This window comes from Stegodyphus dumicola, chromosome 9 (assembly GCF_044657685.1).
Source record: "Stegodyphus dumicola isolate Sdum_Otavi_A_Nest chromosome 9, ASM4465768v1".
NCBI lineage: Eukaryota > Metazoa > Arthropoda > Arachnida > Araneae > Eresidae > Stegodyphus > Stegodyphus dumicola.
The window spans coordinates 123682196-124138659 of record NC_140776.1 but is presented as its reverse complement, the minus strand read 5'-3'; the positions used below and the strand labels follow the sequence as shown (position 1 = coordinate 124138659).

General features: G+C 33.3%; 5 protein-coding genes and 1 long non-coding RNA gene across 9 annotated transcripts; 2 read left to right on the top strand and 4 right to left on the bottom strand.

The window, feature by feature from the left end:
- Window positions 1-13621: 13621 nt before the first annotated feature.
- On the bottom strand, window positions 13622-22161 carry LOC118183630 (uncharacterized). The gene is made up of 2 exons (XM_035353224.2): window positions 22031-22161; window positions 13622-14165 (listed from the first exon to the last, which is right to left on the bottom strand). The coding sequence occupies exons 1-2, from the start codon at window positions 22124-22126 to the stop codon at window positions 13707-13709; spliced, it is 555 nt and encodes a 184-aa protein (XP_035209115.2). The 5' UTR covers window positions 22127-22161; the 3' UTR covers window positions 13622-13706.
- A 4658-nt stretch (window positions 22162-26819) lies between these two features.
- LOC118199518 (uncharacterized) lies at window positions 26820-202160 on the top strand. Its single transcript, XR_015043078.1, has 5 exons — window positions 26820-27083; window positions 82577-82728; window positions 104217-104301; window positions 178384-178481; window positions 199543-202160. It is a non-coding gene; the product is annotated as an uncharacterized LOC118199518 (long non-coding RNA).
- On the bottom strand, window positions 44588-71091 carry LOC118183626 (tubulin alpha-1C chain-like). Its single transcript, XM_085824049.1, has 6 exons — window positions 70933-71091; window positions 51839-52061; window positions 50398-50699; window positions 48821-49083; window positions 46275-46539; window positions 44588-44950 (listed from the first exon to the last, which is right to left on the bottom strand). Exons 1-6 carry the CDS (start codon window positions 70933-70935, stop codon window positions 44654-44656), a joined length of 1353 nt encoding a protein of 450 aa, XP_085680175.1. The 5' UTR covers window positions 70936-71091; the 3' UTR covers window positions 44588-44653.
- On the bottom strand, window positions 155882-185622 carry LOC118199517 (uncharacterized). The gene is made up of 5 exons (XM_035371404.2): window positions 185468-185622; window positions 173847-174083; window positions 160743-160943; window positions 159811-160008; window positions 155882-156429 (listed from the first exon to the last, which is right to left on the bottom strand). Exons 1-5 carry the CDS (start codon window positions 185505-185507, stop codon window positions 156422-156424), a joined length of 684 nt encoding a protein of 227 aa, XP_035227295.1. The 5' UTR covers window positions 185508-185622; the 3' UTR covers window positions 155882-156421.
- dos (daughter of sevenless) lies at window positions 192353-275033 on the bottom strand. Of its 3 annotated transcripts, none has more exons than XM_035371399.2 (8): window positions 274594-275033; window positions 223136-223177; window positions 221480-221608; window positions 218649-218817; window positions 210693-212006; window positions 206888-206972; window positions 206391-206541; window positions 192353-199044 (listed from the first exon to the last, which is right to left on the bottom strand). In XM_035371399.2, the coding sequence occupies exons 1-8, from the start codon at window positions 274657-274659 to the stop codon at window positions 198844-198846; spliced, it is 2157 nt and encodes a 718-aa protein (XP_035227290.1). In that variant the 5' UTR covers window positions 274660-275033; the 3' UTR covers window positions 192353-198843. The 3 variants fall into 3 exon arrangements, with proteins under 3 accessions (XP_035227290.1, XP_035227292.1, XP_035227291.1); XM_035371401.2 differs by having other exon boundaries at window positions 223136-223222; window positions 274594-275032; XM_035371400.2 differs by lacking the exon at window positions 223136-223177 and having other exon boundaries at window positions 274594-275032.
- Window positions 275034-276781: 1748 nt separating this feature from the next.
- On the top strand, window positions 276782-450919 carry LOC118187052 (calpain-15-like). 2 transcript variants are annotated; one of them, XM_085824047.1, is made up of 13 exons: window positions 276782-277258; window positions 341448-343635; window positions 385773-385959; window positions 389120-389322; window positions 395647-395791; window positions 401624-401699; window positions 407317-407442; window positions 425847-425999; window positions 427164-427328; window positions 434575-434771; window positions 435195-435340; window positions 440054-440232; window positions 442963-450919. In XM_085824047.1, the coding sequence occupies exons 1-13, from the start codon at window positions 276966-276968 to the stop codon at window positions 443138-443140; spliced, it is 4236 nt and encodes a 1411-aa protein (XP_085680173.1). In that variant the 5' UTR covers window positions 276782-276965; the 3' UTR covers window positions 443141-450919. The 2 variants fall into 2 exon arrangements, with proteins under 2 accessions (XP_085680173.1, XP_085680174.1); XM_085824048.1 differs by lacking the exon at window positions 442963-450919 and adding an exon at window positions 442090-442625.
- Window positions 450920-456464: the final 5545 nt, after the last annotated feature.

The window sequence follows — 456464 nt, the reverse complement described above, 5'->3', positions numbered from 1 at the left end:
AAACGCAAAAACTTGTAGGGTTTATATTTATTTTAACTAACATTTATTTTAAGTTAAAGCTATCTTTCCTGTCAAGCCTTTACTTTCCCCTAGAATTGCCAAAGCCAGAGTATGTAAATTGTAGTAGAACGCGCAGTATATTCAAATTTTAGCAGAAGTAAATTAACTTTAAATAGAAGGGAAACGAGATTGTATGTGTGCTTCTTGAATCGTGAGCGTGAAGGTTGCTAGGTAGAAATTCAAGAACTGCGCGTTTCGGCCTGTGGGCTTATTTCGGCAGTTCGTTGAATCTTCAACTGCTTAATCAGTAAGCTTGCTGTATCTTAGAACGCGGTTAAGTTAGTTACGATTTTAGAGCCTCGTAGTTAGTGATCTCGTTGTTTATTCATCCTGTCATTTATTTTTAGTTTCACATTTTTGTTTTGTTAAACCGCCGAGTCGGCGTAGTTTGTGAGCGTCAAGTGAACGCAGCTGTTATTTCTAAAGTGGAATAAAAAGGGATTTAAACCCTTCTTACCAGTTTGTGTAATTTACAGTTCATAGCAGTCACTACCACTGTTGCTGACAAGTTGGGGCCTTGCAACACTATAAACTAATAGTTACATCTTTTAAACAAAATTTTAAATTTTATCTAGCTAACAGCAGCTATATTTTAAACATTAAATTTGATCCAAACAACTTTCCTAAGTTTAGATTTTTAGTAATGACTAATTTTTTCACAATCATTTCCAAACCGTACTCTTTAAATTACGGGAAAAAAAAAAATAAACGAGTACAAAAATGTGTTCCTGAAATTTAAGTTTTTTTTATAAAGAGCTATTGCTAAAAGATAAAATAATAATGTATTTCATTATCTTATTCCTGCATGTAAATCTCTTGAAAATTCTTTAAAATATTATACACTGCTCGACATTGAAAATGCGACACCAAGAAGGAGTGGTCAGAAAGTGATGAAATTTGGATAAAAGACAGAGACAGCAAGCAGCAATAAGTGATCTTTATTTCAAAATGATAGTCAAAATACAGAGCGAGAACGGCGTCGGTTCATTAGCATATAGGACCACCGCGGACAGCGATGCACGAAGAAACACGTCTAGGCATAGAGTCAACAAGAGTGCGGATGGTGTCCTGAGGGAGGGCTCTCCATTCCCTTTCAACCATTTGCCACAGTTCGTCTTCTGAACGAGGCAGAGTCTGCAAACGGCGTCCATCCCACACATGTTCGATTGGTGACAGGTCAAGAGAGTACGGTGGCCAGGGAAGCATCTGTATACCTTGCAGAGCATGTTGGCAGATGCGAGCACTGAGTGGTCGGGCGTTATCCTGCTGAAAAATTGCATTAGGCAGCCTCCGAAGGTAGGGGATTGCCACCGGCCGCTGTACATTATCCAAGTATCGTTGGGCCGTAATAGTGCCCTGAATACGAACTAGAGGTGACTTGGAATCGTAGGCAATAGCGCCCCAAACCATTATGCCACGTTGTCGCGCTGTTGGCCGTTCCACAGTTACTGCCGGATTAGTTCTGTCTCCACGTCGTCGCCACACACGTATGCGGCGACTGTCACTGGATAAACAGAAGCGTGACTCATCTGAGAACACGACGTTTCGCCATTCTGTCATCCACATCGCTCCAGTTCGGCACCATTCGAAACGTTGGTGTCTATGCTGTGGGGTCAATGGCAGTCTTTTTAACGGACGCCGTGAGTGCAGGCCACGTTCAGCCAATCGACGGGAAATGGTTCTGGTCGACACGGGAACATGCAGGGTATCTTGCACATGCTGCAGAATCGCGGTACGAGTGACGTGCGGGACCGGCTTGTCGGCGGATGCGTCGATCCACGCGTGCGGATGTCACTCTGGCTGCACTTGCACCCTTTCTTCTTCCCACATTTCCTTGTTCCAGCCCTGTTCGCCATAGCCGATGCACCTTGCTTGCATCCATGTGGGTATCAGCTGCGATTTGACATAAGGACCAACCCGCCCTTCTCACTCCGATCACCATACCCCTCGTAAAATCGTCTATCTGCTGGAAGTGCCTTCGTTGACGGCGGCCTGGCATTCTCTCCTATTACACGTATCATCCGGGACAAAAACCGGCTTTCTTCGATAATTCGTGTGGCAGAAATAACGACACGAATATTACCCATTCTGCACATTCTTTCCCTTATATCTTACTTCACGTGCGTCGCAAAGCTGCGCAGTTAACCTCATTCGCATTAACTCAGTGATGTGCGTCTACTCTAAAATTTGCATAAATTTCTAACCACTCCTTCTTGGTGTTGCATTTTCAATGTCGAACAGTGTATTTCGGTGATATATAAGCTGGTATATTTAACATAAATTTGTCTTAAGTAGATTTTACATGAAAAGAAATTGTCTGTTCTGAGTTTTCACTTACTCAGAGTTCTGAGTTTTTACTTACTTTAATACTCAGATCGTATGGCATACAAAAAGATGCATATCTGTAAAGAAAATATGCAAATTTTGATTATTTTTAAACTTTTGATTAAAAGAAAGAGAATATGTATATATATGTACTAAATAGAATTAGCAAAAATGTATTTTGGGCAATTTGAATTTAAATATTTGTTGACTTCAGTTTTATGATTATTGACTTAGTTCTTAATGTTATTTTTTTGGTACCAAAGTTCATTTTTTTATATTGGTTAAAAGCTTTAAAATGTACAGAAGTGATATTGATGCTTTGTACTCCTTTCTTACCAACTAAAGGTAAGTAAGTAATTCTGTTTCAGCAAAAGTAATTCTGTTTACTTCTAAGCTTCTAAGTACGAATGCCAGAAAAATGATATATAAATGTAGCATATGTGGAAATATAAATAAAAATTAACATGTTTTAAATTTTTGAAGTTTTTCCATCAGTCCTCTTAGCCAGGCGATACATTTGTAGATCACTTAGCCGTATTTCTACGCTGCCAGGATGCAGCGCTAGGACGTGGATCTACATCGCTTTTATATTCTGTGAATGGCTACATGTGTTTATAGATGGCTGTGTGTTGGCTTACAGTATTAATGCAGCGCTGAAGTCTTTTGCAACCTCTTTAATTCCTTGTACGAAGTAAAAAGGAAGTATTGTAATCGTGAAAAGTTTCAGGCAGCATATTTCAACGAAAATATCCATTTTGGCCGCTATCGAATGCAATTTAATGATGTTTTTGCACAACATCTGTACATAAGGACATAATAAGATTCTTTTTCCTCTAAAAAAATTATAAAACTGCTTTAAAATGAATTTTAAAGAGAATTTTTCGTGGCGTCTGTACGTACGTCTCGCATAACTCAAAAACGAGTAGCCGCTGAACGTTGAAATTTTGTATATAGGACTGATAGTAACATGTAGATGTGCACCTCATATTTTGGTTACCAAACGTATATAAATATATTTACAAATATGTAAGATAAAAAATATGTGAATCAAAATTATAATTTAAATTAACGGCAAAACTTTAGTTTTCTCTCTCTGTTTTAAGAATCGAAATAAGTTCTCTGGATTGCGTCATTTCTAGATCATACTATGGCCTGCGCAGCTCTGATGACGTAATAATTGGGAACTGAAACTACCTGTTTGAAATTAATCAATTTCCTGACTTATTAAATAACTTCGGACGAATGGTAATATATTTCGCAGAGAAAACCTTTTTATTTAACAATGAAGTTATTTATTTAGCATTCTAAACATAACAAAAAAAATTAGTAACATTCCGTACGTTATCACGCTCAAAGCAATATATAAAAAAAATCACTGTTGCCACAAAAAAAATCTACACTATAACGAACATATTAAATTATTGTGTATTAACTGATTTCGTGCACGTTTCTGAACATCCTCACACCTTCCGATTTTAGGAAATTGCAACGTATTCTCTACTCAGTTCAGAGATTCAGTCGATGAGGAACTTTTACTTGTCTTCCGACCCTAGTAGTTATGGGTCTGCCTATTGTAGAGGACTCAGTCAGAGGCTCAACTATCTTTGATGTATCAATCTGACCATCCAGAGCTGTTGGTAGTGTGGTGGGGGACTTCTAAGATTCGCATCTTGATCTGGATTTAAGAAGACTTGAGACTGAAAATGCTGAGGTAGCTCTGAGGGACGAGTCACTTCTAAAGGATACAGGTTTTGGACGGGTCTTATTTCTTCTCCATCAGCCGTTTTTACTTTTGCCGCTCATACATGACCATCTGCACCTGGAAATACTTGGACAACAAGTCCCAGTGGCCAGTTGATACACTTTTCCAGAGTTCCAATCAGCACCACATCACCCACTTCTAAAGTGTCTCATTTTCGTTTTCTTCTATGGACTAGCATGGCTAGGTACTCATTTCTGAATCTCGAGCGTAAATCAATCCGAAGGTTTTGTAAATACCGCAGGCGACGATTTAAACTTTTGCTGTCTATAGTATCCAGATCCTTTACATCATGGTGAGGGATTCCTTGTATAAAATATGCAGATGTCAATGGCTTTAACTCCGCAGTCCAGTCTTCTAAGTAAGTTAGGGGTCGTGAATTCATTGTTGCTTCACAGTCGCATAGTATAGTTTCCAACTGAATGTAACTGACCGTTTCAGAGCCCAAAACTCGTCTTAAAAAGTTCTTTTACCATTCCTACCAACCTCTCCCAAAATCCTCCCCACCAGGCAGCGGTTGGAAGATTAAACTTCCATTTAATCTTCTCAATTGTTGAGAACTCTATTATTTTTTCCAACCAAGTTCGTTTAGTGCATTATTCGTTCCTACAAAGTTGGTACCATTGTAAGTATATAAGATGCCTATTCTACCCCTTCTTACAATGAATCTCCGAAGTGCTATTATAAAGGAATCTGCTGATAAAGATTTTGTCAATTCAGAGTGCACAGCACGATAAATCGCTTAAGTCAAAATCACAATCCATGCTTTTTCTCCAGACAATACATACAGTGGGCCAGCCAAATCGATGCCAGTGACCTCAAAAGCTCCAGCATATTTAATGCGGTCCTTTGGTAAGGATGCAAATGGTGGTTGAACAGAACCTTTGAATCTTTTACAAATAACACACTTTAAACAAATTCTCTTCACTAGACGTCTCACACCGACAATCCAATAATCTCGCAAGTTGCAGATCAAGGTCCCTGTACCTGCATGTTGCAGTCGCCGATGTTTCTGTTCTATTAGGCGACGAACTGTTGTATGGTTGGTTCCGTGGTAATAGAATAGGACGCTTAAAGTTTTCGTCTTCGTCACGTAAAATTAGTGGACTAGACCCGAATAGTCTTAGTAAGCCGCACGGGTGTCCAGATTCTGCTCTCAACTCAACTCAACTCACGTAAAATTAGTTTAGTTCTTACTCGAGGAAGTCTAAAGTCATCCTTAAATGTAAGCATGCCTTTCAAATTTTTACCATCAGTATTCCGAAAGTTTTCGGCCTGGACCAAATATAACAACCTTTTCTCTGCAAAACTCACTTCTTCTGAGGTTAATTCCTTATTAAAATTTTCTTATTTTACTATAACGACTGTTGTTAAGAAATCTAAAGATCCAAGCTAATACTCTCACATTTGTATAATATCAAGAAAATCGAGTGAAGTTTCTGTGAAGTTTGGGGTCCTACAGGAAACGCTAGAAACCACATTTTTACTTTTTTCTGAATTAAGTGTACTTTCATCAGTTTCTAGTTCTGACTCTTTAGAGAGAGGCCATTTATCCAGCTCTTGTTTAAGCCAATACGGCCCCTTCCACCTTCTGCTCTGTAGCAACATTTTGGCATCGCACCCTCTAGATGGAAGATCAAACTGGATTACTTGAGCTTGGCATATAATGCCAGTCGTTCGATTTGTGCATCTCCTTATTTCAGCTCCACGACTAGCAACAAAAACAATCCAGTAGGATTCTTTTTTTTTTATCCATGTCAGGACTACAGACGTGTCGCTCCAAAGATACACTTGGCACTTTGTCAATTTAAGAGCGTCAATGACTTGACGATACAGCCAAGTAGCTATAAGTGCTCCAAGCAACTCTAATCTGGGAATAGTTACTTCTTTAGCAGGCGCTACTCTTGATTTACATAATACCAGTTGTACTGAAGTTTTGCCCTCAAAATATGCACGTAAGAAAATGCACTCGTTTCGTTAGCTACTATAGGTGCTTCCTTTTTTGAACTTCTAGAACCTTTTAGTTCTCTGCACATCACAGTTACATGACGTTTGTTGCAAAATAGGCATTTCATAGAACTTTTACACTTTTCGGCAGCATGCCCAATTTTTAATCAGTTAAAACAAGCTTTTTTCTTTCTTATTAAATTTTTCTTATTTTCCAATGAAAGGCTGTGCAGCTTAAAGCGCTCATAAGAATTATGTGTTTCCTTGTCACACCAAACACAAAAATTAAGCTGTTTCTTCTTTGAATCTCCTGCATAAATACAAGCTGCTGTGGCTAGAACCAAGTCAAAGTACGGGCCAACTGAAGACGCTCTTCACTTTCAACTTCAATTCGGAGAAAATGCAATAAATTTTCCAAATTTTCAGTGTGTGCAACACTTTCCCTACGCTAGCGAGATCGCTCTCATGCCCTCAAAATTTCTTCAGGTAGTGAAGACTCTACAAGGGGATACAGCATAGCTGCATAAACCTCACTTTTTACCCCCAACGTCTCCAAAGCTCTGAGTTGCGTCTCTAACTTATAAGTTGGATAGAGTCATATTTCCTTTTTTGCTAGCTGGAGCCAAAGACAACTTTAATAATTCGCGAACATAGATTTCTACCAGTAATCCGTCGCGTGCAAATCGAGATTTTAGCTGCTTGATAGCTTCTTTATAATTCGCGCCTGTGGGAGGATAACTATCTATGAGCTCTCTCGCTGGGGATCCAACGACCGTTGCCTGCATTACCGTTCCGTGATCTATATTTACATCTTCCGTCGATCTTCTTAAACTGTCCCCAAAATCCTAACCAATTTCGGGTCTCCCCATTGAATTTTTGAAACTCCAACTTTAGTAATTTAAAGGGTAATTTAAGTTTCAGGTGTAATTACAGGAGTGGAATTCACTATTCTAATTTCTACTTTTGCTTTTAAACTGATATATTTATCACGATATGGTTCATTCGTGTCAAAATCAGCCAAATATTCACTTTAGTTTTCACTTTCCAACAAAAGTTCGGAAATTTGTAATTGAACTTCATCTAATCTTTTGAATTTTCCTTCCAACTGTGAGCTCAATACTTTGAGTTGATTAAGCTCCACGTCAGGCTTTAGAATTTCAGCATCTAAAGCATTGGCAGTAATCGTAAACGATAGGCATAGAGACTTACGCTTTCGTAATAAAATTTCCATGATTTTAAATTCGATATGTCCAATATAATCAAATAATAAAGGATATAATCAAATAAATCATAAACTCATTTGATAAATTCCAATACGAAATCGATGTTTCGTTTTCTTCAAATAGCCATTCCGTCCTGTCACCGGACGCCAGTTGTTTGAAATTAATCAATTTCTTGATTTATTTAATAACTTAGGACAAATGGTAATATATTTCGTAGAGAAAACCTTTTTAATTAACAACGAACTTATTTATTTAGCATTCTAAACATAACAAAATAAGTAACATTCCATGCGTTATCACACTCAAAGCAATATATGAAAAACATCACTGTTGCCACAAAATATCTACACTATAACGAACATATTAAATTACACTATAACGAACATATTAAATTACACTATAACGAACTATAACGAAAATTGTGTATTAACTGAGTTCGTGCACGTTCCTGAACACTACCATTGTAAACCAAAACTTTTCTCTTCGCATGCTTCCATCTTTCATAACTACGCATTTCAGCTTTTGTCTGCTGCTGCCTTCTTTCAGCTTCTTTATGCAAAAAGATTCTGAGGACGGTAGAGAGGGCCGTAACCTCAGAAAGAAATGAGAAATGTATACATGAGTTATGCGACTAAAGGCTTTCAGCTTCTGTCTGTGCTGTTGGACGCAATTCACCTACGCTGCTTCCTATTGCAATAATATCAGTAATGTAAATGGTCTTGAACAGGCGCGATTAGGGTGCCAAGTGATCTGTGGCTACATAATGTCAATTGGAAATTTAAAAAAATGGAATTAAAATCGCCTTGACTGCCAAGTTTTATTTACGAAGTCAACACATTAGCTTACGACGCAATCAGAATACTTCAATATAGGATAACTACGCATCATCAATGCTCCGTCCTTTTCTTGCTTTTATTATGTCATATATATCCACTCTGTTACCCGGCTCAGTGATCTCAGTTTCTTTACTCTTATATGTTTGTTTTTAAATAACATGGCGGACATATTTGTTTACATTTGAAACAGCTTAATAGTAGATTTGTTGCCAATCTAGAGAGACTAAGCTTCGCAACAACAAAGATAACGCCTTCATTTATTATAGCGAATTAAATCAGGCTTAATCCTTTCTGGAATTTTTTCGAGGAAATAAGTTTTTAAGATTTACTTCGTAATTTTTAGTATAGATATTTTGAGGTCTTATGTATTTTTGCCTTGTCGCGAATTAAGAACTGAATTAATTGAATTAGAAATACTAAATCGTCTGCGAAAAACTTTTTTTTTTTTTTGTTTGCTTAATTTCTCTTATACAACGTTCTAGATTTATTATAGTATTTGAATAGAACATATGGCAACGATTAGGTCATTCTTCAAATGATATACATTTTGTGCATGCTGAGTTATAACATGAGTCCTTAGCCCCGCTCACGCTCAGTACAAAAGATGGCGCAACGTTTACTTCTCTTCTAGAGACTCTGCACTAGGTGCAAAAAGTACGTTCCATCTTACTGGATTGAACTCATCATTAAAGATACCACCTTTACCAATATAATATATTGGTAAAGGCGGCACTAGGCCGATTGCCTCTTAATTGCGTTACGGCATAGACATGACATAACTTTGCGACAATATAATGGCTTCAGTTACTTGGAATTATAACATTTTGCTCTTATCATTTATTTTTTTATAGTGCCTCCGTATTCGCGTGTACTATGTTCCAAGGTTTACCATAGATACATTAACCGCGAATAATGGCAAATAGTATGCATAACACAAGATATTCATGGAAAATATGTGTAAATCACATTTAATTAACAAATTATGGAATAAAATATACTGTAGGTTTCACTGTGTTACATACTGCAAGACTACTTAAAGTAATGCAAAATATACTACATATTGTCTCATACGTATGGAAAGTAACGGATTTTTACGAATTGGTCTAATCCTCCAAAAGCCGATTGAGAAGAAGAAAAAAAAAAAAAGACTTCCTGTACTGCACTCTCTGTAAAATGTAATAATCTATTTAATAATATATAATCGTAGAAAAAAAAGTGTTCTTTTACCAGCACAAAAATTAAATAGGATTAAATTATAACTGATGAGAATATAGGGAATGCTAGAAAAAGTGTGAGGGAAATTTTGAACGGATATGAATGGGTACGAAATGAAGAGTTGCAGGGAATCGCGTTCGTTTTCTTTGATCGCGACTCCCTACTGCCAGTAGTACAGCCATAGTGTCAGGGGCCTGAATGTGACTACTGAGAAAGAGCGTTAAGTGATGTAAAAGTGATATTTTAGATATTTAAGTACATTAGTGAAATACTGTGGAAAGACGATAGTAATAGGACTTGAGTAGTTTATCTTCGCATTTCACTCTATTAATCTTGCTCTCCCATAACTCGCATTTAAGAACGTAAGTTCCCCGTTCTGCGAGGATAGCTAACTGTAACCATCGATAACAAAACAACAATTGTCGTTCTAAAACAAGACATCTGTCTACTTTGTCTGTCTGTCTAATGCTATATTAAATTCGATATGCTGCATTTTCCAAAATACTGCATGGCAAACAAGAACCCAAAAGCACAAATAAATGGTAAGAAATTTCAAGTAAATAATAAAGAAAGAATATCTGTGTTTATATGGGAAGGAAGATATTTCTTTCTCCCCCTGAAATGGGAATCAAACGTTCCTACATTTCTAACAAGATCCTAGCCATCGCTGGGTGTATTATATAAAGAGTTAGTTTGTCCGAAGCGTATTTCCACTTTCACTGTTCAGAGATCTAGCGACATTCCAAATTTCTCAATACTTGTGAAGAGCACTATTTATTGAATAGTATAGAAAGAAACAAGATCAGTAAGACTGATATCACACATCTATTTTATTTCAGAGGAAGAATTGTTTCAAATAAGTTTTCTACCTTTGTTAGTGAAAAGAAAGACTCACGATTTTTTCCTGTCTTTCGAATAAAACTGTAAGCTTTTCGTTTTCACCAACTAGTCAACAATCAACACCGAATTCCCCGTCATCAGCTATCATTTGATATCGAGAACTAATTTTCCCTTTGGATGGTAACCCCAAAAGGAAAAAAGAGCCTCTACCCACGTATCAAAGATTTATTCTTCAGGAAATGCAAAGAATTTACGATTGCCGGTAAGTTGTTCGTTCTCGAAAGCACTAAATATATGACCATTCTGGGCCTGTACGTTCTATGCTAATTACTTCCCGCGGAAAGACAGGCTTTTTGGAACAATAATAACCAAATATGGGAACGAAAATTGTCACTTATACAGAGCTTTACTTTTATTTGCAGCTAATCCTCGGATTCGGGGCGAAATGTTTCCTTGTCACATTATGCTTGACAGCTAGAATTACATCGGCAGAGGATCGTATTCGAAAAGTGATAGACACGTTTTTTCGTTGTTTTCATACCTACACATCTGTCATTAAAAGTTCATTCATGCCCTGTAATTGTTTCTAGTATTTTCATTATTCTCACGAATGACACTTTGACCGTTTTTACTATTTCTCATTGGTGTGCTGAAAAAAAAATTCTTTTTGCTTCTATCATTCCTAGAAATAGTATACTCTATATTCAGGCCTTAAATTCAGCCGTAGCCCGGCTCCGTTGTTTTTTTAGCTGTGGACTGAAATTGTAATTCCAGACAGAGCCTGAAATAAAGCAAGGTCCAGCATTTAGTTTTACTATTTATTTTATTATCATTAATTTGGTAAATGTTTATTTGTCTCGAAATTAGGCAAAACAACAATCTTATTGATTTCAAACAGCAGATTTCTTTCTATTCCTAAAGAAGAGGGATCTGACTGACTCGAAACCGACAGAGTTTTGTTCAAAATCTTCGCTGAAGTAAGTTTGCTATTTGGCCTAATTTTGAATTTTAAATTGTCGTCCTGCTCTTCCAATTTTTATTTATCTCTTTATATTTTATTGAATTTTTAGTCCAAAGGGGCTTTGTTCCTGAAGGACTATTGTTTTCTTTTTGCGATTTTGCGTCGAAACCCTATAAATGGCGTATCACTTTTCAAATCGTTGCCACCAAATACTATCCTCATGTATTATATTTAAAGACATTAAATAATGAAGAATCTGCATAAATGTATGTATGTTTCTCGCACTGTCATAAAACAACGCTACCTAGAGCCATCCGATTATGAATGTTGTAATCCTACTGCGGATATGGGCCTCTGAAAGCCCAAATTTGAAATTTGGAATTTGTTTTTTTTATCGATTTCATATTTGTAAAACTTTAACGAATTTTCGATTAACAAACTCAAGGATTTCAAAGCGAGCAACGGCAACGTTGTAAAAAAAAATATTTGCAGCGCCTAAGACTGTGTATCGGAAATTCTAAAAATATGCTCCATTTAAAATTATTTTGTGATATTGCTCTTGAACTGAATTTTATGGTTAAGTGCGAAGAACATGATATTTAATAAATAAAGGTAACACTCAGAAAGTTTAAAAAATGCCTCTTTGGACGTAATTTAAAATCTGAAACCTTTAAGATTTTCTTCTTTATTTATAATTTTATTACATTTATTTTTATAATTTTAATTATTTTCGTTATTAATTGTTTAATTATTTTGCTTTTACCACCTGTTAATACCCAGATCAAGAACACTAAATTCTCTTCGAAAATCGGTGCTTCGAGGTTGCAACAAAGAGATAAAAATCTTTCATTTTCCTCTTTTGCATACGGGTACTTTTGATTGCAATATATATTCCTAATACATTTTTACAGTTTTGTGAGAAAATTTGTCAGTGGCCAGCCATTGAATATTAATAGTATTTATTCTGACAAAACTTTTCTGAAGAATTTTTTTTATTATTATTATTTGTGTGACATTGTGTACTTTTCCTCTTTTGAATGCGGGTACATTTGAAGCATTTGTTATTTCGTAGTTTATTTCTGCTGAATTTTTGCTGTTCTATGAAGAAATTGGTCAATGGTCAGCCATTGATATTAATAATCTTTTAGGAGACATTTTTCTCAAAAGAAAGTTTTTGATTATTTGTGGGACATTGTGTGCTTTTTAATGTCTTATTTTTTATAATTTATAATTTTGTTTTGTATTAAGCGTTTAAACTTCAATAGTATTAATTTTTAGCATATGTTTTCCCAGCTTTATTCAGGTTCACACGATAATTTAGAAGTGAAAATTAATTATAAATTAATAATTGTTATACAATTACCGATTCATAGTACTCCTTGTATGTGATTTAATATAAAACTTTAAAAAAAATAGAAGGAAAATTTTAATTCTGTTTCACATAAAAGTACTAAAAATTAATTGTACATAAAAAATGTTTTCAAAAATGAGTTATTTCCATTTAGAGTGTTTTACTAAATCAGAATACAATTTGCATTAGATATTAGAATACAAAAGAAAAGGCAGAAAACAAAACAAAAAAATAAAAAGAATTATTTTTAAAAATAAAGAAACGTAAATAAATTACTGCTGTTAAGTAATGAGGAAGGTGTATGTATGTGTTTTTCGCATTGTTGAAAAACGGCGTCACTTAGAGCTGCCGTATTTTGAGCATTCCTAATTCTTTGCTTGAACATATGCACAACGAAACCCGAAATTTTGAATTTCGGTTTTGTTTTCCACTTATTTCACATTTTGTGCAAATTTAATAAATTTTTGATTAACAAACTCTGCGATTTGAAAGTGAGGAGTGGCAACACTGTTAAAAATGAAAAATTTTTAGCTCCTGCGTTCCAGACTACTGCCATTTGGCAAAATGAAAGATATTATTATTCACTTTTAATCAACAAACTCGGCTATGTAACGGCGATGTGTTATCACTGCCTGAAATAAAGCACTTATATGCTAGCGCGTTTCCATTCGTTAAAGTGTATTATATTTAGCTTTCAAATTTAATCTGTTTGCTATTTATTAACAAACCAAGCGATTTAAAAGAAATAAGTGTAGTTCCTAAGAATATTTTTTCTTCTTTCTAACCTGACTGAGTTAAATATAAATGCATTAAAATCACAGATGTCTAATTAGAAATATTAAATATTTTTATGAAATGGCTCTGGCAAAACTCATTAAAATCATCATATGTTTTATCTTTTTATAATTATTATTTTAGGCGGTAGCCGCTCAAGCCGCTAGTAATATATATATATGTAAAAATACTGTCAAACAATTGTTTGCTTAACAGTGTGGTGAAAATTTATGTCTGTCTTCCGGAAATGATGACTCTGGCTATTTGAAATGGCTTCGTCTCTGTTAGTTCACTTAAATGAGTTCTGCGATAGTTTCAAATAAATTAACATTTAAATGTAACAGTTTTTATTTCCATTTAAATACCATTAAGCACTATACATAACTTGTTACCATAGACGTAAGTTTATTAATTTTCAGTTGAATCGTATACCAAGACCAGTAAAGCTGTTTTTTCCACCATAGTTAATGTCATCGCCGTCAAGTCGCCTGTGCTGAACACGGGAATTTCGTCTTCTGTAGTGACCATAATCATAGTCAGAAATACCATGGCTTTTCTTGTAACCCCCAAGACCTCTGGGTCGGAGATAGGGACCATAGTCTCTATATCTCCTTCGGTAACCGCCAGCCGAAGAATAACTTCCATCTGGGTAATAGTGACTGCTGTAGAGTTTGGGTTTATAATAGCTGTCTTGCCTTGGATTATAACGGTCATTATATTCATCGTGATGTGTATCTACTGACAAGTCTCTATCGCGAGGAATATGGCGGCGTTTGTATCTGTAAGGGACGATGTCCCCTTGTCTGTAAGTATCTTCATAAGGGTATCTGCATTCTATGGCAGCAATCCAGACTGCGATGAGTACTGTGACAATCTGGAAAGAATAAAAATGTCAACATTAGGTATAAATAAATATGTGGGAACGTTTTCGTTGTTGGAACTCTGTTTTTGAGCAAGATTGAGAGTGCGCGGATTTGCTTGCACAGCGCGAATTTGTGAAACACGATTCTGCGCATGCGTGTTAGCTTAATTTTTCCACTTAATTTGTCGAACGCTGAAATGTCATTCATACACTGAAGAATCATACAAATTGCTAAAGCAAGTCGTGATGAAGGATTTTCATATATAAAAGAAGAATAAATCAAAGACTTAAGGGAAAATGAGGAATTAAGAAATCAGATGATGTTATAACACTAGCAGACAGTGAAGAAGAAGATAAAGCTCCTTTAAATTACAAGAAATTAAAAGCATTGTTAAAAGAAGCACGGGAACTGTCTGATTTTGCAGTGGAGATTGGGAAGAAAAATCGGGAAGTGGGGAAGGAAGACGCTTTATGATGGGCATTGAAAAACTCTGTTCTTCTTACCAGCTTTTTAAAAAAATATAGTTGCATCATTTATCTACTTGTTAAGTAGTAATAAAAATAATTTCAGTTAACATTTGTTTCATTTTCCCTTTTAATTATAACAATATTTATGTATAGTATGTGATTTGAACTATACCTAAGACATTTTTTTCATAGATAATTAACTTTCATGAATTCGATTTTGATGTGCGTGTAATGTAATATGGACGTAAAGCCCATGTTCGGCAAACGTTTATTGCATTATGCATGAAGAAAGCAACAAAAATACACCTTAAAGTTCTTTGCGAGAACTATTTAAGTCGTAATTATCTTGAGCTTATGCGACAAAAGTCGCATATAATCCCCTGTGACATGATTGTCACTAGTGTTTTTGATTCTCATGATTTCTTGTTTGTTTCGTGCTTTTGTTCACATTAGTTGGTTAACTGATTATTTTAAAGCGTTCAACAATCATCTATTTAGGTTTTTAGAGACCATTTTAAGGCATTGAATCACATTACCCATATGGATAAGTCCAATGCAACCCGCGCATTCAGTAATTCGAAGTAAATCTCTGGGCATATTACCAGTGTTCTGCATCAGCATCTGTTAGAAGTTATTCTACATACGATTTCCCGAAAAAAAAATCCTTCTATGTCCGTACATGATGTTACGAAGCTTCATTGCATACACAGGGAATTTTTAAAATGCCTCGACCATCTTGCAAGCAAGGACAACTCGGAGTCATATGCCGTCGTATTAAGAAATTCGTAACATTTCATGTGGTAATAAATATCGTGATTGTGTAATGTTGTTTAATTTTTTAATATAAAATCATGTTATATGCTTTAATTTAAATAATGTGTACGATTTTTAATATTATTTATTTAATTTTGGCCGATAGATCAAAAACACTTCCGACAAACTTCGTATGCTGTAATTTCTGAAATGATCAGGAAAGTTCTAGAAATATATATATTTTAATTTATCCGGAATCGGCGCGATTCTGTTGCTGCCGTTTAAAAGTGGTTCTACTATACTTGTCTGCTTGATGCTTAAAATAATTTACTTCGTGCTTTTAACTGGCAAACGTTTCTTTAGCGTTGCGTGCATTCAAGACATTTTTATATGCAAATGTATAGAAAGTATGTATCATTAGTGTTGCATAAATTCCTTTAATATGCTTATTTTTTAAAGCTAATTGACGGCTAATTGGATTCTGCAGTAAAAGGTAGCTAATGTTCGGTTAAGTAAAATTCTGCTCTTACTTCAAGTAAATTATTTTTATTATCATTTAAATAAATTCTTGGCTATAAATTTTTATCATTTAAATAAATTCTTTATATATAAATAAAAACTTGGATATAATTAAATAACATTTAAATAAATTTTTCTCTATAATTTTTATTATTTAAAAAATTCTTTACATATCATATATCTAAGTTATCACAGCAGACATATTTGTGAGTTTTCAGTTGAATCCTCTGGCAACACCAGTTACCTAGAATTTATTCTGAACAAAGTTTTCGGGTTCTCGAAGAAATGTCTGTAATGGGTGAAACATTAATTTTTTTAAACATATTGTTTTAATTTGTTGAAAGAAATATTAACTAGTCATGATTTACATCAAAACCAAATAGTTTTATTCCAAAATTAAGTTCTATGGAAAGTTATTTTTAAAAATTAAGTCTCTATGGAAGGAGATATCTTCTTAATATTCGATATATGAGCATATCTTATGAAAACTTGTACATTTTGTTTTATTTCTATGAAATAATTTATTAAACATTTCGATTATTTTGGAGTATGAAAATTATTAAAGGGGGGTGTTGTTTCAATGAAAATGTTATCGTTACGATGATAATTGACGTGCAAAAACACACTCGAATTAAAACTCTTGTGTATGATATCCGAGTTTTAGCTAGTATTAATTACTAACGTTAACTTTTCTGTTCTTTGATGTATAATTGACACTGATACATAATATCTACCAACTTATTATATTTATTATTTTAATGTTGTTATTTTAGATCTTTCAAACAGAAATTACTCATGGATTCATTCTGAAATTAACACCAAAAGTAAGAGTAAAATGTCAAATAAGTAATCTATTTCATGTGTTCTATCATTACCTAAAAAATAAAAGCATGATATTAATGTTTTACCTTTCGTTTGGGCGAACTGCAGTTTCTGGCGCATCATCGGAATGGCAACAAGAAAAGATATTCTGTTGATATTTTATTGAATGTAATTAATTAAGATGGAAATTTCGTAAAGCGGGAATATTTTTATATTTGTTAAGGTTTAAAATGAAACCGCGTTAAGAGTGCCAGAAATGGTAATTTATTTGAAGAACTAGTAGAATATTTTTTAACCACTACAAATAGCACTACAAAAACATCTCGGAATGGAAGAAATTTAACTATTAGTATGCAAAGAAACAAAGTAATGACTTCTTCTTTTATGAATTATTCTATTGTTCATATGAAGTATGATAAAGGTGTTTAATATCAAACAAAAAGCACGTTTTGAAACTTGTCGTGGAAAAATCAACATAAAAGTTCTCATTGATTCTCAGTCAACTGATAATAGAAGGGTTTATTTTTAAAAAGTTCATTTCGGTTCCGCTAATTCTAAGGTAATTGATATATAAAAGAACATAATTTAAAATTTAATAGCATTCATAATATTCAATAATTCATTCTGCTAATATTAAGGTAAACTGACATAAAAGAACATACTTGAAAAGAAAGTGATTTTTATAAACTATTTCAAGAACGGCAATTTCAGAAAAATATTTATAGAAAGAGGAACGTAAGTGGTACTTTTTTTAATGGCATTAGCACTTTTTTGAGTGTCCAAGTTATATACCAAAGTCACCAGATTAAAAAAAAATGAAGATATATCGAAAATAGATGTCGATTGGTGGATGGAGAGATGAAATATAAGATATTATATTAATAATAAAAACCATATTTAAAAGTATTGTTTAGCTTTTTTGACTGATCAAAATTTGCTTTGGGTTCAGTCGTTTGTTTTAATTTCAAATAATATGAGAAAATATCATGCAAATACAAGAACCTTAAACACAGTGGCTAACATTTGTTTTCGGACACTTGTGTTTCAGACAATTTATTTGCAAATATCAGCTGCTAAATGCTAGAGAAATAACTTATTGAAATAATTATTCTTCTTGAGTCGGAAACGTAGTGCTATGTGCGATATGTCGGCGATAACAGTTCGAATACGGATACTATATTTTCAAGTGTACTATTAATCGCTTTTTTTTTTTTTTTTTAAATCTGCTTGTTTTGGAAAAGTCATTTAAAGCGTTTTTGGTTAAAAAAAACAGATAATTTATTCAAAATGTTCTGAAAATAAACTCGCATTATTCCGACAGTTTATAGTTAATAAAAACTTGAAAATAAGAGAGCATTTAATATTTTGTTATGTATCCTTTAGCTAAAACGACATTTTTCTTGCATTTTGGCATGGATTCTACTAATTATTATTATTAATTTTTTTTTAATTTTAAGAATGTTTTATTTTGTGCTATTCCTCCGTAGGACTGCTTTTAGTAGAGCTTTCGACGAAATGTCATGTTTCCCTATTCTTTCTTCATATATGTTCGACATGGACTTAAGTTCCGAGAATATGGAGGAGTTTTCGCAATTTCAGGACAGCTGTATAAACAACCGCAATTGAATGTTTAAGGTTATATATTTAGAAATTTTATCTTGATAGAAGTTGAATGTTATTTTACATTCCATGTTTTCTTGCACATGCTTTTCAGCTTTTCATTCAGAATGTTTATTTTCATCTAAACTATTTTCTGTAAAAAACTGTATTTCCCATTCCAGAGGGAGCGAAACATTCCCAAAACACACTGTGCCTCCACCCACATGCTTAACAGTAAACCGCATTTAATTTTTCATTCGGTTTTCGCTATCTAGCTTCGGAGCTAAATGCATTAAATTGTGACTCGTTTGCAAATATAGCAATATTTTAATATGATAAATCTTTCCTTACTGTTAATTTTGCAAATATCAAGTGTATTTTCCTCGTTTTCTTGTTAACGAAGAATTTCCTTCTTGCTGATCGCCCTATATATCCATATGCTCTAAATGATTCTTTTAACAGTTCCATGGTTAATTTTTATTGAAATATTTTCTTTTCAAAACCGCTAATATTTGGTTTTTATTTGATATTTCGTGGGATAATTTCCAACGCCTTCGTATTGGAATGTGGTCCAGACTTAAAGTGCATTTTCAACACTTCCACGTTATTTCCATTGTTTTATAGCATCAAAGATAGGTGAACACTTTACATCAAGGATTTCTTGGATATTTCGAATACTTTTACCATCTTTAAGACGATGACCAGTTAAGCTCCTTACATAACTTATCGTCCTACCACGTTCACAACAGATATCGAACTATTATTATATTTTGCTAAACAAGTAATAATTTCAAAATACAGGCAGCACTTCTTATGATTTATCTTTATTTAAAAAAAAATTATGGCAAGAAACTTCATCTGCCAAAACATCTCAACAAAAGTTTCGAGTGTCCGAATTATTATGTGAGTTACAGACGTTTCAAGTAATTTATTTTATTACAAAGAATGTTTTGATGAAATTTATTTTGTAATAAGCAAGGCACTATATCAGAAAAAAAAATCTGATGCCGATATAGTATATATATATATTACTTCCTGTTTCAACTTTTTTCTGTAATTTTAATTACAAAATTAAAAAACTACAAATCAACTTGATAATTTTTTTACTCATATCTACAAAACAATTATTGAAAACTATTTGATCACTTCTGGGGCAACTTTTTGAGTTTATTTTTAAGGATTAATTTATTTTTAAATTTAATTAAAGTTTTACACTAAATAATCCCCCCCCCCAGTTTTTGTTTTACAAGAGTCAGAATTTACTTAAATGCCTTTGAATTAATATGGAAACTTGTTCTTTGACTAAAAAATAAAAATAAATTTTCATTGAAATTTTTTAAAGTTTTTCTTTTGGTTTCAAAATTACATATTTCGGACCATATTTTTTATCCTCTTGAGCGATTACTTTCTCGCCTTAGGTGTTTTAGTTTCGACAATGAAGCCAAAATGGCAAACTTGTACTTCCCTACTGTTTCGCATCTCATAGTTTAGACTGGTGTCTAATGAGAGTGCTTGAAGTTCTTAATTACTTCTTGTGTGTTCTTATAAGTTTATTTTCAACTATGTTTTATAAATTCACTCACATCTTAATTCATTGGATAATCTGATAAAAGGTAAAATTTTGATACAAAAAATTTTTTCCCTGAAGTATTTTGTTTTTTCACTTTCGTTTTCAATTCTTTTAATAAATTAGAATTCTCTTTATTTAAGATTATTCTAATTAGAATTTACTTTGCTTTTTCCTTGCTTTGGGAAAGGGTCAGAATTTTCGAGTGAACAAATTATAATTAAAATACATTGAAATGGTTCATCGGCTATTTCTGGTTACAGAAATGCAAGGATTTCTGTAGAAGAGAGATTTCAGTTAATTCCAATGTTCCCTTCCCCTAATGAAGTAGCATTGAAGTTGATTGAATTCCTCTTCTGTTTTCGTTCATTTTTCTTTAAATTTCATTAATTTTGTGAAATGGGGTTTTGCTGTTTGAAAAGGTTTGGCTTTAACATTTTTTAAATTCTTTGTTGCATTTATAAAATTATTTGAAATTTATTAATTATGAATTTCAATTTTTGGTCTTTGTGAAATATTAGTTCTAAATTTGTTACTTTATGTCTTTAAATTAGCTTTATACGAATGAGAGAATATTTGTTATATATACACACATATATATGTATGTATATATTTAAATACTTTTGGTGCCTCCGATTGAAACTAAAAAGGGAAGTCCACAACTACATGTGATAACACTCCCATATACAAAATTTCAACGTTCTGAGGCTACTCGTTTTTGAGTTATGCGAGATACATACGTACATAAATACGTACGTATGTACAGACGTCACGAAAAAATCTCTTCTGAATCCATTTTAAATCGGGAAAAAGAGGCTTTTATTCTGTCCTTATGTAAAGATGTCACGCAAAAACATCGTTAAATTGCATTTGATAGCGGTCAAAATGGATATTTTCGTTGAAATACGATACCCGGAATTTTTCGTGATTACAATGCTTCCTTTACTTCGTACAAGGCAGTAAGAACTGGTGTCTATGTATCAGTATTTAGTACACGATTTATGTTAATAATTTTAAAAGTGCAAGTGTCTGAAAACAAATGTGAGCCACTGTAAATGCAAAGTAAAGCTAAAGATGACATTTGGTTAACTTTATAATACTCAAATTCTTATTAGCATGAAATACAATTTATGAAAGAAATCAGAGCAAAAATGGGTTTGGATTATAATTAATACAAAAATAATTTTTTTCTAAAGCATAATAAGCTGTAAAATAGGATACCTAGCAAGTGTGTTATTTATCTAGTATTATAAAAAAAGGAATTTTATCAATTTTACATTAATTTTTTTAAAGTAGTCACTTGCGCTGCTAAGTGTCTAAAATATTTACAATAAAACAGAAAATGTGTCTGAGATTTTAATGAGTCTAGTTAGTATCATTTCATAATCCTAAGTAGACAGTTCAGCATTTCAATACATGTTTATTTAAATCAAACATTTTAAAAATTAAAAAAGTATTTTTAAGAATTGCGCTTTTAAATCGCTTGATTTCTTAATAAATAACAGCAGATTAAATTTGAACGTAAAATGCCTTACGCTTTACTAAATGACAACACTCTGGTCCGTGGAACATAAAAATGTTTCATTACAGGCATTGGCAACACATTGCTATTAAACAGCCAGGTTTGTTGATTAAAATTGAAAGCTAAATAATATCTTTTCCAAACAGCAATGGTCTACCACTCTGGGGATATTTTTTTTTTTAATTTCGAGCAGTAATACCACTGCTTTCTCTCAAATCGCCGAATTTGTTGATAAAAATTCATTAAATTCACACCACATATAAAATAAAAAAAAGCAAATTGGAAATTCAAAATTTGGGCTTCGAGGTGTCCATGTCCGAACGGAAGATTATGTGTATTCAAAATCTGGTGAATCTAGGTGTCGTCACTTTTACACGAAGCTAGAAATATGCAAAGAACATACAAACAGATTCTTCATTTTTGAATAACAAGGATTTAAAATATAACAATTAACATTTTCAGGAGTTAAAAAATATTTCCTGCTGCGAATTCTTCTTGTAAATAATTGTAAATAAAAGTGAAAATATTAAAATTTTACAGAAAATGTAAAACTGGCTTCAAATGACTGGAAGAGCTAATCAAAATCGCTAAAAATATAAAAATAAATAAGTAAATGAAATATGTTACCAGTGTGAATTCCATTTTGGTGTTCAGGATGTTGTTCCTGACAGAATACAGAAGTCGTAAGTGTCCAGCAGTAAGTCCAGTTCCACTTTTATACATTTTCAATTCTGAATTTTCAAAAGCTACTGTCAAGCTCAATTAATTTAGTCAAGGTAAGCCTTGACTAAATTAACTGAAAAGCCATGTCAGTGCCCTCTGGTGTTAGAAATTCATTATCCACACTCTGCTCTTGACAATGATCATCACGGTCTTTGTGCACAGACAAAGAAATCATGTCCATTTAGAGTTGCTTTTGTGTATTCGCTTTCATTACAAATTCGTAAAGTTGAAAGGAATGATTGCATCAAAAATGTGCAAGGGATCTTGTTTAGTAGTTTTTCGATTCTTTGATATTTCTAATGTCTCTGAACTTTCTGGTGTTTTACTACATTGAAAAATTCTAGAGTTGTTTAATGATTAGACAGATCACTAAGTAAGTTTCTCCTCAGGGTCATGCATTTTTTCATTGTAACAGATCATATCATAGCTTTGTCTTTTAACTATAGTTTTTGACAATCAAAAAGTTAACACTTTTGTTTTTGATTTCGCCTGTCTGCGACGTTTTGAAATTAATGACTAAAACTGGTAAGTACTTTAGAAGCTTTCAAATGCAAATTATTTATTTATCCATAATTGCTGCAGATATGGAAACTGACCTTCCAAGTAAATAATACATTTTGAATACATTTGAGAGATAATAAAAATGTAGCACAGTAATTGCTAAGCCTAACACTGCAGATGTTTTCGCTTTTCTCATTAGTTATTCATTGTGGATGCATAATTTCATAAATTACTTCTTCATAAATTATTTTCAACTAATTTTTTAATATTCATCACTCCAAATTATTTAAAACTTCCCAAATATAGGTGCAGTTTAACAAATTTCATAATTTAATAAACAACGGAATGTTTTAAAATCATCTGTAATAAATATGAGTCTTTTACGACTAATACTCGAATTAATCATGAAATTTCTTTATCAAAAGTGAATATTGTGAATTAATTTGAAACAAGGCATAGCCGCACTTTGAACAGACGTGGAATTTTTATGTCGGTACTTTGAATATAATTTATGAAAGAAATCAAAGCAAAAATGTGTTTGGATTATAATTAATAAAAAAACAATTTTTTCTAAAGCATAATAAGCTGTAAAATAAGATATCCAGCAAGTGTTTAGTATTATAAAATAGGTAATTTTTTCAATTTTACATAAATTTTTTAAAGTAGCCATTTACGCTGCTAATCGTCTAAAATATTTACCATAAAACAGAAAATGCGTCTGAGATTTTAATTAGTTAGTATCATTTCGTAAAAGTATTAATGTCATTTAGTAAAAATATTTCATATTCTCAAATAGACAGTTCATCATTTAAATTCATTTTTATTTAAATCAAGCATTTAAAAAATATTCTTAAGAACTGCGCTTTTAAATCGCTTGATTTCTTAATACATAACAGCAGATTAAATTTGAAAAGTTATTTGAATTTAAGTAATTATATTCCACTGCTTAAATTTTATATAATTTTGTCCATCTATTTTAAAACTTCGAAGAGACAGCTTTCACTAAGACATTATTGTTCATAAAGCAAATATTGGGTTGGCAAGAAAGTAGTTTCGGTTAATAAAACTCAGTTTTTATATAGTAATGAATTTTAATGAATAAAGTCTCTTCCATTCTGTTCGATTACCTTTTGCCAACTTTTGCTTACTTTGTAAGTCTGCACTCACGAAACAATCTGGTCTTTATCAGCAAAAAACTCAACTACGTGCCATTTGAGGTCATCGTTATTACTGAATTTTTTTCCATTTAAGGAGGTTTTTGTAAACTTCAAAATAAATGATTATCCGATGGTGGAATGTCGGAGCTATATGAGGTATACGACATCACTTCCCAACCAAGCTGGGATAGTTGATAAATATGTGTGAGAGGAGTTCGTTGTTCCCACACCCTGGAAAAAAAAAAAAAAAAAAAAAAAAGGGGGGGGGGAAATAATATAGTAGACATAGAAATAATATAAAAATCACAAATATTTCCGTGTGCAGAACTAAGGCATGTGTCAAACTCTAAAAAGAAGATTCCAAATCTTTCACTTAAATTCAAATTTATTAATTTTTACATCTGAAACCAAAATGAAAGCTACAACTCAAAAAACAAATTCATTGAATACAGATAACATTGCCACACACACACACACACACAAAAAAAAAAAAAAAAAAAAAAAAAAAAAAAAAAAAAAAATCATTAAAAGTCTCTAAAATTACTTCTCGTTCAAGAGTGACGTCATATTTCATGTAGCTCGTAATAATTTTTCCTTTTATCCTTCCACCTTGCAGTGAGAATAAGGGAACTGAACATTGTAACATCCGCAATCATAAGTCTAATCGCTGGGTTTCCTTGACAATCCTTCCATGTCTCGTAATACGATGGACTCCGTCATTTGAAACAGGTATGTTTCTCTGTTGAGGTGCTTTCTTAGCAGATTGCCTTTTAGAGGGTATTTTGGATCACTATCTAGAGTAAGTCTCTCTGCAGATGAATAGTTTTAATCGGTAGAGACTCTGTACTGCTCTTATTAATTCACCACTCTGAGTTTTAATTTTTGCACGTCGACTTATGCCATCTACTCCTGGATATAATTCAACGATTTTTCGTAAAGGCCAAATCTTTCTCTTTTTATCATCCTTTCCAACTAGTACAATGTCACCTACTTTACGATCACAATGTTTGAACGATTTTTCTTTTGAAATTTTCAGAGTCCTCTTGGCGTAATCTCGGACATTCTGCATGTGCCGCAATCTACGTCAAAGAAATTCGAATTGATTTATTGCTTTACAAAAGGCTATAAGTCGTTCTGTATTTCTGTCAAGAATGTGGCTGGTGTTAAAGCAGTGAGATCTAACTCAGCTGGTAAACTGTTAACGGGCTATCATTGAGTGTGGCTTCACAGTTACACAAAGCAGTGCATATTTCTTCGTAATCTAAGAAAGCTTTTCTGAGTATTTTTCTTAAAATATTCTTCGTTAATGCAATTAGACGCTCCCACTAACCTCCCCACGTGGAAGCATAAGGAGGTATAAATTTCCAAGTAATGTGCTCTTCAGTTCCTCTTCTAGGGACTTATTTGAAATCTACTGAAGCAAAAGCATTAGATGCAACTACAAAATTGGTACCATTATCCGAATAAATTATAGTAGTTCTACCTCGCCGAGAAAGAAAGCGATGAAGGGCTTGAAGAAAAGTTTCTGTAGACAGAGATGTTACGAGTTTTAAGTGAATACAACGATACACTGCGCATGTAAACAAGCAAACACATGCCTTTCTTTTATCCCTAAGTATCAAAGGTCCTGCAAAATCAATGCCGGTAATCTGGAACACAGAGGCATCTTGAACTCGCTCACTGAGCAATGGTGGGGCTGGAATATCCTTTACAAATAATGCAAGATCTGAAGATGGATGAAACAGTTCTTCGTCCAGATAGTACCCATAATCTTTCTCTTAGAGAATTTAAGACGTGAGAAACTCCGATTGGTCCTTTTATTTGATGTTCTTCCATTACTATGCTTTCGATAAGAGGGGGATCATTGGGTAGAATGGCAGGAGTTCTAAACTCTGACTCATCTCGTTGATATACTGCTGATTTCGTCCTAATGATCCCTTGATCTAGAAATGGATGTTGAAGATAAGTGATACTAAACACTTATCTTCAACTCCACCAAAAATTCTAGTTCCTATCAAACGAATGAGCTTGTTCTCAGCTTCATTAAACTCAGAAACGGTAAGTTCACCTTTCCTTTTCTTCGTACTTTACATCATCAGAATTATGTAAGAGTCCTAAGACAGGGATTAATCTCAAAATGACGCAGTGCAGAGAGTTTACTACTTTTAGAATAGAGAAGGAAATTTAATTTACGCTGCTAATTTAATCTTTTACATATTCTTTATTTACGTAAAATATAACAAAACACGATAACTGCTTTAAAAATAATTGGCGACCTCAAAATTAACGATTCTAGATTTAGGGATCTTCCCCTAAATTTATCTGTTCTCCCGAATTAGAGAATCTTCTGTGTTATGTAACAACGTCAAATTCATCAATCACTACTTATACCACAGACTTGTTATAAATACTCTTGGCACCGTCATTCCTTTAGCTTCGCCACTGCTAATACATACCCATCTCTTCGCTTCATAAATGACTACGTCATTTCCTCTTAAAAAGCCAATGTACATAAAAATTTATCATATTTAATTACGATTGAATAAGTGTGTGCCAAATTAATTGAATACATATGAAAATAAAGACTGGTGATTTGTCGAAATTCAGTTTTGTTTCCTTCATCTGTATACCTTAAACACCAGCCATGACTGCTATCGAAAACTGTTAAGAGTTTCAGGCTTCGACTGCGCATTCAAAATCATGACATATATGTATATATAGGAAATACACATACATATATGTACGGTAAATATATGTTAATTAGCTTTATAATTCAATTTAACAATAGGCTTTTGATTCCTAAATTTTAATTTTAATATTTACTCTCTGTATTCTAAAAATTGCAATAAATTTCCTGGACTGCGTCATTTCTAGATCAATCTATAATGCATGGCTTGCATTAAATTCATAATCTAGCTAATTGGGAAACTGGACTCAAGATTTTGAGAACTAAAACTTTTCTAATCTAAACTAAAACCTTCCTCTTGGTGAGTTTCCGTATTGGATAAATGAGCATTTTTAGCTTGAACCTCTGTGCTGATTGAACGCTATCTCTTTTCGTAACGCAATAGTATTAAAAATGTAAATGTTCTGAAAATAGGCACGATTAGAGTGCCAAGGAAATAGTGGCCGCAAATGTGGATTTAAATAAAAATATAATTTTATCTGCCTCGACTGCCAAGTTTCCTGTTCTTTATGGATTAGCATTTCAGCGTCCTGCACTATCAAAATTCTTGATTTTTATTACGGATTCAGCCTTCTACATTCTACACCGTTATGTCACACCGTTACCCGGCTCGGTGAGCTCCGTTTTTATTATTTTTATATGTTGGTAAATTGTCTATTTTTTGTTTTAAAAGTGATTGAATTATGTTATTTTTTTGTTCCGGTTGAGGGTTTAATGCCTTTAGTTAATGTGCAGAATACAATCATACAATAGTGTAAAATTGTCAATAATATAAAAGTGGCACTATTTAGCCTAACGAGACGCCATTTACATTTAAAACTCTTAGTAGAATAATGAATTAAGTCAGTTGGTGAACCACCTTTGGGTTATCGTTCAGTTTTGAACCACCTTTGAGTTATCTTTCAGTTTTGAACCACCTTTGAGTTATCTTTCAGTTTTGTGCACCGAAAATTTCGTCTTTCTGCACGCTGGCCGAATTGCTTGTTTTCGCGTAGAAACTCTAATTTTAAAAATTGTTTTTTTAACTATTTCAACTGTATTTGGCGTTTTAGATGTTCCTGTATTTTACAATTTTTAATGAAGATTGTGTTTTTTTGTGTTTTGTGCCTTGCCGCGAAGTAAAAGCTGAATTGATTGAATTAGAAATATATCTCTAATGAAATTCGGGGAAGTAAGTTTAAATGAAGAGTATCCCAAAAATGTGTGTAATTTAACAGGCCGTATAAGGAAGTTATGTGATGCCCACATCAGATATTTTAAATATATGTTTTCCTGTTAGATGTAAGTTGCTTTTTCTTTAGTCTTAATTTTTTTTTTTTTTTTCTTAAATCATTTAAGCTATTTAATTTTAACCAAATAAATGTTAATCATACATTGTGTAAGCATTTTGTATATGCGTTATTATTTATACTCAACAGATTTATAAATTATTATTTATAAATCTGTTGAGTATAATTAGAAAGCTAAATGTTTGCCCTATGTGGAGTGTCGCAGATAGATTAGACGATCTTTCAATAAACTGAGAACGTTAGTGAGAAACAGGATTTGGATGCTTATCCATAGTCCTCATTGAATAACCAATGACAGCAGGACTTCTTATTTCTGATTATTAGGGTTCTGTTAACTCGGAACCTACGCCTTTCCTGTTATACTACTTAGCCCCCGATTTTCTAAAGAATCGAATAATGCTTTAAATTAGAAAGACCAACCACATAGCTGTATTCTGTACAACCTTAAACCCTTGTTTTTAGTCCCTAATGATCTATCTCGAATGTTTTTAGCGTGCTAATATTGATGTTAAGTCTCTCCGAGCGCTAAGTGAGAACTAAACTTGTGTAATTGCTCTCAGCGTTGAGGTTAACGTGTCAAGCGTTCGGACAGAAGTAAAATTTTTTTGATTTTTCAATGATGTCTCTCCGACTGTTTTGTTTTTGATTACTCCATTTTCGAAAACGTAAACTTTGATCAGCTGAGGGCATCCCCACCACGCACAAGTTCTTCGTCTTTCTGAATTATATTAACCAAGATGCTGATATCACTGCCAACGCTGGATATAATAACTAAAGTAATAATAAATAATAGCTAAATAGTCAACTCATGCCTTAAAGTTCATTCATCTCGTAATATCATCAAACTAACATCAAAACAATTCGCAGAATGCAAATCATAATAATAAGGCTTATAATATCCTATCAATTGTGTTATTGAAATCGTAAAATTCACAGTTTTAAGTATATAAAAATAACACCTTACTTGTTTTCCAAAATAAAAGTTTAAAATTTTTTAAAAAATCTGTAAGATTAAAAAAAAAAAAATCTGAAAGGTTTCATATTTTAAAATAGTCCAAAGGAACGTTCTTTTAGCGTTTTATGTGTTACCTTTATTTATTAAATATCACGTTCTTCGCACTTAAACTATAAAATTATTTTTAAGAGCAATATCGCAAAATAATTTTAAATCGAACATATCTTTAGAATTTCCGATACGCTGTCTCACGCTCTGGAGATAAAAATGTTTTTTTTTTTTTTTTTTTTGTTTTGTTTTTTTCCTGTACAACGTTGCCATCGCTTGCTTTGAAATCCTTGAGTTTGTTAATAAAAAATTAGTTAAAGTTTTACAAGTTAGAGTCGCTGACTGCCGTGCCGAAGATCCCGGATCCGAATCTCGGAGAAGGCATGGATAGTGTGTAGTGTCCTTGCGGCATGAGGGCACTCTAAACATGCGGCGAGCCGAATGTCCTCTCGAGAGGTTGGTAATGGGGGAAGAGGGGTGGTGGGAGACCATTAGGCCCGTATCTCCCGTTCCTGCATCAAAATTGGGATGGAACTGAGCTAAATAGCACTGTCACCTGTAGGGTGCTTAAGGCTGTTGCCAACGACAGGCGTATCTTGCGCTCCTTGCTACGAGGATTTTCATGAGGGGCTTGGGATGACTGTCGGTCAGACAAGTGAGCATTAGTCAGTAACAACACAATATTTTCCAGTATTTTCAAATACCCAGTTAGTATTTTTGTGAGTTAATAGTTCGTCTAAATTTTGTGAATAAACATGGCAGAAAAGGGGGGAATTAATCAAAATTTGGAAGGCGTTTTTCAAATCCAAGCGGTAACAGTTTTTGATGGTGAAAGTATCTGGAGCAAATCCAGATGCTTTCATCAGTCTGCATCCATAATATAAATATTATAGCGAATATGAAAAAAGTATGGCGACACTTTAACACACTGACATACCACTGACACACTGACGACAATATCCTGAATATTGATCAGCTGACTGAGTCCACGGCTGGCACATATTTTTTCTCTTCGCGTTTTTTAATATAAGATACTTTTCGGTTAGTTTGGACGTCAAAACGCACGCCCGTTATTTTGAAATTTTATTTCGAGACATCCTCTTACAGACTTATCACAGACTTTTCTAAAACGGAAGAGGAAAATTTGTTTGTATTGTAAAACTCTTATATCTCGCGACACAGATAAAAATATCATATAAATACTTTTACTGAAAAGAAGAAAGGATATATTCTTGTGTTCAAGATGCGTTCAGTTTATTTACGTGACTCTGATTATCCGTGATTTAGTTGAAAAGGGCAATAGGACCGTGTTTTGTGCTCTGTAGAACCCAAAGAATACTAACACAAAAAATAAAATTTTGTTTTTTTAAACGCTTTTACACATAAAAAATAACATTATACACAAGAAAAGACATATTAAAACAGACGTGTGTAGAAACCATTAGCCATTTTATTTTAGAGCAGGAAAGTAATACTCTCATCAGGACTCGAACTCCGGACCTTTCGATTGTCAGCCGGACGTGCTTTGCGATGAATCATATATCGAAAGCACGCGGTAAAAAAGGAGAAAATTCTTGCATAAATTTTCAACCTGTTCATTTAGCTTAATAATTGGAAATGTAAATATGCAACAAATGTAGCAAAGTGAATTTATGTAAAAATAACAAAAATAATGTATATATATATATATATATATATATATCCAAACTTACCGATTAAAACAATAGGCTATACAACTCACTAAAACTGAAAATTGCCCATATGAATGTGAACACACCATGTAGCAAAAACCCAAATGCGACATCAGAAATGTGGAACTTCTGAGTTGCAGATATTAATGCAGAGTCAACTAGATCAGTGAAGCATAGACCTAAAATAATACTAACAATATAGAAAATAATGTATATATAGCAATAATGTATCATGTCCCCCCATCAAGTTCAAATATGTTTACATAACGAAATTAATGTATTCTGTGATTGTATGCAATAAAGATATAATTCGAAATCGAATTGAATGTAATTGTATGAAAAGTGACTAATCTGGAAAGTATCAATGTGTTACATAGTACAATGCGCATGGCAAATAATGCAACACTTGACACTGTTCAAATGTGATTGCACATCAAGAGTAATGTGAACAATAGTGATGCACTGTTCAAAAGTCAAAAATTCAAAAATAATATGCTCCCCAACTTCCAAAGTGATAGCACGGCGGGAGTAAAGGAGTATAATCCCCAACCTCTTCCATTACCTCTTCCGTTCAAACTCAGAATTTGAATCAATGTCCCCGAGATGGGGACATTCTAAAGATGGTTAGTGTGCTGGGCCGCTATCTGCAGGACTTTGCGCGATTCATGATGTTTTATGGTGCCCCACTCACTTTTGCCTACCAACCTAGCTTAGTATTATTAACTTAAAGAAGGAGAAATTCACTTGACATCATTCCAGATGACTCTAGTTTATTTTCTGGGTAGTTTAAGTAATTTCGCGTATAGGATGCACCATCACATTATCTTACAATTTATTAAAAAGGTTGACAAGATAATTTTGTTAGAAAGACATCTGCATGTAAATATTTTGATAGTTATTTTAAAAATAGTTAAAGGAACATCAAAGATTTCCCGCAGAAACCTCTCAAAGCAGTTTGCGATTAAAATTCTCAAAAGAAATGGGAAAAATAGCTCTTCCTAGAATGAAAAGAATTTTTTTCCCAATAAAGAGGTTTTGTTCTTTTCTTTAATTTTTAATTTGGTTTTAAATATATGTGAAAAGAACAAAATTCCATTTAATTTTGCAGAAATTATTTAGGTAGAGTATGTTTTTAATCTTCTTCATCGGAAAATTAATTATTCGATACTTTTCAACATCACTGCTGCAACTAGAAAAAACATTTCGCCAAAAGATGATAGATTATTTATAACATTCCTGCCCCGCCAATGACCGAGTGGTTAACACCGCTGAATACTAAGAGTTTGATCAAAAGTAAATGGAATGTTGCGTTGTTAATTTTCGTTGTTTTTACTTGTATTTCATAAATACGAGTCAGTTTTCCTTAGGAAATCTTCCACTATACGTAGGGGTCTTCAACCAGTGGCCCAAGGGCCACGAGTGCTCCGCTGAAGGCAAATGGCCCCACATTTGAATTTGAAGAAAAATTGAAAAATTTTTAAAAATTTTGATTTCAAGAAAAATTGCTTTGTCAGCTTTTTATCGTAAAAAAATTCATTTACTCTTATTCTTGACATTTAAAACATTTTATTGACATGCCTGACATTATTTGAGATAAAATTTTCTAAAAATGAAAAGTTTTTCAAAAATTTCACTTTATCTTATGTAATTTTAAAAATTAAAAATTTGACTACGCATAAAATCTCAATTACATGAAACGGGTAGATTCTTTGTTGTAAAAGTGGTTACACACTTTCAACTGTCGAAATTGCTTGTAAAAGTGGTTACACACTTTCACAAGCAATTTCGACAGTTCTCGAGTGATTTGAAAGCTGAATATGGTGATGTGTATAACGTGGAAGTACGTTATTTGAGCCGAGAAAAGATGCTTCAGCGCCTGTTTTCTTCGTAAAGCAAAATTCATCAATTCATGGAATCTAAAAAGAATTCTATTCATGAGTTCAGTGATGAAAAATGGTAGAGAGACTTTGTATTTCTTGTCCATATTACAGGACATTTCAACTAGTGAAAGCTTTTGAGATGAAATTAATCCTGTGGGAAAGTCAGTTGCTAAATACGAATTCCACTCACTTTCCAAAATTGATCGAAAGTGTGAAGAACTCTACAATGTGGAATTCAAATAATTATGTACAATACATTTCAAAGTTGAAAGGGGAATTCAAAAGCAGATTTTCCGATTTTCATGAAAATGAAATTTTCATGAGAATGTCGCCATTTTCAGTCGACGTCGATGTTTTCCGCCCGAACTTCAATAACAATTTATAGATTTACAGTGTAACTCTGCAGTAATATGCAAGTTTCTTGAAAATCCGACATTTGTTGATTTTTATTTCAAGTACGGTGACCGAAGAAAGGTATCCAAGAATTCGATTCATGTTTTCGAACTTTGGCAGTACCTACATATGTTAAGAACGTTTTAGTAAAATGAAAATCCTAAAATCAAAAACAAGAACGCGACTGACAGACAGACATTTGGAGGAAACTTTACGAATTGCAACAACACAGATTAAACCGGATATTGAAGCTTTAATCAAGCAAAAACATTGTCAAATTTCACATTAAAACTTAAGTAATTACCATCTCCCACCAGTGATATAAATTTTTTTTTATTGTAAAAGCATTTTGTAAAATCGTTCTGTACTCTTTTTTCATAGTTAAATTTTTTCATAGTTATCTTTATACATTTTTTTCATAGTTAAATTTTGTTGCAAAAGATTTTAATTCGATTTCCATTTGACTTTTGGGAACCAATGTATATATATATATATACAAATATGTAACACTATCTCTTCGCTTAGAATCAATTGTAGTCTTGTAAAACAAACCTCCCTTTTTCGTACAAATTTTCTGACTACACTACGTTTTGACAGACATGTGGCCCGCGGATCTTTGTGAATTTATTGATGTGGCTCTCGGGCGAGAAAGGTTGAAGACCCCTACGACTATAGCATCTCTTCCGCTTACGAAAATAGCCCTTACGTGGTTTGCCATATTTAACTAACCTAACATAACATTCATGACTATGCTGAATTTAAGGTGAAATATCAGGAATAAACTAAGTTCTACTTCTACCTTGTTCTCATGATTTCGCATCACTGGAAAAGTCTTGATCTGACTCCGCTTTATTCCCCTGATCTTGAACAAGGAACTTAGGACTAGAACTTCTGTAATCAGTTAAGGTCTAACTCCCCAGTTTTCATGATTTGCTCCCCCCCCCGCGCAGGTGATTTCTAATTTTTATTTAAAATCGGAAGTAAGCTTGTAGGGCTTTTAAGTTTATTAACCAATTATCTTTTATTATTTTGCTTGTACTATCATCAGCTCTCACTAGGATGTAAATTATTTAATGTACACTGGTGTGCAAAAATTAAGGACGAAGTCGAAAAATTAGCATATCAGCTGAACGAAGAGGCAGAGCGGACAGAAAGACCAATCAGGAGATTAAGTAAGGTGATGTACGGTAGCACATGCGCAGATATGCAGATAGACGTAATGGGGCAGTATCTGAGTAGTATAAAGCATGTTGTCGGTGTAAGATCAGTATTTCTGGCAAAGAGATTGCACGCCGTATAGCAGTTAAAATCACACCGAGTTGCTGCCTCAGCGAGAAATGGCGAATAATCAATCTGTTAGACGACATCTGGATGCTTTTACCCGAGGTCGAATCATTGGGAAGTTGGAGGAAGGCCGCAGTGTGACAAGTGTGGCTGCAGAGTTCGGAATTGCTCACAGCATCGTTCCACGACTTTGGAGACAATTTCAAACTACAGGAACAGCTATCCGGGGTTTAGTAGTGGTCCTCCACGAGGAACCACACCCGCAGATGACCGGTATATTGCCTTACAGGTAAGAAGAAACAGACGGCAGACAGCGGGAGAAATCGCTAGACACACAACACAGGCGACTGGACGACCAATGTCGCGTTTTACCGTGGCCAGAAGACTGCACGGTGGTGGTCTGTTTGCACGACGCCCTATGCGGTGTGCACCTCTAACTCCTGGCCATCGGAGAAGGCGTTCTCTGTGGTGCCGGGAACACCGGAATTGGAGAGACAATGAATGGGGACGAGTACTCTTTACAGATGAGAGCAGATTCAGACTGAGTAGCGATTCTCATCGCATACTCATCTGGAGAGAGCGGGGAAGCCGCAATCATCCCTCGAACATCATTGAAAGGGACAGGTATGGAGGTGGCGGTGTTCTCGTTCGGAGAGGCATCATGCTTGGTAGTCGTACAGACCTTCACATCTTCGACGCAGGTTCAGTCAACGGGACCCGTTATTGTAACGAGATTCTTCTTTCATATGTGCATCTTTTTAGAGGCGCTATGGGTCCGCAGTTCCTTTTCATGGACGACAATGCAACATGTCATCCACACTAGCTGCCGAACAGCTCTCAGCCTCAACAACTCATTGACATCCTCATTCTCAGCATGGGCAGACGCTGTAAAACCTGCCTAGCAGTCAGGGGAGATCATATCCCCTATTAAAGACCGGATGTTTCTTTCTGGACACCCATCACAGGGATGTTTCGGCCTTCAGTCGCATTGCGCTCCATGCTACTTCTTCAATAAAGCTTCTTTTTATCCCTCTGATTTCTCTTTTAGTAAGTGTTGCTTACATTACTCATGTCCTTACGTATCGGGGATCTTACGGTATTAAATGTGTTGATTTGGAAAGCTTTTGTACAAAGTTATATTGAAAAAACCGTCTCGTCCTTAATTTTTGCACACCAGTGTATACAAGAACATGGTTTTCAGAGTTAGTAAAGAGCTTTTGTCAGCGACCTCTGACAGTTTCAATACTATTTTTGCCCAATTTCTAAATTGGTTTCAAGCGACTTTAGCTTTTGCTTGTCGTGTCTGCTTGCGTGAGTCGAGGGCCTCAACCACAATTTATAGACGGACGTTGTTTTGTAAATGTCTTTAAATACTAAAGTTTCCCAGTCTGACTTTAGCTTTTTGTGTTATGTTGATTTTATAAGCAGTGGAGTTTTTTTTTTTTTTTTTTTTTTTTTTTTTTTTTTTTTTTTACTGTGCGAGCTTTGAAAGTTCTTGGAGAGCTTCAGTCTAAAGTTCTAAGAAAAAGGTTTGTTTAAACTATCTTCTGACTTGGTGTCACTTTACTGACGAATTAGGATGAGGGATAAATCACCTTGTTGTTTTCCCGGAACTATAGATGTAACAGTCAATGCATTGCTGCCAACTCCCATGTATACTTGCTACGACGCGACGTCGCGTGTTCTGCCTAACATTCAAAATCTCCTGAGAAACTGCATTTTTAACGAGTGAGTGAAAGCTTCACTTTAAATAAAGTCTGCTGCATATCTCGAGTGATTTCTGTCTTGATTTTACGACATTTAGTGACTTTGTGAACCATTACTACTACAGCAGATATTTTTCTGTGAGGCCTCAAACTTTCATTCAAGCAGGATATGAATGTAGCTCAATTTTTTTACTCATATCCTACATAACATTAGTATTCCTTAAATGTTATTCGTAAGGAGACTGTGAATATTTTGTGGAACATTTGGCATAGTGTCAGGGAAAATGTATCTGCTTGATAGCTCCTTCATATAAAGAATCTACCTGCTGGATTGAAGTAAATTAAAAATGCCTCTGAACAACAGGGCTTGAAATTGAGAAATTTGGAAAGAGAACGCGACAACGTAATAGTGGACTAGTATTCGATCTACCAGTCTTATGCACTAAACATCTCAGACTTTTTTAATGAAAAGGAATACAAGATCTCCCCCTCCCCGATAAACTCCATGTGACTGCAGTTCAAACTAAAGAGACTACTCTTTCTGCTGATGTCAGATGCAGTTCTTCAAATGAGGCTTTGATCAAGGAAAAAATCTCTAAGATGTTGTTTTTAAGAAGAGAGGAAAACCAAGGCAGTGACGTATTTGCAGTTGCTTTGTTAGTTGTACTTATTGCTATTTGCAATAAATTGTGAAATCATGTATATATCACCTGTGATATCCGAAAGGGGAGGTACCATCAAGACAATCCAGTAGCACATAGATAACTGACGTATCACAAAAACAGTACATTATCTTGGTAATGGAAGAACCCACACAAGTATATTACAAACACTGCATCCATTATCTGAATGCACTGACTTGACTCATGAATATATGAACTGATGTTTCATGTCTTGAATATGAACTTTGCAACATTTGTCCAATACTAATTTAGCACTTTATTCATAATCAAAGATCTAATTTATTAATTCATTCGTACAGCTATATGTCAACTCTATATACGTGACTCACATATTATGTTCCATTGTAGCAATTTTATAGCATTTTATTGCCTATTTACATTATTGTATCTTGTTTTATGTTTCTATATTCTTTTGTATATCATTATGCGTATAATCTTAGCACAATTCAGGGTAAGTATGTATCCTAAAGCGTTGTAGGTGCCTGTTGGCAGATGATCAATGGAAATGCAATCACAGGTAAGTTCCTTTCGTTCGTCTATTGCGGATCTTTGCTCCGTAGTGGGCGCTTCCCCACTCGATAGCAGCTGATGTGAGGCGAAACCATTTAACATATGGTAATCACACGGTGTCCCCCATGGAGGTAGAAAGTAAGAAGAGACCCTAACCGGTTTTCCCCCATAGACTACTTTGAAGAACTGGCGATCTCTTCGTGGTGACCAAAACATTTAGTTACCTTACCAGTTAATATCAATGGGTTTTGACACGATCGATGTACTACATATTTGATACGATGTACATATTTTGTAATTACGTCGTAAATATACATATAAATGTATATACTTTCTTTTTCTACAATATTTCAGAGTCCGAAGTATCTGAAAAGAATACATTTTGTTTTGTTATCTGAAAAGAATTCATTCTGTTTGTTCAGAACTATTTAATTTGAATGAAGTATTTTCACAAGTTTTCGCTATTTACATTAGAAAAAAATTTTAAGCTAATTCGATTTTTTTTTTCGGTTAAGGATTACATAAATTAAGATTTGCATAAATTATTACTTATAGAGCTTCTTCCTAAAATACTTTCTCAAATATGACATGATTTTTTAGCTTCTGTGGCATCTTTTAAATCGAAAAATCTAAGCGAATTTATAATTAATGCTCTATTCGGTCCATTTCAAATTAGAGTACATTTTATTTTAATAGCGAAATACGTTAAATATTGGCGCTCATTTCCATGTACTTAACTTTCTCTGAATATTTCTAAAAGGGAATAAAAAAAAAAAAGGATTTTTTTAAAAAAATACTATGTGAAACTTGTAACTGAGTTATTATAAAATGTAAGGGAATAATTCTTTTAATTATACTTATCAGATACCCTTAATTTCAACAATACATATTCTAAAACTCTTCTATATTACTTCTTCTGAGTACGCATCTCATAGAATTTGCTTTACTATACCTTTTAATAGATTGCTTTCCAGTACGAACAGTTCTTGCTTAAATAGTTTTATAAACGTATTTGTCAACAGGATTTCAATTTATGTTTACAATGCAATGTTAAGGTTATTGTATATTTAGATAATATTTACAATCATTATAAATTTAGATACATTTAATAATTAGTTTTCTTCACAGTAACTATCACAGTATCTGTCTTTTGTTCCACACATTTGTGTGTATATGCAATAATTTTGACAAGGATTGCAGCATTTGGTGGTAATTTTATTTTATAACTAACCCAAATAAGTAAAATTTGTAAACCCAAAGTGATTATTTCTCAGTTAAATAAAAATAAAATTATAAGTTTAAAATGAGCAACTATAAAGCCTCTTCTCTAAAAATTAAAAAATAAATAAATAAATAAATAAATGTTATAATAATATGTGGATAACAAAAAAATTATTTTATTTAAAACATTTTGGTATAAATAAAAGCAGCGAATACTCTATCAAGGTTATCAAAAGACGTATACAATTTTAAAGGTACGGTAAGGTATTTTTAATTCTTTAAGCATAAAATTTTTGCTAAAAATTTATACTTTTGTATTTCAACTCAGAATTTCATTTTTATTTGTAGTTCAGCTTCGAATTTTATAAAACAAATTCATAATCAAAATCGCTGCTGTTAGTTATCGTAAAATAACCAAGATGTGATTTTTGCGTAAATATCACTAAACTATACAAATTGCTGTTATCCAGCACACAATGAATGAATGTTTCTTTTATGTGGAAGTGTCCCGTTTTTCGATTTTTATGGAACTGTCGTGTGTCGAAATACTATCAAAGCGCTGTCAAGGGAACTCCTGAATGTGTAACGAAAAACACCCCGTCTGGAGACCGAAACCTCAGAGTAATGCTTCACTCGTAGTGCAGGTTTGGTCCCTCCTTCCTTTCTTATCTCCATAGTGTTCTCTTCCTCCGTCAAAAATCAACAGTATCTGAATGCACTGAGACAGACAGTGCTGATGTTTGTTTAAATGTGTTGAATAATTAATCTTTCTAAACAAAAAATATTAGAGAGATAACTGAAATAATCTTTTGGAATTAAATGAACTTTTAGATTTCCCCATGTACTTTATGTGTATATATAAGTTTAGAGTTATGCTGTGACATGAAACATAGTTTTGCATTTGAATAAACAGACAAAAGACCGAAAGTAATAAACCAAAATGCTGTGTGTTCCCAATGTCTGTGATAGTCAAGGCTGAGTTGCTAGGTTCACAGAGAACATTACCTTCTCGTGTATTCTTTGCGCCGGCTTTGTCATTTAAATCTCTTTTAATTTATTTTATAACCTTGACGTGTGTTGTTTGGAACAAGTTAATTGCATATTTTTCCCATATGATATCGTAAACATTGCTCTCTCTTCACATTTCAAAAGGTTTTGTAATTAATATCTTGACAGTTGAGATAGAATTTTTCGCTTTTTAGTGTTATTATCTTGAATTTGGTATCTCTTATCTGTTCCAGGTATATGTGATGCAGTAAACCGAAAACAAGATTTGTGGTAGATAAAAAAATCTGATGTGTACACCATGTGATTTCCTTGTGGAATATTAAACTATACGCTTTTTTTTCCTGCATTTCATTTAAACTTATTGAATTGAATTAAATCTATTTCATCGATAGCGCATAAACCACAATAGAATAAATGCACTCTTTGAAACTCACTATATTTATTTATCACAGCGAGACTCTAGCACTAGGTTCACTTAACAGTGTTACATCTCATTCATTCATTCATTGTATTACTCAGAATGCACAAAAATTATATATCTGAAAAGTAATCGTTGCCACATGTTTTATTCAAATACTATAATAAATCTAAACCGATGCATAAAAGAAATTAAACAAATAAAAAAGAAAGAGTTTGTCACAGACGATTCAACATAGCTTACTTAATGTGCACTACTCGTAAACATTCTTTTCTGTCCGAGACAGACAGGCGACATTATTTGCTGCTAATACGAAACACTTATTTCCTGTAATTTCATTAGAGATGTATTTCTCATTCAATTCATTTTGTTCTCAGTTAGCGGCAAAGAAATAATACATAAAACCTCAATATATCTTTAGTAACAATTGAAAAATATAAGGGGGAACACCAAATACAGTTAAAACAATAAACAAGAAATTACAATTAAAATTAGAGTTTCTACGCAAAAAAAAACAAGCGCTTCGGTCAGCAGGCAACAGGGAAAATGTTTTCGGTGCACAAAAATGAAAGTTGAATTTTGGTACCGTTCGGCAAAAAGACACTGAAGGTGCAGAAATCGAATTCACTATTCTGCTAAGTTTCAAATATTAACAAATATGGCTGCTATGGTAAACAAAAGTTAAGCTTAGCCGCACTTTTAAAATGTTGATAATTCTACAACTTTTAAAATGTTGATAATTCTACAACTATCGGAAGCAGATTAACTAAAGGCATTAAAACCTTAAACCAGAAAATTACGTACATATTCATATATATATTCTAAATAAAAAGAATCAGTAAATTAAAAAGGCCTATGGCCTGCGCTATAGCTGCAAAATAATAAAATAAAAATGTATAATTAGAAAACGTTTAATATAGTACCTTCTCCAAGGAACAGAAATTCAATTAAAACAATGAGTATTAAAAAAATGCAAAAAACATTGGTTTATCCTTTTGATGAGTCGATATCTGCGACCAATGACAATAGGTACTTTTTCAATGCATAAAAAATTTTACTTTTGATTATTTTTTCGATTAAGGATTTTCGTTATAGATTTTTATGTTTTTAAAGCAGTAGAGATTTAGAAAATACTTTAAAAAAAACTAATTAAGATACTGACTAAAAGAATTTTTATCTCAAGTTAAATGTTAAAATGAGTTGCCTATAAACAAACATGGACAGCGGTTCTCAACCTTTTGACTAACGCGTACCATCTAAACAAAAATTGGAAAACTTTTAGTACCACCACTACATTTTAGAATAATTATTTTTCAATTTCTCAATAAAAAATATTATTTTCCCACCTGCGCAACCTGTTGGCTATTTATATTAAATATGCATACATAAAAATATTACATTAAAAACTGGTTAGCATTTTAATTATCTAAATTTAAGTTGTGATACTTTAATTCTATAATTTAGTGTGAAATTTGAGCCTGTTTAAGAGAAATCAATTTATTTATGTCTGGTCTTATTTCAATTTAACCGTAAATTAGGGTCCACTTTTAATTTTGTTATGTATTTATTTTTCAAATATGACATGGAAGAAAATCCTTATACTCACAAATAGGTTGTGCAAAAAGGCAATAAAAATTTAATAGCTTTATTTGAAATGCCTTTTAATACTTTTTTCCCGGTTCAGCCAAAAGTTAACAAGTGTGTTATTTTTGAAATCTTCAGTTGAAGTTCGAGCGCAGGAAATTTCTATCAATTGTTCTTTTCATTCACAAGATAAAATTTTAGGTACATTTGAACAAAATAGATTTCTAATCCAATTTTCTTTTTCATAATCCTCGGAAAAGTACATGTTGAAATTATTTATCAATGAAACACAATGATTTTTAATGTCAGATGCTAATTCTTCTTTTATTTCCAAATTATTTTCGCTTAGAAAACTTTCTAAAAGTGGTAAAATGCTTAAAATATTATTATCCAGTTCTTTGATTATTAGCTCTAGTTTTTTTACCATTTCATTTATTTTATCTCTAATGGTAAACAAATTAACACTATGTCCTCGTAATCCTAAATTTAATTAATTTAACTTTCCAAAAATATTACCTAAATATGCTTAAAGGCGCCAACCATAATTAACTAAATAAACCTTTTTGCAATTCAAATTTTGAATCACAGAGGGAAATTTGAATTTCTGATCAAATTTAAAAAAGACGATTTAAAACATTGCCTCTGGATAACCACCTTATTTCGGAATGTAACAAAAGCGTTTCATGTTCACTGCCCATCTCTTGGCATAAAATCGTAAACAGTCTTAAATTTAGAGCTCGGTTTTTAATAAAATTAACAGTTTTTACAGCATTGATTCAAAACGATTTTCAGGTTTTCGGGAGCTGTTTTGGCTGCTAAAACTTCACGATGCAATGGAGCAGTGAGTAAATTTAGTTTCAGGTGGGATTTTCTTTATTTGAAAAATAACACCGAAACGTTGTCTTGTTAAAACCAGAGCTCCATCACTGCATATGTCAATGCACTTATTCCAAAGAAATCATTCTCAGACATAAACTTGTCAATAACTTTAAACATTTCATTTACAGTTGCTCTATCATGAAGAGATTCATCAAAAATAAATAATCTTCGGCAATTTGTTTATCTTCTTCGAAACGTATGTAAACGAAAAATTGAACAAAGTTCGTTAGATCATTACTTTCTTCCAACTGCAATGCGAAATACTTAGTGTTTTATTATTTGAATAAGTGTCTTCTTTATGGAAGTTACCATTTCATGAATTCGTCGACTTACTATATTATTTGATAATGAAATATTATTAAGTTCATTAGCCGCTTTTTCGCTGAATAATGTTAAAGCGATATCTTCAGCTATTGGTAATATAAGGTTTTCTCCAATAGTATGAGCCTGCCCAGTTTCAGCAATTCTTAGGCTTACTGGGTAACTGGCTCCCAAAGCTTGAAGCAACAAAACCTTTCGTTAGTTGCTTACTATATTTGAACTCCGATAATTTCCTCTTAAAATATTCTTCAGATTTATCCTATAAATCGGCATGCTTAGATTCAAGATGTCTTTTAAGACACGAAGGTTTCACACTTTGATTGGATAATAGTTTACCGCAAATAACACATTGAATTTGAGGCTCCATTTCAAATAACCCTAAATGGTAAATAACTATCATCATATTTTTTATAAACAATTTTCTTTTCTTTTCAATAATCTTATTGCTAGTAGATTGTCCTGGATCCATCACTTTTACGCTTGGTCTGTCCTAGCCATTTTAAAAATCTACGTTTATTTTATTACTTTTTCACAAATATTTAGTGCACAATATATTACAAGTTCTTCAAAAACAGACCACGTTCTCGAATCGCTTAGAAAAGTAAAGAATGCAAAGGAAGACAAAATACCTGCTGTTAGAGATAGCAAATCGCCGTAAAAAATGATTCTAATTGAAAACAGAGCAATATGAGCTTGTAAATGGTGGCGACATAAAGTTTAGACATGTTAAATAAATCGATTAACTCTAAAAGAATTAATGAGATACTATTATCATTTTATAGAAACTTATTTCTTATAAAATACAACATCCATTTCTATTACTCCTTTTAGAAACATTATTTATGACAAATTTTGTTATACCTATGGCTCAAAGAATATTTGTGAAAATAAAAACGGATTATTTTGCTAAAGTCTACGAGCGGCTATTGACCGTGAACAAAGCTCAGATGACATTAAAAGTGTTAGAGAAAAAACTTAAACACAATGTTGAGGTATTTAATTTTTGAATTTAACAGTTAAAAAAAAAACTTTTGTTTCTTTGCGTACCACCTTTTGAGAATCCCTGAAATAGAAGTTTCACAGGAGTCAGAAGAATCTATTTTAATAACTGAATTGAAAATGAACTTGTAATTTTCTGTGAGGTACTACACATAGATCAAGTCTGATGGCATTATTTCTCTTTTTCTGCGATTTTCACTTAGAGGATTCTTTGGGAATATCTGTATTATCCAGAATTAGATATATTTAAGCATAAATACCGCATTTCCTCCCCTTTTTTTACTAATTTTATTGTCTGAAAATCGGAGGGGAAAATTATGTGAATCGTTTAATTTCTGAAGGACGCGGTTACAAAAAGAATATAAGAAATGAGAAGTCATGGATAAACTACAAGTAACTAAAACAACATTAGTTTTTAAAAGAAAAACCTACATTCGGATAAAAATAAATAGTAATGTTAACATTGCAGTACCTAATAAGATATCTTCATTTCTACTTTCCTCTAACTTGAATCTCGCCCGTTTTTTTTTTGTTATCTCTGCTACTCCTTAGGCCTCAAATTATCCACAAATAATTAGAGTAGGTGACTGTGCAGCGAAATCATAACTTGAATGTCGGTTCGTGTTTGCTTTGCTGTGATGGGTGGATTCTTGTATTAGACTGGCATGAAGTTCAAAAGCAAAAGGTTCGGAGTGATATTCACAAGTAGTTCGCGAAGGTTTGTCTTTGTAAAAACGAAAAGAGTCAGTACATGGACGAATCCGTTTTAAAATTTAGAGGAGCGCATCCTCTGTAAGTATTGAGGAAGCGAAAAATGACGCGAGTATTTTTTTAATTTTCCGAACCTGGCACTAAAGCTGGGGGTGGGGGGGAGAAGAGGTATACGAAGAAATACTGTACTATGACCCTAAAATATTTTTAAGTTTAAATCATCTGAGAAATGATCTTGAAAAGTGCATTAATATATAATTACAAGCACAGGATAATGCGTCTCCTTGTTTGTTTGGTATTCTTTCCGAGTGTGGTAGTTTTCATCCCCACACGTATGGATTAATAAGATAAATCTATTTTATGAACTTTGAATTAAATGCATATGGATAATAATACTTAAGAATAGCACGATTCTTTTTGAATATGTCCTTTGGACTTTATATTGTTTCCATATTTTATCATAAATATAATGAAGTGTCCGAAATTGTTAAAAAATGACGTGTCCGAAATTGTTAAGAAATGACAAAGAGACAAGTCTAAATGTCGTGCATTTTATTCAAACCATGAGCCACTGAGTGTGGGGTAGGAGATCGGACGAAGTTCTCAATATTCGTCTCCTTCGTCTTCACCTCCATCATTGGAATCCAGTCCCACTTCTTCGTAGTCTTTCTCCAGAGCTGCCATGTCTTCCCGGGCTTCGGAGAATTCTCCTTCTTCCATACCCTCTCCGACGTACCAATGGACGAAGGCTCTCTTGGCGTACATAAGATCGAACTTGTGGTCAAGACGTGCCCACGCTTCTGCGATGGCGGTGGTGTTGGACAACATGCAAACGGCTCGAGGCACTTTGGCGAGGTCACCACCAGGCACCACAGTTGGAGGCTGGTAGTTGATGCCAACCTGCGGAAAAGAAAATAAATTATTTCAAGCACTTCTTGGTTCTCTTTCAATGAGTATGGTCGCTAAGAAAGCAAATTCTGCTTCTTATAACCTTATTTTAAAAATCCTACATGAAATGCCAGTACATCAAGATAACTTTTCATGCGATTGACAGTGGAAAACATTTGTTTTTGAAATAGTAAAGATAATACCGTCTTCTTTTCAAGCATTACATGAAATTAATGACAAGTGAATAAAAGCTTTGTTCTTTAATTTATTGTTTTTTATTTGACGATGAGTTTTGAAAAATATTGCTGAGCTTAAACGTTAACGCATAAAAATATCTGCGATTTAAACTTCATCTGGCATAATTAATTTAATTAGTGTATCCTCAACAACACTTACAACCGCGTTCCAAATAAGATCTAGTAGATAAGGACTTTTCACAATGCTAGAATGATAGCTGGTTTGAGTCATTCTTCAGGAACTTGCATTTTTGAGTTATCTGGCATCTTGCACTGAAAGAATGTTAACATATTCATTGCAGGGACGGTGACTATTAATTGAAATAAAATGACGTATGAACGCATGGACGTCCCGACATCTTGACGAAAGTTGTATTCTTCGTGGTGTAATTGAATTTCATAAGGGTGCCGGTCACAGACTTGTCAACAGCCTTTATGGCTTGATGATCAATGCCTAACTTGCAAAATGTGCAGGCACTTTTATTTAGCCGTTTAGAAACTAAACGAACGTTTAGGTCTTCAAAGGAACTTTGACGAAGGTTTTTGACCATTCTTCATGGTATAAACAAACTGTTATGGGCGCAGGTACCTTTATTATCAAAGTCGATGACAGTTTACTTAGATCTTCCCATAGATAGGCGTCCCGGATGAAAGTTGCATTCTTCATGGTAAAACCTGAACTTTGTTAAGTGTATCAGGCACATTTTATGCCTTGATAAACAATCTTACAAAAGATGTCAGCACCTTTATTTGAATCGGCGACTGTGCGCTTAAAAACCTTTAAACGAACGTCAAGGAATGTTGGCGAAGGCTGCATTCTTCATCGTATAACCTGGACTATATAAATGTGCCGGGCACCTTTATGTCTTCATTTTGAAGCATCCTAATACCTTCGCAAATGATGCTCAATTTAGTTGCCGAACATTTTATGCTAACTGCCGCGCTGATTCATTACCTAAGGTTTTTCAAACAAAAGTTTCGCAAAACGTCAATCTAATACTTCAAATATATAAAAAATGTAAGTGCGAAAGCTAAAAATAGAAAGTATGTCTAGAATGCTTTTACGATAATTTAATACTTAAAAATTGCTTCTAAATTACCTTAAAACCGGTTGGACACCAATCGACGAACTGTATGGTTCTCTTTGTTTTGATGGCAGCAATGGCAGCGTTCACGTCTTTGGGAACTACATCCCCTCTGTAGAGCATACAGCAGGCCATGTATTTACCGTGCCTGGGATCACATTTGACCATCTGGTTTGCAGGCTCGAAGCAAGCGTTGGTTATTTCAGCCACGCTCAGCTGCTCGTGGTAGGCTTTTTCGGCGGATATCACAGGTGCGTAGGTTACGAGTGGAAAATGAATTCTAGAAATTAAATAAACTCATAAGCATACTTAGAAAGACTTGCTCAAGAGAATTATAGGAAAAAAAATATATTCCTCGTACTCACAATTTTTTTTTTTTTTTTTTTTTTTTTGCAACTAAATAAAAATAATCTAAATCTTATAGAATTCTACTAAATTTTAGATATAGCTTCTCCAAAGTTATATGGACAGATTTTATAGAGATATATGTAGATATTCTATGGAGATTCTATTAAAAAAATTGTACGAAGTTTTTTTTTTAAACTCTCACGTACAAAATGGTGAAGATTTCAGATCCAGTTTTGGATTTTATTATAGAATTCTTTAAAATAAAATTTCTATAAATATTTTCTATAACACAATTCTAAACACATTTCCTTGCTTAAATTTTCTATAATAGTATTATAACAGTTTTTGAGCATTTGAAGGCAAAATAAAATTAGCGAAAGTTTCTTCTCTGATGAAAAAAATAATTAGATATGAATTTTTTCTGACAAAAAAATCTTAATATAGTTTTGACTTGTAATTTATTTAATAGAAATAAATGCATTTTAAGTGATAAATAAATTTAACTAAAACTAAGAAATCATTTCCGTCATCAGGATTAAATATATAATTATTAAATCATTCCTTTCAGGAATTAAAATTTTATAATTAACAGCATAAATTGAATGTTTTAATACATTTTATGATTTAAATCGATTTTACGTTTTCACAAGATTTAATTTTCATATTATCGATACATAAGCAATACCTTACAAATATTGTACAAAATGTTACACAAATTCATAAGCTAAAAAAGCTAGAGAGAAAAAGGTAAAAATTTCCACAAAAAATGATGCAACGTTATATGAATAAAACGTGTTTATTTTTGCTTTTCTACGTACTATATGGTACCCCAGAAATTGAAAATTTGGTTTGATTAAATTTTTAAAACGTTGCATATTTCTATAGAATTTCTGTAAACGCTTTATAAAATGTTTGCATGATTTGAAGAACAGTATTTAATTCATTCTATAAAAGATTCTATAGAATTTTATAGGAGCATTTCTTTAGAGGATTGCTTAGCTAGAAATTTTTAATAATTAGTTTCCTTAAGGGACATCTCGTTTTAATATGATTAACAGATTCACTCAAAAAAATCCTTTTCATTAGATTAACAGATTTCTCAAATAAAGTTTATGACAGTTACGAGTCTAGCCATCGACTCTACTCTGTAATTCCGAGGAGTTTTCTTTGTGTCGCATTCTGGCGATTTTTTCAGTATCATGTGTTTTTGTTATTATTATACTGAAATTAAACTAAAATATGCAGTCTACATTTCAAACGCGAATCTTAATAGCTTCATTTCATTCATATGCAATTCAACATTAAATGTTTGATGGCACTAAGTTTGATCGGAACTTAGCAGCAATTTTAAACGATTTCCATCGATTGAAAATGAAGCCAAAGAAATCGTGCAAATTGCAAAAGCAGTTGGTAACGAAGGAATTTTAGGTATGGAAGAAGGAAAAATCAAGGAATTAATCGAGAATGGACAATTCGATGATCTTAAACACCATCAACCGACAATGAAAGCGGTGATAATGAAGAAGACAAAACGCCGTAAACTTAAAAGAATTCTGAAAAAGTTACAGCAACTGTCTGATTTTTTAAGTGGAGATTGATCAGTGACCAAAATGGGAAAAAACAAAAGTCAATTTATCAGAAGCACTGAAAAACTATGTGCCTTACCGAGACTCTTTTAAAGTTTTGGTCATCGTTCCAAGCAAAAATTACCAGCTTTCTAAAAGTAATTATATCACGTACTTATTGAGCGGAAAGTAAACTTTGTGGAACGAGATTTTACCGAACGGGCAATTGTTAATGACCGAAACTCCGGGGTTCGGCAAGAGTTTACTATACCTATAAAGTCCTTCAAAGGCTATCACGGACGCTGCGCTTTTGAATAGCGTAAAAAACCAATCTCTTTAAAATTTTGAATCTAATATATCCAACAACACTTTGTTCTTATCACAGATGCATTAGTCAAGGCATTCGGAGTGGATAATAGAGCATAATCATGTTATATATGCGTATGCAAATTACTTCTTAAAGGACAAATTAATCGATAAGTTCTACTTTAAGAATATACCAAAGCAAATCAATTACACTGAGATATATTTATGATACTATTAATAAACTTATGCTGCAATATCGCACTAAAGAAATCGCACTAAAGAAAAATGAAATCGGAGTGATAGATCTTTTAAATCTTGCACAAAAGATTTCTTTCACGTTACCTAGGATAGGGCACCAAGTTAGTCTGAAACTCCGTGAGATCGACATTCAAGGCACCGTCGAAGCGAAGAGATGCAGTAATGGATGATACAATTTGACTAATGAGTCTGTTGAGGTTAGTGTATGTGGGCCTCTCGATGTCCAGATTTCTTCGGCAAATATCGTAGATAGCTTCGTTATCGACCATGAAGGCGCAATCGGAATGTTCTAGAGTCGTGTGGGTGGTGAGGATGGAATTGTAAGGCTCAACAACAGCTGTAGATACCTAACAATACAAGTAAATCATTATCAATTAGTCAACATAGGCATCAAATGAAATCCTAAAATTATTGAAAAGAAATCAGAACATCAAGTCACGTGATATAATGAAAATACAGATCTTGATTTTTTTGTCTGTATTTTCTCATACAATTTCCTAAATTTCTTTAAAATTTAAATTTGCAGGAATACGTTAAAAAGGAATATATGCAATACTTCTATCAGTCTTCATTTTTTTAAGGAATGCAATGGTACTTTCGAAGTATGATTTAATTGTTTTATCTGGATGAAGTTTCACTTTTTGAAAGTCATTGGGATAAAGGAATCGAATTTGTTCTGGAAATATCGGACGCAAAACTTTCTCTTGATATTACGAGTTGATTTTAACAGTTTTTCGTACTCTTTTTATTTTTAATTTCTCATTGTCAAAGCATCCTGCAACAATCAAAGATCCTTACTGAAACCTTTTTTTTTTCCATCGATGGAACTATGTTTGTACATTTTTATCTCTTCGTTTTCTATAATAAATATGTAGATCATTTAGATAAACCCGTGCTTCATCGAGCGCCAGAGTGCATTCCCATTTATCTGCTGCTAAATAGATTTCATACAAGGCTCTACTAATTATTCTGCGTTGAGCCACAAACCTTGGCTAAAGCTGGTGAAACTTACGTTTTTAAACTTTTTTAAGTTATAAAACTTGGTTTATGGATTTGTTTATTATTGTTACAGATGTATTTAAAGACTTGCAGTTGACTTCTGTGTGGGTGGACGATTTGTAACTGTACGTACCTTTTCCGCATATTCGTTTGGTTTCCATGTAGATATAATGATTGATGGTTTGTTCCTTTCTGGTTACCGAAAACACTGGGCATGTTACCATCGGGCTGCACTGTACTTACATTTCACAGCGTTTTTGAATTATGGAATAGTAATAATTATCTTCGGAAAGCGCAAAAACGTATCTTAATCCACAGCTTATTTGTGTGTGACATTTTGAAAGAGGAGTGAAAAGTAACAGACAATATTTTTCATTTCAAATACTAAGTTGATGCCAGAAAGTTTTATTCTAAAACATTCTCACCAAAAATGTGTAAAGACCCTCTGTATTAACGGCTAAGACAGTTTTCTGCAGTAATCAATCAAGTAAACATTGTTCTACTCGATACATTTTCGTTTTCCGATTGGTTTGTATTAAAATTAATATAAAATTATTTTCTATTACCTTGCGTCAAAATTACTGCAAAATTTAGAAATGATGGCTTGTTCCAAAGTGAAAATGCATTATTAGTTATAGTACAATTATTATTATTAATTTTACCTGAGGAGCAGGGTATATTGAGAATTCTAGTTTGGATTTCTTTCCGTAATCAACAGACAACCTTTCCATCAACAAAGAAGTGAAGCCGGATCCAGTTCCTCCACCGAAACTGTGAAAGATGAGAAAACCTTGTAGTCCCGTGCATTGGTCAGCAAGTTTTCGGATTCTGTCCAGCACTAAATCCACGATTTCCTTTCCGATTGTGTAGTGTCCTCGAGCATAATTGTTGGCGGCATCTTCTTTGCCGGAGATGAGCTGTTCGGGATGGTACAACTGACGGTACCCACCAGTCCTTACCTCATCTATTATAAAGGAGAAAAATAAATTCCAGTCAGTCCATGTTGATTTCAGATTAATAATTTGTAAAAAAACTATTTAAAAATTGGTGTATTTTTTCATGAGCTGTACGCTTTTGGTAGCTCATGAAACTATACTCCAGTTTATAATGGCTTTTAACGATTTTTGATTGAAGAATTTTTATTTGTAGATGGATGTCTATTACTAAAGTGGCTTCATCAAATGTGAAAATAAATCATTTACTGTTGAGAATATAGTGACATGGATAAAGCGGCTCATACCAAAGGCAATTAATATATATTAAACTGCGTGACATTATAAAAAGATTTAGAATTTTCCCACCAAATCATTTGAGGAAGGAACTATACGCCTCACCGAAATTCGAAATAGCGATATTCCGACTGCCAGTCGGATGCGCTATCAATTACAACATAAAGGCATGCTATAGAGAACACAAATATTCTTTACTTTCTTTTCCACTTTCAAACGACAACTGGGGATGAATGAGATCCAGCCGTCAAATCCAGGTGGTGAAGAATTATCGTCCACCACATTTTATTTGGGCACCAGTTGTAGAAATTTATAATTTCCCGAGCGAGTATTGTGCGAAAGGCTGCTATGCCCTCGCCGGAATTCTAACACTGGACCTTCTGATTACTAGCCAGACGTGCTACGCTTACGCGATTTCTTACAACATATTGTATTAAGTATCATGGGGAGAAAACACTAAAAGGCATAATTCTTAAGTCACGAAGCAGACGTATTTAGTGGATTCTGATGCGGCTTTGCTAACTTTCTGAATAGGAAATTTAAGGCGAAATATTTTGTATGAAGATGTATTATGAATGACTGCAAAAACAAACGGTACATGTACCAAATGTGATTTTACATAGTGACATGTTTTCATCTGAATATGTTGTTCTTTGCTCAAAGAAGATGGCAAATAAATTAAATGCCAAAAATTAGCAACAGGAATTCAATAATATGAAACAAGTGCGAAATCTACTATAAAAAGCCTTTTTAGAATAGTATTATTAATATGATACATATTTGACGACGATGGACGAATAGCTATTGAAGTAATGGTTGACGGTGGAAATCTTTAAAAGATGGAACATAAATGTTGAGTGTTATTTTTCCTTACCTACTACTGTGGGTTCGAGATCAACGAAGACGGCCCTCGGTACGTGCTTGCCAGCTCCGGTTTCGCTGAAGAAAGTGTTGAAGGAATCATCTCCGGTTCCCACTGCCTTGTCACTGGGCATGTTGCCATCGGGCTGGATACCATGTTCCAGACAGTACAATTCCCAGCAGGCATTGCCGATCTGTACTCCAGCCTGGCCGATGTGGACACTGATACACTCTCGCTGAAAGGAAAAATATTAATGAAATTAACAGTCGTCCACTAAGGTAAAATTTTAAAGAATTAAATCTGTACTACTAAATTGTAAATAATTTTTAGCTAATAATTAAAAATTTCATCAATGCTAACCACATTTTTTAATACAGCAAACAAATGGTATTTGCATTGTCCTATATTTAAATTTTAAAATTAAAAGGTTTTTCCCAATACTAGACCATGTATATAATGGCAAGCCCTTCGGGTTTATATTTTTAACTCAAATACTTAAGTGTGTTGCCATTTGGCGAAAGTAAGGTATTTAGCCTGTTACTGATAAACAAATGAAGCGATTTAAAAGCAATATGCCTTTTATTAATGGCCAGTTAGAACTGTGAAACAACACTAGTTGTATTTAAGTGAACGATTAGATTAAAAAACGATTAGACGCAAAAGTGAGGTTCGAAGATAATAGCTTTTCTGGGCCAAAAAGTATACGGCAGCGCTTGATACATTTCAGAAATTCTAAAGATATACAGTTTAAAACAATTTCGTGAATTTGCTGTTGAATTTTCTGCGGATGAAGTGTGAAAGAAAGATATTTAATAATAAAGTTAAAAAGGAAAAATAATTGCGTTAACAAAAGTGAGTCGAAAGCAGATGCATAAACTATGCGATCATCAAGAGCATAAAAAAACCCTTAACAAATACTTTTTTGAGAGATTAAAAATATAAATCCTTTCAGATATTCTTTTCTTTCTTTCTTTTTATGTATTTTATATTTCATGTGATTTTAATGAGTATATGGTAAACAAGTTTATTGATTTAAAAGCAATACGTTGCCACGGCCGGAAATAAAATACTTTTATCTTCCATGCGATAATGCCATTCGGCAAAGCATAAGATATTTTATTTTTCTTTTAAATTTATTCTGTCTGCCATTGATTAACAAACTAAGTAATCATAAAAAACCATAAAACGCAGTCTTTAATGCTATTTCTTTTACTATTTGATCTCGCTGATTTAAATAAAAATGCATTTAAATTACGATATATCTGATTAATAATTTGTATAGTTCCCCTCTTAATTTATCAAATATTCTTCTAATGTCATACGGTACATACAGAATCCATTTTCTTCTTATTAATTTTTAAAAGGCAGTTAATCTGAAAAGCAAGTCTTTCTTCGAGGTGGCTACTTGGAAATGTGTAATAATTCGTAGCAAAATTCTATAGCATTCATTAAATTTAGCCCGCCCAATCTTTCTATACCTTAAAACATTATCATTAAGCCCCTTTCTTGATTTTTTTTCGATGTTTTTTGAGAAAAATTCTACAGGTTTCGTTGCTTAAGTAGAGAGAGAAAAAAGTGATTTTGCTACGGAAATATTATGAATGCTGTTTGCTTCAGAATGCTATTTATGTTCCTTATTATCGAATTGCTGAACAGAAACAAAAGAAAAGAACGATACAATCGATATTTAAGCTAACTTCCAGTATATTCTAAAAAATAGAACAACATAAGAAAAATAATATAAATGCAGTTAAGAAGATCAGTACAAAAAGAAAAAGCTGTTAATTTTTCATTCCCCGTTTTTAATTAACTGTTAAGCGATAAGGTGCTTTTAAGCATTACGAGTAAAAGTTGAAATGATTTAAAACGTTTTCCTTCATTCCAGTCTTTTCAGTGCATAACTAAAATATATAAGTGACTGTACTGTAATATTTGGTATTCAGTACAACTTATTGCATCCATAATCTAAAATCATTAGACTGAAACGATTGATAATATTAGTGTCATCAAAAACGCAATATTTCCCCCTTATTATTGAAATTATTGAACAAAGAATAGTTGGGTTCATTACACTCATTACCTATATTTTTCTTTTCTTATAATACACATTTTATGCACCTGACCGTGCAAGCAGCTAGTTTAACAAAAGGCAAATCGAAATTATATCACATCAGTGTAGGAACCGAGTTAATGCTAAATTTTTATCTCTGTTTTTAAATAATGAAGTATCTGTACGTATGTTATGTATACATGTATATATGTATCTACGGCACGTTCTCGCCTTGTGGGAAAACGACGGCACCTAGAGTCACCAAATATTGCTCACACGTAGTCCTTCACCTCGGTTCTAGGTGGTTCGAAGCCCGAATTTTGAATTCTGAGTTTGATTTTGAATTATTTGACATTCTGTACGAATTTAATGAATTTTTTATCAAAAAACTCAGCGATTTAAAAGTGAGCGGTATCAATACCGTTTGAAATAAATATTTATCTCCAACTCAACAAACTGTTGCCAATCTGTAAAATGTAAGATTATTTATCTGTACGTATGTTATGTATACATGTATATATGTATCTACGGCACGTTCTCGCCTTGTGGGAAAACGACGGCACCTAGAGTCACCAAATATTGCTCACACGTAGTCCTTCACCTCGGTTCTAGGTGGTTCGAAGCCCGAATTTTGAATTCTGAGTTTGATTTTGAATTATTTGACATTCTGTACGAATTTAATGAATTTTTTATCAAAAAACTCAGCGATTTAAAAGTGAGCGGTATCAATACCGTTTGAAATAAATATTTATCTCCAACTCAACAAACTGTTGCCAATCTGTAAAATGTAAGATAGTTATCTTTCAGTTTTAATCAACAAACTCGGTTATTTGAAAGCAAAGTGTTGCCACCACTTGAAATAAACTATATTTATCTTTCACGCAGCAGTGTGATGCTTTTCAGTAAAGCGTAGTATTCAATTTCTCTTTTTTTAAATTTATTCTGTTATTAACGAACTAAGCGATTTAAAATAAATAAAAGCAAATTTATTTTTTATTTATTATTAGCTGTACTCATTAAAATCCTTTTGTATTTTCTGCTTCCTTGTATGAAGTACAGGAGGTATTGTAATCGCAAAATATTTTGATTTAAGATTTCAACGGAAATATCCATTTTCACCTTTCTCCTATCCCGTTTTGAATTTTTTTTTCCCCATAACGTCTGTCATACGGAGAGGAAAAAAGAACTCTTTATTTGAAAGCGGATGGTAATATGGATTAAAATTGGTTTTTTTCGTGATATCTGTACGCACGTATGTACACTGCTCAAAAAAAAAAAAAAAAAAAAAAAAAAAAAAAAAGGGACAGTGCTATATCTCCCGTTCTACTGGGCCGATTGACAAAATTCAAACTGCGTTTTTCATGTCTCGAAAGCGCGACTTAGGATATATATTAGATTTATATATAGCACTATTCTAACATAGGTATTTTGACACAAAATCGGACTTTTTCTGAAATAACATACCAATTTTTTTACATATTTCGATTCTACGACTCAAATTATGCCAGAATAACAAGTTTTGTAAAAATCGTACGAATAGTTTAAAAAATATTAGCTCTCAAAATTTTAGCTCCTCAATGTTAATTGAATTTAGCAAATATTTATTAATATCTCTTTTTTTATTAAACTTTTTTGATTTTTTCTCTCACATTTCGAAATTTTGGTTCATTCCAAATAAAATTTACCCATTTTTTGCGTTTTATTTTTTAAATTTCTATTTTTAAATAATTTCTATAGATTTTTCGAAAAAAATTTTGAATTATAACCTATAAAACTTTTACCATCATCTTAAAGTAGGTGTATTTTTAAGCATATCTGCAAAAAATTAGACTTTTTTATTCAAAATTTTCTAAGATATACACAAATTTACATAATTTCGCGTTTTGAAATTTGGCACTTTTTTTTTGAGCGATAATAACGCCAAATGTGGTCTATGGATTTTTGTTACACTGAATTGCCACAGCTATTTTTTACCTTAAACTTCAAGTAAAATTTTACGGAGAATTAATTATATGACATTTTTTCCCTCAATGATGCGTAATAAATATTTATTAATACTATATGAAAGGCTATTTTTTAAATTATAGATGATATTATTCAAATTTTTAACTATTTTTTTTTTAATTTCTCTCGTATCTTTTCTTTTTTTAAAAAAATTTAAGAGTAAGTTTTTGTAAGAGTAAATTTTTACCTTCGGCGTTTTATCGTCTGCTACTTTACTTCGTTTAAATCGAATTGTCTAAAACTGAGAATTTTCGTTTGATATTTATTTGAATTTTATGACATTAACTGCATAATTTATTTCTAAACAAACTGTTGCTTTTGAAGTGGCTGAAAGAGCGGCTGATACTATTATCCATATTTTTAAAGCACAATATATTTTTCTAGAAACATTATTAGAATAATCATTTTTTATAAAAGTCAAATTATGATATAAACATACAACCCTCTAGAGACTGAATTAATGGAAGTTCAATGATTATGTAGAAATGATCTGCAGCTACTTAATGGCTGGATAAGTCAGCAGATTCTATGGACAAGTAAGAATAATTATATAAACGACACCAACATTCTGGATTCAATAAACAACGAGGATACGATGTTTACTAAATGAATTTAAGAAGTTTTAAAACATAAAAAATCAACTCATTTTTTCCCTAAAATGTATTTTTGTGCGTAGCGTATTTTCATTATATCCTTAAAATTCTAATTTGGAATGTAATTGACAAGAACTGAATCCTAATCATCAGTAATATAATAAGTAATTATTACGGTTATTAATAAATCCTTCTTATAAAGTAATTGCAAATATTTCAAAAAACTTTCTGTCTGAATGCAAACATTTTTCTATGCAAATATTTTTAATTTTATATTAATCAAGATTGCACACCATATTACTTATTTCCACTTCAATTCTTACCGTCAGTTCTAGTAGAATTTACAAATCAATTATATTTAATTAAGGATTGGATTGGATTATTTAATTATGGCAAAGCACACGACGGCTATCTGCCTAAAGGGAGGGATGCCTTCGTGGAGGACTTTCTAAGGGAAACTGGCTCGTATACACGTTACACATGGGGAAAACCACGAAACCGCCCATGCGGCCAGCCCGTTCGCGGGATTCGAACCTCGGACTGAACTTCCAGTGTTCAGCGTCTTTACCGCTCGGCCGTTGGTGGGCTATTTAATTAAGGAATGACCATCTAAGTTAAGAAACAGCGTACCGTAACAACATTTCAATTATTGGCGCCGTATCTTTCATGTTACTCCCGATTGGCTAGCTACATGATTTTTAATGAGTATTCGGATTTTACTAGTAACTTCACTTGGAAATCGCGCTTAAACTAGGTTAGTTGGTTATTTGAACATAGAAAGAACATGGGAGCTATTTGATTAAGATGCTTTCATAGAGAATCTTTGTAAAGAGAACCTAAAAAACTACGAAAACCAACCATGCAGCCTGGGTTAGACTGAGCAGCAAACAATTAGTATTTAACAATCTTTTCTTTTTCAAATGCTAGGCAACTGATGAGGCTCCAATTTAATATTTTATTTGTAAATATTTAAAATATTGTTGTATTCTTTGACACAAAAAGCAGAATTTACGTTTTGTTAACTCGTTAGTAAACTACAAAGCCGTAGTGCAAATGAATATTCAATTTCTTTGGCAATAATTGTATTCACTTAATATTCTTGGAATATGAACTAAAGAAGGAACGTTCTCGGAAGATTAAAGAAGTGTTTAAATCCAGTGATATTAGGTTTGTCTTACAAGCTCAGGATCAAAACGACTCTGCAATTGCCCGAGTAGTTGACTTGTAAATGGATGTGAATTAAGCAGATGACTTTTAATCTTACGTTATTCAGCCAGAAAACGTATTCCAAATGTTTTGTATTGCATGACAATGCATCTTTTCATTATTCAATAACCAGTCGGAGAATCGCTTGTGTTCGGAAAATAAGTATGTATATTCAATCGTCCCGCATGTTCTTCAAATTTGTCTTCTTGTGATTTTTTTTCTTTCTCAAAAACTAAAGTTGCCTCTCAAAGGAAAGTTTTTTGACATTGAAGAGACAAAATTAATATGACATCTACTTTTAGAGGCATGTCAAAAACAGATCTCTACAAACCTTCTCTTCCATTACATGTTGTGCAGTCAGACAAAAAGTTACATCAGCGTAAATTCTATAATCTATTTTTATTACACTCTGATTACTTTATTAACATTCAGTGAATATATACTAAATCTTTTACTTTAGCTTAAGTAATTCGAAATTTTTGACGGAATTGTTGTCGGAACTAGGACTTAGAAGATAAGTCAAATGAAATATTTCGATAACCCAGTAAATTCAAGTTCGAAATTTCAATATTTTATTTTCGGAGGGAGGGGAAATGTTTTCAGTTTTGGTCCATTATACTAAGTATATTTGCTTCGATTTTTTATTTTTCCATAAAAGCGAAAATTTTACGGATGGTATACATATAACGCATAGCTTCAAATTAAAATTTAACAATATACAGAGTGGTTATAATTAAAGTTCCACATTGAAACGGTCATAAAATGAAAACTGCTGGATCAAATGTTATCAAACTTGGAAATCGTGTAAAGGAGGTCATGGGAATTTATTTTCCGCGAAAAAAGGGAAGTTCGAAACCTCACCACCAGGGGGGGAAATGGCGCTGTATGCAATATTGTTAAACGAAATATGGGTCGGAATCTAACTTAACCTTTTGTTAAACGGGTTTAATATGTTGTATACCCTTAAGAAACTTTGAAGTAGGCAAATTACCATTTAAAGACGTTAAATTCGATAAATGTCGAGTGCGCCATCCCTGTAAGTGAGAATTTCGTCCGTGAAAACCACGAATTAGCGATTAGAAAATGTGAGATCGCAAATCACTCTCACAAGTGCGTACAATCTGGAAATAGTTTTCTTACAGATCGCTAATTTGTAATTTTTTAAGCCTGAATTCGGCACTAAAACATGAAGATACTGATTCAAAACGCTTTTAATCGATTTGGGCCAAAGAAATCGCTCATGTTATCTATCTAGTTCCATTGCATTCTCCTACTGCATTCGATTGCATAACAGTCATTTCACACCGTTTACTGTTGAATGACAGCTAGTTTTATAACTGAACCATTTTTTTCTGAAGAGCAGTCGACAGCTGGACCACTGCGATTGCAGCTCACTTAGAGCCAATATTAAAATGTTTCGTGATACATGAACTGCAGTAACGTGGCATTTTAGATACTACGATTTTTATGCAGGGCTGGGCACCACCTCAAGAGTGTCGCATAGTTACTTAGGCAACATTTCACGAATGAACGTCTTATAGGCCAACACTTCCCCTCTTCCCACCAGACCTAAACCTCTGTGACTTTTGTCTATGAGGTTAACTCAAAAGCACTGTTTATGGTGATAATCTAAACAATTTGGCAGAAATGAAAAATGTGATACACTGATAACATTCCTCCTGATATGCTATGTGTAACGTGTATACGAGCCAGTTTCCTTAAAAAGTCCTCCACGAAGGCATCCCTCCCTTAAGGCAGATAGCCCTCGAGTGCTTTGCCGTAATCTAATAAGCCAAACCAAAACCAAACCTGATATGCTAAGAGCTGCTGTTGAGAATGCAGTAACATGATTTAACTTGCTTTCGGAAAATGCTGGACGCTACATTGAACATGCTTTGTAACACGTTGCGGAAAATATTAAACACATTTTAAACAGATGTTTTCGTGTCTTATTTCATTTTACAATATTGTATACAGCGCCATTTTCCCCCTGATGTTGAGTTTTTGAACTCTTTTTTTTTTTTTTCCGCCGAAAATAAATTCCCATAACCTCCTTTACACAATTCCCAAGTTTGATAACATTTGGTCCGGTAGTTTTCCTTTTATGACCATTTCAAAGTGGAACTTTAATAATAACCACCATGTAAAATAAGCTTTAAAAGTCTGACAGTTTGGTTCAAGTCCCAACTTTAAAAAATATGTATATAAATATAAATTTTTATATTAATTCTCTTAGAAAGCATGTTTTAAGAAGCTAATTTTTCTCTCGCGTTATAGATTGTATAAAAAAAACATGATATTTAATATGATTTAGATTGTTTCAGCCGGTATAAGAATCGGGTTACTCTGTGGTACAGAATAAACCCTGCTGGACTGTTTTATTTCTTTGTCATTTAGCAAAAATCTTTTAATTAAAATATTTATCCTTTGGACTTCGCTTTAAACTTTATTTATAGCTAAAATGACTAGAAAATGAAAAGCTGTCTTTAGCTGAAAAGCAATTCATATAATTGATGTTTTAAAAATTTGACAAGAATGCAAAATGTATGGAAGTCTAGCAGTCGAAAAATCTTAATTTTCTTGTCTGAGCACTGAAAACAACTGTAGAAGGAAAGAAGAAAATTAGGGAGAAAAGTAAGCAAAAGTTTGCAGGGAAATTTGGCTGTCAGACGGACCAAGATGTTCAAAAAGTTGGACGCTTTCGAATATACTATCAGGATACTTCAAAGAATTTAGGTGTTCAAAGAGAAAACAGTTGGACGTGTACACCAGCAAATACCATCAATTGAGCTTGTGTTAACAGAAAAGACAAAACGATATCATTGCAGATTAAAGTGAAGAGCGACTAGTTTTAAACTATATGGTTGTGTAAATTACGTTATAGAACATCATATCGTATCATAAATGGTGAATCCCATGATTTCCTCAGTCGAATTATTTGAAGATTCAGCAGTTTATTCAGTGATGTATGTGGATGTCACTTAAAGATGTTTTTTTTTCCCTTCCTGATGAAACAGCGGCCGAGCGGTAAAGTCGCTGAACACTGGTAGTTCGGTCCGAGGTTCGAATCCCGCGAACGGGCTGGCTGCATGGGCGTTTTCGTGGTTTTCCCCATGTGTAACGTGTATGCGAGCCAGTTTGCCTTAGAAAGTCCTCCAGGTAGGCATCCCTCCCCTTAGGCAGATAGACTTAGTGTGCTTTGTCATAATAAAATAAACCAAAACCTTTTGATGAAACCAGTCTTTCCTTTCATCTCATAGCTTCAAAATGTTTAGCCTCTAAAGACTGATAAAGGCTCTGACGAAATACTTCGTGAAGAACTTTCTAAGGGAAACCAGCTGTCATACGCGGTACACATGAGAAAATCCACGAAAACGCCCATGCAACCAGCCCGTTTACCGGGGTTCGAACCCCGGAGTGAACAACCAGTGTTCAGCAACTTTACCGCTCGGCCGTTTGTGGGCCTTTATGAAATGGAAGGCGATAACTTTATTTAAAATGATTGTCAGAAATACCAAAATGTTTCGAAAAGTTGGATACTTTTCAATATACTTTGAGAATGCTTAAAGAAACAGAGAAGAAAAATAAATTTTTTTCGTAAAATTTAGTATTCGTATTTTTTTAAATTTAAAACTTTTCAATCTTATGATATTTGATTCTTGCGATTTCAAAAATAAAATATTTGACTAAAATATGAATGACATTTTACGAAACCAAATGTAGGATAAAATTGTGTAAAGCAATGGGCACAATGATAAAACTGTTTAAAGCAGTGTATGCAAGTCATCCTAAGTTAAAATATCGGTTATACATCTCTCTTATTTATATATATTTTTTCTGAACGGAACATTGAAAGGCGTGTAAAACTGTGCTTTACTGTATTTTCTCTTTTAATATAGTATGCAGTTTTCAAACGCATCGTAGTCTGGGTTACAAAGTATTCTTCCGAAAAAAACGCAGTTCAAATAAATAAAATCAAATTCTGGAAAATTGATATTAATAAATATATTTAAAATGCTCAGTTCGAAGGAATAAATAGAAAATTTTAAAACAATTATCTGAAGAGACAATGCAACACAAACAATTAAAATAAAAGTATAAAAATTTAAAAATGACCTAAAATAATAGCTATGACGAAAAATATATATAAAGAAAACTATTTGAAAAAAAAAAAATAAACGCTGCACCTTTATTTACGCAGTTCGAATAGGTAAATAGAAATTTTTAAAACAGTTATTCGAAAAAAAAAAAAAAAAAGTGCAACTTAAACAATTAAAATGAAATTCGAAAAAGAAAAAATTACTTAAAATAATAAATTATAATTAAAAATATAATATAAAGAATATTATTTGGAAAAAAGGAACGATGGTGACTTTTTTTCCTAAGGAGACTAGGTTGCCATATATTAAGAAGTTTGCCAAGTGAAGTATTCTTGGCGCAAACTGACAAAAAAGTGCCAACATAAATTTGTGAATTTCTCCGTAAATTTTGCTCCAAATTTTAAAAAATTTCATATTTAGGCGTAATTTGAGTCGTAGAATCGAAATATGTAAAAAAATTGGTATGTTATTTCAGAAAAAGTCCGATTTTGTGTCAAAATACCTATGTTAGAATAGTGCTATATATAAATCTAATATATATCCTAAGTCGCGCTTTCGAGACATGAAGAACGCAATTTGAATTTTGTCAATCGGCCCAGTAGATCGGGAGATATAGGACTGTCCCATTTTTTTTTTTTTTTTGAGCAGTGTACATATGTATGTCGCATAATTCAAAACGATTAGCCGTAGAACGATGAAATTTTAGACGTCGAACTGCTATAACATCTAGTTGTGCATCTCCTTTTTTTACTGCAATCAGCAGTACCAAAAGTATTATATAGATATATATCCACCTACTTTACCCGGCTTCATAGTCCTTATCCTGCCTTTATTCTCGCAGTCGTTGGTCGTAGATATACTTCCAATTACGGAAGCGTTTTAAACGACGAAAATAATCACGTTTTGAAAATTGCAAATATTAAAATAAATAAATAAATAGCTTTGGGCAACACAACAAAATTTAACTTTTATGCGGTCTCCTGGTTCCTTTATTTATGTTGGATAAAGTTTTATACTCGTTATGAAAAAAATAAAAACTCAAAAAGCTCTACTCTGGTACGAAAAATATTGACCGAGATATTTAATTTCAAAATTTGCAATTTAGAGTGTCATTTTTATCTTGCCTTTAGGGAATGGTTAATTAAATTAGAATAACTTGAGGGAAAAAACTTGAGAAGCGCCGCAAAAAATGTGTATAATTTAATGGGCATACGCGGAAGTCATGTGGTGTCCAGATCAGATTTTTCTTTTTTATGAAAGCTATTTTAAGCGGTTATTCGCGCAAGCGGATTTCGGTGTAAAACTATTTTTTTAAAACTTTCATCGCTCACTAGGACTGCAATACGATAACTTATTACAGGTATCGAAACAGAAACACCCACTTATAACACCTACAGACATTTCTCCTCCTTTGCCGCCCCCATAAGCACCGCAAGCACCATACGCGAAAACCAGTTCCCCTCAGAGACATTATTATCTATCGTTGACCTCGATTTCCGCAAAGCTACTATTCCATAAAAGGCGATTCTCAATCGCACGCGCATCGCCTCATTTATGAATTGCGAAGCTGCTGACTTTAAGCTGCCCGTTTTTTGGGGTCATGAATTCAGACCGCGGAAGGACAGCGGGATTCGAGTAGACAAATGTCGAGGACTATTAATCGTCCCTCTTTCACGGAAGGACTGTTTTACAGGCTATATGTCAAATTTGCGTCAAATCTCCGATTCCTGTCTATCCTTGTTCGATTAATATTATGTCTATCACGGTAATAGACGTATTAATATTACTCGTACTGTCCCTAAAAACTACAGAATCCGTAGTCAGCAATACATTTATTTGATTTGCGATAATTCTTCACGTGATGTTTGACCTAAAATAACACTAAATCGAACCATTTCAGTAGCAAGATTTTTGAAGCGCTTATTTAATGGTGAACCATCTTTCTCTACTAATAAATAATGAAGAATCTGTATGTATGGTTATATGTTCCTCGCATTGAGGAAAAACAATGCATCATGTTTCAAATCATCATGCTGCAAACTCAGATGCCACCGAGTTTTGAACACACGTAATCTTCATCCTGTCAACGGTCAGTTTTCTTAACAAGATAACTTGACTAATTTTCATTGTCTTTTTAACTTTAATTATTAAACATCAATTTTTTTTTCACTTACGCCACATAAAATTCAACAATAAAAGCACAAATTTTTTTAAAAAAAATCTGGTGTGGTGACACCACATCGGCATATGAAAGTATACACACTTTTTGTTGCACTTCATATAAACTTACTTTATCGAATTATTCAATTATCTCTAAAGACAAGTTTAAAATGACATCAAAAATTGCAAATTTTGAAGCTGAATATCCCGGTCAGTTTTTGTTGTACGGAAATCAAACTTCTTCTAATTTTATTTTTTCATAATGAGTATAAAACTTTCCGAAATATAAGTATAGGAACTGGTAGACCGCATTAAGAGTTACATTTCGTTATTTGTCCAAAATTATTTTTTTTTAAATTTGATATTGTCAAAATATAAATATTTTCGTCATTTAAAACATTTCTGTAATTGGAAGTGTATGACTATTACAAAGATTGCGAAACTAAAGGCCAGGTAAGAACTTTTAAGCCGGATAAAGGGCTGGTGCCGATTTCAATTAAAAAAAAAGGGGGGGGGTTCAGAACTAGATGTTGTAGTAGTTCCATATACAAAAACACTCTACGGCTAATCGCTTTTAAGTTATGCGAAATACATAATACACACACACACACACACAGATATATATATATATATATATAACAAGCAAGGTAGTTAGTACAATACTGTATGACCAATTTGGTCTAGATAACATTTTGCGCAATATGCTGCAAAATAAGGAAATTAGAAATTGTAGTAAGCTCGCCTAAAAGTTACCAGGAGCTGTGGCTCCAAAAAGTTCAACACGTTTTAAAAAACAATGTCATTGAAGGGTGAGAAATATGCTACACGAGAAAGGAAAAAAACACAGTAAAATACTCAGCGTTGGAAACTAGTAATGGCAAAAAATACAGTAAAATACCTATGGATGTGCCATTTGAGAAATTAATACATATGAAAATCAAACCAAGTAACAAGTAAAACATAAAACAAAACAAAAAAAAAAAAAAAATCAGATAAAAATAGAAAGCGGAAAATGGTAAATTAGCTGAACTCGACTTCCAAACTGGCTTTTCAAGGGAAATATCTGATTTGAATGTGGAATCAAGCTAACTTCCATTACGCGTTTCGCCGAAACAGACAATTGAAACTTTTTTGCTACAAAATTTTTTAATTTAGACAAAGTGTCTAAGTTATGGTATATGAAAGTTTTTTTAATTATAAGTTATTATGAATTATATATATACGTATGAGCGAAAGTACAGACGTCACGAAAAAAAAATCCCTTTAGAATTCACTTTAAATCCATTTCACTATCAGTTTTTTTTTGGGGGGGGGGGGGAAACAGATTCTCGAATACAGACTTCATGCAAAAAAGTCATCCAAATAGATCCTGGAATGGTAAAAACGAATATGTCTGTTGAAGTATGATAACCGAGATTTTTCGCGATCACTATACTTCCTTAACTTCGCACAAGGAAGTGAAAGGCATGCTCTTTCGGATCCCCGATAGTGTTGTCATAAATTTTTTATGTCTTTTTATATTATTGTTTTTAGTAACGTTTAGTGACAATATCCTTTTATTAGAAAAGTGATACGGGCACAAAATAGACGTTACTAACTGCATGTCTGATGCAAATAATCTTTTCAAGAAAATCATATAAACGGTTATGAATATCACAAGAGTAGTTAGGCTACAGGTACTTGATGAAGATACCCCAATTTTCTTACTTAGCAACTTTAAATAATTTATAGATTTTTCCTGATAAATAGCTTGATGCATGCAGAAAACTATTTCTAATTTCCCGTCCGTTTCAATTTTATAAGCTTACTATTTCCAGCTTTTGTAAAATCGAATTCTGAAACTCCTTACAAAAGAAATGCAGCTTACCTTCCACGGAAAATAAATGATTTTGGGGTATGAAATATCCACTGGCATTGAGAAAGAACCCTTTGAAATGTTCCGTGACCGTGTAATGATGAATAGTTGCGAAGTTACATGATACGGGACTGCATTTAGGAACTAAACTCTAAAAGGGATCGTCAATGGCCATTGCCCATTCGTCATTTTTGTTCGAAACGCGGGTCGACGAACTTACGCAGACATATTCTTTGTTCTCAGTAGCACTGCCTCCCATTTGCGTAATATTTTATTACTATTACTTTTCAGATTCGCAAGACAGACCTTTAGAAACGAATCTGTTTATATTTCAATTTGTTGATTGGGTTTCAAACACTGAATGGAAGTTTTTTTTTTTATTACGAATCTGTTGTTCAGATAACAGTAAGAAAATAAAAATAATCATTTTAAGGCTACAACTCATATGTAATAAGTATTTTGGCGGAATTTGGTAAAAGATTTTATTCAAACATACATTTGCTAATTGCTTAAGGGTTAATTAAGATAGCTTTACTGGTCACATAGCCAAATATATTCAACAAGTTAAAAGTATTATTCAGTCGAGATGGGAAATTTTACTCATTCGAAAGACATTAAATTAATTATTATCGCAGGTATTTTTATTTTAAATTTGTAATAATAAGTTTTGAAGGCAGAAATAAATTTTTCCGAAATATTGGATTTGAATTGGAATATTTGAATACTGAAAAACTGGATCTGAACATCTGAATTGGTATAATGGAGTACTGAAAAATTGCATTTGGATATTTTGTAGAGATATTAGGTATTTTTGAAGCAGGAGAGATGAAAAATGAGCAATGCCCTCCGCCGAGAGTTGAACCACGGACCTCTGGAATACCCGCCCAGCGTGCTGAGCACTGCACTACGAAGGCATTCTAAGAAGGTGGGAAAAATACCTCTTATCACAATGATTTCCTGTCATGTACTATATTAAGAAATGGACCGAAATACTCTATTTCCCCCTTTCCTTTCCTCATTTTATCGTCCGAAAATCGAGAGGTGAAAATTATGCAAACCATTTAATTTAAGAAGGATTCGGTTATAGGAAAAGCATAACAAATGAAAAGCAGTCGTGAAGAAAAGTATCTGTAAGTATCACGCGATATCATTTCTTTAAAGATAAACTTATATTTCCAATAAGAATAAATAGTAATATTAATTTTATAATATCTAATAATATATCGTCATTTCTACTTCCCTGTAACCTGAATCTCGCCCGTTCTTACTTTTGCCTTTGCTACTCCTTAGGCCTCGACTCATCCAAAAATGATTACAGAGTGTTCAGCTGAGTCAGCGAAATCGTGGACTGAATATCAGTTCGTGTTTGCTTCGCCATGAATTTCTTGTATTACGCTGCCTTCAACACTTGGAGCGGAAAGATTCGGCGTGACATTCGCAGATAGTTTGCCAGAGTTTATTAGTAAGTCGAAAATAATCACTACGTGGATGAACCCATTTTGAAATTCAGAGGAGCTCATTCACTGAAGACATGCCAGGAAATTCAGTAAATGAAGTAGTCATGAACTGATAACATTTCTATGAACTGTTCCTAACTTATTACTCCGACATGTGAGTAATTAAAATACTATTTCTGTGAAGGAACTCTTATGAAAATATCTTATAGAGTTCTATAAAAATTTCTAATGATAGGCTTCATTAGAATCCTTTAGAATTATAGCCCAATTTTCTATAAACTAAGTCAGAAAACTTTAAAAAAATTCTGTAACATTTTTAGGTATTTATAGAAGCTCTATACAAATCTGTGTAAATATTCTGTAGAGATTTGGGTTGATATTGTATAAAATTATACTGTTTCTAAACTTTTTACGTATTGAATTTTAATATGCATAGCATTAGCCAATGGAATTCGAACTGAAAATATGAGATTCCTTTCATATAAAATTGGGCTAAAACTCTAAAGAAAGCAAATTTTCAACTTTAATTTTCTGTAAAAGGCACTATAAAAGTGTTTAAGTATTTAAAAGCCGTATAAAATCAACAAAATTTTCTTTTGAGATTAAAAATAAGAATTAAATTTTCATTTTTTAAAGAATTTTTAAGTCAAATTTTGAAATGGAAAGTTGGAATAAAACCTTTCGGGGTAGATGGAGTTTTTTCTTACAAAATATTTTAATAACGTTTCAATTTCAAAAAATATTTAAATAAAAATTTTAAATTATAGTTAGTTAAAATTAAATAAATAGTTAAATTCAATTAAAATTAAGAAACGATTTCTCTAATCAAGAGTACATGTATATTAAATAAAAATATTTATTTTAGGAACTAAAATTTTGTAATTAACAGCATAAATTTAATCTTTTAATTAATTTACTGATTTAAATTGCTTTTACGCTTTTATAATATTTATATTTTGTTTTATGTAAACAATACTGTACAAAACAAAATGGACAAAATGTTACATAAATTTAGAAGCTAAAAAACGTTAAATAAGATAAAAATGGCGAAAGTTCCATTCAAACACGATGTAACACCTTATGAATAAAAAGTTGTTTATGTCTGCTTTTCTCTGTTCCATCAGAAGTAAAAATTTATTTTTGATTACAGTTTCAAGCGGAATTCTATAGAATGCCATTCTCTAAAGGCTTTATAAATCTCTGCATGATTTCATAACACAACATGTACAGATTTCTGTTCTGTGAAAGGTTAATAAAATCTTTAAGAAACAGCGAAAGGAAGTAAAAATTTATTTTTGATTACAGTTTCAAGCGGAATTCTATAGAATGCCATTCTCTAAAGGCTTTATAAATCTCTGCATGATTTCATAACACAACATGTACAGATTTCTGTTCTGTGAAAGGTTAATAAAATCTTTAAGAAACAGCGAAAGGCCTGATCTAGGCTATTAAAATAATCTACTTTCGTTAGAGGATATTGAAAGTAATTATGCATTTGGTTAAAAAAATATATTGTAAAGATACGTTGATGCATCTATTAACCTTATTCATACATTAATTTAACTGCAAGGATATTAGAGAATGAAAGTAAAAAAAAAAAAAAAAATATGTTGAAACTTCGTAGTCAGTTTTACTCTACCAAGGCCATACGCCATGAATACGAAAGAAATAAAGAAACCTTGTGGCAACATTAATGAAGTATTCCAAGGTCAAAATTAACGTTTCTATTCCGGAAAAAAAAATGAAATTAAACAAAATAAACCTGCCTTATTAGCCGTTCTCTAATCTTATTATTAAACAGCCAATGGAATATCTAGAAGTAACGAATACTTAAAGAATTTAAAGCTATTAATTAATCAGGTAAAATGTAAAGAATATATACTAAGTGGGGAAAAGTAATTAATTTCGAAAACTCCTATTAAATTAAAGTTACGAATGTAAGTAACAATGTGAATTAGATATTTTAAGAGGTTTTTCTTTTCCGAAAAGTGAATTATAAAATAACATTTCTAGCGCAGCTTGTGATAAAATTTACATATATTAAATAAAAATATGAGCTTATCATATATAGAATATTATTACATAACATTATATCAAGCAAGGTAGTAATTACAATACTGAATGACCAATTTGGTCTAGAAAACATCTTGCGCAATATGCTGCAAAATAAGTAAATTAGAAATTGTAGTAAGCTCGCCTAAAAGTTACCAGGAGCTGTTGCTCCAAAAAGTTCAACACGTTTTAAAAAAATTAATACATATGAAAATCAAACCATTTAACATACATAGTATTCTTCCTTTAACTTTCCTGGTATTGCTTATAAGCGTATATGATACTTAGTATTTCTCTAAACATGAAATTAAATAAAAGTATAAGATAACCGTTAATATGAAATATTAGTAGCAATAAAAAGTATTAGATAATTGTAAAATAACAGTTCTAGACAAAAAAAATTTTTTTTCATGCCTAGCTTCAGAATATTTTATGCAGATATTCTGATTCCTTATTAGTTAATCATGCATTTAATAAATTTTATGATAACTTATTTACGAAAATAGTTTTGCAAATTAACATAGCTTTATAAAAACTGAATATATTAAATTTTTGTAATGTTATAATAGTTAAATCTTGAAATTCTATTTTGATTTCGTATGGGTTTATTCATTTCTTGAAGAATAAAACTGTCGACTTGCCGAAAATGTATCGTTAGAGTGTATTTTAATCTACTAATTTACTCACTTTATGTAAATTCCAAGATTTTAAACCCTTATACAAAATATTTTATTCTCATTTGTGATATTAATTTTGAAATTTTATATCATAGATCAGATATTATACATTATACAAATTTATATAACTAGCCTCTTGAGCAGTCAACCACCTAAAATAGTTATAATTAAAATAGTTATAATTTATATAATTATAAAAAAGAAAAATATAAATAATGATTTTTATGAATCCAGCTAATGTAATTTTCATGGCTCGATTTACTAACAAACTGAAATGAATGAGGTTATTCCTTTAACTCGCTTAGTTTTTTTAATTAATACAAGAATAAATTTGAAAGAAAAATTAAATGTTATCTTAATGCTTTACTAGACGACAACATACTGCTTAGCGGAAAATAAAAATACTTTAATTCGGCCAGTGGTAACACTTCGATTCAGTTCGAAAGGCAAGAATATTTGACTTCTTTATGTATCGTGGAATTTTACTAAATTTGAAGTAATTAAACCTTAAGATTTGCTGAGTGGCAAAACAGAGCCTTTATGTCGCTGATCTTTTAATCGAAAACTCTTTAAATCTGTGTCAGATATGAAATACTAAATATAAAAAAAAATATTCGAAATTCAGAATTCCAGCATCGAGGTTGGACGTGTTCGGGAAGACTATGTGTGTTCAACACTGAGTTGTTATAGGTGCCGCCGTTTTTCCACATTCCGAGGAACACATATACCAGGTTCTTCATAATGTAATAGTAGAGACATATTAAATATTTATCTAAATTGTATCATAATATTCAGAATAGTAACATTTATTATATTATTACTTCTGCTTTCATACATTAATTAGCAAAACTTATTTCAATTCATCCAAAAACTTTCTCAAGGTACATTTTTTTTTCAAATTATTTTTTCAGTTTACAAGTATATTAATTAAATAAGATAAAATCGCACTTACCATGTTTGTATGAAGATTTAAAAGTGCTTAAAAATAAAATTCGTTAAAGAGTATGGAATATCTGTGGAAGTTCGCGGACGACGGAGGTGCAAAGGCTCCTGGCACGAACTATAAAATAAACTCGAACGATTTAGAACGGGAATTTTTATAATCACGTTCTCCTCCCCACGCTTTTTTCGCGCCGTAGTCCTACGCTACACCTGATTGGCTCACTCTGGTCACTGCAACTGCAAGGGTGGATTATGATTCAGGACGTATCAAAGATAACTGCTGTATTTGGAGATCTATTTTTCTGTGTTGTACTAAGGGGGCGTCAAATATTTCCTTTCTTTATTAAATTTTCTGTAGTTTATTTTTTTAACGGAAATCTATATCGTATTTGCTCGCATATTTCACCCGCTGGCGTATTTTCCCCCGTAGATTTTTCAGCATATGATTTAAAAACCTCTGGTTTTTGGTAACAATGTAAAACGTGCATAAATAGGAAAGTACATTGTGTAAATAAAAGGAATATTATTGATACTGTTAAGTCCTTTGAAATGCATCAAACACATCAGGTGTCGCATGTGATCAAGTTTATCCACTGCTGTTTTGATAACATTAAAAGATGAGAAAAAAGTGCTATTTGGAATAGAACTAATTTAATATAACGTAACTAAAAACGTAATATAAGTATTTTCGCAGCATTTTAATTAAGAAAATGCGGAAGTTCGTTTTTGAACAGTTCATAATGTTTTTTATGCAAAAATTGATCTATGGAATGTTCATAATGTCTGTAATGAAAAGTTAATTGATGAACTGTTTATAACGCTTCTAGAAATTATTTGATCAATTCTATATCCCTGTCTTAATGCTCAGAGGGCATTCCTCACTGGAAGAAGAAAATATGGCAATGTCAAATTTAAAATTGTAAGAGGTTTATGTTAAATTAGCCAGTTAGTATTATTTTTATCTGTACTGTAATTTCTTTCCATATTCCTCACCAGAATGCAAATTAGCGTTTAGAGTATATAAACCAAGGGTTTCGAGTCTTAGCCAGTGGTCAGCTCCACCTAAAAGTGATTATCCTGGATTTTGCATTCTCTTGCAGCCCATACTTTAAACTTACGCGCCGAAAAAAAATAATTGCGTCAGTTTGTAGCTATGTTATTATTGAATGAGTAGGTTTTGACTAAGTTATCAGTTTTTATATTTATTTGACCGTTATTGCTTGCTTTAATGTGGTGGTGGTTTTTGTGTCTAGCACAAGTTGTGCCAGTTATTTTAAAAGTCCAAATTAAATAAAAAGATTATTTAAACTTTCGCAAGTTTAACGATACTGTTTCAGATGTAGCGATAACTAGTTAACATTGTCTAGTAAAGCCTGCAGGAATTAGCTTAAGCTTAGTCCAAATAAATAGCAATCTTATAAAACTAGACAATAAAAGCAACCATAGTTTAGAGCAGATGTTTTCAGAGAATTTGAATTTTGAGGGTTGGTAGGGTTAAAAGGTTTAATTTTTTTGTTCCTGTCTAATCGCCCTCAGAATCCATAGTTATTCAAAATCTAAGTGAAATTATTAAAGCTGCTTTTTTTGCCTACTTTTAAAGCATTGACTGAAATTTAAGTTTCAGTCAAAATGATTTGGTGACTTAATCCTTTACTTCGCAATTTTTAAATTTTACTTTGGCCTTATCTGACAACTTTTAAAAATTTTTTAATTATGTGCCTTATTAAAAATTTGATTATGATCCCCAGTTTATCCCAGAAGCTGTTACCTATTATTTATTCTCTTTTTTCGCGTCAGCTGATTTTCACTACCGCTGCTTTCACCGTCTACTGGAGTTACAAGATCAACCAGTTCTTCATTTGTCATTTCACGATCGCCTTTCTCGACAAATTCTTTGATTTCTACTTCTTTCATATCTGAAAATCCTTTGCCACCTATTCCTTTACAATTTGTATGAATTTCTTGGCCTTCATCTTCAGTCGAGGGAAATCTTTTAGAACTGTTGGCAGCTTCTGGCCAGCGCTGATCCCAGCAAGCATCCATTGTTACGAATTCACTTGTTCCCGTGCGAGTTTAATCATTGTATGTATTATGTGTCTTATATTGAATGGGTTCCCAAATATCGTTAATATGTCGTGAATTCCTGTGTCTAGCGCATTGTAGAGTTTGCAGTGAGTATCAACAAGGCCCAAGGACAGTTTTTAAAGGTTGTTGGGCTTGACCTGCAAAGTCCATATTTTTCCCACGGCCAGTTATATGTTGGTTGTTCTAGAGTAGGAAAAAAAGATAATCTTTGCATTTCTGTTCTCAATGGGAAAACACATAATATTGTTTATGTATTATTCAGAAGCCCTTCAAGAATAGCAATAAATTAACTCACTGTTACAGTTTATGAAATGCATGCTTAAAATCATCCTATGTCTGAAACGGAGCTCAAAGACTTTGATTTGCAAGTTAAATGGCTGTGATATGACTGCTGACACATTTTCTCAAAAGGTTACCTAAAGTATCATAATATTTAACACATCATCATATATTGGGCGTTATAAAAACGTAACGCTTTTCTGTATATTTTTTTCATAATTCTAATTTGTAAAATTCAAAATTTCAGAAAAATAACTATTTAAACTGTCGAGTAAGAAAATGTTTGAAAACATTTGACTCATTAGAAATGGCACGGAGGTATATTTATTTTATTGTACAATTTTTATATAATTTTTTTATAATTTTTATGTAGTTACAATTTGTATGAATTGGAATAAAGGTGGTGATTAAAAAGGGGGATATAAATCATGTTTTAACAAATGTTTAATGCACATCTCAAGCAATCAATTTGCTGAAAACTCAAGATATATATGTTTTTATGGTTTGCTTTATACATTAGGGTCGTATGCAAGGGGGATGGAATCTCAACAAGGGAAAAAGAAGTTGGAAAAACTTACGGGGCCATCGGTCCCAGGTGCTCCCTTTAGGCATTTTTCCGGTACATTTAAAAGCCAGACGAAGGCTGGCCGCAGTATCCTATAAAATGTTTCGCTATTCCAGTCTGGCCACCTCTATTGATAATTTTTACTGATAAATCATATTAAACTTAACATAAGAGAGCCCTAAATTAAAGCGCCCTCTTGACGTTCATTAAAATATGAACGCTTTAAGATTTTAGCCTGAAGGTGCTATTAGTTTTGAAACGCGATTTCGCTTTTTTTAACTTTAATATGTTGTTCCACTTTTCATTCGAGTCTGCTGCCATTCCAAAAAAAGTAATATATTGTTTTTGATAGTACTTAATCTACTATAAATGAATCCGAACAGTCCTATATTCGGAAGAATAAGGAAAAATATCTTGAAAGTTGTAATCTAAATGAGGTTAATCATTACTTTATCGCGTAGTATGTGTACGTCATAATTACACTGGTGTGCAAAAATTAAGGACGAGACGGTTTTTTCAATATAACGTTGTACAAAAGCTTTCCAAATCAGCAAAAAAAATACGGTAATAAGATCCCCAAGATGTAAGAACATGGCTAATGTAAGCAAAACTTCCCCAAAAGCAATCAGAATGATAGAAAAGGAATTTTATTGAAAATGCAGCATGGATTGGATTATTTGGATTATTGGAGCACAAAGCAACAGGAGGCCGAAACATCCATGCGACAGGTGTCCAACAAGAAATATTCAGCCTTTAGTAGGGGATTTGATCTCCTGTGAATGCTGTACAGGTTTCACATCATTTGTCCATGCTGAATATGAGGTTGTCAATGAGTTGTTGAGGCATTGCTACCCATTCTTCTTGTAGCACCAATCGCAGTTCCGTAATCGTCGCTGGCGATTCCGGAAGCGCCAGCAACCATTACGTGCTGCCACGCTTCTCCCTAGAAAGTTCCGTTACGTGCTCGAGACCTTGCCGGCCAATCTATGTGTTCAATATCTTTACTCGCCAACAGCCCTTCGACAGTAGCTGTGTGATGAGGTGGAGCGTTGTCCATGAAGAGAACCTGAGGCGGTACGGCTACCAAGCATTATGTCTCCCCAAACGACATTTCGTGACCTTCAAAGCAGTCCCTTTTGATGATGGTTTGTCTTATTAAGCATTAAGCAGGAGGGGTAGATATTATTATTTCACATTTCATCATATTTATTAATTGTTAATATATCATAATATATCATCAACATATCTAAAACTATTCGCAAAGTAAGTTCTATTTTCTTGATTAAGTGTCTTTTGGAATTCATATTATTTAATGAAGAGGTAAAGGTTGAAGAAGATGAATTTGAGCCCATTGGGATTCTCGTTACCTGCTTAAAAATGGTATTTTAAAATGAATGAAATCATGAAATAATACGCTTTTGAGGTAAATTTTTTCTCTAACCACTACTGTATCTTCCACAAGTATATTAGGGAGTGTTAAGAGACTATTGAAAATGTTGGTTAACGGGAGCTATATATAAAGATATCTGAAACCGCAACATTCACAGTATTTACTTCAAGATCTTTAAATTGAAAGATAATAGGTAACTGGTTATTAATAATCCAATTGTACCTGTGCTCTTGTTTATTTATTTGAATAATCGGAAGATATTGTTTAAGCTTTGCCGGAAACCTATATAGTCATTTTCTTTAAGGTAGCTTTTAGTGCCATTTGCTATGAACCTGAATTTTAATGGAGATTTGTGAAACGTAGGTAAAGAATATAAATCAGAAAAACAGTTGAAGTTTGCTAGGACTAAAATTTGAAGCACGCGTTGAAATGCTCTAATTTTTTTTTTTTTTTTTTTTTTGAATGGAAATCAAACTGGAATTGGTGTTGGACCAAACTGGATAGAAATCAATCTGGAATAAGTAATAGTGTGTTGAAGTTCTTTTTCAACAAGATTGTAATAAAAGAGTTTTGACATATTGTAGTTCGTGAGACTGCAATCAGTTATTTCTGAAATATTGCTGAAAATTGCTTCTTTTCATTCTGAAAAGGTTGTAGAGAGCAAATTAGTTTTGTAGCTTAAAGAAACGATGAATGTATTCAAGTAATTTTTAAAGGCAATTAATTGCTTACTAACTTTGAAGACTGGTCTCAACTTTGTACGTAATAGCATTAATTGTTTTAAATCCTGGACTTCTATTATTTTTAAATCTTCTGTGGTTATATCCCCATGGTGCTGATCCAGAGAAGGAAGATTCTCTGACAGTTTATACAGACAAGAAGCTTTAGAATCCAAATCATGGTGGTTAACGACTAAGTTTCAAATACGAGTATATCAAGGTCTTGATATATTTGAAGCAGGCTACTTCTTTGTAACTGTTAACTGGAAACAAATGCTGAAAGTATTCAAAGATGTTACTGATGTTAAGCGCAACATGAACTGGATTATTAAAGTTAATAGTGCAGAATAGTATATATCCACCCCATTACTTGGCTTAAAAATCTTTACCCAGCCTTTTCGCAATCGTTGTTCAGTCATATACTTCCAATCACAGAGGTGTTTTAAATGACGAAAATATTCAAGTTCTGGCAACGTCAAATAAAAAATAATAATAATTTTGGACAGATAACAAAATCAAATTTTGAAAGCTGTATCACAGCTCCTATATTTATGTTTAGGAAAGTCTTACTTTCGTTATGAAAAAATAAAATTATAAAAACTTTCACTTCCGTACTACAAAAATTGATTGGGATATTTAATTTCAAAATTTGCAGTTTATGCCGCCATTTTCAACCTGCCTCCAGAGATTAGTTAATTAAGATATAATAATTCGAGGAAATAACGAAGTGCAATAAAAACTATATATAATTTAAACAGGCCGTACAAGGAAGTTATGTGGAGTTCACATCAGCTTTTTTATTATATGTTATTATTTTTAATTTTACATCTACGTTTTCAAAAATAAAATTTATAGATTCTAACTGCACAAAAGTTCGATTTTAATGAATGCGATGGCAACGGCTGATATATTGGTGCAATTTTTTTTTTTAATATTTGGCGTGAAACTGCTTAACTTAATTCTTAAATCGTCTCATTCAAAAATATTCAACCTGTTTCTTGTTTTCTATAACTGAGGAAAGCCTGTTCCTTATCCGCTGTGTAAGAATAGGGAAAAGTTAATAATATTGTTTGGTAACATCTTTTATTTTCAGATATTTCTGTCGGAAGACTTAACTTACCCATGTGTTCTGAATAAAATTTCTGCTTCATTTTAACATCCACCTTCAATGCAATCAACACTTTTCCTGAATCATAATATCAAGATCAACTGTATTGCAGTTCAGCATTTCTATTAGCTGTGTTACACATTCAAATTTTCGGTGTCTTAAAAGCATACATTTAAATCTTTTAAATTTTGCAAGCGCTGCTTTATAACAATAAATCTTTCGAGAAAGTTTTGCAATCTTCGTAATTTTTTGTTTGTGTTTTCTTGTATTTCTGCGTTTCACTATTTTATATTGCAGATTTTGCGTAAAATTTCATATGTTCTTAAAATGCGTAATTTATTGATACAATCTAGCAAATAATTTTTATGTGTCTTCCCCTTATATTTATATGATTTCTTTCGTATTACATCATATAGCTTTATATCAATAAACAATTAATTAACCAGTTTACTATATTATTATTTTTTTTGCGGTCAATGGGATCTTCATTATGCCAATAAACTGTTTGTGCATATGCGGCTATCAACCGTTTGATCATCACATACCCTCTTTAAAATTTTTCGTAAGGGTCTACTAAGAACCTGCTGAGAACTATTTTAGACTGATCTTGCCACGTGTTTCTGCGATGAGCATATATATTCTATTGTTAGCGATGAGCATATGTATTTTATTATTGCGATAAGCATATATATTCTATATATTCTATGATGCTGGTTTTTACAAAAGAAGAGTTAACTCGCCAGCGTTACAGCGGTAAAAATCGCTGATCACTGGTATTTTGTCACAAATCGAATTCCAGCGAACGGACTGGCTGTATGAGAATTTTCATAGTTTCCTCTATGCATAAAGTGAAATACAAATTTTCTTTTAGAAGGTTCCCCCCCCCCCACGAAGGTGTCTTTCTCTTAGGGGAACCAACCATTGGTGCTTTGCCATAATCTAAGGCAGAGGTTTTCCAGTGGGGTCCGTATTAAAGCCCTGGTGTGTCGATGAAATTTTAGAAAGGGTTTATGAGTATCAATAGGTCGATACCCAGATATACACCAGTAATTGATTGGTATAATCAAGATCCCATTGAATAAAAAATCTGATATGGACACCACACGACTTCCTTGTACGGCTTATTATACACATTTTTTGTAACAATTCATTTAAACTTATTTCCTCGAATTTCGTTAGAGATATATTTCTCATTAAATGAATTCAGTTCTCACTTCGGTAAGGCAAAAATACATGATACTCAAAACAATTTCATAAAAAATTTTAAAATACAGAAAAACCTAAAACACCAAATACAGTTAAAAACAGTTAATGGTTTTTTTGTTTCTAGGGAAAAACAAGCAATCAGCGACCAGCGGGCAAGAAGGAAAAATTTTCGGTACACAAAATTGAAAGTTAACATTTGGTATCAGCGAGTAAAAAGATAAGTTCGTGCACCATCTGACATAATTCACTATATTACTAAGAGATTCAAATTAAACAAACAGATGCCAAATTAGTGGCCTAGCGCTACTTACCCTTTTAAATTGATGATAATTCAACAACTACTGCAAGCAGATTAAACTAAGGGCATGAAAACCTAAGCCGGAACTTAAAAGCAATATAACAGCTTTTAAAGCAAAAAATACACAACTTCCTAACATATAAGAATAAAAATACTGAGCTCACCGAGCCGTTAACAGGGTGGGAATATAGTATATAAAATATTATAGGGTGTTTCAGCAATTTAATTACGAATTTTCAAAAAAGGTCGAGTAACCTAGACGATGGAAAATCACATAGCAATGCATAGTCGGAAACGCTTTCCTGCCGCGGTAGTGACGACACAAAACACAAGAAATGAAAGAATATGTGATTTTTTAGGTGCACTCTATCTCTCCTCAAAGTTTGTTACCGAATTACAGAAACACCTTGTATGTATGTTTGGTGCAGCCGATGGCAATAAAAAAAAGGAGGTGCATATTTACATGTCATAGAAGTCCCATATACAAAACTTCGAGGTTCCACGGCTACTCGTTTTTGAGTTATGAGTTCGACTTTTATATATAGTAGGATAAATGGAATTAGTTCCTTGGATTTAACCTAAATTAAGCAAAAAATAGAAAATCTGAGAAGGTTCACGTATGTTGCACCAAATTTGATATTCAGGTATGTCGCGTCTGTTAATGCTTTTTATGCTATCGTTGATGTCGCATCGCAATTTACCTATTGCTCTCGGACTAATTCCTAATGATGCAATTTTTTTTTTTTTTTTTTTGTTTATTTAACTTCATCACGAAACAGCACTTTCTTGGCATTTACGCCACATAAAATTCAACAGAAAATCACAACATTTTTAAAACAGCCAATCTTTAGAATTCTTGTTACAGTATTTAAGTGCTGCCATGCATGCTTTAGCCAAAAGGGATAATGCTCTCCTACCTCACTTTACACCCCATCAGTTTTGTTGACCGTTTCACTTTTCAAATAACTAGTCGTCGGCGTTTCTGCTGCCTAAAATAGCTACTATAAAAAAGATTTAAAAAATATGTAATGCTTTTAATAAATCCAGCTAGTGTCATTTCACGAGTCCAGCTAATAATTTATAACAGAAATTAAAAAACTGCGTTTATTGCTTTTAAATTACTTAGTTTGTTGATTCATAACAAAGAGATTAAATTTTAGAGAAAAATTAAATATTTTACTGTTTGAAAAATGGCAACAAACTGGTACATGCTGTTAAAAGTATTTTTATATCGGATGGCTCTGGAATTCTCAATAAAGTGTTAAACGTTGCCATATATTTTCTGTATTTGCTATATTATTTCTATTTTGCATTAATGAAGCAGAAATCAAACGTACGCCTAGGTATATATTGGCAAGAAAGGATTCACCCTGTGCCTTGTACCTGCCTTGTATATCAGCCAGAGTACCTAACTGCCTTGTATATGTACCAGAGTATCAATCTTCGAGTTCTTTTTTTTTTTTTTTTTCTTACAGCCATGTCGCCTTCTGTCTTACGATATACTCCTGCAATTTTCGCCAAATAAGTAAGTCTGAAGATGTTTGTTACTGATGAAGAGTCTATGCAAGTTTTCTTTCAATTTTAAATGTCTGTGAAGATTGTTAATTTAGTTTTTGTTCTCTCTTACTTGTAAAATAAAGATTTCATAGTTGTTTGACTTTCATTCTTTAATGAAATTGCGCTTCATAGGGAATATAGCGAACTCAGAACGTTTTAGCTCTGTTAATGCACAACACATCAGCTATATTATTACTTTAAAAATAATACATAGAGATAGCATTTGGTGGCAACATCCTTTCATTTCTGTTGCCATATATTTTTGTTATATTCGCTGTATTATTTCTTTATAAATAATACATGTCAATGACACTTAATTGGCAACATACTTTTATTTGTTTTAGCATGCATTTTTTATCTATATCCGCTTTATTATTAAACGTCATACATATAGAGATAATATGTGATGGCGATATCCTTTTATTTGTGTTGCCATACATTTTTGTTTCATTCGCTGTATTATTTCATTCAAAATAATATATGGCTTCCACTATTGGTGTCAATATTTGAAACGTAATACTATCACAAAAGTGAGATTCGAAGCTAATAGCAACTCTGGTGCTAATAATTGAATTAAATTTTTTTTATTCAGTTATTTTTCTTTTGTAAGCATTATAAATATCTTAAGACTGCTTAAATTTCAAAATGAAATACTGCAAGGAGTCAGCCACAAAGTGGAGTTAATAGGTCACATGAGTTGTACAGCAGTGAATAACCACAAATATTATATTTTCGCACATATTTTAGGCACACATTATCGACAGAATTATGTAACAAACGTTGATACTCAAGGTCTCGAAGTTGGAGGCAAAATATGACCCATACGTTTTGCTGTAGTTGTTTGTTTGACCCATACGTTTTGCTGTAGTTATCCTTCTCCAACATTAACGCAATGAAGAGACCGCCCCTAGACTACAAAGACTCGAGGCGTCCATATGGGGAAAATCTCGGGCTCTCAGGCGATCGTGACTCAGCCTGGGCTTCTTCGATGACCGACGTCTAGCAACGATTCGGCCGGCTGTGTTCCAAAACCGTGTTTATGAGCAGAAGATTTGCGATTTTTTTACACTTTTGCTATAAACTAGACTGCATGGAGACTGAATATATCGATCCTTGACTTGAGTGCGAAAAATTCTTTTCTTGAGGTTTAGAAAACACAATATGTTTCTTAATTGAGTGGGTGTTGGCGCTGAGAACATTTCAAAGTGTACAGATATAAATGTTTTGTGAATTAAAACTGTTGTATGTGTAAAATATTTTTAATTTTGTTTAACAAAGGGAGTAATTCTAAACCGAAAATTCTATCATAGTTTTTAACATTTCGACTTATTTAATTGCAATTTTAAAATAGAAGTAAGTTATCAAACAAAGTATAAAACTAAATACAGTGGTATCTAATATTCGTCATTAATCCGTTCCAGATTCTTGAGGTATACCAATCAAACTTTTTCAGTTAGAAATGAAGAGAAAATTCTAAAGTTTGCCTTACTTGGGTATATAAACAGATATCAAACTGCTAACAAATGTTAAGCATGGGAATAAGTCCAGACAATTATCACTATGTCTGGACAGAACTACAAAGTCTTACGAAGATTTCAAAACAAACTTTTTATTAAATCAGAACTTTGAACATAAACGCATGACTCGTGCTTACAAACTCCGCCAACCACTTGTGGCGAGATAACTTAAAATAACAGTGAAATTTGAATTAAATAAGATAGTAGTCCAAGAGTACACAATTCAAATGAATGCGAAGTTGGCTCAAAACTTCTTGCCGATGTAACAATTTAAATATCGACAACTATAATGTAAAGCCGCATAATGCAATCTTTTCTGAGCTAACTAACCTAGTAACTTGGCCGTGAGAGGCAGAACACGCTCCGAATTAAACTCCCGAAACCTTCCTTTAAATACTACCATTCTAGTAGGGAAACGAAAACGAGAAGTGATAGTAAAGGTCCAAATTTTAAAATAACTGGTTAGTAGAAAATAATAGCGATAACCCGGCGAAATAATTAATTCGATTTCATAAAATAATCCTATTGTTATCAATTTTGCATATATGTAAATAAATTTAATGAAATTACAAGTGAAATTGTAGTATATTTTGTATAATGTAACATGAAAAGTCTGAAGAGAATATGCTATGCCAGAAAAATAAGACTACAGGGGCATGTCTATTTAACATGATGTAAATGGCTATCTCGTTAAATTGGCGAGATGGTGATGGTTTTGGCAACTAATTTTTGCCGCCAAATTTGGAGGCATTTTAGGTATAGTTACTTACACAGGGACAATTTTATAATTTTTTATTTATTCTTTATTTTTTGATCCCTATATTCAATTGTAACCGTATCTGGCCCTTATATGTAACTTATGACTTCCAGTATGTATATGCCATCAAATAATGTAACTTATTTTTCTAATGTAATGTATACGCCTTTCAGTAATTTAGAGAAATGGAAAATGCTAGAGAATTTTTGGCGCCCGAGAGAAAATCTGCATTTCAAGTGAGATGATATCGGTATTCCTTTTCCAAGGAGCAGAACGACTCTGCTCTATCACACTGAAATCTACTGCTTAAATAAGTGAAATAAAGGTAAATGAAAAAGTTCTTCCTCTAGTACTATTTACTTTTCATCTGTTACTTTTTAATCTGTTTAATGACGTACTTCGGGCAAATAATTTTGCTTCTTGAACAAAGGAGACTCTTGTCACTCTCGCTCGAAATACGTTTCAAATTTTCCATGAAACTAACATCTAGAACTGTCATGATTAGTAATTAAGAAATAATTTATTTATTACACTAGATTTTATACTGATCTAAGAGCACTGGAGATAGCGAAATATTATTTATGTTTACCTTTATTTACTTCACATTTGTTTAGTCATTCTTTCCTAACATTCTTTCATGAATCTGTTTCAGCCAATTTTATCATACTCTGTACTACTATTGTTCGCTAGTATGTCGCTTACGACCTAAACTGAAAAAAGAATCAAAATGAAAAGGGAATTTTGTAAAAATGCCGAGATTTGCAGCTAAAACTATATTTGCTTTTAAAATTTAAAAAGAAAGAAATGAAATGAAAAAAGGAGGGGGAAAGAAAAAAAACTAGAAGGATTCAGATTTTAATGTCCCACTAGAGATTAAGATTTCCGATACTGATGTTGTTAAGATTTTTTAAGGTTTTTTATGCGCTTCCTGAACTCGCAGTTTATCAATCTGCTCTTGGACTCATTCTCGCTGATACATTTTTTTAAAGTTTATAATTAAATATCACTTTCTTCACACTTTTGCCACATAAAATTCAACATCAAAATCACAAATTCTTTAAAGCAGCATACGTATAGAATTTTCCATGCAGTGTCAAGTGTTGTCATTAATTGTATTTCAGTCTTTCCTCCATTCATTGTGCCAATGTTCAGTCTCCTTAGTAAGATGACATCACAAATTTTTTGTCTCTCTGTTATTGGCGTTTTGTTTTTTAAACCTTATTTATGAAATGTCACTTTCTTGGCACTCACGTAAACTTCAGCAGAAAACTCACAAAATATTTAAAGAAAAACTAAAAACTTCTGAAATTTTTCAGATTTTAACAGTCACCAAAAGGGTTTATTAAGGTTTTTTTTACGCTCTCGCTGAGCTCGCAGTCTACTAGCTTGCTGTTGTATTCACTTTTGTTAAAACATATTTTTTTAAAGCTTTATTATTAAACATCGTTACTCTTCACACTACGCCATATTTAACAGCAAAATCACAAATTTTTCGAAAGCACCGTAGTGTAGCTTATGCTTAGGATTCGCGATGCAGTGTTAAAGTGTTGGCATATATTTTCTATTTCCTTCACTCTTTTCTCAGTTAATCATATCAAAGTTCAGTTTTCTTTGCGAGATGGCTTACAAAACATTTGTGTCTTTTTATTATAACGTTTTGGGTGTTACCTTTATTTACTAAATATCATGTTCTTTGCACTTAAACCACATAAAATTCAGTTCAACAGTAATATTATAAAATATTTAAAAACAGCAAAACAGTGTATCTTTAGAATTTCCGATACACAATCTCGCGCGCTAGAGATAAAAATGTTTCCTTCCTGACAGTGTTGCCATTGTTCGCTTTGAAATCGTTATGTTTGTTAATAAAAAAAATTCGTTAAAGTTTAGAAAATTTGAAAAAGATAATGAAACAAATTCGAAACTAAAACTTTGGGCTTCCAAGTGCCCATGTTGGCTCTAGGTACCATTGCAATGCGAGAAATACTCATGCGTTCATGTAGAGTCTTCATTATCCAGTTTCTTTAAATACTGTAATACATAGCGATAATATTTGGTGGTGACAGTTTGAAATGTGAACTAACGCAGAAAGTGAAAGGAAGCAAATGCCGTTTTGTGACAAATAGACCGTTGGATCTAATGTCCCTTTGGGCTAAAAAGCAATGAAAATGAATTCTTTCAATTTCCACTAAAAGTGATGCTGCCTAATGATTTTTCAAATATTTACAGTTGAATAAAAATGCTGATTAAAGAGCATTCACTGTAACTTATTCCCCGAACAAATGTTGCAAATATGAAAATGAATATGTTTAATATATTGTATTCTATTTGTCTCTTTCCTTCCAGCAAGACTTCGCCGTACAACGGTAGAACACTTGGTGCGTATTGGAGAGGTCCAAGTTTGAGTCCCGGCGAGGGCACTGCACATTTTTCACGTTTCCCGCGTCAAAAAAATCTTAAAATAAGTCAAAAAATCTTAATACAAAAAGTCTTAACTGTACAAGTGACACTCGAACTAAACCATGGAGGACAAAAAATTTTTACCACCAGGATTTGGCAACTGGGTCCCCTAATGTCTTTCAGAAGGTGAAGTATGTAAGGTATTGTCTCCCTCCTAGGCGCACATGCTTTCGAGGTGTAATTGGAAGCATACTCGACGCGTGTTCGAGAGGTGTAGGGCTCGAGTACCGGCAAGGGCACACCAATTTTTCATATTTCCTGCTTCCCCCCCACACACACACACAAAAAAAACCCACCTAATGACTCTACAACTTGTTTGAAAGAAATATTTTATAATTTACAGTACGTATTCTCAACTGATTATAATTGCTGTGAAAAACTGATGAAGAATGCAATGTACAATTTAATTTCAGACATTTTTAATAGTACTAGTCGCTTGTGCGGTCAGTCTACTAACACGGCTATTGTGAAAATAGTATATAATGATTTTAATGTGTTCCGCTAGTAATCAATAATTTTGGAGATAAAGAACTGCGTTTATTGCTTTTAAATTGCTTAGTTTGTTAATCAACGACAGACAGATTAAATTTGAAAGAAAAGTTAACGCCTTAATATCTTATGAGTTGCCAAATGGCAACATAAGGTGCGTAGAAGATAAATATTGTTAGTGTTTTATTTCGAGCAGTGGCAACACATTTCTTTTAAATTGCTGAGTTTGCTTATGAAGATTTCATTTTTATGACTACTTTGACCTAATTTTTATTTTCTTGGCTATTTGAATATGCTACTATTTTCATGACTGACTGACATGAAATTTTTTAGTATTCCATTCGCCTAAAAGCGGCTGTTCGCTTAGAATAGTTACCATAAAAAGAAGGAAAATTATAATGATTTTAATGAGTCTAACTAATATTATTTCAGGAAAAAATATTTAATACTTCTAATTAGACATCTCATAATCTAAGTACATGTTTATTTAAAGTAGAAAAAGTATCTTCATAAGAACTACTTTTATTGCTTTAAAACTGCTTCGTTTGATACTACATGTTTATTAAAGTAGATGTTTATTTAAAGTAGAAAAAGTATCTTCATAAGAACTACGTTTATTGCTTTAAAACTGCTTCGTTTGATACTCAATGACACACACGTTAAATCTGAAAGTTAAATATCTTATACTTAAGCGAGGAAGATAAAAGTATTTCAGCAGTGGCAACGCACTACGTTTAATCAGCCGTGTTTGTTGATTAAAAGTAATATTTTACGTTTTGCTGAGTGACAACAGTCTGGTGCGCTGGAGACAAAAAGATTTTATTTCGAAAAGTGTTGCCAATGCTAGCCTTATTCGCTATGTTTGTTAACCCCCAATTTTTTTTATTTCTTAATCTACATTTTTTTATGAGTCAAATCAAAAAGAATCTTTTATTTCTTAATTTTTTTTGTGAGTTTCTTAATCAAACATTTTAATTAAAAAATTTAATCAAGAATTAAATTTGTACAAAATGTGAAATAAATAAAAAAAATAGGTTCGAAAGTCAAAGTTCGGGCTTCCATGTTCGGGTGCAGGATTGTGTGTTATTCAAAATTTGATGACTCCAGGTGCCGTAGTTTTTCCACAATGCGAGGAACATACAGTTTACATGCATACAGATTTTTCATTATTTAATAGCACAGATAATTCGAAAAATAAAAATGTCAGAAAAATGATTATTTATGAGTGCTTTTCTTTCACCTTTATTTGTTACATAGCATCCATCTTAAGTAATAGTTAAGTTCCCCTAGTTAATTATACGCTAAAGTAATAACATCTGTTACCAACTGTTGCAGGAATATTAAGTGTTCGAAATTCAAGGTTTTCGTAACTGAGCCCGTAACCGTGAAAAAAATAGGGTCGCTCGGTCGTTTGCATTTTGCGTCATTCACGGGCAGGTAGGAGTTGTCTGCGCCTACTTCGCAAGCATCCCTTATATGGGCATTCAAATCCTTAATCATTCTTTCTTTGCATGTGTTAAAAAATGAATGTATATTAGGCTAAATGGAAGATTTGAATGCTGCATATCAGAATATATTATTTATACGCAGTAAAAGTTGCTTAATTTAAAGAATTAGTGCTTGTTATGAAGCACACTACCCTTGTAAATGAAATATTTACAAAATCTTTCTTCTCTCAGCTCTTCAACACTTGAAAAACAGTATTTTCTATGTTTTTACTAAGAAAATTCCATCCAGAAAAAATTATGCTGTTGCCTCTTACAGTGTATTGTCTCTAATATTTCTACTAATATTAGTAAAGACTGTATGCATGTTTTATGCTCCTTACATTGTGGAAAATCCAATGCACCTAGACACACCAAATTTTGCATGCACATAGTCTGCCGTCCAAACATGAGCACATCGAAGCCAGAATTTTCAATTTCAATTTTTTTATTTCACATTTTACACGAATTTAATGAATTTTTGTTTAAAAAACTTAGCAATTTAAAGGCGAATCGTGGCAACACTGTTCGAAATGAAGTATTTGTAGCTGTGACGCGCAAGACTGTTGCCGTTCGGCAAAATGTAAGATATTTATGTTTCAGTATTAATCGACAAATTCGGTTATTTAAAAGCAATGTATTGTCACTGCCTCAAATAGAATACTTATTACTTCCACGGACCAGCATATTGCCGTTCAGTAAAGTGTAAGATATTTATCTTTCATATTTAATCTGCTCTTATTGAGTAACAAAATAAGAGATTTAAATTCTGCAAAGGCAGTTCTTAAGAATATTTTATCTACTTTTTAATTTGATCGATTTAAATAATTATACATTTACATAATGAGAAATCTAATTAGAAATGTTAAATATCTTTATCATATCACATTAGCGGAATCATTAAAATCATTATAAACTTCTTCTTTTTTATAGGTATTTAAGCGGCTGGCCACTGTCTTCAAAATTTATAGCACTGTATTACTTATAAATGTAACAAAATAAGCCATAATAAACTATTAATAATATTTTGCAACAAGTTCTCTTAATGTATATAGATAATTAGCATAATTAGTAGCGTCATGTATTGTGCTGATTCTCAACCTATTTTTTCTCTCAAATTCGCTTGTTAGGTAATAATGACTGAATCACGATTAATTCTTGATGAATACTTAAATATTCCTTTCTAGAGATATTAGGATTTTTTGGATGAAAAATTAACAACGCCTTCGCCGGGAATCGAACCACGGACCTCTGGAATACCGGCCCCAGTGTGCAGAACCACTACACCACGAAGGCATACTGGGAAAGTGGGAGAAATACCTTATACTTTTATCAAGGGGAGAATTAAGGGAGTGTCTAGTTGATTTTTTAATTATGTATCGAAATATTCTTTTATATCTCAGGAATGATGAAGGCACAATAAAGTTTTAATTAATATTGTTGAACAAAGAAGCATTTCTTCTTATAAAGCAGATTTCATTTCAGAAACTTTACTTGACGAGCATTCATGGACTTCTCATAACTGCTTCAAATGTCGTCATTTGACACTATTCCCTATCAAGGTCTTAATATCAATGAGATCCTATTAGAATAGTTCAGAATTTAACATAGCACATATTTTTAATACAGGACCTTTGAAATTTATTCTTTTGAAAAATGGCTAAGAATTCATTGCAATTTTACAATTATTTCGTCTTAAAAATTTTTAATGCCTCTTTTCTGAATTTTGCTTTCTTGTAAATACATTTTCTAAGAGCTTCCATTTTTACCTCCAGATATATTCTCTATCTGAAAACTGAATGTTGTGTATTGGATTTATCTTTTCAGTTGGCATCGCTTATAACTCGTTAATATTTCATAAAATATTTCATGGTTATTCATATTTATGTTTCTGCTGATCTCAAATATTAAATATTGAAGAATCTTTGCAGAAGTTAGGAGCGAGTAGTAACAATTTTCGGTAATGTGTCTGCATGTTTAAATATAATTATGATTTTTTGCTTATAACTGCAATTTTTATAGGATAACTATTCGTTCAGCATATGCATAAAATAAAGAAATATTATAAGGCATTTCTCCCCCTTTCCTAGCGTGCCTTCGTAGTGTGGTGATTCTGCATGCTGGGCCGGTATTCCAGAGGTCCGGGATTCGATTCCAGGCGAAGGCAGTTGCTATTTTTCATCTTTCCTGCTTCCAAAAATACACCTAATGTCTCTACAGTGGCGCCCGAATTAAAAAAAAAAGGGTGTTTGATGTGGCTTCTCCACACCCAGGATTTGGCGATCCGGTCCCCTGAAACCCCAGGCGCCCTTTAAAAAGGAAAGTGTATAAGGTATTTCTCCCACCTTCCTATCGCGCCTTCGTGGTGTAGTGGTTCTGCACGCTGGGTCAGTATATCAGAAGTCCTTGGTTCGATTCCCGGAGATGGCGTCTCCTAATTTTTCATCTTGCCTGCTTCGAAAAAATACCTAATAGCTCTACAATATAAAAAGACAATTTTTTCACATAGCTAAGAGTTTTTTCTTGGCTTATAGCAGTGTGTTATAGGATTTTACTCCAACATTTACACATATAAGATTTTTTTTTTACAATTTATTCTAATATATTATTTTTTATTCTCATTTTTATGCATAATTACTATTATTATTCTTATTTTGTCCATTTTTATGAACTATCAATTGGCTCCGGATGAGAGATAGTCACACTTTTAAATTTTCTCCTTTATACCTACCTTGTTTTACTGCAGTTTTATGCACTTTGAAAAGTCAATTTTGAGTTATAATTTGTCTTTCGTGTTGTGTTTTTCCTCTTTTTTAACTTTAAATATTAGAATATTTTACTTCCATCTACAAAAACTGGAAATGAACATGAGTTTCTTTGTTTCGTAAAAGCTTTGTATGGTAATTTAACACAGATTGTACGAAAAATTTAAATTTTAAAACTTGCCTAACTCTCAGCGAGGACACTAACTGGTTAATTATGTATCCTCACTGGGATGGATTTAGATTATATTTGACCTTTAATGTATTTTAAGTAGTTTCTTTATCTACGTATTTTATCCGATAGATGTATAGACCAGATTTGTGAGTATTTGTATCACATTTCGATATCCATGGTTTTTTGGTACATGTCATTAATTCTGAGCTTTAAGCATTTTAAAATTTACGTAATTTATTGCACGCAATTTGATTGAGAATTTTTTAATTCAACCGGAATAAAACTGAGAAATAATACTGTAGTTTTGAATTCCATTTAAGGCGTAATAAACTAGACAATGATCACATTTTCCACAAATAAATAATCAACTTAATTTTTGGTTCGTTAATTAAATTTTATGATCTGACATTTAAAAAATCTCTTAGGCACTCCAATTTTTTTCTTTCTGAAGATCTTGGAGGTTCTTAGAAGAAAAGATAATTATTTTAATTTCATTGAAGTATTTGTCTGATGAAAATCTAAAATTCTTCGTCAGCTTCTTTCCTCGTAACTTTCTTACTCTGCGTATTGCTTTCATCTTTAGCCTCCCCTTCATCATCTTTCTTCTTTCCGGCTACAAACCAGATTATTTCTTCATCATCTAGAAAAAATATAACCGGAAACAGAATTCCGGACATATACTCAAGTCTGCACCGCCTTTTCACGAATAAAAATCTTTTCCAAGCATATAACGCTGGACGTGTTTTAAAACCGATAAAATCTTCGTCACTCAGCTTTTTAGCTGCAAACATGATCAAACGCCGCAATTCAAGCGAACAACAACAGAAAATAAGTCTCTTTCCATCTTTAGCAAGAGATGAAGTAAATTTGGCGTCTTTGAATGTGAATTGCTTCTGAAAATTATGGACACAGCCTTATATTACGCTGAGCCGCCAAAACGTAGTATGTTTTCCATTTTTAAGTCTTCAGATTATTAACCCCTCAGAAACCTAGATTTTGGATTTAAATTTAGATTTTTGAAAGGGCCTTTTTTTTATATATATTGTCGGTTAACCTGGTGCCTGTTACCAGAGATTTTTTTAACATATACGCTACTGCTCTCATCTATGGCCAATATGTTGAACGAAATGTATAACTTTTGAACATTTAGCGCGCCAGTTAAGTTTAATACTACTAAAAACAATGAGCAACATCGTTACATGTTATTTAAAGGCTCATCATCAGAAAAGTCTAGGGCATATTCTTTTGTTTTCCGAAAAAATAATTACGTAAACAGTAGATTACAAAAAAAATGTCTCGGAAAAAAGTTTTATAATGACTTTTTTTGCTGAATATCAAATGAATGAATCTGTCAAATATATCATGATTATATTTGACAGCTGATTTTTTTTTTACTTTCATTAATTTAAAACCTTATATAAAAATAAATTATTGATATTAACTTTCGCTATATTACAAAGTATGATGAGTATAAGTTAAATTTTAACATAGCTGTTTCGAGAAATGATAGAGACGTGATGGCTATCGGTAGTTGAAATTTGATTGTCATATTAGCAAACCATCAAAAGTTCAGACATGTATGTAATTACCATACCTTGTACCGTGTCCACTCAGGTCCTTTATTTTCGCAACCGTTGGTTCATAAACATGTGCTTCCAATTACAAAAATATTTTAAATGACACAAATATTCATGTTCTGGCATTTTTAAATTAAAAAAAAAATCAATTTTGTAAAAATTACGAAATTTAATAATTACACATTGTTTTGGTCCCCATATTTATGTTTAGGAAAATTTTGTACTTGTTTTAAGAAATAAAATACAAAAAGTTTGATTCCCATACGATAAAAATTGACCGAGGTATTGAATTTTAAAATTGGCTATTTCTGACGTAATTTTCAGTTACGAATTAAGTGGTCAGGAAGTAAATAAAAATAATTCGCGTTTCCCCTTAAATGCCATTCAATGATAGTCTTTTGCGATTTGCTGTCTTCAATGTGTAACTTTTTGTTACGTTTGTTATGCCTAAAGAAATTTCGCATGAGTAATTTATGATCGAAGCTTAAAAACACTTTATGAATATTCTCAAAAGGTTTTATTAATTTTTAATGTCAATTTTGTAATTATGTTGGAATTTCATTAAAATAAAAATGTTTGGTTTTTAATTAATACAAATAATATTACATATTGACTACGTGATAATAGTGAAGCCTGCCAAGAATTCGATAAGATTTTATCAACATGACCACCATTTTGAAAAGAATTATATTGCTCAAAGTTTTCGCAACAATCTGAATAAAAGTGGTCGTTATTGAATCTCTTAACACCAGGAAACCTTTTTTTAACTGATATTTTATTTTTAGTTTCGTACAAATGTAAACATTTGACTCTTCAATATGCGTATGGCCCTTAAATGCTATCATTCACTTAATACCAAGTACCTGAGTCAATTTTTCTCGTACATGAGTCAAACTTTTTATGTTTTAATTTTTTAACAAGTATAATTTTTTTTCTAAATATAAGTATAGGAACTGGAGGAATGTGTAAAATGGTTGCTTTCGTAATTTTTTCAAAATTTATGTCTTTAAATTTTAAAGTACTAAAACATGAATCTTTGCGTTATTTAAAATATTTTTTATAATTATAAGTGCATGTCTACGATTAGCGGTTGGGAAAATACAGACCGGGTAAGAACTTTCGTGGACCCAATGTAATGTGATCAGTTCGTGTGTTTTTTCAATGGACAGAGACTGTATGATGAAGTCCCGCAAGTAGCAATTGTGAGGAAGGCCTCTAAATCATTAAATAATTTTAAAAAATAGTAACTAACCGAATGTTAGCATGAGAGGCCCTTAACATGACTAAATACCTTTTCAATAGTTGGTTGCCTACTCCAGTTTTCAGAAATTCTTTTATGATATGCTTCCTATTCATTTACTCCGTTATACCGTTACCTTGGCTTTTCACCTAATATTATTGACCAAGCGGTTAAAAAATTCTCATTTCGACATATCAAAAGCACTCTATTGTATCAGAAGATTATAAAAATTATGTTGTTATTCCTTTCTTTTAGTCAGCTGTAAAATTACATACATTTTACAGAAGTTCGACTTTCGGGCTGTTTTTTTCTTCTATCAACAAAATTCGCAGTTCCATGATAAGAAACCCCGTTCCGGATATGAAATCATGAGATATATGCAGAATTTCTTGGAAGCATGGTTTAATTCACATTGGCCAAACTAAAAGAGCCTTGAAATTTTGTACTAAGGAGCATAAGGCATGTGTTAGGAAGAAAGAAAACACGTAACTCCTCTGTTCTACAGAAAATCACATATTTCATTTTTCTGCAGCCAGAGTTATTCAAAAAACATCGTTCGTTGGTGCATTAGATTTTCTGAATGCATTTCAGATTCATAACAGTCTTTCGTTTATAGTTAACGATTCCAATTCCAATATGTATTTACCCGTAGGATTTAAAGGAAATCATTTCATAGTTTGCAAATCGCAATTGTGAAGTTTCTTTTTCTCTCAATAGATGGCGCCAGTAGCCTGATTATTTTCTTTGAGCGTTATGGCCTAGTTTCTCTTTTGTCCTTTGCGATTATAAAGCTGAAGAAAACTAGCGGCATATCCAGCGGAACATAGAACTTGTTTTATTCGAAATTAGTCTTGCAAATCTATGAATATTACGCTGATTTATATCGTCTTAGCACGTCCAATAAACGTTCTGCTCTTAATCACGAGAAGCACACAGCAAGAAATTCGATACTCCCTTTTAAATGTTTTAAAGTATAACTCAAATTTCACTGTGTGGAATGTTTACTGTGATGGTGCTATACAAAAAGTTTGATTCTGTGCAATTCTCGCTGGATATTGGTAACACGCTGGCGAAGAAAAAAGTATTTTATTTCGGGCAGGCAACACAGTGCTTTCAAATAGAGAAGACTGTTGCTAAGATTTAAAAAACAAATATATCTTGACTTTTGCCGATGAGACAAAATACTTTATTTTGAAGAGTGTTGCCACTGCTTGTTTTCAAATCTGCGAGTTTATTAATTAAAAATTCATTAAATTCGTACAAATTATGAAATCGTTGAAAAACAAATTCGAAGTCAGAATTCGAAATTCAAAATTCTGGCTTCGAGGTCAGATGTTCGAGTGGAAGACTACGACGTGCATTTAATTTTGTTTTTAGTCCAAAGGAGCTTTGTCCCTGAAGGACTACTGTTTTCGTTTTGCAATTTTGCGTTGAAAACTTTAGTGGTTGTACCACTTTTCAAATCGTTGCCACCAAATACTATCGCCCTGTATTATATTTGAAGAAATTAAATAATGAAGAATCTGCATAAATATATGTATGTTTCTCGCATTGTGATAAAATAACGGTACCTAGAGCCATCCAATTCTGAATGACGTAATCCTTCTGCGAATATGGGCATCTGAAAGTCCAAATTTAAAATTTGGAATTTGTTTTATTATCGATTTCATATTTTGTAAAATTTTAACAATTTTTTTTAACAAACTCAACGACTTAAAAGCGAGCAATGGCAACACTCTACAGCGAAAAAAAAAAACTTTTTTATCTCCAACGCGCGTAACTGTGCATCGGAAATTTTAAAGATAGGCTCATTTTAAAATTATTTTGCGACATTGCTGTTGAATTTAATTTTATGTTTTAAGTGCAAAGAACATGATATTTAATAAATAAAGGTAACACACAAAACGTTAAAAAAACGCCCCTTTGGACGTAATTTAAAACCTGAAACTTTCAGTTTTTTTTTTTTTTTTTTAAATCTAGGTACCGCCATTTTTCCACAATGCAAGAAACATGGAAACGTACATACATACATCCAGGTTCTTCATTTCTTAAAAGTAGAGATTTAAACTCAATAATGTTTTAATTGCTAAAATATTTGCGGTGCATTTCAATAATTACATGTGTATCTTTCGTTATAGTTGCTGAAAGACATTTGTGGGACACAAATACATATTTATGCCTTAGTGTCGAAACGTTTGAGCAGTAAGCAGAAAGAGGGAAGCATATGATTGGTAATAAACAAGATTTACTTCCATGCTACATTATTAGCCTAAAAGAGTTATTAGTCTAGAAACACGATTTAATAATGATACACGTTAAATGTAGAGTCAATTACACTGTCAATGCATTGTTTCACTTTTCATTTGAGTCTGTTGCCATTCAGGAAAATGTAAGATATTGATCATTCGAACTGGTAAGTCTTTAATTGACGAGCAGACTAAGCTGTTTCAAAGCAAGAGATCACATTTCTAAGCATATAAATTTTTATTTTTTATTCGAATAGATTTTTATAAAAGATGCATTTAAGTCATAATATATCTAATTAAAACATTAAATATGCACATAGAACGTCGTTTTATATTTTTCACTTTTCAATTATACAGAAGATATACAGCTTTTCTGTGTCAGTCAAAATATGCATGCGTCTAGTATCCTAAAAAATGTTTCTTTATTATTCCATCTAGACCATCTCTATAGATAATACCAACTGACAAACTATATATTAAATTTTAACACAACCCTTCTGGGCGATTGTTAAAATCTGTAAATTTTATGAGTTTTTTTTAATATTTTTTATATATTAATAATGTCTTTAAGTGCCAGATTTATCAACTTAACTTCGCCGAGATTACATGTGTACACGAATATCCTGTTCTACACAGCGTTTACTGCTATCATATGTAATGGAAAGAATTATCAACGGATACTATACTATGGTACTACTGCACAGAATCAAACTTTTTGTATAGCACCATCACAGTAAACATTCCACACAGTGAAACTTGAGTTATACTTTAAAACATTTAAAAGGGAGTATCGAATTTCTTGCTGTGTGCTTCTCGTGATTAAGAGCAGAACGCCCAGATGGCAACTGGAAGATGACTTAGGAAACCGTTTATTGGACGTGCTAAGACAATATAAATGAGCGTAATATTCATAGATTTGCAAGACTAATTTCAAATAAGACAAGTTCTATGCTCCGCTGGTTATGCTCGCCAGCGTGTTACCAATTCAGTAAAGCGTAAGATATTTAACTCTCAGATTTAATCTGCCTGTTGTATTATAACAAGCTAAAGCATTTAAAAGCAATAAACGCAGCTTCTACTTTTTAATCTGATTGATTTAAATAAAAATGCATTTCAATCAGAAGATGTTAATGTCATAAAAATATTTAATGTTAGTTAGAACATTAAATATTTTTATGAAATGACACGAGCTGCACTCTTTAAAATAATGCAAATAATTCTTTTTTATGATAACTAATTCAGATGGCTGTCCGCGCAAGCGGCTAGTAATGTAAATAAAGGCTCAACAAGTATAGAGAATGCAATTTAATGATACGTTGAAATATTAGCTGTGGATCTAGCAGTACGGTACATTTATAAAACTATTAAACAAAGTAAAACTAAAACTATTAAGTAAAGTAAAACTAAGTAGAAATATAAGTAAAAAGAAACTATTTAGAGACTTATTCATAAACGCATGCTCTTATGCTATGCTTGTAAATTAAATCTTCAGGACATTCAAGCACTGAAGGATGACCATCCACGCATCCAACAAATTTATGTTTATTGGTAGGATGGGGAAAATATCCATTTGGTTCAGGGCACAGTATATTAACCACTGTAGAACTGATAATATCCCAAATTCGAGAAGTGGACATTTTGATTTCATCCAAACCTTCAGTCGTACTTGGAATCTCTGTAACAGTTTGCGAAGGAGTATTTTCTGTTTTAATTATTGTAGAAGAAGATTCCACAAACGGAGAACTGGTCTCTTTGGTTGTATGCTTTACAGTATTATTGATCTTATCATCTGTTGTTGAAAATACAGTAAAATCATCATACGTTGAGGAAAATTGATTATCTGGATCTGAATATTCGTTTGTTTGAGTTGTTGATATGGCATCGGTAGATCTTGAGGTTGCACTTTCTGTTGAAGAGTCTGTTTGAATATAATCAGTAGAAGAATATATGTATACAAATCTAGTGCTTGTTTTTGTATCTTTTTCGATATCATCATCACTTGTTGTTGAGAATAAGTCATGTTCTGTTGTAGTATCCGTAGTAGTGGCAAGTGTTGTTGTTGAAGTCTCGTAATCCTTTACCGTTGACGCAGAACTCTTAGTTGAAGATGGCGTAGAAGGAGTAGGATTCGTTGTTGTATCTTTGCTCAAAATGTCTGCCAAAGAAAAATACATCAGCATGTCAACACATGAAAAACAGAAGAATAACTATTATATAACTACATGAAAAAATAAATAGAGGAATAAACCGCATTTGACCGTTTGAACAGTGTGGGTTGTTTTCATTACACTAGCCACTTGTGAGGCCAGCCACCTAAAATAGTTACCATTAAAAAGAATAAATATATAATTATTTTAACTATTTAATGTAATTTCAAAAACATATTTAATATTTCTGATTGGACGTCTCATGATTTAATTGCATTTTTCTTTAAATACATCCCATTAAAAATTAGAAAAAATACTTTTAAAAAATGCGTTTATTGCCTTTAAATTACTTAATTTATTACTCATTAACAAAGAGATTAAATTTGAAAGTTACGCTTTACTGAAGTTACATTATTTGGAAGTTACGATTCTGAAAGTTACGTTTATCTTACGCTTTACTGACAACACGCTGGGGCGTGGAAGATAATATTTAGTTTTGGGCAGTGCATACGTTTAAATAGCCGAGTTTGTTGGTTAAAACTGAAAATTAAATATCTTACATTTTGCCGAATGACAACAGTCTGGTACGCCAGAGATGATTATGTTTGATTCCGGCAGTGTTGCCACGGCTGCCTTTTAAATCGCTGAGTTTGCAATTACAATTTCTGCCAAAATATGAAATAAATCAAAAGCAACTTCAAAATTCAGGCTTCGAGGGCATGTTCGGGTGGAGGTTACGTGTGTTGAAAATTTGGAGGCTGTAGGTGTCATTGTATTGTTTTTCTACAGTGGGAGAACATACGTACATACAATACACACGTACAGATTCTTCATTATTTAATAGTAGAAATTACTATAAGTTTTTTCACAAACTGCTGTAGGTAACAAAACATTTCAGATTCGCTTCCTTACCTACCACTAGAAACATAGATTAAAATAAACTTAATCCCATTGCTTTATAAACACTCTAATAATCTCCTGCAGCTGCTCTCTGACTTTGGTATCTATTTGTTAACTTTTTGAATATTTTCACGGGGAAGGGCAACTTTAGGGTATGCCTGTAAAACTTTCTTTTCACTTTTTTCGGGAGTTCACAGGAAAAGAAATGTTACAGGTCCCGCGCGTTGGCTGCTTAATCATTGATTTTTGCACATGGAGGTAAGGAAAGGGAGGAGGGGCCATTCCGCGCTAGAAGTAAAGCACTGCTTTGAAGCTTGGGTCACCAGACGGGGTGTTATTTGTTTACATTCAGAAGCTCGCTTGACAAGATTCTGATAGTATTTCGACACACGACAGTTCCATAGAAATCGAAAAAGGGACACTCTCGCATGAAAGAAACATTCATAGTGGGATGGATAATAGCAATTTGTATAGTTTACTGACATTTACGCAAAAATCACATCTTGGTTATTTTTCGATAACTAACAACAGCGATTTTGATTATGAATTTGTTTTATAAAATTCTAAGCTGTTGCACTACAAAAATATAGATTTTAAGAAAATTGCTAAAAGAGATCTGCCAAAATTTATTTTCTAGAAGATTTGAAAAGTTTGAAACTTGATGGCTAAATGTAAATATAAAATTATGTATGTTAAAATATTTGTAATTAGGCACATAGGTCAGATTAAGTTTTTATTAAATAGAGTAACGCAGGCAAGGGCTATCTGCCTAAAGAGAGAGATGCCGTCGTGGAGGAATTTTGAAGAAAAACTGACCTTTGAGTGGGTATTAAAAATAATACTTATAATTTTCATTCAAATTATATTCATATATATTTTTTATGTAAAACTTTCGGGTGTATGCTAAATTAGTGTAAATTACTTTACACGAAAAATATAGTGAATGCACAGAAATTAAAGATTTGCACATGCCGGAAATGATAAATAGGAAATATGTATGGGTATTTATGCATGTGCTTGCAAAAAGCATGTATCTGCCTTTGACAAAATACTTAAATATTCATTAAATTATTTATAAATGTATTTGAAATGAAGAATTTATTCACTTATAAAAAACTGTGAAAGTACTGTGAAGAAATCTAATGATTAAATGTATCTAATTTATAATGATCATAAATATTATCTAAATATATAATAACCTTAATATTGAATTGTAAACATAAATTGAAATCCTGTTGACAAATACGTTATAAAACTATTTAAGCAAGAATTGTTCGTATTATAAAGCAATCTGTTAAAAGGTATTGTAAAGCAAATGCTACGAGATGCGCATTTAAGAACGTAATAAAGAGTTTTGGAATAATATGTATTGTTGAAATGAAGGGTAAAAAAAAAATCTGATAAGTATAATTAAAAGAATTATTCCCTTTACATTTTATAATAACTCAGTTACAAGTTTTAAATAATACTTAAAAAAAAAAAAAAAAAAAAAAAAAAAAAAAACTTATTTTATTCCCTTTCAGAAATGTTCAGAGAAAGTCAAATACTATTTAATACATATTTAATTATTAGGAATTAGCGAAATACTTATTTAAAGTATTTCGCTAATTCCTAATAATTCTCTAATTTAAAATGAACCGAATAGAGCATTAATTATAAATTGACTTACATTTTTCGATTTAAAAGAAGCCAAAAAATCATGTCATATTTAAGAAAGTATTTTAGGAAGAAGCTCTATAAATAGAAAAGAAATAATGCATAATTTTAATATTAATAATACAATAAACTTTGATCTTAATTTTTGTACCTTAAACGAATAAAATCGAATTACCTTCATTTTTTTTTCTAATGTAATTAACGAAAACTTGTGAAAATATTTCATTCAAATTAAACCATTCTGAGAAAACTGTCCTGTGAAAATTATAGCATTTAATTCCGTTCAGAATGAAATGTTGTTTAAAAATATGTTGTTTTCACATACTTAGGACTCTGAAGTGTTGTAGAAAAAGAAAATATATACATTTATATGTATATTTGCGACGTAATTACAAAATATTTACACCCGAACGCGTCAAATCCCATAGAACTCAATGGTAAATGACCCAATGTTTTGGTCACCACGTAGGGATCGCCTGTGCTTCAGAGCAGGGTACGGAGAAACTTGTTTAGGGCGACTCCTTCTTACTTCCTACCTCCATGTTTTTGCAGCTAAGATCAGCGTGTGGCTAAAGTAAATATTTTTATAGAGGTATGCCAATGCCTTGTCATCTTGTATCCAAAATTTAAAACAAATTATTTTGTTTTGAACGTTTAAGGCATATCGTACGTAACGTATAAAGTTCACGCATTCCTTTTATTATCTATAAATTTTGCATAATTAATAAAAAAAATCAATAAATACAGTGGTAACTCGGTGTATGTCCTCTCTGAAATACGTCTAACTTAGTATACGTCCTGTTTGGCTGCGGAAATTTGTGTTTGGTGTATGACATTTGTTTGGAATATGACTCCAGTTCCACGTGTTATGACTGCGCTCACTGTACTTGTTTTCCTCTTTGAGACGAGGCTAGGACTGCCGATGAAATCAGTATGCTTTTTGCTACTCTTCAGTTATTAACCCTCGCTATAGCTATGGATTTTCAAGTGATTTGTTTCGTAAGGAAATTCTTTAACAGTGAGATTCAGAAAAGTTAATGAGAAGAATCAAGCAACAAAGTAAACAGTTAGGATCACCATGGAGGTAAAATTGTTGAAAAGTATGAATATGGCATACGTATCCGGGACTTGGCTATTACGTACCGTATGCCAAGCACCATGGCGTCATATTACGAAAGGGATAAAATTAATTACTAAACAAAGGTTAGAGATGTTGCGAAATTGCTTTCCATCTGGAAAGCAGAAAAATATTTATGTATAGTATTCTTCATTTATGTAGTATGTATTATATAATAAGCTTCATTATTGTATAGCATACTTCATTTATGTACTAGTATGCTTCATTTATGTACAGTATATATTATATAGTATGCTTCATTATTGTATATTGTGTATGCTTCATTTATAGTATGCTTCATTTATGTACAGTATACTTCATTTATGTATAGTATGCTTGATTTATGTGTATATTGCATAGTATTTTTCATTTATGTATAAGTATAGTACAGTATATGTACAGTATATGTACAATATTATGTATAATATTATGTACAGTATTATGTGCAATGCTTCATTTATATACAGTATTTATTCATCAATTGCATCTGTATTTCAGTATTAAACATTGCTATAATAATAACAATAGGATTTTTTATAAGAATGAATTATTTTCCCTTTAACTCTCATTTTTTCGTTTTGTATATATTTCGAAGTATCTTGAACGAATTAAGGATGTATACCGAGGTACAACTGTATAGATTTATTAATGTAAATTTTGCATCGTTTTTCATTTTAAACTAGATTTCGTATTTTATTGCATTTATGTTTTTTACATGAAGCCTTAAGTACAATATTAAATATTTCAGTAATCTATAGCAGCAAAATAGTTTTTTAAGCGCTTCCTATCCATGCACTATATAAACTTTTAACTGCATGTTTTAACATTAACACTGTGCATCTAAATTACCCATAATGGCATTAAATAAAGCATGGAATAGTAAATAAAAAATCCTTACGGTTTTAAATTATCCCTCAAAATTAATTAATAATAAATATCATGCTTACTGTTTCAAGCAGAAAATGCATTTAAAAGATTTCTTCTCACTTTGAAAACTTCCCGCAAGCACGAAAAATTTTAGGTATCATATTTCAAAGAAAATATCCATTTTGACTAATTTATGCGTGACATCTGAACTTATGGATAAAATAAAGGATTCCTTCTTCCAAAACGGATTGTAACTAAAATTTAATATAATTGCATTTAAAACGGATTCAAAATGGATTTTGTTATTTCACTTAATGTCTCTACGTACGGCAAGAATAAAGCAATCGGCTTTATCGTCAAGAATAAAATAGCGTCGTACGTAACAAAGCTACGTACGGCTTTACTGGCAAGAATAAAGCAACGCCGGAAACAGACTGCTATCGTAGAATATCAACTAGTAACGTGGTTTTCAGCAGGCGGAACACAATCTGACTAAACAATCCAAAACCTTTCTTTAAATACTATTTCTTTCTGTCTCATTTGAATACGCACGAATAAAATTAGCATTTTGGTAGGAAAACGGAAAGGAAGAATGACAGTAGAGATATTGAACATAAAATAACTGGTTAGTTAAAATAAATGAATCTTCGAATATGCATCTTCGAAGGTATCTTAATTAAATAGTTATTATGATTTTGTATTTACTGTAGCTTTTCTTTTCCATATTCCTCGACAGAGTGGACATTAGCTTTGAGTATTTAAGCTAAGAATTTCGAATCTTTAATAGAGAGAGCTTCTGGCAGTTGCGTGTGCTGTTAATAATCTGATTGAAAATCATATCCCGGCTTTGGCATTTTCGCTTTCCAATGCTTCACAAAATACATCTAGCCAGCTTTTTTCTTATGCCAATGTTTGACAACGTATCAACGTTGAAATCTAATTATCATTGCTTAATTCAAATAATAACGGGTGGTGATTCTGTCTGTAGCACAAGTTGTACTTTTATATTCAAACTAGATTAAAATAAAAAGGTTATTTTGAACCTTTTTCACTACTTTGTAAGTATTTAAGGCATAGCGATAATTTCAGTCTTGTCTGGTACAAGAATAACCCTACAAACTGAATGGTACAAGTTAAACTTACCATATTTTAAGCATATTCAAAGTAGTTCCCCTTCTAGCATGAATTTATTTTTGTAGATGCACTTTTGGAGAATTACTAAAGATGAAATGCTTTAAGCCATGCATTTTCTAGGAATTGATGAAAAATATGCTTTTACAGCCTCAATCTTATCTTCGGAATGAAAACGAAGGCCACGTAAAGTTTGTTTTAGATTAAGAAACAGCCAAAGGTCACACATAGCAAGATCAGGAGAAGATCAGGATTGTGGATGTCCTGTCACTTTAATGTGTTTTGTTCAGGAAATTCAAACTGACACTTTTGCTGAATGAGAAGAACGCACTATTATGGTGAAGAAGGAGTTCCTTAATTTTCCTTTCTTAAAGAATATTGGAAGACACTTGGTGGTGAATCAGGTTACTCTAATTTTCTTCTGTCCCTCTAACTTAATAACATTGACCAGTCTCGTACTTTTGAAGAAAACTGTGTACATTATGTTTTTTCATTTCTCGTTGTCTTCTTTTTACCACTGTTGATTTAAGGACCCATTCATTACTATCATCACGTGTTGGAAAGTAAAACAAGTGTATGTACGCTTCATTACCAGTTATGATTTTAGAAATAATACGATGTCCACTATCATTAAGTAATTTTAGATTTTCTTTGGGGATTTTGGCATTCTCCGCATTTAGCGGATCTGTTAATTTATGGCGGACCAAATGACAAACAATTTCTTCATATGCAGATCTTCACGCGTAATTTTATGCATACCTGTGGATCCAACTTTAAGTTAACTTTTAATTCACTGTACTAATTACTTATTCCAGCATAACATTGCGCACCTAATATTTCAGTAAGTACATGTTTTGTGTATCTAATGATAATGCTTCAAAGGATCATAGTGTACTCAACATATGAGTACCCAAGTTATGCATATATGCTACCGTATCCATGCTTTTGCATACACCTTGTAACATGGCCAGGGTCTGACATTAATTAGCTTTAACGCCACTGTATTAAATACCAAATTTGTATGTATGTTTATGTATTAGTATATTAGCATAATTACCACGTATGGTTATCTAGATAAAGGTGGACATGGCGCTATACCGATTAACCGTATTGGTAGAGGGGTGGTGCCCACGTCCTCCGTCGCATGTCGCATGTATCATTTGGTGCTGAACGTCTTTCAGACGGAACAGCTGCTCATTCTGTGGTTTCCTCTGTCATTTGGTGTAGAACTTCTAATAGAGTCTTAATAGATTCTTTTTATGATTTCTTGTAAGGGCATTAATTGTACCAATGCAAATCACTCGTGAACAAGGGTTTTCATGTTGTATGGGTTCATGAATATCATAACTATCTATCGGTCTCTTCGATGTTTATAAAATTTCAAATGGATATTGATTGACTTAGGTTATAAAATGCAAGGAAATACTGATTTTTTAATATCTGTTTTCTATTTATTCAATGACGGACGTTGAACTTTCTACTGCTTTTTCACTAACTTGTATTTATGTTTTCATCAACGAACATTTTTTAACATTTACTGAACTTGAGTGAATGTTTTTTAGGACTAGAGTTCTCCCCACCTCGAGTGAACATCCAAGTTGACGCAATTAGCTTTTATTTGGACGATTATGGACCATGGACCAAAACGTAATATTTTCTTTACCTAATGCTTTATTTATTTGTTTGAAGACAGCGGGTGATAATCTTGGTTGTGTAAAATTAACATACACAACTTTTTTTTATATTTACCTGCACTGCACTTGATTTCTGTGCACCATATCTTTTGCACTATTGTAGTGTTTTTCTCTTTTAACTATTAACCCAGTGTTGAGGAACCTAGTGAACTACTAAGAGAATAATCACTTAAGTCCAGAAACAGAAACGTAACAGTCAAGAAGGGTTAATTACTCTTTTTTTCTCAAACTAAAGATGTACAGACGGTCCCCTTCTTAGGACGTACAGCATTTGGACGTATAATTCTTCACTTGGGCTTAAATTCAAAAATATAAAAAATAAGAACTTAACTAATAACTAACTAAAGAGATTTAGACGAAGCTAACACAATTCTAAAATAGTTGGCCTCTAAATAGTTACTCTAGTGTAACTATCAAGAGCACGTAATACTGCCGAACGCAGTAACAGCTTAGAGAGACGTTGCCCAAAGGCAAACGCGCGCTATTCAGAAATTCTGATTCTCTCTCCTGAAGTCAGTGGAACTTCGACTTAAATACTACTTCTTCTCATTTGCGTTAAACGCGATTATGAAAACTCATTCTGGTAAGAAATTTGTAAGCTGAAGCTAAGAGCGATAGGAAAGCTGCATAAAAAATAATTGTTATAAATTTAGAATAAATTTTATTAACTGTACCTACTACTATTAACTGTACCTACTACTTGTGTATGACCAATTTATGTCGACTGAATTGCCAGCCACTACTTTGTTGTGATGGCTGTTAGAGAGTAGATTTTTTTCCCACTGAGCAGACATTATTGCATTTGGTATTTACCTTAGGTCAGAAACCTTGTGCTGTCTTATCTGTCCTTTGGTTGTGGGGAATTTTAGCTACATGGTCAGATATTATAAAGATTGTCCTCGAGGGTTTAGCGCCCGTTGGTCAGCACTGAGGGACAGGCTTTGACTAAGTTCATTGTTCTCTTTGCATGCAGATCGGTTGATGCCCGGTTGCCTTGTCTTGCGTTCCATAAAACTGTGTCCATAATTGCCTTCCTGGGTTGGCCGGGGGTGGCGCCCTCTTGGATCTCCTCTAGGGGGTTGAAGCCTTTCAGTACGATGATAAGTCATTAAGTCTGTTCTACCGAGTGTACTGTTCTATCTAGTGTACTATCATTTGGTAGCTACAGCGATTATGGCTAATTAACATTTTTCATATGGCTTACACATTTTCTGGTATTACAGTTGTCAAAGACTCTCCTGTGTTATTTTTCATCCAGGAGAGAATATCGACCTCAATAAACCGTCTGAACGCAGTGGTACGAGAGGGAGATTCATTTTTATATGATAATTGTAGACACTGAATTTTGATTTAGACCCACTTTAAACCATAAAACATCATGAAGCCCTGGCTTCAGTTGCTTTTTTCTTTATTTTAAAATTTATTACACTATAGATAAATTCCAATTGTTGCCACAAATTATCATATACGGTCATAAAGGTGTCTTAATTTACGCAAATAAAAAATAATTTTCTTTCAGAACGGAGGTTCGCAACTGAGTCAGTGAAATTTCAAAGAGGGTCGTTAGCCGAATATGAATCGGCAATGGATCGGCAAAACCAAGATCTCATTATTACAAAAAAAAAAAAAAAAAAAAAAAAAAAAAAAAATTGAAAATTAATTGTTTAGTAATATAAAGCTCTATAATATAGTAAGAAACGAACTCTCAAAAAATAAATACACTAAAAATCTTTACTATATTTGAAAGTCAAAAATATTTTTACTTCCTTGTACGAAATAAAAAGGAAGTATTATAATCGCGAAAAGCTTCAGGCAGCATATTTCAACGAAAATATCCACTTTGACCGCTTTCGAATGCAATTTAACGATGTTTTTACGTGATATCTATATGTAAGGACAGAATAAAAGACTCTTTCCTCCAAAAAAACTAAAAAACTGCTTTAAAATGAATTCTGAAGAGAATTTTTCGTGGCGTCTGTACGAACGTATGTACGTACGTATCTCGCATAACTCAAAAACGAGTAGCCTCAGAACGTTGAAATTTTGTATATAAGACTGCTATAACATGTAGATGTGCACCTCGTATTTTGGTTTCAATCGGCCTTACCAAACGTATATAAATATATTTGTATATATATCCACTCTGTTACCCGGCTCAGTGATCTCAGTTTCTTTATTTCTTATATGTTTGTAAATTGTACATTTTTTGCTTTAAAAATGATTGAATTATGTTGTTTTTATCTTCCGGTTAAAGTTTTTATGCCTTTCGTAATTCTGGAAGCAATATTTGTACGATTATCAACATTTTAAAAGCTATTTAAGTGCGGTTAAGTTTTAAATAACATGGCGGACATATTTGTTTACATTTGAAACAGCAGAATTGTAGATTTGTTGCCAATCTATAGAAACTAAGCTACGCAACACAAAAATAACGCCTCCTTTTATTATTGCGAATTAAATCATGCTTAATCCTTTCTGGAATTTTTTCGAGGAAATAAGTATTTAAGATTTACTTCGTAATTTTTAATACAGATATTTTTAGTTTTTATGTATCATTGCCTTGTCGCGAAGTGAAAACTGAATTAATTGAATGAGAAATACTCAATCGTCTGTGAAAAACTGTTTCTTTTTCGTTTTGTTTGCTTAATTTTTTTTATACATCGTTCTAGCTTTGTTATAGTATTTGAATAGAACATGTGGCAACGATTAGATAATTCTTTAAATGATATAAATTTTGTGCATTCTGAGTTATAATATGTACGAAATATAATACTGTTAAGTAAACCTAGCGCCAGAGTGTCGCTATGGTAAACAAAGTGAAGTTTAAAGAATGCATTTATTCTATTGTGGTTTATGCGCTGTCGGCGAAGTAGGTTTAATTCAATATAATAAGTTAAATGAAATGCAAGAAAAAAATGCGTATAATTTAATATTCCGTACAAGGAAGTCATGTGGTGCATGTTAGAACCCAGCCTCAGTTGTTATTTTTCTTTTCATAGTTTATCACTGTAAGAGTGGCAACCATCAGATTTTTGTTGTAGTTTCTTGCAGTTCTACGATTTTGAAGAATTATATATGTAAAGTTATTTTATTTTAAGTTTATTAGGAGAAAGGAGAACGGGTAGTTCTTGCAAATCTCGAACAGTGTACACATCAGATTTTTTAAAAATATATAAATATTTTATGTAATAAGTGCAATACAAAAAAGATAAAATGCAGGAACTTAAGAAAGCATAATAAAAAATAAGACGAACGGAAAACTCGAATGGGAAAGGAGAAACAGGCTAAATATTTTTAGATTAAAATTTAAAAAATTTAAAAATTAAATTAAGCAATATTATGTCAAAATTGAAAAAAAAAATGTATCAATGCATTAGCCAAATTATGCAATAATTAAAATAGAACTTTTGTGCTATTAGAATCTATGATTTTGCTTCTAAAAACCTGTTTATATTTTCAGAATTAAATATATAACAAAAAATAAAGTACAAAAATTATTAAATATAAATCTCTGATAAACCAGTTTATTCTAAATATTTGATCCTATTCTTAGTGTAACTGTTGTATTTAAATTATTTTTGTGCAACTACTGGCATTACAAATCTGTTTTACACTGTATATTATAGAGAAAAATGTATAGTATACAGAAAAAAGGGACGTATGTAATGTATATTACATACTGTGTATTATAGAGAAAAAGGGGCCCATATACTGTATATTACAGGGTAAAAGGTGTTCAGTGAAGAAAACCGTTCCTTTAAAAGGGGGTCTATGCAAGAGAAAGGTTGGAAATCCCTGTTTTAGACCCTATTTTTGTCTGCTCTTGTCTAAAAACTTTCCGAGTTACTTGTGTAAAAACAAATTCATTTTATGAGTTAAAAAAAAATGACGTAATCATCAACTTCTGAAGATTTTTCATGTTTTCTAAAATAATAACTTTAATTTTGCTAATAGGAATACAATTCAGAAACATCCTTACTTTCGACACAGGAGTAGAGGTTAGGCCACTCGCAATTTTCAGCGTCAGGGTTAAAACGTTGGTCTCCAGGACATATCTTTTCCGTGGATTGTCCATTGCAACACTGGTAATAAACTTTGCAGCCTGTTCCAGGTTTCAAAAAATTTCCATTGGGTCGAAGACATTCTTTACTTGGTGGCTCTGAAATGGTAACAATAATATCAGAGTTAGATAATGGTTGGGTGGATCAGCGTGTTACGCAAAACGAGGAAAGAATTTCGAAGCTTAAATTCTTAGCGATATAAAATAGGGTTAAAAAAAGAAGAAAAGAAAATTCGAAAGGTTTAATGTCATACCAGAGTGTATGTTAAGGTTTATACTTTCGCTGAGCTTTGCAGGCTACTCACATCTGCTTAACACAATTTTTCTTCTTTCTTTTTATTTTATTACGTTTCTCCTCACTTACGCCACACGGTTCAACAACAAAATCACAAAAGTTTTAAAAGCTGAATATGTTTGAATTGCCGAGGTTGTTAGGGTAATAAATGCAATTTTTTTTTAACATTCCCTACAATATTTCTTTGAAAACTAGCGGCTCGAGCGGCCAACCACCTAAGAGAGTTATAACAAAAAAGAAAAAAATAAAATAATTATTTTAATGAGCAAGTATGTAACGTTGTAGAGATATTAGGATATTTCGAAGACATTCGAATCGAGGGAACTGCTATTTCTTCGACAAGATCGTCGAAGAAAATTTAGCAGTTTCCTCGCCGAGATTCGATCCTTGGACCTCTCAAATACATGCCGAGCGTGCTAACCATTACACCACGAAGGCATGCTAAGAAGGCGGAAGAAATACCTTACATACACTCCCCCTTTTAAAGGGCGACTGGGGATTAGGGGACCCAGTCGCCAAATCTTCCACCGCCTATTTTAGTTAGGATGCCACTATAGAGACATCAGGCAATTTTTGAAATCAGGTGACATGAAAAATTAGTAATGCGCTCTCCTGGATTCGAACCTCGAACCTCTCGAATACGTACCGAGAGTGCTGACCATTACACCACGACGGCATGCTAAGAAGGCAGGAGAGATACCTTATAACGTAATAAAAGTATATAATGATTTTTATGTGTATTATTTCATAAAAATATGTAATACTTCTAATTTGACATCTTATGATTCATGTCTATTTTTATTTAAATCAATCAGGTTAAAAAGTAGAGTTATTATTTTTAAGAATGCGTTTATTGCTTTTCAATCACTTGATTTGCTACTCAGAAGCAAGATGATTTAAACTGAAAATTGAATAGCTTACACTTTACTGAATGGCAGCAAGCTGGGATAATAGTAAGTACTGTATTGGAGAGAGTGCCAACTCAGTGCTTTTAAGTAACCTAATTTGCGGATTAAAATGAGATACAGTAGATGGTCAAAAATATGGAAACACCTTGTGAAATGCATGTTTGAAAAGAAAGATTGATTTTAATGAAATATGTAGGTGGCGCTGGCGTTTTTGACTACTGACGCCACCTATACAACTTCATAAATGTGCTAAACAGTTCAGTTGTTGTCGGAGTACTGTTATGTGAGGTTGTCATTGCATTATGTCAGAGTTAACAGACTTCGAACGTGGGCAAATTGTTGGAACACGTATGGTAGGTGCTTCCGTAAGCAAGCTACCCGAGGTGTTTAGTGTTTCAAGAGGTACTGTATCGAAGATTTATTCCGCATATTTGAAAAGCGGAAAAACATCCTCTGCTAAATCACAGCGCATACGAAAGTGTGTCCTGAGTGATCGTGACAGACGATCATTAAGGGCAATTGTGACGAAAAATAAGACCACAGCTGCAAAAGTTACTGCTGAAATGAATGTTGTGTTACCGAACCCTGTGAGTACCAAAACAATTAGAAGGGAGCTTCATAAACAGGGAATTGCTGGCCGTGCTGCAATTGAGAAGCCACTCGTCAGTGATGCTAATGCCCGTAACAGGAAAAGGTGGTGTTTAAGTCATAAAGCTTCGACTATAGAGCAGTGGAAGCGAGTAATATGGTCTGACGAGTCTTCTTTCACATTGTTTCCCACTTCTGGCCGAGTTTACGTTTGGAGAACGCCATCTCAAGCTTATAATACAGACTGCTTGTTGCCAAGAGTGAAACATGGCGGGGGTTCTGTTATGGTTTGGGCAGCCATATCGTGGTTCTCCGCTAGCCCCATGATAACTGTGTCAGGGCACATGACTGCCAAGACTTATGTGAACGTTTTGGCCGATCAAGTTCATCCCATGGTACAAACTGTGTTCCCCGATGGTGATGGTGTCTTCCAAGACGACAAAGCCCCTGTTCACACAGCTCACATTGTCCAGGACTGGTTTTCTGAGCACGAGGATGAGTTGTCCCATCTCCCCTGGCCACCACAGTCACCAGACTTGAATATTATCGAACCTTGGTGGTCTACATTGGAACGGAAAGTGCGTTCTCGTTATCCACCGCCAACATCGTTACCTGAACTTGCCACCGTTTTGCAGGAAGAATGGTATAATATTCCCTTGGCAAACATACAGGAACTGTATTTATCCATTCCGAGAAGACTGCAAGCTGTTTTGGATGCCAACGGGTTTCCTACACCATATTAAGCAAAGAAACATGTTTTTTTAAAGGTGTTTCCATATTTTTGTCCAACCCCTGTACATTCCGCAAGAGAAGAAGAGGAAGAATGGCCTTGTTTGTTTACATTAGTTATGCATAAGTCACGCAATCTTACATTTTACCAAATGGCAACAATCTGGCGCGCTGGTGATAAAAATTTTCATTTCGAAAAATATTGCCAATTGCCGCTCTCAAATTGTTCAGTTAGCTAAAAAAAATCGTTAAATTTGTACAAAATATGAAATGAATCAAATGCTAATCCGAAATTCAAAATTCGGGCTTGGAGGTGTCATGTTCGGATCGAGGCATACGTGTATCAAAAATTTGGTGGCTCTTAATGCCACCAAATTTTAATACAGATTATTTATGATTTATTTTTTTAATAATGCGAGGTGGCAACAGTTTGAAAAGTGGTTCGGGCAGAAAAATGATACTGATAAAACGTAAGTTTTGAGACTGAAAGCATATCTAGTGCTAAAAATGTTTTTATAAAATATGCTTTTATTTAAAACTCACAAAATAATTGTTAATAACAAAATTTTTGTTAGCTCAGCACATATTCAGTGAACAAAGAAGTGTCGCAGCAATTCAGGGAAGAAGGGAGAGCGTCAAAGAGTTTCAGTTCGAGTTAAAAAAGTTTTAGTTTACAATTAATTAGTGATTGGGCAAGAGGTATTTGCATTAAGCGTTACGTAGGATCTCATGATTCATTTGAATGACGAAGTTTAGACTTATAGCTCTATTTTTAAGATAGAGAGAAGAAGTTCCCAAGTTAAATGAAAAAGAAAAGAGGTTATAGCCCATTAAAATTAGAAGTTTGCTTTCATATTTTTATCTTACATACAGATCCCGTTTTATACTTTTGGCAATGCAGTTTGATTAATAAATTTATTATCGAGAAACCACACTTTTATTATTCGTGATGTAAAATTGTAGATGAATTTAGCAAAGATATTTCTTACTATCTTATTATGCTCTGATTTATTTACTTATCTTATTCTTATGAAACTGCATCATAAATTATTTTTCTTCCTTCATTTCATCAATTAGTTTGTGAGTTTTAAGCAAAAGCTTTTTTTAGAAAAACGCTTTTTTAGATAAAAAAAAAAGTGTAATGATTTTGATGAGTCCAGCTATTATAATTTCATTAAAATATTTAATATCTTTAATTAGATATCATATAATTTAGATACATTTAAGTTAATCTGATTAAAAAGAAGAAAAAGCTTTTTAAGAATTGCACTTGTTATTCTTAAATCGCTTGGTTTACTCGGTAACAAACAGATTAAATTTGAATGTTAAATTTTTTACGCTTTACTGAATGGCAACACTCCGGCCCGTGGAAAATTAAAGTGCCTTATTTTAGTCTGTGGAGACAATTTTTTTAAATAGTTCAGGTTTTTTATTAATTTTTTTTTCAATGGCAGATTGTGCACAGTTACAGTATAACACAGTCCATGAATCTATACAAGGCCAGATATGGTGGTCTCTTTATTATGGAGGCACCTAAAAGGTAGGCCACCATCGTCTCCTATGAAGGGACGCACAGTTACAACCAGTCCTTCTCAGGGATTCGAACCCAGGCCCTCCGGTATCGCAGTCAGGCTTCCCTAACCACTATACCGTCTGGGTGACTGTGGAAAAAATTTGAAAGGTAAATATTTAAAATTTTGCGGAATGGCAACAGTCTCAAAAATACTTTACTACCAAAAGTGTTGCCATTGCTCACTTACAAGGGATAAGTTTATTAAATAAAAACTCACAGAATTCGTACATGAAATAAATAAGAAATAAACTCGAAATTTAAACTTTAGGCTTCCAAGTGCATATGTTTGGATGGAGGAACTATGTGTTTTTAAAATTGGGTGACTTTCATTGCTGCCATGTTTCTACAATATGAGGAACATACAAACAAACACATAGATTCTTCATTGTCTAACAGTATAGAATAAACAAATGGAAGTAAAATTGTAGGTATTCTCGAACAAGTTTGTATTGCAACGGTACATAGTTTACTTATAAACATTTAAATATTAAAATATTTTATTGTTCCACTTCATACATTTTATGTATAGCCTTCATTGAGGTTATACAAAGCTAAATGAATTGCAACGAAATTAAAATAAAATTTAAAGAAAGACTAAGAATAATAAGTCTGAGAATAAAGATTTAATTGTAGAGATATGGAAGTTACTTTCGAAACATGGAAAAAATTCAGCATATTCACACGAGCCGTGGATGGCGTCAAAATGCTGCCCAAAAGGGCATTCTTCTTCAATAGGAATCCAGTTTGTGCATCTGTAATATGATTTGCAGAAGCTACCTGGTTTCGGGAAAAGGCCATGTGGTTTCACACATTTCTTTGTGTCAACTTTTCTGCCTTTTATTTCAGGCACTAATGTTAAAATACCTAAAGAAAAATACAAAGCATTTTAATGAGTATAATATATTTAAGAAACTGCTGTATGTTAATTGTAAACACACATCAATTAAACAAGACAATTAAACTACAAAAATAAAAAAATAAACATTTTAGTTCGACAAATAGAAAGGTGCTGGCACCAAATATGGAACTTGAAACATCATCCAAATCAACGGCATTCAAATTATTTTTCTCCTTTCTCCCTTCTGACTATCTAATATGTATTAGATAACGCGAAGGGAAAATAACTGTGTCTGTCGTGGACGCATGTAAGTTCTAAATGTTGCCGTACATTTTTGCTATACTATATACAGGGTGTTTCATAGATCATGAAACAAACTTGGAGGGATGGTGGAGCGTACTAAAACATGCATTTTTTTATAGGACGGGTTAAGGCAGGAACGCAAAAAAAAGACACGAGAGGAAAATGTGTTTATGTACAAAAACAACGCAAAGTGCTTCTTTGTAGCAATACAGTATTCACAATAAATGTTCAAAATTGCGACAACCAGCAGTAATACAAGCTTGGTAATGTCGCAGAAGAGACTGACGAACATTTGGAAAACGACAGGCATTTCGCGCACGCTTGCAGCCACAATGGATATTCGTGCAACGAGGTCCTCCGGTGAGTCAACGATAGTCTCTTAAATGATGCTCTTCAGATGGACCCATAAAAAAATCCAAGCTGGATAAATCTGACGAACGGAGTGGCCATCAAATGGGTCCACCATGGCCAATCCATCGGCCCGGAAATGTCCCATCCAAGTAACTACGGACCCGCACTATGGGCTGGTGCACCATCATGCTGGGACCACGTACGATCACGAACGACAGCCGTAACATCCTGCAGCAATTCCGGTAGCACCTCTTGCAGAAAAATATGATAACATAAGTCATTTGTACGCGCACGTAAGTTGCCTCGTCCGTGAATAGCACATCCGATGGGAAATCCGCCTGTGCCGCACACTGCTGCAAGAACCAATGACAGAAATGAACTCGAAGAGGGTAACCTGTCTCTTGCAAGGCTTGGACTCTCTGCAAATGGTATGGGTGCAAACCATTTTTATGCAATACTCTCCAAACGGTGGAATGACTCAGCTGCAGACGACGTGCAATAGCTCTTGTACTTCTCTGAGGTGATTCACGCACAATGTTCAAGATGGATTCTTCAATGCGAGGTTGTCGTGCACTTTTTCTTAAACTCCTAGTGTCAGAGGTGGCTTCAAATGACCCGTTTTCACACAGAGACCAATACAACCTCTCGAACATTGGGTGCTTCGGCATACGCCTGTTTGAAAACCGTTCCTGGTACAACCGTAACGCTGCTCTGCCGTTCCCATTAGCAGCACCATACATGAGATGCATGTCAGCTTATTCCCTGTGCATAAACTCACCCATCATGCTCGACATCAGAGTTGCGAATGATCCTCTGATACATCGGATCGTGGTATGTCCGGCTCACTCACTACCGCTGCATTGCCAGCCAATCACAGCTGTAGTTCCTATTACTGTTAGTGTTCTCTTTTTTGAACATTTATTGTGAGTACTGTATTACTGCAATATTCACAATAAAATTGTATTACCTCTGCTGCATATTGCATTGCATTCTTTGTCCTACTTACTGCATCCCGTGTATCTGTGTTCTGTGTCTGGTATCTATTGTGCATACATGAGATGCATGTCAGCTTATTCCCTGTGCATAAACTCACCCATCATGCTCGACATCAGAGTTGCGAATGACTTGATTACTGCATTATATGTCTTTATTATTGCACTTTGTATTATTGTATATTGTACTACCTCTATTGCATATTGTATTACCTCTATAGCCGCATTGATTGTACACTACTATCGCCACTGCACTGCGCCCGTTAACATGCTAATATCTCAGAGTATTACTCATGTGCCCTGTGTAATGCGTACTGTGTACATGTGCACTGCGTTACGTATCTTCTGAGCATATGAGTATTGCATTTTATGCGTTTATTATTGCATATTGTGTCACTGTACATTGTATTACCTCTATTTCATATTTGTATTGTGTATTGTATTAAGTGTTTAAGTGTTTTTATGTACCTTCTCAAGTGTCTTTAAGTGTTTAGGTGTCTTTACGTGTCTGAAGCGTCTTAGGTGTTTTAAATGTTTAAAAATGTTTGAGGTGTTTAAGTGCTATAGGTGTTTTAAGTGTTTATGTATTCTTCTTTTTATGTGTACATTTCATGTGTGTTTATGCTTTGTTTAATGTACAAACAAGACTACCCCGCCCACAAATGTACATCAAATTTCAGTGTAGCACAATGTTGCCCTTGTATGGCCATGTTTAATCTGAATGGAGTATCAATAAGCTCCCGATGCGGCCTTGAGAGGCTCCAGGGAATTGTTGCATCTGGATAGTGGAGGGAGTGGGACATATGCCTGCTTACCCCTGTTAAACACCAGGCGTCCCCGCCCTCGGTCACCTGTCACCTTGATTTTGTACATAAACACATTTTACTTCGTGTTTTTTTTTCCCCCCGTTTTTGCCTTAACCCGTCACTTTAGACCCTACATTCCTATACAAAAAAATGCATGTTTTAGTACGCTTTACCACCCCTCCATATTTGTCCCATGATCTATGAAACACCCTTTATATTTGGGAAGTAACTGGATACGTAATTCGGATTTGCTCCGGTTATTTTTATCCGTAAAAATTGTTGCTTGGAGTTATAAAAAACGTTCAAAAGTTCGGGTTAATATTTCTGCTCTTCTGACACCTTTATTCACAAAATTATACGAACTGTTAACACGCAAAAATACTAACTCAGTATTTGAAAACACTGGAAAATACCAAAATATTTAATTTAATTAATAGTGTTTAAGGTATTTCTCCCACCTTCTTAACATGCCTTCGTGGTGTAATAGTCAGCACGCTCGGCGCGTATTCGAGAGGTCTGTGGTTCGAGTCCCGGCGAGGGCATTGTACACTTTTCATGTCTCCTGCTTCGAAATAACCTAGTGCCTCTACAAGTGGTTTTGAAGCTGAGGATGACAATGATCTGTAAAGCTATTTAAAATGAAATTCTAATTTTAAGACATTTATTTTGGAAAACAGGTACTGTGTTATTTTTATGCGGACAATTTCTTATAAATAAGGAAAAGATTAATAAACTTCAAATAAATTTATCTTCTTCAAAATAATCGCCAGAGGAATCTATTCAATTTTCCCAGCGTTTCTTCAGGTTATCTAAACACTGTTTATAGGCGTTGGAACAAACCCTTCGCAAAATACGCATAACATTTGATTTAATATCTGACGTGCTTTCAAATCTCTATCCTTTCATGGATATCTTAAGCTTTGGGAAAAGTAAAAACTCAGCTGACGAAAACTCGGGAGAATATGGGAGGTGAAATATTGCAGTTGAATGTTTAGCAAAATTCTGTGGTACAGACAATGGTGTATGGAACTTGGCATTATCATGTAAAAGAAACCATTGCACAAAATTTAAAATTTCCCTTCCTAACTCTCATTATCCTGTTTCTTATCGAAAAGTACCCCCTTGTAAAAATACTGGTTAATTTAATTGATTTTGAGGGACAAATTCATTATGAATAAGTTCTTTGTATGAAAACAATGCGGTCAGCATCACTTTAATCTTTGATTACGACACGTGTTTCATCTTCTGTACTTTCGCGCCCACATTAAAAACAGCTGTACCACTTATACACTTGTATTCTGGATAACAATGCATCGCCATAAACTGTTCAAATCATCTCTTAAGTTTCGGTAACAAGTTTACCGAGTTTGTAACGAAATTTAATGTTAAAATGTAGTTCCATCTCGCAGCAATTTTTTTTAATGTTATCTCAGTAAAAATGAATCTAGCATTTTTATATGCAGACGACAAAATAACCAGTTTCAACTAGCTTTAATAAGAGTTAAGATATCATTCTTTCTAAAATACATTTATTATTTCACTTTTTTTTTTTTTTTTTTTTTTAAATTTTATCGTTTGGTCTTTCAATTTGTCAGTTTACTTCATGGGCGCACTTTGCATATTTAATATTGTGAATTTTTCAGGTTTCAGTAGTGCAATCTGGAATTTTAGCCTTAATAATTAATATGATTTAATTTTATGATCTGCATTCTACGAACTGCTTTGATGCTAGTTTTAGGTCATTCTGAATGACCTTTCGGGTAGAGCTGCTTTAATTATTATTTATTGTTTCTTTAGTTATTATCTCCAGCCCTAGCAGTGAGTCCACCAACGGCTGAGCGGTAAAGTCGCTGAACACTGGTAGTTCGGTCCGGGGCTAGAATACCGACGAACGGGCTGGTCGCATGGGCGTTTCCGTGGTTTTCACCATGTGTATTGTATACGCCAGTTTCTCTTAGAAAGTTCCTCCTTTGTGAGAATATTAAAGAACTTAATTCAAGTGGCGCATTTGAACTAAAATTGTGTATTTTTCGTCTTTTTTTCCGCTATTTTTATCGTCAGAAAATCGAGAAAAGAAAATTATGCGAATCATTTAATTTCCGAAGTACGCGATTACATTAAGTACATAATAAATGAAACGTAACCGTGGATAAAATACAGATAACTATCACAAAATTATTTCTTTAAAATAAACCTGCGTTCCAGTAGGAATGCGTGGTAATATTAACATTAGAATTTCTAATAAGATATCTTCATTTCTACTTTCGTAGCTTGAATCTCATGCTTCTTACTATTGTCTCTGCTATGCCTTAGGCCTCAAATCATCCATAAATAGTAAGAAAAGATGAATGTGCAGCCAACTCGGCGAAATCTTAGACTTAATATCAGTTCATATTTCCTTCGCCATAATGAGTCGGTTCTAGCATTAGACTGGTACAAAGTTCAAGAGTTAGAAGAGAACGTTTTGCGTGACCTTTGAGGGTAGTTTGCGACGATTTTATCTTTGTTAGTAAGACGATAACAGTCTCTATGTGAATAATTCTTTTTTAAAATTTAAGGAAGCTCCTTTTCCGAACGCGCTAAGGAAGGGAAAAATTAGCCAAGTGCACTTGGCAAGTAGCGAAGTGTTATTATTATTTGTAGTCATTAGAAAGTGAAATCATAACAACAACATAAATGTGAATAGAGCCAAGTTCGGGAGAAAAGACGTTCGGTGTAGTCGGGTGTCACCGACAAAGAGTTGAGATCTAACGGATGGCAAGTTCCATAGCAGTTCCTTTCATCATAGCTGTAGGAATGTACAAAGTTCTTCAATTCATTTAAAAAACAATTTATTACTTTCTTTGATGTCGTATTTTTTACTTGGAAAGCTAATTACTAAAAGTCAAAGTTTTTTAACCTAATTTATTGACAATTAAAACTTTCCAAGTCCAAAGATCCGATACCAAAGAAAGTAATAAATTGTTTTTTAAATGAATTGAAGAACGTTGTACATTCCTACAGCTATGATGTAAAAAACTGCTATGGAACTTGCCATCTGTTAGATCTCAACTCTTTTGTCGGTGACACCAACTACACCGAACGTCGTTTCTCCCGAACTTGACCCCTTTTTAACATTTATGTTTTTGTTATGATATCATTAATTTTTGAAAAGCTAACAAATACGTGACCTTCAATTTTTTTTCATTAACCAATTAATCAACGAAAGGTTTAAATTGAGACACTCCAGCTCGCGCGTTCTTCTGCCTATATAGGTTCGCGAAAACACAACGCTTGCGCGATTTAACTGGGTACGACGCCATCTATTGGTGACCGACTGTAAACAATAATTATTAAATTGTCGACATTCCCCAAGTATTAATTGGTTTAATGTCGATAATAATATAGTTTTTTGAAGTTTTAGAATTTTTAGGAGCGTAAGTATGTAAACAATAAGTTTAAAGAGCTATTTTTAATTGTTAAAAAATATAAATGTTCAAATTTTATTTTAAAGTACAGATTCACGTTTTCTTTTCTTTTCTTTTTCTTTTTTTTTTTTTTTTTAATGTTTATTTTCTACTGTTTTATTTGCATCTGGAATCTGTTTCGTTACTTAAATTTGAGTTACTGAACGGCAGCGCTTTGGTCGTTTGAAAGTTGCTTACATTCTTTTCGCGATATCGCTGCAATTAGGCTCGAACCCACTACTAAAATGAAAAAAAGAGCTGGCATTGCACTCTACCTCTGTCCTATCATTTCATCTATTATAACAGGTTTTTATTCTTCACTTTTGGCAAAGCTGATTAGCGTCAGAGTGGCGCGGAAACAAACAATCGGTGCAACGCCATCTATTGGTAACGTTGTCAAATGCTCGTTATGAGTATTATTTGGTTTAACCTCGGTAATAATGCAGTTTTTTGAAGTTTTAGATTTTTTCCTTTGTACATGCCTAATGATCTACCTTGATTCCAAATTTCAAGTATTTAAGTCATTTAGAAGTGGTCTAGGTTTTTGATCAGTCAGTGAGTTAGTGATAAAAATGACACTTTTCAGACCTTAATAATTCCATAATCATGAGAGGCAAATTAATGAAATTTGGGATTATAGGTGTTCAAGGGAGCTCTATTAGACATACAAAATTTCAAGTTTGTAGGTCTAACAGTTTTTGAGTAATGGGGGTCGAAACTAGCTCGAAATGATTCGTGTAAGATATACATGGCCGGTGTTTCGCTGTTTTCTTTTCCGTCTGTTCCGAGCTTGGCTGACACGCTGCCGTGTGTCTAAATTATTTGCAGGAATTTTTGTTCGAGTATCAGATTATAATTCTAAAGTAATAAAATTTCATGATGCATTTATTTTACTTATGTGAACATTCTTTTGGCATACCAAATGTAATAAAATTATAAATTAAAGACTCTATCAAGTCACAGAACAATCACCGAAATCATTGAATGGCATTTAATAGAAAAAAAAAAAAAAAACAACCACCTCTAATGATTTTGATTTATTTATTAACCAACCCTTCAATTCAAATGGAAAATAAGGTCAGATATAGCAAATTTTGAAATTAAATAATTCGGTCAATTTTTGTCGTACTGGGGTACAAACTTTTGGATTTTTATTTTTCATAAGAAGTATAATATTTTCCTAAATATAAGGACTGGGGGAATGTATAAAAATTAGATTTCATAATTTTTACGAAATTGATTTCTTTAACTTTACAAAAACCAAAATATGTATACTTGCATCATCTGAGACATTTTTGTGACTGGAAGTATATGCTACCACCAAAAGTTGCAAAAGTAAAGGCCGGGTAAGGACTTGTGTGGACTCGATGTACCACCAAAAGTTCCAAAAGTAAAGGCCGGGTAAGGACTTGTGTGGAATCGATGATAATTGTGAGTAATATGTATACGAATATTACTCACAATTATTTATCCCATTTCTTCAGGATCAGAACCAGTAGCCATCTAAGTATGACTAACATAAGCTGTGGACAAATTGCTATCAGTTTTCCTTTTGTTAAAATAATTACCGATTTTATGTAACTAGGGTTTCATCAATAAATGTTACCTTTCATTATTATGTTCTTAAAATTAAATTGAAAAAGTTATTAAAACTTACCAATGAATATAACAGTATTTCTGAAATAACTCAGCATTTCTGATGGCTGATTTTCATCTAAAAAGAAGTTTACATGTCCGTAATTTTAATAAATGCATGCTACAATGAAGAATGTTCCAAATGTATACTGCCTTAAAAACTAAATTTACCTTTAAAAGTTTTACATGCTACTTATTTAATTATAGAAAACAAATTTTTCTTGATACTGCAATTGTATCAGTATTCAAGTTAATAATTCTTGCTCGTATTTACCATTGACTGTATTTAAACGTTCTTGATTTGTAAAAAAAATTAAGCAAATTTTAGTTTAATGATTCCAACACTTATTTCAAATTCTTAATAATTTTCTTCATTTTGCAGTCGATAATTACATAAAAACATTTACAGCATTCTTTGAAAGTAGGCTATCGTTTGCTGAGCACTTTAAATCAACTACAAGCCAACAAGCATTTCACTGATAAACAATTTGTAAAAATTTCTGCTGAGTTTGATTTTTGAGCCATTTCAGAGTTAAATAGGCATACTAATTTCAAAACTGTAGTTAGTTTTCCTCTACCACGTCAACTTCTTTCTCTACATCTTATGTGACCATCCTCCACGCCATTGAGCGTGGATCATAAAAAGTACACTACCGTATACGCTCACGTAATGTCCGCACTTTTTTTACTAAAATTACGTCACTAAAATGCAGGTGCGGCCATTCCACGGGTCGTTCGAATGTTGCGCTTTTCTCGTGAGTAATTTTGGGTATAAATTTCATTTCAAACAGCCAAGTTAAGCTCTAAGTAGAAGAAAATGGCATAAGTATCAAATTTAAAGTTGTCTAATAGTTACCTAAAATTTACAAACTCACTTTCTCCCATCCAGATATGTAATAAAAGAATATAAATTACCCCGTTTACGTTATCAATACTTGGTGCGTATTAGTTCGCAGAGGAGCACAATATCAACCAACACTTACAATTTTAATATTTACTTTTACACAAATTAAATAAACTTTGGTTCTTATAATATCTTGTACACATTATTTTTTTTTTAAATCTAACTCACTGTATGAAAATTTTGATTCTTATGTTATGAATTTTAAGCAGGTTTTAAAAACTTATCACGAACACTTTTCAATACGTAGTACCAGTAGTTTTGTTCCTTTTTCCACGTATTAATTATCATTGTCATCCCTTTCTTCACTCACCATCTTCCTCATTTTCTTCACTCACGCCATCTTTCTCATTTTCCTCATTTACGTTATCCTTCCAAAGGAGATAATCTTTTGTTCCATCCAAAAAATTTTATATACCAGATACTTTAAAATTTTTCAAAATCACATAGTCGGATATGCTTTTCCCCGCAGCAATAATCTACGCACACACTTCTGAGATGGATGCCCTTCGCAGACCTCCAGCTGCTGTGGTCCCCCTCCCCCGGAAGTCATCCAATTACTGTAGCTCCGTTTGAATGCCATTTTAAATGGCTTCTTTATACAAACATCAAGTGGCTGAAGAATGGAAGTTAGACCTCCTGGAATCACAACAAGATCAATTCTTGAGGTTTCAAGATTTTGTTTCACTGCGTCTGTGAGATGCCCTTTGAAGCTGTCCAACACGAGAATAGAAGGTAGTTACAATAGAGCTCCAGGTCGTTTATACCACACACTCTGTAGCCAGTCCTGCACAAAAGCGTAATCCATCCGCCCCCTTCTCTTGAACTCGTACTACAAAAACCTAGTGGTAATTTTTCTTTCGGCATTGTTTTTCGCTTAAAACCACGTACAGCGGAAGTTTTTTGCCATCGGCAGTAACTGTTAATAGTTTCTCTTTGTTTTTCATATCCGCATGGGCGTATTAGTACAGATCTTGCACCCCGTTCATTTACGGTGTAATTGTCTGGAGCATCAAAATAAACTGGAGTCTGATCGGCATTCGCAATTTGGGAAGCTAAATAATGATTTGCTTTCCGCTTCGTGATAATGAAGCGATGAAAAGACATCAACTTATCTTCATAGTCACTGGACATTTTTTTGACATATTGTAGTACGGCCCACCAGCGGCCGAGCGGTAAAGTCGCTGAACACTGGTAGTTCGGTCCGAGGTTCGAATCCCGCGAACGGGTTGGCTGCATGGGCGTTTTCGTGGTTTTCCCAGTGTGTAACGTGTATACGAGCCAGTTTCCCTTAGAAAGTCCTCCCCGAAGGCATCCCTCCCTTAGGCAGATAGCCCTCGAGGCTTTGCCATAATCACACACAGACATATTGTAGTACGCCGGCGAAACGAAAATTCATTTTGTTTTATTATTCGCCGCAACCAGCCGTCACTCGACTTGAATTGCAATGTAGGAATGTCTTCTTCTCGTGCCGCAGCAAGTGCTGTTATTTGGCACATTTACCGTGTTACTGCGTACCCTTGAGCACGCATATCATGAACATACGCAACTACTTTTCTTTTCTAAGTTCGGAAACTTACATTTCGAACCACGAAATGCACGTCTTGTTTTGTTCGTTGCCTCGTTGCCGCCAGCTGATCACGCTGTTTGCTCCAGTTGCGCATACTTTTCGTCCAAGTTATATACTCTTGCTGATGCTCTTTTTACATTTTACTGCGGAAATTCTACGATTTTTAGTTTAAAAGCTGTTGTATTTTCCCATTTCAAGCGCGCTACTTGCTAACTACCACGAATTCCAAATGATACTATGAATGAAAAGAGATAGCTTGAAATAAGCGAATGCTCCAAGGGGGAAGGAGGGGAAAGTAATTTCACTACAAAACAGCATTTCCTGGAAGCCAGTGTAGTGTAAACCTGTTTGGACTGCCTTTATTTATTCTCGCGTCTGCCAAGGGGATTGCTGGCGCCGATGTGATGACTGAATAACAGCTGCACCAGAATGCAAGGAAAGTCTGTCCTTTCCATACTGGTGCCAGCGAAAGACAAAAAAAATGCATATTCTTTCTTTAAAGATGTTTATTGACTAATATTATTGACTGAGGGGGGAAAAGGCGATGTTAAAAAATATCTTTTAAAGTAAGAAATTCTTTAGTTTTGGGGGTGCAGACATTGTGCGGGTCACTTTTTTCTACATAAATTTTGTTTGTAAAGTTGGAGTGCGGACATTACACGAGCGTATACGGTATTACTCTCCTATTGGACATAAATTTTTCTGACTGGCGCCAGGTGAATGACGCCGTTGGAGACCAACAACGGGTGCATACTTGTCTAAAGTAGTTCAGTTACGCCTAAAGCCGTTATCACATTAGCTGTTTGTTGCCGGGACAAAACGTTTGTAGCAACAGTTCTGAGAAACGGCCTTTGGCGAAATAGGGTTACCATCTTCACTTGGCAAACAGGCTGAAAGCCAAACAAGAATCAGTTATCGCTCAGATTGGCGAAAGTGACGTTTCCTTTCAAGTGACATTCGCTTCTTCGTGTTGTTTTGAATCGCTCACACGCTTTTCGTTTTAAATTTTATTGTTAGTAATGGAAGATAATAGAAAGGTGATTGCTATCAAGTTAATCACTTTGATCTCCACTCTGGCACTTCATGTAACAGATAAACACACTTCTGGTTATAGCAATCAATTACATCAGTAATAGCCAAATTCTGTATACACTCTAAGAATAGTTTAAAAACATGTGCTGGATAAGTCTATTTATCACACATCGCTTATGTGTATTTTCTGTTGTCTGCATTTCAATGAAAATTTGATGGCTCACTGGAAAATTTGTGACCTGGTGAAAGCATTTTCTGACTAACTTTATGGCTCATAATTACTGTTCTGTCCATTCAAATGACAAAAATCTATATGGCTGATATTTACCTCCTCACAGCCAGGAGATACTATTCAGCAAAATGAAGATCAAATAAAGCATATGAATACATGAGCAATCAAACATGTGCGAGTTGTTTACTGTCCCATAGAACACTCGGTAATATACCTAAAACACATTAATTATACCAGCTCTAGAAATTAGGTGTTCACATCATGAGTTTGTTTTATGGTTTGATTTATTGAGATTACAGCAAAGCACACTAGGGCTATCTGCTTAAGGGAAGAGATGCCTTCGGGGAGGACTTTCTAAGGGAAACTGGCTCGTCTACACGTTACACATGGGGAAAACCACGAAAGCGTCCATGCAGCCAGCCCGTTCGCGGGATTCGAACCTCGGACCGAACTACCAGTGTTCAGCGACTTTACCGCTCGGCCGCTGGTGGGCTCAGTTGGTTTTATGTGATTACCGCAAAGCCTCGACGGATAACAACAGGAGGGATCCCTTTGTAGAAGATTTTTTAAAACTGGCTCGTATACCAGTTACACATGGGGCAAACCAAGGAAACGTCATGTAGCCAGCCCGTTCGCGCCATTCTAACCTGAGACAGAACTACCAGTGTTCAGTGACGCTTCAGCCACTAGTAGGTCCGTGCACTTAATTGGAAAGTGCAATTCATTATGTAAACAGACATGAAGGTGATAATCAGTTGAGCGCTGTTTTAAGTAATCAAATGTTATAAATGCACAGCTGTTACATTTCTTATTATTTATTAGTCATGTTTTTATTACGTAGATCATACGTATGATATAATTATGAATTAACCCAATAACAAAATGTGTACACTTTTTAGTACTCAAATACTCATCAATTATTTTTCAACTGATTATTACATACCCATAATAATTTGCAAAGAACTGATAACTATAGTTGCTGCCAATTACATAATCGTTATCTGAATTAAAAGTAACTTCAAATAAACTTCTTGGCAATGTTCATTTTTGTATTCATACATACATATATATATACACATCTAATAAGTCATATATTTACATACAGATAGAGAGATGCGATGTTTTAGAAGTTGTTAATATATATTTATTAGTATTAATGTAATGAATAAGATTTATATTAATGAATGTATATACAAATGTTTTTCATCATGCATAATAATAAATCCATAAATTTTTTAATGTTTCAATATGTAGCATTTCCAATAAAAGTATAGTTTCCAATGTATTTATAATTCAAAAAGTATTTCATTAAAAACATGAAAATAATAGACAAATTTAATGAGTATTCTCATTATTATATAAGCTATGCTTTTCTTTTTTATGCATCTTTTATGCTGTTTAAAATGTGTCACTGATTATGCAGTTAACAATTTAAAAGATAAGTAATTAGGAGAAAAGCCGCGCATATACAAACGGATTTTAAAAAATTATTCAACTTAAATTTAAGAAATAAAATTCTATTATATAACAGTGTTATAATACACGATCAGCACGAAATACGACAAATTTGGCGAACTTTTGGCTACGAACAATTTGTAAACAAATCCAAAATGCAAGAACGTCGTAAAATAATGTCAACTCTGAAATTTCCACGATTATATATTTAATGAATATATACACATTTAAAAAATGACTCAGGCAGTTGTATTACAACAAAACAGCAATAATTAAATCGGCCTCTATTTCCACCGTCCATCACTTCACAGTGAGAGCCATCGCCATATGGAAAGTTACCCGTGATCCTTCAGAAGCTGACCTTTCGTCTGATTGGTTGAACGTTCGAGGAACACGTCTCCAGCCGGAACATTTTGGGAAAAGTTTTAAAATGTTGCTCGTAGCCGGGACACGTTCCTTCTAGCTAGACGAAACATTTCTCGGAAGCCTGCCGCTTAAAGCCGTGCTACTAGAATCTCGTTTCTCGGAATTGTCCCGGGTAAGCGCGCGCGTCTATAGATGTGATAACAGCATAAGATACTGTAGTGAACGTGTGTCGATCTGATTTAATGAAGCGCATTCCGATTTGGAGTTTGAGTTCTTGTTTGTATACAAGGTTAGCAGTGCTTAGTTCTTATTATATGAACTCAAACCTTTCCTTATGTCTGCCTTTGCTGGTTCGCCTCGGTACTGAAGCAGCCTCGATTCGTTTTGTTACATATCTAGCAGTTTTACAATTCCCAGTCAAAGGACAAACATCAGTGTATCTTTCAGACAAACCTATTTTGCCTATTTTAAAGTGAGAATTGATGATCAAGGGAAATCGTGGGCCTCTTACAAAGTGTTCAAGAAGTGTATCGAGAGTTTACGGATGTGGATGAAGGGAGCACGTTCTAAATTTCTGTTGGTATACTTATGATTTGGCGAAACTCCAAGGATCACTCAAGTGATTTTTACTTTAGTATAGTGAAAATGTCAGGATATAACAATTAAAATAAACGTAAAATAAAGTATCTTAGTTTACCATCAGCTGTACTCCCAGTGCCAGGTTTCAAAGAATCACCCTCTTTTGAAATACAAGAATACGATTCTGGTGAATATTGAATTGATCCAAACTACAAAGTTTTTGAAATTGAAGATAATTCCGTTTGTAAGGGATTTGATAGCAGCAGTTCAATGATTCCGCCCGAGGTTTGGAACTATCTAAAAAGGGTTCATAGCTGTTAGCATCAAGACTGTGCGATGAAAACTTGCTTGAAAAAGGAGCTGAGATATCCTACTTTCGATCAAAAGAAAGTGCGTTTCGGCAATGCTCTCGAAGTGATGATGGATTTGTCTATTGCCATAACGTACATAGTTTAATGGAAGAGTTGGGAATTTCAGCCTCTAACGCAACTCGATGATTTTTCATCAATAACATAAAGCGGAGCTTGATGTGTATCCTCCTCTACAATGGAAATTTATTTCGTAATATCCCAATAGGCCATTCTGTTGGTTTGTGAAGAATATGAAGATCTAAAGAGAGTCATTGATTTGCTGCAATATCAGATACACCAATGGAGCATCTGTATTAACCTTAAATTGATCTGAATATTTCTTGTCCAGCAACGCGGATATACTAAGTATCCTTGTTTTCCTGTTTTTTGTGTATGGGGGATAGCAGAGCTTCTGCCTGCTTTCCCACATACTCAAAAAACAGGAACGTTGAAAGCAGTCGAGAAGTTTTGTGTGCAGTCGAATTGGCCGCCGAGATCTGACCGGAAGCCTGGTGATCCAAACATTCTATATCAGTCACTTCTCGACAGAAAATATGTTACATTTCTACCTCTGCATATAAAACTGGGCTCTTGAAGCAATTTGTTAAAGCTTTGACGATTGAAGGAGACAGTTTCAAGTATCTCATTTCGGCATTTCTTATAACCTGTCATTTGAAAAGATAAAGACCAATGTTTTTGATTGTACACAGATTCGATAGCTCCTCGTTTGGAACAATCAGAGAACTTCAAAAGAATGCTTGGTTGGTTCAAAGAATGCTTGGCATTCAAAAACATTCTCAAAAACGTTCTTGGAATACACGAACACAGAATTACAGCGAAATTTTCTAGCAACTTTTGGAGATCTTCAAAATGCTTAGTTTCAAAATGAGCATCAGTGACTCCACAAAGATATGAAAGTCATGCAGGTATAGTACCAAAGCAGATGATATATATATATATATATATATATATATATATACTAGAAAGCGAGGGTCATACGAAATGACCGCTGTTCTAGATATTATAAATTGTAATTAAAATGATTTGTGCAAAGGTGTCTGCTAATTCAAACTGAATTACCCAGAGCAGGCGGCGAGGACGCCCCTTTGCTTACTGCCCCACGGGGTTTTCCTTTCTAATTACTTAATTGCTTAGAGTGCAATGAAGGAAACCACTGGAGGTACATTTTTTAAGAGCCACCGCTAGCTCAATAAATAAAGGTGATTTAAATAATAAAATGTTAATTCACATGTCAAAGATCTCTTTGTACACAACATTTCTTGTGTAGATCTTGCCATTATTTTTAAGCTCGCCTTGCAGAGGACTATCAATTATTTTTAATTTTACGTCGCTTTTTCACGAGCTCTTGAACAGGCAACATAAAGTTGACCGTTTCCAAATGCAGGCTCAGGTAAAAAAATGCCAACACGCTTAAGCATTTGGCCCTGAGACTTATTAATGGTCATAGCAAAGGCAAGTTTTACAGGAAATTGTCTACATCTCAATTGAAACGGCAACCCTGTCCGTGGCAACTTCACCCCATTGGCTTCACCCATATTTCATTTTATTTGTTTTTTCATCGTTGCCGGTTTTTGCCGGTTGCATATTTTCGAATTCTATTATATATAGATGTTAAATTTGTGTATTAAATGTTAAAAGCACGTGCTCTTGTATTTTTAATTTTTCTGGCTTAGCTTTCTCATAATATTCGTCAAGCACTGCACTGCACGAGGAATAAAACAAATTACAGTTACACAAGCAAACAATAAACTATCGGCGACAAACACATAAGCCGCATATATATAAGATGATGGCTGACTATTGTTGGAGCATTAAGAGAAAATGTCTACAGATTAAACACTCCAGAAAAAGGCCATAAGCAAAAGTTTTTATCTTATGTAAATTTGGTAAAAAAAACTTTACTGTTTGTATAAACAAAATTTTATAGCCTTTGTATGAATAAAACTATTCATTGTGAAGAATATTTTTAGTAAGTTTTCCCCTTATTTTCCCTTATATGCATACAAAGAGGGGATAATGTACCTTAAAATGTTGACGTGACAGGCAAAATCTAGGGTTATTTTTGGATTCAAGTGCCCAGAGATAGTCAAAAACAAGTGATAGATCTAAGACAACGGAATTGTTGTTCCCAAACGACACAATATCGCCAGATACTCAGACTCAAAAGATATCAATAGATTAAAATAAAAGCAAAAAACAAATCCAGCTTATCACTTTCATCTATTATTTAGAAAATTACTATTTAAACTTTCCTATTTTATACTAGTGATAGATAAACAATTATTATTATTATAATTAATGTTTAACTATTAAAATTAAACTGGGATATAGTAGCTTATCCGATTCTTACTAACGTCACCTGTCGAATAAATAGCAGAATAAAACTCCACAAAGAAATTACTACTTAAAATGTTTAAAAAAACTTTACAAATGAATTAAATTTTTCATCGTAATCATATAATATGAATATTTTTCAGGCAGCATTTTATGCATAAAACACTATTCATAATTAAGCCAAATTTCAAATTTAATTGCAAAATGTTATTGATTTGCATAAAAATAAACTGAATAAATAAACAATTAAAAAAATTAACACTGTGGCGCCATCTCTTGATCAAAATTGAATGGAAAGGTAAAATGAAAAAAAGGTAATGAAACGGAGCTTTTAAGCACTTTTGGTACAGTGAATTAAAGAATCACGATTCAAAATATCTTAGAAAATTAAACCAGCAATTTGAAAGAATTTCAATGTTCTTCGATACAACATAAAAAATTAAATGTTTGAAAATTCGACTTAAGTTTACAAACAAAGAATTCCATGAAGCTTTTGGAACAAAATGAAAAGGTTAATAGTCACTCTCGCTTTAAATTTCAAATTCTTAACATATTTCAAGAATATTATTTCCGCTGGAGAAATTAGTAATTCAGACAGCTTAGGCAATCGCTATATGGATTACTTTCTCCTAAAATCTTTTAAGGATGATATTATTTTATAAACTAATTTTTTCAGATGTCCTAAATTACTTCAGGATCTCCATTAAATAACAGAAGAAAATAAAGAAATATATTATATATAAATATAATATATATAAATATATTATATATAAATATAATATATATAATATAATATATAATATATATAAATATATTATATATTAAAAATAAAGAAGAGCACTCGAGTTTAAATTCATAGTTTAATTATTAACAAATAACTGAAGATTAATGTAGAATTTTCTTGAATATTGTATTTACAAATTTTCATGTTTTGAGTGGAATTTTAATTTAGAAGCAAACTTTGTCATCTTCCAACAACTGTCACTTTAATTCAGCTCTGAAATTCGTTAACTTTTCTTTCCCAGTGCATTCATAAATAACGTTTAAATACAATTAGTTTACAAATGTTTAACTTACATACGTAATTCAAGAAAATTGATGGCTACTTTTCATTTGTAAATTAAAAGAATTTTAAATATATACGCTAATACAGATTAATTTTAGTTACAGCAAAAATGTTCTTTCCGAAATAAGAAATCCAAACGATTTTGAGTAATTGCAAATATATAAAACGCGTATTAAAACTTTACTGAGCGAGATAAATTTTAGTAAAATATACGAGTTCGACTATTATTTTCGTGAAATTTCCATTCATTCATACAAGAATTTCATTATTTATAATATATCCCATTGCCATTAGTCAGCGATTTAAAAACTGACCAGTCGCATTTCACCAATGGTTTTATATGCCACTTTTAGTGGTACACGAAGAATTATTGTGTATAATATTTGTGCTCCTACAGTAAAGACGTGTAAAGAGTTAAAACAATGTTAACTTTTTTCAGAATGCAACATTTATAGTAATTTAGAACTTTCAAATTTTTCTTTTGAAATGATTTAAGTAAAAACGATCTCAACATGGAAACATAAATTGCACAAGATTTCAGTAAATGTTCAATAGCTGATGAATTCTAAATCTTACCTGAAGTGGATGAAATCTATAGTATCGAAGTGGATGATTAAAAAAATACCGTTCTGCTTCCAATACAAAGAATAACAGTTATCTTTCCAGTTGGAAAACTTAAGACCTTATATCTTGAGATAAATATTCAATCACCTGATTAAGGAGATAAAAATGCACTGTATTTATAAATTTCATACTCTTTGATTTCGCCATCTTGCAGAGAAACGCTCCACTTCTGTAAACAAAGCACATGCCAATGAAAAGAGAACGATTAAATTAATTAAGTAACCCTTCACACAATGAGGTTGTTTAAAGCACTTCTAAAAACTAAGTAAATAAATATTTAAATAAGATTAAATAAAAGTAATATTCTTTAGAAAATGCTGTAAAAGGTCACTTACAATAAATAAAAGAATTAAATTTGCATGAAATCATGAGTTTTCGAGAGAATCTTCTATTAACTGAAGGTAATTCTATTTCAAAGTTTTATTATAGCACTTATAATTGATGCTCGATTAATTGAACTGGCCAGTATGGGTTCGGTAAATCGATTTATATCTAAAATTAAATTCTTCCGTTTATTCTTGAAAACTGCATTTCTTATTTCATATCAATATAAATTTATTATATTGTTACGAAATGTAAAGGTGCGGTAGGATGGCTTCCTCGCAAAGCAGTTTTAGGGTTGCCATAAAATAGCAAGGAGAGCATAGTTGCCACATTTGGCGAGAAATCGCCCATTTGGCGACAAAATTGGCGATATACCATGGACGGTCGGAGAACCTTCTGGAACGAATTCTTACCGGTTTAACCCAGAATGTTCTCGAACACAGGCCGAAAGCTATATAAACCCTGCTGGTCCGCAGTCAGTCAGTGCGTCTCCGAGTGCGTGCCTCGTTGGGAGGGCCTGTCTCCACCGTGATAGCCTGAAGGCTGTGTCACTGATTGTTCCAGCGAGTGTATAGTAGATCTTCGACGACTGTAAACGTGTTTTGGAGCTGTCCTGACAATACTGACCAATAAAGTGTGTTTCGATACTTAATTAAGTAGTGTCGTCGTTATTCACTCCAAATCTACAAACCCCGTACGAACGTGAACGAAAAAAATAACGCAACTGGTGTCAGAACATATATTACTTTGAGCGTTATAACGCATGGAATGTTATTCTTTTTGTTATGTTTAGAATGCTAAATAAATAAGTTCGGTGTTAATTAAAAAGGTTTTCTCTGCTAAATATATTACCATTCGTCCGAAGTTATTAAATAAGTCAAGAAATTGATTAATTTCAAACAACTGGCGTCCGTGACAGGACGGAATGGCTATTTGAAGAAAACGAAACAACGGTTTGAAAACGAAACATCGATTTAGTATTGGAATTTATCAAGTGAGTTCATGATTTAGGTGCTACTTTGGTAGACGGTTGCACGGATTTTGGCGATTTTTTGGCGATATTCTGGCGATATTTTTTTGGCGAGCGATACGACTTATGGTAAACCCATTGCTGGACAAGTTACTTATGGTAAACGATACTTTGTTGTCATTTTATTTAAAAAATAATGCGTTTTATTATGCATAAATTCCGTGTTTTAAATATTATTTATGACTTCAAAATAATAAAAATGAATTTAATTTTGCATTTTTATTTGAAATAAAAATTTTATTGTTTATGATATTTTATGGAATTTTATGTCGTGAATGATGTAATGAATGACGTCACATTATTTTAAAAGTAATTGGTTTTAATATCTATAAATTTAATCTAATGTTTTAAACATTACTTATGGCTGTTAAATATTAAAATACAATTTAATTTTGTAATTTTTTAAATATGATTTTATTATGAATGATTATTTAAATAATTTTAATTCTATGCGTGATGTAATCAGCTCCCTGATTGGTTACTGAATATTTGTGCATTTCCGCGCCATTTTAAAATTTTATTATTCATCTCTTCGAATTCCTCAGATTTCAAAACGAATGGATGTCTCCGTTTCGAAGATAAATGTTGTTATTGGTAATTACCAAGAATTATTGGTATCGGCATAAAAAAATTGCCGTTTGAGACTTTATTTTGGACAACCTGGATTTCCTACTCAAAGATTTATTTATTGTTACAAGGTTCAGAAGAAATTTATTAAAATTTTTTTGAGGAAACCTCGCTAATTGTTTCTTCAATGAAGTGCGAGAGATGGGGATAACAGATGAAAATCTTTTTTTTTTTTTTTTTTTTTTTTTTTTTTTTTTTTCTGGTACTTATCAATATACTTAAGGTAAAATGCTTAAAAAAATGTAAGTACATATTTTTCTTTTACTTTATTATTGTATACTTAAATTTTTATTAAAAAATTAATACACTTTTTTTAAAAATTCCTGAGATATTTATTGCCACATATGTTTTAATGTTAAATAATTATATCCTATAAAACTTATTTTAAAGGATTTGAATTTAAGTAATTGAAAAATTTAATTCTTTTAAACATTGGTTAATGTTTTTAATTCAATATTCAATTAAAGTAATATTTTACTCCAATTAAATGTTGGCGCAATGTTTTTATAGCGGTGTTTTTATTCTATTATATGAAAGTAATAATTTAACCTTACTTTAGCATTTTATACACTTAGTAAATCTGGTGCTACTTTGGTAGACGGTTGCACGGATTTTGGCGACTTTTTGGTGATTTGCCTTTTGGCGAGTAATACAACTTATGGTAAACCCATTGCTGGATGAGTTATTTATGGTAACCGATACTTTGTTGTCATTTTATTAAAAACATAATGCGTTTTATTATGCATAACTTCCGTGTTTTAAATATTATTTATGGCTTCTAAATATTAAAAATCAATTTAATTTTACATTTTTATTTGAAATAAAAATTTTGTTGTTTATAATATTTTACATAATTTTATGTTGTGGATGATGTAATCAATGACGTCACCTTACTTAAAAAATAATTGGTTTTATAAATATCTATATATTTAATCTAATGTTTTAAACATTATTTATGGCTGTTAAATATTTAAATAAAATTTAATTTCGCATTTGTTTTAAAAATTATTTTATTATGAATGATTATTTAAATAATTGTAATTCTATGCGTGATGTAATCAGCTCCCTGATTGGTTACTGAATATTTGTGCATTACCGCGCCATTTTAAAATTTTATTATTCATCTCTTCGAATTCCTCGGATTTCAAATGGAATGGATATCTCCGTTTCGATGACGAATGTTGTTATTGGTAATTACCAAGAATTATTGGTATTGGAATAAAAAAAATTGCCCTTTGAGACTTTATTTTGGCCAACCTGTCTTTCCTAATCAAAGATTTATTTATAAATTGTTAATAGCGTCAGAGGAAATTTTGGAGGAAACCTCGCTAATTGCTTCTTCAATGAAGTGCGAGATATTTGGATAACAGATGAAGATGGTTAAAAGATCCGATTCAATTACGATTTCGATTTTTTTTGTGGTACTTATCAATAAACAAGAGATTAAATTATTCAAAAAAATGTAAGTACATATTTTTTTTTAAATTTTATAATTGTATACTTCAATTTTTGTTAAAAAAATTAATACACTATTTTCAAAAATTGCTGAGATAATTATTGTCACATATGTTTTAATGTTAATTATATTTTATGTAACGTATTTTAAAGTATTTGAATTTAATAATATTCTAATTCTTTTAAATGTTGGTAGGATGGTTTTTAATTCGATATTCAATTTCAGTAATATTTTAATCTAATTAAACGTTGGCACAATGTTTTTATAGCGGTGTTTTTATTCTCTTTTTTGCTATATGAAAGTAATAATAGCCTTACTTTAGTACTTTATACTCATAGTAAATGTATTTATTTACACTTGCCTGCCATCTTAAAAAAAGACATTTTCAACAAAAAATTAATCCATTACTTTTAACGATATTTATTTATTTATTTTTTAATTTTCGAATACTTTACTATGCGTAAAAACAGCGTTTTTCAAGATGGCTGACGATTGTAAAATTCGCGCCAACAATTGTGCCAACGTAAATCGCTAAAAATCCGTGCAACCGTCTACCAAAGTAGCACCGTAAATCTCTTTATTTACATTTGCCAGCCATCTTAAAAAAAACAACGTTTTCAACAAAAAATTAATCCATTATTTTTAACGATATTTATTTTTTTAAAGTTTCGAATACTTTACTATGCGTGAAATACGTAAAAACAGCATTTTTCAAGATGGCTGACAACTGTAAAAAGCGCGCCAACAATTGCGCCAATGTAAATCGCCAAAAATCCGTGCAACCGTCTACCAAAGTAGTACCATGATTTATTTGATTATATCCTTTATTATCTGATTATATTGGACGTATTGAATTTAAAATCATGGAATTTTTATTACGAAAGCGTAAGCCTCTAAGGCAATCGTTTACGATTACTGCCAGTGCTTTAGATGCTGAAATTCTAAAGCCTGACGTGGAGGTTAATCAACTCCAAGTATTGAACTCACAGTTGGAAGGGAAATTCAACAGATTAGATGAAGTTCAATCCCAAATTTCCGAACTTTTGTTGAAAAGTGAAAACGATAGTGAATATTTGGCTGATTTTGAGGCTAATGAAACATATCGTGATAAATATATCAGTATAAAAACAAAAGGGTGAATTCCACTCCTGTAATTACACCTAGAATTGTAGAAAATTCCACGAAAAGGAACTTTAAATTACCAAAGTTGGAACTTCAAAAATTCAATGGAGAGACCCGAAATTGGTTAGGATTTTGGGGACAGTTTAAGAAGATCAACGAGGATGTAAATATAGATGACGATGATAAATTTCAGTACCTATTGCAGGCAACGGTCGTTGGATCCGCAGCGAGAGAGCTCATAGATAGTTATTCTCCCTCAGGCGCGAATTATAAAGAAGCTATCCAGCAGCTAAAATCTCGTTTTGCACGAGACGAATTACTGGTAGAAATCTATGTTCGCGAATTATTGGCTAGCAAAAAAGTTGGTTTTGGCTCAAGCTAGCAAAAAAGGAAATATGACTCTATCCAACTTATAAGTTAGAGACGCAACTCAGAGCTTTGGAGACGTTGGGGGTAAAAAGTGAGATTTATGCAGCTATGCTGTATCCCCTTGTAGAGTCTTCACAACCTAAAGAAATTTTGAGGTCATGGGAGCGATCTCGCCAGCTTAGGGAAAGTGTTGCACACACGAAAATTTGGAAAATTTATTGCATTTTCCCCGAATTGAAGTTGAAAGTGAAGAGCGTCTTCAGTTGGCCCGTACAAGTTTTTCTGCTTCAGACAAATTTGATTCGGTTCCAGCAACAGCAACTTGTATTTATGCAGGAGATTCAAAGAAGAAACAACTTAATTCTTGTGTTTGGTGTGACAAGGAAACACATAATTCTTATGAGTGCTTTAAGCTGCACAGCCTTTCATTGGAAGATAAGAAAAATTTACTAAGAAAGAAAAAATCTTGTTTCAACTGTCTAAAAATTGGGCATGCTGCCGAAAAGTATAAAAGTTCTGTGAAATGCCTAGTTTGCAACAAACGTCATGTAACGGTGACGTGCAGAGAACTAAAAGGTTCTAGAAGTTCAAAAAAGAAAGCACCTAAAGCAGCTAACGAAACGAGTGAGACTTTATTGTCTAACCAAAAACTGCAAACAACTCTTCTCCAAGCTATTATGGTGAAGATTGTCCATAATAAAAAAAAAAAAGAGCTTGTGAGAACGCTTTTTGACAGTGGGTCACAAAGATCTTACTTACGGAAAGACATAATAAAGAGACTAGATTTAGTCCCATTAGATCAAGAGACTTTGAGCCACAATTTGTTTGGTGGAGTTGAAACTGAATCTCAGGTCCATGGTATTTTTGATATCGAAATATAAGGAAAGGAAAATAAACTCAAATACGAATTATCGGTTTTAGATAAAGACAAAATTTGTGGATATATTCCTAGAGTGAAACTCAAACAGATATGTTCCTCCTTTCGAGAACATAAAATCAAAATCAGTGATTCTGGCAGAGATACACCAGATATCGATTGTTAATAGGTGCCGACTTGTTGATGACGAATAATATCATTCCAATTGACAAAAACCTTATTGCCATTGAAACAAAATTGAGTTGAACCCTACAAGGTCCAGTGCAAAGTCATAATATCTTGCTTGATACCATCGGACTTTGTTATTTGGATCTCACAGAACTATGGAATTTAGAGACAATTGGCATAAAAGATCCGGCGAAAGTGAAGACTAAGGAGAATTTAGACACTGAAACAATCAAATTTTTCCTAGAGAACAGAACAAGTAATCGAGGGCAATAGGTATGAAGTCTGCTTGCTTTGGAAGGATAGCCATCGGATTCTTGGAGATAAAGATAAAGCGGAAAAAAGACTTTTCGCCAATACACGAAGACTGCAGAAGATGGGATTTTCGAAGAATATGATGGTATTATTAAAGGCTGGCATGAAGAAGGTATAATTGAAATAGCTCCGAATAATAGTGATACTGGTCACTATTTGTCTCATCAAGCAGTAATCAAGGATTCCAGTCTGATTGCGAAAGTGCGACCTGTATTCGAATCATCACTGAACGATGAAAATGGGAATGCCTTAAATGCTTGCCTCGAAAAGGGACCGAATTTAACAGAAATGCTTTCCAAACGTTTGATACAATTCCGGCAACATGCAATTGGTGTTACTGCCGATATAAGGAAAGCTTTCTTACAAATCAGTTTGTGTGTCAGAGACAGAGACTTTTTGAAATTCCTGTGATGGAAAGATTCAAACAAAACCGAAATTGTTACCTACAAACACTGTCGTGTCGTTTTCGGCATTTCTTCAAGTCCATTCCTGTTGTGAGCAACGATTTCTTACCATTTGGATAATGCTCCACAAGATTTAAGAAGAACGGCACTTAGATTGAAGAAATCCTTTTATGTCGACAATTGTATAGCTAGTTTCGAAACCGAAGAAGAAGTAGTCAAGTTCAAAGAAGAGTCCCAAACTGTAATGTCTTCAGGAGGTTTTGACCTTAGGTGGACTGCTGCACCATTCAAAGATAGAAGCATGACTTCCTATCAGAAGGTCATTCCAATTCTGGGACTCTCATGGGACACCGAGAATGATGAAATCTATTGCAATTTAACCCCTTTGACATTTTTGGAGAGTGCCCACACGAAACGATCTCTTTTGTCAGTCTCACAGAGGATATTCGATTCCATCGGATTTACAAGTCCAACCACGTTAATTCCAAAACTCATTCTGCAAAAAAACATGGAAGATGAAACTTACCTGGGATGAAAAGTTTCCACAAGGTATTATAGAAAGAGAATTTCAGGCTTGGTTCAAAAGACTAAACTTCTTGAATTATTGTAAAATTTCAAGAAGACTTGTGATTGGACACTTCGATGACTGCTCTATCTCTCTACATTGTTTTAGTGATGCTAGTAAGGTATCTTATGCAGAATGCATTTTCTTACATGCATATTTTGAGGGCAAAACTTCAGTATAATTGGTATTATGTAAATCAAGAGTAGCGCCTGCCAAAGAAGTAACTATTCCCAGATTAGAATTGCTTGGAGCACTTATAGCTAGTCGGCTGTACCGTCAAGTCATTGACGCTCTTAAATTGACAAAGTGTCAAGTGTACTTTTGGAGCGACTCGTCTGTAGTTCTGACATGGATAAAAAAAGACTCCCACTGGATTGTTTTTGTGGCCAATCGTGTAGCTGAAATAAGGAGATGCACAAATCCGGACGACTGGCATTATGTACCAAGCTTAAGCAATCCAGCTGATCTCCCCTCTAGAGGGTGCGATGCCAAAATGTTGCTACAGAGCAGATGGTGGGAGGGGCCGTATTGGCTTAAACAAGAGCCGGATAAATGGCCTCTCTCTAACGAGTCAGAACTAGAAACTGATGAAAGTACACTTAATTCAGAAAAAAGTAAAAATGTGGTTTCTAGCGTTTCCTGTAGAACCCCAAACTTTACAGAAACATTCACTCGATTTTCTGGATATTATAAAAATGTGAGAGTATTAGCTTGGATCTTTAGATTTCTTAACAACAGTCGTCATAGAAAAAATGAAAAATTTAATAAGGAATTAACCTCAGAAGAAGTGAGTTTTGCAGAGAAAAGGTTTTTATATTTAATCCAAGCCGAAAACTTTCGGAATACTGATGGAAAGAATTTGAAAGGGATGATTATATTTAAGGATGACTTTGGACTTCTTCGAGTAAGAACCAAACTAATTTTAAGTGACGAAAAAGAAAACTTTAAGTGTCATATTCTATTGCCAGGGAACCATGCACTAGTTCATCGCCTAATAGAACAGAAACATCGGCGACTGCAGCATGCAGGTACAGGGACCTTGATCTGCGACTTGCGAGAAGATTATTGGATTGTCGGTGTAAGACGTCTTGTGAAGAGAATTTGGCACAGCTTTAGTATAGCCCACCCGGAATTTTAACTAAACAAATATCGCCAAGAGCGGCGATAATGATTTGATGTGGTAACCCATACAATTTGCCAAACGCAATGTAAACAAGAGGATGAAATTACGGTTACAGCTAATATAGTAGACAGATTTATTCAATTTCAATACAAATTTCCGAGATATCCATTTACTCAAAGTTAAATGCACGTGCCAATATATTCTTACGTTTCCGGCGTAGATTTCACTTAAAATTTGTCTCGCGCTGCATTGCACGGGGAAATACATTTTAAATCAGAATTATATATATATTAAAACCTTTTATGAAGAAAAATTTTTGGATAAATACTATTTGATGGAAAAGTAAGTGTCCCATCACTTATGTGAGCCATTTTTTGCTCCGTTCTAAACAATTGTATTTTTATTAAATTGATATTTCAATATTTTGGGAAAATGTATGTTATGTAATAATTGTTACTAAATTTAAGTATGAAACACACCCACAAAATATTTTACATGTTTTTTTTTAAATTTATTTCACTAGTTTCCTTTTTTAAGCACAAGTGTCCCATCGCTTTTGTGAGACACTGTATGTGTGTGTGTATGTGAAGCATTGCTTAGTGTTCCTAATTTGTAGTATTTATTTTCTTATAATATTTTCTTTCATTGCGAGAAATTAAATTTTTTATTTATTTATGTGTAGAATTCTAGTATGCCTGCCTACAGAGAATATAATGTGATTTAGGAATTTAAGAACCTGTTTTTCATTAATGTGAAGTTTAAAATTTTTAGAAAATAATGAAAATTGTCTACTTCCTGGTATATAAGGGATTATGTTGTTACGTAGCAAAACGTTAATTTGTAAATATGATAAAATTGATATGTTCCAGAGTATTAATTTAAAAAAAAATTTTTATTTGTATAAATGCTAAAGCTTAACAATCTTTTAAAATACTGAAGCTGTGTGAAATACAAGTATGAGAGACTGCGACGTTCTTTATCGTTGTAATAACTGGTAGAATTTGCTTACTGTATCATGATAATTTTAAATATAAACAATTTATTATACTTATTTTCAGTTGCGCCTAAGCTCAGAAATGTAAATTTAAAGAATTTGATGTTAATTTACAATAATAAACAATTCATTATTTTTTTAAAGAGAAAATAGAAATTACGCGTAGCATGGAGAATACATTGTGACGTCACACCAAATTATTTATTAAAGGTGAAATAGCTAAAGGTTTCCGGTATTGTTTTTAAAATTACATCTTTTTAATCTTAATCATTTTTATTAATCATTTCTTAATATTTCTTTCTCTTAAAATCGTGTATAATAGTCGTAAACTTATTTCTATTATCCACGATTTCTCGTGAAATCAAGATGACTGCCATTTTTTGAAACACGGAGTTTCGTCGAAAATCTGGACGGCAACCATTTTTCAAAACAACGTATTTCATGTGCTTTGGCGCCAAACCAAATTCGCCAAACTTTGAAGGTGGGCTATACTAAAGCTGTTCCGAGAATTTGTTCAAAGTGTGTTATTTGTAAAAGATTCAAAGGCAAATCTCTTCAACCGTACCCTTACCAAATGACCGCATTAAATATGCTGGAGCTTTTGAGGTCACTGGCATCGATTTGGCTGGCCCATTGTATGCATTGTCTGGCGAAAAAGCATGGATTGTGATTTATACTTGTGCGATCTATCGTGCTGTGCACTTTGAATTGACGAAATCTTTATCAGCAGATTCATTTATAATGGCACTCCGAAGATTCATTGCAAGAAGGGGTAGAATAAGCATCTTATATACTAACAATGGTACCAACTTTGTAGGAACGAATAATGCACTAAACGAACTTGATTGGGAAAAAATAATGGAGTTCTCAACAATTGAGAAGATTAAATGGAAGTTTAATCCTCCAACCGCTGCCTGGTGAAGAGTATTTTGGGAGAGGTTGGTACGGATGGTAAAAGATCTTTTAAGACTAGTTTTGGGCTCTAAAACGGTCAGTTACATTGAGCTGGAAACTATACTATGAGACTGTGAAGCAACAATGAATTCACGAGCCTTAAATTACTTAGAAGACGGGACTGCGGATTTAAAGCCATTGACACCTGCATATTTTATACAAGGAATCCCTCATCATGATGTAAAGGATCTGGATACTAAAGACAGCAAAAGTTTTAAATCTCGCTTGCGGTATTTACAAAATCTTCGGATTGATTTAGGCTCGAGATTCAGAAATGAGTACCTAGCCATGCTAGTCCATAGAGGAGAACGAAAAGGAGACACTTTAGAGGTGGGTGATGTTGTGCTGATTGGAACTCCGGAAAAGCGCATTAACTGGCCACTGGGACTTGTTGTCCAAGTATTTCCAGGTACAGATGGTCATGTATGAGTGGCAAAAGTAAAAATGGCTGACGGAGAAAAAATAAGACCCGTCCAAAACCTGTATCCTTTAGAAGTGACTCGTCCCTCAGAGCTACCTCAGCCTCAAGTCTCGTTAAATCCAGATCAAGATGCGGATCTTAGAAGTTCCCCCCAACTACCAACAGCTCTAGATGGTCAGATTGATACCTCAAGGATAGTTGAGCCTCTCACTGAGTCCCCTAAAATAGGCAGACTCATAACCACTGGGGCCGGAAGACAAGTAAAAGTTCCTCATCGACTGAATCTTTGAACTGAGTAGAGAATACGTTGCAATTTCCTAAAATTTGCAAGGTGGGAGGATGTTCAGGAACGTGCACGAACTCTGTTAATACACAATAATTTAATATGTTCATTATAGTGCAGATTTTTGTGGCAACAGTGATGTTGTTTTGTATATTACTTTGAGCGTGATAACGCATGGAATGTTATTCTTTTTGTTATGTTTAGAATGCTAAATAAAAAAGTTCGTTGTGAATTAAAAAGGTTTTCTCTTCTAAATATATTACCATTCATCCGAAGTTATTAAATAAGTCAAGAAACTGATTAATTTCAAACAATGATGTTAAAAAAAGTCACATTGGACGTAATTTAAAATCTGAAATCCTTCAGATTTTCTTTATAGTCTTATTTCACTTTGTTTTGTTTTTCAAAATTCAAATTTTTTATTTGTCTTCATTTGAAAGTATAGTTCCTTCTTATAAGCTTTTAGTTCACTCGAGGTGTTTCACAGTGAGTGCAATTTTGTCATCGATTTTCAATTTACTTCCTGATAAGCTATCGAGTGAGTTCAAATTTTGTACATATGCTGCAGTCTGGTGAAGCGATTTTGTTTTTCAAAATTCGATTTATTTTATTTAATGTTTAAACAATTGTTCGCACATATTTTCGTTTCATGAACAAGTACATCAGAATTTATGTTTGCGCCATCGAATAAAGCAGAGAAAAGTCTTTTAGTGAGACCTTGTAGGAAACTTGATATTTAATTTCTGAATTTTGGGCGAATTTTGAAAAATTGTTCGTTTTTTAAGACGATTTAATGGTTATAATTTTAAAATTTCAACATCTAAAAATGTATCTTATATAAAGTTTTGAAATGTTCACAGATTATAAATAAAAAATTTTCTTTTTTTAAATAAGAACGATAAAAAAAATATTATGGGATATTTTTTTAATGTGTTGTAGTCTGAAGTAGATGGGAAAATAAAGCGTTTCTCGCAGATAAATTGTTTTTGAATTTGCCATTTTGAGGCACTTAATGACGAAATTTGTCATAGTAAAACTGATAAAAGCGCGCTGTCCCCAAATTACGAAATCTATTAATTGAATTGCATCAATATATAAGCCCTTATCTTTCTTAATTTTCTATTAATCTATTTGTATTACCAGACGTATAAGCCATTATCTTTTTTAATTTATCACGTAAGCCTTACGCTTTTATTATTCGCAATATAAAATTGTAGATGAATTCTATAATTAAAATTATTTAATCTATTATTCTTATTATACGATAAATTATTTTTCTTCTTTTAGTGCATTAATTATCATACCTATTTTAAATAAAAGCTTATTGTATGAAAAACCTTTTCCTTAATTGTATTTTATTCATTTAAAAGACATAATAAAAAAATACATGCTCACAAAATAAAAAATTTTTGCCCAGACCGAAAGACTGAAGCAAACTAAATGAAACAAAACACGTCTGGAATAATAAATATCCATGCAAATTAGGTTAGGTCAGTGGTCGGCAAAGTGCAGCTTCAGAGCCGCATGTGGCTCTTTGGCTCCTTAAGTGCGGCTCTGGTACAAATATCCATGGAAGGCGCAATAATATTTTCATTTAAAAAAAACTTGGTAAGAAAAAAACTACATCTTTTTTTGATAAATTAAAATTCCTCTATAAATCGAGAACATGTATAATTTTTTGTTTGAGTAAAAAGATAGATAGGTAATTAAAATTTTATATTGTTAAAACAATACGTAACGAACATCGAGTTTAATTTTATTAGTTTTCGTAAACGTAAACATAAACCATGTACAAGCTACCGGCATGCGCGTGCATGCTTTTTATAAAGTAGTGAAGGCACAAATTGGCATCACAGAGCAGCAGTTGCAGTGTAAACAGTTTTGTTTTATCTACCGTGTCTGCCGTTATCCTGTCTTATTAAAAAGTTGTTATTTTTTAATCTAGCTACACATCTTACAGCTAATTTTTATACGATTTTATTACACCTGCTATGTATGTTTGTGGTTCCAGTACAAAATTTGTAATCAATTTTTCGATAATTTCTATTTGTCCAAATGTTGAAAGTTTTCTTCCATTTTTGGTCATATTAAAAGTTTTGTTATTCTGATGATGGAAAAAATTATTTCTTTCTTTTTAGTGCAGTTACATATATTAATAAAATTATATTTTTTTAATTTTTATATTCATCAATTTAATAATGATAATAATTCTGTACTGGTGGCTTTAAAAAAAAATATATTTGGAATATTTTTATAGGCACCCCAATTAACATGGCTACCAAAAAAAAAAAAAAAAAAAAAAAAAAAGCAAAGAAAACGGAAGATGAAAACCGCGAATTGAAAGTTGAGTGGACCTAGAATTTTGCGTTTATTCAAAACTTGAATGGACTTCCGACATGTCTTATTTGTAAGGAGAAATTCACGCATAACAAGAAGTCAAATTTAGGAGACACTTTAGAAGAAAGCATGCGTCATTTAGTACTAAATATCCTACCGGTGATGCAAGGAAGAGAGCAGTTGAGGAACTTCAGACGAGTCAAGAGTGGTCAACTTTTGTGTTTAATAACTGGATGCAGTCTTCCAGCAATATTAATATGGCAAGTTTTGTTTGTAGCCAAGAGATTGCTAAGAGAGGAAAACCGTACACAGACGGCGAATACATAAAAAAATTGTTTTATAAATGCATCCGAAGAGCTATTTCGGGATTTTAAGAACAAAGCAGATATTCTGAAAAGAATTAAAAGAGTTACCATTGTTTGCCAAAACCATTAAAGATAGAACAATTAAAATGTGTTCGAATATAACCACCCAGCAATATCGAAGATCTGAAATTGGTTTCGGCTTTATCAATAGTAGTTGAAGAGTCTTGTGGTATAAATGATACAGCGCAAGTTTCCCTTTTTTTAAGATTTATGTCTCATTCAGGCCCTAAAGAAAAACTTTTAGGATTATTGCCACTCGAAAGTCAGACGCGTGGAGAAGATTTCGCCGATGCTGTAATTGAGTGTATGGATAAGCATCATATTCCCCTCGATAAAATTGTGTTGATTTCAACAGATGGGACCAAAAGTATGACCGGCGTAAGAAAAGGGGTTGTTGCTATTTCGAAAGAAAAAAATAATCACGAGACCATTACTTGTTTACCATTGTATCGTTCACCAAGAAGCGCTGTGTGCGCAAACATTTCTGGAAGAAATATGTAAAGTTATGGAATTAGTGATTACCATTATCAACTCCATTTTAGCTAAAGCTCTTAATCATCGTCAATTCAAAGAATTTTTATTTGAAATGGAGAGTGAGTACGCTTCTTCATAACAAGGTACATTGGTTATCAAGAGGGAACGTTTTAAAACTTTTCGCGTCCCTTTTTCCGGAAATTAAAGCATTTCTCCTTGAGAAGGGCGTTCACTATCCAGAACTAACAGACTATCAGTGGATCCAAAACTTTTATTTCATGGTAGACGTTACGTCTCATCTAAATCAGCTTAATCGTAAACTACAAGGGAAAGAAACTTAATTTTTTCGATGTTAGAAGAAGTAATAACATTCGGAAAAAAATTATCTATGTTTGCAAGGATTTTGAAAGGCAAACATTGTTTCACTTTTCGAGCCTGTTGAAGCATCCCAAGAAAATAATTCCTCTACCGATAAACACCATTTTAAAACAATAATTTTAAATATGAGGGAAGCATTTCTCAGCAGGTTTCAGGAATTTAAAAACAGCAGAGCAACTTTAGCATTTGTCAAAAATCCTCTTAATGCTACGATAACCGAGTTGAAATTTTCTCCTTTTGAAATTGACATTGGTGTAGCTTTGAAATACAATTGCTGGATTTAAAAAATAAGGAGATATGGCGCTCTAAATTCGAAATTCTTTGTGTTGAATTGGAAATATTGGAGAAGAAAAAATGTGATCTTAGTTCACAACACAAGTGGTCTGCTTTGAATGACCTGAAGAAGGAAGACATGATCATTTTCAACGCTTGGAACAGTATTCCTGACTTACGATCAGCTGAAAAAGCTCGCATTTGCTGTTCTTCCCCTTTTCGGTTCTACATCTATATGCGAACAATTTTTTTCAAGCATGAACATTATCAAGAGTAAACTGAGAAGTCATCTTATTGATGAGAACTTGGAATCATGCTTAAAATTAAAAACAACAATATACGACTTACTCAAACTTTCCAAGGAGATGCAAGCACATTGTTCGCATTAATAAATATTTATTAAGTATTAAATTCAGTTTTATTTAGTATAATAAAAGTTTACTAAACAAGCAGATTTGTCTCCCAATTTTTTTTTTTTTTAAATTCTTGTAATGTTCATATTTGGCTCTTTGGCGAATAAGTTTGTCGACCACTCGGTTAGGTGGAATGCAAAACTATAAACTGGAAGACGTCTTGTAGGGTTTCCCTTATTTTTCATAGCAAATTTATATTAGTTTGATACCTTTACATAACTTCTCAACTTCCCCTCACATATTCTCTCCAGGATAAAAATTTAAAGTGAAGTGCGTTTTTAAATGGTGAATCTCTGAGTTTGTTTAGAGCGTGTTTTCGCTAGCTAGCACACGTTTCGTTGTTGTTTCGCTGTGCCGCTAGAAAGCCTCTTGGCCATTTCGGATTATCATCACGCCTGTTAGGTTTTTGTGAGTCAACCTGTTAACGCTTAACTTACGTGCTATCCAGCACTGCTTATTTTAGGTTTTTTTGACTTGAATTATATTCTACGCTTTTAGTTTCACCGCAAGTTGATGGTGCCATTGTAACGCACGAAGATGGTGCCTTTTCCTTCTTCTAATAACATAATCGTCGAGATTCGAAGGCAACTTAAAAACCTAACAGATAAAAACATTTCAGTTGCTTTTATGTTTGTTCGTGGACATACATCGTGCAAAATAAGTGGCAACAGTTCGACAGAATTCTAAAGATTTTTAAAGTGTATGGAATTAAAGAATTGTAGTTTTATAGAGTTGGATGAAGCAGATGTAATGTCCCATTATGTATCGAAAATTCTCCTCATATGTTAACATGATAGTATTATATGTTTAAAATATAACCCTTTAAAATGTCCCTTGCTTATTGAAATAAATAAATAGCACTGTAGATTATACAGTAATATACCTAGGACGAAAACTCTTTGCAGCAGGTCAAGCATATATCGCCTTGAGTCATGTGAAATCATTAGATGGCATATTATCTGAAGAACTGGACTGCTCGAAACTCACTGGAAAGGTTTCTTGCAATAATGAAGCATTACAAGAGATGGATAGAATAAGAAATTATAGACCACCATAAATTTCATAAATTAGAAACGAAAAAATTTTAATGAAATGTAACTAAAATAAAATTTTTCTTTGTTGAACTAAGTAGGTATTGACTTATTAATTTTTATTTACATTACTTGTTTTTATTAATCACTCAAACAATTCCCCTTGTACCAGAAAGTATCACATGGGGCTTGCAGAAATAAGTAGGAAACTAAATACAGAAAAATGAACAATGTAAAAGAAATGTAAATGAAATGTTTAAAAAAACTTATGAAGGATTACAATAATTTAAAAAAATAGTTAAACGCACTTCTTTCGGAAATAAACTGACGAAAATCAAGAAGCCAATTAATAATTTTAAGTATCAGTTTTAAGATCTTTCTTTCACTGTCAGATGTGGAACACAGATGAGAGACCATGTTCAACATTTTCCTAGCAACCGACGCTTCAATCGTGAAAAATCTCTTTACCCAACTTAAATCTGCTTAAGTATCTTTTAAAGTTTCTGTGGCCAGTAAGGAATTGGGTCATTTTATAACTTGTAAAAAAATGATGAAATGACAATCTCATTTTGATGGAAGAGAAAAACTTCTTAGTTAAGCCGTTTATTTGAACTAATGGTATTCATGATTCCACTACTCCAATATAATACTTTAATTCATAACCTTCTTATAAACGTATTTAAGGATATTGACAAAAATATCAATTTCGCGCTTGGTAGCAGTCTTTGCAAAAAATTCGGCCCGTTCATTTCCAGCAACACCTGTATGTCCACGAACAAATGTAAAAGCAACCGAAATGTTTTTATCTTTTAGGTTTTTAAGTTGCCTTCGAATCTCGACGATTATTTTATTAGAAGAAAGAATACATTTTAGGATCTCCAAAGATGAAAGAGAATCGGTACAAATGAAATAGTCTGAAAGAGCACAATTTTTTCAGTGTTTCATTTGATGGGAAAATTTAAATACAAAAGTTCAGCTATAAAAACCATGGAATCGTCTCGAATTATAAAGTGAAGGTGCTCGAATTCGAGACTACTTCTGAAGACAACAAATGCGAAACCAACTTTGTCATTAATTTTACTGCCATCAGTATAGCTAGTTACAAAGAAATCATCTGCGATTTTATTGCTAACTTGAATAATGCTAACAGCGTTTCTTTCTGAGGAATGAAGAAGAACAGATGGAGTTAAAACACACTCATAACTAGAGACAGTAAAAGCAGAGAAATTTTCCCTAAAGGCAATATTATGAAGAACGGCAATGTCGAATGGAGGGAAATCAGAAACTGCATAAACGAACTCATAGTACTGTATCTACAAAATGATTCGCAGGAGTATCCGTCTTTTAATGCTTCGCAGACTATTTTTTTCTAATGAATATTTTTTCTTCCTTCTAAGCCATACTCCAAACTCTTGAGACGTACATTACGAAGGTTCAATTTCTTACTTACAGGTGAGCGAACGTACGTTGAAATTAATACTCTACGTGTTGCGTGCAATTCGACATAATTCACGCTGTAATTTATAACATTACTCTGATACGTAAGTTAAATGTCGCTTCTAAGAAAATTTACTGTCAAAGAAATCTCAAAATATTTCATTTGCCGATGAAATGCCGTCGATGATGATGCCACAGCCGATGAAATTCCGTCGAGAAATAGCTGAAATGCATTACAACAAATGTTTCGCTTTTTAATAATCACGACTCTGGTTTTATTAGGATTAAAGTCCAGTTTAAAACTTTTTGACCTATCGGAGGGGAGATTCAAAATCTGATAATAATACTTATGCTAACAAAAGTAGCAGGAAGATCTCTACTCCAAGAAACAAACCAAGAAATCATCCGCAAAGGCTATAGTATCGCAAAAGGCAAGATTTTTAAGTTTTGAGAGGACATCATTAATAACAATATTCCAAAAAGTAGGTCCAGAAACTGAGTTTTGAGGACAGCCCCTTTCGAGGCGAGGAATTGCGAAAGCCGAGCTAGTTGCAATTTGGCCGACCTATCATTTAAAAAGTCAACAACAAGTGAAAAAATATTCGCTGGAAGTTCCACTTTTTAAAAGGATAAAAGACCACCACGCATTGTCAAAGGCACCTTTTCTATCAAGAAAACCCAAAATAGTGTTCATTTTTTTTTTCTTTTCTTCTGTGAACAATCTAATTCGTTTTAATGAGTTCGAATAACGAATTCTTCTCATAACAGAGACTTTACTGTAATCATAAGTATTATTATTCTTAGCTGTTAGTTTACTGCAATGAAAATGAATTTAATCAGATCAAAATAAATACATCAACTATACAAATAAAAAGATAAATACTTTAAAAGATTAAAATTTAGGTATCCGCCGAAAACATCGTGGAGAAAACAATGCAAGGGGAAAACATCATCGAATAAAACATCGCGAGAGGGAATGAAGTAAGGAGAAAACATCGCAAGAAAAAAAAAAGGTTAAAAAAAAATTCGCAGTATTTTAAAACATCATTGTAGAAAATATCGTGGTAAAAAATATAGCACTTACAAATCATCTCTTGATAAAAGCGTCGCAGATATTTGTTTTATTTATTAACGACATAACTGGTTCCTTAGATGGGGAGCATCAATAGTTTACTTGGCCTTAACTAGGCAAACGAAAGATGTAATAATATAGTAAGTCTTAACCAAAGAATACTATGTTAGGAATAATGGAACCTTTCCTTCGATTTTGTTACAATTCGGACGAATGTAAAATATAATTCTTTCATACTTAATCTGTCAGTTAGTAATTAACAAAATGTATTTAAAAGCAACAGATGCAGGTCTTAAGAATATTCTTCCTTTTAACTTTTCAATCTGATTGATTTAAATAAAAATGCATTGAAATCATGATGTATCTAACTAAAAACATTAAATATCTTTGTAAAATTACATCATGCATTTTTTTATAGAATTACACTGAATGCTTTTATAGAATTATTTCACTTTACATTCGAGTCTGTTGCCATTCGGGAAAACATGAGATATTATTCTTTCATATTTAATCCGTCAGTTATTAATGAACAAACTAAAGTAGTTAAGAGCAATAGATGCAGATCTTAAGAACAGTATTTTTGTTTACATATTAATCTAATTGATTTTAAATAAAAACGTATTTAATGAATGTTATATCTAATTAAAAGCATCAAGTATCTTTACAGAATTACATTACATATTTTTGTAGAATTAGGGCATTATTTTATGGAAGTTGATTGAACACTGAAAAATCTAAAGAGGAATTTAAGTTAGAATAATTCGAGGAAATAAGTTTAAATGAAGTGCAGCAAAATTTGTATATAATTAATAGACATGCAAAGAAGTAATGTGGTGTCCACACCAGATTTTGTATTATTGTTGTTAGTTTTAATTTGAAACCTATAAACACGTTTTCAAAAACAAAATCTCAGATTCTAATTGCATAAAAGTTCCATTTTAATGAATGCCTGATGTATTGGTGCTGTGGTGTAGTGGCCGAAACCGCTATGCAAAACCTGGGTTGTGACATCAGGTTCAAAACAAAACACAGCATAAAAATTTTATTGAACGCAAAAAAAAAATGGCTACATACAATTCTGCAGAGAAAAACCTATCTCTCACCAAAAATCAAATTCTATACATTTTACGTGCGAAAGCAATTCGTGGCTCTCGAGCTTGCGTTTTTAACATTGCCAACGATTTAATTAATTTAATAAAGACTATTATAACAACTATTGAAAACGTGTTTGTAAGTTAAAAAAAATAATAATTTTCAGCTTATTCTCACGAGACATCCTTGTCCATATAAATCTTCAGTCTCTTCTTCTTTTATGTAACCTTATCACAGCTCCTCCCCTCATAAAGAAATTTTTCTTGACTATGAAAGGAAAAATTCTAAATACATTTCACTGCTTTCAAAACACAAGTGGTAACCATTTAAGTGATAATAGAGAAGCCAGTTACATTACCCTGCACTTAATTTAAGATAACATAACCACACAAATAGAACAAAAATAATTTAAACTACTCCTAAAGTGTGCCTTATAAAAAGCATATTTCTTCAAATTTTACACAAAGTACCTTTTCAGTTTACAAAACATTTGATACTTAAACATTTGATTCTAACCATTTTGAAAATGAAACACACTATGCAAACAAATCTAAATCTATAAAAATATAATTCCAAAACGCTACAAAAATCATTTTTCAAATCACAATTCACAGAATAAAAAGGATTGGCTCCTCCATATACTTCATATGCTAAAGTTCCTGCTGTCCGTAGATTTGATCTCGAATAATCAATCACTGAGACAGAACACTCTTCAACATTTACAACTATATTTGAATGAGGTCCCAATTTCTTTTTCCTGACTTTATGATTTGTCAGTTCATCCAAAGAAAACTCGACAATAGCTGGTAATGTCTCCTTATACATTGCACGCCATATAGCATATGCATTTGATTCAGCATTATAATTGAACATCATTTTTACAGCAAGGTTATTTGGAAGCAATTTCTCAGAAGAAAACGTCTTGATAGAAGTGGGTTTTTCGAATATCGAATTCTGCAGATCTTGTGTTCCTTCAGTATGCGATATAATAAATTTTGTTTGGTGTTGAACATTATCATGAGTTTCTGTTGCTTGTGCTTCCGAGAATTCTGCTGGCGAAACATCCGCAAGGATAGCCCTTTCCTCTAAACTGATGTCTGGAATTTTAATGGCCTCCTCTGTATTACTAGTTAATTTCCTTTCTTCCGAAAGCTCATTATTCACAACCATTTCAATTTCTATCTCTTTCTCTTCTTCCAATCTGGAATCAAAGTCTTCTGCACTCTCTTTCTAAACTCCTGCGCGCATGCGCCTGACTACGAGTCTCCACAACATTCAAGAGAACCGGTGGTTCCTTAATTTCCTCAATCAACTGTGCAGTTTTATTCCCTAACAAATAGTACTCTTTATCTAACTCTACCGGAGTAACCGCTGCCTTTGTGGTGACCACACCAAAATCACCTTCAATGGTGACTTTCGCCAAAGGTAAACATTTACATTCTGTGTCCAAAGGCTGTTTCACCCATACAGTTTCCCCTAATAAGTCATTAGTATCAATCCAAGTACTATTACACAGATCTATACCAGCTCCAGTATCTCTCAGATATTCTCTCTCTATCCCATTAATTACTGCTTTCTTGAAATACGGCTCAAAACATTTTCCTAAACTCTCCGTTCCTAGATTCTTCACCAGATTAGCCTTATTCTTTTCCAGCGAAGGACAGTTAGGTCGGATATGTCCGTCCTTTCCACATTGGTAACACCTTATTTTCCGCTGTTTCTCGAAACCTGCTTCATTGAAAACTTGCCTTTTTTTAGGAGCCTCCATTTTTCTATGCTCCTCTGATTTAATTCTTTGATGACCACTACTTTTCTGATTATAACTACAGTTAGAATTTATATACCGCTCTCTATCTTTCTCAAATGGTTTCTTTAACCCCGCTCTATGTTCTAACTTCCTCGTATCTCTTCGCAAAGCCTCATACTTGTCGCATTTCTCTGCTAAAATGGAAGCTGTTTTAAATTCTTCCCAATTGTCTAAGTAGTGCTCTCTTATTTCTAGAGGGACTCGCCGCTTAAGGAACTTATGCTCAGTGAGCATAAGTTCCTTAAGACTTTCAAAATCTTGAACTTCTACTGAATCCAACCAACTCTCTAAATACACTCTCAATTCATACACTAAATCCACCCATAACATTCCGTTTTTTCTAGAATGTTCTTCAAATTTTGTTTTTAGTGCCCAAGAACTAAGCTTGAATCTCTGCATGAGTAATTTCTTAACATGCTGATAATCATCCCCTTTATCCGCTGGTTCTTTCACTATTAACTGGGCTACATCGTAAGGTAATAAAGGAATTAATTGCGAGACCCAATCAATCTCATTAACGTTCTCTTTTTGAGCTTGTTTCTCAAATAGCATAAAGAATAATGAAATATCTATATTACTCTTCAAAACGCGGTACTAGATCTTTCAAATTAACCTTTTTTTCTCTAGATTGTTCAACTTTCGAAACCGTGGAAGCTAGGCTATTAGTCTGAACCACATTCATCAGTTTTAACTTTTCCAATTCAAAAACTCGCTCCCGTTCCCGCTCCCGTTCTGCTCTCTCTTGTTCACGTTCCCGCTCTGCTCTCTCTTGTTCACGTTCCCGTTCTGCTTTCTCTTGTTCACGTTCCCCTTCCCGTTCTGCTCTCTCTTGCTCGGCTTTTTCTTCTGCTTTTCTCTGCTCAGCCGCAGCCCAAATTCTTGCCGCGTATTCTTTCGCAGCTTCTTCTTCATAGTCCTCGGCATTTAGAATAGCCTGCCTAATTTCTCTTACTCTATTTGCCTGAAACACATTTGTTTCAAAATCCTCCGCTAACTCCAATAGCAGAGCTTTAGTAAATTTCCTCATAAACTCACCCATTATGGAAAATTAAAGAAAAATAACCTACCCCGAAAAACAATAATACAAAAACAAGAACAGGTCTATCTCTCCAAAACTGAATAATTCCCTAACAATTCTGAACACAAATTGCTTTACAACACTTAATGATAATACCTATGCCTACAAACAAAGCGTATATAAAAAAATGCTAATTAAGAGGCAACCTTTTCCTGCTCTATATCCAAAATAAGCCTAGTCTCGAATAACTGGCATAACTTCTCCAAAATCACAAAAATGGTACTCACCAATTTTGAAGACGCCTACGATTGACTCTCCTGGCACTACATGGATATTCTTCCGGGAAATGTCACTATTTTGCGGCACTAGATCACGCTTCCTCCGGCGTTCCCTTCTGACACACTGTCACTTGTCACTGAACAGGCTTCACTCCGCGAACTGTCCTTGCACGCAAAATTAGATCGTTCTTGAAGAGAAGAAAGTCTTTACTGTTCACATAAAACTCAAGTTCACAGGCGAAAAAGTCCGTTCCTAAATTTACTCTCAGGAACAATCCCTAAAAGCTGCCACCAACTTTTAATATTTACTGCTGTGGTGTAGTGGCCGAAACCGCTATGCAAAACCTGGGTTGTGACATCAGGTTCAAAACAAAACACAGCATAAAAATTTTATTGAACGCAAAAAAAAAAAAAAAAAAAAAAAAAATGGCTACATACAATTCTGCAGAGAAAAACCTATCTCTCACCAAAAATCAAATTCTATACATTTTACGTGCGAGAGCAATTCGTGGCTCTCGAGCTTGCGTTTTTAACATTGCCAACGATTTAATTAATTTAATAAAGATTATTATAACAACTATTGAAAACGTGTTTGTAAGTTAAAAAAAATAATAATTTTCAGCTTATTCTCACGAGACATCCTTGTCCATATAAATCTTCAGTCTCTTCTTCTTTTATGTAACCTTATCACAGTGCATTTTTTTAAAAACATTTCGCTTAAAAATTCTTAAATCACCTGTTTCAAAAAATATTCAACCTCTTTTTTGTTGTTCGAAGTAAATTATTGACGTGACTAAAGCTTGCGTCCTACCTGCTAGGTAAGGTTCCTAAATTAAAGAGCCCTTTTGGGAGTTCGTTAAAATATGAATCTTTTCAGATTTTAATCGAAACTGCTCTTAGTCTCGAAACGCGATTTTGCCTTGTAAGAATATTATTTATTTACTTGATTTAATAAAGTTGCATTTAATTCCTGACACATATAATTAAAAACATTCAATACTTTTAAAGAAGTTCATTACATATTTTTTCATTTTTTTTTTAATATACGGAAGATATATTACATTCCCATGTAGTTTAAATGTAGATTCATCTAATATCGTATAAAATGTTTCTCTTTTCCACTTAAGACATTTCTATCGATAATCTGTCCTGATAAATCATATTAAACTTTAAAAGAGCTCTTTTGGGATTTGTTAAAATCTGAACCCTTTCAGATTTTTTTTAATATTAAATTAATATTAAATAATTTAATATTAAATTAATTAATATTAAATTTAAAAAAAAAAAACCCACTATGGGTTTTTTTTTTTTTATTATAGAAAGTTATTCCTTCTTCATACAAAACATTTTCATAATACTGATCATCAATACAAATATATACAAGACTAATTTTAGATCATTCAATCATTATGCTAAATTCTATAAATTATCTAACAAATGTGTCTTCTTACAGTTAACATAAGAACTTAAAGGAATCAAATTTAATTCCGAATTTTATTCATTGTTAACCAAAAAATAAAGTAAAATACTGCATCTAATATTTCTTTATGAAAGTGCGTAAACTTTTACGACGCTTGTGTATGATTTCATTATATTTTTGTGTAAAATTTCATATTTTTTTCATCTGTAAAAATGTTCCGTTCACCAACAAAATAAATTCTCTAGTTTTACTAAGATCCAGTTTCAGTCTCATAGCATTTTATTTTATGATCAAAAATGCTTAACTTATTGCGCTTCTCTGTCCTTTTTTTTTTTTTTTTCTGTGTGTGTGTGTGTGTGTGTGTAAATTACGTACTTATTTTCACTTTGAATGAATATTCAAACTAATGTCACTTGCACTACTGCGTGTGCAATATTAAATGCAGATAAAAATAAAGCATTCGTCTTTCAAGGCATGATGATTGAAGTTAGTTCTACAGTTGGACTTGTAGTAATGGGTGATGAAATGCCAGTAAATGTTGAGTGGAAATCATCTGTTGGACTTGCTGTAGTGGCTGTCGAAAACAACTGTCTGTTTATTTCTCTGTAAAAAGAAAGATAGATCGTTAATATAAATATACACATGTATTTTCGACAAATGCCTGCATACAGTGTAATACATATGCCACAGTCTATAGCAACAGAGAGTGGTACCTCGTTATACGACCTCTTTGAAATACGTCTAATTTGGTATACGTCCTGTTTGAATGCGAAAACTTTTGTTTGCTATGCGACATTTGTTTAGAGTACGACTCGAGTTCGATGAGTCATGGCTGCGCACATTACTCTTGTTGACCTCTTTCGAGACAAGGGTACGACTGCCTATGAGCGTCAGTACGAAGAACTTCTAGCAGTTTCTAGAAATTCTTCGGTCAGCACGCCTGTTGCTACTCTTCAGTTAACAACTAAAGCAGTAACTCTGAATTTTCACATCATTTTTCTGCGTATATTTTTGCAAATAAGAAAGTTAACCAGAAATGTCAAACAGGGTCACAGCTTTCAAAAATGATTCAATGTAAATGAATAAAAAGTGTTTAATTTTTCTTTTCTACGTTCTACGCAGGGCATCAGAAACTAAATATTTTCTTTGATTACAGTTTGAAAAACTTCTGCAGAATGCCATTCTATAAAGGATTTCTCTGTCATATCGCAAAGCAACATGACTGTAGTATCCTGTTCTGTGACAGCTTTTCAAAATTTTCATTCCAGACAAGATTAGGATCTCTATAAGATCTCTATAGGATCTGTATAGGATCTTCATAGGATATATTATCTAAATAGAATCTCTTATCTGAATCGAAACGCCATCAAGGTTCAAGCTGTAGTAAAAACTAAAGAAGTTTATGGTAATTTATATGCAAACATATGTATTTAAACATCGAAGAAAAATTTAATAAATAACAGAAGGAGACTAAACTGTCATGATGTAGTCTCAAGTTTTGTTTCACATAGAAAATTTTATCTGAAAAATTCGAAAGTTTTCCTCACTTGCTTATTACATTTTTGTATGAAGTAAAGGAAGTACTGCAATTGCAAACAAATTCCGTTTTCAGATTTCAACAGAAATATCCGTTTTGACCGTTTCCGAATCCATTTTGACTGCTTTTTTTGCATGACGTCTGTACGTACAACGATTAGCAATAGAAATTGAAATTTTGTAAATGGGACTACTATAACATCATTTTTTTATTGCAATCGTAGGTACCAAAAGTGTATATATATATATATATACACACACACCAACTCCCTTACACAGTTTAAAAGTCCTTACCCGGTCATTATTTTCGCAATTTTTGGTCGTAGTTATATATATCCAATTACAGAAGTGTTTTAAATGACGCAAATATTTGAGTTTCAGCAGTTTTAAATTTAAAAAAAAATTTAATTTGAAACAAGTAACAAAATCTAACTTTTAACGAGGTCTCCCCGGCTCCTATATTTACAGCTATCTGGGAAAGTTCTATCCTCGCTGCGAAAAAATAAAAATATAAGAAAATTGACTCCTATACGACAAAAAGTGACAGAGATATTTAATATCAAAATTTGCAGTTTTTGATCTCATCTTCAACTTGCCTCGAGGGATCGGTTCACTACGTTATAATAATTCGATTAAATAAGTTTAAATTAAGTACAGCAAGAAATGGGTATAATTTAATAGGCTGTACAAGGAAGCCACGAGAGGTTTGTTTTGTTCTAATCTAAAGTAAATTGTTATATGATTAATTAAACATTTTAGAACTATTTTAAATAAATTTCAGTCCGAAAATGTATTAATATTAGTCTGAAATTAAAATGAATGAAGTTATTAGTCTGAAAATTAATATTTAGATGTCAGTATAGCGCAATCAACAAAAATGTCGTACAAATACTAAACTTCATTTATCAGATAAAAAATAAATAAAAAAATTTGCTTCTTATTTTTCCATTGCGATATTATTATTACTCATAATGTATGTTTAAAAAATATTTAGTAGGTTAAATTCAATAATTCAATTTTTTTAAATTTTTGTTTTTATTTTGTTAGTAACAAACGGGCTCATCAACTGCTCTTATATCGTGCATTCCGCCCGAATGAAATTTGAGTTTGAGACCACTACTCTATAGGGTCTCTGCAGAAATTTTTACAGAGCTCTGTTAGTTTGTATAAAAATTTTTCGTAAAGGTCTTCTCTTTCGAACAAAGAAAGAAAGGGAAATAACGAATTCTCCATCTGAGGTGGGCGTCCAAAATCATATGCCTTGTCACGTAAAAATATCATTCGCAGGAGTATTCTATACTTTGCCGGATTGCGTTTTGACAACTGCATAGCATACCTAGGAAATGCGTGAAATATAATTCTAAACATATGCTATGTCTAAATATCGGAAATTCTAAAGATATACTGTTTTTAGATATTTTGTGATGTTACTGTTGAATTAAGTTTTATGTGGTTTAAGAGCGAAGAAGATGATATTTAATAAATACAGCTAGCACACAAAACATTTAAAAAAAACCGCCTCTTCGAGCGTAATATAAAACTTGAAAGCTTTCAGATTTTTTAAACTTTTTTTAATTTATTAGTCCAAAGGGATTTGAATCCCGAAGGACTATTAGTTTCGTTTTGGCATTTTGCGTCGGACGGATAAATGTCGGTTCACTTTTCAAACTGTTGCCATAAAATGTTAGAGTCCTGCATTATATTTGAAGAAATTAAATAATGAAAAATCTGCATAAATGTATGTATATTTCTCACATTGTCATAAAATAACGGTACATAGAGTCATCGAATTTTGAATAACGTAATCCTCCAACGAATATGAGCATGTGGAAGACCAAATTTGAAATTTGTTTTATGATCGATTTCCTATTTTTTTAAAACTTTGACGAATTTGATTAACAAACTCAAGGATTTCAAAGCGAGCAATGGCAACGCTGTGCAGAAAAAACATTTTTATCTCCAGCGCGTGAGTCTCTGTATCGGAAATTCTAAAGATATGCTCGTTTTAAAACTATTTTGCGATATTGCTGTTGCACTGGATCTTATGGTTTAAGTGCGAGGAACATGATATTTAATAAAGAAAGGTAACACACAAAATGTTAAAAAACGCCCCTTTGGACGTAATTTAAAATCTGAAACATTTCAGATTTTATTTATTTATTTATTTATTTATTTGAGGTGCAAAAATCTATGTCCGATTTGCAGTTTTAAAGACTAGCCGCTTGCATGGCCAGTCGTCTGAAATAGCTAATATAAAAATATATGATAATTTTAATGAATACAGCTAAAGTAATTTCACGTGTCTAGTTAGTAGCTAATAATATTGAAATAAAATGCGTTTATTGCTTTTAAATAGCTTAGTTTGATTAATTATAGAAAAAATTTAAAAGAAAAAGTAGTTATTTTATTTAGTTAGTTATTTAGTTTAAAAGAAGCATCATATATTACCGTAAGGCTTGCTTGTGGATCCACACTCAACGACTTCCTTTCTTTCACATATTCCTTTATGTGAATTAAACAGTTTCCCTCTATCACATGCTCTAAGAAGAGGCTTGTCTCGAATACACTGGTAGTATTTAGAGCAGTCTTGAGGATGAATGAATAATCCCCAAGTCAGAGGGCATTTGTAGCTTTCGTCAACAACACCTGTCAAGTAAAATCTCAGAAATTCAAGTTTTACAATTATTAAAATAAAATTTTCAAAATATAAAGTGCAAAGTACATTCTTATATACTTTGTTTACTGACGTATTTCCCCCGTTTTTCACTAATTCTATTGCACAAAACTCGAGAAAGGGAAATTACTCGAACAATTTGGAAGATTTATGTTAACTAATCAAGTACTATGATTTTAAGCATTACCCTTACTTCTTTCCGTAGACCTCACCAGAATGCAAATTAACCGCGTGAGTATTTAAACTGTGGGTTTGAATGTTTTAGAGCTCTTGTCAGCCTCGCTTGCAGTTACGTCATATTGCCAGTTCTACCAAAGTTTATTCTTGCTTTAGTCATTTTGCAAGCCGACGTTAAAGTACGCCGTTAAATATTTGAGACAGTTTAAGCAGACTTTTCTGTGTAGTCTCCGAATCCTTTACCTGAATTTAAACTTCAAATTATGTTATTTGTATTTTCTGCATGTGGCAGAGTTTTGTTTCGTAAGCGCAAAGTGCCTTCTATTAAATCTATAGAGTTAATAAAAAAAAGATGTCAAAATAGAAGTATTTTTTAAAATTCTTTGTTCCGTAAATCAAAAACTTAAAATCTCTATACGAAAAGTTATTTTTTAGTTGATTTTACTATTTATCCTTGCGATTATAAATATATTTTTGAATGTCAAGGCTTATTTTGAATGGTCATTACAAATAAAAGATGAATCTCCACCTGTATTATGAGCACAAACGGCAACTTTGTGGTCGAGACATTTCATTTCAATTCGATCAAACATTTGAGAGCTGGGACACATCTTGTGTTGAGGTTTATAGTTGACACACGAATAATATTTCTCACAGTCATCTGGATTAGGCAATGCTCCCCAAGATATAGGACATCTAAAATACATCTTCCTTTCTATTGGAACATAACCTAAGTGAGAAAGAGAGAGTACATTGAATTAACAAACATATGATTAAAGTATAACATTTGAAATGTTCTAGTGATCGTCAAGAAATCAGTGAACATCATAATATGCAACTAAATAATGAGTCTGATGAATTTCCTGAAGGAAATGCTAAGTGCAGAAAATGTTTACACATTTTAAGAACGATTTTGGAGAGTCTAATTAATATTTCAAATGCAAAGAATATTATTTTAAATGACCGATCTAACAGCCCTTTTCTGGACTATAAGCCTGCGTCGTAATTTTTATGACAGAAGGATATATTGTGAAAACAGGTACCACAGGTACAGATTTCAATTTCTTTTCCTCACAAAAAGCTCTTTTCAAGAGACCAAAAGCACAGTAGCCCGTAGATAAAACGTCAAGGGACTTTGCAGAAAGGTATATTACGCAATATCTGTAGCACTATTCATTTTTTCAAGGAATACAATGGCATTTTTCAAAGTATGACTTGTTAAAGTTTCTTGATGAAGTGAAAAACGTGAACAGGAAGTGTAGATCTATGGATGAATGTAGACAATTCTATTCCCGTCACAATCTCTCAAAATGACTACGAAATAAATGGGCATGCACTGGGAAAGGAGGAAACTGAGAGGACGATGAAAAGATGAAGGTGAACTGGACACGTATAATAAAACAGTTATGTAGAAGAAGACCGATGAAAAGATTGAAGATTTTAATAAGATTTGCCGCGCAATGTTCATCTGTGTCAGGACATAATGTTATAGAAATATTCATATATTCAATTACCAGGTATGATCTCTTATCCGGAATCGGAGAAGTCCTCTTGCTACCGGTTAAGAGAGTTTTAAAGTAATTATAATAATAAAATTTATGCGGAGTTGAAATTTAAAAAAATGAGTTAAAGAATTCTGATATCAAAAGCAATAAAATAAAATAAAAAAATCTGATGTGTGCACCACGACTTCCTTGTACAGAATATTAAATTATACGCATTTTTTCTTGCATTTCATTTAAACTTATTGGATTGAATTAAATTTACTTCCTCGATAGCGCATAAACCACAATAGAATAAATGCACTCTTTAAAATTCACTATATTTGTTTACCATAGCGACACTCTGGCGCTAGGTTCACTTGACAGCGTTACATTTCATTCATTTTTTAACTCAGAATGCACAAAATTTATATCATCTTAAGAATTATTTAATCGTTGCCACATGTTCTATTCAAATACTATAATAAATCTAAACCGATGTATAAAAGAAATTAAGCAAAGAACAACAACAACAACAACAAAAAAAAAAAAAAAAGGGAAATTTTGTTTACAGACGATTCAATATTTCTCATTCAATTAATTCAAATCTCACTTCGCGACAAATCAAAAATACATAAAAACTCAAAATATCTATATTAAAAATTACGAAGTAAATCTTAAACACTTATTTCCTCGAAAAAATTCCAGAAAAGATTCAGCATGATTTAAGTCGCAATAATAAATGAAGGCCTTATCTTTGTTGTAGCGAAGCTTAGTCTCTCTAGCTTGGCAACAAATCTACTATTCTGCTGTTTCAAATGTAAACAAACATGTCCGCCATGTTATTTAAAAATTAGGCTTAACCGCACTTAAACAGCTTTTAAATTGTTGATACTTGTACAAATATTGCTTGCAGATTTACTAAAGGCATAAAAACCTTAACCGGAAGATAAAAACAACATAATTCAATCATTTTTAAAGCAAAAAATGCACAATTTACAAATATATAAGCGTAAAGATACTGTGATCAATGAGCCGGGTAGCAGAGTGGATATATATATATATATATAAATACATTTATATGCGTTTGGTGCGGCCGATTGCAACAAAAATAGGAGGTGCTCATGTACCTGTTATAGCAGTCCTATATACAAAATTTCAAAGTTCTGAGGCTAGTCGTTTTCGAGTTATGCGATATACAGTGGTGGCCAAAATTGTGGACACTTTTGAAAATATTTATGTTTTTGAAATTTGTATGCTTATAGAAAATGTTACGTTTCGCAAAATGCAAACTTGTATATATCATTTTAAAGAGAATTTATTACTGAATTCAATACAAAACACAAAATTCAATTATTTGCAATACAAAAAAGTTATATGTACTTTAATATAAATAAAAAACACAGTTATGAAGAGGTTTGTAATGTCTAGCTTACCTGGCCAATCACTGCTCTTGTCCTGAGACCCAATCAAATTTTAGTAACTGCCAGTAGAAGTTGACATCATGTTTACACTTGAAACAATTCATTATTTTACTTTGTTCTGTAGAAGGAGGGCCTGTTTCTTATACACTGCAATTACAAGTAGGAATTTTTGTAAAAATTTTTAATATATAGTCAAGAAGCAATGACATCCAATAAAAGAGTAGATTGGACACCTAGAAAGAGATGTAATATTACTGTGTTACGATAAAGTGGTCTTTCCTATGCTGAAATTGCAAGACAGGTGGGTGGTTCAGTGACTACATCTGGAGTCCGAAAGTTTTGTTTACGATATCAGGAGACAAATTCAATAAAAAGCAAAGAAGGAAAAGGCCGAAAAAGGTGCACCACATCTATTGATGACAGAAGAATAAAAAGGCTATGTCTCCAAGATAGAAAAATGCCATCAGCGGCCATCAGAAATGATCTGAATGATGCTGGTGTTTCTGTCAGTTCAAGAACAATCAGGAGAAGATTAACAGATGTTGGACTGAGATGTAGAATTCCACGAAAAAAGCCTTATCTTAATTTTCAGCAACGAAAAAAAAAGACTACAGTGGGCAAAGGAACACATTAATTGGACAGATGATCACTGGTCACAAGTTATATGAGTTATATGGAGTGATGAAACTAAGATATCGTTATTCGGTAGTGATGGGCGAAAACATGTAAGGCGTAGAATAGGAGAAGAGCTACATCCTGACTGCATTCAAGCAACTGTGAAGAACCCAGTTAGTGTCATGATTTGGTCATGCATGTCAGCAGATGGTATTGGTCGCCTTTATGTCATCGATGGGACACTGAATGCCAGAAAATACATTGAAACTATTCTAGAACCAAAACTTCTACCTTCCATCAGAGATCTCTTTCCCAACAACGCTTCGTTTATTTTTCAGCAGGATTCTGCTCCTTGCCACACAACCCAAATATCGAAAGAGTGGTTTCGTACAAAGAGCATTAAATTGTTGTCATGGCCAGGAAACAGTCCTGACCTCAATCCTATCGAAAATTTGTGGCACCGTTCGAAAACTCTTGTCCGAATGAGGTGCCCATCAAATAAAAGGGAACTAATTGAGGCTATAATTGTTTCCTGGCATCATGTAATAACGAAAGAAGAGCTTAAAACTCTCGTCAGCTCAATGAATCGTCGATGTGAAGCTGTAAGCAAAAATAAAGGGTACCCTACTAAGCACTGATAACTCACTGCAATCATCACTATCTAATGTATATCGATAACTATTATCGTTTAACTTTTTTATATTGCAAATAATTGAATTTTGTGTTTTGTATTGAATTCAGCAATAAGTTCTCTTTAAAATGATATATACAAGTTTGCATTTTGTGAAACGTAGCGTTTTCTATAAGCATACAAAGTTCAAAAACATAAAAATTTCCATAAGTGTCCACAATTTTGGCCACCACTGTAAATACATACGTACGTACGCACAGACGCCACGAAAAATTCTCTTCAGAATTCATTTTAAATTAGTTTTACAATATTTTACTCTGTTCTTACGTAAACATGTCACGCAAAAACATCGTTAAATTGCATTCGATAGCGGTGACCAAATGGATATTTGCATTGAAATATAATGCCTGAAAATTTTCGCGATTACAATAGTTCCTTTTTACTTCGTGGAAGGAATTAAAAATCTGAAAGGGATAATTGATGTTTTAATAATCATCCAAAAGGTATATTTTGAGCTACGAGATACATACGTACGTACAGACACCACGAAAAATTCTTTTCAGAATTCATTTTAAAGCAGTTTTATAATTTTTTTTTTGGAGGAAAAAAGTCTTTTATTCTGTCCTTACGTACAGATGTCACGCAAAGACATCGTTAAATCGCATTCGATAGCGGTCAAAATGGATATTTTCGTTGAAATATGCTGCCTGAAACTTTTCGCGATTACAATACTTCCTTTTTACTTCGTACAAGGAAGTAAAAAATGGCCGATCGGGCCTAATATCAGACCTGAAAGCTTCCAGAATTTTTTTAATTATTTTTAGTCCAATGGGCGCTGTTCCTGAGGGACTATTGTTTTCATTTTGCAATTTTGCGTCGAATCACTCTGAATGTCCGTTTCACTTTTCAAATTTTTGCCACCAAATATTATCGCCCTGTATTATATTTGAAGAAATTAAATAATGAAGAATCTGCATAAATGTTTGTGTGTCTCGCATTGTTATAAAACAACGGTACCTAGAACAATCAAATTTTGGACGATGGAATCCTACTGCGAATATGGGCATTTTGAATGACGTAATCCTCCCCCCGAACATAGGCGACTGGACCTCCAGATTTGAAATTTGGAAATTTTTTTATTATCGATTTCATATTTTTTAAAACTTTAATAAATTTCTGATTAACAAACTCAAGGATTTCAGGGAACAATTGCAACGTTGTACAGAAAAAACATTTTTATCTCCAGCGCGTGAGACTGTGTATCAGGAATTCTAAAGATATGCTCAATTAAAAATTATTTTGCGATATTACTGTTGAACTGAATTTTATGGTTTAATTGCGAAGAACATGATATTTAATAAATAAAGGTAATACACAAAATGTTAAAAAAAATGCCCCTTTGGACTTAATTTAAAATCCGAAACCTTTCTGATTTTCGGGTTTTTTTTTTCTTTTTATTGTTTTTCCGAAACGAGGGAGGAGTAACTGGTGAGTGATACGATTGGTGATAGTATTTTTTGTCGCCAAATTTGGATTACACCGATTTAGTTGAAATTTAATTCAGCAAGGTGTCACATTGTTAACGCGACTATCGACGTACTAAAAAAAGACTTAATGTAAGGATAATTTCAGAAATGCAACTGTTAGTTTCCCTCCCAGAAGCTGTGATTTAACTATTTTAGATTATATTTTGTGGGGTTAATTCAAATTAATGGTCGACGTTGTAGCGTTGCGCGCCTCTAACTTGCACGCAACCAAGAGGTGACTGTTGAGATTGGATAAAAGACAGAGTCTTGTTAAGGGTTTAAGTCCCTTTTTATTCAACGTAATAAATTACAAGTGCGTGCTCTTGACGCTCACAAACTACGCCAACTTGGAGGTAAAATAAAAATAATAACCTGAAAAGAAACTAAAGACAAGACTCTAACTACGAGGCTCTCTAAAAGTAACTAACCTCACCGCGTTTTACAATACCGCTGCTAATTCAGCAAACTTGAAGATCACGTTGAACGATTAACAATACTTCCAGGCAAGCACACAGGCCGAAACGCGGGGTTCTTCCATTTCTGTCTAACTACCTCCGCGCTCGTGAAGTAAGAACAGCACACCTTGAACTCGTTTCCTTTCTATTTAACTCAGAATACTTCCGCTGATAATTTGAATCCTTGCGCGTTCTACTAAAATTTACATACTCTGGCATTGGCAGTTCCAGGGGAAAGTAAGGCTTGACAGGAAAGGTAGTTTAAATTTAAAATAAATGTTAGTTAAAATAAATATAAACCCTACATTTGCCGCTGCCAGAATTTGGAAAACTTGGAAGCAGGTCCTACAAACGACCTGTTGTAAGTTTCTATAATTCTGAACTAACTCTCGAGAACCTCGTTTACACAAAAAAAATCTTATGTAACAAATTGTATACTAAATTTCTGTGGATACTTATAACTCTCTCTTCTTACAGCAACTTTTCCTGGACTTCATCAATCAATCTTGTTCTTTTCCTTCCAGGATCTGGAAGGAATAAGTATCAGTATCTTTCTAAATACATTATAATTTACACTTTCTTGACACAATAAATTTTTGTTTTTAAACAATTCTTTTTCTTTAGTTATTGCTTAATTCACATTCATTCAATTTTTCAAGCATTAATTTAACTTTACCCTGGCTCTCCACCATGTGTGGTGTCAAACGGGAATATTCGTGTTTTAGTCTTACAACACTTCCCCTAACCACCATGATTTGTTAGAATTCAACGACCAAATAGACACACCTTACTCGACATTCTACAACTCAATGAGCTACTTTAACATTCTTAAAAATTCAAGTGTAGGTGGAGAACCCTACAAAACACATTCATACTAACTTCCCCCTCATTCATCTTTAAACATGCAGGCTTTCGCTCTAAAGCATGACTTTATCTACAGTTTAATACTTAAATTTTGAATTCATTCCTTTTGAGCATTTTACTTTTAGCATATAAAATTTTATGCTTCTAGACTAAATTCTACTTTTACATAACATTCAAGCATTTACGTACATTTACAAAATTTTAATACATATGATTTTTACAATTTACCATAAAATGAATAAGAGAAATAAATTTTTACTTTACTCATTCTTCGCCAAGCTGGCGGCACTGAAACTAAAATTCTTATTAATACAAGAATACGAAGTTATTTTTATCTTCGGCCAATTTTTGGCTTTAACATAACAGAATTAGTCTTTCGACCAACAGAAAATGCTTGTTCTTAGCTTTTATACTTAAAGAAAATAATATTTTCGCCTTAGCTAAATAAAGTAAAACAAAACTAAGTCTCAACCGAGACATATTGACTTTCGTCAAAACATAGAACTTCGTACTTATGCATAACATTTCGGAACAAAAGAGAAAAAATTTTATAGAAGATTTTAACTTATCTTTGAGTTTTCGATGCTTGAAACTCCGTCATTCTTTTGTGGCAATATTGTTCCCAAGTTATAGGTTTCATGGACGTCAATCTTCTCCTTACTGACCTCCGAGTGTCGTCCACATTAGCTTTTCTTTTGCGTCCTCTGCATGCTGGCCTCTTGGCGGAGTAATCGTCGGGCCGTTGTCGTTTCCGTTTTTCCATGGGACGGCTGGTCTTGACGTCCTCCGGCCTGGAGTCCTTCTTGAATTTCTTCTGTTCCTGGTATTTTTGTTCCTCCTGTTGCCGTTTCAGTTTCCGGAACGGCGGCCTTGCTGGCACCTGACTCTCTGGCCCTGGGCGCGTTCTCCTTGATGTATAATTTCCCCTGCGATCCGTTGTAGGTGGTGTTTTGCTCTTTACCACGGTTTCTTTACGCGGTGCATCTGTATTCTTGTTTTTCTTAAATGCTGGAGCTTGAAAGCTTTTCTTTTTTCTTTTTGATACCGTCGTCCGGGTTGTAGAAGGGCTAGGTCTCTCTTCAGTTCTCTGCTTCTTGGGTGGTGGAACAGTTGTTGTTATCTCTGGACCTTCTACTACTTCGTTTAGACTTGAGTCCTGCAAGAAACTTTTAAGGATTTCAAAATCATTTGGATTATAGTATTTTTTCACCTGGTCGGGACTTGCTTTACAGACCTCCCCTCTCTCGTTCTTAAGATATAATACGACACCTTTGATTTCCTGAATTACATAGGGGCCTTCAAATTTTGGAGCTAGCTTTGCCGTAAAATTGTCTGGGGCACTTGATAAAGAAAATTTCCGCTTCAATACTTTATCCCCAACTTTAAAATCTGCTTCACGGCGTTTTCTATCATAATATGTTTTTTGCTTATTTCTTGCCGTATCCGAGCTTTTAAGCGCCTGATCAATCAGTTTTTGCACATCTTTCTGTTTAAACTCCTGCTCTCTTTGTTGCACAAAGAATAATTTATCTAAAGGCGTAATTAACTTTCTGCCTAAAAATAATTCTGCTGGGGTTTTTCCCGTAGTATCGTGATTTGCCGTTCTTCTATAAGCTAATTCATTTATGTAGCCATCCCAGCGCTTGTGATGTGTGCTCACGTAACTGCGAATTATTTTTACTTTGTTTCTATTCACTGTTTCTGCTATGTTTGCCTGTGGTCTATACGGAACCATTTTGATATGGCGTATGCCAAGTCCATTGCATATGTTTTCAAATATTTGACTAATGAATTGTTTTCCGTTATCGCTAATGAATTTTATCGGTGCACCGTATTTTAAAATGTATCTGTGTAAGAATGCATCTGCGACTGTTTTGGCTGACGCGCGTTTAAGTAGAACAATTTCTGTCCATTTTGAAAAATGATCTACTATTACTAAAAGAAAACGATTTTTATTTAACTCGCTCTGGGGGAAGGGACCAAGAAGATCTATGCCTAAAATTTCATTCGGAAATGTAGCGCGAATGCTATTTAAGTACCCGGCCGGGCTGTAATTAATATCATTTATTAACTGACATTGATTGCAGGACCTGACATACGCCGTTACTATTTTGTATAATTGCGAGAAATATACCGCCTCGCGTACCCTTTTTAAAGTCTTTCTGACCCCTAAATGACCCGCTGTTTTCGCGTCCTGTAATTCCTTCAAAATGCTTAATCGAAGCGAGGCTGGGATGACTGGTTTATACTCAAGATTTTCGTTTGTTGTTTTCGTATAAAATAATAAATTATCTATTATTTCATAGTTTTCTGCTCTATTTCTTATCGCATCGATATCAGTGTGCTCAAAGCTTTCGGGGTCTTTCAAATATGCATAGATATTTCCAAATTCAGGATCAGCTTTCAGTTCAGTAATAATCGTATCTCTAGAATCTAAATTTTTGAAGTCAACACAGCGCATTTAAGTTCATTTCCTTCATCGTCCAGTTTTATAAGAGAAAGTGCGTCAGCTACATTGTTTTCCTTACCCGGTTTATATTTTATTCTGATATTATATTCTTGGAGTTTTAAAGCCCATCTTATTAACCTGGGCGTTAGGTTTTTCCCCGAGTAAAGTCTACCAACAGCCGCATGATCCGAAAAGACAGTTACTGGCGCTTTGCCGAAATAAACTCGAAATTTGTGTACAGACATTAATACGGCTAATGTTTCTCTTTCTGTAGCTGTATAATTCCTTTGTGTCTGATTCAATGTTTTACTAAAAAATGCCAGAGGATGGCTATTTTGCATAAGAACCGCACCCACCGCATAGTCTGACGCATCTGCTGCAATTTTCAGGTTTTCGTCCCCCTCCGGGAATTTTAAAACAGGGGCATTGATGAGCGCTTCTTTTAATCTTTCAAAAGCTGTGTTTGCTTCCGCTGTCCACGTAAATTTACCTTTCTTTCTTTTGATTACTAAGAGTGGTTCAACAATATTAGCGAAATCTTTTATGAAAGACCGATAGTAAGAACATAACCCAAGGAAAGAAGAAAGTTTCTTGGCGTTGTTGGGCGGTGGGAAATTCTTGATGGCTTTTATTTTTGAATCTTGCGTTTCTATACCCTTTTGCGAAATTTTATAACCGAGATATTTAAGTTCTTTAGTTGCGAACTTGCATTTTGAGGCGTTAATTGTAAGACCGGCCTCTTTTAATAATTTAAAAACTTGTTCTAGATCATTAATGTGTTGTTCCAACGTACTACTCGTTATAATTATATCATCTAGATAAATTAAAGTTGATTTTCCTAGGACAGGCTTTAGAACAATGTCCATAGCTCTCTGGAATGTTGATGGGGCCCCACACAACCCAAAGGACATGCGTAAAAATGCATAAGTGCCCGATTTTGTTATAAACGCGGTTTTATGTACGTCTTCGGGTCTCATAGCTATTTGATAGTAGCCAGACGTTAAGTCCAAAGTAGACATGTATCTTGTCGATTTGATCTGTCTAATGATTTCCTCTATAACCGGCAAAGGGTAAACTGGAAATTTAGTAATACTATTTATTTTTCTGTAATCGATAGCAAACCTCCAAGCCCTTTTATCCGAAGGAGGAAACTCGTTCTTTTTCCTACATAGTACGACTGGACTCGCGTACTCACTATTTATGGGCGTTATTATTTTATTCTTTAACATCTCCTGAATATGTTCTTCGATGATTACGTCTTTTTGTTTGTCGTACCGATGAGGTTTAGTCCTACAAGGTTTTTCGGCAGTTACTTGTATCTTATGCGTAACTATATGACAATTTCCCGGTTTTTCTGAAAACAAGTTAGCAAAATTACTCACCACTTGCTGGATGGCTAGCCTTTCATGGTCATTCAGATGGCTAAGGTCCACTTGCGGTGTCTCCACAGGTTCCACCACCCTCTGGTCCATCTCCAGTACCACGAAACTGTCTTGAAAATTCAATTTGGCCCTCGCGGCCCTTAAAAACTCCATATCTAAAATAAGAGAATTTTGCAGATTTTTCACTACAAAAATTAATACTTTGAGGCTTTCCTCTTTTACCTGTATGTTTAATGATAATTTCCCGATGCAGTGACATGTTTTTCCTTGCGCCGCTATAATTTCCGTATTTTTGGTTTTAAATAATAGTACCCTATAAAAATTCTTTTTGAAGAAATTTTCACTCATAAAATTCCCTTCTGCTCCTGTATCGATGAGGGCTTCTACTGGTACATCGCCAACCAGGACTTGTATAATTGGTAGATGAGAGTTTTTTACGATGACCGTATTTAAATGTCTTTTTGAGGTTTTTTTTAAAACTTCCGGGGTCTGGACCCTCCCTTTCACAGGCCCCTCTACTCGTTTAAAGCTTTCCTTTCAAGTTGTGCCTTCTGGGTACGCGGATGTTTATTTTCGAATTTTCTTTTTGGGCCTTGACCTTCGAGGTTCGATGAGTTAGCTTGATAGCTCTTTCCCCCATAAGAGCGATTTCCATTTCTGGCTTCCTCATTTGAAGATTTCCTTCGGGTACTTTGAGAATACGTTGCCCCTCTAGCTTTTTCCGCTATTCTGCGATTTTGAAACTTCACCGCCAATTCGAAGAGCTCCTGCAATGTGCTTGGGTTTCTAATTTCGAAGTAGTCTTGAACAGCGGGTAACAATCTTGGTAAGATTATTTCAATAATCTCCGCATCGGGTTTCTTCCCATACAGCATATCCATCAGCTTAATTTTTCGTAGAATATAGTCCGTCAAATCTTCTATATCCCGTTGATAGAAACTATATAGTTCGGCTTCCATCCTTGCTCGATCTTTCACTATGGGGAAGGCCTTTATTAACGATTTTTTGAAATTTTCAAATGTATATGTCTGGCTTCCAAATTCCCCTAATAAAAATTTGCCTATATTTTTCCACCATAGCGCGGCCTGTCCTCTTAGTGCGGATGTGGCGATGGCAACTTTTTGTCTTTCAGGAACAGGGTAGAGCTGAAAGTGGTTTTCTAGACCTTCTAGAAATACCGCCACCGAATTTCTTCCGTCGAAATGGACGTTTGGCTTGATTGACGCTCTCAAAGTCTGGACCAGGTATCCAAATCCTTCCAATTGGCTTGTCATTTCTTGGTGTTGTCCAGCGGCTTCCATCCAATTTTCGGCCATTTCAGTTCGATAAGTGTTCGGGCGCCAATGTAGCGTTGCGCGCCTCTAACTTGCACGCAACCAAGAGGTGACTGTTGAGATTGGATAAAAGACAGAGTCTTGTTAAGGGTTTAAGTCCCTTTTTATTCAACGTAATAAATTACAAGTGCGTGCTCTTGACGCTCACAAACTACGCCAACTTGGCGGTAAAATAAAAATAATAACCTGAAAAGAAACTAAAGACAAGACTCTAACTACGAGGCTCTCTAAAAGTAACTAACCTCACCGCGTTTTACAATACCGCTGCTAATTCAGCAAACTTGAAGATCACGTTGAACGATTAACAATACTTCCAGGCAAGCACACAGGCCGAAACGCGGGGTTCTTCCATTTCTGTCTAACTACCTCCGCGCTCGTGAAGTAAGAACAGCACACCTTGAACTCGTTTCCTTTCTATTTAACTCAGAATACTTCCGCTGATAATTTGAATCCTTGCGCGTTCTACTAAAATTTACATACTCTGGCATTGGCAGTTCCAGGGGAAAGTAAGGCTTGACAGGAAAGGTAGTTTAAACTTAAAATAAATGTTAGTTAAAATAAATATAAACCCTACAACGTAAACAAACCACGAACCGTTGAACCTTTAAGAATAAACATCGAACGCTCATTTGTGATATTAGGCTCGAGTTATTGCATATAGGAATCGAAAATTAGGTTAATCGATTTCACTCATGTACAAGTGGACACTTAAATCAGTGATCTCGAACTCGCGGCTCCCGAAATAATTTTATGCTGTCCTCAAATACATTTTAATTATGTATTCGTTGGAAATGTGGTGGTCAGAGAATTAGTCTTAAAGACATAGAGATATGAACTGATATGTGCGCTCTTGTGTTATAAGTAAATTTGGTTTGCCAGCAGACAGCTGTTGGCGCGTTTGTATTTTGAAATTTCTGGTTTCTAGGTTGAGATTAAAATTACGTTATTTCATAGCATATTCAAATTCAACATACTCAAATTGCCTGAAAGAAAGCCACTCCAAAATATAATATCTAGCTATTAGTACGTTTTAATTACAAAATATAAGCAATAGAAATTCCGTACAGGTACCAAGAAAATAAGTATAAATTAAAATTTGTTCCTTTTAGTTATTATGGTTGTTTATATATGCTTCGATAAATGTTCAGCAAGATAAATTTAAAAATTATTTTTATTATTTTGTTAAAAATGTTTTTAAACATTTTAATACGTCAGCAGCTTTTGGATCGAGCATTCGGCCCGCATCCACTTGGAATTCGAGAACACAGACTTATATGATGAATATAATGCCATAAAATGATTGATTCAGAGTATAATGTCATAAATTGTACTTCAGATATTTAATTGTGTCTAAAATAGTTTTTATTTTATTTCATTTTAAAATCATATCATTCCTATTGGAACACTCGCTACTTCTTAGAAATTTATTTCCATCTCTTCGTTTCGACCAAATTACAATTTTTTATGCTTACCTTTGTCAAACTCGCTCGTCCAGCAACGAACAAGAGTCTTCCTTACACATGATAGAGATATATAATCAAACCTCTGCATCCTAGGGCATTTCTTTACAGAAATTCTGCCATCTGATTCTATTTCATAGAAATGGCGGCATGATTTGTCATGAGGATATCGTTTCAAACCCTCCTTAGGTTCCAACCAGTTGTAGTCCAACATCAGTGACCATGTCTTCTGTACGTTGAAAAGAATAACTGTAAGAGAAACGAAATATTATGTTCTGAGAAACTGGTCGGATATCTTTCTAAGCTTAATATATTTTCCATGAAGCTTCAGATGAGGAGTTCCTAACGGGATCGGTATTGACTTCTTGGGTGGTCGACGAAATTTTAAAGGGGGTCAGTGATGATCACGGTGTCGTCAGCCAAATATGCACCAGCGATTGCTAGGCATAATCAAGATCCCGTTGTTTAAAAATATTAATAAAACTGATAATTAATTTTTTATTAATGTACAACTGTATCTTAGTTAAGAAGAAATCACAGGGAGGGGAAAATATAAAATAGGAAGGGAAAATATAAAATATACATGAATTATGATGGAAGAAGAGTTAATTGCATTGAAACACATGTGTACGCCAAGTTTTGGAATTTTAAAACCATCCATGAGAAACATCCCGAAATAAAAATTCTTACCGAATCAACAAAATTTTCCCTCTTCTTACCTAGTGGAAGCGGGCTTTAATTGTCAATAATTGACTACAAGAAACAAGACACAGATTGGATATTTTTGAAAGAGGTGGTTCAAAAAGCGTACAGCGTATATTATGAGTATGCTGTACGCTATTTATTGAGGAGAAAATTGTTAGGGGATAGATGAAGTAAGCCATTCTTTCAAAGGGAGTCGATGCGAAAAAGGGTTGGGAATCTCTGGTATAAACCTAAATTTATTGGTAGTATAGTGAAACCTCATTTCACGAGTTTATTCATGCCTGAAGATAGCTCGTGATCCGAAATATTCGTATACCGAAACAATTTTTCCCACAGGAATTAATCCGTTCCTGGATCCCAAAGGATTGCTTAGAACAGAGTCCAGCGTCACAAGAGAGGTCGATTTTGATGTAAGAAGCCTACATGAGAGACAGCTACATTGCTTTAAAGGCGAAAAGAAACCGGCAACACCAGGTGGCGAATGTTTCTTGCCACAGCGGATCTCCCAAAAGACTGTAACCAGAGATTTGGGAGAAGGAGAATTATACGCTTTCACCTGTTGTGCGCGTCCCGTTGTCGAGACTGTAGCCAGACTTTTGGGAGGAGAATTATACGCTCTCAGACCTGTTGTACGTATCCCGTTGTCCAGATAGCATCTAGTGAGTAATCCAGACAGCAACCCTGTTTGCAGTGGCGTCGTGAGTATCGCATTTGAAAAGTTATCCAGCATCTCTTCAAAGAAAGTTGACGGCTTAAGTAGAAAACGGTCAAGAAACCAAAGGTTCTAAATGTTACATTTAGACAGGAAAATCCTATTCCGGAAAAACATCAGGTAAACGTTGTCTTTCTTTCTTTTTTTTTTTTTTAACTTTTCTTTTCTCTTTCTCTTAACATCGTTCGTCTCTACTTAAGAATTTCCGAGCCTTTGTCCCATTAAAAGTTTTCCACTGTTGTTGTTTTCTTTCTGTTTTAAAATGTTCCTAAAGCGAAACATAGCATTGGAAACGTTTATGCTTCAGCATATTACTGCTTTACTAGGATGACAGCATTCTATGAACCTTTGCACCTTATCCCATTTTGCACAAATTTCGCTAATCAAATGACTAGGAACATTCTTCCTTCTGTCTTCTTCTCTTCAGCATATTTCTGCCACTGCGTATACTGCATTTTTGAATGTCACTTATTGACGGTTTACTTATTAGTATCTCGAGACATCGTTCGTCATAAAAGACTTTTTTCATTTACAAAATTTGTTCGTGAATCAATTTGTTCTTGATCTAAAACCTTAGTGAACTAAGGTTTCACTGTATCGAATGTTAAAAACTAAGATCACTAAGGTCACATTTTGTGTCGAATGTTAAAAAAACGTATTCGGATCCTTTGGTTCAAGAAAGCTCTAGTAGATGTTAGGAAAAGACACTATCGGGCTCTGCATTTGCCGCGAAACAACAGTTTGCAAGATAGCAGATAAAGGCCTGTTGAATATTGATCAAAAGGTAAAAATGTCATTTTTTTTAAGAAACAAAATTAAACATTGGGTGGCGATACAAAAACAGTTTCGCACACACTTTGGTATAATTTGAAGTTAGGCCAGCATCTCTGTAGCATAACAGGTGATTGAGGTATTGCTGAGCCTAACTAACTGCTAAGCTACTTCCCCAATTTTGAGGGAAATCACCCCGGGGAAGAGCGGTCCGAAGGCCTCCCAACTCTCTTTCCCTTCACCAGTCTCTCGACAGAGCTACTGTACACTTACAAACATCCACACCTTCTCCCGGTCCGTCGGTACAGCAGTCAGCATCGCTAACCCCTTTACCAGTTGTGCTTCTACTTGAACCCGTCGGCAGAGTTAGCTGTCAGCGTCATTAACCATTATAGCCGCTGGGCGTCACACGCTTTATTTCAAGATGGACATCCTGAAAATATATCATTCACAGATTGCGACAGTAGCTGGAAGCCACTGGCTCTGTATTGGAGAAAAATTTATGACGCCCATCAAGTGTATGTACACCTGAAATGTGAACAGAAAATGTACACATGAAAACCGATTTTTCGTGATGCTAGGCGTTTGTTAACGAAGGTTTCACCGTAATCAACTGCTGTCGGTCTTTGTACATTTTGACGATGTTTCTTTGGGTTCTTAAAGGCCCATTTACACTAGCAGAACTTTGAGCCTAAGAAACGCAGGGGAATTTGAAGACTCGTTTGAGAGCTTTTAAACAGCAATTTTTTCGTATTATGAGGGAATATTTAACTCTTAAACTCTTGAATAATGTTATAAGTTAGGCTGTTTATTTCAATGTGTACATATTCAGTTTCAGTTTTAAAAAAAAAGAGTAACATTTTCGCCATTTAGTGAAGCTAGCAATTTCCGCGTGCATTTCTTAGGCTCAAAGTTCCGCTAGTGTAAATGGGCCTTAAGGGAGTGAGATTTTTAGCCCTTTCAATTGCTCAGAGATTTTACTTTCAAATAATTTTCTCTAGCTTTACTTTTGGTATCATTATTTTGACAAACTTCCATGCTTTCATAGAGCTTCTCATAGTAGAATATTGACAAATATATTAATATTCTAACGGATTCTGTTTCACGTCGCTATTATTCCTGGCTTTATTATTATTTTATTTATTATTATTATTATTATTATACTTCCCTGTTATTCCTGGCTTTTATCAAAATAATTCCTCCTATTTAAAATTTTACACAGGTACCGGTTATTATGCGATTAAGTAAAATATTCCCTCTTAGGGTGAAGTTGGCTTTGTATTAAAAGCGACATAATTCTAAATGTAGTCTGTCCACTCAGAGAACAGACTTGTCTACGCTTGCATCCCGTGGTGTCGAATGATCCCAGCATCTTACCTTAGGTAAATTGGGATCAATGGTGCAAGCCCTGTAACAATGGAATTTAGATCTCTCATTTGCAGCCTTGGATGGGCGCGCTGCTTCTCTCCGTGGTGAACTCAACTCCCATTCTTAACTGGGAAGGTTAGATCTCTTCTCGTGGTGGATGAATTATAAGAGTATTTCGAGTTCGTTCTATCTTGCAGCATATCGTCTTTGCTTGTTTAATTGTATACAAAGCATGGAAGGATCTTCTGATTACGGAGAGGAGTTTTTAAGAGAAATTGGTTCTACGAAATATCCATTTTTCTTCTACACCTATAATATACATTTGTTCTTATTATGTTTGTAAGCTCAGTATGTTGTAATAATAATAAAGAGTATAAATAATGTAATAATAAAGAGTATCTAAAATAGGTATTCTATTAGCAAATAAAAGTATGTAACATATTGCGAATTTGAAAAGATTATTGTAAATTTAGAAGTCAAACAACAAAAATCAGTGTTATATTTTCAAATTTTTACAGGTCTAGTTTCGATGGTTTTACCAAATCATCATCCTCAGCTGCTACAAAAGCGGGGGGGGGGACTTTTTTCTTTTTCTTTTCTCTCTCTCTTTTTTTCCCCCGCTTTTGCAGCTGAGGATGATGGTTTGGTTAAACCATCGAAACTAGTCCTGTGAAAATTTGAAAATATAAACGCTGACTTTTGTTGTTTGACTTATAATTAATATTTGTTCGGCGTGTTATTGTATCTTATTTAAGATTATTGTAATTCAACATCTACAGCATTTCGTTTTTAAATTTATTTGTGTAACTGTGGATGTGTGTTATAGCTGCATATTCACAGTTATACATGTCCATAATTGTACATAAAATTGTGTGCATGTTATACCAGACACGGTCGCTGACATTTTCATTAATCTGTGCCGCCTTCCAAGAAAACGGAATTGTCTGTACTTCAGATAAACAGTCATAAGTATTTGTTTTTTTTTTTTTTCAGTCTCAACAGTAGTTTTTCCACCATACACTTGGCCACCTCTAGTCCTCATCATCTGGTCTCACCTTACACTATCAATTCGCGAAGGACGCAATACTAAGGTAAGTTTATTTATTCCATCGACAGGGCTTAACATGGTGATAGGTACCTTGCCTAGCGAGCCTGCTCTTTTGTCGATGGCAAAAAAAAGACGAAAAATAGATAATTCACAGGGCTTTAAATTACCAATTTACAGCTGTCTTATCTACTCAGCGATTGGTGTTTGAATCGAGCAACTTTGTGGTTGGGCTTAAGTAGTCCTATCGTAGGGTATTTCTACACGAGTCCGTAATACAACATAACATACAACATTTCATAAGTACTTAACGATCTTGAATTTCTTAGCAAACGAGGTCCAAATCATGCTAAAATTTAGGTTGGTTCTGTATGAGGGAAAACATGAAGTTGTGTGATCAACTTCAAGACATTTTGATAGGAATGAACAGTCCAATGAATAGATTTGCAATAAGAACGCAATTTAATAAAGGGGAGGAATTAATGTATTTTCAAGATCAGGTAGAAAATTCTGATGAACGCCTAACGAAAATATTGCAGTAGCCAATCGCACATAGTCATGCATACGTATAATTTTTTCCCCCACATTCTGTACATTTGTTAATTTGTTGAAGAAATCCATTCGGTTATTTTTAATACCTTTGCCCTTGCGTTTGCAAATCTAGTATTTCACGCAAGAGGCCTAATTTTCAGTCCGGTTCTCATTGTATTCTTTTAAATATTAGTCATTATCAGCGTTTAATTTAGAAAGTTTGACTTTTTACTTCACTTAAACATTTAGCAGCCATTGTTTGTGTACTAACAAGAGGTGAAGCTAATTTAAAATTTTCTGGAATCCACACCTAAAAACTGTAGAATCATTAGGTTATACCGATGTGATGAAACTGAAGAAATCCGTGGAGCCCTCGCCGAGATTCGAACTCCGGACCTTTCGGATACGCATCGAGAACGAAGGGAAAAAATGAAAAGAAAGAAGGAACAACATATCTTCGTTTCCCTCGAGTCCTTCATGTAAGAATACTTACACGAAGAAAAAAGTTTTAATTAATATTAAAAGTTAAACCAAAATTGAAAATCTGTGTTATTTTTATTTAAAATTCAAATCAAATTTTAAAATATTGTTACGAATTTCACATTTAATTAGACATTTTTAATAGAATTATAATTAAAATTGTTTTATTTTCCAGTGCAATGCAGCTCCTGACAAATTTTGAGACAAAAGTACGGCCGGAAAAGTAAAAATACAACAGCATATATTTAACATTGAATAAAAGTTTAGATCTGTAATTGATATTTAATTTGAATAAATGTAATTGACTACTAATGATAGCTGTAACCTTAAATTCTACTCTTTTTGATTTCCAAAAATTGCTAGAAATGTCTCGCGCGGCCGATTTAAAAAGCTTTAAAAAGGCCTGAGAGAGACATCTCAGCTCCGTTTGTTTTGATAACTGTTGTTGTTGATCGTAGAGAATTCGTGGTGAAATCGGATTAGCTTTCTCTGCGTTTTGGATTGCGTTCTATTTAACGTTTTAGTAGTTTAAAATGTGCTTACTGATTATATTGCGTGATACTGTGATATTGTACGAATATCTTTGAGGAAAAATCCAGCGTTTAGCTATATTTCTTGTGATAAGAATAAATTTTATTAACTTTTTATCGGACTTCTTCGTTCAATCTATGAAGAACCCGTACGCAAGCAACAATATAACTTTTAAAACGGCGACTGTACGCAGTGAGAAAATACAATTGCAAAATTTGTAGCTGAAAAATAATTAAAATTAATCTCGAAGTTCATTCTTGACATAATTTAACAAAAAATATTTAAGTTCTAATTGTTTACATTTTTCCAAAATCATTTTAGATCAAATAGTGTAGATGGGAAGAGGTCTCTTTCAAGAATTAGCACAAACAGACTATAAAACATGGAACGTTAAGTTCCCTGCAGAGTAGCTAGAAAAATCAAAAACATTTTTTTTTTCAATGCCAGATTATGAACAGTTACAGTGTAACACAGTCCATTAATCTATTTACACGGCCAGATGTGGTGATCTCTTTATTACGGATGCACCTAATAAGGTGGGCCACCATCGCCTCCTATGAAGGGACGGACAGTTACAACCATGCCTTCTCCGGAATTCGAACCCAGGCTCTTCGGTGTCGCAGTTAGGCTTTCCTAACCACTATACCGTCTGGGCGACTTCAAAAACATATTTATTTTAAGTATTCATGAAGACACTAAATAATGAAAAAGTATTAAGGTACCACTAAAATTGCAATAATCGTCTTCGTTGTTACCTCCTTGTAAAAAGTAAAAGAAGTACTGTAATTGCGAAAAATTTCAGATTTCAATGGAAATACACATTTAGACATGCCTGAATCACTTTTAACTATTTTTTGCGTGACGTCTGTACACACGAACAGAATAAAAAAGGCTTTATTCCAAAATAGACTGCAAAATGCACTTTTTCCTGACGTCTGTACATATGTGTCTCGCATAATTCAGAAACGATTAGCCATAGAACACTGAAATTTTGCATATGAGATTCCTATAACATGTAGCGGTGCGCCTCTTTGCTTTTAGTCCAAAGCGGCTTTGTCCCTGATGGACTATTGTTTTCGTTTTGCGATTTTGCGTTGAAAACTTTAAAAGGCTGTATCAGTTCTCAAATCGTTGCCACCAAATACTTTCGTCCTGTATTTTATTTGAAGAAATTAAACAATGAAAAATTTGCATAAATGTATGTATGTTTCGCGCATTGTGATAAAACAACGGTACCTAGAGCCATCGAATTTTGAAATACGTAATCTTCCTACGAATATGGGCATGTGGAAGACCAAATTTGAAATTTGGAATTTGATTTACAATCGATTTCATATTTTGTCAAACTGTAAACGAATTTTTGACTAACAAACTCAACGATTTAAAAGCGAGCAATTGGCAACACTCTATGGGGAGGGGGAACCTTTTTATCTCTAGCGCACGGAACTGTGTATCGAAAATTCTAAAGATAGGATCATTTTAAAATTATTTTGCGACTTTGCTGTTGAACTGAATTTTACGGTTTAAGTGCAAAAAAACCTCTTTGGTTGTAATTTAAAATCTGAAATCTTTCAGATTTTTTTTCCCAGTCGGCAGCATTAAATCGTGTATAGTATATACCCTACCCCTTACCCGGCTTTTATTTCCGCAATGGTTGGTCGTAGACATATACTTCCAATTACAGAAGTGTTTTAAATGACGAAAATATTCATATTTTGTTCAGTTTCAAATTTAAAACAAAATTAATTTTAGACAAACAACGAAATCTAATTTTGAATGCAGTCTACTGGTTAATATACTTATATTTGGGAAAATTTCGTACTAGTTTTGGAAAAAAAAAAAAAAAAAAAAAAAAAAGAACAAGAACTGCCATAGGAGCGCGGCATTTAATTTAAAAATTTGTAATTTTTTATGTCCTTTTTAATTTGCTTGGAGGGATCGCTTAATTCAGTTAGAATGATTCGAGTAAATAAATTTAAATGAAGTGCAGCAATAAATGTGCATAATTTTAATAAGCCGTCCAAGGAAGTCATGTGGTGTCCACATCGAATTTTTTATAAAAGCTACTATCGGATATTAGTATGAATAAAACTTATCGGTTCCAAGATTTTGTGTACAGTATTTAACTTTTCTTACGATAGGATTTAAAAAATTTAAATGATGACAAATCTCAAAGATTTCACAATTGATTTTTAGTCCAAAGGGACTTGAGTCCCGAAGGACTATTACTTTCGTTTTGGCATTTTGCGTCGGACGGATAAATGTCGGTTCACTTTTCAAACTGTTGCCATAAAATGTTAGAGTCCTGCATTATATTTGAAGAAATTAAATAATGAAAATCTGCGTAAATGTATGTATATTTCTCACATTGTCATAAAATAACGGTACATAGAGTCATCGAATTTTGAATAACGTAATCCTCCAACGAATATGAGCATGTGGAAGACCAAATTTGAAATTTGAAATTTGAAATTTGTTTTATGATCGATTTCCTATTTTTTAAAACTTTGACGAATTTTTGATTAACAAACTCAAGGATTTCAAAGCGAGCAATGGCAACGTTGTGCGGAAAAAACATTTTTATCTCCAGCGCGTGAGTCTCTATATCGGAAATTCTAAAGATATGCTCGTGTTAAAACTATTTTGCGATATTGCTGTTGCACTGGATCTTATGGTTTAAGTGCGAGGAACATGATACTTAATAAAGAAAGGTAACACACAAAATGTTAAAAAACGCCCCTTTGGACGTAATTTAAAATCTGAAACATTTCAGATTTCCCCCCCCCCCCCCCAAGTCTAAAGGTACTTTGTCCCTGAAGGACTGTTGTTTTTGTTTTGCGATTTTGCGTTGAATCACTATAAACGGCGAATCACTTTTCAAACTGTTGCCACTAAATGTTAGAGTCCTGCATTATATTTGAAGAAATTAAGTAATGAAAAATCTGAATAAATGTATGTAGATTTCTTGCATCGTGATAAAACAACGGTACATAGAGCCATCGAATTTTGAATAACATAATCCTCCTACGAATATGGGCATGTGAAAAGACCAAATTTGAAATTTTTTTTATTAACAATATCATATTTTGTAAAACTTTAACCAATTTTTGAGTAACAAACTCAACGATTTAAGAGCGAGCAATGGCAACACTCTACATCGGGGGGGGGGGGAACCTTTTTATCTCCAGTGCGCGGAACTGTGTGTCGGTAATTCTAAAGATATGCTCATTTTAAAATTATTTTGCGACATTGCTGTTGAACTGAGTTTGATATTTAATAAATAAAGGTAACACACAAGACATTAAAAAATCGCCCCTTTGGACGTAATTTAAAATCTGAAGCCTTTCAGATGTTTGTTTGTTTTTTTAATTCACGTGGTCGAATGATTTATTTCAAGCATTAATATACTCAGTTAGGAAAAAGTTACTCCGAAAAAGTAAAAATATATGAGCACGTGCATTTAAAATTGAATAAATGGATATATCTTCTATTTGTATTGAAACTGAATGAATGTAATTGACTACTGTGTTAGCTGTAACTGTAATACCATCCTCTTGTTGGTTTCCCGAAATCTAAAGAAGCAAAGGAATTACTAGAACTCTCTCGACCGATTAAAAACTTTAAAAAGCTTGAGAGAGTCATCTCAGCTCAGTTATTTAGTTAACATGACATGTTAGTTAACAGCCCACACGACTTCCCGCGAATTAATAGGAATGAGTCTAAAGTAAAGTATCACTTCCAGTAGATCGTTTAGGAACAAAATCTAATTGGTTGTTCTAATAAACAGATAAATAGAAAGTTCTGTAACTCGAAGTTTTAGATTCTATTTGATTAGGCTCAATTGGCTATGTATAAAAAATACTTTTTTTAAATTTATACTAACAGAATCCTGTCATTTTTATTACATTAAAAATTTTATTTTTGATATGCAGTTGGTTAACATATAATTTAATTGGTTTTTAGTTAAAGAAATCTAATTGTGTATAATGTATTTAAAATAAACACCATAATTTAACTTTCTTCTATCTCATTTCCATAATGTCGACAAATCTACATTCATTTTGATCTGCACATATATACCCGCGATATTTAGGTATCAGTAAATAATGCTCATTAGTTAGCTGAATAGTGATTATCGTCGTTACCATCGAAACAACAAGGCCTATCTTCTGCTGTACGTGGTGACACTTAAAAGGGGAAACTAGTCAGTAGAATTTCACCCCTTCGAAACATTCTAAGTATGTATGATCAATTTTTTAAAAAGATACTCTAATTTGTGCGTTTAAAAACATGAACTATTCAGTTTTTCAAATGTTAGACCTTATTATTACATGTTTGATATTGATTAAACTTCTATAATGTTATTTTGAATTCAACAAAATCTGAAAATAATTATGCTGATACATGAATTAAAAAATAACTCAGAAGTTAGTCATTAATTCGAAAGAATTGAATTAAATCTGTAATGATATGTATTTACATATAAATTTAAAATATAACATTTAAGTTAATAATATGTAAGCGAGAACTCCATAAACCTTTCTAGAATGTAAAGATTAAAAAAAAAAAAAAAAAAAAAAAAAAAAAAAAATCGGAAAGGTTTTAGATTTTAAATTACGTCTAAAGGAGCGTTCTTTTAACATTTTGTGTGTTACCCTTATTTATTAACTATCACGTTCTTCGCACTTAAACAATAAAATTCAATTCAACAGCAATATCGCAAAATAATTTTAAATTCAGCATATCTGTAGAATTTCCCATACACAGTCTCACGCGCTGGAGATAAAAATGTTTTTTCTGTACAACGTTGCCATTGCGCGCTTTGAAATCCTTCAAGTTGTTAATCAAAAATTCGTTAAAGTTTTACAAAATATGAAATCGGTCATAAAACAAAATCCAAATTTCAAATTTGGGCTTCCAGATGCCCATATTCGCATTAGAATTCGTCATTCAAAATTGGATGGTACCGTTGTTTAACTACAATGCGAGAAAAATACAAACATTTATCCAGATTCTTCATTATTTAATTTCTTCAAATATAATACACGGCGATAATATTTGGTGGCAACAGTTTGAAAAGTGAAACGGACATTCAGAGTGATTCGAATTAAAATCGCAAAACGAAAACAGTAATTCCTCAAGGACAAAGCCCCTTTGGACTAAAAAATTAACCTGCATATTTCGAGGAAGAACTTAAATTGGTGGCTTTCCTTCAAAAAGCAAAATTAATTAAAATATCTTAATAGTTTAAATATGAAATCATTTAAGATCTCCACAATGAATTTTTATTAAACAGACAGCACTTCGTAACATAAATATCGATAAATGCCAAGAAAATAATTTTAAAAACTAATATGTGTTTCCTTCAGAGGTTAATTGCAAGCAATCACTTGCAATTCACTAGCTCATAAATACACAGTTCGAATCGAGCGCTTTATGCCGTTGCACAGGATGAAACCAATACATATTAACCCAAAATGAAATACTTACCACTTGAAACGAGCAAATACAGTACATCACATGACTGCATTATCAAGGCTGATGTTGATTTAGCAGGAATTACGATTTCAGTATAAAGGAAAAAAGCACTGGACTAATAAATGCGGATTGCTCCCGACTGTCAAAAATAATTTTGTTATAGAATTAAGCTTCGTCTTTATCAGTCAGAGTAAACGATAAAAGAAAACTTGATAGACTTATCTTATTACTGGAGGTTATTATTGCGACATTTATAGCAAGATAATGAAAAAAAAAAAAAAAAAAAATATGCAATAGATTGCGAGGACGACCCCCCCTTTTTTTTATCAAATGTATCGCCCGCAGGAAATCGGTGGCAGATATTTGTAACAGATTTATTTTGATTTCATGTCACAGCTGAACACGTTTTAAAGAAATTCTGCATTCTAACGTTATATTATTTTAAAGGTGTCTTTTAAGGCATCTGTATTTTTTCTTATATCACACTTTTCGTTTGGCTTTTCTTAGTCTTCTTTCAAGCTATATTCGTTAAAGCTCATATCATCAAGTACAGCTGGAATGAAAGATTTTATGTCATCACCAGTGTCCTCCATATACAAGTTGTCATCCATTTCTAAATACCACTGATTTTGACAATTTCAAACAATTCATTTTCATCAGCAGTATCTTTAAGGCACTCCCAACTGCTGTCTTAAAACAGCGCTGAACAAGTCTTTGTGATGCAGATTTAACAGCCTTTGTTATCCACTGAATTGGCATTCAATATATTGACGCATTTTGCTAGCTGATGGCTGTTTCCGCAAGCAGCTGGACAAAGAACAAGCCATAAAAACAGTTTCTGTAATAAACTTTGAAGCACCTAATTATACCTCGATCCGAATTCTGTAATACTGATGTTGCATTAGACGGAAAAAATACGTAATTTCACATATTTCAGTTTTTAATAGGTGGGCTGCAAATGGTCAAGAAATAGAAGAAGCTTCCTATTTTTTTTTACATCTTGGTCTTTCGATTGTAATATCTACTTGTTTATCTTCTGATGTGACAGCTGAAGTACATGTAGGAACCACACAGAGGAAGGGTAAAAAGAACCCTTTATTTAAAACTCTGAAATTCACAATGCGTTGACTTGACGCTAACAAACTACGCCTCGCTCGAGTGGTAACTCAAATAACAAGAGACCACCAGCGGCCGAGCGGTACTGTAAGTAGCTGAACACTGGTAGTTCGGTCCGAGGTTCGAATCCCGCGAACGGGCTGGCTGCATGGGTGTTTTCGTGGTTTTCCCCATGTGTAACGTGTATACAAGCCAGTTTCCCTTAGAAAGTCCTCCACGAAGGCATCCCTTCCGTTAGGCAGATAGCCCTAGTGTGCTTTGCCGTAATTAAATACACCTCACCACCACAAATAACAAGAACTAAACTAAAAATTCAAAGATATTAACAAACAGTACAATTACTCTGCATGGTTCAGATAATCATATTACTTAAAGCGGCGTCGAATTCTAGTGGCTGCAAAGTAATAGCTGGTACTCCATGTTAACCAGCAATAAATGCAGAACCAGAAACTCACGCTACAAAGGTTCAGCGCTTGCCCACACTCTAACTTTCCCTTCTAGAACTCAGTATTTAAACTTTTTCTCTTCCAAGTAGAATTTGCACTACTTCACGTGCGCTAACAAATTTAAATATTCTGGCATTGACAATTAGGGGAATGAAGGCTTAGAGGAATGAACGTAAACTTAAATTTAACTGGTTAAAAAATTAAAATTAAATATAAATCCCTATACGACCTTTCCAGTTACAAGGGGTTGCTCAACCTTTCTCTCCTTTCCGTGTTACAACAAAGTAGCACAGTGAGACGTTCTTTGGAGGTTTTAAACACCACAGCGCTCATCTCCTTTAAAGCATAGGGTTTCATTAGGTAAAATTTGATAAAATAATCCAGTTTCATCTGCACTGTAGATGCTTTTAGCCTCATATCCTTTATAAATTTCATTTAGCTTTCCTATCTAGTCTGTTATAAGTTCCATATCGACTGATCTTTCTTCACCACAATTAGTCTTAATAATAACATTACGTTTTTGCTTAAATTTGTTTAACCAACCATCTAATGCTTTGAAGTTCTGTAATCCCGGACTTGAACTTCCTTAGCCTTTTACAATAATACTCAGCTTATAGAAATATTGTTTGCTCTTAGAGAACAAAACCAATTGAACATGAATCATATAAACATTTTGGTTTAATATTAATCTTTTCTTTTTTGAAGCCTTGCTTGAAATGTACTTGAAAAAATAGCACACAACTACAAAACTACATTTCTTTTGCTACCAAGTCCTAGCAAGAAATAAGAATGATAGAAATTTTCACTCTATTCACATTGTGAGATCTCTATTCCTTGGCAGGTGGTTCAGTCATTTCACCACCTTTTCTTTCCCATTGGTCTCAGTCTTGGATTGCCTTACAAATTGCTAATACTGCATTCTTCTCCCTACTGAGAATTGAAGTAAGAATAATTCGATTTAGAAATCTATGACTGTGATATATCCTTTTGATTGCACCAAAACAACTTGCTTGTTCTAAATATATTGTTCCTCTTTTCCCGGCTGAAAAGTAGTTTTCAAACGACAGGGATTAACTTTTCATTTTATTATTCCGTTGTCACAAACTATCTTTCACTGAGCACAAACTTGCTTTCGAAACTTCAAAGATTACTAGTAAAAAGTATTTATATTTATTTTTCTATCCATCTTATTTTTGAAACTTTTTTCAATGTGCCTTAAATAGAGTGCCCCTAGATAAAAAATAAATACATTAAGGTCCCTATTCAAAGGAACAGGGACCAATATGATTGTCCCGTGAATATTTCTTTTCAGTAGTAGCATTTAAACATACAATTCATTGACTTGAGTGTGACAAGTACATTCAACACAGACACATGAAAAGAACAAAATGCAAAATTTTGGAACATAAATTGGTCAGAAGTAAAAGTAAAACAGTCTGAAGATCTCGAAGCCTCTCTCCTCTCTTGCCTGCCATTATCTTTCATATAGATGTTCAGTCACTTTAGGGCATTCCTTAAGATGGGAAGCACCCATAACAGTACCTCTCCCACATAATATACAGTTAGGACACGAAAAGATACCAAATCTAAATAAATGACCTGCAAGGCAATCATGTCCAGTCTCAACCGGAAGGCTGCAACAGCAATTCGTCTTGGGGCAGTAGGTATTTTTAAAACAGAATACCTCCAACGCTTTTCTTCAACTTGCTCTGCTTGCCTGGATCGAAAGTCATTATTCATGCGTTCTTTTATTGCTCGCTTGCCCACCAGCGACCGAGCGGTAAGTTGCTGAACACCAGTAGTTTGGTCCGAGGTTCGAATCTCGCGAACGGGCTGGCTGCATGGGTGTTTTCGTGGTTTTCCCCATGTGTAACGTGTATATGAGCCAGTTTCCCTTAGAAAGTCCTCCACGAAGGCACCCCTCCCTTACGTAGATAGCCCTAGTGTGCTTTGCCATAATCTCAATAAACCATACTTTTATTGCTTGCACTATAGTAGAAGAGCGTAAATTAATTTCCCTTCTCTATTCTAAAAAGAGTAACCCCTCTCTGCACTGCCTCATTTCGAGACTATTCTATGTCATATGATTCTTACGTAATTATGATGATTTAAATGGAACTAAAGCAGCCAATAACAATTTTACAGCAATATTAACTATCCAATCAAAATGCTTTGAGAACCAAAACTAACTCAGTTTGACTTCAGATTTCATCCTGAACATTATGCACCTTCTACGCTTTGCCTTAGCTGGACTGCAGTCTCTCTGCTTCTTCTTTTTTGCTGCAAATCTATCAAAAATGTAAGCCTTTTGGAACAGGCACATTTAATGTGCCAACTTGTGTGTAGCTGCAACATGTTGCTGAAAATAAAACTGAAGATTTAATCTGCTTTTGCCTTCAATTTCCTAGTCATTATGGATCAGCACTTCTACGCTATCAAAATTCCTGCTCCTGAATATATTACCATATATGCAACCAGTCCTGACCAGGATAATTAGTATGTACAGTCTGCAGAGCAATAGCCCTCAACTCCAATTCGTTTGTCATTTTCTTATGCATAGGTTGTATCAAGTGGACTTCACTCTACAAACAACCAAAACACCAAAGATGATCTAATTGATTTGGAAAATATTTCAGCAGCAGGAAGTATTTCGAGTCTCTCTTTTATGGTCAGGACTGTCTGGATAGGACCTGTCTCTGTTTTTAATCTTCTATTTTTGTTTATGTCATAATTTCTCCAGTAGGTGTTACATGGAAGACGAATTAATCAATCCCGTAAATATAGGTGTCCCTTATATATATATATATATATATACTATACTATACTATACAATTTAATGATTTCACATGTAATTAGTAGATATATAATCAAAATTTGTATAAATAATGTATTTATTTTCAGTACTATTAACATTCATCCTTAAGAATTTTCTGCCATCTATTAGTTTGTATTATTACATTCATAAGTCCTGAATAAAAACAATTAAATGTTTATTCGGCATTAGGAAAATTAACCAAAAAGCAGTGTCTCGCAATGTATTTGTTATTTGAAAAAAAGGTTCTTAGACGTAAAAAGGTTGAAAACTATATTAGTTAAGAAATTTCTCACATACTTAGATACTTCGTATTCATATAACATAGCACACGCAATACAAAACTCAGTATTTACAATACAAATTCATTGATATAACAAACAACAAATAACTGCCTTTCTATTTTTATGCTTTTAAAAAATGCATTTGACTTATTGCTTATCTTTTTACAATCCATTTTCATAGTAAAAAATTGCATTCGCTCAAAGAATTCAATTAGTTCAGTGAAATTAGTACATAGTATTTATTCGAATTATCTGAAAGAAAGTCAGTCTAATATACAACATTTAGCAGTAAATAGGTTTGAATTACAAAGTTATTCAAAGAAATAAAATAGAACAGAAATTTCTTGCAGGTACCAAACAACTTTTAGACATCGTAAAGAAAATAAATATAAATTTGAATTTTTTTTTTTTTTTTTTTGTTTGTGTTATTGTTATTTTCTATGTATGTTTCGACAAACACACACTAAGCGAAATTTTAAATTTATTTTATTGAAAATGATTTTTAATTTTTTTAAAAATATATTCTGGCCTGGACCACAGCTATATACAGTAGCTCACATTTGTTTTCCGACAACTGTGTTTTTCAGTTTTATTTTCAAATATCAGCTACTAAATATTAGTAAAATGACTTTGCTTTTCACATACATATTGTACATTTATTTTAAAATCTGCTTGTTTTGAAAATGGGTATTCAAAATGATTTTGGTAACCAAAAATAATAATAATATGTGAAAGTTTTCAGATTTTACATTACGCCCAACGGGACTTTTTTTTAATGTTTTGTGTGTTACCTTTATTTATTATATATCGTGCTCTTCACACTTAAACCATAAAATTAAATTCAACAGCAATATCACAAGATAATTTTAAATTGAGCATATCTTTAGATATCCCGATACACAGTCTCGCACGCTGGACATAAAACCGTTTCCACCCCCCCCCCGTACAGTGCTGTCATTCCTCGCTTTGAAATCGTTGAGTTTGTTAATCAAAAATTCTTTAATGTCTGACAAAATATGAAATAGATAATAAAACAAATTCCAAATATGGGTTTCCAGATGTCGATATTCGGTGGAAACGTACGTTATTCAAAATTTGGTGGCTCTAGGTACATTGTTTTATCACAATGCAAGAAACATATACACTTATGCAGATTCTTCATTATTTAATTTCTTTAAATATAATACAGGGCTGTAATATTTGGTGGCAACAATTTGAAAAGTGAACCGACATTTCAACGCAAAATGCTAAAGCAAAATTAATAGTCCTTCTGGGCAAATTGCCCCTTTGGAATTAAACAAAAAATTCAAAACATCCTGAAAATGAACTCACACTTGTAGAGTCATTAGGTTATTTTGATGCTTAAGGAGCAATGCCTTTAGAGGGACTCGAACCTGGACTTCTCAACTACACCTCAAGGGGGCTACTGTTACACCATGAAGGCATGCAGAAAGGAGGGATAAAATACTTTATATTATCCCTCTTTTAAAAGGCAACAGGCGATTAGGGGAAAATATCGTGAAATCCTAGCAGTGAAGAATCGTCATTCGATACCTTTTAGTTCGGGGGCAAATTACCTAATGACTGTAGAGTCATTAGGTATTTTGAAGTCGAAAAACGTGAAAAGTGTGCAATGCCCTCGCCGGTACTTGAACTTGGACCTCTCGAATATGTGCAGAATGTGCTACCATTACACCATGAAGGCATGCAGAAAGCAGGACTTCTATTTATCCTTGTGCAGAAAGGAGGGAGAAAATACCTTATAACATAAATATTTGGGCACTTTGAACAAGCAGTTTATATTTACTAAAAACGTCAATCAAATAGTGGCTTGTAAACTCTCCAGTTTTTCATCTTGAGCCTGTTCATCATAATCTATTAATGAAATTTATTTAACCCTAGATAATGTAAAAGGCGAAAATAATATTGTAGCCGATACATACACTGATGGCCATTAAAATTGCAACAGCATGAAGGAGAGCAAATACAAAAAACGATATTTATTGTACTTAAACTGTATGGCATGAAGATAAAATTATAAAATTTGTAAGCAGTTTTGGGATTTACAGAGGTGCAAAATTAGTAGAAAGAGCTGCCACCCTTGGCATCTAAAACAGCCCTTACCTGGTTAGCCATGGAGTTGAACTAGGCTTGGATGACAGAAACGGGCAACTCATTCCATACTGCTTCAAGTCTATGCCATACATATAATATATACATAAATTTCAGAGGCACAGAATCATCTGATCCATATATTTATTTCTCTCATAATTATGAAAAATATCATTCAAAAGCAAATAATACACAATGAAAAATACTAAATAAATTACTTTACATATTTAATAAAATATTAAATGACAGATTCTTATACAAACTATATGCAAGAAACATTTATCTTCAAATATAGCACAGGTTAGAGAAATTACATATGCATACTTTGATTTAGAAACTTCAATGCATCAAGAGCAAGCAACAATCAGTTTTTAACTACATATTTTGAATATATCATAACATGAAGGCATTTAAATTAACAAAAAACATTAAAAAATTTCAAAAGGCACTTTCATTTTTATCACATTTCTAGCTTACCCCCCTCCAAAAAAAATTAAATACTGGAGTCAACTACAGATAAAAAATTTTTGTAACAATAAAATTTTTAGATTCAACATATATCAGTTATAGTATAGGCAATATTTTAAACATATAACAAATTTATTCTCAAAGAGAGCATATTAAACAGCAAATTACATTTTGCTTTGAAAACTTTATTGATATGTGCGGTATTTATTTATTTGAATTAAATATAATAATAATGAACTATTGACAATGAAAAACAATTTACCCAAAACGTTCATACTTTAATCACTAAACATTTAAATTACACCTATAAGATGCATTTGTTCTGCAAATTAAAATCTTCCAAATTTTTTTTTACTAAAAATTACAAAAAAACAAAGTTGAGCACGCAGATATGAGATAAAATCTCATTTCGCAGTTTTAATTATAAACCATAAAAAATATATAAAAACACAATATTCATCATAAATGGAAAAACAAAAATGGGCTTTGTAGCTTTATATATAACAACAATAAAAAATTTACAATTACAAAAGCTCTCTGCAACTAAAGAATAAATTGTTCAAGCATCTTAAAAAAACATTGGAAAATGAAAATTGGAATTACAGTTTTAGCCTATCAAATATAAAATTTAAAATAAGTCAGATGTCAGAAAATATTTTTTTTAATTAGTCATAATAGCAAAATATGGAAACGTTCCAATATTTAAAGGATATGAGTAACTCAGAAAAATAATTTCCATTTCTTCATGGCACTAATAAAGCTTACTACAATATTTATTCATAAAAATGAAATGCATACAAATTTCAGTACAAGATAAATAAATTTTTAACAGCCTCTTTAATGTCACAGAAAAAAAAGATATTACTGAGAACATTTTACAAAAGAAGATAACATTTCTAACAAGGAACTTTGAACTCTCACTATTTTATAATATATATAGGAGTCTGCTTATGTAAAAATACATTGTGATTAGAAAATTAGCTGCTAAAACACTGCAGATAAAGAAACAAAAATATGCAAAATAGAACAATATTTGAAGATGCATATTATTGCACAATTTTCCAGACAGAATTTCAAACTGTTCTATCATGAATTCTCAGATGACTGATTTTTAGAACACAAATAATAAATGAATAGATAAATGCAGAATCTTAATTTACATTCATCTCATTATGTATAAATTCCATTAGCATTATTTACTAGTTAAAAGTTAGCAAAATATTTCTTTATTTGTTATTTACTGTCTGTTCACACTTTTATAACATTTCATTTCTCTCAAAATGTGAAAATAGCAACACTTAAAGGCTGCAGTTCATTAAATTAAAAGTAATGCAATAAACATACGAGTTAAAATAAATAATAATAAAAAAACTTTGAAAATAAAAGTAAACATAAATTATTAAACATATTAACATATTAAAAGGAAACATAAATTGAAGAAATTAAATTTATCAATTTTACAAGTGAGTAGTTTTTTATATTACAAAATATTAAAGATGCTATCTGTATTACTTAAAACTAACAGTAAAAGACTCAACTAATCAACTAACCCCTCTAAAAAAAAGCATTCTTACTTTTCCCTTTAATTACTACTTATTCCTAGCCTTTCTGCTCATTTTGCTACAAATTTCTACTAATTTTAAATTTGGAAATTGTTTTTCCAATGTCTATATGTTCATCCAATGTTTCAAACAAATGCTAACCATCATTTAATTTCATAACAAAACTACTAGTTAAATGAATGATTTAGAATAACTTGTATGTTAGCTTAAAGGAGGAAGGTAACACTAAGCAATTACTTAAAAAACTGGCAAACTTTATTACACTTTAAATACTGTAGAACTTTTATTTAGGTATGCCAAGTTTTAAAATTATGCTTCTTTTCACTCCCTGCCTTCTCATAATTGTCATTCACATTCTGCTCCCACCCAAAAAATAATTATATATAATTTCTTATAGATAGTTTAAAAACTACTATAATTACACTGATAATAATATTCATTAAACACCAGCCAATAAAACTTTTACATTACTGTAAAATACATTTTTCTTAAAAATAAAAATTATATACTATATTTAGCATAAATATGCACTGTAATATATCTGACATATAAAAAGCACTGTAAATGTAATTTTACATACACACACACACAAATATGTAACTATGAAATAATAAAAGCTTTAATTTCAAGCTAAAATTACTGTTAGGAAAATGTTTCTTAAACTTCAGAGGATCATTAAAAATACATGGTTAGCACAAATGATTCATTCGTTTTGAAAAGCCTATATTTTCAAAAGTATTTTACGTACACACATGAAAGATATGAAAAGAACCACAAACTCATTAAGTTTAAACACCCTCTACAAATACCGTATTTGACGGCATATAAGACGCACTTTTTTTTCTAAATTTGGTTTCAAAAAAGTTACCTGCATCTTATACGTGAAAGACACAGGTTAACATTCAATACTGAATGCTATTTTTAGCCCGGATAAAGGTCTAGACACACATAACTTTTTCTACATCCGCCATAATTATTTTGCGCATGCGTGAAATATCTCGCCAAAAAGCGCCAAAGCTCAACGCTGATGTCGAAGTTCGAACAAGTTCGGTCACATTACGTCTTAAAACTATTTGTTTAAAAAAAAGATGAACAATGAAAGATGTGTAAGAACGATGGAACAAGTGGATAGGAGAGCCACATCACGCTCTCACACACTCAGGCAGAATGAAGCGGCCCTCTATTTCACAAGTGTGCGAGTGGGTAAAAAGATCTTGGGAGGATGTAAAGGCTGAAATAATTGTTAAGTCCTTTAAGAAGTGCGGAATCAGTAATGCTCTTGCCGGAACAGAAGACGACGCATTATTCGAAGAAGGTGATACTAGCGATGACGGAAACAGTAGTGATGACGATATTCTCGTTTTTGATGATGATGATAGTGAAAAGGATTTTTATGGTTTTGAAAGTGATTAAAGTCTAATTCCATCATAGACAACATTTTTCTTAAATCTGTGTTTTTTGTTGTTTCTGCCATTTTTTTTTTTTTTTTTAATCATGTTTGATTGCTTGCCGCTCATTCATTTATTCATTATTGAAATTTACATATCATTCTCAAAATAGCTTGCCGTTTGTTAATTTTCCTTAATAAAAATATGTTTGGTAATTGCATTCAATGATTGTTTATTTGTCTTTTAGGAAACGTGAGAACTAAAAGAAACCACATTTTAAGTTATTGTGGTACCGCGCTATCGCACAGACTATTGAAACTTTTTTTCCTTGTGTGTGGCCTTCTAAATAAGGGTGCGTCTTATATGCCGTCAAATACGGTATTCAGTATGTGCCCCTTTGGTGACACGACACTTGTCTAGACAATAATCAAGCTCATTACATACATTTTGCAGCGTTGTTGTTTAGATGTCTGTCCTATCAATTGACCAGATGTTTGGAATATCACAAAAGAACTGTGTGAAAGATTTTGTAGCAATGGTTGTATTTCAAACTGTACCATGCATAGCTCCTACAACAATTAAAGACGGAAGATTACTCCTATCGACTAGATTTTGGTGTCAGCAGTGGAGGATGAAGATTTTACCCCCAAGATAATATTCAGCAATGAAGCAACATTCCACTTATGTGGGAAACTAGTGAAAAGCACCTGGTGGGTTTTTCATGTATTTTTTCATGTGTGTACATAAAATACTTTTGGATATATAGCCTTTTCAAAGTGAATGAATTATTTGCATTCTTTGAATAAACATCATCATGTATATTCATTGCACTGTTAATTTTATATTACTAATTTTTAATCTGTATAATGGAATAATATTTTATTTTAGCTTAACAAATAGCCTCCATTTTTTTCCTTATTTTCAGAAAGTAATTTTTAAAAATTTTAATTTATACGAGCTATATTTCTATTTATAAATAATCCTATGTAAACTTTTACTGAGACATACTGACATTCAACATAAATGTACTTAAAATCCAATTAAACAGTGCTGAAAGTTCTAAATATGCTAATTTATATATATTATAAACAGAAACTTTACTTTTGTAGTTTTAAATGTAAAAACTTATTATGAGTACAAACAGTTTATAAAATATAATAGCAATTGTGCACCTATTATAAGATGAGAATATTTAAAATATATTCCATTCAGATCATTTCTAAGATATATGTAATCACCTATTACGAAAGAGTTTTAGTTTTCAAAAAGCTTAAGTTTTTAAACCTTATTTACATTACAGTTGGAATATAATTAGAACATCAGAAATACAGATTGATTGGAAAAGGATTATAATCTTCCTTTGAAACATATCCACAGTTTTCATACTTATTTATATTACTTGAATCAATTATTAGCCTTTTCTAGCCTAGTCTGAGATTTTAAAAACAGCCATTCAATATAATCTGTAACGCAATTTTAAAATATACACCCTGCCCATAAAAATTCTTATTCAGCCTTTATTTTCTCAGCCTTAGTTGTACATGTATACTTCTAATTATAAAAATGCTTTAAATGATGCAAAGGTTCATGTTTTGGCATTTTTTACTGTAAAAAAAGTCAGTTTTATAAAAATTACAAAATCAGACATTTTACATGTTTCAATGATCCTGATACATAATTTAGTAAAATTTTGCATCTATTATAAAAAATAAATTACAAAAGATTTGACTTTCATATAACAAAACCTGACCAAAATATTTGACATTAAAATTGGGGATCATATATATATATCCCTACACAAATTCAACAGCAAAATGTGCATGCTTATGCGTAATTTAAAATAAAATACTATTTACAAAAAGATTTCTGATGTTATGAGATTGAGTGGTGAGCATTCCTATGCATAACTATGAAAAATGTTGATCAATATAACTGTTTTCAAAATAGAGAACTCCTTCATAGATTCTTAAGGAATTCGTATTCTAGAAAACAGGCAAACTTCAGTATTGGCATGAAGCGAACTTGTAATATAATTTGCATTAACTGAAAATGAAAAATAATTTACTGAATTTTTTATAATTCCCATATTACAATTATTTAAGCAATAAAGCTTCATTAAAATATTATTAACACATTTTAGGTTTTGCAAACTTATAAATTACTTGTATGAAAGTTCTGTAGCCACACCAAATGCAACAAAATTAAAAAATAACCTCCAACTATTCTAATTTATTATTAACCGAACCTTCAATGCAAATTTAAAAAGACATCAGATAAAATGCCAGATATGAAATATCTCTGTCAGTTTTTGCAGCATAGGAATCAAACATTTTGTGTTTTATTTTTTATAATGAGTATAAAAATTTCCTAAATATATGTACATAGACCAGAAGAATATGCAAAAAGTGAGATTTCATTTTGTACATAAAATTAATACTTTTTAATTTAAAGTGCCAAAATACGAATCTTTGCAGCATTTAAAACATTTTTTGTGAAGTGCATGTCTATGACCAATGTTTGCAAAAATAAAGGCTGGGTCAGGAATGTGTGGACATGGTATATAATTTACATATATTTTATTCTTCAGATATCACACAGTTATAGTAGCTTTAATATAATATTTAAAGAATAGTGAGCATTTTCAATTAAGGCTTCTTTAAGGCAAATGCAGTTTAAAAGAACTGAAAGCAGGTAATGGAACAATTTTCCAAACGTATTTTAAACTGAAAGGTAAGGGGGAGGAATGCTAATTTTTCAAACACGATTTCAGTAAGGCATGTTTGCAAAATAATCAAATACAAACAAGAAAGTATGAATGTAATAATAAATATGAGACAAATTTCATTTAGCATAATTATATTCCTCTAAAACACAGAAAATAAAAAATAAAAAATTGAAAAATAAATGCTAGATTTAAAAGAAAAAAAAATCAATTGTTACAAGGCCACTATTTAAAGCACTGTTACAATTCATCAGGTATCAAAGTACCTTCAAAATCAATATATACTTCTATTCACAAGCTCTATATGTACAAAATATAGCAATGATATAAACATTAAGAAACTTTTCAGCAATGAAATGCAGACTAGCAAAATTTAAACGTCTTTGTGTGCGAAGATCTTTAACACCTTCAAATCATGCACTTGAGCATGATATTCCATCAAACTTATAAACAATTATAAATATTTTCTTCAAAAGCTTCATTGAGATTTTCTGTAAGATTCCTCAACATTTTGTCTCATTTCATTAAAAGCTTTTGTTTTTACAAAATCCACTTTCTTATAGACTGTAGATTCAGACACTCTTTCAGGAGATTTGGGACTTGGTGATGGTTCTGAATCCAGATCAAGATCCAAATACTGAATTTCTTTTTTGGAAGGCACTGGAAAGAGATGTCTAGTCTAAAATATAGAGGGGGAAAAAAATGAGTTGAAAATATTCATGTAACTTATACAGGATACTAGCAGTATATTTCTGATTCTAATATCACATTTACCGTAATTTCAGGTAGAAAGGTCATGGCTTAAGCACGTTTAAAAGTTGAAAATTTAGGTCCACAAAGTATCTGAAGGAATTTCATTGTTCCTCTATCTTTAAAATCTCTGGTTTATATCAAAAGTTATGCACAAGTGAAATGGTTAATGCAGCATTTTAATCCCATATGAATGCTCAGAATCCACTAAGGCAGGGCAACATATTTGAACTAGTATGAAATTCACCTAAATGTGGTAGATAGTGCTCAGTGTAAAGGCACTGCAATGCAGGTACTTTCTGCTGAATTCTGTGATTTTATTTTTGATTTTATGATTCTGATTCTGTGATTCTGATTCTATGATTTTATCTGCGATTTTATCTTTCCAATGAACATCATTTTTTTTTTTTTTTTTTTTGTTTAACAGGCCACAGAAACTTTTGCTTCACCAAGTTCCATGCCAAGTTCTTACATGTGTCTCACTGCTTTGTGATTTGCTTATTGCTTACTTGTAGCAGTGTTTATTTTATCGTTTGCACTTGATGAATTTTAAAATTATTATAATTATGGCTCCTATGCGAAGAATGCAATAGAAATTGGAAATTATGTTGTGGCTAGAGAATTTCAAGTTGACAAGAAAATGCATTTCGCAGTGGAAATCTGAATACAAATTAGAGAAAATGCCTATGAATAAAAGATCTGTCAGACTGGCACTGTAGCCTGTTTTGGAAGGGAATTTAGAGAAATGGACTACAAAGCAGAACAAAGGGATTATCAGTGTTTATTTGCCTTTAGGCAAAAGTAATTGCTCAGCAAATGAGCATTAATGACTTTATTGGTGGATTTCATTGGTGTTTAAGATTTATGAAACAAAAGAAATTATCGGTCAGGACCAAAACAACAGTTGGATGGAAGCTTCCCTTGGACTGGCTTAAATATAAAGATAACATTTCAAGATTATACACCTACACAAATTAAATAACAAAATTTGAATAGAGGGTAAATAACTAAAATGAATGAAGCACCCATTACTTTTGACTGCTCTCTGGGCAGAGCTGTTCATTCAACAAGTGAAAAAAATATTTCTGTGTGATCAACCCTAAATGCAAAAGACTTTTTTACTTGTATTTTGGGTTGTGTCGTCAATGGAGTCAAAATACCCCTTTGATAATTTTCAAAAGAAAAACAATTCTGAAAGGAAACTTTACTAAAAGGGTTATGATCTGTGCCCACGATAAAGGATGTATGATGATAGTATAAAATCTGAAGGGGTAAACTTAATGTCTCAGTGATACCAGGTGGACTTACAAAAATGTTACAGCCACTGGATCTCACCATCAATAGAATTTTCAATCACAATCTATGAAAGCAGTAGGAGGAATAGATGCAAAACAGACTTGCATTCCTTCACAAATTCCGGATGGATGAGAAAAGGTTCATATGAGGAGTTTGTCTTGTGGGTCCATAAAACATGGCAATCAGTATTAGCTGATATGATCATATCAGCTTTCATTAAATTGGAAATCATTGAGAAAGAAAATGACCATAGCTACATTGGAAGAAATGATTTAGAAAAGAGTAATGAAAGTGATCTTGATGGTCATTTGTTAAGTTTATTAAATTCTGACATTGATGAGTAGAATTTTAAAGGTTTCTTATAAATAAGTGCAGTTTAATTATAAAATTCTGTTTGATTAATTTAGAAGTCAAACAACTAAATTCTTAATTAATTCTTAATTTTAATTAATCTTAATTCTGTTTGATTATTTATGTATTCATTTTTCATAATATGATAATTTATGATGATAAGCAAAGTTTTACCCATAAAAATAACATCTACTGAAAATCAGCTGAGTTCATTTTTAACAAGTTAAAGGCAAAATGATTGTTTATTTATTATATATTTGTATATTACTTTTTATAGTTATGTTGTAAATGTTACAAAATGTTATAAATGATGATTACATCAATATAGAAAGGAACTACTGTATAAATAAACAGTGCCATGTTTCAGAATGCTTTTTTTATGGTGTATATGGTGGTGTGGTTTATCTGATGACCTTTTAATTTTTTTCACCCATATTTAAGTGTGTGGTATATATGCCAGGGTGGCTTATCTACCCAAAATTACAGTACTTGAATATTCCCCCTTTTTTAATATTATTACATGAAAATCGAATGGGGGAAATGTGAATAATTTAACTAATGAAATACATGATTACAGTAAAACCTAACAAATGAAAACTATTCATGAATATACTACATGTAACTACCACATTATTATTTATCTAAAAGAAAATCTACATCCCTAATGAGAATACATAGTAATATTAACATTACATTGCTCTTCTCATTGTCCAATACTACTCCCTAGACCAATAGTGTCGATAGACACTGACCCACGAAGGCTTTTTAAATGCCCCATGCGTTGATATTTATAAACTTTTTCTTTTATTATAGAATGTGGACAGACAATTGAAAACATAAAAAGGTTAAAGTATAAATATCTAATGTCGAATTTATAAAAGAATATTTCCAAGTAGACATTGGCCAAATGATTTTCTATCATATATCACCTCTGATGATTTATTACAAGTCATATGCTACAATTGTAAATTCACTGGTGCCTGAAAAAATGTCTGATGCCGTTTATCTAATGTTTGCATAAATGAAATGCATAGATTTCAACGATAATGGTGGAAAGTTTTGAGAAGGTACGGTTAATTGTTTCCTGATTTCTTATTTTTGTATACACTGTTTCTAAACTCTTTGAGTAAAGTTTTTCCTCAAATTAAAACTGTAACAGTTTTAGAAAATATTTCTCATCTTTATAAAGAAAACCATGATATTTCTCAACTAAATATAAATCAAACATACTGACATTAAATCAAGGACTGTGTTTTCAGTATTAGCACTGTTAACATTAATTACTCATCTGATAAACTTTTAATGATGACGATTTTCATTTTTACTATATTGGCAGTTTTAAAACTTTGTGATGTGAATTTAATGAAAAGCTTTAAAGGTTGTTTAAAACCTTTACTCAAAGTTAGAATCATGTAACAACATTATACATAGACCAAACTATATTTTTTTGATAAACATTTAATGTATGGATTTTTAACACATCTTTTTAATAAAAAACTATCTTCAATGATTCATATTTTTGATAAAATATCTTTTGAATGGAGTGTGTTCTAATGCCAAGTAAATGGTGTTTGCTCAGAATTGAGAAAATCATTTGTTTTGCATCAACATCACATTTTATGATATTAATATATATTTAACATCTACCTTTCATAGTTTCATCTATTAAATTTTAACAGGATTGTATGAAAAAAATTCTTTTCTTTAAATTTGTATTTTACAATAGTTTTTTAAATCAATTTACAGTACATATTTAGAAATTGATTTTTAACAATATTATAAATCTCATTGTTAATAAGCCTGCATTCTCTTATTAAAATCTGATATCATTACGATAAATATTAAAATGACTTAATAAAGCATAAAAACAGAACTTTTTCTCGTGTTTTTAAAATAAATTTTACAAAGTTAAAACAACTTTGCTAATGTATTAAAAATTTTTTAAAAAGAACTCTTTAAGGATAGATGCTTTATTTTGGCATTTTATTGAAGTAGATGGCTAATATATTCTTTTTAAAGTACAAATTTTGTGCATATTAACTAATAAAAATGTCATCTGAATGTTTCATATTATTCTTTCTCTATACAAAGCAAGCGATGAAATTCAATATTCTAAAGTACTCTCAGTTTTTGTTGAAATGTTTGCTTTTGCATTGAATTAAAAAAAATTCATAATTTAAGGAACAAAATCAATTTCTTTGATTAAAAAAATTGTTTTTGTAGTTTGTTTTAAACATCTAGATAAAAAGTTTATAACTTTTGTTTTTAAATGAAGTTTAGATGGGGGGGGGGGAGTAAAACCCCATAGATATAATATCCCACAGAATAAAACCCTATAGATTTTGTAATTTTGTTTCCAAGATCTGACATTATAGCTGCTAGTTTTCAAGTAGCCCACTGTACTGCTCGCCGTGGAAAACCTCTTTCAGAAGAATAAATAAAGATTGAGTAATAGAATTAGAAAGAAATATTTCTTCACAAATACACTACATAACGATTTAAAGAATGCAAAAATACTATATTCAGCTGCATTAGATGAGAGTAAAATAATAAATGTAAATGGTTATGCACAACTAGCAGTTTTTGCTCGATATAAATCAGGTAACACACTGAAAGAGTTAATAGGAACAATAACATTGAAAGGGAAGTGTATCCATCTTGATATTTTTAAAGAATTTGGTCATGCATTTAAAAAGTTCAATATTGATCTACAAATCATGGTTTCTATAACAGCAGATGATGCATCCAATATGGTGGAAAAAACATTGATTTTATTCAGCAGCTTAAGCAAAATATTGGACATTATTTGATTGAATTTCATTGTAAATACACCAGGAAGTTTCATGCTCAAAGCAAGGTTTAAAAACCAGTTTCCAGTGTAATGTCAGTTGTAATAAAATACTCAAATTTTATAAATGCAAGAGATCTTAATGAAGAAAACTCAGATAGTTATTAGAAGAAACTACATGTCAATATTCTGGGGGTTTCACATGCAACAATGTTCAATGGCTAAGTTGTAGTCAAGTTCTAAATGAATTTTTCAGTTTATTAGAAGAAATAAAGCTATATATATATATGATCAAAAGAATAATAGTCATGACAAATTTTCAAATATGAGTTGCTTAAATGATTTAATGTAGTTATGTGACATCACTTCAATGAACTGAATAAAAAGCTTCAGGGAAATGGACAAATTCTGTCATTATTGATGTTTGAAAATGTTAAAATATTTATGACAAATCTTGACATTTTCACTAAAAATTTGGAAATGAAAATCATGAAATATTTTCGTCAGTTACAAAGACGTTTTCAAAACATAATAATTTTGAAAATAAGCTTAACTTACAAAATGCAATTAAAAAATAGTTAGTCATTATACAGGAAATAAAACAAGGTTTTTCAAGAGAGATTTAATCAAATTAAAAGTTTGGAAAATACATTTCCTTTTATATCCATACAAAATGAAATTTGAAACTGCTGTTAACCAAATTTTTAAACCTATGAGATTCTTTACCAAGCAATTTTATTTTAATGAAGAAACTTGCAAATGCTCTTTTAATGAAGTTTGGGTCTACATATTCATGTGAAAAATTGTTTTCCTTGATGAATTTTCTAAAATCTAAAAACATAAATTTGGAAATGAATTGATTGCAAAATGCGTTAAACTAATGAATATGGAATATGAACGTAATATTAAGAAACTACTTGAAAATAAACAATAACAGATTTCTGATTGAATAAACTTTTATCAACTTTATTACACAAGTATATATCTGCAAATATTATGAATGTTTATTAATGAAGAATATTTCATAATGTATATGTGAATTTTTTTATTCCTTGTTCATTCAAGTATTCAGTTCAGAAGTGGTAGGTAGGAGGAAAAGAAAGTGTACTGCTGCTAAATTTTTCTGTTAACAAACTTTCAGTTTTTCCAAGTTATTGATACTCTTTTTACACCTCCTTCCAAGTGGTGTCACTGACTTAGTGGCCCACAGGTTAATATTTAAAAAGATAATGAACAAAATTTGACCTGCTTCTCATAATGGTTTGCCATCGCTGCTCTAGATGATAAATCATTCAATGCTGCTGGAACTGCTGTGTTGTCTGTTACAGTTTACAAGTTGCTGCCACTGTCTTCACTATTCAGTCTGTTTTGCCATGTGCATTGCTTTTCAGAACCATCAACAACATTAAATATTCAAATTCTTTATTTTTATATATTCAGGTTCTTTATTTTTACTGCTTCATCAATTACATCCCACGTATCCAAATTTCACGATCAAATCAATCAGTAAGGTGAAAATAACCAGTATGTGGATGAATCTATTTTAAAATTATGACCACTCACCTTCTCACCTTTGAGGAATATATGGAATATTAAAAAATTTTCCCTACTTTGTGCTAAAATGCGAGAGGGGGGAGACAAGAGTAAATACAGTATGTACTACTTTCTTCCCAAACTTGTAAAACACAATTCTAAAAATCTCTAAAAACACATTTCTAAAAATGAGATACACATTTTACAAAGTGCTTTCTCTAAAAAATACACTGAATTGAAACTCTGCACATCCACCAAGAAGAGAGATTTTGAAAAAGAATTAATATTTTTTTGCAGAATACTTTTTTCTTTTCCTTTTCTTTTTTTTCCTTTTCCTTTATTTTTATTTTTTTATTTTTTATTTTTATTCTTATGATTTCATTGTGTTTCTATTATTCAAACAAATAATTAAAATCTCTAAACAGTTCTTTTTTTAAAGGTAATTCACAAGCACTCTCTTGAATATATATTTTTCATATGCAGTCCTGTATATATGTTGCTGGTTGACATATTATTGAGATTTGTGCTGAAATCACAGAAAATATAGTATTGTAAATGTATAAAATCATTTTAGCAGAAAGTCCTGATCATTTAAAGTCCTAAATATTTTTTAACATCAACGTCTCCAAAGATTGATGCTTTAAAAAAAAAAAAAAAAAAAAAAAAGGTCCTCAGATTTCAGAATTCTTGATCAAAGCTGGGATGGAAGCTATGCAAAATCACTCTGTCGCCAAAGAATTCAGGTCAATGACAGATACTTCTGATCTCAATCATGATTATTTACGATGTTGCCCACGGGACTATACATACCAAACAGAAGATAATCATAACAAATTTTTGCATAATCTTAGTCCTTCGAATATATTAATTACATTTACTTCTTCAAATGATATGACAGAAGTCAACATTACAAGGAGGAGGTGAACTGCCTTGCTCAGTATAATGGTTATTGTTGCTGGCTACCATAACATTGAGTCCTGGTTTGAATTCCAGAGAAAGTTTGGATTTTTGTAAGTGTGTAGTGTCTTTGTGACATGGGGACACTTAAAATACATGGTGAGCCAAAAGTCCTTTTCTGTAATTAGAGGACAGAGAAAGAGACTGGGAGACCTTTGGACTCCTCCCCTAAAGGATTCTCCTTCAAAACTGGGATGGAACTGGACAAAACTCTATTGTCCCTTATAAAGGTTGCCAAAGACAGGTGTAATCCTGCATTCATCACCAAGATAAAATTTGTGCATTTGATTTAATATTACTCTCAGACAAGTGAGATAAGTGACAATAACAGCAAAAGAAAAAGCACTTACTTGATCATCATTAGATGAATTTCTACGACTTCCACTCGAATTAGACATTTCATCATCAGATGTGGCTGACATTTCAGGATGATGTCGAAATCTGTTTGGTACAGGTGGCATCCCATTTAAACTGCCTCCTGGAGTTGGATTGGGAGCAGCTCTAACATAAAATAACCACAGTTAAAAACTTATAGCAACAGAAGATACAACTACAGCCCTTCTAATATGATAATACAAAACTTATGATCTATTAGATATATTTTAAAGACTTCGAGAACAGAAGCATTTTAATACATAAAACATGAAGAGTTCAAGTAAACTAAAATCAGGAACAGATCCTTAACAACTTCGCACTTTTTTTAATGAAATTACTTTCAGTGGTTTAATACTTAACTGAAACTATCAAAAACTGCTCATGGATAAATATTTACCTTACAAATTATCAGCAACTTATTACAGAATATCTTTCACAAAAACAAAATAACATTAAAAATAAAAATACACACCTGGGTTTTCTAAAGCTTCTTTTATTAGCTTTTGTTCTGGATCGACAAACAGGAGGTGGCTGAAGTGTTAAGAAGCTAAATGAACCTGAAAATAGTGAAATTAATTAAAATACATGAAATTGCATATTTTTTTTTCTTTTGGTACATGTGAAGAAGTTATCTTGCAAATCTACTTTGATATTCCTTAGTTATTCAGTTAATCCTTGCCTAACACAGAGGTTACACCATTAGCACACTATGGGTACAGCAAAACTGCATTTGCCAAAACTAACTTTCTATGCAAAATGTGTTCTGTATAATTCAGATTACGAAAGTAGGTATAGAAATGATAAAACATAATAAAAATCATAAAATTCTTTTTCAGAGTATATGTACATTAGAATACTATACAAAATGGCAACAGTATGAAATTATAATGGTTACAGAATTATACAATATACATTCACGTGAAAAACATAATAAAAATTAAATGATTTCACTACATTTTTCTTTTCTTTCTTTCTTTTCTTTTCTTTTTCTTTTTTTTTTTTTAATGGAAGAAATAATTACATGAAAGCATTTTCAATTTTTTCAATTCAAAGTAAAATTACAAATTTGGTTTATAAAACAAATTACAATTTCTTTTACAGTCTGCTTTCAAATATTCACAAAAGCAGTAACAGTTGTTCATGATGCTGATCAGGTGACCCTACAATTATTAAACAGTTTTCTAAGAAATCAATACTAGGGGACCATCAGATTTATTTATAATTTTGCTACAACTTATAAGAGGGAAAGAACTGAGAAAAATAATGGCATTGCCATTCAAAAAAAAAAAAAAAAAAAAAAAAGTTCAGTACTTAAATTAACATTAATTTGTAATGCATCTAGTTGGTAAAAAACCTTAAATTGGACTTCTGAAATTTTTAGCTCACTAAGGTTTAAATAATGAAGTTCTACTGTATGCTTATTATAGAATTCCTGCCATTATAAGTGTACAAGAAAATCTATTCGAGCTTCACATATTTTAAAATTGATACAAATTATACTTTCAGAAATAATACCCCTCTTATATATATATTATATATATATAGTTATGATTTTCTCTTCACAATAGGACACCAATTACTTAAAAGACAAAAAATTGCACATGATTTTTAAAAGCCAGCATTTCTTGTTACTTCCAGAAATACTTTTCGATTTAATAGTATATATTTGCCTACGTACTTTAATTTAGTAAGATTATGGTAATAAAAATAATAAAGAGTGCCTTACTTTAAAAAAATATGAATTTAACATTTAAAAAATTCTGTATAAATAAGTTGGAATCAATATGACAAAATTCTAAAATGAAATGTATAAATTTTTGGCAACAGTACAATACACTCACAAGAGCTTCACCTTGGTTTCATGTAACCCTGATTAAACCTCACTTAGTCAGCTTAGTTTTAATAAAGAACAGCATCAGTTAACTGCTATTCCTCACACATTTTTTCACATGTTGAAAAAAATGATTAAAATCTGTTACTTGCCTTCTATGTCCTAACCTAACTGAATTTGAATATTTTTACAGCTACAAGATCTTGGAATCAAAAAGGTTAGGTTAGGTTATTTGTACATAGCAAAGCACACGAGGGCTATATGCCTAAGGAAAGGGATGCCTTTGTGGAGAACTCTCTGGCAGAGAAAAACAAGAGAAACTGGCTTGCATTCACATTATACACGGGTGAAAAAAAATCATGCAGCCAAACTGTTTGCCTGAATTCAAAGCCCAGGTGAAATAACAATATTCAGCACTCCTTGGCTACTGGTAGGGCAGACATAAAAAAATATGTTAATAATATAGGATATGGAAAATATATTTGAAAATTTATAGGCAAAGATGATGCAAAGTGAAAAACTATGATAAGTGCTTTAAATTTTTTATATGCTATATCCATAACTAATATCTGCTGGTTATCTAACTATATAAAGGAATTTCAGCCCAAATGATTGCTGCAAGTTTGCAGTATCTCTGCCAATGTTTATGGCTGACAGGAAAAGTACGTAAGTGGATTTCCTATAACATGAGAAAATGAATAGTCTAGAAGTTTCTCAAACTTATTTCAAGAACATTTATTTTTTATTTTTAATGCAAATAATATTAACAGGGTGCCATTCAGTGGCAAATATAAAATGTTGGCATGAAATCTAACAAGATGGTGGCAATCCTAATATCTTAAGCTTCATGTGCACATATGCATACAAAAAAGGAGCTCAGTAATGTATTATATAATATAACCTATACAATGTTTTATATGCATATTATAATATAATATGACAAAGCTGTGTGTGATGTTGAATTAATGCAATTCTCTGATGTGCTTTTAAGCAAAAATATCAGTGAATTGCACAAATTTGGCATCCAGCACATTAAACATTGTACAGCATTTTATAATGCGATATGAAAAGGCAACCACATTTCCAGGTTCAGTGCATACTTGGTGACTGATGTCCCATTAACAGAAAAGTACTGATATAATCTATGAAAAATTGAATTGTACGTTGGTGAAAACTAAGTAACGAACCTTAAAAATATCTTGCAACTGTGATCACTCAGTAAATGTAATATCAACAACAATGGCTGACTGAATATTTTTAATGAATGCTGCCAAATCAGTCCAAATTCAATTCTATGCTAATACACTTAATAAAAGAATTTGAGACAGAAGATTTAAATTTTAAAATCTAACATAAATTCCATTAATTTGGTCGATGCAAATTTGAAATAATTCTATGAAGCACATGCAAATTGTGCTCTTCATGTTACTGAACATCTTGCAAGGGTCAAAACTGCTTTAAAATAATTAGCAATCAGAATCTGATGAAGTAATGTAAGTTCAACAACCAGAAAATAATACTGAGTGAAAAGCATTAACATGGTAGGTCTCAATCTATTTTGCTCCATACACATATTTCACCACTGCTAGAAGATTATTCCCATCCTCTCTCTTTTCCAAAACTTGAAATATATACATACATTTATTTACATTTTGATTATTTTTAAACTATTTTTTATAAATTAAACAACAAAAATATGCAAAATATTGATATATTACAAAACTTATATTTCTAAATTAAATACTGAACAACTAAATAAAACATTGGCTGCATACCCCCTTGAAACTATGAAATTCTTCCTAGGGAGGAATTTCCCATAGTTGAGAAACCCTGCATTAACAATTGAAGATGCAAGGAACAACGAAAAAAATAAATAAACCACTAACTTGAAAGAATTAATAATGTTAATAATCCAAACATGAGAAGGCACCTAACAATAGATATGTATAAATTAACTACAAATAACAAATTAACTGAGATTAACCGGTATAAATTAAAAGAAGAAATGGAGATTCAAACAATGGAAAATTAGTAATCTAGTTTTAAGATTTTTTTCAAAATTAATATATGAAACATAATAGCCAAAAATCGAATTACAATCCATTATCTACAGAACCCTCAGAGACTGTGTGATGATAACAGAAGTCACGAAAGCTTATGATGTCACAAAATCACGATTTCTGACCTAATGTGATACTTTTTCTTTGACTTTTAACTTCAGTAATTATTTAATACATTTTAATTTCATTTGCAACAACAGAAAATGTTTATTTTATATAAAAAAATTAAAAAAAGTCATTTCTTCTTAAAACGAAATAACTATATACACATACACAAACAAAAAGATTTTCTATATTAAATCATAAAAAAGTTCCATTTAAAAAAATAAGAATGTTTAGCAATTAAATAAAAAAAAACCATACAAAATTTACTAGAAACTTTTTACCTCTGTCTTCATTACTTAAAACTTTTTTTGGTTTAAGCTCTCTGTTGACGGCTGGTGGCAAATCATTCTGAAAATTTGTAGCTAATGTTGGACTAGTAGGAACATTGGCATATGCACCAATAGCTGATGGACTGGGTGGTGTGACTGCATCACTGCCAGTATGCATATTTTTCACAGTATCACCACTCAAGTAACCATCTGTCATAAGGCTTGGTCGATATTCATAATTAAATATAAGGTCTTTACTATTAAAAAGGCCCGGGGGTGCATTTGTATAAGCATGACGCCTTGGCCTTTGTGAAGTCCCGGTATTTTGTGGAGGTGGTACAGCAGTATTGATATTGCTTTCTTCATTACGAAACTTAGGAAAATCGTAAGTATCATCCATATATGATTCTTTAGAAGCAGAAGATGATAAAGGTACTTTGGTAGATGGTGATAAGTCATCTCCGCTCTCATTTTTCAACAGATTTAGTGGTTGAGAGTTTTGCTTAATACATGTAACCTCTTTGGAAGCAGGAGGCACATCATAGGCACTTTTATCCTCTTCCCTATGGATTTGGTGAGGAAGCTCAAAATTCTCATATCGATGTCTTTCCCTAAGTTTAGATGGTTTAGGAGGTCTTGGAGGTATGTCACTAATTTCACTAACTTGATTAGAATTACTTTTCTGAGAACTTGCATGAGTATCAGCAACTGAATTCAAAGACATACTCTCAAAATGATTTGCCAAAGTTTGCACTTTTCTTGGTTGCAATTTTATTTCTTTAATTGATCCATGGAAGGAAGGAACTACATCATATTCTGCCAATTCACATTTGACATTGGATTTTCGCCTTGGTATCGTACTACTATTTTGAGAAACATTTTCATCTGGATAAGAATTCCAGTTCACTTTTGGTGGCAAAGTTTTGAATAAGTCACTATTATGATTATTCTCAAAATCAGATTTCAAATTCAGTGGAACTTTGTAGGTATCATCCGAGACAACATTTAATGGCATATGCTGCATATCTATCTTTCCTTGGTTAAGTGGCTTTGGATAATCATAAAATTCATCTGGAATAATAGGATGATCTATAGGATTCCAGTCAATTTTAGTTGGTGGTGGTGGAGGAGGAGGTTCTTTTGGCAAATCTCCGCATGCATCAACATTTGGCAAAGACCCATTCAAAACAGGCTTACCAGTATGGCATTCACTAATAGGAATATATGGATTTGAAGAACTTTTCACTTCAGTCAAGTTTGACGCAACAGATCCAGTTGTTGAGTTGATGACATTGTTATTTGCAGAATCTTGAGGTACAAGGAAATCTACAAATTTTAAAAGCAACAAAGAATTACAAAAACTAATAATTATAAGAATTTTAGTTTATTTATTAATAATATATTCTTCTCTTATTTAAGAGTATAGAAATTTCTGAAAATTTTTTTCTAGAGTTTTTATTCTCCTATAAAATACCTTATTTTATCACTCTAATACAGGGGGGCCAAAGTGTGGCTCACGAGCCTGATACGGCTCTCGTAGGCAATTTGTGCGGCTCATTATGCATATAAAATATATGTATGAAATATGGTAAACTAAAACTATTCAGAGTCCAAAAGGAAGTAATTAATTAGTTTACACTCTTTTTACAAAGTTATCAGGGGTTTCCTTCTATTTGAAACCTCCTTCACTACTTTTATAATGATGTAAATATGAACTTGTGGCTTTTAGAAAATCTAGATGCGGCTCTTGAACATTCCTGAATTCAAACGTGCGGCTCTTACTGAACGAAGTTTGGCCAAACCTCCTCTAATAGGTTTTTCCCTTGCATGCAATTATGTTTAAAAATATAATAATTTTATATGCAATAAATTTTTATTAAATAATTATACTTAAGATATGAGCATGTCTTAGTAGGTATTTTAACAGAAGCAATCCAGATTTAATGTAAAATTAGAAAGTGAAAAACATAAATAAAACTTAAAAAGATATGTTCAATAATTCATGAAATTCACTATTCTGCAGATCACTTGTCTCAATGTATGCAGATTATCATAATTGTACTGCACTTGAAAAACAGAAGAAAAAAAAAAAAAAAAAAAAAAATTTAAGAAATTTACAAGTTATAAAATTGCTCATTAATTATATAAAAAAGTGCTTAAAACACTGAACAATTTGCATTTATATAAAGTGCTGGAGATGCATCATTTCCAGCTTTGAAATATATATAAACCTCAGTCAAAGTTTAGCTTTGACATAATTAGTTTAAAGTATAATTGGCCTTTTATTAAAGTAAAAAATATATTCATAGAAAATTAATGATGGACAAGTAATTAAATACGGATTCTGCATGTACTCGTAATTTTTCTTTCTTTGATATCTGGTATAACCACATAATATTTTAAATTATAAAATAATGAACTAACGGATAAAGATTGCACATTTTTCTTTTGTTTTAACACTTATAATTTCATTTGAAAATAATGTAAACATAGAAAAGGATATATTAATAATGTGTGCATATATGTACACAAAATCTTATTAATTTTATACATAAAAATAAAAAAGCTGTTCTTAAACCAAACAAAATTATAAAAATAGTAACTATTATTTGAAAATAATTCAGTTGTATAAATGGATAAGTGCAAACATACTATATATTTTAGTAAAAATTATTAATAATTTTTTAACTTTATGCAATAAATTTTAAATTTTATTAAAGTTTATTAAATTATTAAAGTTAAAAATTCCATAAATTTTAATTCGTAAGATGCACAAAAGAAAATTTGAAAAATCTCCAATTTAAACTGCATTATTAAGAGTACAAAAAGGCTTACATTTGTTTTGCTTTGCATCACATGTATCTGAATGATAAATCTAAGTAATATTACAGCTCTGTTTTTGCAGATTCATTTAGATTAACAACTTTTTGAAAGTATGCATTGTAAAATATAATATTTTCATATTAATTAAATCAAATAACCAAGCTGAACCATGCTTTTCTTAAAAGACAAGAATAGAAAGAATATGTGTACCTCATACTACCTCAAAACATATTTTCTGAATCCTCATCATTGCTTTGTAAAATCATATTAAAATAATTCCAAATATTCGAGTTGAAGCAAGGTTCTGATTTCATTCTATGTTTGCAGAAATTTGTGGATAGCAAAGAATCTTCATTGATGTTTCTCGTGTTTCTATAAAGTTCACGAATCTCTGGTCTTTTTCTTGAAGCTAATCACTTCATTCCTAATAACAACTTTCATTTCAATTATTATATACAATACAAAGTCTTTAATCCGGATGTCCATAATCCAGAATGATCTATAATCCGGACCTCAAAGCTACAAACTCTGCGCATGCGTAAAAGTCTTTAATCCGGATGTCCATAATCCAGAATGATCTATAATCCGGACCTCAAAGCTACAAACTCTGCGCATGCGTAGCATTTACGCATGCGCATAATACGTTTAGGCATGCACGTTTAATGTATAATGGATGGTATAAGCTAGGCTAAAATTACCTAATTATCTATTTCAGTTAATGTTGCAGATTGTGTTGTTCCTTAATCTTTTAACTGGATCCGGCTTATTATTTTTTGCAGACTGTTAGAGTAATTTTATAAAAAGTAAGCTTGAACTTTCATTATATCAAAAAGAGTTTCCGATTCTGGAGCTGCCAAAGGATCTACAAAGCAAAAGCATGTTTCGATGTTCATCAAACAAAAAGTGGAATTGCTGCAAAAAATGGATAAAAACATGAAGAAAGTGACAGAGAGGTTAGTGAGAATGAAAAAATTTCGATTGTTAAGTTAGTCGGTATTCTCGGCACAGCAATTACAGGACTTGAAAATTTTGATACCCTTTAGATCATAATTGCTCTTTATTTCCCAAATTACGGTTTCATATTTTAAATTTTATAATTTCTGCATGCCATCTTACCAGATTTAAATTGTTGATCTATAATCCGGAAAAAAAACCCTAATTTCGAATCGCCGAAGTTCCGACAAGTCTGGATTAAACACTTTGCACTGTATTGATTATTACTGCTATCATTGAAGGTCATTGTTAATTACATAAATTAATGTGCTAATTATATAAAGGAACTTATAAAGTCTATTACATAAACAAGCGAGTTTCATACAGTTTACTATATGAGCTACTAACAGTATTTAAGCATTGCTATGAAGGTTATAGAATAGTGTACATTCTCAGAAATGAGTAATACAGATTTTTCGTACTTCAGCTTTGCTAACAATAATTGTTTTATAAACTGGAATTATTAATTCATGCAAATTTGCTATGATTTTGCAAGATAAACTATGTAAAAAGAAATATTTAAAACAAGTGAATCACATTAATCATCAAATGAAACAAGTTATACATTTTTAGGTAATACAACTATTTAAATATATTGAAGCTGTGCTGTGCAAGAGAGATATTTTCAATTTATAGCTTAAAAATCTCATAAAATTGTAATTTGTCAATGGAGAAATAATGGTGAAAAAGAATGCACATTTTTGTATAACTAATATAACTAAATATAAATTTTCTGTAATCTAGTTTTCATAACTACGTTTTCCATTTACTGATTTTTGTACCCGCAACTATTCATTCAGTGTTACATATAAGCAACAAATAGCTAATTTGAAAACTAAGATTGTAGTTAACACTTTTAAAACATTTTATAAGAAAATATTCAAACAGATAAATGTTCTATAAATATAATACTAAAACAGTTTTTCTTTCATTCAATTATCAGAATAATTAAGCACAGAAAACAGTATTAGAAGCTAAACAATTAAAAAAATATTTCAAGCCAAATAGTTTTTTAAAAATATTTCTGTTTAGAATGGGGAGGGGAAGTATTAAATTAAAAAATATAGTTATTGTAAATATTGCAAGCCAAAGCTTTTTTTTTAATACTTCTATTTTGAAAGAAGGGGAAAAAGGTTATTAAGAAATATAGTTAAGTTAGTTAAGTTTTTAATAAGCAATAATGAGAACTCAGATTTTTAATATAATTTGGAAATTTTAAAAAATATGAAGCGTTGTTAAATATTACACTCTAAAGAATGAAAGCAAAATTATGCAGCTTCTGGACAGGTAATACTCAAAAATATTTCTAATAGAATATGCTTAGAAAATGACCATATAATCCCTTTTGCATCATACACACTATGTTCTGCATTTTCTGTACACTATGATTCATACAGATATTTAATAAACATAAATGGATGATAATTATATAAGTTTAATAAGGAGAGACAATTACAATGGGAAAATTTCAAATATATTAGTACAATGGGAAACTTAGTACAATGGGAAAATTTCAAATATATTGAATATTTTCAATAATTTACCAAATTTCAAATATTACAGTAATATTTTAATATCCTGAAGTGTATAATTCCTTACTGGATCACTAAGATGTTGTAATTACCTGTTCACTAAAAGAGAAGTGCATCACACTAATAATTTACGAAGAAATCCTGTGTTACATGACATCTATTTGCATCTTAAGTGATGTCACATTCATGGCACTTTATTATGTTATATTCATTTCACTCTATGGCGCTATATTAAAGTTCCAATGTGGCATTACATGAATATCGCAGTGTGATTTCACAATAATATCAGATTAACTTTATAAATATGTTGCAGTGTGTCTATGCATAAACGTCACACTGCCTGTGTATGACTTCACAACAACGTCAAAATGTGGCTTTACATCAATGACCCAATGGGAATTCACATCAATGTCGCAATGTGATGTCACTAAAAGCGAACATTCAGCCATACCTACAAAGTCAATGCGACACTGAGATCATCACAGTGTGACACGTTTGCAATGTCACATTCATGTCGGGTTGCTGTTCGGGAAACAACATGTATTTTTATTTTTTCATAATGAGTATAAAAGTTTCCCAAATATAAGTATAGGAGCAGGAAGACCACATTAAAAGTTAGATTTTGTCATGTGTGATCTATTAAATTATACACATTTTCAGCTGCACTTGATATAAATGTATTTTCTTTAATTGTTCTAACTTAATTTACTGATCCCTCATGGCAAATTGAAATTGATATCAAAGATTGTAAATTTTGAAATTAAATACCCTGAGCAATTTTTGTCATACAGGAGTCAAACTACTTGTATTTTTATTTTTTCATAACGGGTACAAACCTTTCCCAAATATAAGTATAGAAACTGGAAGACCACACTAAAAGTTAGATTTTGTTATCTGTTAATTTGTTTTTAAATTTGACATTATTGGTCCCATCCGACCGACAGGTAGACAGAGAGATAGATACTTTCGTACTTCCGAATGCAGTAAAAAAGTGCAAAACTAGACGTTATAGCAGCCCCATTTGCAAAATTTCAATGTTTTATGGCTAATTATTATTATTTTTTTGGTTGTTATGCGAGATACACATGTACAGATATGCACAGACATCATAAAAAGTCTATTTTGAATCCATCTTAAATTTTTGGAACAAAGAATCCTTTATTCTATCCATATGCACAGACATAACAGAAAAAAGTAGTCAAAATGGATTATGGAATGGTCAAAACTGATATTTCGGTTTAAATGAAATTTTTTGCAATTACAATACTTCCTTTACATCATACAAGAAAGTAAAAATTCCACTTTGAAAGAAGAAATTGCAGAGGTAGACTATTACATGTAATTAAGCAAGAGAACTTAAAAGAAAATTTTAACTGAAAGCAAAGACCCATTTACAAGAAACAAACTTTAATCTTGATAAAAAAGCAGAAAAATGACTGGACATAAACTATGCAATTCTATACATTAACCATATTGCATTATCGAAAATTATTTTTATATGTATGAAATCAGAGATTTCTCAAAAAATGTGAACTACAAAACTTCAAATTTTTATACAGTCAAAAGTCTTTAATCCGAACTTGTCGGGACTTTGATTCCGGATTATAGATCTTCAGTTTAAATCTGGTAAGATGGCATGCAGAAATTATAAAATTAAAAATATGAAACTATAATTTATGAAATAAAGAGCAATTATGATCTAAAGGGTATCAAAATTTACAAAAACAAAAACAAAAACAAAAAAAAAAAAAAAAACTTAATATTTATTTGTTTACTTTATTAAACATTTCTTTCAACGCGTGCATGTGTAAAGCATACATTACACACAGTCGAAATCAGAAAATTGCAACCAGAAAACTATTTGATGTGTATTCGTGATATTTATAAAGACGAGGAAATTGATTTAAATCATATCGGAGTTCATCGAGATGAAATACTACATTTAGTAAGGAATTATAAGCCAAATGAAATAAAAACAACATGAAGATGAGGATAGTGCTGACAGATCAACTTCCAGTTCATTGCGCGCCGCGACTTCTCCCCCCCCCCCCCCGACATTTAATAGCATGATATAAAACTGTAGCTTGGAAGAATAAATATGGCTATATTATAATGCAAAGGAAAACATATAACTCAGAAAACAAAACAAAATTAATATGAAATGGGATCTCTCCCGACCTGCACACACATAAATATATTTTCATGCTGGCAATAATACTTTCAGCCACAGTTTGAAGAATTAGTTCTATACTCCTTTGGCAATGCAGTCTTGAAGACACTTACATCTCTAGCCTCAAGTACTAAACCTCAGCTTATCAATAAAGAGAAAATGGGACAATTCGTTGCCTATGTGTAACTACTTTTCCAAGGTAGTTTCATAAGTTCTCCAAGGAGATTTTGCTAAACCATGTAATTTGCTCAATGTCTTCACTTTCATGGAACTTGTCAATGAAGTTTTCATAAATTACGGTTTCATATTTTTAAATAATCTTTTTTGTACTAGATCAATGTTTTAAGTTCTACATTTAATTTTTTATATGGTAGAACTAAACAGCAAATTCAATATGTTAAATAATATACTTAATTAATTAATAAATTAATTAATGTTACAAACACATACCTTCTTCAATATGAATTTTTAGTCCACATACAGAACAAATACATTCAACCCATTTATTCATTTCTGCTTCTGTTTCTGCTACAAGGTAATATGTCCTTTTACGTGTTCTAATATCAAACATGTACTGATAACTAGTCTTCTTGCTTTCAAAAGTTAAGCCAGCATCAACCTGTCAGAAAAGAGTGATGTTAACTTCAAAAAATAAAAACGAATAAAAGTTTTTCGTATGAAAATATGCTAGAAAAAATAATTAACTGCTCATTTCACTCAGAATGTACCATAATTTTGGATAGATAAACTGCAGGTTTAAAAGCTGAAAATTTAGGTCTGTGGTGTATCTGAAGGAATTTTCTTACCTTTTATCTTTAGAAATTCGCTAGATTAGACTGTAAAATAAGCAAAATGGTTACTCTAGAATTCACTCAGCATTTTAGCCAGACATTGCACTCAAGCTATGCTAAGCTGAACTCGCATGAAACTCGCCTAACTATGATAGGGCAGGCTATGTGCAAATGCATTTTAATGTATACTACTTTCTGCTGAACACTTTGGTTTCATCTGCAATTTCCGATAACCACGTTCTTTTTAATGGCTAGAGAAACTTTTATTTCGCCAAGTTCAGTGTTCATTCTTATTTGTGCTTCACTGTTTTGTGATTTGCTTATTGCCTGCTTTATTGTTTACGCTTGTTGAATTAAAAAAAATTACTACTATTATTATGGCTCCTACTTGAAAAAATTTATACAACTGCTTTTAAGCTTAGTGAAAAAAGGCGATAGAAACTGGAAAATGTTCTGTGGCTGGAGAACTTCAAGTTGAAAAGTGATGTATTTGGCAGTGAAAGTCTGAACAAGAAGAATGAGAATGTCTAAGACCAAAAGATCTTGTTGGACTAGTATCACAGCCTAACCCGTTTTGGAAGACAATTTAGAGAAATGGACAAAAGAGCAGGGAGAAAAGGAATTTGTATCAACAGTTAGATTCACCTTCAAGCTAAAGAAATTACTCAACAAATGGGCATTGAATACTTTGCTGGAGAACATAAGCAGGTGTTCAAGGTCCATGAAACGAAAGAAATTATCCATCAGAACCAAAACAACAGTTGGATGGAAACTTCTCATGGACTGGCTTGGAAATAAAATACACATCTAAAAAAATTAAAATTACAGAATTTGAATAGAGGGCAAATAATTAATATGGATGAACTAAAGGCAGAATTGTTCATTCAACAGGTGAAAAAACCAATACTGCGTTAACAACTGGAAATGAAAAGACTTCTTTTACTTGTGTCTGAATAGCGCCATTACGGAGTTCATTTTCTTTGAAAAGTTTCAAGGAAAAATAATTTTGGGAGGAAACTTTCCTAAAAATGTCATCATTTACACCAATGAAAAAGGATGGAGGTATGAAGATGCAGTGGTGCTGGAAGGGTAGTTTTTTCCCAACATTGTGACTTATTGTCCTGGATTCTTCAATGTAATCCCATTTAGTGGACATCCAAAGCAAAATGTCATAACATTGATGTCTCAGGCTTACAAAACTTTACAGCCCTGGATCTCATCTCACTATCAACAGAATGCATAACCAACAACTACAAAAGCAGCAGGAAAAACATATGCAAAGATGACTCCATTTCTTCACAAATCCTGGAAGGATGAGAGAAGTTTCACTCAGGAGCTAATCTTCTGAATAAATGAATATTAAGTGCTATGTTTAGGAAGACTTTGATCTGGTGTATATAGTGGTGCAACTCATCTGAAACTTTAATTTTTTTAGACAATTATTACCACATGTGCAGCTTATCGACCCAAAATTATGGTACTATTTAAGTTGCAAAATAAGGGTTTCAGATAAAGATAACAGAACTCATTTGAAGGCTTCTTTCAAAATGTTTGTTATATTTCTGAATTTATGTGATTTTTATTGGATTGTACTTAAATATAATCATCACTATAAAAGAGATTAAAAATTTATTATTAATTTTTAAAGCCTATTCTACATCACACATAATAATGTACAAACTCTGTGTGCGAAATTTCAACTATTTTTATGAGAAACTTTCAAGGTTAACATGGTTTCTGTGAATATAAATCATTAAAAAGTAATAATTAATTAAAAGATTAAAGTTACATGATATATATACACAACTATTCAAGTTGCCAAACAAAAATGTGAAAATACATGATAAAAGAGCTATTCCAGATTTTCCAGACATTTTTCAAATGTTTAAAATCATTTAGTTAATCTTTTTATAATTTTATTTTTTCATAACGAGCATAAAACTTTTCAAATTTAAATATAAGAACCAGGACACAATATTAAAAGTTTGACTTCATTATTTGTCCAAAATTATTTTTTTTTAATTTGACATTGCCAAAACATGAATATTTGCATTATTTAATATATGACTACGACCAATGGCTGTGAAAGTAAAGCTTAACATATATATTACAAACTTTTGGCATTTCCCATTGCAATAAAAATGCAACTAGATGTTAGCAATCCCAGTACAAAATTTCAGCATTCTACAGCTAATTGTTTTTGAAATATGCAAGATAAATACGTACATATGTACAAATGCCCTAAAAAACCATTTTAAATCCGATTTACAACCCCTTTTCCATTTTGGAAGAAAAGAGTCCTTTATTCTATCCGTACATACAGATGTCATGCAAAAAAATAGCTAAAATGGATATTTCTGTTGAAATATGATACCTGAATTTTTTTTGCGATTGTAATACATCCTTCACTTCGTACAAGGAAGTAAAAGCATAATGATTTAGCAATTACAAGAACACATATGCGAGAAAAAACTAAAACTTCATGATTACCTGTTCACACTGATCTAGATCAATTCTTCCTTTTAATTTTTTGCACATATTGTCTGTAAAGTATTCTAAAACAAACTGCCCTGGAAGTAAGCCAGAGTGGCGAAGAACAAACCATCTTTGCCTCCACTTCTGAAAATATAATATTACAGATTGAAAACTGAACAAAATATGATGATAATTTTAAAAAAAATTAATAAATTTTACAATTAACCCTTTAATGAAAACTTCACGTTTCTCTATAAAAAAAAAAAAAAAAAACTATAAATAAAAGAGTTACATTATTAATTGATAGTTTCGAGAAATTTTATTGAAATGACTTTATTGATTATTTAAAAACTATAGATCGTGTATTCAAGAATAAAAGAAAAACAGCTATGCTTTTCCAAAATAGCAACATCAGAATGATATTCAAAAGATTGATCTAAATTTAAAGAAACAGAAAAATATGTGTACTTTAATGAAAGTTTTTATAATTACTAGATTATGAAAATAAATGAATAAAACTTTATAAGAATATTAATAATGTATTTTTAGATTTTGTAAATTTATAAATTATTTGTAAAAAATATTCTTTCGGCTGGCTATACAGACTAATAAAATCACAAAAGATATGACTGAATGGCATTTAAGGGGGAAAAATCAGGTTTGAATTACTGAAATTTATTTATTAAATGCCCTCCAGTGCAAATTAAAAATGGTGTCAAATATGGCAAATCCTGAAATTAAATAACTCAGACAACTGTTATTGTACAAAAGTCAAACTTTGCGTTTTATTTATTTATTTTTTGTTGTTGTTTACAAGTGCAAAATTTTCCTAAATATAAGTATGGGGATATCGTAAAGATTTTCTTTACTTTTCTCTTCTTTTACAAAATTGATATTTTTAAATTTATGAATGCCAAAACATAAATCTTTGCATCATTTAAAACATTTTTGTAATTTGAGGTATATGTCTGTGACTAATGATGACAAAAATAAAGGCTGGGTAAGGAATTTTGTTAACACTGTGAATATTGTGTCAAGCAGTATGATAAATTAGTAAAATATTCTTTGATCAGAGATAAAAATTTTTACTCAAGCCAAAAAATATGTGTGTGTATGAATGTAGAAAAAAAAACTGTTTTATTAATATATTAATTTACTGTTATCTTTTCAATCTATATGCACACACACACAAACATATATGTATATAATAACTCTATAATATTAACATATAGATCAAGAAAAAAAAGTTGTTATAAAGTAACAATGGAACTCCCCCCCCAGCAGCATCAACATAATGCATTAGTCTTTAATAAAATATTTACAATAAAAAAGTTTTACACAGAGAATTCTTAGAAAATTACAACCTCCTTAAAATCATTAATATCATTTAGGTTATAATAAATTTTCTAGATATTAAATACATGGATGAATCCAACTATTCAATTTCAATGTAAACCATTTAAAATGTATTAAAAAATCTATTGCAGAAAATTTACAATGGGCCAAAAGAACAATTACACCATACCAGAAAATCTTTAATTTAGCAATCAGTAACGCAGTTAAATACTAGTAATCAATACCACTTACTTTTTTTACAAAACAAACTAAAAAATAATTTCCATAATTCTTTAAAAAAACAGATATAAATTAAAAATAAGTTGACTGACTCACCAGTGAATATACAAAAGAGGAAGTGGAAATAGGTTGTTCCATCTAAGGAAGCTCGGCAGGAAATGAAAAAAGAAAACGCTATAAGCACTAAAAGATAAGCAAAGACGAAAAAAATTTTACACAACTGTGTCTACAAGACTTAACTTATATTTCGTTTCGATGCATACTGAACTAACTGAGAATGATCATTAATATTAAAATAATGTTATTAATTATTATAAAAGAATTAATTTATTACAAGGCCTTAAATGATTCTTTTGCATTTTATTAATTACCTTAATTAATGCACGGCTTCTAAATATAATTTACGCATACTACAGAAGATTAGATCACTCACATTTCCTGACTGGTTTATTTAAATCGAGTTGTTCAACAAGCTGATCGTGTACGAAGATATTTCAGCGCCTGGTCGCATATGTCTTTGAAATCCTTTAATACAGCAAAAACAGGAAAACAGCTTATTTAAATTAATTTTTGAAATATACGGAGCCTCATCAAGCACACCGCCCTTGGGTGGCCACTAAATATACCCAGCTACTTAATGCAGCGCTAATAAAGAATAACTATCTACACAGGGTGTTCGCATATTTTTTAGATGATTTTTACTTTGGTATTATTAACGCTGTGAAAGCTATGGTTTTTCGATACCTAAAGCTACGACAGGTAATACTGTCAAAAAAAAAAAAAAAAAAAAAAAAAAAAAAAAATTCAGATTTTAAATTACGTCTAAAGGGGCGTTTTTTAACATTTTGTGTGTTACCTTTCTTTATTAAATATCATGTTCCTCGCACTTAAACCATAAGATCCAGTGCAACAGCAATATCGCAAAATAGTTTTAAAACGAGCATATCTTTAGAATTTCCGATACAGAGACTCACGCGCTGGAGATAAAAATGTTTTTTCTGCACAACGTTGCCATTGCTCGCTTTGAAATCCTTGAGTTTGTTAATCAAATATTCGTCAAAGTTTTAAAAAATAGGAAATCGATCATAAAACAAATTTCAAATTTGGTCTTCCACATGCTCATATTCGTTGGAGGATTACGTTATTCAAAATTCGATGACTCTCTGTACCGTTGTTTTATCACAATACGAGAAATATACATACATTTATGCAGATTTTTCATTATTTAATTTCTTCAAATATAATGTAGGACTCTAACATTTTGTGGCAACAGTTTGAAAAGTGAACCGACATTTATCCGTCCGACGCAAAATGCCAAAACGAAACTAATAGTCCTTCGGGATTCAAATCCCTTTGGACTAAAAAGAAAAAGAAACGCCAAAGTTTGGCTTCAAGTGAAAAAATTGTTCCAAATACATATATCCAAGGAAAAAATGGAATGTTTCGAATGTTGCAAAGGCAAGACATTCCATGTTAAAAGAAAATCCGCCAAGTCAAAGGAAAGTTGAAAAATCATTAAAATGTTCAGTGTCATCTAACTGTAAACAACGTGATTAATGCTGATTTGATTCTTAAAAAGGCGAAAGAACATAATGTGCATCCTGTTTCTCCACGAAATATTCCCGAACGCAGAACGCACTGCAAAATTTTTTATGAGAAACATTTATACAGACAGAAATTGGAAAATGCTGTAACATTAGATGAATCTTGGGTGTATCTCAATGACATCACTAAAAGAGATCCATTTATTGCCATCAAAGATGAGCGTAAAATTTTAAAACATGGTTCAAGGAATCTAAAAAAGTTTTTTCAAAGGGATTTATGATTGTCATATAGCGGCAAAATAAAGATAGTGGAGAAAAATATTAAGATCAGCTCCACATATATTTTATACCCAATTTTCAAATATAAAATACCTTCCCTTTACCTTCAGGGCCATCAATCAGTTGAACTGCCAAGAAAAAGCAAGCAGCCACACGTGAAAATCCACTGTTAATTTTTTGGAAAAAATAGAACACGAAACAGGCAGCAAAGCCATACCCTTTACCCACATTCCTACTAAATCTCATGACGTGCCACTCATTGATTTTTGCGCTTTGGGACTTTCAAAATGTGGACTGTCCAAACGTCGACCTACAACCTTTCTTAGACGTTGGGAAGTTATTCAAGAGGGAATGGAATACGCTTCCGGTACTAGAAGGCTTTATTGTCTTGGAAATTATGATGTAGAAAGTTAGTGAAGTATAAGGGTTGTCAAATAGAGCATTTAAAACACAAAAATTGTAAGCAAAATATTTCTGTAAATACAATGGAAATCGTCCAAAAAGTGTACGAACAGCCTCTGTACTATTCACAACATTGTCTGTAAGATGCACTCCGAAGGATTCATCAAATTTTCTGCTATTAAACTATCTACCTTTGAACCCAAAGCTCCACAAAGGCAGTTGTTTTAATAAACATTACATAATGTAGATTGCAAAAAAAAAAAAAAAAAAAAAAAAAGTTTTATTTATAGCACATATTCTCACAGGAAAGGAGAGAATCTAGTATCCAGCATTCCAATACATTTTAAAGAATATTTTTTTAATATAATACACTGAAATAAATTAAATATCGTTTGTATTTACATTAACGTGCTTACATTAAAATAAATAAATACTAGCCGACGATAACATTCTTTCAGATCGAATCAAAAGAGAAAGTCGCCAGGGAATCTTTCAACTCTTGTAGGCTTATCCACTACGAAAATAAATAAATAAAATATACATTATCAAAATTTAAAATTACAAAGGAATTTTTCCAAAAAGTAGGAGAAAATTTTATCTGAACTACCTCAATAGATCTGGAAAACGACAAAAATTCCAGCGCGTGATGGGAATTTCATTGATACTTCAAGCTTAAAAAAAGCAATGACGGCATAAAAAAGAAGTTTCCTAACCCTGTCCCTAGGTAGGTTTGATAATGGTAAAACGCGGAAAGGCCTATAGGTAAGGATGCCTTCGAGGAAGATTTTTCTAGGGAAAAGCAGCTAGTACTCGTCGCGATCGCGGTTAATGTTATCATTCGGATACTGTTATCAAATTTCTAAATTCCTGCTCATTTGTATATGAAAAAACACGGAGATTATATAATTGCTGTGATATGGTTATTATGATATTTTTTAAAAATAAAACGATTTCCAAACTATCGATATTTAACGTCAATCGGGGAACATTATCAACAAAGTAAACATATTTTAGCATATAAAAAAAAATTTACTTTACCAAAGTAAAATACAAATTAATAATTTAATTATTAAACTAAATGAAATAAATAAACTTTATTACAATTATTAATTAAATAAATTTAATATAAGATAATTGGTATAAGTTTATTAAATTAAATAAATTTAATTACTAAATAAGGTTTAAGCCATACAATTAAAAAATAAAACATAGCTGTCTCTTCATAGCTTCAAACATAGCTGTCAAAATCTTTTTGCATTTCTTTCCCAAGTACACAGCGATCTGCATTTGTTTAAAAAAAACATAAGAGAATTGCAGACTCGGCATCGCGGAAACCTCGTCAACACCGGCTGTTTACCAAACGCATCTCTTCGTTGTTCCCTTAGAGATTTTGTATTCTTGCAGAAATTTTACCCCGGTTTCTTACATTACTGGGAAATTCCACAAATGCAGACTTTAAAATCAAGGCAAAAAAATATCATGAACCGTTGGTTACAACAAAACCAATGCATACGAAAATGGCGACGTTGCTCGACTGACAGATTGTTATGAGCATGGTTGCCAGAGTTTGGCACATTCTGAAAATTTGGCGACTTCTACAAAGGAGGCTGCGATAACACGTAAGGATCCTTGTCCCCTTGGGGGGGGAATTCCTGAAACACCAACTAACGTTATCCTTTTATTTAATTTGTAATTTTACACTGGCACATTCTCTTCTAAGGTAGGATGCCCTCCAAGTATTAAGAGGTACATCAATTAAATAATTTCCAAATACGTTATGAACAGTTCATAAACAAACTTTTGGTCTTTTCCTAATTAAAATGTCGGGGATAGTACAAATTTATATGTTTCTAGTTATATATTTTTCCTCATCGCTAATTTTATCAAAACAGCCATTTACAAACATGACTGCCTTTAAATATAAAAAATTTCGAATACTATTTTGGTTCATTTCCCTTATAATTTCTCTACTGTTCATTTTGCTAGAAATTCGAACAACAGAGAAAATTTCAGACACAAATAGAAAATTATACTCAAGCCTTACAAATAAAATTTCTGTGGCACTTTAAAGAAAGCTTTAACAAAGAGAAGCCTTTTTCTATTTCAGATCTAACTCTGACTGATAAAATTCGAACAAAGCATCCTTAAATTAATACATAAAAGGTTTAATAGGGAAATTCCCTTCACCGCCGTAAACAAGACGACCTTGACTTTCTCACGTGAGGAACAAGCAGACATCGGCTGCAAGAATGGGGCTATCTCAATGCAAAACAAGAATTGCACACGCGTACACTGCATTAATTCTAAAAGAGGAAGTGGCCTTTAAAAGAGAAGATGAAATTGCATGACATTGGGCAGAAGGAAAATTAAAACGATTTGTTCGACGAGAAGAAAAAGATTAAAGACAACTGCAACCTCACTCCATTTCATGAACTGCTAATAAATTACTTATAACGGTAGAGAGAGAACAGCAAATATCAAAAAACAACAGGAATATAGGCACGGTACATACATATAACCTTCCAGGAAGTTGAAAGAAAATGTTTCCCTACTCATCTCTCAGGTAAAAAATACGTATAATACTGCTATTTTAAAATCTCGATAATACGTCTCTTGCGGGATTTCTAAGAATAAAAACGAAGCATTAAGTTCCCTGACTGGCAAAGCAGTTTAAAAAAAAAAAAAAAAAGTATTTAAATTGATTTTCATTTCGAGATTTTCTGATCTAAAATTTTAACAAACTAGCCACTTGTGCGGTCAGCCGCCTAAAACAATTTACATAAAACGGACAAAACATTTCATGAACGTTTTAGCGAGTCCAGTTAATGCCATTTCATACACATATTTAATCAGACAGCCCATGATTTAAATGAAATTTTATTTACATCAATCAGATTACAATGTAGAAAAAACATTCTTAGGAACTCCATTTGTTGCCTGTAAATGGCTAGGTTTAATAATCAATAACGCACAGATTGAATTTTGAATGTTAAATAACTTAGGCTTTACTGAACGGCAACATGCTGATATGTGGAAGATAAAAGTATTTCGCGCAGTGGCAAACCACTGCTTTTAAATAGCAGAATTAATAAAACTAAAAAACTAATATCTTACAGTTTGTCAAATAGCAATGGTCTCGCGCGTTAAAGATATAAAAAAATAATAATAATAATAATTTGTTTCGAATATTGTTACTACCGCTCGCTTTCAAACCGGAGAATTTATTAATCAAAAATTCGTACAACATATGGAATAAATCAGAAGTAAGTTCAACATTCTAATTTCGAGGTGCCTATATTCGGGTGGAAAACTATATGTGTCAACATTTGGAGGTGCTTTTGCCATTTTTCCGCAAAGTAGTGCAGTGAAATACGTTTACCGAGAAAACGCTTAAGACGAAATATCGGTTAACACGAAATAATACAACGGTTTTGACAAACTACTATATGTTTTCTTGCATTTTATTTCTCTTAACACGAAACAAAAATAGCTTAACACGAAAAGATATCCTCGGTTTCACATGTTTCGTAGAAAAGAGGCCAACTTGGCTTTGAAATATCTTCGGAATAGCCTGCGACACGAGCCAGTTTTGTTTATTTTAAGCTACTTTCACCTTCCACCTCTACAAACGCCACACAAACATCTCATCTCTCATCAGTTAGCTTCGGAATTCGGTGACGAGTACATCGCAGTGTGAGTAAAAAATCTGTGAGTTTGGTTCATATGTTGCACTCTGCATGTCTCTGTCTCTTCATATGTTGCGCTCTGATTGGAATTCAGTGACTTCAGGGACAAATGAAAATTGTTTTCGTTATGCACGATTCTCAAAAGTATCAGATTCTTTGGCGCCAAAAGAAATGAAGAAGGAGAATATTGAAACTGAGTCGACACTTAATGAAATGTTTGACAGAGTTTCTGTAATTGTTGGACTGTTCTATTGTATTATTGGAAGAATTCGTTGCAGTAGTTAATGATAATATGTATACAAGCCCAATTATGCAGACAATGAAATTTTGGAGTTTGTTTAAAGTTAAAAAAATATCATTGATGCAGATTCCGACGACGAAAATGGAATGAATAATGCAGCTCCTGTTCCCATGTCATCCGAAATGAGGAACATCATAAAAAGTATGCGCAGTTACTTAGACGCACATTCCAATGGTGAAATGAATAACAAAATGGACGACATTGAACAATTTAATGCTAAAAAAGACAATGCAAAGAAAAATATCAGATTATTTTCCAAAAACTCAATAAATGTCAAACTTGCTTTTCAAAAAACGTGAAAATTTTGTATTAATTTTCATTAAGTTCTTGTGGATTTTTTGTTTCACTGATTTTTATTAAATACGTGCATATATATATGTAAACAAATGTACTCTAATAAACTTAATTTTGTTGAATATATGTTGTTGTTTTTCCAATATCTTTTAACACGAAAACATATTTCAGTCCCATCAGTTTCGTGTTAAACGATTTTCACTGTATATAAGTAGCATATATTCTTCATTATTTACGGATTCTTCATTATTACTTCATGATTATTTATTTAATATATAAGAACGTATACGTAGTGGTTTGGGCATTTAAAAAAAATCACCATCTTTCTAACAAATAAATTTAAGATAAATTTTTAACTGCCGACTATTTTAGAATCGTAATTTTATTTATTTTTCAGAATTCTGAGAGTTTTCTTGCTCTTATGAACAAACTGACACAACGTCAAACGACAAATGAAATGATTCACTGATTGCTACTTGTGACTAACAAAAATACAACAGAAACGAAATAGCTTAAATAGGGGAAAATGGGGAGGAGAAGTATTTTCATTACACATTAGAGGAAATATCAAGATGACAGATGAATACACATGGCCAATAAAAAGAAAAAATACCTTTCAGAGAACGTGGCTGCTTTCTTGCGATATGATCCGTCTCATTCTGTTTTAAAGCACTTAAAAATTAAAAATTGTTGCACGAAAACCAAACGACCTACTACGAGGAACAACAGAGCAACAACAATCACATGATTATTCACTAGAACTGATAAAAACAAATGACCACAACTCAAGAATGGGCAGCTATCAAAGTTCACACGCTAACGGAGTACGAAAGATAATGCTTGGTTAACTCGAAATACATTTGGAAAGATAAATATTCGGGAATGGGAAAAAATTACAAACCAAAAAAAAAAAAAAATTCTGAGTATAAGAAAACACCACGCTGACTGAATAAAATCTACGTCAGTCAAGGTGTTACTATCTTATACTCAGTAATATTCAAGACACAGAGTGCCTCACATTTGTTTTCGAACACTTGTATGTTTGAAATTTATTTGCATAGATCTTGTACTAAATATTGAAATACAGACTCCATTTTTTCCCCCTAATATATGATTTTCCCCTCTATTTTAGGCCCTGCTTAAGACAAAATAAACATCGCGAAAATATTCTTTAATAAAATAATTTATTCAAAAAGTGCTGATCAGTAACTCACATAATAATTCGGACACACGAAAGCTTTGCTGAAGGGGTATTCTTCTGTTATTCGGGTCGGACTCAGAAATGTATGTATGTGCTCATGTATGCATGTATACAGGGAGAGACTTGAAGAAATTATAATAAAGAAGAACGGTTTGCATGAAAGGGCTCACAAGGAAGTCGGATTTTTTTAGCAGGTAAGCTAGACAGCGCTGGATAGAATCTTTGAGTTCGGCCAATGTTGAAGGGGATGAACGGTACACAAGTGATTTCAAATAACCCCACAACCAGAAGTCGATCAGAGTGTGATCGTGTAGGCCATGCGATCTTGCAACCTCAACTGATCACTCTGTCTTCACCAAAGGTACCCAATATGAATCGTTTTACTGGATTGGCATAGTGTGGCGGTGCGCCATCCTGCATAAAGCTTATAACAGATAACACACCTCTTTGATTTTATTCGGGCACGACTTTCTCACACAGTGACAATGAGATGACTTTGACAAGCAATGACAATGAGATAACGCTCGGCGGTTACTGTACACGTTTTCGAGCCAGATAATGAGACACGGTTTTTCAAAGAAGAATAGTCCGACAATGAAAGATGAGTTGAAGCCACACCCGACTTCAATGTCGCTTTATATACGAGTGTTCTGGATACTGACATTCCCATGTAGTTTGAAAAAACGCCTCATTCGCCTAGAAAACGTTGAACAACCACTGAGGGTCGCTTTCAATTCTTGTCATAGCCCACTCGGCAAATGATTTCCTCATAGCTGTGTCTCCCGGTTGTAACTCATGCAATGACTGCAATTTGTAGGGACAGAAATGTAGCATCCCGTGGAGGATACGTCGAATCGATGAGTGAGCCACATGCTTATTCATAAAGCCTACAGACCGTTTCTGCTGCTGTTTGCTCCGATTGGTAAAAACAGGAAACGTAGGGTTACAGAATCTAGTGCTTGGCGACTTTTGGTTCATCGCCTTTACAATTTGTATCTGAGCGTCGTGTACCAAAAAGTGTGCATAGCTCACCGGAGAAATCGCAGCTCAGCGGTAACGAGCGCGGGAAAATTTTTCAGACTTCTAAGGTCGCCGGTTCTATCCCCGCTCGTAGCTATCATAAACTCTTCTCTGCACTGATTAATTTTTATTTTAACTTTATTGAATGACTTTGTCATTATTTGTCTTTTCGTCTTCGGGTGCGGTGTTAAAAATTAAACGCCTTTATTTTTTCTATCTTTGTTAATGCTAATTTTTCTTATTTTTATTTACTGGTTTGTACTCTTTGTAGTAGGTACCAGTATGAAGATTACTATCCAAGCGTTTCAATAGAAATAGCGCATAATGGAATAAAATATAATTTTAGTTATACTTACTCATAATTTAGGTAAAACAAATAGGTATCCGACGTCCTTAAATGTTTACTGAATGTTTTCATTTGGTTAATTTTTTAATATTCCTTTATTTGTATAATTTAATGTGTTATGGAAATTTACACAACAGACTCTTTGTAAGAGAAATGAAGAAAAAGTGCATATGCTATCTCCATGTAAACACCTTTTCCTTGTGAAACAATTACGTACTTTTAAAAGTTTAAATTCAAATACAAATAAACTACTAATAAGATCAGTAGGTTATTTAAAATATATTCCACACAATTATTCTAAGCTTTCATTCATAAACTAAAAAAAATATCAAATGAAATAAACACTGTTTCCGTTTGTTTGGCGTTAATTACCACGCCTACAGGGTAATAAATCGCCATTCCGAATCTGAACGCCAAGCAGATGTTTCCTCCAATGAGAGCAGCCCGTAGCGAAATGGTCTGTAGGCTTTGTAAATATGCGAGCCACATCCAACATTCTTCCCGAGGACGATTCCGCCGCCATATTATTCATAATGTTTTCCACCGAGGTTTGCCAACGAGGATCTTCCATTTCGTGGCCGATCTCCCAAGAGTCTGTTTCTTCGAACTGTTTGACAAGCTTCAGTATCTCAGAACACGATATAGGGACATTCTTCATCTTCAGCCCTTTCGCGTGCAAAATTTTCGCAACCCGAAAGTTGTTGGCTCTCCGTTCAAATAGAACAACTTCACCAGCAAAGCAACGCTCGCTCGGGTAATGATAAAATTCTGAAAGCGAATGAGAAGTCCTCGTGCATCGCGGTCTTTTATTGCACGATTAGTTTGCATAATTCTGCTATATCTCTCGCATGTCAGCGCCCTCTACGGTGACATTTTTAACTAAAAATTTTGTTGATGTTTAAAAAGAAAAAATCAGACTTCCTTGTGAGCCCTTTCTTGCAAATCGCACTTCTTTATCGTAATTTCTTTCTCTTTTTTTTTATAAATTTCTAAAGTTTTAACGAACTTTCGGCTTACCCTGTGTATATACATACGTATGTATGTAATTATTTTGAATCCGCAGTCGAACGCTGGAATTCTTAACACCTTTCGATATCCGTCATGGCTGATGGTTAAGGCATACCGATGAAGATAATAAAAACTGGATTTCTATTATCATCAGGTTTTATTTTCGCACATAATCAAATCATTCCTTTGTAGATATGATATTTCTAGATCATACACAATTACAATATTTCTTATATGCATGTTATATCATCTTAGAATAAAAACAAAGGAGGGCATAGCAAAATAGAGATGTTTGCAAGATGGGAGCTAGGAAAGGAATGCAGTAGAATAAGGACGTAATTAAGTCGCCAGCAAAGTAGGTGCGATTCTAGAGACAAGCTATGATTGGTTAATATTAGTTTTAGTTGCCCTTTTCCAGTAGCGTTATATAACGTAGAAAGAACTCGAATTTGGGAGAACAGATGAATTTAGGGAGAGAGTGCCAAATCTAGAATGTTAATTTTGAGATCGCCAATTATTTTTAAAGCGGCTACCGTATTTTTTTATATCTTACATATTTTTTAAAGCAGCTATCTTATTTTGTTATTATCTTACATACATACATACACACGTGCATACATGCATACATTTTTGAATCCGGTCCCCGCAACAGAAGAGTACCTTGAAATGTTTTGGCAGCCTAAGTTTCTTATAATTTTTTATTTTAAATGAAACTACATCACAAAAATGATCGTCTCTCTGAAAATTGTAACACGTTCAGAAAAAATATATTAATAGTTCCATACCTACAGCGATCCTGGAAAGGCGCTCAAGTTCTTTTCGAAATTTACCTGTTCAAGATTTTTAAGATGCAAAAGTATTAAAAAAATCCTTGATGCAAAGCATTCAAACATCTGAGATGTATTAAAACGATGGAAAGTGCATGGAACTGATAAAATGCGCTTAAGTCGGGAACACATTCCAAGGTAATAGGAGGAAATCGGAGATTTATTCTACAAAAAATCAAATACAACCCCCAAATTAGTGCTGTAAAACACGCAACGGTTTCAGAACAGTTTGCAATAAAAGCTAACTGGGCAATTATCAGAAAAGTCATTAGAACCTGGTTACAACGAGCGATCAGAAAGGAAATTCTTTGTCAACAAGAAAACATGAAAAACACCCTGCCGTTCGAAAATATCCATGATAAGGAAAGATTTATTATATTGAAACAATATTACATTTGCAGAAGAGTCAAACTTTAATATATTTTGGTCCGGTGGACGAACTGCTGCATGGCGAAAGTCGAATAAAGACCTGATTTTGGAATCCAAAATATATTTAAGTTTTATCAGGATAACTATTTTAAGCATGCAGTTCTAAATGTTTACTCTTGATTATTGGTTTTGAAGTTACTCACATTCCTCCATATTCTTAGAATTTAAGTCCTATCGCGCAAATCTACAGTGAGTTAAAAAAAGAATACGAAAACCCGAAATTTTTCAAAAGTTTTATTCAAGTGCGGGAATACGGCAAGCTTCGATGGAAAGTCAGCGGTGAACAATTTCTTGGAGAAGTTACATGCCCATTTCACGCTATATCCGTGCATGAATTTCAGAAATTAACAGAAAAGGAAGACGTCGTTGCAGTGTTTGGCAATGCTCACATCGAAAATAATTGATTCTCGTGAAACCGTAATAGCCGAACTGGACAAAGATCCTGAATTTAAGAGCATATACAATTATCTGACATATTTCGAAAACATTAGTCACCAAGACATTAAGACAATTAGAAATAGGGCGGCTCACTACGAACTGATAGATGGATTATTATTTTATACTAAGACTACAAATAATAACCACGAGTTTCAGCCGGTTATTCCGGCTAGATTAAATATATTTCAGAAGTTACACAATTCGCCTATTTCTGGCCATTTGGGCATTCGAAAAACTGGCCAACGCGTAAGCGAAGCAGTCTAACATCCTGAACTGCAAAAGCTAACAAGGGCGTACGTTCAGTCCTGCCCAACTTGCCAATTAGTTAATTATGTTAATTTCCGCCCGGCCGGGTTCTTAAATAGCATTAAGTCACAATTCACAAATGATATATTAGGGGTCGATTTATTGGGTCCTTTTCCTAAAAGTCAGTTTAATAAAATTCGGTATCTCCTCGTTATGGTCGATTATTTTAGTAAGTGGATGGAAATTGTTTCGCTGAAACGAGCCTCCGCGAAAATAGTTCCGATTCAATTTTAAATGGTCCCGTGTCGGCCGCAGTGAAATATAGAGGAACGGGTTAATAGAAGCATAGTTAAAATTATTAGTAGTTATGTTAAGAACTTTCACAAAAGCTGGAATAACCATATCAATGAATTAGCCTTCGCCCTTAGGACTGCCAAACATAACACTATTGGCAAGACACCTGCTGAGTTGTTTTGGGGCAGGAAAATTATAACGCTATTAGACAAGTTTTTTATGTTCAGAAAAGGGCACCTGAATTTAAGATGCCGGATATACAGAAATTGATTGATGAAGCAAAAGAAAAACTCTCACGTCTCATAGAGAAAACAAAAGTTATGTTAAAAAAAGACGGGAAGTAAGTTATAATGTGGGGAAAGAAGTTCTACAAATCAACATTCACTTTCCTCAGCAACAGAAAATAAAGGGGATACATTTTGTCCCCGTTTCGAAGGGCCATTTTGCATTGAGAAAATAACCCAGGCAGTGGTGAAAACAAAAGTTATATTATGATAAAAAAAAGGGCGGTATGTAAGTTATAATGCGGGGGAAGAAGTCCTAAAAATCAAACATTCACTTTCCTCGGCAATAGAAGATAAAGTGGATAAATTTTGTCCACGTTTCGAGGGGCAATTTTGCATTGAGAAAATAATCCAGGCAGTGGTGGTTTTAAGAGCCAAGAATGGCGAGAATATTACGGTTTGCAAGATCCGGCATGGCAGACACTCTCTCAAGAAACGAAACCGCAACACGTTTCACCGCTTGTTGCGACCGACAAGCACGAATAAAGGTCGAAAAAGAAAATCCCCGAAGATGAGGCGGAGGTATCAAGAAGGGTAAAGTAGCCGCCAGACAAGGCAAAACACGACCAAATTCAACATGACGAAACTACGAATACTAGCAGTAAGAAGCCAGCAAAGGGAAGTGGCCGGAGCCAAACCACCAGCGATAAGAGAAAAGGTGAACCGTCTGAAAGGATTTTACGAAGCAAACATCCACGACTTCAAAAAGAGGAATGCAGTTCCAGACACAAGGCAGGACTGGAATCCCGACCAGCAAACAGTGGACGAAAGATGTGCCGAGGACTTCGAGGATGCTGCCGGACCTTCACAACAATCATGGAAAAAGAGAAGTCTTCAAAGGTCAAGGGTAGGTCCCAATAGGAAATGGCAAGATGAAGGAGCATGATATTCATTCCCGATCCAGACGTCGCTTTACCAAACGTCAGTCTTAGCAACTTTCAAGAATGGGTGGCAAGACGCACGGCTGAATATCAGAAAGATAAGTAAAACTTCCTGTTACTTTACCGAGTTAATGTTTCGTTCTTTACTGCAAGCTGCAGAAGTTAATGAGAAGTTTTGCCTAAAGCGAGGTGAAGTTTTGAGCCAAATGGGCGAGGAAAGATTTTTTACTTATTTTTACTATGTTTTCAATTACTCGCGAGTAATCTAAAAGTATTGTGTAAAAGTAACGTACAAGTACTCGAAGAATAGTATAAAAGCATTGTAACAGTATGGTAAAAGTATTTCAAGAATATTGTATAAGTTTTACTGAAATGTTCTATAAGAAAAGATATTTTATTCTGAAGGACTTCTATAAAGTGAAATATGGTATTTAAATGTAAAAGAAAAAGGACTTGCTATGAAGATAAGATAAAATTAACAAAAACATTTTGTTGTTACTGTATGTTTTCTAAATGTTTAAAATTAATGAGATGTTAATGTATTGTTATGTGAACTGTTCTCTAAAGATTTAGAAGTGCATTGATGTGTTAAAAGTATTGTTACGAATTTGGTATTTAAAAAGCTAATGTTAGTTCAATTATAAATTAAATGGGTTCATTTCCCGCGCAGTGCAGCGCGTGACGAATATTAAAAGAAGAAAGCTAAGCCGGAAAATTAAAAATACAAGAGCACGTGCATTTAACATTAAATAAATAAATGTCTTTTTGATTTCGAGAAAGTACCAGAAAATTCTCGCACACGATTTTAAAATCTTATAAAAGGAGGAAAACCTCTCAGTTCGTAGTAATTACTTTGTTGTTGTTTAGAAAACTGCTCTTGTTGATTGTAGCGAATTCGCGGATTAGCTTTCTTTAGCTGTTTTGAATTACGTTCTATTGGACATTTGAGTAGTTAAAAGATAACTACTGTGATATATTGTGATACTGCACGATTATTTGAAGATATTTAATCATATTTGTTGTTATAATAATAAATTTTTGTTCATTTTTCATCGGACTTGTGCATTCATTTCGTAACGAACCCGTACGCACGCAACAGTATTATATAAATGCAAAAGTTTAAAATTTCTGACTTAAAAGAATGTGACAGCATGAATGCAACTAGCGCTATGAATGGTAAACTTGTGCTAAATATTGAATGAACGAAAGTAGGTCAGGCTCTCTGACGCTACACTTGAGAGTTAGTTCACCTTTTAGAGTAGTTAGTACCTTAGGGTTTAGAGCTAATCGTCAGGCGTTGTTCTGAGGTCTGGATATGTCGAATTTTAACTCGTTAGTGTTCGAACGTAGGCGGTAGTGTTGAACACATGTACATATACACGCCCGTGTTTGATATTTCTCTTTGTACAACACATATCAGAGAGCACGGGGGTAGAATTTAAATAATGGTATGAATGAAATAAATGAGAATAGCGGACTTCTAAAGGAATATGTTCATGTTATTTGCCATCTACTATGTTCGTATAAAGAACTAAATTAGTTTTCCTTCCAGATCTCTGAAAGGAGCCAGATAAAACAAAAGATTTTATTTTAGATTCAAGTACAGATGAAAAATCTTTGGCTCCAGATGAAAACCAGCTGTAAAAATACACAAATAATTTCTAGGTTAGAAATAATTGTAAAGATGGCCTAGTTATAAAGTTTACAGTTTAGAATTTAAAGTTTTCAACAAGGTCATAAGGTCATTTAGACTTAGTTTTCGAACTATTAAATTCTGGCGAGAAATATATAAGGATTTTAAGTTTTAATAACGTTTATTTTATTTTAAACTCTGCTATCCTCTCTTATTTTCCATTCCGGCCAGAATAAACGCAAATCAGATTTTTATGAGTTTGCAAATTGTAAAAGGTATTTAAGAAGTGGCTTCTAGCAAAGAGCGAGAGCCTTCATGCTGCCCTGCTACGCGTGTGCTTTTCAGTCATTTCGTGTCTGCTTTTAAGACCAGAACTTAGCTCCTGCTGATATACTATACGTATTGTATTTGCATTTAGCTGACTACATACGTCGTGTCAAAAGGCCAATCTTCGCGTTAATAGTTTCGGTGAAGCATTTACGTTTAATTCTTATTTAGTTAAGTTATTAAGTGAATATTTCTTATTTTTTTACGTTTTAGACCAAAAATGTTGGTCTCTGTATCCCGAAGTGCGGGAACGCCTGTACGCTGTGTGAAATAAAGGGTAAAGTTAACCCTTTTTAACTTGTTTGTTTATTCATCAGACATACGAACATAGCTTGAGTAAGCTCCCTGTTCTCACGCAGGATTTCTGTGATGTTTTCCAAAGCAGTTAAAAGGAATAGTAATCCTGACAGGGTATGGCCGAGTGATTAAATAACTACCATATGACAGCGCGTCTTGTGAAGAAATACTGCAATACTGCAATTTCATGGCACGTTTTTAAGAAATTTCTCAGCCCTCACAAATGTATTTTAATACTCGAATTAAAATACATTTGCAGAATTATCGATATTGTCCAATACACAAAGTTATCAATGCAGTTTAATACCAATACACAGAATTATCAATACTGAATTCTTTAGAATCAACAGGAATTGCAATAACAGCCCCTACACACTATTACAATGACAATACGATACAGAATTTCTTGAGGTGGGGGATCTGTAACCATGTGATAATATTTCCTTGAACTCGAAGCAGTTCGATGCGGTACTTCAGGATGCGTATGAACAGTGGTTGCAAAAAAATGAAACAATGGTTTATACAATTAGAAAAAGCATCTTTCGGAAGTTGTTTTCAAGTCCTTTAACGCTTTTAGTCCTGGAATTTTGAGACACACCAAAAAACAAAATCCACAAAATATTGCTTTTAGATGTTAGAAGAACTCTACTGCATCATATTAACAGGTACCTACGTGAGTTGTAGAAACTAGGATGTAGTGACAATCGCCACCATCAGCTCGCAAGGTAAACAATCAAACAAGGAAACACGTGCAGACAAGTGGCTAGATGAGAACTCTGGCAATGATAAGTAAAACAATCTCAGTTACCGATAAAATTGGCTTCTATATTGAAGGTGGCAATGAATGACCACGACGGTGGCGCCTTATAACCTAGTTCATTATTTTTTTTTGGTTGCTACATCAAAGACAAAGTACAGGAGCTTAACACTTTTATTATACTAAACGACCATACCAAGCCTTGGTTAAGGTCGAAACATGACAACTGGCATTGTCGTCCTGAAAGTAACAGGGCTCCAACCCATAAAACTGCGACAACGTAGGAAGCACATTGTCATCCAAAATAGTGCAGTAGGCATCAGAGTTGAGCTTACCGTGAATGGGAACCAAGGGTCCCAGCCCATAATTCCACCTCCGCCGAACTTGACTGTTGGCACAATGCATTCTGGCAGGAGACGTTTTCCAGGTAGACGCCAAACCCAGACCCTGCCATCCGAACGGTAAAGGGTGAACCTTGATTCGTCACTCCAAAGAACCCGTTTTCACTGATCTGCGGTCCAATTTCGATGTGCTTTGCACCATATTAACCGAGCAGCGCGGTTCGACTTTGTGATCAAAGGCTTATGGGCAGCAGCACGAGCATGAAAAACAAGCAGATGTGCTTCCTTACGGATGGTATTCATTGAAACAATACTCCCGGATGCCTGTTGAAACTCCTCGCGGATGAGGGCCATCGGTTGGGTGCGGTTCTTCCGAATTTCTGTGGACAGCACTCGTTGGTCTCTATCTCCCAGTTTCGTTGGTCTGCCGACTCGGGCACATTCCGACAATCATCGCTCACCTTCCACTTCTTAATCACATAGGCCACTGTCGATTTTGGGTACTTCAGATCGCTAGATATGTCCCTTAAGGACCGGCCACATTTGTGATACCCGATAATTATACCTTTCTCGAAATCGGAGAGCTCCGAACTGCAAGGCATCTTGCATGCGACTAAAGCCGATGCTGTTTCCTACACGATATATACCGGCGGAGTCCGTGACGTACCTTAGGACCGCAGATATCGTCATTTGCATAGGTGTCCAAATACTTATTGGTAGTCAGTGTATAACATAGTAGTCTCAAACTCAAACTGCAAGTGGGCCGAACGTACAATCTAGCAACTAGTGGGCCAGAGTTTATTTTAGTGAAATTAAAATTTATTACGAAAATAAATAAATAAATATATATATGTTAACTATATTTTAAGTTTTGCTTACTAATTATTAAAACATGCATATGCCAAGAAATATGGCGAACTCCGATATCCTGCGAATACGTACAAAATGACTCCTCGAACTGTAATAATCTTTATGAACTGATATAACCCCATAGATAACTACTTCTTTAGCATTATTATTAAGGTTCATTATAACATTGTGTTCCCAGTATTTATTATATAGTGATTATTATACGTTATTATGTTTATCTGTTATTTTTATTACACTAAAACAATTTAATTTGTGAATTTCAAATTGTATTGAGACTACACTGTAATCTTTTTATGTCCTATATTATTATTTTTAATAAATACTGGATGCGGGATGTACGGTGGGATTGCATGATGTATCATAATAGGTAAACTCTTCTAGATCATTTGGAAAGCTTCAGTTGCCCATTTCTTCAACCTTTCTTTGTAAATTCTTATAAAAGCTTGCACTTTTTTCTTCCTTTCTTCTTCTTCTTCTTTTTTTTTTTTTTTTTTTTTTTTTTTTTTAGAGTTAGTATGGGATAGCACTACCGGTGGACCAATGGTACATCTCTGGTGCCCCCATTTTTTTACCTGTATCTATTAAAATATGCATACGCAGTAGTAATTCAAGTTTATATTTATTTTCTATCAGAAATTCAAAATTTGGTACTTGCGAGGCATTTTTGTTGAGTACACTCTGTAATTTAAACATACTGACAGCTACATATTAATATTTTATATTGGCATTTATTCCAAATGATTCTAATGCGTTGAAATACTCCTTAAATAACTTAATTTAATTTCAATTAAAATTAATTAAATTATGAAAACTTTTCAAGTGGGACAAAACTTCCGAATAATAATGACAACTTAGTCTTTCTCTGTTATTTATTAAATTTTCCTTCGACACATAAACTACATACCCTTGTATTTACATACAAAATTTGTTTGAATAAATACTTCTAAATTCTGTATGTAAATACAAAATTTGCTTGCATAATGTCCCTGCACTAGAGAAAAATTACAAGAAATTATCTTCCTCGCGTTCAACGACAAATGCTTATCAATCAATCGGGTTCTTTTATTAATTTTGATGTCTTAAAAAAATAATAATAAATAAATAAAAATCTGAAAGGTTTCAGATTTTGAATTACGTCCAAAGGAGCTTTTTTTAAACATTTTGTCTGTTACCTTTATTTATTAAATATCACTTTCTTCGCACTTACAACCATAAAATTCAGTTCAATAGCAATATCGCAAAATAGTTTTAAATTGAGCACATCTTTAGAATTTCCGATACAGAGACACGTGCGCTGGAGATAAAAATGTCTTTTCTGTACAACGTTGCCATTGCTCGCTTTGAAATCCTTGAGTTTGTCAATCAAAATTTTGTTAAAGTTTTACAAAATATGAAATCGATAATAAAACAAATTCCACATGCTCATATTTCGCAGTAGGATTACGTCATTCAAAATTCGATGGCTCTAGGTACCGTTGTTTTATCACAATGCGAGAAATATACATACACTTATGCAGATTTTTCATTATTTAATTTCTTCAAATATAATGCAGGACTCTAACATTTGGTGGCAACAGTTTGAAAAGTAAAACGGACATTTATAATGAACCAACGCAAAATCGAAAACGTAAACAATAGTCCTTCAGGAACAAAGCCCCTTTTGAACTAATAAATAAATACATACATAAATAAAATAAATATGCAACAATAAAAAATCTGAAAGGTTTCATATTTTAAATTACGTCCAAAGGGGCATTTTTTTAAAAATATTTTGTGTGTTACCTTTATTAAATATCATGTTCTACGTACTAAAACTATAAAATTCAATTCAACAGCAACATCGCAAATTAATTTTAAAACGAGCATATCTTTAGAATTTCCGATACAGAGTCACGCGCGCTGGAGATAAAAAAAAAGTTTTTTCGTAAAGTGCTGCCATTGCTCGCTTTGAAACCGTTTAGTTTTTTAATCAAAAATACATTGAAGTGTTACAAAATCTGAAATCGATAATAAAACAAGTTTCAAATTCAATTTAGGGCTTTCACATGCCCATATTCTATGGAAGATTACAATATTCAAATTTTGATGGCTCTAGGTACCGTTGTTTTATCACAATGCGAAAAACATGCATACATTTATGCAGATTCTTCATTATTTAATTCCTTTAAATATAAGACAGGGCGATAACATATGATGGCAACGATTTGCCTTTTAAAGTTTTCAACGCAAAATGCCAAAACGAAATTAATAGTTCTTCAGGGCAAATTGGCCCTTTGACTAAAAACAACTGTTCATGAATACATGTATTTCATGAATAAATGCAATTATTCAGAGAGCTAAGTATGAATAAAAGTTAAAGAAATCTGTATCTGAATAAAAGTTAATGAAATCCGTTTCAGTGGCCGCAGGCAGGCTACAAACTTGAAACCACTGCTACAGCAAACACAGGTATTATAAATAGTATATTCAAGAAGACACATATTTTCATTTTCCACTGGCATTCTATTTTAAAAATCATCAGCTGTTTTAAAAAACTTTATAGCTAGATCTTTCTAACTGAAATGGCAACGGTATAATGATAATGGCTCTCCTGGCCAACTGCACAAAGCGTTTACATGATGGTTCTGTCAATAATCGTAAGACGTAAATGTCATTAAATTCCTTCACACTTGTGGAGCTGAATTAGTCGTAATCAATCAGAGAAGATAAGTTTGCACATAAGTGAATGTGCAAATGACACAGCGAAATCGTTGACTGCATGTCAGTTCATTTTTGCTTCGCTGTGACTGGTTGATTCTTATATCATCTTGACGTAAAGTTGAAATGATTCATTCATGTAGAAGCAAATGAGGGTCCTGCAACACTAATATCATTAGCAATGGTAGGTAGGTTTATGAACTAGAAACATAAAAGCAGTCATCTGTACCTTACATTTTTCGATCATGTGAAGAACCTCCAGCCACTCAGAGATACTGCCAATTGGAATGAGACACATAACTGTCCTATTTTTCCATTTTGCCTCGTGTATATTACAGATGGTCAAAACTGTTCTTTTACGGCATCGCATCAGAACGGTTTGCTCAATGAAATGAATTGGTTGTTTTTTATGACTCACCGCTGATTTACAATCAACTGAAACCGGAACGACAGTTGAAGCAACAGCGGCTACCAAGGATGGCGCGAAGAGCGGAAACAATCGAAGGAGTAGTCGGATCGGGACCACTTAACGAGAATAGAGAGAACAGCGAAAACAATCGACGCCTATTCTAGGATCACTGGATCCGTCTACAACTTGAGCGAACAATATTGACTAAAAACCGATATCGAAAGCCATTCTGTGGTCCTCGGTTGGTGGGCGGGTGGGTCCATTTATTTGACTTTATTGAAAGGGGACAAGGCTTTAAGGAGCTTTAGGCCAATCGCAGTACAGACAGACGAGTGACGAAATTTATAGCGCGCGCTGGCTGAAGTTCTAGGAATATTCTCCTATTATTTCACTAATTCACATGCTGTGTTTGTAATTCGAAAAAAATGGCACAAAACACTATTATGACCAACACGCAGCAGAATATGCTGCTGTGTTATGTGAAGGAAAATCCCGTTTTCTAAGGGGAAAGTTAACGCAGGAATTTAGGGCTAAGAAATAAAGAGAGATGTGGGATACCAACGGTAAACAAGATGAAAACAAGGTAAAGAGTAAATGAATTACGCTTACTTCAAATCTTTTTAGATATAAACAATTTTAATCATTTAAATTTATAATATGATTAATTTGCATTACAATCTAATAGCAAACAAAGTTTTTTAAATTTTATTTTAATGCTTACATTAAAATTGTTTTTTCACGCAATTTATTTTACCGTTAAAATTAGAAAACTATTTCTTTAAAAGTAAGAAATTAGAAAGAAAATATGTCTTTCTTAATGTTTCCTCCCCCCCCTTTTTTTAAACCAAGTTAAATTCTGAGAGGTTTGCTAAAATAATGTCTGCCGTGCACGATGCCATACAGTGGTGCTCTATACATTCGTTATTATTTAATAGCATTGGGAATACAGCTATGTGCTTAAGGAAATGGATGCCTTCATCAAGACTTTCTAAGGAAAAACGACTCGTATTTACATTATACCTGAAGAAAACCATAAAAATGCAGTCAGTTTGCATGCATATATGCATAGGAGGATGTCTTCATTAAGGAGGGAAGGGAGGAGGCCTTCATCAAAGATTCTCTAAATAAAAATGACTCATATTAAGTGGGAAAAATCACAAAAAAGCAAGGTTGCATACATGCATAGAAACAAATACATACACATACATGCACGAAAAAAAAAAGGGTGAAAAGTATATTATAAAGGTATAAAAAATCAATTTGAAACAATGCATATTTTTACTTGGTTGTCAACAGAATACTTAACATTATAAGGTATTTTCTCTCTCCTTCCAGCATGCCTTCGTGGTGTAACAGCAGCACACTCGGCGCGTATTCGAGAGGTCCCAATCCCGGCGAGGGCATTGCTTATTTTTCACGTCTCCTGCTTCAAAATAACCTAATAATTCTACATTGGGGCTCGAACTAAAAAAGGTGTTGGACAATAATTCGTCACCACCAGGGTTTACCGATTAGGTCCTCTAATCCCCAATCACCCTTTAAAACGAGAGGGTACTTAAGGTATTTTCTCCCTCCTTCCAGTATGCCTTCGTGGTGTAACGGTAGCACAATTATTGTCTACGCTTGAATCGGTTTCACCAATAACACCATCATACTGTGTTTCAAGAATACCAGAAAAACTATATTAAAAACTGTGTACACCAAGTGAAAAAAAATGGGAGGGCAGTTCTGCATCTCCCGCTCTACTGACCCGACTGCCGATATTCAGTTTGCGTTTTTCACGTCTTGAAAGCACAACTTCCGACATAGATTTATAAATAGCATTGTTCTAATATTCTGGCATTCTGACACAAAATCGGACTTTTCTGAAATGAAATACCGATTTCTTCTCTACCCCCCAATATTTAAATCCTGTGTCTCAAATTATGTCAAAGGACCATATTTTGTAAAAATACCTGTTTTTTCCTTTTAAGTTTGAAATTTTAGTTCCCAAATGCTAATTGAATTTGCTATATATTTATTAATATATATATATATATTTTTAAATAAGGTTGATTTCTTCTTTCAGAATTCCAAACTTAGGTTCAATACAAATAAAATTCGCTCTTTGTTATGATTTATCTTTAAATAATTTTCATAAAATGTTTGGAAAAAAAAATTGGACATATTCAGAATACGGATAAAATTTTAACAAATAAATGTAGGAAAAAAATGTTGCGTAAAGCAATGGTACAATGACAAAACCATGGAAAATTGTTTGAATGCATATAATGCTAAATTAAAATATAGATAATACTACTTTCTCATTTATATATTTTTTCTTGAATGGTCCATTGAAAATACAGTGCTTTACGATATTTTCTCTTTTAATACAGAATACAGTTTACAAAGCCATTGTGACGAATACCGAGTGACAAAATATTGCTTCAAAAGAAATGCTATTCAAATAAATAAAGTCAAATTTAAAAAAAGATATATGACTAAATATGTTTAAAGCACATAATGAAAATGAATGAATAGAAATTTTTATAATAATCTGAAGAGCTATAATTCAACCTAGCAATTCAATTAATTAAAATGAATACCTAAAAAGAAAAGTCTAAAAATAATAACTGCGCTTAAAAAATATAATATGAAGTAAAAAAAATATAGATATGTAAGATATAACAAAATATGATAGCTGTTTCAAAAAAATAATTGACGACCTCAAGATTAACATTCTAAATTTGGTAATCTGCCCCTAAATTCATCTCTTCTCACAGGTTCCAGTCATTTTCTATCTTATGAAACGTTTTAATGCAGATGCCTCTCGTCCAATCAAATTAATTCTAAACCAAAACTGTGAACTGAAACTTCAGCCTTCTTGCTATGAAAGTACTCTAACCTTGCCCTTTTTACCGCATAGCTTTCCTGCTGGCAAGATGGTTTTAAACCATGCTGCTGCTTACTTAAGATGACGCTCTAATTCAAACTGCAATTTATGTATTCAAATATAATTAAGAAATATCTTGCCTGAAAAAGGATTATTTGATATGCATTGGAAAATAAAGATTGTGACTTTTCAACAGATGTTGTGCTAAACTGCGTCATCATGCTTTTCCGCTCTGCCACCTTCAAACCACAGTTACATTACAATAATATTGCGCAGCCGATTTTCGACCCTACAGGCGTGGAACTTCAGTGCCGTTTATTTCAACTATTTCTCACATCGTTTAACGAATGGATAAAATAAAAAAAGGTAACTATTCATCTGAATTCCCAATCAAGCCACTATGGTCTTCTCGGTCATCTACGCAGTATCGTAAGCTGTTGGGACTGCTTTCATCTACGCATTTGAAATCATTACATATATATATATAAGAAAATACTTTTTTCCCCCACGCAGAATGAAAGGGAAACTCAACTAAGTTGAGAAGTTTTAAATGTAAATTAATCATTTTTGGCACAAAGGAAAAAAAAAGTGCGCCAAGGTAAATTTCAGAATCATTGATTAAATTTCCCATCAAATTTTACCAAATTTGTTTTTTTTAGGCATAATTCGAGTCGTAGAATTGAATAAAAGACAAATATGGCCTACTACTTCAGAAAAAGTCCAATTTTGAATCAAGATACTGTGTTAAAACAACACTACATACAAATCTCATATATATCCTAGGTCGCGCTTTCGAAACATGAAAAATGTAAGTTGAATTTCGTCAGTCGGCTAGAACAGAAGATACAGAATCGTCCATTACCCCCCCCCCGAATATACACTGCGCCAAAAAAAAAAAAAAAAAAAAAAAAAAGGACAGTTCTATTCCTCCCGTTCTACCGGGCCTATTGACAAAATTCAAATTGCGTTCTTTATGTCTTGAAAGCACGACTTAGGATATATATTAGATCTATATATAGCTCTAACATAGTTATTTTAACACGAAATCAGACTTTTCTGAAATAGCATACTAATTTTTTTTCCATATTTCGATTCTACGACTTAAATTATGCCTAAATATGAAATTTTGTAAAATTTGGTGCGAAATTTACGGGGAAATTCACAAATTTATGTTGGCACTTTTTTTTCAGTTTGCGCCAAGAACGGTTTTTCAGTTTGCCTTGGCGAACTTCTTAATATATAGCGACATACGAGGACTATCCAGAAAGTAGATTACGTTTTGGAATAAAAAAATAAACAAAGTATAGGAAACAAATTTTATTATATACAGATGAAAGCCACACTCAAATACTACTTTTCTACATAGTCACCATACAAATTAAGGCATTTATCGTAGCGATGTACGAGCTTGGAAATTCCTTCGTCGAAAAATTCGGCCGCCTGCGCCTTCAACCACTTCGTTACCTCTTCTTGCAGCTGTGCGTCGTCATCAAAACGCTGCATAGCCAGCCACTTCTTCATTGCTGGGAATAGGTGGAAGTCGCTCGGTGCCAGGTCGGGACTGTACGGCGGATGAGGAAACAACTCCCACTTAAAAGATTCAAGAAATTTACGAGTGACATTTGCCGTGTGGGGCCGGGCGTTGTCGTGAATCAACAAGATCTTAGAGCTCAACATTCCTCTGCGCTTGTTTTGAATTGCTCTTCTGAGTTTTTGGAGAGTTTGGCAATACCTTTGAGAGTTTATTGTAGTGCCTCTTTCCAGGAAGTCCACCAAAATTACACCTTTTCTGTCCCAAAAAACAGTCGCCATCATCTTCCTTGCCGACATTGTTTGCATGCATTTCTTGGGTTTTTGGGGAGAACTTGTGTGCCCCCACTGCATTGATTGCAATTCCGTTTCACAGTTCACATGTTTCGTCACCAGTAACGATGCGATCGAGTAAAGAGTCACCATCCTTATGGTAAGCGTCCAAAAAGTTCAACGCTGCAGCCATTCGCTGATTTTTGTGGTCCTCTGTCAAGATTTTTGGAATCCATCTTGCACAAAACTTGTGGTAATCAAGCTTTTCGCTGATGATTTCGTGCAACAAACTTCGCGAAATTTGTGGAAAACTCAAAGAAAGTTCCGTTATTGTGAAATTTCGATTTTCACGGACTTTAGCATCGACTTTTTCGAGAAGTTCGGCGGTCACTATGCTGGGTCTCCCACTTCGATCTTCGTCGTGAACATTGGTTCGGCCATTTTGAAATCTTATGACCCACTGACGCACTCCACCTTCAGTGATAATGTTGTCCCCATACACTTCACGAAGCTGCCGATAGATTTCTATCGGTTTACAGTTTTTTGCAGTCAGAAACCTTATTACTGAGCGCACCTCGCAGCTCACGGGATTTTCAATTAACGCAGACATTTCAAACCGTCACAGTATCTGAACGGAGCACAGCACGAACCTCTCACTAGCACGGCTAGATGCAGACTGAGCTGCGCAACGCTCTGACCCCAAGATGGCCGCGCTAGCCCCGCCCCTAGCGGACACAGACGGAAACGTAATCTACTTCCTGGATGGCCCTCGTACTTTCCTTTTCCGTGGGCGGAAAAAAAGTCCCGATAGTTCTTTTTTTCAAATAATGTTCTTTATATTATATTTTTAATTATAACTGTTATTATAAGCAATTATTTGTCTTTCGAATTTCATTTTAATTGTTTTAAGTTGCATGGTTTCTTTCGAATAAGTGTTTTAAAAATTTCTATTTACCCATTCGAACTGTGTAGTTTAAATAAAAGGTGCATCTTCCACCCCAAAAATAGTTTTCGGTACTTTTCCGTTTTGCCGGCGCAAACAATAAAGTCGCCAATAATGGTATAACTGATGCCAAACGGAATATCTTCGCTGGTAACCTTTTATGCTTCATTTTCAAAACAAGTCGCAGCCATTTCTTATCAGACTGATTGTTTCTTTCAATACTGGCATACACTTGCATAGAATTTTTACCAGATAGTTCGATTTTAATTTGCCCCGAGGCCATTCGCGGTAATTAAGTCAATTAGAATGCAATCACACTGCTCACCCGAAGGCAAAAATATTGAAAAGGCAAAGTCAATGGTTAAATTCATCAATTATAATGAGAATGCACTAGCGAAGTAAAGAACTGCAGTTTTACATACTTTCTGAGTAAGCTATTGGTATGAATTGAAATAATTCTTGCATTTAAACTTGTATTCCAAATTAAGATTTAATCTGAAATTAATGTAGACAATTACTGAGAAAATTAGATTTTTGTACTATAGTTTACATGAGATGAGTTCACTTGGGATCACGTGATATGAAATGGCAAATCAGGATGTTGTACCATGAAAGCATAGTAAATTCTTAAATTAATGTCTTTTTACAAATTTATTGTCTTTATTTATTGGTTTTTTACAAAATTTTAAATGATATTAAAATTTGTATGCCTTCAAAATAAAAATTTCTTAAAACTAACATTTGTTAACATTTTTTATGTCTATACTGCGTGTTGTTGCCAATAAAGTCTGCTTGTTGATATTTGCGCTGGCGAAATGGAAAAGTACCTAGTTTTCTTTAAAATTAATTTTTTTGTCATAGTTATATTTTAGGTAATTTTAAAATTTTTAGACTTTTATTTTAATTGCTTGTGTTGCATTGTCTCTTCAAATAATTGTTTTAAAATTTTCTATTTATTCATTTGAAATGAGCATTTTAAATATATATATATTAATATAAATTTTCCGGGATTTTATTTTATTTATTTGAATTGCGTTTCTTTCGGAAGAGATTACGATGCATTGAATATATTAAAAGAGAAAATACAGTAAAGCGCAGTTAATATACCTTTCAATGGTACGTTCAGAAAAGATATATAAATGAGAAAGATGTATAACTGACATTTTAACTTAGGATGACTTGCATTTAACATTGTACTCATTGCTTTACACAATTTTATCATTCTACATTAAGTTTCTTAAAATGTTATTCATATTTTAGTTAAATATTTTATTTTTGAAATTGCAAGAATCAAATATCATAAGATTAAAAAGTTTTTATTTTAAAAAATACTAAATGTTATGCAAAAAAATTTTTTTTCTTCTTAATGGCTTGCTCTTTTCCTTCAGGCATTCTGCAAGTATATTACAAAGCATCCAACTTTTTGAAATATCTTGGTATTTCTGACATTCATTTTAAATAAAGTTATCGCCTTCCATTTCCCACAAATGCCCGAGCGGTAAAGTCGCTGAACACTGGTAGTTTGCTCCGGGGTTCGAATCCCGGCGAATGGGCTGGTTGCTTGGGCGATCTTGTGTTTTTTCGCATGTGTAATGTGTATGCCAGATGGTTTCACTTAGAAAGTTCTTCATGAAGACATCTTCCTTTTAGGCAGATAGCCCTGCTTTCCAGTAATTTAATGTTAGAATAGATGGTGTGTTGCTGTGCTAAATGTAAAAATGAAATAGAATTAAGTGTAGTGAATTAGAATTACTTTAGCACCAAAAATAGTCACTTGGCGTTTTTTGAATTAAAGGATTAACAAATGTAAATCAAATGAATTGCTTACTTAGTAAATGATGTTGTGTAGCAATAACCCATAAATACTTACTAATGTGCAGATCAAAATGTGTGATCTAGAAGGAAATATGAAATCAAAGTACTTACCCCAAAGTATGACAACTGTATGTTACCAAATCAATTATATTTTATTCTTCATCTTTGATATAGAAATAAGCATTAATATAAATAAAATTATCGACCAGACAATAAATTTGAAATAAATTTGAACATCAAGCACGAGTGATGCGCATCACCAGAATAACGTTGCACAGAGAATAAAGTTAATCTTTCTCCATTAGCTCAAAACAAAGTCTTGGCGTAAAAGGAACAATCAAATTTTGATGGCAGTCATTAAGCGCATTCGATTAATCGTGGTATTTCTGCTTTTTCTTCTTTAAATCAGGAAGTTTTAGATCTCACAAACACGTGCGCGCGAAGAGTTCTCGAAAGGAGAAAGAAGCTGAACAAAAATTATTTTCTGCAACAATGTACAAGAAACAGGAGTAATTATTTTCTTGAATCTTCATGTAAAAATCTCACTAAAAGGATTTTCATACATAGCTGACAGCATCGAAGGAACAGCAAAAAGAAGCAGGAAAAATGGCACATCGCATCGGCCAGGGAGAGGACAGACCAAAGCCCATCCTACCCCCTCAAACGCCAGCAGCAGAAGAGCGAGAAACGGGTTGTTGCAATCTTTTTTGTGTTGTCCTTGAGTGGTTGCGGTTAGCACACCTGACGCTAAATAATGTGGAGGCTTGCCTGCACACTTAACAGGCTTTGACCAGTAAGGCTTTGACCAAATACTGATCAGTAAGGCTTTGACCAAAATAAGGATCAGTAAGGCTTTGACCAAATACTGATGAAATCCATTTCATCAGTATTTGGTCAAAGCCTTTATCAGTCTTTAGAGGCTAAGCATTTTGAAGGCATAAGATGAAAGGAAAGACTGGTTTCATCTTTAGGTGACATCCACATACATCATTGGATAAATTCCTGAATCTTCAAATAATTTGACGGAGAAATCATGGGATGCTCCTTTTATGAAATATGATGTTCTATGAAGTAATTTAAATTTATACAACCATATAGTCAAAAACCAATCACTCTTCACTTTAATCTGCAGTGATATCGTTTTTGTCTTTTCCGTAAGCACAAACTCAATTGCGACTATTTGCTGCTGTACACGTGCAAGTGTTTTCTTTTTTGAACACCAAACTTCCTTGAAGTAGATTACCCTTTAAATTTTTGATCCCGCCCCCAATTTCCTTCTTTCCTTCTACATTTGTTTTCAGTGCTGACACAAGAAAATTAAGATTTTTAGATTGTTACACTTCTATAAATTTTGCATTCTTGTCAAATATTTTAAAAATATTAGTTGCATTAAATGCATTTCAGCTGAAGACAGCTTCTAGACATTTTAACTATAAATAAAGTTTAAAGCAAAGTCCAAAGGATAAATATTTGAATTAAAATATTTTTATTAAATGAGAGAGAAATAAACAAGCCCAGGAATGCTTATCCTGTACCACCATATGACCCAATTCTTATATCTAGTGCAAAAAATCTTATTCATATTATTTAGAGTTTTTAAGTCTAAAAATTTCTATATTAAAGAATGTTTTTTATATATTCTACAACACGAGAGAAAATTATAACTTAAAACATTTCTAAGAGGATTAATGTAAACATTTATGCTGATATATATGTGTTTTAAAGCTAGGACATGACCCAAAGTATTAACGTCTTGTTTGCTTAAAAACATTGTGAAAATAAACATCAAACGAACTTTTGTCAGTTTTAGACAATTCAATTTAAATTAAGCTAAAATAGCAGACGATAACACAGCGAAGGTAAAAATTTACTGTTACAAATATTAAAAAAAAAAAAAAAAAAAAAAAAAAAGATGGAAATAAGAAAAATTTTTTTAAAAAGCTAAAATTTTGATTAGTATCATCTATAATTTAAAAAATAGCTTTTCATATAGTATTAATAAATATTTATTGCGTATCATTGAGGGGGAAAATTTCACTTAATTAATTCTCCATAAAAATTTATTTGAAATTTAAGGTTAAAAATAGCTATGGCAATTCACTGTAACAAAAATCCATAAACCACATTTGGCATTATTATCACTCCCCCCCTCCCAAAAAAAAGCTCCAAACTTCAAAACGCGAAAATATGTAAATTTGTGTATATCTTAGAAAATTTCGAATAAAATTGAATTGCAGGTATTCTTAGAACTACACCTACTTTAAGATAATGGTAAAAATTTTATAGGTTATAATTCAAAAATTTTTTTGAAAAATTTATAAAAATTATTTAAAAATAAAACCCCCAAAATGGGTGAATTTTATTTGAAGTGAACCTAAATTTAAAAATGTAGAAGGAAAAAACAAAAAAGTTTAATAAAAAAAAAAGAGTTATTAATAAGTATCTGCCAAATTCAAATAACATTGAGGAACTAAAATTTTGAGAGCTAATTTTTTAAAAACTACTCATATGATTTTTACAAAACTTAACAGTCTGGTGTAATTCGAGTCGTATAATCGAAATATGTAAAAAAATTGGTATTTTATTTCAGAAAAAGTCCGATTTTGTGCCAAAATACATATTTTAGAATAGTGCTATATATAAATCTAATACAGTCAAAAGTCGTTAATCCGGACTCGTCCGGACTTCGGCGATTCCGGATTATCGATTTTTCCGGATTATAGATCATCAGTTTAAATCTGGTAAGATGCCACGCAGAAATTATAAAATTAAAAATATGAAACCGTAATTTATGAAATAAAGAACAATTATGATCTAAAGGGTATCAAAATTTACATAAAAAAAAAAAAAAAAAAAAAAGCTTAATATTTATTTGTTTACTTTATTAAACATTTCTTTCAATGTAAGTTGTTTAAGTTGCTTCGTTTTTTATGTGATAATACATTCTCTTTAATTCTATAAACAGACACAATTTCTTGTTCAGTTACAAAGTTCCACTGTTCAAGTCCCGTTAATTGTTGTACCGAGAATACCGACTAACTTGTCAATCGAAATTTTTTCGTTTCACTAACCTCTCTGTCACATTCTTCATGTCTTTATCCATTTTTTGCAGCAATTCCACTTTTTGTTTGATGGACATCGAAACATACTTTCGTTTTGTACGATCCTTTGGGAGTTCCAGAATCAGAAATTCTATTTGATATAATCGAAAGTTCAAGTTTACTTTTATAAAATTTCTCTTACAGTCTGCAAAAAATAATAAGCCGGATCCAATTCGAAGATTAAGGAACAACACAAGCATCAACATTAACTGAAATAGATAATTAGATAATTTTAGATTATACCGTCCGTTATACACAAAATGCGATGTGAAAACACATTCTGCGCTTGCACACACGCATATGCGCAGTGGTAAAAGGTCTGACGCGCACGCGTAAATGCCTATGCGCATGTGTCAACGTGGTGCATGCGCAGAAAGTTTTTAGCTTTGAGGTCCGGATTATGGGTGTCCGAATTAACGACTTTTGACTGTATATATTTTAAGTCGCGCTTTTGACATATGAAAAACGCAGTTTGAATTTTGTCAATCAGCCAAGTGAAATGGGAGATAAAGAACTGTTTCCCCCTTTTTTTTGCGCAGTGTACATGATTAAGAAATGCGCAGCATAACAAAAGCAGTTCATTTCATTATAGACTTTTTTCATTGTTGCTTCCTTCTTCTGTTGAAAGTCATTTTCGGGAGACGTGAAATGTATGAAATCTTCTTCTAGAAGTTTAATTTAATTTAATTCCAGCAGAACTTGGTCATGAACTTGTTTTACACCAGACCGTTATTAACGCCAGATTTAGAATTTTTCCATTTGAACTAATATAGTAAAGTAAAAATTCAACTGTCCGGAAAACTCGAGAAATGCTGAATTCCAGCCAGTTAAGCGCAACGTAATTCGTTGAGCGTAATGCTGCATTCAGACAGCGATGCAAATGTCACAGTCACAAGGAATAAAATGCAGGATTCAGTTCCCATCTGCGACACAAGGCCTAAGCCACACCCATTTAGAGAAGTTAAATTTGCACATGTGTGGATGTGTCTACAGCTTCCCCGCCCTGTTTTCCCATTCAAGTTTCACGCTTATCCCAAGTGGGTATAAAGTTGAAAACTTCGAACTTTATGCCTACTTTCCCGCCCACATGTCACGAACACTTCATATATCTGATTCACCTTTCAGTCAATGCCTCTCCTGGTCTTTGGGTTACGTTAACTTGTGACGTCTCGAGTCACCCGGTTTTTTCCTAGCTTGAACAGGATTTTTAGTGTTTTTCCTTTAACGTTCCTGATATGGTTTGACCATGTGACGGTTACTTTGCTGACAAATTCTTCAAGCACATACTTTAAAATTATGGCATAAAATATCATGATTTGTTTACAAAAGCCATTGGAATACAATAAAAAGAATGCACACAAAAATGTCTGTAGGATGACTGAAGGATTGTTACAAGTATGGTTGCTTGAAGAATCCTTATGCACATGGTTGCTAGAATTTGTTGATTTCTACTACGGTGATTGTGATAGCACATAAGTATCAATAAATTAATTTAAACACAAATAGAGAAACGTGTCATACTTTGAAATATTATTAAACAAATTAAATCTACATTTAAGTAAATCAAAACTAAAATTGTACCCACACTACAGAATTTAATTAATTACAACAAAACAGCTGCCACTTTTAATGTAATCATATAAACCTTATAAATAAGGTGACCAATCATAATCCTTTCGTAGGCTCTGTCCTTCCTCAAGAAGTGCCCTCCCAACTGTCCTCCTTTTCAATGTTTTACAACTAATCTGTTTATCTCTGTATTATTTAAAGATGCTGCGTCGAAATGTTACGCATCAATCATCATGTGATGGTGCAGTTCTAAAAAACATGATTGTAAAACTGCGTGGGCATCTGTTAGAGACAGGGACATATCTAAATTACAAATTACACAGAACAAGTTGCTGCGCACCTTCACGAATGCACATTATTTCGTATCTAATAGGACTTTACACAAAGATTTGAAAATTGAAACTGTCATAGAGCATCTTCATCGCTTAAACTCCAGCTTTTTCCAGAAAGCAGTTACATGCCCTCACATGTCAAAATTACATGTATTTGACTGCATTCCACAACTGGAAGATAAAGAGATACGACCGCTGGCAGCCCACCTAGCCAGAGATCTGAACTTTCCTACATAATGTAGAATATTCCTGTATATAGTTGTATATATTGTGTATAGCTTTTATGAATACTTTTTTCATTATTTCATCGAAACTTTTATATGATATCTGATCTTGCAAATTGCACTTTTCTCACTGTAACTCTATGTCTGCAAATGTATGCTTTTGAGAGTTTGTATTCCTACAAACTCGTTCTGTCATGTAGTATATTCTCACAGTAGCTTATCATAAAAACTCATGATTGCTTTACCTTGTACTGTTCCATCTGCGGGTCGTATTCTTGTCTGGCTTAATTCCTAGGCTTGTGGCATCTTGCTTGCCCCCCTTCTGCCTCACCTCATTCTCTTAACTCCTACCACGTCAGACTTCCTACCGTCATGTGCCTACTGGCTCTCCTCATGAGCTGGAAACAACGCGCTTTGAGCGCTACTCCAGCCATACTTGTTCGGGGCATGTCAAAACTTCCCGCAGCCACACTTGCACACTTTACTTTGTTTATTTTAATGTGTTTATAATATTACAGTTTGCGTTTATATCTGACGCAAATACGAATTTCTTTGTTTCACAGCATAATTATTATACTCAGGTAAGTGCCGTACTAAGTAGAATTTATGTTTTATTTGTTCATTAATATAATTTTATTATACAACTCTGTTTTCAACACAAGTATAAAATAATTAAAAATTTAAATATAGATTTAGTAAAGTTTTTTTTAGTTTTTGTTATTAAAGATTTAGTTTTATTTGTTTATAATGTGCTTACATTATTTGTGTAGTTCTATATTTTATTTTTATTTAAACGATGGAAAAATCAAAGAAGAGGAAGTGCCATTTTAACGATCAGTTGAAAAAGGAATTTCCATTTCTCGTGTCAAGGAAAGACACCATTGTTTTCTGCAATATTTGCAGAGGAGTATATTTTGTATTGCAGATGGAGGCAAAGCAGCCATAACTAAGCACTTAAACACCAACAAACATAAGCAATCATGAGATGCATCAGCTTCCAGTAGTCAAGTAACAATTTTTTTTAAACTTCTAATTACTCCGAAGAGGAAAAACAGTTAGCTGTAATGGAGGGAGCATTTTTTTCATACAATAATTTATAATCAAAGTTTTCGTAGTATGGATTGTACAACGAAATTATTGAAAGACTTTCACAATCCTAAATTTTCATGTGCCAGAACAAAATGTGAGGCTATTATTAAATCAGTATTAAAAAATTACAGTGATAATATACTTGCAGAAGACTTGAAAAATGCAGCATTTGTAACGGTTTTATCTGACGCATCAAGTCATAATGAAACAAAATTGTATCCAATACTAGTAAGATATTATAATGTTAACAAGGGCATTCAAGTAAAATTTTTTAATTTAGAGTCCATTGAGGGCGAAACTGCTGAAATTTTTGCGAACCACCTATACAGAGTAATAAATGAATACAATTTAAAATATAAAGTTGTTGCACTAATAGCAGATAATACAAACACAAATTTTGGTGGAGAAAGACACAAAGGAGTAAATAATGTCTATGTAACATTACAAAGATTTACACAATAAGAAAATACTAGGCATAGGTTATAATGCACATATTTTGCTAAATGCAATAAACACAGCATCATCTGCCATGCCAATTGATGTAGAAGTAATAATGAGAATTTATTTGTATTTTAGTCGTTTTACGGTTCGTGTGACTGCTTTAAAAAAATTTTGTAAAGAAGCAAATGTTGAATACAAGAAATTATTATTTGAAACTGTATATTCAAAAGTTAGATGGCTTGCTTTAACACCTATACAGCAGGTTTTACAATTATTTGAGTTCATATTTTTTTAGACAAATGTCCAAAAATTCTAGAATCTTTTTTCAATAATGAATTATCGGAGGTATTAACGTATTTTGTCCATAATCAGGCATCTGTTTTCCACAAAATGATTCAAAAGATTGAATGTGAACATATTTCAGCTACAGAAGTTTGCCTTATTTTGAAAGATTTTGTCCTTCAATATAAATCACGATTTGAAGAAAAATTTATACCTTTAACAATAAAAAGGAAATTGTCAAATTTAGAGGAATCAAATCCAGGCATAACAGAAAAGTTCACCAAAGAAGCACATTTTTTATGAAATATGTTTCCAATATGTCGAAGAATGGTCAGAAAAAATATCATAATAGATAACAGTTTCAAATGGTGTTTTTTGACTTCCTCACAAGTAAACTGGGCACATATTAAAAACTGTCTTGAGTTTTTATTGAAAGAAATGCCTGTTATTAAAATCAATGATAATCATCTGTTTGCAGAAATTAGAAGATTGAACATATATTTAAACACTGAGAAATTACGACAATGGGGAAATCAACATATTGAAATTGATAAAAGACAGATGGAAATTTTTAACCATTTTAAAAATGAACACATTTCACATGAAAATTTAGATATTCTTGTTGAATTTATGTTGTGTTGCCCTGGAACTAATGCAGCAGTTGGGAATGATTTTTGGACAAGTGAAAAATCAAGATTGAATGTTGATACTTTAGCTGCAGCACTTACCGTAAAATTCAATATGAAGAATATTTCTTGCTCCTATATTTCCAGTATTTGATTACAAAATGATGTACTTACAAAAATATTCATTCAATGGAAAAATATTCCTTTAATTAAATAAGGGATGTAAACATAATTGTTGTATTTTTGTTTAAATTAATAAAATGTTTCATTTATTTGCGATTTACTTTTTTCTTAAACTTTTTGTCCTCCTTTTCATTGTAAAAAAATTGGTCACCTTATTATAAAAACTGAGCTGAAATTGTTATAAAGGTTCCATTCTAGAGAACTCATAATGATGTTTTTTGGGGATTCCCAAATGTTTTAATCGCCCTCTCCTCTGAAATTAAGAAACTATTCAAAAACCATAAATTATCTCAGATTTTAATATGATTTACGGATGTGGCGAACATCAACCCCTAGAAGTGCAATGAAAGTTATCAAGAGTTACAGAAAAGCAGTCTTAATTAATGAACAATTTAACATCAAAATAATTAAGATGTTTTTCTGTTAAAGCCATATCATTCAGCAAATATTTTACATTGTCATACTTCCTTGGTATCAAGTGTCACCAGCTTGGTTTTTGATTATTTCCCTGATAATATATACATATTTTCCATCTAATCAGTTATAGCCCTACTGCAATGGATTTTATGAACTGAAATTTGCCAAGAGATTTAGAAGCACTTAATACATACTAATTCATTACATTACTAGTTACAGTACTTAATATATTATTAGTTCAGTATAGTGGTACCTTGGTATGTGTCATTAATCTCTTCCAGATCCTTATATTTAAACCCTCTTCCAGATCCTTATATTTAAACCAGGGCTGAATTTCTAAGATAAGAAGTGCCGGAGCCCTATTGAAGACCGTCAGCAAAGAGGAACAAGAGTAAATAAATAAAATGACTATTAAACTCATTAATAATTTTTTAATTAAATAGTCAATTAATAGCTATTTAATTAATGTTTATAAATTGTTATTTAATCAATATTTATTCTATAATTATTTAATTATAATTTAATTGATAATTATTATTTATTGAAATAATTAAAGATTGAAGTAATTAAATAATTAAAATTAAATAAAATGTAAAGAGATAAATTGAAATTTAATAAGCGATTTTTAATATAATTTTATTGTTAAAATAAAATTTTCGAGATAAAATTTCTACTGAAATCGTTATTCAATTACATAAAAGAAGTGCCACAGCCTTCTTATTCAGGGCTCCGGTGCATTCCAGCTAGAATTATGATTTATTACAAAAACTAAAGCCCAATTTAAGCTCTGATCGTAGGGGGGGGGGAGCTCTCTTATCATCACAAAAATTGAATATACTTAAAAATTATAGCTGATGAAAATCCAGGGCGAAACAGAATGAAGGATGAGTGGGTGGAAGCAAAAAATGAGAGGAATTTTGGTGAGAGAGAATGTTCTCTTTGACCGCGGCTCTCTGCTGATATAAATATAGCCATCAAGCAGATGTGTGTCAGGGGTAAAATGAGTCCAAGGATGAATGTAAAGTTGCTGGTTACACTTTCCCCCATTAGTGGATACTGTGGGAAGATGATGTATAAGACGTGCTTAAGCAGTTTATCTCTGTAAACACTCTTATTGTACTCACTGTCACTTAACGCACATTTAAGAACACAAATTTTCCTTCCTGCGAGGATAACTAACTGTAAGCATCGATAACAATACACTTAATAGGATGGCATTTGCAAGAAATTTATGCGTTTCTAAACAAACTCCCCCAAATTTATTGCCCTTCTTAAAGGGAAAGGTTTCCGCATGTGAGTGAGGGGACTTTACTTGAACGTCTCATGTTCTCCTGAGTTCGTATTTCTAGGGAAATAGAGAGTTGCAAGATCTGCTTATTGTTAAATTACGTAGCGTATTCGGAAACTAAGTACCGTTTCATTCTACTACGCATGCGCATTAATCTTTCTTGTTCACTGGCTTTCAATTGTCGCCATTTTGGTTGCTCTATGTTGTGTTTTCAGTTTGCTGTGCACATTCAAAATGTTTAAGACAATTAGTTCTCCCACTGACTGCGAGATTCGTGCCGTGATTAAATTTTTGAACGCGAGGAATGTTAAACCGGCCGAAATTTATCGTCAAGTGACAGAAGTTTACGGTGAATACGCGATAAGTGATGGAATGGTGAGAAAGTGGGTAAGAATGTTTAATGCAGGTCGAACAAATGTCCACGCTGAGGCTCGGAGCGGTCGGCCTTCTGTTGTCACCGATGATTTGGTAAGGAAAGTTGATGAAGCAATTCATGAGAACAGATGCTTCCCAATGACAATTCTTTCAGAGGCATTTCCACAAATTTCACGTACTGTTTTGTTCGAAATTGTGTCTGACCACTTGAATTATCGCAAACTGTGTTCCCGATGGGTTCCAAAAATGCTCACTGATGTTCACAAAACAAAGTGACTTGGTTAGTGCCCTGACATTTCTCACGCGGTACAGTGATGAGGGAGAAAACCTTTTAAACCAAATTGTGACAGGTAATGAAACTTGGGTGTGTCATTTCACACCAGAATCGAAACAACAATCGATGGAGTGGAGACACACTCTTTCTCCGAAAAAACAAAAGTTCAAAGTGACAATGTCATCACAAAAAATCATGTGCACTGTCTTCTGGGATAGGAAAGGCGTTTTGCTTACTGAATTTCTTCCCAGAGGTGAAACCATTAATGCAGCACGATATTGTGAGACTTTAACAAAACTAAGGCATGCCATTCAAAACAAACGAAGAGGAATGCTCGGCCCCATACTGCTGGTGTCACTCAATCGTTAATTCGACAGTTTCATTAGGAGCAGTTTGATCACCCGCCGTACAGCCCGGACTTGGCGCCGTCCGACTATCACTTGTTCCTGCACATGAAGCGCGAGCTTGGTGGCAAGCGCTTTGGATCTGACGATGACACGAAAAATGCTGTGGAGTCACGGTTATCGAAACTCGCGGGAAGTTTCTTTCACGATGGTATACAAAAACTGGTCACCTGCTATGACAAGTGTTTGATCATTGGCGGAAACTATGTTGAAAAATAGTTTAAGACATGTACTTTCATGTAAAAATAAAATTGGATTCGAAAAAATTGTTTTACTTTTTTTTTTTTTTTTTTTTTCAAAACGGTACTTAGTTTCCGAATACACCTCGTAAAACGTTAGGAATTCTACATTTTTTCCCCTTTAAATTGTAGTTCAGTTTTATAAAAAGAAGTACTGGAGCTCCGGCTACAACTGCAATTTATCTTAAAAATTGAGAAGTACCGGAGCCTGGCTCCAGTGCAATTTAAGCACTGGTTTAAACCACAATGGATGTAAGCCAAATGAGCTTTTTGATAACAAATTAGGGCCCTACTGTTATTACTTTAACACTGTTTAATATTAACATGCAAGCACAGTGGGTGAATTATGTACTGTATATGAATGAAATAGTTTACATAAATGCTTTTCTATTATCCAGATCAAAAGCTATTCTGAACATGCTGTCACATCTCTGATCTTTGTTTAGTAACAAACCCCCTTTTTGCAGTGTTAGTCTACTTAATATCTTTGTTTTTCAAAATTATAGACACCGTTTTCAGCATATCGCATGCAACAGCAAAGTCCTGGTTACGCACGTCTCTTCCCCCCCCTTTCGTGATATGATCCTAACCCCTTTCTTCATTGCTTAACTCTTCATATTAACTTTCTGAAAATTCATTTTTAAGGAATTTACAAAAAAATTACATAAACACACATCATATGAAAATTCAGAGTTGGCATACTACACTTGTAAGCAGTTGTAGCAATTTTCTTGAAAGAGGTAAACAATGATAATGAGCACTCTTCTGTTATTAGGACCAGATTCAGAAATATGCATGTGTGTATGTATATATACATGCATAAATGTATACATAATCCATATATACATGCATTACATACATATATTTCTGAATCTAGTACGGATAACAGAAGAGTATCGGATAATCCATAAAGTCATGATTCAAGAAATTCTTTTTCCAAACAAATATTAAATACCTAACAAAATCTGTGCATCCAAACAGGTCATTTATCAAGTTGGGTGTTTTTCGAAGCAGACGTATACTGAGGTACCATTGTATTACTTTCATTTATTGAAAAGCAAAGTGATACATGTGGTTAAAATGAAGTTCAAAACAAGATAAAATACATCAGGTAGGCATGCCAGAGTTTAAACATAAATAAAAGTACAGGAGCTTTAGTAAATGACCCACCTGCTTCATTAGCTGCAGTTGGAATGGGTAGTTTGATCAAATTATCTTTTATTGATTTATAAAGGATCACTATATTCAGAATACATTGTTGCATTTTTATTTTCTGACACCAGTTGTTATGCTATTTTCTTCCTTCACATTCGTAGATTTGGAGTGAATAACGACGACACTTGATGAAGTATAAAAACACACTTTATTTACCTATATTAATCAGATAGCTCCAAAATCACTTTTACAGTTGTCGAACTGTTATAAACACGCTAACACGTTCAGCGACACAACCTTCACACTGTCAGGTAATAACGGTGAAGACAGCTTCACTTCAAAGCACCTGAGTACAACTCCCAACTCTGCTTGGTTGTTCTCAGAACTCCACGTACTTTCGAGACTCTACACGCGATGCACTCGACAATACACAAGAGTATAGCTCTCGACTCAGCACAGTCTAAGACAAAATTTGACGATGTACTATCTTACGATACACTAAAAGACTCTCTCAATGCATTCGACGACCAACTCGGTGCTAGACTTCGAGACACTCACTCAATGACTGAGTATCAGCTCGCTAGATGAGGCACACACTTTGACTCTATGCGAGGCCCACACTCTGACTCTATGCGAGGCACTCTCTCTGACTGCGGACCAGCAGGGTTTATATAGCTTTCGGCTTGTGTTCGAGAACGTTCTGGACTAAACCGGTAAGAATTCAGCGACACAGCCTTCACACTGTCAGGTAATAACGGTGAAGACAGCTTCACTTCAAAGCACCCGAGTACAACTCCCAGCACTGCTTGGCCGTTCTCGGAACTCCACGTAGTCTCGAGACTCTCCACGCTACAACTTGCGATGCACTCGACGATACACAGAGTATAACTCTCGACTCAGCACAGTCTAAGACAAAATTCGACGATGCACTATCTTACGATACACTAAAAGACTCTCTCGATGCACTTGATGACCAACTCGGTGCTAGACTTCGAGACACTCACTCAATGACTGACTATCAGCTCGCTAGATGAGGCACACACTTTGACTCTTTGCGAGGCCCACACTCTGACTCTATGCGAGGCACTCTCTCTGACTGCAGACCAGCAGGGTTTATATAGCTTTCGGCTTGTGTTCGAGAACGTTCTGGACTAAACCGGTAAGAATTCGTTCCAGAAGGTTCTCCATCTGTCCATGGCATATCGCCAATTTTGTCACCAAATGTGGCAACCCTGCCTTCCTTTGCCATTTTATGGCAACCCTAAAACTGCTTTGTGGGGAATCCATCTTGCCCGCCTGCACATTTTGTAACAATATGTTGAAGGTTGAATATACAGAAGGTTGAAGGGAAGGTCTCTGTTATAACACGGCTTAGGGGTGATCCTTATAAAATACGATGAACTTTATCAAACAACCACTGTAGCTCCAGCTGACGAAGGAGATAAGTTAACTGTGAAAGCTCTTCTACTTTAATTTATGCTTAAGCATTGTCCCAGCATGTCAGTCTAAAACACTTAAAAATGACAATATCAGATGGATTATAAGAAGAAACATACATAGTGGCTCACATTTGTTTATGGACCCTTTTATTTTTTAAGCATAAATTATATAATAATTACTGAAACACAGATTTTAAATCTCTATTATTTTTTCTCTGTTTTAATCTTTGACAGTTGTAAAATAAATGCCATCAAAATATTCCTTTAACTAAAACACTTTGTTCAAAAATTATTTTTCAGTAACTCATACAATTTGGACACACCCAATTTTTATTGAAATCTTTTGGTGAATCTTATTGAATCTTTATTGAAATTCTTTGTGCTTCTTTTTATAATTTTTTTGTTTTAAATGAAAACACATCACAAAAATTACTCTCTGCATTTGGATAGCATTACAGTCAAATACCGAAAATCCGCCAACCTGAAATCCGCCAACTCCCGAAATCCACGTTGCCTCTCAGAATATAAACATTCAGTTTATAGGGTCCGGAAAGCGCAACATTGAGTATGAAATATCAAAGAAAAAATACTTACCGAATAATGATGTCATAATTACCAAATAATAATGAGTCATAACAGAAATACCAAATTATTGACATCATGATAAAAGTTTTTTTCCCTCTAATCTGCATTGAGGTAAAAAAGCAGACGATTCACTCAACTCTTCTTTCAAGTTCACGATTACCATTGTTGTATTTTCTGAGCTTTGTTATTTCATGAGATTATTTAGTTCTGCCTTTTTTTTTTATCCAGATATTTTGTGGATAAATTAAGAATATTTTAAATTTCAGCCCTTTTTAATACAATTACAGATAAGAAACACACTCATTTTACTGCTTGCAATGCTGAAAAACATAAACACATTGCACTGATGGTAATGCAAATAGTGCAAATTCTGCAAAAGATGGAGACAAGTGCTACTCCTCGTTTTATAGCAGAATCATATGGAATTGCGATAGGATTGTGTATGATATACAGAAAAATAAAGGAAAGCTGTTGAAATTTTACAGCAACGGTGATTCTAAGACCGGAATCTGAAAGCGAAAATTTTTGCATGAGGCGAAATCGGCAAACCTCGATGCTATGTATATATAATACAATGAATAATATAATTAATTTATATATGTAATAATAATTTAATGCATATAATAAGTTATTGCAATAATGTATATAATAATTTAATTCAATGTATCTAATACGCCTTATTTATTTTGCACTTTTAGTCTGAATATTACGATTTATTTTTTCTGTCCTGAAATCCACAAAATCCTAAAATTCGCACAACATCTGGTCCCAAGCTTCGCGGGTTTCTGGACTTTTACAGTACTTTTTTAGAAAAATATATTAACAGTTCCATGTCTGAAGTGAACATGGCAAGATGCTACAAATTAACAAGAAATTCCATTAGAAATTCAATAATTAATCTTTTTAACCCGCGAAGACGTACGCTACTTTTAGCTATGCGAGGACATGCGTCAGGCTGCATAGGCCCGAAGTGTTTTTCTCAACAAAACAAAAATAAAATTGCTTGTGTAATTGAAGAAAAATATCTAAATAATAAAAACAGAGTGTATAAAATATAAAAATATACTTTTAAATTAATAAGTCTAATAAAATTGTATTTTAAACAATTTTATTATTATTGTATTTTAAACAATTTTAAGACTGAAATTATTTATTATTAACAACAAAAATTAAACTGATTTTTTTTTGAGCGCAAATGAAATTTAGTACTAACTTATGCAATATTAAATTTTTACAGCAATAATTTCAAAATAAAACTTTCATTTCACATTTTTTTTTTTTTTTCAAATAATCGTGCTGTGTTTACCACAAATATTTTTCTCGCACATAGCGCAGCAAATTTGTGATTTTCGGTCCGTTACGCCAAGACTGTAAACTTTTTTGCAATTTTCAAGAAACTTTTCAAAAGGATATCTTATCGAAGCCAGATTATTTATTTCCCTTCTAGAAAAGCGATCTCTTATGTCATCAAATCTCACAAACATCTCATTAGAAATAAAAAAACGTTTGGTACTTACGTATTATCGCAACCAGGTTGGCGCTATTTGTAAGTTTCAGTAAAAAAGTATGAATAGAAAGAAAATATACATTTATTAATTACAGATAATTTTTAATACAGATTTTTATATTATTTTGTTTTAAACTATAAAATAGCAATTAAACCCTTCCGGTTTCAAATTTGAATAAGTTGCAGAATTATTTTTTCGGCGGAAATCTTTTGGCTATTGCTTTTAGCACCGATTGAAAACCATATTCGCCATAACCATGTACACGTCGACTTATTTTTGCTTAAAAATCCCAGAATTGCACAAAAATGGCATCGCGCACACTTTTGACTTTATCCATGTACACTGCTATTTTCTCATAAATTACAAAAATTTGCATGAAAATGCAGGAAAATTTTGTGAATCTCCACATGCTCTTTTTACAAAACTATGTATAACACGTAGGGTTTCCGTAAGTAGGGTCGCCAAATTTGGCAATTTATGCGAATTTTGGCCTGGTTGCAATAATACATAAGTACCAAATGTTTGTTAGACGTTGTTCGATGAAAAATGTCAAGCATTGTTTCGTTTGTTCCCAAAGGTCGAGAACATTTACACGACAAGCCTTGTGGAGTCCTCCAAAATAAAGAAGACCGATAAATGTTCTGATTTCTGTAATATTTGTGGGTCAAGCATCTCTCTATCATCCAAATTTGACGGCAATGGATTTGATATAAATGTTTGCACAATCTACTAGAATTTTTACTATTATTTCATCCATAAGTAGTTGCCAAGAATTCATAGGGGAGGACACAAATTTTGTTTTACAAATATTTCCGAGCAATTTTCTCACAATGTTGTGAGCAAGAGTTCTCACAGCAAGTCTTGTTTTTTTATTCCATTTTGTCACATTATATTTACCAAGATAACAATTCGCTGATGGACACAAAATTACTTCATTCATTACTGGATTCATCGCTTGAGTTAATTGCCTCTTCAGAATTCGATTGGTGATCACTAAACTGTTCTTCACCAACTATTTCTTCGTCCTCTTCATTAAATGTATCTTTATCGGTCAACACTTCGGCTAATAGTTTCTGTAGTCTTTTCATTTCATCGTCATAACTCAAATAGCAAGACCTTTTTGCAACAGCCTTATCTCTTTCACATTTTTCACAATTTTAAATGACAATGCGAGCGCATGCCTCACGCCTGGGAAGTCCAGTTACTCAGTTTCTGAGAAATGATGAAGGGTTAAATTCCGGAAATGCTTGTGAATGACAAGTACATGACCTTAAACACAGCTACTGAGAAGGTCGAATAATTTCACCAATGGGAGAAATTTTTGTATTACGTTTTTGTAACGACCGAGCCTCGCAGGCCCAACGCGCATTCTCGCGGGTTAAAAGTGGTCAAAGTATTCCAGATATCCAAAAAGTCCTTGATGTAAAGTGTTTAGTTATCTTTGATGGTAGAAAAAAGGGGAAATTGTGTGGAGCTGTTGCAAATGCTCACAGTATGTTACACATTTCAAGTTAGCACAAAGGAATTTCATATTTATTCTATAAAAAATATCAAACAACACTAAAAATTAGTACAGTCAAAAGTCGTTAATCCGGACTCGTTGGGACTTCGGCGATTCCGGATTATCGATTTTTCCGGATTATAGATCATCAGTTTAAATCTGGTAAGATGCCACGCAGAAATTATAAAATTAAAAATATGAAACCGTAATTTATGAAATAAAGAACAATTATGATCTAAAGGGTATCAAAATTTACATAAAAAAAAAAAAAAAAAAAAAAAGCTTAATATTTATTTGTTTACTTTATTAAACATTTCTTTCAATGTAAGTTGTTTAAGTTGCTTCGTTTTTTATGTGATAATACATTCTCTTTAATTCTATAAACAGACACAATTTCTTGTTCAGTTACAAAGTTCCACTGTTCAAGTCCCGTTAATTGTTGTACCGAGAATACCGACTAACTTGTCAATCGAAATTTTTTCATTTTCAATAACCTCTGTCACTTTCTTCGCTATCGGAAGCGAATTATAATGACGAGGAATTTGATTTAAATCATATCAAAGACGGAGTACATCGAGATGAAATACTACATTTAGTAAGGAATTATAAGCCAAATAAAATAAAAACATCTGCCCTGAAGGTAAGGATAGAGCTGACAGATCAACTTCCAATTCATTGTGCGGCGTTAAAGATAAACAAAGTTTAGATTTAAAAAAATTAAAGTTTAGATAAACAAAGGATATGCCTTTATCCATTTTTTGCAGCAATTCCACTTTTTGTTTAATAGACTTCGAAACATACTTTCGCTTTGTAGATCCTTTACATATTAGTAAATATATATCAGAAATTCTATTTCACATAATCAAAAGTTCAAGCTTACTTTTACAAAATTGGTCTAACAGTCTGCAAAAAATAATAAGCCGAATCCAATTCGAAGATTAAGGAACAATGCAATCTGCAACATTAACTGAATTACATAATTTTAGCTTAGCTTATACCGTCCGTTATACATGAAACGCGCATTCGTAAACGTATTTTGCGCACACGCACACGCACACGCATATTCGCAGCCGTAAAGGTCTTTCTTACGCGCATTCATTTTGTCAACGCGACGCATGCACAGAAAGTTTGTAGCTTTCAGGTCCGGATTATGGGTGTCCGAATTAACGACTTTTGACTGTACTGTAAAATGTTCAACAGATTTAGCAGATTGATTTGCAATAAAAATTAACTCTAAAGGTTTTAGAAGAATCATTTAGGACCCATGGATATGGTGAAAATCCGGGGTGATCAGCAAGAAAGAGATTCATCAATAAGAAAACAACATCAGACATTTGAAAATCTAGAATAAAATCTAACATAAATACCATCCTATACACAAATTAAAAGGTAGCAAAATCTAAATTAAGAATTGAATTTGAAAAACTTTTATTGCCTAATGTTACACACATGATTGTAAACCATAATCATTTGGGGGGGGTATTTCGTTATCTTTAGAATTACATATTTAGTGTTTATCAAAAATATTTCGGATTAGTATAAATATATAAATACTCTTAACAAAAATCTGAAACCATCTGGAAGAAAGCCAAATATATTCAAGTTCTATCCTGAAATGATCTGGAAGAACGCAAAATGTATTCAAGTTCTATCAGAATAAGGATTCTATAGCCCTAAATATTTGTGGTTATTATACAACTGTCCTGAAGTTACTCCAACTTCTCCATCAAAGCTCCAACTCTTCAGACTTAAATGTGCAGTGGAGCGTTTACGGAGTGGGTTGGAAAAAAGACAGAGGTAACATGGTACTTTCACAAAAGATCTACTACTAAAAACAATCCTTAAGCAAGAATGCAACATTTTTACACATGCACAAATTGTTGAATCCATGCTAAACACCTGAAAAGTATACTTAATTCACTACTCTACTAGTTAGTATTCAGTCATCAGATACTAAAGAGTATCTAGTGACTGAATATAAATTGTATATTTAAAAAAATGGTTGATCTTTACATTACGGTAACTTAGCGATTTTTTGGCGACCAACTCCCCTACAGCAACCCTCTATTTTTTTTTCCCCGCTGCCATTTTGTCTTCACGAAGTAAAGACATGTTTCTTTTCTTCTTATCTACTGAACACTTCTTCCAACAATCTACTAGCCGAATTACACTTATGCTAGAAATTTTATCAAACAAAACTGCTTAATCATGACAAATATTCACTGCAAAATTCGGAAAAAGTGCACAATACCATACACCTTACGCGTTTTTCAAAATAACACATACACATAAACCATGTACACGCCGACTTATTTTTACTTAAAAAAACATCCCAGAATTGCACAAAAATGGCATTGCGCACACTCTTCACTATATCCATGTACACTGCTTTTTTCTCATAAATTCGAAAAATTTCACGAAAATACATGACAATTTTCTCAATCTTTAAACCCGGTAAAAAGAACATATATGAAATTACCTGATCGCGAAAAAGTATTTACCCTTTACAAATATGAACATTTCCACATATAAAATAAATAAAATATCCAAAAACTTTTACCTCTAAATCATCTATTACATTATACACGTCACCAACGAATTCATACATGAAGCATTACAAATATTTAGTATCAAATATTTAAATTATTTCCATGCACGTTTATTTCAACTTAAACGTAAACCAAATTCCTACAAGCATAAAATTCACAAAATAACTATCATTTCATTAAAATATCACTGAACCATGTACACGTCGACTTATTTTTACTTAAAAAAACATCCCAGAATTGCACAAAAATGGCATTGCGCACACTCTTCACTATATCCATGTACACTGCTTTTATCTCATAAATTAAAAAAATTTCATGAAAATACATGACAATTTTCTCAATCTTTAAACCCGGTAAAAAGAACATATATGAAATTACATGATCGCGAAAAAGTATTTACCCTTTACAAATATGAACATTTCCACATATAAAATAAATAAAATATCCAAAAACTTTTACCTCTAAATCATCTATTACATTATACACGTCACCAACGAATTCATACATGAAGCATTACAAATATTTATTATCAAATATTTAAATTATTTCCATGCACATTTATTTCAACTTAAACATACACCAAATTCCTACAAGTATAAAATTCACAAAATAACTATCATTTCATTAAAATATAATTAAATTCAAAAACACCACTTAAAATATACATGAGCACATACATTCAATTAATAAAAATTACCTTACAATCCTAATTACTTTAAACTAAATCATTGCTAATAACAATTTTCCCAATAATACCAAATTCCTTTCCACCTTACATTTCCAACAATGCATAAAAATAATTAAAAATACTAACTTACCTAATCTCCTTCAGAATCTTCATTACGTGGCGGATACACTTTTCTTCATTCTCTTTCAGAATCTTTAAAATCATACTTATCTTTCAAAGCAAGATACCAGGTAAAATAAATAACATAATAAAACATGTTTATTTCTCTCTCACACAACCTTAAAAAACATTTCTTACTATCCTTTTCAATACCACTAAATACCCATTTCGAATTCAATTTACTTACGGCCATGGGATCCAAAAATTCACAAACACTATTTCACACAACACAGAATAAAGCCAAATACAAAATTTCCAAATTTTTTCCCGATTTCCCCCCTTTTCCGATTAAAGAACCGTAATTCGTCCATTAATATCACATGACATATCCCATGATCTCTCATTTCCCCCACACAAAATAATGCGTAATCGGAACTCAGTACTGCTCCATTATTACCAAAGTCCCAGGTAGTAACCTTTATCGCCTCCAAAATGTCGCCAAACTACCAGTTACCGTAATGTAAAGATCAACCAAAAAAATATCAAAATAACATAGGATTGAATATATAGTTATTTCGATATTTTTATTGGTCAGAACTTTTGATTATGTGAATTTAGGGTATCCCTAGAAGTTGTTTCATTTATTGCCAAGTTGTTTCATTTATGGTAATCTGAGCAAGCAGTTGAATGTTATGGAAATCCTATTATGATGTAATCGTTTGCATTATTCTGAGAAAGGTGAATCTTTACATTATGGTAATTGGCGATTTTTTGGCAACCAACCCTGCTACAGCAACCTGCTAGTTTTGTTTTGGATGCCATTTTGTTTTCACAAAGTAAAGGCATTTTTTTTTTTTTTTTACTCAACATTTTTTTCAACAATCTGCTAACCGAATTACGCTTATACTAGAACTTTTATGGAACAAAAATGCTTAATCTTGATGAAGATTGGGAGAAAGTGCAGAATCGCAAACTGCTTCCCGCATTTTTAAGAATTGAACATACACGGTATACATGTGCACGTCGACCTATTTTCACTTAAAAAAAATCCCAGAATTGCACAAAAATGGCATTGCGCACACTCTTGACTTTATCTATGCACACATCGACCTATTTTCACTTGAAAAATCAAAGAAAATTGACAAAAATCCAATTCTTCTTACTCTTGTAAAAAGGTGCCAAACAAATAAGTGGGCTATTCTGCACTTTAGCAGCGAAATTATTCCTAAGTGCTAATTAGCTAAAATCACGATCGGAATTTTCCAGAAAGTTTCACATTACATGTCTCATGATCTCTCATTTCTCTGAGACAAAATAATCTGCGATTTGAACTTTGTACTTCTCAGATTATTGCTAAAGTTCTAGCTAGTAACCTTTATCGCCTTACCAAAATGTCACCAAACTACCTGTTACCATATTCTAAAGATTAGCCCCGAGAAATTTTGAATCAAGGGATGTTTTTTAAGGTCTTTTGTGGTGTGTATGTGTTTAGGAAATAGTACATTGCTTGTTTCATTGTTTAGATGGTAGAATAGCTGAATGTAGTAAGATTAATATGAAGTTTCTGTACGATTTGGAACGAAAGGGGAAAAGTGCATTAATTGACTGGTGTGTAAATGAAGGTTTACTTAGTAGCCATTTTCGGGAGAGTCCGGACGCCGATGTATGGATTCTACTTCAGAAAATTTTAGGAAGTTTTTGGATGCTGTTAAGGAAATTTTTTTTGCGACAGAGTTAAGTACATACTTGCTTTGTGTAATGCTTAAATGCATAATCCTTTTTCATGTCATTTTATTGTTTGGTTTAAAATGTAGTTAATTGAGATTATGTATTTTTTGTTTGCCTCTACTGTACAATTGGGTGCTTCTTTGACTTTTTAAGTGAAAATATATCGGTGTATATGGAAACTCAAGGGAGTGTGCAAAGGCTAGTTTGTGCAATTCTCCAACTTTTTTTAAGTGAAAATAGGTCGGTGTAAACGTGAGTCAGTAATTACATTTTTGTGCAATTCTGGGATTTTTTTTAAGTGAAAATAGATCAATGTGTACATAGGTACCGAGTTTGTGCAATTCTTCGTCTTGTTCAATCTCTGCTATGCAAACCAAAATAACAAGTCAAAGACTTGCACAAATTCGGTATCCACGTGCCGCCAAAAATCACCAAGGGGTACCCAGTAAAGTTTATAGTTTTACCAGTACAGTTTATATTTAATAAAAAGGTAAAATATACTTTTACCTTTTTATTAAATATAAACTGTTTATTCAAAATGATTGAATACTTATGAAAGTTTATTTTTCGAATGTTTTAATTTTCTTCTATCTCCCTTCTTCTATCTCTATTAGAAGATATAGATCTTCTATATCTTCTAATATCTTAACTAATTAATTAAAAAAAATAAAAAATTAGAACGAGATAAAGATCTAAATATTTTTAAGTATTTTTTTTTTTTTTTAACTGCACCATTAACTCATATTATTAAAAGAATTAAGAAGCATCCAAGCTTAGATAAACTGAATAGCTCACGTTCCTTATTAATAGCGCTATCGAGTTACTAGCTTTTTAGGAGATAAGAAGTTACACTAATTTAATTTACAAAATGAAAAACACTTTTCATTATTATTATTACTATTATTAAAAACATTTAATACTAATCGAAAAATAGCAAAATTTTTTCCAAATTAAAATCAACGGTTTTCCTTTGCTTTTGTGATTAGAAATTATATACTTTCGCATATTATGCTAAAAATAAATTAACAGACTTTCGAATTACTATAATTAACATAGCCACGATTATACACCGTTTAAATACCAAATTTTTTTTTCTCAGCATAAAATCAAATTAGCTTGCCTTAAAGTGGTTCCAGAATATACTGGTCTAATGTATGAAATAAGAGATTTTCATATGACTAAATAAATATGACTCTGTTGCATATACTACATACCGCTTTAAATATCCTTTTCTCAGGCGGGGATTTAACCAGCCAGCCGTCATGAACAACACCTTCCATTCCTTAATACTTGTTTTCTTAAATTTCTTTTCGTAACATGGCTAATTTAAGCTAATATAAAATCCATAACTAAATTTATCATTTGACGGATGCATAGACACTACTACACGTTAAGCAACCAAATACTTCACTTGGTCAGTATCACTAAATCAGGGAATAAACCGCAGGCCAAATGATCTTTCATCACTGTGAGTAACAACTCGTAAGCATAACAACTGCGGACACTGCTGAAGGCACAAGTGAAATAAATAATACGTTTTTTAAGCGTGAGAAATTTAATAACAAGGCACCAAGTTTCAGTTTATTGTCACAAAACACGAGCACAACAAACGACGAAACTGACTTTAACTAGACATGATATTGCCATACTCGTGAATTTAAACCACAGTGTTATTTTTCTAGTTGTTATTTTAAACAGCATTTTAACGTAAAACATGCACATATCGTAAAACAGTCAAATTATCATTATGAAAAAAGCAGTCATTTCTCAATGACACAAAGCACGGATATATATTTCATTAAAATAAGTTCTGAAAGTAGTGCAAATATTGAAATTGCGGTCTTTAAACAGAGCAATTTCTTATCATATGAAGGCTTCTAAAGAGAAGAGCCTCTAAATAGAAACTAAGTCATTAATTTGTTTTAATATTTAATAGCTTAAAATCAGAATTTAATTAATTTTTGTTTAATGGAAAAGTGAAACACTTAAAAACAATTCAGGCCATATTGTATAGGGAGTAACGCCACTACTCCAATATTTTATTGAAGGCCCTATTATATCTTTTACAGATCTTTTGAAATATTTTAGAAATTCTCATACTTTTTCATCATTTCAAAGATAGTTTTTCTCTAAATAGAAATGAATCAACTGTTTGTAAATACTTAATTGTATTGATTTATTTATTGATTTCTTTCAATTCTGTACTTTGATTAATAGTATCATTTTCTTTTGCGTAAAGCTTAGATAATAATAATAAAACGTAATTTATAGAACCTCTTATCTCGCAAATCTAAACCCTTGACAAGTTTCTTAAACTATATTAAGGGAAGATTCATATATCCGATTAAAATTGCAATAGAGCAAACATGAGAGGCGCAAACTAAGTAACGTACGCAACATTATTTCATGGACCACCCACTTATCATGTGTAGATAAAATCTTCTTTATTGACTTCCTCTTTTATCCCACAATTTACTTCAGCTTATTATTTGTACATAAAATGCTCTTTTTTAGAAATTACACAGTATTTTCAGTAATTTGCAACAACAGAACACATAGGCAATAGTTATACTGCATCAGTCTGAGTAAAATTTGAGTTTGAAATCTTCCTAAAATGTTTATTTTGCAAAGAGGAGAAGATTTTAGATGAAAAAATTCTTTAATATTTTATCAGTTTTTCTCCTTGTTTTCATGATAAAAAATTAGTTTTAAGACCATAGAGGCTCTACAGAAGCCAAATGCCGCAGTTATTTGGAATTTGTTTTGGTTTCGTTTTCTGAAGTTGAATGGTAATCGATGGATGTGTAAGTTTTCTATGGTATTTCACGAGGCTAAAATAAATGGAAGCCGACTTCTGTCGGGAAACTTTCTTAAGGTATTATTTAGGGAAAATGAAGCTTAGAGGCTGTACTTTCGTATTAGGGTTTAACCAACACCGACTCTTGGTTCCTGGTACACAGAACAGCAATGCATTAATAGGGATAATGGATCCCGCTCTTGTCTTGGAATCATTAAGCACTTATAATCCATCGGCAAAAATAGGATCATGTAGACTCTACGTATACGAATAAGAAAATGCTCAGATATACTGGGATATGCATTCTTTCTGAGATATACCTACTGCATTCTTTTTAACTAATATGTTTAAGAATAAGCAAAGGTACTTTTAAAACAAATTTCGAACCTTACAATTTGTTATAAATCCTTTACCGAAATCTGCTACAGATTTATTATTAATTACAATCAAGCAATATCGATGTTTTTTGGTGTCCTATAATTATATTACTTAAGTTGATATTATTGCAAGACATGAAAAATATCCTTCAATTTTATGTCTTTTTATTTAAAAATTACCAAATATATGATTTAAAAAATGCATTGAATTTCAGCCCTGTACGGTGCTTTTCTACCATAAGATGGAGCAGCTGTTTCATCTCGGTGTTAAAGATGGAGAACGTGCGTCTGCTTGTCAACACAAGCACAAAATAATTACTTTGTGCCAAATTACTTTCTTCTTCAATATGAGCAACGATGAAATGCACAAACTCTGGAATCATAATGAAAAATCAATAGTAAGGTTCTAAAAATGGGATCCAACGCTTCTGTGTTGCAATGGCATTGCAGAAATTGTACATCTATCAATCCAACCGAGAGAGGATCCTGTTTAGTTTGTGGAGATCGACGCAGGTTAAATGATTCTCCGAAGCTGTTATCAGAAAATGCCCATCGGAGTAAAATAAACGGATCTTCACGTTCGAAGAAATACGGGCCAAACTCTCGCTGTCAAAAGGAAGTAGAAGAGATAGAATTATCGCATATTGTCTGTGCTCCTACTCCGGACAGAGCTGTAAACTTGGTAACAGCTGATGTTGATGCACGGTAAGTCTTTGCCGTATTTTTGTGGTTTTAAGTCGGAAAAATGATGTTTGATATTTTTATTTGAAATTTCTTGTATTGAAGAAAAATGCACGAAATATCTGTACTCTTAAAAAAGGAAACAATATTTTAAGAGCATATGACGTGATATAAAACACCTAATATTTTTAGTAATTACGTGAAAGTTCTCTGCAGTTGGATGCATTCTGTTTGATATTTTCAAATTAATTTACGCATAAGAATTGAAACCCTATGTTTAAAAATCAAAACTTTTCTTTTTCATTAAAGTAACATTAATGAAGCAGTTTAATTTAGGTAAATGCAATTTAAGTTTGCTTATTTTAAAATTTAAATCTATGTGGAATATGAGAATAAAATTTTCGAATGGCAACTTTATTTTGGTTATAACTATTATTCTTGAGATTTGTTAATTATGAAGCTTTTGTTCTTAGTTTTACATGTACATTGTGGAATTTATGAAATTTCTACAGTCTATCAAAAAATGTATTGCTTACTAATCAGTGCCTTTCAGTGTTAATGCATTTATACTTTGTTTGCTTACAGATATTTCTATAGTTAACTGTGAGGTATTAAAATAAATTATTTAAATAAAGAAGTATATTATTGTTACATGCACTTTTAGACTTCAGTGTACTTAAATTATAAGCTGTTAGATCTGGGGAAAAAAAAAAAAAAAAAAAAAAAAAAACTGAACTTGATTCTCTATGCAAAATGGTGTTTATGTGTAATAATAGCATGCTTATGGTTGATAATGTAAAACAAAGTTTTTATTAGATTTTAATGTCATTTTATCTTCTTCATTCACATAAAATGCATACTGGATGAAAAATTAAGTTCACATCGAAAAAACATAAAGTATACTGTTAATTACTACTAAATCATATGAATTTTTTGTTGCACTTCATTTGGTATTCTTTTCTTATCAAGACCTTACTAGAAAATGTATGTATGTATGCACATACATGTATACTATATGTACATCCATATGTACATGCATACATGAACACACATCCATATATACCTGCATATGTGCATATATTTCTGAATCTGGTTCCGATAACAGAAGAGTACCCTTCATTTAAACTTGTTTGCTCGAATTATTCTACCTTGAATAACCGATCTGTCAAAGCAAGTTGAAAATGTCAAAAATTGCAAATTTCAAAATTAACTGTTCTGCCAATTTTTGTCATATGGGAATAGACTTCTTTTAATTTTATTTTTTCATAATGAGTATAAATCCTTCCAAAATGTAAGTATAGAAACCAGGAGACTGCATTTATTTTTTCATAATGAGTATAAATCCTTCCAAAATGTAAGTATAGAAACCAGGAGACTGCATTAAAAGTTAGATTTCCTTATCTATCCAAAATTAATGTTTTTTTTTTAATATAATAATTAAAAAAAAAAAAAAGAACAGTGCAAAAACATGAATATTTTTGTCATTTAAAACACTTTTGTAACTAGAAGTACATGAATGACTGCAAAAATAAAGGCCAGGTAAACTGGGTAAAATACATACTGTATACTATATATGTAGACAATAAGCAAGAAATTTAGAACCAAATTCACAAAGACATGAAAGAAATTCAAAACCAATAAATCTAAAATTCTTCATAAATGTGTAAAAAATCAATCAATAGGTATCAAACCAGGAGAAATACAGAGAAAAGAAATACAAAAATAATGAAAAATAAAAATATATAGGCAGAGGAAGGCAATTAATATCTGATTCAACGTTATCAAGAGGAGGTGGATCAGATTTAATTGAACCCCTTCTTTCTTTGGAAAATCACTGCATTTCTGTTAATCCAAAATTGGCTGATGACATTGTAAAATATTTAAATTCAACAGTTTCCCTGAAAATTCTGTGCCCACCAGCGGCCGAGCGGTAAAGACGCTGAACACTGGTAGTTCGGTCCGAGGTTCGAATCCCACGAACGGGCTGGCTGCATGGGCGTTTTCGTGGTTTTCCCCATGTGTAATGTGTATACCATCCAGTTTCCATTAGAAAGTCCTCCACGAAGGCATCCCTCTCCTTAGGCAGATAGCCCTAGTGTGCTTTGCCATAATTAAATAATCCAATCCAATCCAACCGTTAAAATTCTGAGGAGATCATGAGATATGTCATCTGACATATATGGAAGAATCATAGTTCTTTAATCAGAAAAAGGGGGGAAATCTGGAAAAATATCTGCAGTACTTTATAGCATTTTGTATTTAGCTTCATTCTGTGTTGTGTGAAATAGTGTTGCTTAATTTTTGGATCCAATGGCCCTATCTAAAGTGAATTCGAAATGGGTATTTAGTGGGATTGAAAGGGGTAGAAATAAGTGTTTTTTTTTAAGGTTGTGTGAGATAGAAGTAAAGATTGTTTATTAAGTTTTATTAAGCAGTATATTCTACCTGGTACAACCTGGTTGCTGGAAGTCATGCCTGTTTGGAGGATGAAGGTTTTCAGCATCTTGCTGTTAACCATAAGTATCATTTTAAAGATCCTGAAACAGGCATACATATGAATACGATTGAGATTCTAAAGAAGATTAGGTAAGTTAGTATTTTTAATCAATTGAGGATATTATTTTTATGCATTGTTGCCTAAATATAAGGAATAAATATAAGCAATGCCTAAATATAAGGAATAAATAAATTAGTATGCTATTATTGGAAAATTGTTATTAGCAATGAATTAGTTTAAAGTAATTAAGATTTTAAGCTAATTTTTATTAATTTAATGTATGTGTTTATTTATATTTTAAGTAGTGTTTTTTAATTTAATTATATTTTAATTAAATGATAGTGATTTTGTGAATTATATGTTTGTAGCATTTTGGAATACATTTCAGTAGAAGTAAACATGTATGGCAATAATTTAAATATTTGACACTAAGTATTTGCAGCAATTTTTAATGTTTGCGTTATAAATTTGAAGGTGACGTTTATAATAGATAATTTAGAGGGAAAAGTTTTTGGATATTTTATTTATTTTATACGTGCAAATATTCATCCTTGGAAAGGGTATATATTTTTCGCGATCAGGTAATTTCATGTATGTTCTTTTTACCGACTTCAAATATTCATAAAATTTTCCTGCATTTTCATGGAAATTTTTCTAATTTATGAGAAAAAAGCAATGTACATGGACAAAGTCAAGAGTGTGTGCAATGCCATTTTTGTGCAATTCTGGAATGTTTTTTTAAGTAAAAATAGGTCGACGTGTACATGGTTACCGTGTATGTGCCATTCTGAAAAACGCGGCAAGAAGTTTGCGATTCTGCACTTTCTCCCAATTTTGCAGTTATTCATCTTAATTATGCCCTTTTGTTTCATAAAATTTCTAGCATAAGCGTAATTCGGCTAGCAGATTGTTGGAAAAAATGTTGAGTAAATAAAAAAAAAAAAAAAGAAAGAAACCTGTCTTTACTTCTTGAAGACAAAATGACGCCGAAAAAAAAAGTAGAAGGTTGCTGTAGCAGGATTGGTTGCCAAACTTTCGCCAAAAATCGCCAAGTTACCATAATCCAAAGATTAACCAATTTTGAACTGCTTTCCAACAGTTGATTCTCAAATATAATTAAATAGTACAAAAACCAATCTTTATGTATTAATTTAATGTCCAATAATGAAAAAGAAGACAGTTAAAAGTCATTAATCCGGAATGATCTATAATCTGGACCTCAAACCTACAAATTACGCGCATGCGTCAATGCATAATGCGTTGACGCATGCGCGTAATACCTTTATGTATGCGCATAATACGTTTACTCATGCGTGTTTAATGTGTAACGGACGGTATAAGCTAAGCTAAAATTATCTAATTATCTATTTCAGTTAATGTTGCAGATTGCGTTCTTCCTTAATCTTCGAATCGGATCCGGCTTATTATTTTTTGCAGACTGTTAGAGCAATTTTATAAAAGTAAGCTTGAACTTTCGATTATGTCAAATAGAATTTACGATACTGGAGCTGCCAAAGCGAAAGTATGTTTCGATGTCCATCAAACAAAAAGTGGAATTGCTGCAAAAAATGGATAAAGGCATATCCTTTGTTTCTCTAACCATTCTGAAATCTGTTTATCAATTTCACGCTGTTCTGCTGGGGGGGGGGGGGAGACTTCAACTGGAAGTGGATCTGTCAGCGCTATTCTTATCTTCAGGGCAGATGTTTTTATTTTATTCAGCTTATAATTCCTTACTAAATGTAGTATTTCATCTCAGTGTACTCTGTCTTGTTATTTTAAGTTAATGATATTATTTTATTTAAGTTAGTGATATTATTTAAATCAAATCCATTATAAATATCACGAATGCACATCAAATAGTTTTCTGGTTGCAATTTTCTAATTTTGACTATGCGTAATGTATGCTTTACGCATGCGCGCGTTGAAAGAAATGTTTAATAAAGTAAACAAATAAATATTAAACTTTTTTTTTTGTAAATTTTGATACCCTTTAGATCATAATTGCTCTTTATTTCATAAATTACGGTTTCATATTTTTAATTTTATAATTTCTGCATGCCATTTTACCAGATTTAAACTGATAATCTATAATCCGGAAAAACCGATAATCCGGAATTACCTGTGTTTGGTACTGCTGATTGCAATAAAAAAGGGAGATGCATAACTAAATATTACAGCAGTTCCATGTACAAAATTTCAGCATTCTATGGCTAATCATTTTTGAGTTGTGCAATATATACGAGTGTGGATCAACAAGTAAGTTTCACTTCCAAGTTATGACCATTTATTAAATTGTCAGTTCAAAACCAACATGGCTATGACAGCATACAATGTAAGTTCTCTTTTCCACACAGTTCCCAAGACACTCTAAACATTTCTCCGAACACACAACCAACTTTTCGATTCCGGATGCATACAATTTTTCTCCAGAGCTATGTAACCACACGGAGACAGCTGCTTTCATCTCCTCATCATTTCGGAATCATTGTCCATCGAGATGCTTTTTAAGCTTACCAAAAATTTGAACGTAACATCTCACAAGGCTCGCCAAACTTGCAACCTGCTGTAGCAGTTTATGTGGGAGGACGGCAACATCCTCCATGCAGTTCCAATTTAGCGCTATGTGACTTTCATGTTTCCAGTATGCTTAAAAAGCTTCTCGGTGGACAACAATTCTGAAATGATGAGAAGGGGAAAGCAGCTGTTTCCGTGTGGTTATAGTGCTGAAAGAGATTTCTATGCATCCAGAACCAAAACGTTGGTTATCCGTTCGGAGAAATGTTTAGTGTCTTGGGATGTGTGGAAAAGTGAACTTACATTGTATGCTGTCATGTAGCTTTTGTGTTGACAATTTAGTAAATGGTTATAACTTGGAAGTGCATCTTACTTTTTGATCTGTCCTCGTAAATGCATATTTACATACATAGGTACAGACGACATGAAAACTCCTCTTTGAATCCATTTAAAATCCATTTACAATTCACTTTGGAAAAAAAAAGGTCCTTTACTCTATCTGTACATACATACGTTATGCAAAAAAATCATCCAAATGGATTTGGGAATGGTCAAAAAGGTATTTATTTTGAAATATGATATCTGAAATTTTTCAAAATTGCAATACTTCCTTTTTTTTCATACAAGAAAGTAAAAAGTACTTTTGCTGAAGTTTCAGTTTTCATTAACATTTCATATACATTTTGTTGTTTCATTTAAAAAAAAAATACGTTAAAAATAATCTAAATCTAAATATTTGTATTTTTCGGGTTTGGGAGAGATGATCTAGCAGTGGTAAAGTGAGTGCAGGGGGCTAAACAGGTTTAAGAGTCGCTGATTTAGATACTGTGCAACCAGGGCCGTATTTACGTATATGTTACACAAGCTATATAGCTTAACTTAGAGCCTCCACTTTCTTAAGGGCCCCTCCAAAAATTAAAATATAGTATAAATAGTATTAAAATGTATTATAAGAGACTTATAAAGGGCCTCATATCTCAAATAGCTTAGGGCCTTATCAAGTCTGTATGCAACCCACTTTCTATAGATTAACTTTACCTAACAGCTCTGATTCTTCCATTCTTATGCATTTCTGATATTCTTGGTGTTAACTCTTTACAATTCTTTACTTAGCCACAAGGGAAGGGCCTCACATTTTCTTTCTGAATGACATTTTTAACCTATGGTGTCAATGTAGTTTACATCAAATGCCTGGTATTCTTTTTGGTACTTAAAAAGGACACTTTGAAGTATTAACTTGTGTATCTATCAAATTTTTAACTACACGTCTTCAAGGCATTAGATATGAAAATTGTAAAAGCATTCTTCATATATATATATTTTGAAATATAATCATAGGCCAAATTTTCATTTAAGAAATTTTACTAAATAGATCAAATTTTCATTTTTTGGGAAACTGCAGCAAGCTGAAAGATAATGTACAGAAAAAATTAATATAGCACAAGATGGTAATAGAAAAGTATTAAGTGTATATTATTGGAAATTACTATCAGATTTCATTTCCAGTACTTACAAAATAAGGGAATTTTTTTCCATACTTCATCTAGTAGTACTTTCCAGTAATACTGATAATTAATACTCTTGAAGACCGATTTTATATTTTTTTATAAAAGTATAACAAATGTCAGTTGGATGAGAAATATGCCAATACAACATTTAATATTTGGCAAAAAAGAAATCTTAGTTTGTTGAAGATGTTATTAAAACTGTGTCAGTTTCAAGAGTGATCAGATACTTCTTCAAGAAAAGGGGGGACATTTGGGGGGGGGCGAAGGGGGAATTTAAAAATTTTCTTCGCACTTTTTCCCCCTTTTGAAGAAAAGGGACCTGTCCACCCTTGAAACTTAAGAGTTTTAATTAAAATCTATGCCAAACTAAGGTTGCTTTTTTGTTTACTATTAATGTAATGAATGTATATTTCTGCCTGTTTCTTCTTATAACTGGTGTTGTTTTACTCAGTAATATCGTTGTTTGTTGTATGTTGTGTATATCCTGAAATGAGTGTATTTGTTCCAAAATTTACCTTACCTTATCTGATAAAGTATTTTTTATTTTTCATACATATACAGATTTATTCAGAGACATAATATTCTAACTTTCCTAATACGATGAATTTTTATGGAAGTGCTTAAAATATACTAAATTATCATGGAATAAAAATTTAAAAAGCACTTTTGAATATTTCATTTCTTGGCAGGCCATTTAAAGATTTTATTTTAATACTATTTTAAGCTGTGTTTCTTGAGATATATAAACCAATTATAACTGACTGATAAAATTTTAGTTTCTAAATGGGTTTTGCCAAAAGATTTCTTAAGCGAGGGGAGGAAATGGTACTTGGGTATTATCTTGTCAGTGGTGAAAATTAGCTACCATCAAATCATGAAATTTAGTGGAGATCTTGCCAAAGTTATACCAGTCATTCCTGTGGAATTCTCAAGAAACTGTCATTTGTTTATTTAATAAATAATTAGTATTTGACCCACTTCTTGTAAAAAGGCTTTTGTTGGTTTCTACTATTTTGTTAAGCTGTTTGATTTTACTGGAAGCTCTGTTTAGAATGCTGTGAGTATAAACATCCCACAGGTGTTCCAGTTTGTTACTGTTTTGTTGGCCATATTCAAGCTGACCATATCATGTTCATTAATACATACTTTTTTATGGTAGGATCCCATAACTGGGGAAACAGTCCATTGCTTATTGTTCCATAAAAGGCATGTTCCAAATTTTAATATTTTTTTCATAATGCATGAAAAAATATAGTTGCAATCAATTTATATCCTTGTTCATAAAAACAAAATGTGGCTTAACGAGAGTCAATCGATGTTACATCAATGAAAGTGCAGATTTTATGAGTATGCTATTATGTCATGCTTTTGTATACTTGGAGCTAAATCACACTTCACGAGAGTTTTGCAGTTAATGGGGTAATATGTAAGGACTGAAAAAATATGTAAAATATAAATTAAATTTTGCCAAGATTATAATTAACAATGCAATTTATTTTAAGGATATTAATTATTAGCTATTTTCTAAGTTTTCGAAATTTCTTGGTTGGTATTAAAAAACAGTTTGTTGTTACCAAGAATTTAAAATATGAATTTCAGCAAAGTGTTTAAAAGTGGTGAAAAAATTAAAGAATGGGTATGATATATATATATATATATATATTTCTGCGTGCAGGGGATGGGGGAGTTTTTTTCTTCCTCATTCTGGATGTTGATTACTTTCAACTCAAGTTAATTGTCATATCAAATGGAAGAACATTCAGTACTTCTGTGTTACAGTGTTCTTGGCATGACATGGAAATTAGTTTGTTTCACATTTGTGAGAAACAGATGATTACTGATGCACACAAACAATTCATTCAGCATCTACAGTATATAATTTATTTAATGTCAGAGCTTGAATTATGGCAGAACCTTCTCTGATACTTCTCAGGTTTTGAGTTAAATCATAATTCCAGCTAAAGCATGGTGGAGCCCTAAATAAAAGGGTTCTGACACTTTTATGTAACCATGTTTTTTGATCTCAAATTTTATTTGAATAATAAATAAGCCATAAAAATCTATCCTAACTTTTGAATGCATGCCGTCTTTTCTTGAGAAACAAACCCTTGGACAGAGGTTGAAACTTTTAAAGAAATAAATGCTCCCTTCCACATGTCAAAGGTTTATCCTCTAAGAAATGTAATGACTTCATGAAAGCAGATAATTTATTTATTCTGAAAGCAATAGAAGTGATCAGCCTGATTGGGCATGTCCAATATCAATTATAAGTTAGTTCCAGGCCTCATAATTTATAATAGGTAGATTGCAGAACATTTCCTAACACACTGAGTGAGCAAATTAGCCACAGGCTATGCTACATATGCCCAAGTATTGCCATGCAAAATGATGGGAAGACTGTGCAAAAAATGTTGTTTCTTCTTTCTACAGTGTATACTGCCGGTTAAATTTTAAAAACGGGCAGTTATAGTGCTCACTCATAGTCTGTCTTTGGAACAAGCTAGTACAGCTGCACATGACATTCAACACAATCTTCATGCTGCTTAGATTCTGATGGACTTTTAATGCCCATTGTAATCTGTAATAAAGCCCTTTCTTCAACTGGCATTTGAGTTTTAACTCGTACTGTCTGGCCCATGCCTCATTCACCCTATTCATATAACAATAAATACATGCAGAGTTGTAGCTAGGGTTTTCAGCGCCCAGGGACAACTGAAGATTTCGTGCCCCCTACTGCTTGCCAAGGATGGAAAACATTTAATTCTAAAATGTTGTAACATCAGTTTGGTGCCGCTTGGATTCTGCGCCCGGGGACAGATGCCCCCCTCTAGCTACGCCCCTGAATACGTGATCCAGACTCTTTGATGGATCCACTACATGGTTTATCCTTTGAGCTTGGAACTATAGGCTTGCAAAACTTCAGTGACATTTTAATGTATATAAGCTGTGCTACATAATTCAAAGACCCCAATCATAGCATAGGGGCAGATTAAAAATTTCATCTCACAGATACACTGTGAAGGTTTTGAAATTTGCAGAAATTGTTGAAAATGTTAGTCGTCACGGTACCCACTTGTATGGCTGTCATGTCACTACCCTTTCGTATAGCAGAAACTAAGCTTGTATATTTTATATCTGACTGTCCAAGTATAGGGCTCAGCCAGTACAGTAGATGACATAAGGATGACACTATTGATATGCCATGTGAAAGCCCTTCTTTCACTCATAGTGCTCTAAGTGGGTTTAATTAGCATCTTATTATAAATATTTTTACATCTCCAACAGCTCTGCTGTTCATGCTTTAATCCACCTGTGGGATCCTTTGGTGTCCCATTAAACAAACCTTTCTGAAAGCACACACCTATTTTGTTAAAGTTGAGGTCCAGTGTAGTCAAGTCCGAGGTCACCTTTTTATATTTGCAAAGTTTTTATCTAGGGCTTTGATTAAAGGCTTGTTTTTGCTCGGTTCGAGTCTTTTACACCCAGCATGCTTATTCGCATTGCTGTTACATAGTTGATTTGTGATAGCACAGAAAGCGGCAAACACGTCATTAAATTTAATTTTAAGAAGAAATATGGCAAAAATTGTTGGAAGGTGTATCAACTGCCGAAGAAGCTATTGAAGAAAATAAAAATGGAAGTGATCCCGTATTTTTAGTTCACGCAATACTGATTCAGAAACTGATACAGATTCTAAAAATCAAAATGAGAATGGCATAAATTGCTTTATTGGGGAAAAAAAATATCGAAAATGAAACTGGGGGGAGGCAGTGTTTGCCCAGCGACAAAGCACAGAGAAACGTAAATGCGCTGTTCCGAATGTAAAAAAATATTTGTGCTTGTAACACATGACACATTTTGTTCAATGTGCTGTTAATATTTGTTATTACTTTTTTTCTTTGTATCTATAGTGCTAATAAAGAATCAATACAGAGTAAAGGTATTTTATTTTTTTCCTTTGCTAAGATATACGTTTTCTATTTTTTAAAAAATTTTATTTCATAAAAATATTTGGAGAAATTAAAATTTTAATATGTATGCTTTTTAAGTTTGATCATAAAATTTTTATTGATATAATTGTAACACTTTTTCTGAAGATTTACAATTTTTTCATCAAACAAACATCAGCAGGTCTTTTAGGCCCAGTGCAATCACTCGTGTAACTCAAATGAGCATGCATACTCCCAGTCTAGATCATTGTAGCTACTACACAACTTTATAGCATCAATTCATATAAAACTCTATCCTTCATAGTGCTTCACATGTGCTGCATTTAGTGCTGACCTCAGACCGCTGGTTGCCCTTTTTTATAGAAATATAATACGTTAAATAATCATTTTGCCACCCTTAAATTTGGCCGCCCACATGTTGTGCACCATTTTGCCCCTCTCATTATATAACATTTCTTTGTATAAAAAAAGAGTATATTTTGAAAGTGGTTAAAAGACTTTCAAATTATATGCATAGTTGTATTTAGAAGAATTTGTGTGCTTCCGGGGAGGAACTATGAATTTTCTCATTAAACTTGAATTTATGTGGGATAATTTTAATTGAAAGGTGAGAGTTTTGTTTTGGAGGGGTGAGGAATAAAATTTATCAGTTTGGATACGAGAAGCATTTTTCTTATTCTTCTTGATTCTCTTTGCTTTTTCCTAAAGATTAAATAAACAATTGTGTACGATTAGCACCCACTAAGAATTAACTCTTTGCACTCGAAACCATTTTCGACCAGCCAAATCAGCAACTCGAAATGATTTTCCGCATATTTGGTGTATTTCTTACAGTTCTAAAAGGAATTCGCAGAAATCTAATGGTTCTTTTTTATATCTGAAGGTGCTTGCTGTCCCACGGCTGTTTCACTGAATACAAACGTTATTCTGTTTGGTATATTTTTTCGGATTATGTGCACGTTATCCATTCTGAATTTTCTATCTCTTCTGCAGAATAACAGTCGGTTTCAAAATAATTATCTATAAGGCTGATTTTTCTTACACCTTTTACTTTGTCGGTATCTTCATAACTGCTTACCTCCTCTCTGTCGTCAAGTGGTCTATGCATAGACATAATTTTGTTTTTACAAATACAAAACGAAGTTCATAAGCGAAAACTCGAACTCATATTCACTTGAACTGGTTCCGTCACTGGATTTCATTCCTTTTGGGCTTTGTAGCATGGAAAATAATATTCCTATTTTCACAACTGTCGAGATCGAATAACGTTGAGGACATATGTATAACAGTAAATCTTATGTCCCAATCACATTATGTTTCGGTTACGCGGAACTGCATGTCGAAAGAGCAATTCTCAGAACCCGCAAATTTCCAGCAAACCCACATAACTAGGTTACCATTTTCACTTACTTACAAAGACTTGAACACTAAACAGTAATCGATTATTGCTCAGATTGGGAACACGTGATCCTTCAGAACCAGAACTTTCGTCTGATTGGTTGATCTCTACCCAGGACAGAGCCCCAGCTGAGACATTTTCAGTGAGGTTTAAAAAAAATCCCACGTAGTCGCTACATTGTTTCCGTAGTTAGGCGGGACTTTCAGAGGGGCTCCTTTTTCTAGGAGTCCTCCTGTTTAAACCAGTATTACCGGAATCTTGTTTCTCAGAAATGTCCCGTCTAGCAGGGACTGTTGCTAGTAGTGATAACCTCTTATGAAACATATTTAAGATGAAAGATTGGCCGTTGTTTTATATGCATGTATTGTTGAATACAATCATGAAGAGATGTTGCCCAAACCAAACCTAATAAATAAAAATCGTTTCCACTCGAATTAAAGCTTCAAACCGAGTCACCTCTCGAGTAACGGAATCAAATCATGTGGTGACTGAGAAACACCTCTCGAATGCAAAGGGTTAGATCATTGTAAAGTGTATGGTGCCAGATTTGTAGGTTATCAGAAACTAATGAACCTAAAAATGAAAAAAAAAAAAAAAAAAAATTTACTGTCACATAATAGAAGTTTGAATTAAACTCCAGTAATGCTTGTTATAATAGAAAACCAAACAATTGATACTAATTCAGAAGTCAAACAACAAAAATCAGCGTTAATTTACAAGATTTTCACAGGACTAGTTTCGATGGTTTTACCGAACCATCATCTTCAACTGCAAAACCGCAAATGAACAAGATAGGAAATAGTGTTTAGATAAGATAAGAAAGCCTGGACAAGAATAAGCAAGTGGCGCCATCTGTTGGCGAAACCAGAACTAAAACATAATTTCTCTAAAAGCCGAAGGCAAATTTGGATTGGAATTAGGATCGTTAACTAGAACAGAAAGATTTTTATGAATGTGAAATGCCTCTAGAAAATCCAGTTCTCCAATGGAAGATGTTTTTTGAATAATTTTGGCAGCAGAAAAATTGAAAATGTGATTTTCGGACCAACAATGTTGAGCAACAGAAGACTTCTGTGTTTACTTTTTTCTAACATATGCCTCATGTTCTTTGACGCGAAATTTTAAGGCTCTCTTAGTTTGGCCAATGTAAATTAAACCGCACTGGCAAGGAATCCTATAAATACCCCAGGAATTCATATCCGGAATGGGGTCCTTGAGTATAGAAGTTGGAATTTTATTGATGGGAGAGTAAACAACCCGAAAGTTAAATTTCTGCAAAATATGTGCAACTTTACAGCTAATTGATGGAAAGAAGGGAACGACAACAGAATTTTTATAATCTCCTAAAATAAGAGTGTGGCTTTTAGTGTGTTGAGATGAGAATTTTTTAACTGCTTGATTAATAATGTTGGGTGAAAAGCCCCTGTCAATAGCTATTGCTTTTAAATAATTTAGTTCTTCATCAAGGGCTAGTTTGGAGGAGCAAACTTGAAGAGCACGGAAAACATAGGAATAAAATGAAGCTAACTTTTGTTTAGTCGGATGACATGATTTAAAGTGTGGTGGAAGGCAAACCGATGAAGGTTTACGGTAAACTGTAGTACTGAAGTTGGATGTGTTACGTGTGACCAGAATGTCGAGAAACGGAAGAGAATTGCAAGTCTCAAGTTCAAAAGTGAACTGAATAGCAGGATCAATAGAATTCATTGTTGAAAGAACTCTATTTAAATCATCTTTATTACCTTCAAACAGGGTAAAAGTATCGTCTACGTAGCGGAACCATACCGGGAAGTTTAAAGTTTCAAACAATTTTGATTCATAATAATGCATGTAGATATCAGCCAGGATGGGACTGAGGGGGCTTCCCATGGCTAATCCCTCAGTTTGCTTGTAATATTTATTTTGGAAAACAAAATGTGTTTGTTTCAAACAGAGTTGAGTGAGAGAAATTAGCTCATCAATTTCGATGCAAGAGAAATGAAATTCGCGAAGTCTGGTTTCTAGACATCTTAATGCACCCTCCACTGGGACATTGGTGAATAATGATTTTACATCAAAAGAAACCATGAGTAAATTACGAGGAGAAATGTTTTTAACCTTTTTTACAAACTCTATTGAATTTTTTATGGTATAAATGTTATTGTCTAATAGATTGGAAAATCTAGAAACTAAATATTTAGCTAATGGATACGAGGCAGTACCTAAATTTGATACAATAGGGCGGAAAGGAATACCACTTTTATGAATTTTGGGAAGAGCATATAATCTGGCACAATTCGCAACAGATGGGATAAGCGAATGTTTTAAGTTGCTTGAAATGATTTGCGAAGATTTGATCGCAGTTTTTATTTTGGATAAGTCCGAAGGTGAAGGATCTTTAGGGATCGGATTATATGGTCCTTCGTTTAAGAGTTTAGTGACACCATCGATGTAAGTGTTCTTATCCATGACGACTATCTGGCCACCTTTGTCGGCCTTTGAAATGACAATATCCGGGTTAGAATGAATCTCGCTCATTGTAGCTCTTTCTCTCGCAGTTAGATTTGGTTTCAAAGGTTTATTATTGAATTTCACATTATGAGCGATAAGATGCCTGATCATTTCTTTCTGTGAATCTGAAACTTTACTGAACTTGAAAGCTTTTTCGATAGGAGCCAAAATCTTTGGAATCGAGGGTTTACAGGTTTGTGAGAAGTTAAAATTATATTTTAGAATTCTCTCTTGTTCTTCTGAAAGACTAACATTAGAAATATTAACTATTGGCTTGATGTTTACAATGGGAAGATTTTTCGAACTACTTGAACTGGAAGACTGTAAAAGAAGTTTTTCGAATTTAACTGCAAGGGTGTTTTTATGACGGTTAACTGCATTCTCCGTTTTAGACCAAGACTTTTGTTTAAGGGCAGTGAATTTTGGATATGTTTTAGCGAGTTCCAGATGAAGCTTATAGAGTTCATGTTCAATTTTGGACAATTGTTGACGTGTATCCCTTATCACGGACCGAAGTAAGGCAAGTTTGCAATTTAACAGAATTCTTGAAACGCGACTCGAAGGTTTTTGATTAGATTTGATTTGAATAAAATTGGGGATCAATTTTTTACATTTACATTTAAGTAAAAAGTCAAGATGATTCAGGAATTTTTGCCGTTTCAGGCGTAATTTAGTGAAACGATTAACGGATGAAGGCATGATAAACAATGCAGAAAATCAAACTAAATTAACTGAGCAATAATAAAGTACACACAAAATAGCAGAAAAATCCCTCACTGAAATGAATAGAAAACAAAATGTTTGTAAGCAAAATGCATGAAATCAGACAAGCAAAGCACAATATCCAAATGTACAAAACAATGTTTGCTTGTCTGATTTCATGCATTTTGCTTACAAACATTTTGTTTCCTATTCATTTCAGTGAGGGATTTTTCTGCTATTTTGTGTGTACTTTATTATTGCTCAGTTAATTTAGTTTGATTTTCTGCATTGTTTATCATGCCTTCATCCGTTAATCGTTTCACTAAATTACGCCTGAAACGGCAAAAATTCCTGAATCATCTTGACTTTTTACTTAAATGTAAATGTAAAAAATTGATCCCCAATTTTATTCAAATCAAATCTAATCAAAAACCTTCGAGTCGCGTTTCAAGAATTCTGTTAAATTGCAAACTTGCCTTACTTCGGTCCGTGATAAGGGATACACGTCAACAATTGTCCAAAATTGAACATGAACTCTATAAGCTTCATCTGGAACTCGCTAAAACATATCCAAAATTCACTGCCCTTGAACAAAAGTCTTGGTCTAAAACGGAGAATGCAGTTAACCGTCATAAAAACACCCTTGCAGTTAAATTCGAAAAACTTCTTTTACAGTCTTCCAGTTCAAGTAGTTCGAAAAATCTTCCCATTGTAAACATCAAGCCAATAGTTAATATTTCTAATGTTAGTCTTTCAGAAGAACAAGAGAGAATTCTAAAATATAATTTTAACTTCTCACAAACCTGTAAACCCTCGATTCCAAAGATTTTGGCTCCTATCGAAGAAGTTTTCAAGTTCAGTAAAGTTTCAGATTCACAGAAAGAAATGATTAGGCATCTTATCGCTCATAATGTGAAATTCAATAATAAACCTTTGAAACCAAATCTAACTGCGAGAGAAAGAGCTACAATGCGCGAGATTCATTCTAACCCGGATATTGTCATTTCAAAGGCCGACAAAGGTGGCCAGATAGTCGTCATGGATAAGAACACTTACATCGATGGTGTCACTAAACTCTTAAACGAAGGACCATATAATCCGATCCCTAAAGATCCTTCACCTTCGGACTTATCCAAAATAAAAACTGCGATCAAATCTTCGCAAATCATTTCAAGCAACTTAAAACATTCGCTTATCCCATCTGTTGCGAATTGTGCCAGATTATATGCTCTTCCCAAAATTCATAAAAGTGGTATTCCTTTCCGCCCTATTGTATCAAATTCAGGTACTGCCTCGTATCCATTAGCTAAATATTTAGTTTCTAGATTTTCCACTCTATTAGACAATAACATTTACACCATAAAAAATTCAATAGAGTTTGTAAAAAAGGTTAAAAACATTTCTCCTCGTAATTTACTCATGGTTTCTTTTGATGTAAAATCATTATTCACCAATGTCCCAGTGGAGGGTGCATTAAGATGTCTAGAAACCAGACTTCGCGAATTTCATTTCTCTTGCATCGAAATTGATGAGCTAATTTCTCTCACTCAACTCTGTTTGAAACAAACACATTTTGTTTTCCAAAATAAATATTACAAGCAAACTGAGGGATTAGCCATGGGAAGCCCCCTCAGTCCCATCCTGGCTGATATCTACATGCATTATTATGAATCAAAATTGTTTGAAACTTTAAACTTCCCGGCATGGTTCCGCTACGTTAGCTTCATTGATACTTTTACCCTGTTTGAAGGTAATAAAGATGATTTAAATAAAGTTCTTTCAACAATGAATTCTATTGATCCTGCTATTCAGTTCACTTTTGAACTTGAGACTTGCAATTTTCTTCCGTTTCTCGACATTCTGGTCACACGTAACACATCCAACTTCAGTACTACAGTTTACCGTAAACCTTCATCGGTTTGCCTTCCACCACACTTTAAATCATGTCATCCGACTAAACAAAAGTTAGCTTCATTTTATTCATATGTTTTCCGTGCTCTTCAAGTTTGCTCCTCCAAACTAGCCCTTAATGAAGAACTAAATTATTTAAAAGCAATAGCTATTGACAGGGGCTTTTCACCCAACATTATTAATCGAGCAGTTAAAAAATTCTCATCTCAACACACTAAAAGCCACACTCTTATTTTAGAAGATTATAAAAATTCTGTTGTCATTCCCTTCTTTCCATCAATTAGCTGTAAAGTTGCACATATTTTGCAGAAATTTAACTTTCGGGTTGTTTACTCTCCCATCAGTAAAATTCCAACTTCTATACTCAAGGACCCCATTCCGGATATGAATTCCTGGGGTATTTATAGGATTCCTTGCCAGTGCGGTTTAATTTACATTGGCCAAACTAAGAGAGCCTTAAAATTTCGCGTCAAAGAACATGAGGCATATGTTAGAAAAAAGGAAACACAGAAGTCTTCTGTTGCTCAACATTGTTGGTCCGAAAATCACACTTTCAATTTTTCTGCTGCCAAAATTATTCAAAAAACATCTTCCATTGGAGAACTGGATTTTCTAGAGGCATTTCACATTCATAAAAATCTTTCTGTTCTAGTTAACGATCCTAATTCCAATCCAAATTTGCCTTCGGCTTTTAGAGAAATTATGTTTTAGTTCTGTTTTCGCCAACAGATGGCGCCACTTGCTTATTCTTGTCCAGGCTTTCTTATCTTATCTAAACATTATTTCGTATCTTGTTCATTTGCGGTTTTGCAGCTGAAGATGATGGTTCGGTAAAACCATCGAAACTAGTCCTGTGAAAATCTTGTAAATTAACGCTGATTTTTGTTGTTTGACTTTTGAATTAGTATTTATTCGGCGTGTTATTGTGTCTTAATTAAAACAATTGATGTCAAAGGAGGGGGGAAGGTTCATTTAAAATAAGAGGTTACGAAAATCTCGCATCATCGTACTACTTTCCTACTTAGCGAACGGTACAAAATTAAAATCTATAGTTATTTTAAAAAAGGAAGACGATGCCGAATTGTATCTTCTCTAACGGCGTTTTCATTCGTGTCACGAGAAAGGATGGATGGACGAAAACGCTGTGAACAAGAAATGTTTAGCAAAAGCATCCTTTGCCTTAAAGAATCTAGAAAATATTTTACTATGGGACATGTTCAAATTCAATGTAAAGGCTATTATGGAGAAATTGTTGAAAGAGTGTAATATAGACATGGGCAGTTATTTCAGGCGGATTAACGCCATTAGGTCAGCTTTTAGATGTGTGTATCAATATACCATTCAAGGGGAATAATATAGATGTGATTTTAGATGTCGTTTTAAATTGACAGTAGAATACGTGGGTGTTAGAAGGTGATAAAACATTTACAAAAGGAGGCCAAATGCGTCTTGTCAGTCTAGAAATAGTGTGTGAGTGGATTATAAAAGCATGGAATGAAATTAAACCTGACATAATTCAAAAGTTATTTAAAAAGTGCAATGTATCTTACAATCTGGTGGAATAGAAGATGATTATCTCTTTACGGATCAGAGTAACAGTGATGGTAAAGATGAAACAGAATTGGATGATGTGTCTGAAGATGAATATAACGAACTTTTTATGTTATCCGAAAATAAAAATTTTTAAGTTCTTAAAATGCGTCATTTCTTTTAGATACATGTAGAAATCTAATTTTTGTAGGCTCATCTTTTCGATATTTTAAATCTATCCTTTCCTTTAAAAGTGATTGAATTTTCCCTTTAAAAGCTGATTGTATTATGTTTTCTTATATTCCGGTTAAGATTATCTGGCATATAATACTTACCCGTAAATTTCGATCTTATTTTTTCTATTAAAAGTGCGCTTTATAAGCTGGAATATACGCTACTTCCGATTTTGTTACTGCCACTACTCATGTTGCTACTTTTGGTACAGCCGATTGGAATAAAAAAAGGAGGTGCACTATCATATAAGTCCCATAATCAAAATCTTTCAACATTCTATGGCTAATCGTTTTTTGCGTTATGCGAGATACATATTTACGTGCATACATTTAGACGTCACAAAAAATGTATTTAAAATTCATTTTAAAACCATTTTGCGAGCCGTTTTGGAAAAAAAAAAAAAAAAAAAGAGTCCTTTAGTTTGACCGCACGTGCAGCTGGTGCGCAAAAAAGTAGTTCATATGAATTCGGGAACGGTCAAAATGAATGTTTCCGTTGAAATATGATACTCGAAATTTTTCGCGATTACAATACTTTTCTAGCTACGTGACATATCTTTTATATCAATAAATAATTATCTATCAATTTCATTTATAAATTGAACTTTGTATTACGAAGTAAAAGAAGTACTCTAATCGCGAAAATTTCGGATATCATATTTAAACGGAAATATCCATTTTGCCCGTTCCCCAATCGATATGGACTCTTTTTTTGGGTGGCAATCAGCTGCACCAAACGTAACGGCATATATAACGTAACACATATGTACCCTTCCTCGGTGAGCTCGGTGTTTTTATTCTCATGTTCGTAAATTGTGCATTTTTTTCCTTTAAAAGTGATTGAATTATGTTGTTCTTATATTCTGGTTAAGACTTTTATGCCTTTAGTTAATCTGCATGCAGTAGTTGTAGAATTATCAGCAATTTAAAAGTTTAATTGTCGTTAAACCTAACGAGGCCGTTATTTGTTTAGATTTGAAACTCTTAGTAGAATAGTGAATCATTCAGGTAGGCACCAACTTCAGTGTTTTTTTACTCGGGGACCAAAAGTTAACTTTTAGTTTTGTGCACCCGAAATTTTGTCTTACTGTCCTTGGGCCGAATTGCTTGTTTTTGCGAACAAACGCTTAATTGTAAAAAAAAAAAAAAAAAAAAAAAAAAAAAAAAAAAAAAAATGTGTTTTTAACTGTATTTGGTATTTTAGGTTTTTCTGTATTTTACAATTTTTAATGAAGATGTTTTGAGTTTTTATGTATTTTTGCCTTACAGCGAAGTGAGAACTGGAGTTATGGAAGGAGATATATATCTCTAATGATATTCGAGGAAATAAGTTTAAATGAAATGCAGCAACAAATATGTATAATTATATAGGCCGTACAAGGAAGTCATGTGGTGTCTACATCAGATATTTTTGTATTGCGTTTATTGCATAAAAATGTGTATATTAATTTGAAAAATTGTTAAGTATTTTTTTTGTGTATTTTCATATATTATTTCATATATTTATTTTGTATGATTTCTTCCTAGTTGTATCATACAGCTTTGTATAAATCAATAAATAATTATGAAATTTAATTCTAATTTAATCAACTATATATAAATACAAAAGCAAGAAGAAGTTTTGAAGATTGATTTAAGAGTTATCGTGGAGGAAAAAAATCGTCACACACGTATGTGCAGACAGACAGAAATCGTTATCAAAATCGTAAAAAACGTGTTATGGGGTCCCTAACTCCTGCTTATTCACTAAAAACTAGTATCGGATTTTTAGACCGAAAACATTTTCTTCCTTACCTATGTATATAGGTTCTGAGGAGGTAAAAAATTAGGAATTTGTTTTAGAATTTATTGGATGGGAGAGGAACCAAAAGGAGAAGTACAAGAAGGTAAAGGGGAAACAGGCAGAAGACTGGGAAGACAGGCTAAATTAAACTAAAACAACTGTGAGACTGTATTCATATTTAGTGTATGGAAGTATTTTTAAAACCAATAAATTGGTAAATTCGTAGCTTTTCTAGCATTATAGGTGCTTTTTAATGTTCTGCGAAATTTTCTGCGATGTTTCATAATTTTGGACCACCGTCGTTAAATGAGATTAATGATAAGTCATATAAAGATTTATACGAAGCATCACTATTCCACTGACTTTACAACTGGAAGTCAGTTTCTGTTCTGGAGAGCTCTGTTAAGGCATTATTTCTTCATTTGGAACATAACCATGATTGCTTTTAAGTATTGAAACCAATCGCAAAAATGCACAGTGTTCGAAAATAACGAAAATTATTTTTACGTAATATTTTGAAATGTGTCCTGGATTTTGTATTTTCACCTTGGATTGAGTCACATTTTCTTTTGCCGTTTGGTAGAGAGAAAGAGATGCAGGCAGTCTGCCAGAGTCAACTGAGAGTTGAGATGATCTTGAAACAACTAAGGTCGCTGATAAGTTGATTTGGCATCATTTCTGGCATCATTCACGTTCTGTGACACTGTTTTGTGAAACTAAATAACCTTTTAAACTGCTATTTTGAACTTTCTTTTTCTTGCAATAGTTGAACTAATCTGTGTATATATTGTTTCACAGTCTGACTTAATAATCATAAAGGCAGTTTCATTCTGGTGTTTTCTTTTGTCAGAGCAGCGCATGTTTAGAATATATATAATTAAAAAAAAAAGGTTTAAAATTAACCTTGAATTATTAAACCTTGAAATTTACGAATCCATTTGTCGAAACTGCGGGGTTTCAACTTCTCCGGACATCCAGATGGCGCTATATCTTGTAATGAACATTATCTCTTATGAGATGTAAATGATTTTTTCCATTACTGGTAAACACAGGTTAAAGTTTTCATAAATATTATAGAATGCCATGCTTCCAAAAGGTTTCAGTGACAATATTTATTTTGAAATCGGGAATTTTTTGCAAGAAATAAGAACAGTACCTTTTATTAAAAGTGGACAGTGGGCAACATGTCGGGTAAGAGCCGTTCAGCATTTTTTAATCCCATGAGAGACGTTAGTCCTAAATGAAATATTGGTTTCGAAACAGCATTTTGCGTCAAAACACTTAAATGCGTTGTATCACTTTTCAAATTGTTGCCAACAAATGTTATCGCTTTCTATTATATTTAAAGAAATTAAATAATGAAGAATTTTCATGAATGTATGCATGTTTCTCACATTGTGAAAAAACAACAGTACCAAAATCCACTAAATTTTGAATCACGTAGCCCTTCCTCCGTACATGAGCATCTAGAAGCCCAAATTTTAATTCCGAATTTATTTTGTTATTTATTTTTTATTTTGTAAAACTTCGACGAAGTTTTTATTAACAAACTCAAGTACGTAGGTAAGTTGAAAAATAAGTTTCCTCTGTCGACTGTGGTCAGAGTTGTGTATGAAAGTCAAAAAATAGAACGAGACATTAAAGATATGACATACCTTTATTCCTTTATTTTATTATTCTCGTACGAGTACGTTGAGACATTTGTCATATCGCTTGATAAGCTTCAAAAAGTCCTCCAAGAAAAATTCACGCTTTGCATATGGAAGAAGCGTTGAACGGCTATGGGCGAAAGGCGACACAGCAGGAAAACGCGCAAGTCACCGATACATCATTGGGTACCTTTCTTTCTTTCCACCGACAGCGAGGCAGCCGGTCCACTGGGTAGTTAGCATATCGGCCAGGTAGCCCCGCTGACGGAAATAACTTGAACAAAAGACACACTTATAAATACATATTGTGCCCAAGACGACTGCTGGGGGCAGTGCAAACAAATGCTGGACGAAGACGATAGTGCATGATGGAAGAAGGGTGCATTGCGGGCGTGAAGAACAATTCTAGTTACATATTTACAGAGTAATGGATAGGTGGTTACAAATACTAAAAATAATAAGAAGTAAAATACTAGAAAGTAAAACAATGCATAAAATAAAAAAAAAGGCAAAACAGTGGAAACAATACATAAAATAAGGCAAAATACATAGTTCAAGGTTCATAATTCAAGGTTTACAGTTCAAGAAGATAAATATATACAGGGAATAAGAAAAGCCGAATAAGCTAATTTAAGATAAAATTAGTTCGCTACAGGTACAGAGCATACAGGGACTGTGCTGGTGACGAGGATGGTGGCTGAGAATTATTCCAGCCTGTCTGAGATTATGCGTGCAATGTTTATGCAATCGCATATGCGTTTCAATGCATTGCGATTTTTTGAAGTAGCTTCGGCCCATGCATGGATGTGGTTTGCTACTGGTTGCCTAAGATGATATTTAGCGGTCTCTCTGCAAGCGAACAGATAGTGGTCCGGATCTCCTACCATCCCGCATGAGCAATGCTCGTTTTCGCGTCGTCTGAAGCGATGCAGGTAAGTCATGAAGGGACCATGTCCTGTTAGATACTGAGTGAAGTGAGACGAGCCAGATTTTAGAAGCCGGCAGACTTTTGGAAAAAATCTGTAAACTCTTCTGCCGGTGGTTTCTGTCTCCCACAGATGTTGCCAACGTTTAAGTAATTCTCTCTCGAGCTCAGCTTTTAAGAACGAACCCGGGAGAGGCACGTCAAGTGTGCGAACGTGGGGGTCAGTTGCTGCTCTTTTGGCTATTGCATCTGCAATTTCATTACCCAGTATTCCAGTGTGGGCAGGTACCCACTGGAGTTCAGGCCTATAGTATTTAGGTGTTCTTAGTAAGAGTTTTTGTATGGCCCTGACGAGTGGATTTTTACTACATTTGCCTTGGATTGCCTGGAGGCTAGAGGCTGAGTCTGAATATATACTGGAATAGTTATTTTCCAGTGCGTAGACAAGTGCAGCTTTTAATGCAATCAGTTCAGCCTGAAAAACTGAGTTGTGGTGCTTAAGCTTTCTTTGCCAGGTCTTTAAGATCTGGTTCTTAAGTAGAACACAGTATCCGCTACCGGTGCCACATTCTCCTTTGGAACCATCGGTGTAGATTGCAGCGGCGTTGAACCACGTTGGTGACCTGCAGTTAATCGAGATATTGAATTCGGCCGGGTGGCAAGGTGGCTCGGGAATGCTTTGCTCATAGTCAGTATAAACATAAGTCCTATCCCATAAACTTATTGTCTCTTTGAGTCGGAGCACTCGCACTATTGCACTCTCGCGATGAGCTAAGAGATGCAGAGGCGGTAGTCCTGAAATCACGTTTAGAGCATTAGTGGGCGAGGTTTTATATCCTCGGGTAATGCTCAGGAGGATGGTCTTTGTGCTGAGCGTAGCAGATTCTCCATTTTAGTAGTGATCGTTATGCCCCACATGGAGGCTCCATATAGTGCAATACGTTCAGCAACTACAGAGTACCATGTCTTAAGCATCCTCGAAGAAACTCCCCATGTTGGTGCTGCTGTTCTGAGCATGGAATGAAATATCCTGTGAAGTCGTGCCTTGACCTCCTTTAAATGTGGCATCCAAGTCAATGTGTCGTCAATTATAACTCCAAGGTACCTCAAGTTTCTGACTATTTTAATATTTTTCCCATGAAGGTTGATGCACGGGGTTCTTCGATGGCGCTTACCTGGACAGATAAGCATACCTTGGGTTTTTGAGTTGGCAATAGTTAACTTATGGTCATTGGCCCATTTGGCCATCTTGTCCATTGCTTGTTGTGCCCTAGTCTCATATGCGTTGCGGCTGTGCCCTTTGGTTACCAGCAAAAAGTCATCGGCATAAGCCAGTATTTCCGTGTGAGGATCTGTGTTAAAGAGAGTCAGCGCTGTGTCCGCTACAAGATTCCAGAGCAGTGGACCCAGACAGGATCCTTGAGGACAGCCTCTATTGATGGAACGTGAGTGCACTCCTGCGTCCGTAGTGGCTTGTAAGCGGCGATCACTTAGGTAGCTGTAAATAAGGTCAAAGAGAATCTTAGGGCTACCCATGTCCTGTAATCTCTTCAGTACATCGGGCCACCACAACGAGTCGAAAGCGCCCTGTATGTCCACAGAGATAATGAGACTATGTTGGTTATTTATTCTGTTATTTGCTATTAATTTTCGTAGGTGCTGCAGCGCGTGATCCACCGATCTGCCAGGAATGAAGCCGTATTGTTTGTCATTTATGCTTTGTCCAGACAGGATATAGTGTTTAAGTCTTTGAAGGACGACTCTTTCTAGTACTTTACCCAAGACAGGAAGAAGGCAAATAGGCCGGTAAGACGTTGGTACATTAGGGTCTTTTTTCGCTTTGAGGAAGAGCACATCATTGGGTACCATGAAGATGGCATTACCATAAAGATGGCAATGACTTTCTGTTTCGGATTGTGACGGGGGATGAAACGTGGGTCCACCATTTCACGCCAGAATCGAAGGCCGCATTTATGGAGTGGAAACATCCGTCATCACCTGTCCGAAAGAAGTTCAAGACAACTCCCTCTGCAGGTAAAGTGCTCCTCACCGTTTTCTGGGACGCCCAAGGAGTTTTGTTGCTGGACTTTTTGGAGGTTGGAACCATCAATGCTACGCGCTACTGTGACACCCTGTCGAAATTGAAAGAGGCGATTCGGAAAAAGCGGCCTGGCCTTCTCACATCTGGCGTTCTGCTGTTGGATGACAATGCACATTCGGCGACGGCAACGCAAAACCATATTGCAACTCTTGGTTGGGAGCGCCTACACCATCCGCCATACAGTCCTGATCTCGCACCAAGCGACTTCCATCTGTTTCCGGCTTTGAAGAAAAATCTCGGGGGAAGGCGCTTTGGAAGCAATACTGAAGTGAAACAAGCCGTTCAACGCTTATTCCATATGCAAAGCCCTGATTTTTTCCTGGAGGGCTTTTTGAAGCTTATCAAGCGATATTACAAATGTCTCAATGTACTTGGTACCTATGTGGAAAAATAAAGGTATGTCATATCTTTAATGTCTCATTCTATTTTTTTACTTTCATACCCAACTCTGACAACAGTCGACAGAGGAAACTTATTTTTCAACTTATCCTCGTATTTCAAAGGGAGCAGTGAAAATAGTTGTTCGAAATAAAGTATTTTCATCTTCAGCGCGCAAGACTATCTGTCGGAAATTCTAAAGATATGCTGTTATTAAATATTTTGAGATTTTGCTGTTGAATCGAATTTTATGTGGTGTAAGCGCCAAAAACGTGATATTTAATAAATAAAGTAAAAGCGCAAAACGTTGATAATAAAATCTGATGTAAACGTCATAGGACTTATTGTACGGCCTATTAAATTATACACAATTTTTGCTGCATTTCATTTAAACTTACTGCCTCAAATTTCATTACGGATATACGCTCTGTCAAAAACAATTTACGCACCCAGAAGGAAATAAATTACTATCATAAAATTTAACATGTGCGTAGTATATGAGGGGATAAACAGACTATTACAATTTCAGAACAAAAGATCGTTAAGAAGTTATGGCATGAATAAGGTTACAAATCAGTAAGTAGTATAGGCAGCTATACAAGCCGAAACACGGCGTGCATTGAATCAAGTAGGTCATCTATGACTCCCCTGTGAAAAATCATGCTATAGTCTTTGCAACTGGGCAGTTAATTCACCAATATTCCGGGACGGTTGCAATTACCTTCCAAGCAGGTCCCAAACGTTCTCTAATTGCGAGAGGTTTAGTGACCTGGCAGATCACGGGAATATGTCATGTCCTTGAAAACACTGTTGGAAGAGTCGCGCAGTATGTGGACGAGCGTTGTCTTGGTGATAAATGACAGCTGGACTACTTGATAGCATAGGCAATACAACTGGCGTTAAAATGTCGTCCAGGTAACTACGAGCTGTCATACCGCCTTGAAGAACGACTAGAGGTGATCATGTGTACCAACAAAGAGCTTCCCACACTGTGGCACCTTGTTTAGTAACCGTATGCCGATCGACAACAAATGCGAGATCGGACCGCTGGCATGGCCGCCTCCATATGCGTTTGCGTTGGTCATCAGCACTGAAACTAAATTGGGATTCATCGCTGAAGATCACACACCTTCAGTTGATCACACTCCAGCAATTTGCCCGAGTTCGGCAAAAATCATTTCGACACTACTTGTTATGTGGCATCAGTGGTAGGCGTCTTAATGGACGTTGGCAGCACTGTGTTGACCAGTCGTCTCCCAGTGGTTTTCCTTGATACTAAAGGATACCTAGAATACAATAACCAAGGGTTGTTAGCGTCGAATTGATGCTACCGACTTTGTTGGTGCGGAAGTGGCCGTTCTGACGATTGTGCGATTCTCGCGCTGATTTGTGTTCCTGGGACACCCTGACCCTCCGCGACGGTAGACTATCCCTTCCGTGGTCCATTGTCTCCGACATCGAAGCAACTACAATATCGCTCCAACCGAGGTGGCGGCCGATATGCCTGTTCGACCAACCTGTTTGCCTTCGGGCTAAGTCTCTCTTGAAGCTGTTATGCTCGGCCGTATATTACATGCCGTTTGATATTCGCCGTCCAGTTTAAATTAAGGGATAACGCTATCTCTTAATTTAAACTAGCCAGCGAATGCTACGTTAGATACTTGTGTTTCGCTTCGGCTAAGTGTCTTTTAGTTAGTTTTGTAGTTTAGTTCTTTTTCTTATTCTGAATTTAAGCCTGAGTGGAGGCTTTGTTGTAAGCCCGAGAAAGGGGCAAACTGCTACCTTACTTTGTGTGAAATAAAGGGTAGTTTAACCCTTCTTAGGTCTATATCTTTAGTTATTTAAACTCAGCGACAAACTATTTAAACTCAGCGACTAAACAGTGCACTAGGTTCATCCATGTTCATCTTAGAGAATAAGAGCAAAGAACCCTACAGTATGAATCAAAGAACACAGTACTAGTACCATGACACATATATTTTTCTACAGAAAATCGTTTGGCACCTGTTGTCATATAATTGAAAAGCTTCTAAATTAATTTTTATGTCTAAGCTTTCAACATAAATTTGTATGAGTAAATTGTTTCAAAAGAATATAGTAAAAGGTTTGGAGGCGACTTCACCTTGATATGTCTGTCTCCTGCCTGCTAAACTATTATTCACTTATGCATTTTTATAAATTTTTAAGATTAAAATTTTTTTTGGAATTATATATTTATTCATAGATTTTGATACTTGCAGTTGATTTACATATGCTCTCAGAATTTAAATGATACTGTAATATGTTGTTCTTCAAATGTAATATAGGGTGATAATATTTGCTGGCAACAATATGAAAAGTGCTTCAGAGTTTTATAGTGATTCAGCTCAAAATCAGATTTTGAAACTAATAGCCCTTCTGGGCTAACGCTCCCTAAGACTAAAAAATTTAATTTTATGGACAAATAACGAGATTTAACTATTAATGCGTTCTCCCGGTTTTTGTACTTGGAATTGGGAAAGTTTTATACACGTTATGGAAAGAAAGCACAAAAAATTGACAAAAATTAAGCGAGATATTTAATTTCGAAATTTTCAAGTTGATTTTATGAATCGGTTAATTAAGTTAGAATAATTCGAGAAAATAAGTTTAAAAAAATTGCAGCAAAAAAATGTGTATAATTTAATAGGCCGCACAAGTTATGCGGTGTCCACATTTAAATTTTTCATAAAGTAATTAGACTACTTTTAGAGTTGTAAATTCATCCCTGTTTTACCAGAATGACAGTCACTGAGTGTTGCTCTGCGAAAATTAATTAACAAATTAACCAACCAGCAAGAGACAGTAACGAGAAGTTAACAATTGTCATTGTGTAATTCGTGAAAACTTGGGGGTTGTTGAACTTGGCATATACCCAAGACTGCAAATCATTCCCAAGGTATGCAGTTAACCAAGACTTGAAAAGTGAAGCAGTCGAAGACACTAATGAAGGCATATATGGCTAATCTGAAATTGTGTAGTATAGCAAATTCTACTTTAGGATTTTAATGTGGAGAAAAGTGTCTGCAGAAAGAGAAACCAGTTGCTAGTGGATTTTAGGGAAGGAAAATGAGCTTCATATTCTTTGCGAAACTTTAGGCTTTGGTTCAGCGAAAGCTTCGTATTTTTTAATGCGCGGAAAATAAAAATTCTTTATAAATTTTGGAGTATAAAAGACTGAACTTGAATGGAATCTGTAAATTATTTTAAATATTTCAGGAAAAATTTGTGAGAAGTAATCAACTGGGAAAGTGTTTGTGGGATAAGAACTGTGTTTTGCTGCAAATATTTAGCTGCAGAATGTATTAGAAGTGAATTAACGCTCCATCTTATGATAGAATTTTATTTATTTATTTATTTTTTAATCTGTAACAGTGGTCTTCAAACTTTGTCAACTCAAGGAAAACTTAGAATTATAAAGTTTGTAGGGCAATCCCATCCCACCTTTAGAAAAATATATCTTAAAATAATATTTAAAGTGGATGCATATGTTATAGGTATTTTAGGTAAAGATAATTAAAGAAAAGTATTATTACAAATTTTGTACATACGTAAATAATTTTAGTCAAATTTTATTATATAAAACTGCAGGCTCTTTAGTATACTTTAACATGAAATATCTCAAGAGACGAAGCTTTTCGGAAAAAAATAAAATTACACAGGCAAATCTATTTAACATTGAGGTAAATGGGTATCTCGTTAATTCGGTGAGATATCGCCAATCTGGCGATGATTTTTACTGCCAAATTTGGTAAAAATTGTCAAAAGTCGCCAAACTTGGCGACATTTTGTTTCTATTTCTGTATAACTGTAATTGGCTTAATGCATATGTAACCGTAACCGTCCGTTATATGTAGCTTTAACCCTATATATCGTCCATTAATTTCGAGAAATGGAAGGTACTAGAGATTTCTCGGCGGCCGAGGAAAAACTGTATAAGACCGGAGAGAACATCAGTTGTCAGTATTTCACTTCAGAGTTGATCTGGGAGTATTAAAATCTTCGGTCTTTAGTTGTGCTTCGCATTCCGTTGTGTTTAACGCTCTTAGTAGTTTGAAATGGCAATGACGGAATTGCTGCGGCAATAATTGGCAGTGACTGATACTGAGAAGAGTGGTACGAGTATTTTTGTAGAAAGTTCCAGAACTGTCAAGTGTTTCTTTTGGGAAAATAAATTTTATCCGGCTATTATCGGTTCTGTGCCCATCCAATCCATTATGAACTCGTACTCACGAAACAGTCTCAAAGTCATCTGGTAGTTGTCATAGCTAAAAATTCAAACACAGTGATTCCTCCAATAATCTCTTTCAAACTCCTTCAGCTTACTACTTCAACTGCTTATTGAGCTTGCTTACAGCTTCAACTGTTTATTTAACGAGATTTACCAAAAAGCGTAGCAAGTAGCGTTAATCGTAAGAAGCAGCTTGACAGATTTTCGATCTAAAATGTTTACAGCCAAAAGTAAATTCACTTTAAATTCGCTGCAATTAAAAATTATGTGGGTGGTTAAAAATCCATTACAGCACGTGAGCAGTCTATGGCTTCAGGAGAAATACTACGTCGAAAACTTACTAAAGGAAACTGGTTCGTATTTATATTAAACAGAATCACGAAGCATTGTGCAGCCAGCCAGGTTCGATAGTAACTGTGTCTATCAGTGCCCTTGTGGTAAAGTTGCTGAACACTGGTAGTTCGTCTTGGGATCTGATTAGCACTTACCTGTTTCTATTTCATTACCTGTTCGACAGCTTCTTTAGGATCGACAGTTTCCTTTCCTTAAGTTATTATTATGTGCGCATGGGTTTGTAATGGATTGGATGCATACAGAACCAAAGATAGCTTGATGTTTTTTTTTTTTTTTTTTTTTTGGCTAAAACACTTTTACAGTTCTCTAACTTTTCACACAAAAATATTCGTACTCTTCTCAGTTTGACAGAGCACAATTAGTAGGTATCACTTCAATCTGCTAAGAACTTTGAATACAAGGCAATACAAAAAACCTGAAATGTGTAAGCTCGCACAGTGATCTCTCATTACTCTTATCTAAACTCTGAACTAAACTGAAAACGGACCAGTCAACTGTTACATATGGATCGGATCAAAATGTTCACCAGATGGTCGCCAATTTTTGACCAAAATTGGAGACAAAAATTAATCGGCGAAACTATCGCCTGTATGTTAAATAGATTTAACTCTGTCTTTTCGTCAATACTTCGTCTCCTGAGGCTTTTTGTGTTTTATGTGTGTTAACTGTAAGTGTAGATGGGTTACATTATGTAGGTGTGTTACATTATACAATATTTAGTTTAAAATTTAATATTACATTATTAGTTTGTCAGTAATGAAGAGTTGTCCGGAGAGAAATTATTTCAGTGATTAAACCAATGTTGATAATGATTCTGATACAGTAAAATGAATAAAAAAAAAAAAAAAAAAAAAAAAAAAAAAAAAAAAAAAAACTAAATTAAATACAGTGAAACCTGGTTACAACAATATTTTAGGGACCAAATAAATATATTGTTGTAGAGAGGCATATTGTTATATTGGGGGCCCACATATTTTGAGCATTTAATAAGAGTTTTTTTTTTATTATTATTAGTTTAAGGTGCATAACATACTACTTTCAAGTCTATATTTAGAAGAAATTAATTTGTAAAATACTAATAATAGTGGTTTAAATACTAAAAAAATAAATAAATAAGATAAATTCAGAAAATAAGCACAGAAATATTCACATACCTGAAAACACTTTTTATTGAAAATAATCCAATATTTATGTTTGTTTATTGATTTTTTTTAACTGTTAAGTTCACCAATACTGTATGCATTGAGTCTAGTGCACGAAAATGTTCTTCATTTGTCGACGGAAGGCTTGAAAAAAATGTCCGTAGAGAATTCACAGATTGAAGAGCTTCCTGGGATGACAATAAGGACTGCGATGGACCTGTATTAGCATTATCATCATCTTCATCATTGTTTCCTATCTCATCAGTAATTTCAGAGAGAATATCTTCATCAGTAACTCCTGCGAAAACCATAAGATCATCATCTGCTGTTAAATAGTCTTCTATACTAATTCCAAACTTTTTACCGCTTGTTTCCTCAAGTTGGGATACGGATTTTTTGATGTGCAAAACACATTCTTGATCATCTGAGAGATCATTGTCTATGGAATTTTCATCATTATTAGATTTCTTATCTTCCATAACACAAAGACCGGCCTTTTTCCAGCAATTCCGAATGGTTTTTTCTGTTACTTCCCACCAACTTCCAGCAATATTGTCACACGCTTCCTTGACATTTACAGCTTTGAAAGGGTCTTCTACTTTATTTTCAAAGTTTACAAGTATGGAGTCCACCAACCGTTTTCTGTAATATCCTTTGAAGCACTTAATTATGCCCATATCAAGAGGCTGTAAAATTGAAGTGCAATTGGCAGGGAAAAAAGCGATTTCGATATTTTGTAGCTTTGGAAATGACATGTGAGCACCGCAGTTATCTATCAACAAAACGATTTTTTTTTCTTTCTCTTCTTCATTTCATTGTCTAACTTCTGTAACCATTCGGAAAAAAATTTAGACGTCATCCAAGCCTTCTTATTTGCTTTATACTCCACGGGAAGACTTTTCACGTTCTTAAAGCACCTTGGCTTCAATGATTTACCAATGACGAGAGGTTGTATTCTATGCGTTCCTGTGCTATTTGTACACAGAAGAACAGTCAGTCTCTGCTTTGATTTCTTCCCTCCATAACACTTTTCATCCTTGAATGCCAATGTTCGATCGGGTAGGAGTTGGAAAAACAGCCCAGCTTCATCTGCATTATAAATGTCTTCTGGAGCATACTTTTCTAAGATTTCTTTCATCTTGTTTTGCCGCCATTCATTTGCGTCGTTTATCGGGGCTGACTTTTTCTCTCCGTGAACTTCTTGGAAAGTTATTCCATGACGATCTCGAAAACGCATTAACCAACCATTGCTAGCTTTGAAAGTTTCGTTCCCTAGCATTGCTGTAAATTTCCGTGCTTTTGCACATAATAAAGGTTCATTTATTGGGACATTTGTTGCTGTCATCTCTTGAAACCATTTTAAAACAGCAGCATCAATGTTTTCATTTGTCGCAACTTTCAGTCGTTTTCGCTCTGGGTTAATTTTATTTGGATTACAAGTTACAGCATCTTCGATTTGCTTTCTCTTCTTTAGGAACGTTGCAACTGTAGATTGCGATAATCCATGTTTCTTAGCCGCATCAATCTGCTTCATTCCCTCATCAATATCATTGATAACGTTCAGTTTATCTTGAAAAGATAGTTGCTTTCGCCCTGCCATCTTAGGGAACAATATCGCGTGAAAGAAAGAAAAGTTTAAACCAAATGTTTCGGGTAGAACTCAAAATCGTTAAAGACTATAAAACAACCTTTGAACTCACTTTTCAGTACGTCACTTAACAACACCCCGCCTCCATCTCCCCCTGTTCCTCTAACAAAGGGCACTTGTTCTGTGACAAGGTGACCAGACAGGTCTAGATGTCCTTAAACCTTATCAGAATTCCAAAGCTTACTGGGAAATGAGACTAGGCATACATTTACACTTCATCCCCCTCACCCACTCCAATTCCCAAAAGGGTGGTCTTCATCTGTTTTGAAATCTGAACAATAGCTATTTATTCAGGGATAAGTTGGATATCCACAATGAGTCTTAATAGACGGAAAAAATAACAAAAGAAAACGAAAAAAAAAAAGCATTTGAAAATAAAAATATTATTATAAAGGGAGAAAATAATACTGAAATTTAGATTGAAAAAATCGTTTTACAGAGGTTTATTGTTCTAGAGAATATAGCAATATTGAGGGGAGATTAACATTAGTTTATATGCAAAATCACCGGGACCACAAAACATTATTGTAGTAGAGGGAGTTATTGTTGTATCGGGTATCGTTGTAGCGAGAGTTTACTGTAATGCAAGAGTTTTGACACGCGCAGTCCAACACATGGTTTTTATGCGCGTTTAAACACGCGCAGTCCAACACATGGTTCACAACTCAGAGACTGACACTCTCTCTCTTCAGTTCGAAGTTGCAGTTGAAAACACAGAGTAAAAAATTAGAAACTTAAAACAATTAAACAAACAATTACAAAAATTACAAAAACCACTTTACAAATTAATTTGAAATATTTACAATCAAACAGTATTTTTTACTTTACGATTAATCATTACTTTATAATTTATTATTATTTTCTACAATTTCACACTAGCAGGCAAGCCATCTTTGAAACTGCGAATAAACTGCTTCCTGCATAATGCAACCATCTGGTGGTGAGATAATGAAGAGAAAGTGTTTCTAACATCACTCCCTCACCAGTAACTAAGTTACGATACATAAATTGCCATGACAGTAATAGCATAACATGATCATTATACCTCATGATCAAATTTCTCTTCACATAGCAAACATAAAGGAAGCATTTACTATGTATCAGGTATCTCAAAGTAATGTTGTAGAAATTACACTACAAAGTACAAATTACACTTAAAATATCCTGAATTTCAAGATCTATGACTGGAGTTTGTTCCATGCTGAAAAACATTTGTATATACCACATTCAATACTCTATACATTTCATTCTTCTATAATGCACCACAATTAATAGGGCGAAAATCCTGAATTGCAGAAAGTTAATTAAAGGTTGCGTGTTCGCGTAGAGCGAAGCCATCGTATTTTTTTATATTTTACATACGTATGTTCCATATTAAACAAATATATAATAATTAACTAGTTACATACCGCTTTGGAAGAAAGAAATCATTCCCATTCAATATACATATTAATAATTACTTCCAAAGATTATAAATACTTGATGCATTTGGTCGCACAGACGAATGAGGCAATACTAAGCAGAAAATGAAATATATAGTACTCAATTATGTAGAATTACTAATAGCAGATAACAATTTATACTGTTAGTAAAAAACTGAAATATATACACATACTTGGGAGACTATCACTTCATGTAAATTATCAACTCTAAACCTATGCAGTCACTCCACTTATTCATGAGATAATATCAGAAATAATATATATAAGAGTAATAATGACTCTTATGACTCAGAGTCTGAATCTCACAGGAAGGTGTATTGGTCTCCCCGAACGAGATTTTGTCGTAGGCCTTGCCTCTTTACTTTGGGAGGTGGGTGTAAAAACTGTTGGTTTGTTATCAGCAATGCTTAGGTTGGAATCTGCAGGCAAAGTCTCTGTATTTAAGGTATACGCAGGTTTAAGCCTATCTACAGAAATTTTCACTGGTTTCCCTTTAATTGGCAGAGAAAAATATTTGTCCTGCCTGTTCAGAATTGGAAATGGTCCCTCATAGGCTGGTTCAAGTGGCTTCTTGATTCTATTCACTCGAATAAACACTTGTGTACAAGAGTCCAAATCCTTGTGCACAAACACTTTCTGTTGTGGTGCACTTTGCATTTTCACTGGTTTGAGTAGTGCCATGTGTTTTTGCAATTTATTCACAAAGCTGTCACGCTCTATTTCACAAGTTGGCGGGTCAAAAAATTCACTAGGAATCCTTATGTTGGTTCCATACACCATTTGAGCAAGAGAATGGTTACCGTCCTCTCTAATAGCTGCTCTGATGCCAAGAAGTACTGTAGTTAGAACTTCAGTCCATTTGATGGAGTTGTGAGCTTTAAGTGCAGATTTTAGGGTTCTATGGAAACGCTCTATTTTCCCATTACATTGGGGATGAAAGAGTGTGGTGTGGCAAATCTTTGCACCACATATTACAGCCAAATTTTGAAACAGTTGTGATGTAAATTGTCTCCCTTGGTCTGTTATAATTCTGTTTGGAACTTCAAATCTGCATATCCAGGTTTCATAAAATGCTTTGCTAATTAATTCTGCTGTAATGTCTTCCAAAGGAATCACCTCAACCCAAGAAGAAAATCTCTTGATACATGTAAGGCGGTAAATTTTTCGATTTGAGGGAGGCAATGGTCCTATTAAATCGATATGGACCACACTGAATCTGGAGTCTGCCTCTTGGTATTCTCCCAACTTTGACTTTATGTGCCTGACCACCTTGACTCTCACAGCTAACACAACACCTGGCCCGTTCACTTAAATCTTTCTTGATATTTGGTCATATGAATCTGGCAGTCATCTTCTTAACTATAGATTTGATGCCAGGGTGCGAAAGACCATGTATATACTAGAATATCTTTCTTCGATATTTCTTCGATTCATTATAGGGATGAATCTTGTCATGGGAGGTATCACACCATAAGATGTGTCCAGAAGGGAGCTTATAGCTTTTGAAAATCAATGAAGTCTCTCCATCAATTAACTTTCTCAGCTCTTCAACCTGACCTTGTTCCAGTGCAATCTTTTCATAGTCGATAACAGCAATCTCTTCAACTCGAGACAGGGTATCTGCCACAATATTCTCTTTGCCTATAATGTGCTGGATGTTAGTGGTAAACTGAGAGATGTACTGAAGTTGTCTCAATTGCTTGGTGATACTTTTTCATTATTTTGCTTAAAAGCAAAAATACAAGGTTTATGGTCAGTAAAGATTGTAAACTCTTTACCTTCTAACAAATGTTTAAACTGTTTTATGGAGAGATATATTGCTAGTAATTCTCGGTCATAAGTGCTGCATGCCCTCTGTACTTCATTTAATTTTTTAGAGTAGAAAGCGATGGGTTTCCAGCTTCCTTCATCCAATTGTTGGAGTACTGGCCCTATTGCCCAATTTGAGGCATCTGTACACAAGGATAATAGGCAATCAGGTTTGGGAAATTTTAACAAAGCAGTGTTAGCCAAATCTGTTTTGCAACTTTCAAACTGCAATTTAGCTTCCTCTGTCCACAGAACTTTTCGTTTATTCTTCTTCTTAGCACCTTTGAGCATCTCGCGGACAATGGCTTGTGTTTCTACTGCATTTTAAAGATATATGCGGTAGAAATTTACCATACCTAGGAAGTACGTAGGTCATGAATTGTTGTGGGCAATTTGTAATTCAAAATCGCTTGCACTTTTGCAGGCCTTGAACCTGCAGCATTTATGAGATATTCGAGAAATTCTATTTCTTCCACTCCAAACACTGATTTTGATATATTGATGCATAAACCATATGTTTCAAACACTAGTTTTAGGTGTTTACTGTGCTTCTCTTCTGATGAGGCTATTAATACATCATCCAAGTAAGGGATCACAAAATCAAGGCCTTGGAATACTTCATGCGCAAGACGCTGAAACGTTGATGGTGCGTTCCTAAGTCCAAAACTTATGACATTATACTCGAATAACCCAAATGGATTAATGATAGCTGTTTTGGGCTTATCCTCTTCTGCAACTGGGATTTGGTAATAAGCTTTTAAGAGATTTAATTTGGAGAAAATAGATTTCCCACTCAAAATGAGATGAAAAGCTTCTATCCTTGGTATGGGGTACGTGTCTGGGATTTTCTGAGCATTTAGTCGTCTATAATACCCACAAGATCTAAGTATTCCATCTTTTTTGTTTACTAAATGTAGAGGACTGGCCCACTGGGATTTTGATGGTCGGATAATATCGTTATCGAGCATAAACTGGAATTCTTGCTTTGCCAATTTCAGGTTTCCCCCCCCCATCTAGCTGTGGCGCACGTGCATATACAGGTTGGTCTTTTGTACAAATATAGTGTTTAACATTATGCTTTGTTTGTTTATTTAGCACATTAGGTTTAGTGATATTTGGGTACTGACGTAGCAGTTCAGCAAATTTGAAGGAATTATTTAAGGTAGATATAACATGATTAACACCAATTAACATTATATCACTTGAGACTTTAAGTTGAATAATGCCATCAATTAACTGTTTCTTTTTTATATCAATCAATAAATGAAATTGATTCAAAAAATCTGCACCTAGTACGACTTTGCTTACCTTGGCAACGATGAACGGCCATTGGAATGGGTGTCTCAGTCCTAAATCTAAAGTAAGCAGCTTTATACCAAAAGTCGGTATTTCTGTCCCATTAGAGTAGCAAATAATTTGTAATCACAAGCTCCCCTTGTTGTAGAATGTGCTGGCAGCAATAATACATCTGCTTCACTGTCCACTAAGAACTTGAGTCCTGAATTTCTATCTGTTACAAATAACCGGAACTTACGGCTATTCATGTGTTTAGCAGCAGAGCTGTAAGGATCTTAAGTTTTACTAACGTTTATTTTATTTTAAATCTTTACTATCACTTCTTATTTTCTACTTCCGGCCAGAATTATAAGCGTTAAGGTTTTTATGCAAAGTTTGTCTGGCGAACGCCAAGTATTTAAGTTGTGGCTTTTTGCCAAGCGAGAGGGAGGAAGCAGTGAGTCGAAGCAGGCCGCTTACCTTAGAAGTTACGCAGTTGCTTGTTGCCTTCCAGGCCAGAGGTTTTAATCCTCTTAATAAATTTTAAACGTATTGTAGTGTTCACAGTTCTCTGTACTACATACGCTTCCTGTTAATATAAGGCCAATCTTCCACGTGTATTATTTTAAAGTTAAATTAGAGTTTAGTTCTATTTTTATATTTTTACGTTAGACCCCGAGTAGCGGGTCTGTGTATTCCGAAGTACGGAAGTTTTTGTAAATAGAGAAAAATAAAGGGTTTTGTATACCCTTCTTGTGTATCCTGTCTACTTCCCACAATTAGTGAACATAGCTTTAGTAAGCTCTCTGTTCCGAGTCAGGTCCTTGCATGTTCCCGAAGAAGGTAAGAAGGAACATAGAACCTGATAGTGGCGCCCAACGAAGAAGAATAACCATGGCCGAGTTTCAAGAAGAACCTGTGCTGCCTGCAGAAACGGCTCAGAATCCAGAAATGCCAGCTGCCGCCCTGGAAGGATTTGGTTACATCGTCCAGACCATGCGCGCTTCGATGAAACCAGAAGCAACATTTAATGGAAGCTCACCGGTAACCAGTTTTTTGGAAAAATTGGATGACCACTTCATGCTCTACCCCGTGCACGAAGTTCAAAAAGTTACCTTAGCTACCAGCGCTTTGAGGGGCCAAACGCTTAACTGGTTCAAATGTATAGGCAGAAGTCTTTTGGGTCAAGCAGGAAGTCCCACCTATACTTACGAAAATTTCAAGACTGCCCTACTAAAAGCCTTCCCTGTTGTAAGGGATCGTGCGAAATTAGAAACGGAAAGTATATATCAACAAAGAATCGAAAACCTCTCAAGCTTTATTTTAAGAAAAATTCACGTCTTCAAACTCTTGTATGGAAACCGTCCGGATCCTGAGATAATTCAAGTGATTTTGCCGAGGTTACTTCCCCAAGTACAAGACTTTATTGAATTAAGGAATCCGACTACACTGGAAAAGTTATTTGAGCTAGCAATCCAGTTTGAAAGTAAAAGAACGGCGGACATTGAAAGAAGACGCCAATATCAACAACGAAACCAATTTGGTGAGCCAAGACCACAGCAAAGTCAAGCACACGGCTACGGAAGCAAAGCGAATCGGTGGGCAAGGAAACCCGAGCATTTAAAAACAGCCGGCGAACGTCGACAGTTCAATAGCAATCCAGGAAAAATGTCTCAAGGCCAGTGGAAAAAGAAGGAAAGCATGGAAATGAAAAAAGATTTAAACTAAAACAGATTTCTGCTGACGGGAGGGTGCGGAAATCCGACGGCCAAGAAAACCCCTCTTTCTTCAAGTTAAATACAGTGATGGTGAAAAATTTGACTCTTCCGAAGATTGAAGTGTTGGTGAATAACATCCCAGCCACCGCACTCCTGGATACAGGCGCGCAGTGTTCCTGTGTGGCAGAAGATTTTTTTAGGAAGTATTTTCGGAAATACCGCATATATAATTCGGATAATACGAACAGTGTTAGCTGCGCAAGGAGAAAGATGCAAGTGCATAGGTAAATTACCGCTATACGTCCGTATCAAGGACGAACAAGTAAAGGTTATGTTTTTTATAGTAAAGAATCTGCAAGCACATATTATCTTAGGGATAGATTTTCTTTCAGAGGCAGTAGCAACGCTGGATTTTAATGAAGCGTCCCTTAAGCTGACAATGAAACCAGTTCGTACAGAAAAGGCTGAACCGCCGATGGTAAATCTTGACCACCTACCTAATGACGAGCAAGGAAGAATCCGACAAGTGGTAAGTGAATTTGCTTCGTTATTTAGTGATATTCCAGGATTTACTCAGGTTACTAACCATAGTATTGACACCGGAGATGCAATGCAAGTTCGCCAAAAACCATACCGGTATGATAAGAATAAGGAAAAAATTATAGAATGGCATATTACCGATATGCTATGTAAAAAGATCATAACGCCCATCTCAAGTAGTTATGCTAGCCCGGTGGTTTTATGTAAGAAAAATAATGACTATCCTTTGACGCATCCAAAAAGATGGAGATTCGCTATTGATTACCGTAAATTAAACTCCATAACTAAATATCCGGTATATCCGTTACCGATCATTGAAGAAATTTTAAGGAACATAAAATCAACGAAATTTATGACGACTTTAGACTTAACGACTGGTTATTTTCAAATAGGGGTGAGGCCTGAGGACGTGCCTAAGACTGCTTTTATAACCAAGTCTGGCACTTATGCATTTTTGCGTATGCAGTTTGGCCTTTCAGGGGCCCCGGCAACATTTCAGCGATGCATGGACATTGTGTTAAGACCTGTTCTTGGAAAGTCCACATTTATCTATTTAGACGATATCATTATTACTAGTGATAATCTCGACCAACATGTACAGGATTTAAGACAGGTGTTTTCTTTATTAAATGAGGCCGGTCTAAAAGTTAATGTCGAAAAGTGCAAATTTGCAGCCCCTGAATTAAAATATTTAGGTTACAAGATATCTCAGAAAGGAATCGAGACAGATGAATCAAAAATAATCGCTGTACAAAAGTATCCGACTCCAAACACGGCAAAGAAGCTCTCTTCTTTGCAAGCCCCTGTGTTGAAATTTCCTGAAAAGGATGAGAATTTAGAAATTTCAGCGGATGCTTCGGATTATACGGTAGGAGCGGTACTTTCGCAAAATCAGCAGCCCGTGGCATTTTTTAGCCGAACTTTAAATCAAACACAAAGAAACTATTCCGCGACCGAGAGAGAGGCACTTGCAGTTCTGTTAGCAGTGCAAAAGTTCCGAGTCTATTTTGGAAAGGCGCCAATAACAGTGTACTCTGATCATACGGCGGTAACTAGATTGTACTCAGGGAAAAATTTATCCCCAAGGTTAATAAGATGGGCACTCAAGCTGCAAGAATATAATCTGGTAATCAAGCATACCCCCGGAAAGGAAAATATCGTAGCAGATGCCCTATCAAGAATTAAAATAGATGAACAAGGTAATACCGTAAAGGTGGCAATGCTCACAGCATGTACAATAAATTCCCGAGAAACTGTAATAACCGAACTGGGTAAGGATCCTGAGTTTGGAAGTATTTATGAGTATTTAAAGGATCCTGAAAATTTTAGCCACCAAGATATTGTGGCGATAAGAAATAGGGCGGCCCATTACGAACTAATAGATGGTCTATTATTTTATACAAAAACTACGAATTTCGACCTGTTATCCCAGCTAGTCTTAGATTAAATATCCTGCAGGAGCTCCATGACAGCCCTTTAGCTTCTCATGCTGGTATTCGAAAAACTATCCAACGCGTACGCGAGGCAGTCTACTTTCCTGAACTGCAAAAGTTAACAAGGGCGTATGTTCAGTCCTGCCCAACATGTCAAGCAGTTAATTATATTAATTTCCGCCCGGCCGGGTTTCTAAATAGTATTAAATCCGAATTTCCAAGTGAAATAATTGGCATCGATTTATTGGGCCCTTTCCCAAAAAGTCAGTTAAATAAAAGTCGCTATCTCCTTGTTATGGTTGATCATTTTAGTAAATGGACCGAAATTGTTCCCTTAAAACGAGCCTCCGCGAAATTAGTTACTGATTCTATTTTAAATAAATATATTTTAAAATACGGGGCGCCCCTAAAAGTTATATCGGATAATGGTGCTCAATTTGTAAGTAATATATTTGAAGACATGTGCCAAAAACTGGGCATACGTCATTTAAAAATGGTCCCGTATCGGCCGCAATCAAATATAGCGGAACGGGTCAATAGAAATATAGTGAAAATTATCCGTAGTTATGTTAAAAATTTTCATAAAAGCTGGGATAACTATGTCAATGAATTTGCTTTCGCCCTTAGGACCGCAAAACATGATACAACGGGCAAAACTCCTGCTGAGTTATTTCTAGGCAGAAAGATTATAACGCCGTTAGATAAATTATTTTATGTGCAACAAAGAGCCCCAGAATTTAAAATGGGTGATATAGAAAAACTAATTAAGGAAGCAAAGAAGAATACGGAAGTAGCACAAAGAAAACAGAAGCTCTATTATGATTTGAAACGACGGGGAGTAACTTATAAAGTAGGGGATGAAGTTTTAAAAATTAAGCATTCACTTTCTTCAGCACCAGAAGATAAAACTGCCAAATTTTTTCCACGATTTGAAGGACCATATGTTATAGAAAAAATAACTCACGCTGTAGTAGTGTTAAAAGCCAGAAATGGTGAAACCTGCTCCGCAAACATTGCTCAAATCAAACCCTACTTCGATCGTAATAAAATGCAAATATTTTCAGATCTTTTGCAGGATCCGGCACGACAGACACCGCAGGCGCAAGCTCCAGAGGTGGAAAAACGACAAGTACAAGGGCAAGCCATTAAGAGGCAGGAGCAAGTGAAAAGAAAATTTCCCCGCGGAAAAATTGAAGGTAGCAAGAAAAAGAAGCCGTTCCACCGTCCAGAAAAGGGAGTTCACGAACACCCCCAGAATGAAGACGGGAGAAGGACGACGTATGTGAAGAGAACCAGGAGAAATGACGGCAACTATAACCCGGCTCTAAAACGGAAGATCTACTCATCCGACAGGACTCTCCGCAGCAAATGCCGCCGAACTGCGGAAGGGCCATCAACGGCGGAGGAAAAGTTACAAGGAAAATTTGAACGGCCAGCAACGAGGTCCAAGCAGGAACACGAAAGAAGGTTCCCGGTTCCGCCAAGACCAGCTGCCATCAAACGGCCAAGACCACAAGCAGAGGAGAAAAAGAAGGTATTGAAGGGTGACCGAACTGATGAAAAAAGGAAGCTCCCAGAGGAAGGCACTGAAGGGCGAGCCCGTACAAGAAGGAGGATAAATCAAACTACTATCTGCAATACTTTTAAGGACTGGGCCCAGAAAAGGATGTCCGAATATCACAAAGATAAGTAAAATTTTATGTTACTTTGCAAACTTAAGTTAATCTTTCATTCTTACTGCAAGTGGCAGATTTCAAGAAGTTTTACCTCATGCGAGGTCTACCTTTATCGCCAAAAGGGCGAGAAATGAGTTGTTACCGATTTTGGTATTATGTTTTTCACTTACTCGCGCGTAAAACTAAAGTTGATGTATAATAGCGTTGTGTAAAGACTTAAATATTGTAAAAAGTTATTGTATAAATTTTATTTAAAACATTCTAGCAAGAAAGAAGTTTTAGTCTGAAAGACTTTTTGAAATGTAGTATTTCAATGTAGAAAGAATTGGCACTTGCTTTGAAAAGAATAGAAGTTAACAATGTACTACTAATGTATGTTTTCAAATGTGTAACATTAACGGCATGTTGATATGTTCTTATATACAATGTGAACTGTTATTTTAAATGTTAAGAAATACCGTGATATGGTAAAAGTGAATGTTAATTTTTTTTTTTTATTCGTGTGACTGTAAACAGATTAAATCATGGTGAATATGTGTTAAAGGTTGATCGATGTAGTTAGGCTCTCTGACGCTACACTTCAGAGTTAGACACTTTTAGAATAGTACCTCAGGGTTTAGAGTTGAAATTAGGGTGTGTTACGAGGTCTTGGCATGTTGAATTTTAACACGTTAGTGTTTTGATTGTAGGAGGAAGTGTGGAACACGTAGACAGAAACACATTCGTGTTTGGTGTTCTTTTACAACACATGTCAGAGAGCACGGGGAGAGATAATTAAAATAGTCATGAATGAAATAAGAATGTTAAGAGAAGTATAATTGTATATGTTACTTGCCATTTCATTGTGTAACATTTCATTAAACTAGTTTTCCTTCCAGATCTCTGGAAGGAACCAGAATTGAATAAAAGCTCCTGTTTAGACGCAGTACAGATGAAAAAAAATTGTGTATCCTGGGAGCTGCTATGGTAAAAACAAATTTCTTTCTTTTAAATTTCTAGTTTCTAGCGAAAAATATTTGTAAAAGATTGGCCTCGCGTTAGATTCTAGAGCTAAAAGTTTTCAACAAGGTCGTTTTAGACCTCAGTTTCAAACTAATTAACTCTGGCGGGAAGTATGTAAGGATCTTAAGTTTTACTAACGTTTATTTTATTTTAAATCTTTACTATCACTTCTTATTTTCTACTTCCGGCCAGAATTATAAGCGTTAAGGTTTTTATGCAAAGTTTGTCTGACGAACGCCAAGTATTTAAGTTGTGGCTTTTTGCCAAGCGAGAGGGAGGAAGCAGTGAGTCGAAGCAGGCCGCTTACCTTAGAAGTTACGCAGTTGCTTGTTGCCTTCCAGGCCAGAGGTTTTAATCCTCTTAATAAATTTTAAACGTATTGTAGTGTTCACAGTTCTCTGTACTACATACGCTCCCTGTTAATATAAGGCCAATCTTCCACGTGTATTATTTTAAAGTTAAATTAAAGTTTAGTTCTATTTTTATATTTTTACGTTAGACCCCGAGTAGCGGGTCTGTGTATTCCGAAGTACGGAAGTTTTTGTAAATAGAGAAAAATAAAGGGTTTTGTATACCCTTCTTGTGTATCCTGTCTACTTCCCACAATTAGTGAACATAGCTTTAGTAAGCTCTCTGTTCCGAGTCAGGTCCTTGCATGTTCCCGAAGAAGGTAAGAAGGAACATAGAACCTGATAGAGCTAGCAGCCGAATCTACTGCTGGCTGGAGTTTTCCGTCGGTTTCCAGCTGCAAGGAGGGGTACACGTTTCCGGAAAAACCTTTTCCCAAATTTAAAGTAGAAATAGCACAGTTTCACTTTTGGATTATACCGTTTCCAAGATCTGCTGCGACTGCTATGGCTGTGGCTGGGACTATGAGTTCGTGATCTGGCACGTTGTACACTGAGCGAAGCTATTTGTTGTTCCAAAGCAGATATTTGGCCAGACGTTCGTTAACTGGCGGGGGGGGGCATCATTACTTGCACTTGCAACTTCCATACGTGGACCCATTTCCGCAATTTTATCAGCCATTGTGGCTAATTTTTCGAGACTCTCATCACTGACTATCAGGATATTTCTGACTGTGTTAGGCAACTTTTCCATCCATAGAGCACGTAACACTTTCTCAGATACCTCGTTATTATCACCAAGCGTTCTCATCGTTCGCAGCAGTTGACTTGGCTTCATATCGCCGAGTTCTAAACCAGTCAATAATCTTTTAATGCGCTTATTTTCACTCTCTTTAAATAAGTTTGTTAGCCTTTCTTTTGCTGCTGAATATTTAGTTGAAGTTTCATCGTTGATAATGTCCCATATATTTTCTACAAACTTAGGACCCAGCTGAGCCACTAAGTAGTTAAATTTAGTTTCTTCTGATGTAATTCCTGCAATTTTAAATTGGGCTTCAACAGTATAGAGCCATATCTCTGGTCTATCAATCCAGAACGGGGGAATCTTTACACTCACTTTGCTTGTTTCCAGCTGCACATCACTGCTGTTAATATATGTATCAGGCATTTTTACACTTCATAGCGCATTGTCCGGAAACACTAAAATAGCAGAAAGTCTCTTCTACACTGGAAATTATGTCGATGCATTAAGATATGCACATTGCAGTGTCCTGCACACTAGGGTCACCAAATGTCCGGAGAGAAATTATTTCAGTGATTAAACCAATATTGATAATGATCCTGATACAGTAAAATGAATCAGAGATGGCAACAGCTTATTACTTCAAATGAGACATATTGTCGTCTTATTTAAATATATTCTTCTTTCAAAATGTCACGTGTAAACAAGCTGTGAATTGAAGGATAAGTTTTTGTGCTTTCCGAAGAGAAATATTCCTGTTCCATAGTTCAAAAGTATTGCGAAATGTATAGTATTAAAATTTCTAAGTGCAAAATAGGCAACATTATTAAGCGGAAAAGAAAAAAAGTCAATCATTACTTTTACGTGAAAAGAAGACCAAACGAATACCCGAAAAGAGTTTATTGTTTCTAAAGTTAACTGTTGGTAACAAGAGAAAATATGCCGATGGAGAAATCAATTGCACAGTCTTTAAATACATCTGTAGCAACAATAAATAAAATAATAAACCAAGATTTTCAACTTAAAAAAGCTAAAAAATATAATCTTCACCAGCTCTTGCCGAGACATGTGGCTGAACGCAGAACAATTTTTAAAACCCTGTGTGAAAACTATTAAACAGGAGATATGTGGAAATACGTTGTGACCCGCGGTGAAGTATGAGCTTACCTAAATTGACTGTAACAAGAAAAAGGTGTATTTATTATCGATAACGAAGAGAAAAGTAACTGATATAAATACCACATGACTTCCTTGTACGGCCTATTAAATTATGCGTATTTTTTGCTGCATTTCATTTAAATTTCTTCCCTCGAATTTCATAAGAGGTGTATTTCTCATTCAATCAATTCAGTTCTCATATCGCGGCAAGGCAAAAATACATAAAAATTCAAAGCACCTTTATTAAAAATTGTAAAATAGAGAAAAGCCTAAAACACCAAAATACAGTTAAAAACAGTTTAAAAAAAGAATTTTTATAATTAAAATTAGGAAAAATTTCTGGGCAAAAACAAGCAATTCGGCCAACAGGCAAAAAGATCAGCTTTAAATTGAAAGTTAACTTTTGGTCCCAATAAGCTAAGACACTGAAAGCTGGTGCCCAAACTTACTTAATTCTGTATTCTACTAAGAGTTTCAAATGTAAGTAAATGGTGGCCTCATTAGGCCTAGCGCCACTTAAACTTTTAAATTGCTGATAATTCTACAACTACTGCATGCAGATTAACTAAAGGCATAGAAATCTTAACTGAAATACAAGAGCAACATAGTTCAATCACTTTTAAAGGGGAAAAGTGCACAATTTACGAACATAAAAATAAAAAACTGAGGTCACCAAGGAAGGTAACAGAGTGGATACATATGTGTTGCTTTTAAACTGTCGATAATTCTACAACTATTGCATAAAAACTTTAAACGGATGATTCAACCACTTTTAAAGCAAAAAATGCTCAATTTACTAATATATAAGAATCAAAATACTGAGCTCACCAAGCCGGGTAACAGGGTGGGATTGAAAATATAAAATATTTTTATAAATTATGTTACCTAGACTTATTAAAATCATCATACACTCTTTTGGGCGTTTGCCTCTAGAGCGGCTAGTTTTAAAAGAAATAATATAGCGAATGTAAAAAATGTAATGAGAACCCATAACACTGTATGGAGAAATCTAAAGATATTTGTTTAAAAATATTTTGGGAGTTTGCCCTTGAATTCTATGTGGCTTAACTGTGAAGAAAGAGATGCGTAATTAAAGCTAAACGGACCCCCCCCCAATAAAAAAATTAAAAAAAAGTGCATTAGCGGGAGTGAGCGGAAAAGCAGACTGGTAACTGTAATGCTTTCACAGCGAAAGCATTAAGAAATCCTCTGTGCGACGTTAAATTCTGAATACCTTTCAGATTTTCTTTGTTTCTTTTATTTATATTAAAGTAGTTAAATTCCATTGCTGTTTTGAAGGGCATCTTTTCCTCATCGTTTAAGTCGATCATTCGGTTAATGATACCAAATACTAGTGGGAAAACGTGATCATATTAAGGAAGGCGCACTATATATCAACTTTTCATAGCAGTCTGCCGTAACTAGGTGCACAACTGGCTAATAATATTAACATTGTACTGGTGAATGTTTTTCAGATTGATAGGACTACACCATGTGGTTTTAATATTCATAGAACGATATGAAATATTAAATTTTGCTTATCTCGGCGCAAAACGGGAAACATCTTTTCTTGAGTTAACGAACAGACCTGTTTGTTTATCCTTGGTAGCAACTGTTAGAGATAGTTGATAGTAGAATTAAAACTAGGCCATAGTTTCATTCTTCACATATTTCAGATTCATTTCGCTAGAACACAGCACATTTTAAGATGCTTAGTAAAAAATGCTTTTTTTTTTTTTTTTTTTCAATTACGATGGATTTTGTACGATCCACGGAAGCGACTAGAACACACTGCCTTGAACTTGACAGAGCAATTTCTGTTTCAGGTCAATAGTTTTCGTTTTACTGGCTGGTTACCATAGTCACGTGACGCATTTTCTTCGCTTACTTGGTAGTTGATGAAATCGAATTGCTTTTTTGTCATTCTCAGGTTTATAGTCAGATTCGGAAAGTCGATAAGCCTATGTTTGTACTGTTCTTGTGAAGAAGGGTTTTCCGTTTTCCATACGCTAAGTTTTAAATATTTGCTTCCACCGGTAAGCGATAATTTATTTGCTATTTTAATAATTTGTTTATTTCTAAAAATTTTACACTATCGAACTGTGTTTTCATCTTATCGTATTTTTTATAAGGTCACCATTGTTTTGGCTCTTCTATTTTTGTTGTTGCCATTCTGAACTATTAAGAAAATATTACTATAATCTCGATAACAGTTGCGATTACAAAAAATATTATAAACATAAAAAGTTGTATTTAAAAATATGTATATGTATATGAGAAAATGAAGTTAAATTAACGTTTCGATTTAAAACCACTGCAGTGATAATTATCGCATTTTCCCCCTTTTATACAAGTCTTCTGGCTTTTGTATTTTATCATTAACTCAATATGTAAATTGTTTTAGTGATCAAATTATTTCCGAAATAGTGGTAGTTTTATAGTTTGTAGAAAATTCTAAGTTACTTTTTTTCTTTGTTGTCATAATGCCCCTTTTTGAAAATTGTTTAATTTCCAAGTAGGTCTTTCAAATGATGCTTTCTGTAAATCTTTTAAAATTTATTCATGCGCAAATCGAACTATTAAGATTTAAAATTATTGCTTCTTTAAATTAGTTTCTTCAAATACGTTTAATATTGACTTTTACGCATTCATATCTTGCATAAGAGAAGATTCTAAATCCTAAGTGTCTGGCACAAGAAAATGTTCATCAGCATTACACTAGTACACTCAAACCTGTTTTTGTGTGGTCCCCCCCTCTTTTTTTTTTTTTTTTTTTTTTTTTGGTGCGGTATATGAAAATTTCAATCAAATTGGAACATAATTGACGAAGCTATCAATCAAATAAATAATCAATTAAAAAGGAGTCATTCTTGTATATCAGGCTACCGAGACAACAGTTGTAGCAAAAACTGATCACGGACTACATGGTAACTGAAAAAAAAAAAAAAAATTAAATTGCTACTCGTAAAGTTTTGTGCGTTTTTTTTAATGCAGTCCCTATCCACCGCACAAAAACAGATTTAAGTATATTTAAATTCGATCAGAATTTCTGTGCTTAAAATCAACAGGAACGATGCTGGGATTGCTGTTTATTGCATTTGGAGATATATTCGAAGGTGTTGTACGATATAATGAAAGTTAATTACTAAATAATTTCAAACACATTTTGCGAAGTTTTGATAGCAGTTTTTGTATATTGTATCCTAATAAAATAAATTTAGACGAAAGTAAAAAAATATCTCATATGACAGGAATTATCATAGGGAGAGGGAAAATTATTTATCTAATATAATTTGTTTAAAGTAGAAACAAATTAAGGTGTTTGGGGGGAGAAACTGTTAACATTCGCGCTACGCATGAGTAAAAACATGGAAATTCTTATGCAGCCAACTTTGCCTTTAGTTTTTGAATACGTTGTTCAAGTGTTGTATCTACTCGCTCCCTGGTAAGCAGATGGAAATAATATACCGTTCTGTTGATGGCCAAAGTGATTAAAATGGCAAAACACCGGTATTCATTCTTTCGTGAGTTCTATTCCTAACGCTGACGGTATAAATAGCTGTTTGAAGTTTTGTTGTTTTACTTACATGGTAACTTAAATATGGGCAGTTTCCCTCGGAAAATTCTTCTCTGAAGACATTCTTCCTCATATGCAGATAATCATTATATGTTTTGCCATAATCCAATGCTTCAACAGTGGCCGTGTACATAAGACGACTAAACGCGTATAATGCCATCAGAGTCCATCGAACGAGCAGGCTGTGTATTTTTCTGCATGTGCAGGGTCACCGCCAGAACCAGTGCAACCTATGCGGCCACATTTGGTGGCAAAATGCTTAAAACTTAGCGAAGCACCGAGCAGCAAAATTTTTAGAATTTAAGGTAGGCACATGGAGCAGCAGAAATTAGAGGCGGAATTTTATTTTCGAAGCTAATAAACATTATGTATTTTAACATTTTAAAGTTGTAAATATTTATTTATTGTTGCTGCAAATGTAGATAAAGACTTTGCAATTGCTTTCTCCATCGGCAGATTTTTTGTTTTTACCAGTGATTTAACTTTAGAAACAGTATATACATTTTTCGAGTATTAGTTTGGAATCTTCTTTTCATGTAAAAGTAACGATTGGCGGATTTTCCCTTTCTAAATTGCAACAAAAGGGACATTTTTTTATTAGCTTTCCTAATATTTTATTGTTTATTTTGCTCTTAGAAATTTTAATGCCATGTATTTCACAACATTTCTGAGTTATGAAATAGAAATATTTCTTTTTGGAAAACTCAGTAACATATCCTTCAACCTCACAGCTTATATACATGCGCATTTTGAAAGAAGAATCAGTTTAAAAGTTGCGGACGATATTTCTCATTTTTTAATTCTTCATAAAAAAATTATTGTAAAAATGTGTACTTAAAAAGTCCTCCACGAAGGCTTAAGGCAGATAGTGAGTGCTCGAGGCTCCACGAAGGCTCGAGTGCTTTGCCGTAATCTAATAAACCAAACCAACTAAAAATGTGTAAAACATCTTCTGTATTATTGATCTCAGAATTATTTTAGGTAGCAGTAACAGTGAGTGACAAAAATATTCAATTTCTTGCGGTTCATATGACTTTCAAAACTATTTTAGAAATATTGTTTTTTTTTTTTTTTTTTTTTTTTTTTTTTTTTTTTTTATTGACTGAATGCTTAGGATCCCCGGCCGAGCGGTAAAATCGCTGAACACTGGTAGTTCGGTCCGAGTTTCGAATCCCGCGAACGGGCGGGCTGCATGGGCGTTTTCGTGGTTTTCCCCATGTGTAACGTGTATACGAGCCAGTTTCCCTTAGAAAGTCCTCCACGAAGGCATCCCTCCCCTTAGGCAGATAGCCCTAGTGTGCTTTGCCATAATTAAATAAACCAAACCAAAACCAAACCTTAGGATCCCATGGTATCTCAGAATTCCACGTAATGCAGTTTGGAGGATATTATTTGTTTGAAGTTGATATTATTTGCGGAATGCAGTTTGATATTATTTGCAGTTTGGAGCCGTAAACAGTTAACCACAATCAAGTAATCCAATGGTACCAACGTTCTACTTTTAGGAACGCTGTACGCAGTCACAAATTGCAAATTACTGTTTTATTTTGAATTATATATTTAGCCCGAAATTAGACGTTATACCATTCGTATCAGAAAAAAATTTAAGAAATGATTCACATTTTTTCAGGATAGAAAAAAAGTATTTAATTTTTAAAAACACTCAACCCTGAACTTGAAGGAGATTTCGAGGCTAAGTGTACCCTTGAATGACTCGATACGGATTGTGAGTTTTGAGACGATACTAGTTGCAAATTTTATGCTCCATTTCACCTGGCGAAACAAACCATTTGGAATTAGTTATAGGTTAAACGACGGTTTACGGAGAACTTTTTCACCCTCTTAGTTTGAAATGCAGTCCCATTATGCGACATAAACGGAGCTAAATTACGGTAGAATAATACGGAATTACCAAAAGTGGATTATTTTCAAGTAGATGAACTAAAATAAATATTTTGGCCTCATGCTAGACATTCATTAATTACAGCGTATTGAAATCAGTACGTAATTTATCTTTTATTTCTATAACAGAGATACACAGTACACTGTATAACATATTTAGATGGATAAAGTATTTTAAATGAAACGCACAATTCAGTAAAAATAACGATAATTGTATTTCGTAAAGAAATTATACTTTCAAGGTATGTTGGATAATGAGAAGTTTGCTCGCTTTTTTACTTCCTTGTACGAAGTAAAAAGGAAGTATTGTAATCGCGAAAAGTTTCAGGCAGCATATTTCAACGAAAATATCCATTTTGACCGCTATCGAATGCAATTTAACGATGTTTTTGCGTGATATCTGTACGTAAGGACAGAATAAAATACTCGTTTCCTCCAAAGAAATAATAAAACTGCTTTAAAATTAATTCTGAAGAGAATTTTTCGTGGCGTCTGTACGAACGTACGTACCTCGCATAACTCGAAAACGAGTAGCCTCAGAACGTTGAAATTTTGTATATAGGACTGCTATAGCATGTAGATGTGCACCGCGTATTTTGGTTGCAATCGGCCGCACCAAACGTATATAAATACTATATTTATATATATATCCACTTTGTTACTCGGCACAGTGATCTTAGTTTCTTTACTCTTATATGTTTGTAAATTGTACATTTTTTGCTTTAAAAATGATTGAATTATGTTGTTCTTATCTTCCGGTTAAGGTTTTTATGCCTTTCGTAATTCTGGAAGCAATATTTGTACAATTATCAACAATTTAAAAGCTGTTTAAGTGCGGTTAAGTTTTAAATAACATGGCGGACATATTTGTTTACATTTGAAACAGCAGAATTGTAGATTTGTTGCCAATCTAGAGAGACTAAGCTTCGCAACAACAAAAATAACGCCTTCATTTATTATTGCGAATTAAATCATGCTTAATTCATTCTGGAATTTATTCGAGGAAATAAGTGTTTAAGATTTACTTCGTAATTTTTAATACGGATATTTTTAGTTTTTATTTTTGTTTTGTCGCGAAGTGAGAACTGAATTAATTGAATGAGAAATACTAAATCGTCTGTGAAAAACTGTTTCTTTTCTGTTTTGTTTGCTTAATTTCTCTCATACATCGTTCTAGCTATATTATAGTATTTGAATAGAATATGTGGCAACGATAAGATAATTCTTCAAATGATATAAATTTTGTGCATTCAGAGAGTCGTTATAGTAAACAAATATAGTGAATTTTAAAGAGTGCATTTATTCTATTGTGGTTTATGCGCTGTCGACGAAGTAGATTTCATTCAATCCAATCAATTTAAATGAAATTCAAGAAAAAATGCGTATAATTTAATATTCCGTACAAGGAAGTCATGTGGTGTCCACATCAGATTTTTTAATATAATGAAGAATCTGCATGTATTATGTCCCACGCATTGTAGAAAAAACGAGTATTAAATAATCCTGCGCCAGACATATTCACCTGAAAGCCCAAATTTTAAATTTCGAATTTTTTTTTTTTAATTTATTTTATATGTGCAAATTTAATGAATTTTTGATTAACAAACTCAGAGATTTAAAAGCGAGCAGTAACAACACTGTTCCAAATAAATCTCTAGCAATCTTGCTTTTAAGCAAGAAGAAAGGAGATGAGGATTTCGGCGAACGCCGTTTTCTCCAGTTCGTGAAGGATTCCAAATAAATCATTTTTATCTCCAGCGCGCCGGACTGTTGCCATTTGGCAAAACGTAAAATATTTATTTTTCAGTTTTAATCAACGAGCTTGACTATTTAAAAGCTTTGTGTTGCCATTGTCTGAAATAAAATAAATACTTTTATTTTCCACGCTCCAGTGTGTTGCCATTCAGTGAAGCCTAAGATATTTAACTTTCAAAATAAATCTGTTATTGGGTAATATACGAAGCGATTTAAAAGCAATAAAAGCTGTTCTTAAGAATATTTTTTATGCTTTTTAATCTGATTGATAAAATCATGAAATCTATAATTAGACATATTAAATATTTTTAAGACAAATACATTATTAGCCCAAAGGGGCGTTACCCCAGAAGGGATATTAGTCTCGAAACGGCATTTTGCTTTGTATCGCTGAAAGCATTGCATCACTTTCACATTGTTGCCACGAAATATTATCGCCATGTATTATATTTAAAGAAATTAAATAATGAAGAATCTTCAGGAATGTATGTATTTTTCTCGTATTGTGAAAAAATGACGTACCTTGCGCCATCAAATTTTGAATAACGTAATCCTCTATCCGAGTACGAGCACGGGGAAGCCCGAATTTGGAATTTGTTTTATTATCTATTTTATAAAATTTTAACAAATTTTTGATTAGCAAACTCAACGGTTTCGGAGCGAACAATGGCAACACTGTACGGCGGGGGGTACCATTTTGATCGCTAGGGCGCGAAACTATCTATCAGAAATTTTAAAGATATGTAGTTTTTTAATATTTTTAGCCCAAAGAGACCCAAATGCTCTCGAAACATGTATATGTGTGAATGAAAAAAACGCTTCTTTGGCCGTAATATAAAATCTGAAAGCTTTCGGTTTTTTTTTTTTTTTTTTCCCTTATGTATTATAAATATTTTTCTTTCTTATAATAACTATTTTAGGTTGCTCGCCGTTTAGGCGGCTAGTTACGGTTAAATAATAGAGGCTATTTAATTCTTGTAAATGGTCTTCACTTTGTATGAGGAAAATAAACGTATTAATTTTCCTTAAGTAAAAATTGCAGCTGTTTGCATTAAATAAGTCGTTTACTTGTAACTAGGAGATATTGATTTATAGATAAGGTGGGAAATACACATATTGAGTATATAATGCTTAAAAAGGGAAAGTTGCCATTTTCGTGACGATTCTTTTTACTATAACGGGAAATAGCCAAGTTTCATGGCAGCAGGAGATGCATGTTTGAATTCAAATATATGTGAGAGCTGTCCCTAAAACCACCACTAGATATTTATATCGTCCCAAAATAGAAAAACAGTTAGTGACAGAAAGAACTGGCCGGCTAGTTTTAATAAAAGATTTATATGGGAATATTTTATTTAGCGATGATATGGGCAATATTATTGAAATTCTGCAAATATCAGAAATGCAGAACGGTTCAGAAAACTGATTAAATTTTACTATAATTAAATTTTTTCTGATGAGATTAGTTTTCTTTTGAACAAATAACATCACTTTTTTGTATAACGTGCAATTTTTAATTACAAAAGTGAAGTAAAAAAAAAAAAATGCTTAAAAATGGCTCAAGTGTTATTTTAAGTGTCTGTCTCATAAATTTTCATGTGTTGAACTATAGGAGTATTGCTAAAAAATATTAATCACATCTAATTTTAGAATGCATTTTATAAACGCACATCAAGAAAAAGAATTATAATTTCTATGCCGTTATAGTAGAAATTTATGGCTAAGAAACGTTATCTGAAGAAAATATATAATCAGACCAAATCTTATCGTTACAGGGGACTTTTTTTTAAATTTTTTTTTTTAAACAAAGTTAACCAAGATGCCTGTTAGAAGCAAACAAAAGTTTCCTAAGAAGGTTCCTAATACAATCACAGCGGGATATTTTATTACAAACATGATACATAACCAAGAAAAATATATCAAAAGAAAAAAAATAATAATAATTTCAACTATTATCAGATCAAGGTCTACAAACGCGATGTAAGTGACAGTGAAATAAAATATCTGGCATCACCAGCGATAAAATTTTTAGCGACTGGCCGTTTCTGCGGCCAGGCTCTTAAATTATAATAATAAAGGAAAAATATATAATGGTTTAAATTAATCCAGCTAGTGTCATCTCATAAAAATATTTAATATTTATTAGACACCTCATCACTTAAATCCATTTTTGTTTAAATCAGTCCGATTAAAAACTAGAAAAAAAATTTTTTAAGGACTTCGTTTATTGGTTATTGACTGGTTAAATTCAAAAGTTATTAATTTTTTCATGAGTGGCAACAGTGTGTCGTACCAAAGATAAAATTGTTTTTGAGCAGTATTGCCACTGCTGGCTTTCAAGTCGCTGAGTTTATTAATCAGAAAGTCATTAAAATTTACAAAAATAAAGTAAATCAGAAACAAATTTGAAATTCAAAATTCTGGAGATGCACATGTAAGGTTGATGGACTATTCAAAACTGGGTTGGTTCTAGGTGCCGTCGTTTTCCGCAGCACGAGGAGTATTCATACATACATACATACAGGTTCTTCACTATTTAATGGTAGAGATAAACTAAAACTAAATATTTACTTAACAGCTAAATAAAAGGCTTACCGCATTCCCCCCTTCTCTTGAAACTATGAAGGAAAATCTCCCCCTGATTGATACCCTTTGCTCTGGATGAAACATTGGTTTGCTAATCTAACTATCACTGCAAACGTATTTTTTTTAACAACGCAAACCCAGAATAAGAAAAGAAAAAGTTTCAATAAGCTTTATTGAATGAACCTAATTTAGCTTCTGCTAAAGGTAAACGCTTCTTCTCAAAAATGTTCCAAATAATATCAGTGAGGCAGAATTAAGAATTGCGCTGAAAGAGCAGAATCCTGAATTAATGAGTTATACATCTCATAACTCATTAATTGCAATCGAAACGACTGCAACATGTTGTAAGAAATAGTGATATCTTCAAGACTAAAATCTGTGTAAAACAGGATTTTGTTGTCTTAAATCGTTGGCTTAAATCCTTACCATATAATCGCAAAGCTTCTGAGTACAGAAATTCGCTAATGTGCTTTAGGTGTATCGGAGCAGAATGTGATCAGGCTTATTCAGATATGTGCAAACTGTGTTCAGTTTAATTGAAAAATTAAGAATGTTAGCAAAATGTTGATATTAATCATGATATATGTGAATTACGGCAATATTTCAAATTGCCGTAATTCACATGAGTTTTTTAAAAATATGATATTTCTCAAACTTAACTGTAGGTAATATATCCTCTCATTCCCTACGTGTTGTTCAGAAAAATTTGCATAAATCTGCGGTGGATCACACAGAGATAACAAAATCCGTTCGTAATTCGACACGAAACACGACAATAATTCGTTCCGGTTGACAGTGCAAGAGACATAACTTCACGACCAGTGTCAAAAGATTTTAGCGTTCTACACTGTGTCTGTCGTGAAAGCTTCTTGATTTCAGGAAAGCTGACGAACAAGTGATCTTATTTCTCCTCTGATATCGTTCCAGATATAACGAATCAGAGGTAGTAAAATACAACTGAAAAATTAAGTAGGCATGGCTAATTCAGTCTGCAGATTGTTCCCAACCGAACAACACGCCAGAATGCTCTGGAACTCTCGACTAGAGAGACTAGCGTTAGCAGGATCCTCACGTAACAGGGACTATACCACAATAATTGTTCTATACTTTCCGTGTTAATATGTGCATGTAGTAGAGCTTCTCATAATTTGTAATAAATGTATTTGGTGTTCAAAAATCCAGTAAGTTCAAAAAATTCTGTAATAATACGCAACCTCAACAAATGTACTAAACAAAATAGCAACTTAGTCAGTTACTAATCCTTACACAGAGTCATCAGCGCAACTTGCCGCCGTCTACCATAAATCTAAAGTTTCCACGCGGCCATTAATTCTTTATATGGAGAGTGCTGACACTAATGTTGCTCTTATTTAAGAACCTCATTGTTCCAAAAGAACACTTCCTGGATATACACAAACTTATAGAGTTTTCTTCCACTACTAAAATTATCAAGGCGGCCACTATTATTCGCCTCAAGTTCTGTATCTGCTTTCCTCGATTTAGAAAATATTGATCATAACATGGTTACTGTTGATAGTTCAGTTACTTTGTCTTTTTTTCGTATTATTTTGAACCCACTACGAACATTGATACTGATCTTTTAAGGTATTTCTCCCACTTTCCCTATTATCATCCGTCAAACATCCGTGAAAGAAATGCATACGGAAGGGGCAGTGTCTGTGTGTGGGGTGGCATGTTTTTTGGGTGGACACACAGACCTCCATGTCTTTCCAAGGGGAACCGTGAATGCTCAGATTTATAGAGATGCCATCCTTTGATGTCCGGCATATGGGCGCATATGCCAGTGTCCCGGCATATGCGCCCATATGCCGGGATAATAGGTGATGCTTTCAACAACGCAAGACCACACAGGGCTCGCATCGCAGATGATTATCTTCACAGGAAACAATTATGCGCATGGAGTGGCCAGCTCGATCCCCGGATTTGAATCCTATCGAGCACGTTTGGATGCTTTAGGGAGACGTCTAGCTGCTTTCAATCCGCCCCGTTAGACCCTTGTCGCGCTTGCAACTGCTTTGCAAGAGCAATGGCTCTCACTTCCTATGGAACTGATAGACCGCATAATTGAAAGCATCACACATCGCAGTATGTGCTGTATTGCTTCTAGAGGCGACCATATTCCATATTGAAGGTACTTTTCCTATAGCAAACTGACACCTTCGATTTTCATTTTATACATGTGCTAATTTCTTATACTACCATTTTTGTCTGGTAATTTCTTTTTATGTTATTTGATACCTTACTATGTGTTGTATATTGTGGGTAAGTTTCGTTAAATTCTACATGTAACTTTTTCAGTAATCGTGATTTTTCCTTAATTTATGATAACCAGTGTATAATGCAGGACTCTTAACATTTGGTGGCAACAGTTTTGAAAAGTGAAACGGAGATTTATAGTGAACCAACACAAAATCGCAAAACGAAAACAATAGTCCTTCAGGGTTAAAGCCCCGTTGGACTAATAAAAATATGAAAAATTTAAGATTTTTTATTATGCCCAAAGGGATGTTTTTTAATGTTTTCCGTGTTAGCTTTACTTATTAAATATCATATTCTTTCCACTTAAACCATAAAATTTAATTCAACAGCAATATCACAAAATATTTCAAAGAGCATATCTTTAGAATTTCTAATACACAGCCTCACGTGCTGGAGATATTTTTTTAGTGTTGCCATTGCTCGCTTTGAAATCGCTGAGTTTGTTACATACATTCATGCAGATTCTTCATTATTTAATTTCTTTAAATATAATACAGGGCGATAATATTTGGTAGTAACAATTTGAAAAGTGATTCGCTATTTACTTTTCAACGTAAATTGTCGAAACGAAATTAATGGTCATTCAGGGCAAATTGCTTCTTTGGACTAAAAAATTAAATAAAATAAAAGTAAATAAAAAAAAGTAATAAAAAGAAAACTTGAAAGGATTCAGATTTTAAATTACGTCCAAAGGGGCGTTATTTTTTAAACATTTTGTGTGTTACCTTTATTTATAAAATATCATGTTCTTAAACCATAAAATTCAGTTAAACAACAATATCGCAAAATAATTTTAAATTAAGCATATCTGTAGAATTTCCGATACAGTCTCACGCGCTGGAGATAAAAATGTTCTTACTGTACAACGTTGCCATTGCCCATGTTGAAATCTTTGAGTTTGTTAATCAAAAATGCGTTAAAGTTTTACAAAGTATGAAGTCGATAATAAAACAAATTTCAAATTTGGGTTTCCAGATTCCCATTATTTGCAGTAGGATTACGTCATTCAAAATTTGATGGCTCTAGGTACCGTTGTTTTATCACAATGCGAGAAACATACATACATTTATGCAGATTCTTCATAATTTAATTTCTTCAATTATAATAGAGGGCGGTAATATTTGGGAGGGCAACAGTTTGAAAAGGGAAACAGACATTCACAGTGATTCGACGCAAAATCGCAAAACGAAAACAATATTACCTCAGGGACAAAGCCCCTTTGGAGTAAAAACAGAATAAGTATAATCTTCAAAAGTGGCTGTTGAAAGCGAAGAAGAGTTTCCTAAGAAAATCCCTAACAGAAGTGGAGTGGGCTATTTTCATTGTAAACTTCAATTATACACATAAGAAAATAGATCCAAAAGCAAAAACGAATTTCGTCTTTTACCAAACCAGGGTCTTGAAACCAGTAATTTATTTCAGTCTGTAACTGCATTTGTAGGTGGTAGATAAATAAGACATCTGGCATCACTTCGAGAAATTTTTTAAGTTGTATATAGATTGCCAGGTTTTATGATAAGAATGAATCTTCACTTGTGAAGTGTTAAAAAATGAGAAAAATTTTGTGCTGATTTTCTGTGGCATCGCAAACTGCAAAACGTATTTACAATAATATGGAAAAAAATGCTAAGGAAAGTGGAAAAAAACCTTTAATTTTGGGTTCGCTTGAGTTTCTAAAGAAGATGATCATAAAGATCCTTACCCTGTTTCCGAAATTTAATAAACGCACATTATCATCATAAAGTCTACTTTTTTACTCATCATAAATATTGTGGAATCATCACATAATTATATGTGATTTCGCTGAATCTATTAATAAATTCATATTCCTTTCCAAAAGTGGGATTTCCTTATTGTACGCTTTATACAGATCTATGCTGGTAATTTTCATTTTAAAGTTTGAAACTATAAAAAGTTTTTGATTGCTTTGTTGGAAAATGACTTTTATTCCTACCATCCCTTAAAAATATTCATTATACCGTACAACACAGGTCTCAAGATTTGCGGGCATGCATCATCCAAAGCAATTTTGTGCAGCGTGCGAATATACTTCAATATCTACACTGCCCTCCAAAAGTTAAGGAACAGCACATTTTTGAAGGCTCACCATTATTTTTATAATGATATCAGTAAGATTTAAATTCAAAGTTTATATGCATGCTAGTAACGAAGTTTAGAAAAAATATGTACAAAAACAATAATTGCTCCATTTATTTTATAGAAAGGAATACTTATATAGGCGTTGGAGAAAATGGCAAAAATTGTAATTTTGTTCACTAGTGTTGATCTTCAATTGTTATTAGCAGTTTTGCTGACAATATCCAGGTGGGTCTATCAATGTCTAGGAGAAGTCGTTTGCCCGATTCGTTGAGGTGGTGGGCAAAAGACTTCTCCTTCTTCTTCTGTCCTTGGCTATGGGATGGATGGAAATGGGGATGTCACAAGCTGATGCTGGTAGACATCTCAATATCTCTTGTAAGTGGTGTCCACCCTCTATGGAATCAGTTTGAATCCGAGGATTCTGTGCCTAAAAGACATTTTCCAGGCTGACCTAGAGTTACAACACCTGCGGGAGATCGTTATTTATTTAGCTCTTTGACTCCGAAGGAGAAGTAACTTTAGTGTGCCTCAGCTCATGGCAGATCATTTAGTGGCAACAGAAACAAGAATCTCAACTACTACAGAGCGCAGACGCCTGCATAACAGGGATCTGTATGCAAGACGACCAGTTGTTTGTGTCCCCTTGACCCGAGAACACAGAGGTGCCCGTTTATGTTGGGCAAGAGAACACGTCTCCTGAACCAGTCAACAATGGACGTCTGTTCTCTTCACAGACGAATCCAAGTTCACAATGTAGAGTGACTCAGGTCGTCAGCTGATCTGGAGGGAACAACGCATCATATATAACCAATCCCACATCCAAAGACACAGTTATAGAGGTGGTGAATAATGGGATCTTTCTTGGTCGTTACACTGGCCTGCATGTGTTCCATGGAGGAACTTCGACTGGTGTGAGATATCGAGAAGAGATCCTTGATCAATATGTCCGCCCATATGCCGCTGCTATTGCTCCTGGATTTCTTCTGATGGACGACAATGCGCGCCCGCGATTTCGAGTTGCTGAAGAATATCTTGAAGGTCACGGTATGGAGCGGATAGAATGGCCAGCTCAATTCCCAGGCCTGAATCCGATAAATCATCTTTGGGACTACCTTGGAAGACAGGTTGCTTCTTTAAGTCCTTCTCCAAGGTCGTTAGATGAGCTTGAACAAGGATTACTCCGTATCCGATCGTTGCTTCCCATTTCTCTGACCGACAACTTAATTGACAGCATGGAACGTCGTGGCCGCCAATGTACTGTAGTTAGGGGTGGACACATTATAAGAACCCATTTTTGTGATGTTATCACCCCATTTTTTCTCAAAAAACTGTGATATACTGTTTCTTCAAGATTGGATTTCTCTGCCAAGAGTGCAGTTTTTTTGCTGTAATTCATGTTTGTGTTGACGCAAAATCGTACTTTAGAAACATTCAAAAAACAGAACTTTAGAAACATTCTATGTTGCTTCATTCTCAAATTAAACACAAAAGCATGCTGTTCCGTAAATTTTGGAGAGCAGTGTATTTATTGTCAAAGCGTTTATACTTTCAGAGTCATAAAGATATGGACTGAGCTTATGTGCTGGATTGCTGTTGAAGGAGTAAAAAGGATAGTTTTAGAATGAATAAAATATCTGTCACTGTATGCTTGTACGCCAGGCCATATGACTAAAGGAAAAACGGAGAACTTTTATAAGTCGATAAATTAAGTTTGTCAGCCGACACGTGGTGGCGTTTTGGTATTCTGGTGTTTCCAGTTTTTTCGATTTGAGTTAAAAATAAGTTATTCAGTGGTTATTTTATCTAACTGGTGCAGATGCTGCTGGATAATATAAACTGACGGTTAAAAGGTTGACGGATATTAGGTGTTTACTGTGCTGCAGCTCTCCCTTGTTTTTGAATAAAATACGTGTATTGCCTGTGTCTGGCGAAATATGTATAATATAAATTTATATTAGTGTCAAATTATTTATGACTTCAGTTTGGTTTTCTTTATTTGCTTCAATAGAATATTAATTTTTATTTATGTTGAAATATTTGCCATATATATTGGAATTTATATTATTGATACCTTATATACAAGATACCTGAGAACTGCTATGCTTATTACGTAAAACTTTAATCTGATTGATATCTCAGGCATACGTTCTATTAAATTATACGCATTTTTTACTGCACTTCATTTAAACTTATTTCCTCGAATTATTCTAACTTAAATAACGTTCCCTGAAGGCAAGTTGAAAACACGTCAAAAGTTGTAAATTTTAAAGTTAAATATCTCTCTCAGTTTTTGTCGGAGTAAAACTTCTTATAATTTGATTTTTTTTTTCATAACGAGTATAAAACTTACCCAAATGTAAGCACAGAAATCGGGAGACCGTATTAGAAGTTAGATTTCGTTACTTGTCCCAGTTTCTCCCCCCTTTTTTTATTTGACATTGCAAACATATCAATATTTTCATCTTTTTAAGCATTTCTGTAATTGGAAGAACGTGATTCTGACCAGCAATTGCGAAAATAAAGGCCGAGTAAGGATTGTTAAGCTGTGTAAGGGGTTGGATATGTGTTGATGTATTTTTGTTACTGCGGATTGCAGTAAAAAAGGGAGGTGCGCAACTAGATGTTACAGCAGCCCCATATACAAAATTTCAGCATTCTGCGGCTAATCCTTTTTGAGTTCTATAAGATACACACGTACAGATATACAGACGTCACGAAAGAAGTCCTTTTTGAATATGTTTTACAATCATTTATGGAATATTCTGACCATACGTATAGCTTAATAATTCCTACCTAAATAACTTTTAAATAGAATTATTAATTACTGCAGTATTATTTTGGGCGAATTAATATACTGACTCAAGCAATGATTTTTATATAATTCGAGTTTTTAATTAATTACTTGCGTAAGTCTCGTTTTTCTTGAAATTAAAAAAAAAAAAAAAAAAAAACTAAAAATTTTAATTCTAAAAATTATCTGTTATGTTTATAGTAATGTTTACAATACGTATTAGTCAATTGTCCAAACATGAGTTTATGACGGGCCTCGGTGTTTGCTGGCGTTTTGATATAGTTGTTATCTCGTGATGCCACCTTGTAGAGACATTAGGATTTTTTTAGAAGCAAGAGAGATGAAAAATTAGCAATCGCCTTCGCCGGGAATCGAACCAAGGACCTCTAGAATACCGGCCCAGCGTGCAGAACCACTACACCACGAAGGCACGCTAGGAAAGCGGGAGAAATATTTATATACTCCCCTTTTTAAAAGGCGACTGGGGTTTTTAGGGAATCCAATCGCCAAATCCTGGGTAAGGAGAATCATTATCCACAACCCCTTTTATTTCGGGCGCCACCGTAGAGTCATTAGATTAATTGGAAGCAGGAAAGATGAAAAATTAGGGACTGCCTTCGCCGAGAATCGAACCACGGACTTCTAAAATACCGGCCCAGCGTGCAGAACCACGAAGGCACGCCAAGAAGGTGGGAGAAATACCTTATAACCTATTGACAAGGATGAGAAGTTGCAGCGTCGTATGACCTCAATGCCTGGTGGTCAGGGTGATGGAGGACTTACGGTGTCGAATTGGGATTTATCGCATAGAAACCGAATATTTTACCGCGAGGCCAAAGCGCGCTTCTGGACCGAGTACCTGATTAGTCATCCTTACCGTCACAATCTCTTTTGCAGATTATGTTTCGTAACAACACTTCATAAAGCATGTATTTATGATATCTTTGATTGTAAGCAAATCGCTTAAGTGAAGATTACACTTAATTTTCATGTGTACGAGTTATGATATGTTTTGTAATCCACTGAATTTGTTTAAATGTGTGCACTTTCCATGTGTGATATGCTATAGTTAATTTTGGAAACGTTTAGATAATTTTCTTTTTCTCTTCATCAGGTTTTCCCCTAAAGCTCAGCTGCGTGGTAAAAAAGAAAAGGCATTGAAAAAGTCTGTATCAACGAGTAACGAGAATGATGCCGGGAACCGTGTAAAGAATCGCAGCGTGAGCTGGCATGGCATGCCATTGCTTGAAATAAACCAAGCTCCAGGAGTTGCTCTTTCTCATCTCTTTGTAAACCTTTCTGATTCAATTAAAGAAGAAGCTAGTGGTGATAATAATATTAAACTTTCTGCTACAGATGAAAGAAAGAAAGATAAAATAAATTTTTTAGAAAAGACATTTGTAAAGTGCATTAGGAAAAAGACTCCGAAATGGAAATGTTCTCAGTGTTTTTTCTTGAATCTCGAAACTTGTTCTGAATGTGTTATTTGTGCTTACAGGAAGGGTGAGAGCCCGGACTTGTCTAATTCTGTTGAAAACGATCTACCTTCAACGCCTACCCCTGATTCAGGAGTCGATATTGCATCTAGTCATAATTCTTCCGCTCAAAATGCAGACTACATTTTTCGCTGGTTTTGCCATCACTGTCATAATTATAACCCTTCTACCACTGATAACTGTATTTTATGCAATTCTAGAAGGAAAATAAATCATCTAAAAAACAAAACTCCCGATACATTTGAAGATTTGAGGTATTTTGGAGCTTATGGGATTTCACCTCAGAAAGGCTTATCTAAATTTAACGGTGTACAGAATTCATTAATTGAAAGCGATGATTGTGATCCATTCATAGCGGCTCATTTCATTTCACCGAGGCACCTACCCAAACTTGATAGCAAATGGACCTGTGAAAATTGCCAATTTCTCAATATTCCTTCTACTAATCAGTGTATTATTTGCGAGACAGCCAAGCATAGCAATGTTAGTTACGTAAGTACTAATGAGCTGACAGAATTCCTTAATTGTCGGTCTGTGCCTACTAAACGAATAGACTTTTCACATAACCGTTCGCCAAAAAGACAACGATCTACATCCAAGAGGACTAAAGCAAAACTTAGCCGCCATAATTCAGATGGATCCCCTGCTTTGAGAGAACAAGAAGAAAATGGTGATAACTCTGTAAATGTCGCACATTCAGCTGATGATGTTATGCTAATTGATCCAGAGGCTGAAAATGAAGTACCGTGGGCTTGCAAAAGGTGTACGTACGATAATTCTCCTAGTCTAACGAGGTGCGAGATTTGCGAAACTCCTAGAAAACCAAACATTCCTACAACACTACCGCGCAATGCTTTTAGCTTAGGTTATTTATCAGAATTAAAAAATTCCTTAAATAATAATAATCCCGATGTACAAAACAGGAGTCCTCCTCTTTCGAGAAGAAGTAAGTCGTTTTCTGAGGTTCCGAGCAGTGCGAATTGTCAACGAGTGCCTATGAAAAGAGGGTCACTTCTGAATGGTCACAGTTCTGATCTTTCTTCTCCTAAAACTGATGTTTTGTGCGGCGACGATTTAACTAGAATGTCTGCTTCAGAAGAAACTTGGGCTTGCAATCATTGTTCATTTACTTTTAATCCAGTTTGGGCAACAGTCTGCCAGAGTTGTGATACTGCAGCTGCATCTGTAATTAACTCCAACAAAATTTCTGACCAAAATGTGATAAGCAATGAAGAATATTCGCGGGGTGGATCAGCTGATTCTGGCCGTCATTTGAGCCAACTGCTTGGTGTCCCAATATTGGATCAGTGGACGTGTGTGAAGTGTACCCTGATTAATTCATCAAACGAGCGATTTTGCTGTGCTTGTGGTGGATCTAAATTAAACAGTACTAGTAGCAAACAATATAGGACACTTAAACCAAATGAGAGTTGGGTGTGTCGTAGTTGTACTCTTCGCAATCATCATTCAGTTTCAGAATGTCGAGTTTGCAATACATGTAGGTATGATAACGCTGATGACTCGCATCGATCCCAGCCATCAAATAGGACGTTAAGGAGAAACCGAGGAAATAATGAAAGTGGCAGTTGGGAGTGTTCATCTTGTACATTTATAAATGCCTCTTCAAGGGTTATGTGTGAAATGTGTCAAACGTCACGTAGCATAATATCCTTACGACCCGATTCTGCAAAACCAGATACCTCTGCTTCCTGTCAGGGTGAGAGTGAGCTTACAGAAGAGTTAAGAAACGTAGAAGAAAACTTTGCTCGATTGCAGTGGCATGATATTATCACATTTTGTAAACAGGTTAGTATGCATTAGTTTTATGTTATTCAGTTGTAGCTATGTACTCAATTTAAAAATTTTCAGCATTTTTTTTTTTTTTTTTTTTTTTCTGTTACATATCATAATCAGCAGGTCGAGATTTATCGTATTGACTCGTGTATTTCCCTACATAGCTTTTTAGCGCAAGGTTCTGAATATTTTTTGAGTATTCAGGTAATTTTTCCCTTCATCAAGACGTTCAGAAAACAAACTTCCCTAAATCTTGAAATGGATTGATCCACGTAGTGATTGTTTTCATCTTACTAATTGATTGGCTTGTGGATTTGGGGCGCTTGGCCTCTGACTGATGAAACAGTAATACACTGCTGGCCATCAAAATTGCAAACCAGGAAGGAATGATCTGAGGAACGTCAAAATCACATGAAAGGAAGAAGAGTTTGGGAAATGCAAATGATTAGTATTTCAGCGTATTTAGACGACGCAAGAGGGAGAAACGACATTTGACGGACTGCATAAAAGAAAAGTTGTGTAGAGATTTCTCATTCGGAAAGCGCTTTGTAAGGTCGGAGTTTACTCAGAATATCGTATTATGCCTCAAATAAAAAGAAGAAATGCTTCCCAGCAAGGTCGGAATTCGATAGATGCAGAATTATTGCCTATCGAGAGTGTGGATTATCGTTCCCTGATATCACCCGTCGCACAGGTCGACATCCAACTACTGTCATGCGAATATGGAATCAGTGGGTTGCTGAGGGTCATACTGAACGGCATGCAGGATCTGAACGCCCTCCCATGAATAACGCCTGAAGGACAGATATATTGTGAGATCAGCCCTGCAAAACAGTACGACTACATCACGGACCATTAGTCAGAGAATAGGCATGTTTGCAGCAGGCGCAGTATCCTCTCCTACGGTGTGCCCATGTTTGCAGCAGCGTGGACTATCAGCACGGCGACCATTACTTCGGCTTTCCTTGGTAATGTACCATTGAGAGAGACGGTGCGCCGAACGACAAAGCTGGATATAGAAGTGGCACAATGTCGTCTTTTCAGACGAATACCGGTTTGAGGGCAGTATTCTGATGACTGTATACGTGTCTGGAGGCTCCGAGGAGACCACGCGTCGCCTGTTTGCGTTCGATATCGCATATGGGTCCTGCACCTGGTGTGATGGTTTGGGCAGCCATTGGGTACACGAAGCGCGCATCTCTAGTTCGGATCAACGGTAATTTGAACGCAAATCGGTAAATTTCTGACATCTTAGGTTCAGTGGTTTTGCCCTATCTTCGAGGCTTGCCAAACGCCATCTTCCAACAAGATAATGCAAGACCACATGTTGCACGTCTTGTTCTGACTTTCCTTGATACACATGATATTCGATTGCTGCCCTGGTTTGCACGGTCTCCAGATCTGTCACCCATTAAAAACATCTGGTCATTGGTTGCTGAGAGACTAGCCCGCCACACCTCTGTTGTTAATACTGTTGATGGAGTGTGGCATAGACTTGAAGCAGCATGGAATTAGTTGCTCGATTCTATCATCCAAGCCCAGTTCGACTTCACGCCTTACCCGTTTTGCTGTTTCTACTAATTTCGCACCCTGTAAACCCCCCAAACTGCTTACAAAATTAGTCATTTTGTCTTCATGCCATAATGTACATTAAATATCTTTTTTGTATTTGTTTTCTTTCATGGTGTTGCAATTTTAATGAACAGCAGGGTAAAAAGGAGCTTCAATAAAACGAGAATATCTAATGTTCCCTCTGGTTCTGAAGATTGTTACATGCGGCGGAACTAAATCGAACAAAGACGATGATAACTATGGTGATGCTTTTACAAACGATGCACCCATCAGTTCCAGCAGCATTAAATTATTTGAGGCCTGTAGGGATTATCAGTAAATAATAACAAAAGCGGACGAGATTCAGGATAGAGGGAAGCGGAAATAAGATATCTTATTAGATATTGTAAAGTTAATATTACAACGTATTCTTAATGGAATATAGGTTTCTTTTAAATAAATAATATTGTGGTTATTACCGCTAGTTTATCCATGATTACTTTTATTTTTGATATTTTTACTGCAACCAGATCCATATGAAATTAAATTATTTGCATAATTTTCCCCTTCCGGTTTTCGTACGATAAAATTGGTAAAAAAAAGAGAGTAAATACGCGAATAAATACGCTATTAAAATAATTGGGATACTAATCACTTTATTAAATTTTTGTATTGAAATATTGACGCCCTGTTATTTAAATTCAACAGCTACTATTCAGATGTAATAGAAATCATGATGTGAAATATGGTACCACCTGACTAATTGATGAAATCTTGCTCTACATTGTGGAATCACCAGCATGTGCACTAAAATGTTTACATTAAAATCCATCAGTGTTAACGAAAGTCGAAATTTGAGTTGTGCCACATGCACTAGTTTCCAAAAGTTAAGCAGCAAAAAGAAAACTGATAATAATTGGATGAAACTTGATGATGATATTTATTATACCATTTCTAACATAAAAACACACACATACAAAAAAAGAAAGAAGAAGAAAAAAAAAAAGAGTTATACAGAGTATTTACATATTGTGATATCAACAGGATCCATAAACTCTGTTAAATTCAGACATATAAATTGACTACAAAAGATTTCTCGGTAGTAATTATGATCGTCCCGAACAGCAAATACAGTCCTGACAGCAATGTCTTATTCTATTCATGATGTTGCCAATAAGCTGCATGGAAGCAGTACACATTGACCACGTAAAGCAGTTCTAAACCCATCTGGAGTTTGGGTGGGAATTGAAGGGCATGAACACTGCTCTCGAGAGGCTCTGATGCGTACTCAATGGGATTAAGTTCGGATGAGCGTGTTAGCCATTTGGAATGTAATTTCTTTCTCAAGATATTGGTGTACGAGAGGAGTAGTGTGAGGATCAACAGTATCTTCTTGCAAAATGACAGTATCTCCAATCTGTTAAGGGAAAACTGTTATACAAGGAAAATTTAGAAAATGTTCAGTATTTTGATTTAAGTTAAATTATTAAATATTAATATGAGTGAAAAAATAAATTGTATTTATTATTAGGTGCCAAGCTAATACAATAAATATGGCTTATTATTTATTTTCTGTATTTTGAACTGAAATTGCATCAATAAATCTTGTAATATAGTTTAGTTCTGCATTCAAAATGTCGTCTCTGTGCCTTTGAGCATTCAGTTGTAACAGCACATACAGGTCTTGCGCCCAACCTAATGTACTCCTTTCTATACAAGAATATTGTTAAGAATTTTGAACATATACGGATAATTTTAGTGAAATTATATGTGAAATTGTATTTTCCTGTCTAATGTAACACGAAAATCTAGATAAACGAGCTGTGCCGGAAAAGTAAGAATACAGCAGCAAATCTGTTTAACATTGAGCAAATAGGTGTAACGTGTGTACGAGCCAGTTTCCCTTAGAAAGTCCTCCACGAAGGCATCCTTCCCCTTAGGCAGATAGCCCTCGAGGCTTTGCCATAATTACACAAACAAACAAACAAACAAACATTGAGCAAATAGGTATCTCAGTAATTTGGCGCCGAATCGCCCATTTTGGTGACCATTTAGCGATATTTTGATCCAGTCCTTGTATACCATACTAAGTATTGCAATTGAATGAATGTATTTGATCACTAAATTACCTGTAACCGTAATTCGGCCCTCGTATTGCCTCCCAGTAATTTCGAGTAGCAGAAAGTACTAGAAATGTCTCGGTGGGCGTGTGAAAACCGCATACAGCCGAAGACATCATCTGCTTCTCAGTTGTTGTTAGCTGTTAACTCAGCTTGAGTTCCGAGTTCCATCTCCGACTTAGCTTCGCTATGTAGTTTTGCTTTGCATTGCGTTGTGTTTAACGTACTTAGTAGTTTGAAGTGTCACTAATTGTGCTCTGTGATACTGTGGAAAATTCCAGAACTCTGAAGTGTTTCTTTTGATAAAATACGTTTTATCTGCCTATCATTGGACCCCTTTACATTCAGTCTATTACGAACCCGTACGTGTGCAACAGTATTAGCACCTACAAAAGTACCCCTTATGTTAGATGGAAGATACAGAGTGTGCGCTTCTATCCATATGGTAAGCACGTCAAGAATCACTCCGTAAAGCAAAACGGAGCTCATCAGTGAACAGAACAGGTCTTCATTGATTTTTATTCCAGTTTGTGTAATTAGGAGGCCAATTCAAACACTCCGTTCAGTAGGAGGAGACGTATAGTGCCTGTCACCTAGCACACACACCTGCATTCTGCATACTCTGCGTAACTAACATTCTGCATACTTTCCTTCCTGTAGAGCAAAAATAAGCGCGGATCTAAGATCAGAGTCTCTGCTGTAGCTCTGCTGCATCCTGTACTAGTCACAAATGCTGGTCTTCTGAAGAAATGGCATCCACCTCGCGTAGATTTTCGACAGGCTAAACTAGTAATTAGAATTAAGACACAATAACACGCCGAATAAATACTAATTCAGAAGTCAAACAACAAAAATCAGCGTTATATTTACGAAATTTTCACAGGACTAGTTTCGATGGTTTTACCGAACCACCATCCTCAGCTGCAAAACCGCAAATGAACAAGATAGGAAATAATGATTAGATAAGGTAAGAGAGCCTGGACAAGAATAAGCAAGTGGCGCCGTCTGTTGGTGAAGCCAGAACTAAAACTAAATTTCTTTAAAAGCCGAAGGCAAATTTGGATTGGAATTAGGATCGTTAACTAGAACAGAAAGATTTTTATGAATGTGAAATGCCTCTAGAAAATCCAGTTCTCCAATGGAAGATGTTTTTTGAATAATTTTGGCAGCGGAAAAATTGAAGGTGTGATTTTCGGACCAACAATGTTGAGCAACAGAAGACTTCTGTGTTTCCTTTTTTCTAACATATGCCTCATGTTCCTTGACGCGAAATTTGAAGGCTCTCTTAGTTTGGCCAATGTAAATTAAACCACACTGGCAAGGAATCCTATAAATACCCCAGGAATTCATATCCGAAATGGGGTCCTTGAGTAATTTTATTGATGGGAGAATAAACTACCCGAAAGTTAAATTTCTGCAAAATATGTGCAACTTTATAGCTAATTGATAGAAAGAAGGGAATGACAACAGAATTTTTATAATCACGGAGAATGCAGTTAACCGTCATAAAAACACCCTTGCAGTTAAATTCGAAAAACTTCTTTTACAGTCTTCCAGTTCAAGTAGTTCAAAAAATCTTCCCATTGTAAACAGCAAGCCAGTAGTTAATATTTCTTATGTTAGACTTTCAGAAGAACAGGAGAGAATTCTAAAATATAATTTTAACTTCTCACAAACCTGTAAACCCTCGATTCCAAAGATTTTGGCTCCTGTCGAAAAAGCTTTCAAGTTCAGTAAAGTTTCAGATTCACAGAAAGAAATGATTAGGCATCTTATCGCTCATAATGTGAAATTCAATAATAAACCTTTGAAACCAAATCTAACTGCGAGAGAAAGAGCTACAATGAGCGAAATTCATTCTAACCCGGATATTATCATTTCAAAGGCCGACAAAGGTGGCCAGATAGTCGTCATGGATAAGAACACTTACATCGATGGTGTCACTAAACTCTTAAACGAAGGACTATATAATCCGATCCCTAAAGATCCTTCACCTTCGGACTTGTCAAAAATAAAAACTGCGATCAAATCTTCGCAAATCATTTCAAGCAGCTTGAAACATTCGCTTATCACATCTGTTGCGAATTGTGCCAGATTATATGCTCTTCCCAAAATTCATAAAAGTGGTATTCCTTTCCGCCCTATTGTATCAAATTTAGGTACTGCCTCGTATCCTTTAGTAAATATTTAGTTTCTATATTTTCCACTCTATTAGACAATAACATTTACACCATAAAAAATTCAATAGAGTTTGTAAAAAGGGTTAAAATCATTTCTCCTAGTAATTTACTCATGGTTTCTTTTGATGTAAAATCATTATTCACCAATGTCCCAGTTGAGGGTGCATTAAGATGTCTAGAAACCAGACTTCGCGAATTTCATTTCTCTTGCATCGAAATTCATGAGCTAATTTCTCTCACTCAACTCTGTTTAAAACAAACACATTTTGTTTTTCAAAATAAATATTACAAGCAAACTGAGGGATTAGCCATGGGAAGCCCCCTCAGTCCCATCCTGGCTGATATCTACGTGCATTATTATGAATCAAAATTGTTTGAAACTTTAAACTTCCCGGCATGGTTCCGCTACGTAGACGATACTTTTACCCTGTTTGAAGGTAATAAAGATGATTTAAATAAAGTTCTTTCAACAATGAATTCTATTGATCCTGCTATTCAGTTCACTTTTGAACTTGAGACTTGCAATTCTCTTCCGTTTCTCGACATTCTGGTCACACGTAGCAAGCACATCCAACTTCAGTACTACGGTTACCGTAGTCCTTCATCGGTTTGCCTTCCACCACACTTTAAATCATGTCATCCGACTAAACAAAAGTTAGCTTCATTTTATTCCTATGTTTTCCGTGCTCTTCAAGTTTGCTCCTCCAAACTAGCCCTTGATGAAGAACTAAATTATTTAAAAGCAATAGCTATTGACAGGGGCTTTTCACCCAACATTATTAATCAAGTAGTTAAAAAATTCTCATCTCAACACACTGAAAGGCACACTCTTGTTTTTGGGGATTATAAAAATTCTGTTGTCATTCTTTTCTTTCCATCAATTAGCTATAAAGTTGCACATATTTTGCAGAAATTTAACTTTTGGGTTGTTTATTCTCCCATCAATAAAATTCCAAGTTCCATACTCAAGGACGCCATTCCGGATATGAATTCCTGGGGTATTTATAGGATTCCTTGCCAGTGTGGTTTAGTTTACATGGGCCAAACTAAGAGAGCCTTCAAATTTCGCGTCAAGGAACATGAGGCATATGTTAGAAAAAAAGGAAACACAGAAGTCTTCTGTTGCTCAACATTGTTGGTCCGAAAATCACACTTTCAATTTTTCCGCTGCCAAAATTATTCAAAAAACATCTTCCATTGGAGCACTGGATTTTCTAGAGGCATTTCACATTCATAAAAATCTTTCTGTTCTAGTTAACGATCCTAATTCCAATCCAAATTTGCCTCGGCTTTTAAAGAAATTATGTTTTAGTTCTAGTTTTACCAACAGACGGCGCCACTTGCTTATTCTTGTCCAGGCTCACTTATCTTATCTAATCATTATTTCCTATCTTGTTCATTTGCGGTTTTGCAGCTGAGGATGGTGGTTCGGTAAAACCATCGAAACTAGTCCTGTGAAAATTTTGTAAATATAACGCTGATTTTTGTTGTTTGACTTCTGAATTAGTAATTAGAAACTTGTCCCACAACCAGCTTACCACGGAGCAGTGGACATTTAACCATCTTGCAACACTAAACTGCCATTGACCTGCTTCTAATCGGCATATCGTCGTATCACACAATTCTGTTGGCAAATATTGCTTGTAACTCATTTTTACATTTTGGCTATCTCGAAATTCTTTGGTGTAATTTAATTCTTTAATTGTATTCATTAAATAGAGATTCCTTTCTAAGCAGCTAGTTTTAAGCTGTATCGTAATTACATAAAGCGATGGCAGCTTCACTCCTTTGCAAAATGCTGTTCGTTGCAGCTTGCTTTTTTGGTAACATATCCAAATTTCAAGAACTTCGAAATATTTTAAACCGATTTATCGCGATTTTTCGGTTTGTTGTGTAATTGTTTGAACTAATTTTTATATTTGCAAAAGCTGCTCATTTTTCATTGGAGAATAGTTCTGCATAAAAAGAAATATCATCGAGGAAGACTCTTTTCCCTCCTTTCCTAAATGGCGACACGCTTATTCCTCAGTCATTGTTGCGAATAGCTGGACACATCAGTCTTTTTAGCCATTTCCTTACGAGATCGTTGCCGGGCTGATGTAACATTCGGGAGGAGAGGAGGAAGGACAGACGCAAACAATCAAGTTTTACGCGAGAGTCGTTTTGGACTAGCAGTTAGCCTCCACTTGTCAAGGAAAATTATTTGTTCCATTCAGGGAAAGGGGCTTTGAGCAGTGAATTGTTGCATTTGAGGTAAAACATGCGCCATTAAAATAATTAATAGTATCAGATAAAGCCCTAAGCTATTTGAGATATGGAGCCCTTTATAAGTCTGTTATAATATATTTTAATACATACTGTATTTCAATTTTTTTCGGGGGGGGGCGGGCTAAGCTATAGCTTGGGTAGCTTATATTTAAATCCGGCCCTAAATAGTATTATTGTAAAGATACTTTACGGCGTGCCAAACGTAATTGCTCGCCAAAGCAGTAACCTGGTAATATGGTGATCCGTTTATTTATTAACTGTCACGAGTAGATGTACTTTGACGTCATTGTGAATAAGCGCGAAAAAAATTAAATAAAAAATTTCTTTGGACATTTATAGCTTACATATTTTCGCGTTTTGCATAAAAGTTGACGGAGATCTCGCGAAACACCTGTTATTCCGATGGAAGTATGAAGAAGCAGATCGCGTTTAGTTAGTTAAATAACTACACAGTATGAGTTACGGAATCTAGTTTGCCGATAGTTTTTTGGGTCGAAAACAGCTGTTGGAAAATGTGTAGTAATTAAAGAACTCATTTTCGTTGATGTATTGATTTAAAAAAATCGGTCTCTAGTATGCGATTTAGGAAGTGCTATATGACGAAAAATCGCGACTGAATTCTTATTGGATGAAAGTACCATCCATATTGAAAAATTACACCAAGACAAGGTGTCATACAATACGCAAAATGCAAATAGTGCTTTGTGATTATCCGTTCTACCCACCTCAGCAACCCCACTAATTTACTAATTTAATACTAAAAGAATTTAACAAGCAGTGCGCTGTATCGCCGTTGCATCGTCAAAATGTATTTAAGTGGCAATATAAGTAAGGGTGCGTGTAGAACGATAGTCATTAGTGTTTTTTTAGGGGGGGGGATTGAGTGCTTTTTTTTTTTTTTTTTTTTTAAGAATGTGTGTGTGGTATGGAATCATAATAGGACTGTAGAGTCTGTCGGCTGATGAAAGAGAAAGCTTTACATTTCTTCAGAAAGATCGCGTTTTGTCCAAAATTTCAGAACTCAAAAATTCGCATTCTTCCTAAGCGATCGAATTTTATGGATAAAAATGTGGGCGCCGACGCCAAATTTCTGTAATTGTTTGGTGTTTTTTGAGCGAAAACAATAACTGCGTACATGGAGAGAAAGACAGTGTGCGCAGGGCCAAGTTGTACTTTCTTGTAACCTTTTTAAAATTATAAATGAACTGCCGTTTGGAAGCCCCTGCAGAAGCCAGATGATGAGTGTGCTGGGGCTTTGCCAATTTGGTCTGTAATACTGTTTCTGTACTCCACACATGTGTACCTGGCCTGACGTGACCTGCTTAGTTGTTCTGTGCTGCCAACTTTCTGCAATTCTCTGATATTTTTTAATAAAATAGATCGCTGTGCACATAAGGAAAGATCTGAAAAAAAAAGTTTAAGTGTTTCATTATGGCTGTTTTTGCGTTTTTGAGTTTAATTGCTTGCTGTTTTATGTAATTCTTCCTTCACCGCCATTTTTTAAATTGGCTGTTGCTTTTACGTCTTAGGTTGGCGAAAAATTATTAGCCAACGATTGAAGAATTTTCGGGAGAGTTGAGCGGATAATGAAAAAAAGAACGTACCAATGAAACTATATGTTGCTGCTACTAGAGCACTCAAGTAGTGCTACAGCGAAATATTATATTCGAAAAGAAAGGTTTATAGAGTGAATCCTTGTTCGAAGGCTGGTGTTGCCTTTCCTAGTAGTTTTTCAATTTATTTGCATCTGTTGTCAAGAGCTTGCGTTGGAAGAATTTTATCGACTGGAATATTTACTAGAATTTTTTATTGTTCTTATTTGTAAATTTCTATTATTCCTTTATGTTCATATTTATTTTAGATTTAATAAATTAGCTGTTATTTTCATAAAGTTGTATGCATCTTTAAGATTCCTATTCCTGTCTCTTGTTAGATTTCGCTCAAAATTGAAATTTGGGGCTAAGTGGCGCCCTCTTAACTGAAAAGTGGGATCCACCAGCTACCGAACGGCAAAGTTGCTAAACGCTGGTAGTTCGAATCCCGATAAAGGGCTGCTGCATGGACGTTTTCATGTTTTTCCTCCGTGTGTACGTGTATAAGAGCCAGTTTCCTTGAAAAATTCCTCCATGAAGGCGTTCCATTAAGCAAGAAAATCCTTACCTCCTTTCTGCAATTTTGAAAGATTTGGAAACTCAGATCATTCTCCTCTCCCCAAGTTTTGTTTATACAGAAAAGGTTTTGCAATCAGTGCAGATATTATATGTTTAGTTTTGATTAAATTTAATACACTTTCAGATAACCAACGAACTTTCGTGTTAAATAGTAAACTAATCTTCATTTTCCAAACAAAGTTGAATAATCTCTTCAGGCATTCTTTTTGATTTTATTAACTACTTTCATCAAATAAACTAGTGAGCGATGACGTTTACCAGGATTTGTGGTGACTAAATGCTATCGATGAAAGTATAGATAATATGTTCGGTATAGTTTGCGTTAGATATGCCAGAAAACCTCGATATCATCCTACCATTACTAGAGCACCGTTAGTAGCAGTGGAGAAAATATTGCTCAAAAAGTATAGCTTTTACGCCGAAAAATTTTTTAATTCATTAAATGTTTTTTCACCTTTGTATCAGTTTCCAAGCATTTGATAAATAACAATTTTGGGGAAATCTTTCCTTCTTTTACAAATCCCACAGTAAAGCTGCATTCCAGGTAAATTCGACTCATCAAAGCTGTAGAGAAATTTCAGATTTTTTAAGTACTCATATAAAGTATTTTCTAGACGCTGAGCTATTTCGTCAATCCTTTTTTGTAGTGTTTGTTGTACGCATTGGAATTCTTATGATATTAAAACTGTTTCATGCCAGCACGGTGCATATTACTTCGTTTTTCATCAATGGTGCTTTCCGAATTTTCAATCAGTAAAGAAATGTCATAAGCACGTAATAGGGGGACCGGAAAGTAATGTCGCTTTCTTACATTAAATTCAAACGAATACATTTTTACCAAGTTTTTATTTTTAATCAATAATATAATCACCCTCGTTATCAACAACCTTTTGCCATCTAATGTGCAGATTTTCAATCCCGGGCTGATAAAAATCAATTGGTTTTTGAGTAAAATATCTCGAGAAAACATTTTGTACATCATCCAAATTTTCAAGTTTTTCGCCACTAAGAAAATGCTGTAGGGATCCAAATAAACGGAAATCCAATGCTGCGATATCGGCCGAGTATGATGGGTGAGTATGGCAGTACCTCCACAATTCATTAATTTTTTCCAGTGTTCGTCTTGCACAGTGCGGTCTTGCATTGTCGTGTTGCAGAATGACGCCTCTTCTGTTGACAATTGTTATTTTTCGATTAAAGATTGGTTCACTCCATCCAATTGTTCACAATAAAGGTCTGCATTAACAGTTTTTTCAGGTTTCAGCAATTCAAAATGAACAATTCCGCGAATACTCCATCAAACACCCAGAAGCGCCTTTGCGGGATGTAAACTCTTTGTAAACCCTATTAAAACTGCCTTTTGTATTTTGGATTATCATATAGGACTTATTTGTTTTTCTCTACTCATCAAACGATCAAAAAACGGTTCTGTATGGTGCCGTTGAGGCAATACGTTGCATGTGATGGATAGGTTGGCTTGGTTCTTTTCGGACAGATTATGGGGGACTCAAACACTTGCTTTGCTTATTTTTCCATTCCGCTTTAAGGTATCCGACCTCGTTCGGGTACCATTTTTTTAAAAATAGTTCGTATTTAAAATATAAGCATATTAAAGAGTAAAAACAGTTTCAAAAATAATGCTAAGTAATTTTAATTTTGAAAAATTATTAAAAAACTGATAATTTTTGCTTAAACTTTGCCTTTACGGCAACAACGACAATGAACAATGTATGCATAAATATAGTTTTTTTTTTTAATTTGTATTTATGTTTACACTTGTGTATGCAATAAAGCAAAATACTTAAGAAATATTTATATATTCTTGAGATATGTCAAAATGTATAGTATTTAGTGTATATTTTCTCGTTATCGCATTCAAAATCTAAAAAGAAAAAGTCATAATTCAACTTGTAATTAATATTTGTAAAATCTTCTGCTTCAGAGCATGCATCAGATTATATAAAACATATATGGAAAGTATCATTTAACTTTATCCATAAAATTTTGAGTTGTCACTGTTACAATTAGCAATATTTACAAAAAATTGCATTTTTCAGAAAACAAGTTTAAAGTTTTTATAACACAATATCTCAATGAAAGAAAAGTTCCTGACAATTAAAATTCTTTTGTTTTGTAAGTTACACCTTGCTTTCTTTCACACACATCGTGCTTTTTCTTTCGAACGGCACGTAATTTTTTTCTTTGGTTTTCGCAAAACTTGTGGAATGTCGCCTATACTCGTGATTCCGCACTTTGTCAAGTTTTCGAAATCCCTGCTCAGTGTAAAATCCAGGACACATATCTAACCTTGAAACTTCTTCAAGCAAACCAGTAAATCCATCGTTAAAAACTACAACACTTACATTTGCTCCAAACATTAATGTTCGCAAGTTTACGAACGTTTCTTTCGAAACAATTTACCATAACATGCCATTAAAACATTCGTTGGCATTTTGCGTTTTGCCATGTATACATTTTTTTAATAATTCTTGTGTACACAACTCCATGTACGTAAATTTAATTTAAAATATGTGTTGGTATACCAGAGGATTTCGGTTTGATCTTTTTCTTTTTTGCTATTGCACGCTGATAGTTGCACCAACTCGTTGATCCAGGAGGACACTGGCCATTCATCGGCTTCGAAGAAGAAGAACTACAATGGAACAATGCAGCTATTACAGCTTGCTGCATCTCAATTAAATTTCCAACACTACTTCTAATTGCAATGCCATAATAGTTCTGCAGTTTATCAATAAAAGAATCAGTCAGTTTACCTTTTCCTTTGAATCCAGGAGTGGAATTTTTTACTTTTCGTAGTCTACTGCCAACCCTTTTCTGTACATGTCCAATGCATTCCAGTTTCTTGACCGAATCTTTACCATATATATCTTTCACAGTTAAAAATCTTTTAGAATCCCCATCCCCATAATACTTCGTGTACTTCAGCATTCATAATTTGATAGATCGTTCAAAAATGCGATAAGCACCAACCGCTTCCATACCTGAAGCCGATCCTTTATAATTTGCAGAAAAATTATGCTCCGCTCTAAGTATGTCACGCTGAAGGTTGCATTCCATTTTGTTTATTTTGTTGCAAATGGTGCAAAACTTTGACATAACTTCCAAGTCAAGCACTTTGCCAGTGTCAATCGACAAAACAGCAACACACCCATGTAACGAAGAATATCTTCTCCGCTGCCATGTCCCATCTACAGATACACCGCACTCAGTTACATTTTTTGTAGAACGTTTAGTTTTAGAAATTTTTTTAATGTCATCAGCAGCTTTCAGCATAGAGTCATTTGACACAGAAGTAACAGCACTAAAAAGTTTTGCTTGAATTCTTTTATATGATGTGTTTTGTGGAGGCATTGGTAAATTTAACGCTGCGCAAAATCTTTTCGCTGCAGATATACCTTTTCCAATCATCCTCATACCAAACACAAATCTGTTATTAATATCCAGTGTTGTGCCATTTTTCTCAGATGATGTAAATGCTTTCTTAAAATTACACTCCTTGCAAGTCAATAAAAAGTATGAAAACAAACCAAATCGAGAATTTTCGGAAAAAATCAAACCACATGATAAGCAGTTAGGACAGCAAAGTAATGAAAAAACGTTTACTAAAATCGAAATATCAATAAAACAATTGCCTGTCATACCACTGCTCGAGTTTGCATCAGAGAGCTTTGTATCAGTAGACAATGTCTTTACTTCACATCTGTCAAATGAAACATTTTTTGTATGCTGGTTACCGCGAAACTTCCTCTTTTTAGACCTTTGAGACCTTCACTTGGCCATTAGGAATATTTAAAAGATGAAATAAGAACTTAATATCACACAAATAATAAAGATAGAACAAAAATTTTTAAGCAAGAATGCAATCAACTTTGTAAACATAAAAATAGCTTGTTGCCAAACTAAATACAAAATTAAGGGGGGAAAATTATTGCCAGATTCTTAAAATGTATTACAAAATATCTAAAATTAATACGAAGGTTTATAATTTCCAAAATCTTGATGAAACATAAGGTTTTTTTTAGGTACGTCTCTTTAACCGCCCACTTCCGGTCCAGAATAGTTGAACTTCCGGTTTACCCCGTTACAGAAAAATATTTATAACTTCACTTCTAATTAACCTATCAACAAGCAAAAAGTTGCATTTGATAGCTAAAGATGTATTCTTTAAGGTAATATAATAAAAAAAAATCGGAATTTTGACCGAAAATCGTCTTTTGTACGAGGTCGGATACCTTAAATGTTCTTGGATGGTCGACCAAGGTTGGTTAAGAGTGTTTGACATGTTTCATTTGCTTCCACTTCTGCCCTTAGCATGTTGTTGTCGGCATGCGCAGAAACGACATTACTTTCCGGTCCGCATATTTCACAAGTGCACATCTGTGTAGCCACGAGGGAGTGGCTTCTAGGATGGACCAATGAGCATCCAGTAATATTTCTGTCATGTCACATGACCTTTCGTGTGCTTTAAGATTTAAGCAAGATGGTTGAAAATATTCTGCCACGCAATTTCCTGTACAAAATAATTAAAGCATCGTCGATTGCTTCTGATACTTTTCATTGCGAAGTTAGATCAAATATAGGAAATTATGAAAATTTCACTACCTGGTTGAAATAAATACAAACACATGTTGGATACTTCGCGAAAATATCGAGTTGAAATATTACTTAAGTGGTAAATAAGATGAAGAAGAAATATGTGATAAACATCTGAGCCCAAATGCAATCTTTACATAAAACTATGCGTATGAGAAAAATATTTACACCAGTTATATATGTAAACAGAAGTCAGCACTTTTTATTGCAATCTATATGAAAAAGATAACTAATGCATAATAATAACTAATGCTATAATAATAACTAATGCAGAATTTGATTCAGAGTGAACTTTACTACTTTGCATTTATTAAATTTCACATTTAATAAATGCTCGCTCTGAAATGTGCTGTCTACGCAAGAATACTCATCAAACAGAGTGAATTTATCGTATTCACAGTGAGTATATTCAATTTATTCATGTATAATTTTTAATGGTAACAATGGATATAATCATATCATATGTGTTCTGAATTTTACACTTAAAAAATCAAAAGAATGCAAGCACTGAAATAAGAAAACACTAGATTCATTGTAACACTGTCATTCATTCTCAGCTCAATTAAAATAAAATATACACTTGAATTCTCTTAATCGACATAATATGCCGTGAACATCAATCCTAATATTAATGAGTGATAAAAATCGCGAAAGTGAAATGTCAGCGATTAATCAAACTCAGAAAACGAAAGCACTAGGAGATTTTCTACTATTACGCCATATACTTATAACTGCGAAACAAATGCAAATTAAAACGTAAACAACATACGCTCATATGCACGAAGATTTAGCGTCACAAGAGCAACAGCAGCTCATTGGCCCATTTTCGAAACCCCTCCTTCAGTGGCTACGCTGATGTGCACTTGTGAAATATGCTTCCGATCCTCCTATTATTTCCTCGTCATCTCGCTTAGATATTCTCATAATGACGATGTTTTCAAATATTTTCCTTTACCCTTAAATGTTATCGATTCGTCTGACAAATTTTATTGCACAGAAGGCACATCAGTAAAATATTATATCCTGGTAACGGAATAAAGCCATATTTTAAGTATTCAACACTATATTGTCTGCATTTTTTATTCGGCTCACTCATACTGTTATCTGTTAAAAAAAAATCGTTTTATATAAAAAAAAGTAATGACGTAAAAATTGCTTCTAGGTTATTTATTTTAACTTTTATAGTAATGAAATTGGGTGGCAATTATTATATTTTATATTAGACCATTTGTGAACCTCGCTACATTATCCATACACAACGAAATTAAATGCAATTTGCTGCAGGTCCCTTCCGCGATCATAAGGACATTTGGGCGTCCATAGAAACCACTGATATAGGTCGTTTTTTAGTCCAGAGTTCCTCAAATTCGCACAAAATAGGAATTAAATCAAAAACAAATTCGAAATTCAGAATTTGGGCTTCAAGGTGCACAAGTTTGGGTGAAAAGACATCTTTAAAATTTGTTGGCTCTGGTTTTCTGCGAGATACGTACATATACACATATTTTTCATTATTCAATAATAGAATTCATCTGGGGGAATGTTAAACGTGAAATTATTTTATTAGTCGCTGAAACAAGGCTACATTGAGAAATATAGATACAAATATTTATTTTCGAGCTAATTTACGTCGATTTTGCAGATTTTTAACGTTGTGTACCTCTAAATGAGCATGATCATTTGTATATTGCTTACGAATAAATCTAATTTATAACAGTATTTTATTTTATGCGAATAATTTCACTGCATAATTGAAGTCGCTTCTTCATTGTTTCACTAAATTTGCTATCTATCCTTTGAACTAAAAATCATAAAACTGCCTATCCTTTATTATCTTTATGATATGTCTGCTCATGTCATTAAGAGGTTGAACACAATTCGAAAATAAACAAGTCCCTCATCAGTGTAGTGCGGGTTGACTGCTTAGACGGCATCTCTTCCTGGTCTTGGGGTGGCACTGCCCGATGCTTGCGGTCTTTTGTAGGAATGAATGGGCGAAGTTATGCTATTTTATAAATATTTGTTATGTAGCTAAGAGTATAGTTGTTGAATCATATTACCGTTAGGAACTTTCATGGTGCAGCTTTCACTTTTAAATAACCTTTTCAGAGACTGAGTGTCGAATTCTACTACGATTTCGCGACCTTGGCGGCAAAGTATCGCGAAGCTGTGTATTTTTCGAAGCAAAAAATTAAGCGTGTGTTTCGCGTAGATTTTAATCAAGAATTTATAGATTTCGAGTTCAAAAAGGTATACAAGTCCCTCTTTATTAGGAGAAAAGAAATGTGCAACGAAGGGAAAATACAGTTGTATTTATACCTAAAAGGAGTAAAGCGAACGAGAAAGTAACGTTATGTGTCAGCAGAAATGGTAATGAAAATTGAAAAATTAAGGTAATAGAACTTAGGAAGGACTGGCTTAGATTAGTTAATGCCTTTAATTGCAAAATCATTAAGTAATCTCTACATATAATAAAACAAAGAGTCTGTCTGTGTGTGTGTGTCTTTCGTTCGCGCTGCGCGTAAGCTAATAGACCCACGGCTACGAAATTTGGTACATAGGTGCATCTAGACAAGAGCCAGTGCACCTCGAAGCGATTTTTTCGAAATTCGAATTCGAATTTTTTTTATTTTATGTTTTGTCACGAAATCGCGTCATTTTGAGACAAAATGAGCTATAGGAAAGCGAGATTTTACTCTACGCAGTCCATTTTCGCATCGTCATGAAACGTAGGCACTTAGCTATTTTACGAAATTAAAATAAATTTCGTGTTTCAATAAATCGATTAAATACGAATTTATTTAACAAAGTGAGCTTAACACCTTTTCAACGGGATTTTTTCTGAAAAAGTGTATGTTTAAAAATGTACAGTTTATTTTTCTTTGATTTTTGAACACGTTAAACTTTTATCCTTGCGACTGCTTTTACAAAAAGAATTTTGAAAAAATGATAATATTTTGTATTTTTAAAAGATTTTTTAAATGAAGCTTCCGAGTACACTTCTCACATCTCACATCTTTAAAAATGTGATTTTGGTAACAATTTTCCTTTCTCATTGTTGTTGATAGATGTTTGATGAAATCGCATCGTTTTGAATAGTTTCATTCTTTTAGAAATATGGGTTTGGCAACAATTTTTAATCGTATTTCTTATGTCATTGTTTTTAAGAGATTGGCATATTTGATTGTCCTTTTTATATATATATAATACATTTTTATTGATAAAGTTGTTCTGCAGAGTAAAATTCTGCGCTGAATTTTATGTTTTTTGAGTTGTTTTCATGTGATTTTTTGCTTATTTCACTGTTTGTAAGATATTGAAAAGTTTTGCATGATTTTTCTTCTTCAACGGAAAGTAGGTTATTTTTTTTATTAGGATAATTAATATTTGTATTAAGGGATATAGCTTATTTCATTGTAATTTTTTTCTCTTGAAAATATAAGATAGAATATCATTAATTATACTTTGCTTTTCAGAATTTTTTTGTTTTTTGTATTCTTTTATGTTATTTATTGCTCATTTCACTGTCTTTAAGATATTGAAAATTTTTGAGTGATTTTTTAGGAAACAAAGTTCTTAACCTCCTTTATACCATTTGAGTTCGTAAGATTTTGCAAAGGGAAGTTGGTTAATTTATTTATTAGGATAATTAATATTTGTATTAAGGGATATTGCTTATTTCATTGTAATTTTGTTATACGTAATAACGTTTTTTTATGAAGTTGTTCTGCAGAGTAAAATTCTACGCAGTTTTTAAATTTAACGTTTGATGTTCCCTTCAGCCATTTTTCCGTTACATTTAAAAGCCAGGCGAAGGCTGGCAGCGAAGCTGCTAGGTGTTAATAAAATGACTAATTGTTTATGTCGAATTGTAATTAACTAATTGTTAATGCAAAATTTAGTCAATTACTAACTATCTCTCTTCTACCTTTATTTTTCGAAGGTTCTAAAATTTTAAAGGTTTATTTTTTCGGTCTGAGCTTAGAGCCAGGATCTGGAATTTTTTATGCACATCTCTTTTCGTGCAAGATGCTAAACAGTTGTTTTACTTATTATTCAATCGACAGTTAAACTGTCGCCAAGCAACGTAATTTAGTGCCAGTTATGGATAATAGTTATGTAACTCGTAATATCTTCGCTTTCGTTTGATGCGTTTGATTCTCAATAAGCCATCTGTAGCTTTTATGATCAAAAATATAAATTAACTGTTATTCTTCTATTTTTTCTTTGCATTTTGGGAAAAAAAAAAATTTAAATTTGGGGCTTGCCTTTTACAGAATAGCAAACAAGGGTAAGTTATGGGATCCTACCATTACCATCAAAAGTGTGTGTGTATTTATGCACACGATATAGTGCTTTGGTATTCGGACATAATCCCGACAGCCGAAATCCCGACAAGCCAGAATCCCGACGAGCCAAAATCCCGACAGGGTCGAAATCCCGACAAGCCAAAATCCCGACATGGTCGAAATCCCGATTGTCCAATATCCCGACAGCGTCAAAATACCGACACGGGCGAAATCCCAGTAAGGCCTAATGACCCCTTAACATACTTCCACAGCTGCAACTAGTATATGCTTTGATGACTAGCAAATCTGAAGAAAATTACAAAAGATTATTCCAAGATTTAATTGATTTCGCTGAAGAAAATAATATTGAACTGAGGCCATCTAGAATCATTGGTGATCTAGAAAAGGCAGCTATAAATGCTCCGCGCACTCAAAATGCTGTCGAGGATTGGCACAGAAGATGGGAGACCTTAATTGGACGGGCCATGTTGGCGTTTATAACATCATAGAAGGATTTCAAAAAGAACAGGAGCATGTGGAATACCAAGTTGAATGCATTCTTCGCAGAGAACAACAACCAAAACGTAGGAAGGTAGATGATGACAGAGAAAGGAGAATTATGACTGTTGTGGACGATCGTGATAATCGACCTGTGATGGAATATCTTCGTGCTATCGCTCACAATGTGTCACTGTAAATATGTCGTTTGCAAGTGATGTTTTCTTTTTCTTAATAAAAAGAATTTTATAAATCTTCATTTCAAGTTTTAACGGTCATTTCAATTTGTTAAAAATTATTTTAAGTAATGACATAATTTTTATGATTTTTTTATTTAAACTTTTAATTAGTAATATGTAATAGTTAGTTAAAAATTGTATTTTATTAAGCTAAATTGAGTGTTTGTATTTAGATATTAACTTGTCGGGATTTTGGACAGTCGGGATTTCGACCCTGTCGGGGTTCTGGACACTCGGGATTCTGATCCTGTCGGGATTCTGGCTTGTCGGGATTTTGACCCTGTCGGGATTTCGAACGTGTCGGGACTTTGGGTTGTCGGGATTTCGGCCCTGTCGGGGTTTTGGACTGTCGGGATTCTGGCTTGTCGGGATTTCGGCTGTCGGGATTATGACCCAGACCCATAGTGCTTTATTTAAAAACGGATAAACAATGACGATACAGCATTTGAGACTGCTCTCAGGCTAAGTTGTAGCTAATCTTTAGCTTTTTAATTGAGGATTTACATCTGTTAACTGAGGGAAATGAAGAGCTTGATGTGGCTGTGCAAAAAAAAAAAAAAAAAAAAAAAAAAAAGGGGGGGGGGGAAGAGAGTAATAGATTAGAATCATACCTGTGGGAAGTTTGTGCTAAACAGACCTTTCGATAAAATCGAAGGCCTTAACAAAATAGTAGAAATCGGTGAAAGCCTTTTTATAAAGCCGAAAAACGAATTGGGTCGAATACTGATTGTTTCTTAAATAAAGAGACGTTAGTCCCTTCAAAATTCGCAAGAATGATTAGTGTGACTATAGCCAACATTTACGGCCGACTGGATAATACATAAGTACCGATTATTGAAAAGACGCACTTAAACTTTGGGACGTAAAATTGTACTGGCTTGGGAAAAAGCGTGCAATTAAGAAAGATTGCAGTATGTACTGGTGGAAAAATTAAGAGATGAAAAGCATTTTCCCACATTTCTCCAAAAATTTCGCGCAAAACCTGAACAGTTGGTTGCCATATTTCACTGTGGCGCTCATGCCGCTGAGATGAGTTTATGTATTCCTGTGGGCGTTACGGCGGCAAGAGTTATAAAAGTCCGCGACCAGCTGCTTAGCTCATTCCGCTTTGCAACACAGTAGTGATTTTAATTGTCTTTCTAGAATAATCTTCTTATTTTTTGCTGTTTTTTAGGTAAAATAAGTACACACCATCGCACAGGCGAAAGTGTGAGATATAGAATCGTGTGTAGGCTTGACGCAGGACAATCTTAAGCTCAGATTATAAAAACAGCGGGTTAGTGTCCAGTAGACAAAACAAAGTCGCCCGAGAGCCACAACGACCAATGGCTACCGGTATTTGGTACTTTCAGCCAAGTGCCAGAGGACGTCTGCAGCCACATAAATGTCTTGTAACCTCGCTACTGCGACAAGAACATTAGTTTCAAGGAAGACAGTTGTCAGAAGGATCCATGAGACAGGACTGTATGCCAGAAAGCTCGCTATTTGCATCCCACTCACTCAATCCCACAAAAGAGAATGGTGCGTATAATACCAACACTGGGGCACATCTTCAATGGCCTAACGTTGTCTTCACGGATGAGTCCAGATTCAATCTACAACCTCATTCTCGGAGATTATTGGTATGGAGGGAACCTGGAACCCGATACCATTCCAGCAACATCATGGAAAGGGACCAACATGATGGTGGAGGAGTGACGGTCTCCGTAAGGATCATGTAAGATGCCCACACGCCGCCCCATGTGTTTGACACTGGTTCCATGAATGCCCAGAGATATAGGCAGGAGATCTTAGAGCCCTATGTGCGACTTTTCAGGGGGGACTGCTGACCCTGACTTCATTTTTATGGACGACAATGCACTAGCTGCATTAGCACATAGGGCCCACTGGTTGATGACTCTCTGGAAAGCGAAGATTTTCATCGAATGGATTGGCCAGCCAAATCTCCTGACCTTAATCCTATTGAACATGCTTGGGATGCTCTTGAAAGGACTGTTGCAATACGCCTACCTAGAACCATTCAGGAGCTAGAAACTGTTTTTGTATGGGGAGTGGGTGCGACTTCCATAGACACTCCTGAACTCTCACGTTAACAGCATGGCTACTCGTTGTGGATGCTGTCTATCTGTCAGAGGCGACCACACACCGTACTAGCCACATTCTTACTGCCATCTTTCAACCTGAAAGTTGTACAACATGGGACTTTTGGTCATAACTCAAGCTAATGAATGTCATTTTCATTGTTGTTTTGTACACGTTATTGCCATACAGTAAGCTATATTCATACCTAATTTCATTTAATTCTATCCAGTAGTTCTTGAAATATTTAGAAAAAAGTGTTCCATGTTTCAATTTTGTCTACCAGTGCATATTCAGGACTTTTATTATTTCCTAGGCCCACCAGGGTCCAGTCAATATATTACACTCATGTCCAAAATTATCTTTACATACCCAAAAATGATGATATTCAATGAAATATCAAATCAATGTGATCCGTATTTGCAGGGAATGTGTGAAAACCAAGCCTAATTAGCATTATCCAATCAAAAGTAATCAAACGGTTTGTGATATGCAAATCTAGGCGTTACGTCATCCAAGGGTGAATCAAGCGCTTTGCGCACACTGAATATTTGAGTAAATTTCTGCAACATAGCGTTTGATTTCAGTGTGTAGGGACTCAAAGCGGTTTGTTATGGCTTCGAAGTATCATTTGGAAGAATCTGTAAAGTGGCGAATTATCGGCCGTTTAGAAGCAGGGCAGTCAATCATGGAAATAGCCACATGTCTGAATATTTCAAGACAGACAGTCTCTAAGCTATGGAAACAGTTTCAAAATGATGGAAGTGTTGTAAGGAGGCCTGGACAAGGTCGGAAACGAATGACAACTGCTTCTGAAGATCGGTATCTGGCATTAACTGCCCGTCGTAACAGAAAGGCTACTGCTCGCCAGTTAAGTTCAGAGCTTGCAGCCGCCACTGGAACTGTTGCATCACGGCAAACAATATACAGAAGGCTTAATGAAAAAGGCCTTTATGCCAGAAAGCCAAGGGTATGTGTTTTACTGTCTTCACAGAAAAAGAGGGATCGCTTTAATTGGTGTAAAGAACATCAAAATTGGACTGAACATCAATGGTCCCATGTTCTCTTTACTGATGAGTCGCGGTTTAGTTTAACTGGTGATTATAAACGTGTTTACATCTGGAGGGAGTCAGGAACATCCCTCGAACATTGTGGAACGTGACCGTTTCGGTAATGGAGGTGTGATGGTATGGGGTGGAATAATGATCGATGGACGTACGCCCCTACACGTGTTCAGCAGCGGATCTGTGACAGGCCAGATGTATCGAGATGAGGTCTTAGATCCTTATGTAAGACTTTTCAGGAGTGCATATGGACCTGACGTTTTATTTATGGATGATAATGCCTGTCCACATCGAGCAAACGTCGTTGATGAATTCCTTGAAAGTGAAGACCTTAAGCGAATACCTTGGCCACCAAACTCTCCTGACTTTAACCCGATAGAGAACTTATGGGACTACCTTGGAAGAGCAATTGCACGTATACATCCTCCTCCTAGAGATGTAAATGCTCTGAAGACAGCATTGCTGGAAGAGTGGAGATTAATTTCCCAAACTGTGGTTAACAACGTTATATCCAGCCTTAAAACACGTTGTGATATGTGTGTACAAGTCAGGGGAGATCATATTCCATATTAAATTCGTAAGACTTAATTCTTTTTCTGAATCATTCCTTTTTTTCTTAACTCTCTTTGTCACACTTTATTACCATTTTTATTGTTTCATGCTACAATTTTATATCATATGAGGTGATCTTCAATTTTTTCTTTTGCATTTATGTGTCATAATGTTATGTATGATTCCACGAAAATTCATTAAATTATAAGTAATAGTCTCTGAGAAATCCGTGAATTTATGCATGTAAACATAATTTTGGACATGAGTGTAGTTTGAGTCCCTGAGCCCAGCATCCTTTCAGAAGCATCCAACCCCACTGTCCTTGTTATGGAGGGGGGAATTATTATTATAGTGAATTATGAAATCAGTTCGGTGTCCAATAAGCTAGGGTCCAAGACTCAGCTGTTATGCTATAATTCCTAATAATCATGTTTCTCCCTTATACAACAAAGGCGAATAGCATTTGTGTACTTTGACATAATCGGATAAATCAAACCCTTATATCATGTAAGGTATATTTTAATTTTATAACAGTTGTTTTAATTTAGTGAACCTGTCCTATCCTGCCTCGTTGCAACTTACAATCCCTACCAGAATGAGTTTTTAGAATCGCGTTAATGCTAATGAGGAAGAGGGAGTATTAAAGGAGATTCAACTGACTTCGAAAGAGGGAGTTGGGAATCCTGAGTAGCACGCTTTTGCCTTCGGGCTACGTCTCTCTAAGCTGTTGTTACGCTCGGCCGTATTATTACCTTTTGATAGTTTGCCGGCGAGTTCAAGATCAACTAGAACTGTGTTAGCTTCGGCTGAATCTCTTAGTTAGCTTTTATTTCTTTTTAATTTAAGCCCAAGTGGAGGCTTTGCTGTAAGCCCGAAAAAAGGGGCCGACTATTAATCTTATTTTGAGTGAATAAAGGGTAATTAACCTTTCTTGAGTTGACGCTTTCTGTTCTTTGAACTAAGCGATAATTCGCTTTACAGTTCACTAGATTCCTCGACACTTCATTTAGCAGAATAAAAGAGAGGAACTCTATAATCGTTTGCACTTTATAAACGATTTTCTATGTAAATTTTCTCCTTAGCTTTTTAACATAAGTATTTGGCATTTTCAATATAATCATTTGCTACTCTTCTATTTGATTTTATGCAGAATACGAGATTTATTTTGGAAATGGCTAATAAAATCGATGATGGTTTTAAGATTATGTAAATGCGAGGGAAAATGTTCCTATGAACCAATTGAACAGCGGCATAAAAAGCATTTCAAAGAAAGGTATTTTTTAATGATTAAATTTGACAGGGAAAAACCATCTAGCTGAAAGTAAGAATGAAAAAGTGGTAGCAGAACGGCATCCTAACGTTATACGAAAGTGATTGAATGTCGAGAAAGCGAAATCTCGAATCTCGAAAGAAAATCTATCGAATCGAAGTTCCATTCTATCGGAATTGGAAATGTCTTCTCGCAGTGAATGTAAAATCATATATATGCATCTGAATTTAAAAAAGATGTTTAAACCTAAAGTTCATCGCTTTTCGCCAGAACATTTTTCGAAAAACAAATTGTAGATAATATTTGAAAACATGTAGCTGCTGATAAATAAAATTTTGTGGTAACACTGGATGGGGTGTGGATATATTTAAGTAAATGTAATAAAAAAAAGGATCCGTTTTCTGTTGCTCGGGTAATGAAAATGACAGTACGAAATGGTTTCATCAATGGACAGATAAATTCTCGACGGGATTCATGATGTGTGCGGTATTTTGTTGCAACGGTAGATTAAAATTTTAAAAAAGTCTCAAGTAAGACTAAAATTATTCACTGTACTATAAGCAGAATATTCGGAACCAATTTTTGGAAGAAGAATTTTCAGAGAGGACATCAACAAAGTTGAGCTTCATATGGACAAAACTTTTAATCACACGTCTAAGTCAACTGCCAATTATTTAGAAAAGAAAGTATCCAAAACAGGAATAAAAAATATCCTATTTAGTGAAATACACCTTATGTTGAAATCACCTAATGAATTTAGTGAAAATCACCTAATGTTTCTCGTATCGACTTTTGTGCTTTCGATTTGTTAAAACGAGCCGTAGGAAAACGGCATTCAAAAACACTGAACGGACTTTGGGAAACGATATAAGAGGAGTGAGATAAAATTGACGTGACGGTGATAAGAAAAAGTTTGCTTTCATAAAAAATGTTAGCTAGAACTATAGGCAAGAATCAAGACCGTCAGATAGAAGCAAGTTGCTGCAAGAAATGCGTCTTCTATGCATTAAAAATGCATAAAAATTGGTTATCAAGATCGTTTTCATAAAGTACGAATGACCTTCTGTAAAAGTTAACAAAAAGGGGTTTTTTTTCGGGAGGGTTGCTTTAGAAAGCTACTTTCTTAATTGCATAATTTTTCTGTATAATTTATTATAAATTTGAAAGTAAAGAAAAACTCGAAACGTATATATCTGTGTAAGCAGATTCAAGACGTGTTAGCAGTACTTGTGAATAAAATATAAATATAAACGAAAGAAAGAGAAACTTTCTGCTAAGATTTCTCAAGTTTTTGCTGTTAGCATATGTTTTTTACCAAATACATTCAGATGGTTTAATATTTTTTCTGCTTATACGATCTGTCTGTTGATAAGCTTAATTTTTACAATTTGTTCTTGTCAGATTCTTATAATATCAGGGAAAACGAAATGTTACTTTTTTAGTTTTTTTTCCCTCGTTATTTTTCAGGGTTACTAGGAAAAAATCAATAATTTTTTTCATTGGCCAATTATATCCTTGTAACGGCTTTATATTTGGAAGGAAAGGGAAATTAATATTTCATATTTTCACGTTACCTTCAGTGGTGTTGAATCTACCCATTAACAGCCATTTCTGAATCATTATAATGTTTGCTCTTCCCAATCAGAAGTCTTTAAGTCACGTCACTGATTCATAACCTATTCAAAGGTCAGTAGACAGACAAGATTATGCTTTTTTAAGGTCAAACCTTTCTTTTTTTCAACGCTCGAGACATATCTATCGGCTTAATCTATGTCATATAGCTTATCTATCTGCTTATAATGTCGTCATTTCACCCATAAAGTGGGAGAAACCTTGCTTTCGAGCAGGATTTCCTGTCTTTGATCAAGAAGAGGAAACATTGTGACATTAGTAACATTAGGCTATTCCAAAGCAACTACTCCGTTGAGAAATTTAATTTTAATATGGCTTCTTTTCTTCTTATTCTGTAAGTTAGAGGACATCAATGACTTTGAGCGTTGGGCACAATATAACCTAGGCCAGAGGTGGAGAACGTGCGGCCTTGAGACCGCCATGAGTTTCTTATGCGGCTTCTAGCTCTTGTATTATTAAAATTTAATTATATAGATTACGACAATTTCAAAATTAATAGAATTACATAACGTGCTACTGTCTATTGAGTATAACATGAATCAGTATGCTGCAGTGTTTCAGCAGTCTTTCATAGTTCTAGTTTATAGCAGTCTTTCATAGTCTGAAATTATTGCCATTCTGGTACACTTTTCAGTTTGCCCAACGTTCAACAGCAGAAATTCTTTTCTTTTGTTCTTATTTTTGGCCGCGGCTCATCCCTGCTTGAAAATACAATGACCCTGTTGCTATAGCAACCCGCTAGACACTGTGATGGTGGCTATTCTGAGAGACAGACAATACGTACTTTTATCTCTCTGCCCTGCACACCTCAGGATTCCCCTGTATGTAGCAGAGTTGGTGATTTGAAGTTATCTGTGCGTGCTTATTACAGTCTCGTCTCCTATTGCAATCAGCCATTGTGAAAATCTTGTTATTGTTTTACTTATTTTGAGGTTTTACTAATACACGTTTTATTGCATTTTTAGTAAGTATATGCTTTTTGAAAGATTCTATTTGATATCTGTCTTTTCTCTATCATGTAAAATTGTCAGAAAAGCAGATTAAATGAGATAAACAGAACATTTATCTGTGCGTGCTTGTAACAGTGTCATCTCCTGTTGCTATCGGCCATTATGAAAATCTTGTTATCGTTTTACTTATTCTGAGGTTTTACTAATGCACGGTTTTATTGTATTTTTAGTAAATATACGCTTTCTTAAAGATACCATTTAATATTTGTTTTTTCTCTATCATGTTAAATTATAAGAGAAGAAAATTAAATGAAGAAAGCAGAACATTTAATGTAGAGTGGGACCAAGATTATTTATTTACTTCTGTGAAAAATAAAATGGTGTGTTTATTGTGCAATGCAGTTGTGACTACTTTGAAAAACGCGAATGCAAGTAAACGCTGTTTTACTCATAAAGATCGTAAATATTTCAGTTTAGATCGGGCATCTCATCAAGCCGCAATTCAAAAACTGAAAAAATGAAATGCATCATCAATGGGCATCGTTTAATGCTTTTGTAAAGAAAAATACCGCTGCAACTGCTGTTAATTTCAAAATAGCACATATGCTTGGAAAACGAGGCAGACCATTTAGTGACGTGTTGGGTGTACAAATAAGTTTTGAGCGTTTTCTTTTGTAACTCTGAAGCTTTATTCAGAGAAATATGAAGAATGTATTTTATTCAAAGTACTGCCCATCGTTAGCTACGACCTTTTCCCATCTTTCAGGTAGCATATGGATTCCACGTTAAAAAATTCATCGTCTTTTGAGGCGATCTAAGAACCGACTCAATTTTTTGGCTTCTTCGTATGAAGCGAAGTGCTGCTCGGCCATGTCATGAGTTATTGACTAGAACAAATGGAAGTCGAAAGGAGCAAATGTCTGGTAAATATGGCGGGTGGGGTAGGACATCCCATTGAAGCGCGTTCAAAGTTTCCTTGACGACTTTTGCAGCATGTGGGCGAGCGTTGTTATGCTGAAAGATCACTTTTTCATGTCTTTTGGCATATTGGGGGTGTTTGAACTTCAATGCTCGGCTCAATTCCATCAACTCTTATTTGTAACGTTCCCCAGTGATGGCTTCGTAAAGCTGGAGTAGCTCATAGTAGATCACTCTGAGCTGATCCCACCAGATGCACAGCATTAGCTTCTTGCCATAATAGCCATAAATATTCTGTTTGGCCACTGAAGTTGATGCCTGGCCAGGCTTACCACCACGGTTTTCTGCGCTTTGGATTGACGTAGTAGATCCAGTTTTTGTCCTCTGTGACGATTCGATCCTATTTTGCCTTTGGAGCAGTTGTTTGCACGTTAAAAAAACAGCGTTCTACGTCTCTTGGCTTGAGTTCATACGGAACCCAATTTTCTTGTTTTTTGCACCATACCCATGGTCTCGAGACGCTTTGAAATCGCTTATTGAGTCACTCCCGAGGTTTTAGAGAGCTCTTGAGTATGGCATAAATATTGGTCTAGTGTCAAAATCGCCACCTTTAAAACGCCAGAACCAGTACTCGACTGTTTTTATTGATGGAGCATGTTCCCCTTATGCTTCACACAGCAATCGATGTCCATTATCTGCACTTTCTTCAAATTAAAACAAGAAAGAAGCGCTTCCCCCAAATTGTGTTTTGTTGGTATAAACACAATTTAGGTTGACATGGGTTGAGCGCAAAGAAAGTTTGTTGTTTACACTTGAGCGAAGTGAAACAGACTGACAGTTAGGCGGAAATGCTGGCTTTTTAACATGAATATAATTACAAGATTTTCCGATAGGATTTTATACTAGTAATGACATCTTATGTTGAATCCCTCAAAACTTATTTTTACGCCCCATAATTGAAGAACGTATTGTTGAACCAGTATGTGTATTAGATCCAGAAAAAATTGAAAAATACAAACAATTGCCCCTTTCAAGATGAACTATAACAGATAGACAGGACGAATTAGCTGAAAATGTAACAGCGCAACTTCATACAGCTGTGCAAAATGAAGATGTTTATTTTTCGATTGTTTTAGATGAAAGTATTGATAAAACTGACTTAGCGCAAGTTTTATATTTTATTCATACTGTAATTAAAATATTTTTAGTGTTAGGAAGAGCTTCTTGCTCTAGGTACACTTAATTGGAAGAACTCGCGGAGTTGACATTTTCCAAACCTTCAGAGAAATATGCCATCGGTTACAATTAAATGTCAGTAATTTAGTCAGTGTCTGCACCGATGGCGCAACTTGCATAAGAGGTAAAAAAAGAGATTCATTGCTTTATTAAAAGAAGAAAACAGGAAAAAATAAATGTCATTTCACTGCAATTTGCATCGGCAAAATCTTTGCGCAAAAACGTTTTGCAAGATACTCTGGATAGAACCACACAGTCCAGTCACGTTGTGACCACCACTTACTTTCAACGTCAATGTGAAATAACTAATTACAGGAGGCAGTTGGTAGCACATTGCAGTAGAGCGTATATAAAAGGTGTCCGAGAGAATCAGAAAACATCGCAGTCGTTGGCGTAATGCAGAAGCAAAGCGATTTATCTGACGTCCAAAACGTCAATGATCATTGGCTTTCAGGGCCAAGGATGGAAACATTTACGAAACAGCTAATTTTGTAAACTGTTCGCGTGCCACCGTGGTAAAAGTATACAGTGCATGGCAAAATGGCACTATCCAAAATCAATGAAGTGGAAAATGTGGTACACCATGGGCATAGATTACGGAGGTGAATAACGACAGCAGCACAACGCAAAATGCCATACAGCTCGCAGTGTACATCCGTGGTTCGAAGAGCACCAGGATGAGTTTACCATACTCCCCTGGCCATTTGAGAGTTCTGCGCAGGTTGTCAGCCATGTCGCATGGTGTGTTGGTGTGTAGTTTTTGAAATGTTCATAATTCCGTGCATATTTAATTTTGCTTTGTGAAACCACTTTTAAATGATTGCTTAGATGCTCCGGTTTGCGAAAAGGTGCTACACTTGACTGGATGTTGGATACTTTTGAAGATATTGAAGATTTTTATATTCAGCGTTGCTCAACAGGCTCATCTGTATATGAAATGTTTTCTTTCCTTTATATCTTTTTAGATATTATGTGTAAATAACTTCTGATTGTATATTTAGAAACCTTGTTACTTACTCTAACTATATATGAAAAAGCATGGCTCTAGTTCTTTTGGTTTTAAAGAAATACGCGTTTTAAAACTTTGAGTGGTGTTGGATTTTAATGGATGCCGATTGTTGACAATTGAAAGCCTTGTATTTTGCACCTTCTGGTCAAGTCTTATTGCCAAGTAGAAAAACCGTTTGAAACTGTTTTTATGTTTTCTACTAGTAACTAATTGATAAACTGGTGCACCTGCGTTTGAAACTTTGGGCCCGTTGGCCGATTTTTCTATTTTTGTGTAGAACTCAATTTTAAGCATGTTTGAAGGTATTTTTGGCCTGTTTCAAAAGTATTTTAGGCCATTTTTGAATATTTTGTGGAATTTTGTTTATTGTGCTACTTTTATGTAATATTGATGTATTTAAATAGGAAATTTTGAATGTTCTGGTATTTTATTGATTTTTAGAGATTTTTAAATTTATCATAGCACGATTGCATAGGCGTGCATTGTGTAAACATATATTTTTTATTTGCTTTTATTAAGCTTTAAATGTAGTTGGATTTAAAATTAGTGCAAATTAGGGTACTTTTCCGTTTTGCCGGCGCAAACGATAAAGTCGCCAATAATGGTACAACTGGATGCCAAAAGGAATATATTCGCTGGTAACCTTTTACGCCTCATTTTCAAAACAAATCGCAGCCATTTCTTGTTTCTTTGAATGTTGGCATACAATTACATAGAATTTTTACAAGATAGTTAAATTGTATGCCCTAAGACCATTCGCGGTAATTAAGTCAATTAGAATGCAATCACACCGTTCACACGAAGGCAAAAATATAGAAAAGGCAAAATCAAGTGTTAGATCCATCAATTATAATGAGAATGCACTAGCGAAGTAAAGCACTGCGGTTTTACATAATTTCTCAGTAAGCTATTCGTAAGAACTGAAATAACTCTTGCATTTAAAATTGTATTCCAAATTAAGATTTAACTTGAAATTACTGTACATAATTACCGAGAGAATTAGATTTTTATAGCATAGTTTACGTGAGATGAGATCACTTGGGGTCATGTGATACGAACCTACGAATCAGGAATTTGAACCATGAAAGCATAGTAAATTCTTAAATTATGTCTTTTTACAAATTTATTGTCTTTATTTATTAGCTTTTCACAAAATTTTAAACCATATTAAAATGTTTATGCCTTCAAAATAAAAAATGTTTAGAATTAACATTTGTTAACATTTTTTATGTGTATACTGTATGTTATCGCCAACAAAGTCGTCTTGGCGAGATTTGCGCCGGCAAAACGGAAAAGTACCCAAATTAGTATTCTGCGTATTTAGAATTTTGTAAATTCTTGTAGTGTTATAAATTTGTATATTATTAGTTTCTTTTTAAACTGTCTGTATATACTACAGAGTGTGCGGAATTTTGATACTTTTGATAAAAGATTGCAAATGATTTGTTTTTAACTGTATTTATGTATTTTTAATACATTATATTTGGAACCCGGCCACTTAATATAATTTCGTTATGCCTAATGCAGATGATAAAATAGAAGATGAGGTTAATACAACTGAAGATGAAGAAAGAGACATTGTGCAAATCGTTAATAGTTTACATAGAGTTGTCGATAAAATCAAAGCACAGCGTAAAATTGGATGTACTTTAACTGACAAATTGACTTATGGACTAAGCATGATTTTGGCTTGTGTTGCAGTTCTCGGAGATAGGAAAAACTGTCAAGTTACCGGGTGTGTTAGATGCGAAAATTCTAATGAATTAATTGCTTTGAGAGAAGAGATTGTGAAAATGAGAAGTGAAATGACCTCTGAATTTGAGAAACTGCACGGAGATGGATCTCCTACATATGCTAAGGTCACGGCTAAAGGATTGGATGAGATAGTGATTAAAATTGCGGTTCCAGATATTAACGCATATGATGAAATTTGCGATAAGTTTAAACCGGAAGAGATTGGGATTAATATTAAAAAGTTTTCATTTGGAGAAAGAGGTGAATTGAGATTGAAATTGGGAGATAGAGAGGAAGTTAAGAGGCTGGAAAGAGCAATTGCTGATGATGAAGGCCTACAAAAGAATTTGATTATTAGGAGGAAACACTTTATCAGGCCTCGTGTGATTGTATACGATGTTGATAATAGTTTTACAAATGAGGAATTGGGAATTCTTTTAAAGAGAAATTGTTTGTGTTCCGGAGACTGCGTTAGACCTCTTTTCAATTTACCAACAAGAAATCGGAATCATAGTCATAGAGTATTCTTAGTGAGCGCTTCTTACCAGAAAGATCAATTACTGTCAAGAGGTATTAACCAAGGTTGGAGAAATTATGACCTAAAACTGTTTCTTAGACCTAGACAATGCACAAGGTGTTTTTCGTTTAGTCATTCCAAAAAGAATTGTCAAGCTGAAATTTGCTGTTCCAAATGTACGGGGGCTCACTTGAGTAAAGAATGCAGTAGTAAAGAATTTAATTGCATTAATTGTACTTATTCTAATGAAAAATTTCAGACTAACTTTGATATGAAACATAATGCTTGGATAAAAATTGTCCATGTTACTTGAGTGAGTTAAATTTCCTGAAGGATCATGTAGATATTGATTGTGAGTTTTAGACTTTTTTAATTATTTGTGTTTGGGTTCCAGGTTTTTCTTGAATTTTAATTATAATAAAATTACAATTGAATTTTATTCAATTTTATTGTAAAATTTTATTGTAATTTTATTGAATTTTTATAATATATTTGTTCTTTGGAGATTAATCATGAAAAAGTCTGGTATGAAAATTTTTAGTATAAACTTAAATCACTGCGCACTCGCCCAAGCCCAGCTCCAGGTACTTAAAGAGGTTATTGGTTCCTCTCCTGAAATAATTTGTGTGCAGGAGCCCTATGCGGTACAGAATGAATTGGCTTTTCAAAATCCTGAATGGATATCCGCATATAATAGTGGAGGAAGAACGGGAATTATAGTAACTAAACCAGATGTTGATTTCACACGAGACTGTGAAACTGATATTATTACAGCTATTTCTATTTATTTGTCTTCGGGCAGACTGGGCATCATTACAGTTTACTTCTCTGCGGCAGAACACATAGATGAATATCTCTCTCAACTGGAATCTGTGATGAAAAATTATAATAAATTCATTGTTACCGATGATTTTAACTCTAAACATCCAAGCTGGGGCGCAGGAGATATTGATGCAAGAGGGCGATTGGTATTTGACTTTATCGTCTCTAATAATATAATTTTACTAAATGATTTGAGTTTTCCTGCAACTTTCAAATCTACCATCGGTGAGGGATGGACTGATCTTGTTACGACCTCACCAGGTTTATCTATCAATTCGGGAGCTCTGCAAGTTCTGATGGATGAGAGTCTTAGTGATCATCGTTATTTGCAGTTGAATTAGGATGAAAATATTCATTGTGCTCCTAAGATTGTTTTAACAAGAGATGTCCACCGAATTACAAGGTATTGTTATAAAATTGCTCCGATAATGCAGAAATTTAAATTAGATTTATTGAAGTGTGAGGACTCCGATACAATTGAAAATTGTATTGACTAATTTTTTGAGGATCTGTCTATCGATGTTAAAAAGAAGTTACGAACAAAACAAAAGGGAAGTAGGTAGATTTCGTGGTGGACTCAACAACTTACTTGTATGCGACGCCGGATACACAGCTTTGAGGAAAAGTTCGCAAATTTTGAATTTAGCGGATAATATATGTAATGAAAAGAAAATTGCATATAAAAAAGAATTGGCAACTTATAAACGTCTAATTCGGAAATTTGAAACTAAGAAGAAATTTTTTCTTAATAATCCTTATTATTATGATGGTTTTTATCGAATTGCCTCTAAAAAAGTGAGACGTGCTGTTGCTCTGTATAATCCTCAGCACGTTAACAATTTGATTGAACTCAGTAGACAGAAGCTTTTGCAATCACTGAAATTGGGAGCACCTGGAGATATTTCATTAGATGAGGATAGACTTTCTGATTGCCCATTGGATGACGCTGTAATTACAGAGGCAGAGATCAAAAGTGCAGTTGAACAAATGAAGCGTCCGGCCTGGACTGTTTTAATCCTATATTTGTTCAGATTTTAATTTTTACATCTCTGGATATTTTTATATTGCTTTTTAATTACTGTTTTAAATTTTATGTATTTCCAAGAAATGGGAAAATCGGTCGAGTTGTTTTAATTTTAAAGCAGAATGACAGATATAGACCAATTGTACTTTTGAGTGTTTTTGGAAAAGTGTATGAAAGAATCTTGGTTGAGAGATTGAAGTTTTACCTGAATAGTAGAATGATACTCAGTCGGCGACAGTATGGTTTCACAGCTGGCTGTTCTACAGATGATGCATTATATGATACTATTGACTTTATTAGAAGCTATAAGAGTTCGCATCACGTGGTGCTGCTGTCCTTGGATGTTTCGTCTGCATTCGATTCCGTGTGCTGGAACTATATTTTACAAACTATGATTAACCTTAAATTGCCAAGGAATTTGATTCAATGTTATAGGAGTTATTTTAACAATCGCAAAATCTTGTTTAATGCTTTTAAGGATGAGACTGCAGAGATAGAACTAGAAATTTTCATTGGTTGTCCGCAGGGCTCCTGCAGTGCTCCCCTGCTCTGGAATATCATATTAAACAAATTTCTTATCTTGGAATTCCCCAGTGATGTTAACTTTATTGCATATGCAGATGATCTTGCTGTTCTGATGTATGGTGCATCATTGGAAAAACTCGAGAAATCATTTGAGAATGTTATGTTAAAACTGGAAAACTGGAGAATCGGCGAGGGTCTTGAATTCAACTTAGAAAAAACTTTCGCAATCATTTTCCCGCGGGCTGGGATCAAAGTGAGAGCTCCACGATTTAGATATCAAGGAAAAAGAATAAAGTTTGTTGATGTTATTAAATATTTGGGAGTCAAGATTGATTGCAAGTTGACCTTCGCAGATCATTTTAAAACAATTCATCGGCTCTCAGATGATATGTTAATGTTTTACAGGAGATCTTTTACTAGTGAGACACTTTGTAACAAATCATGCATTCTTAAAGATATTTTGAATAATGTAATTATACCTAGAGTTTTCTATGGAATTGGTGCCTGGGGATCCAGAGCCGGGGATTTGGTCAGGTTGAGGAACAAAACCCGATGCGATACAGAGGAGCTGGTGCTTAATGATTACAAGATGTTTCCGTACTGTCTCAACTGAGGTGCTCTGCGTTCTAGCCGGCCCGCCACCTCTTTCAATTTTATATAAATTATATTTTGAAAAATTTTTGTTCAGAACTGGTAGACTTGATTTTAAATTGTATAAAGATATTTTGGTTACAAAGCATATGTTTGAAAGAATTAATAATATTTTGGTACATCCTTCTGATTTATGTGTTTTTGAATTTGATTGTAAACTCCCAATAATTGGAGAATTGGATATTTATACTGACGGGTCCAGGCAAGATGATAAATTGGGTGCAGCATTTGTGATTTATCATTATGGAACTGAAATTGAAAATAAAAAATATAAGCTTAATAATTATAATTCTGTATTTCAGTCGGAATGCTGTGCTTTACTTAAAGCCCTTCAATGGGTTAAGAAAAATTTGACTTGTGTTAATTCTATTCATATATATACTGATTGTATGTCTTTGCTTCAATCCTTGACCTCGGCCCGTCCTACTAATTTCTTAATATTTGATATTAAATGTCTATTGAAATTTTTGATGCAGAATATGTGCATTCATTTACACTGGATAAAAGCCCATGTTGGCTTTGTTGGAAATGAAAGGGCCGACGTGCTGGCTAAAGAGGCGACCACTAATGATGATTATTGTTGCACATGGTTGCGGCTATGTGCAACAATAGACTATGCGTATTGGAATTTGCCAATGCTTTTTGGAATGAATTCATAACATGCCATAAGAGCCAATTTTTGATAACAAAAACATTTAATCACATCACAATATTAAAACTTAATTACTACAGTCGACAGACAATCACGTTGGAGGTAAAGCGAACGACCAACCGCACTGACGACGAGACGTGACTGTGTGTCGCCGAAATCACCTTCGGTTACAGTTAGTGATAACGGCACGCGGTTGGCGAGTACAATACATGTTTACAGAGTCGCCACACTACTCCCCCTCCAGTGGCAACAAATTAAAGGTACCGAGGGTTAAATCGGACTCTACGTCCGGAACGTGTATACTGAGGAGCACTTGTTTTCTGGGATCCAGGCACAGGAACTGACGTAGTAGCAGATGTTGGTGTATACCCAATAGATGAAGGTGCCTTCGAAGGAGGTGGGACTGATGTACCAGTCTCGACAGTTTGTGGTGCTAAGATAAAGGCTGGTTTGAGACGATCAAGGCTCACCGCTGTCTCTTTGTCGCCGATTAGTATCCGATAGTTCTTAAATGTGCGACTTAGAACTAGGTGTGGGCCTGTATAGGTAGGCTCCAAGGACTTTTTTGATGCATCACACCGTAAGAACACGTGTGAGGATGTAGCGAGTTCTTTAGGAAACACAGGTCTTGAAGAATGTATGCTTGTGGGCTTAGGGTATAAAGCAGCCATGGTTACACGCAATTGTTTGAGGAATGCATGGGGCTGGACATTGGGTGAGTTTTTTGCGGGATTTATAAAATCTCCCGGTAAACGTAAATTGGTACCATAAACCATTTCAGCACTTGAAGAACCCAGGTCCTCTTTGATAGCCGTTCTGAGTCCTAACAACACAGTAGGAAGGACATCAACCCAGTGAATAGCAGTATGGCATCTAATGGCCTTTTTAAGAGAGCGATGGAACCTCTCGACAAGTCCATTGGAATTCGGGTGGTACAGTGATGTACGGATCTTTTTAGTTCCCAAGAATTTTGTTAATGCAGTAAATAATTGAGATTCGAACTGCCGTCCTTGGTCCGTGGTAACGTACTCGGGTACCCCAAACCGTGATATCCATACAGAAAAAAAGGTTTTTGCCACAGTGTCGGCTGACATATCTACAATAGGAATAGCCTCTGGCCAACGTGTGTATCTGTCGACACACGTAAGAAGATATGTATAACCTAGTGATGGGGGTAAGGGTCCAACCAAATCGATATGTAAAGCGATATCTAAAGCGAGCAGATTGTAACTCAAAGCGTTGACATGGAGTTCGAGTGTGCCTGTGAATTTTTGATTTTTGACAGCCTGTACATGACCTCACCCATGCAGCGATGTCCTTCTGCATACCAGGCCATACAAAACGCTGTTGAATTAACGTGCGAGAAGCACGGATGCCAGGATGGGATAAATTATGGAGGACGCTAAAAATACCATGCCGGAATTTCAGTGGAATGTATGGCTGCACCACATTACCTTGCACATCGCAGTACAGTGAATGATCTGGTTCTAACTGCATAGGTACTAAATTAAGTCCATGAGAAGAATTGTCAGACAAATGATGTTGCAATTCTGGGTCCTGTTTCTGACATTCAGCAATGGCGGAGAAATCTGTTGTTGATGGCAACTGAACCTCTTTAATTCTGGACAGAGCATCAGCAACTGTATTTTGAGGGCCTTCTACATGCCTAAAATGGGTTGTAAACTGCGCTATGTAATCAAGATGACGTATTTGCCTGGGAGAAGCCTTGTCAGGCTTTTGTCGAAAAGCGAAAATTAGCGGCTTGTGGTCGGTATAGATAGAAAACACACGACCTTCTACCATATGACGAAAATGTTTAACAGCATCATACGCACTAAGAAGTTTGCGGTCATACGTGCTGTATTTTGATTGCGCTGCAGAAAATTTTTTCGAGAAGAAAGCCAGAGGCTTCCATGCTCCGTCGACCAGTTGCTGCAAAATCGCACCCATGGCCGTATTAGACGCGTCAACCATTAATGCTAAAGGATGCTTAGAAGGATAGCTAAGAGCCGTTGAAGACGCTAAGTCATTCTTACATTGTACAAAGGCTGTACGGGCCTCATCAGACCAAATAATTGGCCGCGTATCTTTCTTTTTACTCCCAACCAAATATGTGTGCAAAGGTGCCTGCTTTTCAGCGGCATGAGGAAGTAAGCGACGATAAAAATTTAACATGGCCAGAAAACGACGCAGCTCCTTTAAATTTTATGGAATTTTAATATTTTTTCTTAAATTTTTAATTGTAGTTTTTGATTTTAAAATGTTCTGAAATTTTAAAGTTTTAAAATTTTTCTTATATTCTGTTCTTGATGGAGTAATTTCTAAAGTTTTAATATGATGCATGGCAATCTTGAATTTTTCCAGTTTTGGTTATTGGCAGTCCTAGAGCTTCTTTTCTATGATTATTAAAGATAATTAATACATTTGAATTCAGATAGTAGTAGGACTATTAAAGTAAATTTTTAAAATAAATTAATAGTTTAAATAGAATTATGATTATACAAATAATATGCTATTAAAGTAATACTGTAGGGAATTCGGTTTGACCTTCTGCAGGTTATTTAAATTGGGAATTCCTCGATGGCTTTGGACCGCCTATGCCTGTTCCGAAAATTCATGTGAATGAATATTTCTTGAGAGTTTCCGCCACTCTGTTTGCTCGTGTGGCTTTTAATTGTTTTTGGATTTTGAATGTTTGGTGTTGTGCTTCGTTGTTTGTATGTCTCTTCCTTATTTTTAGTTCGTTAATTAACCTCCAATTATTTTTAGTTAATTAGCTTCTTTTTCTCTCTTCTTTCCTTTTGTGGTCTTGAGGGGGTCGACCCTTTATAATCATATGCTTCAGTGGGACTAGGAGGATTGGGTCTTCCCTGTATTACGACTATTATGACTCCCCTGGCCAGCAAATTCCCCGAACTTAAACTCAATCGAGAATGTGGGACCACCTGAGTCGGGTTATTCGCACCATGGATCATCATCAGCGTAACATAGCGCGGCTGGCCACTGCACTGGAGTCGGCATTGCTTAACATCCCAATCGGTATTGCTCAACCTTCAAGAACCTGACTCTCTTCCTGCAAGTCTCGCAGCAGAACTGCCGGTCCTTGACCCGGGGATCGGATGTTCGGAAAAGCCTGGAAACCACTGTAGGCGGTGTAAACCGTGCGCGGGAGATCGTCGTAGGCAGTGGCGGAAGGCAGGAGACCCGGCGTTTGATCGATGGGCAGGGACTGTGGGAATGGTTTCAGGTTCGCCTGCTTGCGTCTCCCACAGCTCAGCGTGAGCCTCCTCGTGATCCCGCTAGAAACTAGGTCTTGGCTCGTATAGGCTAATGACGCTGAACAACCAATCCCAGGGGATCGACTGGTCGGAATTTCCGGAACCGACCATTTATGGGAGGAGACTCAAGGTTCTCCCAGACCAATGGCTGGACTTGTGTCCTGCCAGCTTCGATTTGTTGGGTATAATCAGACTTCACAGGACTAAAACCATAGGTCCATCCTATGGTAGGTGCGGGCTTGGCAGGGACTGTACTGGTACTGTCGTGTCCGTTGCTTCGCTGTGGGGACGCTCTCATGTAGATACGAGGGCAATCTCAAAAAAAAAGGCCTCCTATATTTTTAGATATACAAAGAACCGTTTATTTTCTATAATTGCGATATCACTTTAAAGATTGAAGAATGCTTTATTTTTCAACATAATCGCCATTTCGGTCGATGCATTTTTGTAGACGCTGTGGCAATTTTACAATGCCCATGTCATACCAGCTTCCCGCCATGCCCTTCAGAAAGCGTTGAATCAACAGTTCAATCTTCAGAAGAATCAACCCGTTGCTGTTTGTGGTCTTCTGTCAGCATACGTGGCACCCATCTTGCACACACCTTCCGATATTGCAACTTTTCCGTTAAAATCCTGTGGATGGTGCTTCTGGAAACCTGAGGAACCAAAATGCAGAGAGCATACAGAGTGATCCTCCGATCTTTACGCATGAGTTCCTCAACTTTCGCGATTGTCTCGTCGGCAATTGATGGCCTCCCGCTCCTTTTCGTCATGAATTTCAGTACGACCGGCTGCAAACTCTCTACACCACTTGCGAACGTTTTTGACATCCATGCACGACTGTCCATACACTCCCGTCAATAGGCGGTGAATTTCAACCGGTTTAACGCCTGTTGCGTTCAAAAATCGAATAATTCGCACTTGGCGGTAACGTTTATCGGAAGCTCCATTTCGAATGGCTGCCAAGCCAAGACTGAGCATCCAAGCGAAGCGCCTGCTTGCTTATGTGGTAGCGAAGAAGGCACTACTCACAACAGTGTTGCCAACAACCGTATTAAAACTTTCTCTACATCCCCCCAAAATTGGAGACCTTTTTTTTTGGGATTGCCCTCGTATTAAGCGCTGTGCTGTGGGGACGGCTCCCCGCGCAGCCCTCAGTGTGATGGATTGTGGCGATGAACAGGAGAAGTCCCTGCGGGCTGTTCGGTGGGTTGGCGCCCCACCGGCACAGTCAACTGTGAAAGGCCTCTGTATCATGTTAAGGCGCTCTGCCAGGTAATGTTGCCGGACTTGGAGTTAATGTCACCTATATTCACATAATTGCAGTACGTCATTGTAAATTTTGGCAGGTGCTAAATTTAGATGAAGAAACGTACAGTGTTCTACCGGATTACCGGTAATCAAGAATTTAGTCCGCTGGCTATCAACAGGACAGGTTTTGATAAAAGTTTTAATTTTAAGACAACAAATTTTAAACTTTTATTAAGATAGGGAAAATTATGTGAACTATCAAATGAAGCATTTTGCAGAAACAGTACACTTTTGTCTGATGTTATGACACTTGGCAGTGTGGTTTAATTTACATCGGCCAAACTAAGAAAGGCCTTAAAATTTCGCTTTAAGGAACATGAGGCATATGTTTGAAAAAAGGTCCTCTCTTGCCCAGCATTGTTGGTCCGAAAATCACACTTTCAATTTTTCTGCAACCAGAATTATTCAAAAAACATCTTCCATTGATGAATTAGATTTTCTAGAGGCGTTTAACATTTAAAAAATTCTTTCTATTCTAGTTAACAACCCTAATTCCAATTCGTCTTTGTTCATCAGCCTTTAAGGAAATTATGTTTTAGTTCTCATTTCATCAATAGATGGCGCCAGTAGCTTAAAGCTTGTCCAGCCATTCTTATATTATATAATCACTATATCTTATCTCGTTCATTTGTGCTAGGGAGCTGAGGATGATGGTTCGGTAAAACCATCGAAACTAGTCCTGTTAAAATTTTCAAATATAACACTGATTTTTGTTGTTTCAATTCTAAATTAGTTTTATATATATATAAAGCTGAAGTGTGCTGAAGTGATACAGTTTGGCATTGTACTTACAAAGTGTACAAGAATCATCAAGAATTTAAATCAGGAATTATTTTTAGATAGAGAAGTTTTTTCTTCATTTTTTAATTATGCTGTTCTCTGATATTGATTTTATGAGAGTTTAATATTTTTTATTTGCCTAAATAAATGTATGGAGTTATTTATTGCTTAATTATTTTTAATATTTAATATTTATTTATTTATTTTCATCATAGAATCATGAATTGTTTGTTGATGACTCTTTCCCACCTTTACCCAAATCATTATATTATAACCCAGAAGAACCTAGAGATGAATCTGTTGACCAGTGGCTTAGGCCGACTGAAATAACATGTGATCCGTTTGAAGAACAAATAAAATGGGCTGTCTTTAGAACACCTATGCCATCAGATATATCACAAGGTTAGTAGGAAAGTTTCTAAACTCTACTTGATACACACTTTCTTAATTTATAATACTTAATGATGTCCAAGTATGTACAGTACAAAGTCTTTAATTCGGACTCTTCCGGACTTCCCGATTAGAGGTTTTTCCGGATTATAGATCATCAATTTAAATCTGGTAAGATGGCATGCAGAAATTATAAAATTAAAAATATGAAGCCATAATTTATGAAATAAAGAGCAATTATGATCTAAAGCGTATCAAAATTTACAAAAAAAAAAAAAAAAAAAAAAAAAAAAAAAAAAAAAAAAAAGATTAAAATTTATTTGTTTACTTTATTGAACATTTCTTTCAATGTAATAAGTTGTTTAAGTTACTTCGTTTTTTGTGCTAATACTTTCTCTTTAATTCTATAAACAGACATAATTTCTTGTTCAGTTCCACTATTCAAGTCCTGTAATTGCTGTGTCGAGAATACCGACTAACTTGTCAATCGAAATTTTTTCGTTTTCAATACCTCTCTGTCACTTTCTTCACTATGGGAAGTGGTACATCGAAACATGCTTTCGCTTTGTAGATCTTTTGGCAGCTTCAGAATCGGAAACTCTTTTTGACATAATCGAAAGTTCAAGTTTACTTTTTATAAAATTGCTCTAACAGTCTGCAAAAAATAATAAGCCGGATCCAATTAGATAATTTTAGCCTAGCTTGTACCGTCCGTTATATATTAAACGTGCATGCGTAAACGTATTATGCGCATGCGAAATTTATGCGTTTACCAGAAAGTTTGTAGCTTTAAGGTCCGGATTATAGATCATTCCTGATTATGGACTTTGTACTGTATTATTAAAGCTGGTAAAAATATCAAAAATATATTCTTGGTTTTAAACTATTGTGACTTTTAACAGATTCAGCACCAGGGAAATCAATGACTTTGCTTAGAAAGAATTCATAGCATTTCAAAATTAATGTAGAAATTGGTACACTAGTGGGACAACTCCATTGTAATAAATAACTAGGGTTGCTTGCATATAGGATAGATTATGCTTAAATTGCACATTGAACTAAAAGTGCATTTATTATAAATCTGTGAGAAGCTTTACCAACACTATAATAATGACCAATTCACAATTGATATTGAATGCATAGAAACAAATTATTTGAAAGTTAAATTATTGTCCTCATTATGTGAAGATTTTACTAGTGACAAAAGTCACTCTAGCCAAGAGTCATTGAGCATTCTGAGTACGTGCTCTGTCTGGAAAAGTTTGCAGACTGAATTAATCATATCTAATTTATGGTTCTATTTTACATCCTGTGATTTTTAATAGTGGAAGGCAGTGCCAGAAGAGCTACTACACCATTCACCAATCAACATCCTGAATTTGAGAGGCCTTGATGACAGACATGGTGCAGATCGCTAACCTGATACTGGCCATGAAGTTATGGTCATTGTAATGTTGAGTGGCAGCATTACTGAACAAGTTATTTGTCCTGCAGTCTCAGAGCATGTTGTCTAAGACTTCATAACAGCTCGGAGATTGTGACTTTTGAGGGAACCACATGCATTCTTTATATGGTCTGCCACAAAATAAACAGTTAATTTCTTAAATTGTTGATTGATTCTTTATTCACAGTAGAGAAGTAGCTTATCTCCCGCTTGAGATAATGCATTCTGTGACCAAAAAGTCAAAATGCTCCTATGTCATTTTCTGATCTGAATGAAATTTGTGTTATCCATAAAAAGGTGGGAAGAGATTTGGGGTTCTTACTGGTCCACAGAAGTTATTAAAGAGGCACACATGGTTAATATGAGTTTATGTAGGAAGGCATTTTTTTGGATAAAAGTACCTGCTGAAATATGGAATATAAATGGCAGTGCAGCTGGTTATAAGATCTGTTGAATGCTATACCTGTGCATTTATATCATTATTGGTCTTGTTGTCATATGAGATGCCTTTCCATAGCGTTACATTCGTCAGATGCAAATATGATAATCATCTTCAAGGCAGAAATGAGATTCGTCACTCCATAGATAACTGCCATCCTGTGTTTATCCTGAACTCTTGGGCATGGTACCCCCCTCCAGGTATGGTTAGTAATGGTTTGGAGTTCAAAGATGAGTGTCTTAATATGAGGCATGTTTGCAGTTTTGCCTTTTGGAAATTTCTGTCAGTTGGTTGTGAAGAAATTGGGTACATCACAGTTAATGATATGCACCATTGGACTGTTGGTGATAAAAACATGAATCAGTTGTAGTTTATTGCATTATCAATGTAAGCTATCCACTTTTTTTGCATCCTCCTAGGCTAACCAGAACTTCCATTATGCATACATAGCCAACCAGAACTTGTGTATGGAGAATTTATGTATGAGAATATGTGTATGGGCCCAAACAGAACTTTAATATGTATGTCTACCATCATTGCTGCCAGCTGATGATAGCTCCTCCATCAAGCAGCCCGATCTGCTTTTATTAGGCCTATGACACAACCCTTTTAAAAAATTTATTTTTGCCGGCATGGGTGTTTGAGTACATCATAATTGATGACAGTTTACTTGAACAGTAAGCCAGAATATTCCCAGAAAACCACTAAGAACAAGTTTCTTGTTCATTGATGCCCAAATAGTGATCATTTACACTTCTCGTACAAATTAATTTTCATGAAACAATTGTGGAGAAATTTTATTCTTATATCAAAAAGTGTATCTTCACTTTCACTCAAATGTTGGCAGTTAATTAAACTATAGACTGTGACAGCTTAACTTTTCTTTCTTTTTTAAATTAATGAAAATGATTATTAATGAAAAGCTAATTATTGAATATGTATCCCATACATTAAAAAATGTTGTTTCCAAGAGTGTTTATTTGTGTCAATTTACTAATAATGCATGTGATGTAAGAGGCATTAAATAATTAGTTATAAATAAGAGTTTCGGAAATTGAATTTTTCAGAATTATGGATATTTAGCTCATTGATGCTTTCATTCTCTGTGTATAAAATCAAGAAATCATATTTACTAATAATGCTTAATGAATTAAAGAATGAAAAAACAATGCAGCTTCAGATTTTTATTGATGTTTTTCTTCTAAATAGAATATTTCTTCTCCCGCCCTTTGTTCCTTTAAAAACTAATTCTCTGTGAATTCATACATTTCATATCACTTTTTATTTAGGAATTCTGGGCAATTGCTGGTTATTAAGTGCTTTAGCAGTGTTAGCAGAAAAACCAGAATTGGTGGAACAAGTGATGATTACAAGAACAATATGCCCACAAGGAGCATATCAAGTACGTTTATGTAAAGATGGCTGCTGGACAACAGTGCTAGTTGATGACCTTTTACCTTGTAATTCTCGTGGTAGACTTCTTTATTCCAAGGTATATTTTGTTTTTATAATATAAGATGGTTTTGAAAACATTCATTTTAAGTTTTTCTTGAATTTTATAATGAAAAAGATAACATGATAGCAAGCAAAAATCTGTGCAGAGAAATTTATGGCAATTTTTTTATTGCTTTAATTTTAATTGTCAATATCAATTTAAATTCATTGTCGAAGCAAGCCACAGAGATTTTTTATGCATATTAGAATAAATTGCTGTATTATAATTAATGTTTTAAATATTTTATTTTACAAATGCCAAACATTAGCTACAGGCTAAGGCCTACAGTCTAAGATTCTGTGGGAACTATTTTGATTATTCAGAAGGGCTTGAAGCACACTTTTGGAATCTGATAATATGACTACCTTTACAAAAGAGTGGCTACAAATCGTCAGTTGTTGAATAGCCACAGCAATGGCTTCAATTTCCCCAATCAAAGGCTCACTGGTAAGAAGGCTCACTGGTAACTAGAAACTAAAAAGCTTGGTATGGGTGTCTGCTTTAAACACAGTGTGCTCTGTCTAACATAGAGCCATTAGTGTAGACACACAACCACTCATTTTTAAGAATAGCAAACCCCCAATAGTTTCCATTGCAATAGATCTTAATTGTGAATCTCTCATTTCATTTTTAACAACTCTTTGTACAAAATCAAAAAGTCCAAGGGACAATGGGAAGGAGGTAAAATTAGATAATCTCGGTTGAATTCCAAAGCATCAGATTCTCTCTGAGCAGCCTGAATAAAACCAATTTGAGTTTTAAGATTTCTAGAACTTTCATTATTATAGTTCCTCCAAAGAGGGTTGTCGGACAAACGCACCAGGTTCTGGTATAATAGGATTGCTTTTCTCTTAATAAAATCATGGACAGGTTTCAAACCAGTGTTAAAAGCTGCATTGCAAGAATAGGAGTAGATCTCACTGCCCCATTAATTATGCGTAATGCTTAGTTCTGAACGACTTTGAGGATCTGGAGTTAAGAATAAATATATTATTTCTTAACTGGTCCTTTCTGTACTTTCAATCTATATCTTGATTTTAACAAAACTTTAAGTAGTCATCAGTGTCTGTCACAGCTCAACCTTCAGCCCACCAGATGTTTTAAGACAGAGTCTTTTCACTGCTTTATTTTTTAAATGTTCTGCATGTTTCCTCCAGTTTAAGTGTAAATCAAGAATGTATCCCAAATATTTAGTCGAATCAACATCTATAGCCTTATATGTAAACTTTGGGGTAAAATGCTGTCTGTTCAAAGTGAAGAACTGGCACGTGCTCATATTCTGATGTACTCTCATACTATTTTTTAGGCATCAGTATTCCAGCTCTTCAGAGCACTATTAAGAGTTGCATTTAAACCATCCTGCTTGTTTTTAGAAGCACTACTCCAGATAACCAAATCATCAGCAAATAGGGTAGAATCCACCTATGGTCACAAAGTGTTCTGTAAATCGTTAATAAAAACATTAAAAAGAATTGGGCTGATGACTGTTCCTTGTGGGAGGCCAATTTCTGTCTGTTTTAAATCTAGAAATGTCGTAGCCTTATCTAACAACAACAAAAACAAAACAAAACAAAACAAAAAAAAAACTATGATAAGAAATTTTTAATAATAATAAAAAAAAAAACCATTTTACTATTTATTCCCAAGTTCTGTAATTTCTGAATAATGTGAAATCTACATACTTTATCATAAGTTGATTCAAAGTCTATAAATGTTGCCAGGACAGACAAATGGTTGTCTAAAGAATCCTATGTTTTAAATATAAATATATTATTTCTTAACTGGTCCTTTCTGTACTTTCAATCTATATCTTGATTTTAACAAAAGAGGACACTTCTTACAGTTAAAAGTGGTATCTTTCTAGATACCTCTTCAGTTGCTTTCACTGTTCCGTGTAGAAGTTTGTGTGCATTTAATAAATGCTCTTTCTGTCACTTCAAAATGTAATAATTCGTGGTGGCATATCATGTTATATAAGCAAATAAAAAAAGACATACAGGAAAAAGAAAGGGAATATAAAGAAATGTATAAACAAGAAATATAAGCAAAGGATAAAATTTAATACCAGTTTCTTCTTCTTATTATTATTTTTAAGAAACTAAGCTGTAGAATTGGTTTTGTATTTTTTTTTTTTTTTTTTTTTTTTTTGTGATTGAGTCATACTATTTGACAACAGTGAAGATAAAGAGGTGAAATTTCTTTTTCTAATAAAAGTTACATTTCTTTTTATCTGATAGCAAAAAATTTTGATTCTTCTCATGACTCTTCTTTCAACTGCTTCTAACTTTAATTTTTCACTGTTGAGTTTCAAAGTTTCAGTGCAGGATACTGAAACTTTGAATTCTTGAAGCAAAAATTTTCATGCATTTTTCTTAATTTTTACAATAATGAGTTGGATCTTATTTTATTATGCTCTTTTTATTAAATCTCTCTTTTATGAACTTTATAATGCGTATCTGTTTTGTTTCTAGCTAAATGATTTTGAGAACAACATATTTTGCAATCAGTGTACTTTCAGGTGGCATCAGCATTTTGTTTTTAGCTTTACTATTTAGTTATATAGCTTTGCTGTTTAGTTTTTAACTGTAATATTTTCAGTTACTTGTTGAACTTCTTCTTCTTCTTTTTTTTTTTTTTTTTTTTTTTTTCTTTTAAGGTCAGAAATTATCTTTGAAACAGTTGTAAAAGTATGCATATTCCTTTGTTGTTGCCCTCCCCCCATATAAAAAGGATGCTTGTGGTTTTTGTCTTTAGTATGAATAATATTATTCATTGTGTTTAGAAATGTTAAGTTGGTGGTTTTAACATCATTCTTTTAAAATAATCTTTTTTGGAAAGAGAAAAATTGTAGCATACTATTCAGAACTTACATGTATGGGACATTTCCAAAGAATTGTTTGGCATGTTTCAGATTTCTCTTTTATTAAAATCATAATACCGTTTGTTTTTGAGCTGTTGACTCTGTAAATGAATGGCAAGTTTAAAAATAAGTAGTACCTGAAGTATGTATGTCAGGAAATAAAAGATTTCAAATAAAAATCTCCAAGATCCTGTATGTAAACAGAAATCACATATGTAAAATGAGACCTTGCATTCTTGACCTTGCAGGAATGAAACGTTTTATGAAATATAAAAATTCATTAGCCTAACTATATTTTTTAGGAAATCTGGCCAATACCTACACCCCTTCCCATGCACACATTACAGTCAAAAGTCGTTAATTCGGACACCCATAATCCGGAATGATCTATAATCCGGACCTCAAAGCTACAAACTTTCTGCGCAAGCAACGCGTTGACGCATGCGCATAGGCATTTACGTGCACGCGTAAGACCTTTACAGCTGCGAATATGCTTGTGCGCATGCTCATAAAATGTTTACGCATGCGCGTTTAATGCATAACGGACGGTGTAAGCTAAGCTAAAATTATCTAATTCAGTTAATGTTGCAGATTGCGTTGTTCCTTAATCTTCGAAATGGATCCGGCTTATTATTTTTTGCAGACTGTTAGAGCAATTTTATAAAAGTAAGCTTAAACTTTCGATTATATCAAATATAATTTCTGATATATATTTGTAATATGTAAAGGATCTAAAGCGAAAGTATGTTTCGAAATCCGAAATCTGTTTATCAATTTCATGCTGCTCGGCAGGGGGGAACGCTGCAGCACGCAATGAATTGGAAGTTGATCTGTCATCACTATCCTTATCTTCAGGGCAGATGTTTTTATTTTATTTGGCTTATAATTCCTTACCAAATGTAGTATTTCATCTCGATGTGCTCTGACTTTGATATGATTCAAAACAAGTTCATCGTCATTATAATTCGCTTCTGATAGTGAAGAAAGTAACAGAGGTTATTGAAAACGAAAAAATTTCGATTGACAAATTAGTCGGTATTCACGACACAGCAATTATAGGACTTGAACAGCGGAACTTTGTAATTAAACAAGAAATTATGTCTGTTTAATAGAATTAAAGAGAAAGTATTATCACATGAAACAAAGCAACTTAAACAACTTACATTGAAAGAAATGTTTAATAAAGTAAACAAATAAATATTAAGCTTTTTCTCTTTGTAAATTTTGATACCCTTTAGATCATAATTGTTCTTTATTTCACAAATTACGGATCAAAATTATTAATATTAATTTTGTAATTTCTGCATGCCATCTTACCAGATTTAAACTGATGATCTATAATCCGGAAAAATCAATAATCCTGAATCGCCGAAGTCCCGACGAGTCCGGATTAACGACTTTTGACTGTATAAAATCTTCTGATATTGGAGATTGATAACTGTAAGTAGCACCGTTATAGTATGAATCCGTTATTTATTCTTTTGACGTAGCTGTTAAATATTCACTTTTTATCACCAATTAAACAAAAAGGCCCAGAAACGTTTCCATTTTATATTGAGAAAACAATCCAAAACAAAATGTTGGCTGATATTGTTCTTTGGCAAGCAACATATCAAACATTTTGATCTGAACTTGTATCCTTGCAGATATAAACAAATAGTTTCTTCTGTGGTAACCACTGTGGTAACACCCAGCATATTTGAATAAAAGCTATTTTATTTACAACTTTCAAACTTACATCATCATTAGTAGCAATTAGTTATCTTTTACATCATTTATCCTTAAGCTACTTACTACTAGATGCAAATGTTTAAAATTATCTTTGAGTTCTATGAACACTACAAAATTTTTTTGGAAACAGCTTCTTTTTCATTTTCAGATATTTTGCAAATGTTGCTTCTTAAGTTCAAATTCATATACCATACTGGCATAAAAGTGAGACTGTAGCATTCGTTACATGTGTGTCTTCAAAATACATATTTCTGTCAGTTTTAAGTAGATTGTGCAGCATGTTGTGTTTCTCGTGTCTAGCATTTTAGCATGTCTGGTATATCTGGAATATTTGTTTGATATTTCCATGCTGTACTTTCAGAAAATACCAGCTGAGAATAACAGCAGATTACAAATCATAGTCCATTTGTATAAAGGAATGTTCTTAATTAGAAAGGCTGTAGAAGAAGACAGATTGATTTAGATACCAATGTTAAGCGGGAAAATATTAGTTCACAGTAAGATTCATTTGAAAAAAAAAAAAAATTAAAGACTAAAAGCCACTTAATTAAGATAAAAAAGATATAAAAAATTATTTGAAATCAGTTGTCGTTGACAAATTTTCTTCCATAGTCATTGACACAAATTTCAACTTGTATCATTTAAAAAAAAATTGTCATCAAAGGCATTCTGCAGAGAGAAATAACATTAATAACCTCGTTGTCATTGCATTTCATCCTTTTGTCAGTTATATAATTGTGTAAATTTTCCAGAAGTTCAGTTTTCAAGTCATTTTCTCACATATCAATAAAATTCACTCTTAAAGATACCCTGCCTGTTTTACCTAATAAAATTCTTAGGGAATTTATAGCATATTTTGGCAGTATGGTTTGAGATATATTGGCCAAACTAAAATAACATTTAAGTGTCGCATCAAGGAAGCACTCAGCTTATGTCTGGAAAGGAAAAATAAACAAATGTTCAATAGCTAATATTAATTAAAAACTTAGTTGTGGTTTTGACTTTGATTCTACGAAAATTATCCATAGAGCTTTTTCATTTGATGAATTCGATTTCCGTAAGGTTTTTGGACTTTTCACAAAAGAACTTGTCTTTGGTTGGTGACACTAATTCCATTCAGTCCCTTTTTAATGATTTTAGAATTCTAATATTATAGTTTATCGCGCTTCATTACGATTTTTCTGGACAGATGGAGTTATGTTCATGTTTGCTTTGCTCTACCCCATTGCTTTCGATATAAATGTGGTCATTGCTTCTCCCGATTTTAGATTTTCCCCCCTTCTCCTTGGTGCTGCTGAAGAAGAGGGATCTGTGTCTGATCACCCTTGAAATTTATAGTTTTATTCAACATCTGCACCAAAATAAGGTTGCTATTGTAGCTAATTTTAAGATAAGAGGGCTTATTTATAAAATAAGCTAAAATATATTTTTACACTGAACAGAAAAACTAATATGAAAGATTAATGATTTTAGATTGTTCAAAGACAAATTAATCTTCTTTTATTTAATAATGTTAGGGTTTACATTTTTTTTTTTTTTTTTTTTATTTTAATGTAAACAAGTTTTGCAGATCACAACTGTAGTCTTGATATAATACATGGGAACTGCTGCTGAGGATATTGCTCGAAATATATTTAAAAATTGTTTATAGCTAATTTAAAGTGTTTTTTCCCTTTAGTCATTTATTTTACATTAAATTTTTGTTATCACTAACTGTTTAATCCTATTAGGCTAAAAGGAAACAGTTATGGGTGCCTTTAATTGAAAAAGCTGTTGCAAAACTTCATGGTTGTTATGAAGCTTTGGTATCTGGGCGTGCTATTGAGGGCTTGTCAACATTAACTGGTGCTCCATGCGAAAGCATACCTTTACAGCGTAAGTTTTGAATGTTATTTTTAGGTCTATATATATATAATACTTTGCTTTCTATGAATTTAATTTTTGTTTTTGTACAATTTATCTGAGGAATATGTTTTTTTCATCAACTATGAAAATTAGACATTCTACTAAACTAGCACCAACCATTCAGGCAGAAGTTTGAAAGAACAGATCCCTCTTTATTTAGTTAGTTAGATAATCACAAATTGTTTTTATTTAATTACATAATGAAGTAAGACCTTAAATAAATATGAGCTCAAATTTAGAGATTATCTAACAAAAATTCATTAAATCAAGTGAGCAGAATGTCCTCTCATGTAGTTTGGTAAGAGGGCTGGGACATCCTAGTAGTCTTATCTGGTCTCCATCAAAATTTGCAATTTAAGGACGAATTTTAACAGCTATCTTTTTTTTTTTTTTTTTTTCCAAAGTGCAAAAGAATAGCTTAGAAATAGCAGTTGACTTATACTCTTCATTGCAGAAATTTAACTGGATTACATCAAGTCTGTTGTGATGATACATTCATTACTGGTACAAAATTCCTCTGTTTAGCGACAGATTTTATTGACAGAAAATGGTTGATGAAAAAAATATGTACTTTTTGGTGAGAATGCCTCTAGTGTTGCACAAATAATCTGAAAGGTTTCAGATTTTAAATTACATCCAAAGGGGTGTTTTTTTAACTTTTTGTGTGTTACCTTTATTTATGAAATATCATGTTCTTCACACTTAAACCATAAAATTCAGTTCAACACCAATATTGCAAAATAATTTTAAAATGAACATATCTTTAGAATTTCAGATACACAGTCTCACACCCTGGAAATAAAAATGTTTTTTTCTGTACAGTGTTGCCATTGCTTGCTTTGAAATCATTGAATTTTTTAATCAAAAACTCATTAAAGTTTTACAAAATAGGAAATAAATAATAAAACAATTTCCAAACTTGGGATTCCAGATGCCCATATTCAGGTGGAAACGTACATTATTCAAAATTTTATGGCTCTAGCTACCATTGTTTTATCACAATGCGAGAAACAAACATACATTTATGCAGATTCTTCATTATTTAATTTCTTAAAATATAATACAGGGCAATAGTATTTGGTGTCAACAATTTGAAAAGTGTAACAACGTTTGTAGTGAATCAATGCAAAATGCCAAAATGAAATTAATAGTCCTTCTGGGCAAATTGCCCCTTTGGACTTAAAAAAAAAAGTTCCTCGTGGAAAATTCTCTGCAGGCAGTCAATTTTCTATAGCAGACAACTTTCAAGCAGTTTGGCACATTTAATTAATAACTAACATATTAAAATATTTTCATAATAAAAAACGATTAACATTAAAAATGGTAATTCCTTAACTTTTAAATGCGGAACAATATTCACTAAAAGTTTAGGAGGAAAAAGTGACATATGTTCTTATAAAAGCATAGAATTGGCTGTCCTTTTATAAGATCAGCTGTAAAGGCCCTGTAAAAAAGAGATGTGCTGCTTGCTTACTGCTAGGTTTTTTTTTATGCATAAGACAGCCTGTGTCATCGATTGTATTTAAGGAATGCTACTGTAATACATTCCCCATCTCTTAAAAGTAATAAACATAAAATATCTAATTCATAATACTGTGCTATCATTTAATGAAAACATATGGGAATATTTTTAGAAAATACATCACAGTACAACAAAAGGAAAAATCCAAGCATGTTAATGTATAAATACAGTATGTTTGATAGTTGTGGTATAGTTCAAAGTCTGGAATTTGGATATCCAATATCTGGAATAATCTAATATCCAGACCTCCAGACCACAAGCCTCCTTCCTTCTCCCCTGCAAATTAGAAAAATAAAAGAGAAAATCTGAAAGTATTAAGATTTTAATGTTCGCCCTAAAGGCCCCTTTTAAATTCTATAAAAATATTGACTATTTGTAATTAGATATATCATGAATTAAATGCATTTTTATTTAAGTCAATCAGATTAAAAGTTAAAAAATAATATTCTTAAGAACTGCATGTGTTGTAGTTTGTTAATTAACAACATGCAAATTAAGTATGAAAGAATAATATCTTATGTTTTTCTGAATAGCAGCATACTCGAATGAAAAGTGAAATGACACCGAATCGCATGTTGAGACTAATGCCTTTTTTGGGCTGGAGGCAGGTGTACCACAAATGTGATCTGAAATGTTTTCTCCAGACTAACTAAGATATCTGTATGTCACTTTTAAACACCTGCGGCCTTAGGCATTACACCATAACCATTATATTGATATTGGATCATGCTTTCAGTCCTTGAGTGGTTGTGGAAGGGGCCCTGTGCTACGCATTTTGTTGCCTAATGCAGTGTCTGCAGGTTCAAAATTCCGCTGCCTGGTACTACTGTAAATTCTACTCTCCAGTACCTTTCCTAAATTCTAAAATCCTCCCATACCTAATTTTTGCTGCTTAGTGCTCCTCTAAATTCTGAAATTTTTGCCACCCCTAAATTCTGACACTTAGTACGGCTGTACTGCTTGCACTTGCTCCGTCGAGGGCCCTATAGGGATTAATGTTTTTCTGTCTGACCTAAACAACGAGTGATGCCCCATTGTTGCTACGTCTGCATATCATCGTACTATATTTAAACAATCTACAATCTGGAAATTTCCAAAATCTGGAACTGCCGAAGTCCTGACCAGTCTGAATCTAGAACTTTGTACTGTAAAGAGCTCAAATATTGATTTCCCTGTTAGCAGCATTTATATGCAATGATTGACACTTGACGGTGTTTCCATTCTGATCAAGTTAGTAGCACTGAGCAAAAACATTGACTGTACCTCTTTTCCACCAAGCTTCTTACATTTAAAAGTGTGTTTTGTATTATTGTACAGGAAAATGCTTTTCTGCAAAATTATTATGGATCACATCCGCATCCTTCTAAGTAATTTAAGTAATTTATTTAGTGCTGTTTGTTGTATGTAAAGCATTAGTGTACCAAAATAGGAATTTTCAAATAAAAAAAATAATTTGTTTAGTTTTAGAATTTTTGTTCATAAGGAATTTATGATCTGTTTCTGATATGACAAATATAAGAAATAAATTTTCATTCATAATGAATACAATTGTATGAATTTATAATCTATTTCTCATATGACAAACATAAGAAATAAATTTAAAAGCCAAGTCATTATTTATTTGATCAAGTTACACATTCACTGGTTACTTCAAGTAACTCAGTCAATGGTAAAGAAAGCTGAATTTGAAGGGTACTTAGGATTGTTAGTTCTTGATTTATCTTTAAAAATGATAATGCTGTATAGTGAAATATTTTGAAATATGCACTCATTCATTACTTTTGCTGTTATATATGTAATACAGCATTAAAGCATTAATCTAAATATGATTAAAATATAATGTGTGGCAAATGAAAAATTAGTCTGCATGCGCATATGAGCAGATGCCAGCTCATCTTTCCTGCTTCACTGATGCAATTACTGTAGTCTACTGCAGTGGTCCTAAAATTAAATTTCATATGAGCCAGAATTGTTTCTTTAACACGTTGACACCGGCCTGACCCACCGGTGGGTCATACTTCTCTGTTCCGTGGAGTGCCATGACCCACCAGTGGGCCGTGCTTATTCCGCAGGCCGGCATGACTCACTGATGGTCACGCTTGTATATAAAAAAATATGTAGTACAGTACAAAGTCCATAATCCGGATTCTTCGGGACTTCGGAGATTCTGGATTAGAGGTTTTTCCGGATTATAGATCATCAATTTAAATCTGGTAAGATGGCATGCAAAAATTATACAATTGAAATATGAAACCGTAATTTATGAAATAAAGAGCAATTATGATCTAAAGAGTTTCAAAATTTACAAAAAAAAAAAAAGCTTAATATTTATTTGTTTACTTTATTAAACATTTCTTTCAGTGTAAGTTGTTTAAGTTGCTTCATTTTTTGTACTAATACTTTCTCTTTAATTCTATAAATAGACATAATTTCTTGTTCAATTACAAAGTTCCACTGTTCAAGTCCTGTAATTGCTGTGTCGAGAATGCCAACTAACTTGGCAAACGAAATTTTTTCGTTTTCGTTTCGTCTCTGTCACTTTCTTCACTATCGGAAGCGTGCATGGGTAAACACTTTACGTGCATGTGTAGCAGACGTGCACATTAAACGCATTACCCGCATGCATAAGTTTGTGGCTTTGAGGTCCGGATTATAGATCATTCCAGAAAATAGACGCCTGGATTACAGACTTTGTACTGTACAAAATTTTATTTTATTTTAATTATTCAATGGTATACATTAACATTTCAACATTATAATCAAACATTCAATACAAAACAAATAACTTAAAAGCGTAACTTATAAATTAAGTATAACTAATTCTGGTAATGTACTACAGTTTAACACGTTGACGGCAGTGTGGATATTCATAGTTCTTGGACCACTAATTCAAATGCCGCTGCACGAAAAGAACAATGAATATCCGCGCCACCATCAACGTGTTAAGTAAAAAGTTTCTATAATAAATTTAAATTTCATATGCTAAATGTTTATCAAAGCATGCATAAAATAAGAATGATAATAATGCAAAGGAAAAACACATTCAGATTTATATTTATTTTCTAACTGGAATCTAAAATTTGGTACCTGCAAGAAATGCTTTTGGTTATACTTTGCAGTCCAAATTTAATACAACTAAATATTAAATTTTTAGATTGACATTTCTTTCAGATAATTCTGATACATTTAATTATTGATTAAATAACTTACTTTAATTTAAACCCAAATTAAACAAATTATGAAACCTTTTTAAAGATTTCAGAAAAAATTTACCAAGTAGGACAAAACTTGAGAATATACAACAACAATATAGTCTCTTTCTCTTATTTATTAAATTTTTCTTCGATACTTTGTTAGAAATAACATATATCTGTCATGAATAATTACAAACTTTTATTTTTTACTACAGTTTGAAATTTGATAATGTTTTGATTTGATGGTTTCTGATAAAGTTCGTAACCTTAGAGGGAAATTGTTAGAAACTATCTTCATCATGGATTATAGATGCTCATTGATTGATCAAGCTGTTTTCTAATTATTTTTCAGCTGTCAAAAACAGCTGTTCACATTTAAAGGTATTCCCAAACAGAGTGCAAAATTGTATTCTTAGTGCTAAATTTCGTAACTGTGCTTGTTTAATTTGCAAATAAAAGTTAATAAAATCAGCATTTCAAATCTTTGCACAAATATTACATTTTAAATTAATTAACTCAACATATAGATTTTCCAGGTGTATTTTTCATGTTTACTTTTAATAGATATGATAATAATATAAACTCAGACTTAACTAATAATCATGAAATCATTTTACCACTGTATTTGCAACAAAATACATAATTGACATATCTTTGCGAGCTGCATAAAGTTGTTTCTGGGCCCCTAGTTTGAGACTATTGATCTATTGTGGTGTTAGTTCAAAAGCCAAGAAGGCACATGAAGGAATTCAGTGAGATGTATTTTCCTCGACAAAGAATCGCAGCAGTGGATACCTGTGGCAGGCAGGCAGGTTGGGTTTTCATATGGCACCTTATAATTATAGATAAAGGTTAAAAAATTATATATTTCTAAATTCTCTAAAAATATTATAACTATTTTAAGTTTCAATTGTAATTTTTCACTTATTAATTTCATTACTTCAAAAACTGGATAATATTGCATATTTTAAAACCATTTTTGTTACTAATAAATAAAATATGTTTATTATATAATCCCCTTATGATTGATTTTTCAGCAAGGTGTTTGCTTACATAATCTTTTGATATTGTTGTTCATCGTTTTAGCATCATCCATTCCAAATGAAGAGGGCATTGATCATGATCTTATTTGGGTGCAGTTATTGAGTTGCCGAGATGCTGGGTGAGTTAATAATTAGAGCATGTACATTACAAAAAATTTAAGAAAGCATAATCATTTTTTATTGTTTTTATTAATTTTATAATTATTTTTAACTTCATTTTGTTTTATTAAGCTCATTTACTGTGCATATAAACTAATTTGCTCGAATTATTAAATAATAGTTCATTACGTAATATTTAACACCTGATTGTAGAATGGCTTGTTCCATCTATATGAAAAAATGAGTGTGTAAATATAATAAATATTTCAACTTGAAAGTTGTAGAAATAAGAGTAGTAGATTTTCTCATGCAGAACACAAAAAGTTATGATTGGCAAACGTAAGACATACAGAAATTCGTGCCAAATAAAAGTAAAAAAAAAAAAAAAGAGTTATGAAATTGTATGATGACTTACGCAGAGATGAAGCAAGCACATAAAACTCAGACAATGATTTCAAATGTAAAACAGTGTTAAAAGCGCAAAGCATGAAATCCCTTTAAAAAAAATAAAAAAAGAAAGAAAGAAAATCTGAAAGGATTTAGATTTTAACGTCACACCAGAGGATTTCTTAATTTTGTATGTTATCGCTGAGCATCACAGGTTACCAACCTGTTGTTGGACTCTCCTGCTAACACAATTTTTTCATTTTTTTAACTTCACATTATTAAGCATCACTTCTGTTTCACTTATGCCACAAAAAATTAAACTGCAAAATCAGAAAATATTTAAAAATAGCATAGTATCTTTAGAATTCACCATAGAGTGTTACGTGTTGCCATACATTGCCATACATTTGGTGCAGAAGGGCTATTATTCTCAAACCTCACTTTTGCACCAGATTACTTTTGTTGCTCCTCTCATCAAACAGCTAGCTGCTGGCATGCCCAGCTGCCTAAAATAGTTTTACTATAAAAAAAAGAAAAATACATAATACTTTTAATAAATCCAGTCGATATCATCCAGTTTAATTAATAAAAGAGATAAAGAACTACACTGATTGCTTTGAAATCGCTTAGTATGTTAATCTATAAAGGCAGATTAAATTTTTAAAAAAATATTAATAATTTTTCTTCCACAAATGGCAGCTAACTGGGTGTGAAATATTTTACATCGGATATCTTTAAAATTCCCAATAAAATGTTAAGCATTGTCATAATGTTTTTAATATTTACTATACTGTTTCTTTAAAAATATACATAGGGATACATAGATATAGATTTTTCCATATATTTTTCATATTTGCTATATTATTTCTTAAAAATAATACATGGTCATAGCATTTGGTGAACAAAAAGTGAGCATTAGACAAAAAGTGAGGTTTAAAACCTCTGGTTCTTTAATAAGAAAAAGGGGGTAGAATTTACCAAACTTCTTAACATGAATCATACTGCAGAATTTTCCATTTTCTTTTAGTGTAAAATTCATGAATAATGTTATGGATTGCTAGATTTCATACCTATTATCTGTTTCCAAAATTATACCTTTATAATTATTGAATTTAATGTAAGGCTGAATACAAATGTTTGCAAATGTGTTCTGTACCATTTTTTGTAGTACAATTATTACACGCCATATGTGCAAGAAATGAAGAATAAGAAAATGTTTTTGCATATAAGAAAATGAATTACATTATGTGCTGGTATGTACAATATATGTATGAGTTCTAATATTTACTTCAATAGTATTCCAGGTATCATCCATATGGCCCTACAAGCAAATTTTCATTTTCATAAACACATCTCGCATAGTTCTGTGGGATCCTTGAACTCAGTTCTTCTAAAAGAAATATGTTTTTAAATAGTCTTCATCAGCAAGTTCAGGTATTGAGAAACTGTGAATGTGGCACATTAACTGTGAAAGTGACTTCCTAAACAGACTTTAAAAAAAAAAAAAAAAAAAAAAAAAAAAAAAAAAAATTGTCTTGAGATTTTTCTAATTAAGTTAACATATAATCTGGAAGCAAGTATATATAAATATATGTAACACATAATAGAAACATCATGTATTTTATTTGCTTCCAGATTATGTGTTAAATTATGTTATTTTCTGATTTTAAGAGAGATAACACCTATTTGAAAGTACATAGATCATCATTAAACACTCCAACCCCTTAAAAAATGAATGATACAATATTTTTTATAAATTAAATATGTTTTTCCACCAAGTTTCCTTAAAAAAATATGGCTTTTTGTTCATTCTATGTCAAGTCTATTTAAAAATTTATCTAATTAGCAGTATCTCAGTTGAAATAGAAAAATAATTAGCAATTCACATTTGCAACAAAATGCAAGAAAGAAAAGGAGGCTTAGAATTTACCAAACTTCTTAACATGAATCATACTGCAAAATTTTCCATTTTCTTATAGTGTAAAATTCCTGAATAATGTTATGGATTGCTAGATTTCATACCTATTACCTGTGTTTTCTAAACTCAAAGTGCATGCAAGCCGAACGCACAATCTGAAAACATCTGGCAGCTGTTTTTTTTTTTTTTTTTTTTTTTTTTTTTTTTTTCTCTCTAAATCTTTGTATAAAGTAAATGAAGTATTGTAATCAGGAAAAATTTGGTTATCAGATTTTAATGGAAATACCCATTCTGACCATTTTTGAATCTATTTTAATTATTTTTTGTGCGATGTCTATACATACGGACAGAATGAATTTTTTCATGACAGCTGTATATACACTTGTATGTATCTCACATAACTAAAAAAAATTAGCTATAGAACATTGAAATCTTCTATATGGGACTGCTGTAATGTTTAGTTGAGCATCTCCCTTTTTTATTGGAAATGGTACCAAAAGTATATATCCTCTTTACCCGTTTAAAAGGTTCTCACCTGGCCTTTATTTTCACAGTCGTAATTGTATACTTCTAATTGCAGAAGTGTTTATAAATGATAAAAATATTCATGTTTCGGTAATGTTAAATTTAAAAAAAAAAATTTGGATAGATAATGAAATCTGACTTTTAATGCAGTCTCTCTCCCTAACCCATTAAAAGTCCTGCTTACTACCCCTCTTATGCACTTAAAATTCCTTACCTGGCCTCTGTCTTCACAATTATTGGTCGTATTCATATACTTTGAATTACAGTCATGTTTTAAATGATAAAAATATTCTTGTTTTTATCATTTAAAGAAATTAAATTCTTTAAATTTCAAACCTTATGCACTGATTGTTAACAATTATACCTAGAACCACGAAGCGGGTCAATTTGACCCGTAAGAAATGTTTATGCCTAAATGATGAAAAACAGATACATTTTCTCGGAAGTAAGTGTAAAGTATATCTGCTAGGTATGTCTGTTTATTAAGGTTGACAAAGGGAAGTACATGGCTTTACAAGGGCTTCGAATTCCTAAAATGGACTGTACCAGAAAAGGGAATAGTGTGGTTTTCAGTCAAGGTTCAAAAGCGAACTGCGTCCAAACGCACTGGAAAACTACAACGAATATTTCGAAAGACCTTTTTGAAGTTGCTTTTATTCTATACTTAGCATAAAGATAGACAAAATGTCACATCGTTTAGGATTGTTCAACATTCTTCAGGAAGCTTCGGAATATTTACAATAATTGTCTGAAAATGATTCAGAAGATGATGATAATGATGAGTGTTTCAATTTGAGTTGCAGGACCAATACCTGCCTGCGAATGAAGAAAATTTGAATTCAGTGAAGAAAATGAAAGTGATGATGACTCTGGCAGTGCCCTACCAATCACTGGACCTTTTCATTGGAATAACGATGATAATTTATCAGATCAAAAAGGAAAAATAAAAAATTCTAAGAAAACATGCATACACTCAGTAAAATCCGAAAAGAAACCAGTAGTAACGTTCAAAGTTGGAAATAATGAAGTTGGCAAAGATGGGACAGTTTGAAGTGTTGTACAATTAGGAACAAATTATAAATGAAGAAAAATAAAATATTTTGAAGGAAGTTCAGGGCACAACACCATGTAGTAAATGCAGTATTATAGACAACAGTCTGTAAAGTGCCTGGAGACTTTTCATAGATGAAGGGATATTGAAACATAGTAAGAAATACACTGAAGATGAAGCTCATCAACAGATTCATGAAAATGAATGGAATATAACAGTAGAAGAAAGGGATGCTTTTATAGCAATTTTATATGCATGTGGTATATATTGTGCAAAAGGATTTGAGCTGGAATTTGAGTAAATTTGGAATCAAGTTCTGGTTAGCTGAAGATGTTGACTCAAAATATCTAATAAATGGATTCCCACATCTTGGGAAAGATAACTAAAGTTCATCCAATGTTTCTCTTTCTGAATGTGTAGTACTATGACTATTAAGTCCACATGAAAACAGAGGTAGAAATGTTACTGCAGATAATAACTTCTTCACAACACTGAAGCTTGCAGAGGCATTGAAATCCAAAAACACCAGCCTTGTAAGGTACTGTAAAATGCTGAAGAAGAGAAATACCCGTCTCTATAAAAATGTTGAAATCCATATTGCATGCAATTACGGTACTAACACATAAAGACATCAGTCTAACTGTTTATCAAGGGAAAAACAATAAAAATGTTTTGTTGCTAAGTAGAGTTCATCTAACTGTAGAAATTGTAGATAGTCCCAAAAATTTACCTGATACAGTGGCTTACTACAACGCAACTAATTTCAATGTGGACGCACTTGACCAAATAGCAATGAAGTATATTGTTGAATCTGCTTCACGTAGGTGGCTGGTACAGGTTTTTACACTGTTTTGAACCTTGTTGCTATCAGTGCTTCGGTTGCATAGCTGTATCTGGAAAATCTAATAGACAGAAATTCATTCAAGACTTAGTTAAAGAACTGAGAGAAGAGTTTGTTCTCTCCTGACAAAAAACAGTGACATATGATTGCATAGCAAAACACTAAAAACAATAGAAAACCACAAGTTAGGTGTAAACCAGTCTAATGCAGTTCAAAATGTGAAAATAAAACCCAAGATATTTGTTCAAAAGGAAAAGAACCCATTTACGATAAATGTACAAAACATATTACAAAATTTTGTGCATGATGCTTACTATAAGTTGGATTTTTATAAAAATCTGTAAAATTGATAAGTAACTGGTAAAATTTTTATTTTTTTTCCTCTAAAATTATGTCTAAACTTATTTAAATGATATACGTTGTTTTACCATCAAAATTAGAAAAATTATGTTTTATTTTGTTCAAAAGACATGTTATTATGCTTTATAAAATTTTAAATAATATGATTTTCTAAACATTTAGGTAATTCCCGTTGATTTATATAAAATATATAACATAAATTCTGAGAAAAATAATTGTTACATAAAAATAAAATGTTTTAGTTAACTAAAGTAATCACTTGTACATATTTTTAGGTGTTTTCCATCTAGGATCAAATTGACCTGCACCATGGTTCTAGGTATATCGAAAGTACCACGCTTTTGTTGTTAAACCTTTCTTCAAATTCTTGCAATAATAATTAATGTCATAATAATGCTAATTAATTTATGGGAAATATATATTAGTGGTCATATGAAATTCTTTTAGAGGACACCAGTTTGTGATCACTGGGCTACACTATGAGAAAATAAACTAGGTTTTATTTTTTAACTATGAACTAGGTTCAGTTGTACATTTTTAAAATTGTGAATTTAGGTTCCTAATGGGGGCTTCTTGTGGTGGAGGAAACATGCAAGTAAATGATCAAGACTACCATGCAGTTGGATTAAGGCCAAGACATGCATATTCAGTATTAGACGTACAAAACATCCAGGAGCTAAGGTAATATTTCATGCTTGCTTTTATAAAATTCTAATAAATTATATATTTTATTCCATATGGGTATTAAAACTGAAATAATAAAATAGAGGTAATACATTTTATCATTTTTATTGCATTTTAAGCAATATTAATATTGTGTGTTTTTTTGACATGCATGCAAATTACAGAAATAAATTAATTTAAATGCATTGAAATATCAAATTAATATTACATTAACATCGAAGTTTATAAATTTATGTTTTTCTTTAATAATTAGAAATGGAGTATCTAAAATTATGCAGAAATGGGAATCTAAATCTATTTTATATATGATTCTTTTTGTTCAGAGATGAACTTGTTACGAGTTTATGTGTTAATAATTTTATATATGTTACATTAATAATTTTAGTATATGTCTTAGTAATTCAGTGTATGCGTGTTAATAATTTTAGTGAAACCGTAGTATCTTTTACTGTAGTTTTTTTTATTAAACTGTAAACTTATTAAACATAACATGAAATTCCTCAAAAAGGCGAAGCAGAACAAAAGTGGAAAAATAATGTTACATTGTTAAGCCTATTTAACAATGAGGTAAGTGGGTATCTTGCCATTTTACCAGATAGGGCCAAGCTGGCAATGGTTTTGGTGACTAATTTTTTTTTCCAAGTTGACAAGAAATTGCCAAAATTCGCCAAGCGTGGCAAAATTTTGGTCTGATCCCTATGTATCTGTAATTAATGGGTTTGATCCACATATATAACTGTAACTGTATTCAGCCCTGTATATAACTTTAAATGTATATGCAGTTTAGAGACATCAAATGTACTGGAAATTTTTTAGTGGACAGGGTAAAGCTATATGAGACCGGAGAGAGCATTAGTTCTCAGTTTAGTTCAGAATTTAGCTCAGAGTATTAAGAGACTGCTGTGCAAGCTTGTGCATTGAGATTTTGTGTATTGTTTTGTGTTTGATGTTCCTATTAGTTTCAAGTGAGCTACTGATTGTGCTGTATTGTACTCAGAAGAGCTGTATGAATATTTCTGTGGAAAGATCCAAAGCTGTAAAGTGTTTCTTTTCGTGAAAATAAATTCATCAAACTATCATGCATTCAATCTGCTGTGTGAATTCAATCTGCTACAAACCTCTGCACATGTAACAGTTTCTGGTGTCAGAAGTGAGACTTAATGTCGGTGACAAGAGCGATGGATAAGCAACTAAGACAGCTAATGACAGTCTTTACTACATTTTGAGAAAAGATGGCAGTGACTGTCAACTACGTTAAAGAAGAGATGGAAGAGGCTATCAAGTCAGTTCAGGAAGAGATGAATATGGGCCAAGAAGAGATGAAAGCATACACCCCCCCCCCAATAAAAAATGAAAGGAACCGTCAAATCGGTTCAACAAAAGATAGAAAAGGTCATTAAGTCATTTCAAGAAAAGATTGAAGTAAGTCAAATGAAAATAAAATGAGAAATTACTGCCATAATAGAAAACTAATTCAAAGCTATGGAAGGCAGTATAGATGTGGTTGAAAATAAAACTGAAGAAATCAAAGAAAGAGTTTCTGCTGTGGAGCAAAAAATCAATGGCTGTTTCTTTTATTACCAAAAAAGTTGAAAGCTTGAAGATATTCATACTGACAGCTAAAAACAAATCTGATGGCTAATACATCCTGGCTCTCTCTAAAGCTATCCACATATGATGGGAAAACCTCCTGACAAGTATACAAAACTCTATAGGGGTAGACATAAATGGATGGGATTCCCAAGCTAAGGCATGCCATCTTGTCGCTTCTCTGAGAGCAGATGCAGCAAATATCCTTCAAACTCTGCCTGAAAACCAGAGGTTAGACTTTGAAGCTTTACCTGGTACATTGGAGCTATGCTTTAGCAAGAGGTGTTTCAGGCTTCAGTTGAAATCTCGCCAACAGAATCCCACGGAAACATTCCAGGAGCTTGCCATGGATGTTGAAAGGCTAAAAAAGTGCTTTAGTCTAGGCCATGAAATTCAAAGTAGCTCAGCAAGCAAGCTATAGAGACTGTGACCCAGTCAGAGCGGCTCATGTTGAGGAACCAGACAAGTGACTAGTCGTGTGGATGATTTAACCAGGCCAGTCAGTGCTTTGAGGTGGAATAGAAGTGGCAAAAAAACCATCCCTAAAGTGCTGAAACTGCAGTGGTGAAAGCCATGTATGAAGAAACTGCAGAACAGCCCAAGGCACGGAAACAAAGACCGTGTTCCAGCAAAGAGGCAAGAAACAAACTAGGGGCTATTTTTTAGTATAGGTTGACACATATTGAGAAGCCCCATTTTAAAGCGATTCAGATTTCTGCAGTGAGTACCTGCAGTAATGGACTTTGCATCATGGTGCATATACATGAATATCCTTGGAATGTGACCACCGATATAAGAGCCAATGTTACCATATCCGAAAAAATTTGGCTCAATAGTTGGAAGGCAAACTCATCTGGAGACTGCCCTGCTTTACTCATCAGAACATCAATGGAAACTTAAACATTAACATCTCATTTACAAGTGCCACCTACCTGCACATGGCATATGTGGCAGATATTAGACATCTGCATACGCGGATTAGACTTTGTAAGGAAATACAGTTTTTCCTTGGACCTTTATAAATAATGAAGTGCTTTCTGCCTCTGAAGACAATCCTGTTTGTAATTAAAGATGAAGGAGTTAAATTTGTCCACCTAATAATAACTCAAGGTGTTATCAATAAGGCAAAAGTCTTTAAGAAAGATGAAGTGCTTGTGGTATGTATTCCAGTAACCTATGTTAAATAAACCAGTACTCATCCAATATCTGTGTCTTCGGAAAGTGTGTATTGAGGCTATTGAAGGATGCAAAACTAAGTGATGAAGAGAGGAGTTCTGAAGAACATGTCATTCAAAAATTTCTAGATGTTTTGCCCTGCACATCTTCTGATATATGTGGAAACGGGGATCATCCACCAATCAAGTAGCATCCAAGACGTTTACTGATTGCAAAACAGGAAGCAGGAAGAGGTAGCAAAATTTCTGAAGGATAGCAAGAAAGAGATGTTATAGAGCTGTTTGTAAGTCCATGTACCTCACTCAGTGTCCTGGTCAGACAGAAAAATAGTTCAACTAGATTTTACATTGACTATGGTTGGTTGAACGCTAGAAGAATTTTGGCAAAACCTCTTCCTAGAACTGACAACATTCTAGACACATTTTCTGGAAAGAAGTGCTTCATAACATTTGATCTAAAGAATGGATATTGGCAGGTAGAGATACACCATAATGGACCGAGAAGAGATGGCATTTACTGCTGGACAAGAAATTTTGTAGTTCAAGGTGATGCCATTTGGATTATGTATGCAAGTGCCAGCAATATTTAAGCAGCTCACAAAGACCATTCTAAGAGATCATTCCTATCTGGATGGCATCGTCATCATTGGAAAAAGTTTTGGAAGAGCATTTAGAAAAATCTTATAAAAGTGCATGCAAAATTAAAGGAAGCCAATCTAAAGTTAAGTTCTGTCAAATTTAAATTGTTTACACGAGAAGTTACTTACCTCGGACGTGTCTTCTGCCGAAGTTCTGCGTATGGATTAAAAAAAATGGTGTTGGGCAGTTGAAAGATTGAAGATGCCCTAAAAGTGTCCATCAGAAGTTTCCTGGGGCTTTGCACCTATTAGGGATTTGTAAAGGACTTTTCTTCCTTCACAAACTGAGAGAGAGAAAGCAAAAGTTATTGAGGACAAAAGAATGTGAGGATGCATTTACCAAACTGAAGGAGGCTTTCACATTGGCTGCAATCCTAATGTATCCTCAACTCGACAACATTTATTCTTGACATGCATGCAAGCAATGATGAAGAGTATCCATACTGTTTTGTGCCAAGAAATTGTTAACTAAACTGATATCATATCAAGAAACAAGTCGAAAAATAAGAAACGTATCTTTTCACATTTTTTATTCAAACTTAACAACACGTGCACGGCATTACAACGGCATCCATAGCTCACATGCAGAGAGAAAGAACTTGGTTTTGCCAACATGGTAAATATAAATGTACCAAACTAACACACCTCCTTACATTTATATTTACTAATTGCAAACAAACATAGATATAAGCAACCTTTTCATCTTTTCCATTTACAATTAAGCATAGATATAAAGAATAACATTCAACACTTAACACAAATTATTTTTAAAAAGGTTTCTTTCATTAACTTAAATGTTAAAATCAAAGTTAAACACAATTTAGTTTAAGACACAATAACACGCCGAACAAATACTGATTCAGAAGTCAAACAACAAAAACCAGCGTCAATTCACAAAACTTTCACAGGACTAGTTTCGATGGTTTTACCGAACCATCATCTTCAGCTGCAAAACCGCAAATGAACAAGATAGGAAATAATGTTTAGATAAGATAAGAAAGCCTGGACAAGAATAAGCAAGTGGCGCCATCTGTTGGCGAAACCAGAACTAAAACATAATTTCTCTAAAAGCCGAAGGCAAATTTGGATTGGAATTAGGATCGTTAACTAGAACAGAAAGATTTTTATGAATGTGAAATGTCTCTAGAAAATCCAGTTCTCCAATGGAAGATGTTTTTTGAATAATTTTGGCAGCAGAAAAATTGAAAGTGTGATTTTCGGACCAACAATGTTGAGCAACAGAAGACTTCTGTGTTTCCTTTTTTCTAACATATGCCTCATGTTCTTTGACGCGAAATTTTAAGGCTCTCTTAGTTTGGCCAATGTAAATTAAACCGCACTGGCAAGGAATCCTATAAATACCCCAGGAATTCATATCCGGAATGGGGTCCTTGAGTATAGAAGTTGGAATTTTATTGATGGGAGAGTAAACAACCCGAAAGTTAAATTTCTGCAAAATATGTGCAACTTTATAGCTAATTGATGGAAAGAAGGGAATGACAACAGAATTTTTATAATCTCCTAAAATAAGAGTGTGGCTTTTAGTGTGTTGAGATGAGAATTTTTTAACTGCTTGATTAATAATGTTGGGTGAAAAGCCCCTGTCAATAGCTATTGCTTTTAAATAATTTAGTTCTTAATCAAGGGCTAATTTGGAGGAGCAAACTTGAAGAGCACGGAAAACATAGGAATAAAATGAAGCTAACTTTTGTTTAGTCGGATGACATGATTTAAAGTGTGGTGGAAGGCAAACTGATGAAGGTTTACGGTAAACTGTAGTACTGAAGTTGGATGTGTTACGTGTGACCAGAATGTCGAGAAACGGAAGAGAATTGCAAGTCTCAAGTTCAAAAGTGAACTGAATAGTAGCATCAATAGAATTCATTGTTGAAAGAACTCTATTTAAATCATCTTTATTACCTTCAAACAGGGTAAAAGTATCGTCTACGTAGCGGAACCATGCCGGGAAGTTTAAAGTTTCAAACAATTTTGATTCATAATAATGCATGTAGATATCAGCCAGGATGGGACTGAGGGGGCTTCCCATGGCTAATCCCTCAGTTTGCTTGTAATATTTATTTTGGAAAACAAAATGTGTTTGTTTCAAACAGAGTTGAGTGAGAGAAATTAGCTCATCAATTTCGATGCAAGAGAAATGAAATTCGCGAAGTCTGGTTTCTAGACATCTTAATGCACCCTCCACTGGGACATTGGTGAATAATGATTTTACATCAAAAGAAACCATGAGTAAATTACGAGGAGAAATGTTTTTAACCTTTTTTACAAACTCTATTGAATTTTTTATGGTGTAAATGTTATTGTCTAATAGAGTGGAAAATCTAGAAACTAAATATTTAGCTAATGGATACGAGGCAGTACCTAAATTTGATACAATAGGGCGGAAAGGAATACCACTTTTATGAATTTTGGGAAGAGCATATAATCTGGCACAATTCGCAACAGATGGGATAAGCGAATGTTTTAAGTTGCTTGAAATGATTTGCGAAGATTTGATCGCAGTTTTTATTTTGGATTCGTCCGAAGGTGAAGGATCTTTAGGAATCGGATTATATGGTCCTTCGTTTAAGAGTTTAGTGACACCATTGATGTAAGTGTTCTTATCCATGACGACTCTCTGGCCACCTTTGTCGGCCTTTGAAATGACAATATCCGGGTTAGAATGAATCTCGCGCATTGTAGCTCTTTCTCTCGCAGTTAGATTTGGTTTCAAAGGTTTATTATTGAATTTCACATTATGAGCGATAAGATGCTTAATCATTTCTTTCTGTGAATCTGAAACTTTACTGAACTTGAAAGCTTTTTCGATAGGAGCCAAAATCTTTGGAATCGAGGGTTTACAGGTTTGTGAGAAGTTAAAATTATATTTTAGAATTCTCTCTTGTTCTTCTGAAAGACTAACATTAGAAATATTAACTATTGGCTTGATGTTTACAATGGGAAGATTTTTTGAACTACTTGAACTGGAAGACTGTAAAAGAAGTTTTTCGAATTTAACTGCAAGGGTGTTTTTATGACGGTTAACTGCATTCTCCGTTCTAGACCAAGACTTTTGTTCAAGGGCAGTGAATTTTGGATATGTTTTAGCGAGTTCCAGATGAAGCTTATGGAGTTCATGTTCAATTTTGGACAATTGTTGACGTGTATCCCTTATCACGGACCGAAGTAAGGCAAGTTTGCAATTTAACAGAATTCTTGAAACGCGACTCGAAGGTTTTTGATTAGATTTGATTTGAATAAAATTGGGGATCAATTTTTTACATTTACATTTAAGTAAAAAGTCAAGATGATTCAGGAATTTTTGCCGTTTCAGGCGTAATTTAGTGAAACGATTAACGGATGAAGGCATGATAAACAATGCAGAAAATCAAACTAAATTAACTGAGCAATAATAAAGTACACACAAAATAGCAGAAAAATCCCTCACTGAAATGAATAGAAAACAAAATGTTTGTAAGCAAAATGCATGAAATCAGACAAGCAAAGCACAATATCCAAATGTACAAAACATAAACATAAATTGAAAATTGCAAAAATGTACTCACCGAAACTCCTACAATCACAAAATGGCGGCCACACCACGTGCAAAAAAGAAAGCAAAATGTAAGCCTGTTTGGGGCTTCTATAATTAAGACACAATAACACGCCGAACAAATACTGATACTATCTTGTTCTATCTTGTTACAACAAATACTATCTTGTTCATCAACAAATTCATATCAACATATCATTCATATCAACAAATACTACTAAACAAATACTATCTTGTTCATTTGCGGTTTTCCAGCTGAAGATGATGGTTCGGTAAAACCATCGAAACTAGTCCTGTAAAGTTTTGTGAATTGGCGCTGGTTTTTGTTGTTTGACTTCTGAATCAGTATTTATTCGGCGTGTTATTGTGTCTTAATTATAGAAGCCCCAAACAGGCTTACATTTTGCTTTCTTTTTTGCACGTGGTGTGGCCGCCATTTTGTGATTGTAGGAGTTTCGGTGAGTACATTTTTGCAATTTTCAATTTATGTTTATGTTTTGTACATTTGGATATTGTGCTTTGCTTGTCTGATTTCATGCATTTTGCTTACAAACATTTTGTTTTCTATTCATTTCAGTGAGGGATTTTTCTGCTATTTTGTGTGTACTTTATTATTGCTCAGTTAATTTAGTTTGATTTTCTGCATTGTTTATCATGCCTTCATCCGTTAATCGTTTCACTAAATTACGCCTGAAACGGCAAAAATTTCTGAATCATCTTGACTTTTTACTTAAATGTAAATGTAAAAAATTGATCCCCAATTTTATTCAAATCAAATCTAATCAAAAACCTTCGAGTCGCGTTTCAAGAATTCTGTTAAATTGCAAACTTGCCTTACTTCGGTCCGTGATAAGGGATACACGTCAACAATTGTCCAAAATTGAACATGAACTCTATAAGCTTCATCTGGAACTCGCTAAAACATATCCAAAATTCACTGCCCTTGAACAAAAGTCTTGGTCTAGAACGGAGAATGCAATTAACCGTCATAAAAACACCCTTGCAGTTAAATTCGAAAAACTTCTTTTACAGTCTTCCAGTTCAAGTAGTTCAAAAAATCTTCCCATTGTAAACATCAAGCCAATAGTTAATATTTCTAATGTTAGTCTTTCAGAAGAACAAGAGAGAATTCTAAAATATAATTTTAACTTCTCACAAACCTGTAAACCCTCGTTTCCAAAGATTTTGGCTCCTATCGAAAAAGCTTTCAAGTTCAGTAAAGTTTCAGATTCACAGAAAGAAATGATTAGGCATCTTATCGCTCATAATGTGAAATTCAATAATAAACCTTTGAAACCAAATCTAACTGGGAGAGAAAGAGCTACAATGCGCGAGATTCATTCTAACCCGGATATTGTCATTTCAAAGGCCGACAAAGGTGGCCAGATAGTCGTCATGGATAAGAATACTTACATCGATGGTGTCACTAAACTCTTAAACGAAGGACCATATAATCCGATCCCTAAAGATCCTTCACCTTCGGACTTATCCAAAATAAAAACTGCGATCAAATCTTCGCAAATCATTTCAAGCAACTTAAAACATTCGCTTATCCCATCTGTTGCGAATTGTGCCAGATTATATGCTCTTCCCAAAATTCATAAAAGTGGTATTCCTTTCCGCCCTATTGTATCAAATTTAGGTACTGCCTCGTATCCATTAGCTAAATATTTAGTTTCTAGATTTTCCAATCTATTAGACAATAACATTTATACCATAAAAAATTCAATAGAGTTTGTAAAAAAGGTTAAAAACATTTCTCCTCGTAATTTACTCATGGTTTCTTTTGATGTAAAATCATTATTCACCAATGTCCCAGTGGAGGGTGCATTAAGATGTCTAGAAACCAGACTTCGCGAATTTCATTTCTCTTGCATCGAAATTGATGAGCTAATTTCTCTCACTCAACTCTGTTTGAAACAAACACATTTTGTTTTCCAAAATAAATATTACAAGCAAACTGAGGGATTAGCCATGGGAAGCCCCCTCAGTCCCATCCTGGCTGATATCTACATGCATTATTATGAATCAAAATTGTTTGAAACTTTAAACTTCCCGGCATGGTTCCGCTACATAGACGATACTTTTACCCTGTTTGAAGGTAATAAAGATGATTTAAATAGAGTTCTTTCAACAATGAATTCTATTGATCCTACTATTCAGTTCACTTTTAAACTTGAGACTTGCAATTCTCTTCCGTTTCTCGACATTCTGGTCACACGTAACACATCCAACTTCAGTACTACAGTTTACCGTAAACCTTCATCGGTTTGCCTTCCACCACACTTTAAATCATGTCATCCGACTAAACAAAAGTTAGCTTCATTTTATTCCTATGTTTTCCGTGCTCTTCAAGTTTGCTCCTCCAAATTAGCCCTTGATGAAGAACTAAATTATTTAAAAGCAATAGCTATTGACAGGGGCTTTTCACCCAACATTATTAATCAAGCAGTTAAAAAATTCTCATCTCAACACACTAAAAGCCACACTCTTATTTTAGGAGATTATAAAAATTCTGTTGTCATTCCCTTCTTTCCATCAATTAGCTATAAAGTTGCACATATTTTGCAGAAATTTAACTTTCGGGTTGTTTACTCTCCCATCAATAAAATTCCAACTTCTATACTCAAGGACCCCATTTCGGATATGAATTCCTGGGGTATTTATAGGATTCCTTGCCAGTGTGGTTTAATTTACATTGGCCAAACTAAGAGAGCCTTCAAATTTCGCGTCAAGGAACATGAGGCATATGTTAGAAAAAAGGAAACACAGAAGTCTTCTGTTGCTTAACATTGTTGGTCCGAAAATCACACTTTCAATTTTTCTGCTGCCAAAATTATTCAAAAAACATCTTCCATTGGAGAACTGGATTTTCTAGAGGCATTTCACATTCATAAAATTCTTTCTGTTCTAGTTAACGATCCTAATTCCAATCCAAATTTGCCTTCGGCTTTTAGAGAAATTATGTTTTAGTTCTGGTTTCGCCAACAGATGGCGCCACTTGCTTATTCTTGTCCAGGCTTTCTTATCTTATCTAAACATTATTTCCTATCTTGTTCATTTGCGGTTTTGCAGCTGAAGATGATGGTTCGGTAAAACCATCGAAACTAGTCCTGTGAAAGTTTTGTGAATTGACGCTGGTTTTTGTTGTTTGACTTCTGAATCACAATTTAGTTTACATAAGGACATTACCAAAATCTATTTCATTTCAAACAAAAATATTTAAATAAACATCACTTAAATAAACAGTATACAAAATTTATTTCAATTTCAAACCTTCTCTGAATTTCATAAATTTAATCTTTCCTAAAGACTTAGTAAAGATATCTACAATATTTGAATCTGAATCAATGTTTACAATTTCAATTACTCCATTTTGAACATTTTCGTGAACATAATGATATTGAACTTCTATGTGTTTTGAATTTTTAGTGAAGTTCCCATAATTTGCAATGGCCAAAGCTCCTGAATTATCTTCATAAATTTTAATGGGGTGAGTTATATCAGCAAAACATCATTCACTACATTTTTTAAGAAATTAATTTCTGTCACAGCCTCAGATAGAGCAATATTTTCGGCAAAAGTGGAAGATTTTGTTACACAATTTTACTTTTTGGATTTCCAGTAAATTGGATTACCAAATAATTCAATAACAAACCCAGTAGTTGACTTTCTGTCAACAATATCACCTGCCCATTCAGCATCAACATAACAATTCATAATATCAGTTTTAAGATTTTTACTATAGGTTAATTTTAGATGTTTTGTTAAGTACAAATACTTTAAAACTCTCAAAGCATATTTGAAATGTGTCTCATCATAACAATTTTAAAGTCTACTTAAATAATTTACGCTGAAAGATATGTCTGGTCTAGTACCATGACTAATATACAAGAGTGCTCCTATTAGATTTCTATATTTGACATTTTGATTTAAATTAGATTGGCTTAGTTTAAGATTAATCTCCATTGGTGTATCATAAAGCTTTGAATTTTCAATACCATACAGTTTAGCTAAAGATTCAATATAATTTTCCTGACTCAGTGTTAAGATATTACTTTTCTCATTATCATATTCAATATCAATTCCAATGTAGCATTTTACTTTATTTAAATCCTTCATTTCAAATTTATTATGTAGTTGTTCCGTAATATCATTAATTACCTGAGTATCTTTGCAACATATCAACAAATCATCAACAAATAAAAGAAGATATACAAATGCATCATTTCCAGATTTTACATAAAGACAATAATCATACTTACTTCTACGAAATCCTAGACTCTCAGTATACTTGTTAAAACACTCATACCAAGCACGAGGGCTTTCTTTCAACCCATATAGTGCTTTCTTTAATTTATACACTCTATTTGAATTATCATTATAGCCTTGTGGTTGTTTAACATAAACCTCAGACACAACATAACCATTTAAAAAGGCAGTCTCAACATCCATTTGATGAATATTTAAATTATACTGACAAGAATATGAAAGTAACAATTTTTAGGTTTGCATCTTAATGACAGGGAAGTAAGTATCCTCAACACTATCTTTTTGCTGGAAACCTCGAACCACTAATCTAGCTTTAAAAACATTACCTGGTTTTCTTTTGAATACCCACTTCACATCTAGAATTGCTTTATCCTCTGGTTTAGTCACTAGTGTCCAAGTGTTATTTTTAACAAGACTGTTTATTTCACTGTCAATTGCCTCTTTCCAATGTCCAGCCTCACTGCATGTTGTCGCCTCCTCAAAGTTACCTGGAACTGTAGCATCACAAAAATTTGCACTAACACAGTAGTACCCGAATTCTTCATGAAATCGAACTGGTGGTTTGATTTGCCTTCTTAGTCTCATTCCACTTTTTGTTTCATCTTCATTTATCACACTGTCCTTGGAGTTATCATTACTCGATTCACACGACACTTCTTGAGGTTCATTCTTCTTATTTGTATCATCATTCTTATCTTCATCATCACAACCTACACACATTATGTCTTCTTTAATAATATCAACATGCCTGGCAACTATTATTCTGTTATTCATCAAAATTCTATATCCAACTTCTGTATACCCAAGTAAAATTCCAAATTCAGCCTTTTTATCCCACTTAGAGTTTCTCTTTTCTTCTAGTATTCTTACATACACTCTACTTCCGTATAATTTCAATTCATTAGCAGATGGTTTCCTATTGAAAAATATTTCATATGGTGTCTTCTTTACAACAGTATTTGTTAATGTCTTGTTTTTCAAATAAGCAGCAGCTTCAGGCCAGTAACGTCTGTCAACTTTTGCTTCGGCTAAAAGACATCTTGCCATATCCATTATAGTTCTGTTGTAACGCTCAGCAGTACCATTTAATTCGTGTACATATGGTGGGCATGACTTTATCTTGAAACCTTTTTCTCTTGCAAATTTGTGTATCTTGCTATTCATATATTCACTACCATTATCACATCTTAGTTCTTTGATAGTCTTCCCTGTTAAATTTTGAATTTCATTTACATATTCAATTAAGCAATCAGAGACTTGATCCTTAGATTTGATACAATAAATTTTTGCCAACTTGCTATAATCATCAATAAAACTCACAAAGTATTTCTCACCATTACATCCAATTGTTCTGTGAGGTCCATTTACATCTGTATATATAATCTCCAGAATATCTCTGCTTTTCTTCTATTATTCTTGAATGGTAAATTGTGCATTCTATTATAACAGACATTCCGTTGTGGACTCGATTTGCCTGTTTCAATTTTGAACGCATTTGATTTTTCTGCTGGTGCACAATCTTCATAATCATTTTTCTCTTCAAGTAATTTTGATTTGATTTTGCTCTTTAGGTAATCGACTGTTCTGTCCTTCTTTGGTAATACATCTATTAAGTCACCAATGTGACTGTAATTTGAAGGTAATGCTCTTAGCATATATTTCAATTTTTCTTGTTCCATCACAGTGGCACTGGCATGTTCCAGCTCATTCACATACTTCTCAAAATCATCGAAAAATATATTTACATCAGGATAATTTTTCAGTTCACACATTCTAAGTTATTTCGACAAACAATTTGTAGAGATGTTGAAGTTTTTAAATACATTGCATCAAATTTCGTAATTATATCAAATACAGTCTGACACTCGTGAATATATTCCAATTGCTTGTTTGTTATGGCGCCGTAAATGTAATTTGTAGCTTGGATATCCTTTGCTTCCCATTTTTCCACATCATCGTTTTCATTGACTTTTCACTGAACCACATCTTTACACTTTTTTAATTGAAGAAATTTCATCATACGCACTTTCCAATTAAAATAGTCCGAACCATCAAATAGCGGTATGCCGATATCACTGCTTCTTGTGCATGCCATTTTTAACTTTAAACTTTTAAAACAAATAACGGTAACTTTTAAAACAAATTATAACTATTAAATTCTTCATTCATATTCACAAACCACGAGAACTGCTACCATGTCAAATAAATCAATATCATATCAAGAAGCAAGTTGAAAAATAAGAAACGTATTTTTTCACATTTTTTATTGAAACTTAACAACACGTGCACAGCATTACAACGGCATCCATAGCTCGCACACAGAGAGAGAGAGAACTTGGTGTTGCCAACATGGTAAATATAAATGTACCAAACTAACAGAAATACATGGTCAATAACGTGTTGTGGCATACTGGAGGAAGTGCTTATCTAAACCAGAGAGGAATTACTGTGTCACCAGGAAAGTGCTGCTAGCCATAATGAAAGCCATAGGACATTTCCAGCATTACATCTGTGACAGAAAGTTCCTGCTCTGGACAGATCGTAGATCTTGCTCTTAAATTCAAGAATTTTGAAGGCCAAACAGCTGGATGGATACAGAGACTCAAGAAATGTGATATCTATATCTGGCAATGGAAAGGAAAGTCCTGCCTAAAAGACCATGCTTAGAAAGTTGCCAAAATTGTTTCAAGTTCCAAGCAAAATATGAGCACATCAAGTTACAACAACACTGTCTGGCCCAGACCAGTGGAGAGGTGAAGTCAGGAAAGATGAGTTGGAAGACGGCAACATTGAATCCATAATTGACTTAGTAAAGTCTTCAAATAGGAATACCTGCCAGAACATTTTGATGTATTGTCCTAAGACAGAACAATATACAATATTGGGCTCTCTGGGACTCACTACATATTTAAAATGGCATCTTATACTGGAAGTTTGAATCAGATGATGATAAGGCATTCCATTGGCAGCTTGTACTTCGAAGATCCCACACATCCTTAAAAACTTATATAGCAGTCCAGCAGGAGGCCACTTTGTATCTAAACCAGTTTGGGAGCACTTCTACTGGTGTAATGCAAGGGCTGACGTGCAAAAATGGTGCCAATCTTGCAATGACTTTGCGGGCTGGAAAGGATCGAAGAAACACAATCAAGGGGAGCTGCAGTGCTACAATGTAGAAGTGCCTTTTGAATCTTCACCTTTAACATCACCTTTAACATCCTTGGACCTCTGCCATGAATGCTGATGGCAACAAATACATCCTTGCTGTCATTGAATGCTTCACCAAGTGGCCTGAATCTGGTGTATGCATCACCAAGTGGCCTGAAGCATATCCTGCTCCTGATCAAGAGGCTGTTACATTAGCAGAAGTAATGATACACCATTATATTTCCAGTTGTGGAGTGCCTCTTCAGTTGCATTCCAATCAAGAAAGGAATTTTAGCTCGGGTGTAATGAAAGAACTCTGTAAACTACTTAGCACAGACAAAACCCCAACAACACTTTTACATCCACAGTCAGACAGCATGGTAGAAAGGTTTAGTCAAATCATTCTTAATAACCTATTACTGATGGTTTCAAGAAACCATACGGTACTACTACCTCTGTTCTTATTAGCTTATCGCACTGCTGTTCATGACTATTTCTCACTCCAGATGCTCTTTGGTCATGACCGTCATCTGCATCGTGATCTGTTAGGTGACCACTCTCCATATGCCCTTCATTGTGTGAGGAATACATTTAGGATCAAGGCACGGTTTGAAGTGATGCACATTTTTGCACACTATCAAGTCATCTTGGCAACGAAGAAGATAAAGACCCAATATTATACAAGAGCTACAGGACATCGATTCAATGAAGGTGACAAGGTGGTGGTTATAGAATCCAATTCAACAGAAAGAACTTTCTCTTAAACTACTTCAGACCTTGGTATGGTCCTTACACAATCCTAAACAGGCTGAACGACATCATAATCCAATTCGTAAGTCGTCTAATTCTATGCTTGAAGTCGTTCATTACAACAGGCTTGTCCCTAACTATGGCCATATTACATAGTCCACATGGTATATATAATGTAAATAGTATACTGAGACCATGTTCCTATTTGGTTATAAATATGCAAATTTATGCATGTATTTATTGATGTAGTAGTTGATTTGTTACATGTTATTTGAAATCATTTTTTTAGTATTACATTGGTTTTCATTAGTTGTAATTATGGCTTCCTGTGTAGGGATTGTACTGCCCAAGACAGGCAGTCCTTGGAAAGGGAGTAATGTTACAGATTGTTATATATGTAAATAATTTTAATGAAACTGTAGTGTCTTTTTTATAATGTAAAGCTGTACCAGAAAATAATGTTGATTGGTCTGATCCTCATATGTACCTGTAACTGGATCCAGCATTTATATATAACTTTATATACCTTCCAATTATTTTGAGAAATCAAAGGTACTGGAAATTTCTCAGCAGATCGGAGAAAACAATATAAGATCTGAGAGCATCAATTCTCAGTGTAGTTCAGAGTTTAGCTTGCAGTATTTGGAGTACTGAGAGACCATTCTATGAGCTTACGCTCTGATACTTTGTATATTGTTGTGTGCTTAATCTTAGTAGTTTGAAGTGGTAACTACATATTGCTCTGTCATATTGAAAAGAGCTGCATAAGTACTTTTATGAAAAGCTCCAGAACTATAAAGTGTTTCTTTTGGGAAAATAAAGTTCATCAAGCTATCATCGGTTCTGTCTGCCACTACCACTCCATATGCACATAACAATATTTTCATGAAATTTAATACAGTACAAAGTCTGAGATCCAGAATTGTTGGGTCTTTGTTAATTCCAGATTTTTTATATTTCCAGATTTTAGTTTATCACTTTAAATCTAGTAAGATGATGTGTAGGCACTGCAACATTGCATCTTACTTTACTCTTTAGGTTAGATTAAAAAAAATGTTAACTCCCTATAGCAACTAAAGTGAGCCTTCTCAGTACTTTTTGTCCCATGCACTTCTTTCATCACTGAAGATCATCTCCCCCTCCTTCCCAAACTTGAAAATACATGTATACTTATTTGGATTTAGATTGTTGTCTTACGTGTTTTATAAATTAAATAAAAAAAGTATAGTAAATATCAGTAAATGCTAAAACATGAAGAAAAGTAGTTTTTTTATATTTATAACATAAAACTAAATATTTAGCAACTAAATAAAAAGCTGACTGCATTTCTCCCTGAAACTTGCTAAATATTTATCAAAAAATATGTAAACAATAGTAATTATAATAATGCAAAGGAAAATGCAAATTTATATTTATTTTCTATCTGAAATTTAGAGGTTAGTACATGTGAGAAATTTCTTTAGACTAATATTTTTAATTTTTCTAAACACAACTTTAAAAAGTTATGTACATTCTAAACGTATATGTAAGGTAGATCTAATTAAAAGCAAAATAAAATAATATATGTGCTGTATGATACTTTGTGTCTATTAGCAGTATGAACTGTACAGCTGTACAAAAAACTGATCAACTAGTGATTGATTTAAAGTATACATCAGAGGTTCCAATTCTAGAAAAACTGGAAACACCAGAATACTGAAGCACTATCAAGTGTCAACTGGCCAACTAAATTTACTGATTGTACTGATGTTGGAAATTCTTCCCAGTCACTGTTCAGCTGCAGTCATGCGGATAAGCTCAATTCTTATGTTCTGTGTCTCTAAAACTATATGTACAACAACTTACAATAATGCATAATTGTAACGTATTTGTGGGCCTTGTAATGTTACTTCAGGACTGCATGCAGCCTGTGGCCACCAGTTTGAGACCACTATGCTGTATAATAGATTGAGTAGAGTAGGATGATATGATCAAAGTGATGCAAGTTCCCTATCCTCATACATTTTAGTCTGGCCACTAGTAATATGCCTCTCAATGTGGAATGATAAAAGTTTCATGCATAATCCAATAAGATATTTAATAATTCAGTAAGCACTTAGCGAGAAGCTCACTATGGTACAGTTATATATCCTGCTACCCATTTCTGTTTGCTGTCACATGTTAGCTGCATGCTACTTGAGCATTTGTAAAAGTATTTACAGTACCCATACAAAATCAGTGTTTAAAATGAAGATGCAAGAAACAAAATCAGCTAACTACACAGGGTAACCAAAATAAAACTTTCCAGATGTGTATAATTATGATACTAAATGTACCCTTGTCGGTATAGAACTTCCCTTTGCTACAGAGCCCCTTTTGTGCTATTTTCCATTGCATATTTTGCTGGAGTTTTGCCAACACATTTTCCTTAAATATGCTTGGCATAACACTCAACAGTGAACATGCACTGTTTTATCATTAGCATGATTGTGTGTTGCATTTAACTGGCCATCTGTTTTTTTTTGTTTCTACTGGTTAATAAACACATCTGCTCCTTTCATTCAAACAGCTAATTGCTGTCATATGTCTGCAGCTCTGCTGTCAGATCCTTCATGGTCGTACACACTGCTTAATATGATACTCTGACAGTCTCGGTTCTGGGAGTATAAAATACATGGTCCCAGTTCGTACTTTCTGAAAAGGCAGCCTATGACATCCTGGAGAGTAGTGGTGCGAGCCATCCAAGTTGGTAGCTTGATGGCCAGATAGAACTTTTTCAATTTGCTTCCACACCAGTCATGGTCTTCGTGCTCTGAGAAACCAGTTCAGTGTTAATAAGAGAAAGTTCAAAATTAAAAAGTTCACCATCTGTGGATTTGAAAACCAGGGGTATCATGGCAAGTGAAATGTAATAAGTACTTTCCAGTAAGCTTTATCAATTGTGGCAGAATATGTTAGTATGTGTCTGTCCCTTTTTCTGTTGATTACTGTATGTTTTTACAAATTCCCCAAAATGCCTTTTTGAATCAGATTTATATTGGCCACCATGTATTATGATGCATAGTAGAGCCATTTAGTGCATCTGGTTGGTATCTGGGTATTCATTCCTATTAAATGCACTTGCTTTTACATTTTCTACCTTTAGAGACTTCTGAATCTCTTTATATGCTCTCCTTACAGAAATGAAATGAATTTTATACAGATGTATGATCTGATAAAAGGAATCTGTGATAAAAATTATTTGTTTATTTATGTTAATGCTATTGAATAATCTGTAAATATGATATGTATAACTTATAGGTTAGTACGACTGAGAAATCCTTGGGGGCATTATTCGTGGAGGGGAGATTGGTCTGATAGTTCACCTTTATGGACTCCTGAATTACGTGAGCAGTTGATACCTCATGGTGCGGATGAAGGAGTGTTCTGGATGTCCTTTCAAGATGTCTTAAAGTAACTATACATAATAAATATGTATTTACTGCATTATAAATATTGTAAATTACATATAATATTTTATATTATTGATGCACAGGTTTTCATGTAGTTTATCACTTTTATTTAGTTATTTATTTCATAGATGACACCAATGAAATGCTATTTTTAAATATAAAAGTAAATATGAATGCTTAAATGAAAATGATTTCATTAATTAATTTAATAATGCACTATAAACTTAGTGCATTATTAATTAATTAATCAAATTAATTAATATTAATTTCATTATCAATTACGCTCAGGTTAAAGATTAATATTACTAGGTAAGTTGGCAAGTTTCTTCAAAAGTATCACCAAACCATTGGTATTTATCATAACTTGGCAAACATTGTCAACATGTTAAAAATAGAATTTAAAATGCAAAAATGATAATTAACAATACAATTTACAGGTAATACAATAATGCAAATTAAAAATACAAAAATGTACATTAGCATATGATGCATTACTGTTGTGCTTCGCATATGCACAATGATGTATTTTTGCTTAAGAAAGCATCAGATAATTGCATAAATTTGGTGTGCACATTAAGCATTATTTATATTATGTTCATTATTGCTTTTTTCCCTCCTAAACAGCAATCTGTTTTCACTTAAAAAACATCAGAATTGCACAAACTTGCTATTGCGCAGAATCTTGGCATTACGCACATTAAGCATTACATGTTCTGAATTATGTGCATTATTGTTTTTCTACCCATGTGGAATTATATTAAAGCTTTGATTAATGACTATATATTTTGCAGTAAAAATATAAATAAATACAGTAAGACCTTACTTAACACAAATGATTAATCATATAACATGATTTTTTTTAACCTTAAAGCAAAATTCCTCTTTTGCAATATACATCAATAATTTTTGCAATATACAGCAATATTGTTAGAGATAAGTAAGACATTCAATATTGCCATATATTTATCTTCTTAGAAATACTGGTTAGTTTCAGAAATGTCAGATCACACTAGAGAGTTCACTGTAATTGAGATTTTTCAATGTGATATTAAAACTTTATTCAGTTTGAATGATATCTTAGCTTTAGGGATTAGTATACTTCCCATTAAAATTTTATAAATTGTTTTTAAAATTCAGAAATTTATTGCAAGCTATATATTTTTAGGTATTTTGATTGCATTGATATTTGTAAAGTAAAGCCAGATTGGAATGAAGTTCGCTTGCAAGGTGTTCTTCCACCTCACACAGATAAAGAGTGCTTAGCTGTGACTGCACTCACAGTGTTAGATGCAACAGAAGTAGAATTTAGCTTGTTTCAAGAAGGACAAAGGTAAATATTTTTCATATATGTATGTATGATAAAAAAATGTAAATGCAAGTTATGGATGCATTTATATTTCCTAATTATTATCCTTCATCCAGTTTCTTGTATCAAACTATGAAAGAAAGTGTAGAAAAAAATATGAAGTACAGTTTAAAATTATGTCTGTTATTATTCTCATTATGTTATTGCTGCTTAGTTCAGATAATTTTGCAGCACAATGAAGCATTATCATTTAATACCTGCAGAGTTAATTAATGCTCCTAGTTGTATATTACAAATTCGTATTTTCAGTTTTTTTTTTTTTTTTAAATCTAGCAGGTAATTTTATCTTACAAACATAAATTTTGGAGGACCCCCCTTTATGGGGGGAGGGGGAGGTGTAATCCCTGCACATCTAATCTACCAAAATGAAAATTCTGTTCTAATAATAAATAAAATCTCATCAGTAGAAATCTTAACTGTCTTATGTAAAAGCATAAATATGACTATGAATTACCGTAATTTCCGGAAGAAACGCCGCGGCGTTTACGTGTTTAAAACTTAAATTTTCAGTGGGTGCACCGTTTCTACCCATGCGGTGTTTAGGTGCGCTAAAAATAAAATATTTCCTATGATGGTCATTGTACATAGTTTGGATGGCCTTGTCATTGTGCATACACTGGTGCTGTTCCCACACAAAAGAACACTCAGTTGCTTTTTGCGAACGTTATTTTGTTTACATTCTTTCCCTTGAATGGACCTACATGCCTTATTCACCCTAAACGAGATCTCAAAACAATAACATTCTTCCCCCTTTCAAATCAACATTCTCTTCGAATAGTCTCTCTCCTCTGCCATTCGATGAATCTTCCAGGACCCATCCTCTCCCCACCCCTGCCTTTACTGCAATTTTTTTCAAAGGCAGACACGACTCCACCTGCCTCGCAATAACGAACTCTGACGTATTTCCCCTTCAGCATGAATGGATTTTTCTTGGAATTCTGCCAGATACAGATCCCATCAGTTTGGGTACAAGTACTTGTTGGATAGTTTTTAAGACTAGCGTCTACATCCCAAAACGGCAGCCTACGAGAGAGGCAATTCTATTATTTTCATCGGGGAGTAGGGGAGTTAGAATGGTTTTCTGAGGAATGCAACGGCAGTGGACTAGATGTTTGCTTACATTTGGAAGTTCAAAAAATTGCTAAGGTGGATTGCCTTAGTTTCTATGGTTACTTATAGGGAAATATTAGGCAGTTTTTTCGGTTTGCTGATAGAGGGCAAATAGACAATTTACCTTTATAATCCGCGTTTATCTATTTAAACTTCAGAAGATTTAAGATGAAGAGAATATATTTAACACAACAGAATGCAAGCTTAAGACTTGTAAATCTTTTAAAAAACAATACATCGATAATTAAAAATATTATTTATAGTTCATTATTAAAAACTTAACTGGTATGTCATATATCAGGACTCAGATTGAGTTTTTGCATCTATACGGCCCACGACGATGTCACGCACAATTTAATCTATTGCGGCGTTTCTGTGTAATTTTAATTTTTTTACCCCCAATTTTCTCGAGTGCGGCGTTTACACTGATGCGGCCTTTCTTCCGGAAATTACCGTATTCCTTACATTATTTAAATGTAGCTTAAAGATTACATTTTTTAAGTGTAGATTAAAGATTCCAAATCCTTTTCTTGCATCGAGCTCTTTTAAAAGAATGGTTTTCTTCATAGACAGCCTTACACATTTTCTCTATAGCATAAAGCATGCAACATAATACAAATAGTTGCACATAAATAACTCAGATACAAAATTAGACTTATCCTTTGAAGAAATTTTATTGCAGCGTGTTTTGAAAATTTGATTATGTAATGAAATTTAATCACTACAAATTTTAAATTATATAGTATTCAAACTATTTCATTCAAAATTTATGGTGGGTTCACAAAGTGGATAAAAATTTGAATTTACTGCACATTTAACTTACTAAGGATCAATGCTCTGATTGGGGCTGCGAATTTTTTTTTTGGGGGGGAAGGGGGGTAGGGTGTCATTTGCATTTTATGGTGTTACACTGCCATAAAGTTTTAATACCACTGAAGTAATTTATTAAGTATTTAATATATATATATATATATATATATATTTTACAAATGGCGGGCACTTGCCTATAACGGCATTGGCCACTACTAAGGCTACTACTACTACGTTATTGGTTGCTTATGTAACTGTACTAGCCAATAGGATGAATTGGTTGCTTACGTAACTGTACTAGCCAATAGGATGAAGTTGCCACAGCACATGTTTACCGTTTCAATTAAGACGTAGACAATTTCCTGTAAAACTTGCCTTTGCTATGACTATCAATAAGTGTCAGGGCCAACCGCTTAAGCGTGTTGGCATTTTTTTTACCTGAGCCTGCATTTGGACACGGTCAACTTTATGTTGCCTATTCAAGAGTTCGTGAAAGAACGGACATAAAATTAAAAATAATTGATGGTCCTCTGCAAGGCGAGCTTAAAAATGATGGAAAGATCTACACAAGAAATGTTGTGAACAAAGAGATCTTTGACATGTGAACATTTAACATTTCGTTATTTAAATCACCTTTACTGATTGAGCTAGTGGTGGGCTCTTAAGAAATGTACCGCCAGTGGTTTCCTTCATTGCACTCTACTTTAAGCAATTAAGCAAGTAGAAAGGGGAAACTCCGTGGGCCAGCAAGAAAAGGGGCGTCCTTGCTGCCTGCTGTGGGTAATTCAGTTTAAATTAGCAGACACCTTTGCATAAATCATTTCAATTACAATTTATACTATCTAGAACAGCAGTCATTTCGTATGACCGCCAAGCTTTCTAGTAATAAAGATAATTGAACATAAATAACTCAAATGCAAAATTACACGAAGAATACAAAAAAAAAAGTGTTTATTAGAGTTAGTTTGTGTTATTTTTCTGTTATTAGTTTTAATTTTTCAAATACAAACATTTTCAGAAATGAAATCAATCTAATTGCATGAAAATTTGATTTTAATTAATGTCATGCCTGCGCTTAATGTATTGATGCTGTAATGTTAATATTTGGCATAAAATTGTGTAAGTTAAAAAATATTCAACCTGTTATTTATTTTCCTTAGTAAATTATTGACTTAACTAAAGCCTGTTTCTGCTAGTTAAGGACATGGGAAAGTCATTAATGTTGGCTCAGTAACAGCTTTTATTTTGGGATATTTCTTGATTTTTAATTTTCAAAACTTACTGTAACCATATGTTTTGAATAAGACTTGTGCTCAAACATGCTCCTCCAATGCATTCAACTCTTCTTGCATCGTAATATCCTATGAGCCATGTTCACATATTCAAATTTTCAGAATCTTGGAATAGAGCATTAAAATCTTTTAAATTTTGCAAGTGGTTTACATGAAAAAGTATTTTCTGACGAAGTTTTGCTTCATCGTGTTTCTTTGGCTGTGACTTTTTTTCTTTGTTTTGTGTATTCCTGCATTTTACGTTTTTATATTGCACTTTCACATAAAAATTTACGCATTTAAAAAATATATTATTGATTTCAAAAATATATTAAATAAATTTTATGCATTTCTCTCTTGAATTTATGTAATATGATTTCTTTGTTACTACATGATATAACTTTATATAAATAACATTCAATGACCATTTTATTTATATTTTTTGCATTCAGTGAAGTCTTGATTATGCCACTCAATTACCAGCTATAAATTCCCTTGATCATTATTGACCCCTACGGGGTCAGTATCAACCGTCTAAGAAATCTTTGATTTAGCTTAATGCAAAAATAATGTATCTAGCTTAATGCAAATGTAAAAATAATGTATTTAGCTTAATGCAAAAATAATGTCTATCTTTACAAGACTAATTCTTTTTGTTATAATTGTTAAAATAATGCTGGTATTTTAAATCTGTAAAAAGAGTTAAATTCATAACGAGTTTGTGCTTCAGCAATTTATATTAACCAGTGCTGGCACTTTTATTTGTGTATAACGTAAGATAGTTTTCTCATTTTTCTTCTTCCTGTACTTCTCTAAGTTCATAACCCAACGAATGAGCCATCTGAGTATTTTTGTGGTTTTTCTCATGTGTTTGTAAATACCAGACATGTCCCTTAGTTTCCTATGAAAGCATTCTCATTCTCTTCTTTAGGCAGATAGTTCTCAAATGCTTTGCCTTAATCCACTAAGAAACCCTTAGTTCCAATAATACAAGATATTTATTCCAGCCAGTAGTATTATCCATTGTAGCTGTCAAAATATCATTGGATTAGCTTCTTGCATCAGTTGTAAACAAACTGCATGGTTATTGTTAACAAACAAACCACATGGCTATTATTGATATGAAAAGCTTTCTTTAAATCAGTTGCCTTTTCTCATTCTTATCTTATATAGATTTTACAGTGTTCCACTATATGTTTTCTTTAATGATATATAATTTTATTACATTAGGCACCGCTTAATGTGTCCATGGCTATTTTGATAACATTAAATTCTGAGAAAAAATATCCTTCAAAATAGCAATAGAATTTCATTGACTTAATATAAAAATATCAAGAAACATTAAATAGGTATTTTTACCGTATATTAATTAGGAAAGTGGTAAAATTTGAATGCTGTTTCTGGAAATAATTTGACTGGTGTTGTTCCCCTAATATTATTATTTGAAAGGCATCTGTCATTGGAAGAGAACATGCAAATGTAAAATTTCAAATTAAGCAAGGAAGCAACCTTAATGTGTCGTAAATGTTTCCAGAATGCAGATCTTTGTTTTTCTTCCTTTAAGGCGAAAGGAGTGTTTAATCGCCCTCAAAACTGGTTTCAGAAATCAAAATCTACTCCAAGCCAAGTGGTTTTTTTTTTTTTTTTTTTTTTTTTTTTTTTTTTGGGGGGGAAAGCCAAATTTTAAGTGGTTTACTAAAATCAAAACCAAGCCGTTTGGTGACTTAATCACTCACTTGATGTTTATCTTACACGTGCCGTTTTTATAATCTATTTTATTTTAATTTCAAAAGTTTATTCTATAGCATATTAACCAAATTGTTGATCATAGTAAGCAATGTATTTTCCATGTTTTTGTGCACAAATTGGCGGAACTTTAGCAAATCAATAACATTAACTGTGATCACATTAAGCTGAATTTACTTATTGCATACAAGACCTGAAACATTCATCAGTGATTTTCATAAAAGTGGATAACTTCCATTTTGTTGTTTGCTAGATCACAAAGATCCATTAAGAATGTAAGAAATATAAAACATATCAAAGCTAACACATTAAGACTAAATAATGCTTAAAAAGCTTCAGATCTTATCGGAGTAGTTGGAACAAAGAGTTTCATTTATTGGCAATTTTTTGTCTTATTTCAGCTTTGTTGAAATCCATGGTAAGAATTAATATGTAAATATGCCAAATTATAACAAAGAGGATGTGCTGCTGTTTTTATAAAGGATTTAAATTCTCAAAACATGTACAAGATGTTGTTTTTGCCCCAAGGTGTATTTTGTGACTTCAACAAATATGAACTTTCAAGATTTCTATCATGCTTTGATCATTATATTTGTAATTGTTATGATCTCATTCATTTAGAAGGTACTTGAATATATTCCACTGTAAAAGTGAGAAGTTAGTTCAGTCTTACTTTTGAAGAAACAATTACTAAGTAAAACTGTAGTGAAAAACTTTACAACTGAAATCTTTTTAAGAATGTAATTTATAATTTTTATTAATTCATGAAACTAAAAGATGCCTGAGATATTAAAATAAATGCTTTGTGTTTCTCAGATAAATTACATGAAAGAATTAAAATCTAGATATAGTCTATGTTTAATGAGTTAAAAATCAGTATTAAATAAAATTATTGCTTTACAAAACAAAAACTAAAGCGTTACTAATTTTTCAATTATTTAATATTAAAAACTGAAAATAGGCAAGGTTGTGTAAAAAATTATGCATTAACTAGAAGTTCTAAACATTTTATCTCATTTTAAAATGTAGCTTTTCCAAAATATAATTATTATTTTAAAAACATTTTCATATGAAATAAGATCTTTTTGCAGACATATAGAATTAGATTTAATTTAAAAGTTATGTCTGAAAAATTGACTCTTGAGAAATGTAAATTGCAATAAGTGTTGTAGAATTTCTGTATATGTTCCCCTTATCTCAGCACTCAGAGGGCATGCATCGTTGGAAAAGAGCTTGCCAATACAAAATTCAAAATTAGGAAAAAAAAAAAAAAAAAATCTTTAGTGTGGCATAGATATTTTCAGAGAAAACATTTTAAAATGTTTTTTCTTTAAGATGATAAACCTATGTGTGATCACTGTCAAAATAGATAAAAGTTATTGAAAATCAGACTAAAATTTTTGTGTAGTTTTAAATGATTGAATAAAATCTAAAGCATACTGTGTGGCAACTTAATCCTTTACTTAGCAACATTTTGCTGTCACTTGGCAAGTTTTATAAACAATTTTGAACTTGCTTGTCAGTGTTAGTTTAAAAAATTTATCCTCCAATATTTTAATTGTGTTAACTGATCTGTTGATCACAATAAGCAGTGTCATTTCTATGTTTTCATATACAAATGGGTGGAACTTTTCACCATTCAATAGCAATTTCTGAATGATAACATTAACCATGATCACATTAAGCAGCATCTACTGCAATGATTTTATTAAAATAAATTATTTAGACCAATAATCATTAGAATGTAAAGATAATCTTCATTTGATTTTTGCTATAAATTATTATTAAAATTTTTACTAGTGTCTTATTCTAAATAGTAAACTTTTGGCAGGTACCTGATAAATTTTTGTGGGGATCTCATTATAGCTTAATTTCAGCTGTTATGAAGACAATTACATTGGCAGTTTGGCTGATATACTTTCATTTATTTCTTGTGGATACTATCTAGTTAATTCCTTGCAATATAGTTTCAATGTAATAGGTAAAGCAGCAACAGCAAGTAAACTGTATAGCTTCTGTTTCACTCTTCAGCTAATCAAATCTAACTGGGATGAAAATAACTAACTAAAGAAAATAAAAAGTTTGAAAATACCACCACTGTTTGAAAAATGAACATAGAAACTTTAAACGATGGTTACAACTGGGAGACATGCAGGTAACTTATTACCATTTATTATGCCTTCTAAAGCTCTCAGCCCAGGATAAGACACAAGTAAAATTTTTATCTTCTATAAACTAAGTTGAATGCATTAGTGTATTTTGCACTCTTTAAGGAATGCTGAACGGTCTCAACGATCACAATTGGATTTGTGTGTTGTGGTCTTCCGTACTTCTGATCCATCTAGAGGGCAAGTTGGAGCTCTGATCAAGCACAGCAAACGACAAGTCAGAGGTTTTGTTGGTTGTCATGCAATGCTGGAACCTGGAATGTACATAGTTGTTTGCCTTGCCTTCAACCATTGGCATACTAGTAAGAATTTGCTGAGGTAGTTTTTATGCATGTATTTTCCTAAATATATTCAACTGCACAATTAAAGTTTTTTCTCCATACTATTTTAAATTTTTGCTATAGCTAGAGAATGTGTATATGGGAGCTGAAGGAAAGTTTTAATGAAAAACTAAATCCTGGTTTATAAATGTTTATGTTATTTAATGTTAAGTATATTATTAATTCTTTTGTCTGATATTAAAAATAGAATAGACTTGATTTTTTCCAATACAAATTTATAATATTTATTTTCTCTATCAGTAAAATTTGATGTCTTAAATAGTGTTTAATTTCAGCCATAGTAATATACATGTATAGAATTCTACCTAAATGAGTAAATTTCCAAGCATGTTGAATACATTTTTAATGTATGAAATTATATTTTGTATTCTTTTATATTTTTAGGTTTAAATTCTTTTGAACAATTTCCAAGATTTTTATTAGCTATTCACAGCTCCAAACGTCTTCTTGTGGAAAAAGTTCTTCCAATGCCTCATATTCTAGCAGATGCCATTATTCTTTTAACTGTTGCTAAAGGGCAACGCCATGAGGTAATTATCATGTACATCTTTTAAGAAGCATTACAACTTGTAAGAAGTATTTTATTATTAAAATGTCACTGACATTTTCTGTTGATACTTTACTTACATTTTAATAACTTATTGCTTAGAAAGTGTGTTTTAATAACTCGATATGTAATAATTATATTTTTTTAGAAATGCATTTTACACTGATACATCTTTGTTCTTTAATTCTGACATCTGTTAAAAATGTAATAGTTGTTTTATGTTGAAGCTGTAAAATATCTGTATGCTTAAAGAAACTGTAGCTTGGGATAATATAAATTTGTTTTAAAGAATGCCTTTCCAAAACTTGATTTGTATTGTATGAATGCTTATTAATTTTTGGGTTGGCAACTAAGTTTCCACTCTTTTTAATAATGTTTGTTAAAAGGTTATTTTTAAATAAACATATACTTTTAGTTAATTAAGAATGTATTCTCTTTTGTTGTCTACAACGTTTTCCCAATGTTTAACAAGTTTTTCAATACCTCGTTGGTAGAAATCATCTGTTTGAGACTCGAAAAAGTCATCCAACCCAGCTCTCATTTCTGTATCAGTACTGAAAGAAATTCCCCACATAGCATTTGAAAGAGGTGAAAATCCGTTGGTGCCAAATCGGGAGAGTATAGTGGGTGTGGCAGCACTTCCCAACCATAAATTTAAATGGCTTCCTTGGTCATATTGGCGATATGAGGTTGGGCGTTGTTGTGCAACAAAAGAACACTGTGCTGCCGATTAGGACCTTTCTCTTGAATAGCTGTGTTAAGTCATTCCATTTGTTGCACATAGAGTGCCATGTTGATCATTTGGTTCCTTTCAAGGAATTCGAAATGGAGAATCCCTTCCCAGTCCCACCATACACACAACATCGTTTTACGCGGATGAACGTCCTGTTTCGCGTTTGGGGTGACTTGTTTTTACCGGGGCTAAGCCATTCCTTACGCTGCTTCACATTTATGTATAGAGCCACCATTTTTCATCACTAGTAATGATTTGGTGAAGATATTGTTCCTTGTATCCATTGGTTGCACGGTGACGAGCAAGCAAACCAGGGGATATTGTCGCTCGTTGATTTTTGTTGGTGACACTTAAAGTGTGAGGCACCCCGGTTCCACATTTCTGAACTTTGCTCATCGAGTGAAGATGCTTCTCTACAGTAGTGTGGAAGCAATCCATTGTCTCTGCCAGTTCCCTTGTTGTTTGACGTGGATTTTAATGCAAAAGGTGGTTCAATCATTTTTCATCAAACTCAACTGGATGGCCAGAACAAAGTGTATCTTTGAGGTTAAAATTTTCTTTTTTGAACTTTGCTACCAATCACGGGCTCTTTTAGCTATAGCACCCACTCTGTACACAGCACAAATGTTGCAAGCAGCTTCTGCGGCCTTAGAATTTTTATTAAAGGAAAAAAGAAGGAGGTGTCGAAAATGCTCATTCTTCTCAATTTGACATTCCATGTTAATGATCTGTAAATAACAAGAAAATGTATCTTAGTAACAACGAAACATATATTTAGGTAGAACAATATATTCTCTTTGGAATGATGTGCCAAATGTATTTAATGTAATGCAGATTTTTTCAATTTAAAAAAAGGCGGGAACTTAGTTGCCAAACCAATACGTTAACGTAAACATACATTTTCAGTTGGTATTTCATTTGGGATTATTAACATCCTTATCTAAAAGATACTGGCAAATTCACATCACAAATTTGTCAGTTCAAAATTAACCATAAAGCAAACTGTTTGTTATTTTTTAAATGATTTTATATGAAAATTATTCTCATTTCTGGATAAAAAAACAAAGCAACAGCAAATTCATTACTTATAATGTATTTGAGATTGTCGCAACAATAACTATATAATTTCTTCATGAAATTAACATATAACAGCATTTTAAAGTTTTCTGTTGATATTGCAATATAAAAGACCAAATGATTCTGTATCAAGATACATAATACATGTACCAGAAACATCATTTTTGCTGGGATCCATGTTTGGAGATTTTCCATGTATATCCAGTTGGTAAGGTTTCATTTGTTTACAACTGATACATTTAAGTATGAAATATTTACTTGAATTTAATTTCATTTTCATGATTTTAGAACACAAAAGTCCAAGATCTGGAATCAATATGATTTGGATGATTCTAGATCACCCAATAAGGCCAGTGCAGCCTTACCAGTTAGAAAATTTATAGTGGCAAAAATTTTAGAACTTAGAAGAACACCAAGAAGTAAAAATCAGAGGTGGCAAATTTTTTTAGAATTTAGATGAGGCACCAAACTGGCAGTAAAATTTAGAGCTTGCAAAGATTGCACCGAGTGGTAAGATTCATTGCACTCGCCCTGTGCCTCCTATAGCCACTCAAACATTGAAAGTGCTCTCCTGGTCAACATCAAACACAACATAATTCAGAATGTTGTTATTGGCTGGGTGATGCTGCTTAGCTAATAGTAACACATGGAAGAATCTGTTATTTGGGAGAAAAACTGCATTTACAACATATTTCTTTTTCCTCCCTCTTTTGAGTATTATAACTTTTATTCCACGATTTTATATAGGAAAGGGGAAAATTATATCATTTTTTCGATATTTTATGTTATCTTTTTATTGATTAATCGTTCAGATATCATTCTGGATATTGGACGTCCAGATTTCATACTTTGTACTGCATTGTTGATTTTCCTTGGTAAGTGCAGCTGGCTATTTATTTCATGCATTTGTAATTACATCTCATAAAGCTAAGCAAAGAAAATGCACCTTGTATTAAAAGAGCATTGGGAATCATTGTGGTAAATTTATTGTTGGACTCGTATAGAATATTTTGCACAGTGGCATTCAAAATAAATCGTAACTGCCATGTCAACCAAATTGGAATCTTAAAAAAAAAAAAAAAAAAAAAAAAATGCTAGAATTAATTAATTTTTTATTTATTTATTATTTTTTAAATATCTCTGTCATAAAATGATTCATTGCACTCACCCTGTGAAATAAAATAATAATGAAATCTATTTTAAAGACAAAATTCGATTTAAAATATTTGGCAGATAATGCATCAACTAATATAGTTCTGAACGCTCGTAACTATCAGTTAAATGTGTCATAAATTCAATATATTTGAAATTCTAAGAATTAGACATATCATTAAAAATTAAAATAAAGATTTAAATGATTTACAAGTGTGCTTATGACTTTCAAATGAATTTATTATTGAATTATTTAATATTTAAAGTATTTACAAATTAAATTTGAGAATTAAGTTTAAGACCTTATCCTGTGCTGAATGCCAATGTTCTGAGAGCTGGATATTTTCAAAGCCACATGAAAGCTAAATATATCTTCATGGAAGATATATATGAATATTTCATATATGGGGGGGGAATAGAAAAAAAATGGTGTCAGATTACTGCCATCTTCCATGGGAGGGGGGGAGGAAAAAAAAAGAAAAAAAAATTGGTGCCAGATTACTGCACTACAATTCAGCTAAGCAATGGTGCTTTTCTTCAGTGTGCAATTTTAAATAGTATCTCATTTACAGTCTTGTATTGTTTTAATTTTTTTTTAATTTATGAATTAAGAAAAATTATAAGAACATTACCTTAAAATGGGAACTGTTTGTCAAAATAAAGTAAAGATAGTAAAAGGTTCTTATAAAGGGTCTTTAAATAAAAAAGTTGTGATTTTAAAATGAAATAAAACAAAATCTATTTCAGATATGACCAGACTTATTATATTATTTTTAAATACAATTTATAACAGTGCATTTTGAATAAAACAACATTTAAGTGTTCATCTCGACTTAATGCAAATGAGCAAATTCGGTGAACACAGTTTCCAGTTACTGTATGCAATAGTTACGTATCATGAAATTATCCTTTCTTTTTGCAATACGTTGATACTGGCATTAGCAGTGTGACATGTGGCACATTTTTCTAGACAAATGTCTTCCAAGTATGGCTATAAATTCTTTTTATCATCATTCAGTATCACTCACCAGTCAGTGTAACTACATCTCCTCCATCATTTTTTTTGGGGGGGTGGGGGTTGGTTTATGATGTCATTAATCATACCAAAGAGTGACCTTTTCTGAATGCAAGAGCTTCTCATGCATCTCCTTTAGATTGTTTTCACACCAAAAATTTTTTTTAACGAGCAGAAACCATTCAAGCACCATTTGTTAACAATTCAAATGGAAATGAGCCTATATGAGAATCCTTTGCCCTAAATTAATGTTCTTAAAGCGGGTATTTAGCCATGGTGAATTTTCAGAGCATGCAAATAAAAATTACTGAAAGTAATAACATTTTAAACATGGTTGTCATTTTATTTTAAAATCATATCATATTCTTATTAGGATACCCTTTATTATTAAAATTATTTAAACAAGCAGAAACCATTCAAGCACCATTTTTTAACAGTTCAAGCGGAAATGAGCTTATATGAGAATCCTTTGCCCTAAATTAATGTTCTTGAAGCGGGTATTTAGCCATGATAAATTTTCAGAGCATACAAATAAAAATTACTGAAAGCAATAACATTTTAAACATGGTTGTCATTTTATTTTACAATCATATCATATTCTTATTAGGATACCCTTCATTATTAAAATAATAAATATTTGTTTCATGTTTGTTTGTTTACTGGATTATTTCATGAAAAATTCTACAGGTTCTATCTAATTGGATTATTTGAAATTTCAGGGCAGAGAAGGTATGACAGCATATTACCTTACAAAAGGCTGGGCTGGCCTAGTTGTAGTTTTAGAAAACAGACTTCCTGACCGTTGCATTCAAGTGATATGTGATTGTTCTGAGAGTATGAATGTAGTGTCCACTCGTGCCACTTTACGCACTGTTGACAGTATTCCACCGCTTCACAGGTAAATAAATTGCAGACAACATCAAAAATATGTCTATGAATGACAAAAAGTATTCATGTAAAATTTATATATAATGTATTAACACAAAATATTGCATTTTCTGCTTCAGCTGTTGGAAATTTTTGGTGTACTTATATTATATATTATATTAAACCATATAACCAAAACTTTTAAGATTTTTATATGGCATTTGTTCTGCCAAATTAAAAAAATAAATAAACCTCATAAAATTACATAAATAATTAACTATTGTAGGTAAAAGTGTAATAAGAAATTAAAATCTCTTCAGTTCTGTCTCCTCCCCCAAAAAAATTTATAAATTGCACAAGTAGATAACTGGAGTAGATAAAAAGTGTAATAAGAAATTGAAATCTGTTCAATGCTGCTCACCCCCCAAAAATATTTTTTTCTTTAGAAGCTGTAATAAATATTAAGAGAAAAAAATAAAAAGTATTGCAATAATCATAATTATTTTTACAATTGTTAAGTGAAAACAGTGTTAAAGAAAATTTCCATTCTTCATTTCAGTTCCAAAAATTCAAGTTCCTTTTGTAAGAATGCACAAAATGCATAATGATTTTTGTGGCCTTACTCATGTATAACATAAATACAAGCCTGTGTTCTCGAGAAAGTACTCCATGAAGGCATAATTCCTTTTAAGGCAGATGGCCTTCAAGTACTTTGCTGCAATCATTTAATGAATTTTTTTCCATCTATATAATACAATGAAATCCCATTTTTGCTTTTTCCTGATTTTATGTTTTTCTCTATTTCATGTGATAATTGCGAAGTCCTAGAATTTTCCCTTTGAAATGCATTATAAATCTGTCTGCTAGCTGCATTTTTGACTGTTTACTGCATTTCAGTCCATATTTTTTTTTCGCTTTTATGATAGTAATTTTGAAGATGATGTTTATGAAATTTTCGTTTTCAGAAATATAAAATCAAAAAATGTTTTGCAGGAAATTTCTGGCATTGAATTTACTATATTTTAGATGTATAAGATTGTATTATAAATATAGAATAATGAAATAATTCAAAGCTTGAAAGATATTACATAAGGAATAAATATCAACCATAATCTGGCACAATTGGTAATAGATCATATAAGCAATTTTTGTGAGTGAGTTGGAAGGATTTGTGAAGATTTAATTGCAGTATTTTACTTCTGAAAGGTTCTGAAGGTGAAAGATCTTTAGTAATCATATTATATTAAGTGTTTAGCAACACAACTGGTTAAATATTTTCCCTTTTCTTTTTCTCTGGAGTGAACAATGTTGGCTTTTGTGGCCCTTTACAAAATAATTAATAGAATAATTTTATAAACCCTACAAAAAATTAGTAATACAATAATATTTTCTAACTTCTTATTTGACATACTGAATGTATTAGGATTGTTTGATAAACAAGGGCTTATAGTTTTCATGCATATAAAAATAAGGAAGAAACACTTGTGTTTGTTGGTATACTTGTTGCTGTACATAGTACATGTCATCTGTTTTATTTGCCATTTGTGTGTGAGGTTTGTTCAAAATTTTAGTTTAAATTATTTTGTTGACCCTTTCCTGTAACCACTTATGGATTTATCCTCAATGATCAGTTGCAAAAGCCACCATAATGAATAATGCTCATTACTGTGAAACAGGTATAGGTTGAAGCAAGGTCAGTGCATTTATCTAGGCATACTTACCGTGCCTTGCTGACTGCTAAGTTTTTGCCCCAGACAGAATTCCAAGGGAGAACACCCTAAGGGTCTCTCACCTCTCTTCCCCTACCCCAACCTCTTGAGAGGATTTTGTATTTGAATGCCTACTTACCACATATACATATGCTTACAAGCATTTATGCCTTCTCTAGGATTCAAACCTGGCTCTTTGGTATGGCAGTCAACATCACTAACCACATATTTGGATGGCCGTGAAACACTGGAGCTTTTGAGGAAGAAGTCTTAAGCCAGTTAACTAAAATGCTTTTGTCATTGAGGTACTGTTCTTTTGCTTGACTGCATGACTACAAACAGCAGACATTTTGATAAAAATCCGACAGATGGGCTACGATGTACTACCCCAAGCTCCATCATCGCCTTATGAATTTCACATGTTTGGCTTCATAAGTAGATCTTTTATATCAGACAATGAAGTGCAAAATGCACATATTTTCATGGCTTCCTAGACAGCCCAAAGAGGTTTACAGAAAAGGAATTGACAAGCAAGAGTATCTGTGAAATTGCTGTATCAACAACTATAGCTAATTTATCAAATAAAAACTACTACTGGAATCACAGTGATTTAATCCACTAATATAGATTCTGAGCACAAGCCAATTGGGTGGATCTTTTAGTATTACTTCATTAGCTAATCTCAGTAATTTATAGATACAGCATTTTACAACATTTAGTACAACATTTTCCTAAATATAAGTTAGTAATTGGAAACATGTATAAAAAGTTATACTTTATGATATTTATGAAATCGATTTCTATAAATTTAAAAATGCCGAAACAGAATGTGTCATTTAAAACATTTTTGTAAGTGGAAGTCTTATGTCTACAACTAGTAGTTGCAAAAATAAAGACTAGATAAGGACTCTTGAGGGCACAGTGTATATTCTCAGAAAACATTTCCCATGCATTACATTTTACACATTTGATTTTATAAGTACAGTTCCAAAGATAAATTATGAAAATCACAATTCCATTGCTTTCACAATGCATTTTTTTCCCCATTTCAGACAGGTGATAATTGTTCTCACACAGTTGGAAGGTAGTGGAGGTTTCTCAATAGCACATCGTTTAACCCATCGTGTATCATACAGCGGAGGGCTTCATGACTGGGGACCACCAGGGACAAATCATGTGCCTCCCATCGATCGCAAAGTTTTTGGACTCCATGCACCCCGGCCTCTGTGACCAGTCTCCATTGTTTAAAAATATGTCTAAACATTGTGATACAGTTCCAAGTTTGAATGGATCTCAGCATTATTGCATGAAATGTATTATTTTATATGTTTCACATTTTGTATAAGTCACCAGTTGAAAGAAGGCAGTCACATTTCAAACAGAGTAAAAAATTCTCAGAATATATTTTTATGTTATGTACTAAAATTTGTACCATTATAATATGCGCTTCTACTTAAATGGTGCAGTAGATGGATGTTCACAATTTTATTTTTAAATTTGCTTTCTAAGCATTTAATGAATATAAATTATTTTTATATTTTCATTTTATTTATACTGCAACCCAAATAACTAATTATCAGTCTTGCACCAGATGATGGTATCATGTTTCATTTTAAATTGTTTATTATCAGAATGTACTTTTGAATGTAATTTTAAAGGTTAAATTAATGCACAAACTCCAATTTGTTGTGATTAATAATTTTTGTGGTGAATTTCCCATTGTTGCAAAAAGTTGCTTTTCTCCCATTAAGTATCTCAATGCTGTCATATTGCTAATTTAAATATTTATTAATTTATTTGTACATAAAATCTATTTAATGGTGCTTTTAAGCATTATGATCAAAAACACATATAGAAAATTCAGTTAAATCTGTCTATGGTAAATTAACTGATTAGTGTTCTGAACATAAAATTAAGGGATGAAATTTAATGATTAAGTGAAAAATATTTAAACAAATTTTAAAATATCCTGTTAAATTGAAGATTATCATTTTCCTTCTTTTTAATATCTTAAAAATATAGTATAATATTTTTGTATTCATGGAAGCAAGTTAAAATACAAATTGAGAATTTAATTTTTAGATTCTAAAATAAGTATTTACTAAGAAAAGATTATTTAATGATGTTTATTTATTATAAATTGTAATACTTTAAACACTAAAATCACTAAGGGAATATGAGCAATTTATGTAAGAAATCGTACTATATCTGCTATGTGCACTTTTTGGAGATTTTAACATTTTGACTATTATGACTAGTTTGCTAACCAAATTTTCATATAAAAAGTCTGCTGTGTGACTCTATTATACGGTGAACTATGGTCACTAAAAAAATATCCTATGTGCATCAGCATCAAATAAATATTGATGGGTGCCAAACATGCACATAGCAGATACTGGTTTGACAACAGTAAAATATCAAATATGCTATTATTATTGAAATCTTATTGAGATGTAAGAGATTGTGTCTAAACATTTTTCACTGGGGAAAATTTGCATTTTTTTACATTCATATTTATTAAATGTAGTTGTTACTTCTAATAAGATTATGGCTTTAATTTGAAAAAAAAAGGGGCCATAATGATTTTAATTCGATATAGATTAATATTTTTTATATATTACATCATAATATTTTTTCTGCTACAAGTCTCATTTTTAACTCATCATAATTAAACAAACAATAATTATAATGATACCTTTTATCAATTCTCTTGATGAAAGAAGTCAGATATATATATATAGAGAGAGAGAGAAATAAGTCAGCATTTCCTTTTTGAAATAAATAAATAATACTCTAGTTCAGTTAATGTACTTAAGTTATTTTGATTTAGTGGAGTGAATAGATCAGATTTTTTGGGGGGTGTACCAGTTTTTAATAAAGAAATTGGTAAAATTTATGAATTATAAGCTTTCATATGGAGAAAACAGCATTTTAGCAGAACTTTTTCAAATAACCTCTAGACCATAGCATTATATTCTAACAAGGAGTATGTGAATGTATTTCTGGAGGAATTCATATGTTTAAGATCTCAGTCAAAAAAAAAAAAAAAAACAAAAAAAAAAAAACAAAAAAAAAAAAAAAAAAGCTTTTTTTCTTCTTAAATAATTTTTTTTCCTAAAGCACTACTTATTTAAAACTCAAAATTTTGAATCCTCTTAAGCTGCTTCTAAGATAATTATTAAATTTTAGATACATCTTAAAAGCTAAATTATCTTGCAATGGTAAAGATGGTAGTGTATCTCTGAATTCTTTTCAAAAGTATGAAATCATGGAGTAAAATTTTAAATTAAGCCTATCTGTTACTTTATCTATCAGTTTATACAGTGCCCCATGAAGAAGCAGCTTGCCGAAGTATCTTTACCATGCTCTGTGGAGGAGGCCATGGTTCTTTGGTTATCTGTCTGGTGACTCAGTATCACCCAGTGAACTAGTGTTCCAGTTTTATTTTGTCTTCCTAGTCACTACTTCTGTGCACACTGCATCAAAAAGATGGCATCTGTTTTGATGGTTTATTGCTGGAGACAGGCTACTTTTTCATGGGTGATCCTATGTAATAAGCATGTACAGATTAGAATAATTTTAAGAATGGAATATAGTAAATCCTCTCATGGAGACAATATCTGAGAGTGACTAACATTTCAGAGAGCATAAACAAAACTTAGGTATTTAAATATCACCTCTCTGAGGTGACCAGCTTCATTGAAGATCAAAATTACATAGCTGTCAATTTTCGTCGTTTTTAATTTTTACCTTCCTATGGGACTGCTAAAGAAAATATTTCCCGCGAGAAAGTGTATTGAATTAATGAAATATGAATTGCACAAATTCTTCACCATTTATGATTTTCAGCATTCTTATTAAATTTTATTTGATCTGAACTGTCTTGATCTACTTTAAGACATTTGTAGAACTTTCTAGGAAGATTCAGCCCATGTTTAATCGGTTAATATTTCTATTTAATTTTGTTTTACGGGTTTTACGGTATATACAGCAGGGGTGGCCACAGTGCGGCTCTTGCAGTTCTTTATGCAAATAAAATATAAGTATGAAATATGGCAAACTAAAAATACTCAATGTCCTAAAGAAAGAAATTCATTTCATTTCTTTCTGTGAAGTTAGTAATAAACTTATTCAAATGTAATTATTTTACTTAATTTCTTGCTAGTTAAGAAATTCAATAATGTTATTCAAAAAAAAAAAAAATTGTACTGTAATATTCTATCAAAAAATTTCACAAAGAAAATCTTTAAAACTTAGATTTTGCTTGTGGATGCTTTATGAATGGATACTTGGAGGTTTGTGGATGCTTTCCTGGAAAGGTCTGCTGCATTTTTGAATTTTTAATTGCACTAGAAATAAATTGGGGTCATCTGTAAGCATAACAGAAATCACATGTGATGTGTCAAACACTTTTAATATCACACAGAATTTGATACCAGTTAAAAATAATTTAGAAGTTGATTCTGTATTAGAATTAATTAGAAATTTATGGTAGTTGGAGGCTCTGGGAATCTCTAATAAATCTAATGACAGTTGTAGCTTAGAAAACCATGTTACCGTAGAAAATTATGAAAATCCATAAGGACAGCAGATACATGGCTTACTGGCCATGAAAGAAGCTTGAAGGGAAATTGTGGGATAATTTTGAGATAGAAGATGCAGATTTAAGAAGAATCCAAAGTTTCATGAGATTAAAGCTGTGATATATCAACATTAACAAGAAGGGTATCGAGGAAGAATTAGAGAATTTAAAAACTGAAAAAGCTTCCTTTTTATTGCATTAAGTTGTAATTAGAGAAAACAAACACACCACAAAACACAGCATTGTCTGCCAGACTGTCAACATACTATCACTGAATGAGTATTCAGAATCAGAAGTTTCTTTACATTTCAAACATGTCTCACTACTTTTGAAATGATGTAAATATGGACTTGTGGCTTTTGGGAAAATCTATTTGTGGCTGTCAAACTTTCCTGAATTCCAACATGCGGCTCTTATTGACCTAAAGTTTGGCCACCTCTGCTATATAACATATAATGCAAAGTCCACAATCCAAACATCTAATACCTGGACCACCAACCAAAAAATAAACAAGTAAATAAATAAAATAAAAATCACTCCATACAGAATATAGGAATGGAAAATGTAATATTCAATAAAATGAAGCTGGTGTTCTGTAAATGCAGTTTTTCTCAGAACTGTGACTTGTGCATGTCACTTTCAAACACCTGCTGGCTAGGGAGTTGCACAGTAGTCAATAACAAATTTCATAATTACTATCCTATTAATCAGTTCCAGTGGAAGTTGGACTCCATATCTGAGAACTGTGGTGGTGCATCATTCTACTAAACCTTTCTCAAGTATTCAATAAAACACATTGACTGGCATTGTACTAATGTTGACCAAGATCACACTTTTTGCCTTTGAATGATTCTGGGAGAGGGCAGGGCCGTTGCTATGTATTTTGCCCCCGCTGCAATCTCTGCAGGCCATAAATTCTGTCATACTGACCTAGTTAGGAAATTAGCATTTTCTGTCTGACCTAAAACAATTAGCGAAGTTCCAGTGTTGCTATGTCTACATATCATATTACCAGATCTAAAATCTGGAAATTTCTTAAATCCGAAATTATTGATGTTTTGACGATTTCTGAGTTGAACTTTGTACTATATTACTGAGTTTATACACACAAATAGTATGTACATTAATTACTTATATTCATCATTGTGTTCAAAAGAACTTCGTTAAATAAAAGCTTTCCGTCCCTATTCGGGATTTTCTCAGTATAAAAGTGGAAGAATATTAAGAAATGAAATTAGCCAAAGAACATAAAATTTAGAATATCTAATTAAATATTAACATATTTTTCATCAGAATCATGTTATAAATAGTTCAGTTCCTAAGTCATCCCTTATAAAGTGAATTTAAAGTCAATTTTGAGTTCTGTTGAAAAGCAATCACTGCACAGTTCAAAAACTTCGCAGGAAATTGCAGTTTTTGCAAGAAAACTCTCCACCTCCCAAGACTTTAAGATTGACAGCTATGAAACTATCTGGAACTGTATATTTTAAACAGGATTATTATTTCTTCTCCTTTAGGCATGATATGAATTTTTCTTACTTTAACACTTTCAGTAAAATAATAATACATGAAACAAAACTTGATCTAAACCATGAATGTTGTAATTAAGGTTGTGATTTGCAAGCTGAATCTCTTTGATTAAATATTCTGCTACAAAACATTCAGTGAAAGAAAGTGGAATTACTAAAACTACTATTTGCAAGATTTATATTTCATTTCTGTCGAGTATTATTATACACTTCCTCATCAAAACTGTTAAATAATAAATGCTACAATAATCTGTGATCTGCAGTGAGATTATTAAAAGTTTTAAGAGATCTGAACTATTCTTTCACCTTATTTGATTAGAATAAGCTAGCTGTATGTTGTGTGATTTTGTTATCTTAAGACTTCCCATGATGTGTGTGAAAAAAAGGTGCTTCTCTGACCCGCCTAGGGTTTTGGTGATCTGATATATGACTTGACTGTTAAAAATAAATTATCTGAAATATGCATTAAATATATATTTAAAATATATTCTACTTAATGGTGACCTTTGCTAAACTACTTAAAGAGGAATTTGATTTTTATTTACTTTGAAGTGTTCATGGAAAGTAAATCTAGACCTACTTAATTTTTTGGTGCTTTATTAATGCCATTTATTCTTCTGATTATTTATGAAAAAGTTCAATGGATTTAAAAAAAAATCATATACTTTATTCATGATTAAATAACAATCTAATATTTAATTTTCTATACACAGCATTTTTAACACTGTAATATTATATTTAAGAAATTATTTCAGAGTGAAGATAAAATATTTTGTAATGTAATACTGTGAAATAATTAAAAATTTGAAAAATATTGATAATAATTGCTTCTCACTCAATACCATTCTTAAATTTGATAAAGGAAATTTTTACTGTTAATTCAATTAATTCCCGGTGACCATTTTTTTCTTTATGATTTTACAATATAATATTTTACTATAAAAGTATAAAGATTTATTTGCTCAAGTAATTATTATTTTATTCATGAAAGGACAAGATATTAATAGTTTACTGTGTTTTTTATTGATATACAGATTTTTTATTATTTATATGCAAAATATGTGAATTGTTTTATTTGTGAATGCATTAGTAAGACAGAACATGTATTTATAAAGGAAGTTTGAAAACTATTTGATTTTAAATTTAAAAGTACTGCTATTGAATCTCTGTTTAACCTCCTGAGTGGCATAAATGCATTAATCCTGTCTTTTTTTTTTTTTTTTTTTTTTTTTTTTTTTTACTTGACATAGATTAGCTTATAATTTAAAATATTTTACTTTCATACTTTCTTTAATGATGTAAATATAATGTTAATGAATGGAAGTTTATCAAAACAGAGACTAAAATAAGTAAATTATACAAATTTAGCTAATAAATGTTGTTTAAATACAGTTCTTCATGAGCAGATCTAAAAAGCAGTGCCACTCAGAAGGTTAATATAAAGCTGATATTTCTGTTTTTGCATATTAAGTATAAAAAAAGAATTCAAGTTCTCCTTTTCTTCATTTTTGATCAATCAGTTATGATTACATAATTTTCATACAATTTGATCAAATGCATGTAATATCATACTTAAAGCACATGAAAGTAATAGCTTTAAAGCATTAGTTGCATCTACAGTTGAACAAAATTTTAAACTACCTGACAACTATCCAAGAATAAAATGGTATTAAGATATAATGCTAGTATTAAGGTTAAAATAATAATGATTAAAATCATCAAATTCAAATTTAATTTCAAATGTCTTACTCTGAAAATTTACTTATTCATAATTTAAATCTCAGTTCTGTTGATTCATAAGTGTACAGTTACATGTATGTTTATATATATACACACCTTTAAAAATATTTGCATGCAACTAAATAAACATGTAAATAGCTATTTTTGTAACATATGTTGCATATTAACATTTTAAAATTACTATATTAACAATAATAATTGAATTTCATTCACACAAATTTTTATTTAATGAACAACAAAAATTTATTTATATGAAGAAAAGAAAAAAAAAAAAAAAAAATTAACAGATATAAGCTATCAGTGGAATTTGTTCAGTATTACTGTTGAAAGTATTTTATTTTTAGATGAGAGAAAAAAGAATGCATTGTTATACTAGCTAGTCAATAGATTTATTTATTTATTATATGGATGTGAATGGAAAATTATGAAAACTTTAGTCAGAGCTATTAATATATATAAAATTAATAGAATGTTAAAAAGCAGAATATTAATACATATATGATATTAAAATAAATTATACCCTTAATCTGCTCGCCATTCAGCTTTATTTCAAACTGTGGCAAAATTCAGCCTATGAAGTGTCTAAAAAATTCCTTTTCTTATATACAGTGAAATTTATTTTTTTAAATACTGACATTTATGTAAGATATAGAGTATTGACTTTCTGTTGCATCTCAAAGAATGTAAATTTATTGTATCATAATACTTTTATCGAATTAATAGTTAAAATGAATTTAGCTGTTACCACTTCAAAATTTATATAATAAAAAATAGAAAAATATATGTGTAAATATAGTTCATGAAGAGAAAATGGCAGAATTATTGCTATTAGATATGAGTGCCTACCGATTGTCACAGGAAATAGATAGTTTTAATTAGCATGAAACTTTTATTTATTGAATTATGATGTGTAATTTAATGTAAAAATGTAAGTATATGTTTGTTTTATTGTTTTAGAATAGTGCAAAAAAAAAATTTTTTTTTAATGCTACACTTGGAATTTTACACCAAGTTTGTTATTATTTTTTTATTTGTGAGTGAGTTCGTTTTTTATCACCTTCCAGTTTATGAGTTATTTATTATTTTGAATTTTAATTTCTTGCCAAATTTTTTATTTGTTCCATGTGTTTCTGTAAAATAAACTTTTATTGAAAATAACTTCTACTTTTTTAAAAAATTCTCTTCTTTATACATTTTTTTTTTTTTTGTTAATTAAAATTTAGTATTTTTGAAATGTTGAATACACCTAATTATAGAAAAAGAGAAAAACCAGAAGACCTGCATACTTCATGAGTTAGAGTTGGAATAAATGGATGGAGCATGTCCTCCTCATTTCTTATTTTCTTCAAGGTTGCTGTACTTCTTGGAATCAACTTCCAGGTATACAGTATATATCAAAAGGAAGCTTTCTGTTGAAACACAGTCTAGACGTGATTTCTAGTGATTCTCTAAATTTTAAGGCTACTTTTCTGCAGGGATTTATTTGCTGATGATTCTGGTTTTGTCTTAATTAAGATAAATGCTACTTTCATTTATATACTGGTTGGCAAGGAGTTTGTAAATATCGTTTTTATGCTTAGTGGTTCTGACTGATAACTTTCTAGACGTTAAACTGATATTCTATGTTTGTATTTTCAATGTGGATCAGTATAGTATATGCACCAAATGTACCTCATGTGGTGGCATCCAGTTTGTTATTCACAATATCCAGATAGATGTATCAAGTTTATAAATAAATCTTTTTTAAATTGAACTAATCTAAGGGTGAGGGGTGGCAGGTGAGTGTTTCAATGAATTTGTTTGATTTTTGCATCGGTAGCAATTTTATTTTTTCAGAAATAACTTTGGAAGCTTTCTATTGATTTTTTCAATAAGTGTTTCAATACAAATTCAGGAGGGCGCTATTTTTTTTGTTGCAGCAAAGATCTATTGTTTGTTGCAATACAGACTGCTTCAAAAAATAAGTACCTCATGAAAATCAATAGACAAGCTTGCTATCAATGCAAGAATCAAATGAAAGTAAACTCGCCTACCTGCTCCATCATCTTGAAATTATTAAGAATAGACAAATCAGACACAAGCACAACAGGTACAATAGGTGCATCTGCTGGCTCGATTCATAATGAAGGTAGACACAGAAATTGAATACATTGTTTTACATCTAGAAAACTATCAGTAAGAACTGCCAGGCATAAAAAAAGGGGGGTATTTAATTGCCACTAAGCCGTGTTGCAACTTAGACCTTCCTTTTCAACCTGCTGCACATCTGGATGTCGATTCTCAGATATACAACTTTGCAGAAAACAACAAAAAAGAGAGAACTTGATTTGCAGTATTAATTTTCAACTTCAGTTGACTAAGCAGACAGGTCATCTGTAATAGTTCCCATTTTACTAATGTATAAATGCATCAACATAGAACTTTTTCTTTTGCTTCTATATATTTTAAATTTCTCACAAAGAAATATGAAAAGCTAGCTGCATTTGTCTGGGTCGCAACACAGTATAATAGTGATTTTTTAGTGCTTCTCTGATTCTGAGTCCGCTTTTATACCAAGGTCTGATAATGATTTTGGCATTGCTCCAGAATGTGGGAGCTTCCAAGAGCATTTAACCAAAGATGTGCTGTTTTCATTGATTTTGTGGTTGACACAGAGTTTGTAAATATCTTTTTTATTCTCAGCAGTTCTTAATGATAGTTTTCTAGATGTTTAGCACAAAGTTTGTAAATATCTTTTTTATGCTTCATAATTCTTAATGATAATTTTCTAGATGTTGAATTATAGTTTTGTGTTTGTATCTTCATTGCACATTGGGATTATATACACACCTGAAGTATCTATTGTGGTGGTGTCCGATTTGCCTTATCTTAACAATTTCCAGATAGATGGTCTTGGAGTTTATGATAAGTTTGTATTTAAAAAAAAAAAAAAAAAAAAATTTGGAACTGATGCATGGAGTTATCAGATAGAGAATGAACGAATGAATCCAATGGATTCATTTGGTTGCATCCGTTCACCATCCGTATTTGATTTCTTTTATCAGTAGCAATTTTGCTTTTTAAGAGATAGCTACAGAAGTTTGTTTATTAATTTTTCTGGGAAGTTTTTCCAGAAAATTAAGAGTTGTTCTAATTGTTTGCTGCAATTTTTAGTATTCATTTATATTTCTTTTATTTAAACTCTGGTATAGAACAGAAATTTTTGGCTTGTGTAAAGTAAAAAGCAACTGTACTATGCAGATCTAAGAAGCAACTGTATTATGCAGATCACATGAAAAATATTCATATAGAAATATTGCTGGGTTGCCAGTTTGTTTGTTATAAGATTACACTCTGAAAAACATCACCATTTCTTGAAATTAAGAGATCAAGCAATGGGATACTGTTTTTATGTTCTGTATTAATTGTAAATTGCAAGTTGGTGGATTTTCTAAAATAAATGAAAACAGAGCTTTAAGTTAATCTTCAAAATGTTTCCACAGCACAAAAATATCACCTACACAACTCTTTAAAAAAAATGGGTTTGGGAATAACTTGATGAAAACAAAATTTCCAGGATGTTTCCAATTTTATGTTGCATATAAATGTCAGCCAAGATGGATGACATTAATTCTTCTGTAAAGAGACATTCTTGGTGTTTATAGCTTTACCCATTCACACTGTTAACTTGTGGATGAACTGAAAAGTTTCAAATATGTTGGTAATTAATTTGGAAGTAATTCTTAATTTTTCAGTGAAGGTTTTGATGAAGGTGAAAGACTGGTCTTAAATAATTGATATTGAAAAATGTTGATTAGAAATTTTGAATTAAAGATGAAATTGCTATCAATCCTACAGAAGGGTCCACTGCCTGCGACCTCAAAAATTTCAATATAGATCTTCAGCTAAGGATTCAAAAGTTCCATGGGGAAAAGGCATGACTGCATCCATACTCAGATAAAGGTACAGATGGAAACAAAGGTTTAACAATGATGGTAAGCATGGTAACATTTGGATCGATTACACGTGCAAATTCCAAAAGCTAGTCTTAACATTATCATCGACATTAAATCTCCGTGTCCGTTTAGGTCAAATGATTTTGGTGAAAACCTTGATTGAAAAACTAAGAATAACTTTAAAATTTATAATTAATATCTATGAAGCCTTTCAATTCATCTGCATTTGACGTTTTACAGCCAATAGGCAAATCTACAAGCAAAAAGAAATTCTCTTTGCAGGAACATCAGTGTCACCCATCTTGGCTGAAATTTAATGCAAGACGTAGAAAATTTTGTTTTCTCTAAGTTCTCCCAAACCTACATATTAAAACAGGCAACCTACCAATAATTACTGTGGCCCTCTTTCATTTAAATTGCATTTAACAGCTGTTTCATATTTTTAAGATGAGCCAGAAATTTCTGTTTATACCAGAATTTTACAAAAATGAATATAAATACATGTTGCAAATTGAAGCTGGAAAAATAGACAAGCTTCTACAGTTATTTCTCTAAAAGAAAAGTTGCTACTGTTTGCAAGAATCAATGCATCAGTTCCTTTTACAAAAAATTAGGTTATAAACTTTCCCATAACCCTAACCATCTCCGAATGGAAATTGTTAAATTAGATACCACCACAGCAGATACTTTGGGTTTGTGAATACAAAGATCCACAGTTGAAGATACAAACACAGAAACTCAATACATTAGTTCAACATCTAGAAAACTATCCGTAAGAAGTGTTGAACATAAAAGACATTTAAAAACTGCATGCCAGCTAGTAAACCAACAAAAACAGCACATCTCTTGTGAATACTTCTTGGAGCAGCCATACTCAATAACTGAATGAGACCCAGCCAAAATTAACACCCAATACCCACATAAAATGAGCCTGAAATTGAGAAATGCTAGAAATTGCCCTAAACAACATTGAAACACACACCTACCTTTCAACTTGCCCTACATCTGGACATTGATTTTGAAAGCAACAACCCACAAAAAGTGGTAATAGAACTTAATCAAGCCACTCATTCCAGCTCCTTTGACAAAGCTGATGGATCACCTACAGAAGCTCCTACATTTACTTATGTTTAAATGTGGTTTCTGCTTGTCAATCTAGAACATTTTATTTCATTTTTACAAAACTTTCTATTTAAGATGTAATTTTAGACACATAATCTAGCTACAAGGAAAAACTTGTATGCCATTTCAGAAAAAATATGAATTGCATTCATAATGTGTATCCTCTTTGAGACCAGAAGGTTATTTTTTGCAAGTTAAATTTAGTGGTTACTATATAATCCTTCCCTGTAATGCTCATGCCTAAGATCAATAGTTAAGGTGGGAAAAAGGCTGTAGTCATTTTTATGAACACTCTACATAATTACGATTTAGTGTTTGATAAAATCATGTATTAACATGAAACTGGGATTAAACAGTATGAATCATCTGGGTCTGTGACACTTAACCGACACAGACAGTTAGCCGACAGGACATTTCACCGACACAGAGAGTTGGCCATCAGGATGTTTAGCTACAGAACATTTAGTCAACAGGACATTAAGCTGACAGTGACAGTTAGCTGACATGTACCCAATAATTATTTAAACATACTACCAATTGCAAAATTTGGATTCTTAAAGATCCCACATATGCTTTTTTAATACTTGTGTAATTTAGTATAGTTTGATATATATTGTGCTATTTGGTATATATTGGCCAAATTGAAAAAAGCATTGAAATTTCTCATCAGGGAATATGAATTAATTTTTTTAGCTAAGTACGACAATCACTTAGTTATATTTTAATATGGGATATGCAAAAATTGTCCATAAAGCTTTTTCATTTAATCAACTGGGTTCCTTTGAACACTTTCACATCATTAATAATTTTTCTTGTTTACTTAATGATATTAATTTTCCAATCTTGCTCTTCCTAATGCTTTCAAATTTCTAAATACCTTCACATTTCATTACTATTTTACTCAACACATCATTGCTTCCCTTATAAAATCATTTCGCTCCTCCCACTACTGAAATTTCCTTTCCCTGTCATGAAAAATCTGAATGCAATAAAAATTATTGTTAGTCTTGAATTATACTTTTTATAGAAACATTGGTGGTAAAGGTCAATATATTTTATTTTGTTATTTAAAACAATTAAAAAAGGGAATTTTTAAGACAAGCAAAGCTTTAAATTACTTGTGACCTAGCAATTATTTGTGAATAGGCAGTTCGTGCCGCCATTCTTGAGATAAATATAAACAACTCATATAATGTCTCGGTAAATGGCCTGTTTATGGTCACCTCTGCATCGCTTCCGTCTTTCAGAATCCAGCTTTTATTGATATGCCATATAATCATGTGACGATTACGCCTGTATTTCAACAGAACTGATAACGTCATGTCAGTTGTAATCGATAATGGACCCGTCTTTGTAAACACTTTTTGCCATATTGAGACAGCTGAACAATCCAAATTTTTTATTTATATAAAGTCAATTGTAACTTGGTTTGAGGAAAACTTTGTGCATGGAAAAATACGGAGAAGCAATCAAAGAAATGCACAAAATCACAGATGGCTGCCGTAATTTTCTTTCCCCAGAACTCAAAATAACATAGAGTCATGGCACCGACAATGGGAAATATTGATTGCCCACTCTCGCATTGGAATTTTTTCAATAATTAAAGAAATTCAGAAAGAACAATGTCATGTCAAAAGTGAAATAGA

Bases quoted from the DNA above. Each gene is read 5' to 3' on its own strand.
- LOC118183626 (XM_085824049.1), bottom strand. The intron at 49,084-50,397 runs GTAAAATTAATA...TTGTATTGTTAG, and splicing joins CAATATACCCTGCTCCTCAG to GTATCTACAGCTGTTGTTGA. The intron at 46,540-48,820 runs GTAACGTGAAAG...TTTAATTTCTAG, and splicing joins AACTTGGTGCCCTATCCTAG to AATTCATTTTCCACTCGTAA.
- dos (XM_035371399.2), bottom strand. From the start codon at position 274,659: ATGGAAGGTGTTGTTCATGACGGCTGGCTGGTTAAATCCCCGCCTGAG. The intron at 223,178-274,593 runs GTATGTAGTATA...GAGCTTCCTTAG, and splicing joins AGAAAAGGATATTTAAAGCG to ATGGAACAACCTATTTCCAC. The intron at 212,007-218,648 runs GTATGTGTTTGT...TAAAATTTGTAG, and splicing joins AAAAATTCATATTGAAGAAG to ATTTCCTTGTACCTCAAGAT.
- LOC118199517 (XM_035371404.2), bottom strand. From the start codon at position 185,507: ATGCAGTCATGTGATGTACTGTATTTGCTCGTTTCAAGTG. The intron at 160,944-173,846 runs GTAAGCATAAAA...TTTCTCACTTAG, and splicing joins GACGAGCGAGTTTGACAAAG to GTTATGTTCCAATAGAAAGG. The intron at 160,009-160,742 runs GTGGAGATTCAT...TTTACTTGACAG, and splicing joins CGTTTGTGCTCATAATACAG to GTGTTGTTGACGAAAGCTAC.
- LOC118183630 (XM_035353224.2), bottom strand. From the start codon at position 22,126: ATGTATAAAAGTGGAACTGGACTTACTGCTGGACACTTACGACTTCTG. The intron at 14,166-22,030 runs GTAACATATTTC...TATTCTTTCCAG, and splicing joins CCAAAATGGAATTCACACTG to ATTGTCACAGTACTCATCGC.
- LOC118187052 (XM_085824047.1), top strand. From the start codon at position 276,966: ATGGGATCCAACGCTTCTGTGTTGCAATGGCATTGCAGAAATTGTACA. The intron at 277,259-341,447 runs GTAAGTCTTTGC...TCTCTTCATCAG, and splicing joins ACAGCTGATGTTGATGCACG to GTTTTCCCCTAAAGCTCAGC. The intron at 385,960-389,119 runs GTTAGTAGGAAA...CTTTTTATTTAG, and splicing joins GCCATCAGATATATCACAAG to GAATTCTGGGCAATTGCTGG.